This window comes from Cervus canadensis, chromosome 11, assembly GCF_019320065.1.
Source record: "Cervus canadensis isolate Bull #8, Minnesota chromosome 11, ASM1932006v1, whole genome shotgun sequence".
NCBI classification, from domain to species: Eukaryota; Metazoa; Chordata; class Mammalia; order Artiodactyla; family Cervidae; genus Cervus; species Cervus canadensis.
The window spans coordinates 35,032,918-35,609,633 of NC_057396.1; the positions used below are offsets into that span (position 1 = coordinate 35,032,918).

The 576,716-nt window shown below is 41.8% G+C and overlaps 2 protein-coding genes, 1 non-coding gene and 1 pseudogene across 3 annotated transcripts; 2 read left to right on the forward strand and 2 right to left on the reverse strand.

The window, feature by feature from the left end:
- Positions 1–221: 221 nt before the first annotated feature.
- On the forward strand, positions 222–80,740 carry RRAS2 (RAS related 2). Its single transcript, XM_043481370.1, has 6 exons — positions 222–637; positions 68,233–68,320; positions 69,232–69,334; positions 69,505–69,613; positions 77,997–78,115; positions 79,905–80,740. The coding sequence occupies exons 1-6, from the start codon at positions 530–532 to the stop codon at positions 79,990–79,992; spliced, it is 615 nt and encodes a 204-aa protein (XP_043337305.1). The 5' UTR covers positions 222–529; the 3' UTR covers positions 79,993–80,740.
- On the forward strand, positions 28,933–29,004 carry TRNAY-GUA. The gene has a single exon. It is a non-coding gene; the product is annotated as a tRNA-Tyr (tRNA).
- Positions 80,741–94,386: 13,646 nt separating the features above from the next.
- On the reverse strand, positions 94,387–395,626 carry SPON1 (spondin 1). Its single transcript, XM_043481615.1, has 16 exons — positions 395,185–395,626; positions 374,597–374,703; positions 303,599–303,732; positions 268,594–268,667; positions 262,779–262,901; positions 219,899–220,047; positions 114,902–114,966; positions 106,529–106,730; positions 105,442–105,582; positions 104,703–104,778; positions 103,511–103,693; positions 101,149–101,319; positions 100,905–101,072; positions 99,938–100,102; positions 97,571–97,834; positions 94,387–96,102 (listed from the first exon to the last, which is right to left on the reverse strand). The coding sequence occupies exons 1-16, from the start codon at positions 395,420–395,422 to the stop codon at positions 95,939–95,941; spliced, it is 2,424 nt and encodes an 807-aa protein (XP_043337550.1). The 5' UTR covers positions 395,423–395,626; the 3' UTR covers positions 94,387–95,938.
- On the reverse strand, positions 114,985–120,405 carry LOC122449700 (annotated as a pseudogene).
- Positions 395,627–576,716: the final 181,090 nt, after the last annotated feature.

Genomic DNA, 576,716 nt, shown 5'->3' on the forward strand with positions numbered 1-576,716 from the left:
ACACGGTCTGTCTTCTTCCAGCTCCCACTCTCTCACACACACCCTCCTCACTCGCAGGGGCACACGCGCACACACCCCGCTCAGTCCAGGAACTGGAGGGGCACACCCGAGTGGGTCTGAGCCCTACGAGCTCAGCTCCCGAATCTCAGTCCGGGCCAGCGCGGCCCCGCCCCGCCCCACCCCCTCATGCATATGCAGCACCTCGGCCCAGCGGCCCGGCCCCCAGACGGCCATTTGTAGCGGCGCTGGAGGCTGCGTTCGGCAGGCGCTGCGAAGTCGTGTGGAGGAGCGCGCCCCCAGGCCGCCGCAGCCCCTCGCCGTTGCGGTCCCCTCGCTTCTCCGCGCCTCGGGCGGGACCCGGCCAGCCCAGGCGCCGCGCTGCCGTCCTGACCGGCCCTCTAGCAGCTCCCGGCGCCCGGGACCCCCACCCGGCCGCTCGCCCGCAGCCCGCCGGCCGCACACGTCCCCGGAGCCGGGCCTAAGGCGGGCGGCGGCTCGGCGTGGCCGGGCTGGGCTCGGCGGCGTCCCCATGGCCGCGGCCGGCTGGCGGGACGGCTCCGGCCAGGAGAAGTACCGGCTGGTGGTGGTCGGCGGAGGCGGCGTGGGCAAATCGGCGCTCACCATCCAGTTCATCCAGGTACCTGGAGCGGGCCTGCCCAGGGCGCCGGGGCGGCGGCGGCGGGCGGGGGCTCCCGCTACCTGTGGCGGGGCGGCCACAGGGACCCCGCCCCGGAGGCGCCGCGCAGGCCGGGGGTGGGGGGCGCGGGGCGGCTCTGCCCTCCTGTTCTGCGGTCCGGGCGCCCAGCTCGGCGTCTCGGGAGTCGGGCTTCTCAGGAATGTGTCCGGGAGGGCGGAGCTGGCAGGGTGGGAAGCGCAGATCCACCTTATCGCTCCGGCCGCGGCCCGAGCTCTTAGGGAGAGGCAGCGCCGCCGCGCCGGGCTTCCTGCCGTGAGACCGGGGCGCGGGGCGTAGGGCGTGGGGCTGGAGCCCCGCGCGCTGGGTTTCCAGCCGCCCGGGCCGCCTCCTGCACCGTGGGTGCGATCGCGGTGGCAACTTGGCTCCGCGTGGTCTCCGAGCTTCTCCGCGCACGCCGAGCCGGAGCTGCCCGCTTCAAGCGGTGTGTTTCTCTTTGTGTGTGTTTGTGCTTTTCTCTTAAGTAATCTCTTAGGTTATATGTCCGGGTGGGAGTGTGTGATAATACTCCAGGGAAATGGTGGCCTCGAGGAAGTTAAGAATGTTCTCCGATAGGGGTGAGACCATTTCCTGGGAATTCCTGGTGCCTTCCTGCCTCTGGCCGTGCCAAGGTGAAGTTTAGGGTGGGCCAGGCTGGGAGATGACCAGCCTAGGCGTCGTGCGTTCTGTGTCAGTCCCAGCCACTGTCTCCCCCACCCCCCAGCCCTCTGTGGTCGCTGGAGACGGAAAGTCGGCTTGTAAAGGAAAGGGAGGTCGAATTCTTGGTTCTTAGGATTTGCTTGTGGTAGGAGGTTTGAGTGATCTTTTTTGGGACTATTGAAGAGAGAAGCCCCGATATTTCTCTGCTATTGTCAACCTAAAAGGTGTGGCGTGTGCTGGGAGAGAATGAAGTTACCGCGTTGTAACAGGTAACAAAGATACATATCAAGAGCGTTGTGAAAATGCTTTGGTGAAATATACCTGTTTGACCCATTTGCTTTCAGTTGGCATACTTGAATAGCGTATTTCGTCTCGCTTAATGTATATAGTGACATTAAAATACAGAGTTCTGTAACATAAATGTGATTGTTACCTGTCCAGTTGACTAAATGAGCGATAATTGCTGTTATACCATTTCAAGGTATTAAAAACTGCTGCTGAAACCTTTGTATCCAGGAAGAGATGTTTATGTAATGAGCATTTACAGTATACTCGTTAGTGGGTTAAAAAAAATTCACACTGAGTAAGAAGTGAGATTGGCTTTAGTATAGGAAGCTGCAGAATCAGAGATGCTGCATGTTATTTCTCCTAGGGTCGAGAGACTTTAAGTAACTGGCAAAGCAAAACAATTTATAGTTAACTATTTTGGGGAGCTGTAGCTAGGGGGAGGTGGGAGGTTGGCTAGGAGAGAGAATAATCCTGGGTTCCTGTATTAATAAATAGCATTACCTAAAAGATTTAGACTACAATATGTCTTTAACTTATGGGGGGGTGGTAATCCATCTCTATTTGAATCTGTACATTAATTATTAAGATATTGGAACTTTTTGTTTTTGGAAATAGTATTAGAAACTATTAAAATGTCAGTGATTTGTTTGCTTAATGATTTTCTAAATTCATTTGTTAAAGAAGCACTTCCTTTATGAATAGTGATGTACCTAGTTACTCTAGATGATTTAACAGAAGTAAAACAGGTGTGAGCTTTGAGTCATGCAGAGTTGAGTGCTAGATTTTGCTGTGTTGTTTATTTACTGGGAGAACATTGCCAGTGTATTATTTAGCTTCTCTGAACCTCAATTTCCTTTTCAGTAAAACGGGTCTAATCACACATTCTTCATAATCCTTTAAATTATGGGAACATCCTTAGCTTCTTATCTAGCGTATAGTATGTGCTCTGTTAATGATGGCTCTTACAAGCTTATGTATACACTTCTGTTAACACATTTAAATGCAAAAAGAGTTCCGAATTGAGGAAAAGTCAGATTGGGAAGGATTGATAAAAGGACTGTGTAGGCGTGATGGTGGAAAGAGAAGGCATGAGGGGGTCGGTCATATGCTAGTTTGGAGAGAGGAGGTAGGCAAGGAGGGGAGGGGGATTGGCCGGTTACTTGGGACCAGTGGAAGGGAGGGACATGGGCTCTGACTTTGAGAAGGCTTTCTGGAGAGGTAGAAGAAGCCAGACCTGGGTGGAGTCTCAGCTCTACCACTTGCTGCCTGTGTAATCTTAGGCAAATTACTTAACCTCTGGGTACGTTAGTTTTTCCGTCTGTAAGTTGGGGAAATACAAAGTACACTTACAGTTCTGAAAATTAACATCTGTCCAGGGCCTGGAACAATGTCTGATGCGTAGTAAGTCTACAAACATTATCATTATTACTCTGTTAATCTTAGCTTATGGAGCCAAGGTGACTATCATCTATACTTAATAGAACTGCTATTTATTGTCCAGCTCCTGGGAAATTAAAATTCATTGTTATGATGGTCTTGCAGTAGTAATGGAAGGAGAGGAGTCTGCAGAAAGATAATAATCTTAACGGGCGGAAGTCAGTCCTCATTGTAGGTGATCAGGATGACAAATCAGTTTTATTTATTTTATAAGACTCCTGAGATACAACACTGTTTTTTACAGTGTTCACTATGTATTTTTCTATTATATAATCTTAAGTAGAAAAAATATAATGAAAAATTTGGGAATGAAGAACTTAAATCCCAACTTTCTTTAAATTGTTGCCTTTTATATATAAAGAGGTCTTCCCTGGTGGCTCAGATGGTAAAGCGTCTGTCTGCAGTGCAGGAGACCTGGGTTTGATCCCTGGGTTGGGAAGATCCCCTGGAGAAGGAAATGGCAGCCCACTCCAGTACTCTTGCCTGGAAAATCTCATGGATGGAGGAGCCTGGTAGGCTACAGTCCATGGGGTCACAGAGAGTCAGACATGACTAAGTGACTTCACTTTCTTTCTATGCATATAAAGAGCTACAAAATTAGGAAATTAAGACAATAATTACTTGAGGTGGCTTTTCCTCTTTAAAACAGAATGCAACACGTCATGAAACATCCATGATTAATAATATAAAATACTATTAAGAGTAAATGTGTGTACATGAACTACTTGTTTCTGTTCATAGTTTTCTGAAAGTTCTGTTGGTGAATAGAAGCCCTCGATGATGAGTGGACTTTATAGTTAGATAATGATTTTAACACTGTATAGAGTGAAATGGAGAAGAGAGTTGGCTCTCTGGGTTCTAGGTCTCCTTCCTCAGGTGACGCTGGGGATTCTTTGAGTCTTCTGTAATCTCTTTGGGGCTTTATTTTCTTCTCCATAAAATGTTGGGCTTGGGTGAACAAATCGCCTCCTCACTTCTGTGTGATATTTAGGTAATGAATGCTGATCCTGTTTTGAGTTGGGAAAACTTTATCAGTTGGGAGTTGATTTTCAGAAATAATGGAGTAACCATTGTGGTTTCTGGCAACTCTGAGAAAAGGCCATACATGGTTTTTACACAAAGAGGAATTTCCCAGCCTCTGTTCTTCATTTAGCATCCTTACTTGTTATTCACAGTCTGTCAGATTTTGAGCTGCGTAGGGGTAGCCGACTTCTCAGGTATCAAGCTTTAGTCAGCCTTACAGCCTGTTAGCTTGGCCTTGACTCGGATGTTGCTTTTTACCTAATGTCTCTTTTGTGCAATCCCCCTCCATTGCTTTTTCCTGGGACAGAGATCCTAGAAGAGATTTCAAGGCACATGCATTTGTGTTAAAGTTAATTGATCTTGGTAAGTTTAGATTCCTGAATTGCTATTCTGTTGCTACATCTTGAACATGTGCCCTGCAATTGGAAGTCACTTAAAGTAACGTTTATCTAAGAATTTGAAATTATACTGTGGATGGCATTGCAGACTTGATGGACATGAGTTTGAGTAAGCGCTGGGAGTTGGTGATGGACAGAGAAGCCTGGAATGCTGCAGTCCATGGGATCGCAGAGTTGGACACAACTAAGTGACTGAACTGAACTGTGGACTTGTCTTTTAGTGTGAAAATTACTATTTGACATTTTCAGAGTAGTTTACAAATGAATTCTTAGCGTTGAAAAATAAGGTACCTCTCCTAGTGGTGTTTTACATACTAGAGATTTCCTCATTTTGTTAGGATGAAATGCTTCTGTTGGCAGTTCCTAGATATACATGCTAGGCACTCAAGAAAGAACACCTTCTTTTAGAGAATGACTGCTTTTGTTAGAGGAGAAATTCTAACCCAGAGAGTCTTAAAACTCATTCTTCTCACTCATTTCTAACCTGTGTGTGTATGTGTGTGTGTGTGTATGTGTGCAGATGTGCGCAAGCCTGTGTCTTGTCTTGGAATGGGACGTTGAAGGAGTTTAGTGGGGATACTTCTGTTGAGTAGGTTAAGAATTCTGCTGTCCCTTGGTATAGTACCATTCGAAGGCAAAATGATGACAGGCAGCTGCCTACTTGAATGGGGTTTTTAGTTCATCTGTTTTACTGAAGTGTTAAGGGTCTTTCCTAAGGTTTAAAATGAAAGTAGCCTGTTTAATTTGGTGAGGAAAATAAATTGGTAAAGTGAGGAAGGAGTGCAGAAGGAAACTTTCTTGAAGCTGTATTATTTAAAATTTTTTTAAAGATTTCTTTTTCAAATTAAAATTCATCTCACAAAAAAGAAACAGATTTTGTGATGCTACATGAACTTGTTAATTCATTTCTTTTTTTTTCTTTTAGTTAGGAAATATAGTCTCTTAGGGTATTTGTTTCTTTTTGAAAAGTGATAGTGAGTAAAAGACTTTGACTCTACTTATAAACAACATAGAGTTAATTGTCATTGAATTTTCTTGAATGACCTTGATCTTGAATTAATTTGGCTAGAGCCACCCAGCCTGGGGTTGAGATTGAAACTTCAAGTAATGTCCTTGGTAGGCTTTTGATTTACTTCTGTTTCTCAAAGAAAAATGTCTCTCAGGCCTTTATGAAAAAGACGATGTGTATACCTTTACTCACATATTTTCTGTGTAGTTCTGAAAGAAGCAAAGAACTATGACTAAAATTGTGCTACTGGAGTTACTTGTAAATTATGTTTTAGTTTCAGCATTTTGTAAAAGCAATATGATTGTTTATTGGTTATGTAACAAATAGTTTAATTAAAATATATTTACAGAGTTTGTAAATTGTTCAGTACTGGATGTATGGATATACATGCCAACATGATAGCTGATGTTGCTTTTTAAAAAATCTTTACCCAGTTTTCCCAAATGCTACCATTTTACCATATTTGTTTTATTCCTCGCAAATAAACAGTTTTTTCCTGTGAATCATCTGAGTGTAAGTTGAAGACAATGCCCCTTTATTTTTAAATACCTCCATGTATATTTCATAAATGGAAGAGCACTTGTTTATAAACATAGTTATAACCTAAATCAGAAATTAATATTGATGTATTATTAATGTAATATGCAGAACTTTTTTAGATTTTGCCAATTATCCAAATAGTGCCCTTTATAGCAAAAGAAAAATCTCAGATTGTGCAGTACATTTTGTTTCCGTGTCTTTAATTTGGAACAGTTCTTTCATCTTTATTTTTAAAAGGTTTGTTTGGCCGCATCTGGTCTTGGTTGCAGCACGTATTGATCTGTGTTGCATCATGCGGGGTCTTTTGTTGCAGCGCAGGTTCTCTGGTTGTCCTGAGGGTTCCGGAGTGCGAGGGCTCAGTAGTTGGGGTGTGTAGGCTTAGTTGCTCCATGGCAGGTGGAGTCTTCGTTCCCTGGCCGGGGATTGAACCCATGTCCCCTTGCATTGCAAGGCAGATTCTTAACCACTGGACCACCAAGGAAGTCCCAAGTCTTTGTGTTTTATGACATGGACATTTTTGAATACACGTTAGTTATTTATAGAGTTCCTTCAGTTTGAATTTGTTTCTTCACGGTAGATTCGTTTTGGGTGCAGGAATAGCAGAGGTGTGTTCTCAGTGCATTATATCAGGAGATGTAATCAAGGTCCAGTTGATTTGACTGGATGCTATAGTTGATTTGACAGCCTAGCTCCCAAATCTACAAATTTACCCTGGAAATGTACTTCCAGTAGTATTCAAATATAAGTGCATGGGGCCACAGCACTGTTTGTGATTTAAAAAATTAGAAGCAGCCTACAGGATAGAGAGGGGTTGAATAGAATATGTTACATTCACCCATTGGAGCATTCTGCAGCTATGAAAAGAACTGATGGGAAATGCATTCCAGGATAAATTGTTCAGTGAAAAATACAAAGTACAAAGGTATTTACTGTATTTGTGATATATTACTTTTAGTGTAGGAAAGAAGAGGAAATAAAATAACAAACGTATTTACTGATTGGGACAGAAAAGCACAGAAATGGGTAAATCAGAGGTTAAAGAGATGACTGGTTAGCTCTGCGTGTGGGTAGGGATGAGGGGAAAGGGATTGAGGGCCTCTTCTGAGGATCCTTTTCTGACACATGGAACCATGTTTAAGGTTTCACACAGTATATATACAGCAAACACCAATAAAATCAAAGGTGGAATACTAACAAAACAAATACACTGAACCTTATTTCAAATGACTAACATAACCACATTGAAGGAGGAAAAGCAAAAAAAAGTAATGTAACTTTTGAACCCAGCGTTTGGACTGTGTCCTTAGGATAAAGACGAACTCTAAACAAACAGTGAGCTGTGGTTAATAGGCCTTCCTCCCCTCCCTATCTCCATAGCAGCAGCATAGGGTTTGCAATTCTGAAACAGTTTTCTGTACTAGGATTAAGTAGATAAATGTATTGTGGAAAATGGGAGCCAAGTTCCTCACAGCCGAAGAAGGGAGTTATAAGTGTGGAAAGGGTGAAGGCCAGGAAGCACTCGATGCAAAGATGGAATTGAGGACACTGGCATAAAATTGTTAGGGGAAGCACCCTGACTGAAACCACCCACCCTGACCAGACACCATAATAACCATTTGCGTGAGTTATTTTATGACAGGAGGTCCTGGTAAGGAACACAAAACTAACGAGGCACCACCAGCCAGAAGAGTCCAGGAAAGGTCAGGAGGAGACAGCACGTGTCCGACCACCGCCCAGAATCCTTCCAGCTGGCACCCAGCTAGGCTGAGCAGTGCGTGCACCGCCAGGAAGGACTGAGTCAGTGACCGGACACAGAAAACCCGGAGGCTGATCCCATCACCGTAAAGCCCGCCTGGCAGAGCAGTTCTCCTGGCTTCCTGGGTCTCTTACTGCTCTGCCCAGGTGCCCCTTCCCAGTAACGTCTCTTGCTTTGTCAGCACGTGTGTCTCCTTGGACAGCTCATTTCCAAGTGTTAGACAAGAGCCCACTCTTTGGCCCTGGAAGTGGTGCCCCATCTTAGAACTCATAGTTTAAAAAGTTATACTAAGATATAGAAATAGGTGTGTGTGGCTGCTCATACACACGTCTATACATCTTTTTTCCAGCTATGTCTGTTGAGAGTACATAGAAACAATGACCCCCTATTAGCAGTGAGAACACTCAATGCCAGATCTTGGGTGCTAAATACCATTCTTTACTAAAAGGAACCTTGGAGAAATGACATCCCTGGGCTGGGGCAGGGAAAAGTAGAAGATGAACTTGGAGCATCTTTACCAGTCAGGAAATAAAGAGGTGCTCAGTGTCAGTTACAAGTTGTCTCTTGCTAAGAGCATTGCCGGTGACTGAACAGCAAGGGCGTTTGCCGTCTGCCCTGTGGAGATTGAACCCTGTGTTCTTGCGGCTGTTTAGCTTCAACAGCAGCATATTGAAAAGCAGAGACATTACTTTGTCAACAAAGGTCTGTCTAGTCAAGGCTATGGTTTTTCCAGTAGTCATGTAGGGATGTGAGAGTTGGACTATAAAGAAAACTGAGCACCGAAGAATTAATGCTTTTGCACTGTGGTGTTGGAGAAGACTCTTGAGAGTCCCTTGGACTGCAAGGAGATCCAACCAGTCCATCCTAAAGGAGATCAGTCCTGGGTGTTCATTGGAAGGGCTGATGTTGAAGCTGAAACTCCAGTACTTTGGCCACCTGATGCGAAGAGCTGACTCATTTGAAAAGACTCTGATGCTGGGAAAGATTGAGGGCAGGAGAAGAAGGGGACGACAGGGGATGAGATGGTTGGATGGCATCACTGACTCAATGGACATGGGTTTGGGTGAACTCCAGCAGTTGGTGATGGACAGGGAGGCCTGGTGTGCTGTGGTTCATGGGGTCGCAAAGAGTCAGACACGATTGAGCAACTGAACTGAACTGAGGGAGTTCAGATGGAATGAAGTACTCTGTGTCCAGGAAATCTTGTGGGATAAGTCTTTAGATAGTTGGGTACTTTGAGGAACTGATTTTATGATCCCATTCCTTGTATCTCCTCATATCTAGAAAAGCACTAAATCACTGCATTGATGACATAAGATCCTTGTGACTAGCAGAAAACCCTTTGTAAAATGAGTGCTTAATGGTATGGAACTCCTGCTTCACCCAAACTTTATATATTGGCCTTCCCCCACTGCCTGTTTGGAGCAGTCTCTCAGAGCTATGTGAGGAGCTGCCTTCTGGGGGCAGTTCTCATTTTGCCCTAAATAAAACTTGACTTGCAGCTCTCAAGTTGTGCATCTTTTTTAGTCGACATGAGAAAACAAAATGATGGCAGTATGTCATAGAGACAGAGCCAGCCTGGGAGAAGGCCCACTGGCTAACACTGGGATAAGCTTCCCAGGTGGTGCTAGTGGTAAAGAATCCGCCTGCCGATGCAGGAGATGTAAGAAACCTGGGTTTGATCCCTGGGCCGGAAAGATCCCCTGGAGGAGGGCAGAGCCACCTGCTTCCAGTATTCTTGCCTGGAGAATCCCATGGACAGAGGAGCCTGGCAGGCTGTGGCCCATGGGGTCACAAAGAGTCAGACATGACTGAAGTGACATGCAACTCTGGGATAGGCTCATCATCAAAATAATGATAGTAATTGATTGTTGCCCATAAATAAAGAATCCATAGGGATAAATAAATTAAGGAGGAAGGGAAGTTCTTCCTTAGATTTGATGAGTAAACATGGAGGAAATAGTGGAATTAGAAAATCAACATTTGGCAGTCAAACAGCTGATTTAAGTAAGAATCATAAATGGATTTAAAAGTAGTGGGTAAAAGTTTGAGAGTAGCTGGATATTAACATAGTCTAAAGTATCTGCCCCTAAGGTATTGTTAATTATCAAGGGGAAAATAACCACATGGAAGAGACCTGCCTGATACCTAGACCGAAGTGATCTGAGTTAATAGTCTTGACATTGCTTTAGGTAAAGATAATAAGCAGACTTTTATTCACTTATGCCAGTGAGATCTGGTCTTCACAATTATACCTTAGCTAGTCTCTGATTGAAAATAAGCCTGAAGGAACCACATTGAGGCAAAAAGGGGACCAACTTTCTCTCTAAGGAGAAAATTTTTGCTTAATTTTAACTTTATAGGCAGATGCCTTTTGAGGAAAAGGTTGATAGTTAAGCCAGTACAGATTTTGGCCATGATTTTAGCATGATATCCTCCCTTTGGAGAACGAAATGGCAACCCACTCCAGTGTTCCTGCCTGCAGAATTCCATGGACAGAGGAGCCCGGTGGGCTATACTCCACATGGTCACAAAGAGCCGGACATGGTTGAGTAACTAACACATTCTGATGCATATTATGCTTGGAGAACCACTCGTCTAAATCATAGGGAACAGAAGGTGGAAGCCACTCTGTCTCGCCCACACCCGGACCAGCACAGTAGCCTCCTTGCCACTTACCTGAGCTTTCCTAAGTATGTTCGGTGTTTGCACCATCAGCTAGTGGCAGCTCTTGCACCCAGGGGTCCCCGGAAGTTGAACCGTCTCCTCTTCCTTGGGGCACTGCACGTCCTCATCTAAGTCATCTGGGTCTGAGTCCCCCTCATTGTCGTGGGCGTCCTCGGCCTCCTCTCCCCCTGACTCAAGCACCTCACCATTCAGGGCCAGCCCTTCTTCCTGCCCCCCTGAGCCTTCCAGATCCTGGCTCAGGTCTGCCTGTGTCTCTCGACTGCCCAAATGGGTGGTATCCTTCTCTGGAAAGAACAAATAACCGGCCATCAGACCAGCGGCTTCCTTGGTAGCTCAGATGGTAAAGTGTCTGCCTACAATGCGGGAGACTTGGGTTCGCTCCCTGGGTCAGGAAGATCCCCTGGAGAAGGAAATGGCAACCCACTCCAGTATTCATGCCTGGGAAATCCATGGACAGAGGACCCTGGTAGGCTACAGTCCATGGGGTCGCAAAGAGTCACACACAACTGAGTGACTTCACTTCATCCTCCCCTTGTGCTGATCTTGCCTTTTGCTATGTAGATTTTCCTCCCTTGTATTGTGTGGTGGATTTGAAAAATGGATTCTTTCTCTCCCCCTCTCCCTCCTGTCCCCCGCCCACTTGGATTTACCTTAAAATTATTCATATTCTTAAACATTTAATTAGAATAATTGTCTTATTTCTAGTTGTAGAAAATGAGGAATTTGGCAGTTTTGTTTGCTGTTTTCCCTCACCCTTTTTATAAATTTAGTGTCCTTAAAATAACCAAAAGTATGTGTGACTGCACTGTTTTAAGAGATTGTTTTTTGTCTTTTGCATTTGATTTTGTTATTGTAATAGTAAATATTGTTGTTGTTCAGTCGCTCAGTTGTGTCCAACTCTTTGTGACCCCATGGACGGCAGCCTGCCAGGCTTCCCTGTTCTTCACCATCTTCTGGAGCTTGCTCAAACTTATGTCCATTGAGTCAGTGATGCCATCCAACCATCTTGCTCTCTCCTTTCTCATTAGGAATTGTTGCTTTTATTTGCCATTTCTTATTGCATTTTATTTGCCATTCTAACTAATTTCAGCCCTAACAAGCAATCCTCATGAACAGCTGGTTTTTATTTTGAATTGTTATTTAGAGAACACTTTCAAGTACTTTTAAAATTTAATTTTAAGATTAACCTTAAATTAATTTTTAAGATTTAATATTAAAATTTTACTTTTGCATGATAAATAATGAGTAGAAAATCATTGGGTCCTAAAATTTTTTGTATTGAAACAGTTGGAGGTACTGCTTTACTTATCTTTCATGTCTTTGCTTTTATCTCACTAGCCTCAAGTTTCCATTCTGCGGGAATAACTTGTTTTCTATTTGTATGCTTGTAGCCTTCTTTTATCATTGGAAATGAAAACATTTGTCAGGATATGACTGGAAGTTTTTCTCTGTTCACTAGTTTTCCCTGAGAAATGATGAAACATTCTTAGGTCTGGGAAGGTTTTCTTCTTCATTTTTGAAGTCATTTTCTCAATTATCTTCTGAAATACCTATTTGTGCATTGATTCTTTGAAATCATTGTTTCATATTAAGTTAATCAATGAAAAGGCTAAGATAGTCTGTCTCCCTTCAAAAATTTGTCAAATATGCCTTCTGTATCACTGAAATTTTTTGATGTCAGATCGAAGTACTCTCTTAAACAGATATAATAACCTTGATATTTCAGTCTAATGGTGATCAGTGGTGGTGTTCTTTTGTCTTTTCTTAAGGCCACAAAACTGATATTTTTAAAGCTTGGTACTGCTTAAAGAAAAAGTTCTTGCCAGGGAAGGGTATTTTCTTGAGTGGCAGAATGTGTTTTTTAAATTTATTCTCTTATGCTGAGTTGACCTTAGTCATTCTTGGTGTTGGAAGTAAAGAACTGACTTTGATCTCTTTGCTGTTCAGGGGACTCTCAAGAGTCTTCTCTAGCACCACAATTCAAAAGCATCAGTTCTTCAGTGCTCAGCCTTGTTTGTGGTCTAACTCTCATATCCATACATGACTACTGGAAAAACAATAGCTTTGACTATATGTACCTTTGTTGGCAAAGTAACGTCTCTGCTTTTTAATACACTGTTTAGGTTTGTCATAGCTTTCTTTTTTTTTTTTTTCATTTTCACTTCATTTCGTTTTTTTTTTTTTTTTGGAGAATTAGGGATGGTTAAGAGGATAGTTTTCAAGTTTATTAATACTAAAATTTAAGCTTTCTGCATTACAGCAAGTAGAAGAAGCTTTCAAAGATAGGGGAGTGTGTGTGTCTGTGTGTGAAGTTGTAAAATGCATATCAAGGCAAAGGTTTTTCTTGTTGTAGGTACAGAAATCAGTACGGCCTAGACTCAAAAGCTGTGGTGCTTGCTTCAGTGTGTGTGTTGGGGGGGGGGCGGGGGCGGCAGCATGTGTGTATGTAACCGGAAATACGCTTATTTTGTGTTGTATTCCGTATAGATTTTTTCCCACTATTTCACACATAAACTTCTTTTATGCTTTCTCCTTTCTTATTGCTTTATTGGCTGTGCTGGGTCTGTGTTGCTGCATGAAGGCTTTCTCTAGCTGTGCCCAGTGGGGCCTGCCCTCTGGTTGTGGCGCACAGCCTTCCCATTGTGGTGGCTTCTTAGCTGCGGAGCACAGGCTCGAGGCTCGCCGGCTGCAGCCGTTGTGGCGTGCACAGGTTCTGGAGTGCAGGCTTCGTAGTTGTGGCACATGAGCTTAATTGCCCCGTGGCGTGTGGAATCTTCCTGGACCAGAGATCAAACCTGTGTCTCCTGCATTGGCAGTCAGATGTTTAACCACTGGACTACCAGGGAAGTCCTTTTTTCTTTAAAAATGAGAGTAATTGCTATTTATTTCTTACAGTACTGCTTTAAGTAACGTTACTCTGCTATAATTTATATTTTTAAATGTATTAAAAGATTCCTAGTAAGAGGTTTTCTAGAATGTTTCTTATATTACCATCATCATAAAGTCTGTAGTATCCTTAATGACTTTTGAAAAGGCATTATAAGACTGATTTTGCATTGTTTTTTGAAATGAAATCTTGTGCTTTTTATGAATTCTTAGATAATTTTAACTTCAGGTTGCTGCTGCTGCTGCTGCTAAGTCGCTTCAGTGGTGTCCGACTCTCTGCAACCCCACAGATGGCAGCCCACCAAGGCTCCCTATCCCTTAATTTTGATGTGATTTAAATTTGGGGAAGGAATGAGTGGCTCTCTTTGTAAATTCCTAGCTTTGTTGGGCTATGGTCAAAGAATGTGACCTGTAAATTCCCTGTTTTGGAACATTAAGACAAACATGCCGTTGATTTTTGTAAATATTCCAAGAACATGAGAGAAGAATATTTGTAGCTTATAAGGTGCAAGGTTTTACATAAATCTGTTCAACTAGAATTTCTTGATTGTATTATTCAAATCTTCTGTATCCTTTTTTCTTGAGTATTCTGTGAAACTCTGAAATACATTTATTAAATTTCCCATGAAGACTATGTTTTAATTTTTTCCTTGCATTTCTAATTTTGCTTTATTTTGATGTCATTATTTGGTATATAAAGTGTTAATAATAATTACATCTTTCTTATAAGTAAATAGTATCAGTCTTGTGCCAAGTTTTACTTTGAATGTCAGCTTATAGTATTAATGTTGCCATTTTGGATTTTTGTTTGTATGCATTTATTTCATTTATATTTGCTGTTTTTTTGGTGGCCATTTTATGATTGATATTCAGTTGCTAAGTCATGTCTGACTCTTTGTGAGCCCAAGGACTGCAACATGCCAGGATTCCCTGTCCTTCACTATCTCCTGGAGTTTGCTCAGATTCATGTCCAGTGAGTTGATTATCCTATCTAACCATCTAATGGTGGCTCAGTGGTAACGAATCCACTTGCAGTGCAGGAAAATGGGTTCGATCCCTGGGTTGGGAAGATCCCAAAACAAGGAAATGACAGCCCACTCAAATATTCTTGCCTAGAGAATCCCATGGAGAGAGGAGCCTGGCTGACTACAGTCCATGGGGTCGCAGAGAGTCTGACATTACCAAAGCGACTTCGCATATCTAATCCACGGCCACCCCCCTTCTCCTTTTGCCTTCAGTCTTTCCCAGCATCTTTTGCTTTCGATCTTTTCCAGTGAGTTGACTCTTTGCATCAGGTGGCCAAAGCATTGGAGCTTCAGCTTCAGCATCAGTCCTTCCAATGAATGTTCAGGGTTGATTTCCTTTAGGATGGACTGGTTTGATCTCTTTGCATTCCAAAGAAAGTGAAAGTAAAGTTGCTCAGTCCAGTCCAACTCTTTGTGACCCCATGGACTGTAGCCTACCAGGCTTCTCTGTCCGTGGGAATTTGCTGGCAAGAATACTGGAGTAGGTTGCCATTTCCTTCTCCAGAAAGTAATATGTAATGTGATACTTAAAAATCAAACTTGAGGTCCTTGTCTCTTAGTGGAATTCACCCCATTCACATTTATTGTGACATGGTTATGTTATCTGTGAAATGATCTAGGTAAATTTGTTTTGATCCTTATTCTTTTTATACTCTTTGCTTTTAACCTTTTTTTTTCCCAGGCTTAATTTTGTTTCTATTACTTTATTTCCCCTGCATTGAGAGTGAAAAATCAGGGATCATTTTTAAATGTAGAGGTTGTTTCTGAGAAACTTATTCCTTGTGATTGTCTTCATCATAGTCATTAGTAATCTGTGAGATTAAACAATGCAGCTGCCAGCTTTTTCTTTTTTAAAAAAGATGTCCCGAACCTGGAAAAATTCTTACTGCTTATCTGAGAACAGACAGTTTGACATAAAGAATCCTTGCCAGTTAAGACATTTCTTTAGATCTTGGTTTAGCCACTATCTGGCTGTTGGATAAGATAACCATTCTGTGTCTGATTCATTTTGGCATTATTCTTTTAAACTCTATAAACACTGGAATGTGCACAAGGAAAACAAGTGTTTTGGTAGGAAATTTTATAAATTTGGAATTTTTGCCTGAACGTCTGACCGTTGGTTGTATTTGTAAATCTTATTTTTCATATTTAGAGTGTCATAGACCAGGAATAACTTTGTTACATAGAAGTAAGCATATGTATGTGTGTGCTTTGTCGCTGTATCGTGTCTGACTCTGCAACCCAGTGGACTGTAGCCCGCCAGGCTCCTCTGTCCTTGGGGATTCTCCAGGCAAGACTACTGGACTGGGTTGCCATGCCCTCCTCCAGCGGATCTTCCCAGTCCAAGGATTGAACTCAGTTCTCCCTCATTGCAGGTGGATTCTTTACTGTCTGAGCCACTAGGGAAACCCAGGCATATAGCAGAATATTTATTAGCTGCAAATATTGGGTCTTGAGCATGATGTAATAAATTGTTGGAAAAAGGAGATATTAGGAAAAATGAGTTGTATTTATTATGGTTTTGTAACCACTGGTCACTAAAGAGGCTGTAGAAATAAACTGTTTTCGATTTTGGGTTTCAAAGTTTCTCTGAAATTAAAAGACTACATGTGACATATACACATTTGAGCTTTAGAATTTTAGTAGTTGATCCATAGCATTCAGTTTTATTGAAAATAATCTTTGTCTTGAGAAGATTTCCTATTTTAATTTCTCTCTGGAAATTCTGACTCAGGAAATGTAAAACAACTTGAGAGTAAGATCTTAAAGATTTATTACTTTTGTCTTGTTTCCTGGTAAGTTTTCTCTTAATGCTTTGGTTAAATGATACATGTGGTTGAGATTACAAGAGTCAGCAATTTGTTAGCTGAAACGAAAAGAACAGTAAGCAAGGAGTTGAGTCAAACTGCAAAAGAAGATTTATGATAGATATAACTAAGTTTCAAAAATCTTGTGGAAAAGACATGTATGTATTTGTGATTTTTGTCTCTTTTGCCTCTTGCTTCTGAAGTTAGGTCAGTTAAATAAGGTAGGGAAATTCACCTTATGCGTGTATATGCATGTGCACAAGCATGCACAGGTGTGTATCTTAAACTGAGAAAGGAGTGAATTTAGAGAAGGGTTCATTGTTGTTGGAATCAAAAAATGAAGGTAAAATTTAAAACAGTTATAAGTCTGTGATAATTCAATGACTTGAATAATAATAGTAACTTGAGTACTGCATGAATTATTTTCAGATATTGCCATGGTCCATGCCAACAACTTGGTTTAAATTAGCCTCTTTTTAATTGTTATGTCACTTAAAGTTAAGAATTCTTATAACCATTGCAGTGTTTTATGGTAAAAGCACTTTCCATTCAGTTGAAAGTTAAGAATGGAGAAGAAACTGGTGAGCTTGCATGTTAGTAATTTATACATCATCAAATGTTGGGTCTTGGGATTATTTCCTTACCATTATGAAGGTTCTATGATCATAATTTTAGCAGGTGATAAAATAGTATGGAAAAGGTTGTCTTCTGTTACAATGTTAAGAGTGTGGTTCTTAACTTTTAGTTTTACATTTTAAAGACACACTGCTGTTTTGTTTATTTTTTTCTCCTTCCTCATATTGCAAATTATGTATTTAGTTAATTTCCTTATAGCAGATAGTTTCAGGAAGGAGCCATTGGCTGAGCTGATTAGCCAAATAAAGTTGTCTGACATGGGTTACTTTAGTTTGTGGTTTTAGATGAACAGTACGCGGTACACAGCTGTTGCTCCAACAGCTTTGTTCCAGCTGTCTTACTGGCCTGTCACAAAATACCCCACATTCCTTTTTTTTTAGAAATGAAACCCCTTGTAATATTCTATACTTTTTTACTCCATTAAAATGGATCCTGATAATTACTTCAATGACTTTACTTTTATGTGTATCAATAGTTATTTATTTAGAATGATGCCAAAATAGATTATGAGTGACAGATTTAAACCTCTTATTTGTAATTTTTTGTTGTGAATTAAAGTTGGAGTTGTAAAATATTTATGCAAGTTGTGTTACACATTGAAAAAGTCACCAAACTTAAAAATGTCCCCAAATTAGTGGTTGTATTTGGATGATGAGATGGGTGTCTTTTGATTTTTTTTCTAACCTTTGTTTCTGTTATTAGGCTTCAATAGAATTATAAGATGAAAAGCTGTGATTTTTTTTTGTTTATGAAGTTCGTATAGAACCTGTATATTGTATATATTGTATAGAATCTATAAATACAGGTAGACTATTTGTTTTTTTAGTCAGGTGGTTGCACTTCATTTTTACTATCTTACTTAATGATATCTGAATTATAATAATGAAAGTTTCAAGTTTTTGTTTTTTAGTAAAGGAGCAAGGACCTGTAATGAGTGTTTTGAATCATAATGACTAATATATATTGAACATCAATATATATTGATACCATGCTTAAAAGCTTTACAAGCATTGTTTTTAATATTTACAATTTATTGTTTCTTTTTTGCAGATATGGAAACTGAGGCTCAGAAGTTAATTAAATTGCTCAAGATCCCACAATAATGACTGAGATGGGACTTGAAGCCATATTTCCTTGGTTACAAAGACCCTAAGGGGGCTTCCCTGGTTGCTCAGCAGTAAAGAATCTGCCTGCCAGTGCAGGAAATGTGGGTTTGATTCCTGGGTGGGGAAGATCCCCAGGAGAAGGAAATGGCAGTCCACTCCAGTATTCTTGGCTGGCAAATTCCATGGACAGAGGAGCCTGGTGGGCTGTAGTCCATGGGGTCACAAACGAGCTGGATATGACTTAGTGACTAGACAACAACAAGAAGGGAACTATGCCCTATTCAGTTCGGTTCAGTCGCTCAGTCGTGTCCCACTCTTTGCGACCCCACGAACCGCAGCACACCAGGCCTCCCTGTCCATCACCAATTCCCGGAGCTTACTCAAACCCATGTCCATTGAGTCAGTGATGCCATCCAACCATCTCATCCCCTGTCGTCCCCTTCTTCTCCTGCCCTCAATCTTTCCCAGCATCAGAGTCTTTTCAAATGAGTCAGCTCTTCGCATCAGGTGGCCAAAGTATTGGAGTTTCAGCGTCAGCATCAGTCCTTCCAATGAACACCCAGGACTGATCTCCTTTAGGATGGACTGGTTGGATCTCCTTGCAGTCCAAGGGACTCTCAAGAGTCTTCTCCAACACCACAGTTCAAAAGCATCAATTCTTCGGCACTCAGCTTTCTTTATTGTCCAACTCTCACATCCATGCATGACCACTGGAAAAACCATAGCCTTGACTAGATGGACCTTTGTTGACAAAGTAATGTCTCTGCTTTTTAATATGCTGTCTAGGTTGGTCATTACTTTCATTCCAAGGAGTAAGCGTCTTTTAATTTCATGGCTGCAGTCACCATCTGCAGTGATTTTGGAGCCCAAGAAAATAGTCTGTCTTCTACTGTTTCCCCATCTATTTGCCATGAAGTGATGGGACTGGATGCCATGATCCTAGTTTTCTGAATGTTGAGCTTTAAGCCAACTTTTTCACTCTCCTCTATGCCCTATCACATTGCCCAAATATAACATTTTATTTAATGAGTTACCTTGATAATGAAGTCTTTAAGTTTTTCTTTGAGTAGGTTCATGAAGCATGAACCTCCTAAGTTCATGCTTCCCGGGAGAAGACCTGGGAGACCTGGGATTGAATAGGGAGTGAAGCGTTGTTTATAGTATCTGTTTGCCTCCCTTTTTGGTCTCTTCTGTCTGTCTGTCAGCAGTTTCCCATTACTGCTACACATGCTCTTCTGGTTGCTGCTCTCCCCTGACTCGGCGTCCCCCGACGCCTGCCCAGCACCTGTTTGAAGTTCCTGCTCTCCACAGTGCCTTATGACGGGAGAAACAGCCTGATCGCGCTCAGTGCAATCTGTGTGAAGTGTGCGTTCATAACTCTTGCTGTATCCTTTACCAAGTAGGCCTTTTTAATCTAATTCTCAGTCATCTTTCTAGATGTGACTCAGGGTTCATCCCAGCCTTTCCTGAGGGAATATCCAGATTGGAGAGGTGCCCCTCCCATATGCTTCCATAGTATCCTGTGCATTTTTTCCCTGAAGCTGTTGAGTGTAAATAGTGGAAGTAATGCCCCATTAATGTTTGTTTCCTAAAGAACAAAAAAGAGAGAGTCTTTTATGTAACCTTAGTACAGTTATCAAAATCAGGATATTATAATAGTATTATCTAACTTACATTATTGAAACTTCACCAGCAGTTCCAATAATGTCCTTTATAAATGCAAGAAAGAATTCCCTCCCTCAGGATCCAATCCAGGATTGCATGTGTTGCATTTTTCATGTCTTTTTAGTCTTAAAATTTACTTGCAAGATATCCCACATTGATGTCTCAGACAGTAAAGAGTCTGCCTCCAATGCGGGAGACCTGAGTTCGATCCCTGGGTGGGGAAGATCCCTTTGAGAAGGAAATGGCAACCCACTCCAGTATTCTTGCCTGGGAAATCCCATGGACAGAGGAACCTGGTAGGCTACAGTCCAAGGGGTCACAGAAGAGTCGGAGACGACTGAGCAACTTCACTTTCACTCCCTTTTGGGTTGTCTGTTGTTTTCTTATCATTAGAATCAAATTGCATAGTTTTGGCATAAATACTGTAAAGGAAAGGTGTTTCTTCAGTCCGTCATATTTAGGAGGCAACATTACCCCATAACTGTTGATGTGAAATCTGATTCCTTAGTTAATTGTTGAAAAATTACTACTGCTCTCTTTGCAGTAGTCTTTTATCTTTTGATGGGTAGAGATCCTGCGGCCAGGTTAATACTAGTTATTTCTGAGCTTTTGGGGTTGTGTCTCTTTGTCTTTCTTGAATGACCTTTCTCCCTTCCTTGTTTCTTTCTTTCTTGCTAAACTTGCTGTCTTCAGTTTGTGTTTTGTGACCAGTGTTTTTTTTAATCTTTTCAAGGAACACTTGTACTCATATTTTCTTTAGGGGCAAAAAGCCTCAGTTACTATATTTTCCTTATTCTTTAGAAGGATCTACACTTTCTTCATGTTGATTTTTTTCATCTATAAAACGAAGTGACTGAAACAAATATTTGAGATCCTTTCAGATTCTAAAATACATGAGTTTCAAGTTTTAAAAAGTTAGATTGTTATATCCTGTTTGACCTTTTCCACCCTAAAGTTTCTAAAAAATTGTTTTCCTACTTCTTCCTGTATAACATATAAATGTCTCATTGCTTTGGATTGGCCATGATATTTTTCACACCTCGATAATGTCTCTTCCCAAACTGAAAGACAAAGTGGTATTCTTTTTTTGGTGGCTTGAGGGTGGAAGTGGGAGACTTATTCCCGTAACAGTCAAGAATTAAATCTGTCATCCCTTGGAGTTTTCTGAATTACTTCATACAAAAGAGAAGAAGAAGGGAAAAAAAAAATTAGTACAATAGGGTTTATTACTTTTAAAAACATGATTTATGTATAATTCCTTTTTGAGGGTTTTACAGTTTCTAGTTATTATATCATGATTTCTAAAGAAATGAGAATCTTTATTCTCTGTGAAATTTAGAACAAATTATTTAGTTGTAGAAGTTACTGTGCTATAAACAGATTGAGTCAGGTGTTAGTCTAATATTTTTCCTACAGTACTTAAAAATTGAACTATCTTGTGAATTATTAAAATAATTGGCTACACTTTAATTTTAAAAAATAATTCTTCCTTAATTTTTTTTTAATCATAACTAGCATTTATCTTTTGTGATGTTTTACATTTGTGTAACTTTTTAGTTTTCAGAGAACTTTTATGTATTGGTTTGGCCAGAAAGTTTGTTGGGTAGGAAAACCTGAACAAACTTTTTGGTCAACCCAATACATGATTTCCTTTTATAGTAGCATCAACCCTTTATGATTGCAAGGCAATATGACATTGTCATGGTCATCATTATTTCCATGGAGGAAAATAAAGGAAATGGAGGCTTAGGAACAAGTGATTTGCTTAAGGTTCTATATAGCAGGGAAGCAGTGAAGCTGGGATTTAAGTTGGTTTTCCTGACTCCTAAAATATAGTGGTATTTCTACAGAACTAGGAATATTAAATTGGAACAAAAATGCCAACACTTACTAGAGGAAACTGAAAAGAGTGATCCATACTCATTTAGTAAATGGAATTCTGTTCTGTGATTGTTACTAGTATGAATCTGATGATGGCACTGATAAAAGCTAGTGTGGGGCTGGAGACTTGTATTGGAACCCTCTGTCGAACACATAGCTTCAGAAGACTGAGGTATCTATGTTAACAAGTATCACTTATATAAAAATGGCAAACACCAAATTTGGGTATTGATTCCTTTTTGGCTGGGGGCGGGGCGTGGAATGTGACTGTGGAGGTACGTATGAGAGTCTGCAATCATACTGCTAATGTTTTATCTCCTAAGTTGGGGATTAAGTATACATAGTCTTAATATTTTTCTTTATAATATTTTCTGAGATATTGTATAGTTACTTAAAAACAAGAATGTGCGCTAAATTGACTTAAGTATGTATTCAGATGGAAACTTTGAACCTTTCATTTGGTGTTCTAGGTATCATGACTTGGTTGACAAGACACAGTGTGTTCTTTGGGGGTTTTCCTTCAGGGCGGGAAACTGTTTTTTCCGCCTGTCTATTCTAACAATAAATAAAACTTTGCGATTCTAATTATGTTAAAAAGTTGATAATTGAGATTGTGAGCAAAACTGTTTTGTGTGAATGTGTATGTATAAGTGTATGTGTTGTGATTTGCTTTTAAAATTACTATACCCAGTTGCTAAAGGTTTCTCCAAAGCATAGTATCTGATTTCATCTCAGTGGTTACAGGAACTGATGATTCATTTTGCCTTGAATTTCCTGTATGAAGAACTGATACCTTTAACTTTTCCCAGAATAAAATTCTTAAGCTATTAGTAGATACAAAAAAATGAAGGCTCACATAATGTGGTTTTAGGTAGGTGTGAGTAAGGATTAAAAGAAAATCTAGAGTATTATATGCTAGATCTGTGATGTGTGCTATTCTGCTAGCATTTTTGCTTATGAAATTTGCTGATTTATAAAATGGGTAATTCCTGGACTATTTGCATCAGAAACTGATAATTTGGGGGAGCAGGAACATTTATTTTAAAAAATGTGCTTCCCATTTGGCCTTGTGAATGAAAAGGAATCATATTTTCAAGTTTGGATGATTATAGGATTAGAAAAAGTGCTGTTGATGGCTGTTCATATGAAAGCATTGCCTTTATTTTGGGTACTTCTGCTTTTTGGAGAGGTAAGATGAGAGAGAAAAGGAATTCTGTGTTCTTCAGTGTAAAAGTATGTACACTTAGATGTTGATAATTCCCTCAATAACGGAATTGATTGAAAACGTGATGATTAGGGGCATCTTTAGATTTATAGATTTGTAATATGTGCTTAAGAGGAAGTGGGTGTGGTAGAGTGGGTAAGAATTGGGAGGTTGGGGAAGGTGAAATAAATGCTCTTGTTCTGGAGTTTAGAGATTTGAATGATCTCCTTTTGAGAGTGTTACCTATGAATTAACTCATGTTGTAAGTTGGAGGGTCTCTTGGTGATTTTGGATGAATTCTGAATGTCATGTAAGAACTGGACTCTTATGTTGATTTTTGGAAACTTGAAAAAGTGTTTTGCTTCTAGCATGGTTTAATTTTACTGGTTTTCTGGTGTCTTCTCATAAGAAGAGCCATTCTTACCATTCTAGAGGCAAGTGGAAGTTGTGGTTCATTAAGACGTTTGTAATAGAATTTGGAAAATGTTCTACATGCAAGGACTCTTTTACCCTTTTTTTTTTTTTTTTGTACAAAGGACTCCTAGGATTCTGGCGATGCCTTTGGACTCCTCAGAATACTGTTTTCTTAAATGTATACCACATTGGTTTATAAAAGAAACCAATTGCCTTGAAATTGCCTTGAATTATAATTCAAGAGATTGAGATTGCCTTGAAATATAATTATCAAAATATTAAAAACAAGTCTTTTTAATGCATGTTGAGTGTAAATGCTTTTATTTATCTGAAATAGCGATTACATGAAATATCTGTGATTTCTATTGAAGAGAATCACAGATACTGCTACTGTGGTTTATTGAGGGAAATGCTAAATTTCTGGTTAGATATTAATGTAAAAAATTTTTTTTGTGTTTTTGAAGTTTTAATCCCAGGAACCTCTTTTTAATGCAAAATGAATGAATAAATAAATAAGCAGTTGGAACCAGATGACTGTGGAATTGAGTCTCATATTCTCCACTTAGTAGTATCTGTATCTTACTAAGTAAAATATGTTGCTAGTATTTTCTCAACTTTGAGCTTTTGTTTCCTCATAATATAATGGAGATGGTAATAGTACTTGTGGGAACACCTACAGAATTAAAAGTCTTCAAGTACTGTTACCTTTTTCATCTACTGCCACAGTGACTGGTATTGTCATTCTACCAGTTTGAGTGAAGTGTAAAAACCTTTATGTCCCTTTACTCTTCCCTGTTTCAGTTCAGTTCAGTCACTCAGTCGTGTCCGACTCTTTGCAACCCCATGGACTGCAGCATACCAGGCCTTCCTGTCCATCACCAACTCCCGGAGTTTACTCAAAATCATGTCCATTGAGTCGGTGATGACATCCAACCATCTCATCCTCTGTTGTCCCCTCCTCCTCCTGCCTTCAATCTTTTCCAGCATCAGGGTCTTTTCAAATGAGTCAGTTCTTTGTATCAGATGGCCAAAGTATTGGAGTTTCAGCTTCAGCATCAGTCCTTCCCATGAATATTGAGGACTGATTTCCTTTAGGATGGACTGGTTGGATCTCCTTGCTGTCCAAGGGACTCTCAAGAGTTTTCTCCAACACCACAGTTCAAAAGCATCAGTTCTTTGGCACTCAGCTTTCTTTATAGCCAACTCTCACATCCACACATGAGTACTGGAAAAATCATAGCTTTGACTAGATGTTCCTTTGTTGGCAAAGTAATGTCTCTGCTTTTTAATATGCTGTCTAGGTTGGTCATAACTTTGCTTCCAAGCAGCCAAGCGTCTTTTAATTTCATGTCTGCAGTCACCATCTGCAGTGATTTTGGAACCCCAAAAAATAAAGTCAGACACTCTTTCCACTGTTTCCCCATCTATTTGCCATGAAGTGATGGGACTGGATGCCATGATCTTAGGTTTCTGAATGTTGAGTTTTAAGCCAATTTTTCACTCTCCTCTTTCGCTTTCAACAAGAGGCTCTTTAGTTCTTCGCTTTCTGCCATAAGGGTGGTGTCATCTGCATATATGAGGTTACTGATATTTCTCCCGACAATCTTGATTCCAGCTTGTGCTTCATCCAGCCCAGCGTTTCTCATGATGTACTCTGCATATAAGTTAAATAAGCAGGGTGACAATATACAGCCTTGTTGTACTCCTTTCCCTATTTGGAACCAGTCTGTTACTCACCTGTTTATAATATACTAATTTTAAAAACTGCATCAGACTATATTATAATTTTTGTTTCAACTTTCAGGCATACTTTAGAAAACCCAGTAGTAAGAAAACCTGTTGTACATGCCCATATTTTTGCTAACTGTTCTTTCCTGAGGTTCCTTCTGTTAGCGGTTTCTTTTTGGTTTAGAGAACTTCTTTAGTCATTCTTTAAGAGTAAGTCTGCTGGTGACAGATTCTTTTGTATTTATTTAATATAAAAGTAAGAGGACTTTTTTGTGGATTGACAATTCAGCACCTGAAAAATTGTGCCACTTCTGATCTTAATGTTTTCTGATGAGATATTTGCTGTCACTCTGTTGCTCCCTATAGGTTGATGTTTTTCTCCGCCTTCAAGGTTTTTTCTTTGTTTTTAGTTTTAGAAGTTTAATTATGATGTGTCTTGGTTTGGATTTCTTTGGGTTTTTTACCTTTCTAGAGTTTGCTCATCTTCTTAAATTTGTAGATCTGGCTTGCCAAATTTGGGGAGTTTTCAGTTATTTTTTCAAGTACTTTGAAGCCTTGCTGTTTTGTCCTCTCCTTCCCAAATGCTGATAATACGAATGTTGTTGGATCTTTTGTTATAGTCTCACAGGAGCTTGAGCCTTCATTTATTTATTTATTTGTTTTCAGCCTATTTCTCTTAGTTTTTCAGATTGAATAATTTTCATAGTCTTATCTTCCAATTAATTGATTATTTGTATCCTTCCACTCTGGTTATTTTGATTATTATATTTTTCACTTTTAAGTTCCCATTTTGTCCTTTTTAACATATTTGTTTGCTGACACTTTGATTTTTTTTGCTGAGACTCTTTTTTCCTCCCTGTGTATTTCAAACATGCTTGTAATTGTTGAAACATTTTTATCCAGACAACTTTAATGTCTTTGTCAGATGATTCTAATGCCTCTGTTGTCTTGATGGCGGTGTCTGTTGATTGCATTTTTGTCACTCAGTTTGAGATCGTCCTTGGATTTTCTGCTGAAACCAGACCATATTTTGTTCTGAGGCTTTGGATCTTAGTCAGACGTCAGTGTTGGCTGGCTCTTTGAGGCTGCCCTAGCAGAAGGGAGCCGGAGGGTGCTGCCTTACTGCTGTGAGGTGGAGGTGGACATCCAGTTGCCTCTTCAAGGTTCCACTGCAACCTGAGGTGAGGGGAGACACTCCTTATTATTGCTGGCTGGGGGTGGAAGTCCAGTCTCCCCTCATGATCTTCAGTGATGCTTTTGTGGAGTAAGATTCATTACTGGTCCATGGGGATGAGAGTTCTGGCTTCCTACTTGGCCTTCTCTGACATTATCCAGTGGGGGTTTGGGGTGCTTCCCGTATGGCCCTGAGAATGTGGAATTAATTAATTTCAAACATCTCACAGTTACATATTTTAAAAGAAAATTTTCTGATGATACAAACAATTCTTGTTTCTGAAGAAAAATGGCAACAGGTGAGCAGCAAACAGTTGAACAAAATACAATGTTTTATATTGTCATCCCTTACTGAATAGCCAAAAAAAAAAAAATGCCACTTTAAAATTATCCATTGACAAAGGTTAATAAATGGTTACCTAAGTTAAACGGAGAAGGCAATGGCAACCCGTTAAAGAAGCAAGGATATGCGTACTGTCACATTGCTACTGAAATTGTAAGTCAGCAAACTGTATTAGTCTTAAATGTCATAAACTTTGACCCAGGAGTTAATTTTCAAGAAATTTTTCCTGATGAAGTAATTTGCTATGAGATACAAAGATTTATATACAAAGTTTTGTGACAGGGCTACTTAAAAGATTTTGGAAATAGCCTATATGATCAGTAATAAAGATGGATCAAATAATGGTCCATGTCCATTAAAATTAATTTTTAGGAGACTGTTTAACAAAGAGGAAGTAGTCATTAAATAGGAGGTAAAAACAGATTATAAAACATGAGCATGCAATAGATTTAATTATACTTTGTTTTGTTTTTGGCTTTGTGGCTAGGGACCTGGAACTTGAATTTTCTGTAGTGCAGAGATAGATCCAAGTGTTGAAGGGGCCTGAAGCTTACTTATATGATTTGGGGGACCCTCTTTAAGAAAGAATACAGAATTGTGTATGCAGGCGAATATTTGTTTAGAATAAGAAAAGAGGTGTTTGTATAAACGAAGGACCTCAAAGCCCAGTCTTAACTCATTTTGTGGTGAACCTGCCTCTGTTCTGAAGTATAAAATTTGGTTTATGTACACTGAGACTTCATTAATCTTACTTACATCTTCTGTCCTCTGTACTTTTGATTATATGCTGAATTGTTTTTCTAGACTTTTCCCGTGTTTCTAATAATTCTTGCATTGACGTGTGTAAATAATTTTGTTTCATTAAGCTTAATGATATTATAAAATCTCACTATAGCTGTTGCCAAATAATTTTTACCATGTTTAATACTGATGTTTTTATCTTTCTTCTGCTGTCTAAATTTGTTGCATTTTTTTTGCTTACCCCTTTATTATTAGCCTTCTATTTTTTTCTTTTTTTGGAGCCTCTTCTTTTTTTAAGGAAGCCTCGTAAGTTTATTGCAGTTATTTTGGTCTCAGTTTGGCCTCTTTGTATTTTTCTTTCCTTACTTCTGTGTTTGACCTGTGTTGTAGGGTTGTGTTTTTTTTTTTCTTTTTTTTAATTTCACAGAAGCTTTTAAGGAGTAGCATCTAGTTTTACTGCTGGTTGTGTGTTTGTGTGTTGGGGGAGGGAGTGTAAATAAAGTTTTCATCCATGAATTTTTTTCCTTCTCAGTTGTGGTTGTGAATGTGTGTGAATCTCTGAAGAGTTGGTTGGAAGAGATTAAGACTATGTACTGTGTATTTTCTTTTTCTCTAAAGCATTTAGAGATTCCTTAAGTAGGGGAAAATTCATGTAGTTTGGGTTATGTTGCATGAAGTTGAATTGTCACAATTCAGTTGAGTTTGACCGGTAACTTGTCTTTCAAATGAAATCACATGAAATCGCCTAGCTTTGCAATCCCCACAGTCCTTCTGGGGTCCTTTTAGGGTGAGTGTGTGTATACATTCAGGCAATGCAAACTTAGGTTGCTTAGCTCTTAGTTGACTGGTGCAAATTAAAAGGCAGTTTTGCTAATACAGATTAAAGTGCTTCCAAACCTAACACAACATCACTTGGCTTTCTAGTGTTAGTAATGACAATTTGTATTTGCTTTTTGAATATTTAGGAAGGCCTTGGAACTGATCCCCACTCTCAAATGGAATAAAGTTAGCAGATAGAACAAGGCTGTTTTACCACCTCTTACTCTGAACAAGACAGCTTCCTTTATTTTGCATTTTTGGGTGGTGGTTATAGCACTTGTTTTGAGGTTTGACCACCCTCTCAGTTATTTTTATTTTTTCATGTCACTTTGAGTATACCCTGTGGTATTTTAACTGTAATATCTTCTTTAATGAAATTCATGCATGTGTATTATGTCTTAAAACATCACTTGTTTTGACTTAATTTGGCTTGTTTTATGCTGTCTCTGCTTTATATGAGTTTTTTTTAAACAATTGAATGCCTATTTTCCACAGCCAAACTCATACTCTTAATATATTTACAATGTTTGTTTTCTGTTTTAACTTATAAATGATTTAAGATATGACATGAGTTACAGCTGCTTGGTTTGCTAAGGGTACCCACCCTTCCACCCACAGCAGCTCAGTAGAGAACAGACGTTTTCCCCTTATTGGAAACTATGTCCTAAATTCAGTTAACTCCTAATTTTGTTATGTCAGCTGGAGTAAAGGTACAGTAGAACTTTTGCCCCTTAAAATTGTTTTTCTTACCACTGTTTAGCTTTCACATGGCTTACTGAACAAATTTCAGAATTGGTGAAACTTTGTGAATAATTTGCAGTCTTTTTCAAAACTTTAATAGAATTGGAAAACATATTCCCTGAAATAAGTTTCACTCTCAACAATTGGTGTAGTTGAGTTTAGTCTAGCATGTGCCATAACTTTTTACTTAAAAGTGTCTTGTAAAATAATGAACAGTTGCATAGTTCCTGGCACAGAAATTCAGTATGCAAAATGTTAAAAATTATATAATAGAAGCAGTGTATTGAGCTTCCCTGGTGGCTCAGATGGTAAAGAATCTGCCTGTAATGCAGGAGGCCCAGGTTCGATCCCTGGGTTGGGATGATCCCCTGGAGAAGGGGACGGCTACTCACTCCAATATTCTTGCCTGGAGAATCCCAAGGACAGAGGAGCCTGGCGGGCTACGGTCTACGGGGTCGCAGAGTTGAATATGACTGAGCGACTAGCACTTTCACTCTTTTTACCCCCTCGGCAGCAGCATGTTAGAAGCTGTGTAATCTAGTTATGTGTAGTTTTAAATTGTTACTGTTTCTGGTTTTATGAAAAATAAAGCGTTAGGTGTGTGCCCCAAGCTTTTTAGATTTGCACATATCCTGTTGAAGCCTTCACTGCTGTTTTCATGTTCCATGCCATGAGAGAGTGAGGTCACTTAATGCTATTCAGGGAATGAAAATCAAAATATCTTGAAGAGATTCTAATATGTCTATGTTTTGCTTAATGCTTTCCTGTTATATTCCCAGACAGAGGTCTTAAATTTGAGGAAGTAGTTGAGAGACGCCTGATGAGATTCTGAACTCCATCTTCCCTCAGAATGGGATCAATTGCTACTTCTTCCCCACCCCCCACTCCATTTCATAATTGGACAGTGGTACTTTGTGCAAAAATTGCATTTTACAAGCCAAACATATATTTGGAGAAGAATGCCTTTGTATAATAGCAAACACAGACAGTTTTTCCACACACTTAAAAAATGAGGAAATATATCAGGAGACCTAAAAATGCGACCACAGTTGACATAGAAAGCCTCAGTAAATAGAAAAGCAGACCATACTCTTGGATTTGAAGATTCAAATTTTTTAGTGTGTCAGTACTAGAAATTAATGGCATTCCAAAATAAAAACTGAAAGGATCAAAAAAAGAAAAAAAGGCTCTACCAGAACAGTTAACTCTTAGGTAAGTATTAGTGTAAGCTTATTTTGTAGATGAGTAAAATGAAGCTCAGATATCAAGAACCTCTCCAAGTCTATAAAAGCTAGGAAGTAGTTGAAGCAAGGCATCACAAGAAGGTGTTTGAAGGCTCAGATGTAGTAATAGCTAATAATGTAGTAAGCACTTATATTACTAAGCACTACTGTTCAGGCAAAGTACTATATATTTTCCCAATTAAAATAGCATCTAAATATATTTAGAAAGTCAAAATTTGTGAGACTTTTCTAGGGTGGTTCTAGAGCTAATGCAACCATACAGTTAAGTTCATTTCACATGCTAGCAAGGTTGTGCTCAGAATCCTTTAAGCTAGGCTTTAGCAGTGTTGTGCACTGAGAACTTCCAGATGTACAGCTGGGTTTAGAAAAGGCAGAGGAACCAGAGATCAAATTTCCGACATCCATTGGATCATAGAGAAAGCAAGGGGATTCCAGAAAAACATCTGCTTCATTGAATACGCTAAAGCCTTTGACTGTATGAATCACAACACACTGTGGAAAACTCAAGAGATGGGAATACCAGACCACTTTACCTGTCTCCTGAGAAATCTATATGTGGTTAATAAGCAACAGTTAGAACCGAACATGGAACATCTGACTGGTTCTAAATTGGGAAAGGAGTACAACAAAGCTGTGTTTTCTCACCCTACTTAATTTAACTTATGTGCAGAGTACATCGTGTGAAATGCTGGACTGGATGAATCACAAGCTGGAATCAAGATTGCCAGGAGAAATATCAACAACCTCAGATGTGCAGATGATACTACTCGAATGGTAGAAACTAAAGAGGAACAAAAGAGCCTCTTGATGAAAGTGAAAGAGGAGAGTGAAAAAGCTGGCTTGAAACTCATCATTGAAACACTAAGATCTTGGCATCTAGTCCCATTCACTTCATATCAAATAGAAGGGGAAAATGTGGAAGCAGTGACGGATTTTATTTTCTTGGGCTCCAAAATCACTGCAGACAGTAACTGCAGCCACAGAATTAAAGCATGCTTCCTCCTTGGAAGAAAAGCTACGACAAACCTAGACAGCATATTAAAAAGCAGAGACGTCAATCACTTTGCAGACAAAGGTACGTCTAATCAAAGCTATGGTTTTATCCAGTAATCATGTACAGATACGAGAGTTGGACCATAAAGAAGACTGAGTGCTGAAGAACTGATGCTCTCAAATTGTGCAGGAAGAGACTCTTGAGAGTCCCTTGGCCTGCAAGGAGATCTAACCAGTCCATCCTAAAGGAAATCAGTCCTGCATGTTCATTGGAAGGACTGATGTTGAAGCTGAAACTCTAATACTTTGGCCATCTGATGTGAAGAGCTGACTCATTTGAAAAGACCCTGATGCTGCAAAAGATTGAAGGAGAGACGAGAAGGGGACGACAGAGGATGAGATGGTTGGATGGCATCACTGACTTAATGGGCATGAGTTTGAGTAAACTCCGGGAGTTGGTGATGGACAGGGAGGCCTGGCGTGCTGCAGTCCATGGGGTCACAAAAGACACGATTGAGCGACTGAACTGAACTGAACAGCAAGGAGATCAAACCAGCCAATCCTAAGTCAACCCTGAATATTCATTGGAAGGACTGATGCTGAAGTTCCAATACTTTGGCTGCCTGATGCGAACAGCCAACTGCCTGGAAAAAACCCTGATGCTGGGAAGGTTTGAAGGCAGGAAGAGAAGAAAGCAGCAGAGGATGAGATGGTTAAATAGTATTACCTACTCAATGAACATGAATTTGAGCAAACTCCTGGAGATAGTGGAGGACAAAGGAGCCTGGCGTGATGCAGTCCTTGGGGTCACAAAGAGTTGGGCACAATTTAGCGACTGAGCAACAACAGCAACGATTTATAAGTTTATAAAGGGTCTTACATAATCTCTTCCTCCCAATTTCACTTTTCCCCATGTGCATAAGCAGTTTTCCAGCATCATTTATTGACTATTTTAACCTTCACCTATGACCTGCTATTCTGCTTCTTTAAATACCAAAGTTCATATATGTGGATTTTTTTTTTTTTTTTGGCCTTCTGTGTTTTTTTTCCCCTTATTCCCACATCAGTTCCACTCTATCTGTTTATTTATTAATACTTGCCTGTGGTGCATCTTAGTTGCAGCACATGTGATCTTTTGTTGCGGTGTGGGGCTTCAGTGCCCCTCAGCACTTGAGATCTTCATTCCTGATGAGGGATGAAACCTATGTCCCCTGCATTGCATAGTTTAACCACTGGATACCAGGGAAGTCCCTCCACTCTATCTTAATTTCATGAATGGTTAGGATAAGCTTCACTGCTGTGTTCATTCAATAAAAATTTCATTGAGGGCTTCCCTGGTGGCTTAGTGGTAAGAGAATCCACCTCCTAGTGCCAGAGACACGGGTTTGATTCCTGATCTGGGAAGATCCCACATGCCATAGAGTATTTAAGCCCATGTGACACAACTATTTAGTCTGTGCTCTGGAGCCCAGGAGCTGCAATACTGAGCCCACGTGCCGCGATTGCTGAAGCCCATGCACTCTTGAGCTTGTGCTCCACAACAGGAGAGGCCACAGCAATGAGAAGAAGCCTGCTTACCGCAAGAGAGTAGCCTGTGCTCACCACAACTAGAGAAAGCCCAGGTGCAGCGACGAAGACCCAGTGTAGCTGAAAATAAGTACATAAAATTATTTTTGAAAAAAAAAATTATTTTTGAAAGTTTCATTGAAAAAATATTTACTGGGCAACTTCTGTGTGCCAGGAACTGTGTAGGTGTTGGGAAAATAGCACTGAACAAAATTCTCACAGAGATCAGTCTTGTAAAGAATTTCTTGGATATTTGTCTTGTTTATTTTAGAATTTTAGATTAGCTTGCAAGTTCCATTAAAAACCTGAAAGCTTTTAAAAATTTTAAATTGTATGAGATAAGGGAAATTTTACGTTTTGACGGTTTTATCTGTGATAATAGAGTGCCTTTACATTCAGAAGTATCTCCCTCCCTCCCTCTCCCACTCCTCCTTTTTGGCCTTTGTTTAAAGCTTTATAGTTTCCATGATCTATAAAGAAGATCTAGAACATATTTTAATTAGCTTTATTCCCAGTTAGCTTTATTCTCAGCTATCATATATTCCTCATTTATTCTCAGTTAAAATATATCATATATCAGAAAAACATTGCTTTATTGACTATGCCAAAGCCTTTGACTGTGTGGATCACAACAAACTGTGGAAAATTCTTAATGACATGGAAATACCAGACCACCTGACCTGCCTCCTGAGTAACCTGTATGCAGGTCAAGAAGCAACAGTGAGAACCAGACATGGAACAACAGACTGGTACCAAATTGGGAATGGAGTACGTCAAGGCTGTATATTGTCACCCTGATTATTTAACTTGTATGCAGAGTATATCATGCGAAATGCCAGGCTGGATGAAACACAAGCTGGACTCAAGATTGCCAGGAGAAATATCAATAACCTCAGATACACAGATGACACCACCGTTAAGGCTGAAAGTGAAGAGGAACTAAAGAGCCTCTTGATGAAAGTGAGAGGAGAGTGAAAAAGTTTGTTTAAAACTCAACATTCAGAAACCTAAGATCATGGCATCCAGTCCCATCACTTCATGGCAAATAGATGGGGAAACAGTGGAAACAGTGGCTGACTTTATTTTTTTGGGCTCCAAAATCACTGCAGATGGTGACTGCAGCCATATTAAAAGACGTTTGTTCCTTGGAAGAAAAGCTATGACCAACCTAGACAGTGTATTAAAAAGCAGAGATGTTACTTTGCCAACAAAGGTCCATCTAGTCAAAGCTATGGTTTTTCCAGTAGTCATGTATGTGTGTGAGAGTTGGACTATAAAGAAAGCTGAGTGCTGAAGAATTGATGCTTTTGAACTGTGGTGCTGGAGAAGACTCTTGAGAGTCTCTTGGACTGCATGTAGATCCAACCACTTAATCCTAAAGGAAATCAGTCTTAAATATTCATTGGAAGGACTGATGCTGAAGCTGAAGCTCCAATACTTTGGCCACATGATGCAAAGAACTGTGACTCATTGGAAAAGACCCTGATGCTGGAAAAGATTGAAGGCAGGAGGAGAAGGGGACAACAGAGGATAAGATGGTTGGATGGCATCACTGACTCGATGGACTTGAGTTTGGGCAAGCTCCAGGAGTTGGTGAAGGACAGGGAAACCTGGCATGTTGCAGTCCATGGGGTCGCAAAGATTTGGACACAACTGAGCGACTGAACTGAACTGATCATATATTTGCTATTGTAAATGATACCATCTATTTGGATTTTTTCTAATGCTTTGTATACAGAAATGACTTACTTTTGACTGTGACTTGTGTATATTTAATTGTGTATGCAGATACCTTGCAGAGCTCTAGTTCCCATAATTTTTTTGTATATTCTGTAGGGTTTTCTCTGTGAATAATCGTGTCATGAAATATAGTTGACTGTTGAACGATGCAGATGTTAGGGATGCCTAACCCTACTTATAGTGAAAAAGGGCTTCCATAAAGGTGGTTTCTCTGTCAACCAACCATGGATCATGTAATACTGTAGTATTTACTATTAAAAATATTCACACATAAATGGACCCGTGCAGTTCAAACCTGTGTTGTTCAGGTGTCAACTGTAGTGTGTGTATGTGTGTTTAAGAAATGGAAAATTTTATTCATATAAACCTGAGGATTTTAATACAGGAGACAGTCTTTCCAGCAAACTCGAGATACTATTCTAACTATAATCTGTTGTGTTTTTTTTTTTTTTTAAATTTTACTTATTTATTTTATTGCCTGCACTGGGTCCTCACTGTAATGTGTGGACTTCTCATGGCATGCAGTCTTTCTCTCACTGTGGTGCATAGGCTTCTTTTGTTGTGGAGTATGGGCTCTAGAGCTTGCAGGCTCAGTAGTTGTGGTGCAAAGACTTCTCTGGTTGCAGCAAGTGAGCTTAGTTGTCCTGTGACATGTGGGATCCTAATTCTCTAACCAGGGATTGAACCCATGTCTCCTGCATTGAAAGGCAGATTCTTAACCACTGGACCACCAGGGAAGTCTTTGTAATCTATTTTTAGTTCTTATATTATTTTGTTTTCTTGATTTATTGCATTTGTTACAATCTCCAATATAATGTAGTAACAGCGGACATTCTTTTTTTTAAATTGCAATATAGTTATTGTGCAATATTAATGAGTTAAGGTGTACAGCATAGTGATTTGCAATCAAAAGGTTATATTCCCCTTATTTTAAATGTTGGCTGTATGTGTTGTACAGTATATCCATTTAGCTTATTTTATACATAATAGTTTGTACCTCTTAACCCCACCCCTATATTGCCTCATTTCTTCTCCCCGTTTGTTGTTTTTCAGCCCCTCAGTCGTGTCTGATTCTTTGTAACCCCATGGACTGCAGCACGCCAGGCTTCCCTGTCCTTCACCATCTCCCGGAGCTTGCTTAAGCTCATGTCCGTTGAGTCGGTGATGCTACCCAACCATCTTGTCTTCTCTTGTCCCTTTCTCCTCCTGCCTTCAATCTTTCCCAGCATCAGGGTCTTTTCTAAGGAATTGGCGTTCCATATCAGGTGGCTAAAGTATTGGAGCTTCAGCCTCAGTCCTTCCAAAAATATTCAGGATTGATTTCCTTTAGGATTGACTGGTTTGACCTCCTTGCAGTCCAAGGGACTCTCAAGGGCATTCTCCAACACCACAGTTCCAAAGCATCAATTCTTTGGTGCTCAACCTTCTTTATGGTTCAACTCTCACATCCATACATGACTACTGGAAAAACCGTAGCTTTGATTAGACTGACCTTTGTTGATAAAGTAATGTCTCTGCTTTTTAATATGCTGTCTAGGTTCGTCATAGCTTTTCTTCCAAGGAGCAAGTGTCTTGATTTCGTGGGGGCAGTCACCATCTGCAGTGATTTTGGAGCCCAAGAAAATAAAGTCCAACACTGTTTCCATTGTTTCCCCGTCTATTTGCCATGAAGTGATGGGACTGGATGCCATGATCTTAGTTTTTTGAACGTTGAGTTTTAAGCTAGCTTTTCACTCTCCTCTTTCACCTTTGTCAAAAAGCTCTTTAGTTCCTCTTCACTTTCTGCCATAAGGGTGGTGTCATCTGCATACCTGAGGTTTATCGATGTTTCTCCTGGCAGTCTCTATTCTAGCTTGTGCTTCACCCAGCCTGGCATTTCACATGATGTTCTCTGCATATAAGTTAAATAAGCAGGGTGACAATATACAACCTTGATGTATGTACTCCTTTCCCAATTTGGAGGCAGTCCATTGTTCCACGTCCAGTTCTAACAGTTGCTTCTTGACCTGCGTACAGGTTTCTCAGGAGGCAGGTCAGGTGGTCTGGTATTCCCATCTCTTTAAGAATTTTCCACAGTTTGTTGTGATCCACACAGTCAAAGGCTTTAGCATAGTCAATGAAGCAGAAGTAGATGTTTTTCTGGAATTCTCTTGCTTTTTCTATGATCCAACGGATGTTGGCTATTTGATTTCTGGTTCTTCTGCCTTTTCTAAATCCAGCTTGAACATCTGGAAGTTCTGTTGAAGCCTAGCTTGGAGAATTTTGAGCATTACTTTGCTGTTGTGTGAAATGAGTGCAGTTGTGTGGTAGTTTGAACATTCTTTGGCATTGTCTTTCTTTGGGATTGGAATGAAAACTGACCTTCCAGTTCTGTGGCCACTGCTAAATTTTCCAAATTTGCTGGCATATTGTAGGCAGCACTTTCACAGCATCATCTCTTAGGTTTTGAAATAGCTCAGCTGGAATTCCATTACCTCCACCAACTTTGTTCGTAGTGATGCTTCCTAAGACCCACTTGACTTTGCACTCCAGGATGTCTGGTTCTAGGTGAATGATCACACCATCGTGGTTATCTGGGTCATTAAGATCTTTTTTGTATAGTTTTTCTGTGTATTCTTCTCCCCACTGGTAACTGCTAGTTTGTTCTCTGTATTATGAATCTGCTGCTGCTTTTGTTTTCAGCCACACCGTGTGGCATGCAGGATCCTAGTTTCCCAGTTCCCTAGTTCCCCTAGATCCCTAGTTGAACCTGTGCCCCCTGCAGGGGCAGCTCAGAGTCTTAACTGCTGGACCTCCTGGGAAGGTCCCCCTGCTTCTTTTTTTATTATACTTATTTGTTTTATTTTTTAGATTCCACATGTAAGTGATCATGCAGTATTTGTCATTATTTGACTTACTTGTCGTTATTTGACTTATTTCACTCGGCATAATACCCTCCAAGTCCATCTGTGTTACTTCACATGGCACAATTCCATTCGTTTTTAAGGCTGTGTAGTGTTCTGTTGTCTGTGTGCACTGCACCTTCTTTCTCCGCTTATCTGTGGATGGACACTTGGGTTGTTTCCGTATCTTGGCAAGTGTAAATAATGCTACTGTGAACGTTGGGGTGTATGCATCTTTTTGAATTAGTGTGTTTGCTTTTTTTGGGTATATACCCAGAAGTAGAATTGATGTGTCGCATGGTAGTTTTACTTTTGGGCTTTTTTTTTTTAAATCATGCCCTGTGGCTTGTGGGATCTATCTTAGTTCCCTGACCAGGGATTGAACCTGAGCCCCGACAGTGAAAGTGCCAAGTCTTAACCACTAGACCACCTGGAAATTCCCTAATTTTAGTTTTTTTTAAGATACCTTCACAGTAGTGGACATTCTTATTCTTGATTTTAGAGTTTGGTTGTTTAAAAAATTGTTCTTTGTGATAGGTTTTAGGTTCCCCCCAGTCTCCCATTTTATGAATTTTTTAAGATAAATATGTCATTTTCTCATGCTTTTGTTTCTTACAGTCATATTGTTTTTCCTTTAGTCTGTTCATGTGAATTGTATTTGTACTTTTTTTCAAAAGGTCTGTGTATCCTTGTATTCCTGGATTCTTGGGATACGTCAGTCATAATGTATATTCTTGTTTGTTGGATTCTATTGGATTCTGTTTGCTAACATTTTGTTAATGGGTTTTTAATTTTTTTGCATCTATGACTTTTTAGTGAAGTTGGCCTATAATTTTCATTTTTCTTAATGTCTCTGTCCTCTTTTGGTATCATGGCCTCATGAGTTGATAAGTATCTCCTATTTTGCTGTTCTCTTGAAGAATTTGTGTAATACAGGAATTACCTGCTCCTTGCTTTTACAACTTCTGGGCTTGGCTTATTTGTGTATGTGTGACAAGGTTATTTTGTTTCTTAATTTTCCTCCTCTATTGGTCCTACAATTATTGATGCTTCCTAATTACTGTATCCGCAAACAAGTGAGTGAAGCTCAGTTGCTTCACTCTGGTCCGATTCTTTGTGACCCTGTGGACTGTAGCCTGCCAGGCTCCTCTGTCCATGGAATTTTTCAGGCTGGAATACTGGAGTGGGTTGCCATTTCCTTCTCCAGGGGATCTTCCCCATCCAGGGGTCGAACCAGTGTCTCCTGAGTCTCCTGCATTGGCAGGCAGGTTCTTCACCTGCTGAGCCACCTGGGAAGCTCGTAATTGCTGTATCCCCAATCAAGAGTGAGCTCAAGTGAGAGAAGGGAGCATTTATTGACAGGAAAACATAGGAAATGCAGAATTTCAGGAACAAGTCAGAGTTTCCATTAGATGCTAAACTTTTGGCTAGGAATATGCTAGGGGTGGAAAGAGAGCTAAATCTGAGACTCCTCTCATTAAGGGGAGTCCCTCCAACCAGGCCAAAGTGGTCATAGGTGGGCTAAGTTCTTAGCAGATTGATGGCCCTCTGCTTTTGCTGCTCCCCCTGGTTTCTGAAATGTGCACTAGCAGAAGAAGAAGACAGGGCAGAAAGGATAGATTTAGGCCCCACCCACACCCTGAGCAGGATTTCAGATATTTTAATACTTTTGATCGTTCCTCAGAGTGTCAGTGTAAAGAATGAGGGACTCCAGTGCCACGCTTGCATAGTTTCCAGCTGCGCCCAGCACCCTTCCAAGAAGGGAATTAATGAGAAAATCTAGAATCTTCTCTGTTAGTCATGCTAGTAGATGGAGAAACAGTATGGACATTCCCTAATGGGGAATGTATTTAAAGTATTGATATACACTTACTTGTTTACAGTCAGTTTATCTTTTACCATTAAGTTGCTTAAGTTACTACGAAGATTAACTCACATTTTTGAAAAGTCTTTTCCTATTTTATGTTATAATTGTTACATGTTGTTTTATGTAAACTGACATTATATTTAGTGCCTTTTAGAAAAGTTCTGTCCCTGTGCTTTTATCGTAAGTCATTGTTATCTAATGTTTTTGTGTAACTTTTTCTGGGGAAAAAAATTTTTTTTTTTTTAATTAAGGGAAATCTCTGGGGAATGGGGAATCTCTCTTAACTTTGAAGGCTAAGATCTGCAGAAAGAAACTTTCTACTACTTTCATTTACAGATTGAAATTAGCTAAATGTGCAAGTAAATAAGTGAGAATTGCTTAAAAGTTCATTAAAAGATTTTGACTGGATTAATTTCCAGTCTCAGTGTCAGTTGACTTCTGACTTTTGGTAGAGAGCATGTGGCTCTTGATAAGCATGCAGTCATTCTAGGTATATTGCCACTTAAGAAAACAGCTTTTTAAAAATCTGTTAGAACACGGGAAAAAAAGCTCTTGCTCTCTTGTGGTTTTACAGGATGCCAGAGGTTTAGTTGCCTGTGTGTTTCACTCAGTTGCTTTCTGTTCAATGAGTAAGATCACCACGATGCATCACAACTTTGCAGACTCACTGCAAAGGAAATAGCAAGAGGTAAAATGACCTCAAATGAATGTGGCTTTCTTGTGGGATGGGGCGGGTGGGCAGTGCTACAACTAAAATAAACAAATTGAACTGTGCAGGAAGATCTTTATTGTGACTTTTGCCGGGGGGCTGTCATTCCTTGTTTTTTAAAACATTTTCGCAATGACTAGTTCATTGTAAATATATAACATAATTACATTGAGGTGTTTAATATTTTTATAGTCTTATTTTTGTTATCATTTCTTTAGTGAGCTCTTTCTTTTGGGCTGATAGCTTACTATTTTGAGCACCTTCAGGTAAGAGAGATGTTAGTTCTCACAATATTGGTTGAATGGAACTAACACCTTTTATCTTGTCATGTTGGATTCTTTTACATCTCTTTTTGCTCGTTTATTCTTCAGGTTTCATTGTTTTACTCAATAATTTTGCACTCAGAAAAATAAAACTGATATTTGCATCTCTCTACCATAAGCCTTTTGGATAGGATCATGGCCTTTTATCTGTTGAGTGTTGGTATGAGATAGTTTGGTAATACTTTGAAGAGGAAGGAGAAATCCTTCATTATGTATGGTAAGCTTGCAGTTATCTGTGCTCTTTCTTAGAAGGCAGAAAGGGAGTCTGGATAGTTTATATCTGTGTTAATTGCGATGCGAGTCATGCTTACGTATCTAGGAAAAACTTCGCCTGTTTGCCAGCTTATGCCAGTGTAAGAGTTGACTGAGGTCTGTGGGGAGAAGCATTTGAGGTCTGGACATTTTATTCCATAAATATAGACAAAATAGAGGCGATGCATTTATTTTGTTTTCTAAAGGTAGCTCTCAGTGTAATGTAGTGGTTTGGGGTATCGAATCGAGCCAGACTGCTTGGAATCAATCTCCACTCTACCACTGACTGTCCTCTGGCTTTGAGCAAGTTACTTAACCTCTGTCCCCTTTTCCCCACCTGTAAGGTGGAGACATTACAGTACAGTACATTACATTATATTACAATGAGAGTACTTGCCTACTTCATGGACTTCTTGTGAGGTTTCAGTTAATATATGGAAGCACTTAGTGCCTGGCACATAGTAAACTCTATAGAGGTTTTCTGACTTAAAGTGTACAGACATGTTTCCCCGAGGTAGTTGGAAGTGTGAAGCTTAATTTTTCTAAAAGTCTAATTTATAGTTACTTTTGAATAGCCCCAAAAGTGGAAAATGAAAGAATCAATAAAACCTGTCTTTGGGTTATTGTTACACTGTCTGCCTTCCTGTGGAAATATCTCTTTCTTAGCTGCTCCATGGCCTGGCTGAGGCTTGGGCTCTCTGCTGGGATGACCCCAGCAGGGGAGATGCAGAGTGTGAGGGCCCTGCCTGGCTGGGAGCAGGAGTCCTGCTCTGAGCGAAGGGTTTGCTTCTCTCATTAGGGCACCTATTGAACAAGTGCCATCTCATCGCTGGGTGTGCCAAGTTGCTTCAGCTGTGTCCGACTCTTTGCGACCTTAAGGACTGTAGCCTGCCAGGCTCCTCTATCCATGGAATTCTCTAGGCAAGAATACTGGAGTGTGTTGCTGTGCAGTCCTCCAAGGGATCTTCCTGACCCAGGGATCGAACCCATGTCTCCTACATTGGCAGGCGGAGTCTTTACCATCAGCACCACCTGGGAAAACCCATTCCTGGGCACTCTAGTGTTAAAAGAATTAAACATCCATATGGGACTTACTCGGCTAGTGCTTCATTCACCAACTACTTCTCTAGAGTTGCCCTTAAAAGAGTTTGCAAAAACAGGGTTTTCCTGTCCTAAAATACAGTTTTAGTCCTAACTGAAGGGGAAAAACATCATGAAGATGTTCTGTTCTTTCTGCTGTCTCCGAAAAGCACCTGATTCTCTTTCAGTAGTGTAGTTTATTTTACGGTTATCCCCCTTTGTACACTAAAAGCTGTATTATGATTTGTTTTATAGAAGATCAAGAGAAAAAGCAGTGAAGTTCTCATCTTCTAAGTTGATAAAAAGGCTTTTTTCCTTAGGTGAAAAAATTACCTGTGAATTTTGGTTTTCCACAAAACAAAACTTTGTTTCCCACATAATTTAGTAAAATGTCAATATGAATTTATTCATGTTGGCTATAATAGTTTATTCATGTTGGCTATAATATTAATAAAGATACTCTGCTTCTTTACAGGTCCGTTATGCCTTTTATAAATAAATCTGTTCCTGGCAAGATGTATAAATTTTAAGAATTTGTGGAACTGCTCATACCACGCCCCCCAGTAAAAGATAGCAATGTCAGATGGTAGAATATTCACCTGGCGTCTGTGCTCCCTTATAGTTCCTTATGCTGAACCTACTCCAGGGCTTATTGCTTGGAAACTGTAGTATCTTTTCCATTCTAAGACACATTAAAAATTATTATCCTTTTAATTAGGATGCCTCTTCCAATTGACGGTGTCCTTGAGTCAAGAAAAGATTGTACTTGTTTTTTTGTCTTGCCTCCTCCTTGACAATGAGTAGACCCCTTAAGTGCAAGAACGGATATTCATTTATTTTTATCTCCAATGTCTGCTGTGCTTTTAGAGCTCTTGCTTTTGCTGAACCACAGTGTGGCAATTTTTAAGATCATCTCAGTAAGCATTAGTTAAAGTGAGACTTTCATCAGGACACTTTTGCAGGGAGAAGCACATAAAAGGAGGGTCTGGTAATTGCTGATAAGTTAAATGCTACTTCTGTTTCCCCTCCTTTGCTCCCCTTCTTTTTCTCTTTTGGTTGATTCTCTTTTGCTTCCTACTGATGCATACATCACAGACAAAACATTACATTTTTTCCTATACCGGTTGCTTTGAGCAGATGCTAGTGACGTGAAAGAGTAAGAATATTATATTTTTATGATACACTGTTATTTTTGGAGCATCCTTTGAATATTGTATGGTCCCAAATCACTTTCTCTTATGTAAATGAGGAAATGGGCTGGGGGTGAGTGGGTGGGTGGTGGTTAGGGTTGTAATGTGTAGGCCCTCATGATGGAAGAAAGGCCAGATTTCTTGCTCAAGTCTTGTGCTTTAGAAGAATCCTCTTCTGAATTACCTTCCTTTTGTTATTTTCATTCATTTAAAATTATCTGGTTTATAAATAGCTCTGTGATTATGAGACTTTGGGTTTTCACACCCTTATCATAATAAACCAGATGTTTGGTTGAGAAGGTGAGGTGGATCTTGACTCCCTTTATCTTGCCTCTGAGTACCTTAATTATCGGTCTTGCAAAATCTAGATGTAATCTTGTTGCTGAAATAAACTGCTTAGTGGATCTAGTTGTTTCCTTAAGTTAAGCTTTTATGTGTGGGGAATTAGAAAATTCTGGTCTGCGACCTTAATTAGTATTTTTTCTGAAAGTGACTGCCATGTAAATTTTTAAAATAGGTTTTTTTTTTTTTAGAAGAGTTTTAGATTTACAGAAAAATTGAAAAAATAAAGCAGAAAGCCTTTATATATTGGTGGTTCCTCATTGTTAACATCTCATATTATATGGAATGTTTATTTTAATTATTAAACCCATATTGATGCATTTTTATTATTTAAAGTGCACACTTTATTCAGGTTTCCATAGTTTTTATCTGATACCTCTCTTCTGTTTCAGGATCCCACCAAGACACCACATTACATTTAGTTTCATGTTTCACTAGGCTCCTCTTAGCAGAATTTCTTTGTTTTTGGTGACCCTGACCATTTTTGAGAAGTGCTTGTCAATGTTTTTGTAGAATGCCCCCTGTTGGAATTTGTCTGGTGTTTTCCCCATAACTAGACTGGGGTTACGGGTTTTGGGGAGGAAGACCACAGAGGTAAAGTACCGCTTTCATCACATCACATCAAGGGTACATACTAATCACATCACGTCAAGGGCACATACTGTCGGCAGGGTTTATGACTATTGATGGTGACCTTGATCATCTGGCTGAGTTAGTGTGTTTGGCTTCTCCACTATAAAGTTCCTCCTCCCCTCTTGCTTTTTTTTCTATATTCTTTGGAGGGAAGTCATTTTGTGCAGCCCACGCTTAGGGTGTGAAGATGCTGTGCAATTTTGAATAAACATATGTAAATGGTGGAGCAGCATAATATCTGGAGTTAGTGAAATTTTTATATTTAGCAAAAACATCAGTGTTTAAGTAAAACATTAAGGAATGTACCTGCATTCGGAGATTTGGTTTGGAAAAATATTTCAAGCTTTTTTCCCAGTGTTCCAATCTTTTCTCAGTGTTCCAGCCTTTGCTATTGCATCTGTTAGATGTTCCTCTTTAGCTGTTTTTTGTGCTGCCTGTTTGATACTTATTTTTGAGAAAATAAAGTGAAAGGGGAATGTGGGAGATAATTAGTCAAAAAGTCTTGAATAAAATTTGTTGATATTTTGATCTTCATCTATTGCTTTTCTGCACATAAAAATACTATTTCTAAAATTAAGGGCTTAGTTGATATGTAAATTACGATTAGAGACCAGAACAGTTCAGGACCCAAAATGATCAAGGGAAAGCACCTTGTCGGAAACCCCCACGACAATAAAGCTCTCCTCGTAGTTCCCACTTGTATGTTTCATTTATAAGGCTTGTGTTAAAATTAGATCAGAATTTCCACTTGTAGACTCTCAATTTCATAGTTGTGTAACTGCCACACAAACTTGATTGTAAACAAAGGCCTTTAATGATGGGCCTTATTCAAGCAATTCAAGAAAGGGTTATTCAGCTTGCAGCTGAAAATATATGTCTAGTTTTACATTTCAAGTTGAGAAATTGAAGAGAGGCTTTGATTCTAAAATTATTTTGTACTCTTTCCCAAACTTTCTGCAGTGAGAATCTATTACTTTATAATAAAAAAAAAACTAAATTGAAAATAATAAAATTAACTTGTTAAAATCTTGGCTTATATTTTAAAAGAAATTTGGAAACATATAACTGTTTACCTTCTTTCAATTTTCATGTTTTTGTTAAATAATGGAGCCTCTCAAGTTTAGAGAATGAAAATATTTCGTGTGTCTGTCTGTATCTTTGTAAGTTGTAGTTCCAGTACTGTGAAGACAGCTCAGTATTTGAGTTCCAATAACTGGTGAGCAGAAGAAAAAAAAATTTTTTTTTGCCATCCAGTCCTCTTGGGTTTATGAACTCCATACAGAAAATAATGAAGAATGGGGAGATGAAATTTTATGGGTCAGTATATTCCTTTCCTAGCTGCTCTAACAAATTTCCACAAACTTTGTAGTTTTAAACAATAGAAATTTATTCTGCTACAATTCTGGAGGACAAAATCCTCCAATCAAATTGTCTGATGGGGCTGGTTCTGGGGGCCCTGAGGGCGACTCTGTTTCCCAGCCTCTGGTGGTTCTTGGCAGCCCGTGGCCGTTCCTTGGCTTGTGGAGGCCTCGCTGTAACCTCTGCCTCCACCTGCAGCTGGTCTTCCCCTCTGGGTCTTCTCTTCTCAAATCTTCTTCTCTTCTCTTATAAAGACACAGTCATTGGATTTAAGTCCTGAATGATCTCATCTGGAGATCCTTAACTTAATTGAATCTGCAAAGACCTATTTCCAAATAAGGTCACTTTCACAGGTATCAATTGTTAGGAGTTAAATATACCTTTTTGGGTGCTGTAATTCAACCCACTACAGTGAGTAAACCCTTTCCTGAATTTGCTTATAAGCACTGTAGTACACTGTAAATTTGCTAATAAGCACTGTACTTTTACTTAATGGAATAATAGTTATAGAATCTGACTTATATGCATGTAAATGTGATTCAGAATTTAGTTGCATGTTTACTTTCTCTTAATGTGGTTTGCAATTGATGTGGCATTCTTTCACTGTGAAATTAGGCTGCACACATACAGACAAGTTATAATTTGTGCCTTTAAATGATGTGAGCAGAGTCTTAAGTTCTGTGAACATAGGCCATTTAGTTCGGCTTTTTAAACCTACATATTGGGCATTTTTGTAAGATGAGTGTTTATATGTTTTTTTTTTCTTTTTTTTATGAATCATGTCTGTCTCTACTTAAAAGAGTTTAAATTTATCCAGTGATCTAGTCTGATTTAAATTTGTGTGCCACAAGGAGGGACTTTACGGAAACTACTGAGAATTGCTGGGTGGATAAATGGGGTTAGATAATCAAAAGTAAGAAGGGTGGTCCTTGGTGTGACTAGACAGAGCCACTTTCTGAGAAGTGCTGGCCCAGCCTCCTGGCATGTGGTTGGTTTGGAGAGAAATTCTAAAAGCATTCTGTCCTCCTCCTCCTCCCATTTTGAGATATGAAGGTCATGAGGAATTTAGTTCTTACTGTTATTAGGATAAAACAGTAGCAATGCAGGCTCATTCAGATGGTTTTTTAAAGTTTAGTTGTGCTGTAGACCCATAGCTATAGTATTTGACAGTATAATTTATAAAAGTACTTCTTCCACACCCATTCTGTATTCAGGGGAGTCTTTTGGGGGGGGCAGTTGGTAGTACTTATTTCAAAAATTGTTGCTTTCATTCTGCTTGGTTATATATTGTCTCCTACACTAAAATGTAAGTCCCACAAGTGTCAGAAGCATGTCAGTTTTATTCTCATTCAGGACTATGTCCCAGGTCCAAAGTGGCAAAATACTTGTTGAATAAATGGACACTCTTGAAATTCATGTAGAAACTTATCCCCTTCTCTTTCATGACTGTTTACTCTTCTGTAATGTAGGTACAGAAGGTACTGTAATTCATTTAACTGTTCCCTGTTACGACACTTAAGTTATCAAGAGTTTTTCACAAGAACAAAGCTGCCTGAACATCTTGTTCATGTGTATTCATATCTGTATATGTTATCTGTGGTAGCTTGCAATCTTGATATCTTCTGTTTATGGCATGTTTCTGTAAAACTGTTTAGCACATTTTAAAATGTACTGTTGGATTAATTTTCAGGCATAATTGACCCTCTGTGGGACAGATCTTGGCTTAATCTTTTTGAAAGGAATGATCAAGACTGGGAAGGAGCACAATAGCCAGTATAGAATGAGATTAGAGCATCAGACTCTCCAGTAGCTTTCATTTCACTTGGGGTAAAATCCAAAGTCCTTACCAAGACCTTGAAGTCTCTGCCTGCCTCGCTGTGAACTTTCTGAACTTGTTTTGTTTGTTGTAGTGTAGCCATGCCACCTCCTTGCTGTTCCTCCCGTGTGTTACACTCGCTCTCACCTCATTGCCTCTGAATTCCTGTCCTGGTCTGCCCCCAGGTAGCGGCCTGGCTCATTCCCTCAGTTGATCCAGGATTCTCTCAGATGTCACACTGTCCCTGTCTCCTTCTCAGCCGTCGTTTGCAGTATCACATCCTCCTCTCTAGCCCCTGCTACTGTCAGCCCCTGATTTCTTCAGAGTTTTCATCACCTCTGACATATTGATGTCTGTTGGTTTGTTGACTGTCAACTGCCAAAAAACTGCAAGCCCCCTGAGAGCTAGAATTCCACCCTCAGCTCCTGACACATTGTAGGTGCTCCATTAGTATCTGTAGATTGGGTAGGTCAGTGAAGCAAGAAAGATTGACGTGGAAGTTTTCAAAGTTTAGTAGAATGTGAGCTGGAAAAGTCATCACCCTCTTTTACTTCTGATTTTGCTTTTGTAGGCCCCTTTTCTGCTTTAAAAGAGATGAGAAATGAAAATGGCGTATAGGATATTCATAGGTAGCAGTGGATGGAGGGGAAAGGAAATGAAAAAGGAAGTAACAACCCAGGCTCTGGGGAGCAAAAATTGTAGTCAGAAGTGAGTTGGTCAGCTCCCTGCTTGCTAGGCAGACTTTCTAAGTTTGGAGAGGAAGAGAACCAATTTTCAAATGTCCATTTTGAGCTAAGCAGTGTGCTAAGTACTTTCACCTCCCCAGTAGCCCTTTCAAATAAGAATTATGATGGCCATCTTATAGGTCAGAAAATTGAGTTTTAGGAGATTAAATCACCTTCCCCAGATCACATAGGCAATACCTCAGCTTTAAGGTAATAAAACATGATGTCAGTGATGCTATTTGCTGCAAAGCCTACAGCTAGAAAGTAGCAGGAGCTAGGGCTTATGATCTGATATTCTGTTATGCCACAAACTTGAAGACATTTTCAATAGTGCCTGCAAATTAGATTTGACACACTGGAGGAGCTAAATATGTCATAATAAAATTAGAGAGCTGGAAAGAGTCTTTTAAGAGATCATGAAGAGGAAATTCCTCATTTACAGCTAAAAGCCAAGAAAGAGGTTGACTCATCTAAGAACATTCGTCTGGCTGTCGAGCTGGGACTAGAATCTGGTTTCCTCATGCTCCTGTGCTCCGTCTTTGTTACTTAACAGTTGATTTAATCTGTGTCGGTCTTCACCCTTGATTCCCTCTTTCATTCACATATTTCAAGTTTTCAAACCTACAAATTACTTTCCCCTCCCACTTGTGTCTCCCAACAACCTATTTCTTTCTACAGATAATTGAAGTTAACAGTTTCTTGTGTATCTTTCCAGAGATGTTTTATATATGTACAGCAAATATATAAACTGTGTATTTATTTAATGACATAGCATAGGGTTTACTTCATATTAACAGGTGAAGTCATTTTTCTACTTTTTTTTTTTAAATTGGTTGCATTGAGTGTTTCTTAATTTAGCCAGTCATTTACTGAAAGACATTTTACATTTTTCCAGTTTTTAAAAGTTAAAAACAGTTCAATAATGTTACATTTTTATACACAAATGTATCAATAGGATAAATTTCTATAAGTAAAATTGGTAGATCAAAGAGTATATGTTTTTGTATTTTTTTTAATATTGCCATATTTAGACCTTTTTCTCTTAACATAGAAATGGAATATTTTCATTTTGAATAAGATTGTTTTCTAAACTGTTTTTTCTATTTGACAATAGTTTGTAATTAAAAAAAAAAGCATTTTAAGAGTAATAGCATTTCTTTTTTAAACTGGTGCATGCTATATGCTTTGATGTGAATATGACAGGTTAAAGAAAGTATAATGGACTCAGTATTGCTTTGGAGTCAGACCTGGATTTGGATCTTACTTCCACCACCCTACTGACTTTGTGAATCTCAATGATCCTATCTGTAAAGTGGGAGTAACACCAGCCTTTCAGAGTTGCTGTCTAGAACTGCTGTCTTTCATTGATTCCAACTCACACAGTTTTTTTCTTCTCTGCATTTTAGTACTGACATTGAGATGCTTCATAATGAAAGATGTGCCATAGTTTTAGCATTTTTTTTCATTCTTGGCATATAAAATAATGATGGTCTTATAACTGATGCTGTCTTAGATTTGGTGAAGTAGGGTGATTGCAAATACTGGCACAAGTGAACTGTGCTGGGGCATCGTATAGGCAGAGGAAGTTCAGTGTGATGGGGAAGTTCGGGGTTGGAGAGGCTTTGGATGGTGTCAGGGGAGTGGGTTTGGCATTGGAAACCGCAGAACCACCACATAGTGGGAGGCGAGCACTGCTGATGGGAACACAGGAGCAGGTATTACCCACAAATGTGATATGTAGACGTTGGAATTGTGGCGGATTGTTGGTGAATAACAGGACTTTGGCCCATGGTTGAGGTTTAGGAAATATGTATTAACTTTTGGCAGGAAGACTTTATAATGTGACTGTTTTAAAGTAGGCAAAAGTTTGACAGACATTTCTCCAAAGATTTACAAATTGCCAATAAGCATGTAAAAAGATGTTCAATGTCTCATTGGGGAAATGCCAATCAAAACTGCAAAGAGGGACTTTCTTGATGGTTCAGTGGTTAAGACTCCAGGCTTCTACTGCAGGAGGAGCAGGTGTGATCCTCTGGTCAGGGAGCTGAGATCCTCTATGTCCCACACTGTGGCCAAATAAATATTGGGTTGACAAAAAAGTCCATTTGGGCTTTCCCGTAACATCTTACGAAAAAACCTGAATGAATTCTTTGGCCAATCGAATAAACAAAACAAGTTAATTAAAAAAAAAACAAACCAACACTGTAAAGAGATTACTGCTTTGTACTAGGATGGCTAGAATCAAAAAGACACATTTTCAGTAATAAGTATTGATGAGGATCTTGAGAAATGAGAGCCCTTGAACTTTGCTGATGGGAATGTAAATGGAACAGCCACTTTGGGAAACAGTTTGGCAGTTCCTCAAACAGTTAAACATAAAGCTAACACATGATCCAACCATTCCACTACTAGTTATATGCCCAAGAAAAGAACATATATGTTCACACAGAAAGATTGTATGTGAATGGTCATAGCAGCATTGTTCATAATAGCCAAAACGTGGAAATGACCCAAATGTCCATTACCTGATGAATGGATAAATACAGTGAGGTATATCCATATGATGGCATATCATCAAAAGGAATGAGAAGTGAAGTACTCACATATTTCAGCATGGATGAACACTGAAAACATTATGCTAAGTGCAAAAAGCCAGAGATAAAAGACCACATATAGTATGATTCCATTTATATGAAATGTCCCAAACAGGCAAATCTATTGAGACAGAAAGTAGATGAGTTGTTGAGTGGTCATAGGAATGGCAGGGGATGGGGGAAATGGGAAATGGCTCATCATAGGTATAGGATTCCTTTTGGGGGTGGTGAAAGGGTTCTGGAATTAGTGATGGTGGCTGCATGACCTGGTAAGTTGATACAAACTAATGAATAGTGTACTTTAAAAGGTGTGAATTTTATGGTTAAATGAATTATATCCCAGTAATGGTCTTAAAGGGCTTCCCTGGTGGCTCAGTGGTAAAGAACGCATCTGCCAATGAGAGATGCAGGTTTGATCTTCCTGCATCTTCTCCTTGGAGAAGGAAATGGCAACCCACTCCAGATTTCTTGCCTGGGAAATGCCATGGACAGAGGAGCCTGGTGGGCTATAGTCCATGGGGTCACAAAAGAGTTGGAGATGACTTAGTGACTAAACTACAACAATGCTCTTAAAAACAAACAAAAAGGAGGCGCTGGTTCTAGGAAGAGCATGGGTTACTTAGCAGATTATCAGAATAGGAGAAGAGTTAGAGTAGAAGACCAATTATAAATGAACTGGAACACCTGTTGATTGGAAAAGCCTGTTAAAAGGGAGAAGAAATGGAGATACTGGGGTTTGGGAATAAAAAAGAAGCAATAATGAGCATTGTAGTATTGTGCCAGAGTCAGACAATTAACAAAGCTAGCAGTGCTGAGACTCTGAATATGGACCTTGTGATAGTTGAGAATGCTTCTTGCCTAAAGCTGATATGGCCCTGAGGTCTGTGTGGTGGCACTGAGCCTGCAGAGGGGGTTCCAGTGTGGGGAGGACCTGGATATGAAGAGGAGAGATGCCAAGATGGGACCCAGGTTAAGCCTGGACAGTTCTGTGCCCCGAAGGTTAGGAGTTTGTTCATCTGAAATGTCCCACAGAGGCCAGCACAGTGTTTTTTAGGCAGCTGTGGCCCACATGAGGTTAGAGGTAAGGAGGGCTGACTAACTAGTAGTTACGAGGATGGGAAGGATGGGTGGGTATGGAAACTCCAGGAGTGCAAGTCAGTCAAGGCAAGAACCGAAAGACTAAGAAAAACTTGTGTCTTGGTGTGAAAAAGAGAATGTCTGGGAATTACTCATATTTTCCATGGGGATAATGTGAAGCTTATATAGTTCTCTCTGTTTATCTATTATTCTTGTCTGTGCCAGTAATCATTGTGCTTTTAAAAAATGTTAATTAAAAAAATTTTTTTATTGGAGTATAGTTGGTTTATAGTGTTGTTTTAGTTTACAGTGTTCAGGAAAGTGGGTCAGTTTAAAAACTTTGGTAATTCTTAAAACTTTATTTAGGCTTTATATGTTATCTGTATAAGACTACAGTAATTGAGAGATGACAGCAAACAACTATTAAGTTCAGGGAAGTGAAATAAACTCTATCGTACTCTGTGATAGAGGCCACTGGCTTATTGTTGCTCAGTGGTTTGCAGATATTATGCCAACAGTAAAAGATGACCATGTAGTTAGGTAGGCAACCCCTGAGTCAAGCTTGGCTTGCATACAAATGGTTCATGTATGTGAATCGTGGCTGCAGCCCTTTTCCTCCTGTTGAGGAATAGGGTTCCTCCACTTTTCAAAATCACTCACTGGTACTGTGAATGAAAAATGTGTGATCTGATGAAGCTAACCTATTGGGTAGGCAAAGTTGTAGGGTGGTGGGGGGTGGGGAAAGAGGAAAACATTTCTCTTTTCTTCCCTGCTTTTAAAGCCTTGGGTATGGAAGGATGAAAGCTGTGAAGAGTGTAGGGAACTGGCATCATGAAATGGCGGTTTACCCACCCCTGAATAATTTTCCCTGTACAGAGTCTGAAGCTGTTCTTGACCGGTGTTGAAAATGTTACTGAAGATTGACTTTGCTCTTGAAAAGAATAAATGTTTGCAGGGTCGGGGTGAGCTGTCTCATACTGGCAGCATTCTCTAATTTGGACTGATAATGTCTGCCTAGTGCCTCTGGGTGAGGAAATTGCTAGTTTTACTTTGAGAGTGGAAGGAACAGTGGGGAGAAAGGTAGGTAGTTTTGTACCTAGAATGTTTTCAGAAGGAGACTAAAGCCTGGGTAAGAGTGTAGTAATAGGGACTTGGGGCAGAATGAAGAGGCTGGGTGTACAAGGGGGTGCCCCTTGACAAGCTTTTCCTCCTTTTAAGTGTAGCTTTGGGCTGGCTCTGTACTCTGGGAAAGGAAACAAAACTCCCTTCCCATTTCTTCTTGGGCCAGATGACTCTGCTTCAGAGGTTAGGACTCAGGGTTAACACTGGCTCAGGACCATATTTCAATGGTAGCTTTTGTGGTCTGGCCTATGGACCTAAACACAGATTAGAACAACTTTTCCCTGGGGAAATAAATGAGCACCAAATAACAGACTTTAGAAGCAAACTTTTGTGATATAATCAGTTTGTAAGTTGACTTTGTACCATACTTTTCGTAGTGCATACTAGGCCTATTCATTGGCGGCCACACACTTTACTTGAGGTGTATATATCATCACTGAGATTGTACAGAAGTCATATGAAAGGCACGTGGTGTGGCTGTAGACAGTGAGACAATTAGCACCTTTGACTGAAGTTTTGTTAAAGAGAAGCTAAAAGGAGTATAGGGTTTAGGGTAGCTTTTATTATTCTGCATTAGCATTCTGGAGGATAAATTATGGAGATCTCTGTAATTATGCATGTTAAGTGAAATGCTAATTTCAGTCAGGAACAAAAATATGTACTCAAGTGCAGGAATATCAAGCACATTGGAAACATTTGACAAAAAAAATAAGGGAGGATGTTGCAGGGAACAAAGGTTCTCTGTGACTTGACAGCTGCTGTTAAAAAGTGACACCAGGAAGCGCCCAGTCTGGCTTCCAGCTGCCTGAAGTTGCTGTGGTCTTCTCTAGTGTTACCAGAGGAATTTGCACCGCTCCTGTTTTAGCAAACAGAGGCCACTGAGAGCTAACCAGGCCCTTACTGTGCTCTTGGAAATCGATTCCTAGTTCCTCATTGTGACCTTCATAATTACTGGGTTTTCCAACTGCAAAATATGTTGAGGCTCTAACTATGTATGTGCAGAGTACCTTGCTTAACACCAAAGAAATTCTGAAAAGCTTGAGACAGGCCTTGGATTCATCAAATCTAGCTGGACACATTTAACAGGGTTTGAACTGGAACTCTAACTTAGTTTCTTCTGAAGCCTCGAAGACTGGAAATAAAGCAGTAGTTGCTTGGTGACCCTCATATTTCAAGGACTTGCATAGAATATGGCCTTAAATTGCTTTTGCACATTTAGCTCATACTTTCCAGGAAGTAAAAGTGTGGAGAGTTAAGGGTTCCGAGACCCGGATGTTTTTGGAGAGAGAGCTGTCAGTGGCGGTTTGTTCTTTACCCTTTCCCGTCTCTACGCAACGTGGAGTGGAGAGGATGCTTCTCTGAAGCCCCCTTCCTTGAAGCCAAATGATGGGGGAAGCTCTAATAGAACCATTCTGAGAACTTGACAGGTATCCCCTTGTATTTGGAGAACAGAAAGATTAGTATGCAAATCTGTGGACTGATAGAGCAGAGAGAAAGGAAGAGGACTGTTTAGTTAGTAGTATGCACTTTAAAAGACAATAATAGGTCCTCCTGAGTTTCTGGATGGAACCAGATTTTAAAACCTTCTGAAAAGATGACCTAGATGATGATGTCAGACAGGAGGAGGTGTCCTTGGGAACCCCAAGAATTGAGAGTTTTCCAGGACTTACTCATCCTGAGAATTGCACGTGGAGGGTCTCACTTGTGTACTCTTCTGGAAAACCTGCAGGCCCTCATGAGAAAGTGATCATGGGCATCAGCTCTCATTGGTAAGGCCTTATCAGCCTCCCTTATTTCTCACCACTCCTTCAGCTCCCAACCCTTAAGGAGCCAGATTAGAGGCAGTCTTGTTGGGGGTAGAAAAGATGCATAATAATATGGGGAAATCGAAGATGACTGGTCTTAATCATCCCTCTATCCCAGTCCAATCACAGGCGTCTCAGTTCTGTGTAGAACGTAGAGAAAGAAACTTTTAGATGAATATTGACTAATGTAATTAAGATGTTGTACTGTGTTGTTGTTTAGTTGATAAGTTGTGTCTGACTCTTGCCACCCCATGGACTGTAGCCCACCAGGCTCCTCTGTCCATGGGATTTCCCAGGCAAGAATACTAGAGTGGATTGCTATTTCCTTCTCCAGTGGATCTTCCTGACCCGGGGGTCAAACTCACATCTCCTGAATTGGCAGGTGGATTCTTTACCACTGAGCCACCAGAGAAGCCCAAGACGTTGTACTAGACATCTAAATTTATTTCTTTTCAGTTTTTGAAATTGAAGTATAATTCATGTACAGTGTTGTGACAATCTGTTGTATAGCAGAGTGACTCATATACAAATACATACATTCTTTTTTAAATATTCTTTTCCATTATGATTTCACACCATCTTCCAACAACACAAGAGATGACTCTACACATGGACACCACCAGATGGTCAATACTGAAATCAGATTGGTTATATTCTTTGCAGCCAAAGATGGAGAAGCTCTATACAGTCAGCAAAAACAAGACCAGGAGCTGATTGTGCTGAGATCATAAACTCCTTATTGCAAAATTCAGACTTAAATGGAAGAAAGTGGGGAAAACCACTAGGCCATTAAGGTATGACCTAAATCAAATCCCTTATGATTATACTATGGAAGTGACAAATAGATTCAAGGGATTAGATCTGATAGACAGAGTGCCTGAAGAACTATGGACAGAGATTCATAATGTTGTACAGGAGGCAGTGATCAAAACCATTGCCAAGAAAATGAAATGCAAAAAGGCCAAGTGGTTGTTTGAGGAGGCCTTACAAATAGCTGAGAAGAGAAGAGAAGCAAAAAGCAAAGGAGAAAAGGAAAGATCTACCCGTCTGAATGCAGATGGGTTCACAGAAGAGCAAGCAGTTCCACAGTTCCACAGAATAGCACACAGAGATAAGAAAACCTCCCTAAGTGATCAATGCAAAAAAAAAGAGGAAAACAATAGAATGAGAAAGACTAGAGATCTCTTCAAGAAAATTAGAGATGCCAAGGGAACATTTCATGCAAAGATGGGCACAATAAAGGACAGCAATGGTATGGACCTAACAGAAGAAGATACTAAGACGTCGCAAGAATACACAGAAGAACTATATAACAAAGATCTTAGTAACCCAGATAACCACGATGGTGTGATCACTAACCTAGAGCCAGACATCTTGAAGTGTGAAGTCAAGTGGGCCTTAGGAAGCATCACTACAAACACAGTTAATGGAGGTGATAGAATTCTTGCTAATCTATTTCAAATCCTAAAAGATGGTGCTGTGAAAGTGCTTCACTCAATATGCCAGCAAATTTGGAAAACTCAGCAGTGGCCACAGGACTGGAAAAGGTCAGTTTTCATTCCAATCCCAAAGAAAGACAATGCCAAAGAATGTTCAGACTACCTCACAGTTGCACTTATTTCACATGCTAGCAAAGTAATGCCCCAAATTCTTCAAGCTACGCTTCAACAATACGTAGACTGAGAACTTCCAAATGTTCAAACTGGTTTTCGAAAAGGCAGAGGAACCAGAGATCAAATTGCCAACATCCCTTGGGTCATAGAAAAAGCAAGAGAATTCCAGAAAAACATCTACTTCTGCTTCATTGACTACGCTAAAGCCTTTGACTGTGTGGATCACAGGAAAATGTGGAAAATTCTTCAAGAGATGGGAATACCCGGCCACTTTACCTGCTTCCTGAGAAATCTTTATGCAGGTCAAGAAACAATGGACTGGTTCCAAATTGGGAAAGGAGTACGTCAAGGCCGTATATTGTCACCCTGCTTATTTAACTTATATGCAGAGTACATCATGCGAAATGCCGGGCTGGATGACGCACATGCTGGAATCAACATTACCAGGAGAAATATCAATAACTTCAGATATGTAGATGACACCACCCTTATGGTAGAAAGCGAAGAAGAACTAGAGAGTCTCTTGATGAAAGAGGAGAGTGAAAAAGTTGGCTTAAAATTCAACATTCAACAGATGGCTAACAAACACATGAAAAGATGCTCAACATCAGTCATTATTAGAGAAATGCAAATCAAAACCACATTGAGGTACCATTACACGCCAGTCAGGATGGCTGCTAACCAAAAGTCTACAAGCAATAAATGCTGGAGAGGGTGTGGAGAAAAGGGAACCCTCTTACACTGTTGGTGGGAATGCAAACTAGTACAGCCGCTATGGAAAACAGTGTGGAGATTTCTTAAAAAACTGGAAATAGAACTGCCATATGACCCAGCAATCCCACTTCTGGGCATACACACTGAGGAAACCAGATCTGAAAGAGACACGTGCACCCCAATGTTCATCGCAGCACTGTTTATAATAGCCAGGACATGGAAGCAACCTAGATGCCCATCAGCAGATGAATGGATAAGGAAGCTGTGGTACATATACACCATGGAATATTACTCAGCCATTAAAAAGAATTCATTTGAACCAGTCCTAATGAGATGGATGAAACTGGAGCCCCTTATACAGAGTGAAGTAAGCCAGAAAGATAAAGAACATTACAGCATACTAACACATATATATGGAATTTAGAAAGATGGTAACGATAACCCTATATGCAAAACAGAAAAAGAGACACAGAAATACAAAACAGACTTTTGAACTCTGTGGGAGAATGTGAGGGTGGGATATTTCAAAAGAACAGCATGTATACTATCTATGGTGAAACAGATCACCAGCCCAGGTGGGATGCATGAGACAAGTGCTCGGGCCTGGTGCACTGGGAAGACCCAGAGGAATCGGGTGGAGAGGGGGGTGGGAGGGGGGATCGGGATGGGGAATACGTGTAAATCTATGGCTGATTCATATCAATGTATGACAAAACCCACTGAAATGTTGTGAAGTAATTAGCCTCCAACTAATATTAAAAAAAAAAAAAATTCAACATTCAAAAAAGTAAGAACATGGCTTTCAGTCCCATCACTTCATGTCAAATAGATGGGGAAACAATGGAAACAGTGACAGACTTTATTTTCTTGGGCTCCAAAATCACTGCAGATTTGAAATAAAAAGACACTGCCTCCTTGGAAGAAAAGCTATGACCAACCTATACAGCATATTAAAAAGCTGAGGCATTACTTTACCAACAAAGGTCTGTCTAGTCAAAGCTATGGTTTTTCCAGTAATCATGTATGGATGTGAGAGTTGGACCATAAAGAAGGCTTTGCGCCTAAGAATTGATGCTTTGGAACTATGGTGTTGGAGAAGACTCTTCAGAGTCCCTTGGACAGCAAGGAGATCAAACCAATCAATTCTTAAGGAAATCAATCCTGAATATTCATTGGAAGGACTGATGCTGGGCCTGAAGCTCCAGTACTTCGGCCACTTGATGGGAAGAGTCAACTCATTAGAAAAGACCCTGATGCTGGGAAAGATTGAAGGCAGGAGAAGGGGATGAGATGACTGAATGGCATCATTGACTCAATGGACAAGAGTTTGAGCAAGCTTGGGGAGTTGGTGATGGACAGGGAAGCCTGGCATGCTGCAGTCCATGGTGTCGCAAAAAATCCAACACGATTGAGCGACTGAACAACATCAAATTATGATTTCATAGGATATTGAATATAGTTTCCTGTGCTATACATTGGGACCTTGTTGATCCATTCTAAATGTAATAGTGTGTCTTCCAATGTCAAATTCCCAGCCCTTCTCCTGCCCCCATTTGGCAACCACAGGTCTGTAGTCTCTGAGTCTGTATCTTTTTTTTTTTTTTAAATATTTTGTTTATTTGGCCACACAGGGTATTAATTGCGGCACACAGGACCTTCGGTCTTCATTGCACCATGAGAATGGAAGTTCTTAGTTGCAGCATGTGGGATTTAGTTCCCTGACCAGGGATTGAACCTGCGCCACCTGCATTGGGAGCTCAGAGTCTTAGCCACTGAAACCACCGTTGAAGCCCCTGTTTCTCTTTTGTAGACAGGTTCATTTGTGCCGTATTTTAGATTCCACATATAAGTGATGTCATATGGTATTTGTCCTTCTCTTTCTGGCTCACTTCACTTAATGCTATAATCTCTAGTTGTGTTCATGTTGCTGCACATGGTATTGTTTTTCATGGCTGAGTAGTGTTCCGTTGCATATATGTGCTACATCCTCTTTATTCACTCACCTGTTGATGGACATTCAGGTTGTTTCTATGTTTTTTGGCTCTCGTGAATAGTGTTGCTATAAACATAGGGATGCGTGTATCTTTTTGAATTATAGTTTTGTCCATGTATATTCCTAGAAGTAGGATTGCTGGATCACATGGTAATTCTATTTTTAGTTTTCTGAGTAACCTCCATACTGTTTTTGACAGTGGTTGTACCAACTTACATTCCAGCCAACAGTATGGGAGGTTTCCCTTTTCTTCACACCTCTCCAGTATCTGTTATTTGTAGACTTTTTAATGATGACCATTCTGACTAGTATGAAGTGGTACCTCGTTATATTTTTGATTTGCATTTCTTTAATAATTAGTGATATTGAACATCTTTTCGCTTGCCGACTGGCCACCGTACTTATTGAAATTACAATGTTCTTTGGGCTGAAAGTAATTGAAAAACATTTATAATTGAAGAACGATTAGAAAAAATTAGGAGATTTACCTCAGATCTCATTAAATTGCAAGGAAAAGCTTAACCCACAGAAGGGCTTTGAAGAAAGTTTTCTGCTTATAATATATTGAGTTTATTGGCTCAGTGTTCCATTTATACATCCATATATACACATGTTCATATATACTGGGTTTCCTTGGTGGCTCAGGTGGTAAAGAGTCTGCCCGCAATGCAGGAGTTCCAGGTTTGATCCCTGTGTTGGGAAGATCCCCTGGAGAAGGGAATGGCTACCCACTCCAGTATTCTTGCCTGGAGAATTTCATGGACAGAGGAGCCTGGTGGGCCACAGTCCAGGGAGTTGCAAAGAGTCGGACATGACAGAGCAACTAACACACATACACATACATGAAAAGATGAGCAATTAGGAAATTGTAAGTACCAATTACACGGTATACATAAAGCTTGATATATATGTTTTCCAAATCACAACTTTTTTTTTTTTTTCCCCAAATCACAACTTTTAACAGTAAGACAGAATATTCAAAGTTGGGAAAATCCAAACCATCATCACCTTAAAGGTAGGAGGAATTCAGAGCATATTGAGGTCATCTTCTGGTTGGAGAGTTGGAGGCCTTGCAAAAGAAAGTAAGTGGTTTGGGCTTCGGTTAGTATTCCCATCTTACAGTCAAGGAAACTGAAGTTCAGGCAGATTAAATGAGGTGCTCCAGTTTCCCACAGCTGGTAAAGGTGATAGCACTGTATTCTGGTCCCTCGGACTCACACCTCCAGCTCTTCCCACTTCACCCTGCTGCCTCCCTGCACGTCGGGATCCTTTGGCGCAGTCGGGGGGATGAGCAGGAAGAGGGGAGTGGCACACATGGCCTCACTGGTGCTCGCAGCCCTCCAGTCCCTCCAGTCCCTCGGGGCAGCTCCGAGCAGCCCTCACCCCTTCCTTTCTGGTTTGCCTTTTCCATTATCCTGAATTGGGCCCTGGAATATACCCTCCTTAAATTAGCCTTGTTCTCACTCTTCTGTTGAGAAAATGGGCCTTAGAGATGTTAATCAAGCTGCTAGAAAGTAGAATAGCATCTGTGTTTGAGTGTCAGGCCTTTCAAACACCATAAACCCATACATTTTCTTCTCACCTTGTGCCTCCAGTAAAGACTTTATATGTAAATGCATGTATTAGTAGAAAGCAAGCCCTCGTGAAACCTCATGCTTGGGTTTATTTTATCATTATTTAAAAAACAATGCAGGTTTTGAGGCTAGAAGTAATGACTTTTTAAAGTGGAGGGGAGCAGAGAACTACAGAATTTTGTGTCTAGCTTGTTTGATGACCTGGGTTCTCTGTGCCCCTTTGAGGGGCAGGGCGGAGGTGAGCAGGACTAGAAGAAAGAAAAGAATGGAACTATGTAGTTGTTAGTCTTGGTTTTCCTTGTTTCGTATTTTTCCTGGTACTTTTACTCCTTGTTTTATAGGCCAATAAAGGAATGAAAGATTTGAAATCTTATGAATTATATTAAATAGCAGGAATTCTAAAACATTCATTAGGATAAGACCTGAACTTAAATCGTAGTTATTAGCAGTTCTTAAATCGTAGTTATTAGCTGGGTGACCTGGAAAAGGTAATTCTGTGCCTCACTTAAACATTTAAGAGGGAAATACATATCTGAAGAATCTTTAGGAAAAGTTTATGTGTATCATTTTTAAACTGCATGTCACATGGCAGATGCTTAATAAATGATGACTCCTGTTATTGATTGAGGATATTTCATTTTTTTTTAACAAAATGGGAGCAGTGGAAGCAGGAATGGAGGATGAGAATGAGTGAGCTTTACCTCCAGAGTGGGTGAGCAGAGCAGGAGTGTTGGCCGAAAAGCCTGGAAACTTTTGATTTTAGTGCTGGATCCGTTTGCTCTTTAAACATTAGGCCAGTCACTCTACCTTTGACAAAAATCTGTCCTCATAGAGCTTGTATTCCAGTCGAGTTGAAGGAATGATGGACAGTAAAAGAGAAAAAATAAAATATAAAGAGAACTGCAAGATATTCTGACCAAAAAAAAAAAAAAAAATCAGGTTTCTAGGTGAGTTAGTTGGTCTTGAGTAGAGTGAGGTGAAAGTTTAGGATTAAAAAGGATCTAGTATACTCTTTCTTTGATTTGACCCTTCTTACAGTACTTAACCTACTACCACCACATTTTTTTAAAATTTTGAATAATATATGCAGTGTATAATTATATAGTGAACAGTTTAATATGTTCTTGTATACACAGTACCTAGATTGAGGAGTTGTCAGGGTTTTCCCATACTGTTGAACCAGCTTCCTTCCCCTGCGCTCTCCCTTTGCCCTCCCCTCTGTACCCCGTGAGTTTAGAGGACTCCTAAGAATACTGCTGTGCTCAGAAACGCCCTGTGGTCTGTTTACAGCTCCCCAGTGGCACCTTAGGTCTAACCTCCTGTCCTTTTTTTTTTTTTTTTTCTTTCTTTTTTTTATTTATTTTTTTTTCCAGTGGGTTTTGTCATACATTGATATGAATCAGCCATAGATTTACACGTATTCCCCATCCCGATCCCCCCTCCCACCTCCCTCTCCACCCGATTCCTCTGGGTCTTCCCAGTGCACCAGGCCCGAGCACTTGTCTCATGCATCCCACCTGGGCTGGTGATCTGTTTCACCATAGATAGTATACATGCTGTTCTTTTGAAACATCCCACCCTCACCTTCTCCCACAGAGTTCAAAAGTCTGTTCTGTATTTCTGTGTCTCTTTTTCTGTTTTGCATATAGGGTTATCGTTACCATCTTTCTAAATTCCATATATATGTGTTAGTATGCTGTAATGTTCTTTATCTTTCTGGCTTACTTCACTCTGTATAAGGGGCTCCAGTTTCATCCATCTCATTAGGACTGGTTCAAATGAATTCTTTTTGACGGCTGAGTAATATTCCATGGTGTATATGTACCACAGCTTCCTTATCCATTCATCTGCTGATGGGCATCTAGGTTGCTTCCATGTCCTGGCTATTATAAACAGTGCTGCGATGAACATTGGGGTGCATGTGTCTCTTTCAGATCTGGTTTCCTCAGTGTGTATGCCCAGAAGTGGTATTGCTGGGTCATATGGCAGTTCTATTTCCAGTTTTTTAAGGAATCTCCACACTGTTTTCCATAGTGGCTGTACTAGTTTGCATTCCCACCAACAGTGTAAGAGGGTTCCCTTTTCTCCACAGCCTCTCCAGCATTTATTGCTTGTAGACTTTTGGATAGCAGCCATCCTGACTGGTGTGTAATGGTACCTCATTGTGGTTTTGATTTGCATTTCTCTAATAATGAGTGATGTTGAGCACCTTTTCATGTGTTTGTTAGCCATCTGTATGTCTTCTTTGGAGAAATGTCTGTTTAGTTCTTTGGCCCAACGGTATTTTTCACAGAACTAGACCAAAGAATTTCACAATTTGTATGGAAATACAAAAAACCTCGAATAGCCAAAGTAATCTTGAAAAAGAAAAATGGAACTGGAGGAATCAACCTGCCTGACTTCAGACTCTACTACAAAGCCACAGTCATCAAGACAGTGTGGTACTGGCACAAAGACAGAAATATAGACCAATGGAACAGAATAGAAAGCCCAGAGATAAATCCACGAACCTATGGACACCTTATCTTTGACAAAGGAGGCAAGGATATACAATGGAAAAAAGACAACCTCTTTAACAAGTGGTGCTGGGAAAACTGGTCAACCACTTGTAAAAGAATGAAACTAGAACACTTTCTAACACCATACACAAAAATAAACTCAAAATGGATTAAAGATCTAAATGTAAGACCAGAAACTATAAAACTCCTAGAGGAGAACATAGGCAAAACACTCTCCGACATAAATCACAGCAAGATCCTCTATGACCCACCTCCCAGAATATTGGAAATAAAAGCAAAACTAAACAAATGGGATCTAATGAAACTTAAAAGCTTTTGCACTACAAAAGAAACTATAAGTAAGGTGAAAAGACAGCCGTCAGATTGGGAGAAAATAATAGCAAATGAAGAAACAGACAAAGGATTAATCTCAAAAATATACAAGCAACTCCTGCAGCTCAATTCCAGAAAAATAAATGACCCAATCCTGTCCTTTTTATATGCAACGGTAGTGGACTTTAGCCCATGAGCTGGGTTTTCGGAGTTTCCCAGAATCTCCAGGAGATTGATTCCCCGCCCCAGGGTGTAGACCAGGCACCGCCCTGTGGCAGTTTTTGGGAATTGCACTTTCACCAGGACCTTGGTGCCTGGAGAGTGACTTGTCACTCCTGCCACTAATTGCAAAGTTACACCAGCTTATTCTCTTTCCTCCCGGGCCCTCCTTATCTTCCTTAAGGCAGCTCTTTTGAATGGGAAAAGAATGAAGTGGCAGTTCTCTTAAGCTAAGTGGAGCTTCTGTTGTGCGGCAGGAAAAACATTCCTAGCTATCACTATTCTGTTACGCTTTGGACAGTCCTACTCAGACCATATTTTATCAGGGAAAATATCCCTGTCTGAATGGGACAGCTTCCCTAATCTTAAGCTTTTCTCCATAACTCCAAGCAACCTTAAAGAGAGTTAGGTCCACATTTGCCCTTCTTACTACCTGGAAGGCATCCCACCTATTGAAAAGAGGTATTGCTTTCTTTCTAGTTGGGATCCTTCTCCATGCATCCTTTCCTGTGATTTCAGGAAAGCACACTACTTTCTGCATCCGTGACTCTCATTCCCACTTTTAGTGGGCTCAACTCTAGTCCACTGTCCTTTCCTGCCCTTTCTGGAGCCTCTGCTGTCTTCCACATTGCAATACTGTGTTTTTTCTCCTTGCTTTCTGCTACAAAATGTCCATCTTGGGCTGTTGGTAACTTTTTTTTCAGCCCCAGGGGAGATACTGTTTTCTTTTCCATCAAACTGCTGGGACTGTATAAGTGAAGGTACACATCAGTTCAGTCAGTTCAGTCGCTCAGTTGCGTCTGACTCTGGGACCCCATGAATCGCAGCAGGAAGGTACACGTAGTTCTCGTGTATTCCTGCAGTGTTAACTGCTTACACTTGGTTGCCTTCTGAACAAGCATGTTAACTGGCGTTGCGAGCTATTTCTGTTCTTTGGCCAGTACCTTTAATACTCCCCATCCCCCTTGTCCGAATCACAGCACAGTTGCTGGGTGTGTGAAAAGCAGTGGGTTCTGTGAAAGTAGGGACCTTGCCCCTGTGTGGCGCTTAGTCGCTCAGTCGTGTCCAACACTTTTCAGCCCAATGGACTGTAGCCTGCTGGGCTCCTCTGTCCATGGGGTTTCTCCAGGCAGGAATACTGGAGTGGGTTGCCATGCCCCTCCTCCAGGGGATCTTCCCAACCCAGGGATCGAACCCAGGTCTTCTGCATTGCAGGCGGATTCTTGACCATCTGAGCCACCAGGGATGCCCCATAAATAATTGTTGAACAAGTGAATGAAACCAAGAGCAAGAGCAGTCAGCAGAAGGGATTCAGGTAGTGAAGAATAGCACTTTGGTGAACAGCACACATCAAACTGGAGAGCTTTGTGAACTGTGCAAAGAAAGTCCTGATGCCTAGAAGCAACGGGGAACCATTGATGTATTTTATAGAGGTATGCTTTGTATACATACAAAATGCACATATCTTAAATGTACAGCTTGATGAGTTTTTACATATGTATTACATATACTTGTGTAATTACTGCTCACACCCAAAGAAATATTTCCAGAACTTCAGATGGGGAGCTTTTATCTTGATTCACAGCATTTTGGATGACAAGTCTAGTCTGTGATATAACTAGGATTGGAATTACAATAGCCATTCCTGGTATTAGCTCATCTTTTCAGTTGAGTAAAAACTCTAGTTCATACCATTTAACTACATGACAGAACAATACACTGACCAACATCTATTAGTCATCAGCATGTGCTGGCACTTTATATTCATTACTTCATTTTATCCATTCTATGGAGTTGTGTTACTGTCCTGTTTTACAGATGCTGAAGGTTAAAGAGGTAATTTGCTTTAGATTCCACAGTTAGAAAGTAGTAGAGTTAGAATTAAATCCAGCACTCTCCATCACCAGAGACTGATTTCCTGCTGGTGATCTGCTGCCTCAAATATCTGGGACCCAAGTTTACGTAACAAAAATATTAAGTCTTTGGGATAGGAGGTGATGATTTATCTTTCCTACCTGCACGTGGGAATGCTATTTTTAGGCACATTATGACCTGTGGCTTATTAGAATTGTGAGAGGGAAAGGGGTCTTTGGTTATGTAACAGAGTAATGTTACTTAAGATGGATCTCTTATGAGGGACGATGATGCTTTTAGTGAAGATGGTTCTTTAAAATCTATATATAGCAAGGTCTCTGCAAATTTTGAAAATAGGACACAGCAAAGATGAAATGTAGACCTAAATATCCAGAAAGTGCAACAGTTAACTTATCTTAAACATTAATGAGTGGAATAAATGCATGCCAGTGTTGGTGAAGAGGCAAAATTCTTATAACATTAAGATTGTATTTCAAGAGCCAAGACATCTAAAGAAAATATGTAACTTCCATAGTCACAGAAAGGAAAAACAATTGCCCTTAGTGTTGCTTAAACCAACAGTCCTCTATATGTGTTATTTTCTTCATTTTGTATCACAATGCAAAGAAACCCATCACAGGGGAAGAATTTGAGCTATTATACATGACTTGAACATTTGAAAAAAATATACTTAGTATTTGTCCATTGTGTTTTCAGACAAACTGGGAGGGTCATTTTGGCACATTAAGGGATAACTTGGGAGTAGTCAGTGAAGCTTAGGTTTTACAAGATGAAAGCATGGCAGGAAGTGTCAGGTTACTATGGAGAAACATGTTTCAGGAAACTTACCTTAAGATTTAAATACTGTATTTTACCCAGGTTGTTTGGTGAAAGACTGCTTTCTTTGGTGTTTATAATAGTGGGTACAAAGAATATGTTGCCAGTTGTATTTGCTTTTAGAAGAGGTGTGGGTTCCAGAGAGTCAGTTCAAAGATTGTTTTGATATCTGTTTATTTTAAAATGGGGATGGGGTGGTGATGGAAATGGCTTTCTACTCAAAGCTGCTCCTGTTGCTAATTTAAAAAAAAAAAAAAATCAGTTCAGTTCAGTTGCACAGTCATGTCCAACTCTTTGCAACCCTATGGACTGCAGCACACCAGGCTTCCCTGTCCATCACCAACCTGCGGAACTTACTCAACTCCTGTCCATTGAATCAGTGATCCCATCCAACCATCTCATCGTCTGTCGTCCGCTTTTCCTCCCACCTTCCATCTTGCCCAGCACCAGGGTCTTTTCAGATGAGTCAGTTCTTGCATCAGGTGGCCAGAATATTGGAGTTTCAGCTTGAGCATCAGTCCTTCCAATGAATATTCAGGATTGATTTTCTTTAGGATTGACTGGTTTGCTCTCCTTGCAGTCCAAGGGACTCTCAAGAGTCTTCTCCAACAGCACAGTTCAAAAGCATCAATTCTTTAGTGCTCAACTTTCTTTGTAGTCCAACTCTCACATCCATCCATGACTACTGGAAAAACCATAGCTTTGACTAGACGGACCTTTGTTGGTAAAGTAATGTCTCTGCTTTTTAATATGCTGTTTAGGTTGGTCATAGCTTTTCTTCCAAGGAGTAAGCGTCTTTTAATTTCATGGCTGCAGTCACCATCTGCAGTGATTTTGGAATCCAAGAAAACAAAGTCTCTCACTGTTGCTATTGTTTCCCCATCTATTTGCCATGAAGTGATGGGACCAGATGCCATGATCTTAGTGTTCTGAATGTTGAATTTTAAGCCAACCTTTTCATTTTCCTCTTTCACTTTCATCAAGAGACTGTTTAGTTCTTTGCTTTCTGCCATAAGAGTGGTGTCATCTGCATATGTGAGGTTATTGATATTTCTCTTGGCAATCTTGATTCCAGCTTGTGCTTCATCCAGCTCAGCATTTTGCATGATGTACTCTGCATATAAGTTAAAATGAGCAGGGTGACAATATACAGCCTTGACACACTCCTTTCCTGATTTGGAACCAGCCTGTTGTTCCATATCCAGTTCTAACTGTTGCTTCTTGACCTGCATACAGATTTCTCAGGAGGCAGGTCAGGTGATCTGGTATTCCCATGTTAAATTAAGAATTTCCCACAGTTTGTTGTGATCCACACAAAGGCTTTGGTGTAGTCAATAAAGCAGAAGAGTTGTTTTTCTGGAACTCCCTTGCTTTTTTGATGATCCAACTGATGTTGGCAATTTGATCATTTAAATGAAGCCACCAAAAGGGAAATAGAATTACGGCTAAATTCTGTGTAACTAAAGTTACTCCAAAAATACAAATAAAAAATAGGAAGTATCATTCAAAATTAAATATGTGAAGTCAGGGTAGCAAGCAGGTTAGCCCCTGCCGCCGCCCCCTCTTCCCCCACCGGAGGAGTTTCTCTGCTGCCCTGTTCAGAGCACTTGCTTTCACGTAGCTTTTTGGTGTGTGCACAGCTCACCATGCTGGGCTTGTCTCTTCAGAACGGTGTGTCCCTGGAGCCAGCAGGTCCAGTTTCCAGGTGCCCTTGCCTGAAGAATGACCGAACACCTTCAGCACTCATTTCTCACATTAAGCTGCCTTCCTCCAAGTCATCCCTCAGATTTTGTGATGAGTTAGTGGCAAAATGGGCTTTGAGGAGGTCAGTCAAGAGGGAGAATAAGGGAGACACTCAGAACTGACATCAGTGTCCTAGGTAGTACCCTTCTGGATAAAGAGGAAAATCAGTTGTCTTTCAGATGCATGTTTCTGGTTTCTTTTTAAAATCTTTTAAAATATCAAACATTAAGTGATTTGCTTCCTCTGCTGTCTTAACTGCCCTCCTTCTGGTGATGACTTCATAAGGTGATAGTTGGGTGGCTTTGCTAACAGAAGAGGAAATAGTTGGAAAACTAACAAAAATATCCGTGAAAGAATAAGTTTGAGATTCATGCAGATTAAATGAAAATCCTGAAATCACGTCCTTTAGGGTAATACACAAGGCAACTGCAAGGGAACTAAGACAAGGTGTGAGAAAAGTGAAGAGACAATCAGGCATTGAATCAGGCAGACCTGGTGTTGTCTCTTTCATTCCAAAACTTACAGTTTGTTCTAAGGACTGATGCCTGCCTTTGGGTTGGAGATAGACCTGAATTACAGCTAAAGGTGTGTTTCTAGTTTTTTTGGAACTTGAGATCTAGAGTTTTAGGTGTATATAAGTTAATTATGAAAAATGAAAAAACTGCAGTAGCACTGTTACAATCTTCTTACATGTTTCAGATGTGAAAATTCAGAGATGTTTAGTACCCTTTCTCCACTTGGAAGCTGCTGTGAATAGATTTCATTTAATAGGGAATTGACACAGTAGGATACACTTTAATACAGTGAAAATATTTTGATGAGTTCTGGGTAAAGTTATGTTGGTACTTGGGCAAGTAAGCATAAAATTTAAAATTGTGTTATTTTTCTCACAGTCTTATTTTGTAACGGATTATGATCCAACCATCGAGGATTCCTACACAAAACAGTGCGTGATAGATGACCGGGCGGCCCGGCTAGATAGTAAGTAATCTTCCTTTATTTGATGGTTCACATATCCTTTTTTTTAAAGTAAGCTTTGAAGTTTTGCTAGGTTAAATAACTACAGTTGAAATGTTAGATGATCTTGAATATAAGTTCATCTTTTTCATTAGTTTTAATTGATGAATCTACATGTTAGGCAATTTAAATGTAATATAAAACAATAACTGGATTGAGAGCAGGTAAAATAGTCATGTCACTGTAACTTGTTAAAACTGTGTTTATTGGGACATTTGGGGGAAAAAAATGAGGTTTTGGCTCTTCCTGCATTTTGATGAAGGCTAAAATGGGTGAAGTAAATATAGAAAAGCTTCAATATTTGCTAACTTGCTTAGAGTTTATAGCACAGAGGCCTTAGCAAATAGTGTTTTGTGCTTGGCTAAGCATTTCACTCCTCCACAAGAGAAAGGTCTGTTCTTTTAACTTGTATGATTCTTTTATTCACAGAGATCAATGAATACCTCAGCACCTGTACATTCAGTATGGTATTTGGGGGGGTGGGGGGTGGGGTGCACCAGCATTTCCTTCTTAAATTTACAGGTATCTTTTTCATTTCTTTTCATAGAGGAGGTTAACATCCAAGTGACTTCAGAGGTTATCTGACTGTCTGCCTATATGGATTTGATATTTTTAACCTTGTCATTGCTATGCTAATGTATTCTAACTACGAAATCAACCTGCACTGATGAAGATAACTCTGCGACTGTCTGCCTTTAGAATACATTTATCTTTAGCATTGAAAATAAAGTACTAAAAGGGGAATGGTGTTTAAAAAATTATACCAAGTGTGATGTTTTCCAAAGGATTCACATTAACTGGGCCTGCGCATGTGAGGGAGCCATTTTTGTGAGATGAACACATGAACATCATTACATTTCTTGTTTTTTCTTTAGTTCTGGATACAGCGGGACAAGAGGAATTTGGAGCTATGAGAGAACAGTATATGAGAACTGGCGAGGGTTTCCTTTTGGTCTTTTCAGTCACAGATAGAGGCAGGTTTGTATCAGTATTTAACTGTAGATCTCTCCTGTTCATGTCTAGATCACTGTTCATTAAATTTGCATTCTTGTTTGTGTAGGAAAAGGAAAAGTAAGAAAGAACTAAATGGGGCAGGGGAGTCTGAATTCTGATACTTGACCAAATTAATGAATTTTTTTTGTTTTTAGTTTTGAAGAAATCTATAAGTTTCAAAGACAGATTCTCAGAGTAAAGGATCGTGATGAGTTTCCAATGATTTTAATTGGTAATAAAGCAGATCTGGATCATCAGAGACAGGTGAGAGGGTTTTGCTCTTGGGAAACCAGTTATTTGTAATTATGTGAGTGAACAGCTATATTTAATGAGAAAGTGCCGTGATCAAAAACACCATGCTGAGTGTGGCACATTGGATTTGATAGGAGTACTGTAACAGGTGACAAGTTAAAAGGAAGTAGACTTGGGGATATTAAATTTTTACATATTACACAACTTCAATGGACTGTAAACCTGCAGGTATTTTATACCAGCTCCATTCACATGTTACAATTTCTAACGTAAGACCTACAGCTGTCATTTAGTCAGATGCTCTTAAAATTACCCCTGTGCTGTGCTTAGTCACTCAGTCGTGTCCGACTCTCTGTGACCCTGTGGACTGTAGTCCACCAAGCTCCTCTGTCCATGGGGATTCCGCAAGCAAGAATACTGGAGTGGGTTGCCATCCCCTCCTCCAGGGGATCTTCCCAACCCAGGGATCAAACCCAGGTCTCCTGAATTGCAGGTGTATTCTTTACCATCTGGGTCACCCGGGTAACCTAATTCAGTGTTAATGCTGAATTACCTCATTTAGAGAATGATTTTAATTTAAATGACAGTATTTGAATTTTTCCTAGGTCCTGTTAATCACATGGGCAGCTCTAATTGCCCAATAACCTGCAGGAAAATAATATTTTTAGTATTTAGTTGCAAGCTTATTTATACTCACTTGTTCTTTACCCAATTATTTCACATTTGATTTTTTAAAATTTTTGGCATATATTGGCCACTCATCTTTCTGTGGGAAAGGGAGGCAAGATCAGATGTAAGTTAATGGAGGTGCTGCATTATTTAGGTCTTTAGTCTTTACCCCTCATCTGGAATACAGTTGTTTAAATACTTTCTTAACTTTTGCTGGTATTTAAGTTCCCTTTTTTTATATAATCTTGGTGTTAACATAATCTTTTGTTGACAGATTTTGTTTGAAAGTGCAAACATCAGGAAAAATGGATTGACAAACAGCATTGAGGACAGACTTCCATTTTGTAATTAACCATTATTTAATACATAATCTTTGATTCATGTGCTCTATTTGTAAAGTTTTGTTGAAGGTATACCAAGTTTTAGACGTGAACTTGAGAGGATGATACTGTTCTAAAGCTAAGTTTAGAAATGTTTACCTGATGTAAAATAAATTTTACCGCTACTTCTCTTTCAGATCTGATTTATTATAAAGTTAAGGTGAAAACATTCTATCTTCATTTCAAACCAGTATAAGCTGTTGAAAGTAATTTAGAATATGGCATTGATCACATCCCAAAACCTGGAGTAGACAGTCCATCTTTTTTAAAAAATTTATATTTTATCTTGAGGTGACCATTTTCTTCAGCATTTCTCAATCTAATTATATTGATTAAATATTGCTCAGTAGGACTTTTTTACTGCCTTTCTCAGCCCTTTCTAGTACTGGAAACATTTGTAGATGTTCTTGGATCTGAGAACTAATGGCAAAGTAGCTCTGCAGGGAGCAGGGCGTTCTTGCTATATCTAATGCTGGATAGATAGATTTCCTGCCCTGGTTTTTCTCAAGGTTTTTCATGGTGGCAACTCCAGTAAAGGAATAAGTTGGCAGGCCTGGGCTGAGGTGGGAGTCTTCTATACGTTTGGCAAGATTAGGGAGAACAGAGAAGGGGAGAGTGTGTCCACCAGAATAAGTCTTGCCATCGTTAGCTTGGGGGCAGGGAATTAGTATGAATTATTTTTAAGCCATTTATGTAGTGAAGATTGCCAGTATTTGGAGTGTGGTTTCCATCTGTCTACAGATATTAACATATCGTGGTACTTTGGCTTTGTTCTATACCATAGATTTGTAAATTTTTAATCTTAAGTGTTTTTCTTTTTTTTAATAAAAGTAATAGAGTCTCAGAGTAAAATAACAACACAGTGATAAGGGAAGCAATATTGGGAATAAGTTGAATATTTTCATCACCTCAAAGATAGGCAATGAACTTGAAGTAAGTTCTTTATTTCTGGGCTTTAAAAGAGATGCATAGACATTAGTTACTATGTAAACACTGAAAGGTTCAAATGTATATATGTATCCAAGGGTGAAAACCAAATGGCTGAAAACTGCTTAATTTTCTGCTCATTCCTATAGGTCACCTCTCTGAAGGATAGGCACAAAGAGACATCTTATTCCTCCCATGCTTTGTCTTCTCTTTTCTAGGATCCTTCACATCCACACTTGGGGTGTTAGCTAACTCACTTAAAAGTCATCGTCAGTACTCTTATGTGAGAGCCTTTAGTGCTGACTGGAAATCCTCTACGTTTCCCTAGTCCATTCATTTCTCACTTGTTTGGATAGTTAATACTTTCTCATTCTTAAGTTTATAACACTTCCCCTTCCTCATTTTTAGCAGATTGATGATGAGGGATATTTTCCTATTTCCCTAGAAACCTCTACATGTTCCCACCTGCACATGCACTAACCTAAGTGCACGTGTGCCCCATCAGTTTTGCTTCTCCCCACTTGTGTGGATAAACTTCACCTCTCTGACCAACCTCTCTGGTAGGCACTGGAGCCCATCCGTTCCTTCTCCTGGGCATCGCCCCAGCAGTTCTATCCAGGTGTTCCAGTTCTCTCCTGCATGATCATTTCCATCAGCCTGAGACATGCTGCAGTGCTCTCATCTTTAAAACAAAAAGTAACCATAGCAAAATGGCAACCCACTCCAGTATTCTTGCCTAGAGGATCCTCTGGACAGAGGAGCCTGGTGGGCTGCCATCTATGGGGTCACACAGAGTCAGACACGACTGAAGTTACTTAGCAGCAGCAGCAGCAACCATAGCAAGTGCTAATCTCACATCCCTCTTCAAGAAGTTTTTTGCTGCTCCTCCGAGTAAGCAAAACTCCTTAGAAGTGTTATCTATACACTCCTTCTCTGCTTCTTTTCCTTTCTGGCACTGACTGCAGGCATGTAGCACTCGGTCAAGGTCACCGCTTAACGCAGATGTCAGTAACATTGGACACAGATACTCACATTCTCCTTTTTGAAACACTCCGTTTACTTAGCTGTGGAGCAGTATTCCTGCACCTCCTCCCTCCTCCCTTTGTTGATACCTCCTTGTCTGTGTTAGGTATCTTAGGGCTGAGGCAGACTCTCTCTTAGGCCCTGGGTGTACAAACATACCTTTCCCCTCCTAGCCTTGAGGGCCTTACTCATAGTAGTTGAAATACTATATTAAAGGTTTTTACCTTTGAAAACCCTCTTCAGAATTAAAGGTGATATTCTATGTACCTTGGCATCCTTATTTGCTCTACCAGCTGAACCCGGACAGGCCACAGGCACCCCATAAAAACTTCCCCTTGTTTGGAAATGCTGACTTGTTGGCTGTCTCTTTAGACTCATAATCACTCACCAGTCTGATTGCCGTCAGCTGCTGGTCAGCTTGTTAATTCCTGCCTTTGTCTTAGGCATGATCCTTTGGACTTGCTCTAGTTTCTGTCCTGTTTTTCTTACAGAGCAAATGCCAGTTCCCTGTGTTCTTTATATGTGGGTCAGCCCTGGGTATCCCTACTACTGCTCCTGAGATTCTGAACCCATCAGGGAGGGGAGATCAGCCGGAAGAGGCTTTGCTGCTTCCTTTTGGCTTCTGTATGTCTCTGGACTTGCTTCTTGCATCCCCTATTCATCCAGCTTTTATAGAACACTTTCTAGGCACTGATGACAGAAAAAAACAAGGTCACTGACATAAAAAGAGATCTGAAGAATTTGAATGGCAGTTTTACCACATACCTGAGCCTTTAGAGAGACTGATCATTTTGTTTATCCTGTCAGAGATGTAGTAAGAAAATATAGGTAAATGATTTGCTTACCCTTGCTAAAATGTAAACCTTATTAAATATGACAGCATATTAATTCTGAAATTTAATACAGCAGCTGTGTGTGGGCTTGGACTGTGAACTTCATGGGAGCTCTGATTTCAGGTTCCTTGTCCTTGACTCAGCCTGGTCTAGAAATCAGCAGTTTTTGTCTCTCTCTGTTTTTTTGTGTGTTTTTGATTTTCCCCCTTTTACCTCTCCTGGCTTAGTTTCTCCTCTCCTTCTTGTTAAGTGCTTGTCATCAATAATTTGAGAAAGGCACGTAACAATGTATTACGTCAGTGTGCTCATCCCTTCTCCTCCTGTCTGTCTGTACCTTGACCACAACGTGCCCCTGCACCCTCCCAGGGAAAACAGGCTCCTCCCCACAACAGGAGAGCGAGGGTCCTTCTGGCTTTACCTCTTGGTGCCTTGTCTGCATCTAAAAGGTTTGTAAGCACCATGAGGGCTTCTCAGTTTTGACCGCTTTGTTTTGTTCATATTTTATCCTTAGCACATAGAACAAAGTTGCTGAAGGAATGAATCAAGGCATCAGTGAATCAAGATGTGGTATTAAAATGACTACATAATAGATATTTTTGAAAAACAAATTTTGCTTCTGTAAACTTAGGTTGTATTGTTAACTCAATACAACCTTGAGTGAGTATTGCAGATGTTGTAGTCTATTCCTATTAAACCCCATTTGTTTGATAAAATTGCTCTCATCATTCCCATTTTGCTCTTCTCTATTTAAAAATACATAAGTGTTAGATAAACTTGTATTATTGTGGATTTCCATGAAGATTCATTTGTGCCTTTGAACTGAGTCTCATTGGAGGTTTCCAAATGTAAACCTGAATTTCTTGCATCAGATTCACCTTGGCTGTTTAAAATGAAACATTTCTGGGCAGCACTCAGATCTACCAAAACAAAGCTTAAGATTTGGTATCTTTATAAAATTCCCTGATTGGGGAACCTCCAGGAAATCCTTGTTTATGTGTCTTTCAGTTTTTGTTGATTTTTGGCTTCACAGTGTTTTGGCTTTGTTCCATGTGGTGTTCTTTTTGTCATATTTTTTTGCTTTTGTGGTGGTGATGCTGTTTTTACTTCTTAACTAAAAGTATGCTCAGTAAGCTCATAAGCAGCACTATATGTGGTTAGAGATGTCTTGAGCAGAAACGTGTGTGTGAACTTTGCTGACCTCGGTTCCTGGAAGACTGGTGTGAGACCGTGCTAACAAACAAACAAGTGAAGCACATAAACAGTCTTAGCAGTGGCATTTTTTTTTTTTAAATCATCTATACTATTAATGCCTTAATTTTTCTTAATTGTATAAAAATGGGTCATTTGCTGTTTCCCTCCAGCTGAATTATATCTTGTAGGTGGGAGAGGGCAAGGTAGCTTTCTGAGGAGTAATTGAGCAGAAAGAGTAATATTCTTTTTTTTTTTTTTTTTCATTTATTTTTATTAGTTGAGGAGTAATATTCTTAAGGATGTATATTTCCCTCCCACAATCAAATTACCTTATATTAGTAAAGTAAGTAATTCATTGAGATTGACATGTCTCAACTATCTATTTTTACCTTCAAAGTAAAAGAAGAGAGACATAAGTATTTGGTCATACTCTATTTCCTTAATGTATATTTATTAAGTAACTGCTATGTGCTCTTCTAGGCTCTGGGTGTACAAAGGCAACTAGACCTAACAGCTTGGCTGAAAATGGCATAATGGTGGGAGAATGAGAAGACAAAACAAAAAATTGTAGTGTGTTGGTTTTTTTTGCTAGTCATTAAAGAATGTGATGGGCATTCTGGGATACTGTAAAAAAAACAACAGTAAGAAAGTTTTTGATTGCTCAAGTCTTGAATTATTAGTATGAAATGAATTAGTATAGAGTTGGGAGGGTAGGGAAGACATCCCAGGAAGAAGGAACAGAATTTTTGACATGAGGCTCTATTTGTAGGAAGGAATTTCATGTCAGCTTTTCTTAAAAATGAATTTTCCTTTCTAAATTGGTGGCTCTTCAAAGCTTTCTTTTCATACTTGGCTTCCTTACTCATTGTTAATTGCTTGCTTAATTTGATTGATTTATATTTCAAACCATAGGCCTTATGGTACATGTACTGTTGTGAAGGAGAGGTAGAGTAAAATTTAAAACTGTTAAACTTACTATACCAGTGCTGTGTAGAACCTGCCTGCCACTCTTTTGAAACACAACAGGGTATAATCTGTTATAAAGTAATTGTTAGATGTATACATGCTAATGTAATAGTCTAATGATATTTCACTGAAGGTGCTGAATTTTGTGAATGTAATATTAAATTAGGAGAACAAGCTATATGAAAGGAATAGGTGGAACAATACTTTGAGCTGAAATAGGGCCAGGAATAATTCATATTGTAATCAACCAGAGTGGCAAACTCACCGAGAAGTTAATATCTAAAAATGTATTTCAAAAGCAGAGGTGAAGTAAAGACTTCTCCCAGATATACAAAAATAGAAAGAATTTATTACCAGCAGACTTATGTTAAAAAAAAAATGCAAAAAGAGGAAAACTATACCAAATGGAAATCTAGATCTATACAAAGAAATGAAGAACACCTTTACCCATTTATGTGGGTAAATATAAATTACTTTTATTATTGTTGCTTAAATCTCCTTAAAACATAATGGGATGTTTAAAACAAAAATAGTGTAGTTGGTAATAATAAAAATTATCAGGAGAAAGAAACATACTGTTAATAGTCTTAAACTATACATGGATTGACATTCCATTTGAATTAGAAGTGAAACATGTATATTATAAACTAAAGCAATTATAAAAATAACATAATACATACCTAGTTCATTAGCCAACCAAGATGATAAAATGGAATTGTGAAAACAATACAGCTTATTTAATGCTGAAAGACTAAATGCTTTGTCCCTAAGATCAGAAACAAATCAAAAGTATCCCCTTCCACTGTTGTCTTCGAGGTTCCAGGCAATATGGAAGGGTCAGAAAAAGAATGAAAATGCATCCACATTAGAAAGAAAGTAACAAAAAACTGTCTTTATTAAAAAATGGCATGATTGCTTATATAAAAAGAGTCTGTAGCATTTACAAAAATAAAAACAAAAAACACCTAGATAAGTGGATTTAGCATAACTCCAGGGTCTAAGATAAAGGTACAAAAATTATGATTCTGTTTTTTCAGAGAAAAATCTATATCATTGAAAAAAGATGAGAAGAAGGTGGTTCTGTATGGATGACAGGTTCCTAAATTTTCTGTTTTTTCCTTTTTGCTCATCTTTTATTTTCTAACCTTTATTTATTTATTTTTTTTGTGGTAATGGCAGCAGTGAGCCTTTTTTTTTTGAAATATATATTTTCAGCCCCACCATATAAATATAACTGTAAAATATCAACAATAATAATCATATTTTAGCCCTCTACGTTTAAAACACATATAGGACATTTACTTATATTCAGTTAGCATTTTCTTATTCTGATCTGGCATTTATATGTCATCAGAAAATCCACCCTTCCATGCTTACCTTCCTTCATTGCCTCATGTAAGGAAGTCATTATGAGGTTGCATGGTCCTATTCATTGTTTTTTTTCCCCCACGTATTTATTGGGAGTCTTCTGTGTACCAAGTACTGGGGAATGCAGATGGGAAGGAGATCCGTGGCTTCTTGATGCTTGCCCTGCTCTCCAGGCTCACCTCTTGCTATTCTTTCTCTTGACTTGCTGTATTCCAGCCATTCTAGGCTTCTTCAGTTCCTGGAACTTGGAGCACCCTCACACCCGCTGTTTCCTTTGTCAGGGCTACTTTGTTTTAACTTTTTATTTTGTGCTGGGAGTAGCTGGTTAACCATGCTGTGATAGTCTCAGGTGGACAGTGAGGGGACTCAGCCATACATGTACATGTATCCATTCTCCCCAAATTCCCCTCCCACCCAGCTGCCACATAACATTGAGCAGAGTTCCATGTGCTGTATAGTAGGACTTTGTTGGTTATCCATTCTAAATATAGCACTGTGTGTATGTCCATCCCCAGGTCCCTAACAATCCCTTTCCCTTATCCTCTCCCCAGTGCCTGCAACCATAATGAGTTTGTTCTCTTAAGTCTGTGAGTGTGTTTCTGTTCTGTAAATAAGTTCATTTGTATCATTTCTTTTTGGATTCTGCATATAAGAGGGATACTTCTTCACTTTGACCCAACTCCATAGTCTTTGTTTAGTTCCTAACCTGAATATCACTTCTTCAGGGAGGCTTTCCCTGACCTGCCCAGAAGGGTTATAGACTCTCATACCACTTTGTATACTTGCCAGTATTTATCACTGTTGTATTGAATACTTTTGAGTAATCACTAGGCTAACATCTTGCCTCTGTCATGTTCTGTGTTTTTCAGCAGAGCTGGGCTTCAGCAGTATGTGTTAAGCTGTTAAGTCTCTTGGTTCATCTTATGACAGACAAACTTGGTCTCTGGCTGGATTAACAGTGCAGTCGGTGGCCAAGCAGTAGATAGAGCAGATCTAATTGTTACTACTGTACCTCAAACACAACTCTTGGAATTTCAGGTAACACAGGAAGAAGGACAGCAATTAGCACGGCAACTTAAGGTAACATACATGGAGGCATCAGCAAAGATTAGGATGAATGTAGATCAAGCTTTCCATGAACTTGTCCGGGTTATAAGGTAAGCAGAACACATACCAGATGTTTGTTTTAATTTATTGAATTTGATACGTAGTCATGCTGTGCTTTTTAAAATAATTAACTGGGGAAAAAAATCACCGTTAAATAGTTTTAGTAAGAAGGAGGAAATTGTAGGAGTGATTCTTGGAATCATTTTTGACATAATATGTTAAAAACTTTAATTATGTACATATTCTAGTTGCTTCCAAAAAGCCTAATTTTATTATGTTGAAGCAGAGTACACATAGATTTTGAAAAGAACCAATGCAGCTTCCAAAGGCAGAGGTGGTATGAAGGTGGTGAGGACAGCAGCTCACGCTTGAATGGTGACCTTTGTTAGATCCCGTGCTGAGTGCTGAGCGTGTATTACTGCAGTTAACCCCCACCACAGCCCAACAATGCCGCCGCTCTGAGATGAGAAAACAGGTACAGAGTGGTTAAATGATTGGAGCATATTAAAATGGCAGAGCTGGGGCTTAAATCTGCGTCTCTGATTCCAGAGCCTGTGTGTGCTCTTAGCTTTGCTTCTCATCCATTCCCCGCTGGCTACGAGGAAACCAGGCCTTAAGGATTCAGCAGTCCTGCAGGACACGAAGTATGATATCCACACTTCACAGAGGCTTTCTGTTAGCTGGCCTGGGGGGCCCCTGTGATTCAGAAAGTGTTAATGGGTTCCAGGAAGCTTGAGGTGATGAGTGAGATAGGCTGGAGTTTGTGTGTGTGAGAGTGAGTGAGTTGCTTTAATGGGCGGGATTTGGTTAGTTTGCTGGTTTGGCCCCTACTTCACCCTCTTTTCTTAGATCTGCTGGTTTCTTTGCTAGTTAGTTTGACAAGTATATGAACCTAGTTCCTGTTAGTTGTACATCTAAGGTGAATTGACATCTGAGCTATGGGCTTCTATTTTACTTTCTTTTCTTTTTTTTTTTTTTAGCCCCTTTCAAGGCATTCTCTGTGGGGTGGAAAAGAAGTGAAGATTATCTTTTTATTTTTTTAGTAGTTTGTTAAAACCCAAATTCTGTTATTTTTTTAAGGCATGTAGAGTTTCAGTTTCTCAAGTTGGAAAAGATTTGAGAAGTGAAGAGTGGTGTACGACGTTGTGAATAAATGTGAAGCCGCTGCCCTGTACATTTAAGAGTGGTTAAGATGATAAATTTTATGCGTATTTTACCATATGAACCAGTGCTTTAAAAATTTTTTTATTGCTTTTTTGAGATATCTTGTCCTTGGTTTTGGTTCTCAGAATTGATCCGTATTTATCAGTCAGTCAGGAGTGAAGAGGGGGTAAAGGAGACTTTTTTTGTGCCAGAGACTGTTAGACATTTGAACATAAACAAAAATCTTCAGTCCTCATAGCAAACTGTGATAGGTAGGGTTTTATTATCCCTCCTATTATAACACAGCTCAGAGAGGAAACTAGCTTCTCTAATACAGACTTGTAGCTACAAAGTGGCAGAACCGAGATGGGAATGGCTTACCTCATAAGGGCAGATACTCTATTGATACTCCTTCCTAAGGATACTTGGAGTCATGGAATTTCAAACTGGGAAGGGAACTTAGAGGTTGTTGAGTTCAGCATCTCACCTAATTGAAGACTTGCCCATAAATGAAACTCAGACAGGTTTGCTTATGCATTTGTATATCCCTGCCCCCAGCGATTGGCTTTGATTCCTTCGTTGAAACTTAACACTGACATGCATATGCACGAAAACCAGATTGGTCCAACAGTAACCTGCATTTGTAGCAATATATTACCAAAAAGACAATTATCTGTAGATTTTTCTGTCTTACAGGAAATTTCAAGAGCAGGAATGTCCTCCTTCACCAGAACCAACACGGAAAGAAAAAGACAAGAAAGGCTGCCATTGTGTCATTTTCTAAGAATCCCTTGAATTTTAGCTACCAACTGCCAGGAAAGCCCTCATCTTCTCCTCCTCTCCTTACAGTTTACATCACGTTGGTACCTTTCTAGCCTTAGATAAATGATCACCGTGGTAGCCTTAGACCAAGAAGCTGGCTAATCCTTTCCATGAAGCTAATCCAATGGTCATTTCAAGACAGATTTAATGGAAACACTAAGGCTGCTTCAAAGATTATCTGATTCCTTTAAAATGTATATCTATATACACAGATACATTCTTTTTTTTTTTTAAAGCTTACTTTTAATAGGGATGAATCAGTTTTGGAATCTAAGCTGTTTGCCAAGCTGAAGTCATCGGTTGTGAAATAACTTTTAACTTCTGGAATCATATTGCCTACTGTTACTCTAAATAGAAACATAGGGAGTTTTTTAAAATGTGAATTTTTGCCTATCTCTAAAAATTTTGATGTCAACTTTAGTTAACCTTAAATACACTGAATTGAATCCACAAACGTGAGACATCTCAGACCTTTCCTGATGCTATAGCCTTTGTTTTCCAGTGGCCAAAATACCAAAATGCCTATTGTATTTATAGGTTAAAAACTGCGTGTAAAGCCTTTGCTGTTACTCCTACTCTTAAAGATAATATTCTGTATGGCCAAATATTTGGACTCATTCTGGACTTAGGCATTTCACTGTTCTTGGTATTTTAATTTAACTCTTTTTCACAGCCATGTTGAGAGTAAAAATAAATAATTTCTGTCTGTCTTCCTTTTCACGTATTTCTGGATAAGGGATTCAAAAAACTAAAACTGTTTTTGTTTTGTAATATAAAATATGGAATTGATCTTTCCAGGGTCAGAGATGATTAATGTTTTGCTATATACTTTTATACATTATTTTCTTATCAAACTAGTTAACAAGTATTTTTATATGTTTGTAAGCAAATATGCTTTCACAGCATACCTTGTGTATATGTAAAGATAAGTATTTAATTCTCACTGTTCACTTTTAACTGACAAAGAGAAAAAAAAAAGTGAAAACTACAAAAACTGTGGTAGAATCCTACATGCTGTTCTGGTCCTGGTTGTACCCACCTCTGGCCAGTCACATAGCTACTCAATAAACCTTCCCAATAGAGTACAACAGGATGAGAATCTGAAATCACTTCCAGTATCCCCTACTAGATATTGACTGTTCTATCAAGTAGCAAGTGGTAAAACCTTTAACTGACAAGTAGTATAACTGTAGATGACTTCCGACTTTGTTTTTTAATTCTGTGGATTGTGTTTAAACAATTCAAAAGTTTTTTCCTGATTTTGAGATACTAAGTGGTATTGCACAGTTGTCACTTTATTGAATGTGTACAACAGTTTCATGAAGTTTATAAAGCGTACCCTTGTATAGCTTCAGGTGCTAGAATTAAAATTGATCTGTTATCACAAGATGATGCTTAATGACTTGTTATTTTGGTGGTTTGTTGGAGGAAACTTATTTGTAGTTCTATGCCGTTGCCCTCGGATTTGAATCTAAGATCAGTACTGGTTATTTAGTAGGTGAACTTGAAATGAAATGGAATCTTGTGTTTTAGTGTTTCTGGTGATTTCCTGAATATTTTCTTGTCATTGTTTCTTAAATTTTTTCTGTGAAGTGCTCCTGACAGAGATGCGCAACTGTAGAGAAGAGAGGAGGGTGAATATATACACATACACCCTCTCTGGAGAAGCAAAGCACACACATTCGTTTGAATGCCTATTAAAATTACTACAGCACTTATTCTGTGGGTTTTGATGCTATAGTACTATCTCATATCCTTGTTAATACTTTCAAGTTGGGAAATTTCTTTTGTAACTTCAGATAGTAAGAGACTGTCTATACAAACATTCATATTTAGTGGGAAATCTTTTATTTTATTCTGAGTAAATGCTTGGTAGCAAAGCAGCCTGGATGTTAAATTTTATTATCTCAATTTACTTTTTTTTCCCCTCTGGGTGCTTCACTTGGATGCCTTTTACTCCTATATGTTCAAGTCCCCTAACCTTTTCTTCTGCAGTTGTTCAATCTGCTGTCAATCCCATCCAATGAATTTTTCATTTCAGACCTTACAGTTTTTCCTCCTTCTGTAGACCTGGTTTTTTTCATTTGTTTAAATATATCTTGTTTCTTTCCTCATTATGTTTATGTATTTTTCTTATCCAGCCCCTCTCAGCTGAGTTCCTAGAGAATTGAGTCTAATGCCTTGCCTGTTGTATGTGGTGAATTAACTTCTGTGCATTTGGAATGGTTCTTGCTGTGTACCATGCTTGAGATAATTGAGAAAATAATCCCTCAAATAACTTTTTTGTAGTGCTTAATTCTCTTGCAGAACCCTGATTGAGAAAGCCTGCTTTGAATAGTTGAACATAGTTATAATAGCTGTGTGTGATATCCTTGTCCACTGATCATCTTTTTAATTTTTGGATCTCTTTCTGTTCACTGTTTTTTTTTCTCGTTATGGTCTCATTTTCTTGCTTCTTTGCATGTCTGTTAAGTTTTTATTAGATGCTGGACATTATGGATTTTTTGTTGTTGGGTGCCTAGATTTTGTTGCCTTCATTAAGGATTGTTGGGCTTTGTTCTGGTCGCCGGCTAATTTATGTGTAGTTCAGTTTGATCCTTTCAAGTCTTGTTTTTAAGCTTCATGCAGTCTCAAGTAGCTTTTTTTTTTCCAGGATCAGCTCCACAACTGAGGTATGGCCCATGTGGGGTCTTTACTGAGTGCTATGTATAATCAGTGAAGACTCTCCAGTTTGGCTTGTGAGAACTCAGACAATTCCTAGCCGCACATGAGCTCTTTTCACAGCTCCTGGGTCATTTCCCTAGCCTCCTGGAATTTCGCCTTATACATGCAAATATTAATATTTAACAAAGACTTGTTGACTCTCTGCATATTTTTGGAGCTCTTTTTTTCTCTCTCCCCTACAGAAGTTTGTGCTGCAGCTTTCAGCTGCTTCAGACTTCCTGATCTCCAGTCGTCTGTCTTTTCAGCTCAGGGAAGCATTTGTGCCCTGTTTGGAATCCCCTGCCCCCTCTGCAATCTGGAATGTGCCTCTAGGCAGAAAGCCAGGACAACCTTAAGGCTTAGTTTGTTTGTTTCCCTTCCATCAGGGTTGTAGTCCTATGCTGCCTGGTGTATGTTTGAAAACAGTTGTTTCACATATTTACTCAGGTTTTCTGATTGTCTAAGGTAGGAGGGTAAGATTTGGTTCATGCTATTCCATGACTGAAAGATGAGGTCTTTCCCATTTTATTTCCATCATATAATCAAAGGTGCCTTGTAGCCATAAATCTATGACTTGAAATCTTCTCACAAAGAGTGACCAGCCTCATGGTGTGAATAGCGCTTGTCTGTGTGGTCATTCTTTTCCCTCTCTAGCCAGGAGGCTGGCAGACTTTATCTGTGAAGGATCAGTTAGTAAATACCATTGTGGGGTTTGCAAGCCATGTGGTGGTTGTCCCCGACACTGAACTCTGCCACTGCAGCAACAAAGCAGCCATAAGCAATCTATAAATGAAAGAATGGGGCTGTGTTCCAATGAAACCTCATTTGTGGACACTGAAATTTGTACTTCATGTCATTTTCATTTGTCGTGAAATGTTATTTATTTATTTTTTTTTTCAAAAAATTCATTTAAAATTGTAAAAATCATTCTGTACAGATGGCAGACTGGATATGATCTGTGGGCCATGGTTTGCCAATCCTGCTCTCTTAACACATTTAACATTTGAGATTACATTCCCAACTTTAGAAGCTCTTAAGTATGTAGAAATTCTTTCAAACAGGATTTCCTGAATTAACAGTCATGAGTTTCTGCCCTAGGAATTTTCTCCCTATATTGTTTGCTTGGGGCTTTACAACATTCCATATTTGGACATTATGCCCTATTGACACACCTCTTACATTGAGGATTCTCTGTATTTGGAGCCTCAGAGTTTTGTAACATAGATTGGTCTTTTTATCCTTTGACTTAAAATTCAGTGTAACAAAGTTGTGTATACTTGAGTTCTAATTTGTTCCTCTTCTAGCTTTTCATCACCACTTGTTTTATTTATTTATTTTTCCCATTCCTGTACATAGTGATGCCATTGAACAAATAACTGACAGATAAATAGGAGAGGATTATAAAGCGATAGGTTTCTGTATCACTTGAACACATGGGTACTTAACTAGTGACTGCTTATGAAGTTTCAAAGTACTTTTAGGGGGGAAAAAGCATTTTAATTTAAAAAAATTTATTATAGTTGATTTACAATGATGTGTTACTTTCAGCTGTATAGTGAAGCCATTCAGTTTTACATATGTTCATTCTTTTTTAGATTCTTTTCTCACACCGGTAATCAGAGTAGAGTTCCCAGTGCTATACAATAGGTCCCTGTTGGTTTTCTGTCTTAAATAGAGTAATGTGTGTATGTTCATCCAGGCTCCTGATTTATCCCTCCTGTGTTTCTCCTGTGGTGACTATCAGTTTGTTTTTGAAATCTGTAAGTTTGCTTCTGTTTCGTAAATAAGTTCATTTGTATCATTTAAAAAAATTAGATTCCACATGAGTGATATCATATGATGTTCGTCTTTGTCTGATTTACTTCACTTAGTATGATATCTCTGGGCGCATACATGTTGCTGCAGATGGCATGATTTCATTCTTTTTATGGCTGAGTAATATTCCATTGTACATATATACAATATATATGTACCCCATCTTCTTTATCCATTCAGCTGTTGATGGACATACAGGTTGCTTCCATGTCTTGGCTTGTAAATATTGCTGCAGTGAACATTGGGATACATGTATCTCTTTTGATTATGGTTTTCTGTAAACATGTGCCTGGGATTGGGATTGCTGGATCCTATGGTAGTTCTAGTTTTAGTTTTTTAAGGAACCTCCATACTGTTTTCTATAGTGATTGTATCAATTTACATTCCCACCTGTAGTATAGGCAGGTTCCCTTTTCTCTATACTCTCCAGCATTTATTGTTTATACACTTTTTGATGGTGGCCATTCTGATTAGTGTGCGGTGATACTTCATTGGATTGTAGTTTTGATTTGCGTTTCTCTAATAATTGGTGATGTTGCTTCTTGTGCTTTTGTCCCTCTGTATGTCTTCTTTGGGGAAATATCTATTTAGACCTGCCCATTTTTTGATTGCATTGTTTTTTGACATGAGCTGCATGAGCTGTTTATATATTTTGGAGATTAATCCCTTGTCAGTCACTTACTTTGTAAATGTTTTCTCTCATTCTGTTGGTTGTCTTTTGTATTGTTTATGGTTTCCTTTGCTGTGCATGCACTTTTAATTTGGTCCCAATTGTTTTTGTTTTTATTTTCATTACTGTTGAAGGTGGATCAAAAAATAAATTGCTGCCATTTGTCAAAAGGTGTTCTGCCTATGTTTTTCTCTTAAGAGTTTATAGTGTCTAGCCTTACATTTAGGTTTTGATCCATTTTGAGTTTATTTTTGTATATGCTGTTAGAGAATGTTCTAATTTCATTCTTTCACGTGTAGCTGTCCAGTTTTCTCAGTAGCACTTGTTGAAGAGACTGTCTTTTCTTCATTGTCTATTCTTACCTTTGTCATAGATCAATTGACAATAGATGCATGGATTTATTTCTAGGCTTTCTATATGGTTCCATTGATCTTTATTTCTGTTTTTGTACCAGTATCATACTGTGTTGATGACTGCAGCTTTGTAGTATAGTCAGAAGTTAGGGAGCCTGATTTCCTCCAGTTCCATCTTTCTTTCTCTAGATTGGGTTTTTTGTATCTCCATACAAATTTAAAACCTGTGTCTCCATAAATATTTGGGTTTTTTAATGTCTTCATACAAATTAAAAATTTTTTTCATTTTAGTTCTGTGGAGAATGCCATTGGTAATTTGATAGGGATTGCATTGAATCTGTAGATTACCTTCAGTAGTATACTCATTTTGACAGTATTGATTTTTCCTCATCCAGGAACATGGTATCTTTCCATCTGTTTGTGTCATCATTGACTTCTTTCATCAACATTTTACAGTTTCCAGAGTACAAGTCTTGTCTCCTTAGGTAGGTTTATTCCTAGGTCTTTATTCTTTTTGATGCAATGGTGAGATTGTTTCCTTCATTTCTCTTTCTGATCTTTCATAGTTAGTGTATACAAATGCAGCAGATTTTTGTGTATTAATTTTGTGTCCTGCAACTTGACCGAATTTGTGACAAGCTCTCTCATAGTTTTCTGGTAGCCTCTTTAGGATTTTCTGCATATAGTATCATGTCATCTAAATAGTGACCATTTTTACTTCTTTTCCAATTTGGATTCCTTTTATTTCTTTTTCTTTTCTGATTGCTGTGGGTAGGACTTCCAAAACTATGTTTAATAAAAATGTTGACAGTTGAATCCTTGTCTTGTTCCTAATTTTAGAGGAAATGCTTTCAACTTTTCATTGTTGAGTATGATGTTAGCTGTGGGTTTGTCATATATGGTGTTTGTAATATTGAGATAGGTTCTCTCTGTGCCCACTTTCTTAGAGAGTTTTTATCCTAAATAGGTATTTTTTCAAAAGCTTTCTCTGTGAATCTTTTAAGATGATCATGTGACTTTTATTCTTCAATTTGTTAATGTAATGTATCACACTGGTTTGAAGATATGAGAAATCCTTGCATCCCTGGGATAAATCCCACTTGATCATGGTGTATGATTGTTTTCATGTATTATTGGATTCAGTTTGCCAGTATTTCTTCTTTTTTAAAATGCATTTATTTTTAATTGAAGAATAATTGCTTTACAGTATTGTGTTGGTTTCTATCTGACAGTATTTCATTGAGTATTTTTGCATCTATGTTCATCAATGATACTGCCCTATGATTTTCTTTTTTTCTTTTTTTTTTGTGGTATCCTTGTCTTGTTTTGTTATCAGGGTGATGGTGGCCTCATAGAATGAGTTTGGGAGTATTCCTTCCTCTACAGTTTTTGGAAGAGTTTCAGAAGGATAAGTTTTAATTCTTTTCTGAATGTTTGTTAGAATTCACCTCTGAAGCCATCTGATCTTGGATTTTTGTTTGTTGGAAGTTTTTAAATCACATTTTCAGTCTCAGCACTTGGCGATAGGTCTGTTCATAGTTTCCATTTCTTCCTGGTTCAGTCTTGGAAGAATGTACCTTTCTAAGAATTTGGCCATTTCTTCTAGATTGTCTATTATATTGGCATATAGTTGTAGTTGTCTCTTTTGATGCTTTGTATTTCTGTGGTGTCAGTTGTAACTTTTTTCGTTTATAATTTTATTGATTTGAGTCCTCTCCCTTTTTTTCTTGATAAATCTGGCTAAAAGTTATCAATTTGATTTATCTTCTCAAAGAACCAGCTTTTAGTTTCATTGACCTTTGCTGTGTTTTTGTCTTTATTTCATTTATTTTTGTTCTGATCTTTATGATTTCTTTCCTTCTACTAACTTTGGGTTTTGTTTTTTCCTCTTTTTCTAGTTGCTTTAGGTGTAAGGTTAGGTTGTTTAAGGTTTCTCTTTTTTCCTGAGGTAAGATTGTACTGCTCTAAATTTCCTTCTTAGAACTGCCTTTGCTGCATCCCATATGTTTTGTTGGATCGAAGTGTTTCATTATCATTTGTCTCAGGTATCCTTCTTTGTTGCAACATCCTTTATTTTAAAGTCTATTTTTCTGAAATGAGTATTGCCACTCCAGCTTTCTTTTGATATCCATGTGCATAGAATATCTTTTTCTATCTGCTCACTTGGTCTGTATGTGTTGCTAGATCTGAAGTGGGTCTCTTATAGACAGCATATATATGGGTTTATTTTTGTATATCTAGTCAGCCAATCTGTGTCTTTTGGTTGGAGCATTTAATCTGTTTACATATGATATGAAGTTTCTTATTACTGTTTTGTTAACTTTTTATTTTTGAAGACCTTTTTCTTTCCTTCCTCTTTTCTTATAATTCGATGTCTTTGTTTAGTGATGTGTTTAGATTGCTTTTTCTTTTGTTTGTATCTATTGTAGTTTTTTTTGGTGGTTCCCATGAGGTTTTGATGTAGCAGTGTATATATGAACAAGATTGTTTCAAGTTGCTCATCTCTTAATTTCAAATGTATTTTCAGTGTCCTACATTTGTACTGTTCTTTTCTCATGATTGCTGGTTTTGATACTATTATTTGTGTGTGAATGATTTTTTAACTTTATGAGATTCCCCATTCGTAATTTTCTTGTTTCTAGAAATGAAGAAAATTTTTATTTTTCACATAGAGAAGTTTCTTTAGGATTTGCTGTAGTGCTGGTCTACTGGTGCTTTTTTTTAAAGCTTCTAATTCTTTAATTAAAAAATTTCTTTAATTTTTTAAGCTTTAATTCTTTAAGCTTTTGCTTATCTGTAAAACTTTTGATTCTCTGTTGAATCTCAACAAGAGTCTTGCTGGGTGGAGTATTCTTGGTTGTAGTTTTTTCCCTTTCATCTCTTTAAATATATCGAGCCATCCTGTCTGACCTATAGTGTTTCTGCTGAAAAGTCAGCTGATAGTCTTATGGGGGTTCCCTTGTATTGTTATTTGTTGCTTGTCCCTTGTTGCTTTTAATACTTGTTCTTTGTCTTTAATTTTTGTGTTTGATTGTGTGTGTCTTGGCATGTTCCTCCTTGAGTTTTATCTTGTATGGGACTCTTTGCACTTCTTGGACTTGAGTGTTTCCTTTCTCATGTTAGGAAGTTTTTGACTATAATCTATTCAAATATTTCTCAGGCCCTTCCTCTCTCTCTTTTCCTTCTGGGACCTCTATAATGTGAATGTTGGTGCATTTAATTTTGTCTCTGAGACTGTCCTAGTTTCTTTCCATTCTTTTTTCTTTTTCGTGTTCTGTGGCAGTAATTTCTGCCACTCTATCTTCCAGCTCACTTACTCATTTTTCTACCTCAGTTATTCTGCCATTGATTACTTCTAGTGTATTTTTCATTCCAGTTATTGTATTGTTCATCTCTGTTCTTTAGATCTTCCAGCTCTCTATTAAACATCCTTTGTAACTTCTTTGTGCTCTAATTCTCTTTCGAGATCTTGGATCATCTTTACTACTTTTACTCTAAATTATTTTTCAGTTAGGTTGCCTATCTCCACTTCAGTGGTTCTTGTAGGGTTTTATCTTGTTTCTTTGTCTGGAATGTATTTCTCCATTGTCTCATTTTTGTCTTCGTTTCTGTGTTTGTGGTCTCCTTTCTGCTGGCAGGAGGATCATAGCTCCTCTTCCGTCTAGTTTCTGCCCACTGATGGGTGAGGTCAGTCCAGGGCCTTGTGCAGGCTTCCTGGTGAGAAGGACTGCTGCCTGCCCACTGGTGGCTGGAGCTGGGTCTTGTCACTCTGGTGGACAAGGCCACGTTAAGGGGTGTGCTTATAGGTGGCTGTGAGCTCAGCGTGGCTTGAGGCACCCTGTCTGCTGGTGGGTGGGGCTGTGTTCCTGTCCTGCTGGTTGTCTTGCCTGAGACATTAACTTGAGTAGGGCCAGGTCTTGATGCCAAAATGGTGACCATCAGGAGAGCTCACACCTGTCAGTATTCTCTGGGGCTTCTGCCACTGGAGCTTCTCTTCCTGCCCCTCCATGAGTCACAGTGGATCGCCAGCTCCTATGGAGTTCTTGCTTTCTGCTGGGTCCCAGTGTACATGGAACCTTGTATGCATCCTGCGAGAGTGAAGTCTCTGTTTCCTCCAGCCCTGCGGACCTGCACTCAAGCCCCACTGGGCTTCAAAGGTAAACGCTTTGGGAATTCCTCCTCCTGATGCCAGATGTGGGAGAACCTCTGTGATACAGTTTTTCTTTTTTTCTAATTTGTGAGCCACCCACCTGGTGGGCATGGGATTTGATTATGTCATGAAAGGGTCTCTCCTGCCATCTCCTTGTGGCTTCTAAAGGCATTTTAATTTGAACATAGATTTTCTGTGCAAGACTTCATTGGGTGTTCTGGGGAATGGATAAATTTCCTTCCTACGAATTACTCAGTGTCTAGTGGGGGAAGATAAGGAGTGACAAAAACAAATGTCAAGACTGTAGAGTTAAGGCAGAGTGTGCGGAGTGTGCAAGTTGTCAAATCCAGCAGAAGTGATGGTTTTATATTTCTCCTGGAAAATCAGAGAGAGCTTAGCTTCTTAATTAGAAGTGATGTTTTTGCTGGAGCTTGATGTATTGTAGGCTTTGGGGTGGCAAGAGAGGAGTAGAGTGAGATGTGGAAAGGCTGGGGAAAAGCCCAGGCAGAAGCACAGAGTTGGCAGCACACAGGGTGTGTTCTGGGATTGGAACCGTACTCTAAAAGGATTTTAATGCAATTGGGAAAAAATGAGTAGACTGGGCTTGGGTTGTGGAGGGCTTTAAATATAGTGGCCCTTCTTTATATAATGGGGAACCACCAGGCATTCTGAACAGGGATTGTCTGAATCCAGTCTTGTATAGTAAGGATGATGAAGTGTGGATTTTAAGGAGGGGTAGTCAGGTAAGAGGCTATTGGAGTCATGGAATCTATTCTTTTTCTGTTTGTTCTGCCACTTTCTCTGAGCCTCTCTGGTCTTGCACCCATGTTATTGCAATGGCCTGTGAAGTAGTCTTTATTTCCATCTTGCCCCAACAAAGCCTTTCTGTCAGTTTAGCCAAAGGGATCTTTTTTAGACCATAAATTGAATGTTATACTGCCTCTTAAAATCTGTCATCCTCTCAATGCACTTGAAGTAGCATTTGAATCCCTTCCCATAGTGTACAAGGAAATCTTTTGCAGGATCTGTCATCTTCCTGCTTCTCACTTACATTCAAGCTGACTTGCTTTCTCACACCCTAGAACATGCCGAGTGTTTTCCAAATCACTTGCTTCACTTGACTGTTGGAATTAGCTGTTTCCCTCTTTTGCTCTTGGCTTAGATGCCACCTCAGAGAGCCCTCTTGGACCACCTCATTCTAATATCACACTGCCCTGCATTTACTTCATGATACTTACCCACCATGTGTAACTTAATATCATAAGCTCTATGAGGGCAGAACTGTACCTATTGGGTTTACTGCTTTCCCCATGTTGCCTGGCATATGCTGAAAACCATTTGATGGATGAGCAAGGGGCACAGATAGCCTTTTAGTTAGAAGACAAAATATATGGTGACTGTGGCAGGTACACACAGAGTTAGTCCAGGAGGCATTGAGGAATAGGGATTGATTTGTGAAAGAAGAGTCTGGAACTAAAAGCTGCAGATTTGGAATTGATCTATTGTGAGCTAATGATTGGAGAGGTAGGAGTGAATTGAGGCAGAAAGTGCATTTGAGAGAACATCCAGGGTAAAATTTTGGGGGGAAACGAACATTTGGGAAATTAAAAGGCAGAAGAAAGCCAAGAGAAGCAGCCCATAATTGGAAAGACTCAGGAGACTGTTGTCAAGGAAGTTTAGGGTAGTAAAGAGCTTTGGGTGCTGCGCAAGGATTGGGGAATGAGGAGCAGCAGTGCATGTTTAGAGATTGCTGGTGAGTTTGAGAGATTCATTTTGGTCATCTGGTTGCAGTGTGATTGGAGGAAAAGGAAGTGAAGGAAGGAAGCTAGGGTTACCATTCGGACAAATTTTGTGGCATAAGCAGAGGGTGATAGGGCAGGATGTTGGAGGAATAAGAAAATGAGCCAGTGCAGGGCACTCAGTCATAGACATGTAAGTATGAGAGTGTTGGAAGTAGATACTCCCATTTGCATACGTGAGCCTTGAGAGATTGAGAAGCTTCTGGTTTGCAGGCGACATTCCTTTCTGAGTGATGAGTGGCAATGGCGTAGTGCAGTGCTTCTCAGACTGAGGTGAAGGGCCAGTTAAAATTTTTTCTTTTTTTTAAATCTCCATTTCCCGGAACGATACAGTTTACTAAATACGAAATATGAACTGTCAGAAACATAATCATACTCTGGGCTATTATGGCAATGTCAAATTAAAAGCTTCTGAATGCTTTTAATTTGTTTTTCATCGTAAGATGGTAATGGTCAGTTCGTGGATGTTTTAAGGCTGCAGTCTCTCTCGGAGTGGCACTAACGCAGTGTGTGAGGGAGCAGGAGACCCAGGGATTTTTCGTGAGTGGCCCATCCGAGTTCTTAGATGGCTTGGTAACTTCCAGGTTAAGATCACCCCGTAGGAGTGACATGCTTACACTAGCCAAAAGGGACTCTTAAACTCTCAGTGTTGTAATCAGTAGTCTTGAATAAGATGTTGTTCCCTTTCCCTTCTAATGCTTAAAATTCTTAATATTTGAAGTAAGTTGTCTAAACACAGAACACTTAAACTATGAAAATTATTACCTTAAATAGGAGTACCATTAAAATATAAGAACTGTTACCAGTAAGTTGTAAAACCAGGAAGAAGATAAGGACATATTCTGAGATTTATGAAGAATTTAGAGCAATATGAGAAAGTGATAATGAATGCTATCTCCTGTTAGGACATTATGTTGAGTGAAAAGTCTGGAACTGCATTTTTCTCTGATGATAGCTGGGTGAAAGTTTTGCATCTGTATTTTTTTTCCAGGACATTTTCAGTCCTAAGTGATAGAAATACAACTCAAGCCAGCTTCAGCACAAAGCAGGCATTTCTTGGTGTACAAGGGAGCGAGGGACTGGTGGGGTAAAACTGGTGTTCAGCGACCTTCCTGCCAGGATACCATCAGGACTCGCTCTCAAGATGGAAACTGGCAAATTGTGGAGGTAGGCAGAGAAATCCTTTAGTGTAAGAGAGCTTGTTACCAAGCCTGAGGCCAGAAAAGGTAAAATAACACAGTGGTTTGAACCCAGGCTGCTTCCTCTGCCTGACAGAGCACACTTGACAGTGTCTAGAGCAAGGATGCCGTTATTTAAATTTGACATTTTAGTATAGATCTTTTGCTCACAGATTTCAAAGGATTTAAATTGAAAAATTATCTTCATGCTTGTTAGCATTCAGCTGCTATTTATAGTTTGTTACAGCATCTCTTTTCCAGAAAGGACTATTTTATTTTCATTCATTCTATTTTGAGTAAGATGAAAAATGAAATCATTCAGTTATGAAAATTAATAGCACCAAAGAGTAGAATGTCTGTCTTCCTTGATGCTGTGTTGTAATTGGAGATTGAACATTTATGTTTATAATCTTATTTGGACTATACTGTCCATTTCTTAAGGACATAAATATTTAACTCTGAGGGGAAAGGGGCCAGCTGTACAGTCCTAGTACAGTTTAATATTTAACTCCTTTAAACTGAAACATGCGGGCTGTTTGTTAGGCCACATAAGTAATTTGACATTGCAGATTTTTGTGTCGTGATGTTTTAGCTGTGGACTTGACCGGGATTAAGTTTCTGGAGAATTGTGGTCATGTGAGAATGTATAGTGTGTCCTTACTTCCTGAAAGAAGTACACAGACCTTGACTATGTCTAAAACATGCTTAATATACAAAGTCCAAATTAAAACCAGCACATCATCATTTAAATTTTTTCAGTTCTGGGTCTGAAGAAGCCCAGGCTTTATTTTTATTTGCTGCAACAGAGTATCTTCAAATAATGCATCGTCAAGGTGACAGGTGAGTGACCCCATGTCTCTTTGGGGAATATATCTCTGATCTTGTTTTCATTTTAAAATGTGGATGTAAATTGAAGCCTGAGTGGTTTGGCCTTGATAAAAATACACACAATTTATAGCTCTTCTTTGTATGGCAGTTTTTACTGGGTGTCTTATGTTTACTATCTCAAGTGGAAGTCCAAACAAATTTTATTTTGTAGTAAAAAGTCTTTATTTCCAAAAGATTGGTTAACCAGAAAAACTATAAACCACCTAACACAAGATTTTGGTAAGAAAGAGATTTGACGTTTCATATAAATTCCCCTTGCAAACAAAAAAGAATTAACACTTATGTAACAAGAAACATGTTACCCATTCTTATTCATTAACCAGTTGCCTGGTTTTAAGTCTCCAAAATTTGGATTAAAATTTACCCAAATAGGGACCAAACAAGAACATGAGATACTAGGGTGGCTTGTCCTTAGGTTACTTAGGAATTGCCACTATATGGAACTTTGATTTTCATGGATTGGGAGGAAAGATACTTTTAGATAGCTAAGAGTAATGTTGGAAAAGCAAGCAGATTCTATATCAGGGCTTTTTCTTTTGTGCAAATAGAAATTAAACCTCTTTATTTCTTTATATTTTGTACTGCTTTGTACAAGGGAGAAGAAAGCAATTCACTTGAGGGATTAAAAAAAAAATGTTGGGAACAATTCAGAGCCCCAGAAAGCTCAGGAATGAGAATAGTGGTCCCTCTAGAATGAGGGTGCAAAAGGCATATCTCTTACTGAATATGACTGAAATGGACTACAATTGTAAAAAAAGACCCAACCTTCTGAACACTGAATTAGTTTAAAACACAAAAGAACAGACCCAATGAGTTTTTTATTGAATAGTCTCTCTTGTAGTTAAAACAGTACAGATTCAAGGCTGTAGCATATATATATAATGTTGTGTTTGGAATATCCTGATGTATTTAATGCAAATTCTTAAAGTAGTGTATTCAAAGCATTGTATGCATCTCATCCATGGTACATATTTGGATTAAGCACGATAAAGAAGGCCTGCAACAGGAGCAGAACAGTAATTTTAACAGTAAATGAATGAGTAGAAACTGCTGATGGACTTAAGCTGGTAAAATGTCCTTTAACACTAATCCTTGGTAGTCAGTCTCCCTGAATTTGGTGTGCTTGTGTTTGGAAGGGGACGGAAAACCATAACCCTCCCTATGGTTGTGTCAGAGGACCAGACCCTTGGTGTGGAGGGCTGATTTACGTAAGTTTGACTTCCCACCAGATTTTTCTGCTAACTTGATTCTGTGACATTCCTTTCTCCCTGGATTTGTCTTGGTCTCTGAAACTCTCTCTCTACATACAAAATTTTATGACTATAAAAACCCTTTTAAGTTCTGAGATAGTATTTTTGTTGAAGGAATGGCTTGGTGGGCTGCAGACAAACTCGGCAGAATGTTTGCATAACTGAAAAAAAGGTTTTCTTGTTAGAAACTGGTTTGCTGATTTAAAAGTCTGTGTTGGAAGGTTTGAAAAACTCAAGCCTGGGACTGCTCTAGAGGCCAGTTTTGCTGCTGTGGTTCTAGTAAGGATCTAGGATCACAAGGTTCCTAAGGCTGGCTTCCTAAGAGAATTATATCCAAAATAACCCAAAAGAAGGGAATAATAATTTCTAGACTCAGTATGTTGTACCTCAGGTGTAAGAACTGGTTATATTTTTTAAAAAAGCAGCCATAATTTCTTTCCTTTGGAGTATCAGGAACCAGTATTAGGGGTTGAGATACTGGATTCAGAATTTCTCAGTGAAAGAAGGAAAGCCACCCAACATCAGTTCTTCTCTTCATGTTTGCCAGCTGTTTTCCCCAAGAACTGTCAATGACTGAGGAAACTCCACAAGGGACCCTAAAGTTCCACTAAATGAGAAGATATAAGCAAACAGTAGTTTGCTGCAAGAGCAAGCAGGCTACAGGCAAGAATGAGGGGGATCTGCTCTCATTCCCACCCGGTCAGGAAAGTCTCCCCGCTGCTGCGCCCTGGCACCGACGCGCAGGGTCAGCTGTGGGCACAGCTGCCTCTCCATGTTGGGGAGGCCGGGGTCTCTGTCCTGCCGCCCAGGTGGATGCTCGAGAGGGACACGTTCTGTTCTGCACAGGTGACTGACACTACTCACTTGTGCTGGAGGAGGGCCGGCTAAGGACGAGGGAGGCCCCCCCACCCCCGTCTGTGCCCACCAAGAAGTGTACAGAAGGGTGGCCCAGGCATCCACAGGACTACTGGGCGGACCACCCTGCAGAAATGAAAACTAGTGTACACGATTTAAACTGCCTTAAACAAACAAGCAAACAAACGATCCAGCCATTGGTGCCTCTGGGGGTCTAGAGTGCAGCCCTGGGACACATGTACCCTGGTTAACATGGATGGACATTGCACGCTCTGATCTCCTTCTTGTCTTTGCAGCTGGTAAACTGGGAGCTTTTGAACCTCTTCTTCACAGTCATGTAGCGTTCCTGGATCCCTCCTCCGCACAGTTTGGTGCATTCTGACCAGGCTGTCCAAGGGCGCATCCTGCAGCCTGAAAGCACGAGAAGGCCTGGTTAGGCCAGCAGACACAGCGGGAAGAACAAGGAGACTGAACTCTAGTAAACAACTGTCAAACCTAGGTAGTTGTCTGGACTTCTCTGATCTTGTATGTAATTTGTTGAGTTCTTATCACATATGTTAGCTTATAGGTGATTGACTGTTAAAATGGTCCATTAGTACTTTGCAGCTCTTCCCCATCAAGGAGCAGAGTCTCCTCCTCCACCCTTAGAATCTGGGTTTGTCTATATGACTTGCTTTTGGCCGATGGAACACGAGCAAGCATGGCTTGAAAAAAAGTCCTTGGGAACCTTTTCCACCACAGTGTAAGCAAGCGAGGCTATGCTGGCGAGACGACGTGGACAGATGCCCCAGAAACACAGGTGAGGCCACTCTAGACCTTCCAGCCCTACCTGAGCCACCACCGATGGCAGCCACTCAAATAAGCCTAAGCTAAACCCCGCAGGAATCATCCAGCTAAGTCAATCCAAGTAACTGCCCTACAGAATCCTGTAAATTTCATTTGTTTTGGATGGCTCATTAATGCAGCAGCCAGCCAAGGAGCAAGTAACCACTTCCTCTAATGCTTTGCTCTCCCAATTGCTTAGCTTCCCCAGTATCAAGTAAACTCAGGTATAATTGATTATTTTTCTCATGTAAATAGACTTTCCTTTCTCAAAGAAAACATCCCTGACCCCAAGATTAGGTTAGATCGTAATTTAGAAAAAAAAAAAAAAAACAAAACTTCCATAGCACTGTCTATATTAGGTTGGTGTGAAAATGATTGCGGATTTTGCATTGTTGAAGTTTGTCATTCGATACTGGAATGCATTCTAAATAGATGTGGTTATGTCATACGTCATTTTAATGCACATTTCTCAGCTTTTTTGTTTTGCTAGTGACACTACTTGCTGTTGATTTTATATTTATATTAGACTATGGAAATGATATTAGACAAAAAGCTGTTCCCAGCTATTGTTTCATTGTTTTGCTGATACTGCGCTCTTGGCTGGGACCAGCTTATTCACAGTGAAGCCCTAAGTGGGATTTTTTTTTTTTTTTTTTTTTTTAGTTTTGGAACTCCTTAGGTTATACTGAAGGAGGAGCACACATAAGCTCTCTCCTCGTTTACAGAGAAAATTTAAACCAGTCTTTGTGCTTCCGTTTTTGCCACCTCCAGACCACTCAACACAGGCCTGTTAAAAGTCAATCAGTTACTTAAAACCTTCGCCTGCAGGATCGAGTCCTCAGCAGCCCGTAGACCTTTCCTGGTTTGGTCCCTGTCCTCTGTCTGCGGCCTGGTTTCCTGCCTCCCCCTATACTGTGTGTGCTTCTAGAGCCCACTTACCACTTGAATGTATCTTGTTCTTGGGTATCTCTGTTCCTTTGCAATAACAACGCCTGATCCCTTGAAGCACCCTTCTTTTACATCTCCCTGAACGCCAGCCCACACTTGGCAGTACCTGGAAACTGGTCCCCGTCCGACTCCTCCCTCAGCTGTTCACTCCTCCGACTCTCTCGGGCCTCCCTCCAGCGCAGGTTCTGGATGGATGGATTTCGGAGGCATTTCCGGATGCGGCACTTTTTCCGCTGTACAGTCTCTGGGCAGGGTGTGCCTCCAAACTGGGGCTCCATTTGGATCATGCGGGTTCGAATCATGTGACCTTTCCCACATGACTTGTTACATTCTGACCATTGGGACCACTCTGTGAGCTCACAGTCAATGGCTGGCAAGACACAGATGGGCATGAGTGTATCTCACTCTGAAACAAGATCTGGATACTTACTCTTCTTTGAACATCTTGACACAAGCCTCTGGGAAATGCAAAGCAGATACTGTTACCCCATTTTTACAGAGGAAGAAACTGAGGCTCTAGGAGACAGACTGACTATCCAGCCCACATGGTTGGTAAGCAATGGATGCAGAATTGGTGCCCCAATTGAAACCCACATACTGTGCCCTCTTTATGATTTGAAAAGGCTTTTGAGGGGACTTTGAAGATTAGTTCGGAGTCTTTTGCTCTCTCTAAGCTTCTAGAGTGTTGTCAAATTAGCCTCAGGTGGCCCAGACAAGCTTTCCACAGCCAAGGACCCTGATTCCCTGTGGGAAGGCACAGCTCACTGGTGCCATTTACCCCCATGGGCTAATAATACTAAGGACACTGTGACTTTTGTAGTAAGAGCCAGGCAGAGTCTCTTGTTCTCACATCATCCTGGGTCTTATATATGGTGATCGTCAAAACACACAGGAGTCAGAAACAGGAAATTCAGTAGGGAAGAAGGAAGGAGCAAGTGGTGTCATGGCTTATCATGATAAAAGATCCAGCCAATTTTCATTAAGCCAGCATCTCACACACGTGGAGGAAAGCTAACACCTCTGAGTGATTCTCAGGATGTCTTCTAGGGAGGCAGATGATCCCAAACTGCACTGCCTCTGCAAAGTGGGGGCCAGGCTGGCTGCATCTAGGAAGAACTCATTTTGTTCATGGTCTGCCCTTCTCTCCCTGTGGGAGCTCCGGCAGCTTTCCCATCTACAACATGGGGATAACGATATTTTTCTTGTTGGACTGTGAGGATTGAGTGAAGTAATACTCTCAGCCCAGTTCCTGGCCTACAGTGAGTGTTCCATAAATGTTCTCTCTTCTCCTTCCATTCACTGGGCCCTGTGGATATAGAGTTTTGTTTAAGTTGGTAACAGCATCTCAGAAGATTCCAGAACCCCAGCTCCAATGAACTGTGTAGAACTCGGGGTCGATCTTAGTAAAAGCCCGAGGCTTTAATTGGATGGTTAGGTCATCTCCACACATGACTTTAGTTAAAACCGCCCAGAAACTGTAATATGTAACATTAGTGGAGGCTCACCGGAGAGGGCAATGGCACCCCACTCCAGTACTCTTGCCTGGAAGATCCCATGGACGGAGGAGCCTGGTAGGCTGCAGTCCATGGGTCACGAAGAGTCAGACACGACTGAGCAACTTCACTTTCACTTTTCACTTCCATGCATTGGAGAAGGAAATGGCAACCCACTCCAGTGTTCTTGCCTGGAGAATCCCAGGGACGGGGGAGCCTGGTGGGCTGCCGTCTATGGGGTCACACAGAGTCGGACACGACTGAAGCGACTTAGCAGCAGCAGCAGCAGTGGAGGCTCACACTTCCTTGGTGGGCTCAGCACTTTGTACTAGTTATATGGTTTAAGTCTCAGAGCAGATGAGGGAGAGGGTTGCTAAATAATGTGCTGAGATTTATATAGCCAGTAAGGGACAGGCAGCCTGAGTAATTGCAGGGAGAGGAAGCACAGAGGCTGCAAGTGCATTTCAAAGGAAGCCAGAAAAACAGATCCTAGCAAACGAGTCTGACTTTCCATCACCTGAAGAGAAGTTCTCTGGGAAGACTAACCAGAAAAATGGGCTCTCTCCTTAGATAATAAATTGAGTTGGTCATAGAGACTTGAGAACAGATGAGGGTGGGTATGGGACTTTTGAGGGAGGGCTCTACTTGCTGGCCTGTTTTCATATCAGGGAACCACTGGTTTAATGTCCATCTTCTGGTCATGGGTCAATAAAATGGTCACGGGTGGGGAGGAATAGAATTTAAAAACTTGGAAAACCCATGGGTCAGACTGGCCTCTAAATTGGGGGAGGGGGGTGAGTGGGGAACTACAAAATTAAGTTTTATTGAACCTGTGCCATTTTCCATCTAAGTCTCCTGTTTAGGCTTAGCAGTTTGGGTGTCTCGTAGACAGTAGTGAGATTCCCCAGCCAGCAGTCATACTGCAGGACCTAGGCTGGCTAAGAGGAGGAGAGGCAGCTCCCAGGAGCGCCAGGACTTACGGCATTCAGGCAGCATGCACTTCTCCACCTGCTCCAGCTCCTCGTTACAGTCCCCGAGTTCGGCCAGAGACTTGAGCATCCGCTGGCGGGTCCGCATGCCCTTCCCACAGGTCACGCTGCAGTCGCTCCACTCGGACCACAGGGACAGCAAGCATGGGATGGTGTCTAGACCAAGAGCCGGGTTTGCCGCTGAGAACAGGCTCCCTTTGCCCCCCACTCGGGCCCCTTGAGTAAAGTGAAATTGACCAGTGGGTTTAGATAGATAACCCAAGTGACGTTTATGGAGCCAGGAGTGGCTCAGCAAACCACCAACTGTTCTTGTCATTCTCCTGCATCTCCCCTGGCCCAGCTGGTGCTCATAATGTGGCTCGGTTATACAAATACACACTTCCCCACTTGAAACGCCCTGAGGGTCTGAAATAGGGTCTTACTAGAGACAAACATCCCACATGCCCAAAGAACCATGCGGTAAAATATGGGCTCAATGATGTTTTTGGACACTTGGGTGCTGAAATCCCTAGAATGTACTTGAGTGTGTGTGTACATCTCTGTAGTGATGTGTAGGCCTACGACATTTGTGTGTAGAGCAGATGTATTGCTTTATGGGGCCACAGGCAAGTCTAACAGAACAAGAATGAAGGGGTCTCTGATGACCTCAGGGATGTACAACCTGTCTACATGTATAACCCCTGGAAAAGATACTCTGGGGTCCTATAAAAACATAGTTACAGGTGAATGCTATCTAGAGGCCACCAGCTTGCCTCCTCAGCATTGCTCCTTCAAAGGAGGTCACTCTCTGTGGGTCTGGGTGATGTCCACACACCTATAGCTTTCATCTTACAGGGGAAGTGCCCTGCCAGGATGGGGGCCTGTATTTCCCCCTGCACCTGCGCAGCCTTGACGGCGGTACACAATGCTGGGAGCCTCCATCTTCTCCCCCATCGCCCCCACGCCCACGCCCACTCACGGCACTCAGGCATCATGCACTTCTCTGCCTGAGATGTCTCAGCCTTGCACATGGAGCCGTCCGCGGGGCTCATCTTGACCATGCGATGCCGCTTCTTCATGCCCATCCCGCAGGTGGCGCTGCACTCGTCCCACTCGCCCCACTCGGTCGTCAGGCAGCTGCTGGGAGCTGGGAGCCCGGCGGGGTGGTGTCAGCGGCCTCAGCCCCTGAGACCTCGCCCCGCCCCGCCCGGCGCCCCACTCACAGCACTCTTCGTTGACCGTGCATTTCTCCGTCTCCTCGGTGGGCAGCGTGCACACGGAGCCGTCCTCCGGAAACTGCTTCACGTACCTCTCCCGGGACCGCATGCCGGTGCCGCAGGAGATGCTGCAGGGCGACCAGGTGATCCACTCGGACATGGTGCACGTGGAGCCGTCTGCAACACGGAGCGGACGCTGCAGCCCCGGGGGCACACTGCTGGGACTCGCGCGACCGACCCAGCAAGCTCCCCCAAGGGCAGAAATCTACATGGTCAGCCGGCATTCAGGGGGATTTGGGCAACTGAGGATGGAAGCCAACGTAAAGGGCACACATTTTAAAACCAGGAATTGTTCTTTAAAGGAAATGACTTTCTCCAGGTGCATGGAGCACTGGGGATTACTCCTTTAGTTGACAATACATTTGAAAGATGTTTGGATGGATAAGAGGGTGATATATGCTTGTTCTGAAAAAGGATGAGGGATATGAAGTCATCCACCCATCCATTTACTCGTGTCAATTGAAATTTACTGACTGCTTAGTGGTATGTGGTGACTGAGGTTAAAAAGATGTGTATAGTATGGATTTTCATCTTCTCCAGAAAGAGATGGGCACATAAACTGGCAATAATTCTAGGTATTGAAAATATGACAGCAGATGTAAGCCCAGGGAATTGGAAGGGGAGAAGCTCCTTCAAGTTCTGGGGTAGATTTCACACAGGAGGGCACCTCTGAGGGCCCTTTGGTTGGGTGGAGAATATCGGTATTTAAGGTGAAGGGACTAGCTCTTGCAACAACCTGTCCAGAGTGTGTTGCGTGTGGCACTGAGAGATGAAGCTAGAAAGAAGGATGGAAATCTCAGCGTGAGGCCAGCTTGCACACACCCACAGTCACAGGTACACAGGAGTGAAGGCTGCATGTTGTTACTGAACCTTGGACAGTGCTGCTGGGAGACAGCTGGAACCCACGTTAGACCCAGGGGAATTCTGACCCAACAAGGATGAACCTAAGGACCTTATGCTGAATGAAATAAACCAGTCAAAGACAAATACTGTATGATTCCACTTATATGACATACCTAGAATATTCAGTTCTTTAAAAGCAGAATGATGGTTGCCAGGGGGCTGGAGAGTTGGTGTTTAATAGGTCTAGAGTTTGTTTTGTGAGATAGAGTTCTGGAGATGGAGGGCGGTGATGGTTGCATGATTGTGTGTGTGTATATGTAACACCACCCACCGGTACAATTAAAAATAGTTGGTAAATTTGCTGCTGTATACCACCAAACAACAACAGGCGTAGCCCAGCCATTTTCAGAACTATCATTACCACCTCGGAGCCACCAGGATTCCTCCCCTCTGGAGGTGATGGTTTTAAGACCTCAGCTCCCGCTGTAAGCCTCAGACCATCTGCCCATCGCCGCCATCCTCAACCCCAAGAACGAGAAAGTGCCTCCAGCATTGCTAGGGCTGTCACAACTTGCACCCTGCCTGTGCATGCAGGGTTCACTCCCCTCTGAAATGCCTCGTCCCGGGCACAGCCAGCCATAAGCCACTGTGCAGTGCATCCAGGAGAGGTTGTTTAAGACCATGCCCCAGGAAGAGCCAGAAAGTGAATGACCTGCCAGGGGGCAGTAAGGTCTCTTCAGTTATCCTCAGCTTGGAAGTGGTTTTCTTCCTTCCATAAACCAGCCCAGCCTACCCATCCCTTCTTACTGCCTCACTGCGCCTCCGAGACAGTTAAGATCAGAGCACAGAGTCCAGATCTGTTCAGGCAGAGAGAGGATTGTACCTTGGAAAGTGATTGCACAGCAATCAGCACACGTCGTAGCTTCAGCCAGCATGACGTGGGTGGTACAGGCGTGTAGTTCAAGCCTGACTTTTTAAAGCCTGACCTTTGACCGGTTACAAGGGAAGAACTGCTGCGATCAGTCCAAAGGCCCTGACGCAAGGAAGTGAGGGCTCTGACCTGGGCTGAGGCAGGCCATGCATGGATAACACAGAATTAGGGCAAGGATCTAGGTTCAGTCTTGGCCAACATGTTCACCTGCTTCTTAAAAAGAAATTGGAGGCAAGGTCCAGAAACAGGCAGCTTACTATCTGTAATCTGTCTTGTGTCTGTTTTCTTGCATGGTTGGGGGTGGTCAGTCAATCTTAAGAATTCTTTTCATGTCCTAAGACATCTGTGTTCATGGCCCTCAAGACACTGTTGGAGACGAGGGTCGCCCTAGGCCTTCAGTCCCCACTGACAATCTAATCGGGGTCCCGGTGTCCACCGGGGGCACCACCTGATCAGGTAGGAGACGCCGGCATGGCCGGGGGGACCCTCCCTCCCTGAACTGCTGTCAGCCGCGCTGGTGGGGCACCTCCTCACCTTCGTCACTGCAGCCCGGGCCCATGCAAGGCTGGAAGTCCTGGGTGTCGGGGCAGGGGACGCTGAGGTCCAGCTGCGCCTTCAGCATGCGCTGCCGCATCCTCTTGCCTTTGTCGCAGGTGGAGGAGCTGCAGGCGGACCACGGGGACCAGTTGGAGTAGATGCAGGTTTCGGGGGTGTCATCTGGGAAAAGTATGTGAGGTGTTTTCCCTGAGAGCCTGTCGGAGCTGTGACTGGCCCTCCCCCTGGACAGGTTCACGTGGGGACAAGAAAATCCCTGCTGGCCGACCAGCCTCGGGGAGGTGGGGTACTCCTGGGATGCAAGCAGCCGTTCACTTCCTTTCAAACATGATACTATGGCATCCCACTAATACAAGTCGAAGTAACCTCATAGTCAGGAAAGATTCTCCTACTGTCCCTTCTCCTCAACACCTAAACACCAGCCCTCACTTTGGCAGACAGCATTTCCACACAGGTGCAGGCATGTCATGGGCAATTTGGGGATGCATAGGTTTTTTCTGTGTTGTTGCTCACCTTCCCAGGATCCCACACACAGTGTCATGATGAGAATAAGGATGGCCAGTGTTCACTGAGCACTCGCTGTGTGCCAGCTTCATTCTAAGAACTTCATTCGTCCCATCAGTTCCTTACCACAGCGCCTTAGGAGGCAGGCTCTGTTATCATCCCCGTCTTACAGTTGAGGAAACATGGAGAGGTGGGCTTCTCACCCAGGAAGGAGTGCCCAGCTCGTTCAGCTCCAGATGCTGTGAGATACCCTGAGCTGAAGCCAGGGCTCGGCCACTGCCTCCTGATTCTAGTCTGGGCTGACTTTCCTGCTGCAGAAGTGATTGGACCCACTCCTGCCTCACAGGCTAGTGTGAGAATCATAGCAGAGAGTCATCTGAGGCCCATGAAGCTGATGCGGATGCCATTTACATGACACTTTAAAGGCCTGATACTGTTGAATTCATATTCTAGGGTCAAGCCTTCGCCATTTCCCTGATACTTTCTGCCTAGCCTTGGCCTTACTTTGATTATCTCCCAAGCAAAATTCTTTCTTAAAAAAGGGATCACCAAGTCGAAGGGTTTTTCTGTGGCTTTAAAAATATGTTAGCAAATTGCTTTCCCCAAAGATAGTTTACATTTTATTCCCAATTTATGTTGCCACCTGCAATAAAGGAAGGCAGCTTACCTTCATCTTTCTCTTCTGGAGCCAGGTCTGCTACAATATCGTCGACATTGTCGGGTACAATATTGCACTGTTCCCCCTGCAAAAGGAATTTTAGTTGGAGGGCTCTCATTAAAGAGTGGACTGTATGGGAGAAAGCTGAGGGAGGATATAAAATTGAATGCCCACCCTGTATACAAATCCCAGGCCATGGCAGACTTGTGGGCCAACTTTTACAATCTGACTGAAAAAAGAAATGGCAGTAAAGCCACAACTTCCCACTTTCTGACCCATGGCTGTGAGCTGTGCTCAGTCGCTCGGTCGTGTCTGGCTCTGCACCCTTTGGACTATAGCCCGCCAGGCTCCTCTGTCCACAGGGATTCTCCAGGCAAAAAACACTGGAATGGGTTGCCATGCCCTCCTCCAGGGGAATCTTCTCAACCCAAGGATCGAACCCACGCCTCCCGCGTTGCAGGCGGATTCTTCACCGACTGAGCCACCAGGGAAGCCCATGGCAGACATTAGTAATTGATCATGGCACTTACCATGAAGACTAGTTACCTGGAGTAAATCATTTGGTCACATCATTCCTCCATGTTCATTTTGCTTATTTATATCATAGGAATAATTTGCGTCTAGAAACTCTGAGAGGCCCAGGAATTCCACGTCCTAAATATCCCAGGGACCCCATGATTCTAGAGCAGAAAGGGGTCTAGTCTCCTGATGGGAGGGGTCTGTGCCAGGGTGAGCTGTAACCCAGTACCTTCCGGGCTATTCTCTCGATGACCACTCTGGCTACTTGAGTGATGGATCCACCCTCTGGATCATAAAAAGGACTCTGAGGATGGTCCAGACTGGTCAGGGGTCGGATTTTCTCCTGGGGAATTGTGGGCTTGTTGGGTGACTGCAATGGAAAAAATACACAGAGTGGGAAATTAACAATTTGATATATGATCAGAACAAAAACCTTGATAGGAACAAGTACAACTGTTATTTATAGAATTTGGTTCATGCCATGTGTTATGCATGGACATTTGTAGACCTATACTTTCAAATTCTCCTGTGTACACAGTAGGATTAATCCCAGATGAAGATGCCAAGTTTCAGAGAGCCATTTCCAGCTAGAATATAGCTGAACCAGGCTGGTCTGAATTCGGAGTTCTTCCTCCTAGACCAGGCATTGGTGAATGTTTGTCTGTGGAGGGTCAGGTGGTAAATATTTCTGGCTTCGTGGGCCACGCCGTGTCTGTTGCAATGAGTCAACTCAGTTGTTGTGAGAAAGCAGCCCCAGACAACATGGGATCAAAATGTGGAGGCCGGATTCCAAAGCTCCAGGTTTAGCTCCACACCACAGTTTACCAACATCTGTTCTATATTGTTCTACCCCTAGTTTTCTGATGGCTCCAGATTTTGATGCAGTTGGTGTGCTGGCCGTCTCTGAAAAATATTGACATTCATGGGAGAATCCAAACTCCTTAGCCTGGCCGTCTGGAAGCCTTGGGAATCTGGTCCAGCTTAATGAACATCATCTTCCTTCTGTTCCCCCTTCTCTCTCTCTCTCAGCCTCTGTGCCTGTTGCCTGCCATTCCTTCACTTATCTCTGAACTCTCTTTAGCAGACCCCCTCCCTGTGTCCTGACCATCTGGACAGGCACTTCCCAGAGCCCGCATCACACAGCTTGTGAGTACATGATGATGGGACCCTGCTGGGCTCCCCTGCTGGACCGTGAGTTCGTCTGGCTCAGAGAATGACCCAGCCTCACCTCCGAGACCAGGGCCCCCAGAACAGGGCCGGGCAGGGAGCAGGCGCTCAGGAAGGTATGTCACTCACCACTCCAGGCACGCACACACCTCATAGGTCACCCCGCTGTCGGTGCCCGCATCCCAGGGAATCAGGTCCTGCACCAGCTTCTGGACCCAGCCGCACTCTTTGGTGCACAGATCCTCTGCAGACAGGCCCACGTTCCAGTCGGGGCTGGGGCCCATCATGGTCAGGAAGGACATCAAGTGGCGCGTCCTGTCCACTGAAAATTCAGCTGAGGGTGCTGCTCTCCTGGAAACAAATGTGGAGACCATTACCTTTGGGGCCCTGGGAGTGAACGCTCTGAGGGACGTCTGGGCAGACAATGGCTAAAGGATGAGAGGGAGAGAGAGAAGGGGGATTCTTGGTTTCCATCTTTGGCCATTGCTGGTTTCTCTCTGAGCCCATCCACTGGCCACACATGGAGGGAACCATATGCTACTGCCCTATCCAGTTTTAATGTGTCTTCAGCACTTAACTACTATTTTATTTGTTTAGCTGTTTATTGACTGTCATTCTTTTTGGAGTGTAAGCTCTGGGATAGCAGGGATCCTGTCTGCCTTCCTCATGGCTTTATTTTCAGTGCCTGGCACAGTGTAGATGCTCAACCGATGTTTCTGAATAAATGAATGAACAAATACTATAAGCTGCATGTGCACCCAGCTGCACTGGATGTGTGGTGAACGTGGCAGGTGAAAACTGCATAATGATGCCCCAAGCCTTTCCTTAGACATTCTCAGTGATGCCTCAGAGCAGACCTGGGGTAAGGATTATTGACTCCAACTTATGGATGGGAAAGCCGAGGCTCAGAGGGTTTTGTTATGTGACCTGGCCAAAGTCGTAAAGTGGCAGAACAGAGACCACAACCCAAGTCAATCTCAGTTCGAGGTCTGCGTTCTTTTCATCATCTGTTTCTAAGTTCCCTCTACTTTCACTCTCTAGAGCTACGTTGTGCCATCAAGGGGGCATCTCCCCAGCCTGTTACCTCATTGCCCTCCAGAGGCTGCTTAGAGCAGGGCGCTGCCCTGGCACCAGAGCTCACCCATCACCTCACAGCTGGTCCCCAGGCCGTTTCCTCCAGTGGGTGAGCAAGGACCCAGCTATAGAGCCAAAAACCTTTGGCTGACAACCCCCAAGCCATGAGAGGCATTTCTTCAACCACCATCCCCTTCATGTTCCCAAGAAGGTGTCCTAGGAGCGACCAGAGCTGGATGAGCCCAAGAAGCGTGGTGGGAGAGCTGCGCTCACTCGGCGCACACTTGGTGGCACAGCTACGCTGCTTTATTTTCCCCTCATGACACTCCTGTGGGGTTGGGATTTATTATCTCATTTTGTAGAAAAGAAGGCAAACAGAAGTTAATGAGCTCAGAGACGCAGCTGGTGAGGCCACGGTGTGAAGGCAGCTCTGCCTGACTCTCCCTTGCCTCCCAGGCTGCTGATCGTGGGGAATCCTTGGCTGGGGACCAGCTCGTCTATTCAGTCCGGCTGGCAGCTGTTTGGGGCGTCCCTCTGCTGCTCTGTTTGGGACCAGCTGCTTCTGGCTGCTCTCACCTGTCCCCTGAAAGCGGACTCCAGGCCTGGCTGGGCTCGGTGGAACTGGGTCCCTTTGGGCAAGCTGGATGGGATCAGACCATGAGCAGAGCAGGCGGGAAACCTGGGTGCACACCCCACACCACCTCTTAGAGCTGTGTATCCTTGAAATGACCAAACCTTTCTGTGCCTCAGTGTCCCAGTCTACAGAATGGGGATTCCCCCTAACATCTACCCCAAAGGGTTATTGTGAGTGTTTAATGAAAACTCACAGCTGGTCCTTAGCCCAGTGCCTGGCACCTGACAAAATGTTACTGAGTGAAGCAGCATTGAAGGGTCAGATGGAGACCAGGAAATAGAGGCCAGGGGAGGGAGGCCTTCCTGAATGCACTTCACATTTTAGCCTGATGCCAGTCTAGGTTGAGGGGAGGCACCGGAGTGGAGGAAGAGCCTGGCCTGAGCCTGGCTTTGGCATCGGGTCCCACGTGCCCTTGCCTGTGCTGGAAAAGCTCCTCTTCGGTGGAGCTTTGAGGAGGTGGACCTCCTCCCCAGAGCGTGGTCTGGGACCAGCAGCGTCGGCGTTGGAACTTGTTGGAAATGCAAATAACTGGGCCTCACCCCAGATTTACTTAGAGAATCTGGGGAGGGGGGAGGGTAGGACCCAGCATTTTGTTTTAATAATCCTCTCAGTGATTCTAATGTGCCTCAAATTTGAGACTCAGCGGTCTACTCATCTTCCAAGCTCAGGTTCTGAGTAACCTCTTCCAGGAGCTGTTCTGATGCCTGCACTGAGCCGGGTCTCGGCTGCACCCTTTGGTTGCAATATCTTCCTCACTGTTTGCTCGCCCCCACTAGCCTAGGAGCCCCTTGAGGGCAAGAATCCCAGTACCAGTTGTCCAGTGGGCCAGCTGAACAAGTGGATGTGTGATGATGAGCTCCACTACTTACTAGATTAACTCACTCACTCTTCTAGCCTCGGTTTCCTCCTGTGACATTACCCACCTGCCGTGATGCTGTGAGGCTCAAAGGAGATGCAATGTTAGGGAGCCTTTAGACTGCTGAAGCCGCACTTACACAGTCGGCTGTTTAGTTAGGCACAGATTGGGGACCTCATTTCCTTTCCCCATGCGTGCATTCTCTGGCATGTAGGTCATTGCTTTGAGCAGCTTCTTTAAAGACTTGGTTTCTACAAGAATTGCAGTCTGGGGAGCTGTGGTATTGTTCATTTAGGGATTAACAGGACACGGTCTGGGGTCTGGCTGGCAGAGAGCATGGGCATGTGGGCAAAGTGGGACTGCTTGGATCTCGACCCCTCGGGAGTCCAGCAGTGCCTCGGAGGGAGGCTCCTCTTCCATTTTCATAGCGACCAACCACTACACCTGTTACCTTCCCATCTCCCTGAGCATGTGGTTGTGGATCAGGTGAGTCTTTCATATCCTGTACCCCATGGGTGACACTATCTCATGACAGCCCCCAGAGGACCAAAACAGCTCTGCCCAGAAATCCAGAGCTGGAGAAACCAAACCAACACAAACCAAACCTCACCCGACACACCACCCTGACACTCTGCCCAACTAAAGGATGTAACCATCTGAGAACCTTCTGCTTTGTACAAGGTGTATACAAATCATTTCCTGCTAGTGCCGTTTGGCCAGATCTGTAACCTGAGTGAGGTATCCTCCAGACCTTGGTAAGTTTCAAGGGATAGGAAGTTCTGGGGCAACCAATCCCTGCACGAAACACCCAGTAATATGGTAATTGAGTAATATGGTAAATTTGAATGTCTAAAAGTCTGGGAATGGTTTTCTAATATCTTCAGTTACATTCTGCTTACCTGACATGCTCTGGAGGAAATGTTTCCTGTCCTCACCTTGAATTGCTTAGGTGTACCTTCCCAGAGCATGTTGAACGCACTCTTTCCTCGGAGTTTCTTCTTTAATTTCTCTCTGTTCTGTTAGGTTCCAAAAGAGTAGGGGCCATTTCTGTCCTGTTTACCGCTGTGTCCCAGGGCCTGCTCTAGAACCTGGCATGCAGTAGGTTCTCCTCAAGTGTTTTTTTAAATAAATGAGTTAATCTAGGAAATGAATATAGAGCTTTTGTACTTGCTTTGGCCTTCAGATCTAATTTGAAAATTACCTCAAAGTATTTATTACTTTTATAATTAAAAGTGCTGTTTAAAGTAATGAAATAATAAAAATATATGTGAGTTTTCTTTAGGAAATGCTAGATATGATTGGAATTCTTTAATTCATAATAAAAATTCTTATTCATCTTTTCTTATATTTCATGTCTTCCCATACATAGTGTTTTGTTAATTTGGTCTTATTTTTCTATCTGGGATTTAAATTTTTTATCACTTTTCTGGCAAAGAGAGTTGTCCTGGCCATACTATGTATTAGAATATATTATAAAGCATGATAATTAAAATGGTGTAATATTCAGGAGAATAAAGACTTCCCTGGTGGTCCAGTGGTTAAGAATCTGCCTGCCAGTGTAAGGGGCACAAGTTCTATCTCTGGTCCGGGAAGATTCCTCATGCCTGTGTGCCACAACTACAGAGCCCGTGGACCCGAGAGCCTGTTCTCCGTAACAGGAGAAGCCACCGCAGTGAGAAGCCTGCTCACTGCGAACAGAGAAAGGCTGCGTGCAGCAACAGAGACACAGCGCAGCCAAAAATAAATAAATGAAATCTAAATATAAAATAGAAAAACAGAAATATAAATCAGTGACCCAGTGTGAAGATTCCAGAAACTTTAGATAAGGACTCATACACAACTGAGGGAGAGGAAAGATCGTGCAGCAAATGGGGTTGGGATAACTTAATTGCAGTTTAAAAATATGTAGGATTTACATCTAATATCACACACATCAAATTCCCCCAAACAGCAAAAACTCAGGGTTAAGTAGAAAACAACCAGATCATAGGAAAGAAGTGTTCTGATCTGTTAGAGAAACAATTTTTTTTTCAGCTTTGAAACTATAAAAGAAATCACAAAAGTAACTAATTGAATAATATACCAATTAAAAACATCTACATAATGGAAACAACAGTATTGGAATAGAACTGAAGAATGATGTGCTGGCAAAAAATGTCTCCCTCTAGTGTGACTGACAAATATTAATATCTATAGTACGTACACACTTCCCAGGTGGTGCAATGGTAAAGAACCTGCCTGCCAGTGCAGGAGATGTGGGTTTGATCCCTGGGTCGGGAAGGTCCCCTGGAGAGGGGAATGGCAACCCACTCCAGTATTCTTGCCTGGAGAATTCCATGGACAGAGGAGCCTGGCGGGCTACAGTCCATGGGGTCGCAAAGAGTCAGACATGACTGAGCCACTAAACATGAGCATAGTATGTACAGAGCTAGTCTAAATCTGTAAAAACAAAGCCTGATGATTCTAATAAGTAAATTAAAGTTATAAACAGATAATTCATACCAGAAAAATGAAAACAAAATGAAGGCATGGAGATATGTTTTGTCTTTTTACATTCAGAGAGGCAGCATGGTGTGGGGAGGGACAGAGGGGACTGGAAGAAACTGCCGGATATGGCAGCAGCTTTGACTTCAGCTCACTTTGCAGTTACTAATCTGCAAAATGGGAACACCCTCAGACCCACCCCAGGGCTGTTAGTGAGGAAACTGCTCATCATCATGACTGGCATTCTACTATGACTTGGTAAATGCAGATTTCCTTCTCATTCAGCTTTTCTAAACAAAACTTTCAAAAACACGACAAAAGAAAAGAGCCAATTAAGGATTGTTATGGTCTTTCTAGAGACTTACTATACTAATCTAAGTTATGGATCTGTATCATTTAGACTCTCGACGAAGAACTGATGCTTTCGACCTGTGGTGCTGGAGAAGACTCCTGAGAGTCCCTTGGATTCAAGGAGATCAAACCAGTCAATCCTAAAGGAAATCAACCTTGAATATTCATTGGAAGGACTGTTGCTGAAACTGAAGCTTTGATACTTGGCCACCTGATGCAAAGAGCTGACTTATTGGAAAAGACCATGATGCTGAGAAAGATTGAAGGCAGGAGGAGAACGGAGCGGCAGAGGATGAGATAGATAGCATCACCAACTCAATGGACACGAATTTGAACAAACTCCAGGAGACAGTGAAGGACAGAGGATCCTGGAGTGCTGCAGTCCATGGGGTCGCAAAGAGTTGGACCAGACTTAGTGACTGAACAAAAACAATCAGTGAGACTCAAGTCGCATTTTTTGTCCCTTCTGTTCATTTCAAATGATCTCCAGTACAGAGCTTTCAAAGTTGCAGAAACTCAATCTTGACACTAGATGGCGCCGGAGTCATTCACTAAGTTGAAGTTCTGTGTGGGTGGAGAAATGTTTCAGTGAGGTTTCTACCTTTGAAAACTGTTTATAACCTGGAGGCATCTAGGGCTCCAGGTCCATCTGGCCCATTTAGATCTACTGTTGGCTTCTCAGATTCAAAGCCAGTCTTTTTTTTAACAATCCTGAGGAAATCAATGGACTTGGGCAGGTTCTCCAGGAGACTGGAGGGCTCTGAAACTTCCAGGTCTGAGAAGAAGATGCGTCTGGCCCCCTGGGAACCACGACTGAAATGAGTAAGGGGGCACAGACCCTCCAGAGGCATGATTTTTGGAAAGTGTGATGACCATGTCTCTATTTAACCTCTCATTTTTCTCACAAACAGATCTGTCTAAACACATGTTAATTAAACAGAATGGCTGGGAACAATTAAGGGGATGATTTACAGGATGCATTATAAGAAAGGGAATAAAACTTATCTTTAAAAGATTCAGTAATTCCTAACAGATTAACCTGGAGGAACTGGGTGGTGAAAATTCAGCATTAATTGGTAGGAAAGCTGGGCATTTTCTACTCCGCCACTGGAGGAACTCGTGAACGATATGCATTTTGCTCAGAATTTGTCTTTCCTGTTTCTACCTGTGCTCTGGGCTGTTGGAGCTGCAGCTTGATTTATTGAGCTAAACAAGTCAGCAGCTAATTTGTTCATTCATGGCTATCCTTTGAGAAGTGGTCCTGGGGATAAAGATGAAGATCATTGAAAAACAAGTCAGTTTCACCGGGCAGGACCTCACAAAGTAGGTCACCCCAGCTTTCCACTGGCCCGAGGGAGGCTGGAATCCCATTAACCTCAATCGAGCAGGCTCACAAGGAGGGGCAGGGCTGTTTCTGCAAAGCAAAACTTGGCTGCGTGTAGGCTTCCTAATTTGACTTCCTAATGAGATTTGGAAGAGGAAAGGGGAGCCTGGGGTATGGGAAAACCGAAGGAAAATTCCTTTCCCTTCACAAGCTGGTAGCACCAAGGGCAGAGGCTTTGGGAGTTCAGGAAATCAGTGTTTGCCTTGGATCAATCCTGTTTCACTAGGGTCTCAGGAAGACTGAGGGGTGGGTGAAGGGTGAGAAGGTGCCCCCAAATATTTTTTTCAAGTTTTCAGTAAGTCTCCTCCATCTTAAAAAAAAAAAGCTCCATTGATTCTTTCATCCTCTTGGACCTCCTGCCTCCTGCCCAGTCTCTCTTCTTTCACAGCAAACTTCACAGAAGAGTTGCCTGCACTCACTGATTCCATAACCCCACCTTCTGTTCACATTTCACCCAGTTCCAGGCTGTGTCCCCTCTCCCCATTACTCAGCAGAACAGATTCCCAGTAAGGTCACTGATGATGTTGATAAATCCAATGGGCATTGTGCAGCTCCAACCTTCCTTGATCTCTCAGCTACCCTGGACACAGCTGGTCACTCTCTCTCTCTCTTTTTTTTCTTGGCCACATTGCAAGGCTTGCAGGATCTTAGTTCCCCAACCAGAGGATGAACCTTCACTCTTGGCAGTGAAAACACAGAGTTCTAACCGCTGGACCACCGAGGAATTCCCCGCTCTCTCTTTGAATGCTTTCTTTCCTTGGTTTCCCTGATACCAAGCTTCCTTCCCTAATCTCCTTGCTAATCTGTTTTTGCTTCCTTTGCAGGCAAGTCCTCCTCAGCATTAAATGTTAGAGCTCCCTTGGGACTCTGTTCCAAGCCCTTGACTCTCATCCTCCTGCTCTCCCTTTTATCCATGTCCTTGGTGTTGATTGTTTCCCACGCCTTCAGTTCAGTTCAGTTCAGTCGCTCAGTCGCGTCCGACTCTTTGTGACCCCATGAATCGCAGCACGCCAGGCCTCCCTGTCCATCACCAACTCCCGGAGTTTACTCAAACTCATGCCCATTGAGTCGGTGATGCCATCCAGCCATCTCATCCTCTCTCGTCCCCTTCTCCTCCTGCCCCCAATCCCTCCCAGCATCAGGGTCTTTTCCAATGAGTCAACACTTTGCATGAGGTGGCCAAAGTATTGGAGTTTCAGCTTCAGCATCGGTCCTTCCAATGAACACCCAGAACTGATCTCCTTCAGGATGGACTGGTTGGATCTCCTTGCAGTCCAAGGGACTCTCAAGAGTCTTCCCCAACACCACAGTTCAAAAGGATCAATTTTTTGGCACTCAGCTTTCTTCACAGTCCAACTCTCACATCCATACATGACCACTGGAAAAACCATAGCCTTGATCAGACGGACCTTTGTTGGCAAAGTAATGTCTCTGGTGACCCTCAATTTTATATCTTAGTGCAGAATTCTCCCCCTGATGTCTTATAGTTAACTGTGTTCTTAACACCTTCAATGTTGGGGTACTCTGTGGTGGTAAAGCCATGGGGGACACAGATACCAAGCCCGCATTCCCTGAGGAGTGGAAATACTTGCTACTCTACCCATGGGCAGCGGGCAGCGCACCTCACCTAAGAGGCTGTACTGACTTGTACAACCTGACTGGCACGCGGTGGCCAGTAGGCGGGCAGCTCCAAGTACAAGGCCGGGACCGGGGCTGCACAGGGCCCTGTTGCTACTTACACGTTGAGAGGCTGCCAGGCTGGCCACTGAGCTTTGGCTTTGATGACGGTGAGGACCTCGTCACTCTGTAAAACAGGACCACAGGTATTTAGTGAGGAGAGCTGGGCTTAGGGAAGAGGACGGCTTTGACATGGTGACATTGTCCACCCCACACCCTCACCTGCTGCGGAGCCTCTACGTACCCAGGTGTGGAGACAGCCTGTCCCAAGTGGGGGCGCCCTGGAGTCTTGGCAGTCCTGAGCCGGGGGGCTGTGTCCAGGCTACCTGGACACCAACGGGCCCCCTGAGCCACACCTAAGGTTTCCATCTCAGACCCTTCCCCTTGGGAGCCAGGCTCTGCCCTGCCCTCCACACTGTGTCCAGACTGGACGGCAGCTCATGCCCTCCGCGTCCAGGCGCTGACTAGGGTCCGCTCCAGCCACACCTCACCCCAAGGTGTGGCACCCCCACAGCCTCATGAGACTACACACACTGGATCTGACTCCCTTGGACAAGGAGGGCAAAGAGAAGCTGGGCCCCACGCTCCTGGGCCACTCATGTCATCCTGCTCTATTTTGCTTTGGGCAGTGTGTAGGGCACCCTTGAAGCTTGAGAACCTAAAAGAATTTTTTGAGGAAGAATCTAGTAACTAACGTTGGGAAGGAAAGCCTTAATCACCAACATGGGGGAGAAAAATCAGAATGTTGTTCATCTTGCTTAGCTTCACTTCGAGGCTGGTTTGGGTTTTTATTTTCAATAACACATTGGGGCTGAGGGCTTCTGTATGCTTTTCAAAGTGTAAGCATCCATAGGTGCGCAAGTTCAGCTCTGGTGGGAGTTTCCCCAGAGCAGATTCAGCTGATCCCAGAGCCTGCCTTCCCCCGGCCTGGGCCCAGCGGTGCTCAGACAGCACCACCCATGCTCCACAGAAAAGCCCAGAATGTCACCGGCAAGGGCAGGAAGAGCGTTGATGCCCACTGAACAGTCTCTGAGTTTCAGGAGGGTGGAGACTGGCTGTGCTTGCCCATGGCTCTGCCTCAGTCCTTGGAGTTGTTCCTGGCAGTAGGTACCTAGCACATATTTGGAATGAATTGGTGAACTTCTCCTTAGTTGGTGGGTACCATGCCCAGAAAATCCCACAGCCCCGAGGGAACTGTATACAATCAGGAGGTCAGAGGTGCCTCCAGGCTCAGGCCCAAAGATTATAAAGAGCCTCTGGTTTGGAGCACCTAGTCCACAGCCAGGGAAGGGGTTGGGGGTGGGTGGGAGATGCTTTAGAGGGGACAGTAACTCAGCTTGGCTTGGGCACCTACTGACCATCCTGGGTGGATGAGGCCCCCTGGGTAACCCCTCTCCTCAGAAGCACGAAGCCTGCTCTGAGCTCAAGCTTCCCCCCTTTTGATCAAAAGAAACACTCTGTGGATACATAAACATCCCCACACTCACAGGTCTGCAGGGAGAGCATTTCCAAGTCCCAAAAGAGCATTTGACACTTCTCCTGTTTTATTTGTTGACACTGTATCCCTCAGTTACTCCTAATACACATATGCTGAGTGACTGAGGGAAACTGCCCGATGTGAAGTCACATGTGAGAGGTGACCTGTCTCCTGAAGGCCTGAGCTGGACCCCATGATCGGGGTTTCCTGTGTTCAGCTAGTACGTGACCCACACTGACTTCTTCAGCTGCCCCCAGAATATGGCTGTTTCTCCAGCAGCCCCACTGAGCACATCCCCCGGCTGCCTGCATCTCTCCACCTCTTACCCCCTCACAGCTGCCAGGCTCCAAGATCCACTGTGTTCACAGTCTTAGCATCTCTTAAGTCCTTCCACGGTCTCCTCACTGGTTGCCCCAGCAATCTTCTTACTTTTCCCCAGACCACCCTCCACATCGGTGCAAAACTGAACACATTCACTGCCTGCCTAAGCCCTGCAACAGCGCCCCATAACTTCCATGCTGACTTCTTTTTTCCTTTAAAAGTAGGAATTCCTTTATTCCTCATCAAAACAGTCTAACAGCAAATATAGATTGTATGCTTTTATTTTTACATTTAAGTTATCCTTTTTTGGATATATCTTTCATCAGGACTCTGCTGCATTTAAACCTTGTCCTTCTAGCAAGAGGGTAAAATTGTACATCAATCTTATTCAGAGAACTTGGCTGCTTGTAGCAGACCAAAAGAGCGTGGAACTTAGGCAGGAGAGTAGAGAACTTTTCTACAAACACATTTAAACTTCTTCCCAGTACAAAAACATCTGTTGTTGCTTTTAGAGATAATTTTACAAATCAGAAGCTCTTACAGGACAGTCCAGATGAAGTGTCAGCAAGTATTTTAAGTAAATTCCAATGACCTGAAATTCAAGTCCAAACTAGATATTTAGTGTTTTCTTTACTGCAAATATGAAGTCTTTAACTTGAGGTATAGAGTCGTCTTCTAGAATCTGCATAAGGCCCAGGGACATCAGTGGCGGTGACACAAACTGTAGGAACATCCAGGAAATTGAACACAGGACCCTCCCTCACCCTGGCACAGATTTCAGCTCTTACTGCCAACTGTGACCAGCCTCCTTCCACAATAGCAAGGTGACTGGTCTTCATGACACTGGTTTCTATTGTTTAATGTCCATTGGTCTGATGGTTTGCAAATTTATCAGCTCATATTCAAGTCCCTCTTTAGATAGCACTGTTGAGCTTCTAAGCAGTGGCCGACAGGTCTTGAATGAGAAACTATGGTTGCATGTGTACCTTGCCTTTCTATTTTGGCTTTTCCTATAGGGATCATATAATCTTTTGACTGAGCTCCTGGGGAAGTTCAAAAGGAACTTAATACATCAATTCACCTCCAGCACCACCACTGGACTTACCTTGAATGGCAGATTTAATAAATCCTTTTGCATCCTCTAAATTCCAGGGACTGACCACCTTTAAGCCTGGGAAGTGCTCATATCAGGCAGCAGAGCACTGTGAGTATTGGGCAGCTACGCCTGCTGGGGCTCCACTGGGCTCCCTGAAGACTAAGGGCACCGGCTGAAGGCCTCCTGACGTGCAATAGGTCTTGGTAGCTGAGTTTATAACCTGGCAAATGACTTGCATAGAGAAACTGAAGGGCATAAATTCACAAATGGGCCTTAACCCAGCCAGAACTGCACCTACAGCAATTCCAGCAAAATCCGACTCTGATACGGGAGTATCTATGATCCTTCCACAGGCTCAACTAACCCCATCGTATAGGGCAACTTCTTCCCCAAGTAAAAATACCTTCCCAGCTCTTTCCGTCTCCTCTTCCATACCTTGATTTATAGCCTCATGAACTGTCACCTGCAGTGTGGCCGGTGTGGTCTGGGGGAACTGCTCCTCAGCAGACCAGACCTGCTCAAGGAGTCTCCACACCAACCCAGCAACCATGGCCACCCTGACCACGTCCTCTACCTGCTGCCGAATCCACGGTGATTTCTTAATTCCCAAGTTTTGCCTACATGGCCTGCATCATCTAGCTTTTTTCTTTGATTTTTAATTTCAGAATAATACATGCTTTTTGTGGGAAAATTTAGAATCACAGAAGCACAGTGTAAATGCTGAGCATTCCACTCTAGCAACTATCCTGCCTTCTGCCACCTCCCTCTCCAGAATGTTACAGTGTGGTACATATCATCCCAGATCTTTTACTATACTTAGGTACAACGTGCTTGTGTGTGTGTGCATGAACATTAGATACAACCTTTCCCACAAAAACTGCATCATATTGAAATCTCATTCTGCACTATGATTTTTACATTTTCCCCTTACTATCATATCATGAAAAACTTTCCTTGTCGGTACCTATGGCATCAGAGCTTTCCTTTTGTTGATTTTGAGAGCGTTTGAGATCCCCAAATTAGGGTAAGCCAGGTCAAGACTAAGAAAAAAGAAATCCAAGCATGAGATCCAAGTCATGAGATACTGTCTGGTGATAGTCCTTTTGCCCCTGAAGAAATACTTTATTAAAAAAAGCAGGGACTTTCCTGGTGGTGCAGCGGATAAGAATCTGCCTGCCAGTGCAGGGGACTTGGGTTTGATCCCTGATCTGGGAAGATCCCACATGCTGTGGAGCCTTACAACTGCTAGAGCCTGTGTGTTCTAGGGCCCACAAGCTACCGCAACTGAAGCCCTCGCGCCTACAGTCTGTGCTCTGCAACAAGAAGCCACCGCAATGGGAAGCCTGCGCACTGCAACGATGAGTAGCGCTCGCTCCCCATAACTAGAGAAAGCCCACATGCAGTAAGGAAGACCCAGCTCAACCAAATAAATAAAAATTAAAAAAAAAAAATCAATGTGGGTGGAGTTAAGGGGCCACTAGGTTAGCTGGCTGGCCCTGCAGACATACCCTGTATTACAATGAAACCTTGGTCGTCAAGTTGCAACTAATGACGTATTGATTTTGCCTTTGTAGTATATAACTCAGAAATTGTTGAGGCTCTCCATGAGCGTTTATTTATGGTACTGGCATTCCATCTGTATCTTTTAGAGCCATGGAGGCTCCAAGGATGGTTGTCCATCTGTGTAGGCCTTAGAACAGCTTCTTCCTGTCAATTGTTTCATCTCATGGTTACATACCATCTGCATGACTGTTTGTGTTATCCAATGAAATAAGAGCTCAGGAACCGTCTGGAAAAATGTATTTGAGAAACTAAACATTTTTCTTTCTTTTTTTAAAAAAATATTTATTTCATTTATTTATTTTGCTGCACCTGGTCTTAGTTGTGGCATATGAGATCTATTTCCCTGGCCAGGGATTGAACCTGGGCTGCCTGCATCGGGAGTGCAGAGTCTTAGCCACTGTGTCACCAGGGAAGTCCTTAAATATTTTTCTTAAAGTAGAACCAAAGCTCTTCAGGATTGGAGAGAGTCTGGCTTGTTCACGGCCAAATCCAAGTGCTGTGGATATTTAGTAAACTGGTGAAAAAGCAAAGCCACACCATTTTTTTTTTTAATGTATGTGTAGAATTCTATAGCATGGATGTTCTCTTATTTAACTGGCATTATTGGTGGATATTTGTTTCTATACATGATGCTCTATTGAACACTTGTGAATGTACTTCTTTGTTTTTAAGTTCCTATGTCATAGGAACTTAAACAAGAATGATCAAACAATGAAGCCAATTGACAATTTTGGTGGCACCTACCAAACTGTCCTCCAAATGTCTGTATCAACTGATAGTTCTTCAAGTATGTGTGTGTGCCAATGTTTTTACAACTTTGGGCACGCTGGATACTATCAATCTTTTTCATCTTTACTAGTCCAGCAGGCAGGAAAGTAGCATGGTTGCGGACATAAGCCCGAGTTATTATACCTGAATTCAAACCCTGACTGCACCATGACTAGCTCTGAGTCCTTTAGTGAGACTCTGACTTCCTTTAGCTTTCTCATCTCTGAAATGTTGGGTTAAAAAGTGTATCTGCTGCACGGAACAAAATGACATAATTCAAGTAATGTGCTAACCCTGTGCCTGTATTAGCATCAATACTAGTTACTATTCTTTTTTTTTTTTTTTTTTTCCAGTGGGTTTTGTCATACATTGATATGAATCAGCCATAGATTTACATGTATTCCCAATCCCGATCCCCCCTCCCACCAAAAATATTCATTTGTATTTTATTTATTTATTTGACTGCACTGGGTCTTAGTTGCAACATGTAGGATCCCCTGATCAGGGATCAAACCTGGGTCCCCTGCTCTGGTAGTGAGAAGTCTTAGCCACTGGACCACAAGATAAATCCCTATTCTTATTCACATTTTGGCCACGCTGGTATTAGTACCAGCGATTTGTACCACCTGAGTACAGAGAATGGAGTGCCCATTGACAGCTGCAAAGCTGTGGAGCCTCAGGAGAGTGTCCCCTTACTCAAAGGTTCATGTCGCTGGGTGAGCCTTGGATGGGGGCATTGGGCCCCAGGTATTTTACATTCTGAAGATGGAAGGACCTAAATTCAGAGCAAGCAACCCAAACTTCAGACTTAAATGAAGAACTCCTTTAACAAGTCTCTAAGGCCCAGAAAGGATCTTTCAAGAATCCTTACAGCCCTTATCCATCTCCCACAGGACCATTTTCAAACAAAGTATTTCAGGGCACTCACAGTTCACACCTCATCTGCATGATGTTAGCACTTTCCCAGAACTATGCCAATTAAAATAAAAGTCCTCCAAGAAAGGACAGGGTACTCATGTCCACCTTCACAGGGATGCTTTCTTTCATTTTGCTTTTGTAAACATATTGTGATGGTCTTACAGCTGTGCTCACACTTCCATCTGCATGAACCAAATGGGAATCACACAGCCTAAATCAGGCCAGGGGCTGAGGTCAGGTTTGGAGAAAGGGGGTTTGTGTGGTGTGGAAACAGGTCTGGGACAAGTCAGAGGCAGAAATCACACAGATATCAAGAAATGTCAAGTCTGAGAAGAGCAGAGAGGCAGAACGTGAGTCTGGGGCGCCCAGGGCAGGTGTCTGAACAAACCTTACCCCGCACTGACCTTCCATGCCCTCCAGAGACAGCTCTGGAGGCAGGAAGGCTCGGTTGTCTCAGCCGTGCTCACAGCAACAGGCAAGGGTATCCCCTCCACCCTGCCTCACTCTTCACCTCCTCTCTGTTCCTATACCTTCCTGTCTTTTGCCTTTGTCCCCCAGTCCTGAACTACAACCTGCTTCTTCATTCTAAGGCCCTCTATGCTCCGGGCAGCAATGAGGCTAAACTTCCTCACCATCGCAGGTCCTGCCCTAGAACAGCAAGAAGAGAAATGGGATGCAACCCATGTCACAGAGGAGGAACCGAAACAAGTAGAAACAACAACAACAGTAATCTAGTTTCTAGGTGCTAGGCACCTTGCTAATTACCCGATATCTAGAATCTTGTTCCCTGGAGAAGGAAATGGCAACCCAGTCCAGTATTCATGCCTGGAAAACCCCATGGACAGAGGAGCCCGGCAGGCTACTGTCTGTCTATGGGGTTGCGAAGAATCAGACATGACTGAAGCAACTTTAGCACGCAGTATCTCATTAAATTCTTAGAACACATCCACAAGGAAGGTATATACTTTTTAATCCTCAGAAACACATTTCTTTGGCCAAATTAGGTACAGGTTAGTCAATGGCAGGTCTAGAGTTCAAACCTCAGCCTGACTCTGGAGACCACGTTTGTCGGCCTGTGAACCCGGGTGGAGGGGGCAGGAAGGGGAGGCTCTCTTGGACGAGACCCCACACCTGCCTCTTGCCCCCCTACATTCCTCCCTCTCCTCACCCCCACTGTGTTTCTGCTGTCCTTCAGGGCATGTCCTAACCTACCCTGAGTGCTGAAAATTGCAGCCTCATGGGTGGGGGTGGAGGCGGAAGGATTCTCAAACAGTTTCACAATACTGTTCATGTTAATGCTGTCCTGAGAACTGGTTGTGCCAAAGAGGGGGAAGGACAGTGTCCTTGAGTTGGAGAGTGCTGCTACTAAAGGGAAGGGAAACCAATGTCCCTAAAGGCGTTTCCCCATGTATTGGCTTGCTTCTTAGGAAAACCTTTGGGAATCGCTACCATTTCCTTCTGCAGATGAGGAAATTGAGGGCCAGAGAGGTCAAGTGGCTTGTAAAGACCATCCAGTAATCATGGTTCCTATACAGACGTGCCCGACTCCAAAGCTCACGCTCTTTCCACTTTCCCTCATGATTCCTTCTCTCCAGCCCCCTCTCACCGCCCCCCCCCCCCCATTTTGCTTGTTTTTCAGTGAGACCGTGGCTTCCTCTTGTTGATCGTTTTCTCCACGGAGCCCTTGCTGTGAGGCACAGGGTCACCCGATTCCCTGTGGAAGGGCGGCACCTGTCATCTTGCATAAAGACCCGTGAGCAGTGTTTGGCTCCATTATTTGCTTCTACCCTTTCCCAGAATTTCCACTAACCACCCATAAAAAATATCAGTCCTGATGGCTTCCACCTCTGAGGGGGACTTTTTCATCCTTGCGTGAGTGTCCTCGTGAGGAGCAGCAGGAAATGAGCCTTTTTATGAGGCGATAATGGAGCCAGAAGCATCTTTAAAATCAATTGTGCTTAACACGTCCTCCCATCATTTCAACAGGTTCTGGGTTTAGTGGGTCATAAATAAAAACAGACAGCTCACATTCAGCGGTGCTCTCCAGTTTGCCCGTGCTCCTGTGGGTCGTACCGTAGTCCTCTGAGGAAGGCAGGCAAACGGTCCCCCTTTCTCACAGGAAGTGAGACTCACCTCTCTCCCTGCCAAGGGTCAGTGCCCAGCTTGTAGCTTCCATGACCATCTGACCCAGCTGGTCACTCCCTCGGCCTTGAAACACTTTCTGGTCTAGCACCTGCTGCCTCTTCATTTTCTCCTCACCTCATTCCTTCTCAGTCTCCCGTGCTGACCCTCTTCATCTTTCTCCAAACGCTGAAGTCTCCCTGGATTCAAGCTCTCAGTGCTCTTCTCTTTTCTATCCACACTGCCTGAGCGATTTCTCTTGTTCCATGCTTTAAAATGTGAGTTATGTATATACGGAAGACTCCTAAACTGTCATCTTCACCTCATCCCCGCCTCTGAACTCCAGCTTGTATACCAACTACCTAACACTTTCATCTGGATGTTGAACTGGTGTCTCAAATTCAGCGTGTCTGAGACCAAGGCCCCTCCTTAAACCTGTGTGTATGTTAGTCACTCAGTTGTGTCCAGTTCTTTTGTGACGCTGTGGACAATAGCCCACCAGGCTCCTCTGTCCATGGATTCTCTAGGCCAGAATACTGGAGTGGGTAGCCATTCCCTTCTCCAGGAGATCTTCCTCACCCAGGCAGCAAACCCAGGTCTCCTGCATTGCAGGCATATTCTTTACTGTCTGAGCCACCAGGAAAGATGCCCTCCTCCCCAAATCTGGCTTCTCTCATTGTAAACATCCCATTAAATGGCAAAGCCATCCTTCTAGTTTATCAACCTTGGTGCTTCTCTCACTCCACATCCGATCCTTCAGCACGTCTGTCAACTGCTCTTCTAAAACGCATTTCTGAGCCAACAACTGTGTGTCACCATTGTTGGAGCAGGGGCTGGACTGCACCTCCCTGTGGCCCTGGCCCCATCGTGGTCCAAACCACGTGGCATCATCATTAGCTGGGATTAAATGTGTTGCAACGGCTTCCTGGCTGGTCTCTCTGCCTCTTCCCTCACCCTCCTCCAGGCTCTTCTTCACGCAATAGCTGCATGATGCCATTTCTCTGGTCAAAATCCTCTAATGGCGTCACATTGCACAGGAAATGGGGACCTGGGCCATGGCCCCTCATAATCTGCTCTGCCTCCCTCTTACCTCACCAGCTTCCTCTTTTATTACTCCCCCTCTTGCTCACTTTGCTCCAGCCACCTGGACATCTCCTCAGACATGCTAGGCACACTTAGCACTTGCAGTTCCCTGGGGAGATGCCTGGGGAGATGTCCTCTTAGATACGAGAGCACTCATTCCCCTGCCTCCTCCAGGTCTTTGCTCAAATGTCACCTTCTCAGTGAGGCCTCTGCGGACCACACTATTCAAAATAGCAATTCCCTGCCCCTTCCTCAACCTGGCACACTGCTCTCACTTTATCTGATTGTCTTTTCTCCATAACATTTGTCACCATCTGGTATACTAAGATCCCCTAGAGGAAGGCATGGCAACCCCGTATTCTTGCCTGGAGAATCCCCATGGACAGAGGAGCCTGGCAGGCCACAATTCATAGGGTTGCAAAGAGTGACATGACTGAAGTGACTTCACACACACAGTATCCCATGCGTTTTGCTTTCTTACTTTTTACCATGGATCTTCCCCTACTAGAATCGGCATTTTTTGTGGGCAAAGGCTTTGTTCTGCCCACTCACTGCTGTACTATCAGTGTTTAGAGCATTCTCAATCTTTGCTTTTTTTTTTTTTAAGATTTTTTTTTTTTTAATGTGGACCACTTTTAAGGTCTTCATTGAGTTTGTTATAACATTGTTTCTGTTTTGTTTTGGTTTTTTGGGGGGCACAAGACAAGTGGGATTTTTAGCTCCCCAACCAGGGATCGAACCCACATCTCCTGCACTGGAAGAGAAGTCTTAACCTCTGGACCACTAGGAAAGTCCCAGTCTTTGCTGTTTGAATGAGAGGCTGTGTTGAGGAAGCGTCTGGTGTGTTTTTGAGTCCCAGGACTCTATGGCACAGGGTGGAGCCAGAGCTGAGTAAAGTGACACCAATGGACGTGGGCGCTGAGCTGGTGGGCACTGGGTGAGCTGTGGAGAGTGCCAACCAGAGACCTGGCGCTGACAAGAGGAAGAGGAAGGGATAGGGCCTCCTTAGGACCCGCAGTGAGCCTCAAGGTCCTGAGTCTGCCTCCGACAGGCACCCCAGTGACCTGGGCTGACTGTTAATGAGTGCCGAGAGCCCACCTTGCACCCCAGAAGCTGCTGCCATCACAAGCTACTGTCTGATCAGCTATTTCAAAGCCAGAGAAGGTATCTGAAGCCCATTAACAGACCCGCAAGAAGGTGATGTGGTTTCACAGAAGCATTTCAAATTCAATTTCTTTTTATTTCTTTTCAAACACAGCCTGTAATTCCGATGGGAAAATTGCATAATGCCCGTAGATAATAATTTTCCCACAAGATGGTTTTGTGAAAGCAGCTTGGCATTTCTGACACAGGAGAGGAAGGGCCCATCAGAGAGAGCCGCCTGGGCCTGCCCGCTGCCCGTGCACCCACACCTGTCTCTGGCAGGTGTAAGCTTAGGATGGACATCACCCCATGACCTGGGGGAGAGGCCAGCCTTCCGTGTGCCTCTGCTACCACAGGCATCAATTCAGCTTGTTCTTTGGTGACCAAAATGCCAGTCCTGGCTTAACCTCCCTTTTGGACTTTCATGTATCCTTTAGGATTATGGAAGTCTGCCTCTCCTCCGATTCAACAGGGAGCTGAAGGGGTAGATGGGGCCTGTCTGTGCTAGAGCAGGCTAAGCTGGGCTGTCTGCTCCCAACAGGCGGGGGCTCCAAGGAAGTCGGGCTGGAGCCAGGGGGGGAGGAAGAGCCCAGCCAGCACCTGTAAGGGCCTTGACTCTAACCCTGCAGGGGGGAGGGTGTCTTAAAGGTGCAGCATTTGATATCCCTTGCTCCTCTTCCCTGTCTCCCCCTCCCCACCTTCCTCTGAAGACAGTTCCCATCTAGTCCTGGGAGCCATTATGGGGGCAGGGGCTGGACTGTGTTCCCCTCTCTGTCCCCAGCACTGGCCTGGTCTGGGGAGCGATACAGGGGATAATTAAGAAGGAATAATGGATTAGTTAATTAAACAATTAATTAACGACAAGCTAGAGGAAGCCTCTGGCCTTCACTGCCCTCTCAGGGGTTCTTAGGGGCACCCTTGCGAGTGCTATGGGGCTCGGATGCTGCTGCAGGGCTTCTGAGTAGACAGTGAGGATTCTGCTGACTATGGTGGGGGAGTAAACTGTAAGAGGGCAGGCAGGATCCAGGGAGGCCAGTCAGGTGACATGGGATCATGAGAAGGCAATGGCAGGGGTGGGAAGATGTCAGATGCAAGACATTATTTTAAAGGGAGAAGCAGTAGGATCTGCTGGTGGATTGGACATGGGGTGTAAAACAAAGAGGGGTCAAGGATGACTCTAAGTGGAGATGTCATGTAGGCAGTTGGATACATGAGATTGGGGTTCAGTGGAGTAGTCCAGGCAGGAGGTGAATTTGAAAGTCTTTAGTGTATAGATGTTAGTTCTAGAAGGTCTTGTAAGTCATCACAGAACTGTTCAACTTCAGCTTCTTCAGCATTACTGGTTGGTCATAGACTTGGATTACTGTGATACTGAATGGTTTGCCTTGGAAATGAACAGAGATCATTCTGTCGTTTTTGAGATTGCATCCAAGGACTGCCTTTCAGACTCTTTTGTTGACTCTGAGGGCTACTTCATTTCTTCTAAGGGATTCTTGCCCACAGTAATAGATATAATGGTCATCAGAGTTAAATGCACCCATTCCAGTACACTTTACTTCATTGATTCCTAAAATGTCGATGTTCACTCCTGCCATCTCTTGTTTGACTACTTCCAATTTGTCTTGATTCATGGACCTAACATTCCAGGTTTGTATGCAATATTGTACTTTACAGCATCAGACTTCCATCACTGGTCACATTCACAACTGGGTATTGTTTTTGCTTTGACTCCGTCTCTTCATTCTTTCTGGAATTATTTCTCCACTCTTCTCCAGTAGCATATTGGACACCTACCAACCTGGGGAGTTCATCTTTCAGTGTCCTTTCTTTTTGCCTTTTCATACTGTTCATGGAGTTCTCAAGGCAAGAATACTGAAGAGGTTTGCCATTCCCTTCTCCAGTGGACCACGTTTTGTCAGAACTCTTCACCATGACCTGTCCATCTTGGGTGGCCCTACACGGCATGGATCATAGTTTCATAGAGTTAGACAAGGCTGCGGTCCATGTGATCAGTTTGATTAGTTTTCTGTGACTGTGGTTTTCATTCTGTCTGCCCTCTGATGGATAAGGATAAGAGGTTTATGGAAGCTTCCTGATGGGAGAGACCGAGTGGGAAACTGGGTCTTGTTCTGATGGGCAGGGCCATGTTCAGTAAATCTTTAATCCAATTTTCTGTTGATGGGTGGGGCTGTATTCCCTCCCTGTTGTTTGACCTGAAGCCAACTATGGTGGAGGTAATGAAGATAACGGCAACATCCTACAAAAGACTGGGTGCACACACTGCCCCAATCAGTGCCCCCGACCCTGCAGCAGGCCACTGCAGACCCACACCGCTGCCAGAGACTGGAATGCAAAAGCAGGAAGTCAAGAGATGCCTGGAGTAACAGGCGAATTTGGCCTTGGAGTACAAAACAAAGCAGGGCAAAGTCTAACAGGGTTTGGTCAAGAGAACACACTGGTCATAGCAAACACCCCCTTCCAACAACACCAAGAGAAGACAACACATGGATATCACCAAATGTCAATACTGAAATCAGACTGATTATATTCTTTGCAACCAAAGATGGAGACACTCTATACAGTCAGAAAAAACAAGACTGGGAGCGGACTGTGGCTCAGACCATGAACTCCTTATTGCCAAATTCAGACTTAAAGAAAGTTGGGAAAACCACCAGGCCATTCAGGTATGACCTAAATCAAATCCCTTATGATTATACAGTGGAAGTGACAAATAGATTCAAGGGATTAGATCTGATAGAGTACCTGAAGAACTATGGAGGAGGTTTGTGACATTGTACAGGGGGCAGGGATCAAGACCATCCCCAAGAAAAAGAAATGCAAAAAGCCCTCTGAGGCGGCCTTACAAATAGCTGAGAAAAGAAGAGAAGCTAAAGGCAAAGGAGAAAAGGAAAGATATACCCACCTGAATGCAGAGTTCCAAAGAATAGCAAGGAGAGATAAGAAAGCCTTCTTCAGTTATCAGTGCAAAGAAATAGAGGAAAAGAATAGAATGGGAAAGACTAGAGATCTCTTCAAGAAAATGAGAGATACCAAGGGAACAGTTCATGCAAAGATGGGCACAATAAAGGAAAGAAATGGTATGTACCTAACAGAAGCAGAAGATATTAAGAAGAGGTGGCAAGAATACACAGAAGAACTATACAAAAAAACCCTTCATGACCCAGATAACCATGATGGTGTGATCACTCACCTAAAGCCAGACATCTTGGAATGTGAAGTCAAGTGAGCCTTAGGAAGCATCCCTACGAACAAAGCAGGTGGAGGTGATGGAATTCCAGTTGAGCTATTTCAAGTCCTAAAAGGTGATGCTGTGAAAGTCCTGCACTCAATATGCCAGCAAATTTGGAAAATGCAGCAGGGGCCACAGGACTGGAAAAGGTCAGTTTTCATTCCAATCCCAAAGAAAGGCAATGCCAAAGAATGTTCAAACTACTGCACAATTGCACTCATCTCACACGCTAGCAAAGTAATGCTCAAAATTCTCCAAGCCAGGCTTTAACAGTACATGAACCGTGAACTTCCAGATGTTCAAGCTGGTTTTAGAAAAGGCAGAGGAACCAGTGATCAAATTGCCAACATCCGTTGGATCATTGAAAAAGCAAGAGAGTTCCAGAAAAACATCTACTTCTGCTTTATTGACTATGCCAAAGCCTTTGACTGTGTGGATCACAATAAACTGTGGAAAATTCTGAAAGAAATGGGAATACCAGACCACTTGACCTGCCACCTGAGAAATTTGTATTCAGGTCAAGAAGCAACTGGATATGTTAGAACTGGACATGAAACAACAGACTGGTTGCAAATCGGGAAAGGAGTACGTAAAGGCTGTATATTGTCACCCTGCTTATTTAACTTATATGCAGAGTACATCATGTGAAATGCCAGGCTGGATGAAGCACAAGCTGGAATCAAGATTGCCAGGAGAAATATCAATAACCTCAGATATTCAGATGACACCACCATTATGGCAGAAAGCAAAGAAGAACTAAAGAGCCTCTTGTTGAAAGTGAAAGAGGAGAGTGAAAAAGTTGGCTTAAAACTCAACATTCAGAAAACTAAGACCATGGCATCCAGTCCCATAACTTCATGGCAAATAGATGGGGAAACAGTGGCTGACTCTATCTTTTTTGGCTCCAAAATCACTGCAGATGGTGACTGCAGCCATGAAATTAAAAGACACTTGCTTAGAAGAAAAGCTATGACCAACCTAGACAGCATATTAAAAAGAAGAGACGTTACTTTGCCAACAAAGGTCTGTCTGGTCAAAGCTGTGGTTTTTCCAGTAGTCATGTATGGGTGTGAGAGTTGGACTATAAAGAAAGCTGAGCACTGAAGAATTGATGCTTTTGAATTGTGGTGCTAGAGAAGACTTTTGAGAGTCCCTTGGACTGCAAGGAGATCCAAGCAGTCAATCCTAAAGGAAACCAGTCCTGAATATTCATTGGAAGGACTGATGCTGAAGCTGAAACTCCAGTACTTTGGCCACCTGATGCGAAGAATAGACTCACTAGAAAAGACCCTGATCCTGGGAGCGATTGGGGGCAGGAGGAGAAGGGGACGAAAGAGGATGAGATGGCTGGATGGCATCACCAACTCGATGGGCATGAGTTTGAGTAAGCTCTGGGAATTTGTGATGGATAGGGAAGCCTGGCGTGCTGCAGTCCATGGGGTCACAAAGAGTTGGACAGGACTGAACTGAACTGAACTGAGTGTATAGATGCTTGTCAAAGTCAAGAAGCAGAGAACCTGGGCAGTGAGTAGAGATAGACAAGAGGGTGGGAAGAGTCAGAGAGGGAACAGCAAGAGAGACAGGAGGGTACTAGAACCTGCCCCCAGGGCCTCTTCAGAGCCCTTGTGCTCTGTCCACTGCCCCCACTCACTGCCCCCAGGTACTCTAGAGCCCCCCGCGGCAGCCAGCTCTGGTACTCGCTCACTGCTGCCACCACTGCCCCTCTGGTCCCTTCTGGAAATTCAACTGAAGAAAGGGCTTCCCTGATAACTCAGTTGGTAAAGAATCTGCCTGCAATGCAGGAGACCCTGGTTCGATTCCTGGGTCAGGAAGATCCCTTGGAGAAGAGACAGGCTACCCACTCCAGTATTCTTGGGCTTCTCTGGTGTCTCAGCTGGTAAAGAATCCGCGTGCAATGTGGGAGACCTGGGTTTGATCCTTGGGTTGGGAAGATACCCTGGAGAAGGGAAAGGCTACCCACTCCAGTACTCTGGCTTGAAGAATTGCATGAACAGTATAGTCCATGGAGTTGCAAAGAGCTGGACACGACCGAGCAACTTTCACTTCACTTTAGGAAATACAGTGGAGCCAGCAAGCCCAGACAGACCTTTTCAAAAAGACTGTCAACTGGGAGGGGGAGATCAAGTAAAACACCGGTAGCAGGAAGCACATGCGACTATTCCTTAGAAGATGAGTGACATTAGGGCAAGTTTGCATGGAGGAGGATATTATCCCATACAACAAGAGAAACTGTTGTTACAGGAGAGAGAGAGAGGGGCACTTGTAGGCTTGAGGTCCTTGAAAGTAACAATGACCCTATATGCGAGACAGAAAAAGAGACACAGATATAAAGAAGAGACTTTTGGACTCTGTGGGAGAAGGCAAGGGTGGGATGATTTGACAGAATAGCATTGAAACATGTATATTACTGTATGTGAAACAGATCACCAGTCCAAGTTCCATGCATGAAACAGGACACTCAAAGCCGGTGCACTGGGATGACCCTGAGGGATGGGATGGGGAGGGAGGTGGGGGGGCATTCAGGATGGGGGACACATATACACCCATGGCTGATTCATGTCACTGTATGGCAAAAACTACTACAATATTATAAAGTAGTTAGCCTCCAATTAAAATAAATTAATTAAAAAAAAGAAAAGTACTAAATTAATCTCCCCCCCCCAAAAAAAATGGGAAGAGATGAGATCTGGACCCAAGATGGAGGGGGCGGTGGCCTTCCAGCCATCTCAAGGATGGAGGAGGAAGGCAGAGGACAACAATTACTGATGCTCAATTACAGGCAGTGCTGGGGGCCAACATGAGGATTCATTCATCCAGCAAATAACTACTGAGTCCCTACTCTGTGCCAGGTTTGGCTCTGGAAGCCAAAGACAGAGCCCTGAACAAATGAGACACCAATTCAATCCCTGCCCTCATGGAGCTTTCCGCCTAGGGCAGGAGCCGGTCCCAAGCAAAGGAACAGTGACAGATTGTATGAGACTTGAGTGGCTCCCTGGAGGAAAAAAGTGTGGGGTGGGGGGTGGGGGAATGAGAGGGAAGCCAGAGTCGGATGGGGAGGGGGATGTGGCAATTTTCAGTAGAGATACAGGTGCTAGTGTACATGTAAAGAACAAGGAAAGAACTCTAATAAGATGAAAATATGCCTTACATTCTAAAGTGTGAGAATGAAAGTTTTAGTCACTCAGTCATATATGATACTTTGTGACCCCATGGACTGTAGCCCACCAGGCTTCTCTGTCCATGGGATTCTCCAAGCAGGAATACTGGAGTGGGTTGCCATTTCCTTCTCCAGGGGATCTTCTCAACTCAGGGATTGAAGCTGGGTCTCCTGCATTGAAGGCAGATTCTTTTCCATAAAGTAAGGTCTTCAAAATTAAAAATTAACATAACAATATCATAGGAATTTAGAGAGAGAGAAGCAAAAAAAAAAAAAAAAAATACACGTAATCCTTCCATCCTAACTTAGCAGCTATCATCAATGAGTATATTCATTTCTGTATTTGTGTCTTTGTCACATAGTTGAAATCATAGCTCACACGCACACATTTTCTTTATCCTTGCCATTTCCTTTATCATGGGAGCCAGACTATTATACAAATAGATTGTTATACAAGTCATTCTGTGCCTTGCTTTCTAATACAGTATATTTTAGAGATAATCTCACTACCAGTATAACTCTTTTAAAGATAAGCCCAAAGACCACATACAAATATAAAAGTAAGCACGTATATACTTTTGGTATCTTTTTTTTTTTACACCATTATAAAGTATTTCGGACTGTTTATCTATTTGTATAATAATCTAGTTACCATGTTACAAAGAAATGGTAGAGATAAAGAAAATATATGTGCATATGCTTATGTGTGTGTGCGTGTGTGTGTGTGCATGCGTGCTTTTATTTCCATTCGTCTAAATTATCTCTGGAAGGAACATGAGAACTTCACAAAGACAAGGTGCCTTGGTGAGAGAAACTGGGTAACCAGGGAGCAAGAACTTTTCACAGATTAACTTTGTTCTGCTTTTGAATTTTGAACCATCCAAATATATTGCCATTAAAAATGTCAGGAGAAAAAGCCACTCCAAGGCTTCTCCCTGCGGCTTTCTCATCTGGAGAAATATCCACGAAGGCTTTGGAGGGAGCGTTTGTGAGGCAAGCACTGAGTACAAATATGCGGGGCGAACATCTCGGGGCGATGGACCGGGAACCAGGGCAGCGGCCGAGAAGGTGGGGAGAGGGGACAGCAGTGCCAGCAGAGGGACGGAACTGATAAGACATCTGGTGGTTCCTTCCTTGACTGTTTTAAAGCCTGTTGGATTTTGTTACGCTTTGTTGTTGTGTAGTTGCCACGTCGTGTCTGACTCTTTTGAGACCCATGGACTGTATCTCGCCAGGCTCCTCTGTCCATGGGATTTCCCAGGCAAGCATACTGGAGTAGGTTGTTAGGCCTTATTATTTTTAAAATAAAAGCTGTTTCAAAAAGAAATGAGAATTGATCTGCACACCAACATCTCCCTCCCCTTTCTCCCCTCAGAGATGCTTCCAACCCAGGTATCCTACTGTCAGCCCGTTTAGCTGGGTCCTTACATATAATAACATTTTGCTTCATCATCTCCCTCCATCTACTGATTTCCATAAAAAGCTTTCAGATTATTAAGTAATGAAGTTCTAAATGACCTGGACGAGGGAGAAGCGAGCTGCCTCAAGGTGCTCAGCATGTTAGCATCAAATAAGTTTCCAGAAGTATCTGTTTCTTAATCGGTGCTATTTAAATGCAAAGGAACAGCTTGATCAGCTGTAAAGCTTAACTCTTTTCATTCCTGAGCCCCCCAAACACTCACAGAGGTTTGGGGGGACACTGGGGATGGAAGAGAACTTGTGTGTCTAGTGGACATGGAAGGGGTGTCCCTACCAGGAAATTAGGGTCACACACACACAGCTGGCCTCTGCCAGACTTCCCCTGGTAACAGAAGTTTCCCTGAAGGTGAAACTCCCCTTTGAATTGTTACTGTAACATCACAGAGCAGGGGCTAAAGGGTGGTGTGGGGGAACATGGCAGACCCAAGTTCATACCTTAGCTCTACCATTTATGTGCTGTGTTAGTTTGGGGAGGTTGCTCATCCTTTCTGAGCAGATACCTCAGTGTGTAAAACATGTATTTATTGGGTTCCTTCTATGGTCAGAAACTGTGCTAGGCAAGGGGCATGGGGCCAGTGGGCAAGTGACACAGTCCTGCTCTTGGGAGGCGTGCCCACTAGTGGGTGAAGATGATGCTGGGAGGGCAGCCATCTAAAATACAGCCATCCCAGGAACTTCCGTGGCAGTCCAGAGGTTAGGACTCTGTACTTTCACTGCCGAGGGTGTGAGTCTGATCCCTGGTTGAGGCAGGAGATATATGGGCGCCAGGCTGAACTGTCCTCCCTGTAGAAGAAATGCCACAATAGCATGAACTCAATAAAAGCAAGATGATGGAAGAGGCTGGGCCCTGCCCAGATAAAAGACCACATATTTCCCATTTGCGAAGTTAAGGAGAGCTCCCTGACCACACATGTGCAGAAAGGCTCCTGGGAGGTCAAAAGAGAGGGGGGCATCACCTCATAGTAAGTGATGTCAAGCTGCCCATAGGCCTCTTTGCTGGAATCCATCTTGGCTAAGAGATGTGGAGGCACACATGGACTTTGAGATAAACCAGATAGGACTCAGAACCAGGCAAAGCAAGATGACTGGTCAAAGGAAAGCAGGGAAATGCCCCATAAAAGCAATTCAAACTACCATGAGGGTGTGATGTGCTCTCTGAGCCTGCCAGTATGTCTATCCATACTTATTTTCCTCCTAATAAACACTTTACTTCCTTCACTATTTTTCATTGATTTGTGGTAATTCATTTCTGCACAGCCGATGGGCCAGGGCCTTGTCAGTGGCCCCTGGTCCCTGGTGGTCTAGTGGTCACTGCTGTGGCCTGACCTCAGTCTCTGGCCAGGAACCAAAATGCGGCTTCAAGCTGATGCAGGCTGAGCCCACATGAGATCATGGCCAGGGAACTAGGATCCTGCAAGCTGTGTGACCAAGAAATTTTAAATGAAGTCAGGTACAGCCATCTCAGGGGAGCTGCCCTGAGAATCCTGTGTCTCAACCTCTGAACTGGACCAAACCACCAATATTCCAAGCAGTTAGCAAGAACGTTGAAAGGACTGGTTCACTTTTACCTAGTGACCACTTCACCTGAGCTAGGAATCTAGCTTTTCTTGTCAGCACCAATGAACTCTCCTTAAAAGTAACTTTCTTCTTTTTTTCTAACAAAAGCCCTGATTCTCTCTCTTATAGTTAGGACACTATTTGGGTTTCTACCTGAATCTGTATATCCCAAATTGTCATTCTCTGATCCTAAATAAATGTTTTGCCTCTTGAGTCAATTTCTTGTTTTTGAGGTTGACGCTGTGCCTGGGGCATAGGGCAGTGGACACAGTAATACAGATCCTGCTATTGTGGGGTGTGTCCTCTAGTGGGTTAATAGTAACCTGTGAGGACTGAGAGAGATAAATGTAAGTAAAGGGCAAGGTGAATGGAAAGAAAAAGAGAAGTCATGATTACTTAGTTATAGTCGAGTATCTCCACCCCCCGCTTCTTTCAGTGGAATCTTCCACTTCTGCATAATCCATCTTTCAGCCTAGTCTCCTAGTTACCTGCCATGCCCAGCTTCTTTTCAAGACTTGTGAGTCCCTTTGCCTGGCATGTCCTTATCTTGGCCCCCTCGAGCAACTCCTCCATGGAAAAAGTCTTCCTTACTTTTTTGAATAGAAACTTACATCTTTAGGGTGTACAATATAATGTTTGCACACAGTAACACATGATAGACATGGTAAAATGATCATTGCAGTCAAGCTGATTAACATATTCATCTCCTCACATAGGTGTCTTGCTTTTTCAGTCATGAGAGCAGCTGAAATCTACTCTCAGCAAATTTCCAGCATATAAAATAGTACTGTTAATGACAGTTATCATGTTGTACATTATATCTCTAGATTAATTCATCCTACACGTTGAGACATCCAACTGCAACTCTGTGTCTTTGAACCAGCATGTCCCCATTTCTCCATCCCCTTGCTTCTGGCAATGTCTTTTTGATGGCCGCAGATTCTCAGATCATCCTTTTCCATGACTTCAATCATGTGATTATCTGCTTATTTCACGCGCTCACTTATGTGTCTTTCCCTCCAGAAGGTGTCTAGTAAAGCACCCGTCTCACAGTAGATGCTTGATCAGATATACTGAATGAATGTTTAACAAATCAAAGTATTTACTCCCATATGTTACAAGTGAAATACAAGAAGATCTAGAAATTATTGCTGCTACCTAAAGAAGCAGTCATAGAACTTTGTGATTTTCATGCCATGGACCTGTTACAGGTTTATGTATTAATTCACAGCAGTATAGTAACTGGATGCTTCCTAACATTCTTCTTTCTCAGAGTGAGGTCTGAGGAGCCCTACAGATCTGTGAAGATGTTATTGGGGTCTCTTAGTTCTCTATGGGAATGTAAACATGTTTTATTTTTATGATAATAAAAAAAAATCAGTTCAAGAATATTACAGGGACTTTCCTGATGGTCTCATGGTTAAGATTTTGCTTTCCAATGCAGGGGTTTGTGGACTCCATCCCTGGTTGGGGCGTTAAGATTCCACACGTCTCAAGGCCAAAAACCAAAAACATAAAACAGAAGCGATATTGTAACAAATTCAATAAAGACTTAAAAAAAAAAAAGTGGTCCACATTAAAAAAATGTGAAAAAAAAGAACATTATAGATGATCTTGAAGATCTTATAACCAAGCATTGTTTGGCAATTTCAGTAGCCAGGCTACATTTTAGTTTACATCTATTGCTGCTCCCTCCAACTTGACTGTGGGCTAGTGTAGTGGACTGTCTTTCTCTGCCCAGGTCCCTCTTCAGCTGCTGGGAAAGATGCTAAAAAGTAGCCCTTAGCTATCAGTTCTTTTGGAGAGACTGTGTTGCTTGGATAAAACTGCTTCATGTGATGCTGGCAGAGGCCTTCCATGGGCCTACAATTCAACTTCTCCCTCTGTCTGTTTCTGCTTCATCCTGCTCCCTTCCACAGGAGTGGTTCCCAAGAGCATTCCCTGACACATTCAGCTAATCTTGACTCAGGCTGCTGCCCAGAGAACCCAGCTGCTATAGTCAGCAGCTAAAAAGATAGGCAGAGTTAACAAGTCAATGACATTCTCACCAGGTAAAGCCCAAATGACGTGTGTGATGTCGGTGGATGGAGAGCAATGGGAGGAGTGAGTGAGGCCAGAGGACCAGAGCTAGTGCACAGGTTCACCAAATCCCGAATGCCCACAGCAGGGTAGTCAGCATCAAATCTAGATTGTGAACAGTCATTTAATTTCAGCAAACAGCATCACACACTGCACTAAAGCAATGCTCCTAATTAGCATTTAAAAAGGTTTGTATTATTATTATTGTTATTTTGCTTTTATAGTCACGGGAGAGCTATAAGCATAGGAAGTTAATATCTAGTTATCTTTGCCCATACTTAAATAATAATATGATGAAAATAATTATAATTTAACCCTAAGGGTTTATGAGCTTATATGTGCTCTTTAAAAGAGGTCCACAAGCAGACTTTCCAGTAATATGGATCAGGAGGTCTCATGCAATTACTTAAAAACAATAAAGGAGATATGAACATAAAAAAAAAAAAAAAAAAAAAAGAGGTCCATACATTACTCCAGTTTGGAAATTCTCCAATTTTGCAACAGCATGGTATGAAGAGTTTTTTGATTTTGGAGGCTCTGGGGTTTAACTGTGCAACCTTGGATGTATTATTATGTGGGCCTTGATTTTATCTCTAAAATGGGCTAATGAGATCTACTTTATAGGCTGCTTGTGAGATATAAGTGAGCTATCATTGAATGTAGAGTGCTTGCACAATTCCTGATACTCAGTAAGTGCTTAATAAATGGCAACAGGCAGGAGAGGCCTAACAGTAAAGAAAGCACTTCTTTCCATGCCCTTTCCAAACTGGAAAAACTTTGCTGTCTGCCTCCATCCCTGGAAGATAGCAAGAAGATCCAGTTTCAGGTAAGTGACTTCCAACAGGGAATGAGAGTTAAATTTGTTTAAAAGCAAGCCAGCCAGCAAGCAGTAAAGCCCAACGGCCTCAAGTGAAAGATTAAAAATAAAAAGCATGGTCTGAAGGATTCCTGCACCTAATGTTCACAGCAGCACGTTCACAATGACCAAGACATGGAAGCAACCCACGTGTCCACTGACAAAGGAGTGGGCAAAGAAGGCGTGGTGTTTATACAGTGCAGTATTAGCTATAAAAAGGAATAAATAATGTCATTTGCAACAACATGGATGAACCCAGAGATTGTCACACTGAGGGAAGTAAGTCAGACTGAGAAGATGAAATATGGTGTGATATCACTTATATATGGAATCTAAAAAAAAAATGATCCTAATGAACTTATTTACAAAACAGAAACAGATTCACAGACTTAGAAAACTTACAGTTACCAGGGGAGAGGGGGGAGTAAGGGACAGTTAGGGAGTTTGGGACTGACATGTGCACACTGCTGGATCTAAAATAGATAACCAACAAGGACCTACTGTATAGCACAGGGAACTCTGCTCAACATTATGGAACAACTTAAACTGTGAAAAGAATTTGCAAAAAAAATGGATACATGTATAACTGAATCACTTTGCTGTCTACCTGAAACTAACATAACACGGTTAGTCAACTACCCTCCAACATGAAGTAAAAAGGTATTTTCCGAAAAACATAAAAATATTCCCTAAAATAAAAAAACAATAAAGCAAAGCTAAGAAGAGCTATGGCCTAGATTTAAATTCAGAGAATTTTACATTCGAGGACCACTCAATCAATGAAATGAATATTCCTGCGGTAGGCTAACTAAAGGCCCCCAAAGACACCCAGTTTCTAATCCTGGGAAACTTTAGATGTTGCTTTTTAATTCCAAAAGGACTTTGCAGATGTGATTAATGATCATGAAATGGGGAGATTAGTCTGGATTGACAGAGTGGGCCCTGAATCTAAATGTCCTTAGGAGAGGGACACACAGAGAGTTTGATTACAGAAGATGAGATGGCCATGTGATAACAGAAGCCGAGACTGGAGTGATGTGGCTGCAAGCCAAGGGATGTCAGTAGCTACTGATGTCCTAGAAAGGATGAAAAGCCTCCTGGAGCCTCCTGAAGAAGTTAAGTTGGCCAACACCATGATACTAAGACTCATTTTGAACTTCTGACCTCCAGAACTGTAGAGGATACACTTGTGTTGTCTTAAGCCACCAAATTGATTGTAATTTATTACAACAACAATCAGAACTAATATAATTCCTGTGGGCCCTACTTTGCCCTTTCAATTAGTGAGTCTAGTGAAAATGAAATAACTAAGACCAGTCAGTAGAAGGGAGGAGTGGAAGGGGCACAGCTGTTAGGTTCTAAACAGCTGATCTGAATCCTGCCTCTCCATATTGTGGCTGTGTGACCTCAAGCACATCAGTCAGTTTTTCTGAACCTCACTTCCCTCATTTCCAAAACGGGACTAATGTTAACTCACATTGTGAGGACTAAATATTTATGAACCATAAGTTTATGTGAACAATTTTCATTATTATTGTTTTAGAAAAATCCAAAATGAAGATTGTAATCAAGATGCCACCTCTTTGGAAGATGGCCTAATGAAGTGTAAAAGACACATCTAAGGATGTACATTGGATTTAGGCCATAGCTTTGGAGCACAGTGCTGGAATATCTCAGGTCTTAGACCTCTGTCAGTAGTTTCCACTGAATTTCACCACTTGGCCCACCTGCAACTCCTTACTTTTACAAGCCAGCCTGAGTGTGGAGATATTGCCACTTAGATGTCTCTCTGATGTGATGTTTTATTCTCTTTAAAAAGAAAATATCGATAATCCAATCATCTCTAACTATTGGGCAATTTTTCTGTACTTCTTGTTTCCTGAAGGATAAATCATGGAAATAATTCATTTCCATGTTCAGCTTGAAGCTGTAACAATAAAAACAACTATTATTTTTCAAACTCAAGACCACTCACACATCTCCAGTCCATCTTCATGAGCATAGCACAATTTTCCAAAGCAGAAGGGAGAAAATAAATAGCTGAGAAGTTTGAAGCTGGATCCTGTCAACAATTTTTTTTTTAACCATTTGTAATTCAATTGAGCATTTCTTTACTCAGGTAGTAAGGAAAGAATTGCTGTTTTGACAGAAACTATATGTAGTTTTCATATGAAAAACTTTTATAATGGAATTTTCCTTATTACAAAAATGTGTTCATTGTAGATCATTTAGAAAATGGAGAAAGGGGGAAAGAATAATATAAAAACAACCAGTAATCCCACCACCCACTGATAACCACTGCTACTTTTTCCATTTTAAGCCGAAAAAATCCACTTCAGTGTGCTGGAGTGTGACATTTATGGAATCACCAAAGCAGCTTAGTTCCAATGATAATAGGAGCCTGGATTCTATCTTCTTCCATGTAGTTGGGCCCTGCTGTGAGTGAGTAGGCCTGGCCTAATAAAACTCACAGCCTGTGTTCAGAAATCGTAGGGAACAGCTTCCATCAGCTGCACTACAGAAAGGGTCCCCCTCCAAGCCTTTATATTAGTGTAAGAGCCTTCTAACTTCCATTTTCTTTTCCCACTCCCTCCTCCAATCCATCATGGGGCCCTTTCTAAAGCATTCATTTGACCAGGCCACTCTACTTTTTGAAATTCTTCCTCTGCCTTTAGGAATAAAGTCCAAATCTTTTAAGCATGGAACACAAAGCTTCATACTTTGTCACTGCTCACTCCTCCAGTCTCCCATCCATCCTTCATCCTATCCACCACCATCCTCAACTTTATCCTCCTCACCAAACCAGCCATCAAGTTCTGGGTGGATAGGTACCATATTGGAGATATTACATACATTATCTCATCTCTATGCCAACAGTCCAATAACATGGGCTTGATGGATGAGAAAACTGAGGCTCAGAGAATTCTGAGAATTCAACAATTCTCTCTAGTGCACACAGCTAATAATCAGAGGAGCCAGAATCTGAGCCTAGGATCCTCTGATGTCAAAGCCTAAGTATCAGGATACCTGTCTCCCTACTGAATTGCTTATAGTTTCTAAGCTAGATATGCTTTATTTCAAGCTTTCATACCTTTGCATAAACAACCATTTCCCTGAGGTGTCTTTAGCCCTTTCTCACCTAGATAATGCCTCCTTGTCCATTAGAATGGAGCTCAAGGCTTCAGTTTGGTGTAACTTCTCCTTCTCTGTGCTTCCAGGGTATCCTATATTGACCTCAGTCATGGGACCTACCTCACTGAACTGCATTTGCGGGCCTGTGTGTGCGCTAAGTTGCTTCAGTTGAGTCCAACTCTGCAGTTACCCTTTTCCATATCAAGCATTCCTTCCTCCCACTTCCAGTGCCTCAAGGGGGTGCAGCTATGTCTTGTTTAGTCGCTCAGTCGTGTCTGACTCTTTGTGACTCCATGAACTGCAGCATGCTGGGCTTCCCTGTTCTTCACCGTCTCCCTGAGTTTGTTCAAACTCACGTCCATTGAGTCAGTGATGCCATCCAACCATCTCATCTTCTGTCACCCCCTCTCTTCTTGCCCTCAATCTTTCCTGGCATCAGGGAATTTTCCAAAGAGTCGGCTCTTCACATCAGGTGGCCAGAGTATTAGAGCTTCAGCTTCAGCATCAGTCCTTCCATGAATATTCAGGATTGTCATTCATTGGTATATCCCTCTACCTGCTTCTCTAGCCCAAGATTTGGCACAAGGAAGATAATAAATGTTTGTTTAATAAATGAATGAATAAGTAGCAGGTTCCAGAGCCTTTAGATAGGCTTCAACTGATCAAAACTTGATTTGCTTATAATATTCCTGCCACAAGTGGCTCAGAGAAATGAGGCAAATGACACCCAGAAAAAAGCTCTTCTCTGCCAGATCTCTTGCTGGACCAGAGCCAGAAAACAGAGCCCATCATTTGTAACTAACTGCGGATCCTCAGTGTGCAGAAGGGAGCTGGTCTTTCCGATCTTTTTTGTTACGTTTAATCCTTGTCACCTAGCTCTTTTGTGATCCAGATAAGGTGAAGTGGCAGGTGAAGTGAAATAGAATATGCCACCCTGAAATATGCCTCTCTGGCATAAGGATTATTTTGAGTTCATTATTTTGAGAAACCACAGACACAGGAGAAGCTTTGAAAACAGCGTAGAGGTTACCCTTTTGTAAGAGAAATTTACATTAGAAAGGGAAGAGCGCTATTACTAGAGATCACTTTTTCACGTGAGGACTGCTGTGCAAGGCAGCACAGATTTTGTTTACCATACCTTTCCTCTTCTCATCTTCCTGTGAACTCTCTCTCTCCCCTTTAAAGGCCCCAGATCCTTATCCTTTTCTTTGGCTCAGGATAATAAATATATAAGCCTAAATTACCCGGCTGCCTTTTGAGTCTCATATCTTTCTGGGGCCCCCGTTACGTAAATACACGTATACCCATGTATGTGATTAAAATTTTTTTTTTCCTGCTACTCTGTCTTTTATTATGGAAAGGGAGAGTCTCAGCCAAGAACCTAGAAAGGTAGAGGGAAAACTATTTTCCCTCCTTTGCAGAGGGGAGGAAATTCTTGGCTGGCTTTGAAAATTCTTGAGAAGCAAAGAACAGAAAGCAGAAGGGATAAAACTGTGTCCAGCATCAATACAGATTGGGATGGGAGTTAGCAGGCCAGGGGACTGGAGGTGAGAGTGGAGACAGGACCGAGGGAACTCTCAGTTTTCACATTCACAAAAGCCTCAGATTAGAGTCTGGCATGATCTCCGGAGTCACAGAGATAACACCAATAGAACTGAATGAAGAAGCTCATCTTAAAACTTTTAACATTTCCCACTACTGACTGACCCCATCGATGGTGAAGTACAAATGAATATTTTTATAACTCTTGTAAATTATCTTAAGATTAACACAATTCCATTGCATGAAACTTTTGTATTAAAGCAATACTCCAATTTTGTCAATCCTGTTATAGCATCTTCTCCACTTTTTAATATACCAAGAGCTTTAATAAAAAATGGAGGTAATGACTTTCAAGTGGCCCTGGCTGTGTTGGAGGATCTGAGTGAGACCCCTACATCTTGGGTGGTAGTTTGTTTGATTTTGAGGGATAAGTAAAGGCTGGTGATACAATAATGGATCAGATTTATCTGACTCATGAGAGTTGATTACATACATCTCTTTCCAACTCTGTGTTCAGCAACATCACACAAGTAACTTGATATTGGCTGCATAGGGAGTATTTACACAATGGAAATTGGTGAACACTACAAACCAGGGTTTTCTCTTTCTCCAAAGAACCAACTGCTAATCATTTACTAGCCCATCCTTGGTGGCAGCAGGTAGCCTTAAGCTGGAGGCCAGTGGTATTTTTCTGACCTAATGATGGTGAATACGAGGGAGGAAGAACTCAAGACACTCACTGGGCGTCAAGATATAGATCTATGGGCAAGGGATATGTGTCAGTGCTCCCCAAACTGGTTGTGCTTCAGAATTTACTGAAGACTTTCCAAGTCTACTGATGTTCAAGTCCGACCTCAGAGCTACTGAATTCAAATCTCTGGGTGGGGCACAGAAAGTTTTTAAATGTTCTCAAAATGATTCTGGTCAATGAAATGGCATATGGGGATCTTTTCTGTGTGTCTCAAGACACTAAGGCACTGCAAGGAGATAATAAGGGGCAATTTCTGAGGACACAGATTTCCTAAACAGGTCCCCTGCCTCTTCATGTAAGGCGTGTGTCACCTGTCATAGTTTAGTTTGATGGGATCTGGGTTATGATGGTGACAAAGAGAATGATACAGGGCCTGAACAAGGAAGAGATTGGCATGTTATGAGGAAAGGTATGCTTTGAAAAAATATATATATATTTTTTGGAGTGCTTACATAAAGCTTTGCCAGACGTATTCCTCTTGAGTTTAGTCCATTGTATCACTTGATACTGAGTTCCTGATGGACTTCACAGGGTAATAAAATATCTTATGAGGCCCATATAACTCTAGTTCCCATTGTAGCTGAAAGTAATCTTAGTCCCAGCAAAAACTGCTGACTTGGGTTGGAGAAGACAGTGATCTCAAGGCCAAAATCTTCAGTGAGGGCTGGCAGTGACCAGAAGGTTGGTAGGTAGCAGAGACCAGGGGGACAGAGGCTGGGTGTGAGGAGCCTTAAAGGAGCCTGGTTTTTTCCATAAGGTGGGGTGTGAGGAGGTGATGGAAACAAGATAAAGCCTGACCTGTCCTTCTGCTTTGAGGTAAGTAGGATGCAGGGGGACTAATGCCCTTCCCTTGGGAGGTTGGGAAGGCGCACATAGAGACCAGGTTTTTTATTAGAGGGAGATGGAGGGAGAGTTGTGTGATGAGGTTACGTATGTAAAGGAGCTCTGGAGGACACATTAGGATCATCCAGACTTTTCCTACTGCTTGAAAGCGTCAGGAGGTCTCCCCAGAGTGGGATCTGGATTTCCCCACCATGGTTGTCCTGCTATATATATGGCATATCAGTTGCGTCATTTATCATACTGCATTGTAATTTTTAAAAACTGGGTTTATGTTCTTCCAGGTGCAGCGAAAATAGCCTAGGTCTTGAAATGCGACAGGCCTAGGTTTGAATTCCAATTCTTTTTTTTTTAGCTGTGAAGTTTTTGCCAAGTCATTTCGCCCGTTTGATCCTCAGTTTATTCATATATAAAATGAGTACAGTGACTCTATCTACTTTTGAGTTGCAATAGAGAATAAATCAGATATTGTTTGAAAGATTCCACTATATTGTCTGAGATATAATAAGCTCCAATAATACTTAGCCCTCCCTCCTTGACTAAATCATCTTTGGTTCTTCATGGTCTGACACCATTCATGGTTTCATGAAGGTGCACAAAATACATTGGTAGATTATGAGCTGATTAAAGGAATGAATGGGTAAGTGAATAAAGGAATTAATTAATTAATGCTAATTTTCAAAAAGATAGGTTATTGCAAATATTGAAAGTTGAAAGAACTCATCCATGGCGGAAAGAACTTCTCTTGCAATTCAAGTATTTAGCCCAGGCCAGATCCTCTGTCCTGTTTTGAGGTCAGGGCCATTCCTTTGTCCTGACCTTGGCATAATGAGCCATGAAAAGCTTGTAGCTTTTTTTTCTATTTTAATCCTTCTCTCCATTTAATGGGCTATATTTTCTCTGGAAACAGTAGGGTGAACATCACCAAGATAATGGGTAATAACATTAACATTACCACCACCGGCATGATCCAGATATTATTCAATTAAAGTAATAACTCCTAATGCAGGATGAATTGTTTTTATCTTGAAAATCTAATTCAGCCATCAGCTCGCCATCATATTCAGATGACAGAAATTACCTTTAAGTCATAGATCTGTAATGTGACATTGAAATGGAATTCTAATTATATTTTATGATGTTATATTATAGATGTTTTTAAGGTCGGAGTGTATAGCTTGTCATGTTTTCATTTTCTATCCCAGGCAATTTAAAATCTTTTTTAAATATATAATGAACAAAAATTAGAAATTTGGGGGTCAAATTCAAAGAAGTGCTTAAAACAACCTAACAGTGTCACCTCTGTGAAGGCAATAATAAAAAAGATTATCATTATTACTTAACTTTAATACTGCCTTCTGAAGACAGAGATGAGGAAGAACAGTCACCTTCCCATAAGTGGAATTCAAGAGCTTTGTCACCCAGGATGTTGGCTGAACCATGTCCAGAGTATACCTTCCTTTCCTGGCCCAGCACTTTGATTTTGGTGGTATGTGCAGAGGGGATCAACCAGAGGAAATGGTTCCTACTATCCAAATTGTCAAGATGTAGAAGAAATACTCAACAGCGAGAAATAAGACAGTCAAATGGACTTTATGGATCTATGAGGGCATGGGTCTGAGCCACCAGCCCAGGGTCAGGAAGATCCCCTGGAAAAGGGAATGGCAATCCACTCCAGTATTCTTGTCTGGAGAATTCCCAGGACAGAGGAGTCTGGCTGGCTACAGTCCATGGGGTCGCAAAGAGTCAGACACAATTCACATACACACAGACACATGAGTACTTTGGTAGCACAACATTCATATGTTGTAAAGTCTTTTTGAGAAGCCATAATCTTAACAGAATATGAAAAGGAAAAAAGAAATGACATTGAAAGATGAACTTCCCAGGCCAGTTCAGTTGATCAGTTGTGTCCAACTCTTTGAGACCCCATGGACTGCAGCATGCCAGGATTCCCTGTCCATCACCAACTCCTGGAGCTTGCTCAAACTCATGTCCATCGAGTTGGTGATGCCATCTAACCATCTCATCCTCTGTTGTCCCCTTCTCTTCCTGCCTTCAATTTTCCCAGCATCAGGGTCTTTTCCAACGAGTCAGTTCTTTGTGTCAGGTGGCCAAGTATTGGAGTTTCAGCTTCAGCATCAGTCCTTCCAATGACTATTTAGGACTGATTTCCTTTAGGATTGACTGGTGTAATCTCCTTGCAGTCCAAGGGATGCTCAAGAGTCTTCTCCAACACCACAGTTCAAAAGCATCAGTTCTTTGGTGCTCAGCTTTCTTTATGGTCCAGCTCTCACATCCATGCATGACTACTGGAAAAATGATAGCTTAGACTAGATGGACCTTTATTGGCAAAGTAATTTCTCTGTTTTTAACATGCTGTCTAGTTTGGTCATAGCTTTTCTTCTAAGGAGTGTCTTTTAATTTCATGGCTTCAGCCATGAAATCACCATCTGCAGTGATTTTGGAGCTCAAGAAAATAAAGTTTCTCACTGTTTCCACTGTTTCTCCATCTATTTGCCATGAAGTGATGGGATCAGATGCCATGATCTTCATTTTCTGAATGCTGAGTTTTAAGCTAGCTTTTTCACTCTCCTAATTTCACTTTCATCAAGAGGCTCTTTAGTTTCTGTTTGCTTTCTGCCATTAGGGTGGTGTCATCTGCATATCTGATGACCCAGGTCAGTAGGTGCCCAATATACTACTGGAGAAGAGTGGAGAAATAGCTCCAGAAGGAATGAAAAGGCAGAGCCAAAGTGGAAACAATGCCCAGTTGTGGATGTGTCTGGTGGTGAAAGTAAAGCCCGATGCCGTAAAGAACAATACTGCATAGGAACTTGGAATGTTAGGTACATGAATCAAGGTAAATTGGAAGTGGTCAAACAGGAGATGGCAAGAGTGAATATCAACATTTTAGGAATCAGTGAACTAAAATGGACTGGAATGGGGGAATTTAATTCATATGATCATTATATCTACTACTGTGGGCAAGAATCCCTTAGAACAAATGGAGTAGCCCTCATAGTCAACAAGAGAGTTTGAAATGCAGTACTTCAATGCAATCTCAAAAAAGACAGAATGATCTCTGTTCATTTCAAAGGCAAACCATTCAATATCACAGTAATCCAAGTCTATGCCCCAGCCACTAATACCAAAGAAGCTGAAGTTGAATGGTTCTATGAAGACCTACAAGACCTTCTAGAATGAACACCCTCAAAAGATGTCCTTTTCATCATAGGGGGCTGGAATGCAAAAGTAGGAAGTCAAGCGATACCAGGAGTAACAGACAAGTTTGACCTTAGAGTACAGAATGAAGCAGGGCAAAGGTGAACAGAGTTTTGCCAAGAGAATGCACTGGTCATAGCAAACACCCTCTTCCAACAACACAAGAGAAGACTCTACACATGGACACCACCAGATGGTCAATATCGAAATCAGATTGATTATATTCTTTGCAGCCAAAGACGGAGAAGTTCTATACAGTCAGCAAAAACAAGACCAAGAGCTGACTGTGGCTCAGATCATGATCTCCTTATTGCAAAATTCAGACTTAAATTGAAAAAAGTAGGGAAAACCACTAGGCCATAAGCAAAGTAATGCTCAAATTTCTCCAAGCCAGGCTTCAACAGTACATGAACCAAGAAATTCCAGATGTTCAAGCTGGATTTACAAAAGGCAGAGGAACAGAGATCAAAATGCCAACATCTGTTGAATCATAGAGAAAACAAGAGAATTCCAGAAGACATCCACTTCTGCTTCATTGACTACACTAAAGCCTTTGACTGGGTAGATCACAACAAACTGTGGAAAATTCTTCAAGAGATGGGAATATCAGACCACCTGACCTGCCTCCTGCGAAACCTGTATGGAGGTCAAAAAGCAACAGTTAGAACTGGACATGGGAAAACAGACTGGTTCAAAACTGGAAAAGGAGTATGTCCAGGCTGTATATTGCCACCCTGCTTATTTAACTTATATGCAGAGTACATCATACAAAATGCTGGGCTGGATGAATCACAAGCTGGAATCAAGATTGCCAGGAGAACTATCAATAACCTCAGATATGCAGATGATACCACCCTTATGGCAGAAAGTGAGAGGAACTAAAGAGCCTCTTGATGAAAGTGAAAGAGGAGAGTGAAAAAGTTGGCTTAAAACTCAGCATTCAGAAAACTAAGATCATGGCATCTGGTTCCATCACTTCATGGCAAATAGATGGGGGAAACAATAGAAACAGTGACAGACTTTATTTTCTTGGGTTCCAAAATCACTGCAGATGGTGACTGCAGCCACGAAATGAAAAGACACTTTCTCCATGGTAGAAATGCTATGACAAACCTCAACAGTGTATTAAAAAGCAAAAACATTACATTGTCAACAAAGGTCCGTATAGTCAAATCTATGGTTTTTGCAGCAGTCATGTGTGGATGTGAGAGTTGGACTATAAAGAAGCCTGAGCACCGAAGAACAGATGCTTTGGAACTATGGTGTTGGAGAAGACCCTTGAGAATCCCTTGGACTGCAAGGAGATCAAACCAGTCAATCCTAAAGGAAATCAGTCCTGAATATTCATTGGAATGACTGATGCTGAAGCTCCAATACTTTGGCCACCTGATGCGAAGAACTGACTCATTGGAAAAGACCCTGATGCTAGAAAAGATTGAAGGCAGGAGGAGAAGGGGATGACAGAGGATGAAATGGTTGTATGGCATCACCAAGTCCATGCACATGAGTTTGAGCAAGCTCCAGGAGATGGTGAAGGACAGGGAAGCCTGGCATGCTGCAGTCCATGGTCTCACAAAGAATCAGACATGACTGAGCAACTGAACAACAACAACATATCTTAACAGAATTTTGCCTGGGAAGCATGTAGTTGAAGCAAGGGGGTATAGCCCAATGGCTTTAATGGACAGAGTCATGGAGCTCTCTTAGTCAAATGTATTCACCTCCATTAGAGGGACAGACTTGCTTTGTAGTAGCCATCATGTCAGCTGGCTACTCTCCCCACCCCATTTATTTTTATTAGTTGGAGGCTTATTACTTTACAATACTGTAGTGGTTTTTGTCATACATTGACATGGCTACTCTTTTGAGGCAAGAAGACCTTCACAAATTCCTTCTCTTTAACCACCCTCTTTCTAGAGGCCATGCTAGAGATTCCCTCTTATCTACATCTTATCTATATCTTCCTTCAGCCAGGTGGCACCTCTACAATATATATTTGACTTTAGAGTCAATATATATTTGACTTTAGAGGATACATCCCAGTTGTGATGATTGGAATTTGGTCATCACCCGCTCACAAGCAAATCTCAGGGGTCCTTCTGCGCTGGTTCCATCCTCCTTCAGCTCTTATGGGGTGCCTCCTCCTCTCAGACAGTGGCTCCTCGCCTTGCCTGATACATACTGTCCATCCTTTCAATTAGGCAGAGAGGCTAGGACTTGGATAGCTTTGCCTTCACAGTCTGAATTTAACTGTTAAAGTTTTCTAGCAAAAGGATGAATTTTCCTGCTGTTTTTCAATAAAGCTGAACGAGACCATAAAAGGTAGGAACATTGCAGTAATAAAGAAATAGGAAGGTGCCATAAATTGATGTGTCGAAGAAGAAATCTGTATTTATTTGGGTTCTTCCAAGTGAGCTGGATAAAATGGCATCCAGCACAGGTGGCAGTGAGTTGGGGACAGGCTTGGGAGCAGAGTAACTTTCTGCACCCACACAGCAGGAAAAGCCCTAGGAGGTGGGAACGATTCAGTGAAAGCCCCAGGGGAGGGCAGCTTCCTCCTCAGCTGAGGTGGGGCTCAGTTGCCACCCTTCCCACCTGGTACTTCATTCATTTCCCGCAGCCCAGAGCAGAATTCAGCCCTCTGCTGTTGAGAATTCATGAAACAGAAAAGTTATTCTATCCAAATTGTCAACAGACAGAGCTCATTTCCACCTCGCCTGCAACTGGGAAAACAAATTACGATAGAGAAAAGAAATTAATGTTCACAGTTTGCTTTGCTGGGCTGTTCCTAATCTGTCCTGAGACCACCACACAGCCTTCCTTGTGGCACTGAACCGAGCCAATGGATGGAGGAGGCATGGCTTGGGTCACATTTCACAGGTCCCTAGGCAATCCCGTTGCCCACTGTCACCAGGCCCAGGAATATATTGGCTGCTAGGGCATGCCTAGCACCCGCATGCTCCTGGAACAAACGTCAGTCTGATCCGGGACCGACACCTCACTTATTCCCCACCCATTTATTAGGTGTCTGCTGTGTGGACCAGGTGCTAGGAACACAGAGATGATTAAGACACTGTGGTTCCTGCCCTCAAGGAGCTTGTATTTTATCAGGGGGACAGACGGCACACGTGATGACAAGTCAGAGGGATATGAACCCCTGAGGCTACGGCTGCAGCAAGAAGGATGTATTCATTCCTTCTGAAGTGGCTGAGTTCCCACCAGCTATTTCACACACTGCTTGACAGAGACAGGAAGCAGACCCTCTGGGGGAAGAAGAGAGAACCCGGGAGGGAGGAGGGTGTCAAATAATTGGCTTTCCCAAGTATTACCTTCCATCTCCTTGTAAGGAATGGTTCTGAGAGTCATACATGTCACAGATGGGACGAAGTCAGGAAGACTCTGGGGCTATCATCAAATAAAACGGAAGAGGGCACGTCTGTGTGTGTTTCAGCACAAATTACTAGTTGTAGTGCAATGTGGATGAGAAATATCACATTTTCCATTTCTTGAACATCTAGGCTAGGGGTTGGCAAGCTGTAGTGTGTGTTAGAGTCACCAGGAGGCTTGTTAAGACAGACTGCTGGACAGTTGTGCCCCAAATTTCTGACTCAGTGGGTTTGGGGTGGGGCCTGGGGAGAATCTGCATTTCTAACAAGTGCCCAAGGGCCAACCACTGACCTAGATCGTACCTGTCACATAAGAATAAACGGAAGTCATGAATGGTATTAGGCACTGCGCTTAGTGCTTTACATACACTAGCTAACTTAACCCTCATCATAGCACTATATTGCAGAAATTATACTCTATCATTCTGTTATACATGAGAAAATGGAGACTCACAGGTCTCAATATTTGCCTAGGGTTACAGAACTCATAAGTAGCAGGGATGAGATTTAAACCGCAGCATTTCTGAGTGGAGAACCCATGTTTTTCTGTCAGTTTATTCTCCCTCTTAACTAGAGAAACATTTTCTTCTTTTTTTTTTTTAACATATAGAAACTGAAGAGATTTGACTATAAATAAGTGAATTCTAGAGTCATAATACTCTTATTCCATTTCAAATACATCCCCAAATATATTATTACAATTGTACCACAAGAGTCAGTGAAAAGACCATTTATTTCTCGAAAATAGTTGTGAAAATACTTGAGAGAGTGTGAGCTGGCAGTGCCCTGAGCCCAAGGAGCCTCCTAAGCCAGCAGCCATCAATCCTCTTTTAAAAGTAATGGAACACATTTTGTTAAATAAAAGTATATTCAGAACCATAATATATAAGCAGACAGGAACTTTCAGTCTTATGAAATAGATCGTGGTGCTGGCAGAAATGAGCACTTGAGCACTGTGGGCAGAAACTGAGATCTCTTCCCACAGAAGCATCAGCTCTGATACAAACAAGAGAATCATCCACCTGCTTTGTAGTAGGATGCAAAAATAGATCTGTGAGCTGCTCAGAAGCAGGAATAAGGCAGAAGAAACCCCAGTGAACACCCCAGACACATGTCCCCTTCTCCTAGGAAGTGCTTTACCAATACTCTAGGGAGGTGGGGTGGGTTGGTTGGTTAGATGGGGTTGTGGAGAGGCCTCCCTCATAGGAATGACTTTAGCACTAGTTAGAGCTGCTTCATATTTATTTATGGTTGAGAAACTGTTTAGTGAACTACTTAGTTCATTTCTTGTCAACTAATTCTTCTGTAGTCTCTGTGAAGTTGAGTAGGATACCACACCAGATATTTCTAAAGAACAGGGCTCACCACCAAGCAAGCCCAACTGATAATTACCATTTCTAGGCAATGAGAGATTCATGTAAGCAGCCACTCCTCATAGGGGGAGTCTCTGCACATTATTTGCTTTTGCTTGGATGAATGGCTCAATACTTACAGTGTGTTCAAAGTTTCCTATGACTCACTACCCAGGTTGGATAAGAAGACCCTCTGCAAATATGGACTTCCTTGGTGGCTCAGCTGTAAAGAATCCACCTGCCAATGCAGGCGATTCAGGAGACTTGGGTTCAATCCCTGGGTTGGAAAGATCTTCTGGAGAAGGAAAGGGCAACCCACTCCAATATTCTTGCCTCGGAAATCCCATGATCAGAGAAGCCTGGTGGGTTACAGTCTGTGGGGTCACAAAGAGTTGGACATGACTGAGCAACTAAACACCACATTGTACTTATAGGACTGATTCATAAACCACCTCCAGATATTAACTTTATTATTTAGAGCGGAATCTCATCCACCATCACCTAGTTCTACTTGAGCCATCAAGAGATACCAAGAACCAACCAATACTCATGCCCTCCATCTTCCATACGGCAATAACTTGCAGTCAGGTATGGCCATGTGGCTAACATTTAGCCAATGTGATACAAACTTTTGGATCACTTTTTTTTTTTTTTTTTTTTTGCAGGTTAAGTTTTATCTGGGGCAAAATGAGGACTGCAGCCCATGAGGCTGCACCTCAGATGGCTCTGAGAAATTGCTTCAAAAGGGCAGTGGGGTAGGGTCAATATATAAGATTTTGGTGAAGGGGAATTCAATGAAATCAAATGCTTACTTTAAAAGAAGTTTTCTGGTAGCCACGGAGATCTGATGTCATCATGAAGGGATTTAGTACATTTCTAGATATTAGGAAATGCAAGGATTGAAAATGAAAATATTAGTTGCTCAGTTGTGTCCAACTCTTTGCTACCCTATGGATTGTAACCTGTCAGGCTCACCTGTAGGGATCATAAAATCTGTTTCTGAAAATATCCAACCATCTAAACAGCTGCCCCACCAGATTCCCTGGAGCACAGGGTGCCTCTCTCCACGTGTTGAAGATCAACAGCTGCGCAGCACAAGGTTCGGTCTCCACAGAGGCAGATGGCAAGTGCCCTTGTTGTCCAGTCATTGGCAATGCTCTAAGTGCCAATTTGTAGTTGACATGGCCCTCTTGTGGTCATAAATTCTACCATACTTGGGGAGGCATTTCATGATCATTTTGTCCCGAGTTGCTAGGAAGGCTCATTCCCAGTTCTGAAGAAGGTTTCTGTTGATAGGCCACTCAATGTGCTATTACTGGACTAGGTCTTCATAGTCAAAGATCTCTAGACACCTGTCTTCTAATTATGGTCCAGGAAAATAGTCACTCTCATGGCATCTTCCCATATCTGGAGTCACACTATTACAATCATTGATCACATGTTGAGCTATACATTTAATCAACAGCTTCAAGTCTAGTTATCATTGTTTCCATTGGAGGCTCAGTCATACACTTGGTAATAAAAGAGACAATAATCTTGCAAAACAGGTAGACTACAAACAATATAGCTAATAACATTAGTGGAATTATAAGTAAATATTTCAGCTGTGAGCCTCCCACACCAAACCAGTTTTTAAAAAAGACCATCAAGACTAGGGAATGTGTCACTTAAGGCAGAAATCTGATTTCTCATATGGTTCACCATGTGTGTTACATTAAAGGATTCATCAGATATGAAAACACAGCATTCAGTTTGAATTATGGCACAGGTACCTCCCTGAGATGCTGCAAGGATGCCAAGGGCCATGTGGTTTTGTAGCACTGCTTTTCTCATTATAGAGATCTCAGAGTTCAGTAAATTAATAGCCTGGTTATTATCATTTGAAACTTATTGAGGGAAAGTTGTTAAGGCTTCACTATGGCCAATTATATCCTCCAATCCCAGTGAAGACAAAAAACAGCTGCTAAATGGTCATATCAGTAGAAAACAGATGTCTTGACTATTGAGCTCACATCAATGTTAGATTGGCTCGAGTTACCTCTAATTGGCTACGTATATGACCTTGAGTTCATGGGAATCCCAGGATACACCTTTATATCAGGAATAGACAGAACAGGACTGAATTCTCTTCTGAAATAAACTTCCTAGAAGGTATCTAATCAGAGCCCTGAAGGGGAGAAATTCAACACGGTAACCCAGAAGTACTAGACACAGGTAATTGGCCACAAACCCAACTGGACCATCTTTTTAAAGAAGCTGTTTGCCCTCTGTTTTCATTCCCCTCTTCATTCCCTGCTGCTTGGGAAGAAGTAACAGCTAGAGCACCTGTCTTGGACCCAGATGTGGGAGCCGCGTGCAGAGCTTGGTGGAAACAGACCACCAGCCTTATGTTACTCGTCATTCTGACTGTTATGTGTGAGGGAAGGAAACTTCTATCTGATTTAAATCTCTCTATCTTTGGTCTCTTTATTACAACAGCTTAGGTTTTATCTTATGTGTGGACCCAAGATGACCATCAGTTCTCCACTGTTCCCATTACATAAGGTGTGGGGGTCTGCTCCACTCCTCTTGAATGTAGGGAGATTTGTGATGTCTTTGGCCAATGTCTTAGCCCAGGCCTTAAGAAACAGGCAGCTTTTACTTTCTGTCTTTTGCAACACTCTTTTGGAAACCCTGAACTAATCATATAAGAGGTTTGACTCCCTGAGACCACCACTCTGGAGGCCATGTGCAGGCACTGTAGTTGACAGTCTCAGGCTTCCAAAAACCCCTCCAAGGTCCCAGACATATGCAGGGTACCATCTTGGACTCTTTAGACCAGCCTCTTTGTTGACTGAAAATCATGAATAACCTGGTCAAGAGTACTCTGAGCAGAAGAAATTAGCCAGGTTGTCATGAAGAGGACAATGTGTGGAGCTGCTATACTGACCTTGTGGATGTGAAGAGAGCCACTGGTGACACTTTAAAAATGGAATTATTTACAATAACCAAGATATGGAAGCAATCTAAGTGTCTATCAGCAGATGAATGGATGTGATGTGGTTGTTGTTCAGTCGCCCAGTTGTGTCTGACTCTTTGTGACCCCATGGACGGCAGCACACCAGGCCTCTCTGTCCTTCGCCATTTCCCAAAGTTTGCCCAAGTTCATGTCCATTGCACTGGTGATGCCATCCAGCCATCTCATCCTCTGACATCCTCTTCTCCTTCTGCCCTCAACCTTTCCCAGCATCAGTGACTTTTCCAAAGAGTCAGGTGTTTGCGTCAGAGACCAAAATACTGGAGTTTCAGCTTCAGCATCAGTCCTTCCCATGAGTATTCAGGGTTGATTTTCCTTCAGATTGACTGGTTTGATCTCCTTGCTGTCCAAGGGACTCTCAGGAGTCTTCTCCAGAACCACAGTTTGAAGGTATCAATTCTTTGGCGCTCTGCCTTCTTTATGGTCCAGCTCTCAAAACCACTGGGAAGACCATATCCTTGACTATATGGGCCTTGTGAGCAGAGTAATGTCTTTGCTTTTCAACACACTATCTAGGTTTGTCATAGCTTTCCTACCAAGAAGCAAACGTCTTCTGATTTCATGGTTGCAGTCACCATCCACAGTGAGTTTACAGCCCAAGAAGAGGAAGTCTGTCACTACTTCCACATTTTCCCCCTCTATTTGCCATGAAGTAATGGGTCTAGATGTCATAATCTTAGTTTTTTAAATATTTAGTTTTAGGCTGGCTCTTTCACTCTCTTCCTTCAGCCTCAAGAGGCTCTTTAGTTTCTCTTCACTTTCTGTCATTAGAGTGGTATCATCCGTGTATCTGAAGTTGTTGATGTTTCTCCCACCTATCTTGAGCCCAGCATGTAACTTATGCAGCCCAGCATTTCTCATGATGTGCTCAGCGTATAGATTAAACAAACAGGGTGACAGCAGACAGCCCTGCTGGACGTACTCCTTTCTCAATCTTGAGCCAGTCAGTTGTTCCATACAGGGTTCTGACTGTTGCTTCTTGACCCACATACAGTTTTCTCAGGAGACAGGTAAGATGGTCTGGTATTCCCATCTCTTTAAGAACTTGCCACCGTTTATTATGATCCCCACAGTCAAAGATTTTAGCATAGTAGATGAAACCCAGAGGTAGATGTTTTTCTGGAATTCCCTAGTTTTCTCTATGATCCAGCGAATCTTGGCAATTTAATCTCTGGTTCCTCTTCCTTTTCTAAACCCAACTTAGATATATGGAAGTTCTTGATTTGCATGATGCTGAAGCCTAGCATGCAAGATTATAAGGGCGACCTTACTAGCATGGGAGATAAATGTGATTGTCCGATGCTAGCACATTCTTCAGTACTATCCTTCTTGGGAATTAGGGTGAAGATTGACCTTTTCCAGTCCTGTGGCCACTGCTGGGTCTTCTAGATTTGCTGACATATTGAATGTAGCACCTTGATGGCATCATCCTTGAGTGTTTTGAATAGTTCTACTGGAATTTTGTTGCATCCACTAGCTTTATTAACAGCAGTGCTTTCTAAGGCCAATTTGACTTTGCTCTCCAGAATGTCTGGCTCTGGGTGACTGACCACACCATCGTAGTAATCTGGTTCATTTAGATCTTTTTTTGTACAGTTCTTCCATGTATTTTATCCATCTCTTCTTGATCTCTTCAGCATCTACTAGGTCCCTACTGTTTTTGTCTTTATTGTGCCCATCTTTGGGCAGAATGTTCCTTTGATATCTCCAATTTTCCAGAAGAGATCTCTAATCTTTTCCCTTTTGTTGTTTTCTTCTAGTTTTATACTCTTCATTGAAGAAGGACTTCTTATCTTTGCATGCTGTTCTTTGGATCTGCATTTAGTTGGATATATCTTTCCCTTTCTCCCTTGCTTTTTGCTTCTCTTCTTTCTTTAGCTATTTGTAAGGCCTCCTCAGATAACCACTTCACCTTCTTGCTTTTCTTTTTCTTTGGGATGGTTTTGTTCACTGCCTCCTGTATGTGTTATGGGCCTCCATCTATAGTTCTTCAGGCATACTATTTACAAGTTCTAATCCCTTGAATCTATTCATACCTCCACTGCATATTCATAGGGGATTTGATTTAAGTCGTCCCTGGCTGGCCTAGTGGTTTTCTCTGCTTTCTTTAGTTTAAACCTGAATTTTGCTGTGAGAATCTGATGATCTGAGCCACAGTCAGGTTCAGGGTTTTCTTTTTCTTTTTTTTTTGCTGACTGTATACAGCTTCTCCATCTTCAGCTACAAAGAGTGTAATCAGTTTGATTTCAGTATTGGCCATCTGGTGATGTCCATGTGTAAAGTCATCTCTTGTGTTGTTGAAAAAGGGTATTTGCTATGACCAGTGCATTCTCTTGGCAGAATTCAGTTAGCCTTTGCCCTGCTTCATTTTGTTCTCCAGGGCCAAACCTGCCTGTTTCCCTAGGTATCTCTTGATTTCCTACTTTTGCATTCCAATCCCCAGTGATGAATAGAACATTTCTTTTTTTCTTTTTTTTTTTTTGGTGTTAGTTCTTCATAGAACTAATCAACTTCAGCTTCTTCAGCATTGGTGGTAGGGGCATAAACTTGGATTACTGTGATGTTGAATGGCTTGCCTTGGAAATGAACCGAGATCATTCTGTCATTTTTGAGGTTGCACCCAAGTACTGCATTTCAGACTCTTTTGTTCATTATGAGGGCTACTCCATTTCTTCTATGGGATTCTTGCCCACAGTAGTAGATATAATGATCATATGAATTAAATTCCTCCATTCCAGTCCATTTTAGTTCACTGATTCCTAAGATGTCGATGTTTATTCTCACCATCTTCTGCTTGACCACATCCACCACATTCATGTAAGGTCCACGAATCAAGGTAAATTGGATGTGGTCAAGCAGGAGATGTGTGGTAAGCATGCATATATATATATATATATGTGTGTGTGTATATATATATATGTATGCTTTCTCATATATACCTCTCATATATATGCTACATATATACCTCTATATTTGAAAGAATCTGCCTGCAATGTGGGAGACCCTGGGTTGGGAAGATCCCCTGGAGAAGGGAATGGCTACGCACTCCAGTATTCTTGCCTCTAGGATTCCATGGACACAGGAGCCTAGTGGGCTACAGTCTGTGGGACTGCAAAGAATCAGACACAACTGAGCGACTAACACTTTCACATATACCACTATGTATATATCTATAGATACATGGATGAGATGTGGTGTGTATGTGTGTGTATATATATATATATATATATGTGAAGTTTTGCCACTTTCAATAACGTGGGTGGACTTGGAGGGTATTATGCTTAGTGAAATGTTAGACAGAAAAAGACAAATACTATATATCATCACCTATATGTAGAATCTAAAAAATATAAACTAGTGAATATAATAAAACAGAAACAGATTCACAAATATAGACAACAAACTAGAGGTTACCAGTGGAAAGAGGGAAAGGGGAGGGGCAATAGAGGGTTAGGGGATTCTGAGGTACAAATTACTATGTTGTAGTACTAGTATGTTGTACACAAACTGCTATGTTGTACTACAAGGATATATTGTACAGTACAGGGAATATAGTCAAAATTTTATAATAACTATAAGTAGGGTACTGGCTTTAAAAATTGTGAATCACTATGTTGTCTAACTCAATGAAACTAAGCTATGCCGTGTGGGACCACTCAAAATGGATGGGTCATGGTGGAGAGGTCTGACAGAATGTGGTCCACTGGAGAAGGGAATGGCAAACCACTTCAGTATTCTTGCCTTGAGAACCCCATGAACAGTATGAAAAGGCAAAATGATAGGATACTGAAAGAGGAACTCCCCAGGTCAGTAGATGTCCAATATGCTACTGGAGATCAGTGGAGAAATAACTCCAGAAATAATGAAGAGATGGAACCAAAGCAAAAACAACACCCAGTTGTGGATGTGACTGGTGATAGAAGCAAGGTCCGATGCTGTAAAGAGCAATATTGCATAGGAACCTGGAATGTTAGGTCCATGAATCAAGGCAAATTGGAAGTGGTCAAACAGGAGATGGCAAGAGTGAATGTCGACATTCTAGGAATCAGCGAACTAAGATGGACTGGAATGGGTGAATTTAACTCAGATGACCATTATATCCACTACTGTGGGCAGGAATCCCTTAGAACAAATGGAGTAGCCATCATGTTCAACAAAAGAGTCCAAAATGCAGTACTTGGATGCAATCTCAAAAATGACAGAATGATCTCTGTTTGTTTCCAAGCCAAACCATTCAATATCACGGTAATCCAAGCCTATGCCCCAACCAGTAACGCTGAAGAAGCTGAAGTTGAACGGTTCTATGAAGACCTACAAGACCTTTTAGAACTAACACCCAAAAAAGATATCCTTTTCATTATAGGGGACTGGAATGCAAAAGTAGGAAGTTAAGAAACACCTGGAGTAACAGGCAAATTTGGCCTTGGAGTACGGAATGAAGCAGAGCAAAGGCTAATAGAGTTTTGCCAAGAAAACGCACTGGTCATAGCAAACACCCTCTTCCAACAACACAAGAGAAGACTCTACACATGGACATCACCAGATGGTCAACACTGAAATCAGATTGATTATATTCTTTGCAGCCAAAGATGGAGAAGCGCTATACAGTCAGCAAAAACAAGACCAGGAGCTGACTGTGGCTCAGATCATGAACTCCTTATTGCCAAATTCAGACTTAAATTGAAGAAAGTAGGGAAAACCACTAGACCACTCAGGTATGACCTAAATCAAATCCTTTATGACTATATAGTGGAAGTGAGAAATAGATTTAAGGGACTAGATCTGATAGACAGAGTGCTTGATGAACTATGGATGGAGGTTCGTGACATTGTACAGGAGACAGGGATCAAGACCATCCCCATGGAAAAGAAATACAAAAAGGCAAAATGGTTGTCTGAGGAGGTCTTACAAATAGTTGTGAAAAGAAGGGAAGTCAAAAGTAAAGGAGAAAAGGAAAGATATTCCCGTTTGAATGCAGAGTTCCAGGAGAGATAAGAAAGCCTTCCTCAGAGATCAATGCAAAGAAATAGAGGAAAACAACAGAATGGGAAAGACTAGAGATCTCTTCAAGAAAATGAGAGATACCAAGGGAACAGTTCATGCAAAGATGGGCACAATAAAGGACAGAAATGGTATGTACCTAACAGAAGCAGAAGATATTAAGAAGAGGTGGCAAGAATACACAGAAGAACTGTACAAAAAAGATCTTCACGACCCAGATAATCACAATGGTGTGGTCACTCACCTAGAGCCAGACATCCTGGAATGTGAAGTCAAGCGGGCCTTAGGAAGCACCACTGCGAACAAAGCTAGTGGAGGTGATGGAATTCCAGTTGAGTTATTTCAAATCCTGAAAGATGATGCTGTGAAAGTGCTGCACCCAATATGCCAGCAAATTTGGAAAACTCAGCAGTGGCCACAGGACTGGAAAAGGTCAGTTTTCATCCCAATCCCAAAGAAAGGCAATCCCAACGAATGCTCAAACTATCGCACAATTGCACTCATCTCACATGCTAGTAAAGTAATGCTCAAAATTCTCCAAGTCAGGCTTCAGCAATATGTGAACTGTGAACTTCCAGATGTTCAAGCTGGTTTTAGAAAAGGCAGAGGAACCAGAGATCAAATTGCCAACATCTGCTGGATCATCAAAAAAGCAAGAGAGTTCCAGAAAAACATCTATTTCTGATTTATTGACTATGCCAAAGCCTTTGACTGTATGGACCACAATAAACTGTGGAAAATTCTGAAAGAGATGGGAATACCAGACCACCTGACCCACCTCTTGAGAAACCTATATACAGGTCAGGAAGCAACAGTTAGAACTGGACATGCAACAACAGACTGGTTTCAAATTGAGAAAGGAGTACATCAAGGCTGTATATTGTCACCCTGCTTATTTAACTTATATGCAGAGTACGTCATGAGAAATGCTAGGCTGGAAGAAGCACAAGCTAGAATCAAGATTGCTGGGGGAAATATTAATCACCTCAGATATGCAGATAACACCACCCTTATGGCAGAAAGTGAAGAGGCACTAAAAAGCCTCTTGATAAAGTGAAAGAGGAGAGTGAAAAAGTTGGCTTAAAGCTCAACATTCAGAAAACTAAGATCATGGCATCTGGTCCCATCACTTCATGGCAAATAGATGGGGAAACAGTGGAAGCAGTGTCAGACTTTATTTTTAGGGCTCCAATATCACTGCAGATGGTGATTGCAGCCATGAAATTAAAAGACGCTTACTCCTTGGAAGGAAAGTTATGACCAACCTATATAGCATATTAAAAAGCAGAAACATTACTTTGCCAACAAAGGTTTGTCTAGTCAAGGCTATGGTTTTTCCAGTGGTCATGTATGGATGTGAGAGTTGGACTGTGAAGAGAGCTGAGTGTCGAAAATTGATGCTTTTGAACTGTGGTGTTGGAGAAGACTCTTGAGAGTCCCTTGGACTGCTAGGAGATCCAACCAGTCCAGCCTAAAGGAGATCAGTCCTGGGTGTTCATTGGAAGGAGTGATGCTGAAGCTGAAACTCCAGTACTTTGGCCACCTGATGCGAAGAGTTGACTCGTTGAAAAGGATCCTGATGCTGGGAGGGATTGGGAGTGGGAAGAGAAGGGGACAACAGAGGATGAGATGGCTGGATGGCATCACCGACTAGATGGACATGGGTTTGAGTAGACTCCGGAAGTTTGTGATGGACAGGGAGGCCTGGCGCGCTGTGATTCATGGGGTCTCAAAGAGTTGGACATGACTGAGCGACTGAACTGAACTGATGTTGTACACCCAAAACTTATATAATATTGTAAATTAACTATACCTCAATTTAAAAAATGGCAGAGTGGAAAGATGTAAGTGTCTTAGTCTGATGACGTCAATGAACCCCTGTTTTACTACCAGTCTCCAGACTTCTCACTTAGTATGCTGTGTGTGTGCTCAGTCGTGTCCGACTCTTTGAAGCCCCATGGACTGTAGCCCACCAGACTCTTCTGCCTGTGGAATTTTCCAAGCAAAAATACTGGAGTGGGGTACCATTTCCTATTCCAGGGGATCTTCCTACCCCAGGGATCAAACCTGTGTCTTTTGCGTCTCCTGCATTGATAGGCAGATTCTTTACCACTAGCGCCACCTGGGAAGCCCCGTCACTTAGTGGGATACTATAGATCCATATTGTTTAAGCCACTTCCAGTTAAGTTTTTTTACTTATCGCTGATAGTATTCTAAAAAACATATCCCCCCACATCCTAACTCTGAGAAGGAGTTTGTTACAGGGGCAAGAGGATTTGGCTAGGCTTGAAACTCTACTCTGACTTCTTTAATAAAATTACCAGTTGGGAATGATGCAAAGGTTCAACTACCATGACTGATTTATATCCTGAGGTAATCTTCTGAGGTTCTCTTGGAACTTAATGTGCAACCTCCAGTTATTCCAGCCTGGTGGTTGGCAGAGAAGATGGAATTCCATGGCATACCATCTCCCCTGCTTCCCCTTCCTCTCCCTTCATCTCACCCGGGGCCAGAGAGTGAAGGAGAAGCTGGACTCTACCCCCATGACTCCTGGATGGGTAATGAAGGGAGTTCTTCCAGCATCTTCCTCAGTGTAAGGTTGGTCTGGCTAGGGACTGGGGCTCTAAGGGGAGAGGATTGGAGTTGACATTTCTTCCCTCAAGACAACATGGAAGACAAAGCTAAAACTCAAAGAAGAGCACAGAACCAAAACGTCAAAAAGATTAGCTTTAAGCCAAACACTGGAATTCATCATATTGAGAAGGGCCAGAGGCCGTCTAGGAGAGAGGACTTGGGACTGGAAGAATGCAATGAGGGATAGGCAAGCCAACACAGGTGAATTGGACACGTGTTTGTGTGCACACATGTGGCCAGTGGAATGGCTGAGGATAGCTGCTTGTGTTTGCTGACATCTGGGGCATGCGTGCATTGGCAGGCTCTCCTAAAATTATCTGAAGTAACATCTGCTCCTAGGAAGCCTATTTATGCTCCAAAATCCAATCTAAAAGCAACCTGATCATGAAGTCCTTGCAGATCCATCCAATGGGTCTGTGCTCTTCCGGGGTGTGGCTTATAACCTAATGATAGCATTTATTTCAATTTCCATTGCATTATAGCCATTCAATTATTTCGCCATTTCCTCAACTGAATGGAAGGACTTTTGAAGGCAGGGATTATTTCTTAATTCTACCCTCATAGCCTATGTCACAGTGTCCTGTACTTAGAAAGTGCTTAATAAATTTCTTTTAATTACTATTGTCAACCTTTTGGCTTATTTTTTTCTGTTGACATATATAAACAGATTAGCGATGTTTTTTTAGTAGTACATTTTTTCTAAATGACAAAATAAACAGAGAAATTCATCATCAAGGTGCCAAGATAAATCTTAAGCAGAAGAGTTAAACATATTTAAGAAAAAAGAGGATAGGAAACAAGAGAGGGATTGGGAGGCTGAAAATTTCTCTGTCTTAGAACAGCTTCAGGCAAATGAATGCCCTCCGAAAACTTTATGGGCCTTTTTACACAAAGTGGTTTCTGATCACTTCTCTACAGTGTTGCTCTTATTTGGACACAGCGTTTCATTTATTAATCAAACATAATTGGGCTTCATTTCAGAAGGGTGAACAAAGCCTGTCTTGTGGTCCTATTCAAAAGCTGGGTTTAGTCTGGGTCACAGTGTTTCTCAGCGTCTGTTTCCAGGCCCTGAGGGGTTGGATGCTGCAGCAGGACAATTGGGGTTCCGTTGGTCAATTTCCCACTCCCCAGAGCCCTTGAAAGGGCCTCTCTGCGGCTCTGGAGCCCATGTTCACTGACTCTGAATATCAGGCCTGCACCTCCACACCCACTCAGCACGCAGGGTCCAGCTGGCCCCTCATCAACTATGTCATTTCCCACAGCACTGGCCCTTCTACTGATCTGGCCTTAAACCGCAGCTCAGATACCCAGTGACCAGAACTGGTGCTTTTTTTTCCCCCAAAAAACCTTCAGTGCTTATGGGTTGCTTCTGAAAATACTGAAGAGACTCTGAAAAATAGCCCATGCAAATATAGTTCAGAACAAAAGAGAAAGGAGACAATATTAGAAAAGAGAACACGTCGTATCTTCTAATTATTGAGGACAGGCACTGTGCTATGAACTTTACATATATTATCTGCAATCCTAAGAGCAACCTGAGAGGCAAGTAACCTGACACCTACTTACAGGGAAAATGATGTCAGAAGTTAAGTTAGTGGGACAAACACAGAGCTAAATTAGTGGTGGAAGCTGATGCGAGTTCAGGTCTGATCTCATATGTGAAATACAAGAAGATCAAACGACTTACATGGGAAAACTATGCCTGATTACAAGCTAATTGACTAAAAGACTCGGGGTGTGTGTGTGTGTGTGTGTGTTAGTCGTTCAGTCATATCTGACTCTTTGCGACCCCATGGACTGTAGCTCACCAGGCTCCTCTGTCCACGGAATCTCCAGGAAAGAATATTGGAGTGGGTTGCCATTCCCTTCTGCAAGGGATCTTCCCAACCCGGGGGATTGAACCCAGGTCTCCCGCATTGCAGGCAGAGTCTTTATCACCTGAGCCACCAGGGAAGCCCTCAAGCCTCAATATTTCTGGAGATATTTTATAACATAAGTATGAAATACCCCAAGTGAAATAATGAGGTAGGAAACTCTACTAAACCAGTAACAGAGAAGGAAATTTCAAAAACATTTCAGAATACCCCCCAAAAGCACAGCAACCAGACTTAATGAATTCCTTTAAACTCCTCAAGAACAGATGATTTACAAGCTGTGCTAACTGTATCAAAACACTGACGAGGCTGGACTTGAGCTAATGTATTCTACTTGATTAATTTGATCTTAAGGAGGTTACTCTAGGGATACAGGAAAAAAGTCAATAAAAGAAAATCTATTAACATTAGATAATACAACTCATCTCAATACAACTCATCCAAAGAGAGATTGACAAAACCTTTATTTTTAATAAAATAAAATCACTACCTTAACTTGATAAGCATACCTATTTAAAATCATGAACCAGTCATGGAATGATACTAAAAGCTTTTCTTTCAAAGATAGGCCCAAATCAAGAATACTACCACCATCAAAAGTAATTAGACCAATTGCAAAAAATAAAAAGAACAATAACTGCTGGAAAAGAAGAGAAAAATATTTATAAAGACTTTGCTGTAGACTTGGAACTAAATCAAGTTTATAAAGGGGACAGATTTGGTTTTCAAACAAAAAATCAGTAGCATTATTATACACAATATATTTGTGTACACTGCATTATTATACACAAGCAGTAAACAGAAATCATATACGTATAATGATATAGAATATAAGATGCTAAGAATGCACGCAGTGACTTAAGTATAAAGACAACACAATTTAAATCAAAATCACTACTTTTCTCAGACTTTGGCAAAATGATTTTACCACTTTTTAGGCAAATAAAATGGAAAGAATGTGAGAGGATATTTTGAGAAAGAAGACCTCTGACCGGAGAAGACTAGCACTATTAATTCTATATATATTACAAAGGAAAAAAAAAAACCTATGTATCTCTGACAATTTGATATATGATGGAGTAAGGCAGAAGTTATTTAAATATCATCTATATCTAAACATGTACCAAATATGCTCAAGTGAGTAAAAGAGTCAATACCTATTTTTCAATCCATTGAACAACCAAATGAAAGAAGACCCATGGTTGCAACAGCTCTTGGGAACTATAAAAAATGAACTATGAAGACCTTTCAAAGGCTTGAAGCAACAGGAGAAATAACAGTGGAAGAGATCAAAGATTCAACTGATTAATGTTTAACATATTTTAATCATAAAGATATAAGAAATGAAATAAAGAGAGCATATTGAGAAAATATTCGCATCAAAATAGTACAATCAAAAACATATAAGGAGCATGCTAAAATCAACATGAGCATGTTTATTTCCAGAAAAGTCATGGGTAGGAGGATATTCAATGCAGCATTATTTCTAAGAGTATAAAGTAAAAAGTTTTTTGAAGTAATGGAAGACTTGAGTAAATTAGAATCAATCAACTTAAAAAATTTTCATTTAAAATGGTAACTATAAAAGATATGTCTTGCATGGTGGAAAAATACTTATGGTCTGGTGTTAAGTGAAGAGAGGAAGTAGAAAATGGTGTGTGCAACATGACTGCAACTGCATAAAAACAAGGATGAGTGTGCTCCAGACCTGGAAAGGAGTTCATAAAAATGAACACAGCTGTTACAGGACTGGTTTGGGGGTGTAACTCAAATGAGCTGTAAACTCAAATGACAACAGGGATAAGGCAGATGAGGATAACAGAAAAAATACCAAGTGATGGGGACTATGGTGAACTGAAGAGAGGCTCAGTCAAAGGCATTCAGGGGGAAAAAAAAAGCAACCAAAACTGAAACACAAAACACTTAGACACTTAGATTTTAAGGAACCTCTTTGATTGCAGCAAAGTGTATGGGACCCAGGGCCACAGCTCTTCCAGCCAGACTCCATGGAGACCTCTCCCTCAGAGGTGCTCATGGAGGAGTTTGAAAGCCCTGGGCAACAGGAAGCTGCAGAAGGATATTAAGTGGGACAGTGACTCAGACAGATTAGTAGGGTCACACTATGCATATTTAAGAGACCATTATTGTCTGTGAGCCTTCAGCATGGGACGACTGTACAAAATTTCTGTTGATGTTCTTGTAATCATTATTTTTACAGAAAAGAAATTCAGAACCAAACAGAAGCACTTAAAGGAAGTCATGATCTTTGTTAACACAGAGTTCCTTGAATTGGTTATAGATTGTGGCTCTGGCTCTGTATCTTTGAACTCCTTCTGAATAGAGCTGTTTGGGAAAATGCCAAGGTGCTATCTAGTGGTGAGTTACATAGGTATGCCTCCATCCACCAAATATTTATTGAGCTCCCACTGTATGCCAAGCCCCAGAGGAAGACAGAGGAAGAAAGAAATCAGACCCGGACTCTGTTTTCCATGAGTGTACAGACTGGTCCAAGATTCAGACACACATCATAATTCCATGTGCATCAACCAGCACATGTGCAAACAACTGTGAGAATAGGGCTGATTGCTGAGAATGCGGGAAGAGCAGCACTCAAAAGGCAAAATTTGAACCAAATCTTAAAACAAGAGTACAGACCTACTCGGCAGAGAGAAGGGAGAAAAATCCAGGCAGAGGTCACAGAAGGGAGTCTTGACAAAGGAAGAGAAAGGAACCCTCGCCAGGAGTGACTGGACTATAAATGTGTCCTGGGGGGACGTCTAAGAGGTAGATAGGATACAGAACACGGAGGATTTGCCTAGATTCTATCTAAAGTGTTCGTCAGTTGTGTCTGACTCTCTGTGACCCCATGAACTGTAACCTGCCAGGCTCTTCTGGGAAATCCATGGGATTCCCCAGGCAAGAATACTGGAGCAGGTTGCCATTTCCCTCTCCAGGGATCTTCCTGATCCAGGGATTGAACCCAGGTCTCCTGCATTGCAGGCAGATTCTAGGCCAGTGCTTTTCAAACTTTATTTCTAATTCACAAGACTCTTTGTTGAAAGTCCTACTTGGAAGCAAAGTCCACCTTGCAGAACAGATGGAAGAAGAACTTGGATGAAGCAGAAAGGTTGGGACCGAGAACCACACCCCTGCTCCTCAGACCCCCCAAGCCTTAACTTGATGCCCCACAAAGCAATTTAAAAACCACAGCTGTAGACCATAGGAGTCACACAAGGACTTCAGACAGGGAATGACTCAATCAGATTGGGCAGGGTTGAGCTATGAGAAATTTAAGACTGCTATAACACTGAAGATAAGCCCTAGGCAGTAACAACCTTGGATTTCTGCTTTCATTGTTTTTGTACCTGAGCTGCTAAGCATTATGGATTTTGGGCTTCCTTGCTATACTGCTGGAATGACTGCTCCAGTTTTTGAAAAGTGGAGAGGAAAAGTCCTCTATATTAATGCCTCCTTGATGCCAGGGACTCAAAAGTAATGTGTTGCTGGACATTGCACCTTCTGGCCAATCTTTTCTTTTTATAAAAATCTCTGGGCTGAGGTAGTGAATTTCATATTCATTCACAGAATCTGGGCAACAAGGGATCCGAACGTCACCTTCTTCCCCAGCTCTTTCTGAGGTGTGAATCTCTTCTTTGAGCCAGCAGGCACTCTAAAATGACCTGGGTTTATGTTGGCTGGGAGCAGGCTCAGGAGTTTACAAGTTTGTTTTCTTTAAAAGCTCAAATTCTCCATCTGCTGCCTCCATTCTGGGTGACTGTGAGTGACTGGGTGTCTGGTACAGTGCTTTTTGGACTGGACATCTTGATGTATGGTCATCATCTCTTAAGGACATTTACATCACACGTTTCTCTTTCAGAAGATAAAATATGATGATGCCTTTCAATAAAGCAGGTGCCACTGCTTCTTGCCAAATCCTGCCTTGGGTATTAAAAGCAGCCCAACTAACGGCAAGACCCAGCAAGTGCCATCAGCTATGTGCCTGTGTGTGTGGGGGGTGATAGAGCCAAAGCAAATATCTTGCTGGAGAGGTGATTAGGTGATATTAAATGTCAAGCTCTCAATGAATTACTCTCAGAGGTTTCATAAAAGAGAAGCATGGTCTTGTTTCTATTGCTGTGTCAAACAAAAACATTTTTTTGGTCTTCTTCTCTGCAGAGAAATATAACCACTGGCTTCCGATTTTGGATGCATTCTAAGGAGTTAGAGGAGACAGCAACCTCCTAATCAGGAGTTCTTGGGCCCTGGCGGAGTGAATGAGGAGAGATTTCGGGCCTTGAGAGCTGCCTTTAGTTTGTTTCCTGTAGTCTGGCATTTATCTTTTTGCTGTGCTGAAGGGTAGATCGAGGCTGATTACAGTCACTTAGCGTGAACACAGCAGAGAGTGACGGCACTGCAGCGTCCAGATGAGTCAGTAGAGAGCAGTGCCAACACCTCTGCTTGACTCTGCCCGGTGTAATCAGTGATATGGCGGAGCCCACAGTGAGATGGCCTTGAAACTTGCATTAAAGGAAAGATTACCCTCTGAGAGCTGAATGAGTCAAATAATCGATGATATTAGCCACCTGCAGAAACCGTGGCGAAAGATGGATGTTTCCCTAAGGGTTAAGCAGGAAGAACAGGATCCCGCATGATTGAAAGTGAAAGAAACTGAAGGCTAATCAGTGAGTTTGGCTCAAAAGGGAGAACAGATTAACCGAGGGCCGGGGGAAGTTGTGGGGGCGGGGGCCGCTGAATCAACCTGACACAGTCCTGGAGATGGACCTCAGTACAGAGGGCTCCAGCCTCGGCAAGCATGCACCCGGCTCTGGGGCGTGAGAATCCTCACCGCTGGACGATGGCATCCCCCTCCTTTCCCACCCCTCTTCCTTATTTTCATTCAACACATAGGCACTGAGCACCGCTCTGGCCCACATACTGTCCTAGGCGTGAGAGGGGTGCAAGGCGTAGGGCAGAAAAGGCCTTGCGCTCATGGAAGCCGCACAAAGCAATAAACCAAGGCACAAGATCATTTCAGAGAGTGACATGTACTCAGAAGAAAATCTAAAGGGTGCCTGGGGAAAGGGAGAGAAGGCCTTTCTGCAGAAAGGACGCGAGGCAAACGGCTCCCCAAGCCTCACCCTGTCTGAATGGTGGAGGCTTGGAGACTTCCTCACTCCCTTTGCTGGGATGCACGCTGATAATGGAGGCTGCTGTGCAGGTCCTCACATCCTGAGAAAAGGATGCTCCGGAGAGCAGATGGGAGTGCTGGCTCGCTGGCTGGAGAATTCCCTCACTGCGAGTGGAAAATCTACATCTGGTGCAGGCATGAGGCTTCGAGGAGGCTGGGCTGCCTGACACACAGCAAACACTCAGTCAATGTCACTTATGATCATTCCCATTGCATGATGTTCTGAGAGCCCTCCAATGCCCCAGTGGGTGTCTCTTCATTGACTGACATTTGTAAACGGATGATATCTTTGCCTCACGCTTGATTCCTGCACTGTTCAATTAGAGCTCTCAATTTAGGATTATTTCATATTAGAATCTAATCTTGCAAGAAAATCACATTAAAGGGAAATTCCATTTAAGCTATCTTTTCAAACAAGTCAATCCATGAAGAATTTATCCATTTTGTAGGTGGAGGAATAATCTTGTAGCTTAATTATAAGAAAATGAGCTAAACATGTTAGAAAAAATAGTTTCTCTATTATCTCATTATCTAAGTTCTCAGTGAATTTGTTGTTTCTTCTTTATTAGGATTCACTACGTGATAGTCACCTACTAATGAAGCCATAACTTAATATTGGGTACATTAGATTTTGTCCTTATAATAATAATAATTTCTTAAACCCTTATGTGTATTTACTCAGTGGTATATATCTCCTCATTTAAATTTCAAACTAATGGTATGGAGTTTGTAGTTTCACGATCCCCATTTGATAGATGAGGAAATTGAGGCTTCAAAAAGGTGGGTAATTCCTCAGAGGTGCCAAAGCCAGATAGTAAGTGGCCACAAGGGATTCAAACACAGATTTGTTTCATTTCAGAGCCCACACTCTCAGCCACTATCCTGCAGCATACCCTCTTTTAGAATCTGGGAACACTGCAGATTTCCATGAATCCTTCATATAATTTTAAAGCAAATCACCAGAGGTGAGAATAAAAAATCAGCCAAAAGATCTTTTTCATAAAGACTTTTCAAATACATGAAGTCAAGAGTAAAACCTCATAGAAGTTATTAAACGGATGCTAAAAATGTTTTCTTTTCTATGTCTTTGATGGAAAGGAAATGACTATAGCTCCAATTTTACACCTTTTCTTCCTTCTTCTCTTCCTTTCACAAACATCAAATATTGGCAAATTCCCAACATGCAAAACACTATGCAAGGCACTGAGGTCTTAAAAATTAATAATGCAAAGTCTCAGGTCTCAAAGAGCTAATATTCTAGTGCACAAGGCAAGTTATACCCTTGAGTGTGCTATTAATTTGAGATAAGCATGGAGCCATAAATGAGCTTAGGGGAGGAACATGTAAGATAGAGATTAGGGATGTGGATGGAGCATGGGAGACTTCCTGGAAGTGATGGTTCTTGAGCTGTGTCTTGAAGATGCTAACTGTGTAATGCGAGGTGGGGGAAAGCATTCAAGGAAAAGAGAGCAGTGTGTGCAAAAGGCACAGGGGTGCAAGCTGTTGCGGGATGAGCTGTGAGCAGCTTGGAGGCTGGTGCACAGGGCACATGTGGTGACTGGGAGGGGATGAGGCTTGAGATGTGGACAGGACAGACCATGGAGAGACACGTAAGCAAGTTCAGGGACCTTAGGTTTTATGCTGTAAGCCAGAGGTTCTCCACAGGGAACTCAAACACTCCAGAGTGATGAGGTTAGCAGCATGGAAGGTGGGGGAGCCAGCTTACCATGGACATGACGAGAATCACCTAGAACCTAGCTGAGTAAATGGACCTCAAAATCCTGCATGCATGTGAGCAAGCGCACCAGCAGGACAAAAAGGTGAACAATCACTGCTGAGAATAATGGGAAAGCAGCGGTGAATTTAAGCAAAAGAGTGACACGATCAGAATTGTGTTTAGAGAGCCCTTTTGAGGACTTCCCTGGTAGACCAGTGGTTGAGACTTCACCTTCCAATGCAAGGGGTGAAAATTCAATCCTTGGTTGGGGAGCTAAGATCTCACATGCCTGGCAGCCAAAAAACAAAACATAAAACATAAGCAATATTGTAACAAAGTCAGTGAAGACTTTAAAATAGTCCACATTAAAAAATTTGAAAAAAAAAAAAAAAAAAGCTCTTTCTAGCAAAAGTATGGAACATGAATTAGAAGAGGGCAGAGCGGGGCAAGGGGAGCAGGAAGTGAGGATGGAGGAAGGGGAGAAGCTGGGAGGTTATTGCAATAGTCCAGGCAAGAGGTGATGAGGCCCTAATCAGGGAAGAGGCAGAGCAGAGGAAGAGATGGATTCAAGAAATAGTTCAGGATTTAGAGCTACTGTCCCAAGGTTGTCAGCTATTGTGGGTGTGAAGGAGAGGAGTGGTTTGAATTGACCACTTGATATCTGGATTGAACCCCTGGGTGGGGCAGTGCCATTATGAAGGAAATTTTAGTATAGAGCAGAGTTAACTGTGAAGACATTGGGGGAACAAATTTATACTGCCCTAAGAGGTATATGGAAAGCTAGCACCTATATACCTCCCTAAAGTATCTAAATGGACTGAATATTTTCACCTAATTGTGACCTTCAGATTGAGCTTATACACTATTTATTTCTGGATCACACAGGCCCAGCCCTGGGCTGACACTTAGGTTCACAGTAAATCTGTATGAAAGGAACCCTTCCTTACCCCCCACCCACCCCAACAAAGTAGTGGATTTTGTTATGAGTTTTTATGCTGGAAGAGTCATTACTGATATCAGTGAGCTATCTGATTAAGTGTGAAAGCAGAAACAAAATTCACTGAGGTCCTGAGACCAATTTTAGCTGAATTCCTGGTTGCCTTTTGGAAATCTCTTTATTGCCTTGCTTGGGACAGTTTTATAAATAAAACAGAACATCTTTTCTCCTTTAAGTTTCAGCTTTCAAAAGAAGTGGAAAAAAAGCAAATGTAGCAAATCACCAAATAAATAATTTCATTTCAAAACAGGCTTTGTGTACACAAAGTTACATAAAGTGGCTTTAAAAAAGAAATGCCTTTAAATGGAGACTTGAGATTACTGTACTGGTGCCTAGGAGTGTTAGAGCTGCAGCATGCCCACCTTGTGAAGCCGTGCCCAGGAGTGTGCTGGGGCCCCTTCCAGGAACACCAGTATGGAAGATACCACCTTTTCGCAAAGCCATGTGTATGGGGACCTGATTAGGCAAGACTCAATTTCAATCCAGCAGACATCCACTAAGCACCTATCATGCTTCTTGTTGTTCAGTTGCTAAGTTGTGTCTGACTCTTTGCGACCCCATGGACTGCAGTATGCCAGGCCCCCTGTCCCTATCTCCCCGAATTTGCCAAGTGAGATTTGGGCCATAGAGAAGGCAGAGTGCTGAAGAATTGATGCTTTTGAACTGTGGTGCTGGAGAAGACTCTTGAGAATCCCTTGGACAGCAAGGAGATCCAACCAGTCCATCTTACAGGAGCTCAACCCTGAATACTCATTGGAAGGACTGAAGCTGAAGCTCCAATACTTTGGCCACCTGATTTGAACAGCTGACTCATTGGAAAAGACCCTGATGCTGGGAAAGATTGAAGGCAGGAGAAGAGGGCGACAGAGAATGAGATGGTTGGATGGCATCTCCAATTCAATGGACATGAACTTGGGCAAACCTATCATGCTAGATCCTGGTCTATTAGCTTTCATACATATCATCTTTAAAATGAATCTGTTAACATTTATCCAACTTATAAAGCCTCAGTATTAAAATAGTATGAAGTACAATGGAATATTGTACAATAGAATAGTGCTCAGCCATAAAAAGAAAGAAATAATGCAATTTGCAGCACCATGGATGGACCTAGAAATTACCATACTATTGGGAAGCTGTTCACCAAAACCACCCACCCCTGGGCAGGTTCCCTTGCTTGAGTTGTCTCACAACAGGAGGTCCCAGTAAGGAAATGGTGCTGCCACCAAAAAACCAACCAGGAGAATTTGGGAGAGGCCAAGAGAGGGAGATGACCAACCTCCCAGAGTCCTTCTTGCTGAAATCCACCTTGGCTAAGAGATACATGCACCAACAGGAAGGACCCTGAGGCAGACTATGGGCCAAGAAAGATGATTGGCCAGAGACAAGCTGGAAACTAATTCCATCATCATAGAACCTGAGGCTGTGAGCCACATGGCAGAGTAGTTATCCTGAGTCCCCTTATTCCCTGCTCTCCGCCAAGGTGCCCCTTTCCAGTAAAGTCTCTTGCTTTCTCAGCAGGTGTGTCTCCCCAGACGATTCATTTCCAAGTGTTGGACAACAGCCCACCCTTGGACCCTGGAAGGGGTCCCCTTTTCTGCAACAATACTAAGTCAAGTAATCCAGACAGAGAAAAGCAAATATCATATGATATCACTTACACATAGACTCTAAAACAATGATACAAATGAACTTATTTACAAGATAGAAATAGACTCACAGACATAGAAAATAAATTTATGGTCAACAAAGACAAGAGAGAAGGCATAAATTATGAGTTTGGGATTAATAGATACACACTACTATATATAAAATAAACAACAGGGACCTACTATATAGCACAGAGAACTTATTCAATATCTTGTAATAACCGATAATGGAAAAGACCCTGAAAAAGCATATATATATACATAAACTGAATCAATTTGCAGATACTGTAAACCCTGTAAATAAACTCTACTTCAATAAAAATAGAATAAAATAGGATGGAGTAAATACATTAGGTGAGCACCCACCTTTGGTTCCAGCTTCAAAGTGAGAGCTGTCTAAAGCCAAGAGGTTTTTAAATCCAGTCGTCTGCATTTGTACTTAACTTCCTTCCACTCAGCTCAGTGATTTTCAAACTTGAATGTGCTCAAGAACTCAAGGTCATACACATAAAACCACATATTCTGTACTTAATAGGTGGTTTCAGGGACTTGAAGGACAATTATGACTATGTGTGATTTTTTACATTATGCACCAGTTTTAGAGCCTGACCTTCACCCATGCGGGGATGCTCCTGTCATCATTCTAGTTTTCTGCAGGGTGGCATGGAAAGTTAATTAAACAATTGCTTAAACTCCATTTGTAAGCAGAATTAGCTAGGAGCCTTGCGATATTAGTTTGGAGAAAACACCACCTATTCCCACAAAGTGAGACTGAGCTCTCAATGCAGGGGGCACCAGTTTGATCCCTGGTCAGGGAACTAAGATCCTGCATCCTACATGGGAATTGCAGCCAAAAACAAACAAACAAACCAAAAAATCAACCCAAATCCTTAAATCCTTATTCTGGGTAACATACTTCAATGCTGGCCACACTCACACTGGCCTTTCTACTGCCTCTGCATGCCATTGACTCTGATTTCACAGTCCACTAAAACCTGCAGGTTATTTTTATGCCCAAGACTGTTCTCTGATCTTGTAATCTGTGCTCTTGTTCTGGGGCCCAAGTGTGGGCCTGAGGTTTCACCCTCAACCACAAAGCATTATAATCATGAACTGATTGACCTGCACTATGAGGAAACCCATGGTATCACAGTATGTTTGATTGTGGGCTTTGGCTGTATTGTCTTTAATGATTCCAGCTTTTGTCCTTTGACTCCAGGCTTTTTCCACTCACTTTTGTCTTCACTATTAATAGCCCATGGTCTTTTAACTCATAAATAACTTTCATCTCGTTAGAGAGCTGAAAGTCTGACACTTATCACAAGGTATCTTCAGACATATTTGTGATCAAATAGAAATGACTTCATTAAGTGCTCTGCCAAGCTGATTGATCAGAAACAGCCAGTTTTTGAACTTTGTACAGCATCTATTAGAAGCGCAATTTAGCACTTGAATATAAATTTTTATATTTTCGTCATTTTAAAGAGGGCAGAGTACATACTTTAGAGAAAAGCATTTTTTCTAGCTACTTAGCAGCAGCATGTGGTGAAGCAGCTAAGTCAAATGACAACACATACAGCAAGCATCATTAATTTCCACCCCTCTTGTTCACCACGGAAGACATTTCAATACCTCAGTGACTTGGCTGACAAGGGCCATCATGTAAACATTTCACGTAGACTGCCCCCTCTAGTGTTTTCAAGGATTCAAACATGCTTTCCTGTCTTTTGTCATTCATTAAAGGGGGAATAAATATTTATTTTAGGAGTATCTTTAAACACAGGATTTCCCTCTAAAATAATACATACATAAACAAAAGAGAAAAAAGAAACAGTTATCAATCTGGAATTATCACCGGAGCCAATGTTTCACCCTAAATAATTTTGAGAAGACTGCCTTTACTTTCAGTTTGATAACAACTAACTTAATTGGAAGCTAATTTAATTACGATCTAATTAGCTTACCAGAGGAGAAAAGACAAAATAGATATCTTTGCAATTGGTATTTTGTAATGAACGAAGTGAGTGAGTAAATGCACACATTTATTGTGTTGGCCCAGACAGTCCCTGGGTCTGTGGAATAGACCTGGATTCTCCTTCTTTCCCACTGCTTTCTACAAGGTTGGCTGAGGGTGTTTCCCCTGGAAATCTACCCTGAAGCTCTGAGCTGGCCCTAAACTTTAAACTTTAGTGGCTGACATCTGCCACTCAAGTTAGTTGCTGCTGCTGCTGCTGCTGCTAAGTCGCCTCAGTTGTGTCCGACTCTGTGCAATCCCTAGACGGTAGCCCACCAGGCTCTGCCGTCCCTGGGGTTCTCCAGGCAAGAACACTGGAGTGGGTTGCCATTTCCTTCTCCAAGGCATGAAAGTGAAAAGTGAAAGTGAAATCGCTCAGTCGTGTCCGACTCTCAGCGACCCCATGGACTGCAGCCTACCAGGCCCCTCCATCCATGGGATTTTCCAGGCAAGAGTACTGCCGTGGGGTGCCATTGCCTTCTTCACAAGTTAGTCACTAATGAAGTTTAATTGGCATTTATCACTTTAGCTGAAGGATACTGAGGACTGTCAGATTACTGTTAAAGCCCAATGGCATATGATTCATCAGTACCCACATGAAGAGGGATCTAGAGCTTTTGCTAAATACCCTAGAGCTCAGCTACCAATGGGAAGGTTTCCTAAGCATATTCTGCCTCACCAGTGAGGGGTGGGCTTAAGGCTTTCCAGGTGGCACTAGTAGTAAAGAGCTCACCTGTCAAAGCAGGAGACATAAGAGATGTGGGTTTGATCCCTGGGTCGGGAAGATCCCCTGGAGGAGGGCATGGCAACCTACTCCAGTATTCTCGCCTGGAGAATCCCATGGTCAGAGGAGCCTGGTGGGCGATGGTCCATAGGATCACAAAGAGTCGGATACGACTGAAGTGACTTAGCAGCAGCAGAGGTAGGGAGACACAGGCTGGAGGCAGGTGAAATTCATCCTTAACCCAAAGGGCTAGAACCACTGACCTGTGTTGGGCAGCGGGATGAGGGGGCTCAGAGGTGGCTGCATGTAGAAGCTCATTCTTCTTGAGCCATCTCAATAGGCCTGAAGACCTTTCTCAAGGAGGTTCCTTGGGCAGGCTCTGCAGTAACTCAGCTTCAATAGGGGCTCAACAGAGTTTTGTTTATAACTGCTGTCTTTTGGAAGCACTGCTGTGAGTCTTACAGCCACCAAAGCCCCACTCAGGTAAGCAGGAAATCTGGAAAGCCACTAGTGGCCACTGCTGTCAAAGACTTTTTGTGGGAATCCTCTGGGGAGATCCTGTGATGAACAAGACCTCACAGTCTGGGCCGCCCTGCTGTGGGCCTCCTCGAGTATCAGACAGGATGGGACAGATCAATGGGATATTTAAGAATCTCCTCACCACCAAGAGAAAGTAGCAGTTTTCCATCAAGACAGGGATGCGGTAGGAAACCCCAGTGGTACCCAGTTTAGGACAGACACCTTGAATTATTTCACCCAGCTGAAATAATTTCACCCAGTAGATTCTTATTTGAGGACATTGCCTGAGTAGCAATGCGATTCTGGACATGCATTTCCCCTATTTACCACCTTCTCATATAGATGGGGGCCTCCCAGGTGGCGCTAGTGGTAAAGAACCCGCCTGCGAATGCAAGAGATGAAAGAGATGTGGGTTAGATCCCTGGGACGGGAAGATCCCCTGGAAGAGAGCAGGGCAACCCACTCGAGTATTCTTGTCTGGAGAAGCCCAGGGACAGAGGAGCCTGGTGGGCTGTGGTCCTTAGGATTGCAGAGGGTCGGACATGACTGACGCAAGTTAGCACAGTACACAGCATACAGACCGACCAATGTCCTCTGTCTCTTCTAGGGTTTGAGATAACACACAGCTTATTCTTACGAAAGAAATCTGAGCACAGATCCCTAGCCAACGCTCCCTCAGGGCTTCTCCCCATGGCTTGGAGACAGTGTCTGGCTCTGCTCGCCCGACAAAGACCAGCAGGCGGTGGCGGGGGGTGGGAGAGCACCCTCCTTCCCAAGCATCTCAAGGAGCAGCCTTTTGGGGACAAGACACACCAAATGTCAGTTCGCTTAGAGTAAGCATTAAGGTCACGTAAAGTGAAATGAATCACCATCCCTTCTATTTCTGTGACAAGCAGGGCCTAGGCTTGTGCAGTGAAAAGGCCTTATTGTAAGAGCCTTCACTCTGTACTGCTCACCAGTGGGGTTGATTGAGAAAAAGAACTGTGCTTTCAGGAAGCAGAACTGAGAGTTCATTTCTTCCCTTCACACCTACAACGGTTTTCACTGCTCTCCATAGTTAGGAATAAAACTAGGACTGTGGACTGAGCTAAATAAGTAAGCAATACGCTAGGCACTAGCAGGGTTTCCCTGGTGGCTCAGTGGTGAAGAATCTGCCTGCCAATGCAGGAGATGCAGGTTCGATCCCTAGGTTGGGAAGGTCCCCTGGAGAAGGAAATGGCAACCCACTTCAGTATTCTTGCCTAGGAAATCTCAAGGACAGAGGAGCCTGGCAGGCTACAGTCCATGGGTTGCAAGAGACTCAGACACGACTTAGTGACTAAACAATACCATCACTAGCCTCAAAAGTCCTGGAACAGGATGACATGTATGTATGCAGGCATGCATGTATGTATTCTTACCCCAACACCTCCTGAGTCTTGTGCATGTTCACAAGCTATTGCTGATGAAGTTCAGAGTGTGATGTCTTTAAGGTTGGGGTGGTGTGGCAATGGCAGTGACGCTACGCCCTTCTAAGCAGACCCCATCCTTGCGAAACCATCCTGATCATTTCCTAGGCCTTGTGGCCAGCCCTCCTGTCTCCAATCTTGGAATTTCAGGGTCGCCTGCTCTTGCCTTGTCTGTGACCTCATGTATTGTTGACACTGCTCTTCCTCTATGCTTGTAGCTCTCAGTTCAGTTCAGTCGTTCAGTCGTGTCCGACTCCTTGCGACCCCACGGACTGCAGCACGCCAGGCTTCCCTGTTCATCACCAATTCCCAAAGCTTACTCAAACTCATGTCCCTTGTGTTGGTGATGCCATCCAACCATCTCATCCTCTGTCGTCCCCTTCTCCTCCTGCCTTCAATCTTTCCCAGCATCAGGGTCTTTTCCAATGAGTCGGTTCTTTGTATCAGGTGGCCAAAGTATTGGAGTTTCAGCTTCAGCATCAGTCCTTCCAATGAGTATTCAGGACTGATTTCCTTGAGGATGGACTGGTTGGATCTCCTCGCAGTGCAAGGGGCTCTTAGTGCTTGTAGCACTGGCACCATTGAAATCCTTCTGCAGTGTCTGACCTCAACTATGTCCAGAGTTTCGCTTCACTACTCATTCTTTTTTTTTTTTTTTTTAATAGCTTTTTTTTTCCATTTATTTTTATTAGTTGGAGGCTAATCACTTTACAATACTGCAGTGGGTCTTTTCATACATTGACATGAATCAGCCATGGATTTACATGTATTCATTCTTTTTGGAGCCAACAGTCCGGAGACTTACTCTGCTGGGGCACAAGTTTAGACTTTGTTTTCCATGTTGTCATTTATTTGGTTTTTGTTTAGTAGCTACAGGCATTCCACTTCAGTTTCTTCAAATGCCTGTAGTGAGCTGGTGGGCATCGATCTGGATGCCTTTAGTATACTTTGTGAATTCCTTAAGGTTTGTCTATTTGAATATTCTTCATCACCAGCACCTCTGGTTTGATTCTTTCCCTCGACTATGAATTTTCATTTTATCCTTTGACTTGGATTACTGGCCTTGATCTTGATGCTGGGTCTCCTTCCTTTGGGGCATCCAGTCCCACTCACTATCCAAACACTGCATCCTCTGATGAGAAGCACCTCTCTCCCAAGTCCTGTCTTTATCCTTAGGACACCTGTCCTGGCGGGGTCTTGTTTGCCTGACTTTCATCAGCTGTCTCTGTGATTTGGAGGAAGGGATGCAGTGCAGGAGGATGCCTGGACAATGGTCTGATGAAAGGCCTTTGCTGTCACCCTTCCCGCTCGGGTTCTCTGTGCCACTTTGAGCTGCTGGTCCATCATAAGGCAGAGCAACAGAGCAGCCTCTGGGCTCCTTTCTTTCTTTCTTCCCTTTCTACATAGGGAACAGAAGACATACCTTCCTTCTGTGCATAAGGAGGTCCTTAAAATGTTGAACCTGCAACTGACATCCTATGAACCATCTGTTATGGGCAAGGAAGGCACGGGGACAGGATAAGGAATGTGAGAGACCCTGCCCTAGCAGAGACCCAGTAAGAGAAGATTCCATCTTCAGTAACTACCCACTCCCCCACTTCCTGCCAAATAATAATATTTCAACTTCCAAATGACACATTGTTTTCTACCCTCAATTTGCTACTAACATTTTATCCTCATGGCTACCTACCAGGTCCCAAGTAGGAGAAGGCTCCATTTCTAATTAACTAAAAGAAATGTATAACTCCCTAATGATACTTTGTCTTTTATCCATAGTTTGCTACTAACATTTTCAAGACATGTTCTTTAATTTTGTTGTTCATCTTCACAACTAAACACATGGTTGACTGGCTTAAGTCCAATGACTTCTGATATTCATGTTACTGTGTTTTCAGCATGCCTCATAAAGTCTTCTATTTTCTCAAGTATAACATGTGCTTATAAGACCCTCACTGCTTATTATTTTTGTTCTTTTTATTTCCCACTTTTTATTAAGCCAATAAGGGCAAGATACAATGAAATCTTCAAATAACGGTACAAACACTGCTATACAAGCTGTGTAGCTGGCTGGCATTTGATGTTCAAAAGGCAGTTTAGAGGGGTCAGTATTTAATGCACCAAAGTGAAGGTTATTCAAAAGCTGAGTGTATGAAAAATTCAGGACAGCTTGCATCTTGACTGCCTCTTGTCTGACCATTACGGCTTTCATAATCGGCACGATTTTGGCAAAAAAGATTTCCAGCTGTTTTGAGTCACAGATGTATCCTTTTTTGCGCTGTTCTAAAAATATGTAGAGGCTGTTTCCTTAAGTTTTTTTTTTTTTTCCCTTAAGTTTTAAATCAGAATTCTCTTGAGAGATTTTTGCTTTGATTTGGCATCTCTTGGCTCAAGACTCTTTGAAAGAGTGAACTGGATGCTAACTGACCCTGGAAGACATTCCTGGAGCCAAAAAGTGATTTAGCCCTTGCTGTCTCTTCCATTCCACTTATTATTTGACAATGTGTGTACTCCGTCCTGGACGTTCACGAGAGCACAATGTGCCTGACTGTTCACAGAGCGTGCAGGGCACTCACCTCATGCCAGGGTTATTGGATTCAACCCAACAATGCATGTCAGGGGTCTAGCATCATGCTGGCTTCTTAACCGGCCTGCAACGAGTCAGAATTAATAGTGCCAATAATAACAAAGCCCATGGAGGAGTAATTAAAAAATAAGTGCGAATGGCCAATACACATACAGAAGTGTGAGATACTCAACATTTTGATGAGTCAGGGGGATATGAATTAAAACAGTAATAGCTTTGTCTACAAGACCAGCAACAGTAAAAAAGACGGGAACCTAAAGCACTGGTGAGGAAGAGGGAGAAGGGCATCACCTGTGGTTGGCTGGTGCATGAATGTGTGTGATATGTGGGAAGCAACTTGGTAATGCCTATTACAATTGAAGAAGATACACACACTGACTCACTAATACTGCTTTTGGGAATCTATTATAAATAAGTGATAACACAGCTATGTAAGCTTACCTGTGTGTGTGTCTGTGTGTGTCTATATATATATTTATCTATATCTATATCATATATTTGTGGATGTTTACCACATAGTTGTTTATAACAGAAGCACAAAAACTGAAAACCACCAAAATGTCTACCAATCAGGGAATGTATGAATAAAGTATGGACCTTCCATTAGGTGGAATACTAATCGGCTATTAAAAATAATGAGGTAGGTTTATTTAATAATAATCATTTATGTAAAATCAGAAAATTGTGAGGACTAATAAGTTTCTGTTTCTCTAAGAAATGTCTGGGTATACAGATGGATAGACAGCTGCATTTGCGTTACGTTTAAGGAAAAGTTGGGAAGGATATAATACAGTAATCCAATAAGGTTCGTTACCACCTCTGGGGTTTAGAAGGTAGGATGGGAAAGAAGAGAAGTTCTGTTTTTTTTTTTTTTAATATATACAAAGTAGTGGGATTGTGTTTCTTTCCTTTGTGTTTTTCACCATTAATTGAACACCACCCAAGAAAGGAAAGAAGGAAAGGAGGAGGAGGACAGACCAGAACGGACTAGCATGAGCTGTCTTCCTATCTCTAGAGCTCAGGACAGTATTCCTACACAGTAGATGCTGAGTAAGTATTGAGTTGAAATATTGATTCAAGCAGGAAAACAACATTAAAAAGAGGTTATTACCCTATTTACTTTTAAAAAAATGCCCATAATTCGTGCGGCAAAGGAAAGAGGCCTGTGCTCGTGGCCGCTGGGAGTGAGGCCAGACAGGACTGGGTACAGCTCGTTCTGTGCTCTGCTTGGAGGGTCACAGGGGGTCTCACCACATGGTGGGTGGGGGCTGCTCAGAGTCCAGATGTGGGAGCTATCAGGAAAAGCCCAGCTGTGAAGTTATCCTTAGAGTTGAAAGCACTGAAGCCAAAAGCTCCCCGGTGTCTGCCAAAAAGCTAAGAAATTGCAAAACGCACATAACTCTACAAACTGAAGAGGAACCAAATGCTCTCCCTCCTAGTCGTTATCAAATGACATTCCAGCTCATAAGATAAAGGTAGAACAAGAGATTGTACTCAACTTTTTTCCTTTTTAACCAGTGAAATGTCTGTGTTTCTAACTCCATGGATGCTAACGTAGAACTTATGTGGTCTCATACAATTCCAGTCCTCTCTTGAGGGATTTCACAGAGCAATCAAGGCTCTGAGACTCAGATTCAAGTGTTTGTGGGTTTTTAAATAATCTTTAACATCTAAGTCCTTGTCTGCTCCCGACCCATGGTTAAGTTTATTTGGATGAACAAATTTTGAACACCTGAGAAAATACTTTAGCTTAGAAGGACACAATAAACTGTGTTGGAAATAATGGGGGCAAGTTGGAAGTGGGACCACAGCAGGGTTGTGAGGTGGGGGCAGGGAAAAGGAAGATGCGTTTTTAAGGCAGCCATGGGAGATGCAAAGAGAGCTGAGCCCAAGGATACCAGACTGCCGTGGAGAGAACTTGTGTGTTTCTGAGGAGAAGAGCTAAGAGGCTGAGGCCGCTGGGTGAGAAGCTTAAGGCTGTGTGGTGGGCTCTGGCATAAAGCCCCCATGTGCCCAGATGGCAGACTCTAAGAGAAGAGGTGACAGAATTGCTGGTCTGTGGGCTGGAGGGAAGCCCTGTAGAGGAGAGGGCTTGGCTAATGAAACGAAGAGAGGAATATGTTTGATCCTGGATGGGCTTGACTCATTTTAAAAACACTGTTTTGAGCTCTGTATTGAATACTGATGTAATAAAGCATATTTAAGGCATGAGCTGACTGCAAAATCATCCACTTCTGGATGTCCCGTTTGCTTCTAATTTTTCACTATTGTAGCTACCCATGTGGCGAATTTTTGTGCACGATTATGCTCTTCCTGTATCGAGGACAATTTCCTAAGAATAGACTCTGAGAAGTGGAACAACTGGGTCAAAGGATCTGAACATTTTTATGTGTCTTAATACACAGTGGAAAGCATCTGGGAAGCCAAATTGCTTTCCAAAGGGTTGGTTTAACTCAATCACTTTTATTTCAAACAAGATTTTATGGGTGATTATGCAGGGCTTTTAATGAGATGTTTGGATAAGAAATGATGGTACAAAAACTGACATTTATTCTGTGCTAATCATAGCCTTTCTATCCACTGTCTTCTTTAATCTTCACAATAACCCTGAGAGGCAGACATTATTATCCCTATTTGGCAGATGAGGAGACAGGTTCAGAGAGACTGAATACTCTCCCAAGACCATGTGGTTAACTTCAGTGATGGAGCCACTGTTTGAACACAGGCCTGTCTGAATTCTGGGCAGAGCCCAGAAGCTTAGTGCCTGAAGCTTCCCTCCAAATCATGCTGCCTCCACTGGTTTCAAGAACACAATCCAAGAACAATGAAGCACCTGATGTATTCTGGGCCCCAAAGATCTATGAAGCCATAAACTGATTCTTTACAGATAGATAATACTATTGTTGACATTTATTTCAGAAGAAATGTATTTTATTTCACCATGAAATGAGTTTATTTTCACAGTGAACTTACAGATAAAGAGTTCCTTATGATCATATTCTATTTCCATCACTGTTACCTTAATTCACACCCTTGTTGCTTTGCCCTGAACTACAAAATTAGCTGCAAAGTGTACCCCTTACCTGCAACTTCTCCACAGTCCAAGATGGAAGAGGGAAGATTATCCTGAACTGTATGCCAAAATTTACCTTCCGAAAACGTGAGTTTTGATCATATTGTTGTTGTTTAATCACTAAGTCATGTCCGACTCTTTGCGACCCCATGGACTGTAGCCCTCCAGACTTCTCTGTCCAAGGGATTCTCCAGGCAAGAATACTGGACTGGGTTACCATTTCCTCCTCCAGGGGATCTTCCTGACCCAGGGATTGAACCCACATCTCCTGCATGGCAGGTTGATTCTTTACCACTGGGCCACCTGGGAAGCCCTTTCATCATATTGTTCCTCATGATTATAATCATCTTGAAACCTTCACTAGCCCCCTTTGTCAATAGGGTTGAATATAAGAAATGTTGCTGTTGAAGTCTTCTGGATCGAACCTGATTGCCCCACCAATAATCCCTGTGTCACATCCCTGGTGGTCAAAGTTTGCTGCAGGATGGAGTGTGTGACAGTGTCTAAGCTTCTAAGGGTTGACTAGAGTAAGACACCTTGTCCAAGGGTGACCAAAGAGGAAATTGGGTGGGTTAGACAATAAGGGACTATATTGTCTACCTAGTGGTTAGGGATCAAGCTATGGGGTCAGACAGCTTGGGATTCAAATCCTGACTCTACCATTTATGAGTGATGCAATGTTGGACCTTCTCATCTCAAGCACCCATGTGCCCACAAAGGCCCACATAAGTGTTAGCTTTGATTCTATAGGCTTGAGTTGGAATTGAGAAATGAACCTCTGAGGTCAAACATTAGAATCAAGTTCTCAGGGTCTGAGTAGGGGTGGAGATGGAAGCAAGGTTAGGAGTCTAGCTGAGTTGGGATGGCAAGGGGTGGGGAGGCAGTGAGAGGGAGGGGGTGATGGGCAAAAGACATGGCCAGGATTGGAGCTTGTTTTTCAGTTGGTGAGACCATGGGGCATAGGTATGTAGGGCTTGTTTAAAGGCACAGGATCAGAACAAATATCATTCACAATTTCTCACTACATCCATGCTCTGCTCTTCCTACTAGCCCCCACCTCCAACTTTCCCTGAATACCCCATTGCCTATCCATCCATTGCTATATAACTCATCATTCCTGGAATGTTTCCCCCCACCCCCCAACCGACCAGCCCAATCCCATCTGTCCTCCAAGACCCAGAAGAAAACTCTAGTATTCTTCATAGCCTTGCTAAAGCCTTATTTTACCCTTCCCCCACCAGCTAGAGCCCAACCTGCCCTTGTTCATATTCTTCTGGCAATTATTCTTTTCACAATTCACTTGGCAATTAATCACATACTGTCTTGTGATGTGCTTACTGTTGTTGGCTTAAACAGATAAAAATATCTTCTATGCCTGTTTAACTTGTCACATGTGTCTGGCTAGCCTTGCTGAAGGGGAGTCCACAGAACAAGCCAGGAATCACTAAATAGAGGAGCGCTCCTTGCAGAAAGAGGTAATAATAACAATCAGAGAGAAACAATTCACTTTTCAAACTCATTTTGCATGTATTATTTCATTTGATCCTCATACAACCTGGAGAGGTACATATTCTTACTAGGATTTATTCCCCAGCTTAATAATCTTTGTTGACTATCAGATCAAGTGCAAAATCTGATGCTGAAAACTCCCCGGTCTTCCTGCTATCGTGTCAGATCAGTTGGACTGGTATTAAAAAAAAAGAATGCTTTGCCTTGTGAACCTCAGCTCCGAACTAAGGAAGCAGTCTGATAAGAAAGGGTGTTGATCAGTTCAAGTCCAAATGTGGATCAGCAGAGACCACAGAACCATCACAAAGACAGAGGTGGGTTGGGGAGGCCCAGGGCCTTGGCCAAGGGCTTACCCAGTGCCCTTTGGAGAGACCGATATTTAATCCAACTTCTTTTTGTAGTGATAACTGTATGTTAATCAGTGGTGATTACTCTATGCTAATTTGTGGTGACTGTATACATTTTAATGTCTTTGGTAAACTGAATATAATTCATTCTGCCTTATAGTTTCAGGTTTCGCCAACACTGTTGCTGTTGTTACCCTCTCAGTTATAAGGACTGTTAAATCCCTCATTGATTGGTCAGAATCCTGATGTCTGTGATGGGCAGGTCACAAAACACATCTTAACAGATGGGTCTGTACAGAACATGTTCCTGTTTGTAGCGCCCACCACTGAAACACACACACGCTTCCACAGACATTGTTCTAGGAAGGCAGTATCCATTAGCATGACTGCCATGACACCATCACCACTGAGATATCACCCAAGGAAGAATGAATGGGATTCATGAAAACCAACGGTCTAAGCACTGCAGACAGTTAAATCAGAGGCAGCAGAATGCTAGATTCAAACCCAGAGTAGAACTCTGAACAAGCCCCTGATCTGTTGTAAGACGGTTGTAAGATTCCACAGGTGAATTATGAGATCAGCCAAGTCTGCCTGAGAAATACTCTTTAAGAGAAAGAGGTGGTGGCACAGAACTTTCCCAACTGAGAGCAAAAGGAGCAAAAACAGTTCATACAGATGCTGGATGATATGCCACGAGCAAAACTGACAGCTTAACTCTGCAATCAACAGCAAGGGACAACAGCAACAATAATGAAGAGAAAATGATCAGTGACCAAGTGGGGGTTCCAGGTAGACCTTGTGACAAACAGTGTGTGATCCTATGTTTGCTTGATGGGAATAATTCAGTCAAACTGTGTATTCTGCATTGGCATTACTCTTATGTCGAAGTGGAAATGCCTAGGGCTATGAGAATTGTGGGAGAGATTTGTGTGACGCTTCGAGGATTCCCTTTCTCACATGTGAGAGCTGGCTGTGATGGGGGTGGGGCGGGGTGGGCCGGGGCAGGGTCTGGGCTGTCTCTGGTGGGCCCGTCTGCCGATTCGAGCATCTGGAGCTCTTGTCTTCCATGGGCCCTGAGTGCTGGAGGATGGGTGCCTTCTTAAAGATGAGTGACAAGATGCAGCCACATGCTGCATGGACCAGAGCTTGCAGAGACCCCAGAGGACGGCAGGAAAAACCGTCCCATGCTTATCTTGCCTGGCTGGCTCTCAGGACATCCTGAGTAGAGAGTGGTCTTGGGGTGAGAGAGGCGTCAGCAGTTCAGGGCTGGTGTGTAACTCTGAGAATCACAGTAGTTTGGGGGAAAGCCTGCTCAGGGCCTGGGAACACAAAGGAATGGGTCGGTGCAGCTGTGGTTTGCACCATGACAGCCTTAACACATCTGTACTCACAAGATGATGTCACCCTACCTGGCTGGTGACAACTCTCATATTTCTCATGAGAGGAAGAAGCAATCTTTGAGCCTAGCTCTCAACCACTCAACCATTTGATGCTTCCAAGGTAATAGCAATTAATGATGATTGGAAGAGTTATAAGTCATTAATCTATCAATTAATAAATTAATCTCTTGCCTCATTCCACAAAGGATCTGAGGCAGGGGTTATTAGTAACATTTATCATGGTAACAGAGAAAATGATGATAGCATCACAAGGAGCCTGGACAAACGGTAATTGCAATCATGATTGTAATAGCTGTACATTGGGAGATCAATGCCAAGTTCAATGACTATTTGGATAAAGAATTTATGTTGACAGATCAGTGAGGAAAGAGACTTGGAAGAGGGAATCTGTAAGTGAGTGGGAGTGACATAGGTGGAAGATTGCCAGAGATTAAGATGGGTTGACCTGACTGGGAAATGAAATCATTATTTTGTTGAGGGTTTCAGTTCTGGGCAATGGACTTAAAGCTTCACGCAACACCATCTCATCTAATTCACCAATGAGCCTGCACACTCTCTGTTTAGAGAGGGGGAAATGGAGTCACCTCAAGAGTTGCAGAGCCATTGAATCACCTTTGGAACTGTAAACAACTACTTCTCATGGTATTGTCTTCTGTTCCATTTGGATCTAATTTGTTTTGAGTTAAGGCTTAATTATGCTCTCTCTGACCTTCTGAGGGCAGCAAATATGTGGTTTCAGGGCCACAGAAGTTATGCAGATTCCACCCAAGACCTCATGTGGTGACATCAGGGGACATTACCTATTCCACCTGTACAGTGTATCATCTTCTGCATCACCAATCACATTCGTTACTGTATTTGATCCACACAATGAACTGTGAGCCAGTAAATATTATTATGATCCCTGTGTATAGTTGAAGACTCTGAGGATCAGAGTGTTCAAGTTCCCCAAACCAGTAAGTAGTGAAAAGAGGCTGACAGTCGAAATCCCAACTCCACAACTTGGCAGCTGGGTGACCTTGGGCACTTTACTTACCCTCTCTGAGCTAAAGTTTCCCCATCTTTAGGGGAGATAACAAGCCACTGCTCACAGGACTGTTATAGGTATTAATGCCTTACCCAGAACTTAGCAGATGTCTAATAACTGTTCATTCAATAGTCTAATAAATGTTCATTCCTTCTCACTACCCTTCTTTCAACTTTAAAGTTAGAGGACTAGGACAGAGCAACCACTAACTATGATACTCAGATTAATAGGAGAGAAAACTTACTGGCTTTAATTAGATCTTAAAAACATTTCAACGATGGTGTCATATTAACCAGACATTGTGTCTGCTAGCAGTACTTAACAGTTCAAGTGAGATTTTTTGTGCAGTAAAGGGTCTATACCTCTAATTGCACAGAAAGCTGTGTTCCAAGAACATTGCTAAGCAGGAGAGGGGAAAAATAGCTCTTCTTCGGCTTCTTCTGCAAGGAACACTGAGACGATCTAATTAGCATGCCTGGTGTCTCCAAAATTGAATTTAACCTAAGAGTATGCTATTAAAGGCTCCCACATTAGACAGGAAAGTAATTTGAAATGACTGAGCTATCTGCACAAACACCTTAATGTTACTCTAACGGGCCCAGAAAAAGGATGACATCAAATATAGTTAAAAGGAATTTAAGTTTAATTGCTGCCTAATAAAATTATTAGTACATTTTCCTAACCATTAAGCCATTTCAGTCATGGATAAGATTTTGCAATTTGATAAATGATCAAGCATAGCTTGCTGCCACAGTTCCTTGTTTATTTTGTCATGATCTTCCTGTGCTGAAACGCTAGCTTGGATGCTGACTAATTGCTGGTCTCTCCCCATTTGGGCTTTTTTGTGGACTTGGCCCTTGCCAAGAGGAGCCAAAGGACACAAAGTTTTACTCCCCACTTGGCATCTGAAATGACACCTTCAAGATGAACCCCCTTCTACGCTTTAGTGAGAGGTACCTCTTCTAAGAGCCCTGGAGTGTGTTGACCTGGTAGGGTCATTGCTAGTCTAGATGAGACCTTTGCGAAAAGTAGGGAAAGAAGTCCCCTATGGACGGTCAAATTAGAAAAAGGAAGCCCTTTGGGGACACTCAACTTGACAAGCAGAGAGGAGACTGGATTTTAGCCCCCGTTTCTACCCTCAGTTGGGTACAGTGGGTGCACACACTGCACAACTGTGCATGTCAGGGCAGAAAAATGAGGCCATGACTCTGGAGGCTTTCAAGCAGAAGTCGGGTGTCTGACTACTAAGAACGTGAAGCAGTGGTGTCTAGCACTGCGTGAAGACTTGGACTGAGGGACCAGTGCTTAGAGATTATACCTAAAGTCTGATTAGCACTGATCATGTATAAGGATGAAGAGGTAAGGATTAGAATTTGGGCCTCTCATTCTGAAGTCCTTTCTGATCTAGTCTTGCTGAGCTGTCTTCTACGGCTCCCCGTGGGAAGATTTTTGGCTTGAAAGTGAGTAAGCTTCCCTTACACATGTCTACTTAAATGTGATTTTAAAGGATTAGTGAACTTGGAATGTGAATGAATAACTATTCCAAACAACCGTGTATGGAAATAAGGGACAGACAACAAGCGGTATAGAAAAGGGAGACAGGAGAGCAAGCATGGGAGTCAAAGCAGAACACAGATGTTTCTAGACCCTTCCAGAGACCCACAGCAACTAACAAAGCACCATTTTTTAGCGTTCATGGTCGGTTCATGGATGGAAGCGCCCCATTTCCCAGATGTCTCTTGAAAGTTCTAATTTTATCCTGTTCAACACACCATTGCCCTTCTGTTTGAAAGTAAGTAATTTCGTGGATTAAAGACCTAATTGTAAGACCAGATATGAGAAATCTCCTAGAGGAAAACACAGGCAGGGCACTCTTTGACAAAAATCACAGCAGTATTTTTTGGATCCATCTCCTAAAGCAAAGGAAATAAAAGCAAAAATAAACAAATAGGACCTAATTAAACTTAAAAGGTTTTGCTCAGCAAAGGAAACCATCCACAAAATGAAAAGACAACCTACTGAGTGGGAGAAAATATTTGCAAATGATAATAACCTATCAGGGGCTAATATCCAACATATGTAAACAGCTCATATAACTCAACATCAAAAACCAGGTAACCTGATTTAAAAATGGGCAGAAGAACTGAATATACATTTTCCCAAAAAGGACAAGCACATAGCCAACAGACACAGGGAAAGATGCTTAACATTGCTAGTCATGAGGGAAATGCAAATCAAAACCACAAAGAGATGTCACCCTACATCTGTCAGAATGCCTCTCATCAAAAAGACCAGAAATAATGAATGTTGGTGAAGATGAAGAGAAAAGGGAACCCTTTTACACTGTTGGTGGGAATGTAAATTGGTATAGCCACTGTGGAAAATAGTATAGAGGTTTGTCCAAAAAACTAAATATAGAACTACTACATGATTCAGCAATTCTACTTCTGGGTATATATCCAGAAAATACAAAAACAGTAATTTGAAAAGATATATGTACTCCAATGTTTATGTTGGGCTTCCCAGATGGCTCAGTGGTAAAGAATCCGCCTGCCAATGCAGGAGACACAAGAGACATGGGTTCGATCCCTGGGTCAGGAAGATCCCTTGGAGTAGGAAATGGCAACCCACTCCAGTATTCTTGCCTGGAAAATTCCATGGACCTAGGAGCCTGGTGGGCTACAGTTCATGGGATTGCAGAGAGGTGGACACGACTGAGCCCCTAAGCACATGTGTTTACAGCAGCATTATTTACAATAGCATGATATGCAAACAACTTAACTGTTCATCAGCAGATGAATGGGTAAAGAAGATGTATGTATGTATGTATGTATGATGCTAAGTGAAGTAAGTCAGACAGAAAGAGACAAATACTGTATGATGTCACTTACATATGGAATCTAAAGAATATAACAAACTAGTGAATATAACTAAAAAGAAGCAGACGCTCAGATATAGGGAACAAACTAGTGGTTACCAGTGGGAAGAGGGAAGTGGGAGGGGTAATATAGTAGCAGGGGATTAACAGGAACAAACTATCAGGTATAAAATAAGCTACAAGGATATCCTGTACTACATGGGGAATATGGCCAACATTTTACAACTATAATTGGAGTATAACTTTTAAAAATTGTGAACCACTATATTGTACACCTGTAACATAATATTGCACAGCAACTTCAATAAAATACAGAAACAAGGGGAAAACATAAAATTAAGTAATTTTGAAAATGAATAAATCTAAATTTGATTTCATTTAAAACAATCTTATGAGCGATATAATTATAAAGAAATAGAAATGAGGAGGAAAATCCTTTGTCAGACAAGAAGTATCATTTTAGCAAACACACTGCAATCAAGAGAGGGGAAGAGAGTTGTCATGTACTGAACTCACCCAGTGCCAAGCACGGTGTAATTATTCTCATTGTAGAGGTTAGAAAACTGAAGCCAGTAAACTGGGGTCACTCAGCTCATACATGGGAGAGCTAGGTTTTGATCCCAGGTCTGTGTGACCACAGGCCCTTGGACATCTTCCATTCCACACTTATTTCCAGGGACAATCACTCATGTTCTAATCTGTTCTCATTTTCTCCATCCTGCCAACCCCCTGAGGTCTTACTCCCTGCTAGGCTTTCTACTCAACTCACCATAAAACTTTTATAGGGGAGAAAGTTACAGCTTTCTGGCTGGAAAGGGGGTCGGAGGAAATGGATGGACCCTGCCTGCTGCCTGACTTCCTGCCATCAGGCAGTGGAACCTGCATTGTCAAAAAGGGCTCCCAGCTGTTTAATGCTGAGCTCCAAAAAGACTAAACTGCTACAGAAGTGGAAATGACACGTACTCCATCTCTTTGTAGTGGAGAAACCATCTGGTGTAGCTCTCTTCCCCATGTGCTAGTGGCCTTTATACTCAATTGTGTAGGGAATCTAGTGGAGAATTTTCTTAGATCTGAAATCAGCCTTTGGACAGAAACCACTTTTCTTCTGGAGTTCGTGTCTACGGGAGAGGTCATGACCCCAGTGATTTCCAGCTGATAGCTACCTGGGGACAGCACAAGGCCAGGTTTACTTCTGACCCCTGGTGCCTTGTCCAGGGCACAGGGTCGGGGAGGGCTTGAACTGAAGGGAAGTTTATTTCATCATGAACGTTCATTGCCTGGCTCAAACCTAAAGAAAGATGTACTTGTTTGTACATTTATTTATTCATAAAAATATGAATGAAGGCTTGATGTGCACCAAGTGCTGGGGGAAAAAAAGAAATCAAAGAAAATCAAGACACATGTTCTTTCTGCTTCTGAGGAGTTCACACAATGGTTGGGGTGGGGAGGCAAATGAGTGCCTCTCATTTGTTCATTCATTCAGTGAGCACTTACTGTGTGTCAGCTCCTGGAGTTACAAAGATAAAGACACAGTCCCTGCCCTCAGGGTGTCTCAGTCCATTAGGGTAGACTCAGTGAAGTGTAGTAGGCATCAGTTTAGAGGCAAAATCAGGATGCTATGGGAGCTTGGGGGAGGAGTATCTATGTTAAGCAGGTGCTAAGAGGAGACTTCTTAGGGAAGGTGATAAATTAGGGTTTGAAGGAGTTGGCCAGAAGAAAGGAGCAGGGGAATGCACACTCCAGGTAGAAGGAACTGCAAAGGCAAAGATAACAAAGGGGCTGGGGCAGAACATGAAGTATCTTTGAAAGACACTCCAGAAGCCTAGTATTGCCAAAGCAGAGAGTGTGTGTCTGTGTGACGAGTAAGGGCTTGGTGGTGAGTATGACGGTAGAGAGGAAGACAGGGCTGATTACAAAGAGTTCTGTGTATCACACTGATTAATTTCAGTTCGTCTTGAAAGCTTTGAGGAACTGGGGAGAAATCTTAAGTAAAAGATTTAGGATGATCAGTTTGTTCTGGTTTGCCCAGGACTGTCCTGAGTATAAAACTCAAAGATCCAGATCCTGGGAACCTTTTCAGTCCTGGGCAAACTAGGGTGGTTGATCACCCTATAGGAGAAGGACAAGAAAGATCACCGTGGAATCCTCATGGAGGTGCAACGACGGGGGTAAGATGGGAGGGGGTAAGGTTGCGTTAATTTCATTCATGAAGAAACCATGCGTGAATCAAGACAGTTAGCAGTAAGGACCAAAAGGAGGGAATGAATCTGAAAAAGGAAGTAGAGACGAGGAAAGAACAGAGTCTAATTTGAATTGGTGTTCTCTGACTAGTTGATTAATTAGCATCAGGAGATTTTTTAAAAAATGTTACTGAATGTGCAAAGTAAATTATACCCATGATGCTCCTTCTATGACTAGGCAACATCCTGAGTGCTTTATATAAAGTATTTCATTTAATATGCATAACAAGTATGACCTAGGAGAATGTTAATTCTCCTCAGGGTACAGATGAGGAAACTGGGGCTCAGAGAGCTCAAGTACCTTCTTCAAAGTCACATAGCACTGGCATTCCCAGGCAGACATGTCTCACCCAAAGTCTCTGCTCTTTCAATCCCTACCCCCTCACCACCAACCACCACTTGCACTGCAGAGCAGGGCAAGGCAGAGGAAGTGGCAACTGAGCTGAACTTTGCTGGAAGAGGCTATTTATCCAAATGGAAAAGGAGAGAGAAGAAAACAGCTTGGGCTGTCTTTGGCTCTATCTCTGTGGGACAATAAAAAAACACTATGCATGTCAGAGTTCCTTTTATGCAGGACACATACTATGGCGAGATGCTATCTCATATCTGGACCAGCTCAATGCATTTTAATTGCCCAAGTAAAATAAACTGAATGATGCTTTCTTTCTATCTTCTGATCTGCTTGCAAAACCCAATGACTTGCCAATAGTTCCCAATACAGAGCTAAGTTGTGGCACAATGGACTGAAAAAAGGAGATCTTTGTAAGTAAAGACCACCACACTTTGGATTTTTTAACCTTCCTTTCAGGAAGTCTTTTGTTTCAGGACAATGAAATGGGGTAAAAGTGCTGCACTCCTATAGTGTAATTAAAATGGAAGCAGCTTCCCTCTTCCTCAGCGATTCAAGTCATTGAAATTAATCCTCATTGGGCCAGTCTAGCAGGCTGCCATGGTCTGTATAGGAAAAGCACCTCAAGGTGTCCGCTACAGCAGTTTCAATTAAAATCTGTTGAGCAATGGGATAAAATGAACCAGACAATTGCCACAATCACAGAGGCACTGGAAAAAGAGGGGTGTGTAATTAACAGATAACTTGAAATGAGGCTGGGGGCTTCATGCAGATTGATACTTTAGTGCTTTTCTACAAGAACCATCTGATGGTGATACTTTATCAGCTCCCGCTGTGACTTATTTAGGCATTTATTTTATATTTATTACCGACTTCTTGCAGATTCAGTCAAGAGAAATATCAATAACCTCAGATATGCAGATGACACCACCCTAATGGCAGAAAGCAAAGAGGAACTAAAGAGCCTCTTGATGAAGGTGAAAGAGGAGAGTGAAGAAGTTGGCTTAAAACTCAACATTCAAAAACTAAGATCATGGCATCTGGCCCCATCACTTCATGGCAAATAGATGGGAAAAAAATGGAAACAGTGACATTTTCTCGGGCTCCAAAATCACTACGGATAGGGATTGCAGCCATGAAATTAAAAGATGCTGCTCCTTGGAAGAAAAGTTATGAAAAACCTAGACAGTGAATTGAAAAGCAGAGATATCACTTTGCAGACAAAGGTCTGTCAGTCAAAGCTATGGTTTTTCCAGTAGTCATGTATGGATGTGAGAGTTGTACCATAAAGAAGGCTGAGCGCTGAAGAACTGATGCTTTTGAACTGTGGTGTTGGAGAAGACCCTTGAGAGTCCCTTGGACTGCAAGGAAATCAAACCAGCCAGTCCCAAAGGATGTTAACCCTAAATGTTCATTGGAAGGACTGATGCTGAAGCTCCAATACTTTGGCCACCTGATGCGAAAAGCCAACTCATTGGAAAAGACCCTGATGCTAGGCAGGAGGAGAAGAGGGTGACAGAGGATGAGAGGGCTGGATGGCATCACCAACTCTATGGACATAGAGTTTGAGCAAACTCTGGGAGATATTGAAGACTGGCATGCTTCAGTCCATGGGGTTGCAAAGAGTTGGACACAACTGAATGACTGAACAGCAACAACAAATTTCCTTGCAGGGTATCTAACAATTGAACCCAAGCAACAAAAGAAACAGGCTTATTTCATCTGTTTTCCACCTGTGGGGTGGATTTGAGGATTGCTTGTAGGATGAGACCAAGTTGGTGTAGGGTTTTGTTTTGACTTCTAAACCCGCATTTAATAAAAAAATTGTTTACAGAAGACAGTAACCTATGAGAACAAAGGACTCTTCCCCAATTGCTTGACCAAAGTATATGTGTGTTTTAACACACTGTAGTCAAGAAAAAGTCAGAGACTCTTCCTTGTAAATATTCTTCACATGACAATTATCTTGAAAGGGAATAAGAAACAAGTATCTCAACCTCTGAAACACTTTTGGAATTCCTACTTAGGAATAGATCTGACTGTATATAACTTGGGCTTCCCAGGTGGTGCTAGTGGTAAAGAACCTGCCTGCCAATGTAGAAGATTTAAGAACACAGGTTCGATCCTTAGGTCAGAAAGATCCCCTGGAGAAGGGCATGGCAACCCACTTAAGTATTCTTGCCTGGAGAATCCCATGGAGAGATGAAGCCTAGCAGGCTGACCCTATGGACTGTAGCCTGCCAGGCTTCATCTGAAGCGACTTAGCACACACACACGCTATAACTTAGAGGCCTCAAATATCATAGCTTAAAACAAGAATAAAAGTTTATTTTTCTCTTATGTAAAATAAGTTTGTAGGTGGAGAGTCTGAGGGACAAAAAGGGACCAGCTCTCTCCTTTTAAATACTCTTTCAGGAAATTGCACACTCTTTTTTTTCCCATACATCTCATTGGTCAAAATTTAGTTTCAGGGCCACGGCTGACGCAAGGGAAGCTGGGAAATGTAATCTTTATTCTGGGTGGCCATGTATCCAGCTAACAATTGGTATTCTGATACTAAAAGGTGAGGGATGATAGACAATGGGTGACACATTCGCTTACTTGGTCCCTGTTTCTGTATGGTGGCTTCAGTTTATCCACGAGCTTTGCCTGAGTTTTTGGCATTTCAGTACAGCCAGTAAGTCCTTCCTGGGTAACAGTTACTCCCATGAACAAATCTGTTTCCAGAGTTAATGGCTAACACTGGCTGCAGCTGTGGTTGTCCTGCCCTGTCCACTCAATTCCATGGGAGCCAGGTAAAATGCTGACATTTTAACAAAGCTTTTCTAAAAGTCATGCTATTTAGGTCTAAAGAGTGATCTCCAGGTAAGGCCCAAAGAGCCGGTTACTGCTGTTGTGTGTAGGGGGCAGAGTTCTCAGGAAATAGCTTCCTCCCAGTGTGAAGGGCTTTAGAGTACAAGCTCCCCACCATTCCCATTAACAAGGGGGCATCTGTGCTGGGAAAAGGAGCCTTTGTGGGTGTGGGGATAAGCAGGGCTGTTGCTAAAGGGGCAGAGGCAACTGGGAGTCCCATTCTCAGGATTAAATATGGAGGGTGACAGCTCAAGGAAACATTTGGCTCTCATCACAACATGGGTATGAAGAATGGTAGCTCAGGAACCAGAATTCAAATGTGTTGTTTCTGGAACTTCTGTCGTTTTTCTTTCTTTGTGAGTTTTTCTCTTACCCTATGTTACCATAGTGATCACAGTAAAATCCTCCAATCACAAAGAGCTCACAAGGATGTCTTCAGGATCAATGAATAAAGAGGAAGCTTAGGATGACGGAACCCTGCACTTTGCCAGGTTCTGGTAGGGGAGAGAATTAAGAGGACTAGAGAAAAAGAAAGCATCAACTCCTGAATTCATCACCAACTCCCAAGTTCTGGGACAAGGGATGCAGTCAGTGTATGTAACAATGTGGGTTCTGATGACTTGAAGTCTGCATCTATCATTACTATCTACAACCCTTTGGGCAAGTCATTTCACTCCTCTGAGTCTCATTTTCCTCAAGTATAAAACAAGGATAATAAGTACCACTTAATAGGGTTGTGAAGATTCAATGAAATGATCCACATAAAGTGGTGAGAATCTGGCCCTTGGTAACACACATAAAGTTCACTGTCATTATTAAACTTAGGCAGTATTACAGGTTGGTGAAAAAGCTATTTTCAACCATTCTGAAATTATGCCAATGCATGTGAGGGGTGGTGGCAAGGAAGGTGAGTTCAAAGAGACACAGATTCAACCCAAGCCTGAACAAAATGGGTTGTACTCATTAGCAGTACTGGAGAAACTTCCTTAACAATCTGCCGCTCAAGCTCCTTGCAGGACGCAGCAACGCCTGTCATTCCCCCTGTAGTGGCGCTGACAGAGCCCACGGCATGCTGAGTGCTTCGGCTGCATGCTACGCTTGCCACAGAAGCACGCACGCTTCATGCTCTCGCAGTAGAGCTGGATGTTGACTAACAGGAAGTTGAGTTCGTCCCCAAACCTCCTCATGTCACTTATTCTTATATTAATTTTTTTTTTGAAATTGATAAGAAATGAGTGAGAAAAGGAAGATGTTATTTTATGACTGCTTTGAAAGGCAAGTTGCTAAAAATACTGTATAATTAGGTGAAGGCAAGATAACTGCTAAATACTGGGAAAGGTTGTAAAAACTAGGGATTCTGCACTCAGATTGCTTTGCAAGTGTCTTTAAATTATAGATTCACTTTCATGAAGTCTAAACTGGAAATCAAGGCTGAGTTTTTGGAGTGATTTATCTTTGCAACTGAAAATTTAGATGACATGATTTAAGTTAAGCTCTCTCTCATACTCATTTTTAATTTTTATAGTCTCTGCTTTAACACAATCTGTTTTAGGTGACAGTAATCAACTTTTACTCCTAACTGAGCTGAATCAGAGGGCATTTACCACACTAGACATTTCTATCTAAGCATTAGCTGATGATCAATATATAGTCAACATAGCTCATTCTATATATTCAGCAAAATATTTCTTATTTTAATATAATTTCTTTTCAAAGGCATCAAGAAAATCTTTAAAAATTCCTGATTCATATCTAATGCCACAAACATTGAGAAAAGTGACACAATTTCACAGCTTCTTAGAAGAATAAATATCAGTGTCCTACTAGTTGACTACTATAAAATATTATTTATTTTAAATCCATAAAGGTTTTAAAATTATTGTAAGAGTTTAAATGTTTGGAAAAACCAAAACCCAATTCTCAGACTTCCCTGGTGGTCCAGTGGTTAAGAAGCCACCTGCTAATGCAGCGGATACGGGTTTGATTCCTGGTCTAGGAGGGTCCCACATACCATGGGGCAACCAAACCCATGCACCACAACTACTGAAGCCCAAGTACCCTAGGGCCTATGCTCTGTGACAAGAGAAGCCTGTGCAGTGCAACTAGAGAGCAGCCCCCGCTCACTGCAATGAGAGAAAGCCTGCAAGCAGCGAGGAAGACCTAGTGCAGCCAATAGTAAGTAAAATTAAAAAAAAATTCTCTTCTCAGTTATAATGACATACTTAGCAAATTTGTCCCTCACATGCACTTGTTGTTCAGCCACTTAGTTGTGTCTGACTTTTTGCAACTCCATGAGTTGCATCACGCCAGGCTTCCCTGTCCTTCACCATCTCCTGGAGCACTGGGCACCAATAAATCAGGAAGCGAAACTCCAAGGCAACTAGACTGAGTTCATATTCAGGAGCAGGTGGTTCCTTTATGTGAGTAAGACGCTGGACACAGAAAAAGGGTGCTTTGATTCGCAGGAGAGAGACATCAACTCAGAGGAAAGTCTGCCAGTCAAAGTACCAGAGCATTATAAGCCCCTTTCACACTGCAGAATTTTGCCAAGATACTCTGTTGAAGGAAGTCACACCTGGTGTAATATTGTATTTTCCAATATAACTAAGGAATGGAAACAAATAGCAAATATAATTTATGCAACAAATAGAACTTAAAGGGGCATTTTGAACAACTGCAGGTGAAAATGCATAGAGTTCCCCACTTTAGCACACTGGTATTGACACCAGTAAAGTGAGACTCGGTTGCAGACAAAGGATCAGAATGATGTCAGAGACACGGCTTACGCTAGCGAGACAAACCCAAATGCTTAACGAGATTCTAGGTTCACCTCCAACAATACTTGTATCAGACCAACAACCTGCCAAGAACAGCTAGAAAAGATGGGTAAGACACAAGGAAACAACTTGGTTTACAGGGCTGGGGCGCTCTCAGTGCAGCCAGGACTTTCGGCTGAGGTCAGGGAGGGAAGGGAAATGCACAGAAGTGAGTCAGACATTCCGAGCTGCTTTCCCCCTCCAGGCACTGGGTGTTTCCTCAGCCATCCAAGGCTGAGAGGCTGAGAAGCTGAGCAGCACTTTTGGCAATCTCACAGGCCTGCAGAGGAAAAATGGCTCGAGCCAACATCCTGAAGGGAAAGGTGGGACAGAGAAGGGAGCCCCCCAGTTGGCGCTGCCTTCCTTCTCTGGTAGTTGCTGATTTGTAAGGGTCACAGGATAGAAAGCTTGCAAATCTGAGTAGAAGGGAGTAGCTAAGAGGTTGAACAGAGCTTTCAGCATCCTCGTATTTTGAGAAGATTCAAACTGTAAGTCAGAAACCAGAAGAAGGCACGACCAGACCCCCAGGCTTTCAGTTAGGGTCTCTCAGAGCTGGGGTGAACCATAACCAAGGCAGCTCTCACAAAGGCTGACCTTCAACTTCACAACCGCCCAACTCAAGACGACTCAAGTGATCTGCCCTACTCTAACTGCCTGCTGCATGTAGAAGGCAACCTGTGAAGGAAGGCAATGTCATCCAGAGCCTCTGCAATTCTTCATACACAATGTCTGGCATTCAGTAAAAAGATGATCAGATGTATAAGGAAATGACCAAAGGAAAAAGACAATAGAATAAGATCCAGATAGTGTAGTTCTCAAACCTGGATTTAAACAAAAACGGTGATTAATATGTTTCAGAAGCAGAAATTGTAAAGGAGAATTTTAGCAACAAACTGAAATTTGTAAAAAGGAATTGAGTGAAAATTCTAGAACTGACAAATATGATAACTGGAATTAAGAAATAACAGATATAACGGTTAGTTTAGGCCAGAAGAAGAGAAGATTAGGGAATATCCAGATTAAAGTCTGGAAGGGAAAGAGGTGGAATATATAAGGAAAGAAGCCTAAGAAACATAGGAGAAATGATAGCAAGATTTAACAAGTATGTAATTGGAGTCCCAGATAAAGGGGAGAGAGAAAGTTTGGGTAGAATCAATCTTTGAAGAAATGCTTGTCAGAATTTTCCACAACTGACAAAAGATATGAAACCATGAATTCAAAAAGTATTATGAAGCCCCAAAGAACAAATTAAATATATACAAACAAAATGACATCCCAGCATATAGTATAACTACTTAAAACCAAAGACAAAGATAAAATCTTAAATATAGCCATAGAAAAAGACATACTAACTTCACAAGAGCAAAGTGAGACTGATATCTGACTTCTCAATGAAAGTCAGTGACCGAGGAATCATATTTTTAAATACCAAAAGAAAAATAATTGCCAACTTAGTTTTTAAAAAAGAACCTTTAAAAACAAAGGCAAAAAAAAAAAAGAAGACATTTCCAGACAAACACAAACTGAGGGAATTTTTGCTTACAAATTCTCATTAAAAGCAATGCTAAAGGTGTAAAGAAATGTCCCTGAAGGAAAATGGAAATGTAAAAAGAAATGATGAGCAGCAGAAAGAATATGGGGGTGATGCTCAGTGAATATTGACTGTACAAAACAATATGAATTTAGCTTTGCAGTATTAAATATGTGTAAAATTCATTATTTGGCAACAACAATACTTAAAGTCTCACTGGAGTGAGAAGAATTCAAGTGGTCTAAGGTCCTTGCATTGTCCTGGAAGTAGCAAACTTTATTAGATGCTAACATACTAGACTCCAGTGAGTCAGGATGCACGTTGTAAAGAACGCCAAACTCCTTAGGGGCTGGATAATAAAATAAACCCCTGGTGCAGGCCAGACACCCACCCTGCAACAAACATTGCTGCTGTCTTAGGCCCCATTTTGGAGGCTTTGGAGTTCACCTTAGTCCCACTTCTTTGTGGTTAGGATTGTACATTCCATGTACTTGATAAATAAACATGAACACTTATATGCATGTATATTTGCTCAAGTTTGGGGTCACTACTCTAATTGGAAGGGATGAGTTTTAGATAAACAGCAAACCGATTTGAGAAAGAAAACCCTTTGGACATCGGTATAGAGGAAAGCTTCATTTTGAAAGCCCCAATCATGCTTGCACTCATGATCCCAGATCATCAGCCAGATGAGCACACCTTTTATATTTGCTTTGATTATTGAATATATTCTGCAGAATTCATTACATTTTAAAGAATAATCTTGCGCCAGATAACACATACATGCCTGTCAGTGTTTACTGGTTAAATGTATGCATTTATGAAATCTATGGAATACTTAGTACACCAAGTAAATAATCTCCTCTTCCCCAACAAAAAATCCCAATAAGAACCTTATGTGTTACTCTGTATTTAATGGCTATTTTGAAAAAGATTCCAGTTCCCCCAGCACTCCCCCAGAATGCTGCTTTCAAGAGCTGTGGTTCCCAATGAACAGCCTGCTCCAACATACAGGGATCAACGTCCTTTGGGACAGCATTGGCTTGCTAGTTAATAGACATTTGATTTTCTTTACCCATTGATTAATGAAGCAGTTATTTTGCCATTGAATAGGAAGATAATTAAGAACTGCTGTAACTGGGGCCTACTGGGGATGGGTTGCAGTTTGGAGAAATGGTGGTATAGCTGTGGAGACAAAGAGGTCGGGTGGCCGGCTTTGCTTATAGCAGCCTTTCTGTCAGGAACTGAGGGCTAACGTGTTCTGCTTCATTCAAAAGACACTTATTAAGGTATTATGAGCTGAATGTGAAGCCTCCTGGGGAGAGGCAGGGGGTGTCCACTGCAGAGTCTGGCTCAGATGGAAGCCTATGCGGTACTAGTTCTTCCAAGGCCCCCCGCCTCCGCCCCCATAGCATGAGGCAGGGAAGGGGCCAACGTGTGATGCAGGGGGCCTGGAAGATCAGAGGAGGCAGAGACAACATGCACTTGGAACTAGAAAAGGCACCAAAGCAGAGTGGACCATGTGAGGCTGGGTGGAATTCTGACAGATACAGATGGGGAACGAAAGTCTTAAACGGATGGAGAAACAACACGAGGAAAAGCAAAAACAACAGCAAAAAGGAAAGATCTCAAAATTTCAGTACTCTCGATTTTTAGCTGTGTGACCTTGGGCTAGTTACCTAACTTTTCTGGGCTTTGCTTTTCTCATCTGGAACATGAAATTAATAATAACTACCTCTACAGAGTTGTCGTGAAGTTCCACTGAAATAGGTTAGTCTGTCAGGAATCTAGCATGCCACCGGGCACAGGGCAGACACGCAGTAAACGGAGGTTATAAGCCACAAGAGAATGAAAAATAATAGAATGACTGAAAGAATCATCTGCCTTCCTTCTTCAAGCCTTCCTCTTCTGAGATAAAGCACTGCTTTTGGGGTTTTCTGCCTAAATGAACTGAGTCCTTGAGCCCTTTTGGGGTGAGCTCTATGTCTTCTGCACTTGTGGCTGCCTTCCTAATTCCCTCAGGGCACAGCCCATAAGAGGTGCAGAGGAAACCTTCATGGAAAAAACGAGTGAATGAACGTGTCCATTCTATTGCATCTCCTAACGCTCTCCCATGACTTACAGTTTCATGAAGGGATCACACACCTCTGCACAGCCTGGTGTGCCCTTCCCTTCTCTCCACCCTGCAAACTCTCTTCACCCCTCAACATTCAGCTCATGATTTGTGAGGTCCTTCATTCAGGATGGAGTTGGACAGAACGGACACTTCCCCCTTAGTACCACGTAGTACACAGCTCTACCATAACATGCAGCTTGTCAGCTTGTAATTGCTCGCTCTTTCCTCTTGTAAACCTCATTGGCTACGTGGTGTCAAGGGGACACAGTGGGATAATGTGGAGGCAGAAACTGAGAAGCCAGCAGAATCTCTTCCATGAGATGGGGCTCCTGTGCCTTCTTCTGCTTGCTTATCTGGGTCTATCCTAAGGAAAAATTGATATGTTTACATCGTTACAGAACAGCTGGAAGCGTGACATATGACTTTATAATTTCTGTAGCTTAGTGCGTATACTATGGAGTTTCAGGGACAATTTGATTTCTTTCCTTCTCTTAAATAAGGATGTTAAGTTTTGCATGGGGTAGAGAGTACGTTACAATACAGGGGGATGACGTGACGTGTCTTCCACACTCGGTCTTCTGTCCCACATCTGTGCTTCTAGAGCCCAGCATGGGGTCTCCCTCAGTCCCTCGCACACAATAGATGTCAATAATTATTTGTTGAATGAACAAATACCCTTGTGTCTGGTCACTTCCCTGCTCAGAAATCCTCAACGGCCTCCCTATTCCTACTGGTCTGTTTGTAACCTCAGCAGTGGCAGTCTGGTACTCAAGTTTGCTCATGAGGTGACCCCCAACCTCCCTTTACAAGCCTGTTTCCTACTCCCTTATGCCATACATCACTCACTGCAGGCAAGCTGGACACCTGGGTGGTGGCTCTTTGCTCAGCAGAGGGCATCTTTGATGGACTAGGAGAACTTGTTTGTACGGGGAATACCTTCATGATGAGAGAGCTGAAGAACTGAATGGATGGGAGGGACAGCCCACAGATGCTCTGACCAGGAGTGGGAACAGACCCAAAGATCAGAACAGACCCAAAGATCAGAAGTAGAGTTGGCTGGGGATACAGTTCTCAGGACAGTTACCCAATTCAGCCAAAGGGCATGAACTGGCTGCATTCCTAACATGCTCAACTCTTGAGTCCATCCTCACACAAACAAGGCAACAACAAAAATCACTATCCTGGTGCTGATGGTCCAGCAAGACAAGAAAGGAGCTAATACTTTCTGAGCATCAAGATTTACTGAGTTTAATGCTGCTCATGAAATCTCAGCTCCCTGAGGCCAGGGGAGGCTCTCCCTGTGTTCCCCATGTGCCTCGGACTTGACTTTTCAGGTCCCAGTTGCACTGTGTTGTAGTCACCTATGTCTACGTCAATCAAGAGACCATGAGCCACTTAAGGACAAGTATTTTCTCAAACATGGTGTTTGACATTGAATGAATGAATGAAGTCTATACAAGGTACATACACCTTTTTTACCACTAGATGGCAAATATTCATTGGACAATTTAAACTGTCTCAGACACAGTTTGGTGAAAACTAGCTAAGTTTTTCAGTACATACAACAGGATGAAGTTTTCAGGGCTGTCTATGCCTCCTCTCTTTTAGCAGAGAGAGGAGAAAGTTCTAGAATGGAAGCCAGGCATCCTGGGGCAAGACTCTGTGTTGTCACTGGCATTTGGGCAAATCACATATATTTTCCAAGCCTCAGTTTTATTATTTTAAAAAATCTGTGGACTGTGGTAACTTCAGACAAACATTTATTAGCATCTGTGATATTAAGGCCTTTACACCAGTACTGGAGGTAAAGATGATTCAAAAATACTCCTTGCCTCTAGGACAATGCTTCTCAACTTTAGTAAAAGACCAGTTTGTTTTCATTTAAAAAAGGTCAAATCTGTTGCAGACTGTATGCACGTTCTGATTTTTTAATTACTAGACTCATTGGATGTTGTTAAATTGCTAGTTCTAAGTGTTTATTCTTAACTTTGGGGCTTCCCAGGTGGTGCAGAGGTAAAGAACCCACCTGCTAGTGCAGAAGATGCAAAAGATGTGAGTTCGATCCCTGGGTCAGGAAGATCCCTTGGAGTAGGAAATGGCAACCCACTTCAGTATCCTTGCCTGGAAAATTCCATGGGCAGGAGAGCCTGGCAGGCTACAGCCCATGGGGTTGCAAAGAGTTGGACACGACTGAGCGACTGAGCACACATTCTTAACTTCTGGATTTAGCACATTGTAAACTGACTGCAAATGTCCTGCGAACAGGACCACTATCTTGTTGCTTTGGAGGTGAAGGGGGCAGAGATCTGAGATCACTTTTGGAGTCTTTCTGGAGAAAGTTCTGGCCAGTCCTCTCTGATCCTTAAGATATGAGGCCCTCCTAGGCCTTGTGGCTGCCAACACACCAGATGAGGCTTCAGGCACTTTGCAGTCCTTCCCTCCCCGTCTGGGCTTCCTGGGTCTTTCAGTTGGTGGCCTCACCCCTCAGATCTAAGGCCAAGCATCAACTCTGACCTTTGCTTTCTTCCTTAGCCATGATTCACACTCTTTCTCTGAGTCAACTACTTTTGGCCTCCAGGATTATAAATCTTTACCTCTGCCCAGCCCAGTCCTTGGGACCACGTCTTCAGTGGGGTTTTGGGACGTACTGGTACCACGTGGGCCTGACACTGTGAACAGAGTCTAGAGGAGCTCTACTGGTCACCAGGATAAGAATTATCCACCAAGAACACACAATGCGCTTTCTCATGTGGTGTCTTTTAAATATTCCTAAGCTTCAGTGTTTGGCTTATTCATTTTTTATTTCAAATACAAAATAATCACTTTCTTGAACAGATACTTTGTACCATGTACCCAAAGACATGGTACAAAATTCTCATCCAACCTATCCTTCCCATCTCCAGGCTCTCAGGTCCCTACCCCAGAGGCAACCATTATTTATATTCTTACATGCCCTTCAAAAGATGTAACGGTATATCTTGTGATACCACAAGTGAAATACACTAGAAATACTCTGCTGCAATCTCTTTTTTAACCAAATGATTTGCCTTGATAATGTTTAATCTCAACTTCTCATTTTTTAAAAACTGGTCCCCTATTAATAGATGTTTAAGTTGTTCTACTTTTTCTGTTTACACAGTGTTCAGTAAGTAGCATGTGCCTACATGTGAGTATATCTGGTGTATTTAAGTTTCTGGATAGGAAGTACGAGTCAGAGAAATGTGCCCGCCACAAAACTGTGCCATCAGCATTGCCACAATTAGCACATTACTGTGTCTGCTTTTTCACACTTCTGTCAACATATGATTATCAAAAGTCCAATAGATAAAAAATTATAGCTCTGTGGAATAAATATGCATTTCCATAATCATAAATGAAATTAAACATCTTTTGAAATATCTTAAAACTTATGTGCTGTGATCATTTTTAAAAACTGGTATATTGTTCTTTAAAAATTGAACCATAAGAGCGCTTTACATATTAAAGAAATTAGCCCTTTGTTTATTGTATGGACTACAAACACTTCCCACACTTTTTCTTTCTCCTTTAAAATGTTTAAATATTTTCCACAATAAAAAACATGCTTGTAGTTTATCAGTCTTTTCTTTTGTACCTTCTGAGTTTTGTGACATGATTAGAAGGAATTTTGCTCTAGATTATAGAATGATTTTATCATGTTTCTTCTAATGTTTTTAAATCTTCCTTTAAAAATATTTAAATCTTTGATAAATTTGGAGTTTATTTTGGTTTAAAGATTGAAGTATGGGGCAAACTGTATTTTTCCATGACTTTCAGTTGTGACAATACCATTTATTAAATAATTTATCGTTTTCCAAGAGACAGAAAATTATATCTTTTTCTTACACTTAATTTAAAATAAATTTGTGTCTTTTTTTGGACTTCCTATTATATGTTATTGATCTGTTTATCCATATATTAGTGTCACACAGTTTTATTTAACATAGTTTTATAATGTAGTTTTTAATATCTGGTTTGGCTAGTCTTCTCTACTTACTGCCTCTCCCCCACGCCCATCATTGTCTTTCAGACATTTTCTGGTTACTCTTGACTACTTAGTTTTTCATTTCCATAGAACCAGCCTGTATAATTTTAAAAATTATGTTTTGGGGGAAGCACATTAAATTTACAGACTAAGTTTGGAGTACTGATCTTTTTGCAATATTCACTTATTAAAGGTTTCTTTGCTTATCTAGATAACATCTTTAAAAGGTAACATGAATGTGTACAGACAGTACAAAAGAGCATATAGTGAAATGTGAATATACCTTTCAGATCTGACCCCTACTCTCCCAGTTTGCTCTAGAGACACTGAGTTTCTGATGTGTGTACATAGAGATTTTCTATACATATAAAATTCTATATGTGCATATAATCATTTGACTCTAACCCACCTGTGTTTTCCCCAGATGGCAGCTAGCTAGAGACACTCTTCTTTTTTTCCCCACCTAGTAAATATACCAGGGAGCCTTCTATATCAGTATATACAGATATGCCTTGCTCCGTTTAGTAGCTGCATGATATTTAACTACATAGAAGCAGCCAGAATTTTTAATATGCCCCCTATTGATTAAAAAATAGCTTCTTTCCATCTCTTATTTTTATAAACAATGTTGTGATAAGTATTCTTCCTCATATACCTTGTGTGAGAATATTTCTGAAGGACAAATTCCTAGATACAGAATTACTATGTTAAGGTATAAAGAAAATGTACACGCAATAGTGTAAATACACTCAACACTACAGAACTATACACTTAAAAATGGTTAACATAGTATTATGTTATGTGGGCTTTTTTTGCCATGATAAGAAAGAAAATGTACAATTTTTGATAGCTATTGCTAAATTGTCTCTAAATCTTGACAATTTATTAATTATTTCCCTGTTTAAATTTGCCTTCTGTTTGTAATATTTTGGCTCAGATGCTACAAAAATATATTTTTAGGAAGCTAAATAATATGTAAGTTCTGAACAAAACCATCCCCCATTTCTTCCATAGAGAGATTCTCAGAAAAATTTCCAGGGATTGATGATGCTCTGATGTGAAGCTGTGGAAGTCAGGAAATTCTGCTAAGAGCAGGACTCTGCCTCCTTCTAGCAAAGGCAGCCTGTTCCAGTTTTATTAAAGAACAGGGATCACTGAATCACTTTGGCTGCTTGTCCTACTGTGATATAGATTTGTTTGAAGACTCAACTGAAAGAAAACAAGAGGTTTCATATGACTGTGATGTTCTAATTTCTGAATCAAGTGTCTGTGACTGGGAATCTTTATTTAACTTCTTTTCCACCCCCACCCCTAGTACCACTTTATTCCTATCAACCACAAGTGCCCACTTACACACTCCATGGAGTTAAGCCTTGAATGAGGTTGTGAAGGACAAAAGAGGCATGGATAACAGTATTAATGTAACCCCAATAAAATTAGGCACTTGGGCACTGTGCAGCAGAGTAACAACCTAAAGTTTCTCCCCAATCTGATTCCAAGAAGCCTTGAAAAGCACTGCAGGTCTTTACTAAATGTGTCTTGAGGAACCAACAGAGGGTTAATTACATCACACAATGTTCTGCAAAGTGCACTGCTAAAAATTCTCTTTAGATGTCTCTTCTTTGAGAAATCAAATTTACTAAAAGTCTTCTTTGGACCTTTCTTTTTAATCTGTATTTCCAATCCAAATGGCAGCAGCTCATATATGTCTCTTCTCACACTTTAAAATTCTAATTCTGTCCCAGCTTAGTGGCCTTATTTCTCCCCTCATTTCTTTTTTCCCGGTCTACTTTCTCTAGCAGCTTTTAGTTAGCACAGTTTACCTCTTCTGTCAATTGCATTCCCACCCAATGAAACTGAAGCATCTTCTTAGAAGATGGGAGGACAAGTGGATTACAAATCCTCCAAATTTAATTTTTTTGGTCCTAATACTAAGAGTAATAATTGGGTCATACTTCAAGCCAGGTACTGCATGTGTATTATTTCATAACCAATATATGGAGTTCATATCCTCAAGATTGCTGTTGTTGTTTGGTCATTAAGTTGTGACCAACTCTTAGTGGCTCCATGGACTGCAGCACACCAGGCTTCCCTGTTCTCTACTATCTCCTGGAGTTTGCTTAACTTTATGTCCACGATTACCATTTTGGAAATGAAAAATCTAAGGCTTATTGAGGTTAGGTGAGCTACTCAAGGTCAAAGACTTAGGGAGCATATCTCTTTGCCCTGTACTGTTTTCATGGTTCTTAAGCAGATAAATGCATTGCAATATAAGAGCCAATGATCTTGACTGTGCCCTTCGCCACCATAACCTTTCTCTGATCTCTATCTTTCCAAATCCTTATGTTTAGGTCTAGGGATATCCCCAGGTCCCTCCTCAATGGCTGAACCAATCTCTAGGCCCAGTAGTTCTCATCCAATAGGCTTAGCTCTGTGTCCTAAGGTTCTATTGATCTCCTTTGTGCCCAACCGCTGTTCTCTTTAGTGTTCCTCCCGGATATCCTTCCCCGAATTTTGGTTTTTGTCCGGGTTTCGATGACTTGGTCTACTTCTTGCCAATCTACTCCTGCTGCCCTGAAATGTCAATCAATTTACCTTCTACTGCCAATTCCTTTTTTAGTAAAAACTGCCCTACCCACCACCCCTGTATGGAATTATACTCTGTGGTTCTTTACATGGGGGGCAACTGCTGATTAGAGTAGATAGATATCTGATGCAGGGGGCACCCATACACAGACTCTTCAATGGTCAATCTGTCTTTCTGGTATTTCAACTAAGAGTTACCAAGACCACTCTGGCTATGAAAAGCCACGGAAGAAAGTCATACAGCCACTGTTTGCCATTATGTGCAGTATAAGTAAGAGGAGATAGCAGATCTATTGAGAAAGGGTAGTAGAAGAGATTCACATAGAAGAGTATAGAAAAGACCATGGGACTCTAGGCTGGAGGAGCGGGGTGGGGAGGGGAAGGCGTAAATGATTCTCTCAGCCTGATGTTTTCTGTTTAGCGTTCTCACGAGACTTTTTGCACTCAGTACTAACTTGTGTTCTCCTGAGTTCTATTTACTCTCTACAATAAGCTTTCCTTTATTCTTGAGTTAGTTTTAACTGGTTTCTGTTACTTACAATAAAGAGACTTCACCAAACTCGCAGATACAGGGAACAAACTAGTGGTTACCAGTGGGCAGTGGGGGTGGGGCAAAGGGGTGGGGAATGCGAGGCAAAAACTATTGTATATAAGATAGGCTCAAGGATGTATTGTATAACATGGGGAATAGAGCCAATGTTTTGTAATAGTGGAAAGTAACCTTTAAAATTGTATGTATAAAAATAGAGACTTCACTAGGCCACCTCCTTCCTTGGATTGGGAGCTTTGCCTGCATTTCTAGCCCCCAGCAGGTATCCCATAGCAAATGGGAAGATCTCCTGTTCTGGGCTGCCTTGAGGCCTTGTTCTGGACATGGCCTTGAACTAGCTACTATGGGCATCCAGATAAAGCTGTCCCAAGGAAAAAGAAGAACATGTGCAAAGGAATAGAGTTGGAATGAGCCTGGAGTTTTGTTGTGGCTCCTTTTTTATATGAGGGTGAGATTATTATCCTCAAATAGTACAGGGTCAACTTTGGGATGGAGAGCTAAGGCTATTAGGAGGTGACATTGTTAGGCAGGGTTGGGAGGGGCAGGCGGGGGCAGGGGATGGCAAAGAAGTGGTGTCCTCCTTGAAAGGACTGACCTGATGAAGGTGAACCTTTAGAATCATTAACTTTTGTAGCTCCTACAGGGGCTCTTCACTTTCCCAATGAGGAAATGAAGACCAAGAATGAGAACATGATAATGACAGGTAACATTTAGTAAGCGCTTTCTACAGAGCAGGGTCTGCTCCAAGCACTTTACACACATCAGCTCCATTAGTCCTCACTGTAACTCAATGAGGTTGGCATATTATCACACTCATCTCATGGAAGGGGAACCCAAGGCACAGAGGGGTTGCGTAACTTGTCCAACGTCACACATTAAGTAACACTTGGAACTAGCATTTGTACCCAGGAATCTTGATTCAGAGCTAATGCTTTTAGTTACTATATGGTACTATTTCTTACAAGCACTAAAGATGATTGGAACTCAATTATTATAAATAAAAGGTAGTGTGTGTGTGTGTGTGTGTGTGTGTGTGTGACTTTTTCAATCAGACGAGGTAGCATGTTATGATTCATGGAAAATATCAGAAATCAGGCAACGTCTTCAATTTTAATTAGAGGAAAGTGACCACAAGTTTAGAAAATAAAAAATCAGGAAAAATAAAAGTTTGGTAGACATCTTTTCTCTCTAATGATTTAAAGGAGGTGAGAAAAGAAAATTCTCAGACTCTTTCTACCAGTTCCCAGAGCCTTATAAATTGTTTCAACTTTAAAGAAAAAGGACGTCAGGTTGTTTATTGATTCTTGTGCCACAGGTGGTGCAATAATCCTGGTGGCAGGTTTAAGCAATCCACCAAAGTGAGGCCTCCTGAAGGTGAAATAATCAATGTCTATGTGAGGGTCCACCATTATCTGTCCTCTTACAGTCAGGAAAGCTTCAAATTTAGAGAAATATGAAAGTTGGAGTGTTTTTTTCTAGCATTTTTTTTCATGAGTGAGTGCCCAGTGTATGGTTTTATGCAAGAGGCTGTTGCCAGAGATGCTCCAGGTGTCTGCTCAAAACCTGTCAACCCTCACCTTTAGCAGAAGTGAACATAAATCTTTAAGATAAAGGGCTGAAATAAGAAAGGAAGCTACAAATAAACAAACCCAGCTGGACCAAGATGGCAGTGAATCTGACTTCCAACAGAGCCGGAGTCTCATTACCAGCTGATTTTACTATATTTGCATATTAAATAACACAAATGGCAGCCACAACTTGACATCAAGGACCAAAAGAGGATAAAAGGGGATGGCACCCCAATCCCTGGAAAGAGTCCTGCACTTTCTCCAATGGATTAATGTATGCCTCCCCATCATTAGCCTCACTCCTCCTCCCTTTGTCTTACTCTTTAAAATTAAATTCCCCTGGCCAGGTGTGTGAGAAGTTAACCTGTCAATCTTAGTTCCCACTTCTCCATTCTTTGGCCCCTGAATAAAGCTTGTGCTGTGTGGCTCTCAGCTTACTCGAACCAGAACAGCCAGAGTGGAAAACGAGCTCTCCTTGCCAAGGCAGAGAGCTAGCACCCAACCCGGGCACTAAAGTCCATATGACTTAATTTGTCATTTGTTAATGACTGCCAAAGAATGTTCAAACTACAGCACAATTGCACTCATCTCACATGCTAGTAAAGTAATGCTCAAAATTCTCCAAGCCAGACTTAATAGTACGTGAACCGTGAACTTCCAAATGTTCAAGCTGGATTTAGAAAAGGCAAAGGAACCAGAGATCAAATTGCCAACATCCGTTGGATCATTGAAAAAGCAATGCAGTTCCAGAAAAACATCTACATCTGCTTTATTGACTACGCCAAAGCCTTTGGCTGTGTGGATCACAACAAACTATAGAAAATACTTAAAGAGATGGGAATACCAGACCACCTTAGCTGCCTCCTGAAAAACCTGTATGGAGGTCAAAAAGCAATAGTTAGAACTGGACATGGAACAACAGATTGGTTCAAAACTGGAAAAGGAGTATGTCAAGGCTATATATTGTCACCTTGCTTATTTAACTTATATGCAGAGTATATCATGTGAAATGCTGGGCTAGATGAAGCACAAGCTGGATTCAAGATTGCCAGGAGAAACATCAATAACCTCAGATATGCAGCTGACACTACCCTTATGGCAGAAAGCAAAGAGGAACTAAAGCGCCTCTTGATGAAAGTGAAAGAGGAGAGTGAAAATGCTGGCTTAAAACTCAACATTGAAAAAATGAAGATCATGGTACCCGGTACATCATTTAATGGCAAATAGATGGGGAAACAATGGAAGCAGTGAGAGACTTTATATTTTGGGGCTCCAAAATCACTGCAGATGGTGACTGCAGCCATGAAATTAAAAGATGCTTGCTCCTTAGAAGAAAAGCTAGGCCAAACCTAGACAGCATATTAAAAAGCAGAGACATTACTTTGCCAACAAAGGTCTATCTAGTCAAAGCTATGGTTTTTCCAGTGGTCATGTATGGATGTGAGAGTTGGACTATAAAGAAAGCTGAACACCAAAGAATTGATGCTTTTGAACTGTGGTGTTGGAGAAGCCTCTTCAGAATCCTTTGGAGTGCAAGGAGATCCAACTAGTCCATCCTAAAGGAGATCAGTCCTGAATATTCATTGGAAGGACTGATGCTGAAGCTGAAACTCCAATACTTTGGTCACCTGATGCGCAGAACTGACTCATTGGAAAAGACCCTGATGCTGAGAAAGATTGAAGGCGTGAGAAGGGGACGACAAAGGATGAGATGGTTAGATGGCATCACCAACTTGATGGATATGAATTTGAGCAATCTCTGGAAGTTGGTGATGGACAGGGAAGCCTGGCACGCAACAGTCCATGGGGTCACAAAGTGTTGGACATGACTGAGTGACTGAACTGAACTAAATGACTTAATAGGGCTTCACTTTATGGATCAGCTGTAGAAGAGTCTGCCTGCAATACAGGAGACTCTGCAATACAAGAGTCTGCCTGCAATACAGTGGGTTTGATCCCTGGGTCAGGAAGATCCCTTGGAGAAGGAAATGGCAACACACTCCAGTATTCCTGCTTGGAGAATTGCATGGACAGAGGAGCTTGGCTGTCCTGGGGTTGCAAAGAATCGGACACCACTTAGCAACTAAACACAACAGCAATGACTTAGTAAGACATTTATGGCTTGTGTGTCAGTTCACCAATTCAGACACTGGCTGAACACCTACTGTGTGTGAGACAGTGTATGAAGTGCTGGAGATACTTGGTGGACATCAGGAGGCAGGAAAGACTGAGCTGATGCAAAAAGTCTCCTTCCTACTACAAACACACTGGCATGTTAGACAAAATATAGCAGGAGGAAGTTTCAAAAATACAAAAGGGAGTTTAGAAAAATTCCCTGGATGCCAGAAAGGAGGAGAAAAGTCTAACCCAAAACTGTGAGTGGAGGTGATGCCTGGGACTGGGCTCAGGGTATGGTCCCAGGAGCTAGAGGTTTTAAAATCATGCAGGGCAAGAAGAGGAGGTCTTAAGCTAGTGTTATGTGACATGTGGGAAGACAGCCTTGCCTCAAGCTGGATATTTTGAAGGGCTCTCCTTTTTGCAAATGGGGATAAGGAAATCCTCTGTCAGTCATTTGGGGAGGTGGCAAGGAAGGTTGCTCTCATCCAGGTCCTTGAATGAAAGTTCACCTTCACGAAATAGAAGCCCCAGCCTCTCCAATGTGTAAGTGCAGGCCACTGGCCTGGCAGTGGGCAACTTGAAGCTGAGAAATGACATCAAAACCAGGGTGGAAAGACAAAAAACACAATCTCCCCTTGAGCAGACAATACAACTTGAGCATAGAGGACTCTCACAGGAAACAAAGAAAAATACCCACTGACGATGAGCAAACAATCCAAAGTCAATCAAGGACACTAGCGATGGGGAGGGTGGGCCAGTTCAATTCAAAGGAACATTCGTCCCTAAGACCCTGAGGTAACAGAATAATCCGAGTAAGACAATTAGACATGTTTAAAATGGAAGAGAATAAAAGAAACCATAATGAAGCAATAGAATGAGTAACAACAGAGCAGAGAGGAAAATCAACAAGTGCCCATCTTCCAGGGACACAGAACATGCTTGGGAGATGGAGAAGGAATGAAGCAGGGACCATTCTGTCTGGGAGAAGGACCGCATGGGGAGCTACAGTCGCTCTAGGAAGGGGCGCCAGACCCAGCCTGCCCAGAGGGAGGGGCTGGGAAACACACGTGTCTAACACGTCTGCAGGGAAAGTGGACCCAGAGAATGGCACATTCAACAGCTGCACAGTCTAATGTCTGCATTTCCTTAGCCGTTGCAGAGATCCCCCTAAAGAATCTAAGTACATTATAAGGAAATAGTAATTTATATTGTCCATCTCTCCCTCCCAATCTTTGAATCTCTCCAGCGTGGAGACAATGTGTCCTTCATGCACATGGAGCCACACTCCCCCTCATTCATTCTTCTCTTGCCACACAAGTCTTCTCTCAGTTCTTCCAGTATAATAAGCTCTCTTCTACTTCTGAGTCTTTGCACATGCTGTTGTCACCATCTAGAGTGATGTTTTCCTGATGCTTTTCTTTTGGGTCTCAGCTTAATGGCACCCCTCACAGAGACCTTCCCTGACCACCTTACTAACAAGGTTCCTTCCTACTATTTTTTTTTCTGCCACTCCTTTTTAGTTTCTTTTCTTACCTTAATTTATAATTATTTAACCATTTCCCCCCCTTGTTTCCTCCATTAGAATGTAGATTCCCTGAAGGCAGGGAATGATCTCATTGCTGCTGGATTTCCAATGCCTGGCATTTATTTAGTAGGTGTTCAGTAAAATTATCAAATGAATTAATCTATGCAGGAAACAATTATGAAACAATTAACACTATACCCACTCAGAGGATACAGAGATGGAGAACATGGATTTCTGAACTTTGCAGTTTAGTGAAGGAGAGATATCAAACAAGAACTTGCAGTAAATGTGATGATGGTAATGATGGGGGAGGTACCTGGTGTTGTGGGAGGACCAGGCCAGGGGGCAGATTTTGTATAGCCTTCCTGGGAAGTCTTCCAGGAAGAGCAACATTTAAGTTGAGTTCTGAAGTATAAACAGGAGTTCACCAGTTGAAAGGGAGCTGGAAGATGTTCTAGACTGACAGAATTCTGGCCCAGATGCAAGAGAGGTACGGCTTTTGGAGAGTATGAAAGAGGTTTTGCCCTGGTTCAGCTTACAGTTGCAGCAAGCAATAAGATGGGGGAGGTAAACAAGGTCAGATCATGGAGGGTTTTTAAACTATGATCAAGAGTTTGGCCGTTTTTCTGGGGTCAGTTAGCAGCCATTAAACATCCTAATTGGGAGAGTGGCAAAATCCAATGGATATTTTATAAAATGGCTGGGGTGCAGTGTGAATAACAGGAAGAAGGCTGGAGGCAGGGAGGTCAGACGGCTAGTGCAATAATTCAGGCAAGAGATGAGAATGGTTTAAACGGAGGTGTGGTACTGAGGAAGTGACCTGGAGGAATTTAGGAGAGAAGGCAGAAGAAGTTGGGATGGGGGCAGAATCAAGGGTGATGCCCAAGTTTCTAGCATGAATAACAAGGTGAAGGGGGCACCATCTTTGGGCCCATACACCTTGTACATGTGCCATAGATATATACTTGATGAAATAAAAATGGTCTTAGTGTACCATTTTCATAATGATGAATATTCATCAGTTCACTTTCGGGTCCTGGGTCTGCCTGCATGTGTGATCTACCATATCCTACTGCCTTCACCTGACTTGAGGTTATTCATCTGTGACCTGCCAGCCCAGGCTTCTCTCAGTATCCCTAATCCACCATCCCCACCAGGACCTATTTGCCTCCGTCTCCTGCTAAGAAGTGCACCTTGAGCCCTTCCCCCACTCTCTCTGGCCACGAGTGTCATGAATGCCAATAATGCTGCTGTAATTTTTCATTAATTTTCTTGGTGTTTTGTAGCTATAGGCACGTTAAAATTTATACTCAATAATATTATTACAGTTTCCCACTACTAATGGGATTATTGTTTTTGTTCATTTGTGTTTGAAAGCCATTAGCACAAGATTTACCTCCAACAATATCTGCTGTGATTTTTAATGCCCTTGAAACTTGCAGCGAGTGATAAGTCTATAATAAGAGAATGTTAGGAAGCATATAAACGTCTTTCTTGGGAAAAGAGACCTTTTTATTTTCATCTGGTTGGACTCGGGTTCTTTGATATAGCAGTTGGTAGGATATAAGGTATTAAAGGCTGAGAACACTGTGTTAGTTTGTAGATGTGTTCAAACAAGTTCCCAGTTATTCAGGGGACACTTTCATATTCTAGGAGGATTCATATTCTTGTTCCTTTTTTATGTTGTTTCTTAGCTGGCTTACAGAAGAATAAATGGTGTGCTTTCAGGGAACAATATTTAGAACCATGAGCTGCTTGAAAGCGAAGGGACCCTGAAATCACTTTATCTGTCTGACTTTTCTAGGAGCTGGGCTGCTGGATGCACTGCTGAGCAGAGCTATGGAAACAGGCTTATTTCAGAGGCTGGAGAGGGGGCTTTCTCTATGGGGCGAGGAAGGTGGGTAGAGAGGGCCAGTCTCATGAGTGTGTGACCTGTGCAGATTGTTACGGTCCTGTGCTGTGAAATTCAAGTGCCACCATCTTAAAATCCTTATGTTTTGAACAAAGGACCTCCCATTTTCACTAGGCCCTGCAAATTATTTATTTGGTACTAATATAGGTTTTGGAGCCAGGTGGACTTGGGTTCAAGTTCTGGAATTCTCTAACTACTGACTGTGCCTCAGTTATCCTTATCAGAAAAACTGGGGAATTAATATTGCCTTCTCCAACTAGAGGTGAGAGCTAAAAGTACATGGTTAGCATCCAGGGAACTGGACAGACCTTAGGACGTGCTCAGTGGGATTTTTAACTTTCATGTGCAGTACCCATAATTAAATATTATTATGACTTCACGTCAGGAACACTAGCCAGCTGGAAGAACCAGACATTGTCTGCGTGTACAAAAGCTAATCCCAAGTGTGCTGGTCAGGAACACACCAAGCAAAGAACATTTTCCTAAGAGGAGACAGAAGGCGGGAGGTCCATTCATCAATTGTCAGACTTCTTACTGCTATGACACATGACTGATCATGTTCTCCAGCACAATGAGGTCTCAGGTTCTCAGATTTCCTGCATGCTTCCCTTCTCTCCAGAAATCCCTCAAGATAGCCAACAAGTGACACGGGCATTATTAGGAAGATGCCCTTGATCTTGATCTAACTAATATGCTGACTTTAGTTTCAGCTATTATTTATAACAAATGGTTTTTCAACATACGACACAACAGAACTTGGCAGGCCATATATCACAATTCCATGCTTGAGAATCAGGAGCCCAGACAAGGTATCTCCCCTCCATGACAGCCTGGACAGATGAGGACCAGTATGGAGCCCTTCATGACTTTGCAGATGAACGCGGCTGTGCTGTAGCCTAAATGAGCAATACCAGTGACAAGGTGTGGCGGCCAGAGCCAGAGAAACACTAAGTCATTGGTAAGATAAACTTGTGACGAATAGCACGCTATCTTGAAATGCTGGGTTAAACAATTTTTTCTGAAAATGGAGAAAGGCTTTAAATCAAATTAATGAGAAACATAAGCTAATTCCTGGGTGTTTTTGGACGCTGGGCCAAAAGAATTCCTCAGGGGATTACAGCAGGAATCAGGTGGCCTTTGCTGCATTCAGTTTAGGGTCTGTGGGAGCTTGGAGTCCAGATGGCAGACATCAGGGGGAAGGACAGGGGGCCTCAGCTCTCCCTGCCCTGCTGCACACACACACCGTGAGACACAGGGCCCCCTGTGCTGTCTCAGGAGACGTGGGGCAGGAGCCCAGCAGGGCAGCAGCCTCACCGTGGCCTGTGCTGCAAACGACCACATTCCCAGCAAGGTTGGCGCTTTCCTTCCTTCCCCCTGTACACTTATGAGCAGTGACACGTGGTTCGCTACCCAGCTCTCTGAGGCCCGAAGGGCTTTTGTGGGTAGAGATGGCCAAAGCTGGACTGTCTCCTCCCCACGGTGAAGCCTGTGAATGGCCTTCAATAAGCCACAGATCTTCTTTCAAGGTCCCTCATCAACCTCTTTCTAGTGCTTTTAATGATGGATGATGGTACTTCCCAACAAATACAAAAGAATGATAGACTATTTCTCCCTTATCCTTTGTTGGTGTGAAAGGGGTCCTAGATAATACCTGACTCCTGGGCCCGCATGAGATGGTACACTGTATCAATACATTAAAGATGCTTCAGCTTATAATGATTTTGATTAATCACTGACTTGTTTATCAAACACCTCAAGACATAGGTGCAAAAACATGTGTCAATAAACAGATGTTTCTCTTTGGAAACGGTGATTTTAGCTTCATGTGAATGTCACTCCCCTGACCCTCTCAAGAATCAAAGTAACCCACCACACTGACCCCCAGGAGAACAAAGGTGTGGTATCCCAGCAATGCAGCCACAGCAACAGCTTTTAGCACAAGCTCAAGAAACCACAAATGCAGTCAGGGGAGATGTGAGACAACAAGACGAACACTTGTGCCTCTGTCTTCAGCTGAACATAAGCACTCTGAAACTCAGCAAATAGATTTCACTTCCTATAGTACCAATTTTCCAGCACATTGTCCTATAAGTTTTGAGTCCCTGGGAAAGAAAGCTAAAGGATGCTTGATGGCATGTCTGGGTTTTAGTCATTCTGGGATTATTTTTCTTACCTGTTGTCGAATTTCCTCCTCCATTTTCACTGGGGAACCCAATTCTGCAACCTGTTTGACGCCTTCGCTCGCATATCCTCCATACTCCCATAGCACGTAATTCTTGGAGTGGGATCCGCCGATGATTGCAGACCAATGATTGGCCCGACCTGGAAATGCGATCAGATGCAGGTATCAGTGGTGCTGTGGCTAAAACACAAGTCCCTTCAAGGATGGGGAGGTGTAATTGGACAATGATCCAAGCTGTGTTGGCTAAGCACCTGCTCTGTGTTAGGTCCTGTGCTATTCTGGGATGAGTAAGATAGACCCTTGGGCATATGCAGACAGGGCAATGGGTAGATGTCTAAATAAGACACAGAGCTGGCCCAGAATGATGACTCCTGTCTGGAAGAATCTCAGAGAAGAAAGTTGAGAAAAGGTTTAAATGCTGAGCAGATTTGTAAGACAGAACAGAGAGGAAGGACTATTTCTGGCAGACTCAGAAACATTAAGTAACATTGTGTGTTTGGGGAGCCATAAGTAATTTAGCATTGCTGTGTCACAGAGTGTCAAGGGGAGAGTTGGGAAATGAGGCCAGGGAAGTAGAAAGGAGCCTGCCCATGGAGAGCCTTGTTCTAAATGCTTCAGGAGTTTAGATGTCATTTTAAAGGGTCTGAAACCATAGAAGGGTTCTGAGCAGGGGAATGACATGATCATATTTGAATTTTAGATAAATCATCGAGACAGCAGTGTGAAGGATGCATCAGTGTGGGCAAAATTAGAGTGTGGAGCTGGGGAGGTGGGCACTGAGCAAAAGATAAAGGGAAATTAGGCTTAACCATTCCTGGGAATAAGCACTGCTGTTTTTTGCTGGCTTTTATGTACCTTTCAAGGTGAGGGGCAGGCAGGCTAGCCATGTGAAAGGATGGGTGAGGCGGTTTGGATACAAGGACATGACTAGTCCAGAGTGGTTTGCTGAGGATCACCCAGGATAATGACTGCAGTGGGATGTAGCAGGGAAGTGATGGATGACACAGAGGGAGAACAGAATAATGTCTGGGTAGGACCAAGGCAGAACTTGGCCTGAGGATTTTTCAAAGTCTCAAGGCGGGGGAAAGAGAGGAGAGAAAAGTCAACACCAACACCATACTGGATTTGTTTTTGCACATAATGAATATAAATACATATATATTGATTACTGGGCTTCCCAGGTGGCACTAGTGATAAAGAACCCGTCTGCCAGTACAGAAGACATCAGAGACCCAGGTTAAATCCGTGGGTTGGGAAGATCCCCTGGAGGATGAAATGGCAACCTGCTCCAGTGTTCTTCTTGCCTGGCAAATTTCATGGACAGAGGAGCCTGGCAGGCTGCAGTCCATGGGGTCACAAAGAGTCGGACATGACTGAAGTGACTTAGCATGCACGCATGCACACACGCCTATTGATTCCTGTTACATACAATTTATTATAATGTTGATGCAGTTGTCTGCTATTCTTTGGCTGGGTTTTTTAAATCTCCAGTTAAGGAATATTTTTGGGCACAGCAAAGAGAGAAACTTGAACTAGTTGGATCCAACTGATGTTTGCTGCTTCCAGCCCTCTGGCTCAGGGTGGGCAGACTTTTCCACTCTACCTCCCACTACTTAAGAAAGTGATTCTGGACAGGTCCGGATCTTGTTCACATCTCCCATCTGCTACTCCAGGGTCCTCTGGTCCACGAGCACATCAAGAGCATGGGCCCAAAGCAACCTGCCTGGTCTGCTGAGACATGACATGATCCAGGCAGACAACATCATCATGTGGGTGTCCCAACTGCTGGCTCATTGTTTCCCCTACATCAGGGAAATGCAAACACTGTGTTTGTCCATCACATCCCTAGAGAAGACAGAGGGAGGTGTTGCCAGCCATTTCTCTAATTTACTTCCTGATTGGGAAGCATGTTCTGGCTATCATCTAGGCTAAGAGCACTGCTTGTATGGGGCAAGGGTCAGAATCAGTCATGACGTTTGGTTCATGGTATGAACACAGGGAGAGCAGTTCCAGTATCTCACTTATTCCCCTGTTCTGTTTCACCAAAATATCCCCTTGTTCCAGACCCATTCTACCTGTAATTTCATACTTCAGTGGCTTAGCACATGCCGTTCCTCTCTGCTTTCCTCCTGTCTCGCCCACTCATTCCTCTTTCCCGATTTACCTAGAAGCCTCCCAAGACCTCCCTAGAATGACTTAAACCTTTGTCTTCTGTCTCCCCTTAGCACAGATCACATTTTTAAAGATGGAAGTATAGTTGATTTACAATATTATATTAGCTTCAGGTATACAACACACTGATTCAACATTTTCATAGTTATTAAAAAATAATGGCTATATTTTTCTGTGCTGTACAATAGATACTTCTTGCTTACCTATTTTGTATATCTTAATGCCTATCTTACTCCTCCCCTTCCCTTTTCCCCACTGGTAACTACCAGTTTGTTCTATCAGCACAGATCATATTTACAAACCCCACTACATATGTGTTTTTCCACTAGATTGTAGGCTCCCTGAGGAAGTCTGTCTTCAGCACTGTATCCCCAAGTGCCCAGCCCTCAGCCTGATACACTGGGAATGCTTAGCACTTATTCCCTGAAGCATTTCATCCAAATAATCAAATACAAAGATGGCAGTATATGTGCTGGAAACATTGGGGAGCAGGCTTGCACAGATTTGATTCAATGTGATTAAATTCAAGTCTCAGTTCAGCAGAGTTCCTAACTCCTACTGGGCCAAAGCACTCAGCTATTCTGCAGGCTGTTAAAAAATAAACACCAAACAACATAAAAAAAGAAAGGCCTGGGTCTCAGAGCCAGCAGACAGGGATTCAGATTCCAGCAGTGATACTTACTACCTGTGTAAACTTGGCCAAATTACAATTACTTTATTTCCCTGATTCGTAGCTCATTCTTTTGTAATTCAGGGATGATAATGCCTACCTTATTGACCTGTTATAAGAATTAAATTCAATTTTTTAACATAATGACATAATATATGGGCAATCACTGGCACACAATAGACCCGCAATAAAGATGGTTTCTTCCTTCCCTGGTTGTTTGCTGCTGCTGCTAAGTCGCTTCAGTTGTGTCTGACTCTGTGCAACCCCATAGACGGCAGCCCACCAGGCTCCCCTGTCCCTGGGATTCTCCAGCCAAGAACACTGGAGTGGGTCCCTGGTTGTTTGGGAGGCTACAAAAATGAGTAAAATATGAACCTGCCTTTGATTCAATATAAGAGATAAGAAATACATAATGCGAACTAAGGTAAGAGGATAGGAACAAGCACAATCACAGGGGGATGAGGGGATGGACCAGATGATTTTTTCTGATTTATTCATTCAACTTCCATTTACTATGTGCCAAGCACTGTGGCAGGCCCTGGGCACTGACAGGACTTGGATGTGGTGCTTGTCCTGGAGGGACTCTCAGCCTGGGGGAGGGGAAATGGATGAATCAGCAGATTACCTACAATCAAGCATGGTCAGAGTTCTAGACACAAGAACACGGAACACAGGAGCTGAAGAAGCTAACTCCAAATTCAGAGGCTCAAAGTCTAAACGCACCTTTACAGAGAAACAAGTACCTCAAGAATGAGATGTCTTACTCTTGATTAAAATGTTAGGGCATCAGTTCAGCCTTCTAGTCAGCACAGTTGTTAGTTTTCTTCAATGGTCTTGCAACATACCACATTTATTCAAATTTTAGAACCTTGAATGACATTAACGACATAATAGATATTTTGCAAGACACTAGGATAGGGTAAGGGGGCAGACTACATCCTTCCTGGGGATACAAGGCAGGCACTCATAGGACAATTTGCACTGTTAGAAATAACAAGGAATTCAGGTGACTGGCAGTCACATATGGGCAGGATGGCTTGGGGGGAGGGCCACAGTGCAGAAGACCAAGTCTCCAGGCCTCCATTCGTGACCATGAATCAGTTATTCCATCTCTCAGAGCCTCAGTTCACCTTTTAAAAATAGAGATAATAATTACTAGACTGGACTGTTTCTCAGAGTTGTGCAAATTAATTGGGCTGGCCTGGGAGAGAACTACAAAAACTTTAAAGAACTATACAAAACAAAGTCTCTGTATTTGTATAGATGGAAAGCCCCATGAGCATCTGCAAGAAGGCAGAGGAGCAAGGACACTTCCCCCTTGGAAGGAGACTCCCATGGGAAAACTGGCAGGACAGGAGGAGCAGGAATTCTATTAAAAATAGATAAGATCTATTTTTAGGGTCAGGAAGATCTCCTGGAGAAGGAAACGGCAACCCACTCCAGTATTCTTGCCTGGAGAATTCCATGAATAGAGGCCATACAGTCCATGGAATTCTCCAGGTCAGAAGACTGGAGTTGGTAGCCTTTCCCTTCTCCAGGAGATCTTCCCAACCTAGGAATCGAACTGGGGTCTCCTTCATTGCAGGTGGATTTTTTACCAACTGAGCTACCAGGGGAAAGTCAACTCCCTTCATAGAAAATATTTATTTAAAAGAACTTTTATGACATATTCAGACATTAGGAAATTCTTTTTTTAAAAATATTTATTTATTTGGCTGTGCTGGGTCTTAGTTGTGGCATGTGGAATCTAGCTTCCTGACCAGGGATTGAATCCAGGCCCCCTGCATTGGGAACTCAGAGTCTTAGCCACTGGACCACCAGGGAAGTCCCAGGAAATTCTTATATGTAGCATATGCTTTTAAATTAATCAAAAAAGAAATTTCTTTCTTTCTTTTTCTTTTTTGATACAGGTGCTATCTCAATTTCCACCTTTCACATGAGGAAACAGACTTAGAGAGGTGAAACGAGTTAACCCCAGATCACCAAAGCAGATGACTGAAGATGCTGGGATTCAAAGTCGGGTTTGTCTAGTGCCAGAGCCCAGCTCTCCCCCACCCACTGCATCACATCTCTGGAAGGACATGCCAGCCATAGGGAGGAGAGGGGGCCAAGGGTGAAGAGACCAAACAGGAGATCCATCAGCATCCTTGGCTGAGCTGTGTACGGCCTGGCTTAGGAGAGGAAATGGGAACATGGGACCAGATGTGTGAGCCAGAAAAATCAGGGAGGACTGGACAGTCTACAGGAGTCAGTTTGGTGAAGTAAAAAACTCCAGTTCTTGGAACAAACATGTGTGTATTCCAGTCTCCCAGCTGAAACTTTCTAGATGCAATAAGTTAGTCAGTCACTCTCAACTCAGTTTCCTCATCTGTAAAGTAGGGATATTGACATGACCAGCCTCCTAGTGTCTTTCTGAGGCTGAAGTCCATGAATTAAAGACAGTTAACACATGAAATGGGCTCAAAAGATACCAGCTAATCAAATTAAATCTGAATGGGGTGGGGCAAAGCCAGAAAAGCTTCTGGAAGCCATGGGACCAAAGGGAATCAGATTTGGAGATTGGTTAGCAGTTTGAACTAGAACTGGTAGGAAGAGATGACAGGAATGTTAGATGCAAGAAACTGAGTCTGAAAAAAATGGTAGGGAGTCATCTAAATGGGACACAGTTGTCTGAGGCTGGCAGAATGAGGTGCTAAGCAGACCCCAGTTAGTTGGGACACAGACAAGTTTAGCCCCCATTCTCCAGGAAATAAGGGATGAGAGGGAGAGAGGCTCCAGGTATCAGGAGGTCTGGGGAGAAGGAGACAAAGTAAATGCTCATGATTTTCTTAAAGGAACACTCAGTGGGACCACCGCTGGGGTTCCTAGTTAACACTTGGGCTTCAGCCTCAGGGTGAAGGCAGAAAAACAGACACTATCAGCAACTCTTTGACTCTCAAGTAAGGCCATAGCTCCTTGGTTTAGCCAGCCTCTCTCTGGCTCCAACAGCTGGGTCTAGATGGTTACTCCCAGTAGCTTGGATGGGGCATAGATGTGACCGAGGCAGGTGGAAAGCTGGGAAGAAATGATTAGACATGTGAGTCTGAGATATTGCTAGCTAGCCAGGTGTGTTCATCAGTCTGAAAAGCTATTCCAGGGGGACATAGGTGCACTCATCTCACTTCTGACATCCTTTCTGCTGTCAGCACTAGATGGTAAATTACGGGATTCACAATGATGCCTAGAAGCCTAGTGCTGATGACAGACGAACCATGACTGGCCTTTTGTCTGGTGTAGAAGGAGGCATGTTACACAGTAGATGGATTCTTCGAGGTGTTCTGCATACGGTAGCTATTCAGTGACAGCCTAGATTTCAACTGCTTTGCCAGTGGCTGCATTTCCTTGCCAATCTCAATCCTGCAGAAGCCAACCATTCATTTTCTTGACACCCATTCATAGCTTCACGGGAGAATGTTTTGCAGCCTTGAGGACTAGTTTGCTACAACCTCCTGTTATCCACTCTTGGTCTCACCCATCATATCTTAGCAAATCTTTGGGAACTGGTTGGACTTATACAGAATTTGTTATTGTAGCTACAGCACAGTTCCTCCACTTTCTAAGTCCTAGCCTCCTCTCCCCATCTACTCTTAATAGATGACTTTGTCACTTAACTTTCCTGAGAAGACCAACATCAACACACCCAGATTTAACCAGGTACCACCTGGCCAGTGATCAATAGAAAAACACTGCGGCCCTGCCAACCCTGCTCGTAAACCTTGTCTTGGCTCTCACTTCCCTCTTGCCCTGGTTCTTCTCGGCCTGAGCTCAGTTCCAGAATCTGCCTGGTTTCTGACCCTTTGGATTTGGCCACAGAACTTGGCTCCTCTAGATTTGCTGCTGGGTGCTGCCTAGGACATAGCCTGTACTTGCCCTCTGGCTCTTCTTGCTCTTGGGTGCTTCATGAACTCACTCTGATCAAGCTGTTCTGGTTTTTATGATCCCATCTCAGTAGAGCCTCTTGGAAAAAACCCTGAGTGGGGAGATCTGTCACTTAGGACAGAAATTCGTCAACTTTCTATCATTCTGCCTTCTTTACTTAGCTAGTGTTTTCTCCTTCCTTAAGCTCTTAAGATCGTGTCATTTTTCCATTCCAGGAAAACAAGTAGGCAATTGATTACATTCTTTTGTATTTCCCCTAAGACCTCCAATAATACTATTCTACTCTACTAACTAGTCAAATGAACATTTACTAGGCAAATACTATGTACTAAGTCAGCAATCAGTAAGCTACAGCTCACTCCCTGTTTTTGTCCCATTAAAGTTTTATATTTCATGTATTATTTATGTATTGTTTATGGTTGCTTTCATGATACAATAGTTTAGTCAAGAGGTTACAACAGAGACCATCTGGCCTGCAAACCGTAAAATAGTTATTATCTGGTCCTTTACTGGGCATCCCTGGTGACTCAGATGGTGAAGAATCTGCTGGCAATGTGGGAGATCTGGATTCCATCCCTGGGTCGGGAAGATCCCCTGGAGAAGCGAAAGGCTACCCATCCCAGTATTCTTGCCTGGAGAATTCCATGGACAGCGGAGCTTGGCAAGCTACAGTCCAGAAGTCTCCTAAAATGTGTGCTAGGCCATGGTGACTCTGAAAAGAATCAGATTTGATCCCATCTTTGAAATGTTCAGTGTGGAGGGTAAGGTTAAGGGCACAAAGGACAGGTCATAACAGGCAATTACAGTAAAATGTGGGCAATATAGCTTTGATAAAGGTAAAATCAGAGTGTTATAAAAGCACAAATAAAGGGACATTAAACCCAGACTGTACCAGAGAAGGCTTCCTGGAGGAGATGGCAATTGAGCTCCATTCCGAAGGTTAAGTAGGAGTTAAGAAAGGCAATTAGTGGGTAAAAGGGAGGGTATTTTTTTTGCAGAGGGATCAGTATGTTCCAAAACAAAGCCAGAGACACAAGAAAAACCAAAAGTAGATCAAGGCATTTTGTGTGTGTGTGTGTGTGTATTTGTAAGAAAGGGCTTATCAGTAATGAAGCCCATCAGCTAGGCAGACCTTGAAGAGATATGAATGTCTTCATAGTAAGTTTTTTATTTTATCCTGAAAGCAGTGTGAAGAAGAGAATAAGATGTTCCTGTCTACAGATAACTCCCAAATCTATATATGCTCATGCAATTTATGCTTCTGACTCTGATGTAGTAAATGGCACTGGACTAGCTCTCTGGACATAAATAACTATAAAACTGGACAAAATATGGGCTTTCCTGATAGCTCAGATGGTAAAGAATCTGCCTGCAATACAGAAGACCCTGGTTCAATTCCTGGGTCAGGAAGACCTCCTGGAGAAAGGAAAGGCTACCCACTCCAGTATTCTTGGGCTTCCCTGGTGACTCAGATGGTAAAGAATCTACCTGCAATGCTGGAGACCTGAGTTTGACCCCTGGTTTGGGAAGATCCTCTGGAGGAGGGCATGGCAACCCACTCCAGTATTCTTGCCTGGAGAATCCCCAAGGACAGAGGAACCTGATGGGCAAAATATACGAAGCACCAGTTTTCAGAAAAGGACTCTGATCCCTGAGAAAAGGGAAGCACAAGAGATGAGTCTCAGGTTTGACCTAGACATTTTCTAGTTTGTGATGCAGGAAAATAGAGCACAGTAAAGAATGGCAATCTGGCTAAACTGACAGGAATCTGAGGCTGCTGAGATAGATAGGATTTACTGGTAAAAATACCAGTAAGGGAGGGAGCTGCACAGAGAAGTTCAGAAATATGCGTTAAAGTCCATTTAAATCTGTCACCAAACACTAAGCTGCACATGTGCAGGGTGGGACTTCAAAGGCCTAGGAGAGAATAGTTATTGATAAGCTAAGAGCTGAAGAGAAATTCCAGAGATCACACAATGCTAGAGATGCAGGAATTCCAATCACCCATATTAAAGAGACTTTGCTAACCATTCAGGATGTTCAACTGAGACTCTAGAAAAGCCACATATTAGAAGTAAAATGACATTATACCCAGAGCAAGGGCTACTCTAGACTAACCCTAACAAAGCTTAGAAAACAAGCCTTGAAAGAGAATTAAGCAGGTCTACTACTAAAACTGTCAAATCAAAACTTTATCTCCCTAAAGAAAGACAACAAAACCAGACACTCAACAACATATCACCTACCATGTCTATCATATGATCAAAAGTTGTTCAGGAGCAGGAAAATATGATTATAACCATGAAAAAAAAACAATAGAAAAAAAGTTCCTGAGATGACAGATACATTGAGATTATCATACATGGACTTTAAAACATCTATTATCAATATGTTCAAGAATTTTAAGAAAAGATAGACTTAATGAGTAGACAAATGGAGACCCTCAGCAGAGAAAGAGAAGCTATTTTTAAAAACCCAGTGGAAATTCCAGAACTGAAAAATACACCTGCATATATGACATGGCAAAGGAAGAGATATGTAGACTAAAAAATACGATAATAGAAACAATTCAAAATGAAGCACAGAGATAAAAAATTTGAAAAAATAAACTGGAGTCTCAGCGATCTTTAGAACAGAAACTAGTTTAACATAAAGGTATCTGGAGTCTCAGAAGGAGATGACAGAGAAGTTCAGTTATAAAATATTTTTTAAATGCCTGAAAATTTCACAAATTTGATGAAAAATATCAACCTACAGATCCAAGAAGCTCAATAAACTCAAAACACAATAGAAGCAAAGAAAATTACACCTAGGTACATCACAATCAGTTGATAATACCTAGAGATAAAGAGAAAATCTTAAAAGAGTCAGAGGCAATAAAAGATAGATTACAATCAGGAAAACAAAGATAAGAATGGCTGCTTGCTTCAAAAACAAGACAAACTGTAAGATGAGGAAGTGATACCTCTAAAGTTCTGAAAGAACTAAAAAACTGTCAACCTAGAATTCTATATCCTGCAAAAATATCCTTCAAAAAATGAGAATGAAATAAAACACTGATAAGTATGAGTTGAGTGAATTTATTACCAGCATACCTGCAGTATATGAAATATTTTTTAAAAAAACTCTCCAGGCTGAATGGAAATGAAGACAGATGGAAATGCAGATCTACATAAAACGATGAAGAGTACCAGAGAAACTAGATATATGGGTAAGGTAAACTTTTCATCTCTTTTTCATTGAAGAGCATCTCCCTTGAAGTAAAGAGGTTCATGTTTTCTCAATCTGGGTGAAAAAACTATTCCATCAATGCTGTCTTCCCACAAAGTCTACCTTTTGTCTTTCCTACACCTCCAGGCTTTTGGGGAAAGTTAAACTTACTGTTTTCACTTCTTCTCCTTGAATTTTTTCTCAAATCCTTGAAATATGATCCTGAGCTCCCACCTGAGCTCATTACTCCACCAAGTCTTTGAAACTTTGATTTTTACTCTCCTCTATTCCCACAGTTAGACAATTGCTGGGGGCAATTAGAGAATAATTACTGTCTGCTTTATTTTCCATTTAAATATAAAAGTATACTTTAAATTAAAAAAATTATCCTTTTTAATGTACAGCTTAGCAAGTTTTGACAAATGCATGCAATCATATGACCACTACCATAGTTAAGACACAGATAGTTCTATTATCTTAAAATATTACCAAATGTTCCATTGCAGTCAACCCCATTCTTCTACTCCCAGCCCTTGGCAACCTCTAAACTGTTTTTGGTTCCTACGGTTTTTTCCTTTTCTGGAATATAGTATAAATGAAGTCATATAATAATATATAGTCTTTGAGTCTAACTTCTTTAACTTGGCTTAATACATTTGAAATTCATTCATGTTGTTGTATGTATCAGCTCATCCTTCTTTCAAATGTTTTGAAGCAAAAAGAGACCTCCTACTGGTTTAATGCCATCACAACATTTCTGTTTCCACCATTTACTAGCTATGGGACCTTGAATCAACTACTGTACCTAAGTTTTCTAAGACTCAGTTTTCTTATCTATGAAATGGAAATAACAATAGTACCACCTACTTGTATCACCTCACACCAGTCAGAATGGCCATCTTTAAAAAGTCTACAAATAACAAATGCTGGAGAGGGTGTGGAGAAAAGGGAATCCTCCTACACTGTGGGTGGGAATGTAAGCTGGTACAACCACTATGGAAAACAGTATCGTGGTTCCTCTGAAAACGAAAAACAGAATTACCATATGATCCAGCAATCCCAATCCTGGGCATATACCTGGACAAAATTACTTTAAAAAGATACATGCAGCCCTACATTCATAGCAGCATTATTCACAATGGCCAAAACATGGAAACGACCTAAACATCCATTGACAGATGAACTGATAGAGAAGATGTGGTACATATATATGATAAAAGATTACTCAGCCATTAAAAAGGACAAAATAATTCCATATGCAGCAATATGGATACAACTAGAGATTTTCATACCAAGTGAAGTAAATCAGAAAGATGAATACCATATTATATATGGAATCTAAGATATGTCACAAATGAATTTATCTACAAAACAGAAAGAGACTCATAGTCATAGAGATCAGACTTGTGGTTGCCAAGGGAGAGGAAGGAGGGAGAGGGATGGACTGGGAGTTTGGGGTTGATACATGCAAACTATTACATTTAGAATGGATAAACAACAAGGTCTTAGTGTATAGCACAGGGAACTATATCCAATTTCCTGTGATAAACCATAATGGAAAAGAATATTAAAAAAAGAATGTGTAGATGTGTAAAACTGAGTCACTTTGCTATACAGCAGAGACTGGCACACCACAGTAAATACTTCAATTATAAAAAATAGAACTTTAATTATATACTTCAACTATAAAAAATAGTGCTATCTTCTAGGTATTACTGTGGTAATACAGAAGGAAATCTTATGTGTATTACAGAAGGGAATCTACATAAAGGCAGAACATTCTGATATGTAATAAACATTCAATAACTATTATTTTTAATATTAATATTTTATTTCTCCAGGGAAGGTGGGATTTGGAAGTAAACTGGAATAGGCACAGGACCTGTCCATTAGGGGGAGTCAAGGTCCTGGAAGACAGCTGGATTTTCTAACTGGTTGTGGGCAGCTTAGTTGTTCAAGTGGCAGTCAGCACTGGCAGGGTAAAGATGTTCAACAGATGGGTGGAGTAAATGGTGGGAAAATGGCAACAGAATGAGTCAGATGTACAGACAAAAGTTCTCAGGAGCAGCCAGTAAAGCCCCTGACATTAGTTTGCAGTCAGGGTTCAGATTCCACCTTTTGCAGTCAGAGTGGGAGACTTAAAAGGGGCTGAGAGAGAAGCAGTGACCAAAGAAGCATCACTGTTCTGAGCCTTAGGGACACATGGCAGGGACATCTTGAGTAAGAAGACAATTTAAGAGCCCAGAGATGAGCCCTGAGAGACTTGGGGTCTGGGTTGGGAGTGAAGGCTCTTTAGCAACTGCTTGCCTCATGTAGGAATTGCCTTAGGAACAGGGAAATTGTAATAATCATTAATATTTAGTGAGACTTTACTATGTGCTTTGTATATTGTTATTTATTTAATCTTTGAGACAAGCCCATTTTACAGACTAGGAAGTTAAAGCATAGAAGCATTAAATGACTTGCTCAGAGTTATCCAGCTGGTTAAGTGGTAGAACCAGGATCTGGACCCAGGCAGGCTCACTCTACAGATGCTCTAAGTGAATTTTTCTGTGAAGATGGAACTGTTCCATAGTCTGCTGTCCAACATGGTAGCCCCTTGCCATAGTGCATATTGAACCTTTGAAATTTTATATAATTTTAATTCATTAAAATAGCTACATGTATCTAGTGGCTATCACATTAGACAGCACAGCTAGAGAATCTTGGATAGGTCTGAGGGTCTTGGATAGGTCTGCTAAGGATAAGGACCAACTGTGCAAGGAGCCACTCTCAGAAGTGGAGATGAGAGGACAGGCCTTACTGGCAACTCTCACAGCTGTGAATCACACGTGGCAGGCAGAACCTGCCCTTGAACTAAGATTTGGCCCATAGCAGTTGCATCTGATGCTCTGTATCACATACTCTCCATCTACCTCTGACTTCAGCCACAATGGTTGGCAGATGTGAGTACACACTCATGCTGTCCGTGAATGTCCACCTCAAGTGTACTGTGCCTCTTTCCATTTACTGCCTCATACCTTCTCTGAAGCACTCAGTGCCTGCTTGGGCAGCAATCAAATGTCTGGAAGACCAGGGAAGTTAGTGTTCCTAGAGACAAAACTCAGCCTACAGAGTTGTGGGAACTTGTGGACAATTCTGGAAGGTGGATAATTCTGGAAGGCATTCTGTATACTTTTCAGAGGTGCACTGATGCCAGTGACCTCAAAATGCACTCCTAGGTAGATTTCCTTCCCCTCCCCTATCATTATCCTCAACTCCTTCACTCTTGCTTCCAGCATCATTATTTTTGTAAACTATCTGCACCAAAGTCCTTGCCTCAGGCTCTGCTTTCGGGGAAGTTGATACATGGCTCTCTCAACTAAGATCATGTGTCTGGGCCTGGAGATTCATTCAAGTCTGGAGATTAGACAAGAGCTAGCTAGGGCTGTTCCTCTTATGCCTGTAAGCAGAGTAGTTTTATAGATGCTCTTTCAGCACCCCTCCACCCAAAGCTACAGATGTTGTTTCCATTGTCATCATCATTGTTGCCATGATTACCATTATCATTATCATGAAAACCATTACTACTTATTGAGCACATTCCCTGCCTCATGTATTTCATAGGCATTAGCTAACATCCTTCTGTTCTCACAGTGCTCATGCTAGGGAGGTCCATTACCACCTCCATGTTATGGATGAGGGAACTGAGCTGCTGGTAAGCAGCAGAGCTAAGCCTATCACTTGGTCTACCCAGGCTATGCCCTTTCTACTCCACTGGGCATCCAAAGCCTGAGCCAAGTTCAGAGTTATTTAAGAGGTCACTCTCTTAAATAACTGTCACCATGGGAACAAATAAGGTGGTGCCTATCCAGTGCCTCTGACAACACTGGGGTTTATCAGCTCTTGAAGTTCATAAATTTTAGCCTTCTTTAAACTCAGCCTTTCCCACCCATTTTTATGAACTTCTGATTCTTGATTTATTTAGTGACAGATTTTATTTTCTTGGGCTCCACAGTCACTGAGGCTAGTGACTGGATCCACAAAATTAAAAGACGCTTGCTTCTTGGAAGAAAAGCTATGACCAACCTAGGCAGTGTATTAAAAAGCAGAGTCATCACTTTGCCAACAAAGGTCCATATAGTCAATGCTATGGCTTTTTCAGTAGTCATGTATGGATGTGAGAGGTGGATCATAAAGAAAGCTGAGTGCCAAAGAAGTGATGCTTTCAAATTATGGTGCTGGAGGAGACTCTTGAGAGTCCCTTGGACAGCAAGGAGATCAAACCATCAATTGTAAAGGAAATCAACCCCGAATATCCACTGGGACGACTAATGTCCTTCCAATACTTTGGCCACCTGATGTGAAGAGCCAATTCATTGGAAAAGGCCCTGAAGCTGGGAAAGATTGTGGGCAAAAAGAGAAGGGGCTGACAGAGGGTGAAATTATTGGATGGCATCACCGACTTGATGAACATGAGCTTGAGCAAACTTTGGGAGTTAGTGAAGGACAAGAAAGTCTGGCGTACTGTGGTTCATGGAGTCACAAAGAGTCAGACATGACTTAGCGACTGAACAACTACAACAAAGCCTAGCCAATCACCTGATTTTCATCTCAGAGGTAAATAACATAACCTCAGGGCACCCCCAAACTCCCATCCCCATTGCTATTCTAAAGGCTAGTTAAAGGTTTATTGTGCATTGACAAATAGCACTGGGGTTAAATTCCTAGAAAGAAGAACTTTATTTAAAAGTGTCCTTCCAAGCTGTCTTTTTTACATAAACATTGTTATATATAGGAGAGAGGCTGTATTCCTGGACAACTTCCAAATGTTTAATATACCATTTACACCTGAGTTTGAAGCCCTGCAGAAGGAATTATAGCACTTTGGATGATAAATTCTAGTCATGTTTACCTAATTTTTAAAATCTAGGAGCTTGTATGTAAAAAGTCAGCTGGAGCAGTAAATAACTCTGCTTTGTTTTTTAGAGTATAACAAAAAACTGGAGTTCTTCTATATCCATTAGTTCATCTTTCAGATTTAAGTCTCAGTTGTCAGATAAATCCTGTAAGCAAGTAACCCAAAGTTCTTCTGGGTTGGAAAAGTTTTTGGGCAGCAGAGAGAAGAGGTAGTAAGAAATAGGAATTACTGAGCATACACTTGTGCCAGGTACTTTCACACGTATCATCTAATCTGCTTTTCAGTTCCATTTCATTGATGAGGAGCCAGGCTTGGTGAGGATCTTTAACTTGTCAATGGACACATTACCTATGAGTGGTTAAGCAGGATTTGGGTTGTATTGCTTTGTCTTTGGGAAGAGTTTTTCTTCTGCCAGTGACAGAGAACTTGGAAGCTCTTGGGAAAGTGTGTTAAGTTAATAATAGAAGCAAAATCGATTGAACCAGTTTATATGTAGGAAGATAGAGGAGTCAGGATGGGTAAAAAAAATTCTACCTCAAAACTGAAGGTAAAAGTGAAGATAAGAGTCCAGTTCTTTTATGACCGTCGATGCAACACCTCAAACAAAAATATTAGCAAACTCTATATCCAAGTATTTAGAAAAAGGATACCATATCACAGTGTAGGGTTTATTCCACGAATACCAGTATCATTTAACATTCAATAGTTCACCACATTAACAGAAAAAATTTATGAATATTTTCATAGATATAGGAATATTTGATTATATTCAATAGCATTCATGATAAATAAAAATCTCAACAAATTTAGAAGGGAACTGTCTTTACCTAATAAAAAATAAACAACAGCAAAAGAAAAGATATGACAAAATAATACTTAATAATGAGATAGTAAAAGCTTTTTCTACAAGACTGGGAACAAAACAAGAATGCCTACTCTCACCATTTCTACCCAACATTGTACTGGAGGTTCTAGCCAGTACAATAAGGCAAGAAAGACAAAGAGAAAGCATAAGAATTGGAAAGGAATTGTTGGTAGAAGATACAATTGTGTATATAAAATTTTCACAGTAACCTATCTATAAACAAATAGATATAATAAGTACATTTAGCAAGGTCTCCAGATACTAACTCAATACATAGAATCAACTTAATGTCTAGATACCAGTGACAAATAAAAAATAAAAGTTTTAAACCTATTATTTATAATATAATAAAATCTAAAAATATAGTGAAAAGCAGGTAAGATCTCTTTTTTTACAGGGAGCTATAAAACACTATTGAGTGAACTTAGAGTAAAGCTAAATAGAGTGCTTTAACATATTTGGTGATTAGAAGACTCAATACTACAAAGTTGTCGTATTTCCCTTAATTTGCCCATTCATTCAATATGAATCCAATAAAAACACTAGCAGGTTTTTACAAAATGAAAATTGAGGTCATTCATGATTCTAAAATTTAGCAAAAGACCAAAAACAGCCAAAATAATCTTGGAGAAGAACAAAGCTGGAGAACTAACACTTCCAGATCCAAAAGAGAGATGAACATATCAATGACCAGAGTTCAAAAACAGATTCACAGACATACAGTCTCTTAATATACGACAAGGTGACACTAATGCAGTGAGGGAAGGATGGGCATTCCAATAAATGACTTCAGGAGAAAAAAGAAAAGAATCTTGACCCCTACCTTATACCATACACAAACTCAATTACAGATCAACTCAACATCTAGACAAGAAAAGTAAAAACAATAAAGCTCTTAGAAGAGAACATGAACAAAGTCTTCATGACTTTGAAGCAGGCAAAGATTTCTTAAATGAGACTCAAAAATTGTTAACCATGAAGAAAAAAGATCAGTTTGATTACGTTAAAATTAAAACCTCTGTTGATCAAAAGATTAGCAAAGTAAGAAGGCAAGCCACAGAATATATTACATGTACAAAGGACTCATATCTAATATATATATATACACATACACATATGTGTGTAGGTACATGTATGTGTGTGTGTGTATATGTGATCTTTACATAGCAATAAGAAAAAGGCAGACAACTCAATAGGAAAAAAATGGTCAAAAGACCTGAATAGGCATTTCAGATTATCCAAATGACCAATAATAACATAGTAGTCAAAATCAAATAATTCAAATTAAAATTGCAAAGTGATACCAACACATACACTAGATAGCTAAAATGAAAAAAAGGCCAACAATATTGGATGTTGGCAAAGATACAGGTTCATCAGACCCCTCTACTTGTGAAAAATTACTTAACAATATCTGCTAAAGCTAGGCTACATATCTTACGACCCAATAATTCCACTCCTAGAATATAACCAACAGAAATACATACATATATTTACTAGAAGACATGCACTAGATTGCATATATAGCACTATTCATAATAGCCCCAAACTAGAAACTACTCAAATGCTCATCCATAATAGGATGGATAAGTAAAATGCAGTATATTCATACAATGGAATATTATACAGCTGCAAAAAGGAACAAATCAAAATTATATACCACCATGTGGATGAATCTTACAACTATTAATATAAAGCTGAACAAAAGAAGCCAGACACAAAAGTTTACACACTGCAAAATTCTAATTACAAAAAGTTTAAAAACAGGAAAATTAATCTAGAAGTCAAGATGGTGGTTGCCCTTGCTTGGTGGAGCAGTGACTAGAAGGGGACAAAACAGATGCTTCAGAAATCCTAGTAATTTTCTGGGTTTTTTGTGCTGTTAACATGAATGTGTTCAAATAAATGGGAACCTGTAACCTATACACTTTAGATTTACCCACTTTTTCGTATGTATGTTTCAATTAAAAGTTTACTTAAAAAAAAGAAAATGTGAAGATAGAAGCAGTGTTAGCCTTTCCATTATTGCCTCTCAAAGCTCATTGTGGACTACCCGGGGCTTGAGCTGCATTGCATGGAAATCAAAAGTTTAATGCTCTTGTAACAGGGATGGTGAAAGGGAAATTACAGAGATGAGCTGAGTTTGTTAGAGGTGTGGGTGTGACCCAGCACATTTTAAAGGTCAGAGGTCATGTGCTCTGGACCAGGAGCTCAGCCTGCATGGATCCATTAGCTCATACCTATACAAAGTTCATATCTTTATTTTAGGATTTGATCTATCAGGGAGGAGGCTTGATAGAGAGTTTGGTTCACCTTAATTCAACAAATACTCACTGGTTTGTCTTATGCTGTAAACCCTGTGCAAGGTCCTGGTGATTCTGAGCCAAACCAGACAAGGGCGCTGCCCTGTCTCAGCATATTAGGGGGATGGAACATGTAAACAGGCAGTTACAGCGCAGCACAGGAGTGTCATGCTAGGATAACTGAAGGTGGGAGCAGAAAGGAGGAGAGCTGCTAATCTAGTTTGGGGAATTGAAGAAGGCTTTTTGAGGCAATGAGGGTTTACGCTGAGAACAAAAGGGTGGCCAGTATTCAGCCAGGTGAACGGCGTGTAGGCAAACAGAGTGCTACAAGTCCCCCCAAAATGCAGCCTGTGCCAAGAAGGTACGGAGATCACGTTGAGCAGGGTGCTATCCGGAAACATAAGAGGGACGTGGAGCCAAGAATAAATTTCAGAGGGGCAGGGGATGAGATTGATATGGTCCCAGTGAATGGAGTCCTGTTGAAGAATCTGTATTTTAGTCCAGTGTGATGTAATTAAATCCTGGCTTTAGCCTAGCTGGGACCTATGACCTTGGGCAAGTCCCTTCCATTTCACCAGTATAGGACTTTTGTTAGTTCTGTCTTGAGTACTAGCTTTCCCACCAATGCTTTTTATTTATTTATTTTTTGAATTAAAAATTTTTTTTCCAATGCTTTTTAAAATTACATAAAGAAGTGACTTTGTTTTCAGTTTTCAAGGACTGCACATAGTAGGTATGTGCAGGAAAGTTGGTTGACTGACAAGTGTACAGGGCCCTGTAGTGAAGGAGGATAGCATCTTAAGATTTATTATTTAGAAACATAAAAGCTGGCTTAGACCCATGCCCACCACCATTCCTGGCAGCTGAGGACACTGCAAGGGCAACAATCAGGATGGAAAATTCCCCTTTCCAAGTTCCTGAAACCTGCAGCCCAAGGTGGCAGCTGGGGGCCTATTATTCTCTGGAGCTCTGGTGAAATGGAAGAATTCTGTCTGTGCAATTCTAAACAGGAGAAGTCTGTTTTCTCTTGATGAAGAGGGATAGTTTATGATTAGAGGGATATTTCCTTAGTGGTGGTGGTGATTTTTCTTTTTTAAAACTTATTAGAGATTAAGTTATTGCAGTAAGGGGTAGCAGGAATTCTTTAACTTGATAAGGTCTGGCTTACTAGTTCTCCCTTGGAGGGAATAAGGGCTGAATAAATTATTTATTGCTTGAACAAATTTCAAGGGTGCTGTCAGAATCAAAACCAGAGCAGGCAGATGAGCTTAAAGATAAGACAGAGAGACTGTTAGTGGAGGTGAGCCAGCAGACCAAGGATCTCCTGGTAAAAGGAGAGACCAGGGACTCTGGGCGTTGGGCAGGCCTGGCAGGTCTAAGACACAGAATTCCAGGGTTTGGAAGGATTGGTAGAAGCAAGGGTTGGAGGAGCAAAGATAGGGTTTCTACATGGGTCTCACTGGGGAGCAGGGCAACATTAAGGGCAAGGTCAACTGGATAATAGTCAGTCCTTAGATACCTATGGAATCAATGAATGCCTGATGACTGAGACTCAGCTGTGGGACCTGGGGCCAAGGCAAGAATTGGATCACAAGAAACGAATTATAACAACAGCTAACAATTATATAACACAGTGTGCGCCAGGCTCTCTTCTAAGTTCTTTACATATATTAATCCATTTCATCCTCACAAGTCCTGAGAAGTTGGCCTTGTTATCATTCCTACTTTACAGATGAGAAAAGCGAGACACAGAGAGATTAATTAAGTGCAAGATTCAGTATGGCTCCAGAGTCCACACATGTGCCATTAGATGTGATGGCTTTTATACAACTGGGACAATGATGGGGTGCTAAGTACTTCTAAAATTCTTCCAATAGGAAAATCTCTGGTACCAGAACCCAAGGGTTGGACTGAATTTTAAAGGTCCTCAGTAAGCTCAATGTTAAGGAGCACTTTTGGTCTGTAAGCTTTATTTTTTTGTGTGAATTATTCTCCAAGCATATAATTTCTAGCAAATCTAAGACCTTGGCCTGCCAGCTTTTTGCTTTCTTCTGCAAGTTTTGGCCCAACAGCCGCCAGGATAGGGAACTGATTTCTTGCTTTGGCTGATAGAAATATCTGACTGACAACCTCTCAGTTTGTGCCTCCGGCATAGAAGAAGTGTGAGCCATTCTCCCAGGGTTGTGTGTTCAGAACTCAAACTGACATCACAATACTATTAACTAGTTTCCACATCCTTTGGTTGAAAATCCATGTCGCTTTGTCAGCCAAAACAAGCATTTCAAGACAGAGTTGAGACTTTGCTCTAATCCATGTAGCCTCAGTAAGTAGTAATGAAGAAGATCCTCAGAAGTTGGGTTGAAGAGGCATTTTATTGCTTCATTTCCAACATGAAAACCAAGAATCCTTGCAAATTGTTTGGGAGGATGTTTGGCAGGAATGCAGTGGCTGGCATAAAACACGCAGCAATCCCAGTCATGATCATGAATAGTTAGCCTTATTTGGCATAAACAATTCTTCAGGGTATATTTTCAACTCATTGTTTGGAAAACTTAAGCATGTAAATGCTATTAGCTTCAGTGGGGTTTCATGTGTACAATTCTGGTAAATTTATAAAGATTTTTAGAACACAGACATTCCCTTTTCCTATGATTGTTCTAAGTAATTAGAAAGTTTTCTTAAAAATGGGGACTTTGTGCAGCAAGCCCACTGACAATGTGTCTTGAGCACTAATCACATATCAGATACTATGCTGAAGCTAGGGATACAGTGGTGGTCTCAATTAATTCTAATGTGTTTCTCCAAGGTCTATCAAAAAACCATTATAAAAGATGAGGAAAAAGCAAGGAGGACACAGGAAAGAGAGGATAAGGAAAAGAATCATATAGGAAATTTGTCCAGTGTTATTTCTATTATTTATAGTATCTCAAAAATGCTAATTGTATGCCCCATGTTGAAGATAATAAGAGATATTTTCCCAGATCTTATAGATTAAAGGAAGCAGAATGCATTTAACTTAGATTTTAGAGAGGGTTTAGACTCTGTCCTATGTGACATTCATTAAAAGGGATGGAGTGGACCTCAGGAGTCCAGTTCATCCATCTGATACTGATAAAAGTCCACTCTGTTTTGTATAGACTGGGAGATGATAGCATAGTTCTGAATAAGACATGATCCTTGCCCTCAGGGAACTGAGTTACTAGACTCTCAGTTGGAGACAGATTGATAAATAATTTTTGCCAGTTAGGATCTTCTTCCTGACGCAGGAGTGGACAGATGCTGCTGGAGCCCAGAGGAAGAGATAATTCTTTCCTCTGTCTTTGAGATGAAAGACATGACTGTCCTTCCTGCCCACAGAAAAAAGAAAATTATTCCTATTTTTAGGTGCTCAGAGGAGGTCAGTTTCTACCCTCCTCAGCCCCTCTTGGTTTTTTTTTTTTTTTTTTTGCCTGTCTACCATGTGCCAGGCATTTTGCTGGGCACTGGATGTATGGTAATGAGCAATGGGTAGGGACAGTTCCTATAAGCTATCCTTTAGAAGGAAAGAAAGCAAATTTAATTAAACAAATAATTACAGAGCAGCCTCATGTTATGTGGATGTGAATCGCAGAGCATAGAAATACATATACATAATAATAAAAACATATAAAAATAGGAATAAAGTCCCTTATACATAAATTGTTAAACAATGCAAATTCCCCCTCTCCACAATTAAAAAGAATTGCCTGGAATATTACTCAGCCACAAAAATGAATGAATTTGAGTCAGTTGTAGTGAGGTAAATGAACCTAGAGCCTATTATACAGAGTGATATAATTCAGAAAAAGAAAAGCAAATATCGTATATTAATGCTTATACATGGAATCTAGAAAAATGGTACTGATGAACCTGTTTTCAGGGAAGGAACAGAGATGCAGATGTAGAGAAGGGACTTGTGGATGCAGTGGAGGAAGGAGAGGGTGGGACAAACTGAGATAGTGGCACTGACTTAGACACTACCTACCGTGTGTGAAGGAGATAGCTAGCGGAAGCTGCTGTCTAGCACAGGGAACACAGCTCGGGGCTCTGTGATACCCTGGAGGGGCGGGACGGAGGCTCAGGAGGGAGGGACAGATGTATCCTTGCATCTGACTAATGTTATTGTACAGCAGAAACAAATAACATTGTAAAGCAATCATCCTCCTATTAACAAAAATTAAGAGAATGCCCAACATTAGAATAAATCTCTAGGTCTCCTAAAAAATAATGCAAAATAATAAACCAACCCCCCCCCTCCCAAAATGTCAAGAATCATAATTTCAGAGTTGGTGACTGACTGAGTTTTAAACTGTGTTTCTGTGTTTGGAGCGTAGCTGTACCACTATAGAGCTGGATTAAAAAAGCAGTCTTCATCCTTTGTGAGGATGCATCTTGAATTCTGTAGAACTTTAAATTATATGGATATCTAGAAGAACATAACTCTAGGGAAACCTGTAGCAGTCCCACTAAACAATAGTTAGAAGTGTACAAAGCATTGTACAGGGCCTTTGAGAACCAGATCCAGTCTGGTGTGGGTTATCAGGAAAGACTTCCTTGAAGAAGTGATGGTCTAGGCTGAAATAAGAAGGCTGAGTAAGACCTGGCTTGGCAAAGAGAGAAGGGAACAGAATTCAGCTCAATAATTCAGCTGGTTCCCTTATCTCATCCCAACTTTGCCTCTCTGTTGCTCAGGCCCTAGTATAATTTGAGGCAGAGTCTACCTAAGAATTGCTTATGCATATCTGGGGAGGCAGGGAGGGGAGAGAGAAATGGGAGAGAAACCAAGAAAAGCTGGTCTCAGCCAACAGAAATCACAGAGCACATAAATCTCAAACTGTTTACTTCCCTTAGCTGATTTACAAATATACAAGTCAGTAAATACTAACCTGTCATTAAAATTAGCTGACTAGCTCCATGTGCTTGCTTGGCTGATTGTGAAATGTGTGTTGCATTTGTTATTAAATTCCTTTCAGAGGGGGAAATGTCACAAATGCAAACTCTAATTCCTCATTGCTGGTGAGGCTGTCCATAGAATGACATCTTTTGTAAAATGTCTTTTAATTTTAAAATTAGGGCCATGCATCTTCAGTGGTGTTTGTAAAGTTAGAAATGAGAGAATAGTAACATACCTGAAAATCAACCCTCTGTCCATTTGGGACAAGAAGGAAATTCAGGTGCTAGGTCAGAACTTCAGCAAATTCTCAGTGCATGATGGAAGCCAATCAAATGAGAGGACTCATCGAAGATGTCAACCCAAGATCAGAGCTAAATCCTTAAAGATTGAGAATTTGGGTGGGTGTGATGACAAGTCTAGAAATAAGTTCATTACAGTCACAGCTAATGCAACACTTGCTGTGGGTCTGATATTGAGCTAGGGCCCTTTAAAATCTCATTTTAGAGAAAAAAATGACTAGTACTTTGTGAACCCTCACTATATGGCAACCCTGTTTCAAGAACTGTAAGAATATTAACTCATCTAACCTATAATAACTCAGACATGTAGATTTTGGTTTTACTATGTGATAGTTGGATGGCATCACCAACTGAATAGACATGAGTTTGAGCAAATTCTGGGAGATAGGGAAGGACAGGGAAGCCTGGCATGCTGATGTCTATGGGGTCACAAAGAGCTGGACACAAGTCAGCAACTGAACAATAGCAACAAAGCAAAATCAGAGCTTAGAGGTCAGTTGGTGTCTTTTCCAAGGTCTTAATGACTACTGTATGAAGGAGCTTAGATTTGAACCCAGGCCATCTTCAAAGCAGCTTCACTAGGTAAATGCTTTGATTATCCCAGGTTTTCAGTTAAGGAGACTGAGGTGCAGAGGCCAAGCAAGTTTTCTAAGGTCCTATAACAAGGCTCAGATTCCATACTTCAAGTTGGATCTAACTTCCAAGGCCACAATCATTCAGACTGTACATGTAGGTTTTACCTTTCTGTAGAGTGCTCACCATTGGTCACTATTTTTTTCTTGGGGCAAGAGAACCTGGAGTATTATGTTTCTCTCACCTCAGAAATGCTCTCTTTCCCCGCTCTCAAATTGCTCTGATATTTGGTATTCCAGTAAGAACCCATTTCCCCCACCTTCCTTGCTTTAGCATATTTTTCTGGCTTTTAGATTCCACTTTAAAAGCTGACCATCTTTCATTTTTTATCTACTGAGCTCACCTTCAGGATACAGATAAAAGTTTAAGAGGGAGGCAGAATTAGTCCAGGAGCTAGGTAGCCACTCAGGTCTGCAGGCAAGAAACCTTTATCTAAAAAATTCAGTCAGTGGAGCAAAGATGGAGGCAGAGACTTAAAAAGCAGAGCCAAACGAATCCATGTCGGCCGTAGTAGAGACAGCCGGACAGATGTACAGCTCTCTTCAAAGGTTGCTTAGGGACCCAGTAACCCTGCAAAGACTGTGCCCTGCATCTCAATGTGGGTGGGTGGATAAAGGAACATTATTCCTCCTCTTCCTCTTGGTTTTCCCAGGGTAAGTGCAACAAAGCAAATGCAATTTGCATTCAATGACTGAAAGCCACTCACATCTGTAAACACTAACGGTCTCAGGCAGCAACACCCTCCAGAAAGCCCCTCAGCCCCATTTCAAGGAGCCAGATGTGAAGAGAAAGCCTTCTGCTTGCCATTGTTCTTTCCACTTGAGCTGCAAGACCCTGGGAAGCGCCATGTGTGGGGAACACATGGCACATTTTGCTCTTAAATTGAACCAAGCTTATTATGTTAGAGAGAGTTTAATTAAACTCTTGCTGGCGGTTGTGAAAAAGGCTCGCTTCCTCCTAGGCCTTTCTCTGCAGGTAGCACACACATTCCCCTTCCAGCAGAAGGTCATCAGGACCCTATGATTATGCACAGACTCTGGAAGTTTCCAAGAGGGTCTGGGAGCATTTGACTCATAACTTTAAATTTAATCAATCAACAGTGGTACAGTAAAGGGATTATAACTACCCTCCGCCCTGATCACAGATGACTGGCTTTACTGCGGGGCCACCCATACTAATCCTTTTCACTCAAATAAGGCAGTGTGATGTCCTACACCCTTTGTCCTCATATATTTGTGCTTTCACTCTGAATTTAACTGAGGCTAGGGAAAAGCTGCAAGTATTTCTTTGTATTCATGCTTCACTTCTAGCCCCGAACAGTAGAGTTCTTGCAAATTGGGAGGGATGTGTGCCAGGACTGTAGTGCCTGGCACAGACCTTTGCAGAAACTTCACTTGTGATTATAAATAGTTGGCCTTTCTTGGCATAAACAATTCTTGTGGGTATATTTTTCAACTCTTGTTGTTTGGAAAACTTAAGTACATAAAGGCCATTAGCTTTAGCAGGGTTTTGTGTGCAAATTCCTAGGTAACCATACATAATGCTATTGTTTAATGAACTTTATCTATCCACTCTCCCACAGTTTCATAAAGCTTTATGGAATTCAGAATATTTTCATGCAAAGGGAAAATTAAATCTTTATTATCAAAGTATGCTTTTCTCAGAATCACAACACAGGAACTGGCAAACAGGTTTGAAGGAAATATTAAATGAAAAATGCATGGGTTGTGTCAAGCTTAAATGTTAATCACATCCATTTTGCCAGGGAAACTGGTAGCATTAGAGCTTACAAAATAATTGATCCATGACTTGCCAATGAATCCAATCTTTCTTCCTCCTCAAATCAGTTCAAAACAGGTGACTATGTAAGCTACATGAATGAGATGCAGGAACCTGTGCTTTTTAAACTGCCATCCAGCAGGTGTAAATGACAAGCAAGTTATCAGTAAATTAACTTATCCTTTCAGTGGTAATGGGACTTTACCTTGACAGATAAAAATAAAGTAATACTTTATATAATACATAATTTTGAATGGTCAAACCAATATAGGCGTGTCTTATTTACAAAAGGATATGCCCAAGAAATATAGTTTGTGAACTTCCAGGAAGAGGCAGAATGAGAGGCTGTGAACCTTCCGATTTTAAGTCCATCCAGGTGGTGGGCTGCCGTCTATGGGGTCGCACAGAGTGGACACGACTGAAGTGACTTAGCAGCCGCAGCAGGTGGTGCTAGTGGTAAAGAACTCACCTGCCAATGCTGGAGACAAGAGATGCAGGTTTGATCCCTGGGTCAGGAAGATCCCCTGGAGGAGGACATGGCAACCCACTCCAGTATTCTTGCTTGGAGAATACCATGGACAAAGGAGCCTGGCAGGCTACAGTCCAAAGGGTCTCACAGAGTCAGACACACTTGAGCACAGAGTCATAATAATCACAAGAAACATAAGGAAAAATGAGCAAAAGGGGGGAAAAGTGATTTTGAGCTATTAAGAATATTTGGTAGTATGAAAGGAGATGTGTGAATTAAGAACCTGGATGTAGGGGGAAGTGGGATTGGGGGCTGTGGAATCAGTAAACCATGAAATGAAATGAAAATCAAAACAGGATTTAGAGAACAGTTGCAATGTATTTTTTAAATGTGGGAGAATGATATTACACTTATTTCAGGGAAGCTCATTATTGGAGGGAGAAGAGAGAAGAAGTCAACAATAATATATAGGTAAAAGTGGAACTGAATGCTTTTGAAAACTAAACAGGAAATGAACTAGGAGAAAATATGCAGAGCATGAAAGATATGAAAAGATGGAGATAGACTTAGAGGATGGAGCACTCTGGGAAAGATAGGAGTTCCTAAAGAAAGGGAAGAAATAAATAGGAGTAAACTGAGCATATGCCTACATACAACAGATGCTCTGAATAGATTTGTGGAATGAATGAGCAAACAACAAAGAACGATAACAATCACAAAAAATCAAAGATTAAAAAAAATCTACTAGAAGAAAAATATCACCACAAGTAAAATCATTGAAGGTATAAATATAGCCCTATCTAAGATCCCACTTTAAAAATGAGATCAACCTGCATCATTAAATATTTTATCTCTAAGAAAAAAAGAAAGCACTCTGTAAGGAGCTGGATTACAGATTTCATGTAAAGAAAAATAGAATTCATAAGCGAATAAGAAGTATGTTTCATTCATTGTAATGGAAAGCCATGTGTAAACCACAGCATTAAAAACAGTATACTCTGGGTTTTTATCCAAGTAAGTTGTTATCCAAAGGCAAAGACTTCCATTGATTTTTGAGTCTTAAGGCATTTAATCACCAACTAATGAACAATTCTGGCTTTAAAAGTAACTTCCAAAAGATATCTGATCTTAGAAGACAGACATGAAAAAAAAAATGATGCTGTTAAAAATATAAGAAATCCTGAATTAGTAAGTACCTATTGAAGAGATAAGTAAATAAGAACAATAATTGGGAAGAATTATTTTTGATAGGATTTGGGAATTAGAATTGTCTAAATAAATGTAAATTAAAATAAATAAGTTAAATGAGTAAATGCAAGTGAGAAAAGAGTTGAAAAAACAAAAAACTGCAAAGGTTTCCCATAAAAGTGAATCAAAAATATACTATTCTATTAAGAAATGGATGTAGTGGTAAAACAGAATATCTTGTTGTTTATATTGATAGTTAATTGAATAAAAAAGAAGATTGTTGCCAGAGGGAATAAAAATAAACAAAAGTAAAACCAAGGACATGCATTGTCTATATAACACCAAGGAAATCTAAAAAAAATTTATTTGTAAAAACTGAGGGTGAGATGTGTGGAGAGAGTAACATGGAAATTTACATTACCATTTGTAAAATAGATAGCCAATGGGAATTTGTTGTTATGACTCGGGGAACTCAAACAGGGGCTCAGGATCAACCTAGAGGGGTGGGATGGGGCAGGAGATGGGGGGAGGTTCAAAAGGGAGGGGACATATGTATACCTATGGCTGATTCATGTTGAGGTTTGGCAGAAAACAACAAAACTCTGTAAAGCAATTATCCTTCAATTAAAAAATAAACTGAGAGGTAGAAAGTTAGAATGGCAGAACATAAACTGAATAAGGCTAAAATAATTGTAAGTTTAAATAATCATATGGGAAGTAAACAAACAAAGAAGCAAACACCTCTCTTGGCCTAAACAACAAAACACTTCCAATTGGATTAATGTGATAATTTACCAGGAAACTTTTAAAAAGACTTAGGAAGTCTAAAAATAAAAAAAATAAATTAAAAAGACACTAAAAAGATAAATTAAAGTGAAGGAAAAGCAGGTGGGATGTCAGATACGGTTTAAGGCAAAGGTTATTCAGGGAAGCTAATTATGTTAATTATGTGATGGTGGAAGTCAGAGATAGTAATGAGACCTATGATATCACGATATTATGTTTGTAGGGCCCAAAGACGATAGCAACAAACAGAAAACAAAGACTGTTAAATTCAAAGAGAAATTATAAGTACACAATTGAAAATCAAGGTATCAATACCCCATTACCAGAATATAAAAAAATTGAGAAGAAAATTATAAGGTAATAGAATAAAGAATCTGAAAAACATAGGTAAATTTACCACAGTATAGCAGTAAGACTAGATATTGCCAAGAATTAAATGGAATGAACAACAAAACAACAACAAAGTCTGGAAGGTTATTGCTAGTTCCTGATGAGATGGCAGATGAGCATACACACTCTTCATTCCTCTTCATTCAACCCTGGGAAACTTCAGAAACAGAGGGAAGCACAGATTCAGGGAACTAACAGAGCATGGAAATAAAGGAGAGATCAAAGGCTGTCCTGACAGAAGGTGGGGATGGGGTGGGAGGCGACCTGACCCAGGAGTAAGAGGATGGATGGAGGAGTAAGGAGTCCTCTTCTTTCCTCTGACTCATTGGTGGGGGATGGATCTGGGGGGGTTGTTGGAGTTCTCTTATACCACCCCTTCTGACATTGCCAAGAGAGGCCCATTACTTGTCCTGCAATCCAGATGTTTGCAGCACCATGCCAGCTCCCTTCCTGTCCCCAGTCATAATACTCTAAGGGCAGCAGAAAGCTCTTCTCAAGGGAAGAAGAGGTGAAGGGGGCTGCTCTATGCCCTTCCTCTCCAGGTTCACAGAGCTGGGAATTAGAACCTAAGGAGATCCTGTCTTTCTATTTCTGCTTTTTGTTGAGCGTCCAGATGAGGATCGGTGGTAAAGAGTCTGCCTGCAAAGTGGGAGACTGGGTTTGATCCCTGATCGGGAAGTTCTCCTGGAGGAGGAAATAGCAACCCACTCCAGTATTCTTGCCTGGAGGATCCCACGGACGGAGGAGCCTGGCAGGCTACAGTCCACAGGGTCGCAAAGAGTCAGACACAGCTGAGCAACTTCACTTACTTACTAACTTACCCAGTGGAATGGAAGCAAATGGAGGAATTGACAGCAGTGATGTGGTACTTAATCTTTCTTCCCTAGTCTCATTCTTTTTCTTTCCCTTAAACACATCTGAAGAGATACCACCTAGGATTTGGCCCTTTCCCATCAAATACTAACAGGCCTAATTGTTAAATCACCAGAGAAACATAAGACCATCTGCCACAAAAACTACATATCAAAGGGTACAACTAGCAAAAGTGAAAACAAATTGAACACGAAGCAGCTGACTGCAACAGCTGGACCAAAGATTTAACGTAAGCATAATACCTACCCTCAAAAGTATAGTGGGGATATTGTAATGGAATGCAAATTCAAAAAGTAAAGAAAAAGAACCAAATGTAAATTGGGTGCTAAACAGATATTTATAACAAATATTTGTTGGTATCCCTGCCAAAGATGCATGACCTGAACCTAATTGTGAGGAAACATCAGACAACCCCAAACTGAGCGAGTCTATAAAAGAACTGCCTGGTACTCAAAAAATGTCACTGTCATAAAATGAAAAGGACTAAGGAACTGTTCCAGATTAAAGGAGGCTAAAGATACCTGACAGGTAAATGCAATGTGTGATCCTGGCTCGAATCCAGGACCAGACGTTGCATTAATATTTTTCCTTTGCTACGGAGCAGTATCGTCCACTGTGGGTGCCACTGGCCACATGCAGCTACTGAATGATTGAGATGAGGCTGGTCTGAGTTGAGAAGTGCTCTAATTAAAAAATACACACTGGGTTTTAGTATGAAAGAAGAATGTAAACTATCTCGATTATAATTTTTATATTAATTATATGTTGCAATGTTATTATTTTGGCTATACTGGCTTAAATACAATTTATTATTAAGATTATTTTCACTTGCTTTTTACTTTTTAATGTAGATACTAGAACATTAAAATTACTTTTCTAGCTCATTTTTATGTCTTGCATAATACTGATATCATATAGTCCTGCCATAAAGAATATTAGAAGTACAGTTAGTGTGCTTTGAACAAGATATGAAGATTAGAAAATAGTATTTTTATCAATATTAAAGATAAATGTACTATAATTTTGTAAGAGAATGTCCTTATTCTTAAGAAATACACACTGAAGTATTTAGAGGTAAAGGGGCAGGCATGCTGTCTGTCGCTTATTCTCAAAAGTTTAGAAAAACATAAAATTATATATATTTATGGAGAGAGAATGATAAAGCAAATGTAAAATGTTGGCAATTACAGAATCTGAGTGAAAGATAAGGAGTTCTTTGTACCATCTTTGCAACTTTTATATCAACTTGAAATTATTTAAAAATAAAAGTCTACAAAAACCACTCCCACATGATGGTTAAAATATGCGGTACAGTAACGGGGATAAAAAGCAGGGTGGTTAGCACTGAAGAAAGAGATGTGGGGAAGGAGAGTGAGAAATATGCTCCCACAAGGTGGCAGAAAGTATGAAGAGAGAGAACATTTAAAGTAAAACCTAGGTGACATGGGGATGAGTCAAAGTGACAACATCTTGGTCACTGGAGGCTCAGAAAGTGAGAAAATAGGAGTGACAATATCTGGTGAAAAAGAAATCTCCCAGAATTAAAGGAAGAGGAAAGATCTCATATATAAAGAACCCATAGAATGGTAAAGCGTTTTTCAAAAAGAAAAAAAAAAAATCCACACTTAGTCATGTTCATAGTGAAAATTAAGGAATTTAGTATGAAGACTATCAAAGATACTTTTTTTCTAAAGAAAACATTCTTAATCTCACAGTACAGTACCTTGAAAAGTACAGTAGTACAGTACAACAGCTGGCCTACAGGGGTTGGCATCAAGTGAAAAGGCAAGAAGAGTTACCGACTGCGTGAGGGAGAGAAGTGGGAGATGGCAGAGCTGAAGTATCGTCAGTAATAGGGGCAAGACACAATTTCATTCATGCTTGAGGTTCACATCTTTGAAAGTTCGAAAGGGTAGGGGCCTTACTGTGTAGATTGACAGGAATTTGCAAAGACAGTGCAGAGAAGTCCCGCATCCTCTTCACTCAATTTCTCCCAATAGTTACATTTTATGTCATTGCAGTATTGATACAGTACAAAAACCAAGAAAGAACATTGGTACAATGTGTGTGTACGTGCGTGCGCGCGCGTGTGTGTATGTGTGTGTGTGTGTGTAAGTCTTCCTTTGAACTGTAACTTTATTTTATCTGAGAAAGCATGGCAAAAGGTGTCATTGGACACAGCCCAAAGGTCCCTCAAAGATACATTTTTAAATATTGAAATGCACAAAGAGTAGATCACTTGGATAAATAAAAAATCAGGTTGACATTGGACTTAACAGTGGACTATAAGAATCCAGTGTTTTACAGTATGAAAGAAAAGGTTTCTGAACTTAGGTCACAGATTGAGCCATATGCTATTTCAATGTGAGAGCATGATAAAAATATTCTCAGGTACATCAAAAACCTTAGAGGGTTTGCCTTGCAAAGACCTGCTATGGAAAAACTCGTGTAAGAAATACTCAATATGAAAAACACTAAAAAGCCACGCTGATCAAAACTTACTGAAGCTTATGGTTGTATAAAAAAGCAATGACTAAAGAAAAAATCCATATGATATTATTTATATGTGGAATTTAAAGTATGACAAAAAAGAACCTATCTATGAAACAGAAAAAGAATCACAGATAGAATAGACTGGAGTTGAGGAAGAGATGGATTAGCAGATGTAAGCTTCTGTATACAAAATAGATAAACAACAAGGTCTTACTGTATAGCGTGGAGAACTATATTCAATATCCTATGATAAATTTTAATGGAAAAGAATATAAAAACAGTATGAAGTGTATATTTGGGTACAGGGATCCATAGAGACCAAAGGAATGAGAGCATGCTAATGTTCTTGTTTTTGTTCAGGGAAGATATAAGTATAAAAATGTTTATGAACTCAATAGAGGTACATAGACACAAGCATGTGTCTTAAATTAAAGGCAACCACCATAAGAACCAAAAAATGAGTCAAATAACTTTTAAGCCATAAGCAAAAATCTTGACTCAGGGAGTGAAAAGAAAAGAAGTAGTTTCAGAAAATATAAAATAAGATGGCAGAAAAAAATTTTAATGTGACTGTAATCACAATAACTGTGGGATAGATGCAATGAAACAAAACAAATAAATCCAGAGGGATCTCACATGGACCAGAGATGCTCATATGCCATAAATTAACATATCCCTTGGCACCTGGGGTGGAATAAGCTAAAATAAAGCTTTCTAAAGTAAACATATATGAGGTTACTAAAAAAATACAAAACTCTGTAAATATAGAAAAGTAGAGATTACCTAGTACATACTCTCTTATCAAAACAAAAAACACTTTCAACAAAAAGGTGATCCAGGAAGAAACTTAACTAGGACATGGAGATGACAAGAGGGGATCTCTATCCCAACCAGGACTCTGGGCTGAACAAAAGTTCTCCCCCTGAGAAATTATAACCATGAGCTTGGAGTTTGATGGTGTTCCATTGCTGTGTAGTTCTTGTGTTGCTCTAAAGAGGTCTGATCTTTTGTTACCCGTTTCTCTGAATGCCCATTTCTCTTCAGGGTTGTCCCTATCCCAATTATTCTAAACTTTCATGATGTTGTGTTGAGCTACTTTTCCATTCACTGTGCTGAACATGTGGTTCTCTCTGAACATGTGCTCCATACTATGAATGGGCTTGCTCCTTCTGCACTATCTGCTGGGCAGGTACTGGGTTGGCCAAAACATTCATTTGAGTTTTTCTGTTAAGATGCTAGCAGAAAAAGAGACACAGATACACAGATGTACAGAACAGAATTTTGGACTCTGGGAGAAGGCGAGGGTGGGATGTTTCAAGAGAACAGCATCGAAACATGTATATTATCTAGGGTGAAACAGATCACCAGCCCAGGCTGGATACATGAGACAAGTGCTCAGGCCTGGTGCACTGGGAAGACCCAGAGGGATGGGATGGAGAGGGAGGTGGGAGGGGGGATCGGGGTGGGGAACACATGTAAATCCATGGCTGATTCATGTCAATGTATGACAAAAACCACTACAATATTGTAAAGTAATTAGCCTCCAACTAATAAAAATAAATGGAAAAAAAAAGATGCTATGGAAAAACCCGAATGAATGTTTTGGTCAACTCAATAGTTAGGATTCATCTTTCCCTGCTCTGCTTGGCAGTTTCCATTTGTCTACGGGTCTTTTATTTTCCCAGATTTTAGTGATATTTCTTGTATGCTGTGGCCCTCTTCTCCTATCTTTTTGGATACATATATATTCACCTAGTGTTATTTTTATGGAATTTGAGGAAAGATCAAAGATTAATATGTGCATTCAACCTGCATGTATATGGGAAGATGAGATTATTTGTTCTTCTCTTCTCTCAAAGCATACTACAGTGAGTTGTTACTGTAAGACTCCCCAAAGAGCTGGAGGGAAGGGAGGAAAAGAGAGAGAAAAAGCTATTTAATCTATTCTCTTTGCTCCTTCTGTACTGAAACAGTGTATCATGGCACATGTGCTTGGTGCTGAATTCTATTTCCTGGCGACATACTCTGTTCGTGACTCAGCCTGGTGGTGGCACAGCTGGGAAGCTCTGATGGGCACCGTTACTCAGCTCAGAAAGAGATTTCCCAGTGATGACGGGAAGTAGAATTATTGTTTATTGAATGCTGAATTGTTTCTGTAGTTAGATCAAGAAAAGGGGGCTGTGGTCCACATTGGGCTCATTGTTGCTACAGGCACTGGGCTAAGGAAACCTACAAATGGTCTTATTTTTAAATGGGAAGGAACTCTGCAAGCTACATGTTATAAAGCTGACAATTCTTCCCAAAGTAATTTGATGATTTAATACAATCCCACTTAAAATTCTGACAGGATCCTTTACAGAACTTGATAAAAATGATTTCACAATCATTTATAAATATGGAAAGACAATATTGAGGAATATCTTAAGATGAAAGTGTACCTCCATCTCCAAGCCAGAGCCTGGCTTGTGAGTTCTGATGCTTCTCCCTCCCACTTCTCCACATCTAATCCATGGCAGAGTCTCCTTCTAACAGGGAATTCAGACCTATTCATTCTCTCCATCACCACATCCACCGCCTTAGCCCAAGTTACCATCATTATTGCAGTATCTTCCTTACCCGTCTTCCCTTATACCTCCTGCCGCTTTCAATGTGCTCACCCCTCAGCAGCAACATAAAGTACCCGCCCCTCTCCTGCCACAACCTCATCAGTGATTTTTCATTGTTCATCTCCCTCCACGTTCTTCCTTGCTCATTTCATAACAGCTACTCTTCATTCATTAGCACTCTTTATTGAGAGGCTTTCAATGTACCAGATAATGACCTTGGCCCTGGGGAGGTAATAAGCAAAATCAGACTTGATTTCTGCCAACACCCCAGTCACCAGTGACTGACTTTAAAGTCAAAGGACAATAAATATGAAAAAAATTCAAATGTGTAATTAAATCAATGCCAGTTTAAAATAAGATTAATCTTCTATAACCATTAATTGGCCCAACCCAGTGGAGAAAGTGATACTGGATGCTTAAGAGGCCAGGAGAAACAGACATATTTATTCATTACTGTTAACATTGTGAACTTATACAAATGTTTTGGAGAGGCATGGCAAAAAGTCTTAAGAGCCAAAAAATGTCCATATCCTTTAATCCAACAGTCTTACTCTTTGGAAATTATTTCAAGGAAATAATTCAAAGAAAGGTAGAAGAATGGAGGAAGAGTTGAAGAAGAAAGTATTTTATTGAAGAACTTTCTATATTAGCAAAAGACCTAATATCACTTAAATGTTCAATAACAGAACAGTTGGATAAGTGACTTAGAACAAGCTGTTACAAATTATGATGATGGAAACCAAATCAAATGTGAAGAGTAGGACATGATGTGTTCAAATGTGATGTAGAAACTCTGCATACAGTTGACTATATGAAGAAATGAAAGAAGCTGCCAAGTTTAACAGTGGTGGTGATTCATGTGATTGGATTTAAGAATTAATAATTTTTAAACATTAAGTGACCAATGGAAAAGATGGCTGAGTTTCATGCTGAAATTAACTTTGATTCCATAGAGTATTCCAGTGGCCATGTTTATATTCTAGGCAATCTGTTTCCATATGAAAAAAAATTGGCTCTTGGAAAAAATGTTCCTTTTGTCAACATATATTTGTCAAACAGTATTAAAATCAATGTTACATCAAAAGTGAGGGAAGCTATGCAGTTGACATTGTCAAGGGAGATTACAGAGTCTCTGTGGGGTAGAAGCATTTGTCAAAAACCCAGATACTGTGCTCAGAGCAGGACAGCAAAGAGACTCAGCATCTGTTAGGCAACTCCCAGTTCCCTGGTGAAGAGCGGGCACATCTCCAGCCCCTGAGACACCCCGACATGGTAGCGCTGCCTATTCACCACGTTCCTGTAAAGAAGAAATGCTCCTGGAGCACTGCAGACTTGCAGGACCGAGGACAGACACTGGGGGCATGCCCTTTTCCTAACACTGAGTCCAGAGCTCTGACTTCTAAACTAGGATCTCTGCAGCCCAGGTCTTTGTACAGTGGGACCAAGCTGTTCAGAATTTGGTAGCAGTTGAGCCCGTGGTGGTAATAGCAGGGCCTTATTAAAAGGTGCTTTGTGAATGAGATATGTAACTTTACTGCAGAGGAGAGAAGACTGCCTTGTGATAGCCCCAGAGGAAGGCAAAAGGGAATCAGAAGACCTGAGCTTTGATTTCAGTTCTGAACTCTTCTCTCTGGCTATGTGATCTGAGCCCTTAATTTGTGTGTGTGTGTGTGTGTGTGTGTGTGTGGATTTTTTTTCCCACTAATAAAAGTATAAGGTAAAACTTGCATGATCCAGGTTTCAAATGGATTTCTAGAAACTACCCACTTAGGAGTGTTTTAAAAAGATTTCATTTAGCCAAATAAATGAACTAATGATTGAATGAATTAAAAAAAAAGATTGTACTATTTCCAGGTGGCCAGCAGTGATCTATGGCATTGCAATTGGAGGGAATGCCAGAGATCATTTATACCATCTTCTTACCTTCCTCATCTCAGGCTTAGCTCCTCTATGAGACAGGGGCATCATAGATACAGAGGATACTCTGTCCTCCAAGAGAGGGAACCCCCAGAAACAGCATTTGGAACAAACCATTTTGAATAATGATTGAGAAGAGCTACCTGCAGATGTGGCCTACCACAACAGATGGCTGAAAGCCACAGTGTAGAGTCCAATGTGAATTCTCAAGGACAAGTTCCCAAAGACGACTGAAGGACAGCCCTCTTAGGCTGCTATCTAATCCTATTGCAGACATTCTCAAGCATGATTACAGACCCCTGAGACCACCCCCCACCTCCAGCCCTTTCAGAGGGATCTATGAGGTGAAAACTACTTTCATGATAATACTAAGACAAAATTTTCTTTTTGCCATGTGTCAACAGTAACACTGATGTAGCAAAAGCAATTGCAAGTAAAACTCCTGGCACTCAGTGAGGGTCAAGGCAGTGGCCTTGAACTATATTAATCATAAATGTATTCCTTACCACTAGGGACTAGCCCTAAACAACCCCAAAAGTCAGTTTCACTAAGGAATAGCCTTGATGAAACAATACACGTTATTAATGTTATTAACTCTCTACCTTTAAGTACACATGTTTTTATTATTCTGCATGACTAATTGGGAAAAACACATGAAGCCTTTTTGCTGTATATTAAATAAAAGCACTTGTACAATTACTTGAGGTGTAAGCTGGACACTTTCATTGTCATAAAACATCATTTTTACTTGAAAGAATGAATGACAAATTATGGTTATTCAGACTTGAGAATTTGGCATACATTTTCTTAAAAAATGAAATGAGCCTGTCACTTCAAGAAAAAGACCTGACAGTATTTGTTGCCAGTGATAAAATCTGAGGTTTCAAGCAAAGCTTGAGATCTTGGGAAACTTGTATCCACTGCCATGAATTTGATAGCTTTCCAATACATTAACACTTTACTGATGAGATTGGAAATGATCTTAACAAATATGATTTTTGATGTGGCATAAAGAAATGTTTCAGAATCTGGATTATCTGCACAGCTCAGTAAACCAATATTTTTCAAATGACCAATAGATAATGTTATAAAATCATTCATTTGTGAAAGATTCATTGAAAGTACAAGGGAAAGCAACACATTTTAATGTAACAGAGTACAAGTTCACTGATGTGGTTTCTCATTCCACATTGTAATACTCCTTTAAGAAACTACCATTTGCAGAGTTTGGGTGTTGCATCAAATAAGATTATCTGTAATTATCTGAAAAGGTTATTTAAGTATTCTTCTCATTTCCAATTACATATCTGTGTAAGATAGGATTTTCTTCATATACTTAAGCCGAGAAAAAAAAAAAAAAGATATGCCACAGCAGGTTAAATGTAAAGGCAACTGTGAGGATCCAGGTGTCTTCCATTAAACCAGGTATTAAAGAGACTTGCAAAAATGTAAAACAATGACATCTTATTCACTAAATTTCTTTTGTTTGGACAATACAACCATTTTCATAAAATATGTCAACATGTAATAAGCTAATCATTGTTAATTCATTATGTTACTTTTTAAAGTTAACTAATAAGTGATATTTTAAAATATCTGTTTTAATATTTGAGATGGTGAATCTTGAGATACAATCCAACTAAACAAAAGCATGTTGAAGTTCTCAATAATTTTTAAGCTTGTATAAGACACCCTGAAATTGAACAAGACAAGGGTGCCCACTCTCACCACTACTATTCAACATAGTGTTGGAAGTTCTGGCCACAGCAATCAGAGCAGAAAAAGAAGTAAAAGGAATTCAGATAGGAAAAGAAGAAGTAAAACTCTCACTGTTTGCAGATGACATGATCCTCTATATAGAAAACCCTAAAGACTCTACCAGAAAATTACTAGAGCTAATCAATGAATATAGTAAAGTTGCAGGATATAAAATTAACACACAGAAATCCCTTGCATTCCTATATACTAACAATGAAAAAACAGAAAGAGAAATTAAGGAAACAATACCATTCACCATTGCAACAAAAAGAATAAAATACTTAGGAGTATATCTACCTAAAGAAACAAAAGACCTATACATAGAAAACTATAAAACACTGATGAAAGAAATCAAAGAGGACACAAACAGATGGAGAAACATACCGTGTTCATGGATTGAAAGAATCAATATTGTCAAAATGGCTATTCTACCCAAAGCAATCTATAGATTCAATGCAATCCCTATCAAGCTACCAACGGTATTTTTCACAGAACTAGACCAAAGAATTTCACAATTTGTATGGAAATACAAAAAACCTCGAATAGCCAAAGTAATCTTGAGAAAGAAGAATGGAACTGGAGGAATCAACCTGCCTGACTTCAGACTCTACTACAAAGCCACAGTCATCAAGACAGTATGGTACTGGCACAAAGACAGAAATATAGATCAATGGAACAGAATAGAAAGCCCAGAGATAAATCCACGAACCTATGGACACCTTATCTTTGACAAAGGAGGCAAGGATATACAATGGAAAAAAGACAACCTCTTTAACAAGTGGTGCTGGGAAAACTGGTCAACCACTTGTAAAAGAATGAAACTAGAACACTTTCTAACACCATACACAAAAATAAACTCAAAATGGATTAAAGATCTAAATGTAAGACCAGAAACTATAAAACTCCTAGAGGAGAACATAGGCAAAACACTCTCCGACATAAATCACAGCAAGATCCTCTATGACCCACCTCCCAGAATATTGGAAATAAAAGCAAAACTAAACAAATGGGATCTAATGAAACTTAAAAGCTTTTGCACTACAAAAGAAACTATAAGTAAGGTGAAAAAAGACAGCCCTCAGATTGGGAGAAAATAATAGCAAATGAAGCAAACAGACAAAGGATTAATCTCAAAAATATACAAGCAACTCCTGCAGCTCAATTCCAGAAAAATAAATGACCCAATCAAAAAATGGGCCAAAGAACTAAACAGACATTTCTCCAAAGAAGACATACAGATGGCTAACAAACACATGAAAAGATGCTCAACATCACTCATTATTAGAGAAATGCAAATCAAAACCACAATGAGGTACCATTACACGCCAGTCAGGATGGCTGCTATCCAAAAGTCTACAAGCAATAAATGCTGGAGAGGGTGTGGAGAAAAGGGAACCCTCTTACACTGTTGGTGGGAATGCAAACTAGTACAGCCGCTATGGAAAACAGTGTGGAGATTTCTTAAAAAACTGGAAATAGAACTGCCATATGACCCAGCAATCCCACTTCTGGGCATACACACTGAGGAAACCAGATCTGAAAGAGACACGTGCACCCCAATGTTCATCGCAGCACTGTTTATAATAGCCAGGACATGGAAGCAACCTAGATGCCCATCAGCAGACGAATGGATAAGGAAGCTGTGGTACATATACACCATGGAATATTACTCAGCCATTAAAAAGAATTCATTTGAATCAGTTCTAATGAGATGGATGAAACTGGAGCCCATTATACAGAGTGAAGTAAGCCAGAAAGATAAAGAACATTACAGCATACTAACACATATATATGGAATTTAGAAAGATGATAACGATAACCCTATATGCAAAACAGAAAAAGAGACACAGAAATACAGAACAGACTTTTGAACTTTGTGGGAGAATGTGAGGGTGGGATATTTCAAAAGAACAGCATGTATACTATCTATGGTGAAACAGATCACCAGCCCAGGTGGGATGCATGAGACAAGTGCTCGGGCCTGGTGCACTGGGAAGACCCAGAGGAATCGGGTGGAGAGGGAGGTGGGAGGGGATCGGGATTGGGAATACATGTAAATCCATGGCTGATTCATATCAATGTATGACAAAACCCACTGGAAAAAAAAAAAAAAAAAAAAGACACCCTGAAATTAAAAAGCTTGAGAACTGCTGCTCTGAGATGCTTGCAGAGAAAGTGGAATTTGGGATGAGTAATTAGTGAAAAGAGGAGAATTTGTCATGTATCAGTTTGCAATATTGCTGAAAAGTGTCATGACGAAATTGGGCTTAACAGCCAGGGCTGGTTATGAAGACAGAATCGTCCCTGGAGGGATAAAATGAAAGTCATCTATGACTTAAGACGGGCAGAAATCACTTCTGCGAATATTGAATTCTCAAGTTCCCAGTTAGACCCAATTATTCCCAAGGGCACCTCTCTGTGCCCTTCTAATTTGCTCCAGGGCCCTTAGTGTCCGAGTTCACCCCTTTCCCTCCAGGGAAAGTCTGGCTCTTTTCCAGCTCAGTACAGACCATCATGATTACGTGGGCTACAAATCTGCCTCCCGGGCCATGGTGCATGCTACTCGGAGTCCACCGATCAGTACCCAGGACTTGGGAAGGCCAAAGGCACTTGCAGGCACTAAGAATGAAAGATGAGCATGTTGAGGCTCTTGTCCTGGAGGGCTTCTCAGTGTGGTGGAGAAGAAAAGCTCCTGAAGAAATAATTATGGTGTGATGTGATAAGTGCTTTTCTGAACATAGTGACCACATTTTCTTCCAATCAACAATCAGGGCACACTCTGACCTCTGACTATGGAACTCTCCTCAGGGATCTGGAACACATGTCTGCTTATACATGTATTAAGAAACTCCCAGCAAAACTCCACAGAAATTCTGTATCAATTTGTACTTGATTTGGCCCAAAGACCCAGAAACAATGGTCTGTACCCTTTTAAAAAAATTCTGGGAAATAACCAGTGTCAGAACGAAAAAGAGCAAGAAGTACTGTAGGATTACAAAAGATGAGTAATGAGCCCCTGACATTTTACTTCCTCTGGGTTAGTGGATGGGAGACACTAGAGGAAATTTTTTCCATCATACTTGTTGAGTGGTTCTTTTTCCCCTCAGGCAGAGTCCAAGATTGTTCACACAGGTCTCTCACACCAGCTGAATCAGATCAAGAGTCAGAAGAACGAACTAGTATGAAACTTCTAAGATTGAAAGCCTTGATTACATGTGGGTAAAATTAAACAATAAGGCTCTTGATCTGCCAAGAAATGTTGGAGTCCCCTCTGGGTGGGCCATTTGGGGACCGTGGAGGGTCTGGTCTGGACTGGGTCTTCTTAAGTCTTACTCATGTACACTTTGCCCCGCCTTCCTTTGAGGCTAAACTAAATCCCCCTTTTTAGTCCCTTTCTGCAGTGTCCCTGTTCCTTCCCAGCTCTGGCAACTCCAGAGTGAAGTGAACAAGAACAGAACACAATGAGCAGAAAGAGCATGTTCAGCGCCACACACGACATCCTGCCACCCACCAGAGAACAGGTGACACCGCGTGTCAAAGGCAATCCAAACCAAAGGCAGGACAAGGGGCCTGACGGAACTCTTCTGCACCTTGGATCCACTACCATCAACCATTTATTCTGAGGGTTCGACAACCGCTAATTCAACCAACCATGGGTCATAAATATTTGGGAAAAAAATTCCAGAAAGCCTTAAAAAACAAAACTTGAATTTGCCACCCAATAACTATTGACCTAGCATTTGCAGTGTATTTACAACTATTTACATTGTATCAGGTATTGTAGGTAATCTAGAGATGATTTAAAGTATTTGGGAGGATCTGCATATGTCATTTTATTGAAGGCATTGAGCGTTCATGGATTTTGATATCCATGGGGTTCCTGGAACCAGTCTCTCTTGAATACTGAGGGATGATTGTACTTACACTGGACTAGGAGGAAATCATGATGTCTCTGTGCTCTCCAGTAAATTCATCCACAAAAGCAAGTTATTTTGACGATGAAATGACATATACATGAGAATTCTCACCACATAATAAGTTCACTATTCATAGTTATAATTTTCATATCATTTGTATGGTTAATTAATGTCTCTCTCCCCATTAAACAAGGGTTGTGTCTTGTTTCATTCACAGTTATAAATATATCTAGAGTTTAGCACAGTGTTTGACACGTTAGACATTTGATGAGACAATTGTTTGATCAAAGGGAGTTGGTAGGGTCCTGGTTAAGGGTCTACTCTAAAACAACAAGTTTGGGGTTGCCTGACAACTCTCATGGATTGGTATTGGCTACCTGCAGCATGGTGCCATGAGGATTCTAAGGTGGTATCTGGTATATCACCTGATGCATGCTCTGGTTGAGGATGTTGAATATTTGTTAACCTTGGTCTATGAAGTCAAGGTTCATTTTGCCAGTTCTTCCAGCACAAATAGGCCAGTTGTGTGAATACAGTCACTTTAAGAGAACTGAGGTGATCAAATATCTGGCCTGAAGATAAGCAGCATGACCTCAGGAATATTTTTTAAAATCACAGATAAGAAAACACTTAGAACAATGCAATGCAGAGAAGCTGAATGCCTACCACTATGATATCCACCTGTCTCAATGAATTCACTTATTTGGGAGGTGTTTCATGAATAAGTAAGGAACATTAGCTTGTGTACCCCACAATCAGACAGAACTTTGTAAGACCCTTTCCCCCAGCCCATAAAATAGCTGTTCTACTCACGAGGGTAATCCTTTGGGTGTGTCTTCTCAGACCAGTTCCCATAAAATGTGAGCCTGTACTTAGCAGTTCCACAGGCGCAGCAGTCTAGGATTGGTTTGTCAGTCACGCCATCAAATGTGGAATCTGAAAGAGTCAGGAAAGTCAGCAAGTTAGGAAGCAACTGTGAGTCACTTATGAGGCAGTGACATCTTGGTCTCATCCTGTCCTTAATGCCTGGGAAAAGAATGTGAAATGCAGTTTGTGTGTGTGTGTGTGCTGAGTCACTAGGTCGTATCCAACTCTTTGTGACCCCATGAACTGTAGCCCGCCAGGCTCCTCTGTCCATGAGATTTTCCTGGCAAGAACACAGGAGTGGGTTGCTATTTCCTTCTCCAGAGGATCTTCCTGAACAAGGGACTGAACTTGCATCTGCTGCATTGGCAGGCGGATGCTTTAACACTGATTCACCTGGGAATCGAAGTGCAGTTTTTACTGATTAATAATTCAGAACCAGGCCCAGCTATAACAGATTTTATTTAACTCTAAGGATGATCACTATATTTTTCAAATTAAAAATAAATCAGAACTTTTGCTCTAATAATGTGAGGAGACCTATGGGACCAATAACGTAGAATATTTGGGATGGAGGCTATCTTGGTAAAGTTTATTGTTATCCTTTCTGGACCTGAATCTCCTTTCCCATCCCTCCCACAATAGGGTTTCTCCACCATATTTCAAGAGGAATATGCATGTGTGTGCGTGTTTTCTAAGGAATATTCTCTGGGGCCAAACTACCAGGACAAGAAGGAAAAGCTTTGAAGGAGAGCAATGAGAACAAGCAGAGAGACATAAGGAACTGCTGAAAATTATTTCTAAAAAATTATGCATATGTAGTCACATCACTTCTTATCAAGCTTTCAGAGACTTTACTGGGAGGGTTGGGGGTTTGGGAATATGCTCATAAGTTCAGGTTTACTTCTGAGCATAGAAACTGCTGGGAAAAACTAGAGATTCCCTCTCCATCCCCACTTTTAGCTGTGAATAGCTGATAAGTGGAAAAAAAGAGATCACATGAATAAATTCAGTATTTCCAATCGTCAGGCCCACATCCCTAACTGCATTGTTGCTTTTAGCCTGTTCTGCTTCCTGTAAGACGAAAACAATGTCTACAGATGCAACTTGCTTCAACTGCTTTTCCTTTGGTTCCTCAGGAGGTATTAACATCTCCCTCCCCCCCCCCTTTTTTTTTTGGCAAGTTGGACATTTAATCTTAACTATTATATAAAGAGAAGCAAAAGAGAGTTTAAAAATCTTTTTGAGAGTTAGGAAGAGCATTTTACAAGTCTTCCTTATGGAATTTACTGAGTTCTTTTGGTTTGAATATGCAAAATCAGAGATAGGTGAAAGAAGTGAATTCTGGGTTTGAGGATGGAGACAAAAGTGTGGGATGCTGTAATAATCACTGCATTGCATAGAGTCCTCGTATGTGTTGATTCCTTTCCATATACTGTCTCATTTAATCTTGGCAATCCTAGGACACCAGGGCTTTGGTTAACCCCATTTTATAGATCATAAAACTAAGGCACATTAGGTAACCAGCACAAAGTCACTGGGTTGGTGGGTGGTGCAGGCAGAACTGGAACCCAGGTCTTTTTTGAATCCACAGCCCATGATCACTCTTAACCTTATACTGTATCACTTCAGGAAAGACCTTCTGCTGCATAGGTCTGCATAAACACCAGTGGGAGAAATCTGTGTGTTTCTCATTTAGCTTTTTCAAACAAAGAATGGTGCATTTAAAAAAATACTTATCTACAGAGCTCCAGGATCTCTAAATAGCCCTAAAGAAGAGATCTGAAACCATACCAAATAGAAATCATTATTTGGCTACTTTTTGTACACTAGGAAGAGGCTAGAGCATTGTGTATGTTAGAAGCAAGTTTCCTACTTCCCTATGTACATGAAGTCCAGATCTGATTGCTGTTTTGAGCCACTTTGATACTTAAGGGACAAGCGCTATTGAATATATTTCAGGAAAGGTGGCATAAATGAGTAACTCTTGAAGGTTTTTCCTTTTCACAATTCCACTATGATCAACTATGTTTTAAAAAGACTAAATTAGTTTTGAAAAAGGGATTCAGAGCTAAGAGTTACATGCTGGGGTTTCAGTTGTAACTACTGCTGCTGCTGCTAAGTCGCTTCAGTCATGTCAGACTCTGTGTGACCCCGTGGACGGCAGCCCACCAGGCTCCCCTGTCCCTGGGATTCTCCAGGCAAGAACACTGGAGTGGGTTGCCATTTCCTTCTCCAATGCATGAAAGTGAAGTCGCTCAGTCGTGTCCGACTCTTAGCGACCCCATGGACTGCAGCCTACCAGGCTCCTCCATCCATGGGATTTTCCAGGCAAGAGTACTGGAGTGGGGTGCCATTGCCTTCTCCGACTAGGTGCTGTTAAATGAAACAGCAATAATCTCTCAAAGAACCAAAATAAGGCAAACTGGTAGCTCCACCTTATCAAAAGGGCTTTCTGATATAAGCAGTGAACTTAAAGATACATCCAGGGGTTCAAGGGAAAACACTTATAATAAACACTTTGGAATTCCAAAGAAAAAGAAGCTTCCATTGAAAAAATAAGTTTCTAAGTTTGAAAATAAAAACAGACACGCTGTTTCCTACTGAGTAAAAGCCCACTGAAAATGAACCAGGTTTTCAAAGGGCAGTGATAGCAAGTGTTAACTTACCCCTCTTCCCCTAAACTTGCAGGGCCTGCACAATACAGGTAACTTGAAACCCTGTAGCATCTCTCAAGCTATACTGCTCCCCTCATTTCTACTCTTAATCTACCAGCTTCCTTTTCTACTCTTATCTTATTCTTTTTTTTGGGGGGGGGGCGTGAGTTGGGGAAGGCTGCTCTGGGTCTTGCTTGAGGCACATAGGATCTTGTCCCCTGACCAGGGAGGGAACCTGGGAACCTCTACCACTGGCAGCATGGAGTCTTAACTGGACTACCAGGCAAGTCTCTCTGGTCTTATTTTTGTTCCTTTTCCCTTGCTGATTATCCCTTCTCTATCTACATTTTTCTCTCATCTCTGCTTTTCCCTTCATCTTTTCCTCTTTCTCCCTTGTCTGTGACATGGTCTTAAAGTGAGCATATGTGCGCATTTGCTTATTATAGGTCACCTTTTGGAATATTTTATGTTTCTGCTTTTAATTATAAGTAACTTATTGTTTCATGTCTCTTTTGAAAAATAACTACAATTGCTTTTAATCTGTGCAATTCTTAGATTTCCCCTATGGATTAATAGCTTTAACTGGGAAAAAAAAATAGACACTAGTTTCTCTCTTTCCTTGAGAGATTTGATTTGATGCAACAAAAGTGTGAATACTTTAATGAAAGAGCTGGAGAGAATCCCTTTGCTCTATGGTTGCATCTTAAAGGCTTTCTATGTGGGATCTGCTTTGCTAACTGATGAATTTCCTCATGAGTCTGCTGTCTCCAGGAATCATCTACAACTGCAACTCACGATCCTGAAGCCCAGGTCCTCCTGGGTCCTTTTTTGTCCACAAAGTTGCCGTTGGAAAGAGGTCTTTTTATACAGACTTGTGATTAGTCATTTTGGTAGGCTCTCTGCTTCAGAAGTGGTAACCAGTAGAGATTTGCAGTGCCTTTTCATTGATGCTTATCTGCACAATGTTAGCATATTCATAGCTTAGACAAGGCTTTCACAATATCAGGACTGAGGCTTTGGAAAGTGCACTTTAGCTGTTGGTTGCCGTCAATACACGAGGCTGATGGTGCAGTGTATTCTGGGAATCCTCAAATCTGGGAGATCAGGCTGTCCTCTGAGAGTCAAACTAACAAAACTGCACCATGGTGGCCATGATTAGCCAACCAAGACGTGAGCTAGAATAGCCACAGCTCTGTGCCCTGGGACCTGGATGTCATCACATGCAAGCCGGGCAGGGACTGGATTGTCTGTTAGAAACCAAGAGCCTCAAGAGCTGAGATGTTCTGGGTTTGGGTGAAGGTTAAGCAAATCTGTGGACTATGAAATACAGGGAAGGAAAACCCCAATAGCCAAGCATAGTGACACCCACCTGGAAGCTGCCCGGGGCACTGGTCCACAGGTTCAGCTCTCTCGCCCCTTTGACAGGCATGACCTGATGCAGGGCAGCCAACTCTCCCCCTTTAGCTCCTTCCATGCTCTCCAAGCAGTCCTCCACACACGACCTATTTTCTGCCCCAGCTCACCCATAGGGAGACCTAGGTTTTGATCTACCCAAAGCAACAACCCAAGCTATTGAACTGCAAGATAGCGCTTTGATAGAAAGGCAATGGTTAGGGCACTGGCTCCTAGGTTCAAATTCTGACCTCCTCATGAGCGGTCTGATGCTGAGTGAGCTATTTAAACTTTTCATGGCTCAGGCTTCTCATCTGTAAAACAGGGATGATGTAATTCACCTGGGATTATTGTGCTGATGACATGATTAAGGCATGTGAAGTACTTAGAATGGTGCCTGGCATACAACAAGCACAAATAAATTAGTTATTATTATTTTCCTAGAGGACATTTACCAACTTTTCTTTTTCTTTGTAGCTTATGATTTGCTAGAAATAGAATGATTTCTTCTCAAACCATGAATTACTCTAAAGGTAAATAAAAAGTTTGCACAAATTAATAGAAAAGAGAGCATGAAGATGTACAATTTCAGCTCATTTTTCACTTTTATTTAGTTCTTTAATGACTTCTAACACATTTAGATGTTTCAAATCTTAATTTTTCATGGTAGATTAATAAATAAGCCCTGGGATGTTGATAACAATAGCTAACATACACACATATATAATAAATAAGTGTATGTATGTGTGTATATATATATATGTATGAGCATATATATGTGTATGTACATGTATATATACACACACATATACATATGTATATTTACTATGTACTAGGAGGCAGGGTACCATACATTACAGTGTCATGGAGAACCAAAGGTAACCACTGACTACGTGCGTGCCTGTGTGTAAGTCACTTCAGTCGTGTCTGATTCTTTGCGACCCTATGGACTGTAGCCTGCCAGGCTTCTCTGTCCATGGGATTCTTCAGGCAAGAATACTGGAGCGGGTTGCCATGCCCTCCTCCAGAGTATCTTCCTGACCCAGAGATTGAACTCAGGTTTCCCGCACTGGCAGGCAGATTAGACTAGGAAGGGCAGAGGCAAGATTTAAACCTTGGCTCGATCTGAATCCAGGCCTCTGCTCCAACTTCCCCAACCTACTTGGTCCCCATAAGCTTTGTTAGAACACCTTCAACCAAAGGAGAGGGAGTTGACAAGCCTGCACATCCAAGGACCAGATCCCTAGATGAGGTAAGGATCACAAAATCAAAGACCCCTCAGCATTCCCGTTCCCTAGAGAAAATCCGCTCATCCTGCCTGGGTGCCCCACAAGTTCCTGCTAGTGATTATTCCAGAAAACCATTACAGACTTTTTAGAGGTACACAGTTGTGTGTTCCTTAATTAAGTCCTGTGAATTATTCCAAGGAATCTCTTCAGAATAATCACTGTTTCACAAAAATAACGAGACGACGACACCAATATAAGGTATATTATCTCCTACCCAGGGAATCAAGCTGAGTAATTAGAGTTTAAGGCAGATCCAATTATCCACAGCACACAGCCAGATGAAAAATTGGAACTACGTGAGGAAGCAGAACCCGGAGGAACTCAGAAAACCCCACTGCCTTAATTCCTGCGGCCGAATGCTGAGACTGATTGAGCCATCTTCCATTTATCTGGTCCTCTCCAGTCCACACATCCAGACCTCCTTACCTTGTTCACAAAGTTTCTTGGTCAGGGAGCCTTCATCTTGAAAATAAATGATGCGTTTCTGTACGATGCTAGCCCTGTGGGGAAAGAAGACGCAAGCATACGGTGAGGCGGGTAAGTCTGGGGGACGTCAGATTTCTGCTGGCCCACCCACAGCTGTGTGGCTTTGGGGGAGTGCGCTCAACTCCACGTGGCTTGGTTTGTTCAGTGGAAAACTGGTATTAATACTAATAGCTACCTCCTAGGATTGCTATGAGAACTAAGGTAAGAACTCTTATATCAAGAGTTCAGCACACACTTAGAAACCACTCAATAAATATTAGTTACTGTGCTGATGTTGGTGGTACTCACATTATTGTTAAGGTAGGACAGTGAACTAACAGCATTTTCAGTAACTTTTCTCAATGGTTCATTTACTCTAGTTTTATATCAAACTACGGAGGCCATTTATAGATCAACCAAATTCAAATCAGGGAAGCATGTCAAATTCTCTTCCTGAAGGGGGAAAAAAACCTTAAAAATATATTTTGATTTGTTCTGAAAATGTCATTCTATATCTTTCCTGAAAGTCTAGACGAAACTGTCTCTCTTACATTCTGAACAAAGACAACTGCAGCTGTTACATCTCTCTTAAACATGTCAAACTCAAACACAGTATCTTAGAATTTGGAAAGATATTCTGAGGTTGAAAAATGACTTGATTTGGCCAGCATATATTTTCTCTTTAATCTAGGATTGCACAGACATACGACATCTCCTTTTACCCACTCAACTGTTGATTTTCAGCTGCCCTTGGAAGAGGCCTGAAACCCAGTGTTCCAGCAATCTGAAAAGTCTACAGCACAACATTGAGACGGTGCCAGTGGATCTCAGGCCATTTCTATTGATTTTCTTCAGCCATGCTACTCAATCAAAAGGTAATTTTCACTTTGATTTGCCCTATTTAACAGATAAAGGGAGCTCTTGACTCCATCACAGCTGACCACACTGAACCAGGGAAAGTCACACAAGCTGCCTCATGTCACATGATTTCAAACCCAGGAAGAGCCCAAGTATGCATGGATCTGCTGAGCACAGAGGCAGTTTTCTCAATGGTCTGGGCCTATGCCAAATGGCTTTCCAAAGAAATATCTACTCTACCCCCAGTCTTACACAAAAGAATAAAATTGAGGCCAGCCTACTGATGTCTTTTACAGTCCGTCCCACCCCAAGAGAGAAGAGATGTTGAAATAAATGAATGAAATATACTTCCTGTTGACACAAAGCTACTGTGAATATTTATCCATTCTGTTGACCATCAAGCAGAAAGTTTCTTCAGGCCAAGAGAACACTCTGGAGAACATTCACCCCAAAGTCAAATTTTAAAAAAGCCTTCTGCTAGCTGGAGCATCCTACCACAGTGAGAATGCCTCAGGGAGCCCTGTGGAGGGCAAGGAGTAGGCCTAGTGGGAAATATCCCAGGCCCCACATTCTTGCTGCAACCATTTCAACTCAACCAACCTCACTTCAGCCCAAAGCTGCCTCCTCTCGCATTTGTCTTCTTGTTGTATTTGCTGGTGTATTTTCAATAGTTAGAATTTGGAAAGAATATTTTGAGGTTGAAAAATGACTCGCTTTTGGCCAGCATATAGCAGATAGTTTCTGGAGTTGTGCTTAGCGAGCAGGCATTGAACAGGGACACTGTCATAAACAAGACATATGGGGCCACTTTCCATTCTCAGAGTTGGCAGAACAGTGGGGAGAAAGTATCAAACAAACAAATCCTCAGGTAGTGAATGGAGACGTCCACAGGGTATGAGAGAGTGTAACACAGGGGATCCTGACCAAGCCAGGAAAGGCTCCTCCCAGAAAAGGTGGCTGCACTTAGATTTCAATGAGTAGAAGCTAATTAGACAAGTGGGATGGAGGAGCAAAGATGAGGGCATCCTGTGTAAGATCCTTGATGTGGGGAGGGCTGTGGCTCATTGGTGAACCAGGGAGGTGTGAGATGAGCTGGGAAGGTGGGCAGGGCCAAATCACCCAGAGCCGTGCAGGGAGATGGCATTTTACTCCAAGCTTGATGAGACGTCTTTGAGGAATGTGCCCTGAGGAGTGAGATGATCCGGTTTGCCCTTTTAAAAGAGCATTTGGACCAAAAAGTAAAAACGGATTTGTGTGGGGTTGCAGTATACAGAGCTCTCATGCAAATAAAATTTTGTTTCAATAAAATTCTCTTGATAAAATGATTTGAGAACACCTGATCTGCAGGATAAACTATGAACCTACCATGGTATTCAAGGTTTTTCATAAAAATCTTCCCCCAAACACCTCCTAGTTTTATTTGTTGGCGTTTTGTGCCTTGCTCCCTGGGTGCCAGACTGTGAGAAGTTTATCCTTCCTTCTCTGAACATTTCTTCCACTCCACACTCCCTTACCTGTGCTGTTTCTTTTCCCAGAATCTCCCATCACCTGTCTTTGTGAGAGTCTGTAACAGACACTCTGAGTTGTCTTCCTCCCTATGATTTAAAGGTGGGGCTTCCCTGGTGGCTCAGTGATACAGAATCCACCGGCAATGCAGGAGACACCGGTTCGATCCCTTAGTCAGGAAGAACCCCTGGAGACAGAAATGGCAATCCATTCCAGTGTTCTTGCCTGGGAAATCCCATGGACAGAGGAGCCTGGCAGGCTACAGACATGGGATCACAAAAGAGTTGGACATGACTGAGCAACAACAAGAACATGATTTAATGTCAGAAAAAATGATGCTTAGAAAAATTACATCACTCACAGATTTTCCAAAACTATCATTATAAATAGTTGAAGGGCCAGAGATAGAAAAATATATTTTCTTTAAGATATTTGTTTCTTACAAGCCTTGTTTTATGAAGTCAAGGTGGCCCTCTTTTTGATAATAGCTGTAACTTCTGAGCCCTTGATTTGGGCCACTCATTGTGCTAGGGAGGTCCTTCATGTGCATTATCTTATGATCTTATCCTTTACATATACTACAGGTCCTCAAATTCTTTATGAAAACACTTGGGCTAGATGTGTTCCTGGGTTCAGAGTTTTTCAGACATTAGAAAGTGAAGATGGCAATAGGCCATTAACAACCCCATGACCAAACACATCCACCTTCTGCAGCAAAATATTTGAATACTCATTCTAAGAGAGTAAATAAAATCTATAAACAGCTTCGTATCAGTTTAGGTCAAGTTCAGCAAACTTATCAAAATGCTCTTATTTTCAGAGGGATTAAGATGAGGGTTTGTACTACTTTCATCCTAATCTTATGGGTGAGGATGACTGAGATGCAGGGAGGTTAAGTAACATGCTCAGGGTTTTGAAGTCTTTCATCTACTGCCAAAGCCCACGGTCTGTCTGAGACTCAGAGTGCTTGTAAGGATTAAAGATGATTACGAATAAAGAGTATAACTGCACTGTGAGGAAAGTACTCTTATAAAACGTAACCTCAGATTGATTTTGGGGGGATGTATTTTAGAATCTCGTGGTGCACACAGTGGAGATCTGAGACTTCAGTGGGTCTCCATGGAGCCTGGGTCATGATAACATGAAGTTCTCCATAAAAATGCAAGCATACATCCCCATTCCCAAACTGAGCCAACCCTCTGGACCATACACTTTGGATTTCAAACTCTGTGCAAATCCAATGAGGGATACAAGCCTTGTTCTGATCAGGCCCTGGTGATCTAGCCTTATCTCTGTCCAGTGCCTCCTGAGCACCCTACCCAAACCATATCTCAAATCTGTCTTCATGATCTCACATTCTGGGCCCCTGTCCATGAGACTCCTCTGCCCTTCCTCGCGATTCTTCAATATAAACCACACACACACACACACACACACACACACACACACCCCTCGCGATTCTTCAATATAAACCACACACACACACACACACACACACATACACACACCTCAATTACCTAACATACTCAACCAAGATGTTACTTAGAATGATGTCTTGACTGCAAGCTCTTCCTATGAGAGCCATAACCCCTTGGGCTAATCCTAACCCAGCACTTACTGACCTATTATAATTGCCTGTTCACTCTTTTATCTCCTGTGCTAGTAGAAGCTTCCCAGGAGCAGGAACTGTATCTTATCTCCATAGATGCTAGTACTGTTGCAACCCTGGGATTCAAATAGAAGGAATGACATTTGGAAAGGAAAGAGCTTGAGGTTGAACTGTCTGGAGGGCATGATGAAGGTCTCAGTGGGTAGACATAGGGACCTGTAACTCAGGAAAGATATGAGGAGGGTGAGGAGGATGGATATGGCAATCACTGGGGCAGAAGTCAGGGTCAAAGCGTTTAGAGTAGCTGACGTCACCCAGGAAGAAAGTGTGGGGAGTGAGAAGAGAGTCTAGCTGAGTTCAGAACTCTAAAGGCCAGCATTTACCCACAGATATGCCAGCAGAGACCAAGACATTGGAAAACTTGGTTGCAGGAGATGTTTCTTTTTATTCCTCGTTTGGTCAACTCCTGGGAGAATTTTATATTCTGAGAAAATACATTTCATTTCAAGCCTGTTCCCATCAGAAGTATAAAACTCACCAGAGATTTATAAATCATATTATAGTTCAGAAAAATAATAGCTTCACAAGATGAGAATGCCGTTGGTAAGAATTCCCTTAGCATTTCAAAATGACAAATTTCTCCCATTCTGTGTTGCAATTTGGCAGTCCTGTTGCATAGCATTTATATACCGATATACTGAATGCTCTCTTATCATGAAAGAGCGTGTTAAGGAAATCTAAATTAAATTTCTCAGTATGTTAGCTTCTCAAACTTTAAAATATTGAGGTTCTAAATAACTTACTAATCACTTCCAAAGTTTTCCTTTAAACCTAAAGTGGAACCTTTCCAGAAACGCCATCCTGAATGCTCGGTGCTTGGTTCTTTTTCTGTCTGAAGAGTTTCTTCATTTGCTGTTGGGGAACTGGCCTGCTGGAGTGAAGTTGGAGTTGGCTAAGTTGGAGGTTTGCTGCCTAGTACTGAAAAGGCCCGGGGTCCCTGTTCTCGCTGAAAAGGACATGAAGACCTCGAAAACTGAAGGATGTGGGTGAGTTTGGGCCATGAAATGAATGAAAAATACACATGGACCCTCAGTGGCTGGGTCACTGCCTTGTAGGTATAATTTATGTAAGGTCCTTACGACATGCACGCTGCACAAAGTAAATATTCAGTAGTGGTAGTGTTATCATTGTTGCTGTTAAATCACCAGCCCCTAACAAAGTGCCTGACACATAAAAGTACTTAATAAACAGAGGCCATTATGATGATTGATGTCAGGCCCATCTCCTTTGTTTGTGCAGAGAAGAGGGAGAGTGTTATCTTTGTCAACAGCTTCAGGCAGAGATAATGAATGACTCCAAGGAAGTACAGGTTTGCAGTCTCCAGACCGCAACTTTTGCCAACCTTCTTCCTAGTTCCAGTAAAATCCCTGTTACTGAACATTTCTTGGAATACTTTACAAAATTTGCCTCTGATCTCGGGGATATTTTCCATAGAAGTGATCCAGCTTATAACAAACAACATCTACTTCCTTTTACCAATGATTGAACAAATTCATGGGAGGATGTAGGAATGAAATATTAAAGCATAACGTTGGTAACATCATCAGGAACTGAGGGTAACAGTCTTATTTTACTTTGCAAGGATGCCAAGTGCTAATCTGATCATGGTCTTATGTTACTCAGCAAATATTTACAAAAGCTGGGTGCATTCCATGATCCAGACGCTTACCAAACTTTTATATGGTTTTATGTGGATCTCAGGGAATGCGGCTGTGTCCAGGAGTTAACAGGCTTCCTGGCAGCTCATGGCAATGTGCTCATGGGAGAAGAAAAGTGAAAGCTTATCTGTAGGGCTTTATCTATGGCACACATAGGGACCCCATGGCTGTCCAACACTAAGGTCAGGAAGCTATAGATTCAGAGTCTGCTATAATTGTCTACCATGACTGCAAATGACCAAATCTAGCAAATTATAACAAGAGCTAGCTGCCAGGAGATTATTCCTGTGTGATTAGCACTCATTCACGAAATACTTACTGAGCACTTATTTTGTATCAGGCTCTTTGCTAGGAGCTGAAATTTCAAAGACAAATAAGAGATGGTGCCTTCCAGTATGGACCTTCTAGTCTAGTAGGGAAAAAGATAGAAAAAGGAAACAGGAAATCAGTGTTGAGCACAATAAAGGAGAAGCCACAGCATGCAGAAGAGCAGTAACCAACTTCACCTTGGCAAAGCTGTAAGAGGAGTCAATGACTCTGAAGGTCTGAATTGTCAGAGGGCCAGTGAAAACAGAGAATCTGAGAGACACATCACAGAAAAATGTATAAGCACTAAGTAATTTACTGGATCTGGGACAGAAAGAGAGGGTTGAGTACAAGATCTTTTGTTTATTTTTTCTTTAACAGTTAAACATGCTTCCAAGTGCTTCATAAATATAAATTCACTTAACCGTCCCCCAAACTCCATGAAGTAGGCACTATTATTATCCTTATTTTATAGAAAAGAGAGACAGAGGAAGGTAAGTTAACTGACTCCTCATAGACAAACCGGAGAAGGCAATGACACCCCACTCCAGTACTCTTGCCTGGAAAATCCCATGGACGGAGGAGCCTGGTGGACTGCCGTCTATGGGGTCGTACAGGGTCGGACATGACTGAAGTGACTTAGCAGCATAGACAAACCCCAATGACTAAATGGAGGATTGGTGATGCCAGTGACTGAAACAAAAGACAGAAAGGGCCAGGAAGAATTTTTTCTTTTAAGTTTTGGAATTTCTATTAAGCTAATTGTAGCTTCACATACAACTATAAGAAATAATAGAGAGGTTGCACGCTTTGCCTAGTTGTCCCTGATGGTAATATTTAGCAAAACTTCAGTATGATATTACAACTAGGATATTGACCAGGTTTGAGACTGGACATAAAATTGGTGCCACAGGATTAGATGAGGACCAGATCATGCCATTCTAAAGAAACTATGCCTATGGCAAATTGGCACACACTAAGACAGAATATCCCCGAATGACTCTCAGGACACATTGTATGTTAGAACCCTAATCGGAGAATCATCTACAAGTGCTCTGGTGACCAGGCAGGGGGCCATTTCTGGCTTGGACAAGATGATGGTAGAGGTGGAGATGGGGGAATTATTTGTAGGAATAACTTGGAAAGATAGCACTAGAACTGGCCTTGAAGTCTCAGAGGCTCATACTATAACCAGGGATGAGTTCTTGGCAGGCGTTAGAGTTGCACACCTAAACGAGTTCCTCAGCAGGTCCACCACCCATATGTTTTGAAGCAATGCTGCTATCTGCTCTGGGCAGACTTCTTCACCTGAATCAGGGGAATCCACTCCACGCAGTGCTGCATGTATACTTGCAGCTTAGGTCATGACCAGAATCTGGCTAAGAGGTCAGTTAGATTCTTAACAAGACTATGATCCATTCTCAACCTTGTATGGCCATTGGATTTCTAGAGTTTCTTGATGCACGTTACTGGACAAAGTTGCATCTACAACATCCTGGTTCTAATTTTAACAAAAATCAGAGGAAAACTAGTGTTAGCACTCAGTTTATTTGTTCTTAGAATGACCCAGAGGATAACAAACTTATTATGACTCCATTTTCTCTTACTATTGTCCAGTTTTAGACCTCATCTTTATCATACATCTCGTCAATATTATCACTCTAGCACTTTAAATTTTACCCCTAAAAATCCAATGGAAAATTAATAATGAGGAATTGACTTTCATACCATAAGAGAGATGTAAAAAGAATAAAACTAATTTTTTTTAGAGAAACTAATTTAGATGTGAGAGTTATTAAAACCAGACAGGTATTCATCAACTCACACTTTTATTTGACAGAGTAGAGGCCATGAAGCTGTGTTGGGAATTGGAGGTACAAAGATGAACAAGACAGAGTGTGGATGACGCCAAATAGTGGAGAGCCTGAGAGACATGAATTGGAAAACACTGCATGGCAAGTGGTAGAATCTACCCAATATCTACTCCTTTCATCTGCCGTACTTGCAGAACCCTCGTTTTGATTCATATGTAGCCTCAGTAACGTAAGAGAGGGTTATCAGCACAGGGTTGGAGGGGGTGGGAGGAGAACTCCTGAGAAACTTTTGCTTAAAATTGCATAAAAGAAATTAATGACCCACTTGTCCTTTCTTTGTCCAGTGTTGGTCACAAACAATACATGAAACAAGGCAGCCGTTTTATGACCAATAGGAAAAGACCAAGAAAATTCAGAGACACCGGAGACTGCACTGGGGAACCATGAAAGAGATCATGTAGGATTGGGGTCAGGGATGCTTTGGTCAGAGTCTGGGAGAAGAACACTCCAGATAAGGCCTTAAAAGAGGGCTTGCATTTGGTGGGTGGGAGGTTATGCTGCCCTTTGCTAGAACTTTTCATGGGGTGCAGAGGACAGATACCTGCATGCAGTGACCAGGAAGACAGCAGCAGGCTTGCCAGGACACTCCAGTCTGAAGAGAGACATGGCTTCAGATGGGAGGAGTTGGGGGGATAGGCAGCATGGGTGGGAGTCTGACAGGAAAACACAGGCAAAGGAAATAATCCTCCTTCTCTGGAGGGAGCATTCCTACACCTGTAAGCTGTGGCTGAGGCAAGAGTAGGAACCTTTAGGGGTACCTGCTGGATCGCTGGCTAGAAATTTGTCATCGGTCGGAAAAATCTTAAAAAAACTCACATAGACCAAATAGACTGCAGGATGTAGTCCCAATTGTGGAAGCTCTTTCCGGCCATTCTGGTTAATGATCAGGACCATTTTTCATCCTTTAATTGTCTGATATCAAACCATCAATTTTTTTCAACATCTTTTGATACTCAGTATCTTTCTCAACCTTGCAAAGAGATCTACATCTAAACCTCGAGTCTGGGGAAAGATAATCTCCCACAACACACCTTTAGGCCCCACATTTGTTTTCTCCTAAGGGTACAAAAGGGCTTCTCTGGTAGCTCAGTGGTAAAGAAATCCACCTGCAGTACAGGAGACTTGGGTTCAATCCCTGGGTTGGGAAGATGTCCTGGAGGTGGAAATCACAATCCACTCCAGTATTCTTGCCTGGAGAATCCCATGGACAGAGGAGCCTGGTGGGGTATAGTCCATAGGGTCGCAAAGAGTTGGACATGACTGAAGCAATTGAGCATGCAAGCATGCACTCAAGGGTACAAAAACACAGAGTTTGATGTCCTTGAAAAATCACTTTTTTTCCCCCTAATAAGTCTTAGCATGTTTTCCAGAATTTTATAATATTATTATTGGTACCCAGGGTATTACTAGTCAAGGGACAACTGACAGTTCACCATTTCTGTAACACTTGCTGGACCCATGATTCTATTGTATAATGTCTCATACGTTTAAACTGCTAGTCAGTGTTTGTCTCACTTTCCCCTCCAATTTCTCCATGTCTGTAAGCTCTCACCAGACCATGAGCCCCTCTGGCCCCTGGACTGTGTCCTCTTCATCATCGTATACCTGGAATTTAACAGAGGATCTGGCCAAGGCTTACACCTGGGTTTCTTAATCTGTGGTTTGCAGACTGGATTCAGGATGATGAAATTTTTTGTGATATGCACAAGTGCATATTTCTGGTTGAGAGTTCCTAGCTTTCATCTGCTTCTCAAAGCAGGTTCCTGACCTTGAAACCTTTAAGAACCACTATTAGGTCTGCAATGAATGATAGTAGATATGTGAAACGGCATAACTGTCATTCCATCGTTAAATCTCCAACTAAGATATAGGCTTTTTTTTTTTCTAAAGATGAGGGTTAAATTTTCATCCCAAGCACCCAAGGTTTCAACTACTTTCTCTCCAGGCTATGCTCTTTTCTGAAATAGAATCTGTCTTAGCTAGAAAACAAGAAACAGAAAGTGAAGCATTGCTCCTGGGCTCCTCAGGTGTTCCTTGCAGAGTCTGGATGCTCTGTGTAGGGCATCCGTTCAGTTCAGTTGCTCAGTCATGTCTGACTCTTTGTGACCCCATGGACTGCAGCATGCTAGGCTTCCTTGACCATCACCAACTCTCAGAGCTTGCTCAAACTCATGTCCATCGAGTTGGTGATGCCATCCAACCATCTCATCCTCTGTCATTCCCTTCTCTTCCTGCCTTCAAACTTTCCCAGCATCAGGCTCCTTTCTAATGAGTCAGTTCTTCATATCAGGTAGCCAAAGTATTGGAGCTTCAGCTTCAGCATCAGTCCTTCCAGTGAATATTCAGGACTGATTTAATCATATAACCACTCCAGCCTGAGAAAGAGGAAGTGCTGCCCCACCAAAAGCTCCCTCTTGGCTAGTTCACACAAGTCACTATTCTCTGAAGTCGGTCCTACTCTGCCACGGCCACAGCCGCCTCCCCTTTCTGTGGGATCCTTTAAGCTAGGGTGGACAGCATGGTTCCTCAGATGTAAACAATCCAGGTGACGCAGCAGAGAGGCTACTTGACCTCCTTTCTGTTCTTTAGGGAGCCTCCCTGTCACCTAGGTTTTCTGTTGTGAAGCTGGGAGCTTCTAGGACAGCAGTGGACCTGTGGGTTGGGAGATGCTTCTTCCTCTTGACAGGGTTAGGGAGGATGTGGAGGGTGGTTATGATTCTCAGCTAGGGATTCATGGTTCATGAAGGGGTTGCAAAGGATTCTTGAACCCCTAGGAAAAAGTGTATGTAAATTGCAAGCATGTGCATTGCTTGGGGGGAGATGGTATAAGAGCCATTGCTCTAAGGTAGCAGTCATGACCTTCATGCCTTTTAGTTTACTTTCCGGTGCCCCCTGCTGCCCCCATTGGAAGGACATGCATGGAAGATTTAATGAAGGATTCCCTGTACAATTACTATAGAAACCAACTAACAAGTTTCCTCTTCTTGCCAACCCACCCAATTTACCTACACTCGGCTAGGAGATTAATCACCATCTCCAGCACATTACTAGGTAGTAGTGGTACCATAGTCCTAATGACCCCGTCTCCACATCAGCCCCACCCCACCCACACCAGCACAGGGTCTGACACATAGTAGATCCTCTCTAAACAAAGGTTCCCCTCTCACTTACAGATCACAGTCTGAGCTCTTGGCTAAACATCCACCATCCTGAACACCAGGACACAGGCTGCCTTCTAAGTCTGACACCCCCCCACCTCCCCCAACACTTCTGCCAACCACCTGAACTCAGCCTTGCCTTTTCACTGTTTGTCACACAACCCCTCTCAGCTTCTGGCCCTGCTACTCAAGCCAGGAATGCGCTTCCACCTCTGCTCTGCCCAGTCACACCATCTCACGGCCTCCCGAGAGCCTCATTGGCCAGGACCTTCAGAGTGACCTCCTCTGGGTTCCTTGAGCAGCACTGATCTTTGCCATCCACTTGGTGTTCAGGCACTGGGTACTCTTGATGTTTGCTTGAACTTTAATATTTTGCATTGCCATTTAACTTATTGTGAGTTTACGTTTTGGACTTCTGACTGAATTCTGAGCTTTTTCAGGGTAAGGGTCTTGCTGCACCCTCAAGGCCCCTCTAGCACTTAGCACAGTGCCTTTCATTCAGGATATACTGAAGATGTGCTGTTCTGATATGTTTTCGTGGACTGACTTGACCTGTAATTTAACACCCTCTGGCTTCAATCTGGCAAGAAGCACAAACTCCTCTGTACTAGCAGAGCCACCCAGCATGCTGGGTGAGCAGCAATGACCGGTCTGAGTCATAAAACACTTCCCATTGCGTAAAGACCAGTTAAGTCCGCTTTGCTTTATTCAAGCTCAGCTGATGGCAAATGCTGTTCTCAAAGAGAACCATTTGGGTTGAATTCAAAATCCCTTCACAAGGCTGGGAATCAACAGGAAGATGGTATGTTTGCCAGGAGGAGGTTAAGCCCAGGACAGCACTTTCTTTATGGAAAAGACAGTTGCTGATTACATGATGCTCCGCTCTTTGCTCATCCCGTGAGTTGACTCTTTAAAAGAAAGTCACCCATAGGCCTTATATTTTGACTCACTCCAGATTTGTCCCACGTTATTTCTTTTCAATATCTGCACCCCTGTTGTAGCATCTGACGTCATTCTTATGTCACATGAACTCATCCGAGGTAAACCATGATCATCTGGACCCCCACAGAGCTTGAGAGGAACAACATGAGACCACAGGAAGCCACAGAATCTTGGCTCGATTTGTCCTCTTTCCTAGCCTTTCTCATGGAAAATATTTTTACAGATAAGTTAAAGGAAGAAAGGAAGGGAGGGAGAAAGTGACAGAAAGAAAGGAAGAAAGACAGACAAGAGTTTTAACTTTTTGAGTAAAAAAAAATGTGAAAGAGAAGTTATGGCACTTCATTTTATTGCAGAGTAGAATACAAGTGACCAAGTTTTGTTTTGTTTTAACATGGCAAATTAAGAAAAAATTCTACTGAAAGTTCCCTGGAAATCCAGTGGTTAACACTCCACACTTCCAAGGCAGGGGCAGAGGTTCAATCTCTAGTCAGGGAACTAAGATACCACATGTCACATGGCACAGACCAAAAAAAAAAAAAAAAAACAAAAAACTTCTACCAACGCTTGATGTGGGAGACAGGAGTGATCATGGAGCATCTTTATTCATGTTAAACAAAGTAGTGAAAACATTTTCTTCTTCAAGCAGGCAAGGAGTAAATTAAAACCCAACAAGTTAATAAAAATATCTATCCTAAAGGTGAACAACTAAACAACAACAAAGGTGATAGCGCAATCACATTTATATGTTGCATGTCTTGGAGAGATGAGGAAGTTGGACTTGAGAGCTTGTGTTCCTAGTAAATGCTTAGACCTTCACAAAGTATGGACAGAAGTCACAGTGGACCTGGAGCAGAAAGAGAGGGAGGTGGAGGAAAACTTCCATTTCCTCATCTCTATAAAGGAACAAGAGTAAAACCAGATGGTCACTGGTGAGTTTGCGCCATCAGATTGGAATGTACACTTTCCTACCTTTCTGGATGGTTCCATGTCAAGGATGTTTCTGATAACGAAGATACATGTCCAGGAAGTGAACTTCCTGGACAGAATCCTTATCCTAGGAGGATATTTGGTAATGATCTTTTGGAAATGATATTTTGCACTGTATTTATTACTCTCCCACCACCCACCCTCTGCATTCAAATGTATCAATATGCACAGTGTTTCTTTTGATTGACATAGCTAGTCTTGAAAATCTGTAATTCAACTTGCTGCTGACTTGGATTCTTCTCTGTTCAAGCTGCCCTAGAGATGACCAGGAGTCCCTTGTGGCCCAAGGTCTAAGGTCACTGACTGGCCCAGTTTAGGATGATATTGGATTGGATTGTCAATGTCAATTGTATTGGAAAAAGCTAATAAATCCTGGGCTTCCATGTGTCTGGTACCATCCTTAGGAAGGCCAAACCAGTCCTTTGATCCATAAATTGTTATGATTTGTGCAACGTATTTTACTGAAACCAACGAACTGCAACTGATTGGACTGGGGATCAACAGACGGGTCAAAGGCAGCCATAGATGCACTGGACCTGAGGGTTACTGGCTCCTTCTGAGTTGCTTTCCTGCTAATTCTGCCAAGTAGTTCAACATACATATTCAATATGTTATATAAAGTAGTGCAAACTGGCCTCTTTAAATTGTCTTTTGAGAAAAAAAAAAACCCAGTCAGACAAATTGAGAGATGATGGGTCACTTTCACAGGTCTAGGTACAGAGCAATGGACAATTGTTCGGAGCACTTTTCTGCTACTCTCTGGAGCCTGTGGCATAATCCCATTGCGACCCAGCACGGCTGTGGCCGATATGATGACCTGACTTGCCATGCTACTCCCCCACACCCCTGCATTTCTGTGATAAACTGAAGGTCGGCTATGCCTGAGGAATACTACATAGAAACCTGCAATTAGCAGCGTTTCCATCTGGATCCCATAGGGCTCTTTTGGTTGTTGTCAGGGCTCATCAACATAAACATGAAGTTGTTTTGATTTGCTACTGTCTCTCCTCTATCAGAAAACTGTTATTAGGAAAATTGCATTAATTAGCAACAGCTGAGGGGAGGACCAGCTATTTTGGAGCTGCAGCTGCAAGTCTTTTTGCAATCTGACTATTGCCTAAATTTTAACAATTAACAGAATAAATAGTCTCTGAATGTATTTAATCATGTTAATTTTGTTTTCCTCTATTTGTATTACTGTTTAGGCCTGGTATTTAATGTACATTAAAAATTCTAATACCATTAGCAAGCTTTAAAGCATAACCTCAGCTATCCTAATCTTGTATGATTTACTAGAAGTGATATGTTGTTTAGCTTAATGCTAATTTTTAACTTTATGAGGAAAAATTAAGAATTAAATCTTACCCCAAAGGTTGGCCTGTTGAATAAGATATTTGCTTGAACTGAAAGCCTTGTTTTAGAGCCATTTTAGGTAAGGGAACAGGATGGATAGATGGAAGGATAGATTGATGGATGATGGAAGGAGAGAAGGAAGACTAAATGAGTGATGAATGAGTGATAGAGACATAGAATAACAGACACACACATACATAAGGAACTGGATTTAAACATTCTAAACTCTAATCCCACTTATTCATTTATTTTCATTATAATCAGCAAGATAAAGACACAGTATAACAGAAAGACCTTTGTAGTTAAGCAGGTCAGGTTTTTTCTGGATCTCTCTCTTTACTGTGACTTAGGTGAATTACAGCCCTGAGACCCAGTTTTCTGCCCTACAAATTAGGGTTAATATCTACCCTTGTGAGCATTAATGAGTTCAGCCAGCATGGAAAGTTTCTGGCATGAAGTAAAAGCTTGAAAAATACGATCTTCCTTTCTTCTACTTTAAACCTCATGTCACTATTTAACTTCTCATGTACTTGTTCCTTTTCTACCCAGCTAGAGAGTTAATGAAACCCTTATTAAGCAGAGACCTTTTCTTGCTCATCCCTGAACCTACCCACAGGGCACTGCATAGTGACTGGGGCCCATTGAATGTTGGAACCTATTCACCAAAGTTAGCGCACAAGCCCAGATTTTTATCAGCTTGCATAACAATGACTAACATCCACTGCGTGCTCCCTGTGTGCCAGGCACTCCACGGTAAGCATTTTATAGACTTCAAGTGTTCTCAGCCCTGGCTACTCATTAAAGTCATTTGGGGGAGCTTTTAAAAAGTGTTGACACCCTGATTCCATCCTAGTCCAAGGAGATCAGATTTCCAGAGGGGAGGGAGGGTGCAGAACACAAGTGATTTTACAAAGCTGCTCAGATGATGACTCCATTTTGTAGCCAGGGTTGAGAATCACTGATACCTTATCTGGTTTAATTCTCCCACCTATGAGGTAGGTACTATTATTATCTCCTTTGCAGTAAAAAGCCAAGGTAGAGAGGGACCAAGTACTTGTACATGTTTATACAACTCTTGAGCAGTGGAGTCAGGATTGGGAACCCAGTGAGATTGATTCCACAACCCATAGCTCTCTCCCAACTCCCGTTTACAAGGAAATCTCAAGCTAAAACTATGGGGCAAAGATAGAATACATAAGCATCCTAAGTGTTATACGGTGATTCTGATCATCAGAATGGGTTAAAAATGGATATAAACACAGAAAATCTTTTCTATTTCAAAAGTGGAGAGCAGGTTTCTATCTTTTACACTCAGAGTCTCTGTGACCCAGTTCAAATCACATTACTTCTGTGAGCCTTAACCTTCCACAGTGATAAGGATGTTACCCTTCCAAGAGTACTGAGAAGGTGTTCTGTAAACCCTAAACTATTTTAAAATTGAAAAGAGATATTCCCCACCCCCTAGCTCCTTACCCTCATTTTATAGGAAAGACACCAGGTTCAGATTGGATAGAGCCAAGACTCCAGCCTTGACCTGTCTGACCCCAGAGCCCCTCTGCAACAGGCAAACTGTCTAATATAATGTAATCAGTTGAGAACCAGCTTGAAACATGTTACTAGCAACAGAATTTGTGGGGATTGTGGAGGGGTGTGGAAGTTAGGCTTTTCCATAAAGAGCTAGTTTTGAGATGGCCACGGCAGTGGCTACTGGGGGGTCTGTTCTTCTCCCTCCCACACTAACTCCCTCACCTCACCAGCCTCAGCCAGTAACTCTTGGCTGTGTTCCGGGGGCTCAAGTGAGCATAGAAATGCAGCGAGTTCCAAAGACAGCTTGGCATTAAAGGTTCTCAGGTAAAATCCACGTGCCAGTCCCTCAGCATTTGTCTCTCTTCTTCCCTCCCCCATACCTGGCACAAGCCCAGCACACAGTAGGTGCTCATGAAATGTTTGTTCATTGAATGATTGATCCATGCAGGGGAGTAGGGGGGGTGGAGGGCAATGAAAGATACACTGACACTCCTTCCCTCTGAGGCCAAGTGCCACCTACAGCATTACATACAAACGGGCCTTTTATACCTTTGTCTCACTCAGTCATGGTTTCCATCCTAAACCACTCATCTTGACTCAACTTTGTCTTGTTTCTTCCCCTGTGACTGCCTTTTCCAGTGAGGACCTTTGGGCCGGATCCTCAGCAGCCCCTCTCCTTTTTTTTTTTTCTACTTGACCCCTCCTGCCCTCCTCTACTACGAGCTGCTCTGGCTCTGCTGCCGTGCAGGATACAACCATCAGCTGGTCCAGCCCAGGTTCCAGGTGTACCTGGCCCCATGGTAAGTCTCACAAGGCTGCTGACCATACAGGTGTGGGAAGCCAGCGAGTGGGGAGCGAGGGGAGCGGACCTGAGTGGGTAAGATGCATCCACAGATCAGAGTTCACAAGCCTCTCCCCTGTTCACCCTCCCCAGTTAGAAAACTGAGGAGGCTCGCAAGCCCCCTTTATAAAAGACAGTCCTCCCAAGAATTCAGCCAAAGTAAAGAGCTACTCACACACTGTGGCAGAGACTTAAATGTAAGGCCAGAAACGATCAAACTCTTACAGGAAAACATAGGCAGTATACTCTTTGTTATAAATCACAGCAAGATTCCTTCTGACTCACCACCTAGATTAATGGAAATAAAAACAAAGATAAACAAATGGGACCCACCTTGTCCACAGCAAAGGAAATTATAAACAAGATGAAACGACAGCCCTCAGAATGGGAGAAAATAATTGCAAATGAAGCAACTGACAAAGGGTTAATCTCCAAAATATATAAGCAGTTCAAACAGCTCAATATCAGAAAAACAAACCACCCAGTCAAAAAATGGGCAGAAGACTGAAACGTACATTTCTCCAAAGAAGACTTATAAATGACCAATAAACACATGAAAAGATGCTCAACATCACTTGTTATTAGAGAAATGCAGTATCAAAACTACTAAGAGATATTACCTCATGCTAGTCAGAATGGTCATCATCAAAAAATCTATAAATAATAAATGCTGGAGAGAATGTGGAAAAAAGGGAACCCTCCTGCACTGTTGGTGGGAATGTATTAATAAACTGATATAGCCATTATGGAATACAGTATGGAGATTCCTTGAAAAAAGAAATCTGGGAATAAATCTATCATGTGACCCAGCAATCCCACTACTTGGCATATACCCTGAGAAAACCACAATTGTAAAAGACACATGTACCCCAGTGTTCACTGCAGTAATATTTGCAATAGCCAGGACATGGAAGCAACAGAGATGCCCATCTACAGATGAAAGGATAAAGAAGTTTGGTACATTTATACAATGGAATGTTACTCAGCCATAAAAGGAACAAATTTGAGTCAGTTGTAGTGAGGTGGATAAACCTAGAGCCTCCGATACAGAGTGAAGTAAGTCAGAAAGAGAAAGCAAGTATTGGATATTAACACATATATAGAGAATCTAGAAAAATGGTACTGATGAACCTAGTAGAGAATGGACTTGTGGACACAGCGGGGGAAGGTGAAGGTGGGATGAATTGAGAAAGTAGCCGTTACATAAATACACTATCATATGTAAAATAGATAGTGGGAAGTTGCTAAATAACCCAGGGATCTCAGCCTGGCACTGTGATGACCTAGAGGAGTGGGGGAGGGGTGGGTGATGCAGGAGGGAAGGTGTGTGTGTGTATATATATGTAATTATGACTGATTTGTGTTGTTCTACAGCAGAAACCAACACAAAATTCTAAGCAGCTTTCCACCAATTAAAAAATAAATAAAAAATTTAAAAAGGAAAATAAAAGCTTGGGCTGCAGAGTTAGACTGTCTGGGATTCAAATGCCAGTGTCACCACTTAAGATGTTGGGCAAGTTGAGCCTTAGCTTCCTCGCCATAAAATGGGAGAGTGGTATTTTCTTTGTATACAGAGTTTCTGGCATACATTTCGGCTATTATTATTACTGTCATTTAAAAAATTAGAGCAACACTCAGCTGAATGCTCAAAGGAGGGATGTTTGGGGAAAAAGAAAGGAAGGAAGGAGAGAAAGAAAGAGAAGCAGGATAAAGAAAAGAAGAAAAGCAAAGAAAAACAATGACATTTCTTGAGTGCCAGCCACCTCTAACCCAACCACACTTTTTCCTACTCCACCATCAGGACCACATTCAGGTTCTCAAATGCTCCTTGCTTTATCTGACCTCAGGACATTCCCACACAGCTTCCTCTGCTGTGGTCTTCGTCAGCTCACAAGCTGATATCTCTGGACCTTCTGCACCATGTCAGACTAGGCTGGGTTCCCCTCTTTCAGCCCAGTGCTCTGCCCATGTGTGCTGCCCAGTGACCGGGCCACCCATTCCCCATGACCCCTGCCACCACAAGCGAGGCTGCGCTTTGCATCCTTGGCGCCTGGCATGGTGCCTCTGAGGGATCTGTGGCACTGCTGTGAAGACGTCAAAGAATAAAAGGACACCCCAGCCTCTCAGACCTAACAAGTCCTGGCCTGTCTTCTTGACTGAACCCAATCAATGTCTTCTCAGATATGCAGATGACACCACCCTAATGGCAGAAAGCGAAGAAGAACTAAAGAGCCTCTTGATAAAAGGTGAAAGAGGAGAGTGAAAAAAGCTGGCTTAAAACTCAACATTCAAAAACTAGGACCATGACATCCAGCGACAGAGGATGAGATGGTTGGATGGCATCATCGACTCAATGGACATAAGTTTGAGCAAACTCTGGGAGATAGTGAAGGACAGGGAAGCCTGGCGTGCTGCAGCCCATGAGGTCACAAAGAGTTGGACACAATTGAGCGACTGAACAACAACATCATCTTCTCATCCTCACCTTAGTCCAAACTTCTGGGAGGAAGAAACCAGGAAGAAAATGGAAAAAGAAGAAAGAAGAGAAGGAAAGGTGCAGAAGCAGTTCTCTCTCCTCTTTAACCCCTCCTGCCTTTGAGCTGAGTCTGTTTAATTTGAAACTATTTCATCCTTAAAAAAAAATCCCAGAACAGTACAAAGAACTTTTTTCCCCTGAAGCATTTGAAAGTAAGTGGTTGACATGATATCCAATCACCTTGAGTACTTTCATGTTTTCCCTACAAACAAAGATATCCTCTTATGTAACCACAATGTAGCAGTAAGACTCAGGAAGTTAACATTAATACATCTAATCCTCAAACACTATTCAAGCTTTGACAACTGTTCTTTTATGCCCAGAAAGTCTTATTTAGAATCATAGTGTTGCCCTTAGATTATATTTAATATGCCTTCTTCAATCTGGAGCAGTTCCTCAGGCTTTCCTTGACTTCTTTGACTTTGAAAGTTCTGAAGATTACATGTCAGTAAAGGTTATGCACCTTGAGCAGGAATATCACAGAAATGATGCTGTCTTCTTCTCACTGCATCCTGCTGGGGGCACGGAATTTAAATTCAGATTTGTCCCATTACAGGTGTCTGCTGAACTTCTCCATTCTAACACTCCTGGCTTTCTCTTTGTAAGTTAATATTTTGAGGGCAGGTATTTTGAGATTATATAAACATCCTGTTCTTTATCAAACTTTCCAATTTTTATGCATTCATTTATTTAGCCAGCATAGTTATTTATTTATATCAATTGACCTCTAATTTCTCATTTTATTTAATGGGTTGTAATCTGTTGCTATCACAACTCTGTGGGAACTAGGCTACTGCGCATTTGTGCTTGGTCTTCCTCTTGCCTCAATGTTATATTTTCATTTTTATTTTCCCAGATCTTGATTTTTAAAAAATTTAACATGACTATTTTGTTTTATGTTTTTCTTAACACTGCTTCTTAGTCTTTATGGGAATTGGCAAGAAGCAAGCAAGCAAAGGGAAACGAGATTCAGTGAGACTGAAACTTAACAGTTTCTAAGTTCATAAAACCATTTATAATTTTTGTCCTAAATGCCAGAAACTGGAATTCACTTCTAGGGGTGAACCACTTCTTTTGTCTTCGAGACATTTTTGTGATAATCTTCATTGTATTACAAATGTAAAGCAATAATAATGATAGTAATATAGCCTTGTACAGACTTGCTTCTGGACCAAACACTGTTCTAAACACATCATATATATTAACTTATCTAACTATCAAGTAACCCTATAAGGTAGGTACTATTATTATCCCCACTGCACAGGACAGGCATCTGAAGTACCCAGAGTTTAATGACTTTAATGACCTGATGTCATTTCTAAGAGGTGGAGTCAGAACTCAGTCTCAGACTGTCTGCCCTGAAACCATCTTCGTAACTACAGTGTCAAACAAACTAATCCAGAGGAAAATTGGGTCTGGATTTAGGTCAAGCGGGACTCATACGGGGCACTCTCTTGAGGGGGAACTAAACTGCCCCTTGATGTTGGGAAGAGAGCCTGATGCCCACCAAGTGTTAGAGCAATGAAACCCCAAGGATGAGCTTGGACTTCTGTGCCCTGAGAATAGCCAGTGACATAGGGCCTCTGTGTTATGATTCTCTTCTCTGACTCCCCAAGCTTTTAACATCTTACTACCACTGTTGCTTAGTCTTAGCTGTAATGTGAGGTATTGAGGGATGGGCTCCACGAGTGGAAGAAAGCTGGGGAAGCAGTAGCTGCAGGAGTCTAGACTCAGGTAACCAAGTGGCAAGCAACAGATCAGAGCTTTGGATACCATAATAATTGTCCTAAAGAAAGTGAAAGTCGCTTAGTTGTGCTGGACTCTCTGCAACCCCATGGACTATACAGTCCATGGAATTCTCCAGGCCAGAATATTGGCATGGGTAGCCTTTCCCTTCTCCAGGAGATGTTCCCAACCCAGGGATCAAACCCAGGTCTCCCTCATTGCAGGCAGATTCTTTATCAGATGAGTCACAAGGGAAGCCCAAGAATACTGGAGTGGGTAGTCTATCCCTTCTCCAGCAGATCTTCCTGACCCAGGAATTGCACTGGGGTCTCCTGCATTGCAGGTGGATTCTTTACCAACTGAGCTCTCAGGGAAGCCCAATAATAGTTTTAGAATTCCCTCAAATTCTTGGGTGGTCAACCTGGCAGATGCCTAATCTTTATACGTGTGTGAGTGTGTATTAGTTACTCAGTCGTGTCTGACTCTTTGTGACCCCATGGACTGTAGCCCACCAGGCTCCTCTGCCCATGGGATTCTCCAGGGAAGAATACTGGAGTGGGTTGCCATTCCCTTCTCCAGGGGATCTTCCTGACCAGAGATCGAACCTGGGTCTCCTGCATTGCAGGAAGATTCTTTACCATCTGAGCCACCAGGGATTAGTTCCTGATTAATAATCTGCAAACAATATTTTCCAGTTAAAGAAACAGGGGATCACCCTTTGAGGAGTCAGACTTGGCCCTCAGGGAGCACACCTCTGGTTCTGTTGAGAGCATCCTGCTATTTCGAGCAGTACTGGGTTAGGCTGTCGATCATTCCTTTATCCAACCATGACTTAAGAGCTGGGATCCAGGACGCCTGCCAACTTTATCCTTGGGATGGGCTCTTCTTTTATATAGCACACATCACAACTGTTGACTGAGGAAGCAGGCAAGGTGAGTCTTTCCTCTCCACATACGAAGAAGTGCAGTAAGTGTGTTATTGCATCTAGAGTCCCAGCAACAGAGGCCTTGTTGGTTAGGGACTGGGGGCCTGTGACTGCACACAGGATAGATGATACAGAGTAGGACCCAAACTAAGAAAAAGTGAATGTAGAGGAATCAGATCCGGGAAGTGGGTTTGCATAGCAACACAGCTGGTGTGAAGGATGATTCTTCCCAGCGATGTGGACTGGAACAGTGGGGCCTTTTCAAGGACGTTCTGACTCATCAGATTTCTACAGGGAGCCACAGATGTATTTAATTTTATACACTGAGACTGATTTGCACACTGTGAGGATGCACGAACCCAGCTGCCTGAGCCCCATAAGTATGGCAGAGATGGGAGAGTGAGTGGGAGACCCTGGCTGCCATTCCAGGGGCTCCGCTCTCGCCAGCTTCCTGGTTCCACAGCCACAAGACAGGCCTCAGCCTCGCAGCTTTCATCTGGGGTTACAGCCCAGTCACCCATCACCACCACACCTCGATTTTTTCTTGCGCTCTGGAAGGCTGTTCTGGGTAGCTGGGACTGTTGTTCAGAGTCTAGGTGTAACTACCACAAAATAGCCTCTGACTTTAGGGAAAAAAAAGGACTCTGGACCACATAAGGAGATGACAGTTAACCAGTCCTGCACCCCAAACTGCAATTAGAGCAATTCTGATGTCATCGTTAATCATACCGATTTATGCTTTGAAAAGAAACCAAATGATGAATAAAATGATTATTTCTGTTTCTGCTTCCCCTTCTCTTTCTCCTCAAAAATTGGCAATAACACTAAAGTCAAATTAAACATCTGTTTGAAAAATAAGCCCGAATGCTGATGACAGCTGCCCTGGACTCACAATGCACCACAGCTGTCAAACCCTAAATTAACAATGATTTTCATTTATGAACAGCACAGAGCTAAGATATTATAGAGCTTTTCCTCCTCTATTTTCCTGCCTTCCAGGGGCTGTTAAATGCAAAATGTCAGGGAAATACCCAAGGAAAAATGTTGCTGAAATCAGCTACAGTAATTAAACATGGAAGGAGAGGGGGTGTTCTTTCTTGTTGTTTAGTTGCTAAGTCGTGTCTGGCTCTTCTGCAGACTCTTCTGACTCCCCATGGACTGTAGCCCGCCAGGCTCCTCTGTTCACGGGATTTCCTAGGCAAGAATATTGGAGTGGGTTGCCGTATCCTCTTCAGGGAATCATCTTGACCCAGTGATTGAACCTACATCTCCTGCCTTGCAAGCAGATTCTTTTCCACTGAGCCATCAGGAAAGCCCTTCTTTCTTCTTTCTTAATCTCATTTCTTCACTGGCTTTAGTTAGGGTGTTCTCTGTAGCAATCAGGCTTGCAGGAAGGCAAACAGTTCAAGGAGAGTTCTTTGATTAGTGGTTGCAAATGAACGGTGATGGATCTATGGAGAAATGTCATCTTCTACAGCACAGAGCACCCTCTGCCCATCTTTCTAGAGCTTTCTGTGTCTTCAGCAGACTTCAGCCCATGCTTCTTCCAGGTAAAGTAACCTATGACTAGGTATATGACTTTGTTACCCTGTGATTACATGCTGGGTTTAAAAGATCTAATCAAGCCATTTTGGTGACAGGATAAAATATGCCAACCTGTTTCACACTTACTTCATAAGATCTGCCAAGACGGCAGAGTAGAAAGAGCCTGAGCTCACCTTCCTGCACGGGCACACCAAAATCACAACTGTTTGCAGAACAACTATCAGTGAAAAAGACCAGAACATACCAGAAAAGAACTACAGTTAAAGACATGAAGAAGGAGCCACAACCAGATGGGTAGGAGGGACAAACTCGTGACAAAGTCCCTCCAGCTCATTAGCCCAACAGCCTGCAGGTGCTGAGATGCCTCAGGCCAAGCAAATGGGGGAAAGGGGAGACAGCCCCAGCCATCAGCAGACAGGCTGCCTAAAGATCTCCTGAGCACACAGCCGTCTCTGAACACAGCTCAGTCCAACAGAAGGCCCAGGACCTAGCTCCAGCCACCGGAGGAACCAGTCCCAGAATTCGCTGGTCCCTGGCCCAGCTCTCAGGAAGCTGGCATTAGCCTCTAGACTAGCCTCATCCACCAAGTGGCAGACACAGATAACAGAAAACCACAATCCTGCAGTGGATTCTGTGGACCTAGCCTAAAACTGGCCAGACCTTGCCCTGGGAGGTGGGCTCCTGTTGTGCCCACCAGCAGACCAATACACTTACTTTATGACCCCAAGAGACAAAGTAGGTTTGGAACCATCTCTTTGTCCTCTTCTACCCTTGTCCCCAAGTCATCACTTCCTTCCCGGGGATGGGATGCGGCTCAGGAGTGGAGCAACACATCTACTGTATATTCCCTGGTTAAAAAATATATATATATATGTGGATTGAAAGGTTAATGTAGGTCTGATAACATCTGATGATTTTTCACTGTTGCATAAATGTTTCCATCTTTATCTTATGACCATTTCATGTCAAAAATGTTCACAGGGACAAACAAATTGTAGCATTATACATGTAATGGAATGTTATACAGATATATAAAGGAATGAAGCACCAACACATATTATAATATACATGAGCCTCAAAAACATTATGTAAGTGAAAAAAATCAGAGGCAAAAGATCACATACTGCATGATTCCATTTATATGACTGGAATTTACTGAGATAGGCAAATCCATAGAGACAGCATGCAGATTGGTGGTTGCCAGGGGCTGAGGAGAGGAGAATGAAGTTCACTGCTTATGGGTAAAGGGTTTTACTGTGGAGAACCGGAAATATTTTGGAGCTAGATAGAGGTGGTGGTTGCACAACGCTGTGCATGTACTACATGCTACCACATTGATGACTTCGAAATGGTTAATTTTGCCATGTGAATTTAATTTCAATTTTTAAAATGTCCACAGGGTCTAAACGTCATGTTTTGATCTCACTGTGATCAGGGGCCAAAGTACCTTGGCAAGCCCTGCTCCATCAGTGAGAGAGGGGTGGGACTGGCCTTGCTGCCAGGGCTCCGGGCCCTGGTCCACATGTACTTGTGCATCCCCACCTCCCGAGTTGTGGTCACAGCACTGCCCCCTGCAGTGTGGGTTTCAGTGTTCCACCTGAGCCTCAGTTTCCTGCTGCGCCTAGAATGCCTCTACAGCATATAATTCCTGTTTAATTCTTCCCAGTTTCCTCCCTGGGAGCTGGATCCTACACTCGGGACTCCAGCTGCTGAATGAAATCCTGCCACCATTGGACTGCTCCCCTGCAACCATGCCACCACCAGCCTCCCAGCAAGCCCTGGCATCTGGAGTCCACCTGTTAGGTGGTAGTCTTGGAGTATCTAGGTTTTCCTGAACCAAACACATACTGCCTTTTAACCATAGCTTTGGTCTCTAACTGTTCTCCCAACAACCAACACTTCCACTGGTCTGGGGTTTCCCACCCCCTTTTCTGTTGATTCTTTGCTTCCACCCCTGGTTAGCATTGCTGAGGTCCTTCCTAGTCGGCCTCAAGCGAGCATCACTCTGTTTTATGACAAAAGAGCCCGTGGTTCTTCTCAATACCTAATGCCAAAAAACTGTAGGGTAAGCTGCACTTCAGCCACATCAGGTCTTTCTAACCCTGCCAGCTGCCTCTAAATCATACACAGAGTCATCACATGTAGCTTTTATGTTATTTCCTTCCAAGATAAAAAGAGTTGGTGAAGCTGAAGTTACATGAAGTTACAAAGTATTATGAGCTCTGGCTATTTCCTCCTAATATTCATCCTCCCTTCCCACTAACAAGATTCTCTCTTGCCAGGTCCCTGGGTTTGTTTTCCATTTTCTAAATGACATTTAGTTTCTTCACTTGGGAAACAGTATCCGCACCCCACCCCCCACCCCCCGCCCCAACTCGACAGGCAGTTAGTTGTCTGCCCCTGGTTTACAGGAGGGACTCTGCCCCTCCAGGCTTCACAGGCCAACTGAGGCAGAAGGCAGGGGTGTGGGGGTCAATGTAGCTTAGTGGTGATTAGTTAACAATAGGACTTTGGAGTTGGTGGAAGTGGGTTAAAAACCCAGCCCCATCACTTAACTGCTTTATTACCCTGAATACAAACTCTCTAAACCTTAGTTTTCCCATCAAGAAAATGGGAATAGTATTATGAAGACCCCACAGGGTTTTTATGAAGATTAAGTAAGATAAGGCATGCAATGCACCTAGCATAGTTCTCGACATAAAATGTAAGCTACTTACACTATTATTCCCACTAATTGATGCATTGAGCATTGCTATACACCTCTTCACATCCTCTCATCCCAACTCTGACTCCATCCACTGTTGCAGTGAGCAGCTCTGTCCCTGTCATTGGATGGTACACACCTTGTGCGTGTGGTGTACCTCTTGCTTCCCGTCCCAGAGCTTCTCTGATGCTGCAGTGCATGTTCAGAATCTGATGAATATTCACATAAGTGCAGCCCAGAATCGCAGGGCATTAATACTTGAGGGGCTACCCTTGATGAGTGGAGGATAATGACTTTCCCATTCATTCCAGGGCACACAGTTCTGAGATACATGTCACAAGGCTTTTCAAAAAGTCCTAGAGGATCAAGTATCACTGCCTACAGTGATGGCCAGGTTAGTAACACTTGATCAAATAAACCTACAACCCTCTGCCCCTCTTCTTCCCCAGAATCACTTCCCAAATAAACTGCCTGAACACAAGGCTTTGTCCCAGCTGGGCTTTTAGGAGAACCCAGGCCAGGAATCAGCAGTTATTGCTTGCGTTCCTAGCACTGGGGTATACATTAGAGCAGGGATCAGTACACTTTTTTCTAGAAGGCTCCTTTTAAAAATTATTTTAGCCTTTGTAGGCTATAAGGTCTCTATTGCAACTTCTTGATTCAGCTGTTGTAGGATGAAAGTGGCCCTAAACAATACATAAATGAATGAACCTGGTTGTGCTCCAATAAGACTTCCTTTATAAAAACAGGCAGTGGGCCAGATATGGCCCATAGACTGTGGTTTGCCAACTCCTGTACTAGGGCCACGAAGTTGAGTAAAATTGACCGCCTCCTCTATGAAACTCACAGCCTTGGGTGAGAGGAGGAACACCTAGAAATGGTCTGCAAAGCTGTCTGGAAACGTCACTAGGCACCTTGGACCCCATGCTAAAGAATTTTGGCTTTATACTTTGGTGATGGGAACACTGAGGATGTTCTCAGATCTTATAGCAGCTGCATCTTGGAACAGGTTATCTCACTGGGAAGCAATGAAGTGCTTGTTTTTAACATTTCTGTGAAACCCTGTCCTGCCAGAGGGCTGTCTCCTTTGTGTTCCTCCAGCACCCTAAGTGATACTTCCATGAGCAAACTTTCCATCAGACAGCTAAGTTCCCTTATCTCATACCCTTGAGACGAGACACGTCTCAGAATTCAGAATAATTTTGGATTTCAGAAAGATAGTATTTTTCATATATTTTGTAACATCCTCATCAGGGTCTGGGGCAGCAACAAATACATTAATATTTACACTGAAAAGCTATAAGTAACTTGAAGTCAGCTCAAGGCAGGCTTGGGCCCTAAAAGAGTTAAGAAAACATCTTCCTATTTTAGAACTTTTTGGATTTCAGAAATGCAGATGAAGGACTATGGACTTGATATGTGTTTCACCCCTGACTGTGACACCTTCAGAGATAGCCTCTGTGTCCTCATCCACTGCATGCAGGAGGTGCTCAATAAATGTTAGAGAGTGAGCAGAGAAGAATGGAAGGATGTTCATGGAGGGATTCAGGGGAAGAAGAGGCTCGTCAGGGACTCTGGTAAGGGACAGAGGGAGACTTTAGTGCTCTTGGGATTCTGGACTTGATCTGGAAGATAATAGAGGGCCCCCTTCAAGTTTGATATGTAAGTGGTGTTGCTCAGCTGTGTATGAGGACAGCAATTCTTATGCCAGTGTGAGGAAGGTCACAGGGAGGAGCTAGGGGAACAGTACAAGGTTCCTGCAATAGTGAGACAAAAAGTGTCTGTGAATAAGGCAGTGAATAAGGCTAGTGAGGGAAAGAAGAGACAGACCTCGCAGATGATGATGTTGGAGAGGAAGTTGCAGTTGAACTCGATCTATCTGAGATGGTAGAGTGCAGTACTCAGATCGTAGATGCTTCTGTTTAAATTCCAGCTCTGTCACTTACCCTGTGACCTTGAGCAAGTTACTTAACCTCTCGGTACCTTGGCGTCCTCCTTAGTATCCAGTTCATGGGGTTGCTCTGAGGATTAAATAAGCATTTGTAATGTACCCAGAGCAGGGCTTGGTGCTGGGCTGTTATTACTGCCTACCACCAATCATTGTTTTATGAAGTTGAACTCCCCAAATGGTTTACCAAGTGACTGTCTCCTTCAGAGTAAGGCAACCCACATTTCAGACCCTCCCAGGAGGTGACAAGTGAGTTTCATAAATCTAGTAATAAAGCTATGGAAAGAGAGGATCACTTCAAGGGACAAAACTTTTATCACACTTAAGGGCATAGGACTTCCCTCTGATGGGATCTGTAGACATCTATTCTATTCACAAAGGCTTTTTCTTTCAGTCACTACTTTGCTATCACAGTTTGCAGCACTGTAGCATGCCAGGGAAGCTAAGTGCTGGTCATTCATTTGCAGGGAGAAAGCTAGTAAGAAGATTGCCTGGAAAGCCTGTAATTTAGAAATGTTGAAATCTTTGCATCCAAATAGAAAAGAAACGGTGTTAGGTTTGTGCCAAAAGGAAAGTCATAATTGCTCTGTGCTTCCCTTCCCAGCCCTCCTGGGCAACGGAACATAATCAGCTAAGTGGGCTTCAGAACTGTCATCTACAGAGACTGAGCAGACTGTGCCACTTCACACTACTGAGCCGCCTTCTCCCAGGAATATTACCCAAACAGAGTAACGCAAACACCCATTTTTCCAAGTGAGGGCTCTGCAACAAAGTTAGCATCTCCTCTTTCATATTTCCTGAATTTTGCTGCCAGATTTAAGCATCCTTACTAACTTTTTTAGTGAACTTTCCTCCCATCATGTCAGTCCAGAGCTTAATACCCACTAATGGCTCCCTTAACTTCCCTGGTAGCTCAGACGGTAAAGCATCTGCCTACAATGCGGGAGACCTAGGTTCGAACCCTGGGTCGGGAAGATCCCCTGGAGAAGGAAATGGCAACCCACTCCAGTATTCATGCCTGGAAAATCCCACGGACCAAGGAGCCTGGTGGGATATAGTCCATGGGGTCGCAAAGAGTCGGACACGACTGAGCAACCTCACTTTGCTTCATACTTTGCTTCACTAATGGCTCCCTTATTCCTCTTGAATCAAGATCAAGCTCTTCATCTTGATACTGAAGAACTTCTATGATTTAGCAATGGATCTTGGCCCCCAAAGACCTTCTAATTTCACCAAGTCTGTCTGTTTACTGTCATCCAGAACTACCATATTTATTCTCACCTCCAACTTCTCACAGAAGTTTTCTCCCCTTCACTTGGAACGACCTCTTCCCTTCTGTCCATTTATCCAAACCCTACTACTTTCTTCAAAATATCAACTAACCTTTCTAAGGACTTCTGGTGCTCCCATTATTACATTCTTCATGCATCTAATTTCTGACTAACCATGTTTAATTTGTCCCCAGTTCATGTCTGTCTTAGATTCAGTAACTTGTGCATACATGTTTTTATTTATACCACAACTAGATTTCAGCAAAGTGTCTTGAAAGTCAGGAGCCTTGTTCTACTCTGAGACTTTCTCAGTGCTGGTCAACTTGGGGTACATGGTATATGTACATTGGGTACTGATTGGCTGACTGGTTTTCCCAACACCACTTTCCACATGAAAAAGAAGGAAACTTTCTCAGCTAGACAACTTGGATGTTTCTCAACTTGAGTCAAGGCATCAGTTTGAAACCTGTACTTCCTATTATACTAAAAGGGAACTATAATAGTATTCCCATTAAAATCAGGAATAAGCATGAATGCCAGTATTTAATACTATACTAGAGGTGACAGATAATAAACTAAAACATGAAAAAGGAACAAAGGTATATTTATTATTTCCCAAAAGAATGAAAAAAGAAGCCATTAGAACTATCAAGAGAGTTCAGCACTGCCTAAACTCAGACTCAAGGTACAAAAATCAATAGCTTCCTTAGACATAAGCAATCAATGATGAGCAAGTTTAATAGGAAAAAAGAGCCCATTTGCAAAAGCAATAAAACTATAAAATATCTATGCCTGGTGGGGAGGAAGCCTCACAAGAATGTGCAATCTAAACGAAGCAAAATTACATTACTTTCCTGAAGGACATAAAAGACCTGAATAGGAGATATTCCATATTTCTTACTGGGAAAACATTGTAAGGATGCTATATATGAAAACATATTGTAGGGTTTGCAATACCATTCCAAATCCCAATATAAGTTTCTATTAAACACAATAAACTCATTCTACAATTTGTCTGGAATTATGAATCTGCTTGAATAGCCATGAACATTTTGAAACAGAAGATTAATGAGCAATGACTTGCTATCAAAACATCAAATAAAATTGTGCTATGAAATGGTATGGGTTTTGTTCAGGAATAGATAAAAAGATCAACAGAACAGAACAGATCTGTATAAAAATTTCATATTTGATAAAGTAGCACTTCAAACAATTGAGGGAAGGACAAACTATTTGGCAAACGAATGTGCAACAATGACCATGCCATTTTGAGAAAAATAAGCAGACTTTGATTTCTCATCTGTGCTGGACAGCTCTGGTCTGTCCCTCCAGCCACCTTCTGCATCCTTCCACACCCTGATCTTTGCGGGAGAGGAGAATCTGTGTGGAATCTAGCAATGGGCTCTGTTGTCCTCATAGTTGAAGCCAAGGTCAAAAGGGAAAACTGACAGGGAATCAAGGTTGGGATCCCTGTGGGGTCACCTCAGGCTAGTAGCTTCCCTTATTCAAAGGCTTCAGCTCCTGGGAGGTGGTGGTCTTTTCTCTTTACCCTCTGTGCCCACCTTTATCCCTTTAGGCCTGGGTGCTAAGGGCTCCTCCTGCTTCTTTTTGGCCACACCATCGGCTTCCTTGGTGGTTCAGATGGTAAAGAATCTGCCTGCAATGCAGGAGACCCAGGTTTTATCCCTGGGTCAGGAGATCTCCTGGAAAAGGTAATGGCAACCCACTCCAGTATTCTTGCCTGGAGAATTCCATGGACAGAGGAGCTTGGCATGCCCTCCTCCAGGGGATCTTCCCAACCCAGAGATCAAACCCAGGCCTCCCACATTGCAGGTGATTCTTTAGCAACTGAGCCACCAGATATATATATATATAAACATCAATTCTAAAAAGAAACTATCAGAAAAGTGGACAAGGATGTGAATGGCCATTTGCAGAAAAGAGAAATGGCATAAATATTTGAAAAGACTCTAATATTACTAGTAATTGGGAAAATAAAAATTACCACAAAATGTCACTTTAAACTATCAGATTGGCAGAACTTTAAAGAATGATAAACATCAAGAGTTGTTAAGCAAGTAAGGAAACAAGTTCTCTTGTTCACAGTCAGGGAGAGTGTTTAAGTTGGCAAGCTTTTTAGAAGAAAATCTGGCAGTGTCTATTAAAATTATAAATGTGTATCCCTTATGATCCTACTTCTTGGCAGCTACCATGGACAAAAACTTGCATGTTTGCTCAAGCAGGCATATATAAGGATGTTTATTATAGCATTATTTGTAATTGTAAAAAACTGGAAACAATCTAAATGTCCATCAACTATGGAATAATTAACACATTTTCACAGTAGATTATACGCAACAGTTTAGAAAGAGAGATAAACCCATATGTTCTGACCTGGAAATATCTATAATACATTTTATTTAGTTAAAATCCATTCAAGTTCAGGACATCATGTCGACCATGATGCCATTTATATAAAGGGTACTTACATTAATACATATAAATGCACACATTAAAGTCTAACAAATACACACCAAATTGATATCTATTGCTACTTTTGGGTAGAAGACTGTGGGATTTATTAGGAGAAATGTCAGGGATTTTTCACTTTTTCTGTATTCTCTATTTTTCTGTATTTCACTAATTTCTATACCGTGTGAGATTTTTCAATATGAATGTATTTACATCTCACCTATAAAATCATTATTTCTTTAGTGAGTAGTAATTGTAGGTTATATTTAATTCCTTCAGAAAAAGATGAAAGGAAGAACATGGGGCTTTAGCATTAAATGGACGTGCACCTTCAAGAAACTGCCTAATTCACTGGGACTTGTGACCTCCTGCACGAAAAGGGGAAGTCTGTTGTGAAAATCAAGTTAGACAAAAACTGCTAGATGTGTAGCTGAGTTCACAGTAGACAGAAGGTATTGGTTGCCCCTTTCTCTCTCCTCCACTGGCCTCTGAGAACCTTGAGGGCCAAGATCTTAACCTCAGTTGCCTGTATAATATTGACTCCTGTGCAAACAGAAGTTCAGTGACATTTACTGCAAGACGAGTGACTGAACAAGCCACATTTGTTCAATGTTAATTTACAGACATATGTTCACATATGCTCATTTTTAATGTAAACAAGGAGACGTCTTTCTGGCTTCCAACAGGAAGATCAAATACTTCTGGTTTGTGAGAACAATAAATCAAAGAAAACCAGACATCTATGCCAAAGGGATAGAGTTTTAGAGAAAGTGAAAGTGAAAGTCGCTCAGTCATGTCCGACTCTTTGCAATTCCATGGACCATACAGTCCATGCATGGAATTCTCTAGACCATAATACTGGAGTGGGTAGCCTTTCCCTTCTCCAGGGGATCTTCCCAACCCAGGGATGAAACCCAGGTCTCCCACATTGCAGGCAGATTCTTTAACAGCTGAGCCACCAGGGAAGCCGAAGAATACTGGAGTGGGGAGCCTATCCCTTCTCCAGTGGATCTTCCCCACCCAGAAATCGTACCGGGGTCTCCCGCATTGCAGGCAGATTCTTTACCAGCAAAGCTACCAGGGAAGCCCCTTGAGCAAGAAGACTCAGCAGATAGATCTAATGTTGGAGAGCCCCAGTCTCCGTGGAGTCATAGGGCTGCCATGGACAGGGGTATGGGTACAGGAAAGCCAGGTTGAGAACGCGGCTGAATGAATACACTATGGACAAAGGCCAGGCTGTATATAGCAATGACAAAAGAACTCTGACCCCCAGCCTCTGCAGCAAGTGGTCTAGGAGGCCAAACCACAACCTCTGCAGCCATTAGTCCAGCACGGTTGGGACTTGGGCAATGATGCCAACTCTCGAATTCTTGCCCCCACTGCCTCCTCTATTTCCAGCTCAGGACCAGTCAGAGAAAGCCAAATATGTTCTCCAAACCAACCACATCAGATGCTTCATTTCTAGTTAGCCCGCTCTTGACTTCTCCACGCCAAATGTCTCCAGTCAGAAAGTACCTAAATCTTTCTGTTTTTTTTTTTTTTTTTCCACTATAAAGCTTTCCCACTCCTCACTTGTCTTTGAGTCGGCCAAATTCTAGTGATGGCAGCTGACTTCCCTTGCTATCGAGCAACCTCTGAATAAATAGCTTCTGTTCTCATTTCAGTGGTCTTCATTTATTTCTACAAGGCCTTCTCCCACATTGCAGCTAGATACTAGATACATGTTATATATGGAGTTTATACTTATATATAAATTCTACTGCTAAATTTAAAAAATCACCAATGTAGATTAATGCTAAAAGTCAAATTTCTCAAGGAATGTGAGAAAAGATGCTCAGCTAGCATTAAACTAAAGAAAACAATGATATCCATACAGATGGTAGCAAAGCCAGGCCAAATTCAGGGCTGAGTCTGGACAATGGACAGAGGCTCCAGATATCTCTGTGGGTTTTTTTTTTTTTTTCTCCCCTCCATAGGTCAGGCACAGTTGGATCAAGAAACTTCAATGACTAGAGAGCCTAGGTGAAATGCCTCCTTATCAGTCTCTTCTCAGGACTGGGCTGGACTTGTAAGTCTTCAGAAATGTTCTCCTGCTAGAGGTTCAAACAAGTGAACCAAATATATACATAATGCCTTGGGGGATCTAAAGAAGTGGAAGATGGTTGGGAAGTTCCCAGCCCCTAACTCCAGGAAAAAATGTTTCTTAAATGCTGGCATTGGAGCCTTGCCCATCTACCCATGACTATTGGCCTTCTGAAATCCTAAACTCCCCAGCATCACTCTATATGGCCTTTAAATGTATCTAAAATATGGTATTTAAAATAGGTGATAACTGTATTTCTCAAACTGCTGAATGTTAATAGATGTCTCAGCAAAAAAGGAACTTTGCAGTCAAGTTTAGGAAATGTTGGGTGAAACCAAGTTAAACAGACTTCTTTTTGGCAGGACTTTGCAAAACCTTTAATATATTAATATATGTTGTGAATCGGCAAGAAGGGGATATATAGCATACAGAATTCTCCAAACTTATTTAACCATAGAAATTGATTTCCTGCCCACCTGTTTACATGTCCCTGAACATCATTCTATGACATACAATTTTGGAAACACAGGTTTGAAATGATGCTGCCTTTCAGAGGAAAGCCATTGACTGGCTAATACTTCTCATCACCTATTGTGGCTCGCCTAAAGGAGGATCAAGAGGCCCCAGAGAAGTGGTGCAAGAGGGTATTTTTGATGAGAGAAGGAAGAAGATGGAATTATGAAGCTGAGCCTTGGGCCAATGGAGGTTATATTCAGGTCTCAGTCCACTTAGCACAGTTTAAGAATATAGAGCATTAAATTCAAGATGGACGAAGCCAAAAATTATCCTCAGCAGGGTTGTAATTTTTCTTAATCAGACGTAGGATCATTATCTCCAGGAAGATAGTAATCAGAAGATCACGGGAGGACAGGAGCAAGGAGATTCAGGTAATTGATACTTTTTATAGCACTTTAGGAAAGATGGCCCATAGTCGCATTTTAGAGTCAAGATAATGGAGGGCAGAGAAGATGATACAACTTGTCTGAGGCTCCAGGAAAGCCACTTTTCCTTCTGCAACCACACCATGAGCCACAAGGGAAGGGGAATGAAGAGTTCTGAGGAACCCATGGTCACTTACTTTAGAATTACACAGCCAGTTCCTGCAGGAGGCGCTATCCAGAACACCTGAATCCGCGTCCGCCTCCGTGGGGTGCTTTCTGTGACCGCAACGGGGCAATTACTCATAAACTGTGTTTCTTCTTCATCTATGATCTGTGGAGAACCGGTGGAAAATAAACACGTTAAAAGGCAATGTCACTTTGGGAAGTTGTCGTGTTGACAATTCCTTAATTTTAGTTCTAAATCTGTCATTTTCTGTTAGCAGTTCTATATCCCCAGGACACCAGAATACTGCCCGGCACAGAGTCCCACTCAATGTTTGTTCACTTAACATAAAGACAAGGATATAGGTCAGGTTCTCTTCTCTCTGGGACCAGGATCTTATGTCAGCACTTTGAGGGACAGGCCACTAGGTGATGATCTTGCTCATTGATTACAATAACCTGGGTCCCAGTTCAGGGAAGGGGGAGGATGGGGAAGAGAGAATCCGAACAAACACTATATATACCTAGACTTCATGATTCAATCTTATAACTTGAAATTAAAATGTTAAAAGAAACTCCCCCATTGTGGAGGAAGTACATAAAGGCACCCAGTTTTATGCACTTCTGCAGCGTTTTTTTCTTTATTTGTGCCTTTTATTGGTGTTCTCTCAAGTTAGCCATCAAGGTTTTCCAAGACATTGCAGAAAAGCTGGTAGCCATCCCCCTTCCTCAAAGCTGTTTTCACCATTCTTCTGCTTGCTTCTGGGTCTGCTGCCAGGACTTGCCTATCCCTCTCATAAAACCAGACTATTAGACCTGGAAGGATCTTTTGGGGGAAATCATCTAAGTCCAATGGATCTTAAGTGCCAACCCCAATTGATTGGTAGTAGGCTGTATCTTGAGTAGTGTTAACATTAAGAGATAACATTTACTGAGTGTTTAGTATAGGCTAGGCACTAAGCTGTGTGCTTTATATGAATTATTCATTAAATTTTCAAATACAATTTAATGAGATTATATCCATATTGTATTTATTTTACTTAAAAACATTTTAAAAAATTCCTCTTCTTTAGGAAAAGCAGCTAAAAAATTGTCACATCATATATTTTTATCACTGTTGTCCAGTGATGAAACAAAGACATTTTATTTATCTCAATATTCTTTATTCTTCTCTCATTTCTCTCCTTTATTTGCCACTCACTCCTAAATATTTAATATATGTTCTTCTGAATATATGTATACACATATGTATATATATAATTTACTTGAAATTACATAGTTTTGTATTTTAATATTTCTTTTACATAATTTTTCCTTAAACTTTTTATTTTATATTGTGTTATAGCTAATTAACAAGCAATGTTGTGATAGTTTCAGGGGAACAGTGAACGAACGAAGGGACCCGACCACACATAAGTAGATATCCATTTTCCCCCAAACCCCGCTCCTATCTAGGCTGCCACATAACACTGAGCAGCATTCCATGTGCCATCCAGGTCATTTGATCTTATTATGTCAGTTTTACTACATGTGAATGTAACACTGATACTGCCTGCTGCCTAGGACTCCACTGCAAGCATAGACCGCATTTTACTTACCATTCTCCCAGTGAGGGGCACTGAGCTGACTTCCAGCTCTTTTCCTCCACAAACATTACTGTTAATGCAAATCCTCAAGTTGCTCTGCTTTTGAACCTACATGAGAGTTTCTCAGTAATATAAATCATGTAGTGGAACTGCTGGTTGTGAGGTTGTGGGTCTAGTCAGATTAATTTTACAGGTGGTACCAGATTGCTCTGCAAAATGGGTATACCTATTTTTCGTCTACAAGCTATGCCCACCTGTTCCCATTTCCCACTATCCTCACTAGTACGTGTGATTACTGGACTTTCTAATTGTTTCTAATCTGCTATAAAATAGTAGCATGTTTTCATTTAATACTAGCCAGTTTGAGCATTGCTTTATAAATGTATCAGGGTTCTTCTGTGAATTGCCAGCTCAGAATCTTTGCCAATGGATTTTTCTCTTTTTGTCAGTTTGTAGGACTTTCTCAATATGAATTGCTCATCGTTGACAAACATCTTTGTGTCACCCAGATGTTTATCTTATATTTGGAATTCTTTAATAACTTTCATCTAGTCAGATTTATCAATTCCTTTCCTATGGCTTGCACTTTCTTGGGCTTGCCTAAAAAACTGAGATCAGAAAGACGTTCTCTAGTATTTTCTTTCATAGGCTTCATAACTTCATTTTCACACAGGTCTTCAATCCATTTAGAATTTGCTTTTTAATATCATGGTGTAGAGATCCAAATCTATTTTCTCCATACTGTGAGCTACTTTTTAAAAAGTTAATTAATCTTTTAGAGCAGTTTTAAGTTCACAGCAAAAGTACAGGGAGTTCCCATATACCCTGTTCCCACACATGCCTAACCTTCCCCATTATCAACATCAGGCACCAGAGTGGCACATTTGTTACAACTGATAAACCTACATAAACCTACACTGATACGTCATCACTCAAAGTCCATAGTTTACATTAGTGTTCACTCTTGGTTTTGTATACTCTATGGCTTTTGACAAATGTATAATAATATATATCCACCATTGTAGTATTGTATTGATTAATTTCACTGCCTTAAAAGTCCTCTATGTTCTGCCTGTTCATCCCTTCATTTCCCCAATCCCTGGCAATTATTAAACTTTTGTTGTAATTTTTATTAGTTTCAGGAGGTTTTTTGTTGATCTTTCAGATTTTCTTTGTAGACAATCATGTTATCTGCAAACAAAGACAGTTTTATTTCTTCCTTTCAAATCTGTATCTTTCATTTCCTTATTTGTTACATTAGTTAGGATATCCAGTATGATGCTAAAAAGTAATGGTGAGGGGAGACATCCTTGCCTTGTTCTTGACCTTTGCAGCAAAGTCTCAAGTTTCTACCAATAAGTATGATATTAGGTATATGTTATTTGTACGCTCTTTGTCACGTTAAGGACCTTTATCTCTATTCATAGTTTGCTGAGAGTTTTTATCATGAATGGGTGTTAGATTTTGTCCAATGTTTTTCCTGCATCTATTGATGTGATCATGTGATTTTTCTTCTTTTGCCTGTTGATGTGATAGATTATATTACTTGATTTTTCAAGTGTTGAACCAGCCTTGTATGACTGGGATAAATCCCACTTGATTATGGTGTCTATTCTTTTCATATACTGTTGCATTTAATTTACTAATATTTTATTGAGGAATTTTGCATCTTTGTCCATGAGAGATATAGGTTTGCAGTTTTCCTTTTTCTGCAATGTCTTTGTCTACTTTTGGTATTAGGGTGGCCAATGCCACCTTCAGAGAATGAGTTAGGAAGTAGAAAACTGGTATAATTTCTTCCTTAAATGTTTGGTGGAATTCAACAGTGAACCTGTCTCAGTCTGGTGCTTTCTGTTTTGGAAGTATTTTATTATTGACTCAATTTCTTTAAAAATTTTTTTCTATTTTCTATATTTTTCTATTTCTTATTTTGTGAGTTTTGGCAAATTGTGTCTTTTAAGGAATTGGTCCATTTCATCTAGGTCATCAAAATTGTGAACAGTCATAAAACACCTTTATTATTCTTTTAGTGGCCATGGGATCTGTAGTGATGTCCCTTCTTTCATTTCTAATATTAGTAATTTGTGTCTTCTCTGGTTTTTGTTCACTTAGCCTAAGGGCTTATCAAACTTACTGATCTTTTCAAGAGCCAGCTTTTTGGTTTTGTTGATTTTCTCTGATATTTTTTCAATTTCATTGATTTCTGCTTTAATTTTTTTATTATTTTTTCCTCCTTGTTTTATACATTTTTCTTTTCTTTTTTTAGTTTCCTAAAGTGGAAGCTTATATTATTGATTTAAAGTTTTTCTGCTTTTCTAATATGTACATTCAATGATACACATTTCTCTTAAGTGCTACTTTCATTGCATTGTACAGATTTTAAGTTGTATTTTCATTTAGTTCACAATATTTTAAAATTTCTTCTGAAATTTCTTCTTTGACCCATGTGTTGGCTAAAAATGTGTTGTTTTATCTCCAAGTATTTGGGGATTTTACAGTTATCTTCCTGTTATTGATGTCTAGTTAATTCTACTGTGGTTTGAGAGCAGACATTGTACGATTTCTATCCTTTTTAAATTTGCTAACGTGTGTCTTATGACCCAAAATGTGATCTATCTTGTTGAATGTTCCATGTGAGCTTGAGAACAATATGTAATCTGTTGTTGTTGAATAAAGTAGTCTATAGATGTCAATTAGATCCAGTTGATTGATGGCACTGTTTAGCTGAACTCTGTCCTTACTGATTTTCTGCCTGCTACATCTGTCCATTTCAGATAGAGGGGGATCAACAACTGTGACAGTGAATTTATCTATTTCTATAATATTTGCAGTTCTATCAGTTTTTAACTCACATATTTTGATACACTGTCATTAGGTGCAAACACATTAAGAATTACTTCATCTTCGTGGAGCACTGACCCCTTTACCATTAGGTAATGCCCCTCTTTATTCCTGATAACTTTCCCTGCTCTGAAGTCCACGCTACTTGAAATTAATACAGCTATTCCTGCTTTCTTTTGATTAGTGTTAGCATTGAGTATCTGTCTTATCATTCTGCTTTGAATCTATAAGTCTTTATAAGTCTTTAAGATATAAGTGGGTTTCTTATACACAATGTACAATGGTCTTGGTTTTTTTAATATTTTTAAATTTTATTTTTTAATTGAAATACAACTGACATATTAGTTTCAGATGTACAAAGTAATGATTTGACATTGGCATATATGGCAAAAAAAATCACCACATAAGTCTAGTTAACATCAGTTACCATCCACAGTTATAAAATTTTTTCTTGTGATTAGAATTTTAAGATTTATTCCCTTAACAACCTTTGAATATGCAACACAGTACCATTAATTGTAGTCATAAGGGTCTTGGTTTTGATCCACTGACAATCTTTTAATTGGTATGTTCAGACCACTAATGATTCACATGACTATTGATATAGGCAGATTAATATTTACCATATTTGTTGCTTTGTTCCTGTTTGTCTTCCATACTTTTTCTATACTTCTGGTTTTAACTGAGAATTTTATATAATTCTATCTTTTATTTCTCAGCATATCAATTATACTTCTTTTTTCTTTTAAAAATGGTTGTTCTGGAGTTTTCAGTAGATGTTTACAACTAATCCAAGTTTACTTTCAAATATCATTATACTGCTTCAAAGATATTACAAGTACCTTGTAATAACAAAATACTCCTTATTCCTTCCTTCTTTCCCTTATATCATTGCTGCCAATCATTTCACTTACACATAAACATATATAAGCACATATAGACATAAACATATATAATTAAATACATGATTGCTATTATTTTAAATAAATTATTATCTGTTAGATCAATTAAGAAAAATAAAAAATTTTATTTTACCTTCATTTATTCCTTCTTTAATGCTCTTCCTTTCTTTATAGAGATCTGAGTTCCTGACCTATGTTATTTTTCTTCTCTCTAAAGAATTTTAAACTTTCTTGCAAGATGGGGCTACTGGTGACAAATTCCCCTGTTTTTTTTTTTTTTTGTCTGAAGAAGAATCTTTATCTTTTTCACTTGTGAAGAATTATTTCACAGGGTATTGAGTTCTGAATTGGTGGCTTTTTTCTCAACACATTAAATATTTCACCCCACTCTTTTCTTATTTGCATGGTTTCTGAGAAGTGGGACATATTGTTATCTCTGTCCCTCTGTAGGTAAAGTGTTTTTTCCTTCTGGTTTCTTTCAATACTTTTTTATCTTTAATTTTCTATAGTTTGAAAAATGATATGCTTGGATATAAGTTTTTTGGCATTTATTGTTCTTGGTATTCTCTGAGCTTCCTGGATCTCTGGTTTTGTGTCTGATACTAATTCGAGGAAATTCTCAGTCATTATTGTCTCAAATATTTCTTCTGTCCTTTCTTCTCCTGATAATCCTATTATGCATATGTTATGCTTTTTGTAGTTTTCTCATAGTATTTGTATTGGGTTGGCCAGAAAGTTTGTTTGCCATTTTCCAGCTCACCTTACAGAGAAGGCTGAGTTAACTTTTTGGCCAGCCTAATATATTCTGTTCTGTTTTTTTCAGTCTTTGTTTTTTTTTTTTTTTTTTAGTACTTTTTTGTTGCTATATCCTCAAGCTCACAGATTCCTCAGCTGTGTCCAGTCTACTAGTAAGTCCATCAAAGGCATTTTTCATTTCTCTTACAGGATTTTTAATGTCTAGCATTTCTTTTTGATTTTTCCTTAGGATTTCCATCTCTGCTTACATTACCTGTCTGTTTCTGCATACTGTCCACTTTATCCATTATCCATTTATCCCTTAGCATATTAATCATTGTTGTTTCAAATTCCCATCCCTGCTGTGTCCATTTCTGATGCATTCTCTATCTTTTCAAAAGTGGTTTTCTTTTGCCTTTTGGTTTGCCTTTTAATATTTTATTGCAAGGTGCACATGGTGTGCTGGGCAAAAGGAACTGAAGTGAGTAGGCTCTTAGCAACACGTAGACACACCTTGCGTTTTGTAAAAATTGGAGGATAATTGCTTTACAATATTGTGGTAGACTCTGCCATACCCCAGTGTGAATCAGTCATAATTATATGTATATCCATTTCCTCTTGGCCCTCCCCTCACCATAAGATATACCTTGCTTTATTGTGGCTCTACTTTATTGCATTTCACAGACACTGCATTTTGTACAAGTTGAGGGGTTCTGGCAACACTGCATTGTCAGATGATGGTTATTTTTCAGAAGTACTTTTAAACTAAAAGCAAGTCTTTTTTAGACATAATGCTATTGCACACTTAACAGACTCTAGTATAATGTAAACATGACTTTTATATGCCCTGAGAAACCAAAAATTTCATGTGATTAGATTTATTGCAATCTCTACTTTATTGCAGTGGTCTGGAACTGAACCGGTAATATCTTTTAAGGATGCTTGTGTTAAGGTGTAAGGGAGGGGAAGTGTTCTATGGTCTCATGATTAGGTCTCACTCTTTTGGAGACTTGTACCCCTGGACTGTGAATTTCACATGTGCTTCTCAGCCTCCCCCCGCTGCTTAGGTGGGACTGGATGGCTGGAGGGGGCTGGAGTTGTATCTTTCCCTTCCCCAAGACAGGCTCTGGTAAAATATCCTCTTCTGAGAGCATGGACTTGTTAAGAAGAACAGAATGCTCTGGTGTATTTAAAAATAGTTCCTTTCTCCTCTCCTTGCCAGAAGCATGAAGAAATTTTTCTCTGATAATCACTTAAAGGATTGACTAGAGCTCCTGTAGGTGAAACCCATAAAAGTTACTCCCCCTCTCCACCAATGACTAGGTATCTCTGGCGTTTCTAACTCTCAGACTTGTCTATATTGAGCCTCTAGCAATTCATCCATTATAGTTCAGGCTTTCCTACTTTGACAGGTGCAGGTTTCTGCTCTGGGAGGTTGTGATTCTCCACATCCTCCATCTACCTCTCCAATTCGAGGGCAGCAGTTTTCCCTGTGACCCCACTTCTCTCATGGATCTATAAAGAATTCTTGATTTTTCTGTTTAATCAGCATTTTATTTGTTAGGATGGAGCAGTGACTTCTAAACTCCTTACATGTGGGCCTAGAAGTTGAAAGTCCATACTGTAAGCTATTTTTAACACCACTTAAGATCAGAGGAGAAATAACTCCAGAAAGAATGAAGGGATAGAACCAAAGCAAAAACAACACCCAGTTGTGGATGTGACTGGTGATAGAAGCAAGGTCCGATGCTGTAAAGAGCAATATTGCATAGGAACCTGGAATGTTAGGTCCATGAATCAAGGCAAATTGGAAGTGGTCAAACAGGAGATGGCAAGAGTGAATGTCGACATTCTAGGAATCAGTGAACTAAGATGGACTGGAATGGGTGAATTTAACTCAGATGACCATTATATCTACTACTGTGGGCAGGAATCCCTTAGAACAAATGGAGTAGCCATCATGTTCAACAAAAGAGTCCAAAATGCAGTACTTGGATGCAATCTCAAAAATGACAGAATGATCTCTGTTCGTTTCAAAGTCAAGCCATTCAATATCACGGTAATCCAAGCCTATGCCCCAACCAGTAACGCTGAAGAAGCTGAAGTTGAATAGTTCTATGAAGACCTACAGGACCTTTTAGAACTAACACCCAAAAAAGATGTCCTTTTCATTATAGGGGACTGGAATGCAAAAGTAGGAAGTCAAGAAACACCTGGAGTAACAGGCAAATTTGGCCTTGGAGTACGGAAGGAAGCAGGGCAAAGGCTAATAGAGTTTGCCAAAGAAAACGCACTGGTCATAGCAAACACCCTCCTCCAACAACACACAAGAGAAGACTCTCACCATGGACATCACCAGATGGTCAACACCGAAATCAGAATTGATTATATTCTTCTCAGCCAATGATGGAGAAGCTGTATACAGTCAGCAAAAACAAGACCAGAAGCTGACTGTGGCTCAGATCATGAACTCCTTATTGCCAAATTCAGACTTAAATTGAAGAAAGTAGGGAAAACCACTAGACCATTCAGGTATGACCTAAATCAAATCCCTTATGACTACACAGTGGAAGTGAGAAATAGATTTAAGGGACTAGATCTCATAGACAGAGAGCCTGATGAACTATGGATGGAGGTTCATGACATTATACAGGAGACAGGGATCAAGACCATCTCCATGGAAAAGAAATACAAAAAGGCAAAATGGTTGTCTGAGGAGGCCTTACAAATAACTGTGAGAAGAAGAGAAGCAAAAAGCTGAGGAGAAAAGGGAAGATATTCCCATTTGAATGCAGAGTTCCAAAGAATAGCCAGGAGAGATAAGAAAGTCTTCCTCAGCGATCAATGCAAAGAAATAGAGGAAAACAACAGAATGGGAGAGACTAGAGATCTCTTCAAGAAAATTTGAGATATCAAGGGAAAATTTCAGGCAAAGATGGGTTCGATAAAGAACAGAAATGGTATGGACGTAACAGAAGCAGAAGATATTAAGAAGAGGTGGCAAGAATACACAGAAGAACTATACAAAAAAGATCTTCACGACCCAGATAATCACAATGGTGTGATCACTGACCTAGAGCCAAACATCCTGGAATGTGAAGTCAAGTGGGCCTTAGAAAGCATCACTACGAACAAAGCTAGTGGATGTGATGGAATTCCAGTTGAGCTATTTCAAATCCTAAAAGATGATGCTGTGAAAGTGCTGCACTCAATATGCCAGCAAATTTGGAAAACTCAGCAGTGGCCACAGGACTGGAAAAGGTCAGTTTTCATTCCAATCCCTAAGAAAGGCAATGCCAAAGAATGCTCAAACTACCGCACAATTGCACTCATCTCACACGCTAGTAAAGTAACGCTCAAAATTCTCCAAGCCAGGCTTCAGCAATATGTGAACCGAGAACTTCCAGATGTTCAAGCTGGTTTTAGAAAAGGCCGAGGAACCAGAAATCAAATTGCCAACATCCGCTGGATCATCAAAAAAGCAAGGGAGTTCCAGAAAAACATCTATTTCTGCTTTATTGACTACACTAAAGCCTGAGACTGTGTGGATCACAATAAACTGTGGAAAATTCTGAAAGAGATGGGAATACCAGACCACCTGACCTGCCTCTTGAGAAACCTGTATATAGGTCAGGAAGCAACAGTTAGAACTGGACATGGAGCAACAGACTGGTTCCAAATAGGAAAAGGAGTACGTCAAGGCTGTGTATTGTCACTCTGCTTATTTAACTTATATGCAAAGTACATCACGAGAAACGCTGGGCTGGAAGAAGCACAAGCTGGAATCAAGATTGCCAGGAGAAATATCAATAACCTCAGATATGCAGATGACACCACCCTTATGGCAGAGAGTGAAGAGGAACTAAAAAGCCTCTTGATGAAAGTGAAAGAGGAGAGTGAAAAAGTTGGCTTAAAGCTTAACATTCAGAAAACTAAGATCATGGCATCTGGTCCCATCACCTCATGGGAAATAGATGGGGAGACAGTGGAAACAGTGTCAGACTTCATTTTTTTGGGCTCCAAAATCACTGCGGATGGTGACTGCAGCCATTAAATTAAAAGACGCTTACTCCTTGGAAGGAAAGTTATGACCAACCTTGATAGCATATTAAAAAGCAGAGATATTACTTTGCCAACAAAGGTCCTTCTGATCAAGGCTATGGTTTTTCCAGTGGTCATGTATGGATGTGAGAGTTGGACTGTGAAGAAAGCTGAGCGCCGAAAAATTGATGCTTTTGAACTGTGGTGTTGGAGAAGACTCTTGGGAGTCCCTTGGACTGCAAGGAGATCCAACCAGTCCATCCTGAAGGAGATCAGTCCTGGGTGTTCATTGGAGGGACTGATGCTGAAGCTGAAACTCCAGTTCTTTGGCCACCTCATGTGAAGAGTTGACTCATTGGAAAAGACCCTGATGCTGGGAGGGATTGAGGGCAGGAGGAGAAGGGGATGACAGAGGATGAGATGGCTGGATGGCATCACCGACTCGATGGGCATGAGTTTGAGTGAACTCCAGGAGTTGGTGATGGACAGGGAGGCCTGGCATGCCGCGATTCACGGCGTTGCAAAGAGTCAGACACGATTGAGTGACTGAACTGACTGACTGACTGAATCCATCTTTCCTCCACTTTGTGATACCACTTTTGTCATATAAAGAGTGACCATGAAATTTATTGTCCAAACAAGGATGAAAAAGTTTGTTATTGATAATTATGCTGTGACAGCTGCTGAAACTGGAACTTTCCTAGGCAAATGGGGCAAATGTTCAACTTAATAATATACCAGGTTCCCAAATACTTACATTATTATTCAGCAGTTTACTCTGGTTCCTTTTCCCCAAAGCATTGTAATATATTTTAATATCCTCATTCCTTGTTCTTCATTCCTCATTCCTGTTCTTCATTATCAACACTGTGTAATCTCTTTGGGCATCTTTATTTCTTCATAAATGGCATAAATACACTAAAAAGTCCTTTACTTATCTGTCATTTTATCTTTCTGATGTGCTAAAACTCCAGCCATCATGCCTGTGCAGTTCAGTGCTCCTGGACAAAGTCATGTAATGATGCCAATTGTCTCCTATATTAATCTGACTCCTAGCCTCAGGTCTGCCCTGCTACACTGCTGTATATATCTGGTAAACCATTACCTTTCCACTATCAACAACAATGATTTCAAATCTCCACTCTCTCCAAATCTCTTCTTTCACTCTTATTATATTACCTTGCCTTTTACTTGAAAGAAAAACAGAAGTCATCAGATTTAAAGTCCTTCACTTTCCCTTCTGTATCCACCCTGTCCTTCTTCATTCTTGTTGTAACAGAGGAACCTTACTTCTCTTTCATCTCTGCTTTCACCCATCTTCCTAACTCTAACAATTACTCCATTTCTCTCCTCCAGATTCAACTTTCGCCCCAGCTGAATCATTCCCATTAATCTTGTAAGCACATTTGAGTCTTTCCTGTTGAAAAATCAAGACACCTTCACTTAACTTTTCCTCTGTCTCCAGATATGGTATTTTCTCTTCTCTCCATCACAATCAAGTAAATTGAATGAATTGGCAATACCTCCAGTCTTCACCTCCTATTCATTCTCATCCCAGTCTGGGGTTTTCGGGGGGTACCTCATACTACTAACACAGCTCTGGCTAAGGCCATCAGTGGTTTCTGCAGTGCTTCACCAAGTAGATACATAGACCTTCTTAACTCTCCTCCCAAGGTTTCTCTGTCAGCTCCCCTTGCCCTCTCCCCATCTCCACCTTCCTATTCACTGTCTCTGTTTGACTGCTGATCCTCCTCTACTGGCCTTTAAACCTGAAATTACTCAAAGCTTAGTCCTAAGCCCTCTCCTATTCTGACTTTAGCCCTTCTCTGTAGGTGACCTCATTCAACTCATAGCATTGCTACCTAAGTGTGGATGATTCACATGTTTATATTTCCACCCTTAGCCACTTCTCTGAGCTCAAGTATGTATCTCCAAATATCTATCTCCTATTTGTACTACCTCTTGGTTAAAACATACCTCAAATCCACCTTGGTAACAACTAATATATCTTCCCTCTAACCTGGTCCTGCTCCAAGCATGCAAGTCAGAAACACAGGGTGTCACCCTTGGCTCTTCTCTCTGTCTCACCCTTCATATCCAAATGCTGTCCATGTTACCTTCCAAATGTCTCTTGAACTCCTACTACCATCCCCATTACTACCACAGACTACTATCCTTACTACTTCAGACTAAGCTACATCATTTTTAACCTGAACTAAAAGAAAATTATCCTAACTGGTCTCCATACATCTTCTCTTGCCTTTCTTCAATTTGTTCTCTGTACTATAAGCCAGAGGGATCTTTTAAAAGCACAAATATATTATCTTCCTCCTTAGAACAACTCAACAGCTTTTCATTGTTCCCAGAATCAAGACTGAAATCCTTAAGAGTCAAGTCCCTGCCTTCTCACCTCTCTAGCCTCATGCTGTGCCATCTCCCTGCTCACTTTCTGCACTTGACTATTCTCATCTTATGATTTCTCTTGCAAAAGCCTGGTCAGTTACTTTCCCCTTCTTTCCTTTCTTTCTCCTTCCCTTCCTCCATTTCCTTCATCCCTTTATCTCAGCTCACTCATCCATCTCAATGAAAAATCTTCCCTGTCCTCTTTCATTGTGGCAATTTCTCCTCTTATGTGCTCTCATATATCATCCCTCTCCCTTCAGACACTTCAGAACTTCTAATTTTGATAGCATTTGTTTGAGTTCTTAACTAACATCTACTTCTCTAATAATCTGTAAGCTACATGAGGGAAGGCATCATGTCTCTTGCTTTTTATTTTTGTCTGTTTCCTCAGCACTTAGCACCATGCCTGATACATAAGAGGTGTTCACTGAAGAACTAGGTATTCTGCCTCTTCCCTTTAATTGTGAGATGGCTCTACATCCTGGCTGTGGTATCTGCCTTTACTCCCTATTCAGACAGCTCCCTGGATATCCTTTTGACTTTAGATTTTGTTTTTCTAGATGATTACTAATAGCCTTGATAATATTAATAGTTTGCATTTTTGACCACTTTCTATTAGCTAAGGACTTTACATATATGGTTTCCATTGTCTTCCAATAATTAAGCACTATTAATCAAGATTGCTGGGAGAAATATCAATAACCTCAGATATGCAGATGACACCACTCTTATGGCAGAAAGTGAAGAGGAAGTAGAGTCTCTTGATGGAAGTGAAAGAGGAGAGTGAAAAAGCTGGCTTAAAACTCAACATTCAAAAAAATGAAGATCATGGCATCTGGTCCCATCACTTCATGGCAAATAGATGGGGAAACAATGGAAACAGTGACACTTTATTTTCTTGGGCTCCAAAATATCACTGCAGATGGTGACTGCAGCCATGAAATTCAAAGACGCTTGCTCCTTGGAAGAAAAGCTATGACCAACCTGGACAGTGTATTAAAAAGCAGAGACATTACTTTGCCAACAAAGGTCTGCCTAGTCAAAGCTCTGGTTTTTCCAGTAGTCATGTGTGGATGTGAGTTGGACTATAAAGAAAGCTGAGTGCTGAAGAATTGAGGCTTTTGAACTGTGGTGTTGGACATGACTCCTGAGAGTCCCTTGGGCTGCAAGGAGATCAAACCAGTCAATCCTAAGGGAAGTCTGTTCTCAATATTCATTGGAAAGACTGATGCTGCAGCTGAAGCTCCAATATTTTGGCCACCTGAAGCAAAGAACTGACTCATTGGAAAAGACCCTGATGCTGCGAAAGACTGAAGGTGGGAAAAGAGGATGACAGAGGATGAGCTAGTTGGATGGCATCACTGACTTGATTGACTTGAGTTTGAGCAAGCTCAGTGAGTTGGTGATGGACAAGGAAGCCTGGTGTGCTGCAGCCCATGGGGTCGCAAAGAGTTGGATATGACTGAGTGATTGAACTGACTGAAGCCTGTTCTTGACGAAACTACTGTTATGCATATGGGTTAAACAACCTGTTCAAATCCCACAATGGTGGAACTGGGGTTTTCCCTCAGCCACATCTGTTCTAAAGCCCATGCTCTTTTCGCTACACCACTGTTAGGTTCTTCCTAATAGTGTCATGTTAAGTAAGGATTTCTTTCTAGCCAAGCTGAGTCTTGTGGAACCATCCACAATAACTAAACACCTCACTCCAGCACATACACATAAGTACTTGGTAAATATAAATAGTAATTCTGCTTCTTAAGGGCATTTAGATTTCTTTCTGCAGCTTTGTTGGTATAGGGTAGATTTCCACACATTGAGATTTTCTTGGAATTACACCCTTGATCTCCCTGAGACTCCCTTTACTGGTGATTACAGAGAACTTTTCCAGGTACTTTTAACCTTAAATCTTTAAAATTTGTGGGAGGGTTCAGGGTGACTACATTGGGATGGCCAAAGGGAACTAAATTTTAATTAGCACCTACTATGTGCCAGGTACTTAACGTGGTCACATCTTTGAATCCTTGGTGGGAATAACTATTCACATAGATAAGAAAATAAAAGTCAGAGTGATCTGGTCTGGATTCTGACTCAGGGATTTCTGAAACTAAAGCCTGTACCTCTGAAAAGATCCCAGTGGGGGATAAGACTCAGATCCTTGGCCCAGCACTGAAACAAAGAAGAATGTTTGCCAAGCCATGGAAGCCACCTTAGGTAAATATGGTGGTTTATCTACAGCCTCAGTTGCCAGATGGTAGTTGAGATTATTGAGATTGAACAGAAGGGGATATTTCCTTCAGTTTAGAGGATGCTCCCAAAGTTGTTTGTTTTTCAGAAAATATCAGCTTTATCCAACAAACTTTGGGCCTATCAGAACTTATTCTTATCCCTTTTCTCACTCCCCAAACATCTCCTCATTTTTCCTGGTCTAGAGAAGACCCACTTTGTTGGCCATCAACTAAAAGAAAGTCACTTAAAAAGGATTCAACATTTGTTTTGATCTGTGTCTTCTTTTCTGAGTACTTGGGACAAGAAAATTAAAACATATTATAATGGGTGGCTGTGTCTGATAGTAGTATTATGGGTGATTCTTGCTTCCTTTCTATGTTTTTTGTAGTTTCTACATTTTCTAAAATGGTGATGTATTGCTTTAAATGAAGAGGTGTCTAATTTTAAGGGACTTCATTACAACATTCAATGGGTAAAGTTTCCTTTTTAAAAAAATGTAAGCCAAAATAAATCTTCACCAGTAAAGTTAAAGTTTAAAATTACTTGGGAGATATTTGTAAGTAAGGTAGGCTGCTTGACTCCCTGTAAGGAGAGAGAGAAATTGGGAGACCTGCGACTGGTCCTCACCCAACTAGGTGAGATAGCCAGGTAAGGCAGACCCAAATTTAGCCAGGTGAACAAGTTTAATATCCAGAATACTGGCCAACCTATAATTAAGGAAAAATGGTTGGGTATTTTGTCATGAATAGGCCTTCTCAAATATTAGGAACCTTTTATGCAATCTCATTAGCACGACGTTTTAAAGCTTCCAAAACTTTCCATCAATTACAATCCTGAGTCACCTACCATAACCATTTTGAAATCCATATCATGACGTACCTTTACCATCATCCTATTTATGGCCTCACTTTCTTTTCAGACTTGCATGTACAATACTTCTTTCCTAAGTCTAATTTTAGCTCCCCTCTCAACTCTGACTTGGATTCTCTCTCCTGATATGTTGTCTCACCCTTTCTGGCCTGACAGATATAATTGTCAGGAGACCAACCCATATACTATCAAGGTCCTTTCTAACAAGTGGGTGGAACATGGTAGAGGAACATCCAGGAGAATACTATTCAGAAGTCCCTGTAGTTGGCATCTTGGACATTTGTCTTCCAAAAGCATAACCCTAGTCAAAGAGATCAGAACTAGTGGTCAGTATCAGGAGTTCAGGTCCCACATGAGAACCACGGATAAGTCAAATAATTGGAACAGGAACTTGGAACGACATCCATGGCAGGAAACTGGTTCCATGAGCATGGCTTGGAGAGGAGTTGGCAGGAGAGGCTAGATTTTGGCATTGGGATAAGAAGGGACTTCTGCCTGGTGGGGTTGGAGGTAATATGTAATGTAAGAAAACAACTCAAGAGCCCAGTGGTCAATGCAGGGCACCACGACCAAGGATACCTATCAGGCATTGAGATGAGGAAAGTGGTTGCTTAAGCAGGCTGTCTTCAGGTCCTTATTGATCTAGTGGTCTGAGTCTGAAGGAAAGGGCAACAGTACATCTAAATATGAACTGTTGAGTCAGAGAGCATAGGGGACATTGATAGTTAGGGACCAGGTCAGAGAATGAGAGAATATATGTCCTACTGCATCATCTCATACATATTTCTTCTCTAGAGGCTTGTGAGAACCAGTGGGTTCTCAGTATATAGCTAGGTGTTTCCCTAACACCTTAGCCTGATTGTATTAACACAGGAGAAAGACACTCTGAAGAGGAGAAGCAAGAATACAGGCATACCTAGAAGACACTGTGGGCTCGGGGTCAGACCTCTTTAATAAAGTGAACATTGCAATAAAGTGAGTCATATGAATATTTTGGTTTGGTACATGAAGGCTGTATATCATCACCCTGCTTATTTAACTTATATGCAGAGTACATCGTGTGAAATGCTGAGCTGGATGAAGCACAAGCTGGAATCAAGATTGCCAGGAGAAATATCAATAACCTCAGAAATACAGAAAGTGAAGAGGAACTAAAGAGCCTCTTGAGGAAGCTGAAAGAGGAGAGTGAAAAAGCTGGCTCAAAACTCAACTTTCAAAAAACTAAGATCAAGTCATCCAGTCCCATCATTTCATGGCAAATAGATGGGAAAACAATGGAAACAGTGACACACTTTATTTTCTTGGGCTCCAAAATCACTGCAGATGGTGACTGCAGCCATGAAATAAAAAGACATTTGCTCCTTGGAAGAAAAACTATAACAAACCTAGACAGCATATTAAAAATCAGAGACATTACTTTGTCAACAAAGGTCTGTCTAGTTAAAGCTCTGGTTTTTCTAGTAGTCATGTACAATTGTGAAAGCTTGACAATAAAAATGGCTGAGTACTGAAGAATTGATGCTTTCGAATTGTGGTGTTGGTGAAGACTCTTGAGAGTCCCTTGGATAGCAAGGAGACCAAATCAGTCAATCCTAAAGGAAATTAACCCTAAATATTTATTGGAAGGTCTGATGATGAAGCTCCAATACTTTGGTCACCTGATGCAAAGAGCCAACTCATCGGAAAAGACTCCAATGCTGGGAAAGACTGAAGGCAGGAGGAGAAGGGGAAAACAGAGGATAAGATGGCTAGATGGCATCACCGACTCAATGGCCATGAGTTTGAGCAAACTGGGAGATGGTGAAGGACAAGAAAGCCTGGCGTACTGCAGTCCATGGGGTCGTAAAGAATCGGACATGACTGAGTGACTGAACAACAAATAAAAATTATATTTACAATGAAAAAATGCTCAACATCACTGATTATTAGAAAAATGCAAATCAAAACTACAGTGAGGTACCACCTCACACCAATTAGAATGGCCATCATCAAAAAATGTACAAATAATAAATGCTGGAGAGGGTGTGGAGAAAAGAGCACCCTACAGCATTGTTTGGCAATGTAAATTGGTGCAGCCAGTAGGGAGAACAGTATGAAGGTTCCTTAAAAAACTAAAAAGAGACTAACCATGTAATCCAGCAATCTTCTGGGAATATACCCAGAAAACACAAGAACTCTTACTTCAAAAAGATACCACACCCCACTGTTCATAGGAGCACTGTTTACAAAAGCCAAAGCCTGGAAGCAACCTAAATGTCCATCAACAGATGAATGGATAAAGAAGATGAAACACACACACACACTGGAATATACTCAGTCATAAAAAGAATGAAGTGATGCCATTCGCAGCAACATGGACGGACCTAGAGATCATCATACTAAGTGAAGTAAGTCAGACAAGGAAAGACAAATACCGTATGATATTACTTTTATGTGGAATCTAAAAAAATAATACAAATGAGCTTATTTACAAAACAGACAGAGACTCACAGACTTAGAAAACAAACTTGTGGTTACCAAAAGGGAGGGGAGGGAGGGATAAGTTAGGAACTTGGGATTAACATATACACAATACCATAATAAAATAGATAACCAGCAATGATCTACTATATAGCACAGGAAACTATACTCAATATCATGTAATAATCTATAAGGGAAAAGAATCTGAAGAACAGATGTATATATGACTGAATTACTTTGCTGTATGCCTGAAACTAACATAAATTGTAAATCAAATATACTTCAATAAAAAATAAAATAAAATTTAAAAAATTTAAAGGTTAAAATTTAAAGAAGAAAAAAATGTTTACAGTTTACTATAATCTATTAAGTGTGCAACAGCATATTAAAAACCCACAATCTATGTATGTTTATTAATAATACTTTATTGCTAAAAAACTCTAACCATGTGCACACTGCTATATTTAAAATGGATAACCAACAAGGACTTACTGTATAGCACATGGAATTTTGCTCAATGTTTATGGCAGACTGAATGGGAGGCGAGTTTGGTGGAGAATGGATATATGTATATATATGGCTGAGTCCCTTCATGGTTCACCTGAAGCTATTACAACATTTCTAATCGGCTATACCCCAATACAAAATAAAAAGGCTTAAGAAAATGTTAACCATCATCTGAGTCTTTCACAAGTCATAATCTTTTTGCAATAGTAACGTCAAAGATCAATGATCACAGGTCACTACAACAAATATAATAATAATGAAAAATTTGAAATACTGCAAGAATTACCAGAATGTGACAAAGATACATGAAGTGAGCATATATTGCTACAAAAATGGTGCTGATAGACTTGCCTGACCCAGGGTTGCCACAAAACTTCAATTTGTAAAAAATACAATGCCTGCTAAGTACAATAATGCAAAGTATGGTAAAATGAGGTATGACTATACTTGTTTACTACAGGACAATCAGAAAATGCAAAGAAGCAAAAATTATGAAATAAACAATATTCACAATTCAACTACCCCCAAGATAGTTATTACTAACAGTTTGATGTTTTAACAGTTTATTTTTTCTGACTATACATATACATACAAATATATATGCAATCCTAAAAAAAAAAAACAAACCAGAATTACACTATACTGTCTTTTTCACTCAAAAACACATCATGAACATCTTTCCTTTCTACTCAATACATGACTCAACACAGTCCTCTATGGCTGCAGAATGCCCCGTAGTATGGATAGCCCACAGTTTACCTAACAAACTTCAGACACAATTTGGGGTTATTACAATTATCTCTCACAGCTAAATTTCACATTTTTAATTTTCTGAAATTAATGCCCATTATTATTATTGAATCTGTCCAGGAAGGGATTTTGAAACCCTTCAGTAAGATCTGAAAGAGTACCCAAAGAAAATAACCCCAGTCATTAAATCACCCCTTTCCAGCTTCCCATGTGTATTTTCTCCATCTGAAAGTCATGGAATGAAAGATAGTTGCTTTGTCTTTTATGGAAGAGATTTCAAGACAGATTTTTAAAAATTAAACAAAGATTTTGTCTTTATGGCTCTATAGAGTTCGTTACAGAAAAGTGTACAAGGACAGAAAAATAAAGAGGAAAAACATCCCCCACTGTTTGAATAATTTTGATTTGTTTCCTTCTAGAGTTTCCTCTGTTTATGCTTTGAAATTTATACACAGTTGTATTCATATTTTGTGTATAAAGTTATCTTATTTTTCCTATTTGTCCTAGGAGCCTTCACATTTTTCTGGGGTTTTATCAGTTCATCAGAAACACCATTTGAACATCAGTGTTGGCTGTATTCCCCCGTGTAGCTTTTGACAGTGCCCCCCCTTCTAGGCTGTAAAGATTTAGGCCCAAATCTGTCCTCCTTCCTTACAAAGACTGTCACCTCCCAGTCCTTCCCAGTTGTTAGAATCCCTTTCTGCTCTAGCACCTCTTCTAACAGATTATTTTCATTGTATTCACTCTTTTTTTTTTTCTAAACCCTTTTGGTTTTATTTTTTTCCTTTCCCAGGGCATGTCCTCCACCTCCCAGACCAGAGAAGCGCGTGAGAAGCTGAGGGGGGAGCAGAGGTGGCCATGAGCGTCTCAGGGGGGCCCTCCGACGCTGCTCTGGGTGCACAGCTTCAATCCACGGAGGTCAGATTCCAAGAGCTGATGGATGTTTGCTCCCCATGAAAAACAGATTCATTCTGCATGCTACCTGGGTGGTTTCACATACTGAGAGTGAACACAGTAGGCCAAGCTTGGGAGCAGGGCTGGACCAGGGCAGGTGGGCAACCTGAGCAGGCTAATAACCTGGCCCCCTTTCAAACAATATTCTCTAAATATCTGGCCAACATTCATCCAGGGGAGAGGCTGAGTGCTGTGGAGCGGGAGAGGACAGGGAAGAACGCTGGTTCAGCACCCACCTACTCGCAGCTTGGCTCCCAGCCCTGAACACATCTTACCCAGCAGCTAAGAGGCCTGGAAGGCAGCTGAGACACACACCACCTCTCGCCACTTTTGAGCTCCTGGGAGTTTTGCTCCCCTATCACGAGGCAACAGTAAAGGGTCTGGGAGAGCCGGACAGCCTGTCTGCTAGCAGTGTGACTCTGGAAAACTTCTTAACCTTTCTTAAGGGGTCTTCTCATCTGTGAAGTAGGGGATAATAACAATACCTTCCTCAATGGGCTGGAAGGGTTTAAATGAATTATTACACATAAAGTAGTCAGAGAAATTCCTGGCACAAAGCTATTGCTGTTTATTATAATCACACAGTATTATTTATAATAATAAAATCATTATCATCATCATTCTCATTTCATGCTTGCTCTCAATAATTCTCGTAAAGGCCATTTTCTCTATCTCATTACATTTCCAGTGACATCTTAGTGCTTCTTACAAACTGGTATCCTGGCACCAGCCCAGCTGGCTGGCACCTAAATCCAACTTGGCTTGGGAGCCTAGAGTTCAATGGACAAGCTGCACTGGAACTGGTGTGTGTGTGTGTAGGGGTCATTGCCCACTTATTCCACACAGTGTATCCCTTGGTTGAAAAAGAGTCTCATCTACCACATGAGGATTGGGAGATGCTGAGAAAGGTTAAGATGGACTTAACCTTTCTGGTCATCAACTGGGTGTAGGTAATCCTCAGTGAGAAAACATCTATGTCCTTTAGAAAATCCAGGAAGAGAAGAATTCTCCTTTAAAACAGGTGAATTATGTCTCGAGGGATCCTGAGAGAAATGGTGGGGTAGTGGTGGAATATGATGTGTGGGCTCTGGAGCTGTGCAGACCTGGACTGGACTTCTGTCTTAGTCACTGAATGACCCTGAGCAAAGGTAACTAAGCTTTCTGTGCCTCAGCATCCTTGTCTGTGAAATGGGTATATCATACTGATAAAGGAAGTTGTTCTATATATACTGCCTAGCAGGGTGCCTGAAACAGTTGTTGTTTAGTCACTAAGTTGTGTCTGACTCTTTGCGACCCCATGAATTGTAGCCCACAAGACTCCTCTGTCCACAGGATTTCCCAGGCAAGAATACCGGAGCGACTGTGTTGCCATTTCCTTCTCCAGGAGATCTTCCCAACCCAGGGATCAACCCATGTCTCCTGCATTGGCAGGCAGGTTCTTTACCATCTGAGTCACCAGGGAAGCCACCTAGAACAGTCAGGTGCCCCATAACTGTGACTTCTTCTGAGTTCTTAAAGTGACCATCAGAAAATGAACCCTGAAAGCACCCTCATTGTCCACAGCCTAGCAGGTGGGTGATGCACATGTGTGAATAACTTAGAATATTGTCATCTGCAGAATGTATTAATAAAATCCAGGGCATCCCAGAATGCACAGTCATGGCAATAATATCTATTATTTACCCAGTCCCCAATCCATACTGCATGTTCTTGCTAACACTTCTTATCCATTATTTCACATAATCATCCCAATAATCTTGTAAAGTATGAATTATCCCCATTTTACAAATTCAAAAACTGGGACTAGGAAGCAGGAGCTTGGACTCATGTCCCCCCGTGACCCTAAATCTATAGTCCTTATAACCATTGGACCTAACTCACCTCCCTCATCTTCCACTTGGGGAGATGGTGTCAGTTTCTATTTGATGCTAGAAAATCACTCTGATAAATAGGTTTAAACCCATAGAACCATATAGTTGGGGAACATTATACTAGGTAGTCTAATGTCTAGGAAATAAATCAGCCTTTTAAGTTTTATATCGCAATACCATTGAAATGTTTAACAATTATTGCCAGAGAATGGTATAATGCAGTACTAAAGATGAGTAATTGAAAAACCCATCAAGGCAGATGAGGCATCTTCTCACTGAATTGCTTTTCGATACTTTACATAATTATTTCATTCAGATTTATGACCAGCTCAGCAGCTCTCTATGCTGCTTGGCTCTCTGGCGGCTAGGCCTATTGTGCTGAGAACTTCCGGGATGGACAGAATGTCTCCTGAACACTAATGGGGCTTTCAGTGGTTTGACTTCATTTAGCAAAGGACAAAGTTAGGAGTGAAAATTGTTTCCTGAGGGCCCCCGTGTCCCAGTCACCGTGCTGGGGTTTATATGTATTAACCATGCTGGCTCATTGCAAATCTGTAAGAGACCTGAGAGGGGGCTATGTTTTCCAGCTCACAGAAGAAACCGGGGCTCAGGGAAATAGTGTCACTTAATCAGATTTGCCAGATTCATACCAGGCAGTTTGGCACCAAGCCAGTGGCCTTTCCACTATACCACCAGCCTCCAGGAAGACCCTGTGTGCCCAGAGAAGGCTTAGCTTTTTTGAAAGAGAATTCTAGTAACATCAAATGCAGGAAAAAAAAAAAAAAAACAACAACACTAATCCCAGCCTGATTTTATTTGCAGCTCTGGCTCCTTAAACCTCTGAGCTGATCCTCCACCCTCACCCCTCCCCTCCTTGTTCCATGATTCTCACGATGTCAGCACCTCCAGGCAGACAGGGATCCAGACCAGTCTCCATCAGGGCCGGAGTTTCCCATGGATTCAGCCTCCCGACGCTGCTCGGATCATCCAAGACTGGGGGCTTTATCAGAGGCACAAGCTTATCAGCCTACATTTCCTGAGAGCCCACAGAGTGGGAATTCTTGGCAAGCTCAGTTCACTGGTGAATGTGGACAGATGGCTGGCTGGCTGAGACAGGAACCTTTGTTTCTGGTCTCACCCGTATGTCAAAGTGGCTCCAAATGAGGTAAAATGGGGAAGGAGGAAGGAAAGAAAGGATGGGGCTATCTAACAAGCAGGAAAATAATAATATGATTTTTTTTAATGTTGCATTTAGAAGGCTTTAAATAGAAAAAGAGGACTCTCTGATTCTGTCCAACCCTAGCATAAGACAATGGCTTTTCTGCCAGAGGACTGAGTTTTCTCCAGAGCGCCCCAATCTCTTCCCTGTGTGTGTTCATGATAAGTTACTTCAGTCGTGTCTGACTCTTTGCGACCCTGTGGACTGTAGCCTGCCAGGCTCCTCTGTCCGTGGGATTCTCTAGGCAAGAACACTGGAGTGGGTTGCCATGCCTTCCTCCAGGGAATCTTCCTAACCCAGGGATGGAAACTGCGTCTCTTCTATCTCCTGCAATGGCAGGCAGGTTCTTCACCATTAACATCACCCGGGAAACCCTGATGCTTAGTTGTCCCCTGCTTAAGTCAGCAGAGAGCAGGATCCAAGCTATACTCCCCTCCCCACTCCCCCTCCTCGAGGATGAGGTAAGGTTCCGCTGAGGGTTATTTCAGAAGAGGATTTAACAGATTCTTGAACATCTTCAATTTCCAGGATGTAGAAGCATGTCAAATTTTCCTCCCCTTTTAGCAGGAAAATGGCAGAAATGGTGCATGAACTTAAATCTTACTGAATGTGGTACATGTCTGTGACCTTCTCCAGACTCCAGGGAAATGTCAAACTTTGAACTCTATCTTAAACACTAACAGTCTCTCTTAAAGAAGAGGATTTATGGTAACTCTAAGTGGTTATTTATCAAACACATCCATTGTGGTTCTCAGTTGGGGGAGTACTGAGCTTTCTCAAAACAAATCAAGTATCTGAGAAGGATGCATTTTGTCTTCATGTTCCGGAAGGGGGAGGGTTGTGGAGAATACACTGATCAAATCATGAAGACAAGGGTGCAAGACATCCCTCCTCCACCCCCGCTGCAGAGAGGCAATGCAGGAAGGGAGCAAGAGGCTGGCTAGTACTAGCCTGAGAAGAGGGGATTTGAAGAGTTCACTAACTGATGGGTGACAGGAAGGAGTTCTTCCAGATAATTACTAAAAGCTGAAGAATCTACTGTTGTCCTTCAACACAGTGTATTGTAGGATAAAGAACATTAATAGGAAGGAAGTGGGGCTGGGAAGAACAAAGGGAGAGACTGAAAGAAGCGAAGGAACCCTGGATTGAGTCCTGGCCACAGACCATGTTAATGTGTCAGTTTATTATCAGCCTGTGCTTCACAGTGGTTCTCTGACAGCCCCTGGCTTTCTCAGACGCTGTTCCTTCCTCTCACTGCTAAACTAGCTTCTACTTGGTGGTCTCACTCTATATGTCACTCCCTCTGGGAAACCTTCCTGAAAATCTCTGTTCCATTCAGTTCAGTCGCTCAGTTGTGTCTGACTCTTTGCGACCCCATGGACTGCAGCACGCCAGGCCTCCCTGTCCATCACCAACTCCTTGAACTTACTCAAACTCATGTCCATCGAGTCGGTGATGCCATCCAACCATCTCATCCTCTGTCGTCCCTTTCTCTTCCCGCCCTCAATCTTTCCCAGGATCAGGGTCTTTTCCAATGAGTCAATTCTTCGCATCAGGTGGCCAAAGTATTGGAGCTTCAGCTTCAGCATCAGTCCTTCCAATGAATATTCAGGGTTGATTTCCTTTAGGATGGACTGGTTGGATCTCCTTACAGTCCAAGGGATTCTCAAGAGCCTTCTCCAGAACCACAGTTCAAAAGCATCAGTTCTTCAGCACTCAGCTTTCTTTAGAGTCCAACTCTCACATCCAAACATGATTACTGGAAAAACCATAGCTTTGACTAGATGGACCTTTGTTGGCAAAGTAATTTTTCTGCTTTTTAATACGCTGTCTGGGTTGGTCAAAGCTTTTCTTCCAAGGAGCAAATGTCTTTGAATTTCATGGCTGCAGTCACCATCTGCAGTGATTTTGGAGCCCCCCAAAATAAAGTGTGTCACTGTCCCCATCTATTTGCTATGAAGTGATGAGACTGGATGCCATGATCTCAGTTTTCTGAATGTTGAGTTTTAAGCCTACATTAGTCCTACGTTAGTTTATCTGCACAGTCAGGGGGAAAAAAAGTAAGACAAGAATGAAAGCATACTTTAACTGGTATTTTAAGCCTCAAAAATGTAATAAAATTCCTTCCACTCAGGAGCTCTCTCGTGAGGAAAAGTGATGTGTTTGACTTTGTCATAGATCCAGGATTCAGACTCACCCCTGCAGACCTAGATCCTGGCAGTTTCCAGGGCCACTCTACCCTACTTCAGTGACCCACCATCATGTGGTAGCTCTAGTTTTTTAAGGAACCTCCATAATGTTCTCCAGAGTGACTATACCAATTTACATTCCCACCAACATGGGAATGTAAAAAGAAGGAGGGTTCCTTTTTCTCCACAACCTCTCCAGCATTTATTATTTGTAGGTTTTTGACAATGGCCATTCTGACTGGTAACAGTGCACTGTAGTTTCAATTTGCGTTTCTTTAATAATTACTGATGTTGAAAGATTCTACTGTATATCACTGGGAACTATATTCAATATCTTGTGATAATCCATAATGAAAAAGAATATAAACATATATATATGTATAGTTGAGTCACTTTGCTATACAGCGGAAATTTAAAACATTTAAAATTCAATAATTTTTTAAAAATTATTAAAAAAAAAAAGTAATAAGAATTCACTACTGCTTTCCTTAGAGAAACTCACAATTAACCCAAAGGATTTCTGAATTGGAAAAACCTCTGAGGCTTCAGACAGCTCTCTCCCATCTCCATTTTCTCTGCATGTCCACTACAATGCTCTCCTCCTTGCTATCTGTCTATGAACTTCCTTTTTGTAACACCAAGATTGAGCACCTGCAGAAGGCAACAATAATTCTAAAGGTCTATTGAAAATCTCTATGATTATTATGGCTATTTTGAAAAAAAAAAAAACACAAACTTTTTTTCCCCCAAATTCTGAACTTAGGGAACAGAAGTCCTTCCATAGGAGCTTGTGTTTCTCTCCCTGTGACTCTGAGATGTAAATATTCCACCTGGTCTTCTCCAAAATTATAAAACACTTTAGCAATCTGAATAGACAATTTATTATCCCAACTATTATTTATAAACTAGTGAGTTTTGCAACCCAGTTGGAAAATGGGCAGAAGACCTAAATATACATTTATCCAAAGAATACATACAGATGGCCAAGAGGCACATGAAAAGATGCTCAATATCACTAATTCTTAGAGAAATGCAAATCAAAACTACAATGAGGTACCACCTCACACCAGTCAGAATAGAAAGCAAGAAAGAAAGTGATAGGCGCTCAGTCATGTCTGACTCTTTGCAATCCCATGGACTCTTTGCAATCCCATGGACTAATGCCAAGTTCCTCTGTCCATGAGTTTTTCCAGGCAAGAATACTGGAGTGGGTTGCCATTTCCTCCTCCAGGGGACTGACATGACCCAGAGATCGAACCTGCGTCTCCTGTGTCTCCTGCATTGCAGACGGACTGTTTACCAATGAGCCACCAGGGAAGCCCTTTCAGTCCAGTCAGAATGGCCAGCATCAAAAAATAAGGTTGACCATTATTTTATATCTACAAATAAAGCATGCTGGAGAGGGTGTGGAGAAAAGGAAATCCTCTTACACTGTTGGTAGGAATGTAAACTGGTGAAACCACTATGAAAAACAGTATGGAATTTCCTCAGAAAACTAAAAATACAGTTACCATATGATCCAGCAATCCCATTCCTGGACATACATCCAGAAAAACTATAATTTAAAAAGATACATGCACCCCAATATTCATATAGCAGTACTATTTACAATAACCAAGACATAGAAACAACCTAAATATCCATTGAAGAATGAATGGATAAAGAAGATGCGGTGCATATATATAATGGAATACTACTCAGTCATAAAAAAGAAGGCAATAATGCCATTTGCAGCAACATGGCTAGACCTAGAGATTATTACATTTAGTGAAGTAAGCCAGACAAATATTATATATCACTTATATGTGGAATCTAAAATAGACACAAATGAAATTATCTATGAGACAGAAATAGACTTACATATTAGAGAACAGATTTATGGCTGCCCATGGGAAAGGGCACAGTACTGGAAAAAATCAGTTTTCATTCCAATCCCAAAGAAGGGCAAATGCCTTTGACTGTGTGGATCACAACAAACTGTGGAAAATTCTTAAAGAGATGGGACCACTAGACTACCTTACCCGTCTTCTGAGAAACAAGTAGGCAGTTCAAGAAGCAACAGTTAGAACCTTTCATGGAACAACAGACTGGTCCAAAATTGGGAAAGGAATACACCAAGTGTGTACATTGTCACCCTTCTTATTTAGTTTATATACAGAGAACATCATGCAAAATGCCAAGCTGGATGAACAATAAGCTGGAATCAAGATTTCTGGGAGAAATATCAATAACCTCAGCTATGCAGATGATATTGCTCTAATGGTAGAACGCAAAGAGGAACTAAAGAGCCTATTGGTGAACGTAAAAGAGGAGACTGAAAAAGCTGTCTTAAAACTCAACATTCTTAAAGCAAAGATCATGGTATTCAGTCCCATCACTTCATGGCAAATAGATAGGGAAACCGAAGAGCAACAGTTTTTCTTTTCTTAGGCTCCAAAATCACTGTGGATGGTGACTGCAGCCATGAAGTTAAAAGACACTTGCTGCTTGCAAGAAAAGCTATGACCAACCTACACAGCATATTAAAAAGTAGAGACATCACTTTGCCAACAAAGGTCAGTCTAGTCAAAGCTCTGGTTTTTCCAGTAGTCATGTACGGATGTAAGAAATGGACTGTAAAGAAGACTGAGCACCAAAGAACTTATGCTTTCAAGTTGTGGGGCTGGAGAAGACTCTTGAGAGTCCCTTGGATAGCAAGGAAATCAAACCAATAGATCCTAAAGGAAATCAGTCCTGAATATTGATCGGAAGGTCAGATACTGACGTTGAAGCTTCAACACTTGGTCACCTGATGAGAAGAGTTGACTTCATTGGAAAAGACACTGATGCTGGGAAAGATTGAGGGTAGGAAGAGAAGGGGGTGACAGAGGATGAGATGGTTGGATGGCATCACCAACTCAATGGACATGAGTTTGAGCAAACTCTGGGAAAAGATGGAAGGAGAGAGAAGCCTGATGTGCTGCAGTCCATGGGATTGCAAAGAGTCGGATATAACTTAGGGACCAAACAACAACAACATCAGAAGGGAAGAGGGGGAGGGATGGATTGAGAGTTTGGGTTTAGCAGATGCAAAGTACTATATACAGAATGGATAAACAACAAGATCTTACTTATAGAACAGGGAACTGTACTCAATATTCTCTGATAAACAATAATAGAAAATAATATATATCTACATATAGCTGAATCATTTTGCTGTCCACAGAAATTAACACATTGTAAATCAACTATACTTCAATAAAATAAATTTTAAAAAATGAACTATTGAGTTTTGTATTGTACCTAATTTCATGATTAAAATTTTAAAATGAAAATTCTGTGTATGTTGGGATGTATGTACATCTATGTATATACATTATGGTATGTTTCTAGCTCTGGATGGTAGTGATAAAATTAATCTGCAAAAGAGTTCTGTTTAAAAGAAATTAAATAGTATATAAATTATCAGAAATATAATAAAAGCTAACACAAATGAATTTCAGGTTCATGTGATCTGGGAAATTTTCAGTATTAATATGGTATTATAGCTAGTCTAAGTTTCTTGGTTTAATTAATATAGATAAGTCTTTAAAATTATCAGCATAGTATATTTATGGTACTTTTTAGATAGCAAACCTAAAAGTCAAATTTTGCTTTAAAATTTGTTAGCAAGAAATATAACTTGGTATGATAATATTTCTATAAGTAAATTAAATGTAAATGAGATAAGAGTTTTAACATAAATTCTTTAAGAATAATTATGTCTTATGGTATATCTACTTAAAAATGGTTTCCCCAAATCTTTTTGGTAACTAGAAACTTTAGAATCTTGCTAAATTAAGTTAAATTATGGAAATTTATTGAATATCTAGTTCATTCCCAATTAAAATAAGTTGCTGAAACATTAATTACTGAATATAGGTTTTCTTTCAGAGAGAAACTAAAGATATTTGAAATGAGTAATAAGTATGTTTGGTGCCATACAAAGAAATTTTCTATGAGCAAGTACATGATTCTAGACATTCTAATTAGTAAATGCAATTCCTACCAAAATTAATAGAACTTCTAAGTGGGAAAGAAGACAAGGGGCAAACTAAAATGGATATAGAAAGTTGTAAAATGTTTGTGGGGGGAAACTCAGTCTTTAGAAAGTAATTTTATGTGTGTGAGGACATGCTAAAATTACAATGAATTTAATTAAGTAATTGACTTCTAATATCAAAAGCAAGCTAATGTACAATTAAACTTAGTTTTTTCTCTCTGTTAATAGGACAAAATCTTATTAGGTTATTAGTCTAGTCTTAATGAGGAATTGTACCCAAAAGTTTTGTTCACCTTTAATGTAATCTGTCTAGAATAACAAAGATTCTGTATTTTGTAGCTAAGGCTTTTAAAAACTATTTAATAGTTGCCCATAAAGTTTTTAATTGTTATTTTGGTTAAATGGATAACTAAGCATTATTTCACAGTGACCTATGATACTATTTGACCAACTGATTTTTTTTAAACATCTGATATTTTTGATAAACTTCACAAAATCTAATTCCATATGAAGTCTTTTAACTTAGAACTAATATTGAAGTATAAGATGTTTCAGAGGGAAATATCTCAAATATCTCAAAGATGTGTTCTCTCTCCTTATAAAAAGAGATGGATTAGAATTATTTGATATGTGAAACTACATAGTAAGCATTGTCAAATAAGAAATAATACTAACCCTTATTTATGTTGTGTCTATGTAGCTACTTTACATGTGTTTTAGAAACTATGTGAAATTTCTGGAAATCTGATATGTCCAGATACAATATTATCAACCATAATTCCAATTATTATCTTAAATTGCTTTGTGTCACAGAAATAACCAAATTTCCTTGTTAGTTCTATTATAACAAACTCTCAGATCTTTAATAATAGGCATTTTTAAGTCTTTTGTCACTTATAGATAGTTACTGTTTTATTCTGATGCTTTTACAAATATGCTTCATCTTCAGAGAGATTCATATCAGGGACTCTGACATTAACTCTAGAATACAGGCTTCTGATGAACTTTCAAATGATACCATTGAACTGAGTAAGAATTATTGAACTCTAATGAAGAAATTGACGGTTTCATAAAACTGCTAATAAGATCAAAAGTTAATTCCATGGGATTGATGAGGTTGATTATAATTTTTATGACTTTTTATTTTAACCATTGCAGGCTTTTTTTTTTTCTTTTCCAATTTAAGGAAATTTTTTCTCTCAACCTATCTGTGACTTGTGGCAGTTTCACAAAATATACCTTCGTAAATGGAAATGGCAACCCACTCCAGTATTATTACCTGGGAAATCCCATGGACAGATGAGCCTGGCAAACTAGTCCATGGGGTCACAAAAGAGTCAGACACAAAAAAAAAAAAAAAAGAGTCAGACACAACTTAGCAACTAAACAATAATATCCATCTTCATAAATAAAGATGAAATATTCATCTTTTTCTCCCTACCCAATCGGTCTGAGATTTAGAAACTCTTAGTGACTATTCTTATTTTCATGGAAATATTTGCATATCCATTTGCATAAGTTCAGTAAGAATCTGTTCTTATAACAGGACACAATTGGAAACAATGGTTATTTTTTCAAGGCTTTGACTCCAATGTCTTGTATGAGAGGAACATACATAGACTTAGATATAACCTGGCCCAGCCAGCCTCTTGGGTATCATGCCCTGGTGCTCTTAGTCTCCTCCACCATGTGTCTCTCTTTTTTTTTTTTCACCACTTGTCTCTTAAACAAGCTTCACTGGAGAGTTTTTGATGGTTCCCTGTGGTTGCCTCCATTCTACATGATCCCACCCAGAGATGTTAAAGAATTAGTAAGGAAAAAAGAGTAAGGAAGAGATTCAGATTTGAAACTCCCATGGTAGCTGGTTTTCCAGGTGAATCAACACAAATATGCTTTTAACTTCACTCCTCACCTTTGTTTCTCAGGGTGCTGCAGGAAAGGGAGACAACCAAGTTAAGGCATTCTACGGATAAAGTCAAGTGCACATGTGAAATGTGGTCAAGGACCAAAATGCACCGCTTTCTCTTCACCTATTGAAGGATTTCAGTAATTTATAAATTGATTTTCTAGATGGTCAGGAAACAACTATGTGACACGATTTTTAAACCTGATTTTGTTGCATCCGTAGAACAACCCTGTGAAGTAGGTATTATGATCCTATGTTACAGAGGAGGAAACTGAGATTCAGCAGTTAAGTCATTTCCTGAGGAACACACAGCTTTCCCATGGACAGAATCAATATTCTCTCAGCTGTAACTGATCCCAAATCTCCTCTGTCGCATCATCTTCCTTTACTAGGCACATCCTCTTTTCCCAGCAAAAACAGTCCCAGGGAAAACAAAATATAGATACATACAATACATACATACAATACATACATACAACAATGTATGTATGGGTAAGTGATGATTAAGATATAAAAGTGAGAAAAGGCTGTTTTCCAGGAACACTTTTGAAAGTTCCATTTACCTGTGCCAGTTGTAACATCTCAACAAGTTGTTTGTAAATAGTCATTTAATTGGACCCCCTAAGGCCCTGTACTTGAGAACTCAGCTGACTGATATTCTGAATTCCTAAATGTACTTAAAAAAAACCAAATGTCTTTTGTCCCAAAGCATTCTATAGTTTACATTGGTAACCAATTCAAAACCACCCAGTGGTCAATTAGTGTTTTTTGCCTTTCTTCTTTTCTCTTTTGGAACCATAAGGTCAAACTTCAACACTGTCACCTGCTGAGCCCCCCGCTGGGCTCTCTTTCTGGATGTGTGTTGCCAAGAGAACAATCCTGCTTTCAACAATAGGAATAACAATCAATGCTTGCACAAAAGATGTGGAGGACAATGGACGATGTGGGTGAGTTAATTATGTTCCTAGTCATTTTGCTCTTTACAAATAAAGGGCAGGGGTGATCAGTAAGCTTTAGAAAAGCAAGTCACGCTACTTGAGAGAAATGGGTTTCTTAGGAATCCAATGAATGTCCTCTCTCAACAATTTCATTTATGTCTTACATATCCACACAGTTGGGTCCTAGGAGGAAGGAGACAGCACCAGAGCGAGAACTGGGAGACACACATCCCAGAGGAACTCACTTAACCTTCTGGGTTTTGTTTTCCCATGTAAAAATGTCTCAATGGCACCGTAATCCCCTGCAGTCCTAAACTATGGTTCTGCTCTCAGGCTCAGCCTGTTTTGGAAGCACTCAACAGAAAGAGCCAGAGACTGGACTTCAATGCTCTTGGACCTGTTTTCTGTTCATGCTGTCCATGTCCTGGAACTAGCATCCATACTGATGACTGAAAGACAGCCCTCAGGCCTGATCTCTGCTTCTATTTTGTCACTCTTGCCTGAGGTCTACCCTGGGCCTTGTTGGCACAGGACTGCTACATCTTTGAAATCTTGGTCTATGCAACTTCCTCCTAAATACAACTTCCTGCCTAATAAATATTTATCACCTACTTACCATGTGCCAGATACAATAATACCTAGTGATGAACAAAACAAATATGGTACCTGCCTTTGTGTGGCTTATAGTCAGCCAGACATGAATTACTGTTGGGGAAGAAGGAATTTTCTTCTGCCCTTCTAGATTCCTCTGGCTGGTCTAAGAATTAAATTAACATGAGAAAATCAAACTTTAACAGGAAAAAACCAAACTAAGTATAAAAATATGTATACACAGGGGCCACCAGGAGAACTGAGTATCTCACCAGAAGGGCCAAAGCCTTCAGCTGAAATACCATCTTCAGCTAAAAACAAAAGAGGATGGTGGAGGTAGTGGTTTGGGACTTCAAAGGGGAGGAAGGCAGTAGAGATGGAAAAGCAAATGTTTGACAAATAAACAGGCCATGAAGAAACAATGGGGCATAGAATGGACTCTGATCTTTAAGCCCTGCCAGGAATCCCCATCACCACCCCAGCCCATATTCTTTGTGGATATCTCTGGTAATAGCTCTATTCCAAGACTAGCATTCTATGTAAATTATTTTAGGTGATTAGGGAGAAGGTCAAGGTTTCTTTCTGAGTCTTTCGGGACTTGATTATGTAGAGCTCAAAATAATCTGCATACCAGAGAGACATTTTCAGGTGGCAAATTCTGTTCCTGTACAATACTTCTGTTTTAAAGAAATACAGAAATGTGTAAAGTAAAAAGTGAATTGTGCCAATGATTCCACCTCCCAGAAAAAAAGCACTGTTTAACCTTGGGGTCATAATAACTTGCTATTCTGTAACTTCATTTTTTTCTCTTAATATCTTATAAACAGCTTTCTATTTCCATACAGATAGATCTACCATATATTTTAAGTGCCTGAAAAATAATATGTGCCAGACATATTCTACGTATTTTATTAGCATAAATTTCCTTAATTCTTACCATAGCTTTCTGAGTTAGTACTATAATTATCCCATTTTCCAGTCAGGGAAACTGAGAGTCCCAGAGAGTTTTCCAGAGACCTGAGGTCACACAGTTGGTGAATGGCAAAGCCAGAATTCAAACCCTGACTGTCAAATTCCAGAACTTCAGCTCTTAGCCACTGTGCCTGTTATTCCAATGCCAAAATGTACCATCACTTGTTTTAATTAATCCTGTATGATGGACATTTAGGTCAATTATCTCTCTTTTATTTCCTATAATAAACAAGGCTGCAACCAACACTTTTGTACCTACATCAGCCTGCTCTGGTTTAATTCTGCCTGTCAGATTAATTTCTAAAAGTAGAATTTCAGAGTTAAAGGGTATGAGCATTTTACATTTTGGTACACGTTGCCAAACTGAAGGAAATGTTGAATTAATTTGCACTCCCACCAACTGCATATGGGAGAAATTCTCATTCTCTCCTCAACCCTTGGCGCCACTGAATCTGCTCTGGCAGTGGCCTCTGTGGCCTTCTCGCTGCCAAATCAGACAGCTCTTTACAGCCTCATCCTGCCCCAGGCTCTGTTATGCGAGCCCCTGCAGACGTGCCCTCCCGAAAATTCTTCCTGGGCTTCTCTCTGGGCTCCTCTCCTTCTGTGTCTTTGGCAATTGAAATCTCTTGCCTGTCTGAGTCTCATGCATGACTGGAGCCCTGGGTTCTCCTCTGGTCTTCTCCTGTTCTAAGTGCTCTCCTTCCCTAATGGGGCAGACTTTCTTAACTGCAAGCCCACCAGCCATTCCCTTCTTTCTCACTAAAAGGACCCCCATTTTGTTCAAGGCTTAAAGTGTCTATCCCCAAAGGATGGGTCATGAACAGTCTAAGTCAATCTTGGCTCTCTTCTTGTTCCTTGAGCTCCAGGTGGCCATGTGACCTGGTTCTGGCCAATGAGACACAAGGGGAATCACCTGGGGAATTCTGGGATTTTTCTCTCTGATCAAAGGATAGAGGCCTGTGAGGAGAGCAGTTTCCCCACAAAATGAGTTTTCAGACCACATTCCCTCCTACTTGAGGATTCTCTGGTAACTCAGCTGGTAAAGAATCTGCTTGTAATGCTGGAGACCCTGGTTTGATTCCTGGGCTGGGAAGATCCACTGGAGAAGGGATAGGCTACCCACTCTAGTATTCTGGCCTGGAGAATTCCATGGACAGAGGAGCCTGGCAGGCTACAGTCCCTGGGGTCGCAAAGAGTCAGACCTGACTCAGTGGCTTTCACTTTCTTTCCCTATTTAGAACATGGGAAGTAAGGATGAGATGCTTTGAGCTAGAACAGCCATTTTATGGACAAGGAAAGAAAGACCAAGTGAATCACAGGGACCTGATATCACTGAACTTCTTAAAGAATGCTGAAGCCACCCATTTCCCAAACTCCTTGGAAATAACGAAAGAACCTATGAGAACAGCCTCAATTGTATTCTCTGTATCTTACGGCCAAATCTCTCCTACCAGATAGATACATAATAGTTAACTTACCCTGATGAGCTAACCCCAGGCCCCACCCTTGAGCCTCAGAACAATATTTAATAATAAAAATGAATATTCATTAAGTACCTGCCATGAGCTAAGAGCTATCTAAATTATACATTTAAACATCATTACAACTCTATAAAGTAAAGGTGCTGTTATTATTATTCCCATTTTATTAATGAGAAAACTAAGGTACAAAGGGATTAAGTAACTTGCCCACAGTCATAAATCTCTTAAGAAGCCATGTTATGATTCAAATCAGGGCAGTATAGATTTAGGGTCCTCTAATAAAAATAAATGAAAAAAAAAAAAAAAGAATTAAAAAAAATAAATAAAAGCATTAAAAAAAAAAGATTTAGGGTCCATATGCTCAAAATATTACACAACCTCTCAGTTACCTGCATGGCACAAGGGACCTTGAATTTAATGTATTACACATAGAGCTCATGCTCCTCCTCCCTCATAAATGGCCGCCTCCTTCAATTGCCTCCTTTGGGTCAGAGGAGAAACCTCGAGTCTCCTTGGATTTTCCTCTCCCCCAGGTCCAGTCAATTACCACACACTGACGGAACTATCTTCTGAACATACCCTCAGTGCCTGGCTTACAGTAAATGAGTAATAAATGCCGCCTGCTATCCCCAGCCTCTGCTTAATAGGGCTGCTCATGCCATCCTGCCTTTCACCATCCAAAACCCTCTAGCCCACTCACCTCGCCTGATCCACTGGTCATTCTTTTACTTTGGGCCTTTGAATATATTGTCCCCCTGCTCTGCATGCCCTGCACTATACTCCCTAATTAATTCTTTTATAATTTAGCCCAAGTGTCCTGTCCACAAGGAGGCCTTCTCATTCCCCGACTTCCAGGAACTGGTCCCCCAGGCATGCCCAGCAGCTCTTCATCGCCACTCCTATCCCATGGCAGTTTAATGATTGGTTTACTTATCTGACTCCCTCCCCTGTAAACCCCACATTCCCACACCAGGTTATAAGCTCTCAGGAGTAGGATTCTGTATCTCAAACTCAGTTCCTCCTTCTTCCCACTCCCTGCTGTTCCTTTGTTCTCTATCTCAATTCCTGGTATCATTAAACTAGAAACTTCTATACCATCTTTAAACCCCACAGCAAACTTCCACCTCTAAAATGTTGTTTGAGTCTATCTTCTCTCTCTTCCCAAGTGACTAACTGTATGGTTTAAGACCTTAGCCTTAATGACTTTGGTAAAGCTGATTTCTTTTCCATTAAGGACCTAGTAAAGGTTACCTAAGGTTTCCTAGGGTTTCCCTGGTGGCTAGACAGTAAAGAATCCACCTGCAATAATGCTGGAGACTGAGGTTCAGTCACTGGGTCAGGAAGATTCCCTGGAGAAGGAAACAGCAACCCACTCCAGTATTCTTTCCTGGAGAATCCCATGGACAGAGGAGCCTGGTGGGTTACCATCCATGGGGTTGCAAAGAGTCAGACATGACTGAGGGACTCACACAGAGGTTTCCTATAGAGCTGAAAGGTGAAGCCAGTTGTCTGAAAGGTGGTTCAGATTTGGAAAAAGGCCCTCTGCCTATTTGTAGATTGAATATAGCCTTACATTGTCACATTTTACCTCTTTCTATCTACAAATCAGCATCAAGACTCAACTACTCTAAGCAGTACCTTGTCCCAGGGTTATTTCATAAGAACAGGTGAGTTAAAGATTTGTTCAGTAGCTCTGGTAAAGCCTTCTTAAAAACCAAAGATAGGTTAATCAATCAGGCAAGCAATCAAAATATAAGACCAAACACAGAATTCAATAACAGTGAGCTGCTCATTCTAAATAGTGTGTGATTCATGAGTCTGATCAATACATTTCAAAGATGTAACAAGTATAAAAAACAAGGGGCCTAAAACTACTTTGTTGCATTCATGATCAGAATGGACATATTTTCCAAGATACTTCGCTAGTTCTGGCTAATCCAACCATTAACATTTGCAATATGTTGAATAGCAGGCAGAGTTTTGGTGAAAGTCTTTCATTTGAAGGTCCAATTTTGTAAATATTTGATGGCTACATGAAACATGCCTGACATTGCCATGTCCTGGCTTTAGGCAAGTCACTCACCCTCTGATTCTTTATCTGTAAAATTGGATAAGAAGCCAGTTCTGTCTCCATCACAGGGCTATTCAATTCAGTTCAGTTGCTCAGTCATGTTCGACTCATTGCGACCCCATGAATTGCAGCACGCCAGGCCTCCCTGTCTATCACCAACTCCCAGAGTCTACCCAAACCCATATCCATTGAGTCGGTGATGCCATCCAACCATCTCATCCTCTGTCGTCCCCTTCTCCTCCTGTCCTCAATCTTTCCCAGCATCAAGGTCTTTTCAAATGAGTCAGCTCTTTGCATCAGGTGGCCAGAGTACTGGAGTTTCAGCTTCAACATCAGTCCTTCCAATGAACACCCAGGAATGATCTCCTTTAGGATGGACTGGTTGGATCTCCTTGCAGTCCAAGGGACTCTCAAGAGTCTTCTCCAACACCACAGTTCAAAAGCATCAATTCTTCGGTGCTCAGCTATCTTTGTAGTCCAACTCTCACACCCATACATGACGAGTGGAAAAACCATAGCCTTGACTAGATGGACCTTTGTTGACAAAGTAATGTCTCTGCTTTTTAATATGCTGTCTAGGTTGGTCGTAACTTTCCTTCCAAGGAACAAGCGTCTTTTAATTTCATTGCTGCAATCACCATCTGCAGTGATTTTGTAGCCCAGAAAAATAAAGTCAGCCACTGTTTCCCCATCTATTTGCCATGAAGTGATGGGACCAGATGCCATGATCTTAGTTTTCTGAATGTTGAGTTTAGGCCAACTGTTTCACTCTCCTCTTTCACTTTCATCAAGAGGTTCTTTTGATCTTCACTTTCTGCCATAAGAGTTGTGTCATTTGCATATCTGAGGTTATTGATATTTCTCCCGGCAATCTTGATTCCAGCTTGTGCTTCCTCCAGCCCAGCATTTCTCATGATGTACTCTGTATATAAATTAAATAAGCAGGGTGACAATATACAGCCTTGATGTACTCCTTTTCTTATTGGAACCAGTCTGTTGCTCCATGTCCAGTTCTAACTGTTGCTTCCTGACCTATATACAGGTTTCTCAAGAGGCAGGTCAGGTGGTCTGGTATTCCCATCTCTTTCAGAATTTTCCGCAGTTTATTGTGATCCACACAGTCAAAGGCTTTGGCATAGTCAATAAAGCAGAAATAGATGTTTTTCTGGAACTCTCTTGCTTTTTCGATGATCCAGCGGATGTTGGCTATATGATCTCTGGTTCCTCTGTCTTTTCTAAAACTAGCTCGAACATCTGGAAGTTCACTGTTCACGTGTTGCTGAAGCCTGGCTTGGAGAATTTTAAGCATCACTTTACTAGCGTGTGAGATGAGTGCAATTGTGCGGTAGTTTGAGCATTCTTTGGCATTGCCTTTCTTTGGGGTTGGCTATTATGGAACTCAAATGAGAGGATGAATATGAACATGATTTAAACACTACTAAGTTATCTAAGATACATTTTGCAAAAGGGTCAGAACATAGTCAAGCCAGGCAAAAGCGAAGAAAAGCTTTGTTCACAGATCACTAAACAAAAATAGAGATAAGTAAGCTAGTTTTAAAATCCTCCAGCTAATGCTTAGTCTAGAAACAATTATAATAATTTTTTAAAAGAAACACACTGACGCTGATTTTTAAAATCGGTATGTTTCATTTTACTTCATTATTGGTTCCCCCTATTAACTAAAGGGTTGAGAATTTAAAAAAGTGAGTCTAACTGTTTTTATTTGTGACCTCATTGGCTTACAACTCAATGAAACTGTTTTAAAGAAACATCATTATTTTGGGGCTCTGAATCCAGTTACACTTGGCCATTTGTTCAGTCTCAACTTGAAAAGTGGGTTGTAATATTTTCCTTTATAATTAGTACTCCTGGAGAGTAAAATTAAATTTCTCATCTGAACATAGGAAAATGTAACATGTGCCAGAAGGGCCATTGCCAACCAAAATGGGCCTGACACCAGCTCTGAAATGTACTAAAGTCTCCCTCAACACCAGCAATCCATGGGCACCTGCAAAGGGGGTGGAAAGGCTGCCTTGCTAAGCCGCAATGCCCTATGTCTGTTTCAGAAGTGAAAGTCTGTTGATTTGCTGTCAGCTGATGCACAATGCACAGAGGTCACGCTGGCCAAAGGCAGCCCCTGGCACTTCCTAAGTGATCCAGAAATGTTGCCTGAGTTGAAGTGAAAAAAATAAAATAGCACATTACCTTCTGTGTGAGTCAACACCAAGCTTCCTTTCTTTTCTAATTTAAGTCCCCAAAGCACGACTAAAATGATCATTTTTAAAATTCTATTTTAAAAGCATTAATTTTAGATTAAACCAGATATGAGCCATCTTAGATTCTTTTTGAACAAGAATATCTCTTTTTTAATATTTCTTTTTTAATGTAAGTATAAAAATATAACAGAAAAAAAACCTACACTGAGAACTTGCTTTAAAGCTTCCGTTAGCAGTAAATGAATGATATGTTCAGTTGACAGCTAATCAGATTTAGAGAAAACATAGCCAATGCTCCAGTCACATGAATCTTTTTCCAAATAAATGAATGAATAAGTTGGATGCTATTTTAATATTTATGTCTACCTGGATACATATAGTTGTGCCTTCTTGCTGAATGTGTAGCTTGTTCAGTTGACTGTCTGGCAGATCTGTTTCAGCAGTCAAACCCTCTCATAGGTTAGTACAAGTTGAAAGTGCATAGATCTTAGGATCTCCTCACTAGTTTCCTAAACTACTTAGCCTCTTGGCGGTTCAGTTATATGAACTGTATTAAATGAGATAATGTGTGAAAAGTGCTTACAACATTGTAAGTGTTCCTGTGAAGAGCAGACATTGCTATTACACCCACAGAGAAAAAATTCCAGGCATTGTTAGTAGTAGGGTATCCACAACAGTAGTATCTGAAGCTGATGTTAGAACAACCTCCCCTCTCTTCCCCTTCGCAGCAAAGGAACAGAAGAAGCAATCAGTCCCAGGATTGGATGACCCCATGGGGTAAGTCATCAATGGCTCAGCCCTCTGGGTGCATCTGTACTTTACCCATGAAAATGAAAGGCAGGGACCTGACACTTCGGCGATCTCTCCTAGAGTCCTGGCAGGGTGGACATTTATCCAGCTTGCTTGAGCAATTCAGCCAACACAAGTAAAGCCAAAGGTGATCCACAGCCTTCACATTTCCCAACAGGCATCCCTAAGACCGCAAACCTCTGATGCACTGCATAAGAGTAGCATGACTTACTCCCCTCCTAGCAAGAGCTGTCGCTAACCAGCCAACACGGGTGCATGCAGAGACATTTCCAATGTTCCCTTGTTCTTTGGCAGTGTAAAAATGTAAAATCACAGATTTTACTCTTGAACTTAAGCTTACCCATAGTCACAAGTGTCAATTAACCAAGTCTCTGGAATAGCCATTTACAAATTATCAAAAACTTTAAGCATGTTTATAACCCTTAATATCCCAATTCTAGTTCTGGGAAATCATTTTAATGAACTAATCTAAAACATAAGACCTTTTTGGTCAAATTTTTTTTTGAGAATTTATCAGTTCAGTTCAGTCACTCAGTCCTGTCTGACTCTCTGCGACCCCATGGACTATACTAAGTAAAAAACAAGAAATAATCATCACACTATACCTTGATGAGTAAAGGGTAAGTGTATCATTCTGTGCATATTAAAAATTATGCCTATCCAGAATTCTGCTTATAGAATTTATTCTATAGATAGAGAAGTGAGTATGTGTGTATGCATGAACACACACACATATAAACATAAATGTCGGTTGGTACTAGAAAAGAAAGGGAAAGTGAAGTCACTCAGTTGTGTTTGACTCTTTGCCACCCCGTGAACTGAAGCCTGCCAGGCTCCTCCGTCCATGGGATTTTCTAGGCAAGAATACTGGAGTGGGTTGCCATTTTCTTCTCCAGGGGATCTTCCTCATCCGGGGATTGAACTCAGGTCCCCCACGTTGCAGGCAGACTCTTTACCCTCTGAGCTACCAGGGAATCCCAGAAAAGAAAGTAAAAACAATTTATATGGCCATTAATAGTAACATTCATAAAATGAAATTTGTAAATTTCATGTACTTCTATATATACCTTTCTTTTATAACAAGCACATACTAAATTTTTTATAATTAAACTTATAGTTGAAGAAGCTATTTAAAAAGACTAAAGTAATAAAGCTGTGTGTCAGGAGGCAGTCCTCTGATCTGGTGTTGGGAGGTGGGGATATTGAGTGATATCCTCCAAACTGAGAGGGAACTTTGAGACTGAAAAATGAAGGAGGCAACCCCATAAAGTGCAATTATGAAGTTTACCTTGGGTAACTTACACACAGGCAGTGGCCAGAGACATTTGCAGCTGCACTCCGAAAGGGGTACGGGGGCCTTAAGGGAGCCAAAGTCAAAATCCGAATCTGACTGCTATGGAGAGGCATGCCCACGCCAGTGGGAACTGGGGAGAGGAAGAGGTTTCCTCCCTCGCCCTCCCTGGAGGTCTCAGGACCTACCATCTGGGTCAGCAAAAGGGATTCATTCTTCCAGTTTTCATGTCAGATGAAAGCAAGGGTACAGGTTGATAGGGAATTCATCTGGCTTAGGCGCATCCCTTGTGAGTAGGCTCAGTCACATAGAGGGGGTGGGGGCAGGTAGGACTGGGGGCCTGAGATGGAGCTGACAAAATGGAGTCCATGTAGTTCACCCATACACCTATTCTCTGGGAACTGTTGCCTGTGTACTGTACCCCTTAGTTTACAATTAAAGACAAGGCAGGTGTTCCTCCATTTAATCCCAAAGGCTGAAGTCATGGGGCGCAAATGCCAGGCACTGAGAGATCAAGCCTCCTCCCACGCACCCTGCAGCCCCAGATGATCATTCCTTCCCGGTGCGATAGGCCACAGCGCCAGACCCTTCTCACAAATCCCAGAGAGTCTCCACCAACTGATCAGAAATAAAACCTGCCATAGTTCCTCATATCTAAGATGCCATTGAGTATAAGAGGCATTGATGACATCTGGGGAGAAGAAATCCTCCATTTCATGTGTGCATCAGCTCTAAGTTATGTTCTGACTACCAGATTTAAAATGGAAGTTTTTTAGGAGTTGTGAGATGCTGCTGTTGCCCTCCCTGGTCCAAGGCAGCCCTTCTTTTCTTTTCTCGCTCATGGCACTCTTGGCTTGCTGCCATCTTATCTATTGTCAAGAAGTGACAGCACAGATGTGAGTCTGGGGCTGGGCCCACTAGTCCACTCAGCTGGAAGAACAAGAGGATCTGGAAGTTGCTGACAAATTCGGAGTGGCAGGGAGCAGACGCAGCTTGGGCTGGGAGGTGGGCAGCAGGACCTGGGTCTTATACAGAGCTTCTCCCCAGAAGTAACTTCTAATTGGGTTACGGTCAAAGTTTCAAAAGAAACAGCCTTCCTCGATTTCTAGTCTTAATGCTCCCCTGTCTCTTAAACCCACAGCATGTGCAAACAGGCTTTTCTCTTTTTCTGCTCACTACAAAACACCCAAGGAAGAAAACACCCCTCCAGTTTTGGGAGTCGCTGCTCTGTGGGCTTGAGCAAACAACCTCTCTGAATCTGTTTCCTCATCTTTATAATATTTATAACACTTTTCTCAGAGATGGCTTGTGAAGTTTAAAGTATAACAGAGAGGGTATCCAGTGTAGAGCCTGGCATACAAGGGGTGCTCAATAACTGCTGGCTATGAAGAGCAGAATAATGATGAACATGGCTTCACCAGTGGATCAGTGATAAAGAACCCGCCTGCCCATGCAGGAGACACAAGAGATGCAGGTTTGATTCCTGGGTTGACAAGATCCCCTGGAGGAAGAAGTGGCAACCCACTTCAGTATTCTTGCCTGGGAAATCCCATGGACAGAGGAGCCTGGTGGGCTACAGTCCACAGGTTCACAAAGAGTCGGACACAACTTAGTGACTGATCACGCACACACAACAATGAACACAGTAGGAAACAGAGAAACTAACATATCCCCTGGGTGGGGTGCTTGACCTGCTGCTGCTGCTAAGCCGCTTCAGTCATGTCTGACTCTGTGCGATCCCATAGGTGGTAACCTGAATGGAGCCTAAATATGTGAACAAATAACTTTCAAAACTGTTGACATGTCCAGATAGTTCAGGATTGTTTCTTACAATTTACCTTTCCTGAGAATAACTGCACTGGGATGAGCATAAAAAATTTAGTTAGGTGAGGTAGACTTCCCCCAGTTGGGTGAACTGTTTGCTCAAAGGGCAGGTGTATTAAATAGTAGCAATTAGACCTGGACAAAACTGACACAGCTTCCAGAACTACATTCAAGCCACATACACCCTAGCAAGATCCTACTCACTATCCAGAAACACCATGAATTTCCAGTTGGGCAGTTGCAAACCCATCAGTGAGTCAGAGAATCTGGGGAAACAATTGTTACTAAGTCCCTTAATTCCTCTCTTTCCCCCACCCCCGAAAAGAAAGGCAAAATAGGATTAATTTGCAAGTCTTATTAACAGAGTAGTTCTAAAATGACTAATTATCATGCTTTTACTAATAGAGTCAGACTTTTTTATTCCAGAATCTCATTCTAGGAGAAAAGCTGGCCAAATGGAAGTGGAGTGTGGTGGGCTTGATTTTCTCCGTCTCTGAGCCCACATCCACAGCCCCTGGGGGCCTTACTGATAAGACAAGACAAGGCTACAGAAAGTGTTGAAAGAACAAGAAATAGAAGAACTACCTAGTTGAAAACCTGCATAATCAGCCTAAGAATTAGCAGAAGTTGTAAGAATGGTCCTCTGGGACTGCATGGATCTGTATTCTCAGCCTGAAACTTATGTTGAAGGAGAAGCAAGAACCTAGATTCAGGCTGGAGCAAACTGATTTAGTAACATGTATGAAATTACATTTGGAGGATGGGGTTGCTGTTAGAAACAGACCTACAGGGAAAAGATGTAAGAAATATCAGATACAGTCATGGGGGACCATTTTATGCTGGGACAAATAGCACCTCTCCAATAAGGTAGGATATATAAATAGACATATTTAATATTTAATAACTAGAGAAGAGGACATACAATTTAGCCACCCTTTTATTCAACAAGCATTTATTAATTACCAAGAACTAATTTCTGAGCTGGGCCCTAGGGATTCCAAGATGATTAAAATATGCTTTGTCCTCAAGGGACTTGCAGTCTAGAAGATTAAGGCCAACAGATGTAAGCAAAAGGGAAATTCACCCGAACCAAGGACAGTAGAGGCTTTTGGGGGGCTTGGTTTCCACTGGGTCTGGGGTTGGGGACTCAGAACAGCAGTGGCTTTACAAAGGAAGTGACCTTGGGCAAAGTCTCAAAAGAGGAGTGAGTGTTCACTAGGCAACAGACAGATTGGTAAATCCTGGTTCCTACTTAGAAGGCTGCAGCTTGGGGAGGATGCCCGTATGGAGAAAAGCCTCTTTCCTGAGCACACAGGGTAAATGTAATCTGCATGTCTCTGCAGTGAGGTCAGACTGGGCACAAATAAGTTGTTCAATAAGGATCAGGTGTTAGTCTGGTTCTTAGATATACCCCTCCAGGGTCAAAAGCCGCCCCTCTACGGGGTCACAGGAAACATGCTATGGCACAGCATCAGCCTCCATCTGGGTCGAGTAACCCCAGGTGAAATGCCAGGGTGGGTGATGGCACCAGCCAGCTGGACTGCTATTCCCAGGCGGCAGTAACTGTTGGTGCCAGGAGGCTTTGGAGCAAAGAGTTTCCAGGTGCAGGGGTTGGGAGTACTGAGTGTTGGACTCCAGAAGGCTGACCAGCAAGCTCTGACTGGTAAGAAAGGGGAAGAGCAACAGCAAATCCCCGCCTGTGCCTGCTAAGGCCTTTACCATCTGACCCTCCATTGCCTTAGGGAGCTGGTGCCCCTTCCGTCCTAGATTCATTTACTGTTTATGACCAGACTCTCATAGGCACTCTCTAGACAGCATGCCCTTCTGTCTCATTCTTCACATCCTCAGAGAGTCCAGTGCTCATTCTTGAGCTTCTTGAGCTGAATTCAAACCCACAGGGAGACACACAGCAGGCCAAGACCTGCTCTGGGGCTTCTGCACTCCTGACATCCAGCTACCCTAGACTGGAGTCATATTCTGTGCCTAATATCTTGGTCCTGGTCTGTCTTGATCTCTCACGCCAATTAGGAGAATGTAACTGGCCTTAAGGGCTCCCCATTAAAGAAAAAAGATGCTTTATTACAAGGGGCATCAGGACTTTAACTTAAAGCCAAGATCCTCTTAGAATACTATCTACCAAAGCCATCCTATTTTCCCCTGGCTAGGGGCTGGTTTCACTTGTGATAGACTGAAATGCTGGAAGACGACAAGCCCCAGACAGGTAGACTAGAGAGATGGTTGTGGTTTAGTGGAAAGAGCACACTTAGTGGTGTAGAGTATGACTCCAACTTAATATTGCATCTAGAAAATGGAGATCATCACACCTGGCTTACCTGCTTCCATGAGTTTGGGTAGCTGTGAACTGATGCAAGATAATCTATTGAGAAACAGGATCGAGTTGAGAATAGTGTGATCATGTTTCCCTACACATGTGCTCACATACATGCACACACCCCTGCTCATGTAAGTTACCTGCTTGGCCTATGTCAATAGGAGCTTTCCTCTTTTCAGAAAATCTACATGTTCTCCTTTCTCCCTGAGCCCACACCCTCCCTTTAGCTCTCCTTCACCTGCACCTGTCCTCACCCTCAGTTTCAGGTCCTTTTTATCCACTTCCTCTTCTTCCATCTCCACACCTATCTGTCCAAATCCATCTATCACATCTGTGTCTCTTCCTTTCTAAAATGAGCCCCGCTAATGCTCTTAATCTCACCCCCCTGTCATCTCCACACACTAATCCTCTTACATCTCCTGTCTTCCTTGTCTACCATGGTTTCATCAACCGCCTACATCTTGATAGCCAGCCTGAACTCTGTCTTGAGCTTCCAATCCAAATCTCCAACTGACAGTGAACCTCTCCAACTACATCATATGCTGGGCCCTCCAGCACATGCAAAACTGAATGGTGACCTTCCCACTGAACTGTCTCCTCTTCCTGTATCTGACCTCAGCCCCAACATTATACCTTTATTCACTTATTCCTGCAGTCCTTGCTTACTGAGCGTCTGTGTGTCAGACAACTTGAAAAGTAGTAGGAATATAACAGCCCTCATCCTCATACGATGGGAAGGATGGACCTTAATCAGACAGTCAAATGAGCACAACTACAGCTGCAGAATTTCCTACAAAGGAAAGATGTAAGTGTGATGAGAATGTAAGAGCACATAAGGGTGCTAAGGAAAGCTTTTCCAAAAAGCAACTTACAACATAAACACTGAGATCTGACAACTGAGTAGGCAGTAGGTAGGAGAATATGGGTTGAGTGTTCCAAACAATGAAAAATATTTATTTACAAAGGCCCTGGGGCAGGAGAAAACTTGGAGTATTTAGAGGAGACAAGTGTGTCTGGATCCCAGGGAGCAAGGAGGAGATGATATGAGAAGAGACAAGTTGGGACCAGACCTTGCTGGGTCTTATAGGCTGTTAGGAAATTTGTCTTCCTAAAATTAGTAATAAGTTGATTGTAGTTTGCCAAGCTCCTCTGTCCATGGAATTTTCCAGGCAAGAATACTGGAGTGAGTTGCCATTCCCTTCTCCAAGGGATCGTCCCGACTCAGGAATTGAACCCGGGTCTTCTGCATTGCAGGCAGATTCTTTACTGTCTGAGACACCAGGGAAACCCATAATAAACTGACTACCTTCGATATTTATTGAGCACCTACTATGTATTAGGCACTTTTCTAGATACTGGGGACACAGGGAATACAGCAGATAATGAAACAAAGTCCTGACCTCATGGAGCTGTCATACTGGTCACACAGGCCCCTGAAGCGTGCTCAGCAGAACCACTGTGAGGTGGCAAAACTGAGTGAAGGGAGGTCAGGGTGGTTGTCCGGGGGAATATGATGACCAGCTGGACTAAGACTAGGCTGAGAAGGAAAGAAGCTGGTGAATTAGAAAGATGCTTAGGAGGTGTAATCAACAGGACTTAGTGATGAATTGGTTGGGCATAGAATTTCTGTTTATTATGGTATTTTGTTGCTGTTGTTCTTATTATTTTTAAAAGGTAGATTCAAGAAGGTAAAGTCATAAAACTTGAGCTGAAGGGAAGGATCTAATCAAGAGGGAACAGTTGACTCTGCAAAAGGGAGAAAAGGTTATTGGCCATTTAAGGCTCCTGCGAAGGTAGGCAAGAGTGGTACCCAGAGCCAAAGGAGAGAATTTGGCTTTAGGAAGAGGGAGACAGCACATTATTTTAGCAGGAGGGATAGTGAGGAAAGATGCTGATAGATTTATTAATTTGGTATTGCAAAGTTAATGGAGTTCTGGTCCAGGGATTCGCTTTTTATTCCCTATAGAACAAGAAACAAGGTCCATGATAAAAAAAAAGAAAAAGAAAGAAAAAATGATGTGGAAAGAGGTAGTGAAAGGTGAAAAATTAGGGATGTGGGAAATCAGCATTAAGGATCTGGGACCAAGAACATTTGAGAATAATTTAGTCAGGTTGCCAGGCAGGTTGAGGGCCTCCAAGATCAGTATTCCTGAGTGGCTGTATACGGTAGGTAGAAAAATGCACCCCCCCCCCCAAAATATATTCAATTCCTAATCTCCAAAACCCGTGGATATAAATTTGTATGACAAAATATGTGATTAACTCAAGGATCTTGAGAAGAGGAGTTTGTCCTGGATTATCTGCTGCTGCTACTGCTGCTAAGTCGCTTCAGTCGTGTCTGACTCTGTGTGACCCCATAGACGGCAGCCCACCAGGCTCCCCTATCCCTGGGATTCTCCAGGCAAGAATACTGGAGTGGGTTGCCATTTCCTTCTCCAATGCATGAAAGTGAAAAGTGAAAGTGAAGTCATTCAGTCGTGTCCGACTCTTAGTGACCCCATGGACTGCAGCCTACCAGGCTCCTCTGTCCATGGGATTTTCCAGGCAAGAGTACTGGAGTGGGGTGCCATTGCCTTCTCCGTGGATTATCTGAGTGGACCCTAAATGCAATCACATGGGTCCTTAACAGAGAGAAGCAGAGCGAGTGTTGACAGAGAGGCACAGATGAGGAGGCAATGTGAAGACAGAGGCAGAGGCTGGAGTGATGTGGCCACAAGACAAGACTTCATATAGCCACCCAAACCAGGAAGAGACGGGGAACAGGTTCTCCCCAGAAGCCCCCAGAGGGAATGTAGTCAAGTTGACACCTTCATTTGGGCCTAATAAAGCTGGTTTTGGAATTCTGGATTCCAGAACTGTGAAAGGATAGATTTCTGCTATTTTAAGCCACCAAGTTGGTGGTAATTTGCTACTTCTGTCCTAGGAAACTAACACCATGTCAGTCTACCAACCTGTACTACAGAGTGACTTTCTCTGCATACAGGGCTCAAGTGAAAGCACAAAGAAAGGGAAGAGATGTGTTCACTCAGGTTGGAGCTTTGCCAGTTGGGTATAAAGATAAATGATAAGGAAATTCTGGGCTACGGCAGGAGTGTTACTGAGATGATGAGTTTAGATGAGGAGTGAAACTGAGCGGGACCCTGTGGGACCTTCCCAGATACAAAAGCTATTCCATGTGCCCTATTTCTTATTTGTGGGCAAAGACTTTGGTCTCCTAGGCTTTCCTGAGTTTCAAATAGCAGACTCAAGCAGTTGCTAACTAGAGAAGTGAAGGAATGCTGAAACAAAGGAAAAGCTGTCAAGAAACTAGTTTATAAGAGACTATTCTGAGCAACTATGTGCCAATAAAATGGACAACCAAGAAGAAATGGACAAATTAGAACAGTATAATCTCCTAAGGCTGAACCAGGAAGAAATAGAAAATACGAACAGACCAATTACTCGTAATGAAATTCAATCAGCCATCTTAAAATTCCCAATAAACAAAAGACCAGGACCTGATGGCTTCACAGGTGAATTCTACCAAATATTTAAAGAAGAGTTAACACCTATCCTTCTGAAACTATTCCAAAAAATTGCAGAGGAAGGAACACTCCCAAGTTCATTCTATGACACCAGCATCACCCTGATACCAAAACCAGATATCATACACACACACAAAGAAAATTTTAGGCTAGTATCACTGATGAACAGAAATGCAAAAATCCTTAACAAAATATTAGCACATAAAGTCTAACAATACATTAAAAGGAACATACATCATGCTCAGGTGGGATTTATACCAGGGATGCAAGAATTTTTAATATCCACAAGTCAATCAATGTGATATACCACATTAACAAATTTAAGAATAAAAACCATATGATCATCTCAATAGGTGCAGAAAAAACTTATGATAAAATTCAACAACCATTTAGGATAAAAACTCTCCAAAAAGTGGGCATGGAGGGAACATACCTCAACATAATAAAGGCCACATATGACAAACTCATCACTAACATCATACTCAACAGTAAAAACCTGAAGGCATTTCCTCTAAGATCAGGAACAAGACAAGGATGCCCACTCTTGCCACTTCTTTCAATATAACTTTGGAAGTCTCAGCCATGGCAATCAGAGAAGAAAAACAAATAAAAGGAATCAAAATTGGAAAGGAAGAAGTGAAATTGTCATTGTGTGTAGATGATGTGACACCACACATAGAAAATCTTAAAGATACCACCAGAAAACTACCAGAGCTTATCAACAGATTTGGTAACATTGCAAGATACAAAATCAACATGCAGAAATCCATTGCATTTCTATACACTAACAACAAAATATCAGAAAGATAAATTAAGCAATCAGTCCCATTCACCATCACATCAAAAAGAATAAAATACATAGGAATAAACCTACCCAAGGAGGCAAAAGACCTGTATTCCAAAAACTGTAAGACACTGATGGAAGAAATTGAAGACAACACAAACAGATGGCAAGATATACTGTGTTCTTGGATTAGTTAGACAAATCAATATTGTTAAAATGACCATACTACTCAAGGCAATCTACACATTCAATGCAATCCCTATCAAATTATCAATGGCATTTTCCCTCAGAACTAGAACAAATTATTTTAAAATTTGTATGGGAACACAAAAGACATCAAATAGCCAAAACAATCTTGAGAAGGAAGAGTGGAGCTGAAGGAACCACATATCCTGACTTCATACTATAATACAAAGCTATGCTAATTAAAACAGTAAGGTACTGGCACAAAAACAGACACAGAGATCAATGAAATAGGACAGAAAGTATGGAAATAAACCTGTGCACTTATGATCAATTAATTTGTAACAAAGGAGGCAAGAACATACTGAATAAAATGAAGAAAAAATAGTCTCTTCAATAAGTGATGCAGGAAAAACTAGACAGCTATATGTAAAAGAATAAAATTAGAACATTTTCTAACACCATAACAAAAATAAACATTAAAATAACAAAAATAAAGTCAAAATGGATTAAAGGCCTAAATGTAAGACTGGATACTATAAAACTCCTAGAGGAAACATAGGCAGAACACTCTGACATAAATCACAGCAATATTTTTTTGGACCCATCTCCTAGAGTAATGGCAACAAAAACAAAAAGAAACAAATGGGACCTAATTAAACTTAAAAGCTTCTGCATAGCAACAGAAACCATAAACAAAATGAAAGACAACCTATAAAATGGAAGACAATATTTGCAAACAATGCAACCCACAAGGGCTTAATTTTCAAAATATATAAACAACTCATACAGTTCAAAGTCAAAAAACTGAACAGCCCAATTAAAAAATGAGCAGAAGACCTAAACAGACATTTATCCAAAGAAGACATACAGATGGCCAATAGGCACATGAAAAGATGCTCAACATCAAAAATCTACAAATTATGAATGCTGGAGAGAGTGTGGAGAAAAGGGAACACTTCTACATTGTTAGTGGCAATGTGAATTGGTACAGCCACTATGGAGAACCATCTGGAGGTTCCTTAAAAAACTAAAAATATAACTACTGCATGATATGATCCAGAAATCCCATTCCTGAGCACATACCCAGAGAAAACCATAATCCAAAAAGATACATGCACCCAAATGTTCATTGTAACACTATTTACAATAGCCAGGACCTATGGAAGCAACCTAAATGTCCATTGATAGAGGAATGGATAAAGAAGATGTGGTACATATATACAATGGACTATTACTCAGTCATAAAAAGAATGAAATAACATTCACAGCAACATGGATGGACCTAGAGATTATCATACTAAGTGAAATAAGCCAGAAAAAGACAAGTATCATATCATTTTACTTATATGTGGAATCTAAAAAAAAAATTATACAAATGCACTTATTAAGCAGAAACAGACTCACAAATATAGGTTTAAAAAAAAAACAAACTATAGTTACCAGAGGGGGAAGCAGGGAGAAGGATAAATTAGGAGTTTGGGATTAACATACACACCCAGGTGGTGCTAGTGGTAAAGAACCCACCTGCCAGTGCGGAGGACATAAAAGACATGGGTTCAATACCTGGGCTGGGAAGATCCCCTGGAGGAGGGCATGGCAACCCACTCCAGTATTCTTGCTTGGAAAGTTCCATGGACAGAGGAACCTGGCAGGCTACAGTCCATGGGGTCACAAAGAATCAGACATGACTGAAGCAACTTAGCACATTAATATATATAAAATAGACAAACAATGAGTACTGTATAGCACAGAGAACTATAGTCAGTATTTTGTAACAGTATATAATAGAAAAGAATCTCAAAAGGAACATATACAATTATATATAGGCATAAAGGTATATGAGAATATATATGTATATTCTTTTTTAGATTCTTTTCCATTATGTGTATATATTTGAATCACTTTGCTGTATACCTGAAACTAATATAACATGGTAAAATCAGCTACAGTTCAACTTAAAAATGTATATAAAAAAAGAAACTATAGTTCAGTAATAAAACAGAATCACAGGACTCCCAGTTCCTCCTTCAAGAACATACATAACAATCTGATCCATATCTTTGAGTTGTTTTGCAGAAACTAAGACCCAGGTAGAAGATGTTGACTGTCAGTACATAGACCCCAGATTGGTTGGAACCACAGATTGATGATTAAGATTCCTGAAACATCACCCTGTTATCTCAATACTACCCTGGTATCTCAATACCCAGTGAGATTAGATTGACTCTGCTGTATATTAGGTGAGCAGAAGCAAGTTCAGTTCAGTAACAAGAGGAGAGAGAAAAGAGGAGAGGGCAGTAGATGGAGAGTGAAGGGCTCAACACATTGGCCATCAACACCTGGGGCCAAGCATAAAGCCTTAGAGTCCTACACAGCCCTTCCTTTGTTCCTGAATTCAAGAGGTCAAGAACTCTGGCCACCCTTCTCTATAATGTCTGAGACATTCATCTCTTGATGGGTGGGCCTCAATCTCTCACCAGGGTTCTTGCCACAAGCTCCTAACCAGCTTTCCTATACCTGATTTTACCTTCTCCAAACTCTTCTAGATTGATAAGGGTTTGCCAATGCAAATTTAACTAAGATTTGTTTCCCTAGTCTAAAACTCTTCCATATCCTTCTCTGTTGCCAACAGACATATTTTTGTTCGTGTTTGGTACACAGATAGGTCTGTAATCGTAAACTGGCATGGAAGGGGATTTAGATTCTGCCTTTCATCATTTTCATCTCATGCCCCATCCTATGCTCTGCTGCTGCTAAGTCGCCTCAGTCGTGTCCGACTCTGTGCGACCCCATAGACAGCAGCCTACCAGCCTCCCCCGTCCCTGGGATTCTCCAGGCAAGAATACTGGAGTGCATCCTGGAATTCCTTGCCATTCCCAGATCACAGCACTCTTTTTCATGCCTCCAATCCTTTGATCATGCTCTCCCCTCTGCCTGGGCTATCCTATTTCCACAGGCTCTGAGATTCATTTAAAGATTAGCTTCTCCTATGCTAACCTAATAATAATTGCTGTGTGTGTGTGTGTGTGTGTGTGTGTATTAGTCACTCAGTCATGTCCAACTCTTTGAGACCCCATGGACTGTAGCCTGCCAGGCTCCTCTGTCCATAGAATTCTCCAGGCAAGAATACTGGAGTGGGTTGCCATTCTCTTCTCCATGGGATCTTCCTGACCCAGGGATCAAACCCGGGTCTCCTGCATTGCAGACAGATTCTTTACTAACTCAGCCACCAGGGAAGGCCCCAATAATAATTGCTAATAACTGCTAATATTAAGTCTCCATGTATTAGACATCATGTTACAACCTTTTCCTAGAATTACCTTATTTGAGTTACCCAATGAAGTAGGTACTATTATTCTTTCATTTTACAAGGAGGAAAAAAACAGGTTTAAAGGGGCCACAGAGTGGAGATGTGGTATCAGGCTTTGAACCTGGGTCTCTTAGGCTCTAGAAGTGAACTCTCAACACAGTATTACCTAACAAGGCAAATAGGACCTTCCTTTGCACTTCAGAAGCCCAGTGTCCATAATCTCAAGGTGTAGTGGTAATGACTATGAAAGTTATGATAACTAATGCTTAAGAACAGACTATGTGCCAAGGACTCTGATTGCCTTTACAGGTTTGAGCTCTTTATTATTTCAGACAAAGAAATGGAAGCTAAGAGGGCTAAAATCACACAGGTAGCAAGAGTAGAACAGGGATTGAAATCCATGTTAATTTGAAAAGCTGTAGTCTGAATTTATCTGCTATCTGTAGCCTAAGATTTAGAACATGGATGTGCACAACAAATGTTTAAGTGAAGCACACATGAGCGTCATTATCATGAGGTGGCACTTAGAGCCATAGCAATAGATGAGTCTGGGTGTAGAGAATGGACAAAAAGGGTCATAGGACTGAGCTTGAATGGTGCAACGTTGGGCAGTGTGTCTCATTCAGGGCTATTTTATCCCCTAGGACTTCCCTGATGGTTCAGACAGTAAAGAATCTGCCTGCAATGCAGGAGACCTGGGTTCAATCCCTGGGTCAGGAAGACCCCTTGGAGAAGGGAATGGCTACCCACTCCAGTATGCTTGCCTGCAGAATTCCATGAACAGAGGAGCCTGGTGGGCTACAGTCCATGAGGTCACAAAGAGTCAGACACAACTGAGCGACTAATAAACACACACATACACAGGGAACATTTGAGAAAGTCTGGTAACATTTTTGATTGTCACAGTTCATTTGGGGAGGGGTTGCCACAGGCCTCTGGTGGGTAAAAGCCAGGGATGCTGCTAAACACTCTTCAATGCACAGCACAACTGTCCACAACAATTATCTGACCCCAGTGTCAATAGTGCCAAACTTGAGAATCAGAGATCCAGAGGTCAGATAGAAGGGAGAAGCAGATAAAGGCACAACAACAGTCAGAAAGGAAAAGACATAAGACCAGAAAGACATGAAAGGAGAATGCTTTAGGAAACAAGGAGTGGTGAGCCCTCTCTGATGGAGAAGGATGTGTAAGGAAGTGATAGAGGAGAAGAGTCTACTGACAAATGGAGATCACTGAAGGACTGCCAAGAGTCATTTTGGTGGATAATATGACTAAATGCATCCTGGTGGAGGCTGAGAAGTGAATGGACAATGAAGACATGGGAAAAACATGTGCAGGCACAACTGTCTTGAGATCCTTGGTTCCGAAGTGGGGGCAGAGAAATGAGGAAGTGTTGGAAGAGTTATGGGGTGTGGAGTTATTGGAGGCACTGCCGCCTCCCCAGCCTGGACCTTGACCAGCCTTTTCAATGGTACCCTGGTTGCCTCTCCTCATGGCTGGATGCCTGTTCCCACCTTCCATTGTAACCCCAGGGTTTGCACCCTTGGGGAAATCACACCATCTGCTCATTGAATCCTGTAACCAGACTCTCAAGAGTTGATGGAGAGAGTTACAAATCTAGTCTGAAAGTTCTTCCTAGAAATGTGTGTTTTCTAAATGGGGTCTCCCTGTTGCGAGGTAATCCTTGTGTCCATCCCTCATGGACTTTCTACCACATTCTTCCTCCACTTGTTCCCAGCCTCTTCCATCTCCTCACTCCTCAGTCTTGTCTTTGCCCCTTTGCAGGTGAGCTTGCCTCTGCCTACTAAACATCTGTTGAGCACATTTCAGGCCAGGTTACAATCAATATGCTTATATATTTATTAAAAGGTGGTCTGTGGAATACCTCTTTCAAATTTACTTAGGTTCTCTGCTCCAACTCCTCATTCATTTAGACGCATAGAAGCAAATTCTCTGGTGGGGGCCCAGAGAGATTCATTATAAACAAGAACCTAGGAAATTCTTATGTTCACTACAATTTGAAAACCACCACTGTACATCATTTCATTTTCTCAATACTTCTGTTAAAGTCAATTATATGGAGAGCATCCTATGTGAACTCTTACTTTCATTTCTTGTTCATAACTGTTCTGTATTTTCACCAGTTTCCCTTGCCTTTGTCCTGTTTCAAATGAAGAAATATCCCTCCTATCCCTGATTAAACCATGTCCTCTTTAAAAAGTTGCCTTTGATCCAAACTGTTCCTTTCTCTTCTGGTATTTTGATATATCAACTGATTATATGATGACAATGATGACAGTGGTAGCTACAATGCCTATCATTTATTGATCATTCAGTATGAGCCAGCTACTAACTTTGATGTCTTTTTTATTATTTCATCTGATCTTCAAATATTTCTTCTACTTCTTTCTCTTTGTCTGGTATTACTATCACATGTATGTTATACCTTTGAGCATTGTCCCACAGTTTTTAGATATTCTGTTCTGATTTTTTCATTCTTTCTGTTTCTCTTTACATTTTAGTTTGCAAGTCTCTACTGAGAAATCTTCAAGCTCACTGATGCTTTCCTTGGCCATGTCCAATCTCCTGGTGAGCTCATCAAAGGCATTATTCATATCTGTTACAATGTTTTTCATTTCTAGCATTTCCTTTGGATTCTTTCTTAGAATTTCAAACTCTTTGCTTACATTACCATTTGTTCTTGCATGTTGCCCACTTTTTATTAGAGTCCTTAGCATATTAATCATAGTTATTTTAAACCTAGTCTGGTAATTTCAAAATCTGTCATATCCAAGTCTGGCTCTAATGCTTGCTTTTGTCTCTTCAGGCTGTTTTTTTTTTTCTTGGCTTTTAGCATGCCTTGTAATTTTTTTGTTGAAAGCCAGACATGATCCATAGGGTAATAGGAACTGGGGCAAATAGGCCTTTAGTGGTGAGGATTTATGTTTATCTGGCCACATATGAGTTAGGCTGTGTGCTTAATGTTTGGTGTGGTGTGGATGTCAATCTCCTCCAGTGACTTGATTTTTGTCTCCCCTATTATCTTTGTTTTTTCCTAGAAATTCCTTAAACAGAGTTTGTGCCTTGATTTACACCAAAGTCCCGTTGGTGTGATGGAAAAGGGTTGGGAAGGGGAAGTAGTCTAGAATCTTATTAAATCTCAGGCTTTTTATCCAACCATAGTCTCTGGGATGTGATCTTTAGAAGAGTTTCTTGATCTTTTTTTTAAAATTCCCTTTATATGAGACAAGAAGGCTAGAGGGGCTGGAGTTGACTAACTGCCCTTCCCTCAGGTTAGATAAGGCTCAGGTAAAGTAGTTTCCCTTAAGGAAAGATCTTTGTTAAGATGAATGATCTAGATATATTACGAAAAGGTTATTTTCTCCACTCCTTCTACCTGAAACTGGAGAGGATTTTTCTGATCTTCACTGTGAGAACCTGGTGGGACTCCTGGAGGTAAAATTCACAAATGTGTGGTGACCCCCTAACACTGAGCTCCTCGGAGTCTGACTATCAGGTTTGTCCACACTCAGCGTTCAGCCTGTAGCTACTCATAAGTTACTGTGTGAGTATTCTGATCAGTTACGGTTTCTAGCAGATTCTATTCCTATTAAGCTGTGATTCTCAGTGTTTCTCATCTCTCCAGTTTGGGGGTGAGGAAGGGCAGTTTGCCTTGTGACCTCAAATCACTGATGGATCTAATTAGAGTTGTTTTCAGTTTTTCAGTTTTTTTGTGTGTATGTGAGTACAGGAGCAGTGATTTCTAAGCTCTTCACACGTCACAGCAGAAACTGGAAATCCTTATCTAATCATTATAAGTCTTTGAATTAGTATTATTCCAAACTAACAGGCAAGGGTAAATTAAGTGACCCAAGCTTACGCAGTTCAGTGAGAGATGGAGTGGTTATGTTGCCACTAAAATGGCAAAATTAAACTGGGACTCAGACAAAGTCCTCTTTTAGGATCCAGAAAGACAGTTGCACAAGTCCAGGTGGCTTAGGAAAAAGGCCAGGAGATGAGCATGAGCAGGCATCCTCATACGAGAACATGTGAAGAAGCCCGGGATGTCTTTGAAGCTGACTTTAGGAAGGAAAATTACTGAGTGGGGGCCAGAATACTTGTCCTTACACAGAGTCAGTGTCATTTCACTGTCAAAAAGAGCAACTGGTTTTAGAGCTGAATTCTAAAAGGCACACTTGGGCTTCCCTGGCAATCCAGTGGTTAAGAATCCACCTACCAATGCAGGTGACATGGGTTCGATCCCTGGTCCTGGAAGGTTCCACACGCTGTGGGACAACTAAGCCCATGTGCCACAGCTGTTGAAGCCTGGGAGCCCTAGAGCCTGGTTTCTGCAACAAGAGAAGCCACCGCAATGAGAAGCCCACACACCGCAACTAGAGAGTACCCCTGCTTGCTGCAACTAAGAGAAAGCTTGCACAAAGCAGCAAAGACCCAGTGTAGCCCCTCACAAAAAAGCACACTTAAGAAATTGACAGTATTTATTGCCTTCTATATACCAGACACTGTGATAGAGCCGAACAGACACGTGCTGAACAAAGCAATGTTCCTACTCTTGTGAATTTGACGTTGCAGTGAGGGAAAATAGCTAACACACCAGCAAGCCCATACCAACCATGTCAAGTGGTGATCAGTCAAAAGAAGAAAACCAAACTGGGTAAATGGGATTAACAGTGATGAGAGTATTGTTTTAATAAAATATGGTTGGAACTGGACTCTGATAAAAATCAGGTTTCAACAGGAACCTGAAAGAAGCAAAGTGGTAGGAGTTATGGCTCTCTGGGGGAAGAGTATCCTGGGCAGAGGGAAGAGGAAATACACAGCCCCTGAAGTGTGCACGGCTGGCTTACTTGAGAGTACAGCCTCATTTAATCTGCAGAGACATAGGCTGTGAGGACAGTGATGAAATACGTTGGATAAAGGATGCCAAATTGGAAGGACCTTTTTTTTTTCCCTTTATTAGTTGGAGGCTAATTACTTTACAATATTGTAGTGGTTTTTGCCATACATTGACATGAATCAGCCATGGACTTACATGTGTTCCCCATCCTGATCCCCCCTCCCAATTTGAAGGATCTTGAAATGCTGAAGAGATGGAACATGTTGAATAATCAATTTATCAAGACAACATTCTAAGGTCTTGACCTTGACTAAAAGAAGGTAATTGCACAAGAGGGCTTCCCAGGTGACACAGTGGTAAAGAATCCGCCTGCTAACGCAGGAGAGGCAAGAGATGTGGGTTTGAACACTGGGTTGGGAAGATCCCCTGGAAAAGGGAATGGCAACCCACCCCAGTATTTCCAGAATTCTGGAAGATTGCATGGACAGAGGAGCCTGATGGGCTACAGTCCATGGAGTCACAAAGAGTTGGATATGACTGAGTGCACGTGTGAGCACATGCACAGAATTGCACAAGAAGGGGATGTGCAAGTTGGGGTACAGAAACCACATGGTATACAGATGGGAACTTTTTCAACACCTTGGCTTCCTCCAAATGAAAGAAGGACTAGGGGACATTAGATATCAGTTGGGAGTCAACTGGAGGGACTGTTTTGTGTCCAAGGGGAAAAACCAGACAAAGTTACTTGGCGAAGGTAACATATTCTCTCTAAAAGGAAGCTCTGAGCTAGACTTCTCTTCAAGTTCCCACATGATCAGCTGTGATAAAAAGTGATATTCTAATACATATTGAGAGCCAAAAAACTATTTGATAGAGAAACTTGGGACTCTATCCCAAGGAAATGATGGGAAACCTAGAAACACAACGTCCATAAGGGGAGGGATTTTTGTCTGTTTTGTCACAGCTATATTCTCACGGCCCAGAAAATGCCTTGAACATAATAGGTGTAGTAAATATTTGTTGCAAATAAGTAAATGAAAAGGTTTTCTTCATAAAAATTACCAGTAATATTTTAAAAATTTACCTAAGCATGCTACAATAGGCTATTGTATAAATAAATTATGATCCATCTGCTCTTTGGATGTAACTGTTTTGAAAAGCAAACAGATGGTTTACAGGTTTGTAAAACCAGAATTAAGATCTATTCTATAAAGTAGTTAGATCTGGAAGGAAGGGTCATCATTCTCATTCAAAAGATGAGAGGACTGCAAGGCCACACAGTGACTTACTGATATTTTTAAGCTACTTAATATGCACATGATAAAAGTGCTTTGGGGGCAATAAACATTATCTATTGTCTGCTAAACAATTCTGTCATGTATTTGCAAATGATTTTCAGAGCTTCAGAAAAATAGATGTGGAAACAATGCTAGTTCCCATGCAAGAAAGCATGAGACCAACTAATGCCAGCAAACAAGAGGTAGGGCCAGAAATTCTAGCAGCAGTCATCCGTCAATTTGGAAAACATTTATCAGCTGGCCAGGGTGCCAAGCCTTGGTGAGGCCGTGGGAATACAGAGATGGCTGCAGCCCAGCTTCCAGCTTCCTGCCTCTTTGCAGAATCTTGCAGGGGAACAGGGATTTAACACATCAGGGCTATAAAGTGTGCAAAGAACTAGAGTTAAAAAAACAAATGTATATTAATATGTATATACATAGAATCTAGAAAAATGGTACTGATGAACCTACTTGCAGGGCAGGAATAGAGACATAGAGAACACCCATGTGGACACAGTGGGGGAAGGAAAAGGTGGGACAAATTGAGGGAGTAGTATATACATTACTGTGCGGAAAATAGCTAGCCAGTGGGAACTGGCTCTACAGCACGGGAAGCTCAGCTCAGTGCTCCGTGATGATCTAAAGGGGTGAAATTGGGGGGTGATGGGAGGTTCAAGAGGGAGGGTATATATGTATACATATGGCTGATTCATGTTGACAATAGAAACTAACATAATATTGTAAAAAAATTACACACCTTTTTTTTTAAAAAAAAAAAAAAGGGAGATATACCAAGTATCTGAGAGCTCAGAGATGGGGTAGGGGGCACAGAATCTAGATGGGATGAAAGTAAGACATAAGTATCAGGAAACAGAGGCAATGGCATGTGAAGGGCTGAAACCTGGAGGTTGAGGATCTGTGAGATAATAAACCTGGTGTGAGCCCTGGAATGACCCAGAAGGGATTTTAGGGAACCAAGTAGTCAATGTATGTCTGTCTCTCATACATTTCTGCTCTGGAGCTACAAGAGATGCTGAATAGAGAAAATGGCATGGACCACAGGTGTTTTGATCCTTGCTCATAGCCATCTACTGGCTCCGTGCCTTTTGTCACATTTCTAATTCGCTCCGTGTTACCTTGCCTGTAACATGGGGATGATAATAGTGCCTACCTCATGGGATGGGTCTGAGACTGACAGGAAATTAATACAGTTATTTATTTTTGTGACAAATATTTACTGAGCACCTGCTGGGTGGCAGACGCTGCACCCAACACTGGTGATGCAGTTGTGAAACAGACAAGACAGTCCCTGTTCCCATGAAACTTATAGCCTGGAAGAAGAGAACGCAAGTAAATGAAGCACCAGACATGTTGGTACCCGGAGGGGACATTTATGGTTTCCTCCATCTGCTCATTCCTGGAGGTGTAGAGCATTTGTCAAGGTACAATTTGAACCCCACTTTCAGTGAGCATGGGAGTAGGTCACAAAGCCCAGCCAAACTGCTAGCACCCACATGGAACAGAATTTTGTTTTTATTTACTGAGTATTATGTGCCCACTGGAATTTTCCATTTTACGTGCCCACTGGAATTTTCCATTTTACGTTATAGCCAATCATGTTACAGTGAAGACAGAATTAAAGAAGGCTGTCTCTCCCCTAATTTGGTAGAGGCGCACAGACAGCTGGTGAGTTATACCTGGGGTGAGACGTCTGCCACATCTACAGCGGGGTAGAGTTTGTGATTCACCAGACACAGACACATAGAAAGGGCTCTAGGCTGCTGGCTCAGAAGGAAGAGACGCTGATGAAGTCCAGGCACTGTGTTGGGCATTTCACACATAACTTACCTCATCTGATACTCAAAACAATCTTTATCAGGCCTATTTTAAAGACAGAGGAACTAAGTGAGAAAAGTGAAAGTGCTAGTCGCCCAGTCGTATCTGACGCTTTGTGACCCCATGGACTGGAGTTCACTGGGCACCTCTGTTCATAGACTTCTCCAGGCAAGAATACTCGAGTGGGTTGCCATTCCCTTCCGCAGGGGATCTTCCTGACCCAGGGATCAAATCCAGGTCCCCTGCATTGCAGGCAGATTCTTTATCATCTGAGTCACAAAGGAAGCCCTAAGAAGGAACTGAGGTTCAGAGAAATTAAGTTGACTTCTTTACTAAGCTGGTAGAGGCAGAATTTGAGCCTGGGTCTGCAAACCCCCTGCAAACTTCGCTGGGTCTGCAAACTTCCCTGGTGGCTCAGACGGTAAAGCGTCTGCCTACAATGTGGGAGACCCGGGTTCAGTCCCTGGGTTGGGAAGATCTCCTGGAGAAGGAAATGGCAACCCACTCCAGTACTCTTGCCTGGAAAATCCCATAGATGGAGGAGCCTCGTAGGCTACAGTCCATGGGGTCACAGAGAGTCGGACACGACTGAGTGACTTCACTTCCTTCCTGCAAACCCCCAAACCCATGACCTTTGCAGATACCCACTATACATTCTAAATAAAAAAGGGAAGCTAGAATTGGAAGAATAATGAGATACGTGGTCCTTCTGGAGGAGGAAGATGAGCCTAAAAATAGCTATGCTTCTTACTGTCATTAATAAACTGCGTGCCCACTTCTGATACTGTCAAATTCTAAGTGGCCACCTGTAGAAAGAGGAGAGCTGATACTTACATGGGTGTGTGTGCACACTTAAAATCTGGAAGGAAATATACCAAATGCTATGGTTATCTCTAGATTATAAAATGGTTTATTTTATCTTATATAAATATTTTATCTTTATTTTATAAATAACTTATTTTATCTTATTTAGCTTCTTTATGCTCTGTATTTATCATTTCTATATTTTCCATCACAAAACAAGGGTGTGCTCTGTTGAAAGGAATGATGTTCAAGTTCTGATCAGGTCAGGTTCCCAGACTCAGGGCTTGCCCATTTAGAAGGAAATTACCCTTTGTCCTTTCTGGTATCAGGGATCAGGGACCAGGGCTATGGCAGCCTAAGGACCAATATCTGACCCAGTCACTCACATGCCACACTGCTTCTCATCTTTCTTACAAATGATTTTAAATAGATTTGAAAAAAGAAAAACCACGTGCTGAAGAAGAGGTCATGACATTGTTTTTCAAATATGTCCTTTTGATGGCTTTTTTTTTTTTTTTAGGATCACAGTTCACAGAGGCATTTTACACCCAGTGAGTTCCTGAAGGGAAGGGGCCAGTATACCATGTCATCTATCCTCTGGTTTGTTCATTCATTCATTCAATAAAACATTTACTGTGCCTTCACTGGGCTGTATATACTTGTGAAAGTAGCTACAGGGAAAGACTAAAGTAGAGCAAGTTTTAAAACAGAGGAAAGAGTGTTCTGTCAACAATTAGGGTCTTTACCCAAATGCAATTCTTCTTAGTATCTCACCCTAGCCACCATTTTAAATGGCATCTATCCATTCCAATAGTTTTATTTTCCCCATTACACTTTTTACCTAACACATATGTATTTATGTTGTACATTGTATCTAATTCCCTTATACTAAATTATAAGTTCTAAGTATGTACTGAGTTCTACATTTGGTTAGGTGCTTTTCTTCTTTAAACTAGTTGAGGGCAGGAATGAAATATTGTTCACTACAACCAAAAATTAAGTATTTTAAATATAACAAATGTCTAGCACTTATTGTTTCTTCATATGAATTTTCTAAAACAAAATTTAGTGTTGGAAAGTAATAAACATGAAACATGGTCTAAACTTAAAAAAAAAAAAAAAAGGGAAAAAGTAGAGTGGTTTTCACACAAACCCCTTGTGTTCACCCCTTGTCCACCTGCAAATTTCAACCACCCAAAGAGACAACTCAAAAGTTACCATCTCAAGAAGACAGAAGACACAGACATGGCCAAGAGGCATATGAAAAGATGCTCAACATCACTAATTATTAGAGAAATGGAAATCAAAACTACAATGAGGTATCACCTCACACCAGTCAGAATGGCCATCATCAAAATGTCTACAAATAACAAATACTGGCGAGGATGTGGAGAAAAGAGAACAATTCTACACTATTGGTGGGAAAGTAAATTGGTGCAGTCACTATGGAGAACAGTAGGGAGGTTCCCTAAAAAACTAAAAACAGAGTTAACATATGATCCTGCAATCCCACGCCTGGGCATATATCTGAAAAAGATGGAAACTCTAATTTTTAAAAAATGCACCTCCATATTCATAGCAGCACTATTTATAATAGCCATGATATGGAGGCAACCTAAGCATCCATCAAGAGATGAATGTATAAAGAAAGAATATGTGGTATGCACACACAGACACATGAATATTATTCAGCCATAAAAAAGAATAAAATAATGGATTTGCGGCACCATGGATGGACCTAGAGATTACCATCCTAAGTGAGGTAACTCAAAGACAAATATCATATGATGACACTTACATGTGGAATCAAAATAAATAATGCAAATGAACTTATTTACAAAACAGAAACAGACTTTAATAGACATAGAAAAAACCTTATGGTTACCAAAGGAAAAAAGAGGGAGGGAGAAATTAAGAGTTTGGAATTAATAGATACACACTACTATATATAAAATACAGATATAGCACAGGGAACTATATTTGATATCTTGTAATAACCTACAGTGGAAATGAATCTGAGAAAGAATATATATATCTGAATCATGTTGCCGTACACCTGAAACTAACACATAATAAATCAACTGTATTTCAATTAAAAAAAGTTTCCGTCTCTATAAATATCCTTTCTCTTCTCCCAAATTAGCACTCACTCCTTGCTTCCTACCAATTATTGTTTTCTTATTTGCACACATGCGGCAATTATAATAGTATGTGCAATATAGTTCTTTCTGTGTAATTCTCTTTATGTTACAGGAAAGAAATTATAGCACTTCCCTAGAGTAGACAGATGAGACCACCCCTGTATCCAAGGAAACAAATATCTAGACTCTCCCTGTGCTCTAAGAGTGTACCTAGCCTACCAGGGTTGAGAAGTTCTACTGGAGATCCTGACCTCCTAATTAACACCATGCACCAGGCCTTAATTATTCATCTCAATATGCTCAGAGCCTAGTAAGTTGCTGTTTACATAGCTGGTACTCAGTGCTTTTATTAGTTCATCTCACCTAATATTTATTGAGTGTCCATCATGTGCCAGGCACAGTGCTAGTGAAAGACATACACTAGTGAACAAACTAGATATGGTCATCCCTACAATTTGGTGGGACAGAGCCATATTAAACAAATAATCTTACAAATACGTAAGCTGTAATAACCACAGTGAAGGAAAAGTAGAGTGCTATGCATGCTATGGAAATATTTGAATAAACAAATGAAGGAAAGCACTGCATATTTCATATGGTAATATTCATTCACCAGAAAGGTATACTCTACAGGAAAAGAAAGAATATTGCGGGCTCTCTGAGGACAGATTAAGAATCCTGTCAGACAATCTAACTCCCCTGTTCATGCTCCTGTGATAACAGCCTGAGATCCTATCTCATGAACGACTCATTCTGAACTTATGGGCAACTAAAATCCCTAAGATACATTTGTTGTTTGTCTAATGTGCTTCCATAAATCCAAATCACTCTTCTCATACATCTATAATAGGTTACTTGGATCTAAGCAGGTAGCTTGCTGTGTTCCTCCATTAGCTTTTCATCTTGCTAGATTTGGTCTTGCAGTTTGAGCTGCCCAAACCCTGTCATGCCCAATCCTGATGCGGGAATATATCTTTCTCTTCACATCAGTGGCTATGGCTACTCTGATGTAATGTTCAAATTCAGGTTGTTGAAGAGAGTGTTGAGTGAAAATTTGGGTGAGGCTGAGAGGCAGAAATCACCTTTGAAATATACATCAAAAACATAAAAATGCCCATATTCTTTGCACTTCTGGGGTCTCGTCTAGTAAACCAATATCAAATAAGGAAAAAAAAAATTTTTATTCAAGAAAATAATTTTTCTCCATTATTTATAGCAGTGAATAGTGATTGAAAAATTCTAATCTTATAAGGGTCACAATTAAGCTTAGGTGAGTGTAACAAGAGGACATTTTTCTATAAACTAAGAGAAAATTCCTAAAAACAGGCTTGCAATAGCATTTTATTTTCAGAAAAGTGTGTTGAATACTCATTGAGCTTCTTATGTGGCTCAGAACTCATCAGGCACTAATAAATATTTATTGTTAATAAAGAGATGATGAAAACATTTTATAAACAGGTGATTAAGAATATGAAATAATTATCAGAAGATACTTGTTTGTATGGTGTTGATAAAGAATTTTAAGCAAACATTCCTCTTTAAAATGAGGCTTTCTTCCTTTGACTGGCAGGCTATTCCATAAACTAGTTGATGCATATAGGACTTTAAACTAAAGCAATGATGTTACAAATTAGCAGCTTGAATTTTAGTACAAATATGGCACTTAAAATTCTGTCAAATTGAAGTGCCCACTCTGTGAGGTGCTCAGGATGAGATGCTGGGGGTACAGCAGCAAACAAGACAGGTAAAAATCCCTGCCTAGTGGGGCTCACAGCTTAGTGGAAGGGGGCAGCTGATACTCAAGTCAACGAGTAAAATAGATGGTACATCGGGTGGCAAGAAAGGCAAGGGAAAACAAGTAAGTAGTGGAGAGGGATAGGGGATTCAGCCAGGGATAGAAGGGGGAGTGAAGTTTCAAAGAGAGTGATGGGGCGCCGCCCCCGGGGAAAGGGACGTCTGAGCAGAGAGACCTGAAGGAGGAGGGAAAAACTGCTGGGCAGTTGGCTGGGCCATGAACATTCCAGGAAGCAACTTGCTTTGAGCAACACGATTTAAAGGGTTGACTTCTGTACAGGCAATCCAGCCGCCGCATTCCTTGTCACTTTCAATTAACCGTGAGTACACCCAGCTAGCTCATCAAAGAGGCTCCCATGTCTCTCCCTTCTGGCAGCCAGGGACAGATACCCTCGGCGGTGCCAAAACTGCCACGCTGGACCAGCCGCCGCTGGAAGCAGAGGAGCAGCCCCGCCCCCTTCGCCTCGGCCTCCAGGGTGGAGGTGGGGACGCTGTAACCCTTAGCCTTCCTCTCCCTGTAAGTCTAAAGAGGCTTTAAAGTTTGCTTGAAGGTTTCTTTTGTACCTAGTGAATCTGTCCTCTCGAGTAAGGGCTCTCACCCTTACTCAGAAGCAAAATCACCACCTCTTAGAGTCACTTTTATAACTAAGAATGTAATTTCCATCAGATTTAAAGGGTATTAGGATTTCATCATTGATATTAAGTCCTTAAAGCTGTCATATTTGGAGTGAGGCTGCTAACAAAGAAGTATTTCTAAATATTTGTTAATTGCTATGTGTATATATATTAAATTATATCAGCATTTGTAGTTTCTGATCATCTACTCATGTTCCCACTGATGACTTGCTGACTTCCTGTCACACCTGTTGATATAAAGCACAGTGACAAGGAGGATACTCTAAGCTCCATTAGTGCAGGATGATGTCTGTTTTTCTCACTGCTGTATCCCCAGTGCCTACCTTAGTGCCTGGCACATAGGAGACACTCAGTAAATGCTGATGAAAAAAATCAATGACTTTCAAGATGACAGCTTTGATCCAGAGAGAAAATACTTTCATGCTAGAGTGGAAGGGGGCATGTACAGAGACCACAACGTCTGAAGCAGGAGAGGCAAGATGGGACATGAGCTATGATTCTCCCTCTCTTGCCTCCAAGATACTGGGCACCCAAGTGAATGTGCATTTAATGCACAAGGGCAGGGCAGGGGTGGGGAGATGAGTGTGAGAAAACCTCTAAAACAGGATCCCTTCCCCACCCCCTTAAGATGTTAGATTACTTGGGTCAATTTACTTAGTCCCTTAGAGACTTGGTTTCATCATCTAGAAAATGGGTACAACAATCCTGACTTCACAGGGTTGCTATGAGAGCTAAGTAGGATAATGAATATAAAGCTCTTGACATAGAGCCTACTGCCGTTAAAAAGTTATGACTCTCGTTTACCAAGGTTTGAATCCCAGCTTTATTGCTTAGAGCTGAGTGGTCTTAAGAAAGTTACTGGAATCCCTCTGTTGCCACAATTTCCTCATCTGTGAAAAATAGGATAATAATGCTTATCTTGTGGTGTTACTCTGAGGATTAAATCAGTTAAAAAATGTAAACCACTTAGAACAGTATCTGGCATGCAAGCATTATTATTGTATGTGAGGCATTTTTCCTATATGTTTCTAACTTTGATCATGGGCCCAACAGATTTGTTGATGTGATGATGGAGTTCTTGCTGGACAGGCTGGATCCTTGTCTCATTTCAACATTAGTTCTCAAACTCAAGTTTGCATTGGACTCACCCTGAAGGCTTGCCGAAACACAAGCTGCGGGGGCCCCACCCTCAGAGCTTCTAATTCGGGAAGTCTGAGTGGGGCTTGAGATTTTTTTATTTCTAACAAGTTCCCAGATGATGCTGATGCTTCTGGTCCAAAGATCACACTCTGAGAACCACTGTGATATAAAGAAAGGATATCAGAAGCTCTAAGAGAAGAAGGAAAGATAGGTACATAGAGAGATAGTTCTGAAACAATCCCCAATTGGAATGAGTTATGGGCACTAGTAGAAAGAATAATTTGTTCACTTATTCATTCAACAGACATTTACTTACTGCTCAATGTGAGCAGGGCCCTGTATTCACCAATTGGTTTCCAGGACCAAGATTAAGCCAAGCAGAAACAACAGTGAGTTGGAGAAGACTGTCAACTTGCTGAATTAAAACAGCATCAAAGAAAGAAACCATGTCCCCACTGGCCTAACTCAGGCATTATTTAGAGTGTGTATGTGTATCAGAATGTACACAAAATTTACCATTTTGACCATTTTTAAGTATACAGTTCATGGCATTAAGTACATTCATATGTTATACTAGCATCAACACCATCTATCTCCAGAACATTTTTCATCTTCCCTAATTGAAACTCCACACATGCTCATCAATAGTTCCCTATTTCCCTTTCTCTCACATCTCCTGGCAACCACCATTCTACCTTCTGTTTCTATAAACCTGATGATGAAGCTCATATAAGTGACATCAGACAGTATCTGTCATTTTGAGCCTACTTATTTCATTTAGCATAATGTCTTCAAGGGTCATCCATGTTATAGCATATGTCAGAATGTCCTTTTTTAAAGGTGAATAATATTTCACTGTATGTATACACATTTTGTTTATTCATTCATCCACCAATGGATATTTAGATTGTTTCTGCCTTTTGGCTGTCATTAATATTGATGCTATGAACATGAGTGTACACATACCTGTTCAAGTCTCTGCTTTCAACTCTTTTGGGGAATATATTTCTAAGCATCATTTTAAAGCAGATCAATTTTGTTTGAGTAAATATTAAGATCACATTTCCCATCTCCCACGTCCCCCTCCTTTTCCCTTCTTAGAACTTGATCCCTCCTGACACTCAGGTACCTAGATCTCTCAGCTGCCCCAATCTGATAAATCATTCACACCTCCAAGAACAAGGGGATACATCTTAGTGCTCTTATGGGCTGAATGCATGCACGAATCTTCCTTTCTCTATAATGACAAACTTGCTGATGCACTGTCCAAACATACCTATGCCAGGAGCATGTCCAGGACTATAAGGAAGACATTTAGTCACTGGAATCAGACATGTGATAGAGAAGCCTGACCTTACTACTTACTAGCCCTTTAGGCAAGGGATTTAATTTCTCAAGCTTCAATTTCCTGATCTGTGAAACAGGTGTAATAGTTTGGATCTACTTGGTTGGTGTGAGAATTAAACTAAGATAAAGTAAACTGAGATAAGGTAAAGCACTTAACCAAGTGCCTGGCATATGGTGGGTACCCAACAAATACAGACTGTATCTGAGTAATTCCTTCAGATACATGCCAAGACAGTTCCTGCCATCTAGATCCACAGAAGGACATTACAATGAGCATGGAATTAATGGTCCCACTCGGCCACAAGCCCAGATTCCTAAACACCGGACACTGTTTTTTTTTAAATCACAGGATTCAAAATTACAACCTGCCCAGAAGGGGTTAAAGATATCTTTGGACAAGGAAGATATTTTGGGTGCTCCGTGGAATCCACAACTTGTACCAGAATCCCCAGCAGCCAGCCATGGGTGTAAGTATTCTTCCTCAGTATTTTTTTTTCCCCCTCTGAGTTTGCAAATGCCAGATAAAAATGGATTCCAGAACAATGGAAATTTGAGATGAGAAATGGTTACAGCAGATTTGGCCAGGCCTCCTCCTAGGATGGCCCCAGTCCTTCTGGGACGTGTTCTGACAACTCGTTGGCCTCTTTCTAAGCCTCTGAAAAGGGGGTGATGTTCCTGCCGCTTCCCTTGGAAGAACGTTGCACGGTGAAATATGACTCACTGTCAGGGCCCTGGCCTTCGAGATTCCCTTTCTTCTCCTGACCCACTTTCGTCTTGCTGCGCCCTTTTGTACAAAGTCAAATGAGGCCTCCCCTGGAGGAGGTTGCTCTGCGAGGACTGACATTTAAAGACCATTACCACCTCTTCAACTCGGCCCTGTTCATTTAGCCAAGCAAAGCATGTTTAATTCTTTTAATCTTCTCTCATAAATCAATCTCTTCGTTCTCTTAATAGTCCTTCGCCTATGCTTTGAACTCCCTCCAGTCTGGTCATTGTAAGCTCTTGTTCCGTTTACACTTGAGAATTGCCAGTCAATCGAGAAGCGGCTGTACAGGAAAAACAGCCGGATCCTCGCCAGGGTTCTGGAAGTTCTCAGCACACTGGGCTGTCTGCCGCCCCAGGCACCATGAGCCCCAGAAAAGCCCTGCCTGGAGGCCAAGCCCCACGGCCTTAAGGCAGACTTGAGGCGTCTGCTGCGCACCCCGTCATGGGTCTGTCCGTGGCCCTGGCCATGTCAATGGGAATGGTCAAGGGAATTGCACAAGAAGCCTGCTCAGATACCTGTCCTGCTCCTTTCCGTCAGCCTCCGCGGTACACCCACCTTGCACCTGGCATCTACCTACTAGAGCGACGGAAGACCCTGGGTAAGCCCAGAAGCATTCTTACCTGGAAGGTCCCGGCATGGTCTTCCTCCTTATCACCCTCTCTGTTCTCTTTGAGGGCGATTAACGTGAATCCTCTGAAATAGGAGGGAGGGGCAGCTGAAAGCGTCACTGCAGAGATAAGAAGAAAAAAAAAAAAAAAAGAAAGCAGATGATAAGCACAAGAATCAGCTGTCTTTCATTTGTCAAATGGATAAATGTGAGCCCCCATCAGCATCCCAGACCTGCTGCAGGGGCTCATGGTGGGAAAGGCTCATTTTGTAGAGTGATGAACTTTCACCCTTGCCACCCAGCCCCCTCTCTCATTTCAGAACCTGCAAAAACACCTGAACTGCAATCTCACTTGGGAATTGTTGAATCAAACAAGCCTGAGATGAATGCTCTTAGTAACCACAATTTGATAAAAATAGTACATGGTCAGCAACTTGTCTTGACAGTTATCTAATGTTATATACTTCCACAGATTGGCCCAAGAGAGACTCATGTGCTTGCAGCATAAACTCCTATCAGTTCAGTTCAGTCACTCAGTCATGTCTGACTCTTTGCGACCCCATGGGCTGCAGCACGCCAGGCCTCCCTGTACATCACCAACTCCCAGAGTTTACTCAAACTCATGTCCGTCCAGTCGGTGATGCCATCCAACTATCTCATCCTCTGTCGTCCCCTTCTGCTCCCGCCTTCAATCTTCCTCAGTATCAGGGTCTTTTCAAATGAGTCACTTCTTTGCATCAGGTGGCCAAAGTATTGGAGTTTCAGCTTAAGCATCAGTCCTGCCAATGAATATTCAGGACTGATTTCCTTTAGGATGGATTGGTTAGATCTCCCTGCAGTCCAAGGGACTCTCAAGAGTCTTCTCCAACACCACAGTTCAAAAAAGCATCAATTCTTCAGTGCTCAGCTTTCTTTATGGTCCAACTCTCAGATCCATACATGACTAATGGAAAAACCATAGCTTTGACAATGTGGACCTTTGTTGACAAAGTAATGTCTCTGCTTTTTAATATGCTATCTAGGTTGGTCATAACTTTCCTTCCAAGGAGTAAGCGTCTTTCAATTTCATGGCTGCAGTCACCATCCGCAGTGATTTTGGAGCCCCCCAAAAATAAAGTATGACACTATTTCCACTGTTTCCCCATCTATTTGCCATGAAGTGATGGGACCAGATGCCATGATCTTAGTTTTCTGAATGTTGAGCTTTAAGCCACCTTTTTCACTCTCCTCTTTCACTTTCATCAAGAGGCTCTTTAGTTCTTTTTCGTTTTCTGCCATAAGGGTGGTGTCATCTTCATATCTGAGGTTATTGATATTTCTCCCAGCAATCTTGATTCCAGCTTGTGCTTCATCCAGCCCAGGGTTTCTCATGATGTACTCTACATATAAGTTAAATGAGCAGGGTGACAATATACAGCCTTGACATACTCCTTTCCCTATTTGGAACCAGTCTGTTGTTCCCTGTCCATTTCTAACTGTTGCTTCCTGATCTTCATATAGATTTCTCAAAAGGCAGATCAGGTGGTCTGGTATTCCCATCTCTTTAAGAATTTTCCACAGTTTGTAGTGATCCACACAGTCAAAGGCTTTGGCATAGTCAATAAAGCAGAAGTAGATGTTTTTCTGGAACTCTCTTGGTTTTTCCATGATCCAACAGATGTTGGCAATTTGATCGCTGGTTCCTCTGCCTTTTCTAAATTCAGTTTGAACATCTGGAAGTTCATAGTTCACGTATTGTTGAAGCCTGGCTTGGAGAATTTAGAGCATTACTTTACCAGCATGTGAGATGAGTGCAATTGTGCAGTAGTTTGAACATTCTTTGGCATTGTCTTTCTTTGGGATTGGAATGAAAACTGAGGATGTGGCAAAACACATCTATTTCTTGTGGGCACTCAGCTGGAACATATTCCCAGCCTCCCTTGCAGTTTGGTCTGCTTATGTCCCAGTTCTGCTGGTGGAAAACCTGGACAGACAGGATGAACGCCTCTTTTTGCCTGGCCCCTCCAGATTTTCTACATGATTCTCCATCCTTCCTCTCCCAACTCTGCCTGCTGCATGCAGGGGAATCCAGCAGAGGACCCTGATGCCCCAGGAGAAGGATTGGAGCCACAAGATGAAAGGAACCTAGGTTTCTCAATAACTACAAAGATTGGCTACTAATGTCTATAAAAGTTCAGATAGAAAGAAAGGAAGGAAGGAAGGATGAGAAAAAAAACATAATGAAGTAGAGAAGAGCAAGAAATGTGGGGTGCTAACCAATGGCACCCAGAAACTGATGACTTTAATGTCAAGAGGAAGAACTGAGTCTCTGAGGGATAGACAGATAGCCCCACAGTAGTCTGATGTTATCTAGGTTGGGGTGGGGGGCCTTCAAACTTCCGGAGGAAGGGGAGCAGAGAGTAAGAGGCAGACATAAAAGGGGTTGTGCCCAGATCACCTCAAATTCCTTTGTGCCATGGCACAAAGGCCCTGGTACTGATGAGCCTTTGCTTCCAGAGGCTGGCACCTGCGGCTCGTTCCTGAAGGACCAGACTCAGGTCACTGGAGTCTCTCTGCCTAACACGAAAGGCCCACCTCATCAGGTGATGATTCTGAGGACCTGACACCTCTAAATGGCCCTGCAGGATCAGAGCTCACCTGGGCTCATGGCCTGGTGAGGTTTCTTCCTCCTCTGTCCCAGGTCCCTAACCGCCTTATTGACTTCCCTTGGGAGTACTTCCTTTAAGAGTCACTTGCACCCCAATCCTCCCCTGAGGGTTTGTTCTGGGTTAAATTGTGTCCTCCTAAAATGTATGTTAAAGTCCTAACCCCAGGTTCCTGGAAATGTGACCTTTTTTGGAAATAGGGTCTTTGCAGATGTAATTAGTTAAGATGAGATCATAATACTGGATTAAGATGGCCCTAAGTACAACTGCGAAGAGTTGACTCATTGGAAAAGACCCTGATGCTGGGAGGGATTGAGGGCAGGAGGAGAAGGAGGTGACAGAGGATGAGATGGCTGGATGGCATCACCAACTCGATGGGCATGAGTTTGAGTCAACTCCGGGAGTTGGTGACAGACAGCGAAGCCTGGCGTGCTGCGATTCATGGGGTCGCAAAGAATCAGACACGACTGAGCAATTGAACTGAACTGAAGTCCAAGTGCATTGGTCCAAGCCCCTGTGGCCAATGTCCTTAGACAAAGAGGCGCAGAAGCACACAGGGAAGAATGCCAGGTGGTGACAGCAGCAGAGATGGGAGCGAGGCACCTGCAGGCCAGTGAATGGCAAGGACTGCCACCAGAGGCTAGGAGAGGTGTGGAAGGAACTCTGTGGAGCCTCCAAAGGGAAACAACTCTGACGTCTTGAGATCAGACTTTTTGCCTTGAGAACTGTGAGCAAATACATTTCTGTTGTTTTAAGCTACCGGTTTATGGTACTAAACATGGGAACCCTAAGAAATGAATAATATCTGCTTCTGAGGAAGCCAACCTAAGCTAGACACTCAGTCTCTGCTGCATAGTCAGTAACTTCAGGCTGCAGCTCAAACTCCATAGACTGACGAGCCCACAGATTCTGCCTCTCCAGGAAGCTTCACCAACCACATTTCCATTCCCTGCTACACCACATTTCAGTCCTGGGACTCTCTCACTGGCAGTTTCCTGAAAACCCATATCATTTCATCCTACAGTATTATTTTTTTCCACTTGGTTATTCATACACCTGGAATGTTCCACCTCCTTCATTCCTGGCAAACGTTTTTAGAAATCAGCTAAATTTTCATCTTTTCTGCAATGTTTCCTTTGACTGCCCAATCAAGACCTGGGTGCTCTTTTTCCTTGGACCTTGTTAAAATTCCAGACATGGAACAATGGACTGGTTTCAAATTGGGAAAGGAGTATGTCAAGGCTGTATATTGTCACCCTGCTTATTTAACTTATATGCAGAGTACATCAAGTGAAAGGCCGGGCTGGATGAAGCATAAGCTGGAATCAAGATTGCCAAGGAGAAATATCAATAACCTCAGATATGTAAATAACACCACCCTTATGGCAGAAAGTGAGAGGAACTGGAGTCTCTTGATGAAAGTGAAAGAGAAAAGTGAAAAAGTTGGCTTAAAACTCAACATTCAAAAGACAAACATCATGGCATCTGGTCCATCACTTCATAGCAAATAGAAGGGCAAATAATGGAAACAGTGCAGACTTTATTTTCTTGGGCTCCAAAATCACTGCGGATGGTGACTGCAGCCATGAAATTAAAAGATGCTTGCTCCTTGGAAGAAAAGCTATGACCAACCTAGACAGCATATTAAAAAGCAGAGACATTACTTTGCTGACAAAGGTCCACATTGTCAAAGCTATGGTTTTTCCAGTAGTCATGTATGGATCTGAGAGTTGGACCATAAGGAAAGCTGAGCACTGAAGAACTGATGTGTTTTTTATTGTGGTGTTGGAGAAGACTCTTGAGAGTCCCTTGGACTGCAAAGAGATCAAACCAGTCAATCCTAAAGGAAATCAACCCTGAATATTCATTGGAAGGACTGATGCTGAAGCTGAAGCTTCAATACTTTGGCCACCTGATGCAAAGAAGTGACTCATTTGAAAAGACCCTGATGCTGGTAAAGATTGAAGGCGGGAGGAGAAGGGGAAGACAGAGGATGAGATGGTTGGATGGCATCACTGACTCAATGGACATGAGTTTGAGTAAACTCCGGGAATTGGTGATGGACAGGGAAGCCTGGTGTGCTACAGTCCATGGGGTCACAAAGAGTCGGACACAACTGAGCTACTGAACTGACTGATACAATGAGCCTAATGACAGTGTTTACCTCAACATATCAATGTGAAGCATAAATAATGCATGAAAGTCCTTAAAACCATTGTTGGCAGATAACAGTAAATATTAGCTACTATTATCAGTGATGAGATGACCATATTAAATATTTTGTGCGCAAGTATTTGTTTACCTATTTGTAAGTCCTTCAAAGGTAAGAGTCACATCTTAGCCCAGCACAGTGAATAGCAGAGTTGGTATGTAATTCTATTTACTGAATGATATTCATGGACTGGTAGATTCAGTGTTGTAAAGATGTCAATTCTTCTCAAATTGATTTATAAATTTGGTGCAACTTACATTAAAATCACAGCATGATTTTGTGATATTGACAAGCTGATTCTAAAATTTTTATGTGCAGAGGGCCAAGAATATATAAGGCAACCTGGAGAAAGAAAGGCAAAGTTGGATGACTTATACTACCAGGTATTGAGGCAATGCAACTATAGAAATTAAGCCTGTGTACTATAGCAGGGAAAGAAAAATAGGCCAATTGAATAGTTTGAGGTCCAGATAAAGTTCCACAAATACGTATAAACTTGATTTATGATTAAGGGTGTACTGCAGAGCAGTGGGGGAATAAGATATTTTCAGTGACAATTAGGAAACAGTCAAACATGAGGGAGCAACTAACACAACAGGATAACAGTGCATAAAAAGGTGAATCTTGGTCTTTACCTCACATCACATACAAAATTTCACATAGATTGTAGAGCTAAATGTGAAAAGTGAAACAATAAGGTTTTAGAAAGTAGCATAAGATAAAACATGAATGATCTTGGCATGGGAATTTTTTTTTAATAAAACATCTAAAAACACTGATGATAAAGAAGATGTGTAAATGGAATGAAAACAATGTCTTTTGATAAAATTTTGATAAGAAAATGTAAGCTATGGTGTGAAAGGAGTTATTTGCAATACATTTAACCAGAAACTTTTATCCGAAATATATAAAGAACTCTCAAAGATCAATAAGAAAAAATTAGACAGCCCAAAGTAAAAAAATAGGCAAATCACATGAACTAGTACTTCACAAAAAGTGTTAGTCACTCAGTCGTGTCCAACTCTTTGCGACTGCATAGACCGTAGCCCATCAGACTCTTCTGCTCATGGAATTCTCCAGACAAGAATACTGGAATGGGGGGTTGCCATTTCCTTCTCCAGAAAGTTCACAAAAGAAGGTACCCAAATGGCCAATAAACATACAAAAAGGCACTCAACCTCATTTGTCAATGGGGAAATACAAATTAAATCCACAGTAAAATACCACTGCATGTCCACCAGACTGACTAACCTTAAAAGGATTAACGTATCAAATGTTCTTAACTGGAACTCACTCTCAGTTGATGAACTGAAAATGAGCAATCTTCCCTGGAAAACTGTTCAGCAGTATTTACTGAAGCTGAGCTTATACATTCCCTATGACCCAGTACTGCCACTCCTAAATCAACAGAAATGCAGACATGTATGCACCAAATGACACCTACCAGATATTCATAGTAGCATCATTTGTAGCAGCACCTTTCAGTCAAAAATAAACAAATTACTACTACCTACAACAACAGGGATTATCTCACAAACAGTCTTCAGTTCAGTTCAGTTGCTCAGTCATGTCTGACTATTTGCAACCCCATGAATCGCAGCACGCCAGGCCTCCCTGTCCATCACAAACTCCCGGAGTTTACCCAAACCCACGTCCACAGAGTCAGTGATACCATCCAACCATCTCATCCTCTATCGTCCCCTTCTCCTCCTGCCCCCAATCCCTCCCAGAATCAGGGTCTTTTCAAATGAGTCAGCTCTTCACATCAGGTGGCCAAAGTATTGGAGTTTCAGCTTCAGCATCAGTCCTTCCAATGAACACCCAGGACTTATCTCCTTCAGGATGGACTGGTTGGATCTCCTTGCAGTCCAAGGGACTCTCGTGAAAGTAGACAGACACAAAAGAATACAAAAAGTACGATGACATTTATATGAAGTCCAAAACCAGGAAAAGCAATAATCTATGAACCTAGAGGTCAGATCAGTGCTTTCAAGTGTGGGAAGGGGACACAAGGAGTGATTCTGAAGTGCAGGTCCTTCTATTCCTTGATCTGGGTGCCAGTGCATGAGTATATTCAACTAGTGATGATTCACCAAGATGCAAGACTTGTGAACTTTTCTGTATTAAAATTTTGTTTTGTAAGATTATTATTAAACAATGTTTCTGAATGATGAGTACGCATCTTTTTGTATATCTGTGCAGAACATTTAAAGGGCTACCCATAAACTCAGCTTCCCAAAATGATGCATTCCTGAAGGTTCTAGAAAACGAAGGTTTTACTTTACCTTATTGAACACAATCCAGAAGATGGAGGCTCTGGAGGCTGAACTTGGCGTTTCAAGCCATAATTACTGGTGGTGATGACTGTGTCACACAGTGTAATTTGAAGGAAGAGAGGAGATCCCCATCCCTCTAGTGAGCCCCATTATATGACTCCTCAAAGGAACAAACGTGCAGTGTGTTCTGAGTCCCAGTATTGACTGAAGACAACTGCTTGGCAATAAATAATAGCATCTTCTCTCTAATGACTCCTCCCAAGTTCTTCCCAAGAGAGGTCATTAAGAGACCCAGGAAATTAAAGAAAAAAGCTTATGAAGGATTAAAATAAAAAATTTTTTAAAAGTCCATTTGGAGCCACTCTGGAGCATATACAGGGAACTGGTTAAAAGCAAAGATTTCAGATTAGAGTCCCAGAGCTACCACTTAATAAGTATATGACCTTATTTAACCTCCCTGTTACTCATTTTTAAAAAACGGAGTTAATGATATTACCTTTCTTTATGAATGTAAAGATGACTAAATAAACATTTACCACAGTGCCTGGCATATATATAAAGGATTCAAAATTGTAAAGGATGATGATGGTGGTCTTGGTGATGTTGGGAATGAAGATGATGATCAAAATGATGATGATGATAATGATAAAGATCATGACACTCAGCAAGCTGATTAACCTACAATGAGTTTTAAAAAGCTGGTCCTCAGGGTCAATCTCGGAGAAGGCAATGGCACGCTACTCCAGTACTCTTGCCTGGAAAATCCCATGGACGGAAGAGCCTGGTGGGCTGCAGTCCACGGGGTCGCGAAGAGTCAGACACAACTGAGCGACTTCACTTTCACTTTTCACTTTCATGCATTGGAGAAGGAAATGGCAACCCACTCCAGTGTTCTTGCCTAGAGAATCCCAGGGACGGCGGAGCCTGGTGGGCTGCCGTCTATGGGGTCGCACAGAGTCGGATACGACTGAAGTGACTTAGCAGCAGCAGCAGCAGCAGGGTCAATCTCCAGAGGCTGAGTCTCCAGAGACAATGGAGGACCACTGAGAGGACTGCAGTGGAGATCATTGTCTTTGGGGCTGATAGTCACAGGGCCAGGTTCTGCACAGGTTTGGATAAGTCTTTATAATTAACTGAGTCTTCTTGCAGCTCCTCACGCCCTAGAGAGTGAGTCTCATGATGGCCTCTCAGCCCCTCCCACCCCCACACAATATAGCCTTTCAACACACCTTTTTTTCCCCTTGAATACTTCTCACCCAATCTCAATTAAATATTTGTGAGTTATTTGTCAAATGCTGGTCTCCTCTAATAACTTGTAAACTTTATGAAACACAGACCCATTCTGTCTTGAACTACATCTCTAGAGACACACAGAGAAAAGACCTAGCCTCTGCACACAGTCTAAGAGCTGGGGGAAAAGGCTGCATTGGCAGGTATTTTTATATGATGGGTGTTATGGATGTATGAATGAAGTGCTCTGGGATCCCAGAGGAGGGAACGTCTGTGTCTACTGGGGGAGTTAAAGGTGAGTCATGGAGGAAGGGGCATTTGAGCTGCAAACTGAATGAAGTATAGGAGTTTGTCCAGTGGAAAAGAGGAACAACAGCATCTCAGAGAGAGGGGAAGGCACGGTGGGTCAGCTTTGGCTTTACAAATCAGAAGTAAGTCTGTATTTTATTAGTTGCAAGCTGGGAGAGAGGATATTATAAGAGGCTAGGGGAGGAAGAGGAGAAGTGTCTTTGAAACATCTTTGAAGTCTTGCTAAGAAGTGTGGATACCATTCTGGAGGTGACAAGGACACAATGGAGGGTTTGAGTTGGGGAATGTCATATTAATTTATGTTTTAGGAAAACCAGACTGGAAGACGGATTACAACCTTTCCCTAAAAACCAGCTCAGAGGCAAGGGCCTCTCTGGCCTGCCTTGTTTATATGAGGACTGATGTTTCACACTGGGGCCTGGCCTCAGATCTCCACCTAAGGTGGAGTTCTCCCCTCCTAAGTATATGAAAACTCCAGTCCCACCTAATTCCCAAAGAACCTTCTGGCCTTTCAAATATTGGTTTGTCAACCCTCTAATATAAACTTCAGGGCATCTGCTATGCCTGTTGTCATCACTGGATCTTGTCTAGGCCACTCTCCCCACCCCAGACCCTTCCAGTCCCAACCTCAATGAGAAGATCTTAAACCAGATTCCAGTTCCATTACAAGGCCAGCCCCTGCCATACACCTGCTCTATGTTACTGAGATGCCAAGTCTTCATGCCCCACATATCAGCAACAATGAACTTGAGCTGCCGCCTTAACTTTTAACATGGGGCTGGCTGTAAGGACTGCCGGAGTATGACATTAGCTATAGTGGTCCCATCCTGATTCTGCAAAACTTGCGGAGCTCTGGACAGCTGTGACTCACATGCCTCACTTAGAAACTGGCAGTTCAGCCCACCTAGCCAGGAGCTGGCAGGTGGTGCTTACTGACAGGTTGGCAAATACGAAGGCAGGATTACAAATCCTGGGTGAGCAAGGGTGAGCCAGTCATGGGGTGGGGCTGGCTTATGCTGTTCTCTTGGGTGACCTTCCTCAGTGAATGTTCCCAACATTCCCTGGGAGAGATGAACTCCCTCCCATTCAAAACTAAAGATCATGCATATTTAAGGTTTTAAGGGCTGTAGGTATGGATGTATAATGGATGTAGCTAACAGATCAGGGCTCAAATTCCTGTTTTCTACATGTTGCTGTGCTGTGCTTAGTCACTTAGTTGTGGCTGACTCTTTGCGACCCCATGGACTGTAGCCCACCAGGCTCCTCCGTCCACGGGAATTCTCCAGGCAAGAACACTGTAGTGGGTTGCCATGCCCTCCGCTTTCTACATGTTACCTTGGGCTGATTATTTAACTTCTCATTATCTCAGCTGACAATCTCCTGTAAAATGGCACTAATAGTATTTATATTGTTATTATGACAACTAATTAATGAATATTTATAATATTAAGTATTTATAAATTTTGCTAAATTAATAAAATATATTTAAAGATAAATGAGTTTCCTCTCCTAAAAGAGGGATCATCACTATCATTTCATGCATTTGTCATAAAGACTAAAGGAGATAAGGTGTACAAATACATTGCACAACTCAAGAGAAGTTCATTCTTTCCCCCATGTGCTCCCTCATTGTGGAATAGCTGGGAGCCAGGTGAATGGGCCCTGAGCTGACCAATATGTAGATGGGAAGAGGAATGGATGGGAAGGATGCTTCCGTCTCAGAGATACACCAGCCAAGAGAATGCAGCTGGGGATTCGGACTAGGGAAGGAAGTTCTAAGGAACACATGCTAAGATACCCACATCTCCCTTTCCTCTGATCATGTAATCTTTGGGGCTGCCAATCATTGTCTCCCTTCTCCTTCCTGAAATATCAAGCCACAGAAGTGACACAGAAGCAATTTACCTCCATATTGTAATGTATCCCATTCCCCTGGGTATGTGACCTATCAGAACCCTTCCCTCGAATTTTTCAGTTTGGAATTAAAGGGAAAAGCACTTTTCTTTCACTTACAGAACTGACTGAAAGACTTTTCACTGAAGGTTGTTAACAGTTACCTTCCCTGGCATTCCCTAGAGAAAGTTTATCTGCAGTAAGAAAAACTATGTCAACACACAAAAATGCTGCCAAGAGATAAAGGATGGAAGATGAGAGAAGGCAAAAAAAGGAACCGGAAACAATGGAGAGGAAAGGAAAAGGGAGAGAAAAAGAGAAAGAGAGAGAACTTTGTTCAAGTCCCTAGATCCATTTAAACCTGAAGCCAGATCCACCCCTGAACTTTCCAAATATAGGGCTCAATAATTCTATTTTTTGCTTTAGTTAGACTTTGTTCCTGTTACTTGCAATGGAAAGACTGGACTAATTTGGGAGCAAAGAAAGAAAATAATTCGACCTAGACTGTAAGATTCATTAACAAGCTAAAGAAACAGTATCTGTAACTAAACTGAGGTGGTTGACCAGCAGGGTGGCAGTTAGTATTTAAATGCCATTGAGGCAACAGAAAATTGGTTGACTTCCAAGCTATTTTAATTGGATGTCAGCTTTTTAGAGAAAGATTTTAAGGCAGGTCAGAATGCTCTGTCCTAAGCCCTAACCTGCTCATCATTCTTACCAACTTCTTAGATAAAGACTTCTAAGTCTTGCTTGTCAAAATTGTGGATGATCCAAAATTAGATTATGTGAATAGGTCACTCAATGACAGAAGCCAGATTCATGAATGGTTGACAGCTAGCAGGATGGGCCCAAACATGCTGGATTAAGTCTAATGGGGAATCATATCAAAGCTGATATTCAAGAAACAGTTTCACTAGTACAGGCAAAGGAGGGCAGCAAGCCTTCCCATCAAATCTCAGGAATTTTTTGCTGGCTGCAAGCTCAGTATGATTCCAGAGTATGACACAGCTGCCAAAACAGCGAACATGAGACCTGGCAAGCTTAACACAAACACAGTGTCCAGAACGAGGGAGATAACCCTTCCACCATGTTCCCTCCCTATCAGAGCACATCTGGAGTCCAAGGCGCAGGGAATAAGAAACAGGGTCCTACAAAGAATGGTTGAAGAAACAAGCAATTTAATCAGAATTTACGGCAGCTGTTTCTCCACAAACACCTCAAGGTCTGACACTTGGCCAAGGGGAGACCTTACTTTGCTGGACTCCAAGAGACAGACCCCAAACGATGAGTAGAAGTTACACGTGAGGCAGTCTTCGGCAGCCGAGATGTAGAATACAACGCAGTCCGCCGCGGCTCAGGCTCCGCTCCTGCGAGTGCTGTCACCTACAGCAAGCTCGCAGCTCTTCCCTCCCACCACTTCACAGCCAAGGCAGGGGAATGCCACCACTGTGTCGTCGGTTTTGAGGACACGCCACGGGCCACTGTGTTGACAGTAACAGGACAGGGCGGTGATGTGACCTGGTGCTAAAGTATGTGGGACTAGGAGGCTGGGGAAGCACATGCACAGAGAAGTCACCACCTTCTCTTTGCGTCTCATCATCTTGCTTTAAAAAAAAGATAGAAAGAAAGGATATAGATTTCTGGAATCCAGCCTTTTGCTAGGGTGGGGCCAGTGAAGATATATATATACATATATATATATAATATAATATATGTGTGTGCACACGTGTGTGTGTATATATTTAACTTTTCAAGGGATTCTGATGCATAGCTAGGTTTGAAAACCACACACATGACTCCACAAAGCGCTGATTTCAGGGAAAGTCACTTTAATAACTGGTGTCTAGGTTTGAGGGCTCAACAATCCCCTGTGCCCTCTTCTCCAGGTAGTCAGAGTCAGCACCTGAGGCTGCAGCTGCTTCCCTTTGCTCTCTTGCCTGCTGTCCATGTGCTCCTCACCTCTGAACCATCAACAATTCCGCTTTCCACTGTGCATGGGACTGCTAGTCTTTCCCTTCCAACAGCCTTCACCCTGGACCCAGACCATCTGCCAGCCCTCAGGCTCCAGCCAATACCCCCAGGGCACTGAGCATCCTTTCTCTCTGCTGCCACCGCCTGGAGATCCTTGCCATCTGTCCCCATCCCTTGGTCTCACCTCTGTCTGGCAGAGGGAGAAATGCTGTCCCTTCCTTCTATCCAGCTCTCTTAGAGGAAGATCTCACATCTCTCTCTCAGAGGGGTTCTTGGGATTTAAACAATACTTTCATTTTTCTATAAATAATGATTTAGGGCCTGTGATGGCCACACAATGTTCTGGGGCGCTGGCAATAAAGTAGCCAATAATAAAGGACAAGCCTTTGCTCTCATTAAGCTTGTATTCTGGCTTGAGGAAGCAGGTGATAAACAAGATCATTTCAGAGAGTGGTTCAGGGCTATGAAGAAAATAACACCAGGCAAAAGTAATGGGAAACATCAATTGGTGGTCAGAGAAGCCTCTTTAAAGAAATGACATCTGAGCTGAGACATAAAAGACAGAGTGAGTCATAGAAAGATCAGGGGGTAGGGCATTCTAGGCATGGAGAAGAGCATATACAAAGGCCCTGGAGTGGGAATGAGCTCGGTGTATTTGGGAAATTCAAAGGGCAGGGCTGCTGCTGTGAGGAGGAGGTGGAGAAAGAAAAGGAGGAAAAGAAAATGGAGAGAGAGGAGGAGAGGGGGAAAGGGAAGAAGAGGAGCATCAGAAGAGCTTCCTGCAACACCGAGAATTCAGGTCTTCCCACTACTGCATCTGCCCATCCTCCCACACTCCCACCCCCCCACACAGTGTTTTGTACTTGAAGCCCTTCCCTGTCCTTCCCACCCGGTCTGTGTTTGCAAATATCAGAACTACAACAGTAGACCGGATCCAGGTTATTTCCCCTGGGTCTCCTGGACCCCAGCAAATCAGTGGATGTGAGCAGGCTCCTGTTTAAAGTTTCCCTGAACTTTTCATGGCAGTTTTGAATACTTGTTCTAGTTCAGTCAGCCAGCTGGAGAGGGACAACTTAACTTGTATAAGTGAGTGCTCAAGTTTTAAACTTTGAAAGTTAGAAGCCTTGTCTATGTAGAGCTCAAAAAGGCCTTCTTGGGGGTGTTACCTCACTGCTTACTCTTCCTATCCTAGCCTCAACTCCAGCCCAGCCAAGATACCCAGTAAACACGGGAAACTTTAAATCAGCAAGAACTAGCCAGCCACACAGATAGCTTGTGTGACATGGTGAGCTCTCTGACATAGTAGGTGCTCCAGAGAAATGCATGTGACTGGAACCAGACACAATTGCACACCATTAGATTAAAAACAGAGAGAGGAAATAATACTTGAGATCATTTGGGCCACTTGCCACTTCCCAGCTCATGCTCACTCAGGCACATACATGTATTCATGTGCCTGAGTGAGCATGAGCTGGGACTCTTGGTTCTCCCAGTTCATCAGATGGTGAGTATTTCATACGTGTCACGTCAGTGTCTAGGGACAAGCAAACCAATGGTTTTATACAGTATTCAACAGAGGAAACATTGGTCTCTTCCAATGTTGGAGGGAAAAATAGATGCTGGACTTCCTGAGAAATATCAGTATGTTTCTATTCCCCACTAACAAAACTATCTGCAGGGGCACATAAATAAGGCTAGTTTGAATCTAGTATCCTTGTGATAATTTATGTACATTTGCAAAGGATTTTTAAGGAGTAATTTTCACTTATGTGATTTTGCTTTCCATAATGACTCTTGAATCTAACCCTCAAGTAAGATAGGACTCTTCTCTTGAAAAACACACATGTATGTATGTATATATAGAATATATGTAGAATATATGTACATATAGATTCACTATGTTGTACACCTGAAACTAACAACATTGTAAATCAACTATATCAATTAAAAAACTTTGATATCAGAAAATTTAGTAAAGTCCATAGCAAATTAAGAGCACTTATTTTAAAATTAATCTTAATAAAACAATATCAGATCAATGGAGTCTGATTTGAGGGAAATTATCCATTGAAAGGATGAAAATGATATTCTTCATTAAGAATTTAAAAATCTAAAAAAAATGTAAATTCATTCTTTTTCATTCTAAATGTATATCCCAGTGAAGTTTTTCTTTCCTCCTTTCCCCTTCCTCTGTTTCTCCTTCTTACCCTCTTCTCTTTTTTCCTCTCCCTCTCTTGCATTTTCTTGCTTTTCCAACTTTTCCCTCATCCTTTCTTTCCCTGCTGCTTCCTCCTTTACTGAGGAAGAGGGTGAGGCAGACAAGCTACTCTGACATATTGGCCCCTTTTTTCTTCTCAGTATGAACCCTATCAGCGCATCACATGCAAGCACATGTACACACACACAAACACCCAACACTCCTTCCCTCTAATGATTCACACACCATTGAGAAAACTCACCTAGAGGACTTGTCACTGAGCAAGAGAACGTGAGACATTATTTTTCCAGGGGAGATTCATTTTACTTGTTAATAAGTGTCCAGTAGAAACAAATGAAAAACAAGTAAAATTAATTTTAACTATATTTTATTTAGCTTGCATATGCAATTATTGGGGCTTCCCTGGTGGCTCAGTGGCACAAAGATTCTGCCTGCCAAGCAGGAGATGCAGGTTCAATCCCTGGGTCAGGAAGATTCCCTGGAGAAGGAAATGGCAACCCACTCTTTGCCCAGAAAATCTCATGAACAAAGGAGTATGGCGGCCTACAGTCCATGCGGTTGAGTTGGACACAACTTAGCAACTAAACAACAATTGAAATTATCATTTCAATATGTTATTAATACAAAATATTGTTAATGAGAAATTTATTCTTTTTCTCATACTAATTATTCAACAACCAGTGTGTGTCTTATATTTATAGCACAGCTTAATTTGGACTAGCCATGTTTCAGGTACTGTGACTTGTGGCTACTTCTGGATTGCAGAGTGCTAGAAGACACAGGGCAACGAGAGAAGGAACCTGGGTTCCTGGGTGGCCATGTGCAGCAAGCTGCCCATCATCTTGGACTTCCCATTTACCTCTCATTTAAAACATTGTATTCTCTGGCCTTTTTGTAATGAGCTTAGCCTGTATCCTAATTAATACAAGATGGCTAAAGTTTTTTCCTCTACAGAAATTGGTATTGATCTACATCTGTCATTCTATGTATAATAAGCAAATAGCATGTTTGTAAACATTTCAACAATTATAATCTCTTGTTCCAGTTCAGTCAGCCAGCTGGAGAGGTACACTCAACTTGTATAGGTAAGTACTCAAGTTTTAAACCTTGAAAAATTTCAATTTATATGCTTCATTTTTTGTATGCTCTGACTTTTGTGTTTCATCAAACTCAAAGGAACAAGCCCCACAACCATTAAGCATTTATATATGTATACATCTTTTTAATTTTTATTAACGATTTGAACTACTTAAAAAAAGAGAGCAAAAGTTAAAAATTAAAGTTATATAATAAAAAGAAAAGAGCAAACAAGAGGGTCACTCATAAATAATTACAATATCATCAGCAGTGCTTAATTCTAAAAAACCATTACATAAAAAGTTTATTTAAAAGACCTCATCCAGCTTAAGTTTTTCATATTCTATGTATATACTTTTCAAACGTATAATTTTACCGACATGGTAGTATAATATCTGCATGTAAAAATAAAACAAGAGTCAAATTAAGGTTTCTCTCTTTCCAATTTGTTTCTGTTTCCCCACACAAAAGGAATTGGCCAACGTCTGGCAAGGTTCTTCATGTTTCTAAATTAATCCTTTGGTTTATGGGCAAATGCAATACTGAAATCTACAAGAAGAAAAAAAGCAAATGTAAATAAGGACCCATCACTTCAGACTTAGTGTCCCAAGATATGTCAGTTATTATCTTGATTTGTTGTTGCTGTTTTCCTTCAACAAAGACACACCACCCGGAAGACTGAGGGTAGCAGGGTGAATTCATTCCACTAATTCATTTTATTGAGTCAGTATAGAAAACTAGTTATGAGTACAGATTTAGCAGTTAGAGATCCCTTAGTTTGTATCCTTACTCCACTGATTATTGAGGCTTAGTGTCCTCAACTGTAAAATAAAAATAGTAAATTGTCCCAAAGTACTGGAAAGAATATGCAAGATGAGTAGGAAGCACTTAACACAATGTCTTATCCAGTGTTAGCTGCCAAGTATTTTTCTATTTCCAAAATAAATAATGATCTCATAACATTATATATATGTATGTATGTATGTATGTGTGCATGTATATATATATAATATATCCTACTGTATGACAGTTTCTTTTGACATGGATTATTTCTAATTCTCACAGCTACACTAGCACAGTGGGAGAAGCTGTCTCATTTTACAGGTGGAGAAACTGTGGCTCAGAAAGGTAAAGTGGCCTGCCTATAGTCACACAGTGAATGTGTGACTGAGCCAGAGTGGAAACAGACCCAGCCAACATCAAAGCCTGTGTTCTTTCTACCAGGTGGAGATGGGACACTCTGGGACACACATTCTTATGACAGTGTGTGCCCCAGAGTGAGAAAAAGAAAGAGAAGGCAAAGCAGCTTTGGAGGTCTCCAAACCTCCCGGTTTAGAATAATCCCTTAATTATGCTTGAAGTTGGACAAGCTTTTGAAATCTCGCCTGGACATTCTTTCCCCATCAAGTTCCTTGAAATTTCCCTTTAAAGAGCATCTAGGAAAAGCCACTCTCATTAGCCAGGGTCTGGCTTTATTTTCCTAATAAACAGACCTTTGGACAGACAAAAGAGTCTCTTATTTTCAATCAATTCTTGAACATTTCAGCTGATTTTCTTCTATTTGGCTTGAAATTGTGATCTGGGAATGACTGGTCCTGCAAATTGTCCTCCTATAAGGGAAGCCCCTTGAGGATCCTCAACTTGTTATTTTTAATCACTGTAATCTCTTTTTCAAAGGAGGCCATGGTCAGAAACAGAGCAAGCCTTTCAGAGCTTTCTAAAGCACAATTATTGCAGAGGGAGTGGTATTGAGGGAAAGAGGGAGGGAGGGTAGAGATGTGGTGGGAGAGAGGAGGCAGTCAATATAGTACTAACAACTTGGGAAAAGGCTGAATCATCATCTCAATTGGATCCTGACTGTTGAGAAGAAACCCCATGTTTCCTTTTTTTTTTTTTTTTAAATAGTGACCATTTTACTCCAGTCTAGAATATCTAAAGGATACGATGAGATGGGAGGGTGGGAGTGGCGGCATGGAGAGTGGAAGCTCTGTGGGGATGAACTGGAATCCTGAGGACAAAGGTTTGAGGCAGGAAAACAGGCCATTGATTCCAAAGATTGTGAGGGGCTCTAATTCAGTAAAAAAATAAAAAAGCAAACAGAACACCAGGGGAATGTTAATTTCCACAGCCCTAAGTCAATACCCGGAGCACAATGTATTAGATTTACCTCTAATGTAACTATTCTAAGAAAGTATAAGCCAACAGAAAATGTCAAAAACCAGGCCAGTGCCCTTTTTCTTCCTAACTTTGAGTGGCGGAATCAGGTTTGCTAATCCAAAGTATTGACTCAGAAGGCATTAGCCTGGTTCCTGCAAGATCTCTTAGCCACCAGAAAAGAGGTAAGATGATTGCCCACCAATAGCCTGAGTCGGGCATCACAGTTCAAGACTAACATTGTAGGCTGGCATAATCTATAAAGTGAAAGTCTAATCCCAGTTTTCACCTGCTGTCCATGGATACTTAGGCCGTCATGGAACCTGTCTATTCATGTGAATCGCAGTTGCATCTCTATCTCAGTGCTGGGATCCCTCACTGCCAGTGCTCAGTCAAACTGGGAAGATTCATGTGGGAAGAGAGACCCAGTAGGACTCTTGTGCTGCAGACTAACCTTGATTATCCCCAAAAGAAATTCTCCTGGTCCTAAACTAGGAATAGTCTTAAGCAAACCTCCTAATATGGAGAAATCATTCATTCATTCAGTTATTTCATGAGAACCAGGTAACTGGCATCCATTGGTAGATTGGCTTGAAGGAGTGCTGAGAAAACCTACTTTTAGACACACAGACGCACACGTGGCAGAAACAAAATTGAACCTGACCGTGTACATCCCTCAATTATTAAACCGTTTGGGCCTCATAGACAACTCAAACTAATATATACGGGGAACCCACTGTAGCTCAGGCACGATCATCTTTATGCACTCATTTACTCCCTAAGACCGCCCAGGGTAGCTGGACAAACATCTGATTTCAATAACTGGGAAATAGGATCCGAGAAATTAAAGGACTTGCACAAGGTCACACAGCTACTAAACCCAGGACGGACTGCAGAGCCACCTCTTTCGCTGCCACGTGGAGCTGGGGCAGTTTTCCCAGGGAACTCAGGTCCTCGGTTTGGGGGAGGGCTGAAGAGGCCAGTGGGGTTACGCCCACTTCCCTCCCGTCCACGGAGGGGACTGGCTGTTTCCCCGCTGGGGGGAAGAGGCTGCGACCGCATATAGGTTCGGCTTGCTGGGCTGCCGGGCCAACCCGCTGCCAGCGCCCTGGGGGCCGGGCCGGGTGTTCTCCACCCCACCCCCAGCCTTCCGCGCAGAGTACCCCCCCTCCCCCCCTCCGCCCAGCCTAGCCGCGCGGGCTTGCAAGGACTGCCCGCCAGGCATGGAGCGCGTCCACAAGCCGACTATGCTTTGGGTAGCTCCAGGCGGAGAGAATCGGGAACACAAACCCAGGAAAATGGGAGAAGCATTCTGGGAAGGGTGGTCCCTGGTTCTGGTCGCCTGTGTGACCCGGACTCCAGCTGGCACTACCCCAAACTTTCTCCAATGTTGCCCCCATAGCTTCCTCTCGCGACGCTTAGGAACGGGGGAAAGTGGGGATGGAAGGGCGGTGGCTGTGGGCCCGTTTGCCCCACGAGTGCCCCGAAGCCCCTCTCTTCCTTGCTTAGCCCCAGAATCGACTTATGAAAGGGCCCGGGGTGAAGGGACACGTGCCCTGTCACTCCCCGCCCGCGGGGCCCCGGGTGAGGCTGGGCAGGCTTCCTTCCCTGCCTGGTGTCCTGGCTCCTGATGGAGAACGGCAGCGAAAAGATGCATGGGGAGTTGACCCGGCTTAAGAGAGGGGCTCTGGGCTCTGGGCATGGCGTCAGGGGTCTTCAGGTCTGTGCTGATCGAGCTGCCTGTGAGGCCCGGGAGGCGCTCACTTGCTTTGGACATCCCCTCTCTGCGCTCCCGAAAGCCGGCTGTCAGCTGAGGAGCTTAGAGACCGCTTTTCTGGGGGTACTGAGACTCGGGGTTGCGGGAGCCGCTCTGGCCTCCAGGGAGCAGGCCTCAGGAATCTGGGCTTCCCTTTCGGTCTTGATTGGATTCCCCTCCCTGTTCGAAACTACCTAGAGCTCTCAGTCCACTGGGAGCCTGTCCTAGAAATCCAGGGTCTTCTCCCTCGCCTGGGACCGTCAAAGAATATTTGGAGTTCTTTTCAGGCAACCTTCCGAAAAGCTTCAGGCTCTTCTCCTCTCCTCCCCCCGCCCTAGGACCAGTTAGGGGAGAAGCCCAAGTCCCTTCTCTTGTAGGGATCCGTCCGGGGAAGCTGGAATGACCGTCCCACTGGGGGCTGGTCTGTGAAAAGCTGATTTCCTCTCCTTCAGGGATGGGAGTGGGGAAAGCCGGAGTCACCACCCTGCCTAGGACCCGACTAAAAGAAGCCAGGGTCCCCTCGACCCCAGAGACGGATCTGGAGAAAGGCGGCGAGTCTCCACCGCTCTCCTGGAACCGGCCGAGGTAGAAGCCAGGCCAGAGTGACGCGTCGCTCAGCTCCGGCCCACACCCGGGAACCGCGCTTCGGACTTGGGGGCTGCATCTCCTGGCTGCGGCCCCGCGACGGCGCCGGACACTGGCTCGGAGCTCAAAGGATAGGGCATCCAGGACAGAAGGGCCCTCGGCGGGCTGCGCTGGCACCGTGCGCCTGGGAACCGTGCGCCCTCCTCCGGCACCGCGCGGTCGGCGCCCTCCGGGGGCCAGGTCCCGCGCCCCCAACACCACGGCGGGCTACTTACCGCGGTAGCTGGTTCCCGGCTTATAGAAGTCGGGGTCGCCCTCCACGCGGAGGCGGAACTCGGTGTAGCCCTCGCGCCGCGTGCCCTGGACGCGCAGGATGCGGCTGCAGTAGCCCTCCGACTTGGGCACTTTGTCCAAGGTCTCGTCGGAGAAGGCCAGCGCCACCGCCAGGGGCAGCGCCAGGGCCAGCAGCGCTGGACCCCGGCTCAGCCTCAGGAGCACTGGGGACAGCCTCATCCTCGCGGGCCCCCAACTTTGTGCCCTGGCCGCTGGCTGTCGCCACACGACTCCTGCCCGAAGGGGTCCCCGCGGAAACGAGACCTGGCAGAGCCCAGGAGGGCAGCGGAGCTCCGAGCTGGTGCTGGCGACCCGGAGACCGTGCTGCCTAGGCTAGGCGGCTGCCGAGCTGCGCTGCGCTGAGCAGAGCTGAGCAAGCCCAGCAGCGCGAGGAAGGGAGGGCCGCGGCGAAGGAGGAGGAGGAGGGAGGGCTGATTTTGCCCAGATCCCCAGCGCAGCGCTGTTTTGTTTCTGAGCTGGCGATTAGCGGCGCGGTGGTGTTTATTTTGCGACGCTGAATTCCCAGGGTCTGGCGAGGAAATCATAGGGTCCAGGGACACTGCGGGCTCTGTCCCACCACGAGGCTGCCACCCCAATCCCTGGACCCTGTGCAGGCGGGTGCTCCAAGGAGGGATGGACTGAGAACTAACTTTTGTTGCATACCTACTCTGTGCCATGTTCTAATGCACTGTCTATACCTTATAAGATAAAGTCAAGCATGTATCTGCTGATATTTTTTAAGTTGACCTGTCTTTATATTTAGAAACGTCTCTTAATAGTAGGCTTCCCTGGTGGCTCAGATGGTAAAGAATCTGCCTGCAATGCAGGAGACCTGTGTTCAATCCCTGGGCCCGGAAGATCTCCTGTAAAAGGAAATGGCAATCCACTCCTGTATTCTTGCCAGGAGAGTTCCATTGACAGAGGAGCCTGGCAGGCTACAGTCCTTGGGGTTGCAAAGAGTCGGCCCCAACTAGCGATTATCATTCACCTCTGTGCCTGGCCATATTCTGGGAGGTTTACTTACATCTGCTCACCTTCTCCACTCTCACTGCACAGAATAAATGTGACATTACTTTCATTCATTTTACAGAGGAGCAAACTGAGGCTTTTGACCAGTTAAGTCAGGGTCAGATGCCATGGCTGTCTGACTTTATTGCCCTTCTCATAGTGTGTTGGAACAGGTCAGACTGATGGATGGAAAGGAGCAAGAATGATTCATCCACTGGCCCCCGTAGGCACAGTGCTACGCCGTGTAATACTTTTGGCGATTCCTGAAAATGTTCTCTTTAAAATCAAAAGAAAAAAAATTTAGGTCTAATAAAATACTTTACTATATAGTACTAATTTATGTGTACTTTGATTTACACAGTCATAAAATATAATGTTTACTGTTGCTTTATGAAGGAAGAAGCCCACAAAGACAAAAGTGCCTAGAGCCCAGGGGAGTCCCCATAGAGCTCTGGAAAGAGATTTTGAAGGTTTCAAAGAAAAGCTTGTGTTTTCTTGGCTTAGACTTTAGTTCAGGTTCCCAGTCCCCAGTGACAGATGTTTGGAGAGGAGCTGAGCCTGAATGCTTACTGGCCAGAGCCTCAGGCACCAACCCCAAAGCCAGACAGAGAAAGCCAGGTGCAAGAATCTCTCCCAGTGTTTCCTTGGGGACAGACCTGAATCAAACGTTTGTCCTAGAGCCTATTATACAGAGTGAAGTAAGTCAGATAGAGAAAACAAATATCATATATTAACACATATATATAAAGAATCTAGAAAAATGGTACTGATGAACCTATTCTCAGGACAGCAATGGAAACACAGATATAGAGAATAGGCTTGTGGACCCACTGGGGGAAGGAGAGAGTGGGATGAATGGAGAGAATAACACTGAAGCATACACATTACCATATGTAAAATAGCCAGCGGGAGCCTGCTGTATTACACAGGGGGTTCAACCTGGTGCTGAGACAGCCTAGAGGAGTGGAATGGGGCGGGAGGTGGGAAGGAGGTTCAAGAGGGAGGGGACATATATATACTCCCATAGCTGATTGATGTTGATGTATGGCAGAAACCAATACAATATTGTAAAGCAATCATCTTCCAATTAAAAATAAAAAAGCAAACAAACAAAAAATTAGTCCTGCCACTCACCCACTGTGAGACTTGAGCAAGTTATTTAACCTCTCCAAGCTTCAGATTCCTGCTCAGAAAAGGTGCATGTACGCCTGTGGGCTAATATATAGCCTTTCTCTAGAGGGTGCTAGAGTTAAATGACATTTAACAGTCTCATCATTCAGAAAACCAAGATCATGGCATCCAGTCCCAAGGCAGGAGGAGAAGGGGACAACAGAGGGTGAGATAGTTGGATGGCATCACCGACTCAATGGACATGAGTCTGAGCAAGCTCCGGGAGTTGGTGATGGACAGGGAAGCCTGGTGTGCTGCGATCATGGGGTTGCAGAGTCAAATACGACTGAGCGACTGAACTGAACTGAACTGAGAGTTAAAGAAATGAAGCATGCAAAATACTGGGCCTGACATCCACCCCCAGGCTTAACAGGTGGGTCTGGCCCTGGGTATCACACTAACAGAGATCAGGTCTGGCCTGGGGATGCCGGTAATGCCTCTGACTGCCCTCTATGCTCAAGCATCCGAAGCACTCTCGGAAGCTTTGGTTAAGCACCCTCTCCTTCCCCTGGGCTGTCAATACACCTCAAGAGCCTGCATTTAAAAAGCAATCTTCTTTGCTTTCCAGGTCAGGTTTTTCTCTTTGACATCACTAACAAACAGCCCAGAGGAGCCACCTGCATCGGAGGCCTCCATTCCTCTTCACCCGCCCCCAGTCCATGTGCTAGACTCTCCCCGCCATGATTAAGAGGGCACCTTCTCTCAGAGTTCCCTTGGCAGATGCCAATTATGCTCTTTTCTCAGCCTGACTCTCCTTGATCCTTAGCAGCACCTGCTCCAGCTAGCAGCCTTCCTTTACGGAGTTGACATTCAAATTCACTTCTGTGTCCTGAGTGAATTATCTCCACTGTGGCTGGACCGGCTCAGGTTTCACGTAGACTCCACAGTGCACAGTCCTGTGCACCCAGCAAGCTGTCCTTGAGTTCGGATTTGGGGCCAACTCTGTGCTAAGTGGTGGACTCCAAAGGGAACAAAAATTCATTCATTCATTCATGTCCAATGTGCTCCACGTGCTCTCTACTGGGACACATGACAAATAAATTACTTGCCTTTGTGGATTTTACAATCTAGGGGAGAGGCAGATATTTTAAATACATAGTTACAGGAATCTTTTCCAATTATAATGGTGATATAACCACTACAAACTAAGTTGTTCAGGAGAGTGTACCCAATCTTATCTCAGAGGACAGGAAACTACCAAAATAAATAAAATGTGGCTCCTGTCTTCGGGGAGCTTATTTTACATCCCATAGCTCAATTACGTGTTCTTGAAAGTCTTTTCATCTAAATCAGCATATTCAAATCTAACATGGAGGTGGGTGGAAACGGAGCAGGGAGGGACAGAATAGTTTAACTTCTCACTCAACATTGACAGGAAAACCACGTGAGGTAGGAGGCCCCATCCCCTCTGCTATTTTTCAGATTGTTGTTTAGTCACTAGGTGGTGTCTTACTCTTTTGCAACCCGTTGGACTGTAGCCTCCAGGCTCCTCTGTCCATGGGATTTCCCAGGCAAACATACTGGAGTGGGTTGCCATTGCCTGCTCCAGGGGATCTTCCCAACCCAGGAATCGAACCCAGGTCTCCTGCATTACAGGCAGATTCTTTACCAGCTGAGCCACCACGGAAACCCAAGAATACTGGAGTGGGTTGCCTATCTGTTCGCCAGCGGATCTTCCCAACCCAGGAATTAAACCGGGGTCTCCAGCATTGCAGGCGGACTCTTTACCAACTGAGCTATCAGGGAAGCCCCTTACTGTCTGGGTACCATGGCTAATGAGGAAGAAAAGAACCAGGATTCAAAACAATGGGGTTCTTTCCCCTACACAGTGGTGACCCCAGCACTGGGGCTATGACAGCAGGCTCTGAGCAGCCCATGGAGTTGCAGTTCCTCTACTGAAGCTAAACTTCCCTAACCCGGCTCTACTGTCCAGTCAGACCACCATGCTCTCTGCACAGATTCAATCCATCAGCAAGTCACTGGTTTCCAATTCTAAGATGTGTCCATTTTTTGCCATCTCCTCTGGCACCACACCAGTCTGAGTTGTCATCATCGCTCAGCCTCCTAATTGGACTGCCCATGTCTACACTTTCTCTCCTCCAGTCCATCTTCTGAACTGAAGTCTGAGTGATCCTTATTAAAATGCAGACTAGAATGTCAATCCCTCAGTTAAAATCCTTTTCCACTGGCTTTTCAGGGCTCTAAAAACAAAGAATCTTTAATGTGGCCTCCGAGGCCCTGCTTGATCTGCCTCTCAAGGCCATGTGCCCCTGCTCTCATGATCTCTGGCCACCATGGCTTTTCAGTTTTATGAACATTTGTCTGTGTGGTTCTCTCTGCCTAGAATCCAGTGCTTTCGTCTCTCCCACCCACCATCCTCTCCCGACCAACTTTTACGCATCCTTCAGATCTCAGTGCAAAACTGCTTCCCCAGAGAAGTCCTTCCAGATTTCCCTGAATAGGTCCTGCCCCTCTTTATATGCTCTCCTGGAACTTGATATCTTTCTCTTAATATTCTTAAGGTTTATAATTATCTTCCCTTCTCCAGGGGATCTTCCCAACCCAGGGATAGAACCTAGGTCTCCCACATTGCAGGCAGATTCTTTACCAGCCACCAACAAGGGAAGTGTTGTGTTATAATCATATGGTCACTTTTATGTTTGACTTCTACATTTGGTGTTTGTTCACTGTCTGTCTCCATCACTAGATTCCAGTACCCATAAGGGCAGGGACTGTCTCTGGGGCTCACCACTGTGTCCTCCATGCACATCATGGTGCCTGGCTCCATAAGTATTTTTCTGTGAATAACAGCCTCCAGGACCCTCTGATGCAGCCCAAGTTCTTCAAGTGAACGTCAAGGCCCTCCATGATCTGGTCATAGATTCCAGACGGAGCTCTCAGTGCTCGCCAGCTGGATCCCCTGTGTTCCCCACTTTCAGAATTGGCAAACTTTGTTTATCACTTTCCCATCACCTAGGATGTCTTCCCTTCTTCTGCCCATTGAAATTCTCTTCTCCTCCACGGGATGAAGTCTTGCAGTCTCTCCTCCAGACTTCAGTAGAACTTGTGAGAAGAAAGTTTCTTATTTTGACTATTGTGTTCAGTAGATTGCTGTGAACTGTCTCGTATGTCTATGTCTCATCTCCTAGCAATGAATCCAGTTTACTTTCTGTTTAATTTCCTGTTCAGATGTTTCGTTCTGTTGTAAAATACACTGGACTTCAAGAAATCTCTTTCCAGTTTTGTAGCCTAAGGCAGAACTGATGTTAGTTGCTAGGGTGTTGCTAGGGAAAGTCATTTAGCCAGGGCAGATAATTAACTTTATCAGTGTGTGTGGGTAGGTCACAGAAGAGAAGAGCTGGGAGCTCCACTTCTCTAAGAGAAAAAAAAAAGAAAAAACTCCTTTGATTGGTAAGAGGTGAGATCAGCCCCTCTTTTTTTCTAAGAGAGAAGGGAAAAAGAAGTTTCTAGATTATTGTTTCTCTGAGTATGGTCATTGAAACACAAGCATCAGATGTTTGCTCTCAAATGCAAATTCCAAAACCCCATCCCAGACCTATTGAATCTGCACTTTGAACAAATTTAAACTGCAGTTTAGGGAACCGCAGCTTATAATTCAGACTTGAGGTGCCAGGCTTCCATCTGGCTTTCCCACGTTCTGGCTGTGAAGTTGAGTGGTCTTGGGGGCTCACGGTTCCTGTCTAAATTGCTTATGTACAAAACTGGGAAAGAGTAATACCCACCCTGCCTACTGCCTGGGGTTTTGAGAAATAAACAAGTAACTGAGATAACAATTTATAAACTTCAAAGTGATTCACAAAAAAAATTAGTATTGCTATTAATATAGGACAAGAATCTAGAAATGTTATGTCTTTGTTCCTATAACTCATAGAGGTATACTCAGAAATTTTATGGAAAGGGGGTTTTAGATAAAGAAAGTAAATGGACAATGAACGAAGAAAGCTCAATTGTACTAAACAAACTATCTGTGATCTGTCATTAAGAGAAGTCCAGAAGCTGTCCACAGGAAGCCAGTAGATTCTGAGTCCAAGTTATGGACAGTGAATACCAAAATACAATTTTTAAAAATTCTAAAAGCAAAAGATATTAACTGAAGAGAGTTTATCCAGCATCTGTTATGTTCCAGGCATTGGTCAAATTATATATAATTACGCTACCTTTGGATTTCTGAAGTTCACTGGATCCATCCTACAATTCCACCCAAGGTATGGGTTCTTCCATTCACCTGATCTCTCCAGTTCTTTGGTCTCCATTCAGTTTTACCTTTCCTTCTACTCTCTGTAGCACTTCACCTGTTTTTCACTGCTTCATCCAGACCAGCATCCCAGAATAGCCTTCAAAAGTCCCTCTCACTTGAAAGCTCGCAATATCGGATTTACACTCCTTCATCCTCCGTCATCCCACCTCTGTCAGCTATAGCCTCAGGTCGCTCCCTGCAGCCACAAAGAACTCTGCAAGGGGCTCACTGGCTTCCAGCCCATCCTCACTCCTGCTATCGTCTTTGGAAACTAGAGAGTCTTTAATGATATTCAGCCATCCCTCTAACTTCCTCTATTCCAGAGAGCTTGGATCCTTCCATATCAGCAGCCCTCCCCTGCAGAAATATCCTCAGCTTTGGAAATAATGGCTCCCAATGGTCCTCCTTCATTCCACTCCCAGCGGTCCCATCGCCTCACTCCCTCTATGTCATTGAGACCTCCAATTGCTTAATCAGTTCTGATTTTCCCAGCCCATCTTGTTGGCAGTTCCTTCCCCATCCAATTTGGACATCATGCTTAACCATTTTAACCATATCCTCACCAACGCTCTTCATTAGGTCGCCTTTTTTATTTTTCTAGATCAACTAAGAAGAACAATGGAACTATTCCTGACTTCTGAATTCTGCTGCAAAAAAACATGGTAACTCTTCCAATTGCTGTTCTACAAACTCATGAATTCTACTCTCAACCAAAGTTCTTAATCAATCAATTTCCTTTCCCATTCTTCATAGTGCTTTCTTTCTTCCTTCTAGTCCTTATTAGGTTTTAGGCCTGTCGTATCACTCTTGCTATTCTCACTCTTTGGGGGGTAACCTGGTCTCTTATTCCACCCTCAAAGAAGGGACATTAGGCATGAATTTCCTCAAACTGCTGCCTCCTCTATCATCAAACCAAACTCTGGTGAAACCCAAGTTCACTTCTTGCCGTAAAAGAAGGGATTTTACTCTTCTGTTCTTCCAAGACTCACCCGCTGCTTGTGTTCCTGTCCTCATCCTCTCCTGCCTTCTGCTGAACACTTCTCTGGTTATGCTCCTCTGTCTGGCTCGCCCACAGTTCAGTTTCCCTTTCTGTCCACATTCTCAGCTTGCAGACCTGGGTGAGTCTCCCCCATCCTGGGACGGGAGTAGGCGTAGAGGGCCGGGTTGAGGGGACACTGGGCCTTACACTGCCGTCTCCTTGCCCTCCCCAGCTGTTCTCTGAATATGCCTCAGAGCCAGACTTTCGAAAGAGTTGTTCTTCCTTGCTGTCTCTGCTGTTTCCATTCATTTCTCCTTGCAGGGAACTTTGGCAACAGCTCACGAGTCTTTATTGAAACTGTTCCAACTGAGGTCACATAAGACCTCCTCATCATAGCCTTTGTGTGAACTGCAGTAGACAAAAGCCATCAGTAAGGTCCCTGTCATTGTACAGCTGAATGGAAGTTCATCCCTGGAAGAAGCTAAAGAGAAGCACACAGTGTGTGTGTGTATGCGGTGGGGGGTGGGGGGCTCTTCTAAGATGTAGACCTGGGCCCAGTCTGGAGCTGTCTCAGTCTCCCGGCCTTGGCTTTCTAATTAGAGAGGCTATCATGTATGAATGCAGCACAGTCTATGCCAGGTACAGCTGTGGGCAGCTCCCAAGAACAAACTCTTGCAAATCCAGTCATGTCCAGAACGTGGACACAGACCACATGTCCCCTGTGGCTTGCTTGCTATAAATTTAGCAACCCCGACCAAGTGCAGCCCCCTTTCTGAAGTTCTGAGACGTCAGACTTTGGACCACATGCCCACGGCACACTGCTGCCACCTGGTGACGGTGAACTGAACATGCAGCAAAATGCGGTAAGGCGCTCATAAGGTCGCCTCCCTGGGTCTATGGTAGACTGGATTGTTTGCCCTTTGAGAAAGTCACTGAATAATGAGTCAAACATCATTCCACTGTGTTTAGAATAATGTGTCTGCACGAACCGTGTGTTTAATGAATTTTTATGAAATTCAATCTTTTCATTCAACAAACAGTTATTGATTAACTGGGAGGAAAGTGATACAGAGACAAGACAAAATTCCTGCCTTCAAAAAGCTGCAGATAAAGAGACAAATAAAGAGAAATAGATAAAGCAGACAGATAAGAGACAAAAAAAAGACAGATAAAGCAGATATTTCTAAGATGAAAAACCAGATAGTATTAATGAAAGCACGGAGCAGAGTGACTAATTCTGCTTGGGGTGAGAGCCCAGGAAAAGGTAACATTTGAAAAGCCACTCAACACCTCCTTGAAAGATAGATAAGGACTTGCCAGTTGGACAAGGGGAATAGGCATTTTAGCAGAGGGAACAGCTAGTACAAAGGCAGAGAGGCGTGAAAAGGCAGGATGTGTCCTTGGGGTGACAGAATGACCTTTTCAGTGGCACCAGGTAAGATGGATGGTTGGTGAGAGTTTGGGGGCAGGGACATATGCTAAAAGGCTTTAACGTCAGTCCAGAGGAGGGCCATGGCTAAAGCTGAGAGGAAGGAGTGACGTGAAGGGTTGTTGAGGAGGTAGGGGGAACAGGACTAGGTACATGGTGATGGCAGGCGGGGGGAAGGGAGGCAGGGATGGCTGTGAGGGCGCTCACGTGGGCCATGCGAGGGACGTCAGTGGTAGGATAATTTCCTGAGATAATGAATTCACGAAGGGAAACCATGGGCTGGCAAGGGTAGGGGACGGTATGAGATGATATAAACTCAAGAAAACACTGACTTGAAACTCAACATTCAAAAAACTAATGTCCAGTTCCATCACTTCATGGCAAACCGATGGGTAAAATGTGGAAAAAGTAACAGACTTTATTTTCTTGGGCTCCCAAATCACTGCAGTGATTGCAGCCATGAAATTAAAAGATGCTTGCTCCTTGGAAGAAAAGATATGACCAACCTAGACAGCATATTAGAAAGCAGAGACGTCACTCTGTTGACAAAGATCTGTATAGTCAAAGCTACGATTTTTCCAGTAGTCAAGTATGGATGTGAGAGTTGGACCATAAAGAAGGCTGAGCACCAAAGAATTGATGCTTTTGAACTGTGGTGCTGGGGAAGACTCTTGAGAGTCCCTTGGACTGCAAGGAGATCCAACCAGTCCATCCTAAAGGAAACAACCCTGAATATTCATTGCAAGGACTGATGCTAAAGCTGAAGCTCTAATATTTTGGCCACCTGATGCGAAGAGCCGACTCATTGGAAAAGACCCTGATGCTGGGAAAGATGGAGGGCAGGAAGAGAAGGGGCCGACAGAGGATGAGATGGTTGTATGGCATCATTGACTCAATGGACACAAGTCTGAGCAAACTCCGGGAGATAGTGAAGGACAGGGAAGCCTGGCATCCTGTAGTCCGTGGAGTCTCAGAGTAGGACATGACTTAGTGACTGAACAACAACAATGTCCCATTTAAGAGGTCTTTCAACAGGGGTTGTACAGTAGACTATCCAAGGCAATAGGTCTCCAGCCCAGATGACTGATGGGAGCTGGGGGCCTGGGAGTTGTTAAGGTTTTGTGTCCAAAGTTCCATGTGAAAGATTCTCAAAACTTAGCTGTCCTGTGTTGCTCTCTCTCTGTTTCGTGCTCTGATTTCCAAACCAACAGATCGATTTGATACCCTTGCTGGCATGCTAATGGAAAGAAGAATAATCTTCTTGTGTCCTCTATGAGGCTCATCAAATGACGTGTGTGGATATTCACAATGGTGTCCTAGGATGAACCAAAGAAGTGGATTCTAGACTCTATAACCTAGCAGGTACCTGTGGTCTTGGAGAGTTTCCAGGGCGTGCAGACTGGCAACTCCTCTGCTCACACATAAGACTAAACTAGAGAAAGTCATTGAGAGGAAAAGAATAGAGGAGAAAATGGATTCACATCCGTATAGCCTGTTGACATGAAGAAGACAAGAGGGAAGGAGACACAGTAAAAGACAACAGAACTTGAGAGAAGATGACAGAAGTGGCCAGAAAGGGTATTTAATACACAAGGGAATACATAAGAGTAACCAAAACAGGGCAGAAGAAAAGATGCTTCCCTCCTCCTCCCACCATAATGAAGTTTCCATGTGCTACAAATTAAAAGAAAAAAAAAAAAACTTTCTTTGTCTTCCAATTAGCCATGGCCCAAGTTTTGCACCTCTCCCAATCTGGAAAATATAATTGCTGAAGTGTCAGGTTTATGGATTGGGTTGTGGTTCTAAATAAGCTGCATCCAACTGTTACTTTGTATGCAGAGCTCAAAGAGCTAGGACCTAGGAAAAAAAGCCTCCAAAACATAACTCAGCTCCAAATTATTTCTCTTAGAAAATTGGAACCATGTCTGCTGGTCTGAGCAGTAAGAGGGAGTAAGAATAGAACACATTTTATTCATTCATCAGACTGTGGCGACTTTGACAATTTTGAGCCCTTTATCAAATCCCTGAAGGACAGGAGGGCACACTGTCCTGTAATAATCACAGTCGTAATGTGCTTACAATGAGCCAGCCAGTGGTGATCTAAATGCTCCACATATATGGACTCATGTAATCCTTGTAACAATCTGGGTGAATTTATTACCTCCATTTTGCAGATGAGTAAACTGAGGCATAGAGAAGTTAGGTGATTGGTTCACCCATGGTCACAATCTATTTGAGAGCCCACGAAGATCTGCAAGACACATTTCAGGGCCAATTAAGAACCAAGACAAATGATCTCTGTGTTCCTTGCACAGGGGGAGGAATCTGTGCAGGTAAGAATGGTCCTGAAGTATCAGGCAAACAGTGAGACTTGATGGAGGGGTCGGATTTGGAGGGATGAGGGAGAAAGGCATCCCGAGTAGCACTGACCATAGGAGCATGCAGCGGAGGCACAGTGCTGAGGGGGCTATCTGGTCTGGAGCATAAGGTCTGGAGCAGGGAACCACGAGGGAAGTTGCTGTGACAGGAGCAGAGCTGTGCTGAGCCTGTGGTGTTGGAGTTTCTCTTGAGAAGATTCAAATGTGAAATGAATTTTCTTTGTCAACCCAGTGCATTTAATGCAGTGATATGAGAGCCAGAACACAGAGTGCACTCATTCATCAAGCTCCATTAACTCATTAAACTTACATTTCAGTTTTGTCTCTATTTCTTCATTCTTCTTAATAAGTCCTGGTATCTGGGATGCTGACCTTTTAGAAAGGTTCTTATGCTAATTGTCAGTCCTCTTCTTGTCGTTAAAAACATAGCTCAAGTGGCATCTCTGAGAAGCCTTCGCCAACACCCCAGGCAGGGTTATCCCTCCTGTGTGCAGCAGACTGTGTGCCTAACTCCTGCAGCACTTAGCCTATAGGACCACATCTGTGTATGCATCTTGTTATCTCTCACAAGACCCCAAGGTCCTCAAAAGGCACCACTGCTTACTTTGTATCGCTTTTACCTTGCCCGGTGCCCGGCACATAGTATACACTGTCTGTTGAATGAATAAAGAAAAATAGATGAAGGAATGGATGAGTGGCTACCATCATAATTGGAAGGAATCTATAGGATGATCTTATTCAAGCATTTCTTTCTTTTATGAACTCTATAAATCTCCCTACAACCTTAGTTGATTCTACAGTAGCCTGCAAACTATTGTATCGACAGCTCTTCCACAGAATGCGACCCTAAGTAAAGGTTCTAGGGATACTTGATGAATAAAAGAATGAATGCCACAGCTCCAGTTAACTGCTCAGATTCTTTTTGGATCTCTCAAGTGAAGAAAAACTCCTTCCCATTCTTTTAGACAACTCTATTAGGAAAATTTTCTATCTATTGAAATAAGAACTACTACCCTAGGATCATTATAGAGCAAGCCTAAGTCTCTTCCAAGAAGCAGACTATGGTGATTTTTAAATACGTCCACACATTTTTTGATATTTCTTTCTTCACAAGGGAGGATTTAATTTCCCTCCCTTTAAGGGTGAGCTGGACCCTGTGCCTCACTTCTAAGTGTTAGAAGTGACGGTCTGACAGTTGTGTGCCACTCTTTGCGATCCCATGGACTGTAGCCCACCAGTTTCCTCTGTCCATGGAATTCTTCAGGCAAGAAGACTCACTCCTAATGACTAGACTAATACAGAAGTTATGTAGTGTGGTTTCAGAGATGAGGTCCTGAAAGGACTTGTCCTTGCACTCTTAATAGCTCATTCTGGGTGATGTTAGTTGCCATTGCATGAAGACACTCATGCAACACTATGGAGATACCTACAAAACAGGATCAGAAACCCCCTGCTCTATGAATGAGCTGTCTTGGAAGTGAATCTTCTAACCCCAGTCAAACCTTCAGATGACTGCAGCCCCTACTGACATTCTGCTTGTAACCTCATAAGAGATCCAAAGATAGAGCCACTCCTGAATTTCCAACCTACAGAAACTGTAAAATAATAAATGTTGTTTTAAGCCACTGAGTTTTGATATAATTTGTAACACATCAATAGATAACTAATACATAGCTTTTAAAGCATATTCTGAGAATTACCACATTGTACTCTTTTCTTCTCTTTTCCAGGTTAGACACAGTTTCTGAACCCCATCATCCCCCTCTTCTTTCTCCCAGGAGCATATTACAGGTTGTCACAAACACAGAAAGGCTGGCACTCAAACTGAATACAGAATTTAAGGTCTGGCTTTGCTATCTAAGAAGAGAATCTATCCTCCCTATCTAAATGTACCCACATCATGTTATTAATTTACATTGACTTCCTCCCTCATTTCATTAGGAAAATTTTCAAACATACAAAAATGTTGAAAGAATTTTACAATTAATATCCATATATCCATGGCTAGATTCCACACCAAACGTTTCACTACACTTGCTTTAGCACAAATGCATCTATACAGTCCATGGAATTCTCTAGGCCAGAATACTGGAGTAGGTAGCTGTTCCCTTCTCCAGGGGATCTTCCCAACCCAGGAATTGAACTAGGATCTCCTGCATTGGAGGCAGATTCTTTACCAGCTGAGCTACCAGGGAATCCCATCTATCACCCTACCAGTCCATCAGAGCTTTTTATTTTTCTGATGCGTTCCCAAGTTAAGTTAAAGACATCCACATACACCTTTCAGCCAAATAAAACCTCCAAATCCTTTCTTACTTGCTTCCTCCCCCAACCTATTTCTTCCCTACCTTGTGCTTGGTCCTGAAATAGTTCTGTTTACATTTACTTGCATAGTAAAGCAGAAATACACAAGGAAAATACAATAGGTTTTGAAGGTAAGTATGCCAGGATAAGACTAATTCTTTCACTTCCAGCTCTGTGGCATTATGCAAGTGACTCAACTTCTTGGAGTCTTGGGTTTTTTCATCTGTAAAATGAAGAAGATAAGAAGACCTACATTGCAGAACTCTTCATAGGATGAGAGTATCTATGGAAAACATTTAGTGTCCTATTTGGCAGGCAGAAGATATTTAATAAATGATAGCTAGTATTATTTAGGGGCTTCCTTGGTGGCTGTGTATCTTCCCAGGTGGCTCAGTGATAAAGAATCTGCCTGCCAATGCAGGAGACACAGAAGACCTGGGTTCGATCCCTGAATCAGGAAGATCCCCTGGAGGAGGAAATGGCAATCCACTCCAGCATTCTTCCCTGGGAAATCCAATGGACAGAGGAACCTGGCAGGCTATAGTCCATAAGGTCACAAAAGAGTTGGACATGACTTAGCGACTAAACAACAACCTTATTTAGTCTACCATTCCAGCCCACATGCATAATTTTGGATTCTTACTCTATCATCCAGATTTACACCACCAAGTCTGTAGACTATGTGTAGGTCTGCTATATCCTCATCCCAGAAATTAATGTGAAGCATGACTGGGACAAGGGTTAAATCTTCTGTCAGTTATACATACTGTTATTATTAATAAGTCTGATACTAATTAGAATAATACAACACAGTCCTACAAGCTATTGCTTAGAGAGCTGACATGAACTATTTGTTAGTAGTCTTTTGAGTCTTTCAACCAGTTGTAAATCTACCTTAATCTGGTGTCCCACCATCCATATTTCTCCTTATTATCTATAAGGACGTTACAAGTGACTTCATTAAATGCCTTGCTGATGATGAATGCATTTGCTGCATGTCTCATCTTTCCTTTTTCTATCAGCTTACTAACAAACTCATTACAGAAGAGTTATATGCTTGGAAATTTCTTTGCAAAGTCATGGTAGTACCTAGCAATCAACACTTTTATTTTTTAAATGTTGAAACTTATTTCTTAGAAAATCCTTGTTGGAGAAACTACTAGTGTAACCAGTACCCTTCTCTCCTTTACTGACCAACCCCTGGTCTTTTGAGGGGAAGGGAGTAATGTACCCAACTAAAAAAACTACATTCTCCACTTGTTTCAGATACTAGTAGACCATCTGACACATTGTGATCCATGAGATATAGGTGCAAGTTGCTGGGTAGAGCTTTGGGGGAAAGCCTCTTAAAGGCTTGGGCTGGAAGAGATGGCAGCATTGATTTGCTCATCTTCCCCTTCTTTCTGCCTGGTACACAGAAACTTATGCTGGTCATGGAACAGCCATCTTGGGACCATGAGGGGACAGTGAGGGAAAGGCCAAGTGAATCTCAGAGAGCAAGGACTGATATCCTTGAGCAGCCAAGCTGATGCCTGCCTCAGGACTGCTCATGGAATGAGAAAAAGAGGTTTCTAAATTTTAAACTAGCCTTTAAGGGTTTTGATTCTAACAAACAAATGTGCTTCCTAGTGATACATCTATCCTGGGAGTCTGACCAAATGCACATCACCACTCTAAAGCTTGAAGACTGCATCTTCTTCCAGGATACAAAATCAAGATGCTCTCTGACAATTTTCTGATTTCCAGCACCACTGAATTTCCCACAATTCCACCGTCAACATGCCAGTGATCCTATTGGCAACTTGTCTTCATGCCCAGGTAGGCAATTTGCTTAGTCCAGGAAACTTGGCCTCATTCAGAGCAGCTCAGTTTTCCAGAACATTTCTTGGACTTCAGATCTTCTGTGCCAATATTAGTTTCACCCTCGCCAGCCCAAACAGCATGCTCATCGACAAAGACAGAAGACAAGCTCCATTTTCTCTCTGTCGTCCACTTGCCTCCCCACTCCTCCTTCAGCCGCAAACACTGAGCCCTGCCCTCATTATCCTTCCAGAAAGAAGAAAAGGTCTGTTTTGTTAATCTTGACATTTCTTGCACGTCTCTGCTCAGTTTGGTCTCCAAACTTTCTTACGCGATTCCCGATATATGTTCGCAGATGGAATGAATGCATCTAAGATATGAACAAACTAATGAATTCAATCAACCATGGAAACACAACAGGGAGTTCTCAGTCCTTCAGAGTGCAGGCGCAGCTTGGGGTTTTGTTTCTGCTGTATGTACAGTGGACTGACTGCACTTCTTGACCATATTTGTGCAGTCACATTCGCTATTCAGAAACACTGGGGAGCCTTAGCAGGATGTATTTGGAAAACAATTGACAAAAGAAGCAATTGCCTGAATTTATTATTTCCTGAGTGAGCCATCTCTCTGCCAGGCTGAATCCAAATTCCTTCTCTGCTTTTGCCTTCTAACTAGTTTTCTAGGAGCAGAGGATGGTTCCCTCGAACCCAATCAGAAATACACTAAATGACTTATTAGCATTCCATATTTTAAAGGTCCTCATAATCTCTAATTTCAGAAAATACGTGTATTAAACAGGTCTCTTTTTGTTGTGTGAAATGGAGCAGGGAATGACAAACTTTTTCAGGTAATAAGCATTTTCAGCTTTATAGGTTGTATGGTCTCTGTCACAACTCAACTCTGCCATCATTAGCATGAAAGCAGCAATAGACAACAAATAAGCTTGTGAGCGTGGCCGTGTCCCAATAAAGCTTTGTTGATGGACACTGAAACTTGAATTTCATGTATAATTTTCATAGTACATGAAACAGAACTCTTCTTTTGACTTTTTTCAACCATTTAAAGATGCCAAAACCATTCTTAGCTTCTGAGGGAGAAGATTGGATTTGACTGGATTGGATCATAGTTTGCTGATCCCCAAAACAGAGATAATCTTAAGGCTGGTTCAAGAAAAGGGTTTCCTTCTATTAAGCTGTAGCAAGAAGTCAAGGGAACTGCAAAAGGAAAGTAGAAAGTCATCAGGACTTCAGCCTACATTATATCAGAGGGTCTCTCCTTGAGGCTTCTCTGCTCAGAACTTTGACTCCCTCTCTGAAGGCCAGCCAGCTACTCTTCTGCACTCAGAGCCTCCAAAGATAAATCAACAGACAATCCAACATTGTAGAACACATGCAACAAAATTGGCTTGCGCAAGGTGTTATGGGGCACAACAGGAAGTTAGGACCACTAGCCAAGTTGATGCCACTGGTGGTCACAGGTCTGAGGAAAGTGTAGTAGGTTTGGAATGGTCTGTGTAGAGAAGGAGATAGGAATCAGACAGAAGAAACAAAAAACCTCCTGCATATCACTGAATGCTGAAACAATGCTGAGTTTTAGCATCTGGTAGGTGTATTAATTTGGTTGCCTTTGGCAACAAGTGATAGAGGATCTCAAATCAGTTTCAGCACTAAGGTCACTAGAATGCAAGTCTCCTACGTGCAGGAAATCTACCCAGCTTGTTCACTGCTCTGGCCCCAGTTCCTAGGACAATGGCAGTTGCATACATCGTAGGCATCCAGTAAATGTGTTGAATGAACAAATGAATTATCTCTCATAACAGGAAGTGAACTCCAGGTTTGCTTAACCTAGAAGTTCATTGGCATCATCAAGGACTCAAATTCAAAAGTCTATTTTTTTGGTGAGTAGTCTTTGGCTTCAGGCTAGTTTTTCATGATTGCAAGATGGCCGCTACCATTCTGGTCATTATAACCAGACCCCAAAGTGCCCAGCAGAATGGGAAGTTATCTAATCCATGAGTCTCTTTTAAGAGTAAGCAAAAAACTTTTTTCAGAAGCCTCGGCAAACTTCCTCTCAGTTCTATTGACCAGAAATGTATCAAATACCAATGTCTAAATTAAACACTGGCAGGGGTAACGGGATCTCTCTGATCAACTTAGACCCCTAGTTTGAATAATTGTATGCCCCCATCCCCTGCCCACCAGGGCACATTGGTAATGTTTTAAGACACACGTGATTGTCATGAGTGGGGAGAGGGTTGCTGGTATCTAGCAGGTAGAAGCCATCCTACAATGCATAAGTCAGCCTCTACCACAAGAAAAAAGTATCCAATTGAAAATATCATTAGTGACATAGACATAGGGAACAGACTTGTAGACAGGGGCAGGGAAGAAGAGGGTGGGATGCATTGAGAGAGCAGCCCTGACATATTAGTATGTCCACTAGCTTGTGTGAAATAGACAGCTAAGGGGAAGCTGCTGCATCACACAGGGAACCCAGTGCTCTGTGACAACCTAGAGGGGTGGGTGGGAGGGAGCCGCAGGAGAGAGGAGATTTAGGTATGACTGAAGCATGTTGTTTTTGTATGGCAGAAACCAACACAACCTTAGAAAGCAATTTATCCTCCAATTAAAACAAAATACCAATACTGGTGTTGTGGAGAAACCCTGGTTTAGAACAGATTCTTCTCTTGGAGCTGGGGTGGGAGCTACTTTCCTTAAAACTTATGGCCAGGGAGGAGCAGAAAATCTGTATGAAGATAGGTTCTATAAGGCAGGAGGGAGTAAAAAGGAGGTAGAGAAAGGGGGAGAAATGGATGTCAGGTAGGCAATGAGCCGAGTCCACACCAGAGGGATGGACTGGATTTTTCTACTTTAGCGGAGGACCCCAGCAGTCTTTGGAAAGAAAACAAAGAGTTCCTCCCTTCTATAAACAAAATAAAGAGTTCCTGCCTTTTTGGACAAATAAAAATTATAACCTGACTGCCATTCACCAGTTCAGTTAAGTACACGGTTGGAAAGATTAGGAAGAACTGATGTTCACTGATCACCTACTGTGAATGCCAATGTGGGAGCAGCTAAGATGTACAGAAGCCACACCAGACATACACAGTTAATTCCATGTCATTCTCACAACTCCACAGCAAGGCATGAATTTCCGTGTGTATTTTACAGATGACACCCAAGGTGATCCCCCTGTAAGTCAGAGAGCTAGGATTCTCCGTCTCATTCTGCACTTAAAATCCCTTGAGTTCAGGGTGGGGCACGAGACGAAGCATTTCCAGAAGCAGCACAGTTACAGAGAGCTACACGTGCTGACCCCTGACCTCTGCTGCCTTACAGCCTACAGCCTCTCCCAGGGGCCAACAGGCTGGGTCAGAACCCCTCTGGAGAAGGAATCTCCCTTGCCAGAGATCTGCCTTTTTAATGTCTTCCAAGGTCCAGGAAAACTTCCCCATCTGAAACTCTGTGAATTAAACGATTTCTTTAGAGACATTTCTTCCTCCTCCCTCCTTAGCACATACTCAGCTTTTACACCATTCTGCTTTCTCTGATTGGGAGGTGGGGGAGGCGTGGTGAACTAGGAGGGATGGAAAATAGAGCCAAAATTTTTCTGAAGTTTTCCTGGAAGACAGTATTCGGCCATTAGAGAATGTTCACCTATTTGCTGTTGAAAATCTTCCCTGAGAAGCCCCCTCTGACTGCCTGAGATTAGGATTCAGCCTGGGTCTCCTGGCAAATGTGCTGGAGAGAGAGAAGGGGCCCAGCCTCAGCTGTCCAAACAGAGGGGAACTGAATGCCTTTGTCCCTGACAAGACCGCTGAGCACCATGGTGATTTTCTGCTCTCACCCACGGGTGTTACAAAGGCTCTCTCCCTCCCTCTTTCTTCCCTCTGACTCTTGTGTTTGATTTGGAAAGAGGAGGGGCCTGTGGTAGGTAGGCTGCAGGTTTGGGACTGGGTCTTAGAATGAATAAGAGAGGAAAGGGGACGTAATGATTATGCATGTTGGGTCCCATCAAAGCATGTGGTTCGACCCTTGTGGTAAATGCAACAGTATGCTGCTGCTTTCACTATGATTTGGGGGCACATTCTTACAACAAAAATTGTACTCAGTGGAAAACCGGGAGCTTTAGACACAAGTCTTTGGGCTTGAATTATCTCACCTATAATAAACCTCATTTCATAGGATCACGGTGGGAAATCAAATGAAATATAAGTTTCTAGGTTCAAAATATGCAGTTATATAGGTTTCTTGGCAAATTCATTTGTGTCGAGGTTTCCTGACTGGGGCTCAGTATCACACATCTCATTGAGATATTTTCCTGGCGTGCCCCTGTGTTAGTGATCTTTCATATCAAAAGGTATAAAAGTGGTTCGCTCTATTAACAAACCACCACATAATACGGCAGTCCACCATTTTAATTGCCCATGATTTTATGGGTCAGTGAATTAGGCTGGGCTCAGGTGGGTGGTTCCATGTTGGTTTTGCCTGGGGGTCACTTCATGCAGCTGCAGTCCTGTGGTGGCAGCATTCTGTAAATGGGATGGTCTGAGAGGGTTTCCCTCGTGTTGGTGCTGGCTGTCAACTGGGGCCACCACTTCCAGAAGGCTAGTCTGGGCTTTGTTCAGTAGATGGGTTCCAAAAGCAGTGAGAGAGAAGGCAAGCACCAATGTGCAAGCCCAAGATTCAGTTTTCCCCACATTTGCTAAGGTCCGTAGATGTGAGAAAGTCACAGGGAGGCAACAGGGGTGGGAGGAAGGATGGGGGACGCCTAATTCCCTGGAGCCATTCCTGTCATGGTCTGCCAGTCCCCTTTTTCCTGGACATCATTTGCTTCTCACCAGATCTCACAAAAGTAGACTAGTTGTTCTATGGATGTAAACCTCAGTTACAAAACTCAGTTTGGTTGAACTCAGCATCACTTTGTAGAACCTCCCCAATCCCTTCTTCCTGGATGATAGAAATTTAAATTTAATTTTTAGTTGTCTCCCTTCCCCCACTTCCTGAAAGTCCCACCCAAGTTCCAGAGTTGGGGAGGCATTATCTGCTCTGGGTTGTCATCTCTCCATGATGGCATTTGTGGGATGTTCTGGCTCTTCAGTGAAAGATCTACGCGGCCCCCTTGAGGTCTGGCCACCAGCAGCTACTTTTCCGTCCCCGTGTAGTCCACTTAATTATTCCACCACTGCTACTCACACTGGGCTGTGGGTGACGACTATTTGAGGCCCTCTCCAATACACTAGGCAGCTGTTTCCTTTCTGAGATCTTTTGGGGTCCACACAGGAAACAAGACAGGGAGTTCCACCTCTCCATTTTCTCCAGTTTTCTGGAGCATATACTCTACCCTGAGCTCAGCCTGACTGAAGGATAAACAAGCCCCTTCTTCAGAGATCCACGATATCCAGGCACTCATCCTTTCCCTCCTAGCTTCCCAACTCAGGGACTCTTTCCAGTCAGAGGTAAGCTTGGCCTGGCTCTTACTCACCTGGCTGTCCTTCATCTACTGTTCAAGCCCAGAATTCTTCCTGTCACTCCTGAGCACTAGCTTTTTTTACTCAGAAGAAGGTACTGGAATTGAGGGAATGGAGTTTTATTTTGGTCTGTATAGTCCTTCTTTGGCCCATAAGACCCAAAGGGGCTTATGTTAAAACATAAAGGGCCATGTCGAGATTGGGTTAGGTACTCTTGGCGAATGACTGAAGAAGAGACGAAGGTATATACTACTGTACATAGAATAGATAACTAATAAGAACCTACTGTATAGCACAGGGGACTCTATTCAATACTCTGTGGTCACCTAAATGGGAAGGACATTTTTTTTTAAAAAGAGGGAATATATGAATACATAGAGCTGATTCACCTTGCTGCACAACATGGTTAAGCAACTATACTCCAATAAAACCATTAAAAAAGAGGCAAAGGAAGCATTTATTGAGTACATATGTTCAAGGCATTAGGCTAGATTCTTTTATAGGATTCAACTATTATATTATCATGGGCTTCCCGGGTGATGCTATTTGCAGAGAACCCTCCTGCCAATGAAGAACCCTCCTGCTAATGCATCTCCTTAGGCCAATGCAGGAGACCTAAGAAACTTGGGTTCAATCCCTGGGTTGGGAAGATCCCCTGGAGGAGGAAATGGTAACCCACTCCAATATTCTTGCCTGGAGAATCCCCATGGACAGAAGGGCCTGGCCGGCTACACTTCAGTCCAGTCGATCAGTCGTGTCTGACTCTTTGCGACCCCATGGACTGCAGCCCACCAGACCTCCCTGTCCATCGCCAACTCCCAGAGTTTACTCAAACACATGTCCATTGAGTCAGTGATGCCATCCAACCATCTCATCCTCTGTTATCCCCGTCTCCTCCTGACTTCAATCTTTCCCAGTATCACAGTCTTTTCAAATGAGTCAGTTCTTCACATCAGGTGGCCAAAGTATTGGCATCTGGTCCCATCACTTCATGGCAAATAGATGGGGAAACAGTGGCTACAGTTCATAGGGTCTCAAAGTGTCGGACATGACTGAAGCTATTTAGCACACAGCACATTATATTATCATAGCCCCACAAGTAGGTATTAGTATCCTCATTTTGAAGGACAAGAAATGGGGAGCTCAGAATGCTCATGAACCTTGCCTGAAGCCACAGAGCCAGTCAATAGCAGAGACGGACCTTGATCTGAGATTGTCAGAGCAAACAAAACATCTTTGCAACATCCTGCAACCAACATGGGTAGATGACAGTATTCTCACGGTGCACAGATTTTGTAAATTATAAATACCTCCAGGCCTCTGAGCTCTCTCTCTTTTCTGGGCTGGGGTTGCAAACCAAAGAGGGATGGAAACTTTGATGTGTGGTTGCGTGCTGATGCATTAACGTGTGGGACTCCCTGATGTCTGAGTTCAGCCCTGGGAAATGGAAGCAGCACAGCATCCCCACTGTGAGTTGTGCTTCTTAGTTGGGGAGAGAATTAACCCCCTCATCTCTAGGACCCCTCAGTGTTCCCCTCATCTCTAGGACCATCAACAGCCACACCCTTGCCCATTCAAAGTCTCTCCAAACCCATCCTCCACTCACAGCCCGCAGCAAGCCAGCTTGTCCCTCTTTGTTTAAGAGGTACTAACGACATTTCCATTCAGCACATCTTTCTTTTAGAAAATGTCCTGACAGCTTTACTACTTTGGCTTCTTTACGGGGCAGTGGAAGAGCGAGAGCAGGAGAAAATCAATAGCAGGCAATGGAGGGGGCAGGAGAACGCGTCCTGCCTCTGTCCCTGCCCCCCTTCACTGTCCCCTGCCCCCGTCCACTGCCCCCTGCCCCCACTGCAGTCAGAGCTAACAGCACTCAGGTTTAAAAGCATGCTGCCTAAGACCCACAGGGCATCAAGAATGGAGCTGACCAGCTTTACAGAGACTATAGGGAAAGGTCATGACCACAGATTTATTTGCTCAGGACTTCCAGGCTGCTGAGAAGGGAGCTGGGCTTTGGCCTGTGGTGATAAAGAAAGAGTCTTTGGAACAAAATGGTTGGCCCCTCCTTCCAGAAGGAATAGAGTGAGGATGTAAAAGACACAGCAGTATCCTTTGAGGCAGGAGTGATGGTATGGCTGGTCAGCAAGAAGCCATGACAGGTGAGAAAGCTAGGCTGGCACACTTTAGAGAGCTGAGTGGTCTATTGGAAGGCCGACAGAGTTTCTTCATGCTGGCTGTCCACATCAGGAAGGGACTACTTTTTACTTTAAGTAGTGTCCTTGGTGGACAAATGAGCCCCTGCTCCACCCGGATCCCCTCTGTAGACACAGCATCCTAGCGAATGGGGTGTTGAGTGCAACCCTGAAGCTGAGCTGGCCCCAGGGGAGAGATACCAAACTGACAGATGGTTGGGAGAAGAGTAAATAGTAGCCTACAACCCCTTCTTAAGCAGAACTCCCAAGAGAAGAAAGTAATTTCCATCATGGCGTTATGATGAATTCCCAGGCAGCTCTATTGCTGTGTGCTAAATGAATAAGTGACTGTTAAGTGGAATTGCCCTTTTGTGACTGTTACTATCTAGTGCAAATTTCCTGCCAAAGGACTGTGCCAGCTTACATTGTCACAGGAAATGGGACCTGCTTCCCTATAGACTTCGGTATTCTTATTTTAAACAATTTTGCCTGAGTTAATACCATTCTTATTTTAATTTGCATTTCTTTGCTTATTAGTGAGGCTAAATGCTATTTTCCCAGATTTGTGTTCCTTTTTGAGTGACTCTCTAACCTGATTATGAAAATGGGGGAGAGAATTTCCCTTGAGACAGCTGTGAGAAGAGAAGGGTAAGAAAGAAAAAAGGAAATATTGGAGAAAGAGAAACCTCCTTAGACTAAAGTTGGAGTAGGACAAAACACACAGAATCTGGAGTCACTCCCTCCCAATTTCCCATTTCAACTGCAGCTCTACCACTTTATATACAAATGTGACCTTGGGCAAATCACTTAATTTTACCCATAAAATAGATAATAGTTCTTGATTCATAAGATATTATAAAGATTAAATAAATTAATGTATGAAAAGTACCTCAGTTAACAATAAAAAAAGTACCTCAGCCTAACAATTACTATAATAATTATAAATACATAATTGCTATACATATAAATATATAATTTATAAATAATACATTTGTTTTGCTATTATTTTTTTTTATTAATATAATTATTATCCAGCACTAACCTAGGCAGTTTGCACAGGTGCCTAAGATATACTTATAATAAGGCAGCAAGACAATGAGTGGGATATCTGAAACTGGACACACCTGGAAATGAGTCTTGAATCTGCTAAATACTTACTATGTTATCTAAACACTTAAAGATTCAATTTTCTCATTTATTAAGCCAGAATAAAAATAACTGGCTAGCAGAATGTACGCAAAAATTAAGTAGCATAGGCAAGAGCCCTCAGCACTGTGCCTGGCAAGTATGAGCTGAAGTTGTAGTAGTTGGAATAGCAACTAATATTCAGAAAGAGTTGCTGCGCCAGACTGTGTTTAAAAACCTGCATGTATCTTATTTTAATCTTTACGAAACATTGTGAAGTAGGTGTTATATCCACTTCGTATTGCCTTGGCCAAAAATTTTGTTCAGGTTTTTAAGTAATAGCCTATTGGAAAACCAAGTGAACTTTATGGCCAACTCAACAGATGCGCCAAATGAAGCTTAAATAGAGCTACATGATTTGTGCTAGGTCACATACCTTACAAGTGCCAAGAGTTAGAATTTGAACCTCAAACTCTTCTACTGTCTCCACATATTTTCAGTAACCTCCTTCATAAGCACTTTTAAAAATTATTGTAATTCTTACTATTGCAATCCTCCATCTTCGGTTTTCCCACTTGTCACACAGAACCACGGTTGGCTATGTCTGTCTTCCTCTCTAGATCATGAACCCCTGGAGTTTTCTCTTGTCTCTATTCCCACAGTCCCTAGCACAGTGCCCACCCCCAAGCACATGGTCCGTCTTGGTGAATATGCACAGTCTTCCTAGCATACCAGCCCACTTCCATACCATCCCTTCTCTACACAGCCTGGATCCCACACTCCCTTTCTGCACACTCTGCTCCCAGCTTGCACCTACAACCGTTCCATCTGCAGCAACACCTGGCCCAGCTGTAGCCCCATGTTCTAGGGCTCAGCAGCAACCTCTCACTGCTGCCCCTTAGACTCTGAGGTGCCCCCTCCCCCGGCTCTGCTAATAGCTCCTGCCTCTATCCCTATCTTCTGCTCATCTGCCTGGTGCTTTCTGTGTGTCCCCAGCCCACTTCCATGGCAGAGGGGAAGAGATGGCCTTAATGTTGTGGGGAGTTCTCTTTCCCCTTACTGGCTCTTGGGCCAGTGCCTATGGCCAGCATTACAGTGCTAACCCCAAGGATGTGCCAGTTATGAGGATTTTTCAACAGCTTTCATCTCAAGCCCAGTGAAGTGAACATCCTACAAGTCCTAGGGAAGCCAACTAGAAGGATGCATTCATTTGACTCTAATCCTTTTGATTGACATTTCGTATTTCAGACTTAATGGCTACATAGCCTTTACACTTAAAATGAAATCTATCTCAGCAGCACTTATTGGGGTACCAGCTTTGTGCCCTCTGTATGTAGACCACTCGGATGACAGTGATTAAAAACACCTAGTCCTTGTTCTTGGGGGGTTCTCATTCAGCTGGTCCATATTCAGATTGGTTCACGGTCACTGTGGTGCTGGTTGCCTTATACATAATTATATTTTACTTATAGGTTTTTATTTTAAAAAATCCCCTGGAGACCCATACCATCTGCCTGGATTACCTTTCTAGCACTTCACTCAGTGCCATGAGCCTGAAGACAATTAATATAAGCTCTTTGATGATATGAACTTCCTGGAAGCTTCAGGCATTTTCTTTCAGTCATCCTAGGTGGTGTCTTAATGTGATAATAGGTTGACTGATTTTTACGTGAGTCTTAATTACTCATCCGATGTCCAACTTGAAATTCAATTCCAGTTCCACCAACCATATGACCTTGGGCAGGTTGTTTAACCTTTCTGAACCTCAGTTTCTTCATCTCTTAAAATAGGAATAATAAAACCAACCATGCAGGTTTGATGTGACAAATTAAATAGAATTCTAGCCAGAAGGTTATAAATACCCCTAAAATTTTATTTGGTTAATTTTTTTCCAACACGTACTGTGGTCTGGATTCTGTACTAGTCCCTGGGCATTCTAAGAGAATGATAAACAGTCCCGGTCCACCACCACCCCCTACCCTACCACCTAAAATCCACAAACTGGTGAACAGAGACCGAGGTAAGCAAGAAGTTATGATGCAGATAGATCTCTAAGAGAAGTTCTTCAGAGACAGAAGGGAATCAATATTTATGAAGCATTGACTATTTGAGTGTAAGGGACCCTCCAGAGAATCATTGTGGTGTGTTTGTATGCGGGTTTCTCATTTTGGACTTTGCCTTCTCTGTGGCTGGGTTCCCTGGATGCCTGACTTTCCTGCAACAAGTACAGAGAAGCCAATCTTGATTCTTCTTCCCTCCGGAGCAACCGCATCCCCAAGAACAGCAGGGAATGCTGATGACCACTTAACACATTCAGAAACCATCAGCCAAATCTGGGGCCAGATAAATATGCAGAGAAAGTCTCCCTGTTGACCATTCCCCTGAATGCTTTTCCCAGCCCCGCTGTCTCTTGCTGCCCAGTAACCCGTTGCCGTGGGAGACAAGTGTACTTAGTGTGACAAGTCACACTGCACCCTGAGCCTCCCCTGTCCCATGTCAAGCTGACCCTAACGCACCAGCAACTCCCGAGTTATGGAGGACAGAACACAATAATGTTGAAATGCATCACACATTTCTATGAGCTCTTCCCTTGCATAATGTTATTGCCTTTTCCGCTCCTTACAGGAGCCTGCAGAGGCATAGATCTTCCCAGGCTAATACCTCTATGGATGCCTGGGTTGACTCCTTTGCTGCTACCCCTATCTCCTGGACGTCGGGTTCCAAACTCACCCCAATATCAGCCTAGATGGGCCCCTTTCTTGATGAGACAAGAGACACTTAAAGAATACAAATTACTACACTGCATTAGGCTTCCCAGCAGCACTGGAGATGGAGGGAGAAGAGATAAGCAGAGGCCAGCTTTTAAGACTTTGGTTGTTAATATCAATAGATAGAATTCACATAAAAGAAGGCAAAAGAGCTTAGCTCTCTGCAATTTAGCCTGACTGTTTCAAATTGCAACACTTGGCAGCCTTTATATATCACATGCCCTTGTAATGGTTTGCTTACAGAGTTTATTAAGGATAATACAATAACTTATGAGGAGGGCTTACAAATAGCTGAGGAAAGAAGAGAAGTGAAAGGCAAAAGAGAAGAGGAAAGATATATCTATCTGAATGCACAGTTCTAAACAATAGCAAGGAGAGACAGGAAAGCCATCCTAAGTGATTGATGCAAAGAAATACAGGAAAACAATAGAATGGGAAAGACTAGAGATCTCTTCAAGAAAATGAGAGATACCAAGGGAACATTTCATGCAAAGATGGGCACAATAAAGGACAGAAATGGCTTGGACCTAACAGAAGTAGAAGATATTAAGAAGAGGTGGCAAGAATACACAGAAGAACTGTACAAAAAAGACCTTCATGACCCAGATAACCACGATCGTGTGATCACTCACTTCGAGCCAGACATCCTGGAGTGCAAAGTCAAGTGGGCCTTACAAAGCATCACTACAAAAAGAGCTAGTGGAGGTGATGGAATTCCAGTTGAGCTATTTCAAATCCTAAAAGATGATGCCATGAAAGTGCTGTACTCAATACGCCGGCAAATTTGGAAAACTCAGCAGTGGCCACAAGACTGGGAAAAGTCAGTTTTCATTCCAATCCCAAAGAAAGGCAATGCCAAAGAATGTTCAAACAAGTACACAATTGTGTTCATCTCACATGCTAGCAAAGTAATACTCAAAATTCTCCAAGCAAGGCTTCAACAGAACATGAACCATGAACTTCCAGAGGTTCAAGCTGGTTTTAGAAAAGGCAGAGGAACCAGAGATCAAATTGCCAATATCTATTGGATCATAGAAAAAGCAAGGGAATTCAGAAAGACATCTACTTCTGCTTCATTGACTATGCCAAAGCCTTCAATTGTGTGGATCACAACAAACTGTGGAAAATTCTTCAAGAGATGGGAACACCAGATCACCTTACCTGCCTCCTGAAAAACCTGTATGCAAATCAAGAAGCAACAGTTAGAACCAGACATGGTACAACAGACTGGTTCCAAGTTGGGAAAGGAGTACATCAAGACTGTATGTTGTCACTCTGTTTATTTAACATATATGCAGAGTACATCATGTGAAATACCAGGCTGGGCTGGATGAAGCACAAGCTGTAATCAAGATTGCCGGGAGACATATCAATAACCTCAGATATGCAGATGACACCACCCTCATGGCAGAAAGCAAAGAAGAACTAAAGAGCCTCTTGATGAAAGTGAAAGAGGAGAGTGAAAAAGCTGGCTTAAAACTCAACATTCAGAAAACTAAGATCATGGCATCTGATCCCATCACTTCATGCCAAATAGATGGGGAAACAATGGAAACAGGGACAAACTTTACTTTCTTGGGCTCCAAAATTACTGCAGATGGTTACTGCAGCCATGAAACTAAAAGATGCTTGCTCCTTGGAAGAAAAGCTATGACCAACCTAGACAGCATATTAAAAAGCAGAGACATTGCTTTGCCAACAAACACCTGTATAGTCAAAGCTATGGTTTTTCCAGTAGTCATGTATGGATGTAAGAGTTGGACCATAAAGAAAGCTGAGTGCTGAAGAATTGATGCTTTTGAACTGTGGTGTTGGAGAAGACTCTTGAGAGTCCCTTGGACTGCAAGGAGAGCCAACTGGTCAGTTCTAAAGGAAATCAGTCTTGAATTTCATTGGAAGGACTGATGCTGAAGCTGAAGCTCCAATACGTTGGCCACCTGATGCCAAGAACTGACTCATTGGAAAAGACCCTGATGCTGGGAAAGATTAAAGGCAGGAGGAGAAGGGGGCAACAGAGGGTGAGATAGTTGAATGGCATCACTGACTCAATGGACATGAGTTTGAGCAAGCTCCAGGAGTTGGTGATGGACAGGGAAGCCTGGCATGCTGCAGTCCATGAGGTTGCAAGGAGTTGGACACAATTGAGCAACTGAACTGAACTACAAGTCAGGTACCTGATGTATGTTTGTTTCATTTAATGCTATGATAAAGGCACTTAGATTAGCCCCTTTACAGATTAGGCACCTGAGGTTTAAAAAGTGTGATTCTTTTTGTCCAAGTCACAGTCGGGGAGGCAGCATTCAAACCCAGGACGTTTAACTTCAGATGACACGCTCAACTCTTGCATGACACTGATGCTAGAGAAGCAACCTAGGAGCACGATATGGTGATCAGGACCACCCAGCTCTGCCACTTACCACTTGCAGGGCCTTGAGCAGCTTAATTAAGTCCTGATAAAATAGTGATGATAATAATATCTACCTCATATTGTAGCAGTAATAGTCAAGGATTTAATATACATAAAATATTTAGCACCATGCTTGGCACAGGGGCTTCTCTGGTGTCTCAGCTGGTAAAAAATTTGCCTGCAATGCAGGAGACCTGGGTTTGATCCCTGACTCGGGAAGATCCCCTGGAGAAGTGAATGGCAACCCACTCCAGTATTCTTGTCTGGAGAATTTCATGGACAGAGAATCCTGGTAGGCTACAGTCCATGGGGTCACAAAGAGTCTGACACAACTGAATGACTAACACTTTTACTTTTTGGCACAGAGTAAGGATTCAGTACATGTTAGTTATTTTTATAAACAGTAAGTCCCTCCAAGTTAAGGGCTTAATCTCAGTCCTCTTTGAATCTAAAACATAGTGCCAAGTACATAATAGAACTGGATTCAATATTACTTGAATAAATTTTTAAGAGATTAAATGTTATATAAAAGGGCTATAATTAAACATTGTTTTTATGAGTGTCTTATTATTATAAAATGCTGTCATTTAGTTTAATTTGGCATAAGATCTCTGAGTTAAAACAGCAAGAAAATTTGACCCAACAATTACACTCCTAGGTATGTACTGAAGAGAAATGAAAGCACATGTCCACACAAAAACTTGTATGTGATTGTATATAGCAGTATTATGACGGTTGGAAAGGGGGAAACAACCCGATTGTTCATATTAAAGATTGAATGGATAAACAAAATGTGGTATAGCCGTACAATGGAGTTTTAGGCAGAAAGAGAAATGAAGTGCTCTTAAGTGCTACAACATGGATGAACCTTGAAAACACTATGCTAAGTCAAAGAACCAATCATTAAAGACCATATCATATAAAATCCCACTTATGTGACACGTCTAGGAAAGGCAAATCTATAGGGACAGAAAGTAGATTAACCATTACTTGGGACTAGGAGGATGAGAGTGGTCACTAACGGGTATGGGGTTTCTTTGGAAGGGGGGTAATTAAAATGTTCTAAAACTGACTGTGGTGATGGTGTCACAACTCTGTGAATATATGAAAAACTATTGAATACTACACTTTAAATGGGTGAATTGTATTGTATGTGAATTCTATTTCAATAGATAAAGCTATTACCAAAAAAAAAAAATCAATAAATGGATGTCTCCACCTCAGAAACTCAACACCACTGAGTTCCTCAATCTTAACTAAGTCTCCTGTTCTGCCCATGCATGGATTCAGGCAGACTCAACCTGCACCATATACATATACACCTGCACCATATATGTAGTGCATATATTACACAGTATACCTGCACAATGTATATCCTCACCAAGGAAGATTTCCCTGGTGGCTCAGATGGTAAAGAATCTGCCTGCAGTGCAGGAGACCTGGGTTCGATCCCTGGTTCAGGAAGATCCCCTGCAGAGGGGAATGGCTACCCACTCCAGTAGTCTGGCCTGGAGAATTTCATGGATATAAGAACCTGGAGGGCTACAATCTGTAGGGTTATAAAGAGTTGGACATGACTGAGTGACTAACAGAAGGAAGATCAAAGGGCTATGAAAAGACCAAATGCCTGTCATTATTTAAGGTGAAATGGGACGTTTTATATTCCAGCCCAGCTGCCCCTCAGATGCTTCTTTTTAATTTTGTCTCCTGTATAGCTCTGTTGGGCAGGATGAAAAGCTGGTGACCTGGTCAAACCAATGCAGAAGTACAAGGTGTCAAATGAAGCTGCAGCACAGCCTGATCTTTCCAAATTAAATGCAAGCTCCAAAGCCAGAAATCAAGGCTAGAAAGTCTAAATATCAAGTCTATTAATCATTTGCAGGCCACTTCCCTCCACGATTTTGTCTGAGAAACAAACAAAAACCCAGTGGTATGGCATACTCACTGCATCCTTTGTTTTAATGATGTTTTTCAAAACTTGAGCAAATTGCTGACTGAAAAGAGAGAAGTCAGGATTCTAATTAAGCTGTCCCAGTTTAAAAAGTTGTAGAAAATTGCCAACAGGATTGCAAACCTATAGGTATTGAAAAGTGTAAACAGAGGAGAAATGATGTTTGGAATTCATGAGAGTCACTAGGAAGGTCTGTAATTACAACTGAGACTGAAATGTAATTTTATCACTTAGAGATCTTGTTCTTTGCTCTACTTTTCACCAGTGATGCTCTATATAGATATACTCATAAGGGAGAAAGCTTAGGCAGAAGGCCAAAAAGAAAAATTACATTTTCCCTTTTCCTGAGAAATTTTATTACTGTTAATTCAAACTTAAATAAATATTTATTCAGGTAGTAGTATTGAGATTTACAGATGAAATGCTGCTTTCACTAAATAAAGGAGTATTGACTTTTGTTGAGTGTCCCCAGCTACTCACATGTTTCAGTTCATTTAATCCATGCAGCTACCCTAATGAGGCCAGAACTATTGATTATTAACTTTATTATGACTATTATTAAATTATATTTTCCAGATAAAGAAAGTAACACATAGAGAAGTAGCTTGTCCTGGATTGTGCACCTGGCATAAATGACAGAGCTGAGATTTAAACCCCACTGGACTCTAGAGCCATGCTTGTAATCATTTCCTCTGTCTGTCCAATAAACAGTCCTTAATTTTACTCTTGATGCTTCTACTCTGAAAAGTTAAACATGTTAGACCGTTGGAAAGAAATATTATTGTGTGCAATATTGTTCTTTTTACTATGTGTTACCATTTTCCATACTTAGTACGTGGGTATTGGGTAGCTTCTAGGTGCAAGGTGGTGTCCTTAACTAGCCTCAAGGTAAGATATGCCTCAGGGACTTCACCCGTGTTATTCTCCTGGCCCACATGCCCTGCCCTCCCCTTCCTCTGCATCACCTGCTCAGCTTGTCAGGTGCCAGCTTAAAATATCACTTCTCAAACTAGCTCTTCTTGACTTCCCCTTCACTCACTCCTCTGTTACATATTCACTTTTCTCTTACACTTTGCTTTGTAACACTTTCCAAGTTTATAATCAAGTGTGTTTTCCCAGCTAGAAGGCAAGTTCCCTGAAGGCAGAGTGGGTGTCTGGATTGTTCACTACTGTTTCTTTTGTGATTGGCAGAGAATTTGCTGTGATTTGTTCATAACTGAACAGCAAATGAATAAAGGAATGGATGAGACCTCGGTCATGCCCTTGTGCTGCTTACATTTTGGCAGAGTCACATATAAGTGCACACCTACAAGGAGGGAGAGGGTTGTAGAAGGAGAAGGAGCTCAGAGAAGGGACTTACCAAAGTTATGACATTTGATCTGGCCCTTGGAGGAGCGGCTGGCATCTCAGATGGAGAAATGCCAGGAACAAACCTCGGATCCCAGTGAACATAACCTGCTGAGTAAATTGCTGTGGTGTATTATACTTATTTAGAAAATAAAGTAAGAAAAGAGTGGAACGGCAAATGTTGCTTTCCTTTCCCCTGAAATCACTTAGGTATAGACTGTCTTTGGGGACCTAAAAACAAATGGAATTGCTTAGCTTGAAAATAGCTGTTTTCACACACTGATGAAAATTATAGAAGCCAAGATACAAGATATAACATGTGTCTTTGACCCAGATACCATCCCTCACTGAGAAGAAAAAGAGCCATGAATTTCTGAGAAGAAATGGGTTAGGTATCTCCTTTGTTTTCCTGTCTTTCCATTTCCTATTCTCAGTGAGGAGCATGAGATTGCAGAATTTCTCAGCCAAGTCGTGAACAGTCTCTTAAAAACCAGTCTGTCACTTTTTAAGCTCAAAATCAATAGAAGAAATCACACAAAGATCAATAGGTTTGACTCCATAAAAATTAAAAACTAGCCTATGTCAAAACTCACAAAACCTCAATGAAAGGCAAACTGTAAAGAGAAAAATATTCACCACAACTATGACGGCAAATCAACTCTAGTCCAGTTCAACACTCACCAACTGTTTGTTCCTGGGTAACTAGAGCTATTAGCCACAGGGCTTCAGAGCTCAATTAGACAGTGTTGGTTCTTATGGGGTTCTGCTGAGAGGGCAGGATGTACCAATGGACCAAACCCATGCACTGCTGTAAGAGCACCAGCAGCTCTGGGGAAAGAGGATGTACACTTAAAGCAGCCTGAGGTTCATGGAAAGTTTCCTGAAGGGTGTCCTCGCACTGATGAAAGTAGAGGAGAACTTATGAGGGGGAGAGGTGCAGTGTATTTAAAGCAATGAGAAAAATGGGTGAAGACAGAGGGATGTGAAACTATTTGGTGTGTGCATATTGGGGGTGGTTACAAATTCTTCAGGGTTCTGGAATGAAGTAAAATGTTGAGAGTGATGGGGATGAGACTGGACAGATAAACAAGGATTACTTTTTAAATAAAAGTTTGTACTTTATCCTATAGCTGACAGAGCAGCATTGAAGCATGTAATAAAGGTGGATAGGGTGATGTTAAAAGTTGGTCTCACAGGTCAAGGAACTAGTTAGGATTGCATAGAGTTCATGGCACAAGTGCTTTAAACTGGTGAGTGCAGTGAGGTGGGGATTTTGAAGTGAGATTTGAGCACACTCTTAGTTTTAATGATTTAACTGCTGATTCACAGCCTCACCTTGCAGGAGTCGATATGTCCTGGAGCAGGCAACTAAATTATGCTTGCTTGGTCTCAGGATGGTTGATCATAGGCATTGGAAAGTGTGCCTGATCCGAGAGTTGTTTAACATAGGAACAGGAAGTTGGGTTGATTTCAGTACAGAAACCTACTCAATGCTGTCCTGCCTGCTTCAGCACCCTACTCCCAACCCAACCCACCATCTTCATGATATTTTTGGGTAAATAAGTCTGACTTTTTTTACGAATGCATTTGGGAAATGGGATTATTGTGACCCTGACATGGCCTGGTTTCATGAAACAAATGGGCTGTAGAATTAGACCAACAGCTATGGACAGAGAGTAGTAAGGCTTCCTGCACTGTGGATGAGGTAGAGTTTCCATGGGCAATGAGAGGAGTGCTGACCTCAAGATGAAGGGAGTAAACTGGTACCTTGAGGAGACATAGTGGGATCCTTTGGGAATAATTAAACTTTTTGTTCTTTTCCCATAGATCATCTGAGTTATTTTTGGTGTACTAGTAAACATTTTCCTCTCCTTTATTGAGATAACTTTTGGACATCCCAACATGGAGCTTTGAAAGTGAGGTCTTGGGAATTAGACGTTTGAGCAGTAAGAAGAAAGGCAGTCTTTGCAACATGATTCATCCACTGATGCCAGGATGGGAAGGTGGCATGAAGGTAAGAAAGGAATGGATAACCAGAGACGGGAGAGGCAGGAAGTGTGCACCAGGTCCAAACAGTGTCACACGGAGGCCAAGAACAAGCTCCTCCCCTTTCCCCAAATATGTTAGAGGAAGGCTGAGCTTGACAATGGCAAGCTGACACTTGTGTTGCCTCTGTAAAAAATGTGAAAGCCAAAATGAGACCTTTTGAAAAAAAGTTATTCTAATTCTGCATATATTTTATGCAGTAAGGCAGAAAGAACTAGATTAAAATGAGCAAGAATAGCCTACAAGATCCTTAATTGATAAAGGATGAAGAACTCATTTAATTGGTGACTGTCTTGAATAATATGCACTGGAAAGTGTATAATCTAAAGTAGCACACAAGTAAGAAAAATAACCAAGGAAATAAGAAGTAGTCAAGAAAAGTTCCATAAATTAAATCATAGTTTGAAAGGATAAAGTCGTGTTAACACTCATTACCATATTTTAATTTCATGGTGATTAAAATTATAATGTAGCATGTATTACCACTTAATTGATCTGCCAACATCAAGTATTTGCAAGGTTTTTTTTTTTTATGTTCTCCGAAGTCATAAACTATCTATTCTTTGCTGCATAATTTCAGAAGTAATTTCAAACCATAAATATTTCTCTTTATTAAAATTCTCAGGAAATTAGAGCCTCAATAACTACTTATTTATATCTGCTTTGGCAAGAGGCCAGGACATTCGTTTTCTTATATTTTGAATTCTACAAAATTAAAGTGCTGAAGAATATTATCTATTAATCTTCCTGCTTCCTTTTATGACAGCTTTACAGTTTAATAGCAATGTTCAGATATCTAAGGGCAACTAGCTAAGCCGTGTCCCTTTAAAACTGGGTTTTTTCTCTGATAGAGTTTGCTTGTAGAGGGTGCAAACACACCTCACTGCCAAGCCTTGTACCTTTCCAGCACCTGGTCAGCCTGCCCAGCACGAAGCTGTCCCTTGCTGACACTGATCTCCAGAGACCAGGCAATTCTTAGGGCTGTCACCTAATTTGAGTACCCCTACCTCAAACACACCCCTTGATGAGATGATGTCCTTGTGTCGGCCCCTTGCTGCAGCCTGCCCTTGATCCCTCACAATGCAGCCACCTCTTGCTCATTTTAGTTCATCCCTCATCAGCGCATCTGTGCTAGGCCACCCTGGTTCTGGAGGAGTAAATGGGACCCATATGTCACTTCGGAGCCTCATGAGTCTCTTCAGATAAAAATAAACTTGGAAAACGGCAAACCTTCCAAAGACAATACTTTCCTAATGATTCCTGACTTTTTTTGCTCTGATTAATGGTCATTCAGATTGACCACCTGGCATAGGTCACTGTCAAAATTAAATAGGACATATTTTTCAAAAGTCAGATGCTGTCTTTTGTATGGTAAAATCCCGCTATGCTTGCATGTGTATGTGCATGCTAATGACAGTTAGCTATGCAGGCTAATGATAGGTATGCAGGCTAATGACAGTTACAAACAGATTCAGTATCTGAGTCCTAAATTAATTGGCCTCTACATGCACGTTCTCCAGTACCATTAGTCTTACGACTTATAAAATCAGTCATTATAATTATTTCTCATACTTAGCAAAATGGTTAGACTAAGGCCGGCCAAATATTTTAAGCCAACTGGAAGTGGAGAAATGCTTTGTAGAGATCTTTGGCATGAACTATCCAGAGGTTAAAAAAAGAGGGGGAGGCAACAGAAACAGCCTGTTTTATATCGCTATAGGCTATGAGCAGAGAAATTCACTTACATTGCTGAGATTTAGCATGAGTTTGAATCACACTCCCTTACATCTTTTTTATTTATTTATTTTTAATCAAAAGATAATTGCTTTACAATATTGTGCTGGTTTCTGCCATACATCAACATGAATCAGCCATACGTATACATATGTCCCCTCCTTCTTGAACCTCCCTCCCACCGTATCCTACCACTCTATGTTGTCACAGTTAAATACCTAAATGTAAGACCAGAAACTATAGGACTCTTAGAGGAAAACTTAAGCAGAATACCCTATGACAAATCACAGCAAGATCCTCTATGACCCACCTCCTAGAGTAATAGAAATAAAAAAGAAAACAATTGAGACCTAATTAAACTTAAACGCTTTTGCATAGCGAAGGAAACTATAAACAAGGTGAAATGACACCCCTCAGAATGGGAGAAAATACATTTTAAAAAAATCTGGCTCTAATGGGGTTTTTGGTTGAGAACACATAAAACTCATACAGAAGAACACCAACCATGGTTATACAGCAGTGAGGGAATATGTGATTGTAAGAAACAGAAACCTATCCAATATTACGCAAAATCAAAGGAGAACTTATTAGAAGCAGACAGGGTATCCCTCTCAGATCCCAAGGGCAAAACGTATAGCCAGAGGGTCGGTGTAAACGAAGGTCAGGACCCAAGGTTAAGGGCTGCACAGCCCCTCAACTCTTGCCTGCAAAGTCCAACTCTCATGGTCTCAGAAGCAGAGCCCAAGCACCACACCACCCGACCTCCAAGTTCCAGCGTCTCAGTCTGAGTCTCTTAATTCAAGATCAAGTGAGAGGGAAGAAGATAACTGAGTTTGGTCACTGGCCAGCTGATGGACTGAACCCTTCTGGGCCAAGTGGCTCTGATCTTTGGGAGAGATAGTTTTAGGCAGACTGGTATCTCAGCAAGGTTGATCAATATTTCTGTAATCAGCAAGATCTCTGGTCAAGAGGAGCCCTGTGGCACCCCATCTTGGAGAGTTACTTACAGGGGAAAGAGTAGGAATGGCTATTATGGTGATTCATATATTCCATAAAGCACCAAAGAGAGGCTTATTTCCTGAGAATGTCTGAGATTAGAAAATCTAAAGACTGTAGAGGCCAATTCTAGCCTTAGATTGAGGATAAAACACAACTGCCAGGCCCCATGTGAGACTTTGAAAAATGGAAAGTTACCAGGTTAAGGTCACAGACCAGGAGGACAGATATGAGACGAATAAGGAATCAAAGGGATACTTATATTATCATCTCAGCATGAGACATATATCCTCTTATTTAATCCTTACAACAAATTTCCCTTGCAGTTTGAGGTGGCACAGAGTGGTAATGACATATCCAACTTATGGAGTCTCAATGCCTGGGTTCAAATTATAATCCTGCCACTTACTAGCATTAGAACCTTCTAGTTCTAACCTTCTAGACGAACCTTAGGGCTCGTCATTTTTCTTGTATCACCCGAATTCCTCATCTGCAAAATCCTGGTCAATGATTAGCTCCAACTCAACTGCTGACTCTAGGGTTAAACAAGATTGAGGGGGGGAGGGAGAGGAGATGAAAGAAAGTGAATTAACATTTGCTGAGTAACCTAATTAGGAACCAAAGCCTGTATGTCTTAAGACCTTGGTAAATTCTCAAATCTTCAGATATACTCTGAGATCCTAGCTTCATCTCTCTTCCTATGTTCCCTCAGCTCTTCCAATTATTCTCATTGTTGACTTGGCAGCTCAGAGGAAAATTCTAGTAACATAGATCTGATCATGCCTCTGTTTTAGGCTTGGTGGATCCTCATTATCTACAAAAGCAAATCCTCACCCTTGAGTTAGGCAGTACAGTCCTTCCCCAATAGCCACCCCCTCACCAGTGTTTTCCTAACCTCATATTATGATCCCCACCACCTCCGCCCTGTCCCTCTTCCAGTCACCCAACCAATGGCATTGTTCTCATATCTCCATTTGTATGTTTTCACATGTATAATTCTCTTTGCTTTAATTGTTCTCTCTCTTTTGGCAAAATTCCATCAGTTATTCAAGATCTAGATCAAATATTCACGAATTCATCCAGGCATTACTTGATCCCTCTTATAAATCCAAATGTACCTCTAATATAGTACATACAGTCCACCTCTGTATCCATGGGGGGCATTGGTTCCAGGACCCCCTGCAGACACCAAAATTCAGAGATGCTCAAGTCCCTTGTATAAAATGGCATAATACAGTCGCCGCACCCCCCACCCCTCATTGAGAAGGGTTCATTGCAAATGCACCATCTAGTTTTTGCAAATTTCTTTTGATATCTGAGATGCTTTGCCCCAAAAGGTCAAATTACCATCCCAGTATCCTCAGGGACTGCAGAATCTGCATCAGTATGATGCCTGTAGGCCTGATAAATCTTTTCCAAAAGTTCAAAGGGATCCTCATTTGGTTTTTGCTGGATTTCTTGAATTTTATTCAAACTCTATTGCTTTGGCTCCCCTTTTCAAAGCCTTACCAAGATGCACTAAAGGGAATGCAATTAGGGCATTCTTACTTGAGGTCCTAATTTGGTTCAGATGTGGGTAATGCCAAGTGGGCTTCAGGTGTGCCATTGGGGTCTGTTAGGTGGAGCCAGCATGTTTCTTCCCTGGTCTTATCAATGACCATTCTCCTTTCATCTCCTGTAAGCATTATATTGAGAAGAATGTGTATGCCTGCCCATGAAAGGTGGTGGGCAGCACCACTTCTATTAAGCTTTTGGAGACAATCCTCCCTATAAGGAGGGTTACCATCTTTCCAATTAAACAAGTCTGAGAAACCTAGCAGGCTGGCCATTTGCCTTTAGGCTGCCTATGAGATAGCCACATAAGAGAAATTGCCCTGCCTCAGGAGTGGCTTCTGGTCCAAATCAGGTGCCTTGACGGCTCTTAGATGGACATTCTAGACCAGTCTCTGTGCTCCAGTGACTAACACCAGATTTTCTAATTGGTCCCTATAATGAACTCCTTTGGCATTTCTTCACACTCCAATCCTGGTTTTTAAGATTTCATTGCTGTATTTTCTTTCCTTCCTGAGCTCCCGTGTCAGGAACTGGGGCTGGATAGGAATGGGAAGAGGTGGGAGGGGTGGATATACTGGTATAGCAGAGCAGAGGGACAGCTAGCTCAGCTGAAGGAGTTAAGGTTAAAGGCAACAAACCCTCTTGCTCATTCCCTTCCTTTTCTCACTTTCCCTGATGTATAATAATAGCACAAATGCTTGCACACAGAGGATTTTGTCATTCTTCCCTACTTTTTCACAGAATAGCTCTAATTGCGGGATTGTATAGAGCCACTCAAAGGCTGCCATTCCTCAGGATTTTATTGTGAATCATAAATAGCAACTGATTTTCTCTAATCATTTTGCTTTGGCATCAACCAACAGGACTGAATTCTGGGCTGGCACTTTTGGTGGAACCAAGTGGGGCCTTTCTCTTCTCTCTGGGGATGTCCAACTCTCAGACAAGAGCAGACAGGTGGTTTTTTTCTTCTTGTTCCTCCATTTGACATCAGCAAAGGTTTTAAATATCACAAAACTGATTTGGCTGTAAACGGTGAAAAGGCACCAAAGCAAAATGGACCAAAAAACTCAAAGAACAAACAGAAAACCCTAAATAAACCCTCAAGTTTGGTTTTGGGATTTTACATATACCAACAACACCTGAGAACACAATCAACGTAATTAACACAGCATGGGTAGCAACATGGCGCAAGAGTCCCAGGATAAACCTGACTAACCCCCTAGTGGAGATCCGAACAGGTACTGTGGCCACAGACCGTTTATCTTCTCCTTAGTCATGGGTTCACAGCCGTAATCAGAACACTTATCTAAATTGTGGCTCAAGGACTTTAGGGATAGTTGAAACTTCCTTCAATTTTTAAAGACAAACAAAACAAATAGTTCAAATAAATGCTAGCATCCAAAGAAACAAACAAACCAGTTCACAACACAAAACAAATTGGCTTATTCCAGAGAAAAAGCCCCAAACAGAGAGATAACACACTTTCCAGTTGTACACACTGGAGTGACTTACCCTACTGCATTGAGCCCGTCGACTACCAAATTCTGATCCCTTATTCCAATTGCCATGTACTGGGGCAGCCAGTGCTGCTTTAGGAAATTCTGAAGGGCAGATCCTCAAGACAAGTGGTCCCAGCAGCTGCTAGGGCCTTACTGGAAAATTCCCTAACCAGGGTTGGCTGGCCACGAGCAGTTAGTCTCCTGGCTGGCTCTACCAAAATTTTTTTACTGAGTCCAAGCTTATACTGGTCACTGCACAATGGACCAATAAATCAAGAGATGAGTTGTTGGGACAAGGAATTGAGACTTGATTTGGAAAGCCAGCAGACGCAGAAGGTAACGGTCTAGTGTCCCAAAGAACCATCTTTCCAGAGTTAGGAATCAGGCTTCTTTTATACTGAAAGAGGAGGAGCTAAAGTTCTGGTTTCGGCCAGGCTCCGGAAGGAGACGTGTTAATTTCTTCTTGCCTGCAACCATTCACAGGTGGGCCTGGTCAGGATGATTCTTGTGAGCTTAACAAAGTTTATTTTAACTTAATGTTCATTAACTGTGAGGCAGGCCTCCCAGAGCTACAGGCTATTATGAATAATTTAAGTGTATAGGTAACATCCCTTTGGGATTACTGGTGGCTCAGTGGTAAAGAATCTGTCTGCTAATGTAGGAGATGGGGTTCAATTCCTGGGCCAGGAAGATCCTCTAGAGAAGGAAATGGCAACCCACAGCAATATTCTTACCTGAAAAATCCCATGGACAGAGGAACCTGGAGGGCTACAGCCCATAGGACTGTCAGAGTCGGACACGACTTAGTGACTAAACAACAAAACATTCCCTTAGTGATTAACTTGAAATAGAATACAAGGATTCTTACCTATTACATTCCCTCTAGTTGAAGCTTGTTCATGTTTAGTCACAGAAGAAAATATGGAATGTTGTTGCTGTGGAAACAAACTTAGAAAATGATTTTCTTTTCTCCTTTATATAAATGTAAGAGTCATATCTTATGGCTAAGCTGAATATGAATAATTATACAATGGCATTGAAAGCATCAAGCTTTCTCCTAAGGTGCTCTGAAGCCATCAGTTATGCAGACCACAGAACAGGCTCCACATGCCACTCTAGCATATAATCTTTCTGACTTTGATGCACAGTCACTGGGTTAAATATTATTTTCAGTGTACCCTACAATGAAATTACTGCATTTCAGTGGATTTCTGTTTGGGGATTTAAGGTATTTTAAAATCACAGAGTATAACAATTTTTCAAGAGAAAAAAACCACTTACCCATTATTTTTAAAAGTTCATTTCAAAAGCCTCTTTTCTGTTTTATGTATTTGGGATCAGCCCACATGGAAAGGTTCTCTTAAGAGTCTATAGAAATATTTTCCCTTTCCTCCTGTGTACTCCTACAAGAAATGTAAAAAGTAATAACAAAATACATTTTGTGATTTCTCTTTGTGGAATGATTCTTTGTCTGACCACCTTTTCTCCTGACAAATTAATTACTTTACTGGAATGAACACTGGAAATGTTACTTTTTGTCATCTTAATTGATCAAAAGACCATTTTCATGTATTAAGGCCTCCACGTACTAGCTGATCTCTGTGGTTTCATAGCTTGACTTTTACCATGTTGATAACTTTTCTGGTTCTCAATCTGAACTGCAACAGCAGCCCAAATATCTTTGCCTCGAAAGTCTTAAAAATGGGGAGTTTCTCATTTCAACCCATGTTTAAAGTGTTGCATGAGCTAGCAGTAAAAAAAAAAAAAAGACTTCATGGTAGCACTCAGACTTTCTCCACATGCTTTTGTACAACAGGTGCTCTGCATGTAATAAGTGTGTAACTCACATGTAAGCAGACTTGACATAGGATCACAAGGTGAGAGCTGGAAAATGCCTCTGGTTGTCTAATCAATGGATTCTGGAGAAAACGGACAAGATAAAACCCAATTCACAGGGTTGTTAAATAGTGCATGTGGATAATGCAGAGCTCCTTAGGTTCAGGTGCCCTTCACTTTGCATGTTCTACACTAGCCCTGGGTATGTGTGTGTGTATGTGTTCCAAATATATTTCAGATTCCACTCATGACTTTCAGATCCACACAACTGTTACCTTGAACACAATACATGCAAAACTAAACTCACTTTTGGCTTTTCCAAATCAGTTTCCCTTCCTGGACCTCCATATTGGTAAGTGCACTGCCATCTACCCAGGTGCCTAGGCCAGAAAGGGAGCTGGGCATCCCAGTTCCCTTCTCACCCTAGCCCTCTGTTTATTTCCAAACCTAACTGGACCCTACCCCACTTACTTTCCTCCATTTTTTGCCATTGCCTTCGTTAAGTCTGCCCATCTCTCTTTCCCGAGCTCTTGCAGCAGATTCTGGCTGGGCCCCCCACCCTCAGTCTTGCCTTTTTGTTCAGTCTTCATGGCAGCCAGAGTTCTGTCTCTAAAACACTTGCCTTCTCTCCTTTAACCACTTTCATAGTCCTCCTATTCTCCTCTGAACAAAGTCTAATCTCCTTATGATCCTTTCCATTTTTTCTCTGGTCACTCTACAGGCTCTTCTTTATCTACCTCCCTCACATCCCATTCCAGCCATACTGAGCATCTTTTAGTTCCCCATACACATCATTTCTCTTACCTCCAGGTCTTTGTACTCAGACTTTGCAACAGGGTCAAGACTGGGAGTTATTAAGCTACAAATAGAAGAAATCCTAGGATTTCTCCTCTGACTCTTGTTTTATGGTGAGGTATATTCACTCACCTCTACCTTGAACTCCAGACCCATATTCCCAACTGTCCCCTAGTTCATCCTTCGTTTGGATATCTAACAGACATTTCAGAATGAACCATGTCCAAAACTGATCTTCTCTGTTAACTGATCCCACCATTCTCCTTAACACATGTCATTGCTTACACTAGGTATTTTACTTACTTATTCTGCTTATTATATGTCTTCCCATTGGCAGGTAAGCTCCAATAGATGGAGCAACTTTTTCTTTTTTGTTCAATAATAAATTCCCAGGGCCTAGTACAGGCTTCCCAGGTGGCACCAGTGGTAAAGAACCCATGTGCCAACGCAGGAGACATAAGAGACTTGGATTCAATCCCTGGGTTCGGAAAATCCCCTGGAGAAAGGCATGGCAACCCACTCAAGTATTCTTGCCTGGAGAATCCCATGAACAGAGGAGCCTGGCAGACTACTGTCCACAGGGTCACAAAGAGTCGGACATGACTGAAGTGACTTAACATACACGCAGAGCTTAGTATGGTTCCTAAATATTATGGACTAAATGTCTATATACATCCCCTCCAAGTTCATATGTTGAGCTCTAATCCACCCCTACCACTGTGATGTTTTTATAAGGAAAGATCTTTGGGAGATAGCTAGGATTCATTCATTCATTTCAGTTGCTCAGTCGTATCTGACTCTTTGTGACCCCACGGACTGCAGCACACCAGGCTTCCCTGTTCATCACCAACCCCCAGAGCTTGCTCAAACTGATGTCCATTGAGTTGGTGATGCCATCCAACTATCTCATCCTCTGTCGTCCCCTTCTCCTTCTGCCTTCAATCTTTCCTAGCATCAGGGTCTTTCCAAATGACTCAGTTCTTTGCATCAGGTGGCCAAAGTATTGGAGTTTCAGCTTCAACATCAGTCCTTCCAAGGAATATTCAGGACTGATTTCCTTTAGGATTGACCGGTTGGATCTCCTTGCAGTCCAAGGGACTCTTAAGAGTCTCCTCCAACTCCACAATTCAAAACCATCAATTCTTCAACACTCAGCTTTCTTTATTGTCCAATTCTCATATCCACACATGACTACTGGAAAAATCACAGCTTTGACTAGTTGGACCTTTGTCAGAAAATAATGTCTTTGCTTTTTAATGATGTTTAGCTTGGCCATAACTTTTCTTCCAAGGAGCAAGTATCTTTTAATTTCATGGCTGTAGTCACCATCTGCAGTGGTTTTGGAGCCCAAAACAATACAATCTCTCATTCTTTTCATTGTTTCCCTATCTATTTGCCATGAAGTCATGGGACCAGATGCCATGATCTTAGTTTTCTGAATGCTGAGTTTTAAGCCAACTCTTTCACTCTCTTCTTTCACTTTCATCAAGAGGCTCTTCAGTTCTTTTTTGCTTTCTGCCATAAGGGTGGTACCATCTGCATATCTGAGGTTATTGATATTTCTCCAGGCAATCTTGATTCCAGCTTGTGCTTCATCCAGCCCAGCATTTCTCATGATGTACTCTGCATAGAAGTTAAATAAGCAGGGTGATAGTATACAGCCTTGATGTTCTTCTTGCCCAATTTGGAACCAATCTGTTGTTCCATATCCGGTTCCAACTGTTGCTTCTTGACTTGCATACACATTTGTCAGGAGGCAAGTAAGGTGGTCTGGCATTCCCATCTCTTTAAGAATTTTCCACAGTTTCTTGTGATCCACACAGTCAAAGACTTTGGTGTAGTTAACAAAGCAGAAGTAAATGTTTTTCTAGTATCCTCTTGCTTTTTTGATGATCCAACAGACGTTGGCAATTTGATCTCTGGTTCCTCTGCCTTTTCTAAATCCAGCTTGAAAATACGGAATTTCATGGTTCACATACCCTGGCTTGGAGAATTTTGAGCATTATTTTGCTAGCGTGTGAGATGAGTGCAATTGTGCGGTAGTTTGAACATTCTTTGACAATGCCTTTCTTTGGGATTGGAGTGAAAACTGACTTTTTCCAGTCCTGTGGCCATTGCTGAGTTTTCCAAACTCTAATTACAATTAGATGAGGTCACATTGGTGGAGTCCTCACAAATGTGATCAGTGCCCTTGTAAGAGCTGGAAGAGAGCTTGCTTTCTCTGTTCTTTGCCATGGGACTAAGTTGGCAGTCTGCCACCTGGAAGGGTACCCTCACCAGATCTGACTGTGCTGGCACCCTGAGCTCAGACTTCTAGCCTCCAAAACTGTGAGAAATAAATTTCTGTTGTTTATAAGGCATTAGATTTGTGGTATTATTTTATGGCAGCCAGAACAGACAAAGACATCAACACAAAAGGGGGCACTCAGTCAATGTTTGCTGAATGAATAAATGATCTTATAGCAACAGAATGAAGATGGATGAAACCTCACCCAGAATTCCCCAGATCTGGATAACCATGGTGCAGTAGAAAGATCAGATTCTGTCAGGCAAATCTCTCTAGCTCTATGGCCTAGGGTGGTTAATTTAACCCTTGAGACACTTTTCTCATTTAGTGACATGAAGATAAGATAGCTCACAAGATTGTTGTCGGTTAATTGCTATAAACAGCTTTAGCCATACTGTGGATTGGCCCTCAATAAATATTCAACCCCCAAATCTTGGTTTCACAAAGACTACTAGAAGCCATAAAAACTTGGCAAAGCTAGAAAGCCTTATCTAAAACAGGCCTCAGATGAAGAAACTCAGGAATTAAACTATGTTGTATAAGGAGCTTGTTTTCGTAAAAGTGCTGCAGCTCTTACTGGGAGGAACAGGGTTTACTGTGAGGGTCAATTGAAAAGTATATTCTTGTAAATAGTTGCTCAAGGCATGGTCTCCTTGAGGAATTGGGAACATGAACTTCCCTTGCCCCTTATTTCCCCCAACTGGCTAGGAAGTGTTTATTTGAGACATTGTTTATTGAGCTTAGAGTACCGTGGCTCGCCCCCTTGCATAATGCCTAATAGTTGTGCATTTATGTATAAAGTTCCTTCAGCTTCTGTGTGGCTAAAAGTTTTTCAAGAGGTTTAGAGTGAGAAGGGAGTCAACATGGAAGAACTGAGCCATGCAAGAGAGAGGTCAGATGTTTCTGGAGAAATGAAATGAAAAGGCAGTTTTGCCCAGTGCTTATGATTATCAAGGCAAAATAAAATGCAGTGCTCTTCTAATGTGAACTTACAAAGGTCCATTTGTGGGATGATGTTCACAGACACACTGCAAGGGCACTGATGTTTACTGATATTGCAGCACATGGGACATGGAAGGGACTGACGCATCATCTCAGAATCATAGCCTAACACAGATAAATGAAACCTTAGGGATCCTTTGTTTTGAAGACCAGGAAAATGAAGTACTCACAGGCTAAGTGACTGCACACTGCTGATAGGGAGCGGAAAGGCAATCAGACCCTAGCCGTGGGCGTCGCAAGCCTTAGGCCTTTCTAGCACAGAGTGCTTACAGCAAGGAAAGAGAGGTTGAAGGACCTGACTTCAGTTTTCAGTGAAATTTTTAAGGTTTTCTCCATGGTCAGATTAAAATGACATAAAGTAACCTATTGTGTCGCATGGAACTCTGATCAGCAGTTATGTGGCTGCCTGGATGAGAGGGGATTGGGGCGGGGAGCAGGGTGGGGGGAATGGATACATGTATATGTATGACTGAGGCCCTTTGCAGTTCACTTGAAACTTTCACAACATTGTTAATTGGCTATATCCCAATACAAAATAAAAAGTTAAAAATAAATAAATAAATAAAAGGACCTAAAATAGCTCAGCAATTAATAAATGAGATAATGTATATGAAAGTTCATTGTAAATCATAAAATATTTGCTTAATAAATAAAATGGTCTGACAGAAGGATATAATCATACAGTATTACAGGTCACATTTTGATGACAAACACATCCAAGTGATTTTACCTGCTTTGTCAGCTGTTCCATTGTTTCTTTGTTTCTGACTCCAGAGGAGGTAATTTATGGATTACAAATTTATACAAGAAAAATGTGTAGGAAAATTAATTTGTACACAGTGTTTTTTATTAAGATATTTTCAACTGTAAAAAGGATGCATAAATATATTACTGTAGGACACTGGGGAAATGCAGAAAAATATAAAAGAAGCAATAAAAATTACCTGCAAAACTACCTTTGGAAAAATTCAATTAAAATATTGGTGTATTTTTTTTCTGAAAGATTGATATCCTGTAAGTATACACTGTGCATGCTCAGTTGCTCAGCCATGTCTGACTCTTGGCGACCCTATATCCTATATATAGCACACCAGGTTCCTCTGTCCACGGGATTCTCCAGGCAAGACTACTGGAGTGAGTTGCCATGCCCTCCTCCAGGGAATCTTCCTGACCCAGGGATCGAACCCAAGTCTATTATGTCTCCTATGTTGGCAGGCAGGTTCTTTACCACTAGCACCATCTGGGAAGCCCATACACTGTACATGCAGCTTAAAATTCAATCTTCTAACAATATTATTTAGTGACTTTTTTCCATTAGTCTCCAAAGTATACTATAATTGATGGCATATTATTTCTTTATAAGAGAGCTAATTTATTTATCCATCCATTTATGGTTCCACATTTATTTTGTTACCAAACTTTCACTCTTATAAATATTTCTGACATAAAAGCACTGCTTCTTTGACCACACTTCTGGTTTCATCCTTCCTAGAAGAGATTTCTAGAAGTTGGATTATTAGATCAAAGATTATGACAATTTTTAAAATTCCTCATAAGGATCCCTCAATTGCTTTTCAGAGACTGTGATCTATTTATACCTGCACTGGCACTGTGTATAAACATACATCTCACCACATCCTTGTCATCCCATTATCATATAAAATAGTTGACTATGGGTGAAAACTTGATGAAAAATAGGATATTTGGATGATCTCAAAATAAATTCCCACAAGGTGCCTAATAACTATAAAAGAAAAAATAACAACTTTACAGAAGAGAAAACTTGCAGACACCACATTAACAAGGATACAAGTTAGCTTCATCAATGATGGGACAAGGACTTTCTTGGTGGTCAATGCAGGGGTCCAGGTTTGATCCCTGATCATGGAACTAGATCCCACATGTTACAACTAAAAAGATCTCACATGCTGCAACTAATACCCAGTGCAGGCTAAATAAATAAGTAAATATATTTTTTAAAAATTATGGTACAACTGACATCATGTTCCTCACAAGAGGATACAAGAAAAAGTACACAATGTCATTTCCTACCCAAAATGCATTGTTGTTCAGTTGCTAAGTCATGTCCAATTCTTTGTGACCCCATGAACTGCAGCATATCAGGCTTCCCTGTCCTTCATTAATTCCTGGAATTTGCTCAAACTCATGTCCATCGAGCCGGTGATGCCATCCAACTATCTCATCCTCTGTCATCCCCTTCTCATCCTGCCCTCCATCTCTCCCAGCATCAGGGTCTTTTCCAGTGAGTTGGCTCTTCACATCAGATGTCCAAAGTATTGGAGCTCCAGCTTCAGCATCAGTCCTTCCAAATATTCAGGGTTGGTTTCCTTTAGGATTGACTGGTTTGATCTCCTTGTTGCCCAAGGGACTCTCAAGAGTCTTCTCCTGTACCACAATTTGAAGGCATCAGTTCTGCAGGGCTCAGCCTTCTTTATGGTCCAACTCTCACATCCATACATGACTACTGGAAAAAACCATAGCTTTGACTATCTGGACCTTTGTGGCAAAGTGATGTCTTTGCTTTTTAATTTACTGTCTAGGTTTATCATAGCTTTCCTTCCAAGGAGCAAATGTCTTCTAATTTCATGGCTGCAGTCACCATCCACAGTAATTTCGGAGCTCAAGAAAATAAAATCAAAATGCATAACCTGAATCTAATCATGAGAAAAATCAGACAAACCAAAACTAGGAGACATTCAACACTATAAATGATCTGTATTCACCAAAAATGCCAGTGTCATGGGATTTAATGTTTTTTCATTTCTATTGTTGTTGAATTCTGTCCCCCATTATATTTAGTAGGAGTATTGCTAGCACAGAGGAAAGCTACTAGATTTGCACATTTTCTTATATGCTACCATTTTACTTATGAATTAATGTTAAGAGCTTTCAGTTAATTTCTCTGCATTTTTGAAAGATATATAATCTTATTGTCTGCAAATAACAGTAATTTTGACTTTTCCTTTCCAATAATTTTACCTTTTATTTCTGTCTGATGTCTCATAGCACCAGAGAATATTTCTTCAATAGTGCCACATAATAATACAGATATCCAGCATTTCTGCTTCTTCCTGGTTTTAATGGGAATGTTTCTGGTTTCAACATTAAGGAAGATACAGGCTGCCAATATGACATACCATAGATTAAAGTGAGTATCTTTCTATTCCTAGATTTCTATGAGGATAGATTTTTTTAATCAGGCATGAATGTGGAATTTTCTCTGAACTAATTTTTGTTGTATATTCAGTCTATCATACAGTTTTTCTTACTGAGATTGTTGAACTGATGTGATTACATTAATACATTTTTCCAGTGTGAATCTATCTTTGGTTCCTGGAATAAAGCTGGCAGAGTTGTGGCAAATAATTTTCTTAGTACTTCATTTTGCAATTATATATATCTTTCCTTTTGCACAAACTGGAATCAAGGTTTCTGGGAGAAATTTCAATAACCTCAGATAGGCAGAAGACACCACCCTTACGGCAGAAAGCGAAGAACTAAAGAGCCTCCTGATGAAAGTAAAAGAGGAGAGTGAAAAAGTTGGCTTAAAACTCAACATTCAGAAAACTAAGATCATGGCATCTGGTCCCATTACTTCATGGCAAATAGATGGGGAAACAGTGGAAAAAGTGACAGACTTTATATTTTGGGGCTCCAAAGTCACTGCAGATGGTGACTGCAGCCATGAAATTAAAAGATGCTTACTCCTTGGAAGAAAAGCTATGATCAACCTAGATAGCTTATTAAAAAGCAGAGACATTATTTTGCCAACAAAGGTCCATCTAGTCAAAGCTATGGTTTTTCCAGGAGTCATGTATGGATGTGAGAGTTGGACTGTAAAGAAGGCTGAGCGCCGAAAAATTGATGCTTTTGGACTGTGGTGTTGGAGAAGAATTGTGAGAGTCCCTTGGACAGCAGGAAGATCCATCCAGCCCATCCTAAAGGAAATCAGTCCTGAATATTCATTGGAAGGACTGATGCTGAAGCTGAAACTCCAATACTTTGGCCACCTGATGCGAAGAGCTGACTCATTGGAAAAGACCCTGTTGCTGGGAAAGATTGAAGGCAGGAAGAGAAGGGGAGGAGAGTGGATGAGATGGTTGGATGGCATCACTGACTCAATGGACATGAGGTTGAGCAATCCCCGGAAGTTGGTGATGGACTGGGAGGCCTGGTGTGCTGCAGTCCATGGGGTCGCAAAGAGTTGGACACGACTGAGTGACTGAACTGAACTGAACTTCCATTTGCAACTCTGTGGTGGATTTGTACTGTATCAGCTTAGTTTAGCTAGGACTGTTTCCAGAATTCCCTTCTGTGCATACTTCTGGGTTAGCTGGGCCACAGGAGACAACCATGTGAGATTGGGAAGGGGAAGTGAAGTGGCAGCCACGCTCTCATACACTCACAGGTCAGTGCCAGGCGCCAGGCACTGATGCTGCTCAGTGCTGTCACTGCTCTGCAGGCTCTCCTCAATGGGGTGGGACAGCAGCCGAGTCACAGCACCCCAAGTTCCTGGTGGCCAACATCTTCAGCTTCCCTGACTCCTGGGCCATCTATCTTGGTTGTTGCTGTTGAGTCACTCAGTCGTGTTCAACTCTGCCACTCCATGGGCTGCAGCACACCGGACTTCCCTGCCCTTTACTATCTCCCAGAATTTGCTCAAACTCATGTTCATTGAGTCAGCGATGCCATTGAACCCTCTTATCCTCTGTCATGCCTTTCTCCTCTTGCCCTCTATCTTTCCCAGCATCAGTCTTTGCCAATGAGTCAGCTCTTTGTATCAGGTAGCCAAAGTATTGGAGCTTCAGCATCTGAACTTCCAATGAATATTCATGTTTGATTTCCTTTAGAATTGACCGATTTGATCTCCTTGCTGTCTAAAGGACTCTCAAGAGTCTTCGCCAGAACTACAATTCCAAAGCATCAATTCTTCAGTGCTGAGCCTTCTTTAAGGTCCAACTGTCACATCCATATGACTACTAGAAAAACCATAGCTGCTTTTTAATATGCTACCTAGGTTTGTCATAGCTTTTCCTCCAAGAAGCAAGCATCTTTTAATTTTGTGACTGTAGTCACTGTCTGCAGTGACTTTGGAGCCCAAGAAAATAAAATCTGTCACTGTTTGCACTTCTTCCTCATCTATTTGTCATAAAGTGATGGGACTAGATGCCAAGATCTTGGTTTTTTGAATGTTGAGTTTCAAGTCAGCTTTTTCACTCTCCTCTTTCACCTTCATCAGGAGGCTAATTCCTCTTTGCTTTGTGCCATTAGGGTGATATCATCTGCATATCTGAGGTTGTTGATATTTCTCCTGGCAAACCTGATTCCAGCTTGTGATTCATTCGGCCCAGCATTTTGCATGATGCACTCTGCATAGAAGTTAAATAAGCAGGGTGACAATAGACATCTTGATGTGCTCCATGCAACTGTGACCATTGGCAGGGATTGGTTTCTTGCAATTGCAGATTTCCTGAAAGCTATCCAGAACCTGAGTGCTGTCAGTTATCTTCCCTGGCTTTTGTTTCTCTGCTTCTTCCCAAGAGGTGTGTGTGTTTGTATGTGTGTGTTACCCCATAGGTTTTTAAGCATACATTCCCTGTCCTAATTATGTTGTATCTAAAGTACCCAGAGTACTTCATTTTCCTAACCAATGCCTAATACAATAATTAGATGGAAATAAAAAAACCTGAATGCACAATAATTATTTTTCATTTATTTTTTCTATACCAAAAGATTCATTCTGAGGTTGTCAATTTTATTAGCAGGACTTTATTTGTGTATTTATGATATATTGGACTATTATTTTTATTTATTTGCTTTTAAAAATTTCTTTTTAAAAATTAAATTTGCCAGAGGTTTTGTTTCTATTTTCAGAATCTGTTCTTTGATTTCTATATCTTTAGAAGTATGTATTTAGCTGCCTGAATCAGAAAATGCAACTAACAGTGACTTCAACAAATAGGCATTGATTTTTCTAACATAACAATGATCTCAGAGGTAGATGGTTGCTAGCATTGTTCAGCTACTCAACAGTACTATCAGGCATCCAGACTCATTCTGTTTTTTCAATTCACTGTCTCTAGCCATTGACTTCCCTCCTCATGTTTGTGACTTCCTGGTTACAAGATGACTATTATGTCAAACATCAGAGACACATTCAAGGCAGAAAATGTGGTCAGGGAAAGGGAAAAGAGAAAGCATTGAATCAGTACCCCTTTGTATCATTAAAGCAGGAGTGCTCCAAGAAGCTCCCTCAATTGTCCTCCACTGATACCTCAGTGATAAGATTTATTTTACATGGCCTCTTCTACCTACAAAGAGTCCTAAGAAGTTACTTAATTCACTCCCTAGCTTCTATAGAAGAAGGCAAGAGAAAATAAAGTTAAGAAAAATCACCCTTCAGTCTCCACCACATATATCAACATCGTGTTTGTTTCTGCTTCTTTAGTATTTATCTTGCTGTTTTCTAAGTTGAGTCAAAGAAGAAAGTTTATTTATTTTATTTTGTTGTTGTTAAACAATGAGTTCATTTTATGCTATGAATTTTCCTATGAGGATAGCTTTGACAACATACCATGGGTTTTGATTTGATGGGTTCTCATTGCAGTTTTCTAAATGGCCTACAATTGCACCATTGGTTTCCTTTCTTAATGACAGTTTTTGCTTGTTTGTTTGTTTAGGAGAGTGTGTTTCACTTTCATAAGGTTGAGAGCTTTATCTTTAAACTTTTTTTTCCTGATTTCTAGATTTATTGCATTTTAGGCAGAGAAGGTAGTTATTAGAATTTCTATTTTTTTAGATTTATTGAACTTTTCTTTGTGGTTTAATACAAGATCAGTTTTGTAAATTTTTTTCAAACATTTTACTAAATGGTAGATTTTTGTTTATAGTATATATTATAATATGTATGTATTCAAATTCTCTATAATCTCAGTTTTTGAATTTTTAATTGAAAATAATTGTTTTACAATATTGTGTTGGTTTCTGCTTTACAACATGAGTCAGCTGTAACTATGCATATATCCCTTCCCTCTTGAGTCTCCCTCCCACCCCTGCATAACCCCAATTTTGTGAGAGTATTTTTGGTTCTAATTTGTCTGCAGAAAAAGTATTAGTTGCATGGCCGTGTCCAACTCTTTGCAACCCCATAGACTGTAGCCCACCAGGCTCCTCTGTTCATGGGATTCTCCAGGCAAGAATACTGGAGTGGGTTGCCATGCCCTCCTCCTGGGGATCTTCCCAACCCGGGGATCAAACCCAAGTTTCCTGCAGAAATCACCCCCAAATTATGCAACTATCAGTTTCTTCTTAAGTTTGTAATCATAGTCTCTCTATGCCTCAGTTTCCTCATCTGCAGAATGGAAGAAATAATATTTCCTACTTCACAGAACTGTTGAGAGGGTTAAATGACTTAATTTCATGTGAAATGCTTGGATCAGTACCTTTCACAAGGTCAGCATTCAATAAGTGTTATTAAAGTAATCAAACAAGGAGGCCATTAGACTGACTTGGCTCTAATACCTTGTTAGCCTTCATAAGAAAACCAAAACTTATGTCAGAGTCAGTTCCTCAAGGATAAGAAAAATAATCAATCACAAAATTGAAAGAGTCTTTCCCAAATAATACAACTGCTGAAGCTATAGCCAACCAACCAGTTTCCTTGTTTTGTTTTGCATCTTCTCTATAAAATTCTTGCCCCTAGCTCCTGTCAGTGGATTACTAACCACTTCTGATTTGGCATTGTCCAATTCCAATCAATTTTTGCTCAAATAAACTCTTAAAATTTTTAATATGTCTCAGTTTATCTTTCAACAATGTTAAATACTATTATTATTATTGCTTTCAGTCTAGCAGACTTGCTCTGTTTCTGATAACAGAGCAGGGTAGGACAGGATCGATATTCTCAAGCCAATTTCATTGGCATTGAAGTCAGTGTTAATTAGTCCCAGATTCTAGCAGCAGTTTGTCAGTCCTAGTCTGCAGTTGTTTAAATGCATTTTTGACATTTTCTCTGTTTCGTGGACTTTTATTGGGAGGTTGGAAGAGGTTATGTCAAGGGTTACTAGCCAATCACCTTTTAAACCAGAACACTTGTATCTAATTTTTAAAATAAGCTGCTTCAATGTGATTCAAGTTAGGTGGAGATTGCTGCTATAATTCAATTGCCACAAAGAAATAACCATTAAGGCACTTTTCAGCCCTGACTGGGCACTTTCTTAATGGCCTCAAAAGACTTTGGTGAAATATTTCAGCGATTCTTTCTGTTCTTATCAGGAGTTCATTTGAGAATTTAGGTCCCTTTTTCTTCACATGTCATGAATTTCAACACTATCTTTCTGAATTGTATCTGATCTATTCTTTAAAACCAATCATAGAATCATCTCTAAAATAGCATCCTTGCCTCAATGAGAGCTCCCTTTTAAAAATAAGTCTGACAGGCATCATGCATTTTAAATTGAACATAGACAGCAAAGCAGCCCTCATCCATTAGCTCAACTGACCTTTGAATAACCCAGAAAAGAATAAGAATAAGACCATAAATCGAAGAAGACTCTAATCCTGGCTGGGGCTTAGTGCTCCTATCAACCCAAGAGTGAAGACAGCAGTCATGCATAACATGGGAATTTTATGTTTGCACCTAACATCAATCTCCTATAATGGAAAGAGCACTTGAGTAGGAGTCAGAAGATAGGGACTGAAGTTCTGATTTCAAAAGATACTCACTAGGTTACTTAACTTTCCATATTGTCACTTCTCTTGTTTATAAAATGAGGAGAGTGTCCCAGGCCATACCTCCTTCAAGACTATCTTTTCCTGCCCTCAGAGAGGTTATGGTTAGTGGAAGGACTGTAGGAGAAATACGATAAGAGTGGGTGAGCTTCGGAAATCTAGGATTTAAGTACCAGCCCCACCCACTTATTAACTATAATTTTGAGCAAATTATTTGTGTTCTTGGTGCTTCAGCTTCCTCATCTATAAAATGAGGGATGATAATAGCATTTAAATCATAGGGTGTTATGAGGATTAAATAAAATAATGTATATCAAGCTTTTAGCTCAGTTCCTGGCACAAGGGAAGCACTCAATAAACGGTATAAATGATACCCAAATGTGACTTGCTCTTTTTGAACAGCTTTTGGTTTGTCCCCTAAACCCACCACAAGGCCAGACTTAGTAGTTTGCCCCAGATTCTTATCTTCCCTTCCCCCCAAAAAAGACCAGCTCCAAAGGATTGACAAAAAATGTTAATGAAGATCTCATGGAGACTCAGAGGAAGGGGTAAAATAGTAATAACAACTAAATGGTATTGATTCTTAGTATGTTTTAAGCATGGTGCTGAATATTTCCCATGAATGATTTCATTTCCTTCCATATAATATAGCAACATACAAGCCAGTTTCCTTCTGGATATTTTAACTTTTGTGTGTGTGTAGCCTCTTTTCTTTAGAGGAAGAACAACTTTCTGAGAAGTCTTCTTTTGTCAAGCCACTGAAAATTCCCTCTGTTGTCCTAAGCAATTCAGTTTTCCCATCAGGTTTGTACACCCCATTCAGTAAAACCCATGCGAGCCGGGAAAACTGACTGCTACTCTTCTCTAACTCACGCTGCCCAGGACCATCTCATGATGCCCATAGGGAGCTAGGACTGGTGGTCCCCATCACCCCATGCAGTCAGTAAGAGTAGCTAGATTTCAATCTTGCTCCCAGTTTATCTCCTGTGCCTGACACAGTGCCTGACACACAGGAGGTCATTTGTCAATATTTCTGGAATGAACAAATGTGTGATCAAACTAAAACACGACAAAAGTCAGAATGAACAAATGTTTAACAAAGGAGTGGCAATGTGCTGTGGGAAACAGTTGGAGGGGATGTGGGAAACTTTCATGGAAAAGACAGGATTTGACCTTGAAAGCTGAGTTGGCTTTTAATAGGCAGAGACTAGGAACGAGAACATTTCAAATGAAGGGAGCTGTGCAATAGCACAGGTACAAAAGAGTATGTGATTTGTTCAGTGTAGAGAAATCGAATGAACAGTCTGTATCACGGAGGTTCAGTGCCTGAACCGTCAGGGCGGCCAGACAGGACACAGTCAGAGGTGGGGCTGGAAGCTTGTGGAAGGCGGCTCAAAGGAAGAGCTCCAACACTGTGTTCAGGAGTTTGCTTTATCTGTAGGCAGCAGGGGAACTCGACCACTGAGAGTTTCTGCGGAGACTCGCTTGCTCAGATGTGTCCTTTCATCAAGATGACTCTGCTGAGGAGGGTTTGGGTGTAGGCAGAAACCGGACAGCCAGACTAGAGACGGGAGGGCAGCGCACATGGGTGAGCAATTCTCTCCACAAGTCTTCAAGGCCCCCTTCTCAAGGAAAGGTTGTCTGGAGTGGTGCTTCTGCTCCCAACAGATCTGGGAATATATTTGTCTTGTGTGCTGTGCTAAGTCGCTCAGTCGTGTCTGACTCTCTGTGACCCCGTGGACTGTAGCCGGCCAGCCTCCTCTGTCCATGGGATTCTCCAGGCAAGAACACTGGCGTGGGCTGCCGTTTCTTTCTCCAGGGATATTTGTCATATTTAAGAAATAGGGTTGTGTCCTCCATGTTCTTTGTAGATATTTTAAACGCAAGGTCATAGAGAGAAAGTTAATTAACATAGAAAACATACCATAGATATTAAATTTTCTAATCAAGGCTGAGAAGTCTGCCTAAATGGGATGGGGAGGGGTGAGTATATTCATAAATCCAAAGTCTGAGCAAAGAAAAAGGAGGAGAAGAGCACTTTTCAGATCCCAGGAGCCTCTCCACTGCTCTCTTCAGAGCTGCCACTTTTTCCAACAGATGCCTCTGTTATTAATTTTTTTGACAGTTTCTAATATATTCCTAGAATGTGCAGCCTTGCAAACAACACAGCATCTCTGTCACGTTGTGGGGCCAGCCTCTCCTTCTGAAGCCATGGCCACTGTCACATGTCTGCTCAGAGTCACCACCTTGTTTTCCTCCATAAATCACTTTTTTTAAAAAGATTTTTTTATATGGACTATTTTTTTAGTCTTTATTGAGTTTGTTACAGTACCACTACTGTTTTACATTTTGCTTCTTTTGGCTACAAGGCATGTGGAATCTGAAGTCCCTGACCAGGGAATTGAACCCACACCCCCTCCATTGGAAGGCAAAGTCTTAACCACTGGATTGCCAGGGAAATCCCTCCATAATCATTGTTTATTTACCATTGCTCTTACACAAGTTTAAATCTCTGGTTAATTCTGATATCATATAATCACCATAAAATTTTACCCTACTCCCACTGCAATTTTAAACATTATCTCACGCCCATTCAAATGCATGTTACAAAAGCATCAAGAGCAGAGGGAGGGGGGGGATCAACATTGAGACACAAAACAGCAACAGAGCCTACAGCAATCTGAGACTGGTTGGGTATGGAGATAGGTAACAGATCAGGAAACAGTCAAAGGTGATTTACATTTTTGAGCTGGCATCCTGGAAGGACGATATTATTTGTTAGAAATAGTCCTGGGGATTGGGGTACTATTATTTAGTATTTAGCCAGAAAACCAGGGTCTACCACAATCCTTTTCCAAAGAGAAGAGACACACACACACAGAGAGAGAGAACAAATGAAATAATAAAGTAGAGCAGGTAAAGAATTCTGCCCAGTTTTCCTGCTCCTTTCTCCCTCAAAGCCCAGACTCAGGTTTCAACTCTTGCTGCTTTGATCACTTGGTGGAAAGAAGCCAGAAAGAGACTGAGTACAAGACAGCTAGGCTGGCTGCTGACCCTTATCACTTTCGAGGCTTAGAAGGAAGAAACAGATAAGAGACGAATGGTCAGATCTGCTTAGGTGGAGAAAGTCCTGGGTCAGCAAACAAGTTTTGCCCTACAGAGAAAGCAAAACAATAGAGAAAAGTTCCACCCATACCTTTTTAAGTAGAGGTTGGCAAACTATGGAATGTGGTTCAAATAGGGCCCATTGCTTGTTTTCGTATGACTCACAAGCTAAGAATGATTTTTATATTCTTTAATGGCTGGTAAAAATTAAAAGAAGAATAATATTTCATGGCAAGTGAAAATTATATAAAATTTGAACTTTAATGTCCGTACATAAAATTTTATTGGAACACAGCCATGCCCATTCAGTTACCTATTGTCAATGACTATTTTTTAGCTTCAACAGAGAGGATCATAGCCCACAAAGCCTAACTTAATTATTATCTGGCCCTTTATAGAAAAAGTTCACCAGCCCCTGTTCTAAAGTTATAGTGATGTCTCGCAAATAAATAGGGCCTGATTAGATTTTAAACTCTAACCCATGCATATCAATTTCTCCTCTCTGGGAGAAGCAGGGAAGAGCTGGGAAAGAGGAGAGAGGAGCTCTGTACTCCTTCCTTTAAAGGAAACTGTGTCCCAGGATTGGAACACTGGGGAAGAGCATGTTTTGAGGTGGCAGACCATATATGTAGTTTGAGGAGTCTGACAACTAGGAGGTGACTGGACTTTTCAGCTTGGGCCTCAGGAAGCAGAGCTGGTGATATAGACCTTGAGACATGTCTGCAGAAGAATAGGGAAGCCAAGGAAAAGCTTTCCCAGGGACAACATAGACGGGCAAGAAGAGAGTTGACTAGAGTTGCCTGGTAAAATATTTACCTGCTAAATCTGGCCACCCTATTGGGGAAAGAAATGAAATTTGAAATCTGGATAGAAGAGGAAGGGCCAGAAGGGAAACAGTGAAGGAAAAGTCAGAGGAGTGGGAGAAAAATCCTAAAAGCTCCTAAAAGTGGGAGGCATTTGTGATCTTCGGCAGTTTGGTTGGAATAGTGGGGGCAGGAGCCATTAGACTGAAAAGAGAAACTATGAATACAGAGTCTAAGATATACAGCTTCAGGGGGTTATTTTTATTTTTTTCAGTTAATTTTTATTAGAGTATAGCTGATTTACAATGATGTGTTAGTTTCTGCCGTAGGGCAAAGTGAATTAGTTATACATACATACATATACTCTCTTTTAGATTCTATTCCCATGTAGGTCACCACAGAGCACTGAATAGAGTTCCCTGTACCATACAGTAGATCCTTATTAGTTATCTATTTTGTATATAGTAGTGTGTATATATAAAATAGATAATTTACCTTAGAAATTATCTATCATCAGAGCTTACAATGGCTTCTGAAATGACTTTGCTTTTTGCTTTCAATACTTCATAATTAGATCCAACTCACTCATGCAGTGTATGTCACTCTAGTGGTCAGTCACCTTAAAGAACTCTTTGTCGAAATTTTACCCTGGTGGATAATAATAGTGATAATAAAAATAATAATAATGATGATGAGGTTAAGAAGGAGGAGGGGGAGGATAACAATAGCCAACACTAGAAGGGCGTTTACTCAGTGAACACACTGTTCTAAGTGGAAGATATGGACTGATCCCCATGTGAAAAGTTGACTGACATCTTGTTGATGGAAACAGTAGTAGTGCCCAACATGAGTTGAATTCTTATGTGTCAGGCACTATGCAAAGCGTTTTATTTGCACAATGAGGGAATACTTGATGAGGTGAGAGTGCTAAGGTGATAAAAGATACAAGTCAAAAGAAAAGAGCCAGATGAAATGCATTTTCCCTGGACAAGAGTAAGGACACCCCTTCCTCTGTGCCAGGGGTCTGAGAAGAAAGGATGAGCGCAAACACACCGGGGCTTCACAGAGGGGAGACTCAGTGTGTTAAGCTTAGTGGCTTCATGTCTCAGGGAATAAAGAGGTTTTCTCACCTGCTATGAGTGAGGGGTGCTTCCATGTTAGACCAAACTCTGGGACACTAATATATTCTAAGGAGAAATTACTGAATACAGCTGATAGGTTTTGCTTCTATAGCCATGAACAAGGAATAATCACATAGACCAAAGGAAGGAATATCTGGTTTTCAGTAACATATTACTAAGGCCAGGCAGCCACCACTCCTACTCATGATTCACGCCCCGGCCCCTCACAAATGCACCCAGCCAACTCTGTGGACAATGCCTGTATCCTTGAATCAGTTTTGGTCTCCCATCTGGCCTCATATTCCTTAGGCCCATTTCAGCCTCCAGAAAGCTGGAGACATAATGCTGGACTCACTCAGCCTTGAAGCAGACCAATAGAAATATGTGGCCATGATTCCCAGTTGGGTACCTAAAAGCTCTGATGCTCCCCCAGGAGCCCCTCCCTCATCCATTCACAGCATGAAGTTGGCCATCTTGAGACATGTGTTCAGTAGCAAAAGAAGCCCAGGGGGAGGCAGGCCCAACCTTCCCTTGGAAACAAACTAATGCTGCTGAAACCCATCTTTACATCATGCTCTTTTTGTTGGGAACCTATCATTTCATTCATAACTTTGGGAAGATAATTACAGCATGCAAGCAAGAGACAACTTGATGAATAACTGTTTATTTTCGAAGGAGACATATTTCATGCACCGGCTGCATAATGGGGTCAGGAGCATAGCAAGCTGTCATCATGTTTTCTATGTCATTTAACTGCCTGGCAGGGTTCTACATGGGAAATGGAAAATCTCCTTATGATAGATAATATAATATCTTTGGCCTTGTTCAGAAACCACATTGTGGAGGCAGGATTTGTAAGTATCTTAATGTTGTTCGTCAAACAGTATCTGTCAGCTTTGTCTTATTTCTTCTCCTCCTGCAGATTTGGCCCCACCCCAGATTCCAGCACAGTCCCCACATGATAGGCCTCAAAGGAAGTAGTTAGTAGGGCTATAACTGTTGACTACCTCGGCTAATCTTCATTTTGTGTTGACTGACGATCAGATCCAGGACCGAGAATCACGCCCCACCACCCTCCCAATGCACAGAGGTTTTGAAGATACTGAGAACATTATATATAATATAACCACATAAATAATAAATATAAAGTTTAGACCAGAGAATATAGGAACTACATAATGTTAATAGCTCACATTTATTGAGTGCTGACTAACAGTCTGCTATCCTTTATACGGATTACTCAATGAATCCTTGCAAAACACTTATGAGGTAGATAAAATCAATATCTATTGTGTAGATGAGGAAATTACAGAACTAGTTTAAAAAAAAAAAGTCATTCAGCTAGAATTCAAACTCAGGGTGTGAATCTGAGGTTTAAGTGCCTTACCAGAAGGTGTGTTTCTCACTGTAGTAGATGCTATAGTGTGCTACCCAGATCCCACATATGCCTCATGGAAGTTAAACCACCTATCCAATGATCAGTGCAAGCGGGAGTATAAAGGCCCAGAAGGCCCAGCCCCTTGCTCCAATTCAAGACAACTCTGAAACACCATCTAAGACACGGGACTCTCCAAGAACTGGCTGACGCTTTTTATGTGATTTCACTATAGTTTCCCCTCTGATATGACAGTCCTGCTTCTCTCCCCAACCCACCCCCAGACCCTACAGGTCTTACTAACAAGAGGACATCCCAATACATTTCCTGAACACAGACCTCCATCTCAGAGTGCACTTCCCCAGGAAAACTGGTCTGCTACACTCTCCTAGACATGATTTAGCAGAAAAATTAAAGCACAGATGTACGGGCTACAGAACTGCTACCTGATTATAAAGGGAAGCTGCCAATTTACTTCTGAACTTTCTGACAGTCAAAGAAAAAGTTGGACACGTGAGAACTGAACCAAGTTTCCAGGGATAATCTTACAGGCATGCTTTCAGTACCTGGGAGATCTAGAGGATGGGAGGACCAAGAGGCTGACTTCCTGCTTTCCTGGTGGATTCCGGAGAGGTTGCTGCCTTTAGCACAGATTTATTGCCCTTCTAGAGATTTTCTGGCAAGGGTAAGTATTTTCCCACAGGACACATGTAGGCTAAACTCAAGAAGAGTCCTAACTCTTAGGACCCCTAAGACCCAGGGTCCTAACATCTGACTGGAGGGCAAGGAGTTTACCACCCAGAAAAAAAGATACATGTCCCTTAGGGGGAAGATAAATTTGAACAAGAGGAGTCTAACAGCAAACCCCAGAAAGCCTGAGAGAACACCCCAGAAGGGAATCAGTTTGCATTCTCAGTCGTGTCTGACTCTTTGCAACCCCATGGATGGTAGCCTGCCAGGCTCCTCTGTCCATGGGATTTTCCAGGCAAGAATACTGGAGTGGGTTGCCATGCCCTCCTCTAGGGTATCTTCCTGACTCAGGGATCAAACCTGCATCTCCTGTATCTCTTGCATCGCAGGCAGATTCTTTACCATTTGAGCCATGCTGCGCTTCCCTCCAGAAGGGAATAGGTTAGTTCAAACATTACCAGGCTCAAAGAGCCTGATATCAGAAAAGACTATACACTTCAAGTAAGACTTTCCCACCAACTTCACCTCCCTTCACCTGGGGAGACTGGATAGTGAGAAGCCCTGGGCAGAGAAGCAGGGACGCAGCCACACCACCATGCTATTTCCCGTTACAGTCTCCCACCCTGAAGTCAGTCCCAGCTAGGGGGAAGAGGAGAAGACACCAAGTTAAATTACCATTAAAGTTGGGGACTGAACATTCTAATTACTAAATTAGACTGTATTTGCAATTTAAAGTGACCTAGGAATATCTATTACCTGAGAGTGAGCAGAGTAATTGTGTGCTTGCTTGAGATTTCATCCCAGGCAGGGGGAGATTTATTCCCGCTAAATAAATTGCAAAAGGGTGTGGGAGACAAAAAAGAAAATTGTGTTTTGATTACACCACCAGTGGTGCTTGTCTAGCATCCCAGTTACATTCATGCACATGGCCTCACCTGAGCTGGCTTCCAGTACTTTGTAGGGGGAGGGATATTTGCATATTTCCTAGGGAACTTGGGAAGTGAGGGAGGCCAAGTGAGCAAAACTGGGGAAGCAGCACCCTGGGGAGAGGGACAAGAAGGGCCAGAATCCAATTGTCCTGCAGGGAGGAGCTTCAGAGATTGAGGGCTGGCACTGCCTTCTGCCTGCTCTGGCAGTGGGAACTGGCCTGGGGAGCATCAGAGGATACCAGGGGTTAGCTCATGCCAGCAGGATCTCCAACAGGGGCCTTGGAGCACCCATGCTTATTGCAAGGCTGGAAAAGTACCATGTGAGAGGATGGTACCATCTGAAATATGCCATCCCTCTCCCCATGTACATACACATACACACATACCCACTTCTGCTTATATCTTTCATTTTTTCTGCAAGCCATTAGTTGTAGGAAGCAAGGTGGAGAGATAATGCTAAAGGAGGCGGGAGGGCTAAGGGTTATTGTGGCTGTTGAGCTAATGTGTGTGTGTGTTTTGCATGCTGTTCCTTCTGCCTGTAACACCTGCTGAACCAATCAGGGTCCCGACAGGAGACAGATGGCCAACTCAAAATAGTATAATTCAAGGAGGGTCTACTTGCAGGGGGCCTTTACAAAGGTTTGGATGCAGGGGAAGTACAGGGGATTTGTGCCTAGGGCACCCTACCCTTAGGCCCAAAGAGACCAGCAATGAAGAAGGGAGGGGTTCCTGGAAGCAGTTCACCCCACACATTTGTGGGTGCATGATAAGAACACTTGGAGGCCTCCCAAACCACATGTCTAAATATTTGAAAATCATAACTCAAACTAAAAAACTGCTAAATGAAATATATTCTATCTGTTGACTTTGGCAAATAAACCTTTAGAACAACCTGGGAGACTGGGGTTTGAATTTAGAAGCCCCCCACCACCGAGAGTTCTGTGCAGGGGCAACACGGCAGAAGGGGAACGTCTGGGCCTGAGACCCTCCCATAGCCCACCCTCTTCTCTCCTCATCCTTGCCTCTGCCTATAACCATGGATGACCTCATGCATATAGCGGACACCCCAGCCTTCAGGGCCATGCTGTGCCTGGGACCCACACACATGCACCACACAGCGTCCAGCCAAGCACTGAGCCTCGGGCTCAGAAATCTGCTGGTGTGGTCCACACTCTAGAAGAATGATGAGAGGCCAGCACACAAAATATAGGGGCACGACCTCATGGACCCTGGGCAGCGGGGCAGCTGGAGGAGGACTGGAACACTAAAGCATGCAGGGGCCCCTCTCGTGGGTCAAAGGGCAGCACTGCCGGAGAGAGAACGCAGGACCCAGCCCGTGCCCCCTCCCCGAGGCAGTGCCCCAGGGAAGAAGACAGGGTCTGGGGACCCTGGAGCCTGACCTCATGCTCCTCTCTCCCTTTGATTCCCTGAGGAGCTAGGGCTTCCCTGAGACTGGGACAGGAGGCGGGGAGTGGGGAAATCAGCCCCCAGGGGCACAGAGTGGGAAGGACAAGGATGAAGACTGGGTCTGGAAGACGACGAGCCCTCTGTCTTCCCCATTCCTCTAGTTAACTTCCGCTTAAGCTTTTAACGCCAGCTCCAGTGTGAATCTCTCAAGAAAAGCCTACCTGACCTCCATAGCTACAGCAAGTCTCTGCCCTTAGGTGGCCCATGCCTGCCCGTCCCTGTCCTGCACAGCCTTCACTGAGGTCATATGTGTGGTTATTTTATCGATGGCAGTATCCCTACCTGTCCACAAGCTCCACGAGGGCAGGGACTGGGACTGTTCAGGTGTTGCTCTATCTACTCCTTGACGCGGGCCTGGCACACGGGGGGTTCCTGCTGTTCTATTCATGGTCCTCCCCACTTTGCTGGGGGAGGGAGAGCGGCATTCAAGGGAACACAGAGAACGTATGATGACAGTAAGTAACATACATGTATGCACACACACACACATACATACATACACAGGGATACATACACAAGGACTTGGAAGTGAGCCTTTGAGGGTTAAAATTCAGAGTCCTATACAATTGATCAGAACCTTCATCAGCTTATACTGGGAGGACTGATGCTGAAGCTGAAGCTCCAATATTTTGGCCACCTGATTCGAAGAGCCAACTCATTAGAAAAGACTCTGATGTTGGAAAAGACTGAAAGCAAGAGAAGAAGGGGACGAAAGAGGACGAGATGATTGGATAGCATCAGCAACTCAATGGACATGAATTTGAGCAAACTCCAGGAAATAGAGAAGGACAGGGAAGCCTGGCGTGCTGCAGTTCTTGGGGTTGCGAAGAGGCAGACGTAACTTAGCAACTGAACAACAACAACAATCATCAGCTTAATGAGCCAGTATGACTCCTGGATCCGGACAAGAATTTAAGGAAAATATGGTCACATTTAGAGAAAGCAGCTATTTAAGCACAGAGAGAGGTGCTCTCCAAACTGTGCCCAGAGGAAACAGTGCCCAGTTCGACCAGGTAACACCTAAGCCACTGGACAGGGCTGTCCTCCCTGGGGAAATAGGAGCATCAGTTTTTTAGGCCCTGATGCCATTAAAATTTTAAATTCCATAGCTCCCTTGTTCTGTTCCCATGCTCACAAGCAGCCATCCAGTAATTTGGCTCATATGGAGCTGGCCAGTCAGGTCCACACAATGATGGGTTCGTCCATCATGAGTATTGCTCACTATAAATTAGTGAATAGGTGTTCTGATTTTATTCCCACTTCTTAGAGAGTTTGATAGCACGGGTGGGCGTTCCCAAGTCTCTGGAATATCCTCTAGTGAACTCACAGGACAATACCTAGCAGAGAAGCAGCCCCACAAACCCAGCCATGAAGAGTTTTTTCTTCTGTGAAAAAGAAATAATTGTATTTTCAAAGGGTCTAACATTTATCAAGGGTAAGAAGGAGGCATATAGAGTTGTGTGCAAATAGAAATGGTTTTGATCTTTCATTTTTCCTTTGCCTTCTCCAGGCCTAAATTGTCTTTTCAACTAGAATACATAGTAGCAGAGAAATTCAGAGGAGGCTGAGGTGACAGTGCGCCTGTCACCTCAGGAGAGGCCATGGGTGAGAGGGTGCTGGGGATAGAACAAGGGATGGAGAGCGACTTGACGTGAGACCCCCAAGGCAGTTCAGTGCGAATGGAGAATAAAGTCATTACTGATAGAAGATCTAAGGTCATAGTGTGCATCAGGGACAAGGAGAAAAGCCAGAAGGAATTGAAAAATCAGAAATGGGGGAAGTCAGGATGGAGACAGGGTGAAGTATGAGGAGTGACCTCTTTTGAAAAGCTCAAATATTTTGGTCTCTCACAGCAATTCGATTTTTATAGAAATACAAAAGCTAAATGCAGTGTGGTATCCTGGATTGAATCTTGGAACAGTAAAAGAATACCAATGAAAAACCTGGTGAAAATTGCATAGCCTGTAGTTTAGTTAACTTTCATGTGCCAATGCTAATTTCTTAGTTTTGGCAAAGGTATCATGGGTTCAGAAGGTGTTAACATTAGGGAGAACTGGTTAAAGGGTATATGGGATCTCTGTGTTTACAACTTTTCTATAAATCTAAAATTATTCAAAGTAATGTGTTATAAAACATATAAAGACCTATATGTTTTTAGCTCAGGAAATTTTTCTTCAATGTGTCATTGATTATTGTTTCTATTTTAATTGTTTTTTTAATCAAGAATTTTTATTATTCTTAGATTGGATCTCATTTCTCCACTTTTCATAACTATCATATCATCCTTTATTGTTTTCATCTCTTCGTTCTTTTTTCTCTGAATCCCGGGAGACCCTCTGAAATTTGCCTCCACATCACTGATCTGATTTTCTGCAGTGCTGCCTCTTCCGCTCGTCAGTCCTCTACTCCTACATTTTTAATTTCTTTGTAATTCATTTTTATCTCAGTCATCTTTGTTTACACCTGCTCCAGCTGTATTTTAATCACAGACTATCTTCCACTGTCACTGTATGCTGTTGTTTCACAGAAGCCATGGATGTTTACCTTCTAGCAGACATCTATCTAGCATGACTTTGCAGACAGACGGGGATGCTGTCTCTCATTATCTTTAAGGACTGGTCCTTTGCTCTCTGCTTACGGTGCACATAAAGACACACTAACAGTATGAACGTACACGGTGCTCAAGCTGTGTCTGTGATACTTGCTTTTGCAATTTGCATTGATGACAATTTGGAATTCTTGAACAATATTCCAAAAGACCTGTGTCTTCTGAGTAATGCAGAAATAAAAAAAATAAATCACAAATAAAGGACCCATCATGGCCTGGCTAAAGCTTGACACACTATAATGTTAAAGAAAAACCCATTAGCAATGGGGCCTTATTATTAGAAGATACTTCATAGAAAATGAGAGTGTGATTATGCACCACCAGGAGTTGGATCAGGAAAAAAAAATCCTTACTATGATTATAATGCTTTTGTGTAAAAAATTATATTTCTGCTACCCTGTGTCTGATAGAGAGGGTATTGTTTAGTGTTTGAGATGTTATTCCTTTGGACTCTAAATGGATAAAACTTACCTTTGTGAGTAGGAAATAGGGTACTCATCTGTAGAGTTTCTTTGTGTGTTTGCATCAACCGCCAGAGGCTTGCTCATCAGCTGAGAAGAAAGCAAGACCATGCACTCAGACGGAGACAAGAATAAAGGGAGAGCTGGTGGAGAAGTAGGTCACAGGTCATTTTCCCTGGAGGCTCAAGGATGTCTGAGAGGCAGGCTTGGGTGTGGTGGAAACAGCCCAGACAAGCACAGGAGGCAAGACGTGCAGGACAAGTGAAATGAAGCAAACCTTCAGTGCCAGAAGCCATGGAAGTTGGAATAAAAGAAACAAATGTAAAACATCATTTTCTAAGTCTATTTTTAGGCTGCATGCACTTTCTATAATCTTTCCTTTTTGTTCTTATTATTTAGTAAAGTTTTTGGGGGGATTCAGACTGTCTTAAAAGATATTTCCATTTCTGCAAGGCCCATCTTCAAAGCTGGTGGCGGCACCCCCAGCAGATTAGACAGTGGCAACAGCGTGAGCCAAGGGGAGCCCCTCTAAAGGAGAGAGAATCTAGGCGTGATGGGAGGGCCATTCACTCACCAGAGACCCTTGCTGCCCTATCCTACGATTTGTTTCCACAAGTGGCTGTCTTGAGATGGCTCTCAGGTAGACTTGTCATGTCCTGCCCAGTTTCAGACTTGCTCCCCGCTGCTGTTTCTGCTCCTTCCAGAACCTCAGAGGACTCCACCTGCCTGCCAAGAAGCAGTCCCTCTTGCCTCCTGAGCCACCAGTAATAGAAATCACTGAGATCATCTGAAACTGAAGAACATTCCTGTCCTGTGCTGGATAAAAGATTTGCTTAATTAAGAAAAGAGTTCAATAAGTTCTAGAACCTGCTTTGCATTTTTAAAGCGCTTAATCCACCACACACGTTCTGTCTTAGTAAAGTTGGATCTCAATCTTTTGTCTTAAATAAATGGATCTGACAGGATGCTACATTTTCAGATTAAGGATTTCAGCCATAGGCGTGGAAATTTCCTTCACTCAGTGACACCTTCTAGGCTTTTATATTTTCCTCCAACAAAGTTGAATTACTGCAATTCAGGCTCAGGAATCAGCCTGACCAGCCCTGACCTCAGCAAAATCCCAGGAGGAGTCGCTAATATTTATAGAACACTTGCTATTTGCCAGACATTCCTTTAAGTGCTTTATGTGCAACAATAAACAAGGAGGGAGGATGTTATCATGAAGAGAAAGACAAGAGAGAAACTTTGAAGTTGGATATATTGGCTCAAATCCCCACTCTGCCATTTACATCACCTGTGTAATTTGGTCAATTTTCATTTTATATCTCAGTTTCCTTCTCTGTGAAAAGGAGCTAATTGTAATACTTGCTCTCCAGGGGAGAGAAGGCAGTTGTGACGATTAAGAGAAATAATGTTTGGAAAGAATACCTGGCACATGACCAGGGTCTTTCTCCTCTACTTCTTCCTGATGAAAGCATAAGTGTAGCAGAACGTGAGCAGTTTGACCTACAACACTATCAAATGCAGTGGTTAGTTGTCTACCTTCCAATAAAGGGTCTCATTAATTTTCTGGCAAAGAGGGAAGAGAAGAGCTGGCCACTTGCCAGGGCTAATGGAGTCATTCTGTAGGCTCTGTGGCTTGTTATTGATGAATGAAACCCTTACCCACCATTACTCTGCGGGGCAGCACAATTCAAATTAGATGGAATGATGCGAGCCTAGCACCCAAGGGTGCGGGGAAGTATTGATCCTAGACGTGAGCCCTCTGAGGGCAGAGTTCTGGTTTTGCAGACACTGCCTCCAGGTGAGAATGTCAGCTGCTTCGGGGTCAGCCCTTCTGTTCTATGACTGCTGCTGCTGCCACTAACTATACCATGTTGCTGCTCCAACCCTCCTGCTTCCTTTTAGAAAAAAATTTTTATTTCATATTAGGGTATAGCCTGTTAACAAATAATGTTATGCCAGTTTTAAGTGAAGAGCAAAGGGACTCAGCCATACATATACATGCATCCATTCTGCCTCAAGCCCCATTCCCTCTCAGGCTGGCACATAACATTGAGCAGAGTTCCTTGTGCTATACAGTAAATCCTTGTTGGCTATCCATTTTAAACATAGCAGTGTGTACATGTCCATCCCGAACTCCCTAATTATCCCTTTCTTACATCCTTCCCCCCATCAACCATAAGTTTGTCCTCTAAGTCTGTGAGTGTCTTTCTGTTTTGTAAGTTCATTTGTATTTCTTTTTATATTCCACATACAAGGGATGTCATACGATATTTCTCCTTCTCTGTCGGACTTATTTCACTCAGTATGACAATCTGTAGGTCCATCCATGTTGCTACAAATGGCATTATTTCATTCTTTTTAATGATTGAGTAATACTCCATTCTATATACATACCATATCTTATCTATTCTTCTGTCAATGGACATTTGCTTTGGACAGGTTGCTTTCAAGTCTTGGCCATTGTAAACAGTGCTGCAATGAACATTGGTCCACCCTACCAGCCTCTTGATGGCCAGAGATTGGTCACATCCACCACCAGAATTTCTCCAGGCTTCCCTCAGTGTCTAGGCTTGCCTGTACCTGGCTGGTTCAATTATGGGAGGGAAAGGAGAGGTTCTTCTCTTCATAGTCCAAAGACCATTTCATGAACATTTTCCAAAATAACTGGCTCAGGTCAGTCCAATTGCTCACTTGTCTCCAACTCTTAGCAACCCCATGGACTGTAGCACACCAAGCTTCCCTGTCCTTGACCAAGTCCTGGAGCGTGTTCAAACTCATGTCCATCGAGTCGGTGATACCATCCAACCATCTCATCTTCTGTCATCCCCTTCTCCTCCTGCTTTCAATCTTTCCCAGCATTAGGGTCTTTTTTAAGGAGTCAGCTCTTTGCATCAGGGAGCCAAAGTATTGGAGTTTCAGCTTCAGCGTCAGTCCTTTCAATGAATATTCAGGACTGATTTCCTTTAGGATTGACTGGTTTGATCTCCTTGCTGTCCAAGGGACTCTCAAGAGTCTTCTCCAACACCACAGTTCAAAAGCATCAATTCTTCAGTGCTCAGCTTTCTTTATGGTCCAACTCTCACATCCATATATGACTACTGAATAACCATAGCTTTGACTAGACAGACCTTTGTTGGCAAAGTAATGTCTCTGGTTTTCAGTATACTGTCTAGCTAAATAAAAAATAATTGGCTGCAGGGATATTTACCTCTTCAGAGAAAATTTCCACCCAGTCTCCACCAGATTCTGGCCTATTTTTATGGTCCCACAAGATACTCACAAGCCCCATGGAATGCATTTTCCATTGTCACATTCAGTCTCTTCCAGGATCTCCTTGAGCCCACACTCTAAAATGAGAACCACATGCACTTGACTCTGGGTGTATCCATCAGCCTCTAAGGATCCAACAGTCTCCAGTCTGTGTTCACTAGGAGCTGGTGATTAGGGTATCCAGTGTGACTTAGGAAATAATTCTGGTTTAACTGGGTTTCACGCTCCTGTGCTATATTCATTGGCCAAGCTGAGAGGTTTCAGTCTCCTTTTAAATACTAGACTCTCTTCATGCACTTGCTTATAACTAAACAATTCTTTAGTGTTGCTTTTTACAGAAGGCTTATTTTTTCCTTAGGGCATTGCATGTTATATTCAATGCATCACACAATCTGTTTCGAAAAATGATTTTCAAAATTTTTTCTATAACATAAGTTCTATAAAATATTCAAGCAAAAGTACTTAGCAAGTACTAAAAGAATTTAGTACTTACTCCTTCCTCTCCTAGCAAATGCTCTTCCCTGGTATTAACTAACTTTAACTTGGTGTATATCTTTCTAAACTTTTTCCTAAAGCTATAGTTTCATATTCCCAATTAAAGAGTATATACACATATATAGCCTATTTCATAAAACATATTTTTCTGCCTCCTTGAGCATTTTAAACATCCTTATTTTAAACACTTGCATAATATTCTGATAAGTGGACATATCATAATTAGCCATTTACTAAGTGTCAGTAAATAGGTCATTTCCAATTTTTCATGATAAATAATGCTATGATCAACATCTTCATGCAATTGTTTTTTTCATTTAAGATAATTATTCTTTGGTTCAATTCCTATAAGTGGAATTACTTAGTAAAAGAGTGTGAACAAGCTAAAGAAGCAATTTATAATTTAATGAGAGGAAAATAAGAAAAACATATAGCCAAGCAATGCATTTGGTTAAATAAATGGTAGTTTGTCTGCATAATTAAATATGATGAAGTCATTAAAAATAATGTTGCAGAAGAACATTTAATATCATGGCAAGATTTCCACTATATATTAAGCAATTTGTAAAACAAATTACAGAACTTTCTATGTAATTTGTATGAGAACATTTTAATAATCAACATATATCTGAGTAGAATTTAGATGAGAATACCAAGGCACAAGAATACCACTTCAGCAATTCTTGCCTTGAGAATCCCATGAACAGTATCAAAAGGCAAAAAGATATGACACTGAAAAGAATTCCCCAGATCAGTAGGTACCTAATAGGCTACTGGAAAAGGATGGAGAAATAGCTCCAGAAGGAATGAAGAGGCTGAGCCAAAGTGGAAACAATACCCAGCTGTGGATGTGTTTGGTGGTGAAAGTAGAGTCTGATGCTGTAAAGAATAATACTGCACAGGGAACTGGAATGTTAGATCCATGAATCAAGGTAAATTGGAAGTGGTCAAACAGGAGATGGCAAGAGTGAACATCAACATTTAAGGAATCAGTCCACTAAAATGGACCAGAATGGGCGAATTTAATTCAGATGACCATTATATCTACTACTGTGGGCAAGAATCCCTTAGGACAAATGGAGTAGCCCTCATAGTCAACAAAAGAGTCTGAAGTGCAGTACTTGGGTACAATCTCAAAAAAGACAGAATGGTCTCTGTTCATTTCCTAGGAAAACCATTCAATATCACAGTAATCCAAGTCTACACCCCAACCACTAATGCCAAAGAAGCTGAAGTTGAACGGTTCTATGAAGACCTACAAGACCTTGTAGAGCTAACACTTAAAAAAGATATCCTTTTCATCATAGGGGACTGGAATGCAAAAGTAGGAAGTCAAGAGATGCCTGAAGTAACAGGCAAGTTTGGCCTCAGAATACAAAATGAAGCAGGGCAAAGGCTAACAGAGTCTTGCCAAGAGAACACACTCATCATAGCAAACACCCTTTTCCAACAACATAAGAGATGACTCTACACATGGACATCACCAGATGGTCAATACCGAAATCAGATTGATTATATTCTCTGCAGCCAAACACAGAGAAGTTCTATACAGTCAGCAAAAATAAGACAAGGAGCTGACTGTGGCTCAGATCATGAACACCTTATTGACAAATTCAGAATTAAAATGAAGAAAGTAGGGAAAACCTCTAAACATTCAGGTATGACCTAAATCAAATCCCTTACGATTATACAGTGGAAGTGACAAATAGATTCAAGGGATGATCTAATAGAGGCCTGAAGAACTATAGATGGAGGTTCACAACATTGTATAGGAAGTGGTGATCAAAACCATCCCCAAGAAGAAGAAATGTAAGAAGGCAAAATGATTGTCTGAGGAGGCCTTAAAAATAGCTGAGAAAAGAAGAGATGTGAAAGGCAAAAGAGAAAAGGAAAGATATATCCATCTGAATGCAGAGTTCCAAAGACTAGCAAGTGATCAATTCAAAGTGATTCAATTCAAATCACTGAGATTCCTCAGTGATCAATGCAAAGAAATAGAGGAAAACAATAGAATGGGAAAGACTAGAGATCACTTCAAGAAAATCAGAGATACCAAGGGAACATTTCATGCAAAGATGGGCACAATAAAGGACAGAAATGGAATGGACCTAACAGAAGCAGAAGATACTAAGAAGAGGTGGCAAGAATATACAGAAGAACTAGAACTATACAAAAAAGATCTTCATGATCCAGATAACCATGATGGTGTGATCACTCACCTAGAGCCAGATATCTCAGAGTGCGAAGTCAAGTAGACCTTAGGAAGCATCTCTACAAACAAAGCTAGTGAAGATGATGGAATTCCAGTTAAGCTATTTCAAATCCTAAAAGATGATGCTGTGAAAGTGTTGCACTCAATATGTCAGCAAATTTGGAAAACTCAGCAGTGGCCAAAGGACTGGAAAAGGTCAGTTTTCATTCCAATCCCAAAGAAAGGCAATGCCAAAGAATGGTCAAACTACCACACAATTGCATTCATCTCAGACACTACCAAAGTAATGCTCAAAATTCTTCAAGTTAGACTTCAAGAGTATGTGAACTGAAAACTTCCTGATGTACAAGCTGAATTTAGAAAAGGCAGCAGAACCAGAGATCAAATTACCAACATTAGCTGTATCATAGAAAAAGCAAGAGAATTCCAGAAAAGCATCTGCTTCATTGACTACACTAAAGTCTTCGACTGTGTGGATCACAACAAACTGCGAAAAATTTTTAAAGAGATGGGAATACCAGACCACCTTACCTGCCTCCTGAGAAACCTGCATGCAGGTCAAGAAGCAACAGTTAGAACCGGACATGGAACAATGGACTGGTTTCAAACTACGAAAGGAGTATGTCATAGCTGTTTATTGTCACCCTGCTTATTTAACTTATATGCAGAGTACATCATGAGAAATGCTGGGCTGAATGAAGCACAAGCTGGAATCAAGATTGTTGGGAGACATATCAATAACTTCAAATATGCAGGTGACACCACCCTTATGGCAGAAAGCAAAGAGGAACTAAAAAGCCTCTTGATGAAGGTGAAAGAATAGAGTGAAAAAGCTGGGGAAACAATGGAAACAGTGACAGACTTTATTTTCTTGAGCTCCAAAATCACTGCAGATGGTGACTGCAGTCATGAAATTAAAAGACACTTGCTCCTTGGAAGAAAAGCTATGACCTAGCAGCATATTAAAAAGCAGAGACATTACTTTGCCAATAAAGGTCCGCCTAGTCAAAGCTATGGTTTTTCCAGTAGTCATGTATGGATGTGAGAGGTGAAGCATAAAGAATGCTGAGCACTGAAGAACTTGATGCTCTTGAACTGTGGTGTTGGTAGTCTCCTGTACTGCAGGGAGATCAAACCAGTAAATCCTAAAGGAATCAGTCCTGAATACACATTGGAAGGACTGATGCTGAAGCTGAAGCTCCAATACTTGGAACACCTGACACGAAGAGTCAACTCATTAGAAAAGACCCTGATGCTGGGAAAGCTTGAAGGCAGGAATAGAAGGGGATGACAGAGGACAAGATGGTTGGATGGCATCACCAGGAGATGGTGAAGGACAAGGAAGCCTGGCATGCTGCCATCCTTGGGGTTGCAAAGAGTTGGACATGACTGAGTGACTGAAGAACCACAACCAGTTCTCAAGAATAGATGAGACAATCTTGAAGAACAAAATTGGAAGGTTCATGCTACCAAAACTGAAGACTTATGGTGAAGCCACTGTGGTTAAGGTGGTATAGAATTGATGAAAGAATTGTTTTTTAAAAAACAGAACAGAGGTCATATACTTTTTCTGAAAGCACAAGACAGTAAAAACTATTTAGACTTTGCAAGTCACATGATCTCTCACAACAACCCAAACCTGTTGTTGTAGCCTGAAAGTAGCCAAATCACAGGTTATGGCTGCATTACAACAGAACTTCATTTACAAAAAGAGGCAGCTGGTCTGAGTTTATCTATCTCTTGTCAGAGAATTCAGAAATAGAGCTGTATGTGTTCATGTCACTTGTGACAAAGTTGGTACTAAAATGCAATGGAAAAGGATAGTTTTTTAAAAATAAATTATATACATCCACTTGGCTCCCATATTGAAAAAATGAAATTTGATTCTTACCTCACATAATATATAAATTCCATCTCAATTATAGACATGAATGTGAAAAATCAAATGATAAAGCTTCCAGAAAATAATATAGGAGAATATATTCATGACCTTATGGTAGAAAAAGTTTTCTTAGATAAGACACAAAAAGCATTAACCATAAAGGAAATGAAAAAAGACTAGTATACTGGGCTATATTAAAATCATGAACTTTTTCTTCATCAAAAGGTGCTGGAAAGCTACATGTAAGTGAAAGGGAGTTTATATTCATAAAATATTAAAAAAATAACTACAAATCAATTTTCTTAAAAAGAGAAAGAAAATCAACTCGGGAGTAAAATAGGCAAGAGACACAGACACTTTACAAAAAGAGAATATCCAAATAATCAATCAATATCTCAAAAGATGTTTTCCGGTGGTCTAGTGGTTAAGACTCTGTCCCCAGTGCAGGGGCCTCAGGTTTGATCCCTGGTCAGGGAACTAAAATCCCACATGCCATGCAGCACTGACAAAAGACTAAGAGAAAAATTTTTCTAATAAAATAAAAAGATGTTAAACTTTATTAACCATCAGGGAAATGCAAATTTAAAAGATAATGATGTAAAACATCAAGAGTTCATCCCTAACTGGGGATGTGGAATAACTGCTGATACTCTCAAACTCTGCTGAGCGATAAATGGTACAAACCCCTTAGAAAGATCTAATAAAGTTGAGCGTATTCATACCTATGACCCAGAAATTCCACTCCTAGGTTTGTGTCTAAGAGAGATGCTTATGCATGCACATCAAAAAGATATGTACAAGGATGTTCACAGTTATATTATCCATAATAGCCTCAAGGTGGAAACAACTCAAATGTCCCTAAATATTAGAATAAAGAAACTGTAGCATATTCACACAATGCAAACTACACAATAATACTATTCCAAAGAATGAATTCTACTTCACACAATGATTTCCACATTCATAATTTGCATAAAAGAAGCCAGATACTAAAGATTAAAAACAGGCAAAACCAACTCACGGCCATAAAAGTTAGGATATTGAGAGAGTAGTCAGTAATTGGGGGTATGCATGAGAGGGAGTTTGGGTTCCTTGTAATATTTATTGCTCTGGGGGGCAGTTACGTGGATTATTCATTCTGTGATAAATCATTAAGATTTATGTTTATGACAGATATGTTTTTCTATATATATGTTATACTTTAATTTTTCTAAAAGTTTACTAAAAATATATCTAAGTAGAAACAGAATTGCAGCAATCGCCATTGTCTAAAACTGACAAGTCAAGAGATGAAGGTAAAAGTGTATTTTTGTCTTTAGCAGCACTGTCCAATACAAATTTCTATGAAAATGGAAATGTTCTATTTCTGCTCTGTTCAGCACAAGTACATGTGAGTACTGAGTATTTGAAAGCAGCTAGTGAGATTAAGAACCTAAATTTTTATATTTATGTAGTTTTAATTCATTTTAATTAAAAGAGTTATATGTGATTAGTAGTCGGCATACTGGACAGCTTTGGCGCTAGTGGTAAACTACCCACCTGGCAATTCAGGAGACTCAAGAGACTTGGGTTCAATTCCTGGGTCAGGAAGATTCCCTGGAGAAGGAAATGGCAACCCACTCCAGTATTCTTGCCAGAAAATCCCAGGGACAGAGGAGCCTGGCAGGCTACAGTCCATGGGGTTGCAAAGCCAGACATGACTGAGCACGCATGAGCGCGCACACACACACACACACGCTGGACATCACAGATCATGAGTCATGGAGGTAGCCACCACAGGAAGCAGATTCCACCAAAATATGTTCTTTCTGGGAAGTGGCACAGTGTAAGATGGAGCCAAGTTTCTTTTTATCCTAAACCTTTCTGTACCATTTGGTGTGTAACTATCTGTATGTATTACTTAGAAATTAAGATTTAATTTTAACAAAGAAAGAAAGCTTGAAGCACATACTTAAAACTGCTAAAAAATGGTTTCTCTTTGGGTGGTGGGATTTATGGTGACTTTTCTTCATTTCAAAAAAGCAATCTCCATTTTCTAAAATGCTTACCATAAGCACACACGAAAAAAGGAACAAATTAATAAATCAAAAGTTAAAACTAAATACTGACAACAAATCAGAAAATTCTTTAGGGGCCTATCTATATTTGTACTATTAAGGCAACAATGTGTGTAATGAGAATTTATGGCAGGTCATATTTTTTCTTTTCAACGTTTAATATCTAAACATGCTGGCTAAGCAGCAATTTCACATAAAGCATGTCAGGTTTCTGCTGCTCTCTACTTCCTCATAAGGTACACAGATGGTTGAACTGGGGCTGAGTCAACAATGTAGAATTCGGTATGGCCCACCCTCAGAATATGACTTGAGCATGTATCTTAGGAGGAACAGCTTTGTTTTCCTGCTGCACTGTCTTACAGCTCAGTATCAAGGACTTCTAAAGCCTAGATTAACATGTTTGGGGTAAAGATCACTATAGGTTTCTAACTGTGTGACCCTCCCTGTCTAGATGCTCTGCAGGTCCCCCAAACCCAGCATGCCCAAACCAGCTGTATCCCTCTTTCACACTCAAACTTACATTGTTCATAGATGCACAGTCTCATTGTACTTCCCTTGTATATCCACCCAAGCAGCCAAACTAGAAACCTGGAAGTCTACATTCAGCTTACAGCACCTGCATTTCCATCCAGGACCTTGTGCTCCAGGCTGTCCAAACCATTCATTCTCTCCCGCTCATTCCTGTTTGGTGCACTTCCGCTTTTGCACATGGTGTTTCTTAGCTAGAATATATCTTTCTTCCTTCCTTTTTTTTTTTTTTGCTTTTAACCCGTCATCCTTCAAGGTGTCTTTTCCTCTTAAAATCCTCATATGTTAGACATAAGAGTATATGATACAGGTCCACAATCCTAAGTGAAACTGCTCAACCTTTAGCACCCACTCAAAGGACAGTCCTATGACCTGCCCTCTAGTCACAGCTGTTGGGACAGGGGTGGGTACGTGTTATCAGGCTGAGTACTCAACCAAGGGAGACCCGCTCATAAGCTCACCCAGAATCTGTTGCAAAATTTAAATTAGGAAATGGAACTCTTTTGGCATGTAAATTATACCTCAATAAAGCTATTTTTAAAAGACGAAATAGAAGATCTCCCTGATGGTCCAGTGGTTAAGAATCTGCCTGCCAGTGCAGGGGACATGGGTTCAATCCCTGGTGCGGGAAGATTCCACATGCTGGAGGGAAATTAGGCCTGTGGGCCATAACTACATGCTCTAGAGCCCAAGCTCTGCAACAAGAGAAGATACCACAATGAGAAATTCAAGCACCACAACCAGAGGAGCCCTGCTCACTGCAACTAGAGAAAGTCCTCATGTAGCAACAAAGACCCAGTGCAGCCAAAAATAATAAATTAAAAAATTAAATAGAAACTGAAATACTGAAGCAACTGCTAGTGAGAATTGAGACTGAAAGCCTGGAAGTAGATTTGGGTGCTAAGGAACCATCCTGTCTGTGCATAGGCCAGAAAGAGTTCTGATGAAGCAGAATCCCGACTAAAGGAAGGCAGCCAGGAGTGAGAAGGGGAGATGCAGAGAGAGAGGCCACAAGACTCCAGGAGAGATGGAGACAGCAACATAGAGCAACATACCCACAATTTTCCATTCACAGTCGTGGTTCCTGGATTTCCAAGGAGAGAGGATGGCGGTTAGTAACTGCCTCCTTTTATGATGAAGTAATTTGACCTGAAACTAAAGGAAGTTGGTGAGAACAGCTTACCACGTTACACAAAGTGAGCTCAGCTCTCTCTCCTGTGTGCTCTCTCAGCCTTTTTTTTTTTTTTAATTAAAAAAATTTTTTAAACTTCTATTTGGATTTGGATTTAGCTGATTAACAATGCTGTGACAGTTTCAGGTAAGCAGCGAAGGGACTCAGCCAAACATACACATGTATCCATTCTCCCCCAAACTCCCCTCCCATCCAGGATGCCACATGACACCAGCAGAGTTCCCTGTGGCGATCAGTAGGATCTTGTTGTTTATCCATTTTAAATACAGCAGTGTGTACATGTCCATCCCAAACTCCCCAACTATTCCTTCCCTACTTCCTTCCCCTAGGCAACCATAAGTTTGTTCTCTAAGTCTTCTCACAGCCTCTTGATGTTGCAGTCTTTTAAATGTGCTTATGGAAAATGTACTTTCATTGGAAGGAATGTGGCTCTGAAGTCAGATAGTCCTGGGTTTTAACCTTGACTCATCACTTTACAAACTCTGAAACCTTGGGCATATGACTTTTCTTTAGGTCTTAATCCTCTCATCTGTGAAACTGGAAGAACCCTGATTGTGAAGATTTATTAAGATAATATAGGAAACACTGATGACAGTGCCCAGATCTTAAAAGGTGCTCAATAAATGTCAACTTAATTCCTTTCCCCTAGCTCCCTCACTGGCTGTGAGCTGGTAGCAGAAACTGTGTCTTGTTCCCTTGGGCTGCCACCCTGGCAACAAGCACATTTTCTGATAGATAATATGCACCATATAGTTTTTTATTTAATAATTAAATCCATATAAGTACATGTTCCGTCTTGGTAGGATTGCCATATTTATCAAATAACAATACAGGATGCCCAGCTAAGTTTGAATTTCAACAAACAAATAACTTTTACAGTACATATTTCCACTAAAAATTATTTGTTGCTTATCTGAAAATCAAATTTAACTGATCTGGCAACTCTACATCCTGGCTATCAGTCAACACATTCTGTTGATAGGTATCAGGCATTTATTTCTCCAAACTCACCATTTTTTTTTTTTTTTCAGAAGAAAAAAGAGTTAGATAAGTATAACACCTTTTCTAACTATGTGATTCCCACTAATGAGTCCTTAGGGATAGGAGAAAATTTGGACATTATCATGTGTGTGGACCACACAAAGCAGCCTGTCCCAGAGAATCCTGATGTGCCCTGCATCCTGTAGTAATTAAATAACAGGTGGTAGCTCCCCTTTCATTCTCACAAGTGACCCAGCGTGGATGATATGATACGATACGGCCTCCTGTGTGCCAGGTCCGGCGCCTGGCCATCAGCCCACGTTGTCTGAAACCAGCAGGTTCTGAAACCTGCTTCATAAGGCATTGCACCCAGGTCTCTTGCCCTGCCATCCTTCACCACTGCGCCCACAAGGAAGCCAGTGCCCAGGAGCGGACACACCTTGTTGGCAGTGACTACCCCGTCCAGTTTCCTACTGCCCTGTGTTATAGGACAGCTCCCAACCCTTTGTTCAGGCCTGTTTGTCTCTTCCCTTCACTCTCTCCTTGCCTCCCATTTTCTCTGCCTTTCTATACTGTACATGTCCCTCTTTTTCTCTCCCTGGGCTGTGTCATCAGCCTTCTCTTAAGCTCAACCCTGCCATTCCTTGATTAGCTCTTGACACCACTGGGCTCCCCACTCAAATACTTCCCCAACCACGCTAAGACCTGCCATTCATTGGCCAATGTCCGAGAAACCACTTTATGTGCATCGCTTTGTTTAACCTTCACCAGAACCTGCAGGAGGCACCGTCCCCCTCCCCACTGCTCAAGGTCAGGTTCAGTCCCAAATCGGAGCTTTTGACTACAACAGGCAGCATGGCCCTGTGTTCCTAACGTGGTATGCACCCGGGTGCTGCGCTGTTGTTCCCTGCGAATGTGAATTCTGTAAGTGCAGCTCTGTGGGTACACTTGAAGGGAGTGGCAGATGCGGAGGCGGGGGTCAGAGTGAATAACAATAATCGTGAGCTGTGACAACTGTTCTCAGAGCCTTCCCGCACGACCTCACTTAATTCTCTCAGCCACCCTGTGAGATAACAGCGTCGGGCTGCTTGCTTCGTGAAAGGGGACGCAGGACTCAGGGTTGGGACCAGGCTCAGGTCTTTTGTCACTAAGGCCTAGGTAGTTTCCAAGGTGCTGCATGGCATGCTCCATATGACGTTGCTTTTTTAAAATATTTATTTACTGTATTTATTTGGCTGCCTTGGGTGTTAGTTGCGGCATGCAGGATCTTTCATTATAGCGTGCAGACCTCCTAGTTGTGGCACGTGAGGTCAGTAGTTGCGTTGCAGGGGCTTAGTTGTTCGGGGACATGTGGGATCTTATTTCCCTGACCAGGGATCAAACCGGCGTCTCCTGCATTGCAAGGTGGATTCTTTATTACTGGACTACCAGGGAAGTCCCCAAAAGATGTTTTTGGATCTTGCCCTGTGGGCAAGGAGGAAAGATCACTGCAGGTGAAAATGGGAAGGATCCTGATAAGAACACTTGGAAATGTTCCTTCAAGACACCTCTAGGCCTGGAAAGGCACCTGGGAGGGGTGAATCTGCAGATGTGCACCTTGCTTACCAGAGGATCTGTCCCCCAACCTAATGCCATCACAGATTGTCCTCTTGTTCACTTCCCCCCTCCCCAACTTTGTAAATATTCAGAACAGGTGGATCTAAATTAGAACAAATGCTATTTAATTTGAACCTGAACTTCTGCCTCACAGACCAATGCTTCAGTCAGTCTATGAGGAAAAATAATTATTACACTCCAGCTAGCACAGGCCCTGGCTTATGAACAGCATCAGTGCCACAATAGTCTATTGGCAAAGAGATGGGAGGTTTGGAAAAAAATCAATTTTGTTAAAAATAAACAAACTATAATTCTACCTTCCTGATGAGAGAACATTCATTTCTAAGGCAAATGAATAATGGCGTGACATTTTACTCCCCAGACATGATTCCAGAATCATCTTAACAATGCGTTACCTAAGACCAGATGTCTTGGCATGGTATTCATCATGTCATGATGACATGCCCCTTTGATCTGTCTCTGTCAACCTTTCCTCTCTTATTACCTGCCTCTTCCTTGTAGGAACCTTGGCCCCAGCAGTGACTAGCCACATTCCAGTGTCCACTTTCCTGATCATTTTTCAAGACTCAGTACAGCCACCACCATGTCCATAAGATCTTCCAGACACTTCTTCAGTGCTCTCCTGGAATCTAGTGCATCATTCCACCAACACTGCGGGTATCACATTAGTGAAATAGTTTTGCTTCTCTATGCTGTCTTAGTCCATTTAGGTTGCTATAACAAAACTATCATAAACCGGGTGACTTATAACAACAAACATTTATTTCTCATAGTTCTGAAGGCTGAGAAGTCCAAGATCGAGGTGCTGACAGATTCAGTGTCTCGCGAGGACAGGCTTCCTCATAGGTGGCTGTCCTTTTGCTGTGACTTTACATGGCAGAAGGAACAGAAGAGAGCTTTCTGGGGGCTCTTTTACAAAGGCACTAATCCCATTCTGCCCTTATGACCTAATCACCTCCCAAAGGCCCCATCTCTCATCACCATCCCCTTGGGCATTATGTTTTCAGCATACACATTCGGAGGGACCACACAACATTCAGATCATACCATACACTAACATTGAGGAAGCATTACAGGGTGCCAGGATGATGCTGTAAGAGCTTTTGCATATATCAGAACACTTAGTCTTCACAATAATCTTGGGAAGTAGGTATAATCTTTATATTCCCATCTTTCAAATCAGAAAATTGGGGCACAAAGAAGGAAAGCAAGTTTATCAAGGTCAACAGCTTGTAAATCATGGAACCAGACTTCAACCATGAGGCCTGACTCTGGAGTCTACATACCCAACATTATCCTCTATTTTTCTGTCTCTTTAATAAATCAATCAGACCCAGGGCCAATAGAAAGTGCTTAATATATGTAAAATGAAATCAACAAATGAACGAACCCTATTTCTTGGTTCCCCAGAGGTCCTGGGCTGCTGATGTGTAACATCTACTTCTCTGACAGGGCCACCAGCATCCCAAGCCCTTGGACTAGAGGTAGAGAAGAGAGCGGCTTCCGTGCTCTGTTCCAAGGAAGGTGGCCTTTCCTGGTGCGTGGGCAGATCCTAGTTTGGCATGGATGCCCCTTGATCTTTAAAAGAATGTCTGCTTCCACTGAAACAGGTAAATTGCTTCAGGGAATGACAGGTTACTCCTCACTCTCAAGATAGAAACTGTTCTTCCATCCCAGAGTGAGTTAGTTGGAAAAAACTGATTTCACGCTTTGCTGAGCCTGATTGTCCTTGGACACGAGCACATTATCTGCCTGCCTGCGCCAGCTAAGTGCACGGGCTGCTGGGCTGTGGTTCAGGGGGTGCGGCGGGGCCCTTCGTAGGCAGAAATCTTGGATCTTGAGGCTGGACTGGTCCCCCAGAAGCTTAGGAAGACCAGAGCCATCCGGCAGGCGGTTTTTCTGGAGATAACAGTACTTTCTTGCCCTTGACTCCCCCGTGCCTTCCTTTTTTCCCCTGTTTTTCTCCAGGGACTGCAGACTTGTTTTCCCAGCTGCCTGCCTTAAGGCCTTTCACCTCTGGTTGCTCCGTTGGCCCATCAGCCTTAATATGCCTGAAAGGGCACTTTCCTCCCCAAATCTGCTTTGCTTCTGTTCCCATTAACATCACCTTCAGGCAGCCAGTCCCTAAGCCATGAGTTGCCTAGATTCTATCCTCCATTTTATGGATTTCCTGCCCCCCATCCCTGCCATGTCCCTTTGATGCGGACATTCTAACTTTAATGTGTGGCCCCAGGTTCCCTGCCTCCAGCCCCCAGAAACATGATGACATTTGTCCTCGTTGAGCAAATGGCCTTGTTGCCTGGAACCTTCCAAAGAAGTGTCGCCGACCCCCTCCAGAGAGCAAGCGTGTGACAGAGCCCGGCTGGAGAGTGTGCCTGGCCTGGGCTGCAGTGCGTGTGATCGAGGACAGTCCGGCCAGACAGTGAAATCAAATCCAGGCAGCCTAGTGGTCAGCCCAGGGTTAAGTGAAGGCGAGGATCCTGCTCAGGTGGGGAGAGGGAAGCAGGGAAGCAGATGGAGGAGGAAAAACAAACAGAAGTCTTCCAACCTACCCTGGCGAGTGAAGGCGGGGTGGGGGCGGGCGGAGTTCCTCTGACAAAGGAGAGAGCTCTTTCTAATGAATTTGGCATGTTAAAAGGAAAGCTTATTTCAGAGCTTCTTTGGGTATCTTTGGATGAGGTTCATGAAAAGATGGCAAAATTCAGCAGAGCCCCTTAATGAATCTTGAATGTGCAAAGGATGTACAGAGGGAATCCAAGGTTTCTGGGTAGAGAGTGAATAGCCTAAGTGTTCTCAGTGAGAAATTAGTAGGAAATTTGTGGTTTGGGCAGGGACCTGGCAGTGTGGGAGGGGAGGAGAAGGTTCTCAAGACTGAGAGCCGAGAAGATGAGAGCAAGACCTGGAAAGAAATTGGCCAGCAGGAGATTTTCCAGGACAGAGGCCCGAGTCATCTAGATGCTGACAAGTAAGACATGATTGGAGGCTGTGATCTCTAATGTGGGATGCTCAAATCTGCCTGGCACACCAAACGGTCCAGGAAAACCTACCCTGTAAAAGGTCATGTGTTGATAGTAACCTGGAGAGAAATGGAGAAAATTGGGGTGATGCATGGAATGGAGAAAAGAGATGTCAGAGGAGGTAAGCTATGGAGTAGAGATCAACAATCCCAAATAGGTAGGAACCTGGAGAGAGAAGCTGGATGCTGTGCTTCTCTTCATTTATGGGATGAGGCTGGGGTCATTTGCACCCATTAAAGGATGAAGATGGCTCAGCAGCTTGGAGGACTGGGGACACCCAGCTAGCTAACATCTGCATTAGATTACTGGCCAGAAGAAGATGATTTGAAGCCAAGAGCACTAGATTTACGCTCAAAGGAGATTTTTAAAAATTAGGTGTCTGTGGCTACAGGAGTTACTGGCAGTGACCAACATAGGCCTCAGGCAAAATAGAAAAGAAAGGAGATTCCTAGCAACCCCTCCAGAGAACTGAGCCAGCCCTGTGACTTTTTGTGGCTGGGTTAAGAAAGTAGGATAAATAGGGTCCAAAGAGGGATGAATGTGCTAGAGGTGACAGGTGGGACGGGTGGAGGGGGATGTGGTGAGAAAGTTCAACCAGCTTCTCTGCATCCGTTCTTGGGGCTGAGCAAGCATGGATTTTACTTTGCTGCCCTCTGGATGATGGAACCCCAGTGAACTCTACCTGTGTTCTGTATCCCTGGAACTTTCAGGCCCATTGACAAAGCCCAGTTCCTGGCAGAATGACTGCTAGTGAAAACCCAGGTATCCATACGCCCCAGCCCCAGTCAGCCACTTCCACATGCAAATCATACTTCCTAAACAGCTCATCTGCCTCCTTATTTTCCTCTGAACACGACTTTCTATGCCTGCTCCTCCAGGACCTGTTGTCACGGGGCCTGATACACTGTCTTTACTCTGGTTAGGTCTCAGACTTCCCTCCAAGAGTTGGGCACATGCCACTGGTGCTCCATAAATGCTTATTAGGTCAGGAGCCAAGCTCTTGTACTCGATATCCTGCTACACACACACACACACACACACACACACACACACACACACACGTCTTCTAACTTCTAGGGTAGTTCCCTTTAAAAAAGCAAGTCTCTTACAGTTTCACACAAGTGTTAGTCGCTCAGTCGTGTCCAACTCTTTGCAACCCCATGGACTGTAGCCCATCAGATTCCTCTGTTCATGGAATGCTCCAGGCAATACTGGAGTGGGTTGCCATTTGCTTCTCCAGGGGAGCTTCTGGTCACATTACAGGCAGATTCTTTACCAGCTGAGTCACCAGGGAAGCCCCATATTTAAATATACAAGTTAAAATTCCAACATTGGAGAACCAGGGGACCTTACTATGTGTTGCTAAGACCTCACAGTGCTATTACCTGACCCTACAGCTTTGCATGGATGGAAACCAAACAGCCAGCCAGCTCCACCACAGTGGATGGCGTAGCTGTCTCTAAGGTGGAAGCTGTTCCTTCAAGAGGCTGCTGAGAACTGACCTTCTTTTTGCCTTACCTTCTCCATCATCTTTCTCTCTTTCTGCCCCTCTTCTTCCCACATCAAATCATTATTTATTCACATTTGCTACAACGTCAGGCACTGTATTAGGCTCTTATCTCGAATCATCCTCATCACCACCCTCTGATATGGGTTCCAGTATCCCCACCTTTATAGAGGTTAAGAAACTTGTTCAAGCCCAGAGCTAGAGAGCAGCCATTCTCTTTGCTTGTGTGTTTATAATTTTTTTTATGTGAACCATTTTTAAAGTCTTTATTGAATTACAATATTGCTTCTGCTTTATGTTTTGGCTTTTTGGCCAGGAGGCATGTAGAATCCTTAGTTCCCCAGCCAAGGATCAAACCCGCACCCCCTGCATTAGAAGACAAAGTCTCAACCATGGGACCACCAAGGAAGTCCCCAGCCATTCTCTCTGGTTACAAAGCCCCTCCTCTCCTGGGTTGCCGCTCATCTGGGCCAGGTGCATCTGGCCAGTTGCTTATCTTTATTCCCTCCAGTCTCTCTTACACAAAGCCTTGCTAGCCAGCTGCCTCTTTTGGTCCCCTCCCTTAATTCAGAATCTGTTAGATCAAATTTCTTTCATATTTCTGGTGTCACTTATGGACTGATCACTTTCTACCAGAAAATGTATTATGGTCCTTAACAAATTTGTTATTTAAAGTTAAAATAACTGAAATGTATTTCAACCCTTAACAAATTTCTCTTCAATTTTATATCTGCCTCCCCTGCTGCACTCATAGCTAGAAGAGCAGGGACCAAATCAAGCTCATCTGTATCACTTTCAAAGTGCTTTATCCAGAGATGGGCACAAAGGACATTCAGGTGATATTTCTGAGCAAAGGGCAATAGCAGAGTACAGAGTATGGGCTCTATAGAGAAACAGTTCTGGATCTGAGTCTACTGTACCACATCCAGCTCTGTGACCTTGAGCAAGAAGCTCACCTTTCTGAATCTCAGCTTTCAAAATGAAGATAATGAGAGTCCCCACTGAATGATGTACAAGAAATGCACATAAAGGGGTTAGCACACTACCATCACAGGAAGTGCTAAATAGATGGTGGCTATTGGTAGTGATGGGGCTGGGGGTGATGTGATTGATACAAGTCTCTGACCTGTCTCTGACCTTTTACAATCATCCAATGTAGCCACCCAAACCTCCCAGGCCTATTAGTGGTGATTCCTTTTGACCTGATTGTTCCCACCCTACCATCACGCTGACTCTATTCCCCAAATGTATTCACTGGTCTCTATATTCAGCCTTCTGATTCCAATCCTGCCTCATCCTTGGCACATGGATTGTGTGTTCGGTTTCCAGTATTTGACTTGTGGACATCCCCTCATGGTCGTGGGCTTGGATGGGACCTTTGTTTCTTCCCAAAGCCTGGGATCTGACCCTGCCCTAGGTCCAACCAAAGGCCACCTAGCTGCCGTCACTCTTGCCAATCTCCTGGTCACACTCATCCCATTAAAACAAAGAAAGAAGGAAGGAATAGGGTGGGTAGGAGGGAGGGTGGGAGAAGGAAGAAAAGCATGAAAGAAGAAAGGGCTTTAGCTAGACTCCCCTAACTCTTCTCTGGATTTCTTCACTAATGTCTAAACTAGTATTGCCACTTCTAATCTTATTTTCATCCAATTCACCACCCAGGTAGTCACTGAAATAACACAGCTAGCGGGTATTAATCATGTTTTACATACATGACAAGTTCAAGTCAAAGCACTTTATGAACGTTAATTTATTTGATGCTCACTACCAACAAGTAAACAGAAACGGTAAGTTCATTTTAATGGTGAAGAAGCTCGCATTCACCTGCCCACTTGCTTGAGCACCTTGACCAAGTACAGCTAGTAAAGAACCGAGATTCCCGACAGAACGATCACTCAGGATGAACCTGGCTGATGTCTTGGCATAAGACTGTAAGCACATCGAGATGTAGGTGGCCTTTGAGGCAGCCTATTCAGATCTGGCTACAACCTGGGACTGGTGGATTTGGGATAGGAACAATATTTGTGTGAGGGTGTCCCTCTACTCCCTTGCACAAAATTTTCCCCCAAAAAGCAGCTAAAACCTGAGAGGCCCTTAAGTGAGGAGAAACTCAAAAGTCCCATCCTGATACACATTCCCAACAGTGGGTTCCCACAGGTCAAGATTCTCACTCACCTTCATGTCTCCCTTGCACTCTGACCCACCACTGTGCCTGCCCCAAGGCATGCTATACACACGTGGTGTTATTCAGCCTGATCTCTCCAGATTGTACTGAGAATCTCATGAAATAATATTTAAGTGTCTCATAAAATGTTGAGTGTGTCTCAAATAAAATGCATTACCATTACTGCTTCTCAAAAAAAATCTGATTATTTGAAAGGCTACTGAAGAATTTTCATGCCATTGGCAAAGGCAAGGAGGCACACAGCCATGCAGAGTTTCTTTGGAAGGGGTCAAATAGTGGTTTGAAGGCCTCATTATGGTCTAAATTTTGCTTTTCTTGCTCAGATTGCATGGAGAAAGTGCAGCCTGGGGGGTCCCCTTCTGCCACCTGTTTGTGGCAGAGCTGTTTGGAGCCCACCCTCTGGACCGGGTGCTCATTCCTTGACTTTGGTGAATAAACAAACCCGGGAGACTGAGTAGCCTGTATGGGTGTTTGTTTAGAGCAGTTGAGGAAACATTCCCAGCCCAGAAGACACAGCTGGGATGGCTGTCAGAACAACCCAGGCCTCTGGGAAAAGGCGAGGCTTAGCCCAGCAAACACAGCCTCGGCCTGGCTTGACCTCCGGATGCCACGTGTCACCTCTGGTGGGAAAATAAATAGTCCCCTTGTCTGGAATGTGTGCCCCTTCTCTCGTGGAACATGGGAAACAGCCAGCAATTGTGGGGAGGAGAAGCCTGTCGGCAAGCTGTCCTCAGAGCAGGAGAACAGGCCGCCTGCTGGCAGAACGGCTATCATCTCCCCAGTGGGCATGCTTGCCACTCAGCCTCCCAAGATTCGGGCTCTAGGCTTCCGGATGGGCCAGGGCTGCTGTCCATGCTGTTCTGTAAGGTGGGGGTTAAGGGGCAAAGGGACATAGTTTACTTTGGTTAGAAACAGCAGCATGACCTATATGAAGACTATGGACAGGGAAAGACAAACATCATGTGCTATCACTTACTTGTGGAATCTAAAAAAAAGATACAAAGGAACTTCTATACAAAACAGAAGTAGACCCACAGACAGAGAAAGCAAACTTTCTCAAAGGAGAAAGTGGGGAGGGACAAATTAGAAGGTTGGGATTAACAGATACACACTACTGCATTTAAAATAGGTAAGTGATAAGGGCCTACTGTTTAGCACAGAGAACCACTGACATATTCAGTATATTGTAATAACCTATAATGGAAAAGAATCTGAAAAAGAATAAATGTGCATTTGTGTAACCAAATCACTTTGCTGTACACCCCAAACACTATAAATCATCTGGAGAGAACCAGGTCAGGGCGAGGCAATGCTCACCTTTAGATCCTGCCTGCTGACACTTGTTGCCTGGAGCCCTCAGAGGTGCTGAGAAAAGGCAGAATCAGAGGCGGGAGTGAGAAAGCTGGCCTGGGTGGCAATGAGTTTGCTAAATCAGCAGTGAGCAGGGTGGCACCGCTTCCTTACCCACAAGCTGGGCTCCGAAACCTCTGGGAATGTAGGAGGAAGCAAACAGCTTTCATCTTCAGAACTAAGTTTAATTAACTAATAATGACTTCTAGGAGCCATTATATTACAAATTGTTCTGATGCTGGCTCCCAGCTCTGTGGGAAAGAGTGGGACAATTGATGAGTACCTGCCGCATGAGTACCTGCCGCAAAGTCCAATTGTGAAGTGTTGTCAGAATGCCCACCCTTCTCTGCCATCCCTGCCCTGGCCCCCCTTCCACATGCATCTGAATGGCCAGGATCTCCTCCTTCCCTCCCCCTCCCCCCAACCCCTCCCAGGGCTGACAACTGTCCACCTTCATCCACCTCTTTTCCCACCAGTGAAAATGCACTCCATAGATCAAGCCAAAAAGCTAGATCTTAACATGAACTGCTCTTCTTTCATTTTCCTTCAGGTATGGGTAATTTACAAATCTTTCCAGTTCTACTTTCTCAAGATATATTTAATCCCTCTTCCTCCCTTCTCAATCCACATAACTTTTGTCTTAGGTCACCTCTCACCTTGATAAGTACAACATCCTTCCAACAGATCTGTCTGACATGGACTTCCTCCCATTTGGCTCATGGCCCACAACCATCACAAGAGGGATGCTATGAAAGCTTATGTCAAAAATTTAAGGCTATAAGACTTCAAAACAGAGAGGACAGACTCTTCAAATGGTGAGAGAGCTATCTGAGATGGCTCCAGGCTCCTTGGACTCCCAGTGTCTAAAATTAATGATAGTTCTCTGGTTTCCTCCCTCCCTGTACTGTTCACTGCTTTCTCTCTTTCTCTCTCACATCTATCTCATCCCTCCCTTTCCCCCCATTTACCTTATTAACTGATCTCCTAAATGCCTTCCAAAGAATCCTTGTTCAAGTATGTATAGTAACCTGTTCAAAAATCATTATTCTTCAAGCTCTGATGTCTAGGAGAGCTAATACATTTTTCTTGCTCTTCCAGTAGCCTGACTCTATCTTCTCATCATTTGCTCCTGTCTCCAGAGGAAGACTTGAGGCAAAATATGGGTGACACTGGCCAGCGAGTGGGAAGCTTGTAAGGCTCAGGAGATTCTTTCCTTAGAGAACCAGTCCTCTGTTGTAGAAACCACTTGTTTGTTTCAACCAGCTACACAGGGATGATTTCTTCCCTGGAAAAGTATGATGGGCTTCATAGGCGTGGAAGAGGAACAGAACGTTTTGTAATAAACGCAATAGATGTGCTTGCCCAGGAGAAAGGGCATTAACCTTGCCCAGTGACTCAGACTTTAAGCTGTCAGAGTATAGCTGCTGCTAAGTCGCTTCAGTCGTGTCCGACTCTGTGCGACCTCATAGACGGCAGCCCACCAGGCTCCCCCGTCCCTGGGATTCTCCAGGCAAGAACACTGGAGTGGGTTGCCATTTCCTTCTCCAGCGCGTGAAACAGAGTATAGCTGGAAGGTCCAAATGAAGATAACCCTTGCAGAGGGCCACGTTCCCGGATTCTGGGGAAGACGTGCGCCACCTCCTGGTGAAGAATAAATAAGACAGGCTCTAGAGAGCCTTGGGAGAGCCATGGAGCCAAAACACCACCTAAAATTTCAACATCTAAGGTGTTGATTTTTAATTAGCAAATATGGGACATTGTACCTGAGCACTGCATGGCACAGTTACAGTCACTTCTAGGGTTTCCAGAGGACTTATGATCTGTTCTGATCATTTTTCCTGGCTTCTCCAGAAGCATTCTAAAGCAAGAGGAGAGAGAGAAAATGTGGACACCAAGGAGATGCCTAGGATGGGTGATATGCCCAGAAAGGTGTGGGGAAAGATTGGAAGTACTGGGATCCATTAAAAGGCAACTGCAGGTGCTTTTTCTCAGTAAGAGTTGAGTGGATTTTTGAGATAATTAAAAATTAACATTTAAAGTACAGAAATACTTTCCCCCTTAAAAAAAAATTTTTTTTTTAATATTCTTCAGGAAAGCCTTCCCTGTCTCCAGAGACTGGATTAGATGATCCTGGCATGCAAACTCATTGCCTCCTATACTTTCCTTTCCAAGCTCTTCTCGAACTGTTTAATCATACATCTTTATGTTTCTTCATGTATTTAATATCTATTTCCCCACTAGACTATAAATTCTGGGAGAGCAGAACCAAGTTGTCTGTTCTTCCCTGATTTATACCCAGCACTTTGCACTTGCCTGAAATATAATCTAAACTCAAAGGGGCCGATGATAATGATGGACTTTAAGGTGGGTAGAGGGGAGATAAGGACCTGAAGGAATACTTAAAGAGTCCAAAATGGTGGACTTTATAGACTGAGGGTCTAAATGAAGATGAAGAATTATTACAGTGTGTTCCAAGAGGGCTGGCAGAAGGTTATGAGAGACATGGAATTGAGATTTTAAGAGGAGGTGTAACTACTGGTGACGATAAAACCTAAATGAAGACTTCCTTTGTGGTTAAGAATCCACCTGCCAATGCATGGGACATGGGTTTGATCCCTGATCAGGGAAAATTCCACATCCCGTGGAGCAACTAAGCCTTGTGGACCATCCCACACAATTGCTGAAGTCTCCCTGCCTGGAGTCTGTGCTCTGCAACAAGAGAAGCCACCGCAGTGGGAAGCCCATGCACCACAACAGGAGAGTAGCCCTCACTCGCCACAACTAGAGAAAGCCCATTCGCAGCAACGAAGACCCTGTGCAGCCAATGATAAAAAAATAATGATAATGACAAAAATAAAAGAGCTCTTTCAGTTCTGGTATAGACTCAGTTCAATTCAGTCACTCAGTCGTGTCCAACTCTTTGTGACCCCATGGACCGTAGCACGCTGCATACTGGTGGTGTATAAATTAGATGATATCACTCCACTCAGATGATGCAACCCTCTGATGGTTTGCCATTATCCCGACATAGATGCAGTGCTTTGTCTTAACCTTCAGGACCCTACTTGGTCTGTTCCCTGAGCACCCCTCTAAATTCATCCCCAAGATCTCCCTCCCTTGTTACACATATAGGCACACAAACATTCCTTCTGTACCTGGAAAACCCAAGCTTGCTGCCACCTCAGGCCTTTTGCAATTGGTGCCCCTTCTGTGCAGTCTTCTTCCCTCACCCCAGGCCTTCTCCATCAGCTCATTCTGATTTCAGTTTAATATCACCTCCTCAGAGAGACCTCTCTTCTCCTGCAACTGAAAGCCATCTTCCCTTTACCCTGCTTTACTTCCTCCCGGAGTGTTCATTACTCTCTGAGAGGCTTTCATTTACTTCCTGTTCCTTTCTGCTGGAGCATAAGAGTCAAGCGCTCATGGATCTTTTCTGTCATTGTTCACCTGTTATTTCCAGCATTAGGAATGGAATCTGGCACAAAATAGGTGCTCCATAAATGTTTACCCACTAACTAACTGACTGAATAATGAATATTTAAAATTTCACCTCTTCTACAGGCTCTGGATAGAGCTGTGCTCAGATTCCTTTGATAGGGTTAGACAGGATGACATATTTTGAAGGAAGAAGCCACTCAGGGTTCTTCAAACAAGACGTTTCTCTCTGATGTAAATTATTCTGAATATCATATAACATCTCCAAAAGACCAAAGTTTGCTGATGAGGTAGCTTCTCAGACAACAACTATTTGAGTTCCATAAGGAACTGTCACACAAAACAAAAAGCCACCTACTCTTACCTAAAATAGTTTTGGCTTTAATTTTATATGAAAATTTTAGAGTGCCACTATCTCAGGCACTATTGAGGCCTAATGAGATGACTGCACTTGGCAGGAACTGTTAGAGTTGCTATCCTGACTATATTTTTATTGTCAAACTGTATTTCTTAAAATAGAACTTCTTTAGGGGAGGAGATTGGGGTGAGATCTCCTGAGTAAGTCTTGCCAGGAAAATTGAGACTGTGAGAAGGGCTGTAGCTCTGAACCAGAAGGGGACATTAATGTTTTTCAAACTGTGTTCTAAAGAAGGCTGATTCCCTTTGCTAAAGCAAGAGCAACAAAAGCTGGTTGGCTGTGGTAGAGGGTGAGATCCTGTCAAAATAAATCTGGTCATGTAGGTACTAAGACTAATTTAAACAGGCTTCTTTACTGCCGATCCATGCATTTGGAGATGTTCCTAGGCTTTGAGGTGACCTACCATATCCATTCTTTTTGGCCTCAAAACTTCCCAAGAAACAGCTACAAACGTGGGTCGTGGTATCAGTGGTAATTGTATGATTCTTTGGTGATAAACTTGGCTTTGACATATTGGAGTGTCAGGACTGAGTAGTGGGTTGTAGAAGTGATAAGAGAGGGGTCAATATACATCAGAGAGGGAAGGTGAAAGGCAAAGACATAGCTTTGATATTTTACCTTGAAGGGCAGAGGCTGTAATACTTGAGAGGGAAATGTGGAAAACGTTGGGGTTTTAAGCTGACTTCATGCTGGCTAAACAAACCTACCTGACAGAGGCTTTTAAGTCTTCCTCTGCTCCTTTTAATTTGTTTGGCTGAAAGCCATTTCTGACAGAAGCATTTCCTTATCTAAGGAGTCATTTTTTTGCATTCTATTTTGGTTTGAGGCATATTACTGCTTTCCTTTGATTAGCATTAATTTAGGTAGAAAAGATCATTTCTCTCTCCCTTCAGGTAATTCTAAACCCAAGATGTTCAGGGAGGCAGGGTTGAGCACCCACTCAGTGTTACAAAATATACTTACAACTATAAGCTATGTACACAAATACAGTGTATATGTAGAGTATATCTTCATCGTTTTCCGTCACATCAGAGGATTTCCTAAAAATTCTCAAGTGGCCCATAGTTCTTCTGAATATTGACTGCAGTAGTGGTAGTGGGCAGTACTTTGATTAACAGGTCATTGCAGCTTGGGAAGGTGGTGTGGGTGGACCAGGCAGCCAATTAGTTGCTCATGTGACTTGAATGTTACTATGTCTTGGAATAAAGATTAGGTATGCTGTGGGTACTTCTGTCAGACCCTCTTTAACTGGTCTACAAAACCATGGGTACTGATTTCATAGAATGTTGGTTGTATGGTCTCCCAATAAATTCTGGGGAGAAAATAAGGCAATTATATAGTGCAAGATAGAATATAAGTGCCATAAGAAAGGATAAAAAATGTATGCAGTTATAAAGAAGAAAGAAATAGTAGGTGATTGGGGGAAGGGAGCAATGGATAAAGATCTCAAGGGCCTTAATGTCTGGATATCCACCTCTAGGGTCAAAGAAAGACGCAGGGAAGAGGCATTGGGTCAGATGGTTCCAGTGTCAAAACACCAGATGCAGTGAACTGATCAAGACAGATTGGGGTAGACTAGACAGCAGAGTACAGAAGGTTGTCAATGACATGGTTCTAATGAGTTCCCAGGACCCACTTTTCATTTGACTGCAGAGGAAGGCAAGCATAACGGAAGACTTATTCGACTTCAGAGACTTGAGAACCAGTCAAATCTATGTTTGAACTCTTACTGTCTATGTAACTTCAGCCAAATTATAGAACTTCTTGACTTTCCATTTCTCCAATTACAGAAAGAGTATAATAACACCTTTCAGAGTCATTGTGAAAAATAAATGAAGTTGGTGGTTAGAAGGTGCCAGCCCAATGCCTGGCACACCATAGCTACACAATAATTCCCTTCTGCTCTAGAAGAAAGAACACAGGGCTCATAGAAATTAAGTTTTAAGATCTTACTTTATATTAAAAAGAAATGCATATATGAAATATTTCTTGGTGGCATATCACATACACACACAGAAAAGAGTTTTTCAGTTACTACCCGCCATGTGATAGCTCAGTTGGTAAAGAATCTGCCTGCAACATGGGAGACTTGGGTTCAATCCCTGGGTTGGCAAGATCCCCTGGAGAAGGGAACGGCTACCCACTCCAATATTCTGGCCTGGAGAATTCCATGGACTGTATAGTCCATGAGTTGCAAAGAGTCAGACACGACTGAGCAACTTTCACACACACATACATACCCAGCCATGAAGGTGTTGATTTATGCTGTGCGTCTTGGGTACCAGGAAAAAAACCTTTAGTGTACCTGGTTTAAGTTCTTCTACTTCCCTGGTGGCTCAGATGGTAAAAAAGTAATCTGCCCGCAATGTGGGAGACCTGGGTTCAATCCCTGGGTTGGGAAGATTCCCTGAAGAAGGAAATGGCAACCCACTCCAGTATTCTTGCCTGGAGAACTCCATGGACAGAGGAGCCTGGCAGGCTACAGTCCATGGGGTCACAAAGAATCAGACACCACTGAGGGACTAACACTTTCATTTTCACTCAACAATACCAGTTTAATATCTAATAATTCAGTGGTGAGGTTAGGGGTAGGCTACAGTAGCTGAACAGGAAATACAGATGAGGTTTTCTTTCACATGACTCAAACTTATATTGCCAATCCTAAAGGTAATAGAGACACCAAAGAAGTCAAAAGTGTTATTTGTGAAAAATCAGCATATCATGTGATGGTAAGCATTGTTGTTATTTCCCAAAAATAACTCAGAAAAAAATATGAATTCATTATTTGGAAAAATCTTAGACTTAAGATTTGATTGTATTTCTTTAAAAAAGAAAGTACTGTATAATTATACAGATAAAGATGAGTAAATTGCATTCTGTAAAATAACATTTATTTTTCCTGAGCTATTCTAAATTAATGGAAGCTTATAATTGAAGGTGTCTTAAAATCTAGAAAATCTGATATTATCTGATTTAGATCCAGATCCCCTTTCTTTGTCATTCCCACCTGTTATTATATTCACTGTCCCCACACTGATCACACCTATGCACATGACCCTAACCACACTCTTGTATTAAAGTCTACTTCTCCCTTTCTCTCTCTGCAGTTGTACACATCTTAGTCTTCAAAGAATAAAGTTGCCACCAATTACATTTTACTTCTAGCTTTTGAGGTATCTCTAGGCTATTTCCCTGGGTTGGGAAGACTCCCTGGAGAAGGGAATGGCTACCCACTTCAGTATTCTAGCCTAGAGAATTCCATAGACAGCAGAGCCTGGTGAGTTGCACTCCATAGGGTCGCAGAGTCAGACACGGCTGAGCAACAAACACCTGGCTATTTAACTCATCTATGTTTACCATGTGAATACATAAAATCTCCTACTATACATGCAATTCCCCCTGTAGTAGCTCTTGCCTTCAGTATTGGATTGAGGAAGACAAATGATAATTTTTGTGTTAATTATAACGAGGCTGAGCTTCTCCCCATTACTTATAAGCCCCTTTTTTGTTTAAATTTACGTTCTATATCCTGCTTTCAAATGTCTCTCTGTTGAATCTAGAGTTAAAAATTCTTCATATTTGCCCACAAAGAAGCAAAAATATGGTTTGCTTCAGATGTTTTTCTCAGAAGTTCTCTGTATATATAAATTTTGTTTTAATTGTTTTTAATTAGACTGTTCTTAAGACTTGTACTTTCATCTAGATACACACGATTTTCTTTGTATTTGTAATGCAACTGTTTATTTTATATATACAGTGTATACAGAAATGTACACTGTATGTGTACACTGTATGTATACTGTACCTGACTTATGAACTGAATGTGTTTTTTGAAAAAAGCTCTGTCTTCTTCATTTTGTATCTCCAGCTCCTGAGAGAATGTCTGTATAATGAGACACTCAGCAAATATTTGCCTATTGTAGTTGGAAAAAAAAAAAACTGATTTATTTCCAAATCTTTAAGTTTTTTGGTTAAAAGGCTATATACAACATAAGTCTGAATTTATAAAAAGAAACTTTTTTAAAGGTGCCAATGAAGGAGCTCAAGTTGTTCCTGAGAAGTACTATTCTTACATTGGTTCAAGTCACATTTAGAACATTTAAAATATCTCTTGTGAGGGAACATGCTTCACTCTGCTTCAGGAGTCAAGGGAATAACCGCTTCCTTTTATACAGGGAGTTGGAGAGATTAAAAAGTCAGAGGTTCCTTCTACTCCCAGAAGCATTCCAATTCTACATGAGAGCTTAATTTTTCATTCCCATCATGTAGGAAAAACCACTTAGAAAACTATAGAAAGGCAAACTCACACATTCCATTGAATAGGCCTGAGACTGCTTGTTGAATAATCAAACCAGTTTTCAGGGGGTAAAAAGACCTTTAGGGTTTTGAAGCAGATGTCAGAATGCCTGATAACTCTGGCAAAAGGACAAGGTACTGATAATTGCATATCTAAGAGTTTATTTCATTTTAGAAAAGCTAACATCATCCAGGTAACGTAGGAGCCATGCTTTGTTCACATCACTTGCTTCCCTGTTTCCATAAAACTTCCAAGTGGAAAAGTATGTTGACAATCAGAATACAAGATAAAGTACATGCCTTACAGTTCAAGTCCAGGAAACTATTACCAGCCTGGGGTCAGAGGTCTACATTGCTGGAAAAGTTCTCAAGTCAGAAGAAGGAGAGAAAGAGCAAAGAACGGCCTTTGAAATATTTAATTTGCATACTTTGATTACAAATTCATGGAAAGCATCAAAATATAAAGGGGAATATTGCCATAAAGGCATAGGCCAATGTCCTATAATACTAATTTTTATACTTTTCTCTAGTTTTAAATACTCCACAAAATTAAGTTCACAGCACTATTCCCGTTGATTTACTCCTACCCCTCCCTACTCCTAGTCCCTAAATATCCATGGCATCATTTTCCTTTCTTTTTTCTTTTTTTTGGCTGTGCTGTGCAGCATGTGGGATCTTAAACTTCCTGATCAGGGATCAAACCCACATTCCCTGCATTGGAAATGTGGAGTTTTAACCACTGGACCACTAGGGAGGTCCCCACGGCATCCTTTGAAAGCTTCACATCTCAGTCTGAGACTTGGCACAGCATGATGGCTCAATTAACATTTGCTGGCTGGGATTGAGTTCTGGGAAAGAGAGAGGAGGGATGAAACATACAAGGGAGAGAGAAGCTCTTTGGAATCACAGCTATAGAGCAACAGGGCAGAAGGAAGAAATAGGAATTCATACTTTCTTTCAGGAAGTATTTTTTGAACACCCTCATGTGAAAACATTGTTCCAGCAATACATCAGTGCACAAGTTCAGTTCAGTTCAGTAGTTCAGTCGTTTCTGACTCCTTGTGACCCCCCTGAAGCGCAGTACGCCAGGCCTTCCCGTCCATCACCAACTCCCGGTGTTTACCCAAACCCATGTCCATTGTGTCGGTGAAGCCATTCAACCATCTCATCCTCTGTTGTCCCCTTCTCCTCCTGCTGTCAATCTTTCCCAGCATCAGGGTCTTTTCAAATGAGTCAGCTCTTCGCATCAGGTGGCCAAAGCATTGGAGTTTCAGCTTCAGCATCAATCCTTCCAATGAACACCCAAGACTGATCTCCTTCAGGATGGACTGGTTGGATCTCCTTGCAGTCCAAGGGACTCTCAAGAGTCTTCTCCAACACCACAGTTCAAAAGCATCAATTCTTTGGTGCTCAGCTTTCTTTATAGTCAAACTCTCACATCCATACATGACTCCTGGAAAAACCATAACCTTGACTAAATGGACCTTTGTAAACAAACGAAAATTTTCACCCTTGGAGGAGCTTTCCTTCTAGTCACATGAGACGGACAACAAATAATGAAGTAAATTGCATAGTATTTTGAGGGCTTCCCTGGTGGCTCAGATGGTAAAGAACCTGCCTGCCATGTGGGAGACCCAGGTTTGAACCCTGGGTCAAGAAGATCCCCTGGAGAAGGGAATGGCTACCCACTCCAGTATTCTTACCTGGAGAATTCCATGGACAGAGGAGCCTGACGGGCTACAGTCCATGGGGTTGCAAAGAGTCAGACACGACTGAGCAACTAACACATATTTTGAAGGTGACAAGTGATTTGGAAAAAGAAAACAGGAACTGGGAAAGCCAGCCAAGTACAGTTGCAGTTTGAAATTTTAAACAGGTCAAAAGATGACATGGAGCAGAGACTTGCAGGAGACAGGGAATTGGCTCTGTGGGTATCTGGGGGAAGAGTGTTCTAAGCAGAAGGAAGAATCAGTGTGAGGCCTTACAGGAGGAGTGTGCCTGGTACGTTCAAGGGACACAAAGGGGCCCATGTGGCTGGAGCAGGGGAAAGGAGGGCAGACAGAAAGAGATACAGAGAGTCTAGGGGCTCAGATCCCTTAGAGGTTCTTAGGTTGTTGTAACTACCTTGCCTTCACGCTGGTACCAGGCTGCTCCTTTGTCCTTTAGAAGCAGAGAGGGGGCTGGCAGTGTAAAGCCCCCAGGGCAGTACAAAAAGGTTGTATTGAAAGATGTGGTGGCCTTGCTCTGACTGTCTCCCCTAAATCTGGCCCTTCTCCCCACAACCTCGCCTCTTCCTGGAGCCCTAACTTTTCCCCTCTGTGCTGCCATCAGCTTCGTGCTTGCTTCTCTCATTTTGCTTTGACATTTACTTTTTTTTTTTTTACAGGTCATAGACTGCTGTCTTGTTACTCAAACCCACCTGTATTTTGTTGACTTGCCCAGGATTTTTAACCTGGGAATTTAAAATCAAGATTCCATGCTTTTCTTTTAAAATGGGAAGATCTGGTGATACTGGGCCAGTATTCCTTGATGGTCACCATCTACTAGACCTGAGGAGAGTTGGGGTCCTTCAGGCAGAGGCACTGAGCTTCCAGTGTGACACAGTCTCCGCCACTCCCTATAGCCTTACACCCTTCCTTCTGGCCTCATTTTGCCCCCCAGCTGGACCTTCATAGGCACTAAACTGTATGAATTTGCCCTACAGGCCTCCAGTACCAACCACCATCCACTCCCTTCCCAACAGCTCCCTGACTTTCATTTTTTTGCTTGGAGAGTTTGCTTCTGACACTGGTATGGCAAGCCTTGACCCTGCTTGCCTCAAGTGGGCAAGTTCTTGACTTCCAACCATTCAAGATTTTGCCTCAGACTCAGTCTTATTGTCTCAAATTCTGTTGACTTGAATATAGAATTCTTTGTATTCAAGGACCTGGGCTGAAAGGGCTCTGGGAAATCCGAGAGAACCCCAGATCTCCTGTTTGAGGACCACAAACAAAAGGAGAGAAGACAGGTGTTCAGCGTTCTTCTAAGAGATACACTTCTCACCCCCTTGTTCTTTACATCTGCATAAGGAGGAAAGCCTGCTACACTCTGTTCTCATTTAACTCTCCCAGAGTTCCACACGGGGCCTCGCTGGTTCCAAAAGGAAATGTGGCAGAAAAGACAAAGCTTTTCTATTTCCTTTCTTCGTAATTAATGTGCCCTTTTGCCAATAGTAAATCTATGGGAACTGAATGACTAATCAAAGCAAAGGTGGCTTCTGAAGTGGGGTGGAAGCCTCAGCTCCTTCATTTATTTTCCTCTCACCTAATTAGACTTTTAAAAGTAAGCAGAAGGAGGTAAAGGGAAAAGGAAGAAAGGGAGGGAGGGAGAAAGCAGGCGGTCCATGCTCTCCTACCCTACACCCCCTCCAGCCCCTGTGCTCGTCCTCTGCGACCCCTGGAGCCTGTCCTAGAAAAACCTCAGGTTCAGAGTGAGGATGTGGTGATGGTGTTTCCTTCCCTTTTGATTCTCCCTCCTTCTGCCCCTTTACGATGTTCTAAAAGTCACCAGACTTGAGTCTGAGGAGGTCCTGTGCATGGGAGGTCTCTCTGGCTCTGGAGGGCTGATGGAAGTTCAGCCAGGCCTGAGAAGGAGGGGCGGGAGATGGCTGCTTGGTTTGGGAGTGCGAGGGGGCCTTGCAGGACAGCCCCGCTTACAGAGGTAGAAAAACAGGATGGTAGTGGGAGTGTATGGGAGACTGACTCCCTTGTCAGGAGTAAGGAGTGAGAATTTGGTTCAGTGCCCTTTACACTGGACTTCCCGAGTACCTAGGAGGGGGAAGGTGACTGGAAGAGAGGACATCCTAACATTAGGATATTTAGATGATTCCCAGTTCCTGGCCAGGTGTTGAGTGAATAATGAACTAATCCTTAGGTGACCCATTCGGTAGCTCAAAGCCAACTCAGGAGGCTTTATCTGTGATGCTCTTTTTAAAATTGCTTTAATCATAAGCCACAATAAAGCCCATAATGCTCACTGGGTATCCCTGACTGGAGAGAATAGGCCTTCACTAAAGCAGCCAAGACAATGAAAAAAAGAATCTTTTCTCTTGATTTGTGAGCCCCTGGGTTGCATGAGTGCTTCTCTTCAAAGGTTATGTTTCCCATTTCATGCCCGTCGTTTTATTTTCTGATACCTGCTTAGAAATAACCTTGTCTTTCAGGTACTTATTTATCCCACATAAACCCTTTGGCCATTTCTAAGAAACCACAGAACTCGGCTCTGACAGCCTTCCTCGAGAGCCGAGCCCTGCCAACACAGCCCAGCACTGCCACCTAGGCTGGCTTGGTGTGAAAAGATTTAATGAGCTTTCTCCTGTGGAGGAGTCGGGTGGAATTTATAAAATGGGATTTAATTGGGGCTGAATAAACTCCACTTTACAATTCCTCACACATCGGCCCTCTGTTCATGGGTGACAACCGTCTGCATTTGCTCTGATTTTTAACAGAATCCTAGTCCAGCAGCCCAGGGCCTCAGAAAGAGGCAGCCATGGGTCCCCACGTCACCTTTTGGAACTGTTAAAGCTCCAGCTGCTGGCCTCCAAGTCGCCCTGGGAGAAGCTCCAAACCCTGAGCCCTTGCTCCTGTCTCTCAATAAAGGAATCAGAACTACCAGGGAGCACAGATGGAATTTCTGGGCAGAATCAGAAGCTCTCATTTAATGAAGCACTGTGTGTGCTGGTTAATGGCCACACCATGCCCACTGACTTCATGCTGCCTTTATCCCTCTTTGGCAAATGGGCTCTACCATTTGATATTGATAGAGGGAACAAAATTAGACCTTTGATAAGTGAAAGTCTGAGACAGCTTAGCTGGTAAACCCAAATCCAGCCCAGGAGATTACCATGGCCTAGGAGAAGGAAATGACAACCCATTCCAGGATTCTTGCCTGGGAAATCCCATGGACAGGCGGGCTACAGTCCATGGGGTTGCAAAGAGTTGGACACGACTGAGAAAATAACAACAAGAAGGACCTCTGAGAAAGCCACAGATGCTACTCTTTTTATAGTGGGAGAGGGTTTGTCCTCTGGGGAAAGACTGGGAAATGGGAGAGGGTGAATGCATGACTAACCTTGGAAGATTATTTGTATAGAGATACCCAGAGCAAGGGAGGAGGGTGGTAGTTGACTGGGGCTACCTGGGTGACAGGATCTTCCTCTCTCCACTTATGGAAATGGCAGACAAACCTAGGGTCAGGATGGCAAATAGATTTTATCTCATGTGACAAGCCAGCACACCGGCAGTGGCTGCCTGGAAGACTCTATAAAGAAGAATTTCACTCCTCTATCTAGACTCTGGGAAGTTCCTGTGATTGATTAGTTTCCATAGAGATTGATTCTATTTGGAGAAGTTTTACCCCATCACATAGATTGTGAGTTAGGAGATTTTGGGGGTGATACGCAATGAATTAGTTGCCTTCTGAGACAGTAGAATAACATTACACGGTACACAGAATTTTTCATGATATGGTCCTATAGGTTCTCCAGCATTGCATTCCATGCTACTCCCACCTCTACCTTTATAAACCCATCGTGGGTCTCTAGAGAACACAGTCTTGGGCAGACAGGAAATCCATGTTAGAGACTCTTGGAGCTCTACTCCTTCAGAGACCAGGGCAGAAGCCCCCCTGGCACACTGCAGATGCTGAAAGCCCAGTGCCTGGAGCTTGGATCTTCTGGGGGAGCAGGTGCTGGGGGCAGGGGTGGGGTGGGAAGGGTGGCCAAGGCAATAATACAAGGTGAGCCATGTTCAACCAGACCCAGAAAAGCCTTCAGACCAGAAAGGACATCAGAAGAGAAGAGTTAACTGGGCAATGAAAAGACCCAGTCCTGTCATTTGAGAAAAGCCACCAGTCAGGTATGGATGGGGCTAAGCTGAACTTTTGGTGAAGGATAGAGGAAACCAGGTATTTCCCTGAGCAATGCCCCCTGGAAGAGAGGAATAAGATCCATGTACATATAATACAGAAGAGGACATGAAGGCTTGGTCCTCAACCCACCCATCACAGTACTCAGCCAAAAGACAACAATGGGCTAGGCTCTGCAGTCCACACCTCAGCTGTGAGATCCACAGGCACATCATTTAAACCCTGAGTTTCAGTCTCTTCATCTATAAAATGGGAACAAGAAGACCAACGCCACAGGGTTACTGCCCACTAATTTATCCATTCATTGCCAATTGATTATGCACCTGCAAAGTGCCAAGCTCTCAGAGAGTGGCTGGATGAACAAGACACAGTCTCTGCCCTCTAGCTAGGAATTTGGGTACAAAGACTGAAAGTCATAAAACAAAGACTATAAAGTGAATAGTAATGACAGTAAAGAAGACTAACACTGAACCTGGGATAGAGTAAGCACTGGAGAAACAGTAGATGAACCTGAATCTGATGAGGGCAGCCTGAGGGTGGCATGGAAGTTAGCTGGGACGGGGGGAAAGGAGCAGAGACCAGAGCATACTGCCTTGGGGGGAAAGGCTTTGGATCTCCGTCTTTACTAAGACGGGGCCACCCTGACGTCAGCTTGTGAGCAAGCCCCATCACTCCTCACACTCTCCCCAAGACCCCAGCAGTTCAGGTCTCTGTGGCCATCCCCCTGGTTCACCCACAAAAGGAGCAGGTCTTGCCTACAACTGCCCAACTATGCCAATCTGGATCCCTTTTGAGGGATCCCTTCCCTCTCCTTTGATAGTATGCTCCAGGTAGATTCCTGCTTGGTGTAGGCTCAGGTGTGGTGGCACTGAGGCTGAGCTGAACCAACAAATATTATACAGATCCTCCTTCCAACCACTGCTCTGTTACAATCACGGCTGACCCCAAATGCACAATAATCAGATGACATGGAAATAGCAGGCAAAGTGTTCAAATTAACTACCCAGACAAGATTGATAATTCGTCTTTTTCACTGGCAGAAAGAACAATGCTTAGAGTTGCTAACACCTACTCGATGCATAAGAAACAAATTTGCCAATAGGTGGATAATCAAATTGTTCTGAATAATCCAATCTAATGTTTTCCTGCTCCTTCTTCATGCTAATTTATTCTGACATGGCTTTCAATAATGAAAATCTGTTCTTGCAGAATCCATTTCATCGATATTTTCCATATTAAAATGGAGATGGAAGTGTCGTGGAGAATTAGATTACTTGTCCTTATCTGGGTGCCTGGTGTTCCTTGGGAGGGGTATTTGTGTCACCATGGATAACCAGATGGCATTAATTTGAGAGGTGCAAGTAAACCTTCCTTAGCACACCAGGTGATCATTTTTAAAATGCTGTTTCCATCTAATCGAAGCCTCTTGCCTGCAAAAATTTAATTTGTTCCTTTCCTTGTGAAATTTGTTCATTTTCAAAGCTTTTTCAGCCCTAATCATCACCACCACAGTGAAAAACTAGTTTAAACAAATGCCTCAGTGGCTAGAACATGAGGTGGTGTCTCACCCCAGAGAAAGAACACTTTGCAGGCTAACACCAGAAACAAACAGATGGGGACTTCCCAGGCCATCCAGTGGTTAAGACCCTGCCTTCCAAGGCAGGGGGTGCAGGTTCGACCCCTGGTCTGGGAACTAAGATCCCACATGCCTTGAGGCCATGAAACCAAAACCAAAACAAACAACAAAAACAGCCACAAAAAACAGAAGCCATATTGTAACAAATTCAATAACAACTTTTAAAATGGTCCACATTTAAAAATCTTAAAAAAAAAAAAGAAGGAACAAAAGGATGATTTGAAAAAAGTACACTCTGGAAGCACCTGTTAGACATAGGTCCTTGTCTGGTGTGGAGAGAAGGGGCACTGTCATGAACAAGGTACACATCCCACCCACCAGGAGTCAAGGTCTAGGGTGGGCTTCTCAAACTTCAGTGCATATAAGAATCATCTGAGGAACATGTTAATGGAGTGGGTTTCTGGGATTCACCCTCAGAGATTCTGAATCAGCTGGTGTTCAAGAGACGTTAGTTGCCAAAGGCAAAATTTAAATAGTGCATTCATCATGTCTTTAGGCAGTTTACTTCATGAAACAGTACTGGGTTGGCATCAGTCCCCTTTCTCTAGCACTCCCAGGAAGATCTTAAATATGATGCAGGTGCTGTTTCCAAACAGTATGTGAACAACATTTAGTTCACATCAAATAATCTATCTCAGTTTGGTTACTGCTATAGAGAATAGGCATCACCAGAGCTTCCAAGTTCTGATCTTGTTCATTTTTTCTAGTGGAATGTTAGTTTTCAGTGATTCTTCAGCACCAATTTCTAAACTCTCCTTCGAGGTTATACCAATTTGCCTCTGCTAGGATGCACGCATGTTAAGTCGTTTCAGTTGTGTCCAACTCTGTGCGACCCTATGGACTGTAGCCTGCCAGCCTCCTCTGTCCATGGGGATTCTTCAGGCAAGAATACTGGAGGGGGTTGCCATGCCCTCCTCCAGGGGATTTTCCCAGCCTAGCGATTGAACCTGCCTCTCTGATGTCTCCTGCACTGGCCAGCAGGTGCTTTACCACTAGCACCAGCTGGGGAGTTCACTTCTAGGATACATGTCTAAATGTATTATAGTACTATTATATAGTACTATTAATATATAGTACTATATAATTATATAGTACTATTATATAGTACTATTAATAATAGTACTAAAGCAATAATGCCATGGTAAATATGTACTGACAACTTACTACATGGCAGGAAGTTCATAGCATGTTCTGTCTCACTGAATTTGGAAAATGACCCTATGTGACATAGGCTTGTATTGCCTCTTGTCTTGGGGTGGGATGCCGCATCAGTGGATTATGCAGATTTTCTCAGCTGTACATGGGGGTGGGAGCATCAGCCTGGACATCTGGGTTTTCTGAGAATCTCCTAACTAGTGACTGACTACTTGGTTTGTCTAGGACTGAGGGGTTTTCTGGAAATCAAGAATTTCCATTTTAAAGCTGGGCTAACTAGGATTTTCTAGATAAGCCTTTGGTTGTTGTTCAGTCACTCAGTTGTGTCTGATTCTTTGCAAACCCATGGACTGCAACACGCCAGGCCTCCCTGTCCTTCACTACCTCCTGGAGCTTGCTCAAACTCATGTCCACTGAGCCAGTGATGCCATCCAACCATCTCATCCTCTGTCATGTCCTTCTCCTCCTGCTGTCAATCTTTCCCACCATCAGGGTCTTTTCCAATGAGTCAGCTCTTTGCATCAGGTGGCCAAAGTATTGGAGTTTCAGCTTCAAAATCAGCCCTTCCAATGAACACCCAAGACTGATCTCCTTTAGGATGGACTGGTTGGATCTCCTTGCAGTCCAAGGGACTCTCAAGAGTCTTTTCCAACACCACAGTTCAAAAGCATCAATTCTTCAGTGCTCAGCTTTCTTTATAGTCCAACTCTCACATTCATACATGACTACCAGAAAAACCATAGCCTTGACCAGACGGACCTTTGTTGGCAAAGTAATGTCTTTGCTCTTTAATATGCTGTTTAGGTTGGTCATAACTTTCCTTCCAAGGAGTAAGCGTCTTTTAAATTTCATGGCTGCAGTCACCATCTGCAGAGCCCCCCAAAATAAAAAGTCTGACACTGTTTCCACTGTCTCCCCATCTATTTGCCATGAAGTGATGGGACCAGATGCCATGTTTCCTGACATCTAGTTTCCTGAATGTTGAGTTTAAGCCAACTTTTTCCCTCTCCTTTTTCACTTTCATCAAGAGGCTTTTTAGTTCTTCTTCACTTTCTGCCATAAGGGTGGTGTCATCTGCATATCTGAAGTTATTGATATTTCTCCCAGCAATCTTGATTCCAGCTTGTGCTTCTTCCATCCCAGTGTTTCTCATGATGTACTCTGCATATAAGTTAAATAAGCAGTAAATATAGAGCCTTGACGTATTCCTTTTCCTATCTGGAACCAATCTGTTGTTCCATGTCCAGTTCTAACTGTTGCTTCCTGACCTTCATACAGATTTCTCAAGAGGCAGGTCAGGTGGTCTGGTATTCCCATCTCTTTCAGAATTTTCCACAGTTTATTGTGATCCACACAAAGGCTTTGGCATAGTCAATAAAGCAGAAGTAGATGTTTTTCTGGAACTCTCTTGCTTTTTCAATGATCCAGTGGATGTTGGCAATTTGATCTCTGGTTCCTCTGCCTTTTCTAAAACCGGCTTGAACATCTGAAAGTTCACGGTTCACGTATTGCTGAAGCCTAGCTTGGAGAATTTTGAGCATTACTTTACTAGCATGTGAGATGAGTGCAATTGTGCGGTAGCTTGAGCATTCTTTGGGATTGATCGCTGAGAAAGGCTTTCTTATCTCTCCTTGCTATTCTTTGGGTCCAAGTTTTCAGTGGGAAATCAAGTCCTCATGAGCCAAAGGGGAATACAAATAGTTTGTGTAAACTAAAGAGGCAAGAAGCCAAAAGCTGTGGCCCTGAGGTCTGAAAACAAACATGAGAATGCAAGGTTTGAGCATCTGGCTGTGGTTTAGGACAGTTGCTTAGAACAAGTGCACTTGACTTGCCAACTAGAGTGTGGTAGACGGTGCATCAGCCATATTTAAGCAGCCAGATGCAAGGCAGACATGTGAGATCTCCTGGCCTCCTTTCTCAAGGGATCTCCTCAGGCTTCTCCAGAAATGCTGTGGTATCTAGTGTCCCGTGGCATTCTGGTGCCATCCCCAGTCCCACCTCTTAATTTCACCTCTCTGAATCTCGTAGGAAAAGCAGTGGCAGTGGTGGCAGCTTAATTAATTCACATTGCCTGGGAACAAATGGAAAACAGCTCCGTTCTCATCTTTCCAATGAAATGGAGAAAGTTGTCATAGAGCCCCTTGGTTTGTACCAGTGCAATGCATCCTGGGTGGTGGTGGGGGTGTCTCTCTGCAATATATGGTAACTGTACAGATATTCTGTCGTTAGTAACATAGTAACTACAGTAAGGATAAATGGAGGGAGAGGCAATATACAGTGGGCTTTCTGTTTATTCTATGTTGTAATATTACCCTTTTCTGGATTTTCTCATCCTAATTCTTTCTAGAAAAAAAAAACACTTGGACACATAATTCACATTCCATGCAATTCATCCATTTAAAGTACACAATTCACTGCTTTTTAGTACATCCACAGAGTTGTACAGTCATCACCGCAGTCTAACTTTAGAGCACTTTCTTCTCCTCTAAATGAAGCCCTGCATCCATTAGCAATCCCTGCCATTTCCCCCTCCCCCACCCAACTCTTTTCACCCAACTCTTTTTTTTTTTAAATTTTTATTAGAGTACAGTTGATTTACAATGTTGTGCTGGTTTCTGCTATACAGCAAAGTAAATCAGTTATACATACATAAATATACACTCTTTTTTTAGAGTCCTTTCTCATACAGGTCATTAAAGAGCATGGAGTAGAGTTCTGTACCATACAGTAGGTCCTTATTAGTTATCTACTATTACTCAGTCATCAGAAAAAAGAGCAAAAGAATGTTATTTGCAGCAACCTGGATGGACCTAGAGATTGTCATACTGAGTGAAGTGAGTCAGACAAAGACAAATATTGGACGATATCACTTATATACGGAATCCCCCAACTCTTGATTGGGAGTAAAGGAGAGAAAAGGTCTGTCAAAAATCACTAGAGAACAAAGGCAAGCAGCACTAGAAGCAAAACCAAAGTGGAAAGATACACAGAGAAACTTCATCCTAGGTCTGTACTGACCGTCTGCATTCCCCACTCCTGCCACTCCCAGAAGTGAACTTGGCCAGTCTGGACTTGAAGAGGAATAGCAGGTTGTATTCATTCACCTTTTCAGTGGGTTTCTCACTGGGCCAAGCTCTGTGAATGCAGCTGACTTTGCTCTCAAGGAGCTAGAACAGATGGTGAAACCGAGTAGGACCCTATGGTCCTTGCCACCCACCTCCTATGTCCTTGGCCTGCCTTTTGCCTGTGGAAAACTTTAGTCAAAGAATAAGTCTAATCAGAGAAGTGAGAACATTAAAAAAAACAAAGGAAAACTGTCAAAGGAGACCAAATAATAATAATGTGGCTATTCAGTGTATTCAAAGACCTTTAGTTCTTTCTCAAGGGCTATGGACAATATTCTGGGCTATATCCCGTGAGCTGTATTAGAGATACCGAAAGCCCATGAGGCAGAGGAAGTAAGCTCCATGATGACCAGGCTGTAGCCATGACGTAGCTGCCATGACATCAGTTCTGAGAATTGGCCTCAAAGAAATGGAAACAAACCAACTCTGGACTGAAGATTAACTATACCCAAAACAACCAAAATGACGTTGGTCAGACCACCAATCACCAATTTGAAGATGACTGTCAAAGCAGACTGCGCCATTTCTGCATGTAGCCCCCTCCTTCTGTCTATAGAAGTTCTTGCCCCACAGGTTGCCAGTGGGTTAGGAGTCAGCCTTTGGACAGATGTCTGCCCTCCTTGCCAGTTGCCGGCATCTGAAATGAAACAAAGTTTTCTTTCCACCATGCTGGCCTGTTTATTAGCTTAGGGGTGGTGAACAGCCAGACTTTACACCTTTTGGTAACAATGAGAGTATGAGGTTGGGATGAGAGGATAGGGTAGCCTAGAGATGTAGGGGGCGGCCCCCATGTGGAGACACCTTGCCTTATGATCAGCTAACACTCAGGGTCACTAAACTTGGACAGAGCAAGGAGCTGATGACACTGTTAGAGCTTTGTATCCAAACAATCCACTAATGTGCTCAGATTTCCTAGGTATTTGACACAACAATTTTATTTTTATTTTTTTCTTTATTTTAAGCTGGGTGTCTACCACTTACAATCAAAATCAAACACATTCAAACTAATACACAGACCCAGGCCCTTCCTGCCTCCTTTTCTAAGTATCATCAGAGAGTTTCAAAGTTTGGGGTACCTCCCCCTTGCTATTGCAGAGTTCAACCCAAATGCTGCCTTTTCCTAACACACTTCTGCCAGTACCAACTGTTCATAAACTCCTTTGGCTATTAGAGAATTTGAAGAGATAAAGGTGGAAGGGCAGGTGGGAAGTTAGATAACAAAAGCATGGAAAATGCATGAGCTGTGGGATTAGATGCATATGGACTACTTGCTTTTCTATCCATGCAAAATGGAAATTGTGGTATCCACCTCACAGACTTGGGCAAGGATTACATGAAATAATGTATGTGAAAGTGCTGATCATGGGGCTTAGAAAATGGTCCAGGGCTCAATTTAAATTAGTCTCTGCCTTCTCCTTGATTAGGATTCATGGGAGAGAGGAATGAGTTTGTGGGAACCCAGGTTAAACAGTTTTAGCCTGTTTTCTCATTTCGATTACTTATTCAATATATTATTTCCACAAATGCAAATGAGATGTGATCCCTACCTTCAAGGAGCTCAGAATTATTCACTTAGAAGTGTGTTGCAAGACTTGGAGTGGATGGGGAGGGGGTAGGAGTGATGGCTGATCCCAGGGACAGTGGAAGAACTTCAGGTCTGTCCCTGAGTGTGTGAACATGATGGGGGATCGCCCAGGTGATGGTTTATTGGTAAGCTATGTTGAAGAGCTCTGCTAAAGCTTGAAATGTGACTGAATTGTAGTACTATTTGGCCTAAAGTTGTGTGAATTTTCTCCAGCAAGGTTTAGCTGCTGATGGGCGAGGCAGGAAAGCTTATTGGCAAGTTGGGTGTAATGGACACACAAGGGGCTGAGGACTTCAATGATGTTAGAGAAGTTATAGACTGAACAACAGGGGATGCTGGACTGGGGATAGAGAGAAACATGTTATTCACAATATTACACTTTGTCCAGAAGCTGTCATAGGGTATCAGCGGCTGGACTATAAGGGGAGTGTGTAACCGGGCATGCTAGGCCCTCTGAAATGGGCCAGAAAAACAGTTGGTTGTTTACCAAGAGGGCATTGTGATTGTGGAAAAGGCTCAAGACTTTTCTCTGTCATGAAATATCCACTGAGGCAGCTGCTTAAATAGCCTTGAACTTGGAACAGCTTGGGGGAGGAACTACTCCCTGGTTTCTTCCCATAAGCCTTAGCCAGTGCCCAGGGTTTAAGCAGAGAGCCAGGAAGAGCTGCAGGACCACAGTGCCCTGTGATAGGTCACCAACCAAGGAGATGACAACTTGGCTTTCTACAAAGGGAAGAGAGAATGGGTTTCTGTTTGAAAGACATTTATTCAGACTTTGATAACCCTTCAGAGGTGGGGGAGGGTGGATCAGGCAGTCACCTAGGGATCAATGATGCCGTCCAGGCAGGAATGAGCTGCTTTAGAACTTGTGGAGGTGCAAGCTTCCCATACCTTCCCGGGGGGCTGTGTGGGGGCACAGGGCAAGTCACTCATGACCTTCCTACTCACAACTCAGACAATCACACAGAGTCAAGAACTCGCTGCGATTTCTGGGCAAACTGTGGGCAGAGTGATGGAGTTGCCTTTAAACTAGCGACAGGCAGAATCCTCCACCCTCCATTCTGTAGGTACTCGAAGGGCTCCAGTTGCTTGAGGCATCATTTTCTGACTTCCTTTGATGGCTCTTTTGAGCAGCATCATGGAGGATTTCCAAGAAATGCTGGGAGTTCCACCGAGCTGGGTTCAGACCTGGCTCACTTACCTCCTGGGTCAGCTGGCCCAAGTTCCACAGGCTCACTGAGGTTTATTTTCTTCCCCTGGAAAGTGGGGATAACAAAATCCTCTTGGAATTGTTGGGAGGCTAGGGCAATTCCCATGGACAGAAGAGCCTGGCAGGCTACAGCCCATGGGGTCGCAGAGTCAGGCTTGACTGAGTGACTAAGCACAGGGCGTCGCCCTAACAGGCTCGTAATAAGTACTGATTCCCTTCCTCTTTGTGGGGGTTTCCTGAGCACCTGCCCATTTAAGGGAGAAGCAGCAACACTTTCCACACCCCAGGCACAGACAAGAACAGTGTTAATCAACAAGGTAAACAGAAGGAGGGGATTGATTTGTTCTCCTTCTCACATAAAGCTGAGCACATGGCAGGTTATGGCTTTGAATATTAATACATCTGAAGTGAGAAGAACCACTTATAACAGAAACTGTCTTGCTTGCAAAGATTTATTCCTCATGTAGTTTTTCATGGCTCATAAAAGGTGATGGATGGACATAATTTTTAGTTTAATTTCTTGCCGTGCCGTTCAGTAATTTTTGAGATAAACTCAAATTACTAAGGATCTGGAACTGTTCAAAGCAATGAAGAGCCATGCACATCTGGTTACACATAGGACACGGCACTCTTAATTTTTCAAGCCAGCCAAAGAAGGGGTGATTAGAAATCCCGGCACACACCTACACCATGTTTTCTTTAAAGTTCACTTCTGCTGTCTCCCAACGCAAAGCAAATTCCCTTTAAGAAAATTTTTGTTGGCTCTTTGCAGGGAGTAGGTAGGGACAAGAATAGATAAGGAGGAGCATATAGGATCTTTTCCATTGACATTTTGCGTGTTTTATAAAAATATATATTTGAATGGTTGTAAAAATGCAAGAGCAGTACGGAAGCTTGTGAAAAAAAATCTGTTTGGGCTTTTAAATTTATTTAGTTTTGATTTTTCCTATAGGTTTTAAATGTTCATAAGGCAACTGAGAGCCTGACTCCTTTAAGAAATTGGTTACTGAATAGAGTGAGAAAAATTTGAGTTTTAGAATTAATTAGAGCTAAGAACACACCATCCCCATGGAAAAGAAATGCAAAAAGGCAAAATGGTTGTCTGAGGAGGCCTTACAAATAGCTGTGAAAAGAAGAGAAGCAAAAAGCAAAGGAGAAAAGGAAAGATATTCCCATTTGAATGCAGAGTTCCAAAGAATAGCCAGGAGAGATAAGAAAGCCTTCCTCAGTGATCAATGCAAAGAAATAGAAGAAAACAACAGAATGGGAAAAACTAGAGATCTCTTCAAGAAAATTAGAGATACCAAGGGAACATTTCACGCAAAGATGGGTTCGATAAAGGACAGGAATGGTATGGACCTAACAGAAGCAGAAGATATTAAGAAGAGGTGGCAAGAATACACAGAAGAACTGTACAAAAAAGATCTTCATGACCCAGATAATGACAATGGTGTGGTCACTCACCTAGAGCCAGACATCCTGGAATGCGAAGTCAAGTGGGCCTTAGGAAGCATCACTACGAACAAAGCTAGTGGAGATGATGGAATTCCAGTTGAGCTATTTCAAATCCTGAAAGATGATGCTGTGAAAGTGTTGCATTCGATATGCCAGCAAATTTGGAAAACTCAGCAGTGGCCACAGGACTGGAAAAGGTCAGTTTTCATTCCAGTCCCTGAGAAAGGCAATCCCAAAGAATGCTCAAGCTACCGCACAAATGCACTCATCTCACACATTAGTAAAGTAATGCTCAAAATTCTCCAAGCCAGGCTTCAGCAATACGTGAACCATGAACTTCCAGATGTGCAAGCTGGTTTTAGAAAAGGGAGAGGAACCAGAGATCAAATTGCCAATATCTGCTGGATCATCAAAAAAGCAAGAGAGTTCCAGAAAAACATCTATTTCTGCTTTATTGACTACGCCAAAGCCTTCGACTGTGTGGATCACAATAAACTGTGGAAAATTCTAAAAGAGATGGGAATACCAGACCACCTGACCTGCCTCTTGAGAAATCTGTATGCAGGTCAGGAAGCAACAGTTAGAACTGGACATGTAACAACAGACTGGTTCCAACTAGGAAAAGGAGTACGTCAAGGCTGTATATTGTCACCCTGCTTATTTAACTTATATGCAAAGTACATCACGAGAAACGCTGGGCTGGAAGAAGCACAAGCTGGAATCAAGATTGCCGGGAGAAATATCAATAACCCCAGATATGCAGATAACACCACCCTTATGGCAGAAAGTGAAGAAGAACTAAAGAGCCTCTTGATGAAAGTGAAAGAGGAGAGTGAAAAAGTTGGCTTAAAGCTCAACATTCAGAAAACTAAGATCATGGCATCTGGTCCCATCACCTCATGGGAAATAGATGGGGAGACAGTGGAAACAGTGTCAGACTTTTTATTTTGGGGGGCTCCAAAATCACTGCAGATGGTGACTGCAGCCATGAAATTAAAAGACGCTTACTCCTTGGAAGGAAAGTTATGACCAACCTAAACAGCATATTAAAAAGCAGAGACATTACTTTGCCAACAAAGGTCCGTCTGGTCAAGGCTATGGTTTTTCCAGTGGTCATGTATGGATGTGAGAGTCGGACTGTGAAGAACGCTGAGTGCTGAAGAATTGATGCTTTTGAACTGTGGTTTTGGAGAAGACTCTTGAGAGTCCCTTGGACTGCAAGGAGATCCAACCAGTCCATCCTGAAGGAGATCAGTCTTGGGTGTTCATTGGAAGGAGTGATGCTGAAGCTGAAACTCCAGTACTTTGGCCACCTCAGGCGAAGAGTTGACTCATTGGAAAAGACCCTAATGCTGGGAGGGATTGAGGGCAGGAGGAGAAGGGGACGACAGAGGATGAGATGGCTGGATGGCATCACCGACTCGATGGGCATGAGTTTGAGTAAACTCCAGGAGTTTGTGATGGACAGGGAGGCCTGGAGGGCTGCAATTCATGGGGTCACAAAGAGTTGGACACGACTGACCGACTGAACTGAACTGAAGAACACACAAGGTCAAATGATCAGGATGCAGATCAGCTCCTGAAGTGATTGTTAGAGGCAGTAATGGGCCAAAGGGTAAGTCTTTACAGGCCAATTTTCTCTGCAAGGTGTAAATAAACAAAAATGAGATAAATAAAAGCAAGTGAGTAAGGTACTAGCCCAATGCAATTAGCATTGTGACAAAGGTTAATTTTTTTAGTAAAGATTTATATTCAATTTTTTTAAAAACAAATACTGCTCTAGATTGTATCTTACCTTACATGTGTTCCTGTTTATTAAACAGTGTTCGATTAAATAAAATATGCTACTATCCTAAATGGAGATTCTTTTCATTCTTACAATCTTCCTAACAACAAAGAAAGATAAATGTTCCAACAAGCACATATTGTACCCTCTATCATGAACAATAACCTAAATAGAATTCTTTGATACCAATTTCCCTGTGGTGACACTGTCCATGCTCAGAATTACAGTTTTAGACTGGATGAGTATAAGATCTTTGCAGCATGCCAGGCAAAACCAGAGTGTTGAAAATAAAGGGGGGAAAAAAATCTCAACTCGGTGATAAGTCTGGTTCCATGGTTGGAACAGTCTTCAGAGGTTGGAAAATTATGCTGCAATAAACTTGAAAAGATAGAAAGTAATGTTTTAAGAGAAAACTTTGGTGACAGCTTAAAGTGTCTGTGAGTCCCAAGAACAGGCATTACTTGGGTACGTTGGCTGCTCTCTAAAACTTCACTGATAGGAAAAGAGCTACAGCCTATAAACTCTCAATAGGGTAGTAGAAACAAGAGGCTAAGACATAAAATAAGATGAGCTACAGTCTTACCAATCTCCATTTAGTTATTTATCATTCTCAGGCTGCTGGTTTAGCAAAAGAATTGAAATAACTTTTAATGAAAGATTCAAAGGCCTTAGCATCCTAAAATAAAATACCACCACCAAAAAAAAGCCATGTAACTAAAGGAAGGATATTCGGTCCTTCGTGCAAATTTGAACCTCTCAGATGTGCCCTCACATTGGGCAAGAGAACCACCTAAAATCAAGTCTTCAGTGCCTCCAAGGTCTTTGTCCTGAAGCCCCAGCCCTGACCTGTTCCTGATGCTCCAGGCTTCGGACTTCCTCTCCCCTGCACCCCTGTACGCATTGCTCTGGCCCTACCCCAGGGCCCTCTGCTCAGCACCACTCCTTTCCTTTGACCTTCAGTCTCTCTCTCAGGTTATCCTTCTGGCTTATTATGCAGGAGGAAATTGATCCAAGATCAAGGAGAGAGATTTAATACAAATTGCTACTGACATGCTATTCCAATTTAAACACTTATTGACTCTAACAAACTATGTTCAGCCAGGCCAAAGCTGCACGCTCATTTAAAGCGCTCTTCTCTGCACGCTTGGTAAGGCCCAGATCCCTCATTAGTCAGTGGTACTAACATGGGTGTCAGCTTCCTAATGTCCGGTCTTCACCTATCTTATGGTATCACTCAGTTTTAGTCTCTCAGTGTTACTGGCCTGCCCCTTTTCTCATGGAATAGATTTAGGTTCTGTATATCTCTAGACCAGTGGCTTTCAAATGGCTTTGACCAGAATCCCAGTAAGAAATGCATTCTTAATTACAACCCAGGACACACACACACATACACTTCAACAGAAGTTTCATTTAGAAAGAAAAAAGAACCCTTACCTTTACTACATGGGATGCATGCTTAACATTTTCTATTCCATTTTATTTTATTTTTTAAAAATTTGAGATGCTCTAAATTAATTTCACAACCCTCTAAGAGCATTTGATTTGCAGTTTCAAGAATTCTGATCTTGAAAACTAGACAGTCCTGGTTTTATCTGCTGGGAAGTAGGTCCTTATCAGCATTGTTTTCTTTCTTCAGACTGTCCCACTAAAACTGAATGATTCTCAAGATGTTGCTGGACCTTACTAGTTATGTGACTACTGGTTTAAGGGGCATCCTCAGTAAAATGCAAACAATACACACATATATAAGCACACTTTTTTTCCATTCTGCAGCTCCCATAGTGTGTCTGGTGGGACTTTGTAAGTTATAGAATATTCCAGGTTGTCTTGGCAACAATCAGGAGTAGAGCCTGTGCTGCTTTCGGCCACCCTGGGTGGTCTACATCCCCCAGATCTTCCCACATGACCCCATGCCTCATGCTCTACTCCACGAGCTAGACCCTAAGGGAAGTGAGTTGTACCACACCATCCAAGCAAAAATAATCTTTTAAACTCCCTGGCAACTTAGACAAGAAAAGAACAGGGCACATGGATTTTGTAGAGTTGTTGACATAATTTTCATTAACCAATAAAAGGAAACATATTTCATCTGGAGAAATAAAATTTATCCTAGAACACAGAAGAATTTATTGTGTGATATTCTTATATCTTCAGTACACACCGAGATGCATAAAAGCTGCTGGAATCTTATTCTATATATAAAGAGTTCTACAGTATATGCCCTGGTTTTGTCATTATTTATGCAGTTAATGTTTCTAAGTTTATTTTTAATGTGTTCTAGAATTATTCCTGGATTTTCCCAAAGAGAATTTTTTAACAAATTGGCAGAACCAGGTTCTGATAGCCCCTAAGCAACCTTCAAGGAAATTCAACACTTGCTACTTATACTTCCTCACTACGCACCCTATCCTTTAACCCCCTGAGCTACAATCTAATTACTTTTTAACCACCTTGACATTAGAGTTCAGGATTTCTCAACTGAACCTCTTTTCTAGGTGATTGTATCAGTCAGGATGGGCTAAGTTATGCTAAAGAAACAAAGAACCATAAAATATCAATGACTTCTAATAATAAGGTTTATATCTCGTTCATCCTGTATGTGTATATCCCACGTTGGTTGGGAGGTAAGGGGATGGGGCACTCTGCCATATGTCATTCTCACTCAGGGGCTCTGGTTTATGGAATCTCCATAACTGGAAAGTCACCTGTCACTCTGATAGGGAGAAAGAGACATGGAAAATTGAACACCAGCTCTTAAAGTCTTCACCTCATAGCAACACATGTAACTTCTGCACTCATTTCACTCGAGAACAAGTCACAGGGACCTTCCTAACATCAAGGGAATGGAAGAAGTACCATCCCACCTCGTGCCCAGGAGCGATACATAAGCCATTTCATGCACAGCCTCTCCGCCCCATCAATAGAAGAAACGACTCTCCTCTGTCTGTCCCCAGCATCTAACTGTGGAGCAATTCTCTTTCTTTAAATTCTCTTCTTCTTTGGCCCTGATCACCTCTTCTGTTACTCCTTCTATGACCCTTCTTTTCTCTCTCAAAATCTGTGTCCTCCATTGTCTGACCTAAAATTTATTTCAGAATGGACCAAGAAAGAACCTAGAAAAATGATCCCACAAAAATGACCATCTCATAGAGACACTATCACGTATAAAATAGATAACTAGTGAGAACCTACTGCATAGGACATGAAACTACTTACTACTCTGTGGTGACCTATTTAGGAAGGAAATCCAAAAAGGGGGATATATGTATATGTATGGCTGATTCATTTTGCTGTTGAACAAAAACTGACACAGCACTGTAAAGCAATTATACTTCAAAAAAAAAAAAAATTAAAGGGTATGAGAGAGATATAGTAGCAACTGGAGGGAGATAGGAAGGTCCAGATCCAATAGGCCAGTGATGGTGATCAGTCTCCCACACTAGAGTAAGCCCAAGTGAGCAGACTTTTTGTAGGTTTTCTTCACCACAGTATTCCCAGTGCCTGGAAAGTCCCTAACACATTGAATAAAAGGTAAAAGTGACTCGTACCAGCCACACAGCAAACAGCAGAAGTGAGGATTTGCACCCTGGTGTTTCTGACCCCTGATCCTAGAAGACCAACCTAGGAAAGTGAAAGGGGTGGGGCCTGCGAGGGGAGGGTCAGGATCTGGAAACCCCTACCCAGCACTGGCTTGCTTTCTCCTTTAAATTAGTGGTGTTCTGGGAGATGGGAGGCAGGTATGGATAACAAAGAGGCATGGGGAAACTACTGGGGGCAACGAGTATGTTTTTTTATCTTAATTAGGTTGATGCTTTTCTATGTATGTACATATGTCAAAATTTACTGAACTATATGTACACTTTAAACATGTGCAGCTTTTTATACCTCATGTGTACGTGAGGCTGTGAATAACGAAGCACAGAGTGAATGACTAAGTGAAAAAATGATCTCAAAGAGCTATGGCCAAAGTAAATATGCATGAATTTATAAAAAACTCACTTTTTCCTCCAAGTTCTTTCTTTTTAAAGACATTATTGACCAAAGGATTTTTGCAGAAACTAATACCAGTGACATTAATATGTCTTCAGTCAATTATGTGTTAATAGACAATACAACCAACTGTCCAGAAATCCTACTTGGGAAAATTTATCTAACAGAATAAAAGCTCTAGTACATGTACATGATATTTATCTTATCATGGCTCAGAGAAGCAAAAATCTGGGAAGAACCAAAGTAGGAATTAGGGATATTGCTACACACTTAAAACACTGTAAATCAACCACACTCCAAAAAAAAAAAAAAGATTGAAATAGAACTATCCCTCACTTTCCATGGTGTAATGTTAAATGAGAAACACAATTTGCAAATTTCAAACACCAGCACCAACCAAAAAGTCTTAACTATGTGTGTTTGTGTTAATCATAAAAGAAATACAGAAAGATAATAAAACGTGTTGTTAATGTTGATAATCTCTCAAGAGGGTTAGAATGGAGGGCAGTGGGAAGAGATTTTTAACCTTCTAAAAATATAGTTTAAGGTGGTTTCATAGATTTTAATCATTGATACTGTCATTTTTAATTTAATAAAGGAAAAGATAATACAAAACATAAGGAAATATGAATTAAGAAAAACAAAAATAAATCCTGTAATTTCAACACTCTACCCTGCTACATGGTCTTCCACCTGTCTGCATTTATTTCATAGCTGCAATCCCAAGGCACATATCAGCTTTCACTTAACTTCATGTTTTAAACACTTTTTCTGAGATCACCTTTCAGTACTTGCAAAGATTATTTCCTTTATCTTTACCATCTTGCAAGGGCTGCTGCTGCTGCTAAGTCGCTTCAGTCGTGTCCGACTCTGTGCGACCTTATAGACGGCAGCCCACCAGGCTCCCTCGTCCCTGGGATTCTCCAGGCAAGAACACTGGAGTGGGTTGCCATTTACTTCTCCAATGCATGAAAGTGAAAAGTGAAAGTGAAGTCACTCAGTCGTGTCCGACTCTTCGTGACCCCATGGACTGCAGCCCACCAGGCTCCTCTGTCCATGGGATTTTCCAGGCAAGAGTACTGGAGTGGGTTGCCATTGCCTTCTCCGTTGCAAGGGCTAATAAACTACAATTTGTCAAGCCACTGTTTCAAAGTGTATAGCATGATGATCATTGCAGTACTAGGTCTGTCATCCTAGTTTATGCTTTTAAACATTAATTTTCCTTGAGGGTCCTTTTCTATTATGAATTTTTGATGTAGGAGCAACATTAGTTTCTTCTTTTATTCTAGTATGATTTAGAAGGTAAATACTCTGTTTTAACATTACTCATCATTAACTTTAGACCTTCCATAAATATCCCATGTGCTATAACTATCAATTTATATCTATCTATTCCAGCATAACTTCAGAATTTCTTTTTTGGCAAATAAGGAGCTATATCCTTTGGGGATTTTCTTCCTTCATGCTTTTTCACTAGTCATCAGCTCAATCTGAGAATTAATATGCCTCTTTTCATGTCTTCTACCACCTGCTTTCATTCCAACCAAAGTAAAATAAGTATTTCCTCTCCTTTTCCTTTTATTTGTTTTGTAAAGTGTGTGGGGAAGGATAAGAATATATATTTATGTTTTTTGTTTGTGCATAAGAAAGCTCTTTCAGTGGTTCTATCTATTGACTAGATACAGAAATCATCTTACCCGTGGTGAGATGGGGGTGGGAACTAGGTGGATGGGAATAGGACTGAGGGAATATAGATATTTTATCTATAATATCTATCTACCATCTCTCAGCTTTGCATTTATCTCTTCAAGATATACTACCTATAAAAATTCCCAGTGGACCCATATTAAGATACTTTCACATTCCTCTACCTCAACTTAAAATGTCTGAAGACAATGAATCATTTTCAGAATTTTTAAAGAAAAAGATATAAGATGGATATGTCCAGTCAATCTACTATTTTTTCATAAAAGACATAGGACCTGCGGGCCCTTGGCTAAGAGGAGACTGCCTTGGGCTCACCGGTGTAATAAACTGCACTCCACTATCTGCATTGTCCTTCTGAGTGAGTTTGTTTCCTGGAAAGCATGGCTATAACATTTGATGCGTTGGCCAGGAAACTCCTCACTTTCAGGAGACAGGTCTCATTTGAGGCCACCCCGAGGCTTTGTAGCTTGAATCTCCTAGAGGGGGGAGGGCGACTCGCCCCTCTGGAAGGATTCTGCTTTTCAACGCCTGGACCTTTCACGTCAGCAGGTAGTGGACGGCAGCAGGGGAACTGAGCGCTCAGAGCGAAGAAGGCATACCACGCTGACCCGGAGGACGCCGAGTGGACCACCCAGAAGGACCCCACCAATCCACGGGAAACCAAGATCATTCTGAGGAGGAAGAAAAAAACGAGATCCTGGATGAGCCCTCTACAAGATGGAGCTGAGTTAATGACTCCTGCTGCTTGGCCTCACCAATGCAGTTCTGAACTTGGGTATGTGGGGCTATGCCCCTGTCAGTAATGGACAGACTCCCCTGGTGGGTATCGCCACTCCGTTATGGAGACTTTAACAACAGAAAGGAGCTTTCCTCTCTCTCACCAACCATAACCTTTCTTTGCTCTCCTGGTATAAAAAGAAGCCATCAATGGGCCAGAGACATAGGGTTACATTTAACATGAACACCAGCCCTACGGAGATAACAAAGGCTTATACCTCATATATAAAACTTAAAGAGGAAAAGGGCTCCTTTACAAAAGTGGGACAGGCCTCCCGGTACCTTGAGCAATAAATACTACCAGGTCTGGGATGAGTATTTCTGGATGACTCCTGAGAAAGAACAGTTGATTGCCCCTGCTACTATTTGCTGGGAACAAAAAGAACAAAAAGAACAAAAAGTTAGATTTGGAGACCGTCCCCTAGACCCAAAAGAATTGTTATTTGTGCCCTGAACAATGTAAACAAATCTTGGAAGTTACCTATCACCCCAATCAGTCTGCTCAGTGGCCCGGTTCCGACTGGCCTAGAATCCGCTGGGTAGCCCCCAGTGAGACCCAGTGGCTCTGTGGGCTTAACTTATGGCCATGGTTACCAGTTGGCTGGGTGGGGCGTTGCACATTAGGATTTGCTTTTGCCCGTGGCAGAATTAAGCCTAGCCTACACCAGCCTCCAGTAAACCTGCCTTATCTGCATGCAAGATGGACATGATCCGTGTTCCAATGGTATGACTATCTTGCTGCCTTGTTTGTATCCTCTGTAGGGACAACGGATATCATGGTTAAGGTAGAGGCCTTAACTAATTTCACCAAACAGGCCCTCTTAGACAGTACTAAAGCCATTCAAACTTTGAACGAAGAACAGATTCAGATGGAAAAGGCAGTAAATCAAAATAGGATGGCATTAGACATACTCACAGCAGCCCAAGGAGGGACTTGCGCGAATGTTGTGTGTACATCCCTGACCTGTCTAAAAATGTATCTACTGCCTTGGAAGATATGCAAAATCAAGTGAAAGCCATGTCTAATGAACTGTTGTTATAGTAATCTTGATCATACTGCTTTGTGGGCCCTGCTTCCTACAATGCCTTGTGAATTTTGTAACCCAGAGGTTGATAGCATTCTCTCATGTGGGTGGCAAGAGGGCTAAGGTACAATATATCTCAATAAATGATGCTCGTTATGAAAACTAAGAGTATCAAGAGGGGGGAATGAAGAAAGAATTCATAGGGCCTGGACTCCATCTCAGGCCTGTCCGTGCTGGTCGTGCTAGGCCGCCTCTCCAATGGACTCTGAACTCTGTGCTTAGCGCCTGTGGAAATGACAATAGAAAGATAAAATCCCCTCTGGGCAGGAGAATCTTGAAGATCACATCCAGGTTACTCATTGCCTAAGAGAAAACAGACACTAATCACCCCTGCCTCCGGACAGTATCTATAGAATGTAACCACAGGCTTATTGATTATTAACTGTTTGAACACATAACACGTGAATGATGGAGTTATTGTGATTGTATTTACCCTTCCTTTGTAAGCCTCAAGAGATTTGGGCTGGTGGGTTTAGACATGTACACATGGGGTATAAAAGATTTTCACAAATGCTGGTCGGGGCCCTGGCTAAGAGGAGACTCTGCCTTGGGCCCGCCGGTGTAATAAACTGCACTCCACTATCAAAAAAAAAAAAAAAAAAAAAAAAAGACATAGGACCTGAAAATTTTTCAGAAATTATACAACTCAAATAGTTATTCTGTTGAAATTATTAGAGAGTTAGATAAGACCCTCTAGAATAATGTGTTAACTGGAGAAACTTTTGCTATAAAAATGCATAAATAATGAACAGTGAACCCAATTATTCCATATAAAATATAATTATTATTTTGAACACCATTTGGAAAGTTAGTAAAAAATAACCTAAGTGGGGAAAGGTGGTTTCTAATAGAATCAAGAGTAAATAATAAAAGAGTGACTTCACAGTAAACATCTGTTTCTTATTTACAGCATTCAATGGTGAGAAACAGGAAACATCCTCACCATCTCTTTGTCCACTTTGTTTTGGGGACTATGTGTATGTGGATCACCTCTGCCTTGTGCTTTACCATTATCATCTCCTAGAGTCGCCTTTTTATCTTTTAACAGCTTTCCATGGTTGTAACCATTGTAGGGCAGAATTCTAAGCTGCTTTGTTTCTTTTCACCGCTGCCAATTCCTTGAGACTGACTTGAGGATTGTATTTTACTTTTTATGCAGGTCATGGGAAACAAAGAGAAACTGGACAAAGTCATACAAACAAATGACTACAGCACTTAAAAAAAAAAAAAAAAAAAGGTAGCATTAGAGAGATGTGTGTGGGAACAAAAAGAGGGAGAAAGAGGGAGCAATTCACTCTCCCTGGAGTTGAAAAGGATGGCATTTGATGCTAGCTGAAGATGAGCTGGTCCCACATAGGGACATGGGTGGGGAGCATTCTAAGCAGAGTGAACAGCGTCGACAAAGATACCATGGCTTGGCTAGGGAGGGATTTGGCAAGAATAATATGCATGAGGAAAGAGACTGGATTTTTGTATAATTCAGCTCGAAATGATCTCTACTTGATTGTTCATTCCTTCCAGAAAAATGTCATTTTGTAAGTAAATCAATTCAAAATAAGTATGCTTTAAATTCTAAAAAGACTGCAAATCCTGAGTTCTCTAAGCATGGCTTCAGGATACTTAGAAAACACACCAACATAACATCAACATCTCAGTATGATAAGAGGCAGAAGATGGATTTTTAGCTGTCAGAACTGTGATTTAGCTGTCAGAGTATATGAAATCAGCCACATACATATCATAGGCTTATCCACTCTGGGACAGCATAAAACCTCAAACTTTTTAGCAAGTTAGGAAATGAAAAGAAAGGGAGATGCTGTATGCATCTTCTCATGGAGGATCCAGCCACTTCCATGTCCAGATTTTCTGTATCTCCTCTCCCCAAACATTTTCTTCTAATGCCAAATGAAGTTCTTCTTTCACTGAACAATTTCTCTCCTCTGGGTCTGCACTTAGTACTTGAGTTTTGCTTTTTTTGAAATACTAAAAATCTGAAAAGAAAAAATTAATAAATTTGAGCTGGACTTGCAAGGAAAGCCCAGTATTCCTGCCAGAACTTCTATGAGAGAGAACTACAAGAACTTTGGTTCAGTAATTGGCAATGCCAAGTTAACCTCACTGTACGTGCTGATGGGGAGAGAGGTCAGATCTTCTGAAATGTAAATTTTCGCAGCCCACAGCACTGTCCTGCCTCCTCTGATGGTGGACCAAGAAACCAGGGCACTGAGTGTAATTTTGCATGAATAATGCATGATGGCCTGGCATGACTGTGGCTCTTAAGACTGACATTTCTCAGAATAATAATGGGATCAGGTTGTTTCATACATTTCAACTAAATTCAACAAATGTTTATTAAATACTTTGAGCATAGCTGTAAGTCACTGCTCCAGTTGCAAGGCACTTTCTGCAGAGGCTAAGATAAAGACAACTCCAGGTTTGTCCTCAAGAGCTTAAAACCTAAAGAGAGAGATGGAGCAAGTGCATGGATATTCAATAAAATGCAGAAAACACAAATGCCATAGACAGGTAAGTAAGAGATACCAGTAAGTATCTGTAGAGGTTGAGGATGCCTGAAGAAAATGTCAACTGAGATGCATTTGAAGAATGAGATAGCAACAGTTTTGAGCACCAATTACATGCCAGACACTAGCATGCAACATTATAGCTAATCCCCTCAACAGCCCTACCAAATATTGCCATCCCCACTTAACTAATGGGTGAAGTGAGACTTCAAGCCACAACTATTTGAGGATAGAACCAAAGCTGAATCCCAGAAATGTCTTTCCCTACAGCACCAAGCTGACTTTTCCAGTAGTGAAAATGGGGAAGGCCTTCAAGAATAAGGAAACAGTCAAATCAAAGACATGATGGCAGCAAAGGACAAAACAAATGATCAAAACATGTGAAACTTGTTATCTAGTTAAACTTGTTGATCCAGTTAAACTTGCAAGAAAGAGTAGAGGTTTGAATGCAGGGTAAGAAGTTTCTTTTTGTGCTGGGAATAGGATTCATGGAGAGTTCAGCCAAAATAACATGGTCGGATTAGTGCTATAGCAAGTGGACCTAGATAAATTGCTCAGGTGAGATGAGAGTGAGAAGAAATTAAAGTTTAAAAGTCCAGAGTTGAGAAGATATCAAACACAGATGTAGGATGAATCTGCCTGGTTTCCACCTTCATATCACACTCACACACGCCATAGTTGAAGCCACTTGGTGTCTCTCTGCAAACTTAGAGACCCATCTTATTCTTACAAGAGTCAGTGACCCAGGGGACTGCTTCTAGTACCAGGGCAGAGGGTGACCCAGAGGTCAGACAAAGATTCTTGAGGAAATCTCAAAATATTTCTTGAGAGAAACCTCATGAAAGGCCATAATTCCTGAAATAACCAAGAAGAGAATCTTGAATCATTTTGGTTTAATATTTAAAGAAAGGAAGATTCTGTAGGACAGAGAGCTTGAGGAAACCTGAAAAATTAAATATTTAACAAATATGAATATTTAAATTCAAATATATATATTTAAATATAGATAAGTGTATATATATATAGCCTTGTTTTACATTTAGATAATTTTCATTTGGTTAACTATTTCAGTAGAATATATTAAGATAGTGCTTAGGCCAGACATGCATTTATATATTCATTCATTCAGCACATTTACTTAATATTATAGAGAATGAAGACAGACATGACAGAAGCCCCCCAGCTCTCCTTGTCTTGACCCTTGTCCTCTTTTCCTCTTTTTCCCTCTTTCCTCTGCATCCCTGCTACCTCCTCCTCCCCAGTCCTTGACTAACAGAGAAGCTGCAGCATTTTTTTTTTTTTTTTAATTCTCAAAAGATCTGTTTCAGGGTGGCACCAATCATCCTGAACAAGAGGGACAGTTCCAAGCGCAAGTTTCACAGCAGTTAGTGACGCAAATGACTACCTGAGCCAAACCACAAGGACACATACCACTCTTCTCTCCACCCCATAAAACCAACAATCCTTCTTCAACTCTGAGTCACCTGGTCTCAGAAGTTCACTGATGCACATCAACTGAGTAAAGCTTTTAGTCTGCTGAGTCACTTAAACTATTTTCTTCCTTGACCGTCTCTTGTGTAAGTGAGGCACTTCATTAGGGGCTTTATATATATATTAACTCGTTTAACCTTCCCATAATCCTAAAGTAGAAATAGTATCATCAGTTTATAGATGTCAATACCGAGGCTTGGGTAGGTTGGTTAATTCACCTAAAGTCAGTACATGGTATAGCCATGGTTTAAACCCTGACCTGCTAGATGCCAATCACAGATGCAGACAGAAATATAGAAACCAGGAGATGGTGGACAGTGGTGTCAGGAAGCTGAGGGAAAAGAAGAGAAGGAAGGAGTGACTACCTGCCGTGTTCCAGGCCCTATGAATCTGCTTTCACACACTCTTTCTCCTTTAATCTTCACAAGCCAATAAGGCTTGTGATGTCCAGTTTATAAACAAAAGCATAGAGCTTCAAGAGGGCAAGTAACTCATCTGAATTCACACAACCAGGCAGTTAGTTCTCTTAGCTCTTTTCCCACCCATTCACCATGTGCCCCCAATTGCCCTCCCTATACATACTTTCAGTGACCCCTTCCCAACTTGCTGGCAGCTTCCTCTCTGTTCTCAAGCTCATGAATTTTCAAAGGAAGTGCTCCCTAAATCTTGTACCTCCATCCCTACTCAAGTTACTTCTTACATTCATTGTAGAAAAAGTGCATTCATATTTACCACATTCACTTCCTCACCTCCCAGCAACTCATTTCAGCCTGGCTTCTGTCCCTATCACTCCTCTGATCTAAGGCCAGTATTAATCAACTTCTCCAGGGCAATAAAATCAACAGGCTATAGATGGATAGAAAGAAATTTGTTACAAGGACTTGACTCATGACATGATTTTGGAGGCTGAGTTCCCATGATCTGCAAGTTGTGCTGTTCAATCACTCAGTTGTGTCCGACTCTTTGCGACCTCATGGACTACAGTATACCAGGCTTCCCTGTCCTTCACTATCTCCCAGAGTTTGCTCAAACTCATGTCCATTGAGTCAGTGATGCCATCCAACCAGCTCATCCTCTGTCACTCCCTTCTCCTCCTGCCCTCAATCTTTCCCAGCATCAGGGTCTTTTCCAATGAGTTGGCTCTCCATATCAGGTGGCCAAAGTATTGGAGTTTCAGCTTCCACATCAGTCCTTCCAATGAATATTCAGGGTTGATTTCCTTTAGGATGGACTGGTTTGATCCTCTTGCTGTCCAAGGGACTCTCAAAAGTGTTCTCCAGCACCACAGTTTGAAAGCATCAGTTCTTCAAGTTGGAGACCCGGAAAGCCAGGTATGCAGCTCCAGTCTGAGGCCTGGGAACCAGGGGGTGAAGTCCCCATCCTGCAGCAGTAGAAGACTGACAGTCCAGCCTAGCACACAAGCAGAGACTGAGCTCCTCCCTCCTTATCTTTTCTTCCTTCTATTCCGGCTTTCAATAGGTTGGGTGACACCCACCCACATTGGGAGGGCGATTAGCTTTACTAGGTCTAGCAATTCAGGAGCTAATTTCATCCAGACACACACTTACAAATACATCCAGGGTAACATTTAACTGAATATCCAGGCACTTTGTAGCCCAGTCAAGTTGATCCATAAAATTAACCACACAAACCACTAAGGACTCCCTAATGGTCAAATCCAATGATTGTTTCTCAGTCGCCATCCTTGATGAGGCTCATATGAATTTGATAGTGTTTATGTAAAGCTGAAATTAAATTAAAAGAAATGAAATTAAAAGACACTTACTCCTTGGAAGGAAAGTGATGACCAACCTAGACAGCATATTAAAAAGCAGAGACATTACTTTGTCAGCAAAGGTCCGTCTGGTCAAGGCTATGGTTTTTCCAGTAGTTATGTATGGATGTGAGAGTTAGACTGTGAAGAAAGCTGAGTGCCAAAAAATTGATGCTTTTGAACTGTGGTGTTGGAGAAGACTCTTGAGAGTCTCTTGGACTGCAAGGAGATCCAACCAGTCCATCCTAAAGATCAGTCCTGGGTGTTCATTGGAAGGACTGACGCTGAAGCTGAAACTCCAATACTTTGGCCACCTCATTTGAAGAGTTGACTCATTGGAAAAGACCCTGATGCTGGGAGGGACTGGGGGCAGGAGGAGAAAGGGACGACAGAGGATGAGATGGCTGGATGGCATCACCGACTCGATGGGCATGAGTTTGAGTAAACTCTGGGAGTTGGTGATGGACAGGGAGGCCTGGCGTGCTGTGATTCATGGGGTCACAAAGAGTCGGACACGACTGAGCAACTGAACTGAACTGAACTGACTGATGTAGAGTTGAAACATAAAAGAGACGCAAGTGGAACTACCCTGATTGTAGCAGGGGAGAGGGCCTGAGCAAGCCTCCCTTCTTTCTCCTTCCTCTCTGCAGTACTCCCTGAAGCATCTCAGGGGCGCCCTGGAGTCCTGAGGGGCAGAGATTGATGCTATCCTAGAGGGAAAAGAGCTCAGGACTTGACCATTGGCTGACAGGGGTTGGATGCTTGATATCCCCAAATCCCCACCTCCCTAAACCTAAGCAGTAAAGGAAGCCACAGATTGGATTAATCCTTAGTGGGGCTTTGGCCGGAAGGAAAGGTAAATTGGCTTAGGGAGTTGACTCAGATTCAAGGGAGTTGACTGGTGGATAAAAGAACAAGAGATGTGAGAAGCTGACCCCACCACAAAGTTGAACCAAGAACATGGGTAAGGAAAAACTTTACTTTAGGATTTATTCTCAACTTCAAACTCTTAAAAGAAAGCCCACACAAAACAGAAATATAGTCACAGATGTAAAAAACCGTACGTTACCAGGGGATAAGGGGCGGGGAGGGATAAATTGAGAGATTGGGATTGACAAATACAAACTACTATATACAAAATAGATAACATAATAAGGACCCAGTGTAGCACAGGGAAGTCCACTCAATACTCTGTAGTGACCTGGGAAAAGAACCTAAAATAGAGTGGATATATGTATTAACTAATTCACTTTGCTGTCTGCCTGAAACTAACACAACATTGTAAATCAACTATACTCCGATTTAAAAAAAAAAAAGCCTACACATCAGAGTAACTTACATCCCCTAGGGGCTGTGAGTCCTTTGAGGGCAGGGACCAAGGATTCTCAGGGGAAGTTTCATAAACACTTGACGGGTGGACATAAAATTGAAATCCACCCACACATCACGCTCATTTTTCTTTTTCAGTGAAATCACACTGAGCTCTGAGCACACAGCTCTCCACGGGTCTGGAGAGCAGCTACTGCTGATTTTTCTATATTTATATTAGCCATTTCCAGCCAGTTGCCATGGATATCCAGAAGGTAAGCAAGGTACCCACACAGAGTGAAATTCAACTTTGAAAAATCTTACACGATTGTAGGAAAGTTTGCTTGTTTGTTGGATAGTTGTTAAAATGATAAAGTTTTACACAGCAGATACTCTGTTTTGCTGTCAGAGGAATGAATAAATGAACAGAACGTGTGCTTGGCCTGGGAATTCAGAAAAGACGGCTGTGTGCTTTTCCCTTTTCTCCTCTTACAGATCTCAGCACCTGTCAGCTGAACTCACACAAATTCAGAATGAGGCACTTTCTCTCCATTTTCCAAATTTTATGACAATGCTATCTATTTCTTGTCAAATTAACATACTCCTTTTTACAAGCCTTTTGTTATGTAGATCTATAGATAATTTTAATTCTAGTGTCCTTGTCTTTATTAAACGGATACCCTCTTCTGGATTAAATTGGGTCATAAAAATTGTATCACATTATTTTATGTAGCATAAATATAATGTCGTGTGTTCAGTGTACTGTCAAACCTTTGGTGGTAATGAATAATCGACTTTCACTGCCCGCTGAGAATGCTGACTTTCCCTCCCTCTCCACAGCTGTGGCTGATACTAGATTATTTTCAAGTTGCACCATCTCTGCTTTCCCCTAAGAATCACCTGGTGAGACAATCACCTATTCTATACCAACCTAACTGTATTATCTTTCAACTGAAAAAAAGAAAGAAAAAGGAACATAAATTTACAGCTGTCCCCCTCTTTGTTTGTGGCTCAGATTTCCTTATGAGATTTTTCTTGGGCAATAAGAAATTGAATACTTTAAATTTGGAGAAAATGTGTGGTCTCTTGGTGAGTGATGGGCCCTATGTCTTCAGTCTTCAGTGTCCTGAGTTGCTTCTGAGAACAGTGTCCTAATAATCAGGGGTAGCTCCCCATTCACTTAGCCAGGGTCCTCCTGTCCTCAAAGGTTTAGAGCCAAGACATAATGAGACAGCATCCCCAGGAGGACAAGTTGGGAATGTCAGAAGCCAGGAAATTGAGCGATTCCCAGTCTAGAAGTCTCCAGAGAGGCAAACTGCCCAGGTGAGGCAGAAATGTCCAATGCCCAGCCTGGCTGGTGTCTTTTAACTGGGTAGATGTTTCCTAAAAGCAAGAAGTATCCCACATTCATCCTTAAACTGGGGGGACAGTGGAAAGAGAGGGGCGTGAGGGAGCTCCACTTTCTACAATAAAAATGGATGTTTAAAGGCCACCATTTGAGCAAACTCCGGGACTCAGTGAAGGACAGGAGAGCCTGGGGTGCTGCGGTCCATGGGGTTGCAAAGAGCCGGGCATGACTTAGCAACTGAATGACAACAAAAACTCACCAAGGCTTTCCTTACCCATATCATGAGGGCGACAGGGACTCTGGATTGGAGACCAGAGGGCAAAAATGTTACAGATTCCTTATTTCTGCCACTCCCACTCTGCTTCCCTGTTGAACTTGCATGAAATTACTTTGAATACAAAAGGTGTAATTGTTTGTATTTAAGAGTAGGGAGGAAGTAGGGAACTGGATACACTGCAGCCCACTGTGCATCTGAGAATGGGAAAAGAAGACCAGGAGGAAGGCAGTGATGGAAGCTCCAGAGGAGAGAAATACAGCAAGGACTTTGAGGTTAGCTGTCAGGGAAAGAAAGACGAGAAAGTGGGGAGCTGGGCCAGGCCTGAGAAAGCATCCTGGCACACAGCAGCAGAAAGTCCCGCCCTGAAGCTCCTGGTAGCTCATCCTTCCAGTCAGGGAAGGGAGGCCATCCATCACCAAAGAGCTTGGGATTCGAATCTCTGCCTCTGTTGGTTGTGTTGACATGGACCAGTGTCTGCATCACCCCGTGCCTCTGTAAAATGGGCATGATGGTAATTTCAACCTCTTAAGATTATGGTGATTCCTTTTTCCTCCCATTTTCCCCCGGGCTTGATATCAAAATTTCTCAGAAATCTTTAGCTCCCAAAACACATCTGGGGAAAAAACAAACACAAAAACGAAAAACATTTGGACTCTCTAGATATGGAGAGTCAGCTTGATCTTGTCTCCTCTCTGAACAACCTTTATTCCAAGGGCTATGTGATGTCCTGCCCTGAGTGGACGCCCTGACAGGGGGCCAAAGAGCCCCCACCAAAGTCTCTGATCTCCCATTTGAAAGCACTCCCCTGGCTTTTCCTGCCACTGCCACCATATAGACCATGAGAGTCAGGCAGAGGGGAGAAGTACAGCTTTATGGTTCTGGTCCAAGTATGGGCTTAAATTGGTATCCATAGCTTCATTTAGCACAGTTGAGAAAGATGGACATGCCAAGAAAAGGTCACTAAATTCAGAGAGAGAACAGTGAAGAACTAATTCCCCAAATGCAAACTACATAGAATAACATGATTTCCAGAATTTTTGAGGCTACAGAAACGAGCTGCTAGTCCCATAGGAACAGACACAGCCAGGTTTCCAGAGTCCACATGTCAACAAAGGCAGCAGGGAATTCCTGGCCCCAGAGACCTGGCAGACCTCACCAGCCATGACCACATTACTTCCCGCCCAACTTGCAGCCTGGCTCCTTCAACAGCACCATTTTGTTGTCCCTCATATAAATTGGGTTCATGTATATATGCCCTGTATTCTCCCCAGTTTCCTCTCCAGGTAGGACCAAAAGAAGCCAAGTTTTCATCATTCTCCCTGAGTGCGGGGAGCCGGCCTGACTGCTCAGGCCCCTTCTCGGCCCTGAGAGAGATCAAAAGGTCCCTCTCTGTCCCGCCACCCCTGATTTGTTAAAGTGCAAATTGGCCTTTCTCACCTCCCTCAAGGAAATCGCTGCAGCCACCATTTGCCCATTTTCCTGACTCTGATAAGATTATCGGGCTCCTGTGAATGGCTTATGTCTAGGTAGTCTTTACCTGATTGTAAGACGCTGGTGCCATGCCCTGCTGGAGTTAAGATAAAACTCCTAAAACTAGTATCTGCAGTTCTGCACGTATGCAAGTCTTTGATCTAAAATTTGGTGAATCCTGTTAGTATATATATGTATGTTACCCCTCAATAAAGTCGTCGGAATCAGTCACAAGCTGACTCCGTCCCTCTCAACCCCATCTTTCTTAGTCTTTTATTTCTCAGGTGCACTGGTGATTGCGTCCTTGACCTGTTCATCTAGCCGGCAGGCCCGGCACCTGAGCCCACAGGAACCCTTCTCTCAGCATTATTTTGCTGTCAGTGAAACATATTTCTTCTCTAGGCTATTGACAAGTCTGGTATTGACTAGAGTATATCAAAAGACGCTTGCTCCTTGGGAGAAAAGCTATGACAAACCTAGACAGTGTTTTAAAAAGCAGAGACACTACTTTGCTCACAAAGGCCCATATACTCCAGGCTTTGTTTTTTCCAGTAGTCATGTAGAGATATGAGAGTTGGACCATAAAGAAGGCTGATTGCCAAAGAATTGATTGAACTGTCATGCTGGAAAAGACTCTTGAGAGTCCTTTAGACAGTAAGGAGATCAAACCAGTCAATCCTAAAGGAAATCAACCCTGATATTCAGGGTTGGATATATCAGTCCTGGAAGGACTGATGCTGAAGCTGAAACTCCAATATTTTGGCCACCTGATGCAAAGAGCCAACTCATTGGAAAAGACCCTGATGCTGGGAAAGATTGAAGGCAGGAGAAGAAGGGAACAAGAGAGGATGAGGTGGTTGGATGCTATCATTGACCCAAAGGACATAAGTTTGAGCAAACTCCGGAAGAGAGTGAAGAACAGGGAAACCCGGTGTGCTGAAGTCCATGGGGTCACAAAGAGTTGGACACAACTTAGCGACTGAACAACAATAAGGGTATATCACAAGGGGAAAAAAAAGAAATGCTAGGAACATGGAGAGAAAAATTGTGGGTCAAGCTAATCAAAATAAACTAGACTCTTTATCGCATTTCAAATGCTAACCTTCAGGGTTTCTCTTTAGTGAGTCATGCTTGATTCTCTGGGCAGTAGGGTGGGGAGTGGTAGGAGTTGGTGGAGATAGGAAGTCCTTATTCATAGGAATCAAAACAATAAGTGGGTTTATGCGTAGACAATTTTTCCTTGGTCAATCCAGTCACTTATTTACAATGCTTTCCTCCTTGAGAATCTCCAAAGATAGCTGCTGTAAATGTTTTCCCTCCATGTACATACACGTGGCACTTCACTCATTAAGAAATGAACTTTGTCTTCTCTCACTGAATGTGATCTGAACACATGGCCTGTTTTGACAATAGAATACAGTGAAAGTGACATTCTAGGGCTTTCAAACCCAGGTCTTATGAGAACTAGCAGCTTTCTTGTCCTCCCTCTTAGAAGCTATCTGCTACAAAAAGGCTGACTCCCCTGAGAGAGCCATGCTATGAGGAAGTCCAAACAAGCCAAATAGAGATGCTGTGTGGAGGGTGAGAGATATCTGACCAGGACTCAGTCATCCCAGATGAATAAGCAGACATGCTAATGAAGAAGCTATCATGGACTTTCTGCCCTAGCAGACAACACAAAAAAGCAGGGCAGTTTTCCAGGTAAACTAAGCTTATATTATAGAATCATGAGAAATCATATATTATTGTCATAGGCCATTAAATTTTGGGGTGGCTTGTAGCAATAGAACTGTGGAAAATTCTTAAAAGAGATGGGAATACCAGACCACCTTACCTGCCTCCTGAGAAATCTGTAAGAAGGTCAGGAAGCAACAGTTAGAACCAGACATGGAACAACAGACTGGTTCCAAATTGGGAAAGGAGTGTGTCAAGGCTGTATATTGTAACCCTGCTTATTTAACTTATATGCAGAGCACATCATGTGAAATGCCAGACTGGGTGAAGCACAAGCTGGAATCAAGATTGCCAGGAGAAATATCAATAACCTCAGATACTCAGATGACACCACCCTTATGGCAGAAAGCAAAGAAGAACTAAGGAGTCTCTTGATGAAAGTGAAAGAGGAGAGTAAAAAAGCTGGCTTAAAACTCAACATTCAAAAAACTAAGATCATGGCATCTGGTCCCATCACTTTCATGACAAATAGATGGGGAAATGATGGAAACAGTGACAGACTTCATTTTCTTGGGCTCCAAAAACACTGCAGATGGTGACTGCAGCCATGAAATTAAAAGATACTTGCTGCTTGGAAGAAAAGCTGTGACAAATCTAGACAGCATATTAAAAAGCAGAGACATTACTTTACCAACAAAGCTCCGTCTAGTCAAAGCTATGGTTTTTCTAGTAGTCATGTATGGATGTGAGAATTGGACCATAAAGAAAGCTGAGTACCAAAGAATTGATGCTTTTGAACTGTGGCATTGGAAAAGATCCTTGAGAGGTCCTTGGATTGCAAGGAGATCAAACTAGTCAATCCTAAAAGAAATCAGTCCTGAATATTCATTGGAAGGACTGATGCTGAAGCTGAAACTCCAATACTTTGGCCACCTGATTCGAAGAACTGATTCATTGGAAAAGACCCTGATGCTGGGAAAGATTGAGGGCAGGAGGAGAAGGGGATGACAGAGTATGAGATAGTTGGATGGCATCACCAACTCAATGGACATGAGTTTGAGCATGTTCCAGGAGTTGGTAATGGACAGGGAAGGCTGGCATGCTACAGTCCATGGGGTTGCAAAGAGTCGGACTCGATTGAGTGACTAAACTGAACTGAATTGTAGCAATAGAAAACTGAAACACTACCCTATACCACATCAAGTCATCATTACCTCTGTATCTAGGTATTTTTGTATGCACTTTTATAATTGTTGGTTTGCCAACTGGTTAATCTTTTCAAGTTCTTAATGACAAGGTAAGTGTCTTAAGCATCTCTGATTTAGCAGGTGCTCAATAATTCATTTTAGCCAATAAACTGACTAGATGGATGGGTGCAAGAGAGATGACAAATATAGGAGTCCCTTTTCTCAAGGAGCCAAAAGGAATGGTTTAGCTTAAGAGAAGAATACCATCCTACAACACTTTCCTCTGACATTTCTAACAAAATGAAAGAATTTAACACAGAGATACAGAGAATTTGGAATCTGAGTGTGAGTGAGGGAACTCTCTCATATCAGTCAGCTTCCATCTCATCAGTGATGAAGAATGTACAATCATTTATTGAGGACAATGATGGGACAGATTGATGATAAGCCATCAGATAGAGAAAGGGCCTGAGACAGATACCTACAAGGAAGACTGACTACCATCAGTCTTCACTACAGGGTTAACTACAAAGGGGAAAATGTTTCTGGGAATATCTGTCTTGGGCAAAGCTTCTTGAAAGCAGCTTCTAAGAGGGAGAATCACTTTCCTATCTAGGAAGAAATAAATAGATCCAAATAAATAAATGAAAGCCTTTCACCTACTAGAGATGGTTAAGATTCAGACTTGAGGAAAATCAGTAGGTTGGCAGAAGGGTCAAATTAAAATGCCCAATGAAATGAACTCATGATTACATTTACAGAAATAATGGCACAATATTTTTGAAATAATAAGACTCAAAGTACTTGGCAAATTTTGTAGATGAGTTGAGGCATGCACCATCTGTGTAACATAAATTGTTACCAAATGCTTTCACACATCTCAGTGTTTAAATGTGTCATGAGGTCAACTGGGGGAAATGGTAGAGGCTGGAGATTTTTAAAAATAAATCTTTGCAAATTACTTTGAAAATTAAAACCAACAAATGAATAGTAATAACTGTTTATCAAGATTATCACAGATTAAAAAAAAAGATTATCACAGACTGTTCAAAAAACCCAAAATTTATATGTCGCAGACATTAATTTGTAATCAATGCACTCAGGTAAAGAAGCATCATGTTATCTTTTCTTAATATTTTCTTAAAATTATATTAAATCTGACTCCACCTCCACTAGCTAGTCTCTGTCCCCTACTTTCCCTTAGTGCCTTACATAGTCCAGAACACTGAGAAAAGGATAATTTGGTCACAGTTGCTATACCACTTGTCTGCATCCACATGGTCCCTTGAAGGTGGGGAGATCCATGGATCGTGCCCCTGATTTAAAATGCAGTATTAATAGAAAAGTTGAGATATAACAAGGTCAAAACATCAGTTTCAATTGCCATTGAAAAGATACTCTATCACAGTTCCCAAGAGAAAGAGCATGCCACACCACTCAGGGGCCACACAGGGAAATACCCAGTTTGGTCAGGAGACAGGGGGCAGGGGGAAGGGGATCTGTGTGCAAAAGCCTTTATTATGGTTTCCTCAGGAAGAAACAGGTGAGGCATCTGACCTTCTCAACATGGCTACCTATGCCTGCACAGCCTCATGCTGCCCTCCCACATCCCTTTAGCCCTGTTGCATTTTCATTTTTTCTAGCACTTATTATCTTCTATATAATTTATTAATTATGCTTAGTGTTTGCCATCACCCTCTTACACCATGTACATTTCACAAAAGCCGGAATCTTTCTGTGTCTTCTTCACTGATGTATACCAAGAACCTAGAACATTTCTGAGGGTTTGGAACCTCAGAGTAGATGCTCAGCAAATATTTGCTGAGTGAATGAATGGCTGGCTGATACTTACACCATGACATGAGTCCTCTTTTCATCCCCATTCATGTAGTGGAGCAGGAACTTGCTGGATCACAGACAAGACGGTGAAGAATTGGGATTAAAACCTAGTCCACATCCTTCCACATGGGAAATGTCTATGTTTAGTTGCCGCCTCTTCCTTCAGCCATAGAAAAATATCAATAACCTCAGATATGCAGATGACACCACCTTTATGGCAGAAAGCAAAAAAGAACTAAAGAGCCTCTTGATGAAAGTAGAAGAGGACAGTGAAAAAGTTGGCTCAAAACTCAACATTCAGAAAACTAAGATTGGTCCCAGCACTTCATGGCAAATAGATGGAGAAACAATGGAAACAGTGACAGACTGTTATTTTCTTGGGCTCCAAAATCAATGCAGATGGTGACTGTAGCCTTGAAATTAAAACACGCTTGCTCCTTGAAAGAAAAACTATGACAAACCTAGATAGAATATTAAAAAGCAGAGACATTACTTTGCCAACAAAGGTCCAACTAGTCTAAGCTATGGTTTTTCCAGTAGTCATGTATGGATGTGAGAGTTGGACAATAAAGAAAGCTGAGTGCCAAAGAATTGATCCTTTTGAACTGTGGTGTTGAAGAAGATTCTTTAGAATCCCTTGGACTGCCAGAGATCAAAGCAGTCAATCCTAAAAGAGATCAGTTCTGAATATTCATTAGAAGGACTGATGCTGAAGTTGAAACTCCAATACTTTGGCCACATGATGCCAAGAACTGACTCACTGGAAAAGACCCTGATGCTTGGAAAGGTTAAAGGCAGGAGGAGAAGGGGGCGGCAGAGGATGAGATGGTTGGATGGCAACACCGACTCGATGGACGTGAGTTTGAGCAAACTCTGGGAGTTGGTGATAGTCAGGGAAGCCTAGTGTGCTGCAATCCATGGGTCAGAAAGAGTCAGACATAACTGAGTGACTGAATTGAACTGAAGAGCATAATTACAGAGATCTTGTTTTTTCAATCAGGGCACATTTCATTAAATTAAAGAAAATGTAAAAATTATGAAGGTAGCCTGAGGCTAGAAGTGAGTGAGTCTCTTATGTGGTTTGACATCTGGGAAATCTACTTAGTAATCACTTTTGTCTTAAAATATATATTAGTGTCCTAATAACACATCTTCTTCCTGATTGCTTCTATTTTCACCTAGGATTACTGGATCTGTGCACAAACACACAGAAAAGAGGGAAACTGATGAATCCTTACATACATTTTTTTGAAATATTTGTGCTTAATGTTTCTGACCTTGCTCTTCCATCAAATAATCAATGACCAATAAGCATTGTTTCTGTTTTATCAGCAGAGGCCCAGGAACTTATGTCACCCTGAGAAGTAACTATTGCCCTCCTGGGAAAGACCAGTGAGTCTGAAATTTGACAACGGTAAAATGTACCCAAGGCCAAGGCTCACCTTCCTATCCCTCCACCCCCACCAGTCACTAATCCCCTCCATGACTGCTGAACACTGGGTTTGCCCTACCCATCTGTTCCACCACTGGGGATGGTCTGTAAATGAATGACTAATAAGAACTTGAAACCCACCCAAATTTATCAAAGGTCTGGCAGGTACTTGAAAAAGAGAGTAACTTGATTTCTGGTATTATTATTCAAATGAGATAAGGTAGCCCATCTATAAACTATAATGAACTCTCATAATTCACATAATGCAGTGCTTGACTTGCTTTGGAACTGTCGGCTGTTTCCCGGGCTCTGTCTCCTTCTAGCCAATAAAGTCCTGGAGAATGGGACCTTATCTGACTCCTTTTTGTCAATGTAACTAAAACCACTAAACCCCACAGATAGTAGGTATTCTATAATTTTTATAATGCTTTATTGGATTGGATCTAAGAAAGAAAGAATGAATAATGTAATAGAAGGACATTTATACATAATGCATATAGAAAAAGAAATAATTAGTAAGACTGCACCAGGGTTGAATCAACTGTTTCCATGTGTGTGTGTGTTAGCCGCTCAGTCATGTCCGACTCTGCGACCCCATGGACTATAGCCTGCCAGGCTCCTTGTCCATGGAATTCTCCAGGCAAGAATACTGAAGTGGGTTGCCATTTCCTTCTCCAGGGGATCTTCCCAACCCAGGGATTGAACCCGGGTCTCCTGCATTGCAGGCAGATTTTTTTTACTGCTGAGCCACCAGGAAAGCCACAACTGTTTCCCTACGAGAGACAATACAACATAGGAGAGAGAACTGCATAAGAGAGAATTCTGGTCACTAGAGAGACATCCTATGGCCCGTAACTGACCGCCACTGATCTTATTAAACTAATTACAATGTCTTGGCAGAAATATTGCTAAAGAAGCTAAAGGGATTTCAGTTCAACGAGCCTGAACATTCTATTCATTGAAAAGGACCAAAATGGAATAGGCTGCCTCTGGGGTGGTAAATGTCCTGTCACTTTGAGGTATTAATAGAATGCCATTTTCTATAGGGCCTCTGCATCAGATAGGGAAATAGACTAAACACGCTGTAAGGTCCCTTCAATCTCTTACTTTAAGAATGCGGCCTTGAGGGGTCTGGGAAGCAGAATATGAATTCTTCTAGAAGCTGCTGCAGGGCTGTGTCCTGGAACAAGCTGGAACCAGAAGCCAGAGCCACTCAATGCCCCTCCCAGGGCAGTGACCCACATCCCAGGGACTTGCTCCCAGCTGCCATTGCAAGGAGAGACCTAGGCAATGCTGGGTGACCTCATAAGGTGGCTAACACAAAACCCATGAACATCAAAAAATCCAAAACATTACATAATGTTCGGATGAATTAAGTGCCTGACACATCTTTACATTATAATACTTTATCCTACCATTCTAGGGTACATATTGCTTGATCACCTCTTCATTTTCTACATGAAAAATAAAAAGACATTTGGGTCTTTCTTCCCACATGGCTGGTGAAAAACAGAGTTTTAATACTGATATTTTAGGAAAGTTTATTTCAGTTTCACATTTGTTAATGGTAATGTTGTATAAGTTCTTCGGTTTGTTTTCAAATTTGGGAAAACCTCTATAGAAGCTATAAGATTTCAGTACAGTTCAAGCTTTTCTTTTCCATGTTTGAACATAAATACTTTTGAATTGACAGCACTCTTTACTTAGTTTTGTTGATATCTTACTGTGTTGGTTTATTTTGAGTTTTATATTATCTTCATCAACATTGATGTTTTTGCCAAATTAACAGTGGATTTAGTTAATCACGTCTTTTCATTAAGTGGATTATCAAATTTACTGGATTACATTTTTCTCTTTGTCTTAATGAATAACTACTTTTAGTATAATCTGGAAAATTTTGTCACAATTCATTTCTCAGTATTAAAATAATTTCTATTGATTTCATTGTTAATCTTTATTTTTTTAGTTTCACATTCCATTAATTTTTATTTAAATCTTCTTTCTGTTCTTTACAAAATATACTCAAAGATGACAAACAACAGCCTTTAAAAATATTCAAAGCAGCAGTCTATAATTTCTCATTCATTTAAACATTCTAAGATATCTTGCCAAATGCAGTTATAGTAGCATATTCATGCATTACCAAATACATATTTTCATCAATAGAAGAAAATGTCTATTGTGTAATTATAGTCATATCTACTCTATCATCAACCATATTCCTGAAAGGAGAAAACTATTTTGATTTGGCTTCTGTGAAAATTGAATGCTCTGTTTATGATTGTATATATCTGATGATTAGGATTTCCCATAGGCTAGCTCTGATTTCCCATAGGCTAGCTTCTGCTTTTGATTCTTATGTCTATTTCTAATAAAGCCATCAAAGTGATCCTATTAAAAAGCAAGTCAGACAATGTCAATCCTTTGCTCAAAATCAGCCAATAGATTCATATCTCACTATTGGTAAAACAAAACAAAACAAAAAAGCCACTAGCTTATAAGACCCTACACAGTCTGCAGCAGTTACTTCTCTGACCTCACCTCTTGTTCTCCCCTTTTCACTTTGCTCCAGCTACAGTGAGCTCCTTACTTTTCCTTGTATTCTCCTAGGATTCTCTGCGTTACGGCTATTGCACATCTTTGCCTAAAAGGCTAGTCTGTCAGACAGGCCATGGCAAACTCCATCACCTCCTATCCTCCTGTCACTTCACATCTCATCCTTCACTTCCTGACTCAGTGATAAAGACTCCACCTGCCAATGCTGGAGATGCAGGAAAGACCCAGGAAACAGGAGTTAGATCCCTGGGTTTGGAAGATCCCCTGGAGAAGGAAATGGCAACCCACTCCACTATTCTTGCCCGGGAAATCCCATGAAAAGAGGATCCTGGTGGGCCACAGTCCGTGCTGTTGCAGAGTCAGACATGACAGCAATTGAGCACTTCCTCCACCTTTTTTTATTTTCCCCTCTCATCATCAAAAGTACTATATATCTCTAAGGTTTACATAAGTGTTGAATGAAAATTAGTAAATAGAGTGAATGAAAAATCGAAAGTCTAGGCATTTTGGTGGTGGTGGGGTAGTTAGATCCAACTTAAATGGGGCCATTCTGGAATATCCTTGCTCATTCTAGGGAAACATGTTTTATCAAGAATTTGCTCATTCCTTTTCTCAGTCAGCAGATTGACAAGTAGTGTTTATTCCACGTCTAACACTGTTTAGGTACTGAATATATGGTCTCCAACCTCTGAAGCCCATGGCCTCTCAAAAAAGAGAAAGGCTATGATGACAAATTGATAGGCATCTTGGCACATTACTGCCTGAACATGGATTTACTTTAAACTGAGCAAGCCAGACTCCTTTACATTTGGCATATACTATAGCTACATTAATCCCAAACATACAGTTAATAAGACAGCAACAGTATATTCAATGAATTTCAAGACAGGTGTGGAAGATAATAAAAGTTTAAGAAACAATAAATGTCTTAAGTTTCTTTTTAGTCTCATGTGCTATGTTAATAGCTTTCATTATTGAGATTTGCTGACATCTATATTCCTAAAGGAAGGAGAGACCAGTTGGCCTGGCACTTTGGGTTTTTGGATAGCTTTCAAGCAATAAGATTTATAATCTTCATCTAAACTGAAATATTCAGAGAACATGCACATCAACTTTTCAACTCAGGCTAGCACAGAGTTTCAATAGCCTGATCTCACCCTGATCTCACTCAGCCTTTCTTACCCTGATTTCAGATGGTCATATTTTTTGAGTATGTACATCTTTTAATGGCTATGAATTTGAGCAAACTTGGGAGATAGTGGAGGATAGAGGAGCCTAGCATACTGTTGTCCACGGGGTCGCAAAGAGTTGGATATGACTTAGTGACTGGACAACAACAACACATCTTTTAATATATATTTTGCAAGTTTTAATCATCCCAACTAGAGTGTGGGCAAATGTAGGGATGGTGTGGGGGAAAGATTCTCACTGTGCAGAAATTTGAAATTAGTAGCTATTCACAACTGAAGCAACTTAGAAGCAGCAGCTATTCAAACCAAAATTGTCTATATTTCCTCTGAACTTCATAAAAATACAATTCAGAGAAAAAGCATATCACAGTGTCCAGCACACTGTGGGTTCTCAAAAACAAATTATTGAATAAGTAAACATTTTCAAAACTGTATTCAGGAGGTATTGTAGGCAGGGCCACACCTGTCCAGGTTGGTAAGTAGAATTGAGAACAGTATGTTGTTTTGACTAAACTTAATTACACTTGCTTTGGTTTGGCTCATTCGATTGCATTATAATGTAAATATAACCCAGATGACCTCAAATCCACTAACCTTCTAGAGTCACTTTTCTTTTCTCTTTCTTTAAAAAAAAAATGTATGTATGTACACATGTATGAGAAATAAAACAGGCATACAGAAAAGTAAATTAAATAAGGGTAGTGGTCCTCCCTTATCCTCAACTTTGCTTTCCATGGTTTCAGTTACCTGCAGTAATTCCAGAAGTAAACAATTCATAAGTTTTAAGTTGCAAAGCATTCTGAGGCGTGTGATAACACGTCTCACTCTCCTACTGCATCCGGCCTGGGATTCCCAACCATCAGTGTCATTTGCTCTTGATATTTGGCTATGAACACGGACATCATCTTGTCCGGATGAGCCAGCATCACCCAAAACAGGTGATCCTCGTTCTAATGTACCATCAGAAAGTCAAGGGTAACCTAACACTACGTCACAATGTCTATATCATTCTCCTTACTTCATCTCATCATGTGGACCTCAGCTCATGTCAACACTCATATACTGGTGAGTCTAATACAATAAGATGTCTCAAAAAAGAGGGAGAGAGAGAGAAACCACATAACTTTTTAAAAAAACTTTTTATTTTGGATTGGAGTATAGTTGATTAACAAACAGTGTTGTGATAATTTCAGGTGAGCAGCAAAGGGAGTTAGCCATAGAGATACATGTATCCATTCTCCCCCAAACTCTCCTCCCATCCAGGCTGCCACGTAACATTGAGAGAGTTCTATGTGCCATACAGTAGGCCCTTGTTGGTTATCCATTTTAAATATAGAAGTGTAGGGAGAATGAATACATGTATATATATGGCTGAGTCCTTTTGCTATTCACCCGAAACTACCACAACACTGTTAATTAGCTAGAACCCAATACAAAATAAAAAGTTTAAAGTTTGGGGCTTTAAAAAAGAAAAAAATAAATATAACATTGTGTACATGTCTATCACAAACACCCTATTTGAGTACATTGTTATAACTGTTTCATTTTATCATTAGTTATTGTTGTTAATCTCTTACTGTAGCTAATTTATAAATTAGACTTTATCATAGGTATATATGTCTAGACAAAACAGTCTATATTGGGTTTGGTACTATCTGCAGTTTCAGGCAGCATCCACTGGGGATACAATGACTGATAAAAATGGAGACAAACAATGTACTGATGCACAATTGTGATGAAATTGTGTCCCCCAGAGACAGGAGGGACTATTGTATGATTAAATGATTTAACATAAAGTAAACAGGTTGTAACCAGCATCCAGGTTAAGAAAGAGAACACTGCCAAAACCCAGGAGCCTTCTCCATGCCCCTTCCAAACTTTTATCTCTTCCTTTCCTCCAAAGGTAACCAGTATCCTGACTTTGGTAATAATTATTTTCTTGAATTTCTTTTTGGTTTAACCATCTACATATGTATCCCCAAAGTTAACTATAGCTGTGCCTGTTGTTTTAAACTATTAGTGAATGAATTTACACCATCTATCTTCTTCTGTGTCTAGCTTTTCCAACTCATTATGTTTGTGAGATACATGCTGTTGTATACAGCTACAATTTATTTATTTTAATTATTGTATATTATATATTTTATTGTATGACTCTACCACTATAATTTCTTGCTAATACAAGAGATAATTCTGGCTTGGGATTATGACTAATAACGTTGTTGTGTATATTCTTATGCATGTCTCCAGGTACACATGTACACACATTTCTGTTGGCTATTGATTGCTGTGGGTTGAATATGACCCCCAAGAAAATATGTCAAAAGCTAACCCCTGGTACCTGTCAATGTGACCTTATTTGGATAAAAGATCTTTGCAGATACAGTTTTGTAGTGAAGTCCTGCTGCTGAAAGTCAAGCAATGCCTGGGGCTACCAGACCCTGGAAAAGACAAGGAAGGATCCTCCCCTAGAGACTTCAGAGAAAGCATGACCCTGCCAAGACCTTCATTTCTGACATCCAGCCTCCAGAAGTATGAGAGAATACATTTCCACTGTTTTAAGTCACCTTGTTTTTGCAACTCAATCATGGCAGAGCTAAGAAATGAATACAAGTGAAATTACTAGCTCATAAGGTGTGCATATCTTGGATTTAATAGATAATGCCAAACAGCTTCTCAGAATGGCTATATCAATTTCTACTCCCACACACAGTTTATAAAAATTCTATTGTTCCACATCTTTGGCAAAACTTAATATTATCCATCTTTTTAATTTTAGCCATTATGGTGGATAGATTCAGTTCAGTTCAGTTACTCAGTTGTGTCCAACTCTCTGCGACCCAATGGACTGCAGCATGCCAGGCCTCCCTGTCCATCACCAACTTCAGGAATTTACTCAAATTCCTGCCCATCAAGTTGGTGATGCCATCCAACCATCTCGTCCTCTGTCTTCCCCTTCTCCTCTCTCCTTCAATCTTTTCCAGCATCAGGGTCTTTTCCAATGAGTCAGTTCTTCACATCAGGTGGCCAAAGTATTGCAGTTTTAGCTTCAGCATCAGTCCTCCTAATGAATAATCAGGACCAATTTCCTTTAGGATTGACTAGTTGGATCTCCTTGTAGTCCAAGAGACTGTCAAGAGTCTTCTCCAACACCACAATAAAAACGTATCAATTCTTTGGCGCTCAGCTTTCTTTGTAGTCCAACTCTCACATCCATACATGACCATTGGAAAAACCATAGCTTTGACTAGATGGACCTTTGTTGGCAAAGTAATGTCTCTGCTTTTTAATATGCTGTCTTGGTTGGTCATAACTTTTTTTCCAAGGAGCAAACATCTTTTAATTTCATGGCTGCAGTCACCATCTGCAGTGATTTTGCTGCCCAAAAAAATAAAGTCAGCCACTGTTTCCAATGTTTCTCCATCTATTTGCCATGAAGTGATGGGACCAGATGCCATGATCTTGGTTTTCTGAATGTTGAGTTTTGAGCCAACTTTTTCACTCTCCTCTTTCACTTTCATCAAGAGGCTTTTTAGTTCTTCTTCACTTTCTGCCATAAGGGTGGTGTCATCTGCATATCTGAGGTTACTGGTATTTCTCCCAGCAATCTTGACTCCAGCTTGTGCTTCATCCAGCCCAGCATTTCTCATGATGTACTTTGCATATAAGTTAAATAAGCAGGGTGACAATATACAGCTTTGACGTACTCCTTTCCTGATTTGGAACCAGTCTGTTGTTCCCAAACAACAGATAGATAGTGGATAGTGGCATCCAATTGTGGCTCTATTTTGTATTTTCCTGATTACTACTGAGATTATGTACTTTTTCTTTTTTTGGTCATTTGGGATAAGCTCTTGTGAGGTGCTTGTTTAACTCTCTTTCTCTACTGGGTTGTTTGTCTTTTTCTTATTGATTATATACATGTGTGTGTGTGTGTGTGTGTGTTTGTATGTACTCAGTCATGTCCCATTCTAATGTGACCCCATAGACTATAACCTGTCAGGCTTCCCTGTCCATGGGATTCTCCAGGCAAGAATACTGGGGTGGGTTGCCATTTCCTCCTCCAGGGGATCTTCCCAACCCAGGGATTGAACCTGAGTCTCCTGCATGAGCAGGCAGATTCTTTACCACTGAATTGAGTTTATCCCATAATACAAATATATCATCTATAATAGATAATATATTAATATAAATATATAATCTATATTATTATAGATCCATATCTAGTATATAAAACATACTAGTTTATGTTTAACTAGTTTATATAAAACATACCCATACATGAGTAAGGGGCTCATACTCAGAATACGTACCAGCTTTCTTTTGATAAGTAGCTGCATGATATATGTTTTTACTATTTTTCAATCCTTTCTTTTTTTCATATCCTTTTGTTTTATGTACAATTCCTCTAAAGCACATAGCAAATTTTTACAAGTCTAGTAATCTTTGATTTTTAATCACAGTATTTAGTACATTTGTTTTTATTATAATTAACTATATTAGAGGGTTTAAATTATCATTTTACTATTGGTTTTCTCTTTGTCCCATATCATCTTTTTTTTTTTTCTCTTGAAATGTTTTTAATTGCTGGGTTGTTTTTTTTTTTTTTTCATATCAGTTCTTAAACACTGGATTTATCTCAGTGTTCAAAGTATTCAGACACTGTCTCTTCAAATATTGCTTCCTTCTCATTCTCTCCCTCATTCTCTCCTTCCTGCCTCCTGGAATGTCAATGATACAAATATTAGAAACTATACAGGATATCCTTACACCCTTGTGTCTCTTGTCTTCTACCCTGTTTTTCCTCCTTCTGCCTCTCTGTTTTAATCTAGAGGCTTTCTTTCAGTCTATCTTCTGTTCTCTCATGAGCTCTTAAACCTATTCATTGACTCCTTAATTTTGGTTTTGATATCTTTGATGTTCATTTGGTTCTCTTTTTAAAATAGCTTTCAATTTTCTGTTAAAACTCTAGATGCTGTATTTTATTCACCATTATTTTAAAGTGCATGTCTGATCATTCTAATATATGAAGCCCTATTCATTCTGCCCATGATGGATTTTATTCTTATTGTTTTGTCTCCTTGTGTGCCTGGCTAGTTTTGGTCCAGTCCATGATGCTGTCTTTACAAAATTGCTGTGAAAATAATTTGTGATATAGGTAATCATGTCCTCTTCCTGAGAGAACTGCCATTTGCTGTTTCCAGGAGCTTGGCACTATGGGTTCACTTTAATCTTCAAGAATTGGGTTAGCAAAACTGAGTTATAGTCTCTGTGACAGGTTTTCAAACTCCTTTTCATGTTCATTCCAAAATTTAGGGGCCTAAACCTACAGTGAGGAGGGCTCCTCAAGTTTCCCCCATGCCAAAGAAGTGAGCTGATTATTTAGCTTTTGTTCACTTCAGTTCAGTAGTTCAATCATGTCTGACTCTCTGAGACCCCATGAACTGTAGCACGCCAGGCTTCCCTGTCCATCACCAACTCCCAGAGCCTACTCAAACTCATGTCCATTGCATTGGTGATGCCATCCAATCATCTCATCATCTGTCGTCCCCTTCTCTTCCCACCTTCAATCTTTTCCAGCATCAGGGTCTTTTCAAATGAGGCAGTTCTTCATGCCAGGTGGCCAAAGTATTGGAGTTTCAGCTTCAATGTCAGTCGTTCCACTGAATACCCAGGACTGATTTCCTTTAGGATTAACTGGTTGGATCTCCTTGCAGTCCAAGGGACTCTCAAGAGTCTTCTCTAACACCACAGTTCAAAAGTATCATTCTTTGGCCCTCAGCTATCTTTATAGCTCAACTCTCACATCCATACATGACTATTGGAAAAACCATAGCCTTGACTAGATGGACCTTTGTTGGCAAAGTAATGTCTCTACTTTTTAATATGCTGTCTAGGTTGGTCATAACTTTTCTTCCAAGGAGCAAGTGTCTTTTAATTTCATGGCTGCAGTCACCATCTGCAGTGATTTTGGAGCCCCCCGCCAAAAAAAAGTCTGTCACCGTTTCCATTGTTTCCTCATCTATTTGCCATGAAGTGATGGGACTGGATGCCATGCTCTTTGCTTTCTGAATGTTGAGTTTCAAGCCAACTTTTTCACTCTCCTCTTTCACTTTCATCAAGAGGCTCTTTAGTTCTTCTTCACTTTCTGCCATAAGGGTGGTGTCATCTGCGTATCTGAGGTTATTGATATTTCTCCCAGCAATCTTGATTCCAGCTTGTGCTTCCTCCAGCCCAGCATTTTGCATGATGTCCTCTGCATATAAGTTAAATAAGCAAAGTGACAGTATACAGCTTTGATGTACTCCTTTCCTGATTTGGAACCAGTCTGTTGTCCCATGTCCAGTTCTAACTGTTGTTTCTTGACCTGCATACAAATTTCTCAGGAGGCAGATCAGATGGTCTGGTATTTCCATCTCTTTAAGAATTTTCCACAGTTTCTTGTCATCCACACAGTCAAAGGCTGTGGCATAGTCAATAAAGCAAAAGTAGATGTTTTTCTGGAACTCTCTTGCTTTTTTGATGATCCAGCAGATGTTGGCAATTTGAACTCTGGTTCCTCTGCCTTTTCTAAATCCAGCTTGAACATCTGGAAGTTCACAGCTCATGTAATGCTAAAGCATGGCTTGGAGAATTTTGAGCATTACTTTACTAGCATGTGAGATGAGTGTAATTGTGCGGTAGTTTGAAAACTCTTTGGCATTGCATTTCTTTGGGATTGAATGAAAACTGACCTTTTCCAGTCCTGTGGCCACTGCTGAGTTTTCCAGATTTGCTGGCATATTGAATGCAGCACTTTCACAGCAGCATCTTTTAGGATTTGAAATAGTTCAACTGGAATTCCATCAGCTCCACTAGCTTTGTTCGTAGTGATGCTTCCTAAGGCCCACTTGATTTATTCCAGGATGTCTGGCTCTAGGTGAGTGATCACACGCTCGTGTTTTCTGGGTCATGAAGATCTTTTCTGTAAAATTCTTCTGTGTATTCTTGCCACTTCTTCTTAATATCTTCTGCTTCTGTTAGGTCCATACCATTTCTGTTCTTTGTTGTGCTCAACTTTGCATGAAATGTTCCCTTGGTATCTCTGATTTTCTTAAAGAGATTTCTAGTCTTTCCCATTCTATTGTTTTCCTCTATTTCTTTGCATTGATCACTGAGGAAGGCTTTCTTATCTCTCCTTGCTATTCTTTGGAACTCTGCATTCAAATGGGTATATCTTTCCTTTTCTCTTTTGCCTTTAGCTTCTCTTCTTTTCTCAGCTATTTGTAAGGCCGCATCAGACAACTGTTTTACCGTTTTGCATTTCTTTTTCTTGGGGATAGTCTTGATCCCTGTCTCCTGTATAATGTCATGAACCTCTATCCACTGTTCTTCATGCACTCTATCAGATCTAATCCCTTGAATCTATTTATCACTTCCACTGTATAATTGTAAGGGATTTGATTTAGGTCATACCTGAGTGGTCTAGTGGTTTTCCCTACTTTCTTCAATTTAAGTCTGAATATGGCAATAAAGAGTTCATGATCTGAGCCACAATCAGCTACCGGTCTTGTTTCTGCTGACTATGTAGAGCTTCTCCATCTTTGACTGCAAAGAATATAATCAGTCTGATTTCGGTGTTGACCACCTGGTGATGTCCATGTGTAGAGTCTTCTCTTGTATTGTTGGAAGAGGGTGTTTGCTATGACCAGTGCGTTCTCTCGGCAAAACTCTGTTAGCCTTGACCTGCTTCGTTTTGTACTCCAAGGCCAAATTTGCTGTTACTCCAGGTAGCTCTTGACTTTATACTTTTGCATTCCAGTCCCCTATAAGGAAAGGACATCTTTTGGGGGTGTTAGTTCTAGAAGGTTTTGTAGGTCTTCTTAGAACCATTCAACTTCACTTTCTTCAGCATTTTGGTCAGGGCATAGACTTGGAATACTGTGATAGTGAATGCTTTTGATCGATATTGAAAACTTTTGTTTTTCAGCTTCAAATCCACCCTTGTATACTCTGCTTTGTGATGTGAAGGCTAAAATTCTGCAAACCACATTGCAAATTGAATAAAACAGTTATTCTGTGATTTTTTTATCTATCACTTATGCCTGTTAACTCTGATATAATTGCTGTGCTAATAAGTAGTTATGCATATATATTCAATATCCATACTTGACAAAATAAAATCAGCAACCCTATATTTGTCCCTGTTGATTTTTAGTATTTTACTGGGCTATGAAACTAAAAGTCTTGAATTAAAAACATAGTAGACATTGTGGGTCTGGATTTCTGCTGGGTATTTGGCAATCTCTTCATGTAGTGTTCACGGCCAAAATGGAGACAGGAATTGGATACATAGCCTGTGGAGGCAGGGCATCCTGATGTCCATGTCACCCTGACAACCAAACCTCACACATTCTATGCTTCTTGTAATAACACTCCAAGTCCTTCTGCATGTGGTTCCCAATCTCTCTCCTTCACCTCATGTCCCATTCTCCTGATCCTTGACTTCACTTTCTATTTACAGCCTACATCTGCTCTTTTGGTGGTATTCACATTTGAAAATTAGAACATAAATGAGCTAAATATTCAAATTAAAAGATTAGAACAAAACAAAGTAAAAGAAGTGTGATGGAACTAATAAAAGATAAAATGCTAAAGATAATGAATCACAAACAAAATGCCAGCAAAAAATTATAGCTAAGCCCAAAACTCTATGAAGTTTGACTAAGAAAATATGCAGGACAAATACAGATATCAGGAATGAAGAAAAAAAGATAAAACCGTAGTTGTGGAAAAGCAGTAAAAATAATTATAAAATATCTTACAAAATGTTGTCAATATATTGTCAACTTTAGATGAAATGATTTTCCAGCACAATATAAATTACCAAAATTAATTCAAGAAAAGGTAGACTATCTGAATACATTAACAACCACACAAAACACTAGGAAGATTTTTCATAGACACACCACTTTAAAAAGTAAAAATAAGAAAGAATATTAGACCCTGGTTGCTTTATAGACAAGATTTAACTTACCTAACCATCAAGGAATATATATTCTACATAAATTATTCAAATTGTTCCATAATATATAAGTGGAAAGTTTTCAAATCATCTTATAAATCTAACATAAGCTTAATACCAAAGTCTAATTAAATAGCATCAAAAGAAAATAAACCAGCCATGCTTATGAATATATTTACAAAAATTCTAAAGGATTGAGCATGCTGAAGCCCAAAGTGTGACCAAGGGTGGCTCTTTATGGAAGGTATTATAAATGATGCTTGAAATCATGAGATAGTGTGCTTATCAGTTAGGTGGTAAAAGAGGAGCAGGCCATGGGCCAAGGGCTAGCTTTTCCCATATCACCACTCTGACACAGAACTCTGAGAGATACATATATATGTATCCATTCTCCCCAGACTCCCCTCCCATCCAGGCTGCCACATAACACTGAGCAGAGTTCTATGTTCTATACAGTAGGTCCTTGTTGATTATCCATTTTAAATATAGCAGTGTGTATATTAAATATAGCAGTGTGTCCATCCCAAACTCCCTAGGTATTTCACCCCCCATCCTTCCCCTTGGCAACTATAAATTTGTTCTCTAAGTCTTTATATGCATGTCTGAGTCCCTTCACTGCTCCTCTGAAACTATCACAGCATTGTTAATTGGGTATGCTGTGTGCTTAGTCGCTCAGTTGTGTCCGACTCTTGTGACCCCATATACTGTAACCTGCCAGGCTCCTCTGTCCATGGGATTCTCCAGGCAAGAACACTGAAGTGGGTTGCCATTTCATCCCCTGGAGACGAAAATCATTTCATCTCCAGGGGATCTTCCCGACCCAGGAATTGAACCCAGGTCTCCTGCATTGCAGGTAGACTCTTTACTGACTGAGCTACAAGGGAAGCCCTTAATTGGGTATACCCCAATACAAAATAAAAAGTTTTTAAAAAAACAAAATAATAAACCCACCAATGGTAAAGAAAAAAAAGAATTCTGAGGGATACAAGTGTTCTAAATTTAAACCTGGCCTTCCAGGTTATCATGAAAATATAATCATCAAAGTAGGAGGAGGGGACATATTTTGCTTAACCATTTATTAGCTTGATTTGTTGCTTTTCAATACTTATTTATATGGTAAGTAAGGCTTCAATTTTCCTCTTTCCCTGGCCCCACAAAGTTAAGAGTGAACCAGTCCACCTCTTCTAGATTCGGCACAGGAGAAAAACAATAGCAGACGAATAAATGTAAGTGGACATATATATTTGGCACATATGTGCTTAGATACCTATATGTGTGTGTGTATATATATACACACACACATATATATTCCTGCAGAAGGAAATGGCAACCCACTCCAGTATCCTTGCCTGGAGAATCCCATGGACAGAGGAGCCTGGCAGGCTACAGTCCATGGGTTCACAAAGAGTCAGACATGACTGAAGCGACTTAGCAGCAGCAGCAGCACATACATATATATGTATGTGTATACATCTATTTTTTTTGAGACACACAGTAAGAATGTATACGTATACTTATCTAACAGACTCACAAACCTTTACACATTGCATTCACACACACACACACACACACACACATCAACAGAGACATGGAAAAGTTGGAACTTCCAGGTTCAGACTAGATAGAAAACTATAAAGTGCTGCTGTCCCCCTTCTTCCTCTCTACTAACCTGGAAATGTCAGGACAGATATAGGGAGAATAACCAAATGCAGAGCCAGGCCCAAAATTCTCACCCCTGGCGGATTTGAGGTTATCAAGTTTTACTACATGAAGGGAGTGACATCCTGAAGCTAATGGAGTCTAAATTTATGAGTGAATATTAGGGGCCAGTATAAAGTGGCTACATGCACACTCTATTCAGCACTGCCCTGGGTCATCCTTGCCACAAACTGAGACTGATCAGATTCTGCTCCATGGTCCTGATTATTATGTCCCTCCCCCAACACATGAGCACTTTCTGTCCAGATGCGGTAGCCAGGAACCTGAGCTTTTTGCATAGGCATTGTGTCAGGACAACTCCAGGAGCACATTCATCAGGCTGACACCTTAATTGATGTCCACTGTCACTGTTCCAAGGGAAGAAAAGTAATGGAAGGATGAGGACAAAGGCCAGGTAGTGTTTCAACCCAAAAGAGTATGAGTGCCTACTGGAATGGGTACAGACCAGCTGGCTATGACTTAGGCATCCACTCAATCACCTGTCATGGAGAGCGGCTGTATCAGCTCTTGTATAACAAATCATTCAAAATTCTCAGTGGCTTAAACCAATGATTATTCATTTTTGATCACAGATCTGGACATTGGCTAGACATCAGCTGATTAAGTCTAGGCTCTGCTCCTTATGTTTCACACCCTCCTCCTGAGCCAGCAGGGTAGCTCTAGCATGTTCTTATCAGAAGGGTTGACAAAACCTCCAGAAAGCTATTGGAAATATGCATGGCTTCTAGGCATGCTAGGCTCGAAATTACCATGCCACCACTTCCACCTCCTTCTATAGGCCAAGTCACATAAGAACTTGAAAGTCAAAAGTGGGAACATATATTCTACCTGTCTTGCAAAAGAAATGGCAAAGCCACATGGCAAGGTCAAAAATAAATTTCAAAAGATTAAAAGCTTACAGAGTATAGTCTCTAGCCACAACAGACAACAAAAACTGAATAGAATCAGTAACAGTGAAACATCTAGAAAACTCCCCCAAATATTTTGAAATTAAATATCATACTTCTAAATAATCCATTGGTCACAGAAGAAACCACAAGAGAAACTAGGAAATGTTTTAAATGAAAGATGATGAAAACACAATATATTAAAATATGTTCAGTTCAGTTCAGTTGCTCAGTCATGTCCAACACTTTGTGACCCCATAGACTGCAGCACACCAGGCCTTCTTGTCCATCACCAACTCCCGGAGTTTACTCAAACTCGTGTCCATTGAGTCAGTGATGCCATCCAACCATCTCATCCTCTGTTGTCCCCTTCTCCTCCCGCCTTCAATCTTTCCCAGCATCAGGGTCTTTTCCAAAGAGTCAGTTCTTCGCATCAGGTAACAAAAGTATTAGAGTTGTGGAATGCTATAAAAACAGTGCTTAGTGTGAAATTTATAAATTTAAAAATTAAAGTAGAAAAGGAAAAAAAGGCTTAAAGTAAAAAAATCAGAATTTTCACCTAAGAAGTTAGACAAAGTAAAACCAAAGGAAGAGGAGGGAAATAAAAATAAAGATAAAAGTAGAAATAACTGAAATAGAAAACAGACAAACATTAGGAGAAATTAAAAAGTCAAAGTTGATTCTTTGAAATATTATTAAAATTGATAAATCTCTGGTAGGAAAGAATGGAAAAAGAAAGAAAATTCAAATTGCCAATATTAAAAAAATGAAAGTCAGGAGATATTCTATAGACACACAAAATTTAATAAGGAAATATGAACACATTTACACCAATAAACGACAGCTTAGATGAAATGGACAAATTATTTGCAAACAACGTGCTAAAACTGACTCACGAAGAGATAAAAAATTTGAACAACCATGTCTCTATTAAGGGAAAAGATTTTCCTTAAAAATCTTTTAACATAGATGATCCCAAGCCCAACATCTTAACTGGTGAAGCTTGCCAAACATTTAAGAAAGATACGATAATCAATCTAACAAAAATTCTTCCAGGAAATAAAAGAGAACACTCCTCAACTCACTTTATGAGGATAGCATTGCTCTCCTAACACAATCAACAAAGATATTATAAGAAAATAAAAGAACAATATAATTCATAAATATAGAAGTGAAGTCCTCAACTAAATTTTAGCAAATTACTCTGAGAAATACATAAAAAGGATAAAAAATTATGACTAAGTAGGTTTATCCCAAGAATTCAAGGTTGATTCAATATTTGAAAATATACAGTACCATGGGTAAAATAGATAGCTAGTGGGAAGCTGCTATATAACACAGGGAGCCCAGCCTGGTGATGACCTAGAAGGGTGGGATAGGGGTGGGAAGGCTCAAAAGGGAGGCTGATTCATGCTGTCCTATGGCAGGACTCAACACAACATTGTAAAGCAAGTATCTTCCAACTAAAAATAAATTTAAAAAAAGAAAATCAATTAATATTACCCACGACAGTAATAGAATGTATTGGAGAAATTTCAAAAGATGCAGAAAAAATATTGAAAAAAAATCCAACACATGTTGGTAGTATGTATATTTGACATGACGTGATGAGAGTAGCATTTACCTCTGTTATTCCTCTCGAAAACCCATAACCCTAGCCTAATCATTAGGGAAACATCAAACACATTCCAACTGAGGTATTGGGTTGGGCAAAAGTTTTGTTCCCATTTTTCCACTAGATGCTATGAATAACTCAAATGAATTTTTTGCCCAACCCAATACATTCCACAAAATATCCAACCAGCACTCCTCAAAACTGTCCAACTCATAAAAAACAAAGCAACTCCACGAAACTGTCACAGAGTATGGTATTCTGCTGGGATGCTGGAACAGTACAAGGACACTGGGCAAAAGTGAAGGAAATCTGAATACAGTATGGGTTTTAGGTGATAGTGTGTCAATATTGGTTCGTTAACTGTGACTAATGCATGACCCTGATATGAGAAACTGTGTGATATTTAAAAACTCTATGTATTACCTGTGCAGTTTTTCTATACATCTGAAACTATTCTAAAATTTAAAAGCTTATTTAAAATAGAGAAATACATGAACATTGACATAGGCTTTATTCATAATAGCATAAACTGGAAACAGCCCAAAGGTCCATCAACAAGTGAATGGATAAACAAATTATGACATATTCATTTGAGAGCATGATATATAACAATGGGGCTTCCCAGGTGGCACTAGTGGTAAAGAACCCTCCTGCCAATGTAGGAGATGTGGGTTCAATCCCTTGGTCAGGAAGATCCCCTGGAGGAGGAAATGACAAAGCACACCAGAATTCTTGCCTGGGAGATCCCATGGACAGAGGAGCCTGGTGGGCTATGGTCCATAGGGTCACAAGGAGTCGGACACATCTGAGCGACTTAGCATGCACTATACAACAACAAAAGTGACCAAACTACTCACACACAAAACATGGTGAGTAGAAAGTGATATCTGAAAAGACATATAAAGGAAGGAACACACTAAATGCCTTCTCATAGGACGGAAGACACTGAATGCCAAGCAGGGCCATTATCTCAGTTTCTGTCATTACCTCTCCAGTCCTAGGGAGTCAATCCATGGATTAGGGTGCAAAACAAGGACCTTCTCTGACACCCCCACCAGCAATGAACTTTGTCTCCTTCCTGAATTGCTTCTGCAGTGCTCCAGCCTAGACACTTTTAGTTCCCCTGTGTGAAGGGGAAGCAAGATTACTCTAATAAGCATTTCCCCCTAAACTTATTGTTGAAATCCAAACACAGCTCTAACGCTCCTAAGCAAAAAAAAAAAAAGAAGAAGATTTATTTTGATTCTCTTTGCATTTCTGTTGCAACAGCTCACAGATCTGGTACTGTGAGGTTTAGTTTGAGATAAGTTTGGAAATAAAAGGAGGTGGGACTGCAGGGGAAATGACATGTCAGTTATTGTTTTAAAATATTAACCCATGCTATATACTTCTTGAAATAGACTGTTTCTTTTAACCAGAGTTTGCAAAATAAACATTCTGTGTTAGAGAGGGAAAATTAATCTTCCTTAAGGCTTTTCATTCTATGGGCAGACAATATGAGTGGGAGATCCCTAGTTAGCACCCCCTGAGTCCCTTTATGAAGTTGTCAGCACTTTTCATAAGGTACATTTGCTTCTCTTTCTCCCAAGGAGCACTATGGCTCTGGAAACATTCTCAATGGGCAGCTTTGTGTTAATAGAAAGAGACAACAAGGCTGTTGTTAATTGCTTCCCGTAAACATCCCACTGACCCCCAATATGTCAGACTTCTTCAGCATCCTGAGCTGTAAGCCCCTGATGGGGAATAAGGGTGATGATATTTCAAATATTCCTCATTAAAAAGATAGGAATGAATCTGAAACCAAAACAACCCAACACCTGAAACTAATTTTCTTGAAATCATCATGAGCTTTAATAACAGCTTCATTAATTGAATGAAGTCACATGGGGGCAAAATCATGTTTTCTTTAATGACCTGTCAGGTGATGGATTTGTTTGGTTACTTTATTATGAACATTTTCAGAGGAAGGAAAGAGAAAAAAGGATGAGCTCTGAGTGTCGTATCACAACACAACTTGACCAAGAGGCCTCCTGGGGTCTCAGTGGTGAACTGACTTGGAGATGGTAAGGTAGACTTGGCAGGATAAGGATGTCATCACAGGAGCCTTGCTACTCAAAGTGAGATTCATGAACCAGCATTACTGGGAAGCTTGCTAGAAATGCAGCATGTCAAGTCTCACCCCAGATCCACTGCATAGGAATCTGCTTTTAACAGATCACCAGGACCCCCAGGCGATTCTCAGGCACATTAGAGTTTACAAAGGACTGACTGGAAACACAAGATTTGGGAGTCCAATGAACTTAGGTGGGAATTCTAGTTCGACCTAACAGCTGGCTGTAAGTAGTGCATATTATTTACACTGTATTAGCCTCAGTTTTTCATCTGCAAAATAGGCACACTAGTATCTACCTCATGAAATCATGAAGCGTAGATTAAGGAAGCAGTTAGCATTTTTCCAGGCATGCAATCTATGTTGAATAAATGGTAGGTATTAGTACTATTGTGTCTTCTCCTGTGCATTCCAGTTTGGAGAGGAAGCATATTTAACTAAATTGAAATACTAGTTTTACAACTTAATAACCATGTGATCTTGGTTATGTCAGCTAACCCCTTTCTCAGACTCAAATTTTCTGCCTATAAAATGCATATAGTTTAAATATCAGCTGTAGCCTCCCAAGTCAAGATAGAGACCAATTACACAGCCTAGACAGGTCATAAAACTTCCTAAGATTTCTACCACCAAACAGTTGACCCTCTCTGACTCTAGTGCTACATTTTCAGATGCTGTTTGTATTCCTCTCCAAGTCTTTCCTGGTGAAAAGTTCAGACCGTTGAAAAATTTCCACAAGAAATCTATTTATTCCAGGTGTTTCCTGAGTTGGGTGTGTGTGTTCAGTCACTCAGTTGTGTCCATCTCTTTGCGACCCCCTGGACTGTAGTCCTCCAGACTGCTCTGTCCCTAGGATTCTTCAGGCAAGAATACTGGAGTGGGTTGCCATTTCCTCCTCCAGGGGATCTTCCCGGCCCAGGGATCGAATCTATGCCTCCTGCATCTCCTGCATTTGCAGGTAGATTCTTTACCACTAAACCACCTTGGAAGCCTTCATGAGTTGGGTAGAATTTTCTAAAGATTTGGAGAGCAGGTCACAAGAAGAGTCATTATTACATATGGCAGAAACGTATGTCAACTCCCTCGCTCTTTCTTTCTTTTTTCTTACCTTCCCTCACGACAAGGTCCCTCAGAAATAAGAAAATTTCTTCCCTTGTCATCCAGAAGGAAGCTTCATTTCAGCAGATGCAGTGGAACATGAAGTGAGATGTGTGTTCTGATTCCAGTGCCACTAACATCATTTATGCTCTCTGGGTCTCCATTCCTCATCCATGAAACAGTGCAAAAATTTCTCAATCACAGGGGTGCACGAGAACTAAAGATCTCATATTTCAAGGTACTTACTGGGTGCCTGGTATGTGGTAGGTTGCTATTTATTAAGCCATGGTTTCTTGGGTCCAGTTCCCCCCTCTCCTCACTCTACTTTCTGATACTGGGACTGAGCCTCTGCAAATGATATTTCTCTTTTGCCGGCTGGCTTCTGGTGAGGCTCTGCCTATCGGGGATGTCACAGGGAACTTGAGGGTGGGAGGACAGAATGGAGACTTCCTCTTTTCTTTGCTTCCTGTGCCTATCAGCATTGCCCCAGCAACACTCCTCCCTTCCCAGCAGCCACTGGTCTCAGCAGCACAGGTAGTTCTAGTTTGCTGCCCTTCTTCATTTGTTAGAACCAACCTCATTGCATCTGCTCGGAAAGACAGCACCAGCCACTGGTGCTCCTGGTCCAGAGTCAAGAGTCCCAGCTCTGAGGAGCCTCCTCTCTGGGCTCCAAGTTCAGAGCCCCAGTTCCACTGGAGCATAATCATTCCCTGAAGGGCTGAGTCCCAGCTCTGCATACCCCTTCTGCAAACTCCTAAGATTTAATAATCCCCAACACCTTCCCTTTGTTCCCCCATCCTTAGGTGAGGCAGCTGCCTCCTGTGGCTATGACCTTCATGATACCTCAGTTTCCCTTTTTGCCTGCTTAGTTGTTTTCCATCTGGGAAGCAGTTCTCTTCATATTAAATCCTCCCCACTGAAATGATGGCATGGTTTCTGGCTTCTGACAGGGTCCTATCTGATATGAAAAATATGTAAAAGATATTAGCTTCCTTCCAAAAAAACTAAAATGAAATCTATCTTCTAAATACCAGGTTTTACCACCAATAAAAAGACGCAAAAGGACATGCCTATGGCTTTTGAAAACATTTCCAAAGAAATTTTTCCAAGCTATTTTAGGCCCTGACAGCACTGTTGGAATAATCTGGAGCATTTGGAACAAAGAGTCAAAACATGTTTCTAGGGAAAGAAATGTAGAGTTAGACATAGCTCCCATGGCAGAGCTGATGCACAATCTAGAGAGATGTCACCTGTGTAGACACCAGGGTAGATGAGGACAGGGAGGGGGTAGTGGAGACAGGGAAGACTCCCATGACCCAGGTGCAGGATGTCACAGTTCTAGTAGTGCAACATGTCTTGAACCAAAGTTGAGATGAATGGGATTCAAAACAACTTGGAAATGGCAGTTTAGATAATGGTACTTGAAAAAAGTCTGAGTTAAGTTAGAGGTGCTTAAAAAGTCTGAGTTGACCATGCCTTAATAAGAAGTACTTTGAAGGTGCTGACCATGACATACAGAAATTGGACTGAAACTGAAAACAGTATTTTGTATCTATTTACTTTGTAAAGATAAATGGGAAGTCATAGCCCTCAGTGTGAGTGATCTTGTTCTCAAATAGGTGCCTGCACATAGTTGGTGCCACGCATGTAAGACCAGATAATAATAGCTAGAAAGAGCCATAGTGATATTCAACTCCTCACTAAAAATTAATCCTAAGGAGGCAAGTCAAGAGAATTTTTTTAAATCTGTTTTTGTGAAGATATTCATTGAAGTGTTATATATGAGTAAAATTTAATATCATGTAGTTAGTAAATAAAAAGGAATAATTTTAAATGTATTTACATTCACTTCAGGAAGTATTAAGTTTTAAAAATTGTGAAGATAATATTAAAAAAAAAAGGAAAGATTTTTGTGGTATGACAGCAATTGAAATAAAATCAGGATATAAAACATAGATGTGATTATAGAAAAGAGTCCCAGAAAGACGGTTCAATTATGTTACTCTTTGTTATCACAGGAATGAGCATATGGAGCACTCTGGAAGTCTTGTACTCAGGCATAAGGATTATTTTGAGCTGAAGGCCATTGAGAATAAGCAGATACAAGAAAAGATCTGGGGCTTCCCTGGTGGCTCAGTGGTAAAGAATCTGCCTGCCACTGCAGGAGACATGGGTTCAATTCCTGGTCCAGGAAGATCCCACATGCCTCGGAGCAACTAAGCAGGAGCATTACAACTAGTGAGCTTGTGCTCAGAGAGCCTGGGAACCGCGACTACCAAAGTGCCCGCACCCTAGAGCTCATACTCCACAAGAAAAGAAGTCACCACAACAAGAAGCTGGTGCACTGCAACTAGAGAGTAGCCCCCACTCACTGCAACTAGAGAAAGCCCTCATGCCGCAGTGAAGACTCATGCAGCAGTGAAGACCCAGCACAGTCAAAAATAAATAAATAAATAAAATTATTTTTTAAAGAAAAGAAAAGATCAATTTGTCTAAAAATAGGATATAAAATTTCTCCATATTCTACCAGGAAGGACAAAGGTAATCACCGGAGACAATTTTAACCCTTTATCAGCCTGGAGACAACTTTAACCCCTTAACCAGAGGAATTTACATAAGCAAACTTCACTAACTAACCTTTATCTACCATTGCAAGCGCGCCAAATAGCTTCAGTCATGTCTGAGTCTTTGCAATGCTATGGACTGTAGCTTGATAGGCTCCTCTGATGGGATTCTCCAGGCATCTCCGGTCTCCCTGTGTTGCAGGCAGATTCTTTACCGCTGAGCCACCTGGGAAGCCATTGTTTTCCTATATATTTGCCTTCCCACAGTTTGTTGCTCCTAAAGACTCAAAGTTATTTTCCTTTGTCTTGTGATAGCTCTAAAAATGTATTGTTCCTTTGCTAAAATGCTGTCTAAGCCTAAATTCTAACCAATCCTTTGAGTTACTGATCTCTGAGTTCTCCCATATGTAAATGTGACACTCTAGAGAATAAATTTCTGCTTTTCTCTTGTTAATTTGTCTTTTGCCAGCCCAAGTCAATCAGGCACAGAAGTTAAGAGGGTTGCACGAAAGAGAATTATGCCTCCCCTTACCACCCAGTCTCTGATATGTTGTTATGGCAGACTGAGGTGACTAATACACACTTTTTGCAGCTAAGTCTCTTGAACAAATTGTTTAAGCTGACTGAGTCTCAGCTCCCTTATCTCTAAAGTGAAAATGGTAAACTAATGGTAATTCTTACTTTACAGGACTCATGAGGGTGGAATGAGCTATACAATTAGCAAATGGAGTTTATTTGAAAGCTCTTTGTAACCTGTGCATTAAAGTAAAATAATAAATATTCCTTCTGCGAGTGCCCTGGATTAATAAAAGATCAAGGTATTTTCAATCATAGCATCAATGTATTGTATTAACCATAATATCTGTCTCTTGGATATATTTTAAATATGTATAGTTAACCAATAATCAAAAACTAATTGATCACAGATGTGTAAAGGCTTGCCTTTCAAATTCAAGGATGGTAACCAATGCCAATAAAACCATTTGGGGAATTTCTATATTTTCATTAAAAAAAAAAAAACCCACAGAATTCCAAATATATGAAGTACTCCAAATACAGCCTATATAAAAGATTTCTTTGAAATGTTTAACATCTTTAGACATATGCTGAAACAGGAGTCTTCAACATTCATTTTGTTTTTACTAGTATTTCTGTTACATGGAAATCTTCTAATAATAAGCATGGACAAAAAGATAAATCACATAGAAAATATATTTGTATTACAACTTATATAACTATTCCTTTTATCTTAGGATCTTAAGAGTGTTTCTCAACCATTTTTATTATTGCCCCTAAGTAGCCTTGTAGACATCTTTCTCCCTAATATCCCCAGTGAAATTTTAATGCCACCAATATACTGTGGCATACATACATAGAGTATATATACTGCTTAGATATATGTCTGTGCTTTACACACAAAGAATATAACCAAGAACCAATTTCCCTTAGGGTGATAATTGCCCCTGTCGAGAATGAATGACCTTAAGATGATTTATACATTAAAGCATCTAATTGGTCTTCACAATAAAGCTGATAGAAAATGCATTCAATGTGAGACGTGAACCTATTTTGCAGAAGGCATACCTGGACATAAAAAAGGCAAACATAGCTGAAGGGGCCTGGTTTGAGGCCAAGCTGTAGTTACCCCAGGAACTACACACGACTAGCCTTAGAGGGAACTGTCTACTGAGAACTCATCTGCATGAGGAGGCCAAGAGTCTTCTGGGAAGGAACACAAGTTTGGTTTAGAGACAGCGAGCCAGTGGGGGAAGTGAGGAGAGGCCTGAACTCAGTGTGGAGTCTGTTCTATAGACTGCTCTTCAACCCAAGGACTCCTGGGTTCCCTGGTGGCTCAGTCGGTAAAGAATCCGCCTGCAATGTTGGAGACCTGGGTTTATTCCTGGGTTGGGAAGATCCCCTGGAGAAGGGAACCACTAACCACTCTAGTATTCTTGCCTGGAGAATTCCATGGACAGAGGAGCTTGGCAGGCTACAATCCATAGGATCACAGAGTCAGACGTGGCTGAGCAACTTTCACTACTACTTCCAGACTCATGCTGAATCCTAAGGCAAAGGAGCTGTAACATAAGAGAAATAAAAACTGAAAGACCCTACATGCCCTCCCATGGCATACTGAGCAGCAAGGCACCTGCACCCCCAGCACAGGGCCTGTGTGTGCACAAGTAGTGAGAGGGCTCTCGAGGCTACTGCAGGTGACTTGTAATTATCGCCAGTTTCAGCTCCCCTCCGTGGTGGCCTGGGAGCCCTGGTTCATTCTCACATTGCAATGGATGTTGACATGCCCACCAATAGCATCCAAACACCTCAGCACATCCTTCAAGGCTCTTCATGAAAGAGGCTGAGCCTTTCTTTTGTGCTCTGGTGTTAAAGTCAGTTAGACCCAGGTTTGATTAAGCAACTTCCCAGAGATGAGTGGCAGAGCTGAATTCAAACCCACGTCTTCTGACTCCGAGTTCCTTGTTCTTCTATTACGTCATGTTTTCTGTCTCTGATACTGGAGCAGACTTGGGGGTTGAGGGATAGAATAGTCGACCTGTTTTAAGAAGACCTTTGAGGGGAGAATGGAGATGTTTTGTGCTCACAGAATTGGTAATGGGGAGTGAAGAGGTGGTAACAGGGACTGTCCTTCTACACACCTAGAGGGACACCATCCTTCCCAAGGGTGAAGGGCCTGAGGCCTCCTCTGACCTCTACTCACCTGTATTCTCATCCTTCCCCATCCCAGTTCTACAAACACACACACACACACAATTCAGGTAAAATCAAAGAAAGATTGGCAAACATCAGTCACCAACTATAATAAAACTGAACCATTTCCCAGCACAAGTCCGAAGGGACCTGCTTCAGGGAAAAGATCAGGCTTGTGATGAACCCAATAAGCTCAGTTTCAAAAAAACAATAAACAGCCATCCTATTTTGCTCATTATGGTAATGATGGATAATAACTTTTGAACTTCCCAAAGAATAACTGGATTTAAAGTAATCTATGAAAAAAAATAAATAAATAAAGTAATCTATGAAATTCCCTAGGTGGTCCAGTAGTTAGGACTCCTCACTCATACTGCTAAGGACCCAGGTTCGATACCTGGTCAGGGAACTACGATCCCCCATGCTGCCTGCCATGGTCAAAGAAAAAATAATCTCAATCAACTTTTTTGGTAAAATAACTAAGTTCACTTATATTTGTACTTGTTGTGGTGATCCTTTAACTCATCTTAGATTTTCAAATGGTTTACTCATTCCCATGGGTAGCATCCCCACGGCTGGAATTTGACTCCACTCAGTAACTGCAATTAATTAAAAACTGACTTGAGCTCAGCAGCCATTGAACTCAGCCTCAATCCTACTAAGACCAAGGAAAGAAATACTTGGGATAAGGCACTTCTGACTGTGAAAAAGAAAGCACATTTCTTAACAAATGTCACAAAATAATGACCCAAGGGATAGAGCACTTGTGCAAAGCATGTGCTTGGGGACTTTGTAAGAAATGCTGACATCTCTGTAATGCCAGTCTAGGAGTCAAAGCCCAGAAGTATTTCCTCCTGGAACAATTATCTACTTTCTTTTTATGTTTAGGAGACAATTAAGCAAGAACAGAGGAAGATGCTGTCCCCAGAACCCTCAAAGGGTGAGCTGTGTAAAAACAGATTTTAAGGTGGGAGAAATGCCCGGGTCATGAACAATCTTATCTGGAATTTATGCCAAATGGGACTGCACTCCCAGTGGGTACAGGCTTGTTTAGACATTTCTCTTCAAGAGAGAAGTTCCTGTTTTTCCCCTCTGGGCACCAGGACTGTGAGTCTATGTAGAGACTGGGTTGCTCTCCTAAACGACACTTTTTATCAGTCATTGATTCAACAAGCACTTATTGGATGTCTACTCTCTGCCAAGTACTGAGACAAAAATGGCCTAGCTAACATGTTTATTAAGTGCAAGGCCCTGTAGCAACCACCTTAAATGCATTACCCAGTTAATCCTCAGGATAATGCTGATCAGTTGCCATTTACAGTTGAAGTCCCTGAAGCCTGGTGAGTCTATGGTCGTTTGCTCAAGGTCACAGTGATAGTGGCAGAGAGAGGATTCGAACCCAGGCACCCACCTGGAGAGTCCATGTCCTTAACCACTTTGCCAGAATGAGAACAACCACTTGGAACTAGTAAGGATTCAAATGTACTAAAACGTGATTGTTCCCCATTCTCCCTGTGCCCTGCCAGGGAGTTCAAAGTCCTGAAGAGTGAAGGCAATAATATTTCAATACTGTCTGGTAGGAGCTATTGTCATACGCTGTTCAAGATACGCAGATGACACCAAATGCACAAGTAACAAAAGAAAAAAAGCAACCAACTGGACTTCATCAAAATTAAAACTTTTGTGCTTCAAAGGACACCATCAAGAAAGTGAAAAAACAATTCACAGAATGAGAAAATGTTTTTGCAAATTATACATCTGTAACATATCTAGAATATATAGATGACTTTATATAAGGAATTCAAATAAGTTAATGTTAAAAGTGATATATCAAAGGATAAAAAGACAAATAACCCAATCAGAAAGTGAGCAAAGGAACTGAACAGACATCTCTCTAAAGGGAATGGTTGAATAAATACATGAAATGATGCTCAGCATCATTAGCCATCAAGGAAGTGTAAGTCAAAACTGCAATGAAATACAACTTGTATTTCATACCTACTAGGATGGCTACAATAACCTCACACTGGTCAGAATGGCCATCATCAAAAAAAGCTACAAACAATAAATGCTGGAGAGTCTGTGGGAAAAAAGGGAACCCTCTTATACTGTTGATAGAAATGTAAATTGATATAGCCACTATGGAGAAGGGTATAGAAGTTCTTTAAAAAAAAAAAACCTAAAAATAGAATACCATATGACCCTGCAACCCCACTTCTGAGCATTTACACAGAGAAAATAATAATTTAAAAAGATATATGCACCCCAATGTTCACTGCTTTATTTACAATAGCCAGGACATGGAAGCAACATAAATGTTGCTTGAAGTAGATGAAGTTGTGGTACATATATACAATGGAATATTGCTCAGTTATAAAAAAAGGGATGACACTGGGTCATCTGCAGAGAGGTGGATGGACCTAGGGACTGTATACAGAATGAAGTAAGTCAGGAAGAGAAAAACAAATATCATATATTAACACAAATATGTGGAATCTAGAAAAATGATACAGATGAACCCATTTGCAAAGAGAATTAGTCACAGATATAGAGAACAAACATATGGACACCAAGGCGGGGAAAAGGGAATGGGATAAATTTGGAGATTGGGATTGGCATATATATGTTACCACATGTAAAATAAATAACTAAGCAGAACCTAAAAAATGACAGATAACAAGCGATGGTGAGGATGTGCAGAAAACAGAGCCCTTACACACCATTAGCTGGAAAATGGTGCAGCTGCTTTAGAAAAACAGTTTGACAATTTCTCAAAAGGTTAAGCACAGAGTTACCATATGATCTAGTTTTTGGGTACACAAAAACCTGTACATGAATATTCACAGCATGTAAACATTCATATTCATATGCTAGTGTTTCTGTAGCCAAAAGGTGGGAACAATGAAAATGTCCATCAAATATTGGATAAAATAGAATAGACTATTATTTGGCAAAAAAAAGAAAGGAAGTACTGATATATACTACAACAAGGATGAAATTTGATTACACGTATTGTATTATTCCATTTACATCCATATCCATAGGAGGCAAATCCATAAGGATGGAAAGCAAAATAGTGATTGCTAAAGTTAGAGACAGCCAGAGGAAATGGAAAGTGACTGAGAATTGTACAGTGTTTCCTCTGGGGGAGATAAAAATGTTCTCAAATTAATTGTAGTGATGATAGCATAGCTCTGTGAATATACTAAAAACCACTGAATTACATATCTTAAATGGGTGAGTCGTATGGTATGTGAATCATACCTCAATCAAGATTAAAAAAATAAAAAGATACTCTGGATAACAAACAGAAGGAAGCAATCAGCTGGGAATGCCTGCATTGGGCAAGATGTGCTAGGGTGCCAGCGCGGTGCTGGGTGAGCCGTGACACAGAGTGAATCGGGTGCAGCTTCTGCTCCCAGGTTGGCCACAGTCTTTCCAGATGCAAGGCGAGTTCAGACAGTCGTGAGAACATCAGCATTTGTAGGGCACAGGGTGCGTGAGGCCTAGGAGCTCCTGGGAGGGGCACACCTCCCCCAGAAAATAAGGAGCAAGGGGTGTGAGGTCGCCTTCAGGGAATGAACCTGAAATAGAGGGTACCCAGTATGAGAGCAAAGAGATGCAGTCTTTTTTTTTTTTTTTTAATTTTTATTTATTTATTTTTTTGTCATACATTGATATGAATCAGCCATAGATTTACACGTATTCCCCATCCCGATCCCCCCTCCCACCTCCCGAGATGCAGTCTTGAGGAGCAAAGTGAGTCGCTGACCTCAAGGCTCACCCGGAACTTGGGCAGGGTACTGCCGTACCCACAGCAGTGGCTCTAAGGCGGCAGTCCCCACCCACCCAGTCTGTGGGCCAGTACAGTCTGCGGTCTGTTAGGAACTAGGCTGCACAGCAGAAAGTGAATGGCAGGCAGCGAAACTTCACCTGCTGCTCCCCATCACTCCCCAAAGCTGGCGTTACCACCTGAGCCATCCCCTCCCACCCCACCCCTACCCCTGCCCCACGCCCTGTCTGTGGAAAAACTGTCTTTTAGGGAACCGGTCCCTGGCGCCAAAAACGCTGGGGACCACTGCTCTAAGGGGATGAATTTGTCCCTCAACATTTGGCAATTCCTGGAGACATTTTTTATTGTCACAACTCAGGAGGGTAGAGTGCTACTAGCATGTAGTGACAAGGCTCAGGACACACCCAACAACAAAGATAATTATCTGGTCCAAAATGTCAATGGTGCCAATAACTTTGGAAATTCTGATCTAAAGCAAGTACACATTGCTCATAGGGCAATGATCAGCTAGAGATAAGCTTAGAACAGGGAGACCCACAGAAGCCAACTACAGCAGAAACTATAGGTCAAATCATGTTCCCCAATTAACAAAAAGATACATTGAAATCCTATCCCCAAGACCTCAGAAAATGATCTTGGAAATAGAGTCATTGTAGATGTAATCAGTTAAGATGAAATCATACTCACAGGGAGTGCAAACCAGGGCTCTGCGACAACCTAGAGGGATGGGATGGGGTGGGAGGGAGGTTCAAAAGGGAGGGAACATATGTATACCTATGGTTGATTCATGTTGATGTATGGCCGAAACCAACACAATATTGTGAAGCGATTATCCTCCAGTTAAAAATAAATAAATTTTTTAAAAGATGAGGTCAGACTGGAGTAGAGCAGACACCCTGACCCAACATTAGTGGCATCCTCATGAAAAGAGCACCATGTGAAGATGAAGACAGTTATTGGAGTGATGCATCTATAAGCCAGGGAACATTGAAGAAGAGGCCTTAAACAGGATTCTTTCTCACACCCTCCAAAGGAATCAACCCTGTCCACACTGTGGTCTGAGACTTCTAGACTCCAGAACTGTGAAAGAATACATTTTTGTTTTCTAAGCCACCCAGGGTATGATACTTTGTTATGGCAGCCCCAGCAAACTGACACATTATCCAGGTGCAGTTTATGGGAGACAACACCTTGGCCAGTAGCATCCTGGACCGCCAGACACAAGCACCATTAAGTCCCTATATGTCCTTTAGCTCTACTTCCAGGCTTACCAAGTTATAGATAATTATGATACTCACTGGCCTTCCCAGGTGGCGCTAGTGGTAAAGAATCTGCCTGCCAATGCCAAAGCACAGTAGACAGGGGTTTGACCCCTGGGTCAGGAAGATCCCCCAGAGAAAGGAATGGCTACCCACTCTAGCACTCTTGCCTGGAGAATCCCATGGACAGAGGAGCCTGGTGGGCTACAGTCCATGGTGTTGCCAAGAGTTGAACACGACTGAGTGACTAAGCGCACACACAACCTTGGAAAATCCAAGTTATTTTCTCAGTTTAAGAAAGAGTATTTGCAGCTGCTGAATTTGTCCTTGGAGCTCCAACTCTGAGGGGTCCTCTGACAAATTACATTCAAGAGCGCCACCGCCTGGCCAAAGTTTAATATAAAAAGAAAGTGAAAGAATAAGCAGGTGCCTAAATGGTCTTGTGCCTTTAATCAGCAGCTTAACTACTTAACCATGAAAATGAGCTTCCCCAGGCTAATGAGAAGTGCCCAATTTGCAGAAAGCAGGCATTTATTTTTGTAGCACAATTTTCCAGCTGCCTGCATTCGGAGTCTTTTACCGGGTGTAGCATCTGTTTAAGCTGCGTCGTTGGTGTATACAGTTTTGCTTAAAGGCCCCTCCTGGCTGCTGCAAGGCAGAGCATGAGCTAGGTTTCCTAAGTTTGAATATTGGATTCAGGAAATTTTCTGGGCTCAGCCTATAAGGACCCAGGAATCAGATTCAAGTCTCTTTATATTTCAATACTAGACTCAAAAAAAAAAAAGAAGACGACAGGTTGAAATTTGATGATACTGTGTAAAAGCAAGGAAAATCAATGAGAACAGAAGTAATGTGGTCCAGGGTCAGCACATCCACAGCTATCTATCATTTTACTCTTTTAAAAAATCCAAGTGTTTCTGCAATAATGAGATCTACGTGTTCCTTGGAGAGAAGAGGAAAAAAAGACAGTTTCTGCAAAATTGCAAACTAAAAATAATAAGACTTATGGGGAAAAGAGGATTGAAACAGATAGTTTAAAACTTACACAATTTTGCAACTAGAGCACTAACAAAAGCAGCAACAATCATTATTTTAAAATATCAGCAGTTTTAAAAGAATGCTCAGTGCCTAATAAATAAAATATTTTGCAGGAAACAAAGGACTTTGCCTTAAAAAGGAAAAAAAAAAAAACAAAGAGAAAACAATTTGATAGCAGGCAATATGAGAGAAGCTGTGGTCTTCTGAGTCTTGGAAGTAAGGGAATGCAGGATGGGGGGGTGGGGCGGGTGTGGCACTGAGCAGGAGTATTCCTAGATGGAGATGATGACTCAGTTAAGGCGTCCGGGAGACGGAGGCAGGGAAAACCACGCACCACACCCACCTCCCTTCTCAGTTTACTGCCACCAGCCATGGTCCTAAACTTTGCCATCATATTCTGACAGGCTGCGAATATCACCTATGAACCAGCACAACTTCCACATTTCACTGACATCATTCCACCATTTATCAACCATATTTGAACTAATTTCTGTTAAAATCACTCACAAACACACAAGTGTTACAACAAAACAGACCGAATGTGGGCTGCCTCCCTGGCACACATCTGACAATAACCCCTGCTGAAACAATGGACCTGTCAGCCCTGCTTCCTCCTCTGCCCTCTCTCCCTACAAACTCAGTGTTGGATTTGCAGATGTCCTCACCTCCTGCTATGGGGGTGCCATCAAGGTTCTGGGCTCCGAGGCTTCAATTATGTCTGAGGTGCTAACAGGTAGTGAGCAATACAGTATGTAGTTGACAATTTTACTTGGGTTACTAGTGAGGGAATCTAAACTCAGACTATCTTAAGAAAAGGATAACACTTTGCTAACCTAATCAAAAGTCCAGGTGTAGACATGGCCTCAGGCTCAGCTGGAGTCAGGTGCTCCAATTTGGTCCCTGTCTCTCTTTCTTACCTTCACTCTATCCATCTTCTACTTTCCTTGGTGATAGTGTCATTCTTTTCTAGGCTCTCTTCCACTGATGGCACCTGGATTTTTCAGATCCATAATCCTTCCAGCTAACAAGGCCAGAGGAAAGAGAAATATCTTTCCCAATAATTTTTACAAAACAACAACAGCAAACAAACAGAAAGGGTCTCACAGACGTGGCTCGATGCAGTGCTCCACAGCCTTGCCCTAGTCCACCAGGTAGTTTACCCCCCACTCCACCAAGCTGAAAGCAAATGAAAAGGTAAATTTCCCTCCTATCTCTGGAAGCACAGACAAGCATTTGTGTCCTAAGTGATCTTTGCCTTGTGAGAGAATGAACAGGGTATTATTTTCAAGGACCTAGCCACCTAGACCCTAGCTGGATTTTTCCAGAGAGGAAGTATCCCAAGGACTGAAGAGAGGGAAAACCCCCCAAACTAGAAGAGAATTACATTCTCTGAGCCTCAGCCTAGAAGGGAGAACCTGGGTTCATAAATGACCATGACCTTCACCTTACTTAATATCCCTAGGAGGAGATAGACTCAGTAACTGTTAGGATTCTTTCTATTGCAAATGACAGAAGACACAGCCAAACACGCTTAAAGAGGAGAAAAATGATGAAGTTGGGTAACTTGTTTATTACTAAAAGGTGCATGGGTAACTAACTTCAGGTATGGATTGATCCAGGGATCTAAAATATATCATGAAGACTGTTTCTGTTCATCTCTCATCATTGCATTTCCCTCTCTCCATTGACTTCATTGTCAGAATTCATGTAATGTTCCCCCAGCAGCTATCTCAAACAAACACAAACACTCACCCTGGCTTCTCAACATATGTGTTTTGTATTAGTCGCTCAGTCGTGTCCAACTTTATGACCCTATGGACTAGAGTCCACCAGGCTCCTCTGTCCATGGAATTCTGCAGGCAAGAATACTGGAGTGGGTAACCGTTTCCTTCCCCAGGGTATCTTCCTGACCAGGGATCGAACCCAAGTCTCCTGCATTGCAGGCAGATTCTTTACCAGCTGAACCACCAGGAAAGTCTAAATATATGTCAATTACTGAGCTAATTACTAAAACCATAGGACATAATACTCTAATTGGCCAGTCACATGCTTCTTCCCTGAAACTGTGAGAACTGGATGCTATAACTGGAAGAAGTCAGGTACAGATGCTGACCAACAAGAAACTACTAGAGGCTCCAAACAGAGATGGTTAAGGACACTGGGAAGAAGGAACCAAGGCTTAGGTAGGAATCTTGGCAAAGACTTCTATGCCCGAGTTTGTTTTAATGTGCACAGAATCTGCTGCTTCTGAATGGATCCAACAGAACATGAGCCAGGATAACCAAGAGCTATAACCACCTGCAAAGAGCCTTCTTTGGGGGATACTTATACATAACCCATCAGGGCTCTTGCATAATCACTGGGCAGGAAACATGTGCACATAGGCATGCACATGTGTACACACACAGGCATTGACAGACCACTTTTCTCATTCATGCTGGCAGATAAAGGACTAGGCCAAAGCTATTTGTTCTGGGCTGTGATGTTTCTAACACTTAAATAACTCCAGTGGATTCACTTTCACCATATAAACTTTGTCTCTAATCTACTGTCTCTTTCCTGTGGTCTCTGAGCAATTACAACTGTATTCCACTCCACTCTCCTCTTACTTCTTTCATCATTTGTAAGTCAATTCTTTCCAGGACTCTTTCACCACCTGGTGCCATATTTCACTCTCACACTTGTCTTTGTTCTGTGTGCAGTCCTGGCTAATCTACAAACTAATCCTAAATTACACAGTCGAAGGAGAGACTTATATCCCTTCAAAATGCTCTTCATTTTCGTTAGAAAGGCTTGGCCAGAGGACAGGCAGTTGACAGAACTGCGTATTAAACCATCAGCACGCCTAGCAGGGGCAGCACGGTTTGCAGGCACTAACCCACATCAAGGAGTAGAAAAACATGAATGGACTCTGCCCAAGCACAGGTATGCAGAAAAATGGAGGTTGCAGGGTTGGGGGGAGTGTAATTTGGGACCACATGGAACTCCTTTGTGAGCAGATGGGACTCACAACAATCAAGATGGGAGATTCTATGTTAATTCAGTGTATTTTACACTCTCAGGCAGGTGAAGCCAGGGGGATTTAAGGTTACATAGGTAATGTTATCTGGAGAAGGCAATGGCAACCCACTCCAGTACTCTTGCCTGGAAAATCCCATGGACAGAGGAGCCTGGTAGGCTGCAGTTCATGGGGTCCCTAAGAGTCGGACATGACTGAGCGACTTCACTTTCACTTTTCACTTTCATGCATTGGAGAATGAAATAGCAACCCAATCCAGTGTTCTTGCCTGGAGAATCCCAGGGACGGGGGAGCCTGGTGGGCTGCCGTCTATGGGGTTGCACAGAGTCGGACACGGCTGAAGCGACTTAGCAGCAGCAGCAGGTAAAGTTATCAGTGACCAGCAAATACTAGGTATGGCTTCTGTGGTCCCCCATCCACCCCTTTAGCCCAGATTCTGTTGTTTTTGTGTTTCAATCAGAACCCTCATCATTATACCTCACTGTCATTGTAGTCTAGCTCTTCCATGTCATACTATGTATAAAGTGAACATATGTTCTCCGTTGCCAGGCAACATGAGAAAAGGCTGATATATAAGGCTAAGTGAATAAGCAAAGATGATGATACTCATTCACTCATTCAACAAATATTTAGTCTAATATGTGCCAGGCACTGTATTGGTTCTAAACCAAATTGTATGTGTTGTATGTGTTAGTCACTCAGTCACGTCCAACTCTTTGTGACCCCACGAACTATAAGCCCACCAGTCTCCTCTGTCCATGGAATTCCAGGCAAGAATACTGGAGTAGGTAGCCATTTCTTTCCCCAGGGGATCTTCCTGACCCAGGGATCAAACCCAGGTCTCCTGCATTGCAGGCAAATTTTTTACCATCTGAACCACCAGGGAAAACCATTTACTTAAAAACAAACCTAACAGTAGAACTGATACATCCAGAAGATGCATTTTTCCTTCTGTGTTATGCTTTTTACCTTCTGTATGAGATTTTACTACTGGGAGAACTAGTACTTGTTACTGACATTAATACATGCACACACACACACACACACACACACACACACACACACACACACCCCAAAGCCTTAACAACTTCTGGGTAAACATCATAACACCCAGCACAATCTCCTGCTTTCAAATGTCATTCACTCTTAAAATCATGATTGGACAAGCTGTCCCTCCAGTGAGTAAGTACTGAGAATGACCTGGGTCCAGACATAAGCAGTAAAGCAGTGCAAAAATAATTCTGTCCCAAGAGAGCTTATACCCTAGTTGGAAAGATAAGAGATATACCTCAAGTAGCTACCTGTTCTCAAAAGTGACAGACACTCAGTAGGATTACTTTGTGCAGGGATGGGATCTTGTGACAAGTTTAGTGTCACTTTTGAGCCAAACACTTACTTGTCCTTGCAAGACTTTCAGAATTCTCTTTTCCTCTGGTACAATGACCAGTCACCATTTGTGTTACAGCAACTCCATTACTGTGGGTTCCTGTCTGTCATGAACAGAGGCCCCTGCCCACCTGTGATGAACACGTTGCAGGAACGAGAAAAAAAACCTGTTTTTGCTTGAAGTCATCAAATGTTGGAGGCTGTTTGTTACACAGCATAATTTTGGTTATTCTGACTGAAACAGTAAAGAGACAAAATGGTCTAACCTCTAGAGCAGGGGTCCCCAACCTCTGGGATCTAATGCCTCATGATCTCAGGTGGAACTGATATGATAATAATAGAAGTAAAGTATAGAATAAATGTAATGCACTTGACTCACCCCCCAAAACATCCCTTTCACCTGCCCCAGTTCGTGGAAAAATTGCCTTCCAAGAAACCAGTCTTTGGTGCCAAAAAGTCTGGGGACCACTGCACTTTATAGCATAGAAGAGAACATTAAAGAACTGAGACTCTCAAATGCAGTGATTTTTTTTAGAGTTCTGCTCCCAGGTGGCGCTAGTGGTAAAGAACCTGCCTGCCAATGCAGGTAGACTTAAGACTCAGGTTCGATCCCTGGGTTGGGAAGATCCCCTGGAGGAGGGCAACACAACCCACTCCAGGGTTCTTGCCTGGAGAATCCCATGGACAGAGGAGTCTGGCAGGCTGCACTCGATAGGGCTGCACAGAGTCAGACTCTACTGAAGCGACTTGGCGTGCATGCATGCCAAACTACAGGCTGCAAAACTTGATGTTGACTCTCTACAAGTCTGGAAGGAATAAGTACTGTAAAGAGAAGGGTCTGTGGGGGGATTTCTCTGGTGGCCCAACAGTTAAGACTCCACACTCCCGAGATAGGGGGCCTGGATTCAATCCCTGGTTAGAGAACTAGATCCCACATGCCGCAACTAAGACCCAGCACAGTCAAATAAATAAATAAATATTTAAAGAGAGACAGAATGATCTGTGAGCACTTAGAAAAAAAAAAGCAGAGGCCATAAGGAGTCAAGGTGGTTTAAAGACAATCACAACCAAACTAATTTTCATTTGCTTTGCAGACAGATTTTATGTCAGTCCGGGTTTTGACAGGTAATTGTGTCCTCATATTAGGATGGCTTTAAAAGAGAGTCTTATAAAGAGAGTATACACAAAGATGAGCAGATATAGGAAGACCACAAGGAACAGTACAGTACCCTGGGCTAGAACAGTGGGGATGCAGTCACCGGAGCCTGAAGGAGTGAGGGTAAGAGGGCAAACCTGGAGCAGAGTGACTGTCTGCAAAGCCACATGACCCGGCCAGCTCCAGTAATCTTGAAATAAGGGACTTGAAGAATAAATAACCCAACTCGTCCTTCTCTTTTCCTTCACATTCTTGTCTCCACTGGTCAACCCCAACTGGAAATCCAAGCAGAGGGCAGAGGGACCATTGATGTAGTCCAGAGAAGTCAGCCTCCTGGGCACAGAGCAGACCAGAGAAGGGTGGAGAGCAGATCTGGAGGGGCAACTAGAAGAAATCCAGCTGAGGGTTACAGGGAAAATTAAATACACATGATGTGTCTGGTCTTGAGTGAGGTATTTGACAAAGGCTTCTTAAGGAAGCAATATTGGTCACACCCTCTTCTGTGTGCCCACAGCCCCGTGCATTGCGCCCTGGAGTAGATGGCAGTAACTGTAGTTTTTACCTCCTCAGCATGGGTACTCAGCTCACTTCCGGCAATAGCACCTTCATTCTCAAAGCAACTTCCCCCCTGTCCTGTGTTTTGGAATGTGGTCAATTGTCATATCCTGTCTACCCCTAACCCCAACTCCAATGGGTGGACACCTGAGTCAGTCAAACCAGAGTCTTAGGAACCCACCTGCTGACACCAAGGAAGATGCCATCCTGCCTCCAGGTTACAGTGCTGGGAAGCTGCCAGTTTGGAGCAATGGACAGTCATCTTCCATAGCTTGGCAGGAGACATCATTTACAGCAAGAAAGATTGGTCATCACACAGAGAAACAGAAAAAAACATAAAAGATGAAAAAGAAACTGATAATATGTCTCTGTTTCTGGATTAAACTGCTGCTGAAGTTAGTTCAGTTCAGTTCAGTCGTGTCCGACTCTTTGCGACCCCATGAATCACAGCATGCCAGGCCTCCCTGTCCATCACCAACTCCCTGAAGTTAAGTCACCACTAAATTTCTCTTATATGATTTACTCCGTTACCATTTTCACTCTTGCTAGTTTGAGCCAGATTTCTTTTGCTCACAGCAGAGATCTCTGATCAATCTATCTGTATCAGAGAGCTTCCAACTTAACCTCACAGTGCCATCAATAGTTATGTACCAAAATATGTTTTAACCCAAATAACGGAGGCTAGTATGTTGTAATAGCAACCACTACATGGAATGGTCCCTAAAAGTTTATGTGATGAATGATCATCACCAAAGTAAGTGAAAGCCTTGTCAAAGGACAAGGTAGGACCCAGCTGAGGCTAGTGTTCTGTGTCCCTCTCTAGGAATTTCAGTTCCTGTCTGCCCTGCCCCCCACCGCCTCACCCCCCATATAACGTTTGCCACTGCTGGAGAAGCCACAGAAGGAAGAAAAGGTTATGGCCAGTTTCTTCCCTCTCCCTTGGTCCACTGCCTTCCACTTATTCAAGTTGCCATGTTGGGCCTTCTTTCTGTATGGCCACATACAGGGAAGAGCAGGAGATCTGAGGAAAAGGTCCTCCATAGATAACATTTTAACACAGGTTTAGGACACTCTGTGGCTTTCTCAACAACTCCCTTCAGTGGGGCTCTCCCACTCCACCATTCTCAGCTGTGTGTGATGCAGACTCTGTCTGGCTGCTCCTAGATGGCCCCTCCACCCCTCTCCTTGGGTGCGTTCTGCGCAGCTTCTCTATCCTGGCATGAGGACAGGGTTGGCTCCTTCAAAGTGACTAATGTCCCAGGGAGAATATGCTTCTTGCCCTGCCCTAAACACAACTTAGTTATTCACTCTGCAGCCCGCTCTCTTTCTTCTGACGTCAGAGTCAGCTCCAGCCAGGCTCGCTCATTGGCTTCAGCAGGCCCTGGTCAGGAATCAGCTTTTGTACTGTATAAAAGTTTCCCTAACTTGGGTCAAACTGGAGAAAGGGGACAACCCTTCTCTCCTCCATTAACAGGGGAATGAAATCACACAGCACTCCAACAACTCTTTTCTCCATTGGCCAACCGCAACTTCCCAGTTCTCTTCCTCAAATCCCCTAGCTCCTCTTACAGGTGGTCTAGACATTGATAGTGGCAGGTTAGTACTCACAGGCTGGCTGGAGACTTCCAGTGAGCAATGTCTTTCTGGATGGAGAAATTCCTTTCTTTAGAACACACACCACCCAACATAAGCAGCCACTAGCCACTGTATGGCTATTGAGCAGTTGAGGCTGGTCCAAAGTGGAATGTGAATTGTCACCAGCACAACAGCTTTCAAGACTTAGTATGAATAAAAGAATGTAAAATATCTCATTAATAGTTTTATATTAATCAGATGATGAAATAATATTTTTCAACATATATTGAGTGAATTTAATATCTCATTAAAATTGATTTCACCACTTTGTCCTATTTTAAAATGTGGCTATTGGAAAATTTTAATTACATACACAGCTCACATTTTATATTCATTGAATAGCGCTACTTTAAAATACATGGGGACTCCCCTGGCAGTCCAGTGGTTAAGACTCTGCATTCCCAGTGTAGGGGGCACGGTTCAATCCCTGGTCAGGAACTAAGATTCTGCATGGCTCAGGGCACAGTCAAAAAAATTTTAATTAAAAATAAATAAAAATGAAATGCACTGGACACATGGCTTTAGGGCATAGCCCAAACTCCAAGACAGGAAAAGTCCCATTTAAGAGGCTGTTACATGTTAGCAAATCTCTTAGACAGCTGCCTGGCACATACTAAGTATTCAGTCATTAGGGAAGGGAAGAGAATGGAGGTGGAAGTAAAGTTATTTTAGTAGTGGTAGCTGATGTTATTAATGATATTCATCTCCCTTTTCTCACCTATAAAATAAGAATAATAATTTAAGCTCTGCCTACTTCACAAGGTTACAATATGGTTTGTGAAATAGCATGTATTAAATAAAAGCTCTTCAAGCTGTAAACATTTGCATAAACAGTGGTTGCCACAGTGATAATAATCCTGATGGCTGCTGTAATATCCTGGCTTGTGCCAGGAGCGCCTCCGTAACTGGGCCTCAGGAGCCCAGGCTGCGGGCTGGCAGCAGGCTCAGCCGCTCTTTCCATTGCATCAAAGCGACCTCTGGGTCGCAGCCAGGTGGCAGTGGAAGCCCAGCTGCTGTCTCGCAGGGACCCGGGAGCGGGCCCCGCCCTGTGGGGTAAGACGCTGCGCTTCTCGAGGCACCCAGCGTGAAGCACCTTTTGCATCTCGGGCTTGATGCTAGGCACTCTGAGCATTACCCCAAAAAAGCTTCTAAGCTGTGGTTCAGCTTTTAGGAGCTGCTGGTTTCGACCCTTAAACGACCCGTCCAATAGTGGAGGTCCCAGCAGGGTCAGAGAGGGGCTGACTGCAGTTGTGGCTTGACCTGCATGGGAGGGGGGTGGGGGAAGGGGCTTCCAGAGGTGTGACTTTTGAGCTGGGTTCTCACGAAGGGGGGCTACTTTCGGTGGAGAAGTGGGGGGTTGGGAGAGACGTTCTAGGCAAAGGACTGAGCAAGTGCAAGAGAATCTGGTGTATTTGCAAAAGGGGGAGGGCATTTGGGTAAAGGAGTGGGTGCTTTGGGCATTTAGTGAGTGGCGGCCAGTGAGGTTGAATGTCCCCAAACGTGCAGGGTAGTTCTGTATGATGAGGACGCATCCTGCCTGAAGTGGCAGCAGCAGCCCCACTGAGAAACTGAGAGTCTGGGTGGGGAAGGAAAACGTCAATGTGAGACGTAACCACAGAGAGAGAAATTAGGGCCAAGTGGAGCTAGGTGCTGAGCTTTGGCCTTGCAGGTGACACTGAGCCACTGAATTCCTTATTTCTAAAAGCCAGCAGGCATCCTCGCAGGGCTCTGTGGGGAGGTGATGTGGTGGATGTGCTCACGTGGCGCCCAGGTGTGCTCCCCAAGCTCACCCTGTCCCCCACGGCTCTTGCTCACATTCCCAGTCATCCTGTCCCTGGCCCCAAAATTATGCCATTCTCCCTTTGAAACTCCAGACCAAGTGTGGATACAAACAGGCAATTAAAAAACACCTGCCAAATTGAATTTACTTCCAGACGGGGTACACCAGCTTCGTCAAAGTAAACCCTCATGTCATGTTGCTCATGTATTTTTAGGTTGGGTAAAAGAGGGCACGCCTGGATTGTCAGAATATTTGCTCTGTCTGTGGCAAGGGTTTTCATCCCAGGAGCAGGCCAAAGAACTTGTCTGCCAGCTTACCTATCAGCTTGCCTGTTAATGATGATAAGAGATAGTGGTTATCGAGCAATCTACTCTGAGCCAGGCATTGTCCCAGTACGTTACAAACATGGTTATATTTCATTGTCATGGTGTCTCAACTTGCAGGTGAGAAAACAGGCTAGGAGATGTAAATGAGGAAAGGGACCCATGGCCAGATAAGCCCCAGGCAGTGAAGACAGGTACCCTCTCAGCTGCCTGGCAGGACAGGTTTGAAGAGGACTGCAGTGGGTTGTTTC

Excerpts from the sequence above, each read along its gene's own strand:
- SPON1 (XM_043481615.1), bottom strand. The coding sequence starts at position 395,422 with ATGAGGCTGTCCCCAGTGCTCCTGAGGCTGAGCCGGGGTCCAGCGCTG. Across the intron at positions 374,704-395,184 it reads GCCGGGAACCAGCTACCGCG|TGACGCTTTCAGCTGCCCCT; the intron begins GTAAGTAGCCCG and ends TTATCTCTGCAG. Across the intron at positions 268,668-303,598 it reads ACTGGCTGTGTAATTCTAAA|GGCTAGCATCGTACAGAAAC; the intron begins GTAAGTGACCAT and ends CTTTCCCCACAG.
- RRAS2 (XM_043481370.1), top strand. The coding sequence starts at position 530 with ATGGCCGCGGCCGGCTGGCGGGACGGCTCCGGCCAGGAGAAGTACCGG. Across the intron at positions 638-68,232 it reads TCACCATCCAGTTCATCCAG|TCTTATTTTGTAACGGATTA; the intron begins GTACCTGGAGCG and ends TTTTTCTCACAG. Across the intron at positions 69,335-69,504 it reads TCAGTCACAGATAGAGGCAG|TTTTGAAGAAATCTATAAGT; the intron begins GTTTGTATCAGT and ends TTTTGTTTTTAG.